Source organism: Miniopterus natalensis, chromosome 8 (assembly GCF_054644295.1).
Source record: "Miniopterus natalensis isolate mMinNat1 chromosome 8, mMinNat1.hap1, whole genome shotgun sequence".
Classification (NCBI taxonomy): Eukaryota; Metazoa; Chordata; class Mammalia; order Chiroptera; family Miniopteridae; genus Miniopterus; species Miniopterus natalensis.
Window position 1 is genome coordinate 18,993,025 of NC_142088.1, and position 573,676 is coordinate 19,566,700.

At 40.2% G+C, this 573,676-nt stretch overlaps 7 protein-coding genes, 1 non-coding gene and 2 pseudogenes across 11 annotated transcripts; 4 read left to right on the plus strand and 6 right to left on the minus strand.

Moving 5' to 3' along the window:
- Positions 1 to 46,573: 46,573 nt before the first annotated feature.
- CPO (carboxypeptidase O) lies at positions 46,574 to 61,886 on the minus strand. The gene is given in 13 exon segments (XM_016196862.2): positions 46,574 to 46,709; positions 46,711 to 46,834; positions 47,682 to 47,766; positions 51,074 to 51,099; positions 51,102 to 51,275; positions 52,524 to 52,614; positions 53,697 to 53,807; positions 54,681 to 54,736; positions 54,739 to 54,802; positions 55,752 to 55,783; positions 55,786 to 55,819; positions 57,166 to 57,268; positions 61,819 to 61,886. Coding segments are annotated over 13 exon segments (1,104 nt in total).
- Positions 61,887 to 143,214: 81,328 nt separating this feature from the next.
- Positions 143,215 to 159,759, minus strand: FASTKD2 (FASTK mitochondrial RNA regulator 2). The gene is made up of 11 exons (XM_016196703.2): positions 158,936 to 159,759; positions 155,891 to 155,994; positions 155,117 to 155,225; positions 154,712 to 154,835; positions 154,289 to 154,428; positions 153,683 to 153,855; positions 149,404 to 149,567; positions 148,360 to 148,572; positions 147,868 to 147,955; positions 146,181 to 146,295; positions 143,215 to 145,308 (listed from the first exon to the last, which is right to left on the minus strand). The coding sequence occupies exons 1-11, from the start codon at positions 159,659 to 159,661 to the stop codon at positions 145,189 to 145,191; spliced, it is 2,076 nt and encodes a 691-aa protein (XP_016052189.2). The 5' UTR covers positions 159,662 to 159,759; the 3' UTR covers positions 143,215 to 145,188.
- A 1,045-nt stretch (positions 159,760 to 160,804) lies between these two features.
- Positions 160,805 to 184,372, plus strand: MDH1B (malate dehydrogenase 1B). The gene is made up of 12 exons (XM_016196892.2): positions 160,805 to 160,826; positions 163,881 to 163,993; positions 166,691 to 166,825; positions 167,026 to 167,168; positions 168,667 to 169,163; positions 172,834 to 172,975; positions 174,340 to 174,503; positions 175,828 to 175,967; positions 176,468 to 176,519; positions 181,082 to 181,150; positions 182,168 to 182,233; positions 183,041 to 184,372. The coding sequence occupies exons 1-12, from the start codon at positions 160,805 to 160,807 to the stop codon at positions 183,067 to 183,069; spliced, it is 1,572 nt and encodes a 523-aa protein (XP_016052378.2). The 3' UTR covers positions 183,070 to 184,372.
- A 3,528-nt stretch (positions 184,373 to 187,900) lies between these two features.
- On the plus strand, positions 187,901 to 231,901 carry DYTN (dystrotelin). The gene is made up of 12 exons (XM_016196860.2): positions 187,901 to 187,919; positions 192,142 to 192,216; positions 194,979 to 195,177; positions 196,891 to 196,976; positions 197,491 to 197,591; positions 201,891 to 201,962; positions 202,210 to 202,373; positions 206,688 to 206,799; positions 208,282 to 208,430; positions 221,756 to 221,915; positions 223,665 to 224,169; positions 231,798 to 231,901. The coding sequence occupies exons 1-12, from the start codon at positions 187,901 to 187,903 to the stop codon at positions 231,899 to 231,901; spliced, it is 1,746 nt and encodes a 581-aa protein (XP_016052346.2).
- Positions 231,902 to 234,864: 2,963 nt separating this feature from the next.
- On the minus strand, positions 234,865 to 238,973 carry FAM237A (family with sequence similarity 237 member A). Its single transcript, XM_016196859.2, has 2 exons — positions 238,562 to 238,973; positions 234,865 to 234,998 (listed from the first exon to the last, which is right to left on the minus strand). The coding sequence occupies exons 1-2, from the start codon at positions 238,971 to 238,973 to the stop codon at positions 234,865 to 234,867; spliced, it is 546 nt and encodes a 181-aa protein (XP_016052345.2).
- A 13,133-nt stretch (positions 238,974 to 252,106) lies between these two features.
- On the minus strand, positions 252,107 to 388,096 carry ADAM23 (ADAM metallopeptidase domain 23). Of its 2 annotated transcripts, XM_016196702.2 has the most exons (26): positions 387,652 to 388,096; positions 386,294 to 386,511; positions 354,356 to 354,432; positions 319,065 to 319,128; positions 310,791 to 310,873; positions 309,644 to 309,707; positions 307,200 to 307,272; positions 306,294 to 306,370; positions 304,520 to 304,585; positions 299,549 to 299,620; positions 297,319 to 297,482; positions 296,312 to 296,396; positions 295,284 to 295,374; positions 292,955 to 293,003; positions 290,649 to 290,748; positions 287,481 to 287,552; positions 286,787 to 286,876; positions 285,292 to 285,372; positions 279,287 to 279,337; positions 278,633 to 278,696; positions 277,281 to 277,386; positions 275,656 to 275,775; positions 273,959 to 274,127; positions 272,210 to 272,321; positions 262,906 to 262,996; positions 255,421 to 255,558 (listed from the first exon to the last, which is right to left on the minus strand). In XM_016196702.2, the coding sequence occupies exons 1-26, from the start codon at positions 387,863 to 387,865 to the stop codon at positions 255,510 to 255,512; spliced, it is 2,502 nt and encodes an 833-aa protein (XP_016052188.2). In that variant the 5' UTR covers positions 387,866 to 388,096; the 3' UTR covers positions 255,421 to 255,509. The 2 variants fall into 2 exon arrangements, with proteins under 2 accessions (XP_087675749.1, XP_016052188.2); XM_087819623.1 differs by lacking the exon at positions 262,906 to 262,996 and having other exon boundaries at positions 252,107 to 255,558; positions 387,652 to 388,095.
- A 68,486-nt stretch (positions 388,097 to 456,582) lies between these two features.
- Positions 456,583 to 483,298, minus strand: ZDBF2 (zinc finger DBF-type containing 2). Of its 3 annotated transcripts, none has more exons than XR_015714912.1 (7): positions 483,218 to 483,298; positions 478,614 to 478,670; positions 477,849 to 477,922; positions 476,669 to 476,771; positions 471,744 to 471,874; positions 459,838 to 468,865; positions 456,583 to 458,682 (listed from the first exon to the last, which is right to left on the minus strand). XR_015714912.1 is itself a non-coding variant. In XM_087819625.1 (7 exons), the coding sequence occupies exons 4-7, from the start codon at positions 476,726 to 476,728 to the stop codon at positions 461,791 to 461,793; spliced, it is 7,155 nt and encodes a 2,384-aa protein (XP_087675751.1). In that variant the 5' UTR covers positions 476,729 to 476,771; positions 477,849 to 477,922; positions 478,614 to 478,670; positions 483,218 to 483,298; the 3' UTR covers positions 456,583 to 461,790. The 3 variants fall into 3 exon arrangements, 2 of the variants coding, with proteins under 2 accessions (XP_087675751.1, XP_087675750.1); XM_087819625.1 differs by having other exon boundaries at positions 456,583 to 465,033; positions 465,145 to 468,865; XM_087819624.1 differs by having other exon boundaries at positions 456,583 to 468,865.
- A 17,551-nt stretch (positions 483,299 to 500,849) lies between these two features.
- LOC107524796 (N6-Methyl-AMP deaminase-like) lies at positions 500,850 to 521,605 on the minus strand (annotated as a pseudogene).
- Positions 513,587 to 513,693, plus strand: LOC148092565 (U6 spliceosomal RNA). The gene has a single exon (XR_015714955.1). It is a non-coding gene; the product is annotated as a U6 spliceosomal RNA (small nuclear RNA).
- A 547-nt stretch (positions 521,606 to 522,152) lies between the features above and the next one.
- Positions 522,153 to 523,015, plus strand: LOC107524794 (small ribosomal subunit protein uS2B pseudogene; annotated as a pseudogene).
- The last annotated feature ends 50,661 nt before the right edge of the window (positions 523,016 to 573,676 follow it).

Below are 573,676 nucleotides of genomic sequence, written 5' to 3' on the forward strand. Positions count from 1 at the left end.
AGTATACCAATGCATTTCAGATTAATTTTTTAAAAGTATTAGCTCAAATGATATTATTCCCTCAAAAGTCTTCAAATGGTGAAGACTTAAAAAAATTGGACAATTGCTACATTTCTCAATTTCTGTTTTATCTTCCTTTCCAACTCAAGTCCTTCTCCCTCCTTGAAGCTTTCCATGATTTATCCCTGCTCTGAATTGTTGCAATATTTCCTATTTATCCAAGTCATTTGGCATGGATGCCCTGTCCTGCATCTTAGTAATCTTTACATTCATCTCCAACCTTCCCCCAATAGATTGCTAACATTTTCGAGAAGTGACCTTTATATGTTATTTCATAAGAATGTGCTTATAGGAATGTAATTTGAACAAACTAATTCACACTAAGATGTTTGTCACTGATTATGACAGCTTCCCTCATGATAATAAAATTTTAAAAGAGAAAAAACATTCTTTGGGGAAGAAGAAATGTTTATTTTAGTCTCTCTGAAATCATATCTCCCTAGGATGTTCCAAAGTTACAAATCAATCTTCATGGGATTTCTGACACTCTTGGGAAGAGATGTTTGGGTGAAGGCACCCTAAGACACTACCTCTATGGGGACCTTGAAGCTTGCCCACCACACTTTGCAGGAGGCCAGTAGACCCTTTTTGCCTAAAGCACATTCAGATGCTGACCATCAGGCATCCCAGCAGGTCCAAAGTGACTCCAGGTAGCATGTGCCCTCTGTCTGGTCTTTTATTGACAGGGAAATAGGTTTTGTTTTTTTAATTTTTTTTAGGGGGAAGGGAGAGAGTGGTAGAGCATGCAAGAGAGAAAGAAACATCAATTTGTTGCTCCACTTATTTATTCATTCATTGGTTGCCTCTTATATATGTCCTGACCAGAGATCGAACCTGCAACCCTGATGTATCGGGACGATGCTCTAATAAACTGAGTAACCCAGCCAGGGCCGGGAAATAAGCTTTAATTTCAGGTCATGTTGGAGGGCTGCCCCAGTCTGAAGAGGTTTCCTGTTAGAGATAGCCTTTCTCTTCCTATTTCCATACTCTAAACTTTAGGTCCATCAAGGCCAGACTTGCAATTTGGAGAGAGAAGAGCACCGGAAGGCCCAGGGGGTTTTAATTCTTAAGGACTTGTGTTTCCAGAAGGGAATGGGGAAGATTGAGGAGGGATGGGCAGAATAATTGTCACCTAGGGAGCCAGTTATTCCAAAACTCAGAAGTAAAATTGGAAAAGCTCATTCATATCAACCAGTGTCTCCCCTTGTCAGGGCAGAATATACCAGCGATCATTGCTGCTGAGGCAAATTCTCAATGTTAAGGCATCATGATTACCCCTCTATATGCCTTGCAATCCACACATAGGATTTCAGTGGTCTTCATCTGCTATTTTTCTTTTTCTTTTTTAATGACAATTAAAATAGCAGGCACTTATCTTTTTTTTTTTTAATCTTCACCCAAGGATATTTTTTCCATTGATTTTTAGAGAAAGTGTAAGGGAAAGAGGAGGGGATGAGAGAGAGAGAGGGAGAGAGAGAGACATTGATCTGTTGGCCCCCGAACTCACCCTGACCAGGGCTGGGATCAAACCTGCAACCAAGTTACGTGCCCTTGACCAGGAATCAAACCCATGACCCTTCGGTCCGAGGGCCAACACTCTAACCACGGAGCCAAACAGGTCAGCATGGCACTAATCTTTTGTAGGATTTATTTTTTGGATTTGGTTTGCTCTCCTCATTTCACACCATTCTTTTATTTTGATTAAAATGCCACCTTTGCATAAAAACTGTCTCTTCAGTGGCTCTTGAGACTGCAGTGTTAAATCATTGTGGCATTTGTTGGCTTTGGGTATAAAAAGATGAGCATGTGGCCGCTCAAGCGCTGGTACACAAGTACCGTTCACCAGTTTGTGCAAGAAGATCAACAAGAATATCCCCCCTCCCCCCTCCTTTTTTCTTCACACAGTCAAATTGAAAATATGGTGACTGAAAACCAGAATTTATTGGATCACCTATATCTCCTGATTTTTTGATAGTCAAAAACAACTTTCTTTTACTCAAAAAATCAAAAAACCCCCAAAAGAAAACAAAAAGGACAGCTAAACAAGCAACACCAGTATTGCTTTGAGGCAAATGACAATAGTTGATCAATCTGCTGATATTCTCTTTTCTTTTGCATTGCCTGCCTCTTTGGGAGGGGAGTTCATGGCAAATAGCTAGTGAAAAAAAAGAAAACCACAGGATTTTCATCAACCACAAACTGGGTAAGCTGCCCCTAGATAACAGAAAGTTGTCTGTTTTTATTTCTTGACACACTGTTGGACTGAAGGATGAAAGATGCTCGCACACTTCAAAGGAGGCAGTGGGCTTGCAGGTTCTCACGGATGCCCGGGAGGAGAAACGTGCACGTTCGTACACTGCGTGACCATTCCGGACATCAGAGTTTGCAGATTGTCATTGCTTTTGCTCTAAACCAAACCCTGAGAGGAGTGTGAACTTGATTCATGCAACAAAACAAGTTCTAATTCAGGGCGAGAGCCCGAGCCCCTCTCCTCCCAGCTCCCCTCCTGCATCGCTCCTCCGCATGCTTCCGATGCTATTGAAATGATTCAGAGCTGAAACTGGCCTGTTATTTTTATCACTCAGTCCCCAAAGTAAAATGTTTGGCTAATTCGGCTCTTATTCCCAACCCCCCCATATTTAGACATGGAAGAGGAAAGACAAAGAAATGCTTAGGCCAATTAGTCTGAAAACAAAGCTTAGAAAAAAAGTGGAAAGAGAAGGGAAGGGAGAAGCCAGCAGAAAAGATGCGTCTAGACAATTCCCCTTTGTTTTCAGAAGCCCCCCCATCCTGCCCGCCCTCCTCTCTTAGGACTGTGTCTTCCTTCACTCGTATTAATTTTTCTCTGCAGCTCATCTCTCAGCCTTCAGGTAAGGAAAGAAGAGAGGCAGCGCCTTGGCTCTGGAGGCAGCGGCTCCTGGCAGCCCAGACCTGCAGGGCGCTCAGCAGCCAGAGACCAGCAGGCACCCAGCAGGCACCCAGCAGGCACCCAGCAGGCACCCAGGCCGCCCTCCCCAAGTAGCAGGTTTTCTCATCCCTCAAGCACCCCAAGGGAGATTAATAGTCGCCCTCAGCTTTGAGCATTTGTTTTTCCCCCTGTGTCCTGGACACATTGAAAATATCAATTTTAGTGCCTCTAAGCAGAAGGAATGGCCCCAAAGGTTAAGGCAGGAAGTGGGCAATATTATTAAAAACGCGCTGCTGCGAAGCCTCCGTAAGTGCCCTTTGGATCGCCGGGCCTTCCCAGTGTGGCACTGGCTGCAACTGTTCCCAGAGGGTTCCAAGAGGGGCCTTGAAATGAACGTACTTTCAAATCTGTGTCTTGACACTTGTTATTTGCATGACCTTGATCAAGTTGCTGAAACTCTCTCAGCCTCGGTCCCCTCATCTAGAAAATGGAGGTAATGATAACCCCTGCCTCAGAATGCTTCGAGAGCTTTAGATGAGCTAATGTGGGGAACGGGCTTAATCTAGCACTGGCTGCACGTAAGGACACCGCAAACTGGTGAGCGGCGAGAGAGATGCTATTATGATTGTTGTGGATGTATATTAATTTTAATTATTGGTGAGATGACCTGAAATCTTAATAAAGGTGTAAGCTGTATCTGTATCTAATGAGGACTCGCAGAAAGGAACAGAATGGGCTGCGATACCAGGGCCAAATCAGGAAAACAGAAACCATTCTAAGGATTTTAAACAGAGGGAATTAAATACAAGAACTGACTATGTAGGTGGTAGAAGAATGAGACGCCAAAAGGGGGGTAGTGAAGCAACCCAGAGATTAACAACAGCAAGAAGCTGTAAGACTGAAGAAATACAGGGAAGAGGTGATGTTATAGACATCAGAAGCCAGAGCTGGGACCTTGAAGGGAGGGGCTTAAGCCACAGAGGAGTTCAACCACTGTGGTTAACTGTCACCTGAAGCAGAGAAGGAGAACTTCCTAGGGTGGCCCTTCCTCCTGCCACCTGCTCCCCACCCCCTACCTCCACCCGCATTGACCGACCTTGGCCAGCAGCCTGTGGATGACGCTGTCTGGAAACGTAGTCTGCAGGGTCATTGATGGCTACAGACTCAGCGGAGATGGACTCCAACCTTGGAGGAAGATGAGCTCTTCATACCTTCGAGGTTGAATAAGAAACTGCTTGACATTGAAAAGAAGCCATTGAGATTCTGGGACTCAGCTTTTAGCCGGAATACCTAAAGATCAAGAAGTTTGGAGCCAGGTGATTATTTTGTTATGAACGAAGCTGAGGCATGTTAGAGACAGGGAAAGGGAGGAGAGCTGACAATACCACACCTTTCTGGAAGCTTTCTAAAATTTCTTCTTCTTTTTTTCTCATCTAGAGAGCACTTATCCACAGTCATTTCAATAACTTCCATCAAAAAATCTCCATTATTATTTATCAATGCCGGCTGATCAAATGGCTATTTACCATGGGGAGAAAATAACTTTGCCATCATGAAGAGCTAACAGTGATTCTTTGGCGCAGTAAAGAATGCAAAGGGGGCCTGGCCGGGCATGGCTCAGCTGTTAAGCTTCAGTCTATGATCCAGAAGATCACGGTTCGATTCCCAGTCAGGGCACATGGCCCGGGTTGTGGGCTTGATCCCCAGTAAGGAGCCTGCAGAAGGCAGCTCATCAATGACTCTCTCATCATTGATTTTTTTCTCTCTCCCTCTCCCCTCCTCTCTCTGAAATCAATAAAGATATATTTAAAAAAAAAAAAAAAAAGAATGCAAAGGGGAAAGAAAAATTGTTAGTGTCTTTGCTTTCTGCACAGTTGCTTTCAAGCTGAGGGATGTCCCTTTGAAAATATGTCAATCTAAACTATGAGAGAGGGCACTAGATAAAGATTCAATCTGATACAAACTATAAATGTTCAACTAGCACCTTGGCTCCATCTCTCTGTCCTAGACCATAACACTTGCTTCTTATAAAGTGCCAGGCTCTGGCTCCCTTCCCAGCACAGAATGGGCTCCCTAGCCATTTCATTACCAGAAATTACAATGATCATCTGCCTAACTGGGAATAGCATTATCTAAAACACAATTATAAGTAAACTGAAAGTCTAGGTGGCCCAGTGATGACTAATCAGAAATATTACTGCCTGGCACATCACACCAGATCACATCTCAGGATCATCACGGGTTGTTTACATTTTCACAAGCACTTCGATGATCATTAATGTGGTTGGAAGGAATAAAGCTGTTATTAAAATCTTCAACTTAGGTATCAAGGAATTAAAGTGCACAAAGGTCCAGGGACATCAAGATCAAAGGCCCTGGCCAAAACAGTTTCTGAACTCCCACGTACACAACAATGAATCGGTCTGGTGTGATTCCAAGTCTGGAATTCCCACCCTGTGGCAGTGGGAAGAAAATAACCCTGAAAAATGGGACTTCTCAGGGCTACAATAGTACACACTAATTTCATAAGGTGGCAGGGCACATGGTCTGGGAGAAGGAAGCTGCAGGAATTTCCCAGAAGACAGAAAGCACTGGAGTATGGCTTTATTTGCAGCTGGAAATAAGTGTAGGAAAAATCACCTCCATATGAGTTAGTTATAGGGACCTAGCCTCAAGGTCAAGGCCAAGCCTCTACCAAGGCCAAGTCTCTCCTCTCAAAGGAAAAACAAACAAGCCAAAAAACGGGGCCACAGATTTGTTTGCCACAATGGAAGAGAATGTTCCGGAGTGTGTCGTGTGTTTAGCCTTGCAATAATGCAGTCACATGACAGCAGAACCATTCCGTGTTGTTCCAAGTCTGAACTTTTGGCTAAAGCATGGTTCAGGCTAACCCAAGAGGCTGAGGACCAGGAGGTGAGGGAGGAGAGCCAGCTGCCATACCTCGTGTAGCCCAGATGAGAAGAATTAAGGCCCTTGACCATCCGTGGTCCGATCCACTCCGGAGTCTCTGCCTCCGAACTGCAGGGCTCATCAGAAGAGGTGGAAACAGGACTGTGTAGCAGAGTCCACCAGGAGCATCCACTGGGAACATTTCTGGAGCTGCCTAAGGACAGCCTGGTGGCTGGTAAGTCAAGCCATCCCAGTCACCAGTAGGGGTAAAGAAGAATAAAATGAAGATTTAGTTTGTATCGGCCCTCCCCGTGCATAAAATATAAGAGTGTCCCCAAATGAATTGCAGTCTTTTTGAAAATGAAGCTCTAGAAAAAAGAGCAAATATTGACACTTCGATAATGTTTGCCCAGCACTCAGTGAGCTGTATACAGCACTCAGGGTATCTCTGTTACTGGAATCAATTAGAAAAACGGAGAACTGATATCCTCCAATGAGAAATGTATGGTAGCTGCTGACATTACAGGTAACGTCAGCTCTGCAGGTCATCTCTGAAGTCACAGGTCTACCTGACGCTGTCATCGATGCTTAGGGAATCTGCCTGAGAACAGATCTTACTGCAGTAAGATCCGGCTGCTCTTATCAGACACGGTCTCCTCCAATGTGCAACTTCCATACCTGCAACTTACTCTTCTCATTTATTCATTCGTTCTAGAGATTTGTGGAGAACCTACCTTGTGCTAGCACTGTTTTAGAATGGAAGGAATCTCTGGTTCTTGTGTGTGTGTATAAAGTAAGATATTTTCATATAAAAATGAAAATGAACAAGTCATGTGAAAATTTGAGTAAAGAGCATTCATTCCACTTAGGGGCTCGACAAATGCAAAGGCCCTGAGGCGTATTCAACTGCCTTCCCTTTACTCTCCTGGGATCTTTAGCTGTTCTTCAGTCTCTGATTGCTTCTCAGACTGGTTGCTCCTTGTTTCCTTTATCCTCAACTTCATCTTTCCTCCTTCCTTCCCTCCCTCCCTCCCTCTCTTCTTCCCTCCCCCCTCCTTCCCTCCCTCCCTCCTTCCTTTCCCTCCTTTTATCTTATTAGTTATACTGTCGGAGGTCTTTGAAGGAAGTCTTAGAGCCATGAAGCTCTTACACCATAGACACATTTCAAGAAGACTTTTGTTGTTGCTGTTGTTCAGATGCCTCTTCTCTTCCCCAAAAAATATTAATTTCCTTGAAATAAAGACACACTCAAGTGTCTTCGAGTCCTGTGTACTCCCCAAAGTGCCCAGTATAACGGGCATATAGAAGAGACAGTAAATACATGTGGGCTCAAACTAAAATGCTCACAGCTGGAGAAGGTTGTTGAGATCAGTTTGCCCGCCCAGTATATTCTGTGACTATTCCTGATCTCCCTCCTTCTGCTTGTTATACGTATTCAGCTAATCTCCAGAGAAAGAAACATTTTAAGGTCCCCTAAGGAAGAAATCCTCAGATATTGCTAATGTTTTGGGCTCAGCCGTGTTTGGGGTATCAGTTGTCATCCTGTGAAGTAAGTGATAACATTTTTATTAATAAAGGCAGTCCGGCAACACGTAGTTTTTAGTCTATATGGTATAATTGGGTGGGTAAAGTTGAAAGATGAAGTTCACTAGCTTCCCTTAACAGGAGGTGGTTCCAAAGAGCCATCTGATGATTTGTATTGTGAGTGGGAAAAGCCCCAGTCCTCAGCTCTTGGAGCCAGTGAAAATTTTGTTCTCAATGCTCCTCTTTTGAGAGAAAAAAGATTTCATGCCCCTGGGTGAGATGGAGGAAGGGTGGCAAACGTTATTTCTCAGTCCTTGGATTTCAGGATCACAGCTTTGGCCACCTAGCCTAAAACTAGTGTAGATGAAAAGGGTTTTTATAGCAGCAGGCAGGTGCCGTAGTGATAGGCCGGTTGCTAAGGATGTCATTATCACTCCGATTGCAGGAATCGGTGAGTTAATTGGCATGACCTCATTTACGTCCTAGGGGCCTCCCTGTTCACAAACCACAAAGGAGGCAAAAAGTTGATCTTTTTATAGTGTCAGGAGGCAGCACCTGTTAACATTTAACACAGCATTTGAAACAGGCTATAATACAAATTATTTATCTAGCTGCTGTCGTTTTCTCACCCCGTGTCCTTCCTTCTCTCTACTACATAGAATGAAGACCTGCCTTTCTTCAGTTTTTTTTTCATTGCTCTATTTTTCCCGTTTCCTCTAGAGGAAGGAGGAAAATTTTCCCCCCTGAATATCAGCCATTAAACTGAAGAAGGCTCGAGGAAATGAACTGAAATGTCTTGTAGGAAGAAAAATGGCACTGCGAAGATGGAAAAAAGCTCAGGATAATGGAGATTGATCGCCCGATCTATCTATGGCCTCAAATAAAACTGATTGAATTTAACATGTTAGGTTACAGTTAAAAAGCTTAGTTGTTTCAGTTCGGGTAATATAGTTTCAGGTTTTCATAGGGAGCCGTTTATTTATTTTTGCATTTGTGAGTCATTTAGTCATTCCCCTGTGAGTGAGAATACATTTATTTTCCAACTCCCTGCTGTTAGGCGTTCTATTAATACCACACTAGTTGAAATAAATGGAGCAGTAGAAACTGTTTCGTGGTGAATTTGTTTTTCAGAATTTTTTTTTTTGATACTGCTATTTTGGTAAGTTGGCTTTCTAACCTCTCCGGTGGTTTAGAGTCTTAACTTCTCAACCTTTCCCTCTCTAGCTTCACTTTTGATTGTTGCTTTTGCCTCAGTATTGACAACTTGAAGGCCAAGGGAAACCTTATAGCCCAAGAAATGCATGCTAAAGACCGGGTGTATGGTAAACAAATTCTAACCAAGCAATAGGATTGTCAAAAATTATGCACAAAGCAACAGTGCTTTAAACACAAGTTTTCTCTGCAAGCTTCTGAACTCTACCCAAAAAGGAAAATACAACCTAATACAGGGAAATTGGTTCTACATATAAGGAAGTGGCCAAAGTCCCGTTTTCAGGATTCTAAAGGGGATTTTCAAATGTACTTTACTGTGAAAGCACAATAAGGTTTGCTCATGTGCCTTTGCAGTAAAGCTGAACAAAGATAACGGACTTGTTATTCTGAGCAGCTAATTACTGTCAGTAATTGTTGTTTGTAATGAACACTGATGCGGGATAAAGGCAGGCTTGGGGTGGCTGGAGGGAGGCTCCATCCGCTGAGTTTTAAACCAAGTCCAGCCCCTCGGAGGCTGATCCGAAGGAGCCGCAGGAGTGCTCCTTTGGGGACACATTCAGAAAAGCCCCAAAGGGGCATTGGAGGAAAGCACGTGCATCTGCACACTTTCCGGCACTTGCAAAGGTCAGGCAAATAATCGAATCACTCTTCCTGGGCTTTCGTTTCTTCCACTGCACTGAGGAGGAGGGGGGAGGGGAGATGCATGAAGAGGGGGTGGTAGGTGGTCTGTCCTCGTGCCGGGGAGGGGGAGGGGCTGGCCAAGGACACTCCATTCCATTCACTACTCGCAGGGAAGCCTTGGGAAAGAACAAAGAAAGAATGACAAGGAAGGAAACGGGCATGCTGGACACGAGCGTTCGCAAATACACACACGCAGCACTTCCAACAGGGATTCGATAGGAACAAGGATAATTTATGCCTTAGGCTTCAAACACCCAGAGGAAACCAGCCCAGACGTGGATGCGGGGAGGGAGACAGGATGAAGGCGGTCCCTTGCATTTCTAAGCAATAGGCCACTCTCTCAGATCTTAAGTTATGCCTATGGCCGGATAGGCATAAAAGGGGTATCACCTGAAACTGACCAGTGAGGAAACTGGGGCTCAGGAAAACCAAAGTGAATCCTCTAGGGACCCAGATCAACCACTACAGCTCAGATATTCAGGGACGTAGGGAGGACAGCTCAGGCCTGCCTGGTGAGCTGACTTCAGTAGCTAAAAGCAGCTCATTGGAGGGAGCAGGAGAGATCAGAAGCCCTCACGGCCCCCTTCAATCTATTTCATAATGAGACTCACATCTTGACAAGGCTCTGGATTGTGTCTTATTTCTTTCACTTGTTTTATGAAACCAATAAAACCAATGAAGCATTTTACTGGCAGTTCCGGTGTATTCTAATTGGCCTGTATTTGGAATTCCCGTTACAGCCAGGGAGAAAGCAGCCACTCCAATTCCCTGAAGATAACTCAGGGGTAGACCGCTGAAGAGGAAGGAGGAATAGGGTAGAGACTTAACTTTCTAGAGCCACTTTCTTTGATTTGGGGGGAAGCTCTGCCACCAATTTCCTGCCTACATTCCTAAAATTTTTCACCAAGCTCCCTCCTCCACTCTCATTTTCATCAATGTATGTGAATTTCCCAAGATCGCCTTTCAGGGCCTACCCCATCCAGAGGTGAGCCATCCCCTGAGACAGGTCCCAGTCACATTCTACCTCTGTCCATGGCCAGGCTGGCTGCTGGCTGGGAGAACTGGAGTTCTAGTGTTTTCCCATCCCAGCCTCCCCCAAGGTTAGTTAATGAAACTGAAAAGGAGCTCGCTGCCTCTGCTGCCCAGGGCCATGGTGACTCTGCATTATGCTGAGGACAATAAGGGTAGTGTTTGCTGGCCGTGGCTCTGGCAAGCAAATGCCACTGAATACATTTGGAAGTAGCAGGCCTACTTGGACACTAATATCAATTGGAAAAGGAAGAAAGAACGTAGAAGAGCTTTATTTCTTACACTCAGTGTGCAGGGTCTGAACTTGGACCCAGGCTCACATCTGAGCTAAAGTAGATTTTGAATCTTGGTCAAGTTATTCCACCTCCTTTGTGCTTCGGTTTTCTTATCTGTAAAAAAAACAAAACAAGAACAAAACAGAAAACAACAACCACAAAGCACACATAGAATTAGTACCTAATTTACAAGTTTATTATGAGGATTCAATTATATTATTTGCGTGAAGCAATTAGCACAGAGTTTGAAACATAATTAGTACTTGCCAAAGTCAGTTTAACAAGCTTTTCTCCCTACATGTTTCCTGTATCTCAATTTGTAGAACTTGATTACACAATACCTTAGAGGTAGAGTCATCTTGAGGAAATAAGCAGAAAAAGATTTAACTTTTGACTTTTGTATTTTGTTGTCGATGTGTTTTCTAAATACCACCCCCTGAGGCAGTGAGAGAAACTTTTATAAAGTCTTATGAATGTTGACTTTCCTATTCAGCTCAACCTTATGATTTGATACAATCAAATGTACCACCTTGTGAACGATGGGTTTGTCATAACTACATAAAGTGCCCATGTAGTTCTCACATATTTTTTATGTTTATCAATCATTGTGGTCAAAATGAGTGTACTCCGTTTTGGTGGGGTGTGGAGACATCCGGCCTCGATTTAGACATGGCTCCACTTACCGCAGGAAGTTAGAGCAAGCGTGGGGCACCCCGCCTGCTTGTGCGTGTCTGGGCAGGTTTTTCAGGGATAGTCCAGCTGTCGAGATAGGAAACAAGCCCCTTTTGATTGGCGGGTGGCAGGTAGCGTCCCAGGCATTTGCCATGACTGGAGGATCATCACCCACACCCTGAGAGGGTGGAGCCAGGAGCAGGGAATTCAAAGTATTGGGAAATCCTGGTAGGTGGGCAAGATCAGGATGTCTTTGGAGAGACAGCAGGGCCACAGACCCTGGGTTTCTTACCGGCACAATAGGTTAAGATTGTAGAAAGAGTCTGGTGTGGGTCCTAATTCCTGAGAAACTAAATACTAGGCAAGTTATCAAGACAAGGGCTTCAGGCCTGAGGTTAGTACTGGAGAGCCGGCAAGGACTAGATCTGACAACATAGCAGCAAAAATAGCACCCACATCTATATGCTTTAGCTATGTTCATTAATCCTTACAATAAGCCCATGGGTCGGGTACTGTTATCATCATGCCCATTTTTCGGAGAAGGAAACTGAGGTTTAGAGAGTAACTTGCCCAAGAACACACAACAAGTAGTAGATTAGGACCCAGGCTGTCCAGCTCCAGCGCCCATACTCAACCACTGCAAGCAAACAGCCCCTCAAATTTGTTTCTTTTTAAAGGGGTATAAGGTCCGAGACTTTAGCCAGGGCTGAGCCTGCAGGTGAGTTTGGAGAGACCCCAAGCAATGGCATTGGTGGGACCCAGGGTTAGGCTTGGCCTGATACTATGTCCCATTGTCCTTTAGTAGAAAGCATCCTAGCTCTCCCCAATAAATGGCAATTTATATTCCAGTTGAGCGTTTCCTCTGCTCCACTTCAGACTTAAGAATTTTGGGTCAGTCCTCAGTCCTTTCTAACCTAGAGATTCCCCCAGGAAACCAGATAATTTCTGGCACTGATCTGTAGAATTTAAGGCTGCTCTAGTAGCCTCAGAGATCCATCTGCCATGTGGTCAGACCATACTGGAATTCAAGAGAGAACGTGAGCAGTTTTTGTCTGCTTTCCAATGCATAAATCTTTTTTCTTTTTTTTTTTTAAAAGAGAACTTGAATTTATTGAGGCCCTATTATGGGCTTTATATAAATAATTGCTTTTAATATTTATAATGAATTAGTTTCCCAAGACTGCTGTAACAAAATACCAGAATGTGGGTGGCTTAGAACAATAGAAATTTGTTGTCTCACAGTTCTGGAAGCTGGAAGTCTGAAATCAAGACGATGGCAGGGCTGTGCTCCCTCTGACACCTGTAGGAAAGGATAACTCCTTGCTTCTTTCTAGCTCCTAGTGACTTGCCAGCAATCTTTGGCCTTCCTTGGCTTGTAGATTCATCACTCCAAATCTCCGTCTCCACATGGTGTTGTCTCTGTGTCTCTTCACAGTCTTCCACTGTGTATGTCTCTGTGTGTCCAAATTTCCCCCTTGTATAAGGGCACCAGTCATATTGAATTAGAGCCAGTTCTAATGACCTCATCTTAACTTGATTACATCTGCAAAGACTCTTTTTGCAAAATAAAATTACATTCTGAGGGTCTGAGGGTTACAAGTTTGGGAGGGAGAACATACAACAACCCTTTTCAATTGGGACCCCCTCCTCTCTTGTGCAGATGAGGAAAATGAAGCTCAAGGTCACGCAGCTAGTAAGCGATGGAGACCAAGAATCAAATCTAATCTAATTCCAAGGTCTGCTTTCTTTCTACCCACATCATGCTTCCTTCTCAGGAGAGCAAGCAGTTTGCTTGGCTCCTGAAGTGACACAGGATACCATTTAAGGACCAATATGTTTCCTTATGACGTTTCAATCTTGCTAGTGACCTGGAAAGTCTGGTGCCTACTCAATGCTGGTTCTTTGGACAAGCCTCTTGGCCTTGCTGCTGAATAAACATGATGTACACCCCATGTTATCAAGGGGACTCCTAGAGAACACGTGCTGGGTACCTCTAAAGGTAGATGTTACATCCCGAGAGGTCTCCACTGCTCAGGAGAGTTTCTCACCCTGTATAAATAGCAGATGTCTTATGATATGTTTTACCCTGGAGAGATTTACTTGTTGTACAAAGAGTCAGAAACTTGGATCTTGCTTTGGTACCTGATGCCTCAAAATGAAATGTGTGGCCTGGGGCAACTCAATTAACCTCCCAGCCTCGATACCTGGAAACTGGAAGCAGGGATGGCCAGGTCCTTGGAGGCATCATTTGAACTGCTTCAGAAATGGCTGGAAGACTTTGGCAAATGGAAATGCTACATTGACAGCAAAAGCATTGACTGAAAATAATTAGTATTTATAGGATCCATTCTTAGGGATCCCAAATTTCTCATGGCTGATCTCCATTCCCAAGCCTCAGGAATTGGAAGAATTGGCCTGGAATGTTGTTAAAATTTAACTCCCGCCCTCCCCCCCATTTCCTTACCATTCTGTTTTCGGCTAGAATCACAGTTTGCGTTCTTGCTGAAAAGTGAACACTGGGTCAAGAGGGAGGTTTGGGATTATTAACTACCATTCATCTTCTGAAAGTGAATGTGCTTCTACATCAAATTCTTCTTTCAATTTTCTTCCTTGATTTAATGTCTGCAGTATCCAGTCTCCTCTCCTCTCGTCTTTCTGCCTCGTTCAAGTTATATAATTATGTTGTTTTCACTATCCCTTACTGTCTGGCTTATGGACACCCATGTAATTATCAGATTAGCTCCTATGTAAAATCCTTGCTTTTGGTTTTCCTTCCAATATGCTAAATATACGTCTAGTGGCAAAGAACTGGCAGTGGTACATTGAGCAGCCCAGAATAGAATGGAGCCAGATGTAAAAGGGTCTCATCTCATTTTTATTAGAACATGGGCAAGAGCTGAAGAGACTCTTACACTGAAGATCTGCTTGGAAGAGAATCACACATCGCACGTCGTAGCACTGTTTTGCAGCATGGGTCCCCTTTATCTTCATTAATAAACAGCACATTTACAGGTTCCACATAAAGAGGGCAATGCCATCTCATTACACTAATTGTTTCCTATAATGAGTAGGAAGATGACTAATTAAAATTATTGGAGGTGCCACCTTTGATGCTTGGTCAGAACTTTTACTTGCTTAGGGTTCATGCCTTTCTCAGCGTCTCTATTTGTTTTAAAAGAAGACAGAGAGATTTGGAACTGCCTGACTTGTGTAGGAATGTTCTTAGCCTGCGTATTTCCTGGCAATCAGCTCTCTGGTTAGAAACATGGAGTTATTTGATAGAGTACTGAGTCCTTACATGATGGTCACTTGTTGGGAACAAAGAGAAAAGTTAACTTACACAAATACTGTTGTTCAATCGCTCATCTTCGGCTAATTTGTTTCAAAACCAGTAGAATAACTCTCCATCCAGATCAGCACTATCCCATTGCTGCGTATAAATGATTAATTAGCCAAGAGAATTTATGTGGCAATGTTTTCTTCAATTCTAGTTTGTTTTCTGCTGCTGAACTTCTGCAAGAACTTGAAAATGTACCTTTTGATTCATAGTACTTTTTAAAGCAGAGAAAATTGTTAGAGGAACTCCAACTGCTGTTTATTTATCATGGTAGGTATACAGAACTGAGACAGCTCACGAGACACCGTGAAATTTGCAAGGCCACTATTTTATTTTATTTCATCTTATTTTGTTTTGTTTCCACCTCGGTCCCCATCCTCCCCTCCCACCCCACCCCAAATTCCCATCAGCAACTTCTCGAGAGTGTTTTACGCAGGTTAGTCTAAGCCACCTTTCACTGTTCACTTCGTTCATTCATTAGGGTTTATTTAGAAGAGTGGACTATGTCATGCATGTATGTTTTTTAAAGTTATGTAGATGGGAATGAGCTATAAATCCCATTCTCTTTCTTACTTTCCATCTAACATGGTGTTTTGACATCTATATAGTTTTGTCCTATAAATTCAGTTCATTGCTTCTTAGTCTTGCATATTATTCCAATACACACATATGCCATTTCTGACTTTTGCATACTTTGCTTATCCAACTCTCTGGTGGATCTCTAGTGGGTACCTAGATTCTCTAGTGGACACTTGATTGCTTTCGACTTTTTGTACCACCAATAATGCTACAACAGTCCTATATCACCATGTTTCCTTATGGATCTCTGAGCAAGAGATTCTTTAGAATATATTCCCAGGAGTAGGATTTCTGAGTTGTGAGGCATACACCTACTTTGTTTCACTTCCAGACTGCTATACAGAATGTTTACAGCAATTTATAATTTCACCACCAATGAGGGTAAAACCTCCCCATGTCCTTGCCAGCACTTTCTAATTTTTTGCCAGCCTGGTAGGTGTGAAACAGTATCTCATTTTTAAAAATTTGCATTTCTCTGATTACTGAGTATGTGTGCCTTTCATATACTTTGTAGCTGCTTCCATCTCCCCATCTGTCAATTGCCTGTTCATGCCCATTGCCCATGTTCTCTTCTTTTGGATTTCCTCTCTTTTTTCTTGCTTATTTGCAAAGTTCTTTACATATTTAGATATCAATGCCACATAACTTTTGTAAGCATCTTTTCCCAAATATTTAGCTAGTTTGTCTATGGAAAATGGAAGTTTTTATTTTAGATGTGGTCAAATCCACCAAATTTTTTCCATTAACAGATTTTCATTATCAATCCCTATGTAAAATCCTTGCTTGATATTTTTTCCTCAGCTTTGTTCATTCACTCTGCTATTCAACCTACCCACTGAGTTCTTGGTATTCTGAACTCTAGAAGCTCTCCAACTGGATGTTTTTAACTTCATATTCCCAATAGCCTGCTACCTCCAGGGTGCACTGGCCTGCCTTGAGGCAGCAGTGGGTGAGCAGGGGTCTGTCAAGACAGTGTTGGGGAGAGAAAGCTGTTCCTCAGTCATTCCCTTTTCTTGACCTGTGACCTGCTTTCCAAGGCCATTCTTACCACTTTTGGTCTTCCCAAGGGCTACTTGTGGTTAGAGGTAAATTATTAAGGTCTGTGTTCCTTTAGCTTCTTAAACGTTCATGTCACATTTCCAAGGTTGAGTTGCAGTGGGGAGACTGGGGCAGCCAATAATCTGTGCTAACTCACTGCCTTGTCCAGACTGTTAAGCACAAATCATTGTTTTGTTTTGTTTTGTTTTTAATTCTAGGACCTTCATTCAGTAATCTCATTAAGCTCTAAAAGTCTTTTTTTTCTACATGTAAATTGAGAGTGATAATTTTCTCAGTGTTATAGGAATCTTGGGAAAATTAAAATCCTAAGAGAATTATAAAATTATTTTACAATGTCTAAAAATGGTTCTAATTTTTTAAATTCCCATAAATCTTTTGCCCGAATGCTAAGACATTAGAAAAAGAGGTTTTGTTCTGGTTCTTGGTCTCATTTTCTTGTCAGGAGAAGTGATTCTGACCTAGGGGATCTTCCATGGGAAGCGTGTAAGTTATGGCTTATATGGGGACAGATAGACCTGGGTTTAAGTCACGGGTCTGCCATCTATCTACAGAGCCTAACACAGTTTCTGGAAGATGATAAATCTTCAATAAATGTGTATTAAAAAAAACTACTTAGCACCTCTAAACCTCAGTTTTCTCCTCTTAACAAATGGGGATAATAAATTTCTAACATAAAGCTTGGCAAAGAGTATGTGTTCAATAAATATTAGTTCCTTTTTCTACCTTTCCTTCCTGTGATCTCAGCCACTATGTTACCCAATAGCTTGCTATCTGAGCACCCAAGGAAATCTGTTCTAACTTGCTATTATTACCTCATAATATCACCTATATTAACTATTCTTATAACAGAGCAAGTAGGATGATTTCCTCTAGCTGTTATTCATACAATAATTTCCTAAAGAGTAAATTATGAATGAACTCAAATTACAAAATGCATCTTAGAGTCTGAATCAGGTTATAAGATACATTAAAGCTAATGAAATACTTAATTTGGAACAGGTTTTGGAATCTGCAAAGCTAAAGAATTGGCAGGGTCTGAGACAGAATTCAAAATTCATTTCATTCATAATTTTCAAATGTTGCCTTTTGAAGGGACACTTATGAAAAATGTCAGATGGAAATCTAACCTGGTCTTATTTTTTGCTAAGTGATATATCGTGTTTGCTTTTTACATCAGAATTGGCTTGGTTACTGGGACTATCATCCAGGGTACAGAATGCAAAAAGGCAAATACTGGAGAAGGTTGAATCATGACTCTTCTTTAAGAGATTTGGTGGCTAATTAAGAGATTCCACTGCATTCTTTTTCCTCCCCCAGATGTTTCTAAAACAATATAAGGGAGAAATGAGAGCAAAGCCAGAACTATTTAAAAGCAAGTCATCCGCATCCTCGGCTCATTTAGATCTTGGTCTTAACATTATTGCTTCCAGTTCATCTTGGGGTCTTGAGATGGTGTATTAAAGCCTATGACTGCAAGCAAAAGGAATGAATTCTGACTAAATTAACAAAATGGGATTTGTTGTTGTTGTTGTTAATCCTCACCTGAGGATGTTTTTTCCACTGATTTTTAGAGAAAGTGGAAGGTAGGGAGGGAGGGGGGAGAGAGAGAAGAACATCAAATGTCGATGTGAGAGAAACACACGCACGCTCCCTGACCCTGGCCAGGGATGGAACCTGCAACCCAGGTACGTGCCCTTGACTGGGAATTGAACCCAGGATACTGTTATCACTTAGCCACACCAGCCAGGGCCAAAATGGGAATTTATAAAAGGTGAGAGTACCATTGAGGGAGTCTCACAGACTTGAAGGGAACACTGAGGAACTGAACTGACTAAAGGGGAAAAAAAGGAACCAGACTGCTTTAGAGTTCTCAGTTTCAAGATTTATTCAATCATCTCACCAGCCTCTGCTGCCAGGATGGGTGCATGCCACCCTCAAGGTATTTTGGAGGGAAGCTCCAATTGAGCTGGCTTTGCTGATATTTCTATCACTAATCTAGGGGAAGGTGAGGAGCCTTCATTTACAGTTCCACCCAGACTGCATACCTTTGGGTAGATATGCTTTCCCGAAAGGAAATTGGGATTTCGTTACCAAAAGACAATGAGATTCTGAAAAATCAAAAATAGAACAATTATCCACTATATATTATTCCAAAAGCTTCTCGATGAGTCCATTCATAAATTTAAAATTCAAATGTTAACAAGTCATGACTTAAATTTAGTGTTCTCTTATTTGAACTATTGGGAATAATTTGAGGAAATGCCATCGTCTTTATAGATTGTATTCAAGATGAGAGTAATTTCCCTAAAGAATAATTTCAGGTGGAGATAAAGGGTAGCAGTTGTGGTGGGCAAGTTGACCTGCTGGGCTTGCCTGCTAACCTACTTTATAATCAACCCTGAGTAATTCAATTTACTCAGCCTTGCAAATCATTAAAAAATAGATAAATAAATAGGCCTGCAAAAATTCTGTTGGGCCTGCAAAATGTGCTTGGCTGTCATCCGTATTGCCAGTACTCCTCTGGATCCCTGTGGCGTCTCTCATGGACACACTAAGAACAAACGGGATCTGATCTACTCACACCTTCTTAAACATCTGTCCTACATGGCTTCCAGGGGACCAGCCCCTCTACCAACACCCCCCCCAACAAACAGAAATGGGGGGCATGTAGAGGGAGGTGATTGTTTTCTCATGAGGCTTAACATAATTTCCACCCAGAGCATGTGGCAGGAGGTGATTTTTGCAAATAAATTAACCTCTGTGCTCTTTAAGGTCAATAATACTTTCCCATTTTACTGGGGAATTTGCATTATTGACTGTCTTGTGTCTGCAATCCCTAGAAGCTAAGTTAAAGAAATTAATTTTTTTGAAGTAGTTTTGTTTTTTTTAAAAGAATTTGTTTATATCTTTCTAACAATTAATATTTTGCTAGTATTAATTCATCCTTAACCATTTTGCAAAACGAGACAATGCGTAAAATCATTAATCCCACTTCCCAGTTAGGCACCTAGAAGGAATGTCTCTGATTATGAAAACATGAATATTTACGAATATTCATAGAACTTTCTAGCACAAACTGGCCCAGCATAGGATACACGAAGTGTCCTCTGGTTCACCATCTACATTTCCCTGGCAGCTAATTTCTAAGACTGGGGAGTGGCCCATTTGAACTAACTGTTCCTTTCAAATCAAACTGAAATACTTAGAGTACTCTGAAAGGAGGAAATAAATGATCCGACACCTTAGTGTTTATCTGAGAGCCTTGATACCTATCTAACTCAAGACAAACATATTTTAGAAGACCATGTTTGAACTCTATTAAAACAAACAAACAGCAACAACAAAATATCTTCACAAGGAGTTGAAAGAGCATGGTGATGCAGAGCAAGAAGGGGGAGGCCTGGAATTCCAGATCAAAATTCCAGCTCTGCCTCTTGCTAGCTGTGAGCAAATTACCTGTTTCCTCTTAATGCTTCAGTTTCCTCATCTATAAAATAAGGAAGGTAAAAAAAATAAAATAAAAAAAAAATAAGGAAGGTACATACATAGTGCATTTTTTGCAGTAAAAATGAGATAAGGCTAATGTATGTAATGAACTTGTGAGCGCTCTGCGTACAATATGAATTCAATAAATGATAGCTATTAGACAAGAGAACAAGCTAGTGTGCAGATGAAAATGCTTTGGGATTTCATACCTATTTGCTCTTTTATAGGAAGTAGGTCACCAAGTTACTTTTCTTTTGGTGAAGAGCAGATGGGTTCAAAATAAATTTCTAGTTCATCAAACACCCTAAGACAACTCTTTAGGAGAGGGAGGTCTTTGCCCTCCTTTGCAAGGTCAGTCTCTTTTCATTTTTTTCTCCAAATTCCTCCCCACTTCCACACCCACATCTCCTTTATATTTTTAGATACTCTATAGCTTTTCCCTATAGCCTGTGTTTTATGCTTTCTTTTCCACCCATGCAAGAAAGATAGCTTATTTGGTGATATTTCTCATTCACTAAAGAAAGTGCTAGGTCTAACAGCTATAGGGTCTGAGGAGGTGACATTCCTCCCACCAGGAGAGACAATGGCTAATAGGCATTATGCTAACTTTAAGTATAGATTATTATTATTATTGAGCTTATGCCACGTTGGCTGTGTGCCCAGCGTGTCCTTGCTAACTCAGGGTCACAAAAAAGACTAATTTTCTGCCACAACTCAATAAGACATGGGGTCTGCATGATTAATATGGCCTTAGCATTTGGAATCCTGAAATAATGGCACTCCAAATTAAATTAAAAATGGACTAGATTGCTTTTCAGTCAGAAGAATTGCTATTACCCTGTACCTTTCTTGTTGCTCCTTTCCAAAGTCTTCATTTACTTCATTGCTGCTGGATCTGATAACATCTGTCCCCTTGTTTGGAGGAATTTTAGATGCTTACAGACTAATGAATTAATGGAGGGAGGTCAGAGAAACAGAGAAAATGAGGGAGTTTAAATATGTATGTACACACATCCCTAACAGAGTGTGCTGCTGTGGCAGACACTTTCTTTGATCAAACCAGAGCAGAATTTTTTGTTCAGTAGTCACTTTCTGGGTGAATGTGTTTAGTCAGGACGTGAGACCACTGGCCCTTGGATAACTCAGCTCCTTCGCCCCAGAGTGACCACCGTGCCCACACAGACCATTTTGATCATTAAATTCCCAGAAAACCTGTTCTGAATCACCCAATAATTGACTAAATTTGTATCTGGATGCCGTTGCTGCCGAGAGTAAAGCGCCATACCACAGCGCTTTCCGTTTCACGTGGTTTTATCACCGCATTGGACTGCCAGGGACCTGGGCCATCCCAGGGGCAATGCTTTTCAATTCAATTAACCTGCAGACATTCGGCTTCAAGAGTCATAAGTAATGGACAAATACTCCCCTTTCCCTTATTTGTCTCTCATGGAGAATTACAACTACTAATAATATAATAATAGAAATCCAAACTCAAATTACACAGCCAGGGAGGCGATCAGACAATGAGGAGGGGGCAGAGAGCAGCTGCAGAGGGTCAGCTGGGCCGCTGTGCACCAGCTGCAGTGGGACAGGGTTCTTTGCTCTACACTGCCAACCTGGAGGCGGGGAAGGGGGAATTACCTACTTGCCTGGGTAGGATTTCAGGAGCCTCGGGAAGGAAACCCTGCTCAGCACAGCCTCCTTATTAACCGGCACACTGAGCCTTTAACTAGAAACAAAGCCATTCTTTCTATTGTTACATAAAAGGCTTGGAATGTGAAATCTCCCCGGTGAGGCAGGGGATGATGTAAGCTCATGAACAATGAGAGGCAAATGACTGATGTCACATCCTTTCCTGGGAGCTGATTCTGACGATGAAAAGAGAGGAGAAAAGCCTGGGCTTGAAGAGGGACGGGAAGGAAAGCAGAGTCCAAGGTTTGTCATACTTCACAGTTTCACCTAGGGCTGTTTTGTTGGTGAAATATCATCTCTTCATCAAGAAGGCTGCTGGTATGTAGTAAGTTTTTACCGCGTGCCAGGTTCTGTGAGAGGTACTTTCCCACAAGCGTCTGTCATAATTATCACAGCCCTGCTGCAAGATGGGAGTCTTATTCCCCCTCGCTAGAGAAGAAACTGAGGCTGGTATGGAGAAATTCATTCATTCAAGACCACCTGGCTTCTAAACCCAGAGCAAGGGTAGGAATCAAGGTCAGCCGGATTCCAGAACCCACAGGCTTTTTACTTCCACCGTGATAGCTCATAACAGAGCTTGATCTAAAGTTTGGGGATAGATTTGTTTTTCTAAAATACAAACCAAGCCAAAATTTTGCTATTAACCTTGCAGTATTTTGGTGGAAGGAATCAGAAGGATTAAGTCCATTTTATAGATGAGATTGAAAAAGTTTCTACTGCAAAGGAGAAAGTAATTAGGATTCGGTGTTCTGGTGTTACACTCAATTGCCAGTTTGACCTCTCCTTTTGGGTCTCCTTAAGGCACCTTAATTCGATCTGTGAAAAGCTGAACCCATCGTCTTCAATCAGCCCATCACCCATTCCCTTCTCCTGCCCTAACCTAGTCCCTCTAATATATTTCTTGATCACTGGATACTGTCATTCATCTTTAGTCACTTAAGACAGGAATCTAAAAGTCCTTCTACAGTTCTCCCTCTACTGTGTCACCTTATCTGCTCCCCAAGTCTAATCAATCTTATTGAGTATACTTTCCAAATTTCTCTCGAATCAGTTTCCCTCCTCCTTTTCTCCATCTCCAGTGCCGACTCCTTGGTTCACGCCCCAGTGGTTTCTCCTCTGTTAGTGCTACAGTCCCAAATGGACTGGCCACACTGCACCCTCCCCTCCCATGCCCCCCAGTCAGGCTCAAATTGACGCCAGGCTGTGTTCTCTGCAACCCAAAGCCTGGTACATAGAGAATGCTGAATGAATGAATGATAAACAAGAAATTAAAACAAGCCTACTCTCAAGTACAAATATTAAAACAGCAACAAATCAGCTAGAAAATACACAAGCTGCTTGTACTCTTTTAACTTGAGGTTAGCTATACACACAGTGAGATATAAATCTTAAGTGTAAAGTTCAATCCATTTTATCAAAATATATACCAATGTAAACAGCACCTCAATCAAGATAGAGAATATTTCCATCGTACTGGAAATTTCCTTCATGCCTCTCCCTGATGAGTAACGTTACTGAGCATTTTTTCACATGCTTATTGGCCATCCATATATCTGCTTTTGTGAAATTCTGTTCCCGTTGTTTCCCTATTTTTAAATTTGAATGCAATTGTGGATTTCTAGGAGGTTTTTGTAATATGGATGAGATCTTTGTCAGATAAAACTAATATGAATATATATATTTTTTTCCAGGCTTGCCTTTTCACTTATTTAACTATAGCGTTTGAGGAGGAAAAATATTTTGAATTTCGGTGAAGTCCATCTGATCAAGTTTTTTTCCTTTAGGGTTAGTGCTTCTTGTGTCATGTCTAAAGTCTTTGCCGACCCCAGGATTCAGTGATACTCCTGTTTCCTTCTAGAAATTCGGAATTGTAGCTGTTATAAATTATAGCCATTTAAAATTAATTTGGAGTGTGGTAAGAGGAAGGGGGGGGTCACAGTTTTGTTTTGTTTTTGTTTTCCCAATGGATATCCAGCATCATTTGTTGAAAATATTTTCTTTCCTTATTGAATTGCCTTTGTTGAAAATCAGCTGATTTTATGTGTGTCTATTTCTGGACTCTGCTATGTCCTACTATCCTGATACCATTTCCACAATCTTGAGTAATATAACTTTATAGGAAGTTTTAAAACTGGTGGCACAAGTACTCCAGCTTTGCTGCACTCAAACTTGTTCAACCTATTCTAAGTCCTTTGGATTTTCATATATATTAAAAAATTTGTTTTCTGTCAATTTTCACACAAAAAAGCCAGTTGAGGTTTTTACTAAGATTACATAGAATCTTTAGATGTGTTTGAGGAAAATTGACATCTTAACTATAGTGATTTTTTTCAATCCATGAGTAATGATATATTTTCTTATTTCTACAGGTTGTATTTACTTTCTCATAGGTACAGGTCTCACTAAATCTATTCTTAGCTACTTGATGTTTTTGATGCTATTTTAAATATTTTTTAAAATTTTATTTTCCAATTGTTTGTTGCTAGTCTAGAAAAATATATTTAGAATATCTTACATAATCATGTAAATATGTGAATAAACTTAGTTTTGCTTTTTCCTTTCCAATCTTTATGCTCTTTATTTCTGTTTCTTTCCTTAAGATGTCCAGTGCAATTTGAATAGAACTGATGGAATCTGCATGCTCCTAATGTTAGAGAGAAGAGATTCAGTGATTCACCATTGAACATGGTGTTAGCTTTAGGCTTGTAGATGCAGGTGTAGATCAGGTTGAGAGTTCCCTTACAGTTTTTATCACAAGTGAGTGCTGAATTATGTCAAAGAGTTCCCTGCCTCTATTAAGATAGATGTGAGAGAGACATCAATCAGTCGCCTACTATATGTACCATGACTGGGTATCAAACCCACAACCTAGGTATGGGCCCTGACCCGGAATCAAACCCGTGACCTTCCAGTGCTCAGGAGGATGCTCCAACCAACTGAGCCACACCAGCCGGGACTGAGTGCTTCTGTGTGTGTGTGTTTTTGTTTTTGTTTTGTTTTGTTTTTTGTTTATTTTAATATTAAACTAGCCTTATATTTCTGGGATAAACCTCACTTGGTCATGATGCATTATTCTTTTTATATGTCACGGAATTCATTTTGCTGATATTTTATTAAGGAATTTTGCACCCATGCTCATGAGAAATAAGGGCATGTAGTTGTCTTTATTTGTAGCACGTCTGTCAGGTTTTTACATCCAGGGGTATACTGGCATCATTAAATGAGTTGAGGAGTATTTGCTCCTGTATTTCTCTCTATTTCCTTAAAAACACATCTTTTATAAATTTTTGTTTGCTTTGTCTTTTGTTGTGCAAAGGCAGTGATTCTCAAACCACCTAGATTGTTAAAACAAAAATGGATGGGCCTCTTCCCGAGTTCCTCGTTCAGGAAGTCTGGAGAGAGAGCGGCAGTTTGCATCTTTAACACAGTCCTAGGTTAAAGTTGCAAACTTTGAGGACCACTTTTCCAGGGATTAAGATGTGTATTTAATTTATCATAATATACTTAAGGTTACTATTATATCACTTTATACAGAAATGTATAAAAGTTTCAACAATAAGATTACATTTAATCACTTTTGGTTGTGCTATTGTCATATTTTACATGTACCTAAGTAATAACAAAATAAATTTTATTATTTTTATTGAAAGTGAATTTTTTCAGCCAAATTAAGAGAAGCAAAATATACCTTCTATATTTAATCCCATATTTACCACTAGATTTTCTTCATTCTTTCTCACAGATGCAAATTTCTAATATTATTTTATTCCGACTGAGAAACTTCCTTTAGCATATCTCATAGTGCACACACAGTTGAGTTCTTTCAACTTCCATACACCTGAAAATGTCTTCATTTCACCCTCATTTTTAGAGGATATTTTCACTGAATACAGGCTTCTGGTAGAGATTTGTTGCCGTTGTTTTCACATTAAAGGTGCCACTTCATTGTCTTTTTACGTCGATAGTTTCAGGTGAGAAATTATCCATCTTCACATTATTCTCTGGAATGTAAGATGTCTTCTTATTTCTTCCGGCTGCTTTTAAGATTTTCTCTTTATCTTTGGTTTTCAGTAGCTTGCTATGATGCGCCTATATGATCTTAAAAATTTTTTCTTGGATTTGCCAAGCTTGTTGGATTAATACATTGATATTTTCCTCCAAATGGGGGAAACTTTTGGCATTAATTCTGCACACGATTTTCATACATTGATCTGTCCAATTCTCCTATCTCCAATTACACGTATGTTAGACTGTGTGACATTGTCTTACAAATCAATGAAACTTTATTCAGTTTTCCCCTTTGTTTTCCAGATTGGATAATTTCTCTCGATCTGTCTTCATATTCGCTAACTCTTTCTTCTGTAGTTTTCAACATACTATAAAGCTTATCTAGTACAGTTTTCATTTCAGCACTTGTACTTTTCAGATCTAAAATTTTATTTATTCTTTTTATAGTTTCTATTTCTCTGTTGAGATTTCCCATTTTTTCATTGATGACCACCTTTTAACATATTTATAATGTTATTTTAACATATTTATAATACGTAGCTTCTCTCTTGTTCTCGTCTGTTTTGTCTAGGTTATCTAGGGATCTTTTTTTATTATCATTACTTTTGTTTCTTAGCATGGGTCACATTTCCCCGCCTCTTCCCTTATTTCTTCACTTTGTATTGTATGACAGACCTTGTGGGTGATTTGTTGTAGGGACTGAATGATGTCATCTTCTTTTGAAGAATGTTGAGTTTTGTTCTGGGAAGGAGTTGAATAGCTAGAGGATCTTTTAGGTTCTTTTAGCCTTTGAGCTTTCTTTTGTTTTGTTTTTAGGACAGGTCTATTTTGGTTTTGACCTTAATCTTGTGGGGTGACCCTTACTCTAGGATCCTTATTTTGAAGTGTGGTCTTTCAGAGTTCTCAACTGAATGCCCAAGGTGCTCAGTTCTCTCCACTCTGGATGCACCAGAGCTACAATATTTTCTTGCACCACACAACTTCCTACTTCTCCATTCAGTTCTCAGCCCTACAGCAGCTGCTCTCTACTAGACTTCGTTGAGTCCTATCCTGCCAAGTCTCAGCACAACCTTCAGTCAAGGACACAGGGTGAATCACCTCACAGACTTTTGGAACATCTCCTTTTAGAGCTCCCCCTTTTCTGGTGCCCTGAAAATTCCAAGTACTTCGCTGTCTGAAATTCTGATCTTGCCTTTTCAAATTAGCATCTTGAGCTGTAATTTTCTACATTATGGAAAAAAAAGAGCCCCCTCCCCCCCAGCAGAAAGCCATGGATATTCACCTTGTATATTTCTCTTTTTATCAGGGATTATAATCCACATTGCCTCTTGTTTATGATGGGAAAGCAAATCTGGTACCAGTTACTCCTTTATGGTTGGGAGCAGAAGTTTGAAAGTTGTTTGTGTCCTTAGTAAAGATTTTATGACTAACTACAAATGTGCTACACACACACACACACACACACACACACACACACACACACACACATACACACACACCAATCATCTGCAAATTCCAAGCCCTGGTTATGGCTAGGTGTTCTTAAGTAGCTAAGACTTGGACTCCTAGGGTGTTTTAGATTTTTTCATGAGTTTTCAGCAATTAAAAATCTGAAAAATTTGGCATTGAAATCTAAAGTTTCTATTGCCTTTTTTAAATGGGAAGATCTGGTAGCACTCAAAAAGCACGGCAACAGCAGCCTGGAGCAGAGTAATGGTTTCCGTGTTCAGAGAGGGTATATGTTTTCTGGTCTTCCACAGTCCCAAGCCAGTCCATTTCACTCAGTTATGTTGTCTGTCTGCTCCCTGTAGCTAGATACATATGTGTTCTAGGTATGTGGGCACATAATCTTATACCTAAGTAGCATGCCCATGGTATTTCACGTGATGCCACATTCCTCATGACAGCTTTGGTCCAAGAATACGCTCGTTTTCCCAAGCTTCTTCTGGAGGTGTAAATATCTCGCTAAAAGAAAGAAAGAGGGAACAGAGATATGGCATGGAGTTAAATTTAGCCCAGCGTACCCTGGTCTTCATGCAGGTAGAAGTTCATCAGTGAGTTGTAAGGGGCCAGCCATGCTGTCTACTCCCATTCTGATTCCAAGGTTAAGATATGTTTATGCCTTTCAGTCAGCAAACCTCTCTCTTGCTTAAAAGCTTCTCAGATATTACTTTCCTGGAAATTCAATTTGGGCCTGCTCTGAATTGTATACTCACAGTTTTGCTTGAAAATTCAAAGAAATGAAAAACCATAATTGTTTTGGTTATGCAATAGGGAAATGGTCTTTGTGCTTTATAATCAAAATGTTGCTTTTTCTTGAGTGTGTGTGTGTGTGTGTGTGTTGAGGGATAATAATGTTAACTAACATATTTTAGATATTTACTGTGTATGAGGCACACTGCTAAGCATTTTATATGAAAGATAAAATTTTATCTTCGACAACAATCCTGTGAGGTGGGAGTGAATGTTCTCATTTTACAGGTGAGAAAGTGAGGCACAGAGAGGTTAAATACCTTGCCTGAGATCAAATGGTAAGTAAGTAGTGAAGTTGGAATTTGAAATCTCTGAATTGAAAATAAAATACTTGAACCAAGTACTATCCAGGTTGTGCCCTTTGACTCCCTGAGTATAATGGTTATGAGCAAGGGTGTCAGAGTAATGCTACAGAGTCACCCTCCACCACTCTAGCAAGTCCCCAAGTTGCACAATCCAGAGGGTCTTTCATACCTAGAGTTATGCTGCATAGTGGCCTTGCTCACTCAAGTATTTACTATGAAAGGGAACCAGTTAAAGTGCGTGCCTCTTTAGAGCAGAAGTCAGCAAAACATGTGACTGAACCACAAAATGTCACAACGAAATGTGCACATCACCTAGGAAGTGAATATCACCTCTGTGCTCTGCACTCACTTTGCAGCTCTTCCTGTGCATTTACCTCACAGCTCTCTTAGACCTAGAAAGCAGGCAGGACAGGGGCTTGGGAAAAAAACCCTTTAGTGTTCTCAGGGCCAAAATACCCTGGAAAGACTTGTCTGAGAAGACCAGATAAACCTTGAGGAGTGTCCTCTCTCTTCTCTTAGGGTCATGAAACATTAAAACTGGAAAGGGCCCAGGTAGTTAATTTTCTCCAGCCCTCTTATTTCACAAACGGGTCAACTGAAGTCGTCTGGAAATGGGGTCTGACTCCCCAGCAACTAAGTCAGTGATGGCAGAGTGGAGTCCAGAACCCAAGCCTCATGGCTCTTTGCACAGTATCACGGTGCCTCAGTTGGGCAGAACTTAGGGTATATACTCAGAAGGTGACTCCACTCCACCTTCTGGCTGCAGGAGCACAGAGAGAGCAAGGCATCAGAGAAGTAGCTGGCGGTGGGGAAACAGTGATGATTCAATCAAGAACCAAAATACCAAGTTATTAAAAATAAGGCTAACTTTTCCCCTTCTATTACCACCACAACTTACAAAGAAAGCTGTCTCCCAAGAGCCTGGAAGTAAAGGGGAATGGAGGATATTGTTTTATTTTATTGGTTACCTCTCTGATGATTAGTGCAGAGAAATTAAAATCATGAGGTTCCCAAGCAGGACACACTGATAAAACACCTCTCCTGTTTCAGTACTTTGACATGGTGCTTGCATCCTTGAGTCTCTCTCATGTGTCATGAGTGTCTCATTGTCTAAATGAAGAGAGTGGGCTTGCAGAAGTAAATTGATCTTCCTAGCTGCATACCCACGAAGTTCAGAGGTGGGACCTAGACCTCTGCATTTTCTGTCATTCCTTCTGTTGTATGTGCAACCATCAGATAAAACATACTTAAACTTAAGAGAGATATCAGAGTAGTGAGACAGATTTTGAGATGTGACCAGGGGGGATATTATACCCATAAACAAATATAAGCTGACTAGCTGAAGGACTGTGGCCAGTCACTCAACTTCTCTAAGCTTTCATTGTCTCATCTGCAAAATAACAATAATAGCTTCCTCATGGGACTAATGTAAGGATTACATGGTTATCCTTACATTGTATAACGTAGTTTTTATGTCCTAAATGTTCAAGAAATGTTAGAGTTTGCTCTCTTCAATATCCTCTGGCAACACTCAAAATATTTGCATAACTGGAACAAAGGACCTGTAACTGACTAGGTATAAGCAAGGTATCAGCAGAAATACTTAACCAGACTGCAGTATGGCCTCTCATCAGACTTTTCCACGGCACAGTCACTTGCTCCCCTCTTTTTGTGACTTTTCAGATATTCTTATTGGCATGTAGTGAGGCAGAATATGGCTTCTTAACCTTTCCCAAGCCTCCCTATTAAATCCTTCAGATAAAACTTCGCTTTCATTAACTTTGATATGGGTTTTAAAGAGACCATAGTTGAAAAGAACAAAGACTGTAACATCAGCCCTTCTGTTGAGGCCATAGCCTTTGATACATGTTTATGTCAGCCATGCTCTCAGGTTTCAAAAGTAGGAAACAGCGTTCCAAGAGGTTGAGTTGTATGTCAATGATAAATAATAAACTGCAGTTAAAAATAAGGATGTCTTTTATGTGCTTGTGATCATAGAAATAATCATAAGTGAAAGTATTTAGTAAACCACCAAGAATTAATAAAACGGATTGGAACCAGGTTTTGTACTAGATCTTTTGGTGTGTCTGCCCAGCCTCCACTTCACCACCTTTCTAGGAACTGCCCACTCACCCCAAAGGATGGACTTTTGTAGCTTTGTATGCAGATACTGGCTGACACTTCTTTTACTGGTCATAGCTGATTGGATCAGAGATGGACAGTGGACCCAATCTGGGCCAATGAGATTTTCTCCTGGGAGTTTGGACCTAGGTTGGTGCAAACCTAGGATTAGTTGGAAGGCTTAATGCCAGGAGCTGATGTGGTTCTAGGGCTGGGCCCAGGATGTTTCATATTGTGCAAAAGAAACTGTTTGTTATGAAGAGACAAAAAATATAAAGTAGGCACTTGGAGAGAAGTAGAGACAAGTGACCCCACAGTCACAGAAAAACTGGCGATAGCCCCCTCAAGTTCCTATGAATTGTATAGCCCCTATTTCCTTTTCCCTGGAGCCTATGGGTTGTTGGGCTTTTATGTGACACACATGGGTCCTTCCAACAAATTCTTATTTTCACATGTGAATCTGTTTTGTTACTTGTACTAAAAATCTCTCTAGTGAGGCAGTGTCTGTGGTGATTAAGTGGTCAAGGTCTTTAAGCAGCCGCTCTGTAGTAGAAGCGTCACTTCGGGAAGGGTGAGCTCACGTAGCAATCCAGGGGCAGGGCCCTGCCAGAACACAGCTACAGCAATCTCCTGGTTCAAGCCCGCCTGCCCTGTAGTCCTGGTTTCCCTTCCGTGTAACTGTGTTCTCCCCAACTACCCTGGAAGCTCCTTTAGGGAGATAACTCACCTTTTTCATCTTTTCATCCCCTGCAGCACCTGGAATGCATGCTATTGAGTTTGCTGATGGTGTTTATGTAAAAAGAAAAAAGATAAACTTTCTCCTTCAATAATTTTCCATTTGGTGAAAACTTCTCTTGCCTCAATTTAGGAAAGAATCACATCTTTCTCTCTTTCTTTCTTTCCTTCTTTCTTTCTTTCTTTCTTTCTTTCTTTCTTTCTTTCTTTCTTTCTTTCTTTCTTTCTTTCTTTCTTTCTTTCTTTCTTTTTATTGTTGTTGTTGTTGTAACCAATCCTTGTCTTCTCAGCTTTGTGTCAATGAGGAGATGGGTTTATTTAGCCAGTAATTTCTACTGCAGAAAATCCTGGGCCCAGATTGCCCGGCAAAAGCAATATGTTCTGTTTTATTTTTATATTACATTATATTTATTTTAATTGCAGTCTCCATCTGGTCAAAGATAGCATTAGGCACCGCAGAGGAAGAAAAGAAACAAAGAGATATCTAACCATGATAATAACTGAGATTATTATTTTAAAAAATCACCCAGGGGTAATATAACCTCCTGGCAAAAGACAGTAGCCCTCATGTTAGAGAACTCTAGAAAGATTTGGGAAAGGGAATGAGATGAAGAGAAATGAGCTAAATCAGGACTCCTGGGGTCCCCTGAGTAGCCCAGAGTAGACTCTTGCGCCAGCCCACACCTGGACCAGGTTCTAGGAGAGTGTGGGCCACGTGCAAAATGATACATGCAACCCCTAAGCTATCTTGAGCACTTACTATTTCCAAAGTAGTTTCAGCAGGACATTAACACACACTTTCAATCACATGTTTTAGTAATAAACTTTAGATCAGACCCCATGGGAGAGGTCATTTTTTCCTCATTTCAGGAAATGTTTCTGTAAAACTCTGCTAGCAATTGGAGGTCTCCCAAATGAAGCCTCTATTATGTCAATGACTTAGTATACCAGAAACCAAATCCTAAAATTGGATGCTTGCAGTGAATGCCTAGGCACTCGGCTTCCAGGTTAGGATTCTGTATGAAGGGTTATCAGGGATGCTTCACCTCTCTTCTTGCTTTTAAGTCTGAACGAATGATGGAACTCGAGGGTTTACACAAGGAAGTTTGCCAAAAACAAGTGGGTGGTGACGTTCCCTGACTATAATCCACTCCTCCTCCCACTCCTTGCAGTCTATCACTTAGGATAGTTTATGTTTCAGAAAACAAAAACCCATTTGAAAACTGGCTTACATATTTGAAAACTGGCTTGTTCGTTCACATATTGATGGACCCAGGGGTATATGGCTGGCTTCCTGTGTGGTTTGATCAGCCTCAAGATATTCTCAGGGGTTCCATTGATGTAAAAGCCTTTTATTCTACCTTTAGTGTCAGATATTTTCTTCAGGCTGGTTCCAGGCTCAGGTTCCAGAAATGGCTTCACAGCTCCGAACATCATGTCCTTTCTCCATGCCAGTCAGAAAAAGAGAAAGCGTATTTCCTAGTCTCTAAATAAAGCAAGAAAGCATTTCCCCCTGGAGCCCCATGGAAAAGTCTCCTTTAATTTTATTGGTCCAATTTGGGCAGTTACTGACCTCTAAGGCAAGCCTCGTGCCTGGGAAGGGGTGGATGGGCTTTGCAGATTGGCTGAAATTTATCAGAGCTCACCCTTGGAACAGAGTGGGGTCACTTCCACTGGGATTGGGGCTCCCCCAGCAAAAGAAATCTGGGATGTTACCATCATGGCAGAGGAGGAAATGGATACAGGCAGTCAAATCCCAGGTACCTACTACAATATTCAGAGCCAAGACAAGTACCACTCACCACTCCCTGCCCTAAATGGGCCCCTTTCACCTGACAGTTTCTCCTCATGATGCCAATTTCAAGATATTTTGCAGAATAATGAAAGAGTAAATATAACCATAAAAGGCAGTGAAGGACAACTGGTATTCATCAGGTGGGGGCTTTGTGTCCTGTGGGGTGTGATAGCAATTACACATGGGAGAACATGCTAGAACAAAGAAGATGGATTTAATAATTAGAATCTAAGAAGGGGGTCCTACATGCAGTTTGTGCCCCACCCATATCCCTTTAAGCCTCAGGGGCCTTCCCCAGCTGCTGGTTATCCCACTATCCAGGGAATTTAGCCTTGGCTGATGGGAGCTGCCTCGCCAGGAAGTTAACTCCTGTGTCCCTCCCTGCCCCCCAGCCAAACGCTGACTGATGAACTACAAAAGTCCCACCCCCTTTCCTACAGCTCAGACAAAGCTGCGGTGCAGTTTGTCTCCTGAGCCCCCTATGCCTCTGGCCCCAAGATTAGACATTAGCTGAGACCTGCCTCCTTGCTCAGATCTGTCCCCATCCCGACTCCCTCCCTCCCTTATGGCTTCCTCTGAAGAGCAGCCCCTCCATAAATGTCACCACCCAAATCTGTGTCTCAGGCTCTGGTTCTAGAGGCCACTGGGTACAGAGCAGGAAACAACAAAGCACAAACTAACAAATAAATGGGAGTTAGGAGCCTTGCTTCAAGGTGGGTTTGGGGAACTAATGAGTTACACAAATTAGAAGGTGCTTGAAATAATGAGGACTTTGCTGTTTCCAAGTAACAGACCCCCCCCGCCCCCCCCCCCGCCCCAAGTGACTTAACTGTGAAAGGGAGGATGCATTATGAAGAATTGGGGTGTCAAGAGCACCCACGGGCTGCAGGCGAGCCCCAGCAGAGCAGTCGCAGCATCGGCAGCGGTTTCCTCTGCTTCCCTCTCTCGTCCCTGCGCCTGTTCCATTGGTTTCTTCTCCACTCCCCAGGCCACATGCGAGGAAAACACAGAGCTCTGAATCTTTCTTTCTTGCACCCAGAAGTTTACACGGGACCCCAGTGTCCCAGTGTTTTGTTCTAAGAGAAGGAACTTGATTGGCCCGCTTATACCATGTAAGGCCCGAGCAGCCAGTGGTATCCAGGAAACAAAGGCTTGGGATGTAGCATCACACAAACACGCCCTGGAAGCCTGTCCCGTGGCCGCACGCCAGAGGAGAGACAGTTCTCCAAGAACGGCCACCGGTCAAAGAACATTATGGGTGCCCACTATGCTAGCGAGAATAACACGCCCAGGGAGTGTCATTTCATGAACTCTACCACCTTGAAGGTGACTTCCAGCTCTGTTCTGGTCACAACAGTTATTCATGATGGAGGTAGTGTACTGACTGAATTCAGGGGACACTTCAAACTGGGAGGAATGGCTAATATTTAGATGACAAAACAGGGATATTGAGAGTTTGGTAGATTTAAATAGTTCCCCAAATAATAAAATTATAAGTAAGGGGATAAATAAAGAATAACTAGGGTAACAATTAAATTCTTTGTAACAAGATGGGAGAAATATGACTTGACAATGGTTAATAAAAAACAGAATCTAGGAATTCTAGTTGACCATGAGCTGGTTGTAGCATGACTCGGCCTCTAACAAAGGTTTCACCATCTTAGGCTGCATATAACAGAATGTACAGTATTTACACCAGAGTAGGGGCCAGAGGTGTGGGAGAAGGTAGATCCTGCTATGCTCTGTGCTTGTCAGAGGTGCGCTCAGTTCTCGGCTCTATACCTTGAGGCCAAACTTAGGAAGTAGAGGAATTCATATTTATTTAGCACCTACTATTTACTAGACACCACAGACAGATTTTAAAATCATTCCCCAGATGAGATGGGTCACCTGGAAATACAATCTTATGAGAAATGGAACCAAAAGTATTTTGACCAGAGGAGAGAAAACCTCTGGAAGTACCAGGATAGTTGGCTTCAGATGTTCCATAAGTTGTCATATAGAAGAAGAAATAAGTCTTATTTCTGCCATTCATGGGTATAAAAGAAGCACATGAAGTGTTGAGTAGAGAGAGGCAATTTTGTGGGGGATAAGAAGGAGCTTGCTAATGATTAGGGAGGTGCTGTGTGAGGGAATAGGCTTTCTTCCCAAGGGCCTTCACAGTCCCTTCAAGTGTCCAAGAAGAGGCTAAAGGTTATCAGTTGTAATGCTAGCTACCGTCATTGAATACAGTCATCTCTTGGTATCTGCAGGTTGATTGGTTCCAGGATCCTCCTTAGACACCAGAACCCCAGGATGCTGAGGTTCCTCATATAAAATGGTGTAGTATTTGCATATCACCCACATATGCACTCTGTATGCGTTAAACAATCTTGGATTACCTATAATGCCTGAAACAATGTAAACGCTATGTAAACCGTTGTTCTACTGCATCCCTAGGGAAAAAATACTAAAAGAGTCTGTACTTGTTCAGCACAGAGGCAGCCATTGCAGGTCTAACTACATAGGGTTAGGGTTTGTGTTTTACAGAGTTGTGGGCGTTTTTATAGAGTTCCACTGCTAAAATATTTGAGTTTGGACCTGATGATTTTGGACGTTGTCCCTCATCCTGTGGATTTAAGCTTAAAAAACAACAACAGAAGAAAATGCTTATTGCGGATCTGACAGCTGACTCAATGCAAACATTACCACCAACAGGAACCACACAAAAAACCTAGGTCAGTAATGTGCTTGTGTAAAAGCTGTCTCGGTATCTTTCCCACCAACCTTCCCGCACTGGCCTGTGAAATTGATCTCTTTCTGACTTCCAAATATTCAAAAGCAGCAGGCTTGCACATTCTGGGGCCGTGCGATCTGGTTTCCCTTGCGAACCTCACTCTATACTCCCGTCTGGGATGGAAGAGAGAGAACAGTCCCATGCACTGGCCAAATCCGAATAAGGTGCTTTTTAGGTTTGCATCATTTTGTACCATGGCGACACCATTTTTGGTGAAGAACTTGTACAATCCTGGCAGCACCTCCTCAGTCCTCCTGGTTGATATTCACAAGTTTCGACATGGCTAATGATATAATATTCCTGCCAGATGGTCAGCAGGAACTACATGGGTTCAGATATGGGAGCATCGGACAAATGCTCAATTCCTTTCATCGAGACTCAAACATCAAGCCATTTTTGGAAAATAATTTACTTCTGAGGATTCATAAACATTACAGAGGTAAACAGAAGTGACCAGCGCAGAAGAATGAAACAAGAGTGAGCTTGGCCTGGACCGTGCATCCCTCTCACCAGGACTGGTAATTGGTGTCTCACCAGGGCTGGTCCATGGCTCAGGACTCTACTTGCGTGTTCTGCCCGGGACACTGTTGCCATGTAGGCTGCAGAGAGGCAGCATGAATTTCCTCTGTGCCCTTCCCAGTATGAACTTGTTCTGTTTATAGACCTTCCCTGCCTCACTGTAGCTGCTGATAAGTTTTCCCCGTCATCCTCAGGGCCTCTGTGGCCCCCGCTGTGCTTCTCTTGGGAAGCACTCTTTCGCTGTCGTCCAAACATTCTGTCCTGCGCTGCCCAAGAGAGTCCTCATTTCACTCCTGCTGTTCCCCGAGTCCCCACCCCGATGTCGTTGTCCTCAGGCCACTCGCCCTGCCTCCCTCGCTTGGTTACTGACCCTGTGCCTTGAACTGTCACCACCCAGCTGCACAGTCTAGTTCACTCTGAATTTTTCTCTCTCTGCAAAATGGGCATGTCTTCCTACTTGCCCAACAAGCAGCCTGGTTTCCCCTAGGAAGGGCTGGCCTCTTGGAAGAACATCACCCCAACCCTCGAAACTAAATTTTATCTGTGAGTTTTTGCTTGCCTATTTTTTCTAATTTTAGAGCGTCACTTGGCTGTGGCAAAGGCAGGCACATATCAAGTGCTATATGCAGAGCGTAGAAACATGACTTCTGTTTTTTCATTGTCCACTCTTTACAGGCCCTAAGTGAGGGTTACTCTTAGAATTAGGTAAGAGGGTGGAATAAAGAGTTTCACAGAAGAAGGGATCTGCAGAGAATGTAGAACAGGGTTCCAGGGTTAAGGAAGACAAAAACAACCGGTTTTCCACGAAGACAAAAGGAAAACCACTTTTGGGCTCTGGAGGAGTTCAAGGACATTTAAAGACTGGCCTCTTTTTCTTTAATATCTTTTTCCTTTGCACAGACATCCCAAGCAACCCACCTGGCTGACCTCGTGACCCTCACCCATGTGGAAGTCTCTGGCAAAGGCAAGGAGCTGTAAACAAAGAAGTATAAATAAGGACCCTGGAAATGGAGATTCAGCTCCCAAGCTATGAACACATCCAGTGAATTATGTGACATCACTGGGACGTCTTTGCAGTGCTCCCGGCCCTCGTCTGACCGGGCTTGAGCATTCCTATAAATGTGCCTGTGTAAACCAGCACCTCAGTCAATAGCTTCTTTCAGGGGAAAGACATTTATCTACCTTCTCTCTCATTCCTCTGTCCTTAGGTCTGTCCTGAGATGTCATTGTCAGGTCTTGGGAATTCCAGAATCTGTCTGTCTCATTAATAATGCAGTCAGCCTGAATACACTTCTTACCTCGTGTGTGTGTGTGTGTGTGTGATTGTGCCAATAATCAGCATTCTCCTTTCTCCCCCCAGCTCCCCATCACCCCACATCGCCATTCCCTTGGCTTCCTGGAACCTAGGGCCAACCTTGGGAACAGCCCTACCTCTCGGGGGAGAGACTGATTGACTATGCTCTTCACCCTGAACAAGGAGAACTTGTATTTAAAAAGGAAAGATGCTTTATATCCCCCCGAATTGGAATAATGAAATATTTCTTGTAAACCTGAAAATTAAAATGCAGACAATACATGTCCTTCAATTTCCTTTTATTGGTCTTCAAAGGTGAACCCAGGAACAGTTGTAAATATGTATCAGGGTAGTCCCCGGCCTGGAGGTATTGAAACTCCACCGACAGCAGCGCCAAGTGTGCCTGTCTGGCCTCTTGAAGGACCCCCTCCCATTTCCCTCCCACCCTCCATCTCACTCCATCTCTCTACCCTGTTTGCAGTGACTTTGAGATTGGGAAGAAGCATTTTGAGGTGACACTCGAGTGGCTGTGTGGCCTGGAATGCATTATAATGTTATGTCTCAATTACAATATTCTTTGGTGGATGCGGACGGCAGGCACAGCCCGGATCCAGCCTTAGAGTGCACTGCCACCTCCTGGAAAACCCTCTGCACACGAGGCCTGCAGTCATGCCTCCTCCAATGCCACCAACTGGAAAACAAAGCCTTGGTCACGGCCTGACTCTAGCACCAAATATCTGGGTGCACAGAGCCATCCTCCTCGGCCCCTTCCAATTGGAATGTGCCAATTCCCGAAGGAAACGAAAGGGTGTTGCAATTGTTATCTTAATTAAAAACCAGTAACTAGGCTGGGGAGGCCACTGGTGCCGAGACTCCTGCCTTCTGCTCCCGAGGCTGGTAACAGACGCTGCTTCCTGTAAATGAGAGCCTGGCACCTGTGCAGTCTTGCCCTTGGGGTCTTCGGGAGAAGAGGCGACCTTATTTACACCATTAAGGACAGTACTGAGACCTTGGGGCAGAAGTCACATACTCAGGCTGAGCCTCAGAGAGGAGACAGCCCTGAGTTCTTCAGCCCCTTTGCTCCTTAGCAATCGTTTATTGAGATTCCACTTTACAGGCGAGTTGGGATAACTAAGGAGATATTTTTGGAAAGCACCGATTACACAGAAAAGCACCTATGACTTTCCATCTAAACTCACAGCACTTGACTGCGTCTGAGAGGCATGGTGGGTTTTCCATCACACAGCTTTACTGATTAGAGCAGGTTCATAGTCAAGTTTGGCGAGCACAAAATACGTTCGGGAAGATACCCACGTCATCGTCATGAACCAGAATGGGGTAATGGATTTCCCTAGCAACATCTTTCCTTTGAAATACCAAGTAATGATTATCTGCATAAAGACACATAAGAAAACATTCTCATTAACTGGCTTCATTGATTTCGGTTCATTAACTGAATTGCTTGAATTCAACTAGTGTCCCTCTAAGTCAGTAGTTCTTATCTTTTGGAAGACATTTTGAAAAATCTAAAGATTGTTGTATTCTTTTCCCAGAAAAGTGCATACATACTGTGGGTGTGATTTAATACTGTCCCTGGGGGTTTCACCATAACCATCGCCAAAGTCAAAGAGATCTTATCAGCACTCGATTAGAAAGGACTTTTGCAGCTAGACTTCTTTGCGAGCCTGAATTTAAAGTTTTGGATCTCCTGGTTTGTTTGGGGGTGAAGTGGGGGCCTCAGGAATATTTGCAAATGAGTCAACCCTTGGGTTAGTACCTGCAAGGAATGGCCAAGGGTATTTCTTCTTCTCTTCCATTCCCTGGCCTCATATTGAAAGCAGGTTTAAATGTTCATCCTTTAAAAATCCTGGATGCGCAGAGGCACACATCTGAAAAGCTCTGATAACACCTCGCTTTAGCCTGGCTCCAGGAAAACAAAGCTGAATCAAGGGTTCTGCCATGGCACCCGTTCGGACTTGTTCTTTGTCTTTACCCCTGGAGAGCAACCCTAATGAGAGTGCTTTGGAACCACAGCCTTCCACATGGCATGAAAATCAGACATCACCTCTTCTGACAAGATCAGGGTGGTACCACCTCCCCACCCCCTGGGGATTCTAGTGTGTGAAACAAGGTGCAAATCTCATGGCACACAAGTGAGATGAATCGTATGAACTACATTAACATAGTAAAACACAGACATACAGGACTGGTTCCAGGGATTCGAGCTTCCAGCCCAAAGCTTGAGTCTTTGACCCCTTATTTTCATCTTTATCGTCAGTTCCTGGAAGGAAGCCTTTGTCTTCCCTTCCTAATCTGTTGGCAGAGGCTGTGTGGTCATGCGTGCAGTTTCTGATTGGAACTTCCAAAGAAGTTTTCACCTACCAACTTTTCTTTTGCCTGGGACACTTTAGCAGGTCACTGGGAACTCACTCTTGTATCTTTCTCTGAAAATGATGGAAATGGTAGAGTCTCATATTTATATAGCGATTTTACTATTATTTTGGAATTTCACCAATTTAAACCTCATTTCTTTCCACTTAGCAGACGGGAAAATTGAAGCACACAGAAATGAAAATATGAATGTAAAGCTGACACATGGTAGTAATAGTAACAGGTAAGTGCTGATTGGTTCTTGGATATCAGACAGTTTGTTTAGCACTTCCTATGGATTGTCTCATTCACCCTCCTCAACAACCCTATAAAAAGGTACAGTTAGGATCCCTTTTTTTTAGGTAATTTGAGAGAAAAATCACACAGTGAAGGAAGATCCAGTCAGCTATCACTGCAATAACGCTGTGTAACAACTGCAAACTCTCAGCGGCATACGAGAGCAAGCACATTCAGGCCGTGCATCCCTGGGTTTGCGGGAGGCTGGCTAAGCCCCATTCAGCTAAGGCTATTCTGTTCCACGCGTCTTCCATGCTTCTTGGACAGTGGGCTAGGTAGACTGCATTCTTCCCATGGTGGTGGTAGAGATGAAAGCCGCAAAGTGAAACTCATGAAGCTACTTAAGTCTTAGGCTAAGAACTAGCTCAGGGGTACTTTCACCTATGTAAAAATTAGCCCAAGTGGGTCATGTGGGTAAGCCCAGAGTCAAGCATGAAACCATGGCAAAGCTGGTGTAGGGAAGGAAGGGTGAAAAACTAGAACCCAAACTAGGTAGGAGGCAGGGCTGGAATTCAAACCAAGGCAGCCTGGCTTTAAAACCCAAGTTCGTTCTTTCTTTCTTTCTTTCTTTCTTTCTTTCTTTCTTTCTTTCTTTCTTTCTTTCTTTCTTTCTTTATTTATTTATTTATTTATTTATTTATTTATTTTAACTTATCTTTATTGTTGAAAGTATTACAGATGTGTGTCCCCCCCCTCCCCCCATTGACCCTTTCCACATTTCCATGTCTCTGGGTCTATTTTGTTCATCGGTTTATTTTATTCATTAGATTCCACATATGAGTGATCATTCTTAACTATGTTATATCGTGGAGACTTAACAAAGGGCCACTGTTGTTACCTTAAAAAGTTAGCTTGCCCCTCCAAAGACTGTGTGGATTAATGTAGACAGACAAATGAGAATAGGAGAGGGAGATATTAATAAGACAACATGATGGACAGAGAAGGAGGTTGTAACTGTAGCAGTGAAGTAAAATGACTAGTATTCATGACTTACAGAATACTTGCTCATGTTTTAGGTCACCATTTCAGAGCACGTGAACAGGATATCCCCCTTAGTCTTCTGAGCATCTATATTGGCATGTGTCAAATGTTTTGAGACTCAAAGTCAACTTTTAAGCAGTAATTTGGGCACTATGTCCTATTGTAGTAGCATGCCTAACTTTAGATAGTCAGGGTCACTGTGCTGTTTTGGAAAGGGCGCAGGGGTCCCAAAACATCAGGGTCTGACCTCATGAGGAGCAGCAGACCTGTTGATGTGGCCCACAGATCTGTTTAACGTGCTCTCCAGGAGTGGATACACTGAACAAAGAGATGATTCAGGTCCCAGGTAGGACAGAATGGGACGGTGTGAGATGTCATCACACTACTCAGAACAGGCTGCAATTTTAAAACTTATGAATTGTTTATTTCTGGGACTTTTCATTTACTATTTTCAGACTGCTATGGACTGTGGGTAACTAAGATGGTAGAATGCCAAACTGCATATAATGAGGGATGACTATACTTTTCTAAATTTTTAAGAGCATCAAATTACCCAGGAATTTTGTTAAACCTAAGCTCCGATGCCTAAGAATTTGAATTTTTGAAAACCTTTCAGATGAGAAAGATGCTCCATGGACAACACTGGATGGTTAGGGTCTGGAGAAAAAAAACAAAAAGTGCTTCAGGAGTGCAGAAAAATTGGGTGGGGGCTGGAGGAGCATCTCCAGACCCATGATCCATGTCTTCTCCCCAGGTCAGGAGTAATTCTGTTTTTATCTGATTTACATATCATACTTGAAGGAAAATTTTTATTTGAAATAAGAATTCTGCTGCAAAACAAGTCTTTTAAGCAACTGCATTGCAGAAAGTAGTCAACCTTTAAAGTGATAGACTTGCCAACCTAATTATAAAATAAATGGCATAGAGTAAATTAGCATATGTGCAGAAAAAAGAGGTGGGTATTATATTTTTTAACTCCTTTAAAGCTTTACCAAATCTCCATATTGAACGGTATTTTGAAACATGAGATTGAAATGAAGGTTCCTTGTGACTAGAGACCTGATTTAAAGTCAGAAAACAAACCCTAAGTTTCAACGTGACAATTTTGCATTTCCTACTTTCTGTGTGAAACTAAATGGCTCCTCATTTTCTCATACCGCTCCCCTCCTGGCTCCAGGGATCTGTAAGTGCATTTTCAGCTTGGTCTATTATACCTTTCTAGGTAGAGGTGAAAGAGAGATGACTTAAGGCAAATTCTCATGCTCTAGTAAATGCAATTCTTCTAACCAGCTGGTCAACAATATCGACCCTCCTTTTTTAACATTATATTCAAATAGACCTCACATTGACTCTTTATAAACATCTACAATTTCTCCCCCTTTGTTTCCATTTTCATGGTCACCAACTCAAGTCTTAATTTATACATTCAACTGAAGTATATTTTCTGAACTCTGCCTCAGACTTCTTCCCTCTGACTGCCTAATTCTAATTCATCTTTCCAATCTAATCGTTACACAATGTATGATGTATCTCCCTACACAAAAGCACAGTTCCCCCTGCCGCCTACATAGATAATGTCTAAACTCCCATCGGATATTCAGGACCTTCAATCACCTAATTCCGACTCGACTTTCTACCTCACCTTCTCAGGATCCTCCACGTAGGCAACGGGCTTTTGTTTTTTGAGTCCAGCCCATGAATACACATTGTTCTTTGCCTCCTCTGTGTATCTGTGGTTGCTTTTGCATTACCTCTGTAAAGAGAAAGGACCCTTGTCACCTTTAATTTGCATCATTATTTTAGAGTTGAGTTACACAAATGCATCTTTAAAAAGAAAACATTCTCAGAAAAAAACACACATAAAAGGTCCATGGGAAAGGAACACACAGGTAGGAAAGCAGTGAATTCACTCTCCATTTAAGATCTTTGGAGCTTTATATTATTATTATTATTATTATTATTATTATTATTATTATTTAATAAATGACTCCTTATAGAGAAATATAATTCATTTTTCAGGGTAGCTAAGAAAAGACTATGCAGTTGCGGTCTTTTTTTAAAATATGTTTTCATTGATTTCAGAGAGAGGAAGGGAGAGGGAGAGAGAGAGATAGAAACCTCAGTGATGAGAGTGTCATCAATCGGCTGCCTCCTACGCGTCCCCCACTGGGATAGAGCCCAAAACCCTGGCATGTGCTCTGACTGGGAATCTAAGCATCACCTCCTGGTTCATGGGTCAGTGCTCAACCCCTGAGTACACTGGCCGGGCAAGACTATGCAGTCTTGATTACAGAAGAGTGGAAAGCTGTTACAAGTGGCCATTGTTTTCTCATATTTTTATCTTAACACCAAATACTTCAAAAATTTACAAGTCCATAAAGACTCATCTTTTTTTATTGTGTTTCAGTAAAACCAAACTGGAAATGTATATGTTTTTCTGAAGTTAAAGTCTTGTCTGGAACAAAAGACCTCATGTTCTAGAATGATAACATCTTCAAAGAAAGAATATTTCTGTCCATATGGTATTGTAATCCCTGGACATATTCTGAAGAGTAAATACTAATAATACTTTTATGAAAGATCATTTTAAGAAATTCAGAATTTCCTAAGTACTATGTTTTGTAAAAAATTCCCAAGGGGTTGTCTTCTACTGGGTTCCCCAGAGATAGACGCAGAAGTGAGGATTCATGTACAAGTGGTTTATTCAGGAGCTGCTCCCAAGAGAAACTGATAAGGGAGTGGGGGCCCAGGGACAGGGAAAGGGAGGAAGCCACACATGGGTGTAACCTCAAAGAAAGTTCTTTGGGGGGCAACTTCAACCGTATCCCACAGGATCTCTGAAACATGAGTTACACCTTGAAGTTTTCCCCAACTCATTGAAAGGGGACTGGGCTCTCATACCCCTGGAGCCATCAGTTACCATCCAGACAGTGAGGGTTTCTGGTGGTGGGTATAACTTCCATACACGTCTAGCTCCCTGTGGCTGCAGGCAAGGTATATGCAGTAGGCCAAGGGCAGTCATTAGGAAAAGAGCCCCATATGTGTGAGCTGTTGGAGGCTGAAGACATCAGGGACAGAGAGAGATGCAGGAGAATGGGCCTGAGGGATCTGGACGAAGCACTGACAGTGGCCACTGAACAGTATTTCTGACATCCTAGAGCCAGAAAATTCCTCTCCCAAGAAATCAGTTGACCAATCAGTAATTATGAAGAACAAAGTGACCACGGGCATGCTACTCATCTTCCCTTTGTTTCAGCTTCTTCATCAAATAAATAAAAGTATCTAACTCAGGATTCTTATGACTATTACACAAGGTAACACACATGAAGAATTTTGATCACTGCTTATAGTAATGAAAATGAATAATGACTAATTTTAGGGTTTTTAAAACTCCTTTGTGCTTAGTATCACAGTTTTAATATTTAGGCAGTGGGCTTCTTTTATTGCCACAGTAAATTTATCCCTGATTCAAATTATATGGGGTGATATGAAGAATATATTTTCAGTAACATATCAGGAGACTGGTAAGCTGCATAAGAAAGGGAAAGGAAGCAGGAGCTTGGTCATACATAGTGGGAACAAAAATATAACTCATTTTGACACTAATGTAGAAAAAAATTAGACCTAGAAGCTTGGATACCACTTGAATTTATCATTTTAAACTCTAACTTTACCTGTAAGTCAAGAAGATCAAGATCTTTTATAGGAATAGTTGTGGGGGGAAAAGCAATGGCAGAGTTTGGTGGAAGGAAAGAAATAATAATAGAAAAGGCATTATATTCAAACTTCCTAAAAATTTAAAGACATCATGGATACACCTTTATTAGCACTGAGATAATATTATGTTGAACCATATAAAATTACCAATACTTAGACATTTTTGTCCTATGAAAATAGCAATTTCATCTGATTCAGCCTAATCCATAAAGCTTGTTGGGAGACAGCCTTTTATGGGCCTCTCTTGCTCTTACACATCTTGCTGGCAATGCTGAGAATGCAAGACCCTGACCACTCTTAACCTGGCCCATTTCTCAGAGTTGTGTTTGCAGCAAGGAAGAAACCATGAGTGATGAGGAAATGTTTTCTTGCAGAATAAAGATCAGGCTTGCTTACTGCTTGCTATAAAAGCAGTGAAGACCTTGAGCTCAGTGTTTTTCTCCAGTAACATAATTCACTGCATTTGCAGGCATTATCTGGGCTCTTTGCATCACCCACTTGGAACTTGGGAGCAAGGGGAACCAATATAAATATACTGATGCTCAGGCTGCTTTCTAGGCTGTGAGTAATAATGTCCTTTGACTCAGGAGTCTCATGTCTTCTAACAACCATGAAACAGCAACAAGCTAACTTCTTAGCTTTAAAGTAGGGTAAGTCAAATCTCAGACCTCAAAAAGCCACAACACTGAATTCTCTCAAGACTGTGTTACTTGGATCAGTTGTGAAATTTTCCCAAACCATTGCTATTTAAGGCCAGAAAGTTGAAAACATCCTTAAGAAAGATCAGCATGGTCATTCATCACCTATCTATTTTTGCTCTTAGGATCCTTTCACAGGAAGTAAAAAGGATGTCATGGTCCTTAGCCTCCCATACCTAGAACCATGTGCAGTCCCTCAAGAAAGTTATGATGTGTCCTAGACTCTTGGAAGTATCCATGTGAGAAGTTTTAGGTAAGCTGATCACTTGCGTTTCCATCTGTTCCCTTCCAACTTTATTTGGCCATGGGCTCAATCTTTAGACATGAATTAAGCTTTGTAAATCAGAACTCTTGTAATCCTCAGAGGTCAAATTGTTAAGAGAGTCTTAGAAACTAAAACACAGGCTAGATTAAAGCTCATAACCTGAATCTCTAGGCACAGCTCCCCTGCTTTGTTCTTCAATATGACACTGGTGGCCACACTACTTTTCTTCCCTCCTAGGTGGGCCATTGATGAAACCCAGACATTTTTTCCTGACAATGCTGTAGTTGTGGAATTGGCATTTTTATGTAAATAGCTGTTCTCTGATTCATTAAGCTTCATTGCCCCTGACATTTTCCTTTCTGACCCTCATCAGCCACAGTGGGACAAAATTCGAAGAAATAAAAAAGACAAAGGAGCCTGGCGAGGCATGGCTCAGCAGCTGAGCATCGACCTAGGATCCAGGAGATCGGAGTTTGATTACCGGTCAGGACACATGCCTGGGTTGGGGGCTTGCTATATAAAAGCAGTGAAGTCATCATTGATGTTTCAATCTCTCTCTCTCTCCCTTCCTCTCTCTGAAATCAATAAAGATATACAGTATAAAAAAAAAAGATGAACACAATAAGAGGGTTACAACCGAGAAGTATATTGTGACTGTGGCCAACAAGGAAATTTGGAGATGGGTGACTGAACACCCAAGGGTGCCCTGTCAGTCAAAGCCTAACAAGTGCTTAGCACCATTTCAAGGTGTCACATGAGGATACTTAGGAAATGACAGTCATAGATGCTACCTCAAGGGCACATGCAGTTTCATAGACAAGATAGCACAGTTAAATGCCGGCATACCCATAAACATACAGCCTGGCCCTTGTTTACCTCTTTAACTACTCATTATTTCTCTCATAGCACCTGTCACAAGCTGTAATATTTCACTTATTTACTTGTGTTCTTGATGATTATGGCCTTCTGTGACCAAAACACCTTCTCAGCAGCCACATCATGGCACCAGGGTTGAGTAAGCCTGGGTGCTATGTTCTTAGAAAAGAGACCTGAAAGACATCAGCAGGCTCAGCACCACAGTGGCAGATGCCACCTTTCCAGCACTGTTTGAGGGCCAGGATTTCTCATACGCATCATCCAAGATGGAAAGCTCGGCCTCCATGGTCTCCTCGGGTGGCCTGAATCTGAGCTGCTGGCAGAACAAATTCATATGTACCATTGTCCCTCAGCTCAGATGTGTATGAGAAGGGGATCCCAATGTCCCGAGCCCAGTCTCTTGAAGTCCCTGACATGGCATCTACAAATGAAACCATAAAGACAGAATGAGAAATTGTAGAGTGAAAGCACAGATTTCTATAAGCCATTTCGGGTACGAAGGTTCAATCCTGAAAAATAAACAACTTCATGTGAGGGTCTCATGAGTAGCTGTCCTCTCCCCCTCCTTGATACTAAGCCCCGGTAGGGCAGGAATGAATCTTGTTTGGCTTCTCTGTCTCTCCCCCACCACCATCCACAGCACCTAAGATTATGCCTGGCGCATAGCAGAAGTTTGGTTAAAGTTTCTCAGCTGAATCAAAGACTGGACAACCTAATATTTTAAGACATGAGTAAACTGGCATATGAAGGAACAGAAACAAAATGACCACCAGAAAAACTACTATGCAAATGTTATCTAGGTGGTCCTCTGGTGGGTGGAAAAAGTGATGGTTGGTGGTGGGGAAAAGCAGTGCGTACTTCTTTCAACTAAATTCTTTCTTTTTTAAAATATCTTTCCTCCAGGCCCCACCTGCTCTCTTAGCCTAATGGGTTCTCTGGGAAGTGAATCAACTGACCAAGAATCGCTGGAAAACAGCCTTCCTGTTAACTCCTGTGCAGAATCCCTACCAGCTCTTTTTAACTGAAACCAGAGGGAGTTCTGGTCTTAGCCAGTGTATTATTTTTTTCTTTATGCTCACGCCTTATCCCCAGAGAACATAATTCTGGATTTGTACAGACTCCCTTTTATCTTGGGTCATTTTGATTTGTAAAACTTCCTGTTGATCCCAGGAACTGTTCTCTCCCTCTTCCAGCCACCCCACTCCCCAAAGTCCACTGACTTCTTTTGTGCTTTAGATACTACTGAAGGGGGGGGAGGAGATACTTACATAAAATATCTGCACTCGCTCCAACTCTATAATTGGTTCCATGCTTTGCTCTTAGTGCTTTTGCTGCCTTCTGTCCAACTTGGATCTGGAGGTGGGAAATGCAGAAACAGATATCTGGTGTTAAAAATAAACCCAACAATCCAGAGGGTTTGGTATTTTGTCCAAACCCATGTTGAGAGTTCCAGACCATCCTTCTCACTTCCCAATGGACAGCTATACCTAGGGAACCCGCTGGTACTTCAGCCTCAACACATTCAAACCCAGTAAGTGAGGGATTTTCATATTTCTGGCTTATCATGTTCCACTAAACACATGTAAAATCATCTTTGACTCATTTTTTTCAAATAGTTACCAAGTTCTATCTCCAGTGTCATCAGTTTATACCAGTCTTATTACCTCTGAAATGGACTATTGTCATCTTCAAAAGTGGCTGATTCAGGCCCTGGCGAGTGTGCGGGAGGAGAGGGTGGGACACATGGTTGGTATGGGAAGGTTCAAATGGAAAAAATGTCAGCACCTAAAACACTGACTTCTTACAGCTATTCGAATTTCAGAGCAGTTTAGAACAGGGCTATATATAGCATGTTTCCCCTACATGGAGATTGCCAAGTTGTCTATCACACAGCATAATATTTATCATGATTTCTACACATTTTTGGTTTTGTAAATATATAGAGAATCATTACCAGACTCGGGAGCTGTAAATAATACAAGCAGTGGAAACCACCTTGAGCAGTTGGCTTGATCCTGTGTCTTTGTGCACTCCATCAAAGCCTACCCATAAGAACCTGACCCTACTGCTAGCTAACTTCAATCAGGTTGAGACAAGGTGGGGAAATTTTTACACTGCCTTCTTATTGAAAATTCTTGAGATGAATGTTCATGCTAACTCTTCACCTGAAACTGCAAGAGATACAGAATTAAAGAACCTTTCTCAATTCAGTGTACCAATTTCTGCATGTAGTACTAAAAGGTTGTCAGTAATTCCCATCTTAGAGTTAGTTACCTTCCAGTAATGGTGATGCCAAGGCCCCAGGGCCCTCCTGCCCCCTCTTGCCTGTGGCCAGAGGGCTCTAACCAGACTGCCAATCAGCAGCACAAGACTCTAACTTTTCTAAACAAACCTTGCAAAATGCTCACATAGCAGCTGTTTTGCTGGAACATATACTGGGGTACATAGGCCTCTTTTTTCTGCTAGTGGAAGGTCTGCCCCATCACAGATTTATAACAGCCTGTCTTTGGTGGTTCATTTATATTTGTCACAGGTCCCTAAAGTAGAAAGTAGACATCCATGACAAATATCACAGAAACTGAAGGATAAGGAGGGTTCTGGGCTTCTCATCTGAAATCTCTTGTTTCTGCAGACTTCTTTAGTGAAGAAATGGAATTCTAGGGCCAAGAATTGAGGGGGAAATGAAACACAGTGGAATAAGAATCTAAGTTGCTACAATTCCTAGCAGTCTTAAACACTTCCTGAACCAGTGTGAGGTGGTGGGATGACTGTGGCCTCTGGAGTCTGAAGACATGAGTTCCAGCCCTGGCTCCACCATTCACCTTCTATAGGAGCTCCAGGAATATAACTTAATTCAAGGTCTCAATCCCCATATCTCCAAAGTGAGCTTAGTATATTATCATGAGGGTCAGATGAGATAATGGCTGTAAAATCCCTTTGTAAATTGTAAAGTCCAAGACAAAGGTGAGTTATTTCCACATGTTGCAAAATGATCACGTAGTACAAATGTCCAAAAACATTGCAGGAAAGATATTGGGGTACTGCTAAATATTTTTTTAAAATATTTTTGACTACTGGGGACAAGGCTTCCTTCAGCAAAACTCTCTAGCATTTTTTCTTTTTCTGCCCAAACACATGTGTTACGGGTCATGCTCCAGTGGGAGAGGGACAGGGTGTGTAAGAGAACAATGGGTGCCCAGGCCTCTGTGATCTTAAGAACAGAGTAAGCTTATTCCCCATCCATCCCAGCATTTGTTGATAATGAAGAGTCTGTTTTAAAAAATTTAAAAAAGATAAGCATAAAATAACAAGTGGTAGTCAGAATGTGGAAAATTGGAACCCTTGCGCACCGTTGGTGGGAATGGTAAATGGTGTGACTGCTATCAAAAACAGCCTGATGGTGCCTCAAAAAATTAAAAATAGAATTGCCACATGATCATCCCTTTCTGGTTATATACCCAAAAGAACTGAAAGTGGGACCTCAGGAGATATTGTACAGCTGTGTTCTTAGTAGTATTTTTGGAAATAACCAAAAGGTGAACACAGTTCAAATGCCCATTGATAGCTAGGTAGACAAAGAAAATGTGGTGTATCCGTACGATGCGATATTACTCAGCCTTCAAAAGAAGGAAATCCTGACACATGCTACAACATGAATAAACATTATGCTAAGTGCAATAAACCAGTCACAAAAAAGACAGATACTGTAGGATTCCACTGATATGAGGTCTCTAGAGTAGTCAAACTCACAGAAAAAGAAAGTAGAATGGTGATTTCCAGGGTCAAAGAGACAGGGATTGATGTTTAATGGGTATAGAGAATCAATTAGCAAGATAAAAACGTTTCAGAGAGTGGTTGCATAATAATGTAAATATCTTAACTGTCTGCTTAAAAATGGTTAAGATAGTAAATTTTATGTTATATGTATCTTATTACAATTTAAAAATTTTTTAATTTAAAAATAGATACAAATATTCCAATCCTAGATTTTCCCTCCCTTTGACTTGCATCTGTTGCTCTCAGGTTCACAAAAGAGTAGAGCCGAGGCTTTTTCAGCAATTCTGCCCCCTGATGGTCAGGTAAACACAGCTTCAGAGGGGACCCAGATGAGACAAAGCTCCATTTCCCTGCCTGGGCCTGGGTTCCACTGGCATTTTTCCTTACAAATATTCCTAAGCAAATACTAGAGGCAGTGTTTAGAAGAAAATAAAGCATGTCTAGCAGAGAAGAGCACGGAGATTATTTAGCCGTGTTATTTTAGATACGCCGTATTCCACTAACAGCTGGCAAGTTCTGCAAAGCACGGTTCAAAAGCCATGATTGCTGAACGGAGCTTCAAGAGAATTTACCCAAATGAGAGCACGTTCCTGCACATTATTAACATAATCATCTCATTTATATTATAGACGAATACCTAAGATGTCTCCCAACTTGACATTTTATGAAACAGGTAGTTAATTAATGTAGGTAAAGCAGCATTTAACCTGAAACCTTCCCAGCAGGCAGCTGGCAAAGCGTAAAAAGCAGGAGAAATAAAATAAGAAAGGACAGAGAGAACAAAAGAAGGGCTGGAGCCCCAAATCTAGGAAACAGAAATCAGGGGAAGGGAAGCAGGGGTCCTGCTTAGGTTTCTCTAAAGCCTTTGGTGCTCCAGTCTTACCAGTTCTTCATGGTTGCTGGGAGGGGTTTGGTGTAGCCATAGGGTGTGAGAATGAGCTGCCCATAAGAATGAGTGATTGGGAAGCATATCATGTCCTCTTTCTTGCTCTCTATAAAACTGGAAACAGCTTTAGTCTCAGGTTCAGACACTGGTCTCATCCCACAGAATGTTGAACCGTGGCAGTCCTTAGGTGAGCCAATACCTGGAATATACAGGGAACCACAAGGAAGGCATCGTGATCTCAGTTTAGAGCTGACAGAGGGTGAGGAGTCATCCTGATCGGGGCAGCTGTGCGTGGACTTAGGGCTTGACCTTGCTTTTCTACGTTAGTTCTGGTTAAATGGGTCAAGTTGGATCATCATTCAAGGAGGAAGTCAGAGAGGCTGAAGGGCTGACAATTTGGGTTTAGAAATCAATTCCATGCTTACATGGGCCAGGAAGGAAGATGTAAACTGGAATGGCATTTTCAGTAATCTTTAACTTAAACTTGTGGTGGGCCATGAACCAAATGGTTGAGAACCAGTTCTCAGGTTCCTAAGGTCAGACTCTGACATAGTCTTGTTGGCCTAAGTTTCTCTCTCATCATCTTACTGCTTTGAGTCTCTTTAGAGATATTTTGCAACTCCTATGTGGCATCTCATTTAATCCCCATAACAACCTACCTATAGGATGGTACTACTATGGGCTACATTTTATTTTATTTTTAATATATCTTTATTGATTTCAGAGGGAGGAAAGGAGAGGGAGAAAGAGAGATAGAAACATCAATGATGAGAGAGTCATTGATCGAGCCCTCAACCCGGGCATGTGCCCTGATCAGGAATCGAACCCCGATCGCCTGGATCCTAGGTTGATGCTCAACTGCTGAGCCACGCCCAGCTGGGCTGGGCTACATTTTAAATAAGAGAAAACTCAGACAGGGAAATAAAGCAATTTTTCCCAAGATCATAGTCACTAAGTCTGAATTTTAACCTTTGCTGCCTGGTTTTTAACCGGACTGCTCTTAACCATTCCTAACTCTTTATTTACTTCTAATTCACTGGGGATGTTGAGATTCAGAAACATGAAAATGCCTTCAGGAGAAGACAATGTTGACCTTGCTTACACCTGCCCTCCTGCAGTGAAATAATCTGCAAGGATAGTTCTCTGCTTTTTCTTCTCTTTATGATAATTCATATATTTCAAAACAAAGCAATGGATTTCAAACATAGTCACATTGGTCTAGGTCTTCCTTGCCCTAGTTTAGTCAACCTCACTTGAAGAGAGTCCTGTAGTTGAATCTTGCTGCTTTTTAATACCCTCCCTTTAGAGGGAACACACGGGACAGGAATCCCAGCAAGCTGTATAAAATTAGATGTTTATTTTTAAGAGTTATATCTCTAGTAATTCACCTCTTTCCTGGCTTCTCCATTTTTCTGTTCATCAATTTATCTACTAAACATATACTCACTACACCAGGATGCATTGAAATTTTGGTTGAGATCTGTCCCGAAACATGTGCCATTATTGTGGGATACACAGGATCTCCTCCAAGACCGATCCTGTACAGAGGAACATAGGGATGTTGCCATTCGAAAGCCTCATAAATCACAGTGTTAGTAATGATGGGTGGTCCTCAAATATGAAAAATCGTTCCTAGGATTGACTGGAAGAACTTGCCTTTAACATCATGAAGCTTGCACTTGTAATTTTTGGTCTTCCAGATAGGCTACCAACACCCAATAACAGGAACATTGTAAACCATCACACTGGAGGGAGTAGTTTAGCTTTTTCCTCATGAGCAGATTAGCAGTGCTTGGTGGATGTGATCAGGGAAATCTTCAGAGAATCATTTTTTAGGTCCAAATGATACAGGATGAAAGGGCAATAGCTCGGCAGATGGAACAAGGCTGTTCCCGGGGTATCAGAGATGGTCTCTGCACAGCTCTGGAAGCAGAAGACTGATGCGTGGAGCTGAAGATAAAGACAAGTTTCACCAGACAAGCGCAGAGGGAGGGGCTGCGTTCACATGCTGGGCAAAGGCTGTTGCAGAGACAGGGGTCCCAAGAAGGGCCTTGACGGGGGGAGTGCTAGGGGAGGGGAGAAATGAATATTCTAGAAACAGGGGCTCTTATTTGTGGAATAATATGCTTTAGAAACATTTTAAAGAGGAAGTTGTCTACGAAATGAAAAGCTTTATGAGATCTTTGCCCCCTATGTGAATGATCACAATGAGAAATCAAGGTTGGGGTTAGTATTTATACATCATTTGTGTCTCTTGTGCTTCTCGGGGTGGACACAGGGTGATGTAGGAATTTTATACCAATATGATCCTGATCAGGTAGCAGGCAACCAACAAACTTTAAGGAGATGGAGCTGGAGAAAACTTAAGTCTGGCTGGAAAACTGGTAATATGTCAAAATGAAATAAAACAAAATGTGCTGGACTTAATTCTAAAAAGGCCTCTTCAGTGCTGAACTTATCATTGGCTTAAATATGTTAGTTTGAGTTTTATTCCAAACAGGGTTCCTTTTTTTTGCATAGTCACAAAACATTTTATAACTGCAATGACAGGTCAGAAATATGAGCCTGAGTCAAGATCTAGTTTATGAAGTCATCCCAGGACCAAACTTGATGTACTCACTGTTATCCAAGTGTAGATGTAACCATCTATGTTAAGAACTGGAAGCACATAGAGGTCTAGGTTCTTAAGGAATCTACTTATCCTTGAGTTGTCTTAACAGTTTTGTAGAATCTGGAAATTTAAGAGAAAAACATTTGGAATCATCCTGGGAAGAGGTCTTTTCTCTTTCAATTTTTAAAATGGTTTCAACTTAATCAGAAGAAATGACCACAACCTCCACCCTCCAACCCACCTCAGTTGACTCTTAGTTATGGGAGTGGTTCTCCAATTTCAGTGTGCATGAAAATCACCTGGAGGACTTGTTAAAATACAGATTGCCTGGTCCCAGTCTGCCACCTACTCCCCCACCCCAATTCACTAGGTCTGAGGTGGAGCCTGAGGACTGGCATTTCTAACAAGATCCAAGTTGTGTTGATGCTGTTGGTCTAGGAACCACTTGAGAACTCTTTGTGGGTTAAATTCTTTATGTTTGGGTTTCTGAAAAGACTGATACAAAAAATATATATATTATTTTTAAAGGTTCTTTATTCCCTCAAGGGAGGGGTATAGGTAATACGCAAAAATTCACTGTGCTAGGTATTTTTCATGTGTTAACCTCTTAATCCACACAATAGACCTCTGAAGTAGTCATTTTATATTGCTTTTGCAGGTGAAGAACGAAGTGTTCTAGTATTAGAAAATTTGCCCAGCACTATTTGAAAAAGGGAGAGCCAGGATTCTCTTATTGATGACTTCCAAGATGTATTTTCTTTTACATTTAAATATGTTTGTCTTCCAATAAAAATAATGTTGAATGCACTGGAAAGAGATCAGAATACCTCACTTTTCAGTGAAGGTGCTTATTAATTCCATTTCCCTTGGGGAGAAGGAGTGCTCAATAGAGAGTTGCCATGCCAACATGTGAATGAAGCAGGCTTTCTACATAGCCAAGACGTGACAGGTATTTTGTGGGGTGGTTAACCATTATGAGGAAGCTAAAGACACTTCTTTCACAAACCATTGGCAAAAGGCAGGGGCAATCCATTCCCTGGCATCAATTCACAGTCCACCCAAATGATCTTCTCGGGGTTACTGGATGGTTGGCTGATCTGGAGGGAACATGCATGCTCCATTACCAAACAATCAATTATTATTGTGAGCCACTATGCAGTTAACAGGTTTTTTATTCCCCTAGAGGTTCCTTTCTTATTCCACTGTGTGGTTTCAAGCATGAGGCAAGGAAGCTGGCAGAGATATGCACCAATATCACCCTTCCTGGGCTACTCTTGCTCTCTTATCTGTGACCTTGGCTGTTGTGCTTAGAACCACATGCTGAGTCCCCATGTCTCCTACCAAGGCTGGAGATTGCGTTACCCCACGGTTATGGTATTACCTGGCTGTGTGACATTGTACAAGTTACTTCACTTTTCTGGGCTTTGGTTGCCTCAATCATAAAATGAAAGAACCAAAACTGAAGGTTGTCTATGATTTTTAAATGCTTTTAAAAAGAACACTATATATTTATTTTAAAAACTCAAAATACACATGAAAAGTGAATGGGCTGTAGTTGACATGCGAGTGGGGGATTTTCCCTTACAGAGTCCATCGTCTCCCACCTCTATGCAAGCAATGGAGGCACCCAGGCCTTCGCAGAGCCAGCCACTCAACCAGAATGTCTAAGGTCCTGTCCTGCTCCATCATACACGATTCTAAGGTCCTCAGTCTTAGTGGGGATGAGGGAGGCCCACCCTGGAGACAACACAGGAATAAACTCTTCTATTTCTGGATATTACGATTTTTAAGTGCTACCCCATGGTCCCACCCAACTATTCCAAATTCTCTTTACTCTAGTACTTGATTCCACCCAGATAATTAATGTGTAAGCCTTTGCAAGTTTTGAATTTTAAAAGCCCAGTTTGGGGTAGAAAAGGCAGTCTTTCTGCACTGCTTCTTTTAACCTTGTCTGCATTTCTGACTAGAGCCCCTGAACAGTAAACACATATCCCTGGATTCCATGGGAGAGACCCCACTTCCCCAGCAAGACAATTCTCAGCCTCACCCACCTTCAAACAATACATGGGCTTCATAGGTCAGTCCTAGGGAATGCTGTACTTCTCCCTTACCCAGTTCACCCACTGATAGATCTGAAACAGCCAGAGAGGGCTGCAGCTATCAATCAAAGATTGTTTGCTCAACTCTAATTAAGATAACTACTTTTCATTAAGATACTGAATTCTGTATCCTTTGCTCTACATTGCACCAGCTATGTGCTAAACAAGCTAGAAAACAAAACCAATAAATTGTTACCCACCCCTTCCCATTTTCTTTAAAGCATTACTCTGCCATAAGTCTTAGGATACCCTGTTGAACTTTACAAAGAAGTTACTGAGAATTAATAATTTCCACTGATAATACTTCAGAAACATTATACAACAACATATCCTTCAAAGGGCCACCAGACTTAGCTTCTATGTGACAACCAATCATGCCAGGAATTTAAGGTCAGGCTTATTTTGTGGGATTTTCTTCTGTCTTTATAAATCTCAACAATATCCTTTGCTAATATCCATGGTTCCAAGTTTAGAGAAGAGTTGGGTAAGCCCTTCATAGAATATGCCAAAAGAAGTTTCTAAATCAAGCTCAAGTTAATTATTTTTGTTAAAACTGAACAGACCTGAATGGGTGTTGATTTAGTTACAAGTCTTATACCATGCTTAGAAAAGAAGGCCTTGTCTTACATTTTTGCCCGTAAGTCAATAATGTAGAGTTCTACAAAAGTGACTGGAATTCACAAACATAAGATATTAAACAGTCATCAGGATGTGATAAGATACCTCCCATATTTTAAAACCTTTCTTGTGCTATATGAAAAAAAATTCTGGAAAATATTAACATATTCCAAAATATTGAGAAAATAAGTGGTAAAGCCTGTTTGGAGAGCAACTCCCCCATCTCCTGCTCACACACACTTATTTGCATATATAGTAGCTAATTTTTTACTGTAACTAGTTTTGGAAATCACCAAACTTATCTCAGTAGCAATACAAATATTTCTTTGAAAAAAGTTTTCTTCTCTTAAGAACTGCTGAGCCTGTCTCTTGTGTACTACAAGAAATATCACATTTTCAGCTAAACATGAGTCAGAAGACTTCTCTACCCCACATCCCACACCCATATACACATTGGCCCTACCTTGCTTAAACTGGTTAAGAACTTGATAAACAAGAGTAAGGGTTAATTCTGGTCCATGTCACACCAGCAAAACTGGGTGGGGTGTTCTTTTCTTTCTGTTGTTGATTTGCCTCTTTATTTCATAGTATCAGGATCTGTAGCTTCAATGGTGGTGGTCTGGGTGGGGGTCGTAATGTTTGGGAATTCCTTGACCTCGGTGTCCAGGCAAATCTCCCATTTCCTATTTTGAGCCTCTCTAGTCAACGCATCCTAAACTAGGCTGTGCCCACCACCAATGTCACCATGTACCCTTGCTCACCTCCCCCATGGGGTGGTATCCGTTACAGGGATAGGTCTCCGAGTTCCTCCATGCAGTCACTGTCTTGTCCACAACCCTTTGCCTGTGCTGTGTTGTTCCCAATCTGCAAAAGGAAGAAAGGCAGACAAAAAGCAGTGAAGAAACTGGGATCTCACGAGGGTTGAAAGGTGCATGAAAAAGGTCTTAGAAAGCACTGCACGACATCTGGGAGATAAAAGCCATTTATCTCCTTAAGGTAAATACTATTATCCCAGGTTATTTTTTTCTGAAGATTTTGTTACATGCGCTATATTATACTTTTATTATATCCAAGAAAACAGGCATAAGACATTTACTAGTCTATTTTTTAAAATTGTGTATCTCCGATTTGCAATACAACAAGAGCAAAATGGTATTTGCATTATAAGGTCACTAGAGAATGATTTTAGTGCTTTTCTTTGAATGGGGAGAGCAGGGGGAATGAAGCAAATGGAAGGCTATCTTGTCGCTCCTCCCTTTGCCCTCACTCCTGCCCTGGCTGTCCTGCCTGTCACGCCCCGCTGGGAAAGGAGACCTGGCAATGCTTTCACCGTAGCCACGGGCCCGGGATGGCCACTGCGAGGGCCACCTGCTTCTTCCTTCGCACAGCTCAGCACACATTTGGGTGCCGCTTTGTCAGTTAGCTCCTCAGCGGCCGGAGAGGGGAACCCTGAAAGCAGGGCTGGCCCCCGGCCAATTCCTGTCCCCGCTGGGCTAGCATTCCCGGCACTGTCACGGCCCAGAAGGGGGCAAATGAAAGGTCCCCGGACACCCCCAGGCACCGACATCTGGCTCCTCCCCGGCGCCCGGCTGCTAACTGTGCGTGTGGTCTCCCGAGCCCACGTCATGCGCAGAACGGTGAACTGCCTGGAATCTGAGCGAGGCTCTCGGGCATTGAAAGCCGTAGCATTTTTGCATGAAATGAAACAGTGCGGGAGCCGCACCGCGCGGTGCGTCGCCCGGGCCTGTGTGCAGCACAGCCTCGGGGAGGGCGGCTGTTTCTGCACAGTCCTTGGCGGGCGCGACCCGCGGCGGGGGCGGGAGGGGCGCCGGCCCCCGGCTTACCGCCATTCTCGCCGCACTGTCAGGGGAATCGATGATTGTACTTCGTGCATTCTTTCTGAATAAGAATTCACAAAACGTCGAAGGGAGGAAATGATCCTGGGGGTACATTATTAACACGCACTGACGATCAAAGGGGGCTGAGGAAATTTTGACTGGGATCTGCAAAGAAGCCAAAACAACAACAGCAGCAAAACCCCCTGATGAATATTGAGGCAAATTTTGAATTTTACGTACTTAGTAAGAAATGGTTTCCTCAGTAGTTCATGACAGCAAAGTAATTGCAAACCTTTTTTTTCCTGCTTTAAAATTAACATATGCTTATACTGGAAAATTTAGCGAGTGCAGAGAGAAGAAAAAGGGCAAAGACAGAGGAGAGAAAAAATAATCTTCAATAATCCCATCTCCCTGAGTTAAGCACTGTTGCTGTTTTGGCATTTTTCCTGTCAGTCTGTTATCTGTGCATATTTTTTCTTTATCACAGTACAGATTATATCTATATTTAAATTTCGTATTTACTCCTTTGTACCCTGTATTCTACCAGAGACATTCCTCCAACACATAAAAACTCCTTAGAAACATTATATTTAATGACTGACTAATATTTAATTGTAAGGATATATTACACACTGTCATTTATTTAAATGTTACCATCGGTGCTGGATATTAAAGCTATTTCCCTTTTTTGTTTTTTGCTAGTGGAAATAATTCTGGACTTACTGACTTTTTGCATAAATCTTTTTTGTTTTAAATACATTTTAATTGATTTCAGAGAGAAGAAGGGAGAGGAAGAAAGAGATAGAAACGGTGATGAGAGACATCAGTTGCCTGCCTCCTGCACGCCCCCTACTGGGCATCGAGCCCACAACCCGGGCATGTGCCCCGACCGAAATCGAATCGGTGACCTCTTGGTGCCTGGGACCATCGATGCTCAACCAACAGCTACACTGGCTGGGCTGCGGAAGTCTTTTTGCTCACTTCTGATTGTTTCTTTGAGCTACATTCCAGAAGAAGAATCAGTAGGTCAAAGAGAATGAGCATTTTCTAGGCATTTGATTCTACTGCCAAGTCCCAAATGATTCTACAGACTCATACTTTTATTGGCAGGATGGGATATATATGAGATCGTCTCCAGAGAAAGATGGCAAAGCTCGTGATCTTTGTTAATTGCAGACTTTGTACACTATCATAACATCACTCATAGGGAATAGAGTATAAACAATGGCAGCTAATCTATATTTTGAGTTGGTAAGAGCCATATAAAAATGGACATTATTTTATGTCAGTAAATAGGAATGAAAATAAAAACAGCCCATTAGGATCAAGGTAGCAGATTTGAAATGTTTTCCTCAAGTGTAGTCACAGGAGCTGTCCAATGGAAGCTGTCTCCTCTGAGTCCCACTGCCTGAGCTGGATCACTGCCCTAATTTAGCCTGCGCTTGGCTATCATTATTTTATTTTGTTTGTTATTATTATTTTTTTTTGTTAATACTCATCCAAGGATATTTTTTCCATTGATTTTTAGAAAGAGTGGAAGGGAGAGGGAGTGAGACAGAGAGAGAAACATCAATGTGAGAGAGACATCGATTGGTTGCCTCCTGCATGCAAGGCACCAGGGATCAAGCCTGCAACCCAGGTACTTGCCCCTGACTGGGAATCGAACCTGTAACCCTTCATGTGCAAGCCAGTGCTCTAACCACTTAGCCACACCAGCCAGGGCTGCTATCATTATTTTAAATAAAAAGTTGAATGCATCTTCATTGTAGAATATTTGCAAAATGAAGAATAATTGAGGAAAAGAAGAAAAATCACCAACAAAGGTAAAAATTACCATATTTTTTCTTATATTTTTCTAAATGTTTCATTGCATTTTGTATTCTGCATCCTTCCTTTAGCACAAATCATGCATTTTCCCATGCTATTAACATTTTTTCATAATCATTATTCTAAAGGATGAATATTTCATTATTATATATGTCAGTATTTACATAACCTAATATGGTATATTTAGGTTATTTCCAAATATTATAATACTTAATATAATATTTATGTTGTAAGTGGGGCTGCTTCTCAGTGCTTAAATTCCTTCCATATTTTTGTTTATTTCCTCAGTCTAGATTTTCAGAAGCAGGAATACTAGGTCAACAAATGTGTAAGTTTTAAGGCTCTTGATATTTTTAAGAAGAGTCTGTAAGAGTCTTTGTCTCTAATTTATAAATGAATAATCTTAGAAGGGAAGATAAATGCAGTATCTCTATGAAATGAAGTAAACTAATGGAAAAAATGAGAAGGCAATGTTCAAACAAGTTTTGACATCACAAAAAATCCTGGATTCTCATTTTATATCTGAAATCAGGCTATCTGTGAAGCTAAGGGACAAGTTGAGGTTACACAGCTGGTCTGGGCAAAAATCTTGTTCTGTAAGAGTAGGTTTGTTGCAAGATTCTTTGAACCATGAAAGAAAAGAGGAAACACTTTATAACTACACATGCTTGATGAGATATACCAAATGAGCAAAATACTGAGTTATGTATGAACAAGGGAAATAATACTTTCTATGGAAACTATACTACACACACAAAAAACACACTCACAGAGTTAAAAAATATTATATATTTGCAGAAGTTATGATTTATAATGCATAAAGAAAGAACACAGAAATTAGCATAAATGCATAATTTATAAACTAATAAAATGAGTAATAAACAAGACAAAATATTTAACCTTATTAAAAATCAACAAAATGCAAAACAAGTCATCTGTTGGTATTTTTCACTTATCAAATTGGCAAACACTTAAAAAGTACTTTCACACACTGTTGTTGGATGTGTAGACTGATACAACTTTTCTAGAAGGCAACTTGGCATATGCAGCAAGATTCCTAAAATTTTCTCAGCCCCTGACTCAGTAATTACAATTTTTACCACTTATATTAAGAAAATAATCAAAATTTTGTAAAAAAAATTATTGCTGTAGTTTATGCTTATAATGGTATTATTTGTGGAAATGACAAAGTAGAAATCAAATCAATACCCTATAAGGTAACAATGATGGAATAATATTAGCAATTTCAATGTGTTTAAATGAATTATAAATATCTTAGGAAAATTTTTATCATACGATTTAACTGAAAAATTTTGGCAATAGTGTTATATACATAATTAGCTAGCTATCTAGCTATTCAGAAATATTAACAGTAATTATCTCTTGGTGAAATTATTGGTAGTTTTAGACATGTTAAGCATTTTTCTTGATCATTAGAATAATGTAGTTTACTAATGAGAAACTATGTAAATGAGGGACATCGAACTTTTACTATCATTTTCAATTTTCAATCACAAAACATGATAGCATACATTATGCTAAGAAATGTTTATTAGATATGTATTCATTCAAAGATTATTAGAGTAATGTTTAATAATGAAAAGTTTAGTAATCTTTATTATTCTCATCTCATGGTGGTGTGTTGAGGTAGGAAGAGGGGAGAATCCAGCTGCATTTATCATGTATAAAGTTTCCCAGTTGGACAATCTAAATCATAATGGTCAACCCCTCTTCCCACTTCCCACTCACCTGTCATATCCCAGCCCTCAAGGGACCAGCATCCCCAGGATGTAAAGGGTCCCAAGCAGAGGATTCATTCTTCTGCAGACACAGCGAGAAAATTCTGGGCCTCTCCTACAGGTCAGTGGATCAAGTGTCTCTGAGAATGCATCCAGGGGTTGGCTCCCACAATAAAGATAAGAGAGGTGGAGGTCTCAGCAGAAAAAGCAATGGCTTCATTAACTTCATCATGCCCTCAAAAAGCTTTTTTCAATAGTGGAAAATACTACCATTTGATTTTCCATTTCCCCTATAACACTGAATTATACAAGCCCTTGGCTCCATCAGAAAGCAGTTTCTTCCCTGTTTCTAGGAACCCTCATTACCTGCACTCAGGAGCTGACCACTTCCACTGTTCACTCCACAAGGTCGCTGGGCATAATAGGTGGTGTGTCTTCTGCTCTGGTCATAATGGGCATGATTATTATTCAGTATTTACATTCTCCTCTGGAATCTAAGGCTTTATTTGGGGTCAAATGCCTTCTCTTGTTCTGATAGACCACATCACCAGCTTCTTAAACAAAACCAGATTTCTCCAAACATGAGCAGTGAAAACATTTAAATTCCTTTCTCAAGTGGATTTTCCCACACACTCCTCTAACATAAAGGACTTTATCAGACAACCCATCCAGAATATCCCTGGATCTCAAACAGTGACCAGCAAAAGTAAAGGGTCAGGTTAAGATTACTGCTGAAAGTCTAACTGACCATGACAAAATTTAGTGCAGAGAAGTCAAGGATTCAAACAGAGTCTTGGCATTTGATGGTCTAGTCTAAATTCTTTGCCCTATATTCATCCATTCATCTATTCATTCATCCTACAAAAACATGATGAGTACTCACTATATGCCAGGCACTAGTATGACAATGAATATATACAAAAATGAATGAGGCAGACAGAAGCTCTGCCATTATGGAGCTCACAGTAGAGTGGAGAGAACAAACAACTATACAAACAAACATTACAATTTTAAGTAAAAGAAATCAAATTTAGGTGATGGGGTGTTTGTGGGCCAAGAACATATTGAGATAGAGAGGCCTCTCCTAAGACGACTTTTGAGTTAAGTTCTAAATGATTTAATTCATGCCAAGGGCTATAGAAAACGTGATCTAGGTGAAGGGGGCAGCGTGCGTTGGAATCCCGGGGAGGAAATGAGTGTGATGTGACTGAGGAGCTGGAAGAAGGCCCGTGTTCGCGTGAAGTGGGAGCAAGAGAGAGTGATGAAGGGTGAGGTCGGGGCGATGGGCAAGGACCAGATCCTGTAGAAACCATGGGCCGTAGTATGGACTTTGGATTTTATTTTGGGAAGTCATTGAGTAGATTTTGGCTTTATATTTTAAAAGATTATTCTGGCTGCTACATAGAAGACGAGAGAAGGACAAGGAAGGAAACAAAGGCCAGTTAGAAAGAGAAAACCATCCTGGGGAGAGAGGATGAATGCTCAGGCTAGCCAGTCTCGGGGAGGTGGTGAGGCGTGGTCACGTCGGGAACTGATTTTAGAAGCAGGCCCAACAGACCTGCTTGTGGGATGAATGGGAACTGTGAGGAAATTAGGAAACTCAAGAACAACTCCGAGATTTGGGGGGCCAAGAAACAGAGTGAATCGTGGTGATTTTTTACAAGATGGGGCAAATTGAGGAATCAGTAGGTTCGAGGGGATGAAAAGTCAAGAATAAGCTTGAGGTGCTAATTAGACACCCAAAGGATTGTCAAGGGGGCATCAGCTACAACAGGCTCAGAGGGAAGTTGGAGCAAAGTTCACAAATGTGTGACCTCAGCATGTAAGAGATGGCGTTTGAAGCCACATGGAGGAGCTGATCTAGATTTTGAGCTCATCTAGAAGGAAAGAACTCAGACTGATCCTGAGTCATTCTGACACGTGGAGGTCTTGGGAGAAGAGAGGAATCGAGTAATGGAAATTGAGAAAGAACAGCCAGTGAGGTAGGTGGAGAAGTGAGAGACTGCTGTGTCCCAGAAGCCGAGTGAGGAGAGCATTTTAAGGAAGCGAGAGTTACCAACGGGGCCAAGTGTTGTGAAGTCGAGTCAGATGGCTGATAACTAGCAATCTTACCCAGCAGTATAGAGGTTCCTGGAGACCCTGAAAAGAGCAATGGTGGGGGGGGGGCGAGGAGGGGGCACCTGTAATACTTTCAATAATAAAGCTAAATTTAAAAAAAGAAAAGAGCAACTTAAGTCAGCATGTAGCAGGTGGTAGGGACCAAAACTTGACTGGAGTTGGTTAATGAAGGAAAGGGAAGTGAGAGAATGGAGGCAGTGAGGCTAGAAAAGTTCATCAGCACAGGTTAATGACACCTTAAAGGAAACTGCACTGTTATGATCCTCCATCACCCCCTTGGGATACTGTCAATTTGGAAATCTTGACTTTGAATTTTGATGATGTTCACAATGGGTGAAATGCAACACCCAAGACACTCTTCCCCTCTCCCAAAGTTAGGTAGGTACAGGGCAGCCACCTCAGTACTTCTAACTCTAGTGACAGAGTTTTAATGGAACTGTGTGTTCCATACAGGGAGAGTGGAACAGAAGAGTTGAGAGTGTTTTCTTTGCATTTTCCTGTGCATTGAAAAGGGACCAATATGGACTCAGGGCAGAGGGGTGAACGAGTGATTTAAATAGAAAGCAAGATTAGAATAGGGTAGCCCTGCTGGCAGATATGTAATCCCAGGCAGCTACTCTAAGAAAAAGAAGACAAATAAAAATACGAAAGATGTGAAAATGCACAGGTAAGTAATGCACACAAACTGCTAGTGGAAACCTGCAAATAATTTTTTAAGTATGTTGTGAGGACACTTGGCATTACTACACAGGGTTTTCCCAACAGTCGCTGAAAATTGGATTTTCCTCAATCCCCATGTCCAATTTCACTGTACTCTGTGGTCTCCTGCCAGCCCACTGTCCAAAGATTATCTTTCTGCCAGCTTATGGAATGTGAGCAGTAACCTGGAGAACTGGGGGCCAATGAACTGGAACCGCGAGTCCCTCACTAACAAGGGTGAATTATTATCTCGTCTCCCCTAGTGATTAGATTATTCTTTATCATTGTGTTTTATAGCTTTCTAGTTAGTCGTCTCAACACAATTTATTCACAATAATAGTGTTTTTTATTATTGCTCTTTTATAGATCCTATAGCAGTAAAATTTATTCTCAACTCTATTATTACAATATTCAACTACTAATGGAATTCTTGTTTTTATTTGATTGTGTTTTAAAGCCATAACAATAAAATTTACTCCCAAAAATATTACTGCAAGTTTTATGTTCTCTAAACTGCTTGAGAGAATGCCTGCAAACACATGTGGTCCTTTAAGCCACATGAGAGAAGGCTTGCCAAAATGTAAACATTGTTCTAGGAAAAAAAGGGGGGGAGGATTGGTTCCTATTAAGGTGAGACCCATGTTTTTTGACAGAGTAGGTAATAGGATGAAAGAAATAAAAGAGCCTTAGAGACTGCTGATTTAGAGGAAGATTAAATTCTAATTGGCAGGAATATTTGTTTGAAAAAAATTAACTTCTTTTAATTACCTGCCAAGCCCTAGACAATTCCACCACCCTTATCCTCCAAAATAATGTCTCTCAAAATGATGCCCATGACTTTGCATGGCTTGTTGCCATATTAGCTGGAGAGAGGCTGCTATGAAATATTATTACCAAAGGTCAGGGTCATTTAGAAACTAAACAGTTTCAGTGACTTAAGAGTTGGAAGGCACACAGCCAAGCCAGCTCCCCACCTCCTCTGCTCCTTAGTTGTTCTCACTGACCCTGAACCCAAGGACAATGCAGTAGACTTCATCACCTGCCATGTACCTTTTATACCTGGGACCCCCAGTCAAAGAGCTAGGACACGAATTATAGTCTTTCTAGGGGAGCAAGGTAGCAATAGGAATCAAGAAAGAGATGTGTCAGGCTGACAGGAATTAGGGTGGGGTGAAGAACTTGGTTTCAGATGGATAATAGGTTGATTTATGGTCATAAGCAAATATGGAAGCAGATTAGGTGGAGATAAGAGGCTGATTGTCAGAGATGATGGCTTTAGTAGTAGAAGATGCAAAATTTAGATTTGGTTTCTGAGGCTGCACAAAGGACAGGTTCTTGTTCTGACATAAGCTACAGAGACTGCTTTTACCATCTAAGGCAATCAATGAGTGGATGCCTGGGTGCACCGGTGGGTGCATGAATCTCTCTCGTGTTCCTGTAAAATGGCATAAATCCATGAGCTAGACCTAGCCTCTCACATATACTGCTGGGCACTTAGCTTTCTATGTACATTTGCTCCCTTTGCCCAGCTGTGGCAACTGTAGACATGCCCCCCACTGAGATCTACTTTCAAGAAAGAAACTGCTGACATTCTCTGGCTATTGGTGCCTTCAGAATCTGACTCAATATTCAAGCTGAGACTTGGGGCTACCTGGGCACCCTCCAATGACTGCACACAGAATCGATTGAGTACAAGGGCTCCCCATTGTACCTAGGGAGGATTCTTCTCGAAGAAATCTTCTTGGACATGCACCACAGTCTGAGGGTCTTCTTACCCAGTCCTTCTTTCTTTCCCCTCATTTTAACAGATGTCAGCCCTGTATCATGGTCTAAAGGTTCTCTTTGCCTCCTCCTGCTTCCTCTCCCTTTCATCTTTCACAAGGACTACCCCCTGTAAATCTCTTCCACTTCCCACTCTATCTTAGCATCTGCTATTCAGATGATCCAGCGAACACACCAACCAGACTCCAGGACAAATGAATGTCAGTGAATCGGCCTTGAGTCATAGAGATCTTTCTGGACTTTGTGGATAATTAGATGCAAAAACAAAACTGAACTTTGGAAGAATAGGGGTAATCCTACATGGCCAGGCCTTATCAGGTTCCAAAACACAGTCGGTAAACTGTAGAAAATCACACACTAGCTAAATAGCACACCATACTACTTGGCTTAAAAAAAAAAAAAAAAAAAATCCTTTTCTAGCTCACTGCTTGTTGGCCCTGTCTAATGTGTTCACGGTACCATGTGTCAGGGTAGGGTCTACAACCTTTGTTGGAGATGATAAACTTTGCCCTTTGTGTTTTTGTGCTAAAGTATCTTCTCTTTAGGTCATCAGGGGAAGAAAGAGGAACAGGGAAGAAATACATGCTCTCAAGTGACAGGAGTGCAAGTGGGAGGGTAAGAATACTGAAGAGGTACCAGAGAGGAGCTTGAATTTCCTCCAGAAAGCCCAGCAACCTGCGTGCTACAGGGAGATGGGCATAGAACCAAGGTGTGGGAAGGGAATTAGCTTGGGAATTAATTAGCCCTTTGGATATTTTTCCATCTCTTGCCTGGTTGGATAATATCTCATTTAGTGTCAGCTACCATACAGTTTTCAAAAAGAACACTTCTGATTCATCACCCTGGAAAACTTGATAAAGAGGGTTATCATTTGGGGCTCTGCTTCTGTCGGCCTCTCAAAGATATTTAAAGGGAAGGCAAAAGATACGGAAACAACCTAGTGTCCATCAACAGATGAATGGATTAGGAAGATATATATTATTCAGCCACAACAAAGAAAGGCAATTCTGTCACTTACGACAACACGGGTGAAACTTGAGGACATTATGCTAAAATAAGTCAGAGAGATAAAGACAAATACTGTATGATCTCACTTAGATATGGAATCTATGAAAGCCAGACCCAAAGAAGGAGAGTAGACTGATGATTACCAGGGGATGAGGGCTGGGGGAAACTGGGGAGATGTTGGTCAAAAGATACAAAGTTCCAGTTAAAAGGCAAATAAGTTCTGGGAATCCAATGTGGACCATGGTGATTATAGTTAATAATACTGTATTTTATACTTCAAAGTTGCTAAAAGAGTAGATCTTGAATGTTTTTACAGCAAGAAAGAAATTGTAATTATGTGACGCGGTGGAGGTGCCATGGCAGTAATCATCTTACAATATACACATGTATCAAATCAACACGTTGTTCACCATAAACTTACACAATATTTTATGTCAATTATACCCAGATAAAACTGGAAAAAATATATAAAGGAAAGGCAACACAGTTAGAATGGGCTTCCTTCTCTGGATTTTGCCCCAGGTTCATTGCCTACACCTTCTCATTTCTTTGTTCTGTATTTAGCAAGATCATTATGGATTATTACATTCATCGTCAGACCCTTGGTGCAATCTTAGACGGGCCAAGTGCAGAGCACTAGGTTAGAAATGAAAGCCTTGGGTTCTGATTCTGGTTCCACCATTTACCAGCCATGTGATTTGGGGCAAACCTCACCTGTCTTTCTTCAAAAACAGTTATACCTGTCTGGCCTCCCACTCAGACTTGTGAAGCGTATTAAATGAAATAATGTATGTGAAATCCCTCTGAAGATTGTAAAAAACATTAAAATATATGGTGTAATTATCACTGACACTAATAGCAAGGATCTGTAACTAGATTACAGTTCTCTGCAGGACTATTCCAATCTGATAACCACACCATAGAGAAGAGAAAAAGAAAATTCCCTAAACAGAAAAATGTGGAGCTATTCTCTCTTTTACCATAAAATTTTATAATGTAAAGTTCATGAGAGGGTTTACCTAAAGGTGGGGAGAGGGATGAAGGGTTTTGATGTTTACACATATTGAAAACAGACTTTTGAAATGCAGCATCTGTTGAAAATAATCTATATCTTAGCTACTAAAATCAACTGTATATAATCTATATAACCTTAGCTTTCTGTTTATAAAATAAGAACATTTTCCAGCATAACTGACTTCTTATATTAAAAAAGCTCTAATTTATTATAATTCCTATTTCTATGAATGTCCCTTTATCTCTAAAATAATTCCTATAAAAGGGGAGAAGGGAGACTCCTACTTTATTTCATAAATTGAAATTAGTTCTATACAAAGAAAAGTAGTTGCCACTAAAATTATTATAAGGTTTAATAAACCCAAACACATTTAAAAGTTCAATTCCACACTCATACACAGAGACCACAGAATTTCGTAATTTCTATGCATAGAAACAATATTGTCAGGGAAGGGTGGATGTTCCTTACCCTAACTTTTCTATGTCCTTCTTGCTTCTGATAGCATTTCTATAGCTCCCCAGAAGGATGCCATGTTACTCTGATGGGAAGTTTTTTAAAATGTAAAGCAAATTATAGAGGAATAAAGAATGTTTATCGAGGTTTTACTATGTCCCATACGCTGTGCTTTAATGCACTAACAACCTTTAGGTAATAGGATCCATTATTGACCCCACTTACAGAAAAGGAAACTGAGTCACAGAGGTCTTCACTGACCATACTGAAACCTAGAATCAAAAGTCAAAATGTGGGCTGGGCACCAGCGGCATCAGCATGGCCCAGGCGCCACCAGAAAGGCAGGATCTAAGACCCCCCCCGAGACTTTCATTTTAACAAGACCCCCAGAGGAGTCATATTTTGTTACCTTTGTACTTATTTGTTTATTGTACATCCCATTTGCTTTAAAAATTATTTTTTATATTTCAGTTACAGTTTATATACAACATTATTTTGTGTCAGTTTCACACAAAAACCTTTATTAGCATTTCCTTAATACCCCAGAGGATGCCATGTTACTACTGCACTTGCTCTTCTCTTACCTTGAGGATTCTTCTCTGAGATGACCAAAGAGCAAGCTTTCTCTCCATTCCTCAGAACGATGGTAGAGACTTTGTTTTGATGATCACATTGATTTCCAGTTCCTAGAACAGAACCTGGCACATAGTTGGCATTTGGTAAATATATGGTGAATGAGTGAATTCTATATTCATAATTATACTATGTAATAGTAACATTAAATTTATCCACAAACCACCCTTCCCTAATCAAAAACTTTCCCTCATTCTTTTAGCAGCAAGTTGTAGTAGGCCCTCTTGGCAAATCAGTTAGTCTCTCAGAGCCTTTTATTTCCTCATCTATAAAACAAGGCTGAAAAGACTTCTCTTATGGGGTTACTATGAGTGTTAAATTAAATCAAAGAGCACATGTAAATTGCATAGCACACTAGTTTCATTTAGAATCACCTAGGGAGTGATTTTTCCTGCACCTCCCCAGACCAATTACATTACAGTTTCTGATAATGGGGCCCAGGCATCAGCATTTTTCTATTCCACAGTTGATTCTAATGGGTAGTCAGGTTTGAGACCCTCTAGCACCCATTGCCTACCATGTTGAGGATGCCAAATAAGATTTAGCCTTGCCTGTATTTTTCCTATCCAGGCCTTATCAATAAGCAAATCTCTCTGAAGAGGTCATGCTGATGGTCCCTTGTCTTCTCAGGTTGCATCTTACCCCTCAAAGCTAGTTCTGTCTCCATCTCCTCTGGGCTGTCTGCAGTCCTAACTCTGAAATTATACCTTTTCTCTGAAATTACTTCAACCCTTATCTCTTTCTCCTCGCAAGTCCAGTGGCGATCTTGTCTCTAGTATAATATCTATTTCTTGTCCCGTTCTTTCATGTTTAGTTTGCAACCATTTCATGTGTGTCAAATGGGCATATCTCCCCTGCCTCCAGCCCAGGGCTGGGGACACCCTACAATGGGCACTGAAAGAGAATAATTTTTTAAAAACATAAAATCAAGACTTTATATAAGATGAGTACAAATCAAAGATTTTATTTATTGAATTAATGAGAGATCCAATAAGATGATACAACCAGTTCAAAGAAATCCAAGAAACACACACATATATATATAGGCAACAAGGAATGTTTAAATGAATTCACAAAAACATGTAAAATTCATCACTTGTATTCCACCGAACATCATTCATTTCTATTTCTATGGAAAAGAGTCATTTGGATTCTTACTTATTTTCTACAATCTACAAAACTGCAAAATAGATCCAAACAATGAAAGACAGAGGTGGCCACAAGCAGTGCTCTAGACAGTGTCTAGTTTTTCCAGTGTGGATGCCCTATACTCTTTGTGGTCTATTACATAGCCTTTCACAAATTTTCCTGACAGCGCTCAGTATTTTTATGGTCTACTGATTATTGGGACAGATAGAAGGGTTAGATGAAAACCAAGTAAAAAGCTTTGCCTAGTTAGAAATTTGAGTAAGATTAATTCAGCTAATGATACCTTCAAATAACTGTAGCCAAGGTGAAGCTCACATCCAAGCTTCATCTGCAGCAGCCCTGACTTTTGAGATAACTGTACAGATTTTACTGATAAGGAGGTCAAGCTTCCAGTGTTGTTTGGAAAGTCGTCATCATCAAGCTTGCCAAGCTGGGAAGGACGGGGAATGTGCACTAAGAAGCTCATTCAGGTCTGTGAAAGAGAAGAAACATTACAGAAGAAATTTTAATGAGTGTTTTAGGTACTTGCTTATATAACACCTCATTTCAATTTCCCATTGACCCTGAATGGTAGTTACTTTTACCCCTGTTTTTGCCTTGAAGAAACTGAAATTCAGACGGGCAATGGGATTTGCCCAACTAAAAGTAGGAATTTGAACCAGACCCATCTTTGCCAATATCCACCCTCTTTCCCATAGTTAAAGGCTGCAGCTTAAATTAGTTAATTTGTTATTTCCAGGAGCCTCCAAAACTTTCTTCTTTCTGAAGTTGTAGTTTTACTCTGAAAAGGAAAACTTGATTATTACGCAGGATGGTCTAAGATGTATCCTAAGAGATTCAGCAACTTGAAATTTTATTTTTGGTCACTAATTTCACCAGTATTTTACAAATCGCTTTTGAAATATCTGAATGTTTTACAGTTCTACCTCCAACTTCTTCCATTCCTTGTGAAGCTAAAATATTTGAAATGTAATCGCTTTCCACAGGCATTTTGCAATTGTAGGAAAACATGCTATAAAGCACCAAAAACTTGGAACACAGTGAAGCTAAAGTTGAGTATGTGGATTGAAGATTGTATATTCCCTTGTTTCTAATAATCTGATTAGCAAATCAAGTACGATTATATAGTGCAGGGAGAAGAATCTCTCAGCCTTCTTTGGGGAGCACATGTAATTGAACCCCTTCACCTGATTCCCAAAACTGCTATTTAACTCGGGTATTACTTCTAAGTCTTTAAAGCCAAGTACCCAAGGCAGAGGGAAAACTCCAATTTTATTTCTGAACTTTATTCATGACTTTTCCATAGTGATAAGGGTGCTGCTAATAATTTGTATTCACCTTGTTTTACAACTGACATCGTCCATGCTTTTTGGCTGTACTCAGTAGCTGTGCGGGATCTGTTCTTGTTGAAATCGCACAGCTCACTTAGTCAGTCTCGTGCATCATAACACAGGGTGGGGAAGCCCAGCTGGGGTATGTGGATTTTTTTAAATTGATAATAACAAAATAAATATGGCCTGTTGGTTGTTAAAAATATACATGGATTTTAATACTAACTTACTTAGCTATCTAAAACCCATTTAGTCAACATTATTCATTCTAAAAGGTATTATTATCAGCCTAATGTGAGTCACCAGTCACTTTTGGTCAATGTACAAGTAGTTGGGGATGTGTTTCCTTAGCACTTGCCAAAGTAGAATTAATAGGTCTAGATTTCCTTTGTGGAAAATTGAACTAATTTGTAAATTATAAGCCTTCTATAGTCGTCTCCTAATTTATCTACCTTCAGCCACTCCTCCTTTCCAATCTGTTCTCTACTCTGATCCCAGAGAAAGCTTTTCACATCTCAACTTTGGTCGCATCTTTCCCTGAATTCACATTGCTTCAAGAGTTAAAACAATCTCATCATTCCCTGCAAGGGCTGTGTGGTCTGACCCTTTCGTATAACCCTCCCCTGGTCTAGATCAGGATCACTGTCTTCTTCACAGCTCTAGTCATTTTTTCAGGGAGATCCTCCCTGGTCCCCTCCCTCCCCTAATGGAGTTACATCTCCCTAGTGTATTATTTCCTACGAGCACTAACCAAGAGTCCTTTAGAGCACTAATTAAGCTGCAATTTTTTGCTTATTGATGTGACGATTTGGTTATTGTCCATCTCTGCCTTTAAGCTCTAAGCTCCATGAGGGCAGGGATCCGCCTCTTTCCGTTCATCGCTGTATTCCCAGCACCCAGCCACTGTCGGGCCCAGAAGGGCACTCGGTGATGACTGAATTAACAGCTGTACGAGCAGGCACCAGTTATTCACAAATGTAGCAGTTTCTTCTTGGCCCCCACAGTTTTAGCTCCTTATTTGCTGGTTTGTTTTGTTTGGGCTTTTTCATTTTGCTTTGTTTCGTTGCTGGTTTTACAAGATTGCATCATAGAAATGGGAAGAAGCAGTAAGTTAGTATTAAAATCCATAAACTGAGCAGGAACTAGGGCCTTTGCGGAGCATTTTCACATGCTCTCATTTAATCCTCATAATCGTTGAGGTAGATGTTTTTCTGATTTTACGGAGATGAAACCGAGGCTTAGAGCTATAATACCAAACACCACTAGGAAGTAGTAGAGCGAGTTTGAACCCAGATTTGCCTTCTACTGCTGGACTTGACAATGGAGATCTTGCTCAGTCAGCAGGCTGGACAAGTCATCTCCTACATGATCTTAGTAAGTCTTTGGGTCTCAGTTTCCTCCTCTGCACTATGAAATCTAGAAGCCAATTAATGTGCATTTCTTTAATCACTAGTACTGATGTAAAGTTTCCACGTGATAATCTGCTCTCTGTGGTTAAGCTGTCAGTGTCCCTTGCCAATTACTGATGCAGGGTGAAAACAGCCAGAGGATCACCAATGCCCTAATTCCACATCCTCTGGTAGTGCCCTTCCTCAAGGACTCTGAGGCTGACCATGGGACTCCTTCGGCTCATGGAACAGCGGCCAACAGGATGAAGGCAGAGACATGAAAAGCACTGTGCTTGGTGGTTTGCCCTCTGGCGGCCCGTGGCACCTTTCTGCCACACATGAACAAACCTTGACGGGCTTTCAGATGGTGAGAGCAGGTTCCGCAGTGCTCCAGCCAACAACTAGCCAACCCTTAGAGGCAGGACCACCCAGCTGAGCCCAGATGCCTGGGGAAGCTGGCAGAGCCAGCAGAAGGACCACTGAGCCAGCCCAAATCGCCAGTCCATGGACCTGTGTGCTAAATGAATGGTTATCATTTTAAGCCACTGCATTTTTGAGTACTGACTTTATACATATATTGTTTCTTTATTTTTATCAGTAAATTTCTATTATATGTTGATCCTATAATTTTCTTATTCTGAGAGAAATGTGTCATATTTCTTAGATTTATTCTATTAAATGATGTAAAATGTGTAATTTAACAGACACATAACCCTTCTTCATAGGTGGAAGAAATACACTCTGGTTTTCTTCTAATTTCAACACCATTTAGCCCACTAATTCATTTGGAATTTAATGAAATTTTAGGAATGAGGCATGGATTTAATTATTTCTCTCCACATTAATATCCAATTGTGACATTCTTTATCATTTAATAATTCCTTTTTCAATTGTTATATTGCTTCTTGATTTCCAGGTATTAATTTCATATAATGTTATTAGTTATATTCTCTGGAATTGCTATGGCAGTCTATGAACTAACTTTCCTTTATATAATTTAATACCATATTTTTATTACAAATTCATCATTCATTAATATAAACTATATAGAATATGAAATTTATTAAAGTTGTTTATTTATAGTACTGTAACTAATAAAAGCTCTTTATGTACCACAGATATTTTCTCTGCTATATTTCTATTGCCTTTATATCTTACTTCGGTCTCCTCCACAATTTTGCTTTCTCTTTTAGTTATTTGTGTCATTCTGATCATTCTCTATCTGACATAAACTCCTCGAGAGCAGAAATAGTATGCACTTTCCCTTTGTTCAGTATTTTACATAGAGTAGATGTTCTGCCTTTATTTGTTAGAGTGATGCGAATTATCCTAAGAGATGTGAGTCTTTAATGTGTCTTCCAGAGCCTGTGAATGTTCCTCATTCCCAATGTTTCCAAAACTATACTAATCTCTTTTTGCCCTGCCTGTTATTATCTAAATGGAATGCCCGCAAAATAGAAAGTGGAACGCTTGAGTAGCTCTAAAAACACACACAACTATTAAAATAGGCAAGTATATTTAACCAATTGGGATGTCAATGGAAATAGGTTCCAATTATTAGCAAAATAAATGAATGCAAGGCTTGTTTCCAGGTCAATGTCAGCCTGCTGAACAATATCCCCACGTACCAGACCCGGGGTATGCAGAGATGATTTGACTGTGGTCTCTGCTTTTGAAATCATAATAATAATAGAAGATTTGAGAGTTGCAAATCTCATTTCAACCACTTTAAACAAAAGTTACCTGTAAGAATTTAATGTCAGTACTATCATTTAAAAACCTAATTCTAGTGTCTGTTCCCATCCCCCACTCACAAATCTGTTTTCAAGTAGAATCTACTTGTTGTTTAACAATTTCTTCCCTGCTTTCTTCTTGATGATGGGAGGTTCCCACTGGATTGTGAGGAATGTACTGAGAAGTAGAACTTAAAGGCCAGAGCACATTAAGACCTGCCAAGGTCACGTCCCAGCCCTACCTCAGTGCTAATGCTTCCCATAAACACTCCACTCCCGTGGGCTCACCCCAGATATTTTCCTCATTTTGGCATGAGCCACCTCTCAAATTTGTCCAATTCCGCCCTCATGAAGCATTGTGTCAATAAGGCTCTTGCCAGCGCCCTTAACATTGTTACAACAGGCTGCACCCAACCCTCTAAACCTTCTAATTGTTCTGGATCATTTATTTCATCTACCTCTTTTCCTTCTCCACCCTGGCTTCTGAGAGCTATGGGAGAAATCTCACAACTGCCATATGGCTGATGCTTATTTAACTAGTATTTATTGAGCACTTACTATGCACTAAAAACAGTAGAGGAAACTATGCAAGACTCAGAACACAACAGTAGATAAAAGGCAGGGTCCACTCCTTCTCACTTCTGATGGGGCAGCTAATAAGTATTATCATGAGGGAAATACAGAGTGCCATGGAAGCCCACAGGAAGGCACCTAACACAGAAACTTAGGGGGTCAGGCAAGGCTATGCCACTTCAATTTCATGGTCTTCAACTCTAGTGGGGCCCTTCGCACTACTCAGCAATCCTTTAGCTGCCTAGTCAACCACAATTTCCCTAAATAAATGGTTAAGCCCTCACAGCTCTCCTCAAGACCCCCAGTACACTCTTGTCTTACTCATCTCTCAGTGGATGAGACAGCCTCTGACTGCACTGAGGAAGTCAGAGTCTATGTTTACCAATTCATTCCCATCTTCACCCCTCCTCTCCTCACTCAATAGAAAAGTTCCCCATCTCTTATCCCATTTCTCCACCATTGCCCCTCAGTTCATCTGGGACCAGGGCCTTGGCAAATTGATTTCTTTCCTCCTTCACTTATATTTTCTTATGTTCAAGCTCTTTTTCTTAATTACTCAATCCACAGCTAATACACATATACAAGACTCTCTTACACAGCAAAAATTTATAAATTTTAAAATAAAGCAAATCCAAATGTTCTCAGTCTTCACCAACCTCCAGATTAAATCCAAATTGTACCAGGTAAAACTCCCACTAGTTTACAACTGTTTTCCAGATGTCGTATTATAATGTTGTACACTTGAAATTTATGTAACATTATTAACCAGTGTTACCCCAATAAATTTAATAAAAATTTTAAAAATAAAGAGTTCGAAAAAATCTGGTTCTCCAAATAAAAGACACTGCAGGTTCACAAGTTCACCAAAGTCAAATTTAGTCTTTTCAGGGTGAGATAAATAGCAATTTCCTCACACAATTACTGTATCTTCAAAGTATCACATATCTGCCAAATTCAGTGATGCAAAAGTCAGGGGTAACTTTTTCCTGAAGAGTAAGCAACTTAATAGGAAAGATTCAAGGCCTCATTTATTTTGAAGACTAGTGCCAAACGAAATGTTCCTTATTGCTGTCTTTTGTTTTAGTTTTATTTATCTCAGGAGGCAAAGAGCTTGTTGTTTTGTTTGTTTGCATTTTCACTGTGGTATGTGAGGTCATTGGGTAACGAGACAAGGGGTCACTTTTGCTTTCTCAGAATTAGGCTGCATCCGAATCCTGCAGGTTCTTGGGAAGAATGCCAAGGTTGTTCTTTCCCTATTGTACCATATTTCCTTACTCTGCATAAGTAAACCCTCCTCTACAGTTGCCAAGACAACAGGAAGAAGTGTGACAGATCATACTTTAATTTTAGTAGCCTTATTAGTAACTTCCTTTTGTGGTTTTGTACAAGGAATAGTACTGTTCCCCCTTAAGGGGCATTTAGAGATGTAGAGGAGCATTTTTTTTGTTGCCACAGTGACCGAGTAGCACTACTAATGTTTCATAGTTGGGGACCAGAGATACTAAATATCCTGCAATGTACAAGATAGTTATGTACAGTGAAAGATTGCTCCAACCGATGTCAGTACCACCTTGTTTTAGTCAGCTCTGGCTACCACAACAAAATGCCATAGACTGGTGGCTTAAAAACAGGAATTTACTTTCTTATAGTTCTGAAAGCAGGAAATCTGAGGTAGGGATGCATGGTTGGGTTCTGGTGCAAGTCCTCCTCTTGGTCTGCAGGCAGTTGCCTTCTCACTGCATCCTCATCAGAGAGAGAGAGAGAGAGAGAGAGAGAGAGAGAGAGAGAGAGAGAGAGAGAGAGAGCCCTCTTGTGTCTCTTCTTATAAGGACACTAATTCTATCAGATTAGGGCCCCATCCTTATGACCTCATTTAACCTTTATAACTTACTACAAACCCAATCACATTGGTAGGTAGGGCTTCAACATATAATTTTGGGGAGACACTATTTAGTCCATTGCATACTGCTATTAAGAACAGTAAAGGTCAGTCTGATCTAACTTAGGGTTATACCAAGACATGAAAACAAACATTATTCCTTTAGGTTAAAATGAAAAGTGTGGCTTCAAGATAAATCTAAACTCCTCATCATAGTGTTTAGGCTCTTTATAGTTTGGCCTAAACTGTTTTCCAGCTTTACTCTGGCCATTTCCCCAAATCACTCTCTACCAAATTCCATTCTCACGTTTGCACCTCTGCCCTTGCCCGTGGGGTTATTCCCTCAGCCTGGAAGCTGTTCTCTTTTCGATTTCCCTAGGAAGTACCTACTCATCTTTAAAAGGCTTAACTCAAATGACATCCTCTTCACAACTTTTTCTCACCATAATCACCACTGTCAGAATTAATTTCTTCTTTGGACTGTGTTGAAATTATTTCAGCCTGTTTCTTCTGATGGAGTTTGATCTTTATATCTCCAGCATCTAATAGTACATGGTATGTCCTCAACGAATAGTTCTTGAATTGCATTAAAGTTTAACTGATGTCCACTGTGACATCATTTATTTTGATCTACTTCCAATTCTGTCATGTATCTCTTTTTTTCCCTTGGCTTCCTGTTGTAAAAAATTATGAAATAGCACCAACAATATTCTCACACCTTCATTTCTTTTCTCCCCATTTTCCTGATGTTATATAATAACTTTTTATAAAGGGAATATTCATTGTCGACTCTATAATAATAGATAATTATGTCTCAGTCCTTATTTTATTCTTGTATACACACACACACACACACACACACATATATCTTTTTTATTGATTGATATTTAGAAAGAGAAGAATGTAGAGGGAGAGAGAGAAACACTGATCGGCTGCCTCTTGCACACCCCCTACCGGGAATCAAGCGTGAAACTCGGGCCTGTGCCCTGACCGGAAATTGAACCAGCAACTTTTTGGTGCATGGGACGATGCCTAACAAACTGAGCCATACCTGCCAGGGCTTGTATATTTTTGATTACCAAATAAATTTTTCAGTCTGATTCATAGTTGGTCTTTATCTTGGACACACATGTCCCATTCCACAAAAGTTCTCATCACCATCCCTTCATAAGGTATCTAAATGTCTAATCATTATGTATTATTGTAATTGAAAGATAAATTAAAAAAATAAAAGTCCTCATCACCAAAGTTTGACAATGTTGGTAAATCCTCTCTCAACACAAATTTTTACTTTCTCAGAATCTCCAATAATCCTTTTGTTGAAGGGTGAAATTCTCAATCACATATATGTGAAATAAAGAAACTAAATTTATCACTTATTCTGCAATGGAGAGCTTTTTTTTGTAAATCTCAGTCTCTCTGTACAAAGCAAAACGTGGTATCATAAAGGGTTTTAGGAACCACAGTGTTCAAGGTTGGCAGACTTTCCAAAGTGGGAGTGTTTCAGGATGGTCGGTCTTTCAGCTGTGGAGTGCAGAGATTAGCTGACTTTCATAAGCAATCCTGGAGTGGTGCTGATTGGCTGACCTTCACAGACGAAGGGCTATCACTAATTGATTAGTATGGGTTTAGTACTTGTTCTGTGGTTATTTGTTTATTACTTTGGACTAGGACCAAAGAACAGTCTTTTAATCCTCATTTTCAAATTAAGAGGCCAGATCTTCCCAGCTGGTGCGTGCATCAGAATCACCCGAGTGTCTGTTCAAATAGACCGCTGGGCACTACCCCCGAATTCACTATCTCATAAGCCTGGAATTGCACCCAGGAGTGTGCATGTCTAACAAGTTCCCAGGTGACGCTGTCGCGGCTGAGGCAGAGACCACACTTTGAGAACCACTGAGTAGAGAATGGAAATGCCACACGAGTCAGCAGTTACTGGAGCTGACCAGGTTTAAAGAACTGTTTGGTGGTGGTAACCTACACGATGAATCGGGTTATGGTTTGATAGAGGAATATTAGCAAGGCACGGGCGAGGGCAAAGGCTGGGCGTGGGGGCTTTTTCAGGCACTCGGGGGTGGCAGGGCTCAAAAGCTGTCGGCGTGGAATCTCTGCCAGAGAGGCCTGAGAAAGACAGCGTTCCTCTCCCCCTGCTACTTAGTGCACCAATGCCTTTCGCTCCTAAATTGTCAGTTCGACAAAGAATTCTTTTTCCTTTTTGTAACATTAAATACCTAAATAGAATAGAATTTTAATCTTCCTTTTCTCCTCAGTGTATGTCCATAAATTTCGCCATTGCTAATGAGCACATCCATTCAGGCAGTGGATACTTTATCCACCTGAGCAGGCAATGTAATTCTTAAGAAAAAGAAGATCCCCCAGAGGGGAAAATGTGCATCCTCAGTTCCTAACACATGAAAGATGCATGTTGAGAAATCAAGGCCCATGCCCAAATGCTCAATATATATATTTTTTGTCTTAAATCCATTTCCTCACAAGAAAAATGGTTCCAACTAAATTGAAGACTTTTCTTCTCTTAAGAAACGTGATCATTGCCAACTAGTGATGGAGTTTTTAGAACTCCTTTCCCAATCCTTAGATGAATTTATGGGATGGAAAAGTAAGAGCAAACCGAGGCTTCTCTGGAAGCATGCCCAAACTCAGCAACAGTGACATCAGTGAGTGTCACACGGAGACATGTATAAAAGACAGGAAAAGAGGGACTCAAGCACAAAACCACCAAAAAGGCTGCAAAGTAGAGCACGTCTAACCTTGATGGAGTATTAGAGCCGTGGTATGAGCCTTACCAATCTATCAGAATTGCTTGGTGGCTCATGAGGGTAACCATGAGGAGTGACAGTGCCTTCACTGAAGCAATGAATGCTCAGGAACCAGCACGCTGTCCTTCCCGTGACCTACGAAGGCTGTGCAGCTCTTACCCTCCACAATGCCTGTCTTCTCTACAGACTGCTCCAGACCGCCCATTTTTAGAAGCACCAACAGCTTCAAGAGAAGTTTCCAAAAATCAGAGAATGTAAATCTCCACATTTTGAAATGAGAGGATCTTTCTTAATGGCAGAAGAATGCAAGAAATTGGACATAGAAATGTATACTTCTCCCTACTTTTAATTCCAAGCATCCAATAGTGGATGGTTCTTCTGAAGTGAGTTCTCTACACTTATTTCTGCCTAGATAATAAAGTGAATCATTTACCAAATGTGCACATTTTTAGCCAGAGCAACATCTGTGTTAACAATATTTTATTTTTAGGTGTTTTATTTTTCATGGAGCGTGGGCAAGTACTTTTTAGGTATGATGTGTGTTTTTTAAGTTTCTCAAATGAGTCTCATCAACCATTCCAGAAGGCTCACAAGAGCACATATTTTCTGTGCAATACAATTTGTGTGCTTTCTTTTCACTGAAGAATATGCTAGACTGGTCTGACTTACTGATTGAAAAATATGTCCGTGCACTTACTCCATGCTGGGCACTGTTTTCTGTGCTGCGCTTCCTAAGCAAGTCACCTCTGAGGTCGCCTATGTGTGTGGTCTCCTGTTTCCTTACTAGCTTCTTAAACCTGTCAGTGCCTAATCAGACTTCTGTTCCTTTGGTTCAAAACAAACAGAGGCTTTGTTCCTCGTGAAAAAATGCCAATTATATTGAACAAGTAACATGGTCATTTAAACTTTTCTGCCATTTAACCTGGGAGTAGGAGTGCTTTCTAAGAAATAGATTTTGATTAGGGAAGGAGGACAAGCCCAGGACCTAAAGGGAGGGGAGAAAAGCGGGCAGGCTGGAAGAATGAGGACCCTTCAGCTACATTTCACCTCTATCCTACTCAGGACCTTAGCCCCAGAGCTCCATTTTCCAAATGTCCAGCTTCACTTCTCAAAGTCTGGTTGGTCCCTTAGCAAATGCTATTGAAATCACCTGGGAGCTTTGCTCCTGATGCAAAAATTACAAAATACAACAGACAAGTAGGAAATCTGTGTGTGATTCACTGCTACCACTCCCACTCCCATAAACCTAGCACGTTGTTAGTTCCTCCATGAAAAGCATTTGTAGAATGCCTACTATGTGCCGGTCACTGTGCCAGGTACTAGAGACACACTAAAATAAAACACACCTGTCCCTTTCCCAGAGTTTACATTTTAGTGATGAAGATAGGTGTGGAAAGTAGTCATTTCAATATTTTGTAGTAAGTGCTATGAAAGAAAAAAGAATACGCCTGCATAGCAGGACATAATTGGGGCAGCTAACCTGGTCTAGGGAGGGTTGCGAGGGAAAACAAGCAGGAATTAGCAGGAGAAGGGGTGTAAGGTCGAGTGGTAATATCATTTGATGCAGAAGGAACAACATATATAAAGCTCTAAAAGTGAGAATGGGTACCAAAAAATGAGACTATATTGGTCTCTGCCCTAATTCCTGCTAATCTTTGGTTTTTTACTTCAGTTTCTAAAACAGAGTTCCTAAAACCCTTGTCATCTCCTGAGCAATAGGGCTACTAGGAGCATCTTTTGTTCTAATATTTGGTTTTTGACCCTGATTCCTGACACAGAGCTCCTAAAATCCTACTAATTTCTTGAGTAATGAAGGCGATCGGAACATTTTACACAGAGCTCTAAATCCCTTAGAATTTCTTGAGTTTAAGAGCATCTTTTGTTCTAGTGAAGCAACTCTTGGTGGGCTCCTGGATCGGTCACCAGGAAGACCAATCATGGTTAGAGGCTTGGAACTTTCAGCCCCATTTTCTGTCCTCTGGGGAGGAAAAGGGGCTAGAGACAGAATTAATAATGGACCATGCTTACGTGAGAACCTCCATAATAATTCCTAAAATACAAGCCATGCCTTAACCCATCTAGAACGTAACTACTACAAGCACAGAGAGATGTTTAGAACTCAATGATCATAACAGATACACTCTGCAAAAAATCTACTTACTTACAATTTTGAGGTCTAAAGGAAGAAATTGAAAGCTATTTTCTTACATTGGAGGGAAGGCTGTTACCTCTTTTCTCTATAATCTATACTCCTTTTCAGTCTTCTGGGGCATCTGAAAGGTCTTCATCTTTTCTAATAGAAGCTAATCTCTGTTTCTAGAGAATTGTAATAAAAACCCAGCTGTGTTCCACCAGCGTGGTCCCAACCTAGGAAGGTTTTTCTCTCCTAAATTCCCTTTTCTTGCCTCATCCCCTTTGAATGCAGAGGGCCCCATTAACAGAAACAAAGTAAATGAGGCCACAAGGCCGGCACCCCTTTACACCCAACAGCAGGCCGGTGGATGCCCAGCCCTTACCATCACACCAAACAGGTAAATGCCACTCCTGCTTTTGCGGGAAGGAGCCATAAATATAAAACACGTTCCTTCCTTCCTCTTACTCGGACAGACTGGAAGTGTCTATTTTATTGGGCAGGGAGAATAAGGAGTGAGGGGGAGAGTGCTTCCTCCGTAGGTCCCCACCCTCCAAGAAAGTCCTCCCGGTGACCCTGGCGACAAGAAGGATGTGGCCGCAGGCCTGCTGTGTGCCACTGTCGGCTGTGCCCACTCCAGCTGCCTGGACAAGGCGCCCGGGGGACAGCGGAGTGGAGGTAATGGAAAGGATGCTGGTGGCTGCCTGAGCCTCAGCTAACCCGGCCAAGAGACACCGGGGCTGTAGAATCAAGAGGAATAAAAGCAGTTGACTAAAGAGTAGATGTCTGGGGACTCTATCAATTTCCTATATAGCTAGCTGGAATTCGGGGTTTGGAAAGAAAGGCATTTTCCCCCCTCCTCTGCTAGATAAGGTGGACCATCTTCACAATATTCAGAAGGAAGCAGCTGCATATTTTGGCAACCATTTAGAAGAAAAGAACAAACATATGAAACATTACTGCGAGAATATAAGGGAGAAGTTTGAGTAGACAGCCAAGAAAAGAGTGAAGGTTGGAAAACAGGAAATTTAGGAGACCTCCATATGATGTGTTTTCTCGAAGATGGTGTATTTAAAAAAAACAAACAAAAAACTGTCAGCAAGGAGAGAGGGATGGGAGCAAAAGGCTTGGAACAGTGAGCACCAAATTGAGGAAAAACTTTTCTGAGAGACACTTAAAAAGTAATCAGAGAAATAAGCCAAAGACCCAGGAAGGGCAGTTTGTCTGGAGCTTAAAATGGAAAGAATCACAAGGAGATTCCCCTACTATATCAAACTCTCAATGGACCGAGAAATCTGCTGTGCTAACAGCTCTGAACCAATTGCTTTGCATGAGATCTGGACTACTCCAAATGACTTTGTCAAACTTTAATTTCCCTTTTAAACACAGAACAAATAATAATTTCAAGGTGTAGACAGCATTAGAGCTATCAAGATGACTCATTGCAAAAAAGCCAAGAGAGTTTATACACTCAAGAATTTTCTCATATGACTGGGAAAGGCTGACTTGGCCACTTCCGTGACACACCTTTCCCTCTTTGCCCTTCTCGCCTCCAAACTGTGCTTTCCTTCATCTCATAGCTCATTCCCGGGAGAATGCTGTGTCACCACTTCGCTGTTCCTCTCCCTCAGATCTGACATGGTTACAGAGAATTAATTGTTGTGTAAATTTAAAACTTTCTATGACTTTAGATAACTCTCTGGTCTAGAGTTCAAGCCAACTATTTATCTTACTCAGATAAAAGGTGTACCATTCTTAGATAATCAAGTGGCACATTTTGCTGAAAGCAATCTTAAAAACTGTCATTGAGATCTGAAATTAAAATCCATTAAAATCTCAGCTGTTAAAGCAACAGTCATTAAAGGGTATTAGCACTGAACAATGGCCAGGTAAAGGATCATTTAATCAAGCCTTAAATATCTGACTTTCTAAGTGATAGCATTTGAAGTAGATCCTCCTGTGTCAATCAGCCAGCTACAGGGATGGAGAAGGATTGGTCAAAATATTCTGGACTGCTTCTGGGAGCAATAGAAAGAAACTAAAATTTAATGACAGTCTTCTAAATTCCATGAACTTTGCCAACTGATTTTGTATACCTTGTCTCATTGTGGCATTGGTATCAATATTTTCATTTTAAAGGCACATAATCTTAAAATCAAAGAGTTTGTCACTCACTCAAGTTCACACAACTGTTAAGTGGCAAATTTAGAATCCATGCTCCAGATTATTTAACTCTAAATTCACTTTCATTTCATTTTCAGAAGTTAGTTCTTAAGAGTTACCTTGATGGGTTTTTTCCCTCTTTGGGCCATACCTCCTGGTCACATCTCATTTGACCTCCTAGGGAAAAATCAAAGAAGGGAGTTACCTGTGAACCTGGAAAAAAATCAATGAAGTCCAGTGGATGACATGTCTAAGACACTGATAGATTCTGGGGGCAGGGGGCAGAGAGTTAGGAACAGAAATACAAAGGTAAGTATGACATGGCTCTAGTCCTTTGTAATAATTTTCCTTCCCATGAAATCCTTTCTGAGCCTTCCTTCTTAAAATTGACTTCTCCACTCGGGGTCCTCTATTGTACCAAGGACATCTTCTACCATAGCAGTTATAATGATTCATTATACTTTGAACCTGTTTAACAAAGTAGAATTCAGCAACTGACCCTCCTTAGAAGGCTGGAGAAGAGGGAAAGTTCGCAAAGTTAACACTTAGCTATCTCCCTATATCTGACTGTCAGCTCCTTGAGGACAGGAAATGCATCTGGACTGAGTGTGTAGCACAGGGTTTGGAGCATGGTAAAGGTTCAGAATGAATTACTAAATGAATGAAGGAATGAAGGAAGGCATAAAGTTAACTAATCCAATGTAGTAGTGAAGAGAAATATATAAACAACTAAATAAGAAACAGGACAGGTTACACCAAGGGTCAATTCAGCTGATGAGATTTTTTCCAAATGGGGGTTTGCAGCTAAAAACAAGCTAAACAAATGAGTAAATGTTGAAACATCAAATAGAAGAAGAATCTATAAGATATACAGTATAACAATATCTTTTTACCTTTTTCAGGTTGCTTCTAAAAGTATCCTGTGGACTTCATTATTTATTCTGCCCAGTGTTCTAGGATCACAAACTACAGGCAGGGTTTGCTATGTCCACTGTGAAAGCTACTTGTATTCTAGTCTGTTCCTTCAGTTCATCTTGTGTTATCCTGCTTCCATCGATGATGCTACATATGAGATATGGCTCATAAAAGGGGTTAAACACTTTGTTTGATTCATAGGAGTGTTTACAACTGCTATTTATTAAGTACCCACTATGGGTCAGACACCCACTAGATCTCCAATAGACTTATCTTATTTAATCTCCTCAGCAATCCTCATGGAGTGGCTATTGGGTTTCCACATTTTACAGATGAGATTTCTGGGACCAGGTTTCAGCCCCAGACTTCATGGTAACTCGAAGCAGAGCAAAGATGTGAGTTTAGGTGTGCCTGGCTTTAGGGTCGGGACCCTGAAGCACTCACCGCCCTGCAGGTAGTGGAATGAGGCTCCCTCATGACGTGGATATAGGACTCAGCTGCTATGGGTTCTGATATTTAGTATGCTCCAGGGTCTGCCGCTTCTTAGTTTGGCTATTTATTGCCTAGATACTCCTTTGGGCCTGCTTATAAGGTCAAATGATGCAAAAGACACCAAAGTTCCTTAGCAGGGATGCTCAAAATTAAAATAACATATGTTATCACAGGTTCTTATCTTTCCATGTGATATGGAAAAGACCACCTAGCAACTTATATACTCTAGAAGTAACTACACAACACTGGTTATGGGTTGGGAAGTCCATCATTTTATGTGCTCAGTCATCAGGTGCAGCGTACCAAGCTAGGACTTCTATTGCATGCTGAGAGATGAAAACCCTCAAACGTGAAACTGAACTTCAGCAGCCTTAGAATTATTTTGCACAAATCAAGGAATATCAGATGCCACTACAATTTTTCATTCTCAGAGAAAAAGGACCCCTCTTCCTACTGCTCTAAGCTGTCCTTATGGAGCCAAACTGCAGCTCTGATAAGCAATCCCAGCCCAGCTCCGGTGCCTTCAGGAAGGACTATTGGCCTTAGATATAGCTGGGAAGAAAGACCAGGCTGAAATGAAGCCACACTATTTGGGGAGGTGGGGGTATTTTCTGTGTCAGAGACACCGGTCTTAACACATTTTGCACCAGCAGCACAATAAACGGCACTGACTCCGCAGCAATCTCAGGAGGAAGCGCTCACCCCTTTCACAGTTGCAAATGCTTTACCCAAACGCTGCACGTAAATAAACTAGAACGAGAGTCAAACACGGAGCCTCCAGGGAGGGAATTCATAAGCACTGTGCAAAGTGCTTTATAAATGTCATGTTATTATTTCTTAAAATGGGTTAGGCAGGTGTTTATCCTTGCTCTTTTATAGAAGAAAATGATTCCACATTCTCAAATCTTTCTCCTGCAGACTGGAAATGGTTACAGGCTGTCTCCAAAGGAGAAAGTGAACGCCTAAGAGCACGGGCATGGCAGAGCTGGAAGGGGCCTCAGAGTTCAGCTCTCCCTGCCATCATCATGCTGTGGCCAGAACTGGGAACTTGCCTTGAGAAGCATCCTGGACACATCGATGGATGAGATCCGCCTAAAACTCAGGTCTGCCTGCTCTCAGTCCAGGTGATTTTTATAACACCCTGGAGCAAACAACGTTAGTTCAGGGAAGTAAGAATCAGGGTGTCATGGGATGACTTAGAATGCTAATACCGAGTCAATAATGCCAGAGTATTTTTAAAAAGTAAACATAAAGGTTTTACATAAACAACATAGATTTTTTTAAATATAGGTAAGAAAACAAATGAATGGATGGGAAAAAATGAAAAATGAAACAATTATCTTACCACCCAAAGATGGTAACTCATTGAAAGTTGGTACTCACTCTGGACGTTTCTATGCTTACCTGTGCTTGTAGATTGATTGTCTTACACACATGGGACCACATTGCAAACACCTTCTGATAACCAGCATAGTAGTAAATTTCCAAATATCCTTCCAAGCAGATGTATCTTCATCTCTGTTATTTTTTATGGCAGGCTAGCATTCCATAACATGGTTGGTTCATATTTTATTAAGCCAGTTTCCTGATGTGAATTTGACATATTTTCACCACTAGAAGCAACAGAAACATGGTGCGATAACCAAACGGGCTCAGCCCCTTTCCGTTACTAACCTCTCTGAGCTATTTCCTCAGCCAGCAACCATGCCTCTCTCGCAGGGGTTGTTTGGTGTCTTAGAGGAGAGGCTCCTGCAGGACGTGCTAAAGACACGCTGCTTGCTTTAGTGTCATTTAGTTGTATGTGATGTTGTTATTATTAACAGTTCTCCCACAAAAGTGTTTTAGCTAATTTTTGCGCCCATCCTTAATCATGTCCTGAGAATGAGCCTTAGAAATTATATTACTAAACCCGAAAATATTTACAGTTTTTCACACTTATTGCCAAGTTGCTCTCTTAAAAGACTGTGCCAAGTTACTTTCCCATGATAAGAAATGAGTGCTCATTGCCTCGCACATTCTCCACAACTGGCATTATGATTCTCTTAAAATAATCTTTGCCAAATTGAGTAGCTGAAAAATATGTCATCAGTGTTTTAAATTTACTTTCTTGTATGTTGGGAATTGAACAGTTTTCCTCTATGTCTTGGCCACTAGCTTCGCTTCTCCTCCTCCTCAGGTGGGACTTGTCTCGGGCGCAGTTTGATCTCTGAAATTGGTCACGAGTCCGTTTACCGGTTGCTTTAGCCCTTTGGGTAAAAAAAGAAAAAAAAAAAAAGTCCATTAGGCTATCTACACACCATGAGAACAGGGGCTTGGACTGCTTTCCTCATTGTCATCACTGTCCATAACGCCTTGTTAAATGTTCCCAGTAACACTGACGCAATGACTGGCTGAGCGAACGGCTGGGTGGGTGATGGCTGGGGGACCACCAGAGTGGCTCCTTCCAGCGGCCCTGCAGCAGCTGCCCAGGCCTAGGGCCTCAGGTTTGCCCAGTGTTCCCTTCAATCCTTTTAAAGAAAGATTCCCAAACCGGGGCTACCTCTCTAGTGAACCTCTCACTACCAGAAATGCCTTCCCACCACAAGAATTTTCTTATTGTGAGGTTGTGCATATCACCAAGCACGTAGGCAACTCAGATTCACTTTAGGTTAGGAGGAGAGCCTGAGTAATGGTAAGTATTCATTAAATGATGACATCGCCCTTGATTTTCATCAATAAATCTATACTGCTCGCCTACCATGTGAAAGAGGTAGGCTCTGGGAGAAACAAATATGTACTAGGAACATAGAAGGAGGAACAGGGCGTGACTCTGTCCTATCCTCAAGAACAGGAGTTCGTTCAGGTGTTCCAGGGACCAGGCAGGTGAGTGAGTGAAGTGACACAGCCACAGCTTAGGGTGCAGGAGTGCCACCTTGATCGGAGGGGGGTGGTTATCCTCAGCTCTAGCCAATTGCTGCTGTACCAAGAATGTGAGTTTAGAGTTGCCAGAGTTGGAAATGTTATGTGAAATCCCCTGAGTGTTGGTTTCATTTTTTTAAACATTATGGAGGTCTTTCAAAAGTTTAGATCTGGCCCATGTGGGTAGTTTGCAACCTCTGCCCAGGAAGCTGACAGCTGATAGAGAATTAAGCAGCCATAAGGGGGGGGGGGATGGTAAAGTGCAGGAAATGCTAGAGAGCAAGTAGTGACCGTGGGGTGAGGAAGTTGCGAACAGACGTAAGACATGAATCTCATTTTGTAGGGCTCTGTTCAGATGGTCTGAAAGAGTCATTAAATGAACATTGAATGAATCCTTCAATCTTTCCAAGGCTACAACCAACAAAGAACTGATGTGCAGGGCATGCAGGCAGAGTCAGAGCAGATCGCTGTTCAGCCAAGTAAATATACAATCCGTTGTGAACAGAGGACCTGATGGATTCAATGACATTAGAGAGCTACAGTTTGGGCAAGAGGGCAAGCCCAAGTCTCTGCAGGACTGAAAGTCCTCTCCAACTTCCACAGTGTTTCAGACATAGCTCTTACCCATTTTCCCCTGAAAGTTACCCAGGATACCACCAGTTTTAGACACCCACAAGCAGGTGTGCAGGGGCAGTCTCAACTCGCCCCCCAAACCAGAGGACTCATGAGCCTGACGTTGCAGAATTTACACACGCAGACTCCCATTTTCCAAGCTGCTGCCCATCTTCTTTCTCTTTAAATAGCGAACCCGTGTATGATGTTCTATTTTGCCATTTGAAAATGCTCCAGCTGAACACTTGTATGGTTACCATGGCAACTATCAGGTAGCAGCGTCTTGTGCCTGAAGCTGAGACTGCCAGCAAGAAAGCCAATACAGTAGTATATTGTTTCTTCCTGGACTAATCTTTTAAACTGTAGCCTATAGTGTTCCCATAATATATTTGATCAGAAGCTTGAGTGGTTTATTGAATTTAATGCACCATGGCTCTCCTTTGACTGAACAATCCATTCAGTAGTGGGTCTTTATTTTGAATTTCCTCCTTGGCAATGAAAAATGCAGGGCCCACTGCAGTGAATGTTTTGTGATTTCTCAGATTCTAAGAATGAAAATGGATTTGCACATACAAACAGTCTCTGTCTTTTTAATCTCACACTAGTTGAAGAATTATTCATCTTATTTTGACTGGACCCCAGTGGGCTATTTGCCAAACATCTGATTTCTAGATACTGTATATATTGCCAGGGGAGAGCTAATATATTTCTGTGATTGGTGAATACTATAAGGAGGCAAGAAGTAAAAGCCAGCTGGTTCAGCCAAATAGTGGCTATCAATTTCAAGTCCTCCAACGTGCCCTTCCCCCTGTGTCCCAATAGAGTGTCCATGCCTCCCCAGGCTCCCCGGGCAGGAGGGCGGTAAAGAGAGTGGAAGATGGAGGTACCTTTACTGTGGAAAGGGGCAACACAGTGGAACACCATGAATGGGAGTGTTCTTTGTGACCAATCAAATGAGAAGCTCACTTGTTTCAGAGTAGACTAGAGACTACAAGGGAACAGGGATTTTAATAAGAATTGTGCACTTGTGCTTCGACCCTTAAATGTTTGAGAGAAGGGTGGGTAAGCATTAGAATCCCTTTGTGAGCTGTGTCTTTGAGTGTGAAACCACTCAGGACAAGACTGGACTGCCTGAGTCATAGCTTAGTACATATTATAATTTTTTGAATTTTAATTTTAATTTTTTATAACAATTTAATTATCAGTCATGTCAAACTACTGACTAGTTATAAAATATTTAACATGAGACTTTTCATTCAATGGATGTTAGCTGGATACCTTCTCTGTTTTGACTTGCTAAAATCAGACATTAGGCACACACATTCTCATTATTGTTCTAAGCATGAACCTCTTTGATAATTTAATTATCTATGGATTTATTTACTTAGTAATAACTTATGAACACCCATGAACCCATTATCTTCTATTCACAGTTCTAGATGTTGTAAGCGGTACACAGATGAAGGAATGGGTTACTCCTTTCAGGAAACCTCTAATTTAGTGTGATAGGCTGACAACAGCCCTCAAAGACATGTCCAAATTTTATTTCACCTTATTTAGAAAAAAGTATCTTTGCAGATGTAATTAAGGTAAAGATGTAGAGATGAGTAGGTTATCCTGGATTCTCAGGGTGGACCCTAAATACCATCCCATGAATTCTTATAAGAGACCAAGGTCTGATCCAGCTAGAAAGATGAGAAGGCAATGTGAACACAGACACAGAGATTGGAGTGACGTGGCCACAAGCCAGTGAGCACCAAGAAAATCCAGCAGACATCAAAAGCTGAAAGAGACATGGAACAGATTCTCCCCTAGAGTCTCCAGAGGAGGTGTATTCCTGCCGACTCCTTGACTTCAGCCCACTGGTCTCTGGAACTGTGAGAGAATATATTTCTGTTGTGTTAAGCCACCAAGGTTGTGGTAATTTGTTAAGCAGCCACTGGAATCTAATACATTTGGGATGACAGTGAGGCATGCATATGAGCAGCTCCAACGGCAGCCACAATAACTCGTGCTTTCTGAACACCTTCTTTATGCTAAGCATTTCACAGGTATTATTTCCTTACTTTTCCAATCAAAACTATCGAGCAAGTGCTATAATCATCTCCATTTAATACATGAGGTAACTGAGGCTCAACATGTTAGAAAACTTTCTCAAGGTCCTATATTTAGTGAAATCCAAGAGTACTGAAAAGTACATTCTCTAACTCATCCCTTGTATGATTCAAAAATACACACACCCCCTGAACTCTAGGGTACAGATCATCCAGGTGTGCTGAAATTAAAATAGCTTCCTTCTAAATTTTCTAATAGAAAATTTCTGGATAATTTACTTGAAGCTTTACTTCTCTCCTATCCTTTGAGCCTCTGTTTTACTGGTACTCTAAGTCATACCTCACCTGCCTACAAAACAACTGCTATGTATACCCAACAATGTGTAAAATGCCTTCAGGAAACATGGAGTAAACCAGTTTTGCTGAAGCACAGCTGTTTATATCAGAGGGTCATGGAGGGAGGAAGAGAGAACTTTGGTCTAAGCCAGATTGCAGAGAACAAGAAAAGTCCAATCAAAGGGATCTAGATTTGATCCTATAATTGGAAGTTGATGGAAGTGACTATGGAAAGATTGTTGTGATATTGGTAACTCGGGCTCATTGGTGACCTTTAAGTTTATAGTGTTTAGGGTGAGGATAATGGCAGATTGTTGGGACTTAAGGAAGACCTGGGCAGTATGGAAATGGAAGCAGATGGGATAAGCTCCTCATTGGAGGTGCCTGGCAGAGGAAGAAAGGAGACAAACAGAATGATAGTGGTTGGGCATCAGCAGGTGAAGTGAAGTGCTTCCCTGCAGGAGAGGCTGGTGGGTGTGGGGATGAAGGAGGCTGTAAAGGAAGCCAGTGATTTCTTATAGCCCCAGAGTGAAAGCAGAGGCTCTTCCTAGATTCATAGAAAGCAAATGGGTTAAGCTTGGTTTGATAATTCTAAAACGTGTTCCAGGGAGGCACTGGAGTGTGTGAGCATTCTTTGGGGAACCTATGGTCAAATTTCAGAGACACTAATGCTTTCAATACTTTGATAATGTCTAGTAGTTTTGTTTGTTTGTTTGTTTGTTTGTTTGTTTTGGGGGTTAGTCAATACCTTCATTCAAAAAATATTTTACTAAAATTTAAAGTAACTGAGAATAAAAAGTATGTGCTTCCTTCTCACCCAGCACAGAGGCCAGGTTTAATAAGTATGAGCTGACGGAGTGAATGGCATCTAACAGCATGACTCTGCCTTTGGGTTCTATGACCTTGAGCAAATTCGGTAGGCCAGTTTCCTGATCTCTAAAATGCAGATAACAATGTCCAAGTCACAGGGTCATTATGAGCATCGATAGAGATAATGAAGGTAGAGCATATAGCATGGTAGCCAACACATACATAAAGGACCTACCTAGTTGTCGAGACCATGTTTGAAAAGCCATATAGCAGAGTGGTCAGGACAGAAACTGAGTCAAGCGCACTTCACCTCCAATCCAGTCCAGCTGCTTACTGTCAACCACGTAGACCATTGGGCGATTTACTTAACTTCCCTAAAGTTAGCCTTGCCTTTATAAAATTTACTTAACTTCCCTAAAGCTAGCTTTTCATTTATACTTTATTAGGGATATTGTGAGGAATGAATGAGATCATATATTGGGTGGAGCAAAAGTAGGTTTTCAGTTGTGAGTACAGGAAACAGTTTATTCTTGCATTACTATTTATTAATCATTGTATTATTTTCCATACCAGTAACCGTAAACCTACTTTTGCCCCACCCTATATGTAGAGCTGGCCTCTCTTTTCACATTAATAGGCAAAACTTAAATAAAATTACACTTTTAAATAAAAAAAGAAAATTGAAATCTCCAGTAAAAACTGTTTGGATGTGTTCTATTATTTTTAAAATGAACATGGTTCTGACTTCTTCTCTACTTTCCATAGTTTAAATGGTAAATAGTTAAGCACTGAAAAATTTCATGTCATCCCTTTCCATATTAAAAAGTGTTCCCAACTTCTCTGTTCTGAATGGGGTAGAACTTTACAACGTTACCTGTGGGCATAATGAGATAAAACTTCATAATGTTCCTTACTCTAGTCTCTCTCTGATTAATTTCAATACTTCAAGGTATTTAAAACTAAGAAGGTTCACACTTTCTCTATCCCAGATGATGTGAGACGAATGGGAAGGATAGCAAGTAAGATTTGAGAAGACTTTAGAAGTAGATTCTCACAGTTCACACAGCCTCTGAGTGTCAGTTCATAATATCACTTCTAGATGGTTACCGAAGACATGAACACGAAAATATAACGATTAGATATGACACTTCAAGGTCTAAAATCCCAAGAGATTCTACTTGATTAAAAATGGCCCATGTGGAAACTTTCAAAACCTGAAATTAGTTTGACTATATTAGAACTCTTTCACACATCCTAATAACAGATAAATGAAGTTGAGAGGAGGACATGGAAATAGTCACAGGAAGCATGTTGGCTCAGTGCTGTAAGTAATAAATTGAGAACAGCCATGTGTTCTCCACTCCATGCACGTACAGAATGCATAATCATTGGGAGTTCATGAGACTTGGAGATGATTAAAACATGGTCCTTGACATATAGGGGCTCAAGGTCCAATTGGGGAATCAGATATGTAAGCATTCAATCTGCATGCTATAATAGAGAGATAAACAATGGGTATGGGGTACACTGTTTCAGGAAAATGAAGCTCTTAAACTGGATTGTCAGATTTAGCAAAACATACCATTATTTAGCTATCAATTCACAAGGTACAGATTGAGAAAGACAGTTGATGCAGCTCAGTATTTAGCTAAATATTAAGCTCTAATTCCATATTCTTACTTTTTAAGATATCTGTCTCTTCTGCCTCAAATCAGAAATTGAGGTCTTGATACTATAATGTATTGAAGATCTATTAAAAATAGATTTAAAAATAAATATATTAGAAAATAACTCAGACAACCTATTGTTTATTTGATCTACACTGCACTCAAATGTTAATTTGAGTGGTGAACTGTTGCTACATTTGTTTCTCATTAACTGGGTAGGTAGGTACTCTAGTTGCGAAATATGTGAATTTAGAGACAGCAAAGGCTACAAGAAAATTAATCTATCAAGAATTACAAGAAGACTGATGTTACTGGAGTGGAGGGAAGGGTCAGTTAAATGGAAATTTCAAAGATGTCAGTACCTTTATTTTTAAAATTTTTAAGGTTTAGAGGTATTTTAAAGTCTTTGAACTGAGAAGCTCAGAAGCTGGTGAGTCCTGTATCTACCTCTAGACAAGTCATCACCTGGTGTCAGTTTCCTAACCCTATAAAATGAGGGGTTTGTATTAATCAGAACTCTTTTGGATGCAAGTGAAAGAAGCCCGATTCCAACTGGCACAATGTTGAAAAGGAGGAACTTCACTGATTTAGATAACTGAAACAGGTATGCCAACTTCAGGCATAGCTGGATCTAGGATCAAATGATGTCACCAGGACACTATCAATCTCCATCTATTAATTCTGATTTGTATTGCGTTGGCTTCTTCCTTAGGCATGTTCTCCCTCTGTGATGACAAGATTGCTCCTTACATCTCCAGGTTTACTTCCACAAAACTTCAAGCCCAGTAAAAAAGAGTTTGCCCTCTACCATAATTTCCAAAGTTCCAGGCCTGAATTTCATTGGATTTAATTGACTTGAGTCACATCCCTAAACCACATACTGTGTAAATGGGGAATGCAGTGTTTTAATTAGCCAGGGCTAGGTCAAATACTCTCTTCTGAAGCCAGAGGTGGAGTTGGGACAAAACAAGAGTTAGGGGAGATGGATTTCAAAAGAAAAGCCAAGAATCAGCTAGAGAATAAAGGGGAAATGGGTTTTGGAAGACCCAAAACAACAGATGTGCACTACAGGGTGAAACACATTGCCTCTAGGGCTCCTTCCAGCCCTTACATGTCTAAAATTATCTCTTGACACCTTTCCTTTATTATATAAAGAAATTGTTACCAAGAAAGCTCCAGTGATTTGCCCAAATCCCACAGCTAGTAATGACAGAAACAGAGCCCTGGTCTCTTAACTTGCAGCCCTGTGTTCTTCATCTTTCCAAGGGTTCTAACTCTGGGGATCACAATGCACTCAACTGAAAATGGTTCATGAAGCGTGAACCTTACCACTTCAGGCAAGTATCATAATGAAGATCATTTCCCTTATTTCTTGTGAAGACGCCGTCAGGAATTTCTGATCATTTATCTCGGGTATAGCAGAAGGCCTCTGCATTGCCTCATTTGGTTGGTGGGTTGGTGGACCCTACTTAAACAGGCTTCACATGGCACCTATTTCTAGTCCAGCTGAAGATGTCTCAGGTTCTCATTTGTAATGTCGGAGAACATCTCGTAGTTACCATAGCAACTGTCTACAGGTGATTCCTTGTGTGTGGAGACTGGGGTGCCAAAAACAAGTGTTTCTTCCTCTTGATCTAGACTAGCCCTGTGGGTGGACCCAGGCATGGGCGATATTCCATTTTAAGCTTTTAAGATGGTAATGTGCAGCCAGTGTTAGGAGGCCCACATAGAGCCCTTTAAATTTTTACTAAGACAGGTTTGGCTGAAAGTTCAAATAGTTCATTCAATCTCAGACTTCCGGTTTCATTTCAGAATTTCCCATAGTGTAACCTGGTGACTTATTTTAAATGGCTGGGGTTTTTTCCCTCTGCTCAAAGGAAAGAATCTTGTCCACTCTGGCACATTATGTGATTTCTGGCTTTCCAAGGTGCAAACTCATGAATATTCTTAATTAGAACTGTGGATTCTTGATCTCTTTCAAATCGGCCTATGTTGAAATTTAACTGCAGCTAGGGACTGAAAACATCTGGTCTAACGGCCGTGATCTGTGGTTCTGAACATACTCTACGAATTACCAGCAGAGTGGTGCGTCACTGTGATTGCTGATACTCGGCGGAGATGTGGAAGAAGGAAGCAAAGCAGATAATGACCTCTCAATTAGGTTCTCCAAAAGGCTCAGATGACTAACTGGCTACAGGCAAAGTTAACTCCTCAATGGAAACAAAAGCAACAACATAAAGCAGGCACACCTGTCATCCTAATAATTTAGGGACGGTGGAAAGAAACATGTCATTTTTTTGCATTAGCAGGCTGTCCGCTGTTTGGCAGCCCTTTTCTAAATGATTTCCTTTTCCTTCTTTCATCAGTGTAGAGCTTGAAATCAGTTCTATTTAATTTCATATTGTTGATTTATGTCAAAACATTGTACTGGTTATAACCTGGGCAGCGATAGACATCTTCAGGGAAGGTGGCTTACTATTTAAAATATGGTCCTTGAAAATAGAGTGGGAAATATATACTAGAAAAATTCCCCTTATTTTTGAGACTTTAATGGAATAAATTTAAGTGTTTATGATTGGAAATTATGTGGAGTGTTTTGCTAAACAATGATGGAGAATTTACTCAATATTTATGGAACATATACTATTTGCAAACTCTTTAGATATAAAAATGAATGTTCTTGGGATGTTTACAGTCTACAAGAGAAGAAGAGAGAACTGTTAATAGCTAGAATGCTCGGTCATATGTAATGAAGTATAATAGTATTTCAAAATAGGTAGACTTTGAACTTGGCAGAGGAAAGCAAGTCAGCTAGAAGGACCAAGAAAAGCAAAAATTTGTAAGGACAGTGGTGAAACAGGGGGTGGGAGATGGGACTCACTGAGTGTCTCCAGTTTGAGAAGAGGTTACAGATTTATTTTTACACATGCTACCACATTTAATTCTTGGAACAATCCTATGAGATCATTCCCAGGTAATTTCCAGATAAATAGACTGAAATCCTGACATGCTAAATAATTTCCCTGAGATCATTCAGGCAGTCACTGGTGATACTGGAATTTAATATTCATATTCATGGGAACATGACCAGCACAATTTGGCCAAATTGAAAGAGGACCTGAGAAAAAGAGACTGGAATGTAGTCAATCAAAGCAAAGTCACACAAGGTTAGAATGTCAGGCTGATAAGTTCAAAGCCAATCCCACAGGTAATCCGAATCATCCTCGTTCTACCCGAAAACTCAGCCAGCTTACCGGTGCCCTGAGAGCTTGGACCGGAGCCTAGTGCCACAACCTGCGGCTGTTAAAGAGCCCCGAGCACATTTCCCAGGCTTCCTCATGCTTAGTGCCTCATTTCCCATCATCTTCATGCTCCTACATGCACTGTCTACCTCTGTCTACACAGGATTCACAGCTCCATCCTGGGTTTCCTCAAAAATCCACTACCGTCAAATATTTTATGAATTTGGGAGCTTTTTAAAGCTGAATGGAGGTCCTTGGGAAAGATTACATCAAGGAGAGAGATACCTTCTGCTATCCCCTGGGCCCACTTCTTCTATTTCCCACTTCCTGCTGTTTTGTTCTCCTATTACCTTTCCTCATGACACAAACAAGAAGCTGCTCTTGTTGTGTCTCTGGGGGCAATTCCACTCAGGCCACTGCTCTAGTAGAGCGTGAGCCTGAACCAGCTTCACCCAGATGTTGGCAGCAGGCTGGAGGGACAAAGGGTAAACATAAGACATTAGGAAAAAGGAGCTATTTTTCAAATGACAGGAAGGAGAACTTGTCTATTTTGCAGATTCCTTCCCACCATGAAAACCACCTAAGTTCTTACTGAGGCTTATGGTACTTTATCTTCCTCATCAAACGCTTTAATTCTAAGTTTTGGACATAAGGCAGTACTCTCTCCAGTTAGAAAATAGAATATCAGCAGGTGGTCTCAGAAAAGAATTCTCCTAACATGCTGTAGACTGTGTCAGGAACATTTTCTCATGCCACTAGATTTTTTTAAAATCATGATTTAGTTTCCAGATATTTAAACTTTTATTTCCATTTAGTTTGCTTTGAAAAGCAGCAGGTTAGCTAGAGCACAAGATGGTCTGTGATCAGCTGAGCGGCAGAGAACAGTGACACAGTGAGAGGGCAGGGGATGCGAGCCATTCGTCTTTTCAGCAGGCACACACAAATGATCCCTTCCTGCCATATGTTCCAGAGAATTCTTTTATTTCCCTTCAGGTATTTGACCCCCTATTGAACAGAGGCATTGATCAAAGTTGAAGCTGGAGAGCAACTGATAGAATAGCATCAGTTTGCAGTAAATCAAATGTCAAAAAAGAATCAGAAGTAAAATTCTTGATGTTTAATTCCTTTTCCTGAGTCTCTGGCTTATGTGAACACGAGGATGTTGCTTAACAGTCTTATACTTCTGGTTTCTTTCTTCCTTTTTTAATATACACAGCCAAGAAATTCTAAAACGAGAAAGAATTTTATTTGGACTTGCACTGGCCTTCGAGATGGAGCTCCTTAAGTAAAAGATGGTAATTTGAAATAAAGCTCCCTGTGTCAATTTCCAAAGAATTATGACTTGGAAGGTTCATGTGAGGTGAAGGAGAACAGGGAGAAATAGACATCAAGTTGAGATGCTGTGCCAAACATCTGGAGGAGGAATGAGAGCATTCTGGGAAAACAGATGGAGGGGAGCCTGGCCAGATAAAATTAAAGGCAACGCCGCTCAGCATCTGATTAGCTAAGAGAATTCTATTTAAAAGGAAAATATCTATAAAACCTGTATCTATAAATAGTCTCTCGACATGAAAACACTTTAAAAAATTAGAGTTCTTGTCAGGCCTTGAGGTTTACTTTGAAGGTTTTAATTTACTAATTACTGTGTGCGTTGTTTTGCTTTTTTTTTTTTTAATTAGAAACAAGACCCCAATTGAGAACCAGAAGGCTTATAGATAAAGGCCTACACTAAAAATTATTCCTATGCATTTTAATTAACCTACTGAAATTTCATTTGAAAAATCAAGGCCTAAATCAAGCATTTGTGAGTGTGAGTTAAATATCTGTGTTTTTCGAGGGAAGTTGATAACGCCTCTTTGGGAATTGGCTTAACTTCTGGAAGAAAGAGCTTCCTTTTATGTTTGAACAGTTTATCCATTAGCTATATTAAGCCCAGGGCTGAAGGCTCACAAGCTTTGCAAAGGTTCACAGAAAGTGTTAGGATCTGATCTTTAAAAAATTATTGGGTTCAAAATAACTAAACTCTAAAATGGAAATTAATAATTATACCAAGAATATATAATAATATCAAAAGCAAAGTTAAAAAATGATTTCACATTGTCACACAAAAAATTCTGTTGTATTTAAAGTGACAATTGTGACATGCGCCCTCTGATCAAGACGCCTAGATCTTACGGAGATCCTAAAATAGACCTGCTTTTGGCAAGATGCATCTCCCCCTAGTAAGAGGGCACACGTTCTGTATACATTCCTTTTGTAGCCCAAAAGGAAAGGGGCACCTTTTCCTTTAATGTCCGAATAAAATGGCTCGAGATCCCAGTCCGTGAGCTGGGGGAGGTACATCACCTCTGGTTTCCCCACAGGTCTGCTGCCAGCCTACTAGCCTCTTGCCCAGATTTCCTGCTTCTTTTGAATTCTCCATCCCTAGGGCGAGGGGGAGGCAGGGGGTGTCAGAATGAACCAACCCAAGATGCACCTCAGTTGTCTGCAGATCACTTTGAGCTAAAGGCAATGTTAGCTCCAGGCTCAAGAGAAACTTCTGCCCCTCCTTTTCACTACCTAGAAGAACTTGAGTCAGGGGCCTTGCCCATAAGGGATTATCAAAGATAACTTCTTTTGACCTAGCAATAGGGCAAGACAAGCTTCTATTTACTAAATATCTGTTCTTCGCATCCTGCAATGATCCTATGAAGCCCCCGAGGTGCATTACCTCATCCTTAGCCCAGGATCTCTTATATACACACCTCAATCCCCTTTCTATCTCAACCTCTCCTGCATGTGAGCTCCCTGACTCTCTCATGTATGCGGGGTTCCCATACATACATATGTGTTGAATTTGGTGGTTTTCTCTTGCTGCTCTGTCTCATGTCTATTTTATTATTAGACCAGCCAGGGGAACCTTGAGGGTAGAAGACAGTTTGTTTCTCCCCCACACCTGCTTACTTTCCCTTTTCCTGTGACTACTCGCTTCTTTCCATGCTGTGTTCAGCCACCTATCTCCTCTTTTCTTCTGAGGTTCACTACCAACAAAAAGCCATTGTCAAGAGAATACTGTACTTATAATTCCTTATCCACCCCCCTGGATATATCTTACAGCACTTCCTTGCCTTGGGCCCCAGCCTGCCACCACAATGCTGGGGAGCGCTGAAACTAGCAACATTCCCATTTTCCAACTATCCTTTCCCAGTTCCCAGCACTCCCTGCCTACCAGAGAAAAGGTGAGCATTCCTGTTACAGACCACCTAGCTCATTTACCTGGTACTGTTCTTTGCATACCTAGTAATGCCCATTGTTGGACTCACATAGCAGCGAAGTCTTGCCCTTGGTTAAATTCTGTCATATCCTTGAAATGTGGAAACAGCTAAAAAATTTTCCTTTTATTTGGATAGTAATTTCTACTTTCCAATAAGACTTCTAAAGAAGACCCACATTCTCAAAATAACAAATGGCATATGTTTCAGCAAACCTAATTTCCCGTGAATAATTTTTTTATTTCATTTTATTTTTGCTAAGGCTTTGAAAGAAGAGACCTTGGAGATACAAGTCCTTTGTTGCTTACCAGAGGAGACAGAGCACAAAGAGCCATGAGACTAAGCGTTTTCTTCCAGGGATCAACATATTTCAACTCAAAACACTGAATCCATGGTAGGGAATTCAGAAATGGATTATGCAGTAGAGGCCATCACTGTTAGACTTGTTAAATAAAAAGAAGCAAACACGGGATTGAGAAGCCAGCAAAGCTCCCAGAGACAAGGGGATGTGTGAGCTAGGCCTTGAAAGAGGAGGATCGTTTCCCAGGAATGCTAGGGAACCATTTTCTACAGTTTCATTTGACTTTGGACATCCTGAAAACGTGGCCTTAAAAAGTCTACTTTGTCTAGATGATGCAGTTTAAAGGGCAAAGTCACAATGTTAGTTTCGCTACAAAGAATGAAGAAAATGCTTCCTTATTTTCACCAATTTGCTAAGCTATCGATGGACTCAGATACTCTTTGATTATGACTTGGGTTCAGTGCACAGTTTTTCCTCCTTTAACCAATGATGGTCATTTACAATCTGCTATGGACAAGCGCTACGCTGGGTGACAGGAAAAGACGTGAGGGAACAAACACAGTCAGGCAGGGCCTCTCTGGTAGCCGAGAGAGGGATGATGCAGAAGCACATGGATAATTGCCAAGCCATGTAGTGAACAGTCTCACGGAGATGGGCAGGGAGAGCCATGGACATGGAGGGTGACCAACTCTCTCCAGGGATGTCGCGGATGTTCTAAGAGATGACCCCTGAGCTCCTTCTCAACGGATGAGGGGACACCATTGGGGAGCAGGAGGTAGAAGCTGCAGAGAGACACAATGAGAGGCTGGAGTTGAAGCTGTATGGAAGCAGAGCCCAAGAGGGCGCTGGAGAGCCTGGGCCTTGTGCCTCAGAGCTCGTGCTCAAAACAGGTCCCAAAGGGTGCTGTGGATGCCACTAAGGTGACAGGGACTGGTCAAGGTCAAGGGAGCAAAAGATGCAGTGAGACAGACTGAGCGGGCCGTGACTGCCAGTACCCAGCCCCTCTTCCAGTGAAAAGCAGGGCTGCTTCAGTGTTTTCTAGATTGGGATTCCACATCACATGTCATGGGGGGATAAAGAAAGCCAAAGCTGAAGAAAAAAAGCAGGTAATGATGACAAAGCAGGGGAGTGATAATTGCAGATTGTAATCTAGAAAGACAATTGCGGCGTTATTCACAATGTAAACCAGTAAGGGTCTTATAGCTACAGTTCAGGCAAGAGATGATGAAACCTTGAACAAAGGCACAGCATAGATTAGAATCAAAATGTAACCACTACAAGATTTTCAAATGTACTTCAGGGCATTTTCTGAGGTAGAAAAATGTTCCAGAGATCTAAGACTGTGCTGGGTAAAGAGGGAAAAATGAACAGTACATAAAACAACAGTTATTTCACTTAGACCTGTGGCCCTTACATAGCAGGAGGGGTGATATGGTTAGTAATCAAAATGGCCTTATTGTCAACTGGATAAATGGGTCCATTTAGAAATGTCTTCAAGACCCAGTCCCCCTTATTGGGGGAATCCAGCTGACAGGGATTTCCCCAATAAAGGGGGTGTAGCAGCCAAAAGGTGTCAAATACAGATTGAGAATCCAAAAAAGGTTTAGTCACTTCTCTGCCTCAGATGCAAATAAGGTTCTTCATGCAGAACCAGAGGATAGCCTGCGCTGGTGAGTGGCCTCCCTAGTCTATTTGAGGACTCCCTGAGCTCGCAGGAGTAGGGCCTTCCTCCTTCATGCTCTGGTTGCTCCAAGTGCCTACCCGTAGCCTCTGCCACAGTCTCTCAGCCTTGCTAATGCTTGTTTCCCTCCCTTCCCCTCCCCTCCTCCAAGATCTTTCCTTCTCTGTGTGTTACCCGCCATCCTCTCTCCTCACAGATTGTTGAAGATTCCAGAACCCAAGGATGGAGAAAGGAGAGGGAAACTATCATTATGGCTGAGGTTAAACATGTAAAATATTATTAGACACTAAGTGAATTACCAACATTAAATTCCTGCTGGCCAGTCTCCTGTAGCTCATAATGCTAAAAAAGTACTTCCAAACTTCTGTAACATCCCAACAGAGACATGGATGTGGATGTGGATGGATGTGGATGTGGATGGATGTGGATGGATGTGGATGTGGATGATGTAGATGTGGATGTGGATGGATGTGGATGTGGATGATGTGGATGTGGATGTGGATGATGTGGATGTGGATGTGGATGTGGATGGATGTGGATGTGGATGTGGATGGGTGTGGATGTGGATGGGTGTGGATGTGGACGTGGATGAGGATGAGGATGAGGATGTGAATGGATGTAGAAATTGATATAGGTCAGCCATTTTTAACCAGTGTGCCATAAGAATTTTTAAAACATGCAATATCTTACTATTTAGTCAGGGGCACTGACATCTTTTCTCTTAGGTTGTCAAATAAAAAAATAACAACAGCCAACACAACAATAGCCATCTGGCAAGAATGAATCAAAATTATACCTGTTTTTTTGTTAGATAGGCAAAAAATACAGTGTTTGGTGTGCTGCAGAAATTTAGTAATTAGTGCATGTGTGCCATGAGATGAAAAAGGTTGAAAATCGCTGATATAGATAAACATAAATATAGAAATACATATACATATATACATGTACATCTACATATACATATATGTTCCTCTCTTCCTTAACTTTGAGAGGATCCTACTATTCCCAAGAAGAGAGGGGGCTCCGCCTTTCCTGCCACATTTATATCAAACTTACTTAAAGTATTTATAACCCATAAGAGATCTTTCTCCATCAAAGCCTGGTATCTCCATGGCTTTTTCAATAAATTTTACTCCATCCCTCAAGCCCCCTGGCGTCCTCTGTAAATCTTCCCCTTTCCACACTAATCCAGTGACTGACTGCTCTCTGAACTACCATGGCAGTGAAGTGCTTGACAGCGGAGGGCCATGGGATCAGTCAGGCTTGAGTTTGAAGTCTCCTTCTTATATAAATTTATGGACTGAATGCTGGCAAGTTGTTTAACCTTTCTGAGCCTCGAGGTCATAAAACTTAATGTTCACAGACCATTGACTCCACGCCAGGCACTGTTTTAAGCACTATACTTACATTATCTCATTTAATATCAGCTCTATAAGTTAAGTTCCATGATTGTCCTTATTTCATAGATGAAGAAATGGAAGCAAAGAGAGGGACTTCTATGCTCAAAGGTTCACATGGGCAATAGCAGAGGCTGGACACAAGGACTAAATATCTGGGAAAGAGTGTTCTGTCTCTGAAGCAAGGAGAGGCCAGGCCACAGCTGAGACCAGGACTTTGTGATCTGATGCCAGACTAGCACTACCCACTGCAGCCCACTGCCCCCTCACACCTGTGCACTGAGATTGTGGGTGGTAGTTAGAATTTAAGAGATAAGTATGCAAAGTCTTTAGCATGGTGCCTGGCACAAAGCAAACACTCCATAAATGGAACCTGTATATTCTTAAGAGTGATTATTTAGAGTTTTTAGTATCTCTTAACACTTAGATGCCAAGTTGTATTACTAGCTCTGTAGCTGTCCTATCTTCCTACCATCCTATAGTATCCCTGATGGATTAGAGATAATTCTAGATCCAGACAGTGTCTGTTGCTGTGGGTTTCCCCCAGTTTAATCCAAAGGAATCAGCATTATGTCAGAATGTGTGTTTATACACATTCTTGTCTTGTGTCTTCATCATATGTGCTGGCTTGAAAACACATATGAGTCACTGACCCTGCCATGAGCCAAAGATGGCAAGAAAGAAAAAAGAAAGAAAGAGAGCAAGAAAGGAGGCAGGAGTGGAGGGAAGGAGAGAGGGAGGAAAAGAGGGAAAGAGGGAGAGAGGGAAAGAGGGAGAGAGGGAGAAAGAGAAATCTGCCTTCTTTTCAAGCATCCTTAAGACAGGCTGTGACATTCCTCTATTTGTCCCTAACCTCACCTTCCAAGGGTGGCTGGAGTTTGCATTAACCACCATGTAGGGAAAACTTTCATCCCTTTTAAAGGTCAGACAAAAGCAAGACTGTGGCAGTCATGAGACTCCCACTCTGCTCTAACAGGATCAGCATGGCCACCTTAGGAATTGGGGGTGTAAGTCCTCTGCAAAGTTGTCAAGGAGGTTCTATTTTTGGTCCCCAGTCTGTTTTGGCAGTGAGGAGAAAAATCGGGCCAAAAGAACGCAAAAAATAGTTGAGGGCATCTGTAATTTCTATGAAAGGGACATGGAAGGCACTTGCATATGTCAGATGGAGGAGAAGATTTGAAACAAAAGGAAAATCTGGAGGCAGATTATTTAACATTCATTTATGCATTCATTCAACAAATATTTGCTGAGTGTCTCCTTGGTGCAAAGCACTGAGCAGGGTGATCTTATGGAAGATATAAATATTAAACAGGCTCAGCTCCTGCCCTTACGGTCAAATGGGGGAGATAAGGCATGCACCTATTTATTATTTAGTAGTGTTGTGTAAACATTTGAGGTGGGAATATACAGGCCAAAAGGTTATATTCTATCAAGAGCAAAGGCAGAAATCAGCCTGCCCACAGCATCATCAGCCGGCACATGGTGTCAACCTTCTGGCCTTTCTGTAAACCAGCAGCACACAGGTCCTGCGCCGTGGACCAGGACTCTCAGGAAAGGCAGTTATCTGAGTCCTTCCTCCAGAGGTGACAATGGTGACATGAATGACCCTGAAAATCCTGTGTTCAGTGACAAAGGATTTCAACACTCTACAACGGCTGGCCAGAATTCCAGAGACGGTGTCTCCTGGTGGCTTAGCTCAGAAGCTTTGGAGGAATGATCATGGGTTTACAACCTGCCTGTTGGTTTCTTGACAATGAGCCTCTCTTTCTTCCTTTGTAAAATATCAGCTGAGAGGGTTCTCTGAAGTAATGTGTTCTGACATGGAATATTCAAAAAAACAGATATTGCTCATACAAGTTGTCCTGGTCATTTTGTTCAAAAGTTCTGTACTTCCATACTAGGCTTTAGTCCTGCAGCCCATTCCCCAGTCTTCCTGTGTCTTATGTGGTACTAGGTTCACCATTTCCTTGTTCTCTTTCTCATTTTTTAAATTGTCCTGGTAAAATATATAGAACTTTTTCATCTTCTCAGACTCAAACTCTGTGTCCATTAAACATGAACCCTCCGTTCCCCCTCCCCCCAGCCCCTGGCATCCACCATTCTGTTTTTTTCTCTCTGTGAATATGACTACTCCAGGTACCTTACATTAGTGGAAGTCTACAAGATTAGTCCTTTTGTGTCTGGCTTATTTCACTGAGCCTAATGTCTTCAAGGTTTATCCATGTTGTAGTATATGTCAGAATTTCATTCCTTTTTAAGGCTGAGTTATATTCCATTGAATGTATATATCACATTGTGTTATCTGTTTACCAATGATGGATAGTTCGGTTGTTTCCACCTTTTGCCTATTGGGAATAATCTTGTTATGAACATCAGTGTGTAAAAATCTGTTCAACTCTTCTTCATTTTTTAAAACAATGTCTTAAAAATATAATGCTGTATTTTTAAAATATCCCCTCACCCTTCTGAGTGACAATATAGATTGATGAAGTCATCTCTCTTTAAACTATCCTGTGATTATGGTAGAGGTATAAGAAAAGTTGTTTTATCTTGGGCCTATAGATTGTCTTAATAAATCTCTATAATCCTAAAGCAAGTACCCTTAAAGCACCATTGGTTTTGTCAATACAGATTGACTTTAAAAAAAAAAAAATCCTAAATGTAAACATAGTGGAAAATATACTATCACTGAACTTTTAAAAAGTGGTACATTTTTCCTATAAGTAAATAAGGCATATGGAAATAAAGATTAGCTCACAATAATCTATGGTCTAAAATCCAGTCCACTGCCTGGTTTTTTATGTCCTGCAAACAGAGTTTTAATGGTTGAAAAATTGATAAGAAGAATACTACTTCATGACATATGCAAATTATACAAAATTCCTATTTCAGTGTCCATAAAGTTTTATTGGAACCCAGCCACATTCATTTGTTTATACATTGTGTATGGCTGCTTTTGTGCTGCAGTGGCAGAGTTGAGTAGCTGTAATACAATACTGATGACCTAGCCCTTTATAGAAAAAAATTGCCAACTGCTCATATAAATCTTTGATCTAATTTCACTTCCTCATTTGCAGTTGAGAAAAACCAAGGCCCAGGTAAGTACCGTGTCAGACCAGAGACTTCAGTGCTTCAAGTGGTTAAAAGGAATACAGTTGTTTCAACACCACACCTTGAGATTCTGTACCACATCCCAGTGCATTGCTGGGTTTCAACATACTGGCTTACCTACATATGTAGATGACAACTAAAACCATCATTGCTTCATGTTAATAATTCGAGAAAGTCTGCCTCTGTTCTTAATTTTCTCTGCGGAATGCTATGAACAATGAGATTCATGTTTAGTTGTTAACTTCTTTGCAAGGGTTGCATCGGTTCATATCTTTGTATTTGACCTTTGTCTTTAATTCCATAAGCACTATTTCATATAATGAAATGCTCCCCATGCTCTCAGGGTGAAACCTACATGACTTAACATGTCATAAGGCTCTTCTTGGCGTCAACTTTCCTCCCCAGTTTTATTTCCCCACCCTTGCCTTCCTCCCTTCTTCTTTTGTTCTCCACACTCACAGGAATTCTGCAAACTCTCAGTACCCACTGAAAATGTATCTCACCTCCAAGCCTTCGTCCATGCCTGTCCCTTTACCAGGAAAACATGAACCCCCTCATTCATCCAACAAGGTCCTCTTCATTTTCCAAGACCCAGTCCAAATACCTCTCCCTGTGAGTGGCCTCCCCAATTCCTATCACAGGCAGGACTAATAACTCTTTCTTTCACTGTGGATTGTAGACAAAATTATTTGAGGAACATTGTATTAAAACATCTAATTTACCATGAGAATAGACAGGAAGTTATTTCTATAGTTTAGCAGACAATATGACATCAAAAGGGAAAGTTCATAGACATTTCTCAACTTTTAATTCTCAGAGACATGCATCAGGGTTATATGCTCATCAAAATTCACAGAAGCCTATACTATCTCTGTGTGTTCTTAGAGCAGTTTTTATATAGAGATATTCTAACTACAATTTCTGAGTCATAGTGCTTTACAGTTATATGTACAAAGCATTATGTTTTGAAAATAAAATATTTTCTAGTGTTTATTTTGAAAGGACATTCTGAAAACAATAATGAACTCAGAACCTCATTTTGACTGGTTCCCACCCCAAAAAATAAAGTCTTGACAGAATTGAATCTACATTTGAGTTTCCTTCACTATTGTTGGATTGATAAGACCTCAGTGTTGACACTTATCAACTCAGTTCATAAAAAGTGTCTGAAGACGAGATGGCACACAAGTTAGACTACAGGGAGTTTGGTGTGAATTACAGTTTGAGATCTTGATGTTTCATAATAAATTAGGTTACTATAGTGACTTGAAGGAAAACATAAGTAGCATATTCAGTAGGCCATTTGGATCATTTCTACCATCATTTCCTTGTGGCCTGGTTGATTTCCTTTCTCTCCCCCAGTGTGCATTGACCATGGGGACTGCAGAATCTCCACCGCCATCTTTAGAACAGCCATCCATATTTCAGCGCCCCTAAAATTTTCTCTGAAGATATTGTAGAGATAAAAAACTGACTTCCTGTCAGAAAACCTGGGTCCAAGTCTTTATTCCTATCACTGGCTGTTATTTTTATCAAGTAAATTTCTCTTTGGGCTAATTCCTTATTGTTAAAATAATGATATCAATTCCTACCTCCTAGTTTGTTTTTTGAGAATGAAATTACATGATTTTTTTTCAAAGTTGGGCACACCAGTTAGGAATATGATACTTATTTGGAGTGTAATTCATCCCAAACACATCCTGCCAAATGCTCACCGGTTGTGGACGAAGCCTTGCAGCATCGTGTTTAGTGAAGGAAAAGGGACCAACTCTACTCTTGAGTAGCTTGCACAGGCTCTCAGAGAGGCAGTAAAGAAATAAATATGTAAGTACAAATTGTGCTGGGTACCACAGGGGAATAGAGAAGCTGCCCCAAGAGAGAGAAAGCCCCTCTGAGGAGGTCACAGGGAAGGTTTACTACCCTCAGGCTGAGGAAGCATCAGCCTTGGAAAGGGGGTGGGATCCAAGTGGATGATTAAAAAGTAACCAAAGCCAAGCTCCAGTGATACCAGAAAGACACTGCTCCCTGTGACAGAGGGGTGTTTCATCTTCATCTATGCCACATATAGAGAAAGGGCTTGCACAACACGCTGGCCCTTTCTCCGTGGGACCCAGGTGGGAAGTGTGCCACCCACGCACAGCATTGTTAGAAATCATGTGTGACGAAGGTTCTTATCCATTTTCTGTACTATAAATATTGAGGAGACAGAAGCTATCTTCCTCAGGCAACCCCATGTCATACCTCTGTTTCAGATTATAGCACAAGGCTTCGTATATTCATTCACTCATTCATTCACTCATTCATTCATTCATTCATTCATTCATTCATAACATTTACTGTGGTCCACACAATCTGCATGCCTGACACTGGAAAAGGTGAAGGGAGGGTCCCCGCACTGTGGGCGCTCAGAGCCGAGCCCAGAATAAACAAGCAAATGGAAGACTCCGGTGCAACATGTCACAGCATGAAGGAGGACGTGAGCAGAAGTTACGATGCAGGCACAGGGGAGGGGGCTCGCTCGGGCTGGAGGGGCAGCTGTGGGGGAGGTGTGCCAGAGCAGCCATGTTTGTAATAATAGTACAAGGCATGAGCTAGCGCAGCCATTTGGGATGTTGTAGGTGGTTCCATGCAGGTGGAGCAGAACCTTTGTGTTTTTGGAGAAAAAGAAGAAAAACAGAGCTGCAGAGATGGGCCTCATGCACTCTTCAAGGCTTTGGGATTATGTCCTAAACGTCATAAATTGCTAATAATTGGCTCTAAAGAGAAGGGATCCATCTCTTTTGCATCCACGAGAAAATCTTATTGTATTTTACATTTAATTTTTAGAATTTTTATATACATTTAAATATATAAATCATAAGTGTGCAGCTTAATGAATTGGAAATTACATTTTTAGGAGGAGATTTTGTTATTCTATAGTAATTAACAGTCATTTTGACTGCTATCTCATATTTTGGTACCTCTGGGTATTAACTTCTTTCTCTGAAGGTAAATCTAAATCTAAAACTAAAGTTTCAACTTAAAATGAAGACATTATCTATTCTGGGCTAAACTATGATAGATTTGTACATCTGAGAATGTACAAGAAATTCAATAAACAAGACATTCCTAAGTGCAGTGTGGTTGTCAGGCTTCACTCTGCAAAGGGCTTGGGTAACGGGGGTGGGTGGGGAAGATATTACCCTGTGTAATGGGGGCGGGGTAAGGAAGGTATTTTCAGGACACATAGAAATTAGACCATCAAGGCAGAGACCCCAGGAAGAGCCATGCAGATAGACCTGCTCTAGTCGCCTGCAATCCATTACCCGAGAGGACCCAGCATTCATCTAGATACCAGGCCCTTTCTGTTTCCATCCATTCCCCTTCCCAGAAGCAAAAGTTAAAGGACTCGCCACCAGTTGGCAATCAGCATCTTTTCCCCTTGGCTTCTGCTTCTTCTGCCACAACCAAGCAGCCCCTCTGCTCTGGGCACGTTTTCTCTGCCTTTTATGCTTACCAATCAGTTCTGCTCCTTTCTAACTGCCTCATAACTCTGCTCTCATGACGCTTCTCTGTGTGTAAGCTCCTAATCCTGCTTCCATCTGCTGCTGCCACAGAAAGCACAGTCCATTTGGGGTGATTTGCTCACTGTCGCTGACCTTGCTGGGCAAAGCCTGTGGTGAGCCACATCACTAACTGCTGCCCCGTCTGTATTCTGGCTACCCTGGCATCTGTCCTGCTCCAATCAGGGGGGCCAGAGCAATAGCACAGGTAAGGCAGAATATAAAACTCCTCCACATGAGTAATTTATTGGGCTGTTCTTTAAGCAGGGACTGTGAGCTGGGGATTTCCCTCCAAATCTGGGACTGAGGCAGACACTATGTTGTTCTGTTTGCTACAATGGCAACTGCCCACCTTAAAGTAGTTGGTAGCTTTAGAGTCCAAAAAATGCGGCAGGAAGACAGTATAGAGCTGATGGTTGCTTCAGAGGAAGGGGTAGAATGAATTCTATTACTGTATTTTTGCCCCTTACAAGGCTCTCTGAGTGTTGGTTTAAAACAATGTGAATGGACCAGGTTTCTCTCTGGCTTAAAGGCTCCCCAAACTTTCCCACTGACTCAGAATAAAATCTACTCTCTTCCCCATGGCCAATAAGGTTCTGCCTGATCCAATCCCTGCCTCCTCTTCAATGTCACACAGGAATTTTTTCCAGTCACTCACCAAGCTTCAGCCATACCAGCCTTACTTCTGTTATTCAAACGCTATATTGTTTCCTCAGTTCAGAGTATTTGCACCTACTGTTCCCTCTACCTGGAACTCTCTTCTTTCAGCTGTCATGGGGTTGGACTCCTCATTTTTTAGGTCCCAACTTAAATGTCACCTCCCCAAAAAGATCTTCCCTGACCAACTAAATCAGAACCTCTGGGGTGAGAGGGCACAGCATTCCCTGAACTTTGAGAGCCAGTAAGAGAGCATATGGGAAGAATTCTAGAAGAAGCCAGAGAGATTCTGGGTTCCAAAGGACTTTCACACCACTACAAATTTATTAAGATAAATAAATAACCTATGTATATACTTATGCATTGTTTATGTGATATGTGCTATAAAGAAAATAGGATGTGATGAAGCCCGAGGTTCACAAACATTTTTTCTTTATTTATTAAAGTGGGCAGTGGCGGTGGCAGAGAGTAACTGAGATAAGGTGGTCAGAGAACGTGTCCCACGGTCCTGAATCAGGAAGCGGCTGAGGATCTGGGGGAAAGGCGGCCCAAGAAAAGGCCCTGGAGCAGAAAAGACCTGGGTGTGTTTCAGAACCGGAAAGGACACAAGCGTGTCCAGAGCACAGAGCCAGGGGTGGGCGGAAAGACGAGTGCGTGGAATGGGGCACTGGCCAGGCCATGCACGGCCGTGGTGAACAGCTCGGATGGCATTCCCCTCGCGGCGGGCAGCACCCAGAGTAGCTCAAGCAGCCAGGTGACATGAAGGGACGCTCAGTTTTAGAGGCCCTCTGCGCATGCTGTGCGGAGAATGAACGCATCATGAGGGCACAGGTGTAACTGATATTAAGAACATTAATATGAGGTTTGGGGTGTACTCAGCACTGCTTTAAACCCTTTGTAAGCAGTTACTCACCAAATCCTGCAACACCTCTTGAGGTAAATACTGTCACTCCACTGTTTGAATGAGGCAACTGAGACACAGAATGGTCAATGACTTTTTTGAAGATGGACAGCTGCTAAGCGGCAGAGCCTGGACTCAAACCCAGACAGCATGAATTCAGAGTCTGGGCTTATAACCACCATGTTAAAATAGGCATATTATTCCTGCCTTTTCTCCTGACAAAGGGCGCCTTTGAGCTTAAAATAGTATGTTCTATTAAAGTGCTTTGAATATTAAGAAGGGTATTATGAATTTAACAATTCCATTAAATTGTATAAATATAACTCATTAAACAAAGTATAATGAATTGGCTCCTAATCTTCTGTATATTGTAGTTAAAAGCAGCACTAATATTTGCAGCAAGAAAAACAATTAGCACATTCATTAAGTAGAGTCCTGCTTACACTTTACTCATTAACTTTAATCATGCTTGAACTAAACTAACCTGCCAGCCCCAGAGTCATTAGTCCCTGTCTGCAAAAGATGATGCTTTAATTGTTAGGGTATGTTTTAATGTTACAGGCTAACACAGAACCCAGCTCAGTCATGATGTCCCCTTAATGGTACTTGTGATCAAGATATTGAATATTATCTAAACTAAGAAATCATTATCCTTCACAATTAATAGTTGCATTTATTTTCCTTCACTTTTCCAAATATTGGATCTCTTGTTTGGCCTTTAAATAACAATATACTTTCTTAAATAGAAAATATCATTATTTCTAAGGTGGTGTAATTCTTATATCTAAGTCAACACAGGCACGCCGTGTGGCACTGGATGACCAGGAAAACTTGGAAAAGTCATTTTTAATCTTTTGAGGTATGACTGACACCTTGAGAATCTGACCTCCTCCCAAGAAAAATGTGCATACACACAACTGGAAGAGGTTCACAGAGTCTTGAAGTATATCCTTGGCTCACCAGGAACACCAGGATAAGAATTTGTGCTTTAATTTAACTTGACTGTTAGAAGCAACTAAAGTTTATTGCTAGTTGGTGATAAATGCCCTTCTTTGAAGAAGAACGCTGACTAATAAGTGTAGAAGGGAGGAGTCGAAAACTCACCACTGGGGAAATTTGAATATGGAGTTGATATTGGCTTTAGGATGTTATTGTTTCTTTTCTTAGGTGATATAGTAGCATTTATTATGCAGGAGAATGCACTTATTTTGGGGAGATGTTTGCTGAAGTATTAAGGATATAGGGTCATGATGACTAGAATTTACATTGAAAGGTTTTATAAGATAGATAGACAGACAGACAGACAGACATTTTGGACTGAATTGTGTCCTCTCCTCAAATTCATATATTGAAACCCTAATCACCAATGTGATTGTATTGAAAAATGGATTTTAAAGAAAAAATAATTTTGGTTAATAAATTATTTATTGTCATAAAATGGGGCCTTAATCAAATAGGATTGGTGTCTTCATAGGAAGAGGAAGAGACTGGAGGAGTGTGGATTTATGGAGAAAAGGCCATGTAGGGACACTGTGAGACGGCAGTGCCCCGCAAGCAAGAAGTAAAGTTGGGTTCACATAAGTATTCTAAAACAAAAGCTGATATTAAACTTATATGATAAAAAGAATTTTAATGCACTGTTAGAACGTATAAGAAAAACTGGACAAATGGAGAGATATACTGCATTTCTGAGTGGGAAAATTATTGTAAAGATATAATTCTCTCCAAGTCTATATATAGATTTAATGTGATTCCAATCAAAATCTTAATCAGATTTTTTAATGTATTTCGAAAAGCTGATTCCAAAATTTGTATTGAAGACCATGGTTTCCAATAAAAAAATAAATAAACAAAAAACTTCTACATAAAAAGAAGAAATAAAAGATTGGATAATTTGTCCTGGCTCTAGGTTTATACTAAGCTCTAGTTATAAAAATTGCATGATAACATGGTATGGTGTGGGATAAAAAATAAAACAAAAAAAATACAGAACAGAGTCCAGAAACTGACCCATACATACGTGGAAAATTGACATATTGTAAAAGTATCAGAGTAGCGAGGAAGAGATAGGTTTTTGAGTAACTGGTGCTTGGACAGTTAGCTAAGTATATTAAAAATATGGAATTAGTTTCCTCACAATCTAACCAAGAAATCTATTTAATTCAGGTTAAAGTTTCAAATAAAACTTTTCTTTATAGACTTAGGAAAGAATTTACTTCAATATGACCAAATAAAAAAACAAACAAACAGTAAAGGAAAATATTGATATTTTTTACTACACCAAAGTGAAAACCTTCTGACATTAAAGGACATTATTTAACACATGAAAATAATTCACTCATTGGTAGAAGATATTTACAATTTATACATAACAGAGGATTAGTATGCAGAATATTTAGAACTCCTAAAAGCAAAAAAGACAGACAAGCTAATGAGCAAACGCATGAACAAGCATTTCACTGAAGAGGGAAGACAAAGAGTCATAAATATATGAAATGTCCCTTTTTTAGAAAGAGAGGAAATACAGATTGAAACCACAAAAATATGCCATTTATACTTATCAGATTACCAGACAATGTAAAGCCACACAGACCCACATGTTGGCAAGAATGTGGAGCATCAGCAACACTTGCACGCAGCTGATGAGAATGTCATTGGATCATCCACATTTTCAATAAAGCAAAAAATGCATTACCCTGCAGTCCAGCAGTTTAAATTCAACCATATACCATGAAGAAAAGTTTTCATTTGTGCACCACAAGGCACATGCAAGAATGTACATAACAACGTTGTTCATAACAGCAAAAAACTGGAAGCAACCTAAATGATCATCATGACACTGAATAAATACCTATATCTATATCTATATGAATAGATATGTCAATGATAGATGATAGATTAGATAGATAGATAGATAGATAGATAGATAGATAGATAGATAGATAGATAGATAGATAGATATCCCTTAATACATTAGTTTGTGTTTCCTATTAAGGATATTCTCATATATAACTACTGTATAGTACAATTATTAACATCAGGAAATTTTTAAAGGATATAATATTTTTATCTAATCTTCAATTCATAATTTAATCTTCCATCTATTGTCAACTTATCCTATTATTTCAATAATGTATCTTTTCTTCCAGTACAGGATCCAATCCAGGATCATGCATCACATTTATTTACCATATTGCTTTAGTCTCTTTTAATTTGTAAAAAATTCTCAAATTTTTCTTTCTTTATCTTTCATGACATTGACATTTTTAAAAATTCTGGCCAATTATTTAACAGAATATTTCAGTTTATCGGATTTGTTAAAAAATTATTATTACTAAACCTGGTTTTGAGTCATTGCTGTAAAGATTTTTTCTACATCTAGGTTATAAAGGACTTTATGTCTCCTAGTCATTTGTAGTTTTATTTTTTTATATTTAGATCTTCAATTAATTTGGAGTTTATTTTTGTGTGTAGTGTGAGCAGTGACTCTACTTTTATCTTTTTCCAAGTGGCTATCCAGTTGTCTCAACACCATTTGGTTAAAATATATATATTTGCCCCAATGATTTGAGATACCACCTGTGTCATATTACTAGATTTCCACATGTGAGTGGTTCATTTATGAACTTTCTATTCTGTTCCATTTTCTGTCTGTTCATGCACTAGTGCCATACAGTTTTAATCACAGAAGCTTTGGAGTGTGTTTGATACCTGATAGCATTGTTTTTAATCATACTTCACCCTTTTCAGTGTTTTTCTAACTATTCTATGTGTTTCTTTTTCCCTGTTAAGTTTAGACTAAACCTTTCCAACTGCAAAAAGGAGCTTGTTGATATTGGTGTTTTATTAAAATTGCATTAAATTTATAAATTAACTTAGGGAGAAGTAATGTCCTAATTATGTTGAGATATTCTAAACAAAACAAGAGTTGCTCAAGGCTACTTTTGCTTTCCTGAATACTTCTGATCTACAAAAAATGGCATTTTAATATGTTTAAACCTCATAAATGGAGATTTATCGTGCTTTTGGATAGGAGGCTCAATGTAATGAAGATGCCATTTCTTCCTAACTTAAGGCATAGATTTAATAAAATTTAAAGCATAGTCTCAGCAGTAATTTTATTACCCTTGACAATAATTTCAAAACTCATTTGGAAAAATAAAAAGTCAAAGAAGATAAGAAAGTGAAGGTGGATGGAGATTTGTCCTTTTAGAAACCAAGACTTCCCATAAAGCCAAAATAATTAAGACCCTGTGGTATTAGTGCTTGGGTGGACAAATGGACTAATGGAAGAAAACAAAGAGCCCAGAATCAGCACCGTGGTGTGTTAGTCAGGATAAGCTAGAGTGGGAAATTAGCCCTAAAATCTTAGAGGTTTAGCACTTACAGGTTACTTCTTGCTCATGCTGAGCCTACTGATAGTACAAATGACCTCAGGGTGGCTGAACAATCCAGGCAGCTCTGTCTTGCAGCTCTGCCATCTCAGCACACATTCTTCAGGAAAGCGGGAAGATTGACCAAGGATGTTTCGTAGTCTCATCCCAGAATTGACACATATGGCTTGTGCTCACAGGTCATTGCCCATTACTAGCTATGTGGCCCTGCTGAGCTGGAGAAGAGCTGGGAGGTAAAGTCCTGTGTATCCAGGAAGGACGGGATAACCAGATATTAGTGGCCATTTGTAAGGTCTACCTTATCCAGAATCTTACATATGAAAGAGGTGACATTACAGATGGGCAAATAAACAAATAAATAAAATATGCAAAAATTGGCAATGGATAATTGGTTTTCATATAGAAAAAAATATTAAATTATATTCTTATCTCACACTATGCCCAAGCATTCCAAATGTATTAAAAATTTACATATAAAAAAACAAAACTCCAGTGTTTTCGGGAGAAATTAGAAGTTACTGTCTTTAGTAAATCTAATAAGAAAGGATTTAACAAGACAAAAAGCACCTATCATAAAGGAAAGGGTTGATAAATTTGACTAGGAACAAAAGAGATCATGAGCAATATTTAAAAATAAACCATAGACTTGAGGGAGATATTTGCATTGTCTAACAACAGATGGCATTAAGAGATTTAAATAACTCCCTCACATGAATAAGAAAAATAAAATAAAGCACACAAAAAACGTGAATTATATGAATGAGCAATTCTACTTCTGGGTACAAAGATGTTTATTGGAGTATTGTTGGTATTAGAGAAAAATTAGAAACAACCAGAATGTTCAAGTTCAGAGAAATGGATGGATAAGCTACGCTCATAGAATGAAATTCTAAACCAGTTAAAATGAAGGTCTAGATCCACCTGTATCAAAATATAGGTAGGAGTTAGAAAACACGATGTTGGATAAAGAAGCAAGTTGTAGAGCATGTATAGTGATGATGCCACTTATTCCGTTTATTCTGAATAGAAATATGCATCTATTCTGTATATTGTTCATGCGGGTACAAGCATCTAGCCAAACATGAAACCATGGAAAGGAAGGACACACATCAACTTCAAGATAGGAGTTTCCCTTGAGGAGGGAGGGAAATGGCCTTGAAAATTCCTTTCCAACTCTGTCTGGAGTGTTTTGTTTTTTTCCATCTTTTCCCCATAAAAAATCTGAAGCAAACATGGCAAATATTAAATGTATGTGTTTGTTTATTTTTGTTTTTGTTTACTGTTGCTAGTTTATTTTACTTTTAAATTTTTATTTTAATTTTTCCATCACCATTTATGCCCTCTTCCCCCTCCATCCCCACCCCCAGTCGCCACACCGTTGTCCATGTCCATGGTTTCTCTCTCTTTTTATTTTTCGCTCGATCTCTCCACACCCCCAACTCCTCACAAATATTAAAGTATTTATTAAATCTTGGAAGTTGGTAACTCTGTTATTTTGCTCTCTGTACTTTTCTGTATGTTAGATACATTTCTCAATAATAAGGGAAAATAAAAGAAAGCAGAAAGCACTTAGAAGACATGATTTGTTCAAATGTATTCCATTTAATCAAGCCAGAGCTCCCTAATTTGTCAGGGTGAATGCACAGACGCTGTGTCCATCGGTACTCACAGACACAGACACTCTATTCAATCTATCAAAGATTTAGCTCAGTCGGGAGCAAAAGGCTTGAGTTCATCTCTCTTAGGCCAGGTCTTCGTTTTCCCACTGGCTTCCTTTTAAGGATACAGCAAACATTACAGTGTTTGTAAGAACAGATCTTGCCTGGGCACGGAAAATCTTCAGAGGTGCATTTATGAACATAAATGGTCACAGGGTTAGAAGTTAGTCCACAGAAGCAATAATTTAAATAAAAGCACCCAACAATCTACGCAGAGTAAGCAATCTCCCAAATAGCCCTCTTTTATGGTTACTAATATGAATGTGTCACATTACTGCTGATAAGATGCTTTGAATTCTTGAGGGGAAAAATGATTATAAAATGTTATTTAACATACTTTTCTTTCTATTTTTGGATATCAGTGGCATTTTAAGAGCTGCCATGATTTTGGCTACACTGTAAAGTCACCCATATATCATTTATGAGACTCCCAGACATCTGTTTCTTGCATTAGGTAATTAGTTTAGACCAATTTATGGTGAATGACATATATTCAGTTGACCATCTGCCTCCATAACATAGCTCACTTTCAGGACATGGCTCTTGTTCTGTGTCATACCATCAGTAATCACGGCAGAGGTACATCGCCCAAAATTCCCCTTCTACCCTCTGATCATTTGTATCTTAACTCTTTCCAAAAAGATTTACAGACAAGACCCACAACTAAAGCAAGAGAGGTTTCGTTTTAGAGAGATTTAGTGCATGCAATCAAATCCCCTTAAAGATACACTGGTCAAATGGTTACAGATGGAAGTTTTTATATGTGATGTGGCTTCCTAAGTCAATAAATCTTATTATACGTTATTCATCCCCATAGCAATGACAACTAAGCACCGCTCTAGACAAGGCTGAAGTGTCCCCCCAGTGTCCAGCACTTTTTCTGGGCACCAACAGTTCTCAGGATCGTGGCGGGACACCAGCTTTGAAATCAGCTTGAATTGCCTCTTATGCTCAAAGCTGCCTGGCACGTGCTGGTACAGCAGCCTTTCTGGCTCCGTGTTCTATGAGCTTGTTAAGGTGCATTTTCATGTTATTCGCAGGGGTTAGTTTGTTGAAAAAGACCAAATAGGAAAAGGGGAACAGGGAAGAGAGGGAGGAAGAAAGAGAGTCTTACTATCTTCCAGAAGCTATGAACTAGAGAATACAGTGTGTGTGTGTGTGACCTGAACTAGAGAACACAGTGTGTGTGTGTGTGTGTGTGTGTGTGTGTGTGTGTGTGTGTGTTAATCTGAGACTTGGTTTCCATTTTGACATCTGAAATCACTTTATGATGGCATTACTCTTATTTCCAATTGTTGTTCCTACCACACCAAGAACTATAGGTGAATAATTCACCTCAGTTTTCACTTGCCTGTGTTTTCTAACATCTTTACAGCAAGCACATATTAATTCTATAAGTAGAAGAAAGAGGCGCTTGAATTCAGAAATGTATTAGGGTTAGCCAAAACATTGTGATTTCATCAAATAATGTTACTGCTTTCTCATCAGGTTCTACCACTCACAGGCATGAAATGCGGTAGTAACTGGGAATTGCTTTACACCCATTGCTTTGCAGCAAATTTGAGGTAACTGTGTCATACTAGCTACAAACTTATTACCCTGTCTCTGCTGTTACTAGGAGGTTGCAGCGCTCAACTGGCCAGTGTGAACAATCAGCAAAGAACATGTAAACACCATTCGCTCTCCTGATATTTTCATAGGTTTCCTTTGCTGTAAGGTCTCTTGACATCATAAGGTGATATATATCCAAGTAGCACTGAAGTAGTTAAATAGTCTTATAATGTAAGTGGACCGATAATTAGATCTCCCTAAATTTAATATACTATGAGACTCAGCTAAAATAAAGAATGGAATAGTAAAATGTGATTTTATCTACTAGATTAGGCCAGGCTGAATAGATAAATTTACAGGTTTTAAAGGTCAATAATCATGAACTCTCACTCATTCTTAAGTATGTCATATTTTTTCTTCAAGGTGTTATTCAAATTTTACCTCTCCCCCGAGGCTTTTTCCTATTATTTCTAGAATGTTCTCTCCTTCCTTGGAGTTTTCCATCATTTGTGTCTTTTATTATAACACTCAGCACTGCCTCACACTGTCTTGTCTCCTTACTGAGGCACATTTTGTGCATATTTTAACATTTTGGGAATTTATATAATTTATTTGTATATTTAATGCAGTGCTCTTTTCCCTTCTGCACCCTCCAGTCAGCTCTCAGTAAATCTGTAGAAGGATTTTCAATTGCCTAAGCCTGGGAATAGCCTTGCTATCCACCTACCTGGAGGAGAGGTAGCACATCTGTTGACTCTTATATTCTCTAAAAATGTAGATTATAGTGTTTACAGGACTAAGATCTGGGAGAACTGAAATTAATAACCTCAGCCTCTCTGAGGCCAAGAGAAAAGAAGAATTTTAAAAGGCGACCACTGTCAGGAAGGATTTTTGGATTGGTATAATTAGAATGTCACCCAACAATTTTTAGTTATCTCTCCAAATTTACATTAGTGTTCTAAGTCTCAGTCTCAGCTGGTTCTATGACATTATATTTTTCTACATAGCAGTAAACAAATCAGACTTTACAAAAAATTAAGTCCATGACTTACAGTTCAAAGCCCTAACTTGCTCTTCTTTCTTTAATGGACACTGTGCTGTGCCATCCAGAGGCGTCTACCCTCTCAGGACAGGGACCTGCATTTCCCCAGCTGCAGGGGGTGTTGGGAGCAGACAGCCATAAGTGAGCTGCTGCAGAGACGACTCTTCTTTAAAGAGGACTGCCTAACCTATGCTCACATCTCCTTCCTGGGAAAAGTCTACATCCAGTGCCTGGTCAGAGAGCTAAAGGCCAGGCCCCCTTCCCCAACCTGGGATGTTAATGCAGAGCCATTCCAGCTCCAGGGCAAACCGTGGACTGGCTGGGGTCTTGGTCATGAATGCATCACGGTCCAATTCTGACGGCTCCTGATTCCTTCTCATTCCCACAAGAGTCTATCTTGAGATCACTACCTCTCAGGGAACCTGACCTGTGACCGCTGGTGTATTAGGAATGGTCTGAAACATGATTTAAATATAAGATTTTGGAGCTGGATCATCTGCAAGCCCATTAATAATAATAACCTTTATCACTGATGGTGGAACATGGATAGACCCTAACATGTGGTGAAATTTTCCCTGATGGTGAACTGGGATGGTACACTAGTGAAATGGGATGTTTAAGAGGTCCAATGTGTGAGGTATTTGAGAAATATGGAGGGCAGAGTATTAAGGGTAATTTGTCACCAATTAAAAACTACGTGTGAAAGCCCAAGCCTGCTTTGCAGCATATCAAGTGACCCTTGTCTCCTGCTCCTGGAGGGCTGATAAAGTTGAGGGCCAAGCCCAAGACGTATAAGACCAACAGAAGCATAACTCCCAATAATTCAAATCCCTGGCAGGTCTGATATGTGAAGGTAAAGGCCCTGATTAGGAAGGAATGGGACCCTGAGACATAAGATGGGGTTATATGGATTGATTTGCTCAACAATCTTGAGTCTGCAGATTTCCTTGAATCCTCTGTGGAAAGGCCCACTCCTCCCTGTCAAAGGCTAATGTCCCCCCTTGAACATGAGCTCTACTCAGGATCTGCCCTGACTTCCCCTTCTCATCACTCAAATAACTAGGTTAAGGCCCAACAAAATTTGACCTGGGAAGTGCTGATTGTGATAACGGAAGAAAGCGGTCATAAGGCAGAGGGGCTGTCGATCTAGGTAACATGTACTGACAGGGACCAGGGGAGCGTAGTATGTATGGAACTGGATTTTAAGGATTAAGGGGGTGGCTTGAGCATAAAGACAGAGAAAGAAGAATGTATAGGTATGAGAGCAATATAGAATTTAACACTTGGCTAGGACTCAGTTAGACAGTGATAGTGTATTTCTAGGAGAGTTTTTAGGAACTTAGAGAAAGCAATGACCCACACTAAGTAACAGAAATACTGTGCCATATGGTTGAAGGAAAGTTCAACCATGGGTTTCTAGCTTTCCAGATAAAGCTAGAAACCCACCAGGTGACTCTGGTCCACAGGAAGGTCCAGAAAGCAGACCGCTTCACAAAACAACAAGCAATGCAGCTGTGCCAGGACAGCAGCCTTGTTGGGAAGTTCAGCGGTGGCCAGCTTCTGTAGATGACACCCGACAGTAGGAGATGTCACAAAGGGGACAGCAAAGGCATCGCTGGATCCCAGAATGATAAAGCAAGTGGGGGGAGTGGCACTTAGTTGCCTGAAGCAAAGTGGTGCGATTATTACAATGAGCAGCAAGGACAGAGGGGCAGGCGAGGAGCGCTGACCCTTAGAAATCTATGGAGATGCTAAAAGAGTAAGGCACCCTGAGATGACAGCGGGCGTAGGGGCTAGAGTTTATTCCATGAAACTTCTACTTATAAGTGCCTCCTAGGAAAAGAGGGCCACTGGAATCTCCAACGAGCAATTCCCAGGACATACACGAAGCAAGGAGAGCCGAATGTCTTAAGAGGTGGAGTGTAGTAGATGCTCTGTGGTGTCCCCTAGACCCTCCCTTTCAGTACTGACATACTCATCCCCCAGCCACCAAGAGTGCTGGCAACTGACAGCTCATACCTGAGTCCCGCCTTAGAGATTGTCCTCTGCTGAGAGAGCCATCTCGCCCAACTTTACCACACACACACACACACACACACACGCATGCACACACACGCATGCACACACGCACACGCCTTCCCTCACCTTGGGAGTATCCACATTCAATGACTGGTCAGGAAAGAAATAGAAAGGCCCATCTCCCTTACCCTAATTTGCACAAAGATGCAGAGCTATTCTAGATCCAAAGCTCTCCTTGGAATGAGCCGAGGCCTTTTTGGTGACGGTTTCATAGCCCAAGTTTTCCCTCTGCCATACCCTTTCTCCTTTACTTGGGTGCTGATTCCAAGTGCACATCTCAATAAATTTTCTGCATGCAAATACCTGCCCCAAAGTCTGTTTCATAGGACCTGATGTGCAACACTCCCCCTCTCACATCTGACATCAGCAGTTTCTAAATATGTGTCTTTGGACTTGTTAGACCAGAAAACCTGGAGAAAAGATATATATGTATCTTTCATTTTCCACCCCATACCTACAAAGCCACAATAGCCATGGATGAACCCCGGGACTGTATTTTTTAGCTCTCTAGATGGTTCTGATGTGCATCCTAATGTAGGAACTGCTGCTACCTCAAGAACCCAGACTCCAACCAGCCTGTGATGCGCATCTCGCCATCTCCCTGTTACAGCTTATTACAGAATGGAGAAGCCAAAATGGTCAAAGGTCTGATACCAGCTAAATAAAATGTGGAGAGTTAGTGTATGAAGTTCTCAGGAGTGACTGGTGTAATTTTGACTATTAGACACTGTGACTGTTGCAACTCATCCCATGTCCTCTTTTACTCAAGAAGCTCAGAACAGGGTTTGCAGCCAACCTCTGGCTTTCCAGAGAACTTTATCATTTTTAGTTCCAAATGTTAACCTCACCCCTGGCTGTCTCTCATTTTTGCAATCCAATTTCCCTTTCACCCTAATTTCTTCATCTATTTCTTGTTATATCTTATATTTCACATATTACTGTAGGCACCTCAGATCCATTTTTTTGTGATTTTGGGGAACAAGTGGAGAATCAATTAAATGAAGGAGAGACGGTGGAAAAGAAATGGGAAAGAGAAAAAGCATCTTGTCAGTGCTGGAAGTAGAAGCAGTAGTGGGTGTGCAGGCCTTGAATTCTTCAGAACACAGGTTATCACGATGCTTTTATCAGATCATCATTTTAGAATCAGAAATCACCACAGAGCATTTTTTTTCTAAAAACTGGACAATTACATTTGCAATATGTATACCAAGGTGAAAGGGTGAGAAGGGATGATGAATTTGTCTATGGCTAGTATGGCCCGGTTGCCCTAACTGAAGGTTCAGGTTTCAGTGATTGTCCTCAGGTATTACCAGGTCCCCCTGCCTGGCGCTGGTGCTTCACACCCAGAGGCCTCACGCATCTGCACACAGGCAGCCTGTACACAGGTCAGGTGAAAGGGGTGTGGGGGGCAGCGCAGAGGGCTATGTTTAGAAATCACTCTTACCTCATCCACGGAATATTTATTACTATTGTAGATCCCTAAATTCCTGTCTGGTTCTGTTCTTTTTCTACTCAGTAGCCCCTCTGTATTTTATATTAAGGTTCTGTGTCATGGGAGAGAAAGCAAAAAGCTTTCTTTGGAACATATCTGGAATGGAAACCTAATAATGATTTTTTTTTTTCCAGGCTGGATAAATGTCCTAAATGAAAGTGCCAAGAAGTCTGACAGTATGTCCCTGATTATAAGCTTTTTCTCTCCTTCTGTAGTTGGTAATTACTTAGAAGAATAGACCTACAGTTTCCAAATGTATCAGAATTTTAGAAATACAGCTTGCATACGTTGAACTTTATTTTTTCCTCTCTGCAAGGTAAATGATCGTGATTAATAGCAATTCCACTTGTGAGACTTCTGGGCCACTTGGCCCCCTAAGGAAAAATGAGAAAATAAAATCAAGCTAAAATGCATTTGTCTTCATTTCAAGAGTCTGTGTTATTTGCCTCTATTTATTTAATGGTGTGTTCTATCACTCATTGACTGGGGTTGCCTAATATTCTTGTGCCTCCTAGAGGGCTTACAATGTCCTTGCTACATTCCAGAGCCTGCCCCTGGACTAATCTTGTCATCCAGCCTGGCTTATCTGGAGATAGAAATGTAACCTCACATTTGTATGGCATTTATTGTTTATCATGAACTTTTACAATATTATTCATGGAGTCTAATGATAAAACCATTGAAGGGGCAGAATTAGGGTTATCATTTTCTTTATACAAACACCTTATCTTGCCTCACTTCCAGACACTTATGCCTCCTGGTCTCTGATACTTACGGATTTATAATTAGGATATGCAAAAGAATTAACTAGCAAAAAAAGAATTAACTAGCTTATTGGTCAGCCTAGTAGAGTTGCAAAAATATCATCATCACATCCTTTTTGAACACTTCTAGTCCTCAGTTTTCTAATCTTAAAAATAAGGGGTTGGTATTATAGGATTGCTTAGCATCCTTCTGGTCCTAATACTCTATTGACATATGAAAAGCCCTAACCAGAGCACAGGACTGGAGCAGTCAACAGTGGGAAGCAATGACCACAACACACATAAGATGTAGGGAATTCTCCCATAAACACAGAAGAGCAGTATAAACTGGACAGGACACTGTTAAAGAAAACAGGGAAATGAGCACCATGGTAAAGAAAGACAGCATGTGGTCTAGGCCGTTAGTGATGCTACACAGACCATCTGGTTGGGGTAATCTGTCCATAAAATTTGTAATAGTGATGGATTAAATCAGGTCCATTGGGATATGTAGGGAGGGCATGAATGAATCCAACTGGGGGATGACTAAAGAAGATTATGCATTTCAAGACTAAACAGACATCAATACAGGAGAAGATCTGTTACTCATAATAAGATCTGGCTTCTGTGACAATGGTGGAAAATTCCATTTTTCCATTTATCTTGCAGGCTTCCCTTCTCAGCTTCCTTTGCTGGCTCTTCCTCCTCTGATACAACCTCTAAGTACAATTGTTCCCCAGGCTCAGTCCCAGGGCCTTTACTCATTTCTACCTTCCATCTGTCCATAGGTTATCTCTTCTAGACTCATGACTTTAAACAGCATCTATATGCTGAAGACCCTTTTATTTATACCTTTAGATGTCCCAGTTCCCAGCAAATGGCACCACTTTCCATTAGTTGTTTGAACTCAAAATCTACACATCATCCATGATTCTCTTTCCAACAAACTTGTCAACAACTTCATTCTACAAGCCTTGTCAGTCTCTGCCTATCAATATAGCCTGAATCCATCCATTGTTCTCCACCTCCACGTCTATCATAATTCAAATTATCATCATCTCCTCTGCAGAATGCTGTAACAGAAGTTATAGTTCCTCTGGTTGCTAGTCACAGTATCCAGTACAGACACTTGACCATAGCTAGGTCAGTTAGATTCCCTCTCCCAGGAATTTAAATCTCAATAGGAAACACAGAGGTCACCCTCCATCGTATCCTTATTTCAGAAAGCTAGTTGGAGATGAGTCATATTAGCACCATGAGGAGCCAATCCAAGGGTTCCTGGCCCTGAGATTCTAGAGCTTTCTTGGGTATTTTTTTCTCTAAGTCCTCATCATCTAGCTTTTCCTTTGATTTGGTGAGCCACCCAGTATACTTCCCTAAGGAAGGGCACAGTGAAAAGTTTCCCTTGTGGGTCCCTGAAGAATCCACAAATGAGCTCTAGTTGGATGCCATGACAGATGACACAAAAACTTGACTAGAACAGCACCAGTCCAGATGTTAGCAAATAGAGACTCTTCTATTTTATTCATTGCCATATCTTTAATGCCTAGTATAATGCCTCACCAATACAATACATTAACAAAATGTTTGTTAGGTGAATGAATGGTACCCAAGCAAAGGAGGAAAGAAGAGAGTTCCAGACATAAAAAGTAACATGGTAAGTTGAAGAAACTAAAATAAATAAATAAATAAATAAATAAATAAATAAATAAATAAATAAATAAATCCTTGTGCGTGTGACCTAGAGAGCCAGAGAGGGAATAGCTAAAGATAAAGTAAGGGTGGTCAGATCATGAACAATTGTAAGCATGTCTCTCCTGTTTTCCAACTAACCACTACAAAGTTTTATACTCTCCCAAAATCCTTGACCTCCCTGCCTCAACTCATCATCAACATTATTGAGATGACAGAGCTACCAGACAGGAGCTCCCTGGACTTTTTGTATCCATGCCCATCTTTTCCTCTTGATGTGTTGAACGAGGTTTCCAACTCCTGTTTAGGACTGTTGCCCCACTCGCCTTATCCCTCATCCATTCACTCAACATTTCAAACAGCCCCTATTTCTTGCTGCATGAGACAGAAAGTTGGAGAAGATATAGCCGTTCCCCCAAGAAGCTCAGAGTTTCTTGTTGAGAGAGATAAAATGCATAATATTGTTAGTGTTGTGGTAGGAGTGTGAAGAGAGTCCTGAATGCCCCCAAATGGTTGTTTTGGGATCTCAGATAGGAAATCCTGGTATCTCCTAAACTTCCTAAAACTAGGCCCTATCAATTCATCAGCCCCAACTCATCAAGTAACATCATGGCGGCCCTACAGAAAAATACCATTTAACATCGTAGAAGAAAACAAAAACCCAAATTCTCTGAGGGGCATTTGACTTAACGGAAACAAAGCTTTCTATTCTGAAATACAAATGCACTGGATATATTTTCTTTACATGTTAAATAAACAAAGCACCCCACTCAATTTCAAGCATGGTTATTTATTTTTTGGTGGCTAATCTCAATTGCCATGTTCCAGGAACAATGCAGAAAAATCCTGAACATATATTCAGGCTTCCCTTGGAAAATATGATAGACAATATAATTACCAGCATATTGAGTTTGCTATGTTGAGATTGAAGTGTATTCATGTATGAATAACTAAAATGCATAAAATGTTCAAATTGTGTCAGTTAAAACATGACATTAGAGATATGTAGTTTCCAATGGCTTCTCTCTCAGCAATGAACAGTCACCATCTGGGCATTAGCTATAAGACACAGGAACCTCTCCAAAAAACACCCCATAAAATGAAACTCACTCTAGAGAAAGAGAGCAGTCACTAGAACAGATCAGAAGGACTGTGTGGCAGAGATTATCACAGGCCCTCCAGTATCACTATTTTCCCCATCTTTTGTTTAGTACTAGAAAACACTGAGTTTGAGGTGGGCACTCAGCCATTCAACGAGAGACTTTATTTTTCAGATTCCCTTGAAAGTCAGTGTGGTTATGTGATGCTATTCTGGCCAATGGGATGAGAAACTTCTGGGAAATTTAAAGGGAAGTTGGTTGCCCTTAATTCCCTCTTTTCCTGTTCCTTTGTGCTGGAAAGAGGGCATAATGCTTTTGACCTGGCTTTGACCAGGCAGCTCAGGACAACAGTCCAAAGGAAGGCAAAGCTACAAGGCAGAAGGACCCCGTGACTACTAAAACTTCCAGAGGAGCACCAACACCCAACCTGAGTCTTGAGAAAGCACCTGAGACAAGGACAGTAACTGTGTGTGACATACTCATCTATAGCATGCTGGTCTTGTGAGTGTCTGCTACATTCAATGCCAGGGAAGCAGGTAATTATTTTTTCAACATGGTGTTTAAGGGAGGAAAAGAGCCAGGTAGTCAAGGTAAGGATGTATATACTTCACCTCTTACTGCCCAGCTCCAGCAGCCCACCAGTACAGACAGAAATCTAGCAGTGACAGACTTTATAAGCAAAAATTAGAACAATCAGGAAAAAAGCCCTTTGTGTACACTGAATGGTCAGCAATTTGCTATTATTTGTTCTAAGAGCTATTAGCACTGTACTCCCACACGTGGCCACGGAATGCGATTTTTCCCAGTGGCATCCACCACGTTCTTGGCTATTATCCACTGAATGTTACACTAGCTACATATTGAGATATAATATTTTTTTCTGAAACAAAAGCTTCTGTTGCTAAACTGGAACACCCAAACATTTTCATTTTTTATAAGAGTTGGGGTTCGTTGTTGATTATAAATCCAATAAACAAGCATCCCTTTATTGCCTCATTGACAATTACACATCTCTACTCTTACTTACTGAGTTTTATGGAAACTATTTCAACAGAGTAGACATTTATCATGGCAAGAGAAACTCCCATTTAGACATTAACTACCTTAGCTTTATTAGAAACTTGTTTTCTACAAATGTCCCAGCATGATTTGCTCTTTTTTATCAGGAAATAAATAATATCAGGTAATAGCTTCCTGTAGCAGGGGTTACATCTTTATTATACTCAGGGAAATAGACATCAACCGGTCCGAGAATAGCCAGATGGCTTACTCTTCTTATCAATAAAATTTAATTTTCACTAAGCCAATTCTGACTAAGCTTATTTCTAAATAGGAAGCAGACATTTAAGATTCTTACAAGAAGCGGCAAATATGCCATCCATGACAGTCTCAGATTCGTGCTAACACAGATCCCAAGCCAGAAGCTTAGCATCTTCCTTGGTGCTACGCCAATGGTTCATTAAGTCCCGTTGGTTCTAACCCATATTCTTACCTAGATTTGTCTTCCTTCCTGTTTCCAGTACCATACCATAGTTTAGTGCTATCATCTCGTACCTGGCTTTGAAACAACCAAACAGGCCTGCCCCACCCTTCTTCCTTCTTGCCATCGCAATTGTCTTCGAAAAAGGAAGCTCATTCCTTTTAAGATAAAACAAAATGCCTAAATGTGTTTATATTCTGCTTGATCTGTTCCCCCGCCTGGTTTCTTGCTTCAGCTGCTATGACCCTCCACTGTCTACCCCTTGCCTCTTATACTATGTGCCACTTATGTGCTAACTACTTGCAGCTCCCTCAAATAGACCAAGTTCACTTCTACCCCCGTGTCTTTGCAAACACTGTTCCTTTGCCAGAATGCTGTCCCTCTGCCCTCCCAGCTCTGCTCTGTCTCCACCTTAGTAGCTAACTGCTGCTCCCTTTAGTATTGAGCACACATATTCTCTTCTTAATGAAAATTTTCCTGGTCCTTCAAGACTAAACTTGGCACCCTTCCTATATGAGTCCCTGGCATCTGAGTGAAGTTTGATAAACTTTACTGACAATCAGCATCATTGTCCATATTAACTGGTTAGTCTTTGGGACCCTACACAGATGATTAGCTGGGCAGGGGTGGGGAGGGGTTATCAGGCATCATTATTACTCTGATTTCCGATTCTGACACACACACCCCAAGCCCACTGAACTTGATATTGCTAGGTGCATCTCTTAAGAATTACAATAAGCTGCTCGTATCAGAGAACAGAAATAGCAGAGGCTTTAAAAAAATGGAAGGTTATTGCTTCCTCACAGGGAGAAAAGTCAAAAGACAGACAGTCCGGGGGGCTGGTGCTGCAGCAAATTTCTGTGTAGCTCCACCGTCTTCAGTATGTGACTTCCATTCCCAAAGCTGCAAAATATCTCCGAGTCTCTAGACATCCAACCTTCATTCCAAATGAGAAAAGGGGAAAAGGAAGGGGTAAAAGGTGCCTCTTCCTGATGCCTTACCGATTGCCTTCAGCTTATATCGCACTGGCCACGCCTCTGTACAAGACACAAGTAAAATGAAGTCTTCTGACTGAGAAGACTGGTGCCTCAAAGAGCATCTTATTTAGAAAGAAAGGATAAGTGAATGGTGGGCTTAAATGAACTAGCAGTTTATTCCACTTTCAGAGTAGTTTTACAATCCACTCTTTAAGAAAATAAGTGCCCTGCTTTATAAATTCAAATTTCATGTAATCTAAATATCAAGTAATTGTTTAGCCGAAAGAGTCACAGCGAGAACAGCACACTTCAAAGATGAAGTATTAAAAATTACAAATCACATGAACTCTTTCAGGAACACATCTCTGGTGCAAAGGGAGAGCTCACTGAGTCACTCACAGATTGCCCATGATGAACTATCAATGAGTAACATGAAATGTGTTACCTTATTTGCACCTCACTTTATGAAGTAGGATTATTATTCCCACTTTGTAGATTAAAACACTGAGGCAGCAGAAGGAGGCAGAAAAGTCATCATCAGAGCGAGGAGATGTCAAAAGACTCAACCAGCCATTGCAGGCTCTGAAGATGGAGGGCTAGGGACAGGAGCCGGAGTCCAGGCAGCCTCTAGAAGCTGGAAAAGGCAGAAGGAAGGCAGCCCTGTCAACACCTTGATTTTATCCCAAGACTCATTTTGGACCTCTGATCTCTAGGGCTCTAAGAAAATAAATAAGTGTTGTTTTAAGCCACTAAGTTTGTGGTGATTTGTTACAGTAGCAATAGACAACTAGTACACCAGGCCAAGCTTTGGTCAGTGTTTTATGTCCAATGATCTCTAATTCTGAAAAACACTGCAAGAAAGGCATAATCGCCCCATTCATACAAATGAAGAAACTGAGGCTCCAGATGCTAAGTGACTTGCTAGTAAAATGAGAGGCTGAGATGCAATCCAGATCTGTTTCATTCCAAGACCCCTATCTTTTTTCTATTCAAGACTGACCACAAGAAATCAAACCCTGAACACCCTCAGTTCCTTGTCCAGATATTCATTGCTCCAACTCAGCCGTTAGATTAGCTCCACAGAAGCTGAACCACACACACACACACACACACACACACACACACAGTCAATTATCATTTAAAAATAGCTCCCTACCCAAATGGCCAAATTAAAGTATTATTTTGGTCTAATTGGTCGTCATCTATTCACTACAGAGGACTCTTCTGACGAAAAGGATGGGGGGCAAGGAGTGAGCTGCGAATGGAGCCCAGAAGCTTGGCTGAAAGCACTTCGAATCAATAAGGCAGCCAGTGCTTCGGTCTGGGAAATTTACTACAGTCGGGTTTGAAATGCTTTTTTGTTTTCACTTTTATAATTAATCACTGTGGATAATGCTTTTTGTTGTTATTTTTATAATTAATTACCAAGCATTGCTAGTAGCCAGCAACTTTTCAGACATTGCTTAAACATACAGAGATAAGAAATCAGAGCCCTAACTAGAGTGCACGTTCATGGATTACTAAAATATTCACATAAGAATTACACACTAATTCAACTACAACAAAAAAAATTACACTTGAAGAGCTTATTATATACTATTCCTTCCCCTTTTAAGAAACATTTTAGCAGAAGCCTAGCATGGTTACCATGGCAACCACAATGCAAAATTGTCAGTAACTTTATGAATTGCAAATTCCTCTAAGGGTGTTGGGGATTTTTTTTACATCCATTTTTAACCATCTCATATGCATTATTCCAGCAATATGTTAAACAAGGTTTTTGAGAACTCATGCATCATTCTGAAACAAGCTATGTTTTAAACCCTCAAATTCCATTATTCTAACAAGATCGGGCTAAACAGGGAACACCCGATTTACTGAATTTTAAATTGTCCGTTGTTTTTAACTGAGCTCTTAACATGTTTACCATCCGCACCTTTTCTGAAGAGGAGCCAGTTAGTCAAATAAGTGAAATCACTATTTTCCTCATTATTGTCTGAATCTCTCTGAGAATGGAGAAAGAGGACAGCCCCCTTTTAAAAACAAAACAAAGCAAAACCCCGCAACCCCACAATCTGTTTTTTTCCCCAAGTAACTCCAGCTGTATTTGCATCAAGCCTTTGGTCAAACGAAGGGTCAATTTTCAGTGTTTTCCCGTCTCAGTCCCATCTTCTCTCCTAGACGCTTCTCTCATGATCTCATTAGAGCCTGACAATGGGCAAGAGAAGGTCCTTGAGGAACCAGTTTCCCCAACATGGACTGTTTGCCTTGGCAGGACAGACACTTGCAAAGGTAGCCAAGAGCATCATGGGACAATGTGAGTGCCTTTTCATTTACAAATGCTTGTGATGAGAGGTGCGGTTACACTCATAATCATAACTGGTTCAGGTGTTAGCATGGCCCTTTCCTAGCTAGGTGACTTTGGGCAAGTCATTTATGCTCTATGAGCTCCAATTTTCTCATCTATAAAACAGGGATCTTCATCTTTGCCCCTCCATTTCACAAGACCGTTGCAAGGATCACAAGGCAGTGCATTGGAAAGTTACTATGTCCTATTAAAATATTACTATCAATTCTTCTGAACATTTATTTCCAATTACTGATACTAAGGACCCCCAAAATATAAATATTCTTTATTTTCAGAATTTGGTATCAAGAAGATAGGTGCTGATTCATGATTTGTATGTCTCAGGGTATAGAAGATAAATTGAGCCTGGCCTGGTGTGGCTCAGTGGTTGAGCATCGACCTAGGATCCAGGAGATCAAAGTTTGATTCCTGGTCAGGACACATGCCCAGGTTGCGGGTTTGATCCCCAGTGGGGGGGGGCATGCAGGAGGCAGCCGATCAATGATTCTCTCATCATTGATGTTTCTGTTTCTCTCTCTCCCTCTCCCTTGCTCTCTCTGAAATCAATAAAGATATATTTTAAAAAGAAAGTAAGTTGAAGTAAAGACAGGAACAAAAAGATCAGAATTAAATTCTGTTTTATAAAGAAAGACCCAAATTATCTCCTCTGTTCAATTTCCATTTGGGAGACCTATTTGTTTGCAAAACTCTACACAAAAAATGACTGCATTCAAAACACATCTCCAAGGCAAGTGTCCATCCACATGCTTAATGAGCTCAGGAAGCAACAGCACTTTGTAAAGACAAGAGAGTCTCCTAGTTTGTTCCTTTCTGTGCTGTTTCATAGCAAATTCCTATGGTCAGTGGAAGGTTAGTTGTTTTTCTATCCTTCAACAAGGATGTAAGTATAGCATGAACCCCAAGAGACATAAAATTATCATATGCAGGATAGTAGAGAAGTATGGTGGCTAAGCTTCAAAAGACTGAAACCCTGCTTGGCTTCCAAGAACTTTATGTTTTTCATTCATTCCTTTACTTATTCACTCAACAAACATTTCATGAAAGCCAACTACATTCTGCTCAGCAAAATAAAGAGAAGAATCAGACATGCTTTCACTCATGAAGAGCTAATTTACTGGGGGGAGATTATACACCCCTCCCTTCTAGTCCTAACTTCATCTAAGGGCTATGGGAACACAGAAATGGCAAAGACTAGACACAAATGGAGCAGCAACATCCCAGAGGATGTGTTGTTTCAGTTGCATTGATTAGGACATTTCCAGATGGAGACGAGTTAGTGGGAATTCTGCAGAGAAGGCACACGGGAAGGCTCAGAAAGATGAGATTGGGATGTCGGCGATGGCTTCTGAATGGCTATGGCACAGCATGCCAAGCATGGGGACTAATGAGCAAGGAATCTCAGAAAATCGGTTCAGGGTTCAACTCACCTACATGCAGTAAGTGCATAAGCAATGAGGAGACCTGAATATTTTAAATAAGGGGGAGGATCTGGGTTTCAGGCAGCCCCTGTAGGAGTAGCAGAGTCGACCCAAACAAGCACAAGTGGTCAAAGTCACTGCCACTTCCAACAAGAGAGCCTAGCTTCAACAGAGCAGACCTCAAACCCTGAGGCCTCAAGGGCATGAGCCACCTGGAAGACGAGGTCAGGGTCCACTCAACTGCGCCACTTCTTGAAGAGTGGCACCTAGTTTGGAAAATTGTCAGCGTTATCTCAGAAGGTGAGCACACCAATTGCCCAGGATTTCTGCCTTCCCTGGCTTGGCAATAATACAAAAACATAGTCGATTCCCTTCACTCCAAGTAACGCAGCCAGAGGCGGATGCCCTCAGACTCTTCCGCAGCTACAGTTCCCAGCATCATTTCTTTCCAGAGGTCAGGCATATGGAGCTCATTAAACCCCATACGCCAACATTTTGACTGTGTAAAACTTTATGTTTGCAATGCAATTTAATGTTCAATTTGATTTACAAAGCACTGCATATTTTTAGTCCTGGGATGACAGACTGCTCCTCTATGAGCTTAAAACATAGTGTGGGGCTGTGAGGATGACCTTTGCCCAGAGGCTGGAACTGGAAATCTGGGCTTATGCTAGTCATGTGTAAAGAAGGAAGAGCCTCAAGTCTTAGAGAAGGTCTATCCAACCACCTTGTTGTACAGATGAGGAAACCAAGACCCAGAGAAGTTAAGTGAGAGGCTGGAACCTGGGTCTCTGATGCTCAGTCCAACGACCTTTCTTCTCTTTCCCCCTTCTCCCTAAAGTTCAAAATACAAAAAAGAAAAAAATAGAGGAAGAGGCCTTTCTCATCCATGACCAAATTCATTCAAAAGTGTGGAAAAATTAGCATGTATAATGTATTAGCACCTTGATCTCCTAGCATAAAAATGAGAGAAAAATTGATGACATTTGTTTGAAAGTTACTTGCCTCCTGTTTGATTAGTGTAAAGTTATGTATTATATCATATATGGTGCGGGGATCAGATCTGAAAGGTTAAATAACTTGCTCAAAGTCACATGGCTGGTAAGTCTAAGTCTGGATTCCTTCATCTGTACAATGGGCGTCATAATAATACCTCAGAGCTGGAGTGTTTTATTTAACTAAGTGTTGAGGAAAATGCTTAAAAGACAGTGGCTATTATCATATTTTATATATTTGGGTTTGAGCTTAAAATAATTCCCTGGGAGACTCACCATATATTTATTCCCACGATGATGTCACTGTTCAAAATATTTGGTGCATTTTTCTTCTGGAACTGCTCTCAGACCTAGTTTTCACATTTTAGGAGAAAATTATCCCTTTATGCCTATATTTTGGCCCAAAAGGTTGTAACTCAGTGTTATCAGTGCCACCAATGTTAGCTACGAAGCACTTTTAACCATGTGTGAAAACCACAGAACAAAAGATAAAGTTTTGCCATGGCTGAGGTGTTGATGATGCAAGGTCAGCCCTTGGGAAGCTAGTATTTTCTGGAACTTTTGAGAGAGAAATACTCTCTCTCAGGAGCAATTACATGTGGGTTTTCACAAGCAGGAAAGACCATCACAGTTCTGGTAATGATTAATTCTCATTCTGTGGGAGGCATGGAAGGAGAAGGCTTGTGAGATCCCTAAGCACGCGTGACCTTGAATGCAAAGCAGCCTATGGAAAACATAAGAAGAGCACCTGGACCACTCCCGCCATCCTTACACCAGGCTAATTTATCCCCCCCCCTTGCCCCTAAGTCTCCCTGTCTCTCTCTCTCTCTCTCTCTCTCTCTCTCTCACACACACACACACACACACACACACACACACACACACACACAGAACAGACTCCCTGACTCTGAAATTGTCAGTCTACGGTTAGCATCTTGCCTGTAATTCGCACCTCAAACATTTTCTCCCTTCATTTGTTATCACTATAACCCTATCATTACAATGCTGTTTAATCCTGAATAAAACAATAAACGAAGGAAAACCTGCTCTCCCTGGTGAGCATAAATAATGGCAGATAAACACATCTTGTGTGGGCCCCTCACCAAGTAACTTTATATGCTATTATAAGCAGTATTAGGGGGTGTTTTATGGCAAGAGGTATTTTTCTAACTGGGATGCTTACTCCCTTCAGATTCCAACCTCATCCTGAAGGCGCAGCAAAGTCACCCGGACGGAGTCTGCAGCTCTCGCCTGCGGTTTATGGAAAAAGTGTCCTTTCTCCTTGGTAAGAGCCCTAAAGTGAAAATGAGAAACCAAGTAGGAGAGGGTGGGGATGTTTCTTTAACCAGAAGTGAAAAAAGAAAAAACACAGAGGATATGGATTCTAGAGTGAGCCTAGCTGCCAGGGATAAAGGAGCAAGGAAGGAAATCCCAGGCTTCCTCTGAAAGTATGTCCTGCACGTGGAAGGCTTTTACGGGTGAAACCAGCCTCCTGTTATCCCTCCACTCCTCACCCAGCAGAGGTCTCTCAGCACACGCTGGAGCCTGCTGGGCCCCACTCGGCCACTGGAACAGCCTCATTTCCAGGTATTAAAAAGTCCATCTACTGATCTCTTCTCAAAACATTAGCTCTCACCCAGTTTAAGGTTCTCTTCGCCAGGCTCAGTAATGAGCAGCGTCTTCTTTTGCTGTTTGTCCACCTTGTTCCTCTTGTCACTTCTCCTGTTCCACTCCCTGTGCTGCCTCTGGCCCAAAGGGTCACACTGGAGAGGAGGGACAAGCGGTAAAGGGGCAAAGTCTATTCGCCGGTGACCTTGTACCCTGGAAGACGCCTTTTGTGTATTAGATGCGCAAACGCTGGCTCCTCCTCACATGAAGGACCTTTGGGGGTTCTTAAGAGACACTCAACCACCCCCCCTTTCTCCTGGCTGCAGCTCTGACACCACTGACACCCCCCCCCCCCCCCCCCGCATTCTTAGGCTGCCTGAGAAGACCCCACCCAGCCTCTTTTTGCAGGTTTGATAGGAGGACGTCCTCTAGGGCAGTGCCTTTCAAGGTGACTCAAGCCTGCCACCTTCTTCTGCACCCATTTAATTTATGGGAGACATTATGCACCCAGGCCCTCCCTCTCCCCTGCAAATCCTGGGAGCCTGAAGCCCTCTCACTGTGCCCTCTGCTGTTGCTCTGCCATCAGAAGCAGCTCCAGGCAGCCTCCTGCCTTTGGGCTCTTCCAGGCAGGAGTCAGGATCCTGTCTCTGGGCCTCCAATGTTCAAAGGGCTCACATCAAGCTCTCAAAAGACTTCTTAGTTGAGGTTTCTTAGTGTCACTCCAGGAATCGTGGCTCTACCTCAATGAGTGAACAATGAGTCCAAGCCAGCAGACACCCCTCCCCCCGGGGGTGGGGGCCATCCCCCTACCCTTCCTCTCCATATCCTGGGCTCCCTGCATGGCAGGTGGCTCTAGCTAGGATTACAGATCATGTTTCTCTTGAGACTATATCAGCCTTTTACTTAGCTAAAAATTTCAAGCATAACATCCTTCTGTCATCATTTTAGGCAATCTATGGAAACTCATGATTTCATAATCGATAGCACATTAAGCATGGGTTTTTAAGGTTAATTTGAATATATAATTCTCACATATGCAAGTTTATACTCATAAACAGTATTTCCACAATACTCAAGTCAAAGATGGTCCCTATATACATAGTAAAATTCATCTGTGATGAATTAAAGTTAATCCTGAAAACCTTGTCAACCACACATAATACATTTATAAGTTCTTATGAAATGGATGAGTAGGTGGATGGATGGATGGATGGATGGATGGATGGATGGATGGATGGATGGATGGATGAAATATTTTTAAAGCACCAAATCTAGGAAGGGGGCATGGAATTAGAGATGGATTTAGTTTCTTGTTCATTATAATAGTTGTGACCTTGGGAAATGTCATTTAACCCCTTAGTATCTCAATTTCCTCATCTGTAAATAGATCTAATCACCACAAAGGCCTGCTGTGAGCATGAGACGAGATCAGCTTGGGAGCTCTATCGTTACCTGTAGCAGAAAGGTCTCAGTGGGATGGGGACAGAGGCTCTGCCTCTCTGCCGCTGCCTCGAACAATTTCCGTGTTTCTGTGACTCACTTCTACCTACAAAATGGATGCTGCAAGGCTCCTCTCCAGATTCCCTTAGAAGGTCATGTGTATGGGGCCTATAGGAGGCCCTTCGATTTCAAGGCCCAGCAAACCTAACCAGCTGTACATCCGTGGTCCACATCAAGATCTCTGCCCTACAGTTCTCCCAACTCTTTACAAGGATTATGATGATGACTTCATGGGGTGTTTGTGAGAACCAAATGTCTTAAAGCAGGACACTGCCTGGTACATAACAGCACTCAGACTATGTACAATTCTTAGAGTCAACAGTGTCCTGTGAGTTTCCAGGGGAAAGTACCGTGGGGTTACCTCTCCCTTTATTGCCTAGATTCAGTCATTTCTGAATAAGCTTAGTTGCTATGGTTACCTTCCAAAGACACCACATTTGAAAATGTGTTGGGAGATGGGGATTGATGGCAGAAGGCTTTAGCAGAGGACACAAAGCAACTTCAGCAACAGAGACATTTTAAGACATGCGAACTCTTTCCCCTGGAAACCAAAGTCACCTTTTGCCAAAATGGAAATGAACTCAGGACACGGAGTTTCAGAAGTTCTGCTTTTGGCCAGCCTCCTTCCCCCATCAACAGGACCTCAAAGACAGGTAGATCTGGCCCCGAACCAACTCCTGAGCATCTCAGTTTCCTGCCACAGGAGGATCTGGCAGTCTGAAGGGTGCTGGTTGCCAGACAGAATTCATCAGATTCACTTCCCAGATGCTATCGCTTCTGATGCCGAAAGAAAAATAGGTTGCCCAGAAATTGAGGTTGGAAAGGACGAGTGTAGCTGAGAAATGCACAGTGACACACAGAACAATAAAGGGCTATTCTTGCTAAATTCACTAGCATACATAGTTGAATATTCCAGTGGTCCTTACAGCCCTCAAATCCCATACTCAGTCCCTGGAGGGGCTAGCACGAACCTCTCAGGCTAAACTGTCCTCCACAGTAGTGTTATAAATGGTATTCGATCTGTCAAAATCAGTCATGGCTCCAACAGCGAATGAATAAGAGTTGGCCCGAGCCCGCTTCCTGTTTCCAACTACAGCAAACCCAATACCCGATGGGGCCTCATGGGCAAGACTATTGTATACTCAGTCGTACTCAAAAGACTCTTTCTTCCTGGTCACTTTTCCCCAGACATCCCAGGGAGCTGTCCTGCTCTTATTTGAAATTCAAACCAGAAGGAAGTCACCTCTAAAAATACTGCTTCCCACTTGCATTTTCATGATGACTCAGTGCCACCTAGGGGACATTTGCATTCACTTCTCGGTATTTCCAGCATAAAATTCCTTTAAAAATATTGCAGTGCCCCTCCCTGCTCCCCCCAACCACCACCTCCCTAACCCTACATGAGAAGGTACAGACGCCTCTCTGCACACACTTTTCAAGATTCAGCTCCAGACTTACTTCAGCTGAAAACCCTGGTCAATTAGCTAATTACACAGTGACCACTGCTGAGGGTTGTGGTTCACATTTACAATCACCGCGGAAATTGTGCTTTATTATTACAAGAGCTACCAATTATTAAGCATCTACTACTTAACAAGGTGTATATATTTATTTCTAATGTGCACAATAGTCCTTCAAATTGGGTATTATTATCTCCATTTTACAGATGAAGAAACCAAAGCTCCAAGATGTTGAGACTTACCCAAGATCTCAGATGAGGGCTGTCTTAGTTTCCCCAGTATAAAATCTCCCTCTTTTTATCCTATGTTGTGCCTACATAGAAGTGAAGCTGCTCATTTTGACTATAAATAAATATTGTCCTTCAAAGAAGTCACTTTAAAGTCCATACTGTCATTCCAAGGACGAATGCTCATAACACAGTTCTGAGTGTCTGTTGTGGGAACACTTCCCCAGAGCTGTGAGCAGCACAACACAATCCTTTACTTTAGATGTGCGTTATATGTTTAACAAAAATATGGTGGGGATATCATGATGTCAAGCAGTGCAATTTTTTCAGGCCCCTTCTCTGTAGATTTGGATTCAGTCTATCTGGGACAGGGCCAGGAACTTGTAATTTCATCAAGTACGCAAGGGATTCTAATCACCAGGAACTTCTAGAAATACTGGTGTGGTGTAATGATACAGATATGAGCATGGGGGTTAGAAGGGCTTAGGTTTCATATCTAGCTCTTTTTTTCTAAGTGTGCACCCCTAGAAAAGTCATTTAATGCCTCTGAGTATGTTTCCTCCCCTATGAAATAAACATTAATAATTATCAATAGCCACCAAACAGGGTTGTGGTAAGAACTGAATGAGATTTGGAGTGTGAAATGCTAGTACAGTGCCTGGCATATTGTAGGAACTTAATAGTCATTACTATTGTTACTTAATCACTCATTCAGTTCATCAGATTTACCTCGTGTGGCTTTTTACTGTTTCCACAAATTAGATACACAGTGAAGGGATCTGAGGATCCATAAATATACTACAGTTAACATGTACTTGTCTTCCGCTTTGGGCTAAGTCATACATCAGGCTATCTTTTGACATAATAATGGGTCTTATCTTGTAAGCAACTTGAGAGGATCTCTGTCTTAACTTCTTTATAACCCCCATAGTTCTGGTGTATAGTAAGCTCTCCGTGGTTATCCCTACTTGCTAAAATGCTGTTCAGGGAATCAAATGATAGAAATGATTTGTTTTCCAACTTTAAGTGAAATATATATATTTATTCTTGAAAATATGAAAAATCAAGTGTAAAGAAAATTCAGAAATCCCAATTTCTACATTTGTATCCCTTTCCTTCCTTTTTATGCACTTCTATGCACTCTTTAAACTGCATTTTTTACAAATGAAATTTGAATCCTAGTAGTGTTTGCTTTTCCATTTAATTGTTAAGTTTTCCCCATGTCATTAAGTAAATTATGGCATGTCCAGATTATATCTAATATTAAAATTATGTCTTAGAACAATGCTTCTCAAATTTTAATGAGTATACAAATCACCTGGGGTATTATTAAAATACAGCCCTGGTTCAGTAGGTCTGAGATGGGTCCCAAGATTCTGCTTTGCTAATATCCTCCAGGGTGATACTGATCCTGCTGGTCTGCGGCCCACAATGAGCAGCTAGGGCTTAGGGAGACAGTCCACTAATGACGAACATTTAAAGTTTCCAGTGTGTGGCTCCTGTGTGGTGAAATACCATCAATGGAGGGATAAGCTTCCTTACACATAGTGTAAGGATAACACAAACATTTATCTAGTATACAGTATGTATGCACACAGGAGCAAAGATGGTTAAAAACCTAATTACTGGTCAATGTCAATAAATATCAATATTTTCAAGACTCTGGATGCATGTAGACAAAGGGCATTCCATAGGGAAACAGCAGATCGGTGGTTTCCAGGGAACAAAGGGAAAGGCAGAGGGAGGAAACTTTTAGGGATGGTAGAGTCATTCATTATCTTGATTGTGGTGATGTTTTTATATGTATATATACCTTGTTAAAACTTATCAAGTTATATATTTTAAATATATGCAACTATCAGTTAAACTTTGATAAAGCTTTTTTTTTTAAGGGGGGCAAAAGCCACAAAGTGCATCCAGAAGGGTCATATCAATTTACATCCCACCGGGATACAAGGGTGCCCACCTCACCACACCTTTGTCAGCACTGTAATTCTTAAGGGAAAAAACTACTTTGAAAGGCAAAAATATCTCGTTTGAATGTGCATGCCTTTACCGGTAGACTGAAATTTTCATGCTGATCAGCAATTTGCTCATTTACCTTTTGTAATGTGTGTTGCTTATCAAATTATAGGAGCTCTTTATTTAGATATGTCATAAATATATCACCTACTTTCCCTTGACTTGTTTACCTCTGTGTGTACTTGATGTAATTATAATGTAAATTGACATTTTACATTCAAGACTCAAATAAACAAAACTAATCTTACCACTGCTCAATACATGTGTAAACAAAAAAAGCTTACTAAAGTAAAAAGATAGAACTAGACGAAAAATACCGACTTCTTCTAGTTACCTAATTTCTTTCCCAGGTTGGCGGACTTAGAGTCAGACTACATCAGAAGCAAGCCACATGCATAATCAATTAATACCTTTCATAGTCACTCTTTTGGTTGGTTAACACGGTAAAATAGGTGGTTTTACCTCATTTTAAAATGGAGATAGTACTAACATATGACATACTTTGTGATTTCATCAAGAGCAGTCAGACTTTGGGTTTATAAATTCCCACCTTTTGTTTATTTATTCTTAATTGTGTGAGAAATGAACCCATAGAATCAAGATGGGTTGGGTGGTTTGGGATTTTTTTTTAGTCAACTGAATAAATACCAGGAAAGGAGAGTATTTACATTTTCTCCTGAAGGAGTAAATCCTTATTTATATTAATAATCCTGGGAAGACATGTATTACTATTTAAACTGTTTTCTTGACTCTGACCTCGTCTCTCACAGGATTTTCTTAGACCACAAAGCAATGAAGAACGCTAATACTAGCAATACCAGTAAGAGAAAAATGCCTTTTAATCTGCCAAGCTAGTTGATACAAATTCAGGGAAACTGCTTCCCCAAAAGGTAGTTACAAGTATTCATAAATTGATCCAATCTTTTTAATGTGTCATAATTGTTAGAAGCAGATACACAATGTTTAAAGAATGAACCTTAGTTTTTTTATTAACAGTATTTTCAACTCTTGTTCTGAAGCTTATGAGGGTTAAAGCATTTGGCCACATACACGAAGCTAGATGATGTCCAGTCTGGAACCAGAATCCAGATTCCCTGAGACCCAAGCTGAAGAGCAGTAGAGGGTGAAATGAGGTGGAAGTCGAGTGGCTGAGACTCCAGGGAAGTTAACTTCCTCCTCCATAACTGAGGGAGGGGGTTACATGATTGCTAAACCTCCTTTCAGCACTAACCTTTTCTAAGTGCAAACTGGATCACTGATAAAACCTGACAGTTGCAGTCACACTGCTGGAGCACTTTTACTAGGGTTCCCCACAACTTTTCTCAGAAACCCATGTCAGCTCAGGTTCCAACTCTAGCTGACCTATCTGTGTAGTGTTGGCAAATAATTTATCCTCATAGTAGAGATAAGGAATTGAGGGACCTAAAAGAATCACAAGAGCAGCTGCACCTCAGAGAATTCATCATTAAGATCATGAAGAGAGTGAATACATGTGAGTACTTAGCAGTACCTGGCATAGAGCAAGATGTCTAGTAATTGCATGTCTATATGTTTGGGTATCTTAGTTCATCCAGGCTGCTTTAACAGAATACCATAGATTGAGTGGCTTATAAACAACACAGATTTATTTCTACAGTTCTGGAGGCTGGGAAGTCCAAGATCAAGGTTCCGGCAGATTTGGTGACTGGTGAGGACCCCTTTCCTAATTCATAAATGGTCATCTCACTGTGCCCTCACCTGGCAAAAGCAAAGAGGAAGATCTCTGAGGTCTCTTTCAAGCCAATTCATGAGGGCTCCACCCTCACGACCTAATCTTTTCCCATAGCTGCACCTCCAAATACCATAACATTGGAGGTTAGGTTTCAACCTATGAATTCTGGGGGAATATAAACATTCGGTCTTTTGCGTGGGTATAAAATAATACCAACTTAGATGGCACTGGTTTCACAGGTGAAACTCACTGTATCCCCAGTGAATAATAATAGGTAGATAGGTGTTCAGCAAACTTGAACAAACATTTCAACAAAAGAATGAATATAATTGAAAAATAGACCTCAAGTCTGACATACAACACAGTTCAGCTATACATATAATTTAAAAGACTTTACAAAATAGTAGGAAGGGGAAAGAGGAAAAAAAAGGAATGACGTTAATAATGGCAAGAGTTAAAGGTTGAACAACCCACAGCCTATCTGTTTTAATAAACTTGGACTCCTTGCCATCTCTGTGTTATCTCACGTTTCTCTTGGTATGGCCCACAAACCACCTCCACCTAGAATGTGACAGATGCAGATACCCAATCCTCACCCATTTGTAACCAGCTACCTCATTCATTATTATAGTCTACAATTTGATAACCTGGTCCAACTGCTGTGTGGCCAATGCTTGAAATGTGGTCAATGCCTGACTCCCCAAGCAGCTACAGCAAGAGTATAAATATGCAGATCCAAACACAAGGACTGCCCACACCAACTTACCTGCAACCCATCACAACTAAGAAAACAGCTTTCCATTCATCAAAGCTATTGAGAAACAGTAAAACCTACAGCTCATGAATTTGTCAAATATCTGGGCACTTGAGGGAATAGTTATGGTTGGAAAAATTACCCTTCTGGAATTTCCTCAGCGTTTTCTAAAATGCCAGTAAAAACACTTCTTTCATTCTTAAAATTAACTTTAACAGTGAACTAAAGTAACACTTTTTGGTATGGTGAGCAGTAAAGTGAATTCCATTGACAACTGAATTGTAGTCTTTATTAAAGTTATTTTTACAAATGCCTGTCTATCTCCTAGTATGAGAAGGCTGTTTTTTACTTTAACATGTGCTTTGAAAATTAACATCCGCAGTAGGAGGGTCTTCAGTTGAATAGATTTTAGACTTCAAAAATGTGACTGCATCTTTCATCGCTAGCTTCTCCATCTCCCAATTGTTGACCTTACCAAAGAAAGAGGAAAACAATAGTGTGCAAGAAAATGATGACATGAAACAAAAGCTAGTCTCTAGATCCACACATATTAAAGTAACAACATCGAGCCAACTGCTTTCTAAAAACAAATGTTATCTTATAATTACTCTCATTTTAAAGGCTTTTAGTTAAGACTGTGCCAGGGTTGAAGAAAGCGCTAAGCTGAAAATTATAAAAACTTTAAAGGTCGTCTAAAGGGTGCAAAAATTCCTTTCTTGGAATAATCTTCCCTTGAACATATACAATAGCCAATACGGGAAATAATCTTAAATAGTAGCCCACTAACAGAAAGGGGCCATCTTAACCTCAATATCCATGTGTGATCCATTTTTGGATACTTAAGTACCATAATGGTTAGGAATGTTTACATTACATTATGTACAGTACCAATGAGTGGCATTTAGCTAGAAACCAAGTTTAACAAAAATGTAAATTTATTCGTCCAGTTCTTGCTCCATACACCTGGAGAGGCTGTCCTAGAAAAGCCGTGGTGCTCAGAATCACAGTTAAGCATCAGAGAGATGAGGAAGAACCAGCCCTTATAACCACCCAGTTTTCTAGTGACAAACATCCTACAACAACCTCACACTGGCCCATGAAAACAGAACTTTAACAAAAAGGAGTAAAGCTGACCAAATACAGCACTTATAAAACCCCTAGTAAATGATAGCAATCACCTAAGTAGAAGCCAAATCATGCACCAGAAAGCAATAAATAAAACACTTATTTCAATACTGCTGACAATTCCTCTAGAATCCTAGCAATCAACTTCAACTACAGCATTCCTGGCAGAATGGACATCAGCAACTGAAGACTATGTCATCTGCATTTTTTCTCTTACCAAGATCACATGAAAGCCCATCACTTTCAAATGACGCATTTTCATAGCAAGGAATCCTCTGGGATGGGTTAAATCCAAACAGTAGGTAGATCTAGGAACACATAGTACAGCTACTCTGAAAATGAAAATATGCAACATGAGAACAGCTGTTAATGAGATGACCACTTACAATCTTGCTGTATTCCTGTTCTTTGGAGATTTCAAAGTTGAGCTCTCCACTGACCACAGTCCCCACCATTCCCTACCGTCTTAGTCCTTCACTTCCTTGTTACTTGGCCTCTGTAGATATTCCAGTATATGAAGGCTACTTTAGTAACCAAAAGCTTATACCAATGATTTAGACAAAGTTATCCCTCAATCATCAGTAAGGATGGCTACATTCCTGATAAGAAAAAATTTCAAATATGAAAGCACCCGTTTTAAGGCTTTCCTAAGCAGTGCTAATCCCTGACCTAAATATAATTATTTACACTACTAACAGAAGTACTGATGTAGATAATACCAAATGGTAAGTGCTCTTCTGGTACACAGTGCCTCCCTGAGAGAGAACATTTCAAAACCAACAAATACAAAGAAGAAAATACTAAAAGAAAGTCAAGACTGTTAAAAAGATAAAACCTGTATGTGTAACAAAAATGTGGAATGTGTAATTTGATTTTTTCATTGTTCCTGGCCTTTGGGGAAAAGAGAAGACATTTGTATCCCTAATGTCTTCTGTTATACTCTGGCTGTTATCTGGGATAACAGATAAGAGAAAAAATTTATATTTTTAAAGGAATGCTCAGATTCCTCAATTCTTCTCAGTACTTCAGGCTGAGAGCTACTATGTTATGCTATTAAGCCAGAACACTGGAATACTTAAGAAAGAAAAATGACCTTTCAACAAGGTCAGAGAGAAAGCCTTTGTTTGAGGGGAGATGGCAATATGCACAGGGAAGGCAGCAACTGAAAAAGATGGCCAAGGAACAAGCTAGACGGCTGCAGAAAGGGGTAAAAGGTAGAGTGAGCTGAATGTGAGTGGAGAGGGGTGAGCAGGTAAGAACTGGAGTCCTTACTGATTTTTTCTGTACCTCGCTCTACCGTACTTATGAGCGTGTCCTATAAAACAATATAGGATATAAGATCCTTGGGGCTTGGATCCATGTCTGACTCATGTCTGTGAGCCCCACAGGGCCCAGCAGAACCAGACACCCTATCTGTAGCGTGTGGGTCAAGGAGAAAATTTAGGATTAACTTTGATATGGTCTGACCCATATACAATGCAGCTTAATTAAAAAGCTAGTTTCTCTACCTTTATAAAGGTCTTGGGAGTAGAGCAAAATATTTATTGAGTATTTGATTTTTGTAGATGCCTTAATTCTTTATAATCACTTCTGCACTATCTTGTCAAAAGTTCACACTACACTGACAGTTCAATTACGTTAACACTGTTTTCTTGGACTGTTTAGCTTTAAAACTTAATTTTTAAAAATCGCCTGTTTCATTATATGGCCCAACTCCAGTCCACTGTCTTCAGCCACTGTGCCCCATCTAACACCTGAGGAGATTAGCAGTGAGAAGTCTCTCAGTGCATTATAAACTCCATACAAATATAAGGTCTTAGTACTGTCACTGCTATTTAACAGGATGTCTCTGAGAATTAAGATTTAAAATCAGAAAGATCAGCAAATGAACAGTTGTAAGCAACCTTTGGATATCTGTAGCAGAAGTTACCACATTTGCATCTGAAAGTGGAAGTACTTGACTCCTGTTAGAGTCCATTCTGATTTCGAAATCTGAAAGAAAAGAATTTGTATTAATTTTTCAAACGCTGCTCAAAGTCATTTTCTGTTTCAAAACATACCTTATTACCAATAACGATAATGGCAGCAGCTAAAATATATTGAGCTTACCATGCACCAGACACTGGTCTGGACTTTACATGTGCAATTTCATTCATTCATCACAGGAACCCTAGGGTGGTACTATTATTATTGCCATTTTACACCTCGGGAAAGGGAGGCTGGTAAGTGCGTGAATTCACAGCACGAGCGAGGAACAGAGTGAGAATCCAAACCCGGGTGGTCCAGCTCCAGAGCCAGTGGTGCACTATACTAAAATGCCCCGGTCAACTTCTAGTCTTTTGCCAGAAAGAAAAGAAACAAAATAAAATAGATGAAAATCATATAAAGTCCCATACCAATATGATAATGATGTGGCAACTGTACATTTTCTGAGAAGTATCCCTCTCCCAGGAGGCTGCTCAGCACCTCAGCGACCTTGGCATTTGGATACAATGGTGCAGATGGAGGTGATGGTGGAGCTAAATCTATGGACTTGTGATAATTAACATCGTCAAGCTTTAGACAGGCAGCCAAAACATGAAGCCTGTGAACATTCCTCTCCTTGTTATCTAAAAGAGAGAAAATATCCACTTAAGAAAAAAATATTATTGCCACAATTAAGAAACTATATCAATGCACCTACATTTCTGATGATCTATTTCGTATCAGGAGGAATCTACGTTTCCCTAGTTCCCACAGTATCTAGGTCAATACCCTGTATTTTATAATGTTTTAAGGTTTAAAGTATCTTTCAAGGTGATTTAGTCTAAACTCTGCATTGAAGAAACAAGAAATGCCCAGGAATGTTAAGACACCTCATGATTAACTACAGGCAAAGCTGACACTAGGATCCAGATCTCCTGGGTTCCAGACTGTTTCCCCATCAGATTGCTCGAAGAATTTAAACATGGTGGTCCTTCTTCTCAATTCAACTTTGTAAATTCGTAACGTTGTTTTAAGAATTTAAACTCCTCTATTCTCAGACAGATCAAATTTTGTACCCTTGGCCTGATATTCCTTTCCTTGTAACTATTTGGTTTCTTGATCTAACAGGCTATGCCTTCAATACAGGCCATGAGATATAAGGTGCTTATAGCTGTAAGGGTTGACTCAATTTGGCTTCAAAGGTAACACCCTTTGAAGGGTGAGGAAATATAATCACCTCAAGGCATAAAGAATATGAACCTTTGTACAGGTGCATAAAGTGTAAATAAAAGAAACGATGATGACGTTTCCCATTCTTGCGTCTATATGACCTCTGACTTCACCACGGCCCGTCCTTTCCTCCATAGCATCTGTCTGGACATTCTAACACTGTGCCAACTAAGACCCCATTCAGAACCATACGGTAGCTAGGAGTACTGCCTTATTTCAGTCACCACGGTGCACTGGCATCCTACCTGACATCAGCAGCTCATTGATGATGTCCTTTTGGAGAAGCTGATTAATAGGAGCCAAAGGAAAATGGTTCATCATGCAAAATGAACACACAGCACTCAATAGGTTTTCAGAAGAGATGTGGTGGAGATAACCAGTCAGAGCACCGCCCATAACATCTAGGAACCTTCAGGGCAACAAAGAAAAGTCAGCTTTCAAATATAAAGAGAAGACAACCTCATGGTAGAGCTAGTGAGGTGCCAAAGAACCAATGGCTTTAAGGAGTCCAAAGATAGGAGAGGAGAAAATCAGGCTTGAAATAAGTCTTAACACATCTTTCAGGTCAGGTATCTCATGATAAATATATGTGCTCAATAAATGTTAGTTGTCATTATGTCTTGCACAGGGCACATGTTTTACAGGCTTTAACTCATTTAATTCCTAATAAAACTATAGGGTAGATATTATTATTATCCTCATAATAAAGATGAGTTGACAGGCTAAGAGAGGTTGAGTAACTTCTCCAAGAAGACACAGCCAGGAAGGAGCAGAGATAGCACTGGAACCCAGGGTGTCAGGCTCTAGAGCCTTTTAACCATTATGCTAGATTTTTTATCAAGAGCATGTCCATAAGGCCTGGAACACCATTGCATTTTTATAACCTGTTAATATTCTCTAGCTATCAATACTTTGAGTTAAAAAAAGACAAACATGAAGTACATGAAAAGTACTGTGATGTGCAGAGGACAGAAAACAGACAGATAGCTTTGGAATAAGGAGAATTTCAATAAGTAGAAAAGATAGGAAAAGGGAAGATCATGTGAAACTAGGCAAAAAAATGGACACCTGAAAGTGCACATTATTTGTGCTACAGTAAGTAGTGAGGCTAATGCAGAGAAGCAATTCTTACAGCAGAGGCAAGAATGCCCTGAAGTAAGCCCTAATTAACAATGAGGCTGTAAAGGAAAGTGTTTGAGGTCAAGTGGGAGGTGCATGGGTAGGAGCAGGTGGCTGAGGAAGGGAGCGAGGGAGAGACGCAGAGGTAAGCTAAGCAGGGCTGGGAGTTACAGTGGGATGGGAACAATGTAACAGGTGCTTGAGACACCACTGAGGCAGCGCTTTTAACTGATAAGTGATTGAATTTGCAGTGTGCAGCAAGAAAGGGCAAGGCTGCAGATGACTGGAGCCTGAGTGGTAGTCACCTCTCATCCTCTCATCCCACTCCTTATGCTTCAGCAACACCAAACTACACAAGTTCCCTGCATGGGCTCTGCTGCTGCTTTCCTCCCTGCCTTGAATATGGAGTCCTCCTACTCAGAATGTTCCTTTCTGTTTTTCCCTCCCATCTATCCATCTTTTAGGATCTGCTCAGGTACCCTCTCCTCCAGGCAGCACTACTTGGCATCCACCTCGGCCCTCCACTTTGGCAGGCCAGCTTCCTGGCACATCCCTCCTCTATGTCCATGTATCCTGTATAAAACTCTATCACTCCAACCTCATGCTGCACTTAACTGCTGATGTAGGTGTCTACCTTCCCAATTACACAGAATCCTCAGGCCAAAAGGATTACGTCTTATTCATCTTTGTCCTAAGTACCCGAGTGCTTGGCACACATTTTCTGACTAAATGAGTAAATAAACTCAGATAAGGACAGGAGGAGAATGAGTGGAGAATATTGGTCTAAAAACTCACCACATTGTACACACTAAGTACATGGGGCTTTTACATGTCAATCACAGCCCAATAACGTGGTTCTTTAGATACGCTGCACAGTGACTGGTAAGTAGTAAATAGCTGACTTCCAGAACATTGACCATGAGACACCTGTGGGACCCACAGTGAGCACAGGCGATCACAGGAGGTCTGGAGTTCAGCAACACACAAGTGACTAGAGATGCAAACCTGGTGGCAGTACAAACCAAGAAGAGAAGAAACCAAAGGACTGAAGTAGCAGTTTAAATGTTAAATGCTTTCTCCCTCAGGTTTCAAACCCAGGAAGACACACTGGATTTAACACACCCTCTTTCCCAGGGGCCATCACATAAATACAACATGTAGATATACAATGTGTTAAGCCAAATTTTCTACCATTTTCCTACCTAATTCATCTTGTTCAGTCAACTCACCCCCCAAATGCTCTGAGTTATCCTGCTTCTAAAACCTTTGCCATCTTCCTTTCTCCCTCCTCCATAGAGCATCTGCTTGGTCCCTACCATTTTTTTATCACCTTCCTCTGGATGAACAAACTTGCCTCCTTAACTGGACTAGGAAGGACAAGGAGCACAAACTTCTTTTAATAGTCTTCAGAATACCAAACCCAAGCAGCTGCATATTCATGGGTGCTTGGAGAATTCTGATTAACCTTCACTTATCAGCCACACTTTCACTGCCGCCTTCTCCAGAGGAGAAATGCTGGGGTGGAGAGTAAGGGATTCTCAGGCTCAGCACTGCTGACATGTGGGCTGGATAATTCTTTGTGTGGGGCTGTCCTGTCTGCATAGAATGTTAGCATCATCCCTGTGCCTCTGCCCTCTAGAGGACAACAGTACTCTCCTCCATATTCCCCTTCCCCAGCATGAAAACTAATGTCTCCAATTAATAACAAATGTCTCCTGAGAGGCAAAATCACCCCCATTGAGAACCAGTGGATTAGATGGAAGCAGAGCAGACAAAAGTATATAATGTTCATAACCCCCTATCTGTATAATTCTGCTCCTGGTGTGTTTTATTGAATTTCCCAACCTTCATGTAATAACTTAGAGTTACCTTTGTTATCCCCTCTCTATTTCCAATATAATAATTTTATTGGACAATGTCATCTCTTGGGATGTCTACAGTCAGCTGAAAAACTCCCTAACCACCCAATGTTAGTTCTTCTAATCCTATGGAATCTGTGAGGCTGTTTCTAAAGTTTTAATTAGCACTCAGGTTGACAGTATTAGTCCAGAAAGTATACGAGGTATATGGAAAGCAGGCTCATAAGAAAACCAAGCCAGGGGAGTAGAGGAACGTTGAATTTGGGGGACACTTTTCAACCTTTATTAAATGCCTACTCAGTGCCAGACTCTGTGCTAAGTTCAGAATAACAGGAACCTGGGCCTGACTCTACAGAGTTTTCCAAGTGAAGAGCAGACACGCTTGTTGACAAAGAATTACAGCTGCATGTCAAGGCTTCACCAAAGACTTGTGTACGATGTGGCCAGCACAGGGGCTCTGATGGAGACACTTAGGGAAGGTTCAGGAAATGCAGTATGAACTAAGTCACAGTACCACGGAGAGGACAGTGGGCAACTGCTTTTTAGTTGGCCTGGCACCACTTCTTTGATTACCTGTCACAAAGGGATGGGCATGCAGCCCAAACTCAGTCCATCAGATTTTCTCTTTTGGAAATCTGAATCTTGAGGGGAAACTACAGGGACGAAACGCAGTTAGAATCAAGTCACTTGAGGGCAAAGAGTTGGCCACTGAGTAAATCTTGCCATTGAGACCCTCAGAACTGCCACAGTTTGCTCCTCCAAGGCCTCTGTGGCCTACACCCTAAATTTTTTTTAATCTAACAATTACTGTGTGCCAGGAATTGTTTTAAGAACTTAACATAGGTTAACTCATTTAATTCTCACAACAACCGAATGTGATTAGAAATAACTCTTATTTCTTATCCCCATTAAGCAGATGAGGAAACTGAGACAGAGATGAGTAACTTGCTGAAAGTTAAGTAGCTAATGAGTGGCGGAGCTGGGATTCACACCGAAGCAAGATGTCTCCAGAGTCTGTGCTTTAAATCACTCATCTGACAAATGACGTGTCACATGTTTCTCATCTTTAATGAAACCTAACTGATCTAGAGAGGAAAGGAAGATGCTCTGGGTGGAAAGCAGGGTATGAAGGAGGCTGGCATGTTTGGGAAATTGCTGCATTTAATAGTAGAAATGCATGGTTGTAGGTAAAAATGAAACGAATAGAAAGCAGTAGTCTGGGACCAAATGAACAGTTAGGTTCTAAACTGAACTGAACTCAGGAGCAGAGGGAATAAGCGGGAGAAGTCCGAAAGGACAACTCGTACTTCATTATATCACAAGCACATCAGAAAGAACAAAGGAATAAGCAAGACAAAGACCAACGAAGATAAAGCGAAATCCTGTGTAACTTTGTAAGTAAGAAATTCTATGCTCTATCTCCTGACATGGAAGGCGGTCATGGGAGTATTTAGCTGTAATAATTCACCGACCTTATGATGATTTGTAACCTTTCCTGTAAGTGTGTTATGCGGCAATAAAAAGGTAAGAAAGGATAAGTACACACTCTCGGGCCTGGCAGCTGTGGATGTGGTTCAGGGAGGAGTACACGTGCAGGATGGAGACAACGCTCTTCATGTTCAAGAAGCGAGGTTCATCTACCACTTTCTTCATAAATAAGTCCATCAAACCAGTGTGTCGAAAGGCAAGATTTTCAAATAAAATGAGGAGGAAAAGAACCTGAAAAAAAAAGAGTGAATTGAGGAAAACTATTTTCATAATTACAGTACGCTGGTAGCAATTTCTTCAGATCTCAAAAAGTTTAAGCAGCAATAGAACTGTCCTGATCGAGAATATTCCCTAAAGAGGAACAATTACCTTTTCCTAATTGTCCAAAGTACCATACAACCTTTGAATGACAAATAGAGGAGCAAACATTGAACAATGTAACTTTTATTTCAGATAGAAAAATAGTCAAAGGATTGAGTGGTACATTAACAGGTAACTCCTAGACAGAAATGATAAGGAGCTAATTTTTCAAAAGTCAATTTAGCATTGAATAATTTGGTATCTTAACTGCTATGAAGCTGATAGAGAAATATTCAGAATGCTAAATGAATTAATATGCTTCTTGGATTTGCTTCTGAGGCTTATTCTAACCTAAGATACTTACTTGTTTCAGCTTCCAGATGTCAAATGTTGTAGCCACATAATCTGCTATTCCCTTGAAAAGATCTAAATTGCGGTATCGGAGGTCTCTGCAAGACTGCAATATGCTGATCAATACTTTAAAAGGACACCCATGGATATTACCTTTAAGAATGAGTTAATAAACAAATAAAAATTACCAATAGTTGTAATGTAAGATCCAAGAGACTCTACACTCAATACTTTTTTGCTTCTTCTAAAAAAGTATAGTACTATATTTTGTTAAAACAAACAAACAAACAAAAACTACAGGCAAAAATGAAATTTAGATCTAACCATATCATATTTTTCAAATGTAATAAATAGCAAAGTTCTTAAAACAAACAAAACAAATATGGTTCAGAACAGTAGGTCAGATGCTAAAAATCATGGAAGAAAATGCACTTACCTATGACCACCTTACTGCATTCATTCAGAAGTGTAAGAGAACGGTGATCCATAGCAGCTAGCACCTCAAACATGTGCTGGCTATTCAAAACAGAAAATCTGTCTAATTCCCTCAAAGCCTTCATCTAAATAAAAACAAGATTCGATTTATCATTTAGGATAAAATAAACTTTTATTTTCAAATAAAAAGGATAAAGTTTGAGCAAAATGACTCAAATAGAAATATAGTTAAGTATATATATTTAGATACAGATAAATATAAGTCCACTTCTATTATTTCACTTTAACAAAGTTAAACACAAAAGCACAACAATGTCCTCCTAAAAATTGACTGTAGGAAGTGACAACAGATCACAAGAAATATTTTTTTCAAGCCTCATCATCTAAAGAAAATTCAAGTCTTTACCTCCAGTTTCCTTTTCAGAGAAATTGGTGCATCTTTTCCAATACTTCTCATCACGGCTTGTAATGTGAAGACACGCTCTATTTTCCAAATCTGCTGATCGACTAGTATCCTGTAATCAAACACAATAAATATCACAGACCTAGAATCTTAAAACCAGAAAAGAAATCTTAAAAGTCATTTGGTCCAGCTCCTATTTCTAGGCAAGAAATATGAAGCCCATAGACAAGATCTACCTGCCGAATATAGTTTAAGTAGTTACTGGAATATCCAGGACCATTCTAGCACTATTTCCTCTCACATTATTCAGTTATCTTTAAGAATGAACAAATCACATCAGATTATAGTAAGATATCTCAATGCATATCAATGAAAAAAGGAAATTGACATTATATCAGTTGAATCAATTTTATAAATTATAAAACTCAAACTCTTTTTCAAGCCAGGCCAGTGTCATGTAATCTCCACATAGTGTCCAAATAACCACTATGAATTGAGTATCTTTCAATTCTCTCCCAGCCCACATCAGTACTGTTTTAAACTTAGATTTCAATGTTGCTCATACCTTTATTATTGTGGATGCTAAAAGCAGCATTATTTCCACCTTTATTTGATTTGGAGTCAGAATTTTAAGTTTAATAAGGTATTAAAGACTTATAACTCCCATCAAAGTTTCCCAAAAACAAACAAAAAGCAGTTCAGCTTTCATCTCGTTTTTTTATTTGAGATATTAAAGAAACAGACTGCCACAGGAAGAAAGCATAAGAGAATTCTCACCGCAATCCTGCTCGAAGAACATCCACATTCTTGCATGGCTCCATTGCTTCTAAAACAGTTGACAAAACTGAAAGACATTTCTCATCACACTCATTGATACGTTCCTATTGAAATATAATTGCAAAAACACTACAGATGATGAGTCCATAGTAGACTACTGCACCCATGCAAAACCACTGACTGATGCTTTCAATTAAAGAGTTAAGTATGAAACCAACAATTCATACAGTGTCAGTGCTCAATAAAGAGCATCTCTGGGAAATAAAATGCCATACAGAGTGAATTTTCTAAATACCCAATACACACTCTTTTATGCATCAAAACTTCTTTACATTGACCATTATCACTGAAAATCCATTGATTATATTCCTCTGCTTCTGAAATAACTTTTATCAAACATTATTTTTACCTCTTCTTAGGACTCAAGGTCATCATGAAGATAACAAATGTGGTAATATAAGAGCTACTGAGGTACAGAGGGCAATCTGACCATCCCTAAAGAACCTCAGACAGCTGTGTCCTTATAATTTCCCTATATTCTTTCCTGGGTATCAAGCTGTAACTTCAGTTGGTAATCCTCCGATCCACACCTGCTGTCACACTTTACCACCATTATCTCAGTCTCAAGAACCCCAGGCCCCAGATTCTTCTTTAAGGTCCTTTGGATTAGGGTACTAATTTAGATCCCAGAACTGGTAGTGGGCATGATTTGGAAAATGAATAGTAACAACACAGCTTACCTAGTGCTCTACAATTTAATCACGAGTCTATACATCTCAGAAGAGCGCATCTGAGGAAATCTGGGCTGAAGGATGCTCTTTTGCTAAAATTATATGACTAACAAAGCACAAAGTCTCAAGTCAGAAATGAGTAAGAAACAGATAAGGGTGGAAGAAAAAAAAGGTCTCATTCTCATAGGAGGGTTTCCATAACCATTTACAACATGTGATCAATATTTACTGTGAAAGGAGAGACCATTTGGCTATGTGTTTGAAAGACAAATTCGTTGAAGACATACTGTCCTTTCATCTCTAGAGAAAGTATCTTTACAAGATTCCAACAGGTCAGTGACACACAATCATACACACAGGTATTCTAATTCCAAATATCCACTGCTCACAGATGAAGATGCTATGCTGATGGGAATACCTGTCCAAAATCTAGCAAGAGCCTCACTGACCAGGTAAAGTGACATACTATAATCACTTTAAAATAACTACATAGGGAACACAGTCTACCAAATAATCATGGATATTCTGTGGTTTAAACCCACACACACAATAAAAATTAGCTCTTGGTTGAGGACAAATGGAAATCACAGTAATGTAAAAATTTAAAATTTAAAACTCTCATATACCTATAAACCCAATTCTTGAATTCTATAGTAGGAAAGAATGTGTCAAATCATTCTCAGGAAATTCGTGTCTTTTTAAAAATCATTTAATTGTAAAAACTGAGTTTAGAAGTCTGAGATATCCACTCACAAAAGGCAAATGATTACTTTAATAAGCTATCCTTACCTCATCACATCTGGTGATTTCACTGACATCAAACAGGGCACTGACTCCCCTGTTTGAAACAAAAAGTGGTTCCCCCACCTAATTTCACCCTTCTTTAATCCATTCTCCACTCATACAGTGATCTAACATACAAATTTGAGCATCCCAACCCTTTGCTTAAAATACTTCAGTGGATCCTCACTGCCTACAGGATAAATCCAAACTCCTCAGCTAGACATAAAAGGCTCTTTATGATTCCCCCCGTTGTCCAGCCTCATGTCTTGCCACTCCATGTCATGACCACCACACACACAATTTCCTCCCCACGCCCTCAAACACACACCCCAACACTCTGTACTTCAGCCATACTAAACTACTTTCAGCTCCCCAAACTTGCCTAACTTTTGCCTGGGGATGAACATGCAATCTCTGCTTGAAAAACCATCCCATTCACTATCAATCTCTCACAAACTGTTGTGCATTCCTCAGATTTGACTTAGACATCATCTCCTACTGGGCTTGAAACCTAGTTCTACAATGGACTAGATGATTGTTCATTCATTCAGGATATATTTATCAAGTACCTACAAATAGTGACATTAACAGATATGTGACCTTAGGCAAGTTTTTAACCTAAGTCTAAAATTCCTAATCATTGGTAAGATGAGAGTAACAATATCTAATTTTAAAAGGCTACACTGAGGATTACATGAGGCAATTCTGTTTTAGAAAATACCTTTGCCTCAAGCACTAATCCTGTATCCTTCTGCCCATCTCCTTTTCCCTTCATGAAAGCCTTATCCTGACTAGGCTGGAACCCCATTATACATTCTCATAAGACTCTATATTTTTGTTTCAGTGCACTGAAAGTTCTCTGTGGCCATTCTTTCACAATTATATTCCCTTGTGCTCAGTACACTGCCTATAACAGTTAATATATGACTCAAATGAATGTTGGTTATTTTTGTAATTGCCTACAAAATATCCACATTCCCTCCAGATTATAAGGACAGGAATCATGTGTTCTATATCTTCATATCCCTAGAGACAAGTGCAGTAACTGATACATAGTTGACACCCAATAAATATGTACTGAATAAAAGAATCCACTAGCCAACTTGCTTAACATCACTAAGTCTGTTTCCTCATCTGCAAAACTGAGAAACATCAACTTTGCAAAGCTGTTGAGAGGATTAAATAAGATTATATACGAAAAAGGTGTGGGCACTCACTAAACGTTAGTTCCCTTCCCTTTTCTCCTTCCTTCAACTATCCAAACTTGTTTGTATATTTTCTCTCTCTCCTCATTTTATCTTATTACTCACTACTACTAAACCCCGAAGAAGAAAAATGGGAAAAGCTTTCATAAATGTCCATAGCAAAAGGAAAAGAAGACCTAGCTAATTTAAGGACTCTTAATCATATATATATATGTATAAACAAATAAAAAGGAAACTACCATTCCACTGATAGTCTCTATTTCCCCTTGTTATTTCAAGATATGCAAACCAAGTAAAAGGATGTTTAAGTCTCCTTTTGGTTTTACCTGAACCACCCTCAGCAAAGTCTGTACCAACAGAGTGTTCTGAGGAATACCAAGCTTCACTATAGCATGAAGACTGAACAGCAGGTGGTCACAGTGCATGATCTTGGCTTCTCTCATCATTTGTTCACACAGCTGGGTAAATGCAGGGTGGTTAAACATCAGTTGTTTTTCAAAGCGCTTCTGGTCATCGGACATCCTTTTGGCAATTGTCCACATTGCTGAGAAATAGTTACTACTAGGAAATTTAGGTGCTTCGGAAAAGGTATCCAACACATCACTCAGGGAATTACACTCCTGAGACAGTTTTTTAAGGCTGACAGGGGTAGGTTTTGTTTCCTTCGTGGGAACATCTTCATTAGAGGCCTCATGATGAAAGTTCATTTTCTTCAGTCCGTTATCTGAGACAGGAAACTCTTTTGAGTCAAGGGACAGTCTTCTAGGACTGAGTAGCCTGTTTACTCTAAGGGTTGTTACGGTGTTTATGCCCTTTGTTTGAGAGTCATCATCTCCTGATTTAAAAATCGAGGCATCCTGAAAGTGATATCTAAAAGATGACTGCATTCTGTTATCAAGGTTTTTTAAGAGAAGGTTTTCTGGGTTCCAGTTTGAATAAACAACTTTTGGTCTGCAAAATCCTGAAGGATACAGCCTCACAGTTCTGCTTGTTGGAGATAAAGTACTAAATGGTCTGAGGCTGCATAAAAAGGAACCTGCTCTGTTATTCATTTTGCTGTCCTCTGAAACACTTCCCGAAGGCTTCAAAGTTGTCAATATGATACAACCATAGCTTCTGGCAGTGAAAGAGAACACGTGCCGTTGTTTTCCTGGGGTTATGAAAGGAATAAAAACTGAAGCAAAATTCACACTTAAACAAACGAAATGCATTTAACAGAGACGAAAGTGGGAAGCTATGGAGACATGGAAGATTTCCACTAACATGGTAAAAACTCTTCTACCGATATGGGCTTCCTCCACTTCTACCACAGTGTGCACCGACTCAAAGGAGCCAGGGTACTTTGGAAGTAGTCGCATAAACGGGCTTTAAAAAAAACGAAGTGGATTTCTGGTGGAAAATGTCCCCCACAAAGCTTCCTCTGCAGAAACGGATTTTATGTTACCATTGCCTTGGAGGTGTCTCCAGAGAAATTTAGGGGTTTAAGGCTGACGGATACTTTTTAACAAGAGGATTTAGCACCGGCCGAACCGGGACTCTTAAGCACAAGGATGTGAACGAAGTAGAAGGGCTCAGGAGAGGACGCAGCGAACGAAAGTGAGGTGAGCGTGTGGCCTGCGTTGGGGACGGAGAGACAGCCCGCCGGGCTCACGAGGTTTCAGAGCCGGCGTCAGGAGCCCGTCCTTTCGGAACTAGGCCACCCAGTTAACCCACCTCCCTAAGCCGAAGGCCCGGGAAACTCCCGAGGCGGGTCTCTGAGAAGCAGCAAGTCTAAAGCGCGGTGCCGCCAGCGGTCCCGGCTGTGCCCGTCCTCCACTCACCTTAGGTGCGAGCCCCGTGGCTCCCTTCAGGCACAGCCGACGGCTTCCCGCGAGCTGCTCGTATCGCGAGATTTGACGGATCAGCCGTAGGTCCAAAAGTGTTCGTGCGAAGCGATTTGCGAAGGCTTCACTGAGGGAAAAGAAAGCCTATCGAAGACAATGACTACTCTTCTCAGCTGCAAGGATAGGAACGGGGAGAGGAGACCGCCGAGCTTTTAAAGGCGTTGTATGATCGTGTACCCCAACATTTAATCTTTTCGGCTCGGCGCCAGACCCCGCGCTCAGCTTCAGAGTGCGCCTGCGCGGCGTCCTTTGGCGGTGTGGTTGCCAGGAGACCGCGGAGCTGCGGTTCCTGCCGGTGATCACCGCTCCACCATGGCCAAATTCGTGCTTGCGGGTGAGTGATCCCTGCGTGAGCCCGCAGATCACTCAAAATACGGACAGCTGTTGACCTCCTAAAGCCGTTTGGCAGTCATCTTCTTAACTGGCTTCTGTTCTAGCAAAAAGGTGGGGAACCTGTTTTCTGCTAAGGGCCCTTTGGATATTTAGAACATTATTCGAGGGTTCTACAAAATTATCAACTTAAAAATTAGCCTGGTATATTTGATCAAACATTTAACGCACCCTAATGTGATGGCTGGAATTGCGGTTGCTTTGGCAGGGCCTGAGCAGATGATTTCCCAGGCTGTGATGGCCAGCTAGCCCGGACCTTCCCCAGCCCGTCTGCACGGACCACCTCGGGCTCCTTTATGCACGCCTTCAAAGATGCTTATTGGGCAGAGCCTCTGTGCAAAGCACTGCCGGACACTGGAGATTCAGTGGGGGAGGGAGGGTGACACATCCGTGCCTTGGAGGAACTTTCAGTCTCAGGGGGTACAGAGCATGTGAACAAGTAATTTTGATACAGTGTGATTGATGCAATGAGGGAGAGGTGCGCAGGGCTCTGGGGGGTGTTACAGGAACTGATTTGTGAAAGTTTGGGATAGGGAAGCCATTCCAGATAAAGGCACAGAGGCTACAAGTCTCATGGCCCAATGGACCATCTGGCTATGGAGGAAGCGACTGGACCTGGGGCTGGAACTGGAGCTGGAACCAGATCCTCAAGTGCACCAAGCAAAGGTGTCTGAACTGTATCTTAAAACTAAGGAGCCATTAAAAAAAGTTAAGCGGGAGAGTATCCTTTAGGATGCCCACCTTCTCAGCAATGGAGGGGAAGGGTTGGAATGACGACTGGCATCCGTTGAAGCACTGAAGAGGCTTTTACTACAGCATGCTATTGTACCTGCCTCCTTCCCTGCTCAGCAAGTCTCTTAAAAGAGTAGACCGCTCTTCTATCTCTAGATCCTCCCTCCACTCAATCTGGCCTCTACATCTGCCTCCTTTCCGAAATGGCCCTCACGAAGGTCACCGATGACGTTAGAGAAGCTGTCCAGTTCCTGTCTTATGTGACCTCTTTGATGCATTAACATAATTGGCACCTCCCATCTCCCTGAAAATCTATTTTCTTTGCTTCTTTATTCATTTAGAATATTTTTGAGCACCGACTGACTGTATGCTGGGAAGACAGTGGTAAACAAACATGCAAAGAATGCTGCACGTGTGGCAACGTCAGGGCAGGCTTCCCTAGGAGCAGTGGTAGTCACAGCAGCAGGGGCCCTTATTTAGTCAGGCAGGGAGGCTTCCCAGAGGGCGTGATTTCTAAGCAGAAGCCTGCAAGATGAGAGCGAGTGACCTAGCAGAGAGGAGGTAAGAAGGAAGAGAGTAATTTAGGCCTGGGAAGTAGGAAGCGGGGTTGAAATGAGGAGAGCTAGCTTGCTGATGATTGAGAGTATACAATAAATAGAAAACTGAAGTAGACTTAGTGGGATTGGAGCAAAGGGTACAAGGAAAAGAATATCATAGCCTGAGGCCAGAGTTAGGTACTGTAGATTCTTGTGAGCCATGTTCAGTATTTAAAACTTTATGCAAAGTACATGAAAGGCTTTGGGAAGGGGAGAACATAATCACATTTGCATTTTACCTGAGAGTTATCTCTGCAGTGTAGGAAGGGAAACACTGGATGCCAAGAGCCCAGTTAGGGGCTGTAGCCCAGTAGGGAGATAATGGTGTCCTGACCTAGGCTGGTAAGCAACAGAAATGGAAAGATGCGAATGGATCGTTGAGATGTTAGGAAGGTAGAATCCATAGAACTGGTTGTCTAATTGAGTTGAGGAAGGGAGAAGAAAGTTTAAATAGTTCCCAAGCAGTTGTTTGGATAAATGGCAGGAGGTTGAGGGCTTTCCCAACTGATGCCTTTTTGTACAAATTGGCTTTATTTTTGTAAAGTAGAGTGCAAGGTGATCTATTGTCTTTTGGTGGTCCAGAAAAATGTTGGGGAGAAGGAAGAGTTTTGAAGGAAGTGGACAAAGTCTAGAACAGCAATTGTGGAGAAAACAGAGAATGGGAACAGATCTCCAGGCAGAGTTGAGGCCAGTTGAGCTGGTGACCATGAAGTTAATGGCACCTCTCTGCTTGGTTCTGCCATGTTTCTCCAGGGGTGCCTAGCATATGGGACCTAGGCACAGAAAAGGCAGGTAATTTGCTTCATCCAGGGTGAAGGCTGTTATTAAGCCAGAGAGTGGTTTAAGTTCATAAACTATGGGTTTCAACAAGCCAGGGAGGCTAATAGACAGGGGGAGGTTGAGAGGGGATGATGACAGAAGTCTCCATGAGGTCGAAGGACTGGTAATTGGGGGTAAATGGGAAAGAATGCTATAGAGAGACTTTTGCATTTGGCCTCTGCCTATCAGACACCCAGTCCCACACACATTGGTGGTTTTAATTTCCTGTGTGTTGATGGTTGCAGAATCTACATTAAGCCCTTACTGGGGCTTGTACTTCAGACTTACACATGCAGCTACCTGCGGCTCATATCCACTTAGATTTACTACAGATACCTCCAGCTACACTTGTCTATAATTAAACTTCTCACCTATGACTTCTCTCTTCTAAACTCAGCATCATCTATACAAGCCAGAAAGTAGAAAATGTTCCAGACTCTTGTCTCTCCCTCAGCTTCTCCTCCCCCCCCATACTCCCTGCCACGTACATCAAATTCACATGTGATTCTACCATCACTCCTCACTTCACACTTTGCCTTTTCATGGCTACTAATGAATAGTTCATCGTTAGTAGTTCATGTTTAATTAGTAGCATGGAAACCTCTTAGAGGAAGTGAGATCTAACATAGTACTGGAGGAGAGTGAATATTCAATAGTCTTTTTTCCTTTCCACATTCTATTCCTAAAGGTTCTGACCTCCTTTTTACCAATACAATAAAAATCAAAAGTTTATGTGGTGGCAACTTATACTATAACTGTTATAAAATGTAAATATATGATTAATTTTATAATTATACAGCATATACTTATGACTGCTAAAAGAAGGCATTTGCTAAATTGAACTCTTTTAGGTAGAGCAGATTGCCCATATTATGCTAAAGCAGAACTTCTGGCAGACTATTTACAAGAGAATCTTCCTGATTTTCGGATATATAAAATTACACAACATCCTCATGATTGGGAGGTAAGAATCCTTTACAATTTGTTAAACTTACACATGCACAAAAATGTGTTCTAATTTGATTAATATTAGCTAGTATATCAGATAGACTTCCAGTAATGAATGCTCATATGCTACTGATATTTTACTACTGATAAAATAAATCTCCACTTATCAATCTCAAAACATTATTTTTTCCTAATAACTGGTGGAACAAATGAGGCCCTAACAAGTAAGTAGAATAAATTTGGCTGGGTTCTCCCCACCCCAAGAATCCAGGGAACTTATATTGCACTTTTTACCTTTTTGTTCACCTTCATATTGATTTCTAATGACATGAGGTGCTTGTTTATTAGATATACCCTTCTTTAGGACTGGGTTTCCACAGAAACAGACTGAGCTGAAGATTTGGGCAAAGGCATTTCCTTTATTCAGGGGGTGCTTTTGGGAACAGCATCCTGGGAAGTAACACAGGCCTCGGCATTGGGCAATGGGAGAAGTCGAACTGCCATCCAGCTACAACAAGGGGTTCGGCCAATCATACAGGGCACTCCGAAGCTGGGTTGGCCCTTCAGAGATACCCTCAAACAGGCAAGGGGCTGGGCCTTTGTACTCCCCCAGCTAACAGTCACTGGATGCCGCTGGCCTGCCCAGGGAAGGGATTTAACTTAAGCCAAGAGAACTTCTTTCCACTAAGGTCAGTTCTGGGAGGGAAACTCAGCACTGAGCAATTGGCAGCCAATACAGCTGGTAGCTGAGGGATCGAGTGCCTTGGTCAGGAAGGGGAAATCTGGACTCTCATGACAGGATCTGCAACAGTTCACCAGTTGTGTCTTTTGGACCTACATACTCTATGAAATAAGTTCACACCATCTGGGAACAGCTCTTCCAGGATTCTGGTTGGCCTCTCTCCCTAGGGAAACTTTACAAGTGGGTCCCTTAGTTTGAAGTGATGTTATGCAGGACCCCATGTTGATAGGTTAAATATTGTATAAGCTCTTAATCAAGGTGCTGGGCAAAGCCCTACAAGCAGGAAAGACATTTTTTTACCCAGAATATATGTTGATTCAAATCAAGATGAATCACTGTCCTGTACAGGTTGGAAGGGGTCCAATTATAATCAACTTGCCACCAAGGGGCTGGTTGGTGTCTTTGAGGGATAATGCCATTCTAAGGGAGTCAGCATTGGTCTCTGTTGCCCCACATTGGACATTTAGTAGCAGCAGTAGCTACATCAGCTTTGGTGAGTGGCAGCTTGACCTCTAGGGTCACTGCATAACCTCTATCTCTTCATGAGCTCATGTGCCTTCAGCTGTCTAAGTTATCTTCCTTTTGAGTTGTTTAGTGCTTCTTTTACAATAGATATTCTCTGGTGGGCACTGGCCCCTGGCCTCTTATTTCAAGATTTTATCATCCCAATGGCCTAGAGCCTAGCTCTATAACAGCATGTCCTTTAACAGACCTGGCCTAGAATGGACAGCCATACAGGGCTTCTCAGCAATACTGAGACCCCTTTCACCAGTGCATTTCTTGTCCCTTTGTGAATGTAGTGTCCCAAAGCCCTTCTGGAGTTCATAATTGACTAGCAGCAGGTTTCTAGCATTCTATTACAGTATATCCACTCCTGCATGACCATTTTTCTAAGTTTTTGATGCCTTCCATTGTCTCCCAAGGCAGTTCTGGCATTTCTATTTCATTTCATGTGAGCTATCCCCTTCTCCAAGCTTAGGAGAACCATCCTAGCAACATGCTACCACTCTCTGCCGAGGTCTTTGCCAAGGTGTACACTCTTGAATTGCAGAAGAGTGATTCATATTGATTCATTCTCCCTTGTCCAACTTTATGTACCACTCTTGATTCAACACCCTCAGGGTCCAGTCCTATACATGCTCTCTCAGCTCTTGCCAGGATATCAACATGCCCTTGATGCTGAAGGTCCTTTAGGGTAGAATCCCTTTCTTCCATAGACTCAGCACTTCACTGGTCAGTCTGTGTTGTGAATAGAAGGACCATGGTGGAATCTTCACAGCAGCACTGTTTGCTTTAAGATGAGATAAAGGCAGAGAGATTTCAACATCAGGAGGGAAATTTGTTTCTAAGATTTTATTTATAGGGTAGCGTCACTACACATGCCTCCAAAGACAAGAATACTATCATGTGCTTTATCCATAAGAACGTTGCTGTCTATCTCTGCTCAGCTCTTGTCATTGGAAGACCTGATCTGCACAAATCAGATAATGATTTAAGATTTTTCTAGTAAATATTAGAAATCCCTAGGTAACTTTTAGCTCATTAATTTAATCTGAACAATATAAACTATACTCACAGATTTGGAAAGCAATATCAAATTTATACGGCCCAAAGACTGGAAATATCTCACATAGAAGAGCAAGGGAAAAATCAGTTGAAATTTTTTTGAAACCATTTCAGTTGGAACACTTGACTTCTCTTTAACATAAACACTCCAGGTCTCCTCAGCAAACAGAGCAACTTTCTGTACCTTTATTTGGTCAGCAAATTTGAAGAATATTCTTATTTGATTAATTTGTTACTTAACTCATCACTATTTTCTGTGTTTACATTTTACAGCTTAAGATATCTAAATTTTATGTATATACATTAGTAAAACACGACAAGCTAGTATTTTAGTGTTTGAATTCTAACATATTGAATTCTGAGGCAGAGTTAATGTGCGCCTTCTCTTGAAATATCATTCAATAGGAGTGGCTGAAAGATTTGTGTGAAAAGAATAAGTGGAGCCACAAAAATTCCCCTATCATCTGGAGGGAGCTGTTGGATCGTGGCGGAAAGGGAATGCTTTTGGGAGGGTATAATGATTTTCTGGAACACGCCCAGGTATATAAACTAAGTTGATTTATCTATTCAAAACATTATCATTCTCTCGCACTGTTTTATTTTTTCAATGCCTTGCTTTCTAAAGTATTCTCTCAATTCTCTTTTTACTCCATTCTGGCTTTAAAAAGAACTTTCCATTACAGCCATTAGCAGCTAATTATCTTCTCTCTGGTGTTGGCTTTTTCTTTTGCGATGTTTAGCTTTACTATGGTGTCACTTCTAGCATGAGGACTGACTTGATGAAGGCAATTGCTCAAGAGAACATGGGGACACACATAGAAAATGAGCTGAAGAAAGAAGCCCTGAAAGACCTCATCGACCCCTTGCAGGTCTGGATCACCAGGTGGGACAAGTCAAAGCCCAGGATTCGTGAGACTGGATTTTTATATTCAGAGGGGAGAATGATGTGGGGTTAATTCCATGACAGAAGAATATACACGGTGTCAAGTTCGAGAATTGTGTACATATGTATGTATACATGTGCGTGTGTCCCCCAGTATAGCCCATGTATGATTTTTAGGTCATACATAGATTTAATGTGTGTATACGTCTGGCTGCCTGGCGTCCTCTCCTTTCCCACCTGCCGAGCTGCCTTCCCTCCTCCTCTGGCACTTTCTCTGTATCCCGGCCCCTCGCTGCTGCGCCCTTTCCTTTTCTCCTCGCCTTTGCTCCTTCTAGTCTTTGTCATTGCTTGTTGCCTCTTTGTATTCCTGCCCCGTCTCTCTCGTCGTCTCCCTTGCTGTCCATCTTGCTCTGTCTCTCCCTCCCCCTTTCCTTCCTGACCCCTCAATCTCTGTCTCACACTGCCCTTCTGACTAAGTGCACGTGGCCTAACGGAGATGCTCATTTAAAACAATCATGTTATTATGGAATATTTCAGATACAGGGAAGAACTGAGAACAATGTAATGAACTTACATGAACCTGACACCCAGGTTGCATAAATATTACATCTGCTTTAGGTGTGTGTTTTTTAAGGATTAAAATGGTACAGCTACTGTTGAAACCCCCCACTGTACCCCTCCCCAAACCCACTGTGAAAACTGAAAACACCCAGATGCATTTCCAAACTCCCTTCAAGAGCCATTACAGCTCTCCGTTGATAGCAAACCACATAAAGAGGACCCAAGCGCTCGCTGAATCGTGGCTACAGTCACTGATACCTAGACTGTGTCAATCCTAGGCTTCTTTGAGAGGATTTAGAAAAGATTAGTCCTTTCCAAAAACTGTCATTGCTTTGTAGATAAGGGTATAAAATACAAATGAGCTATGGTTAAAAGAAACTTATTTTTCTTTATCTTTTTAAGAGCAAATGTAAATATATAATTAGAGTAATATAACATTTCTCTGAAATTTTGCTTTCTGCATGTTCTATTTTAATCTGAAAAGCCTTATAAACAGGTACATTTCTTATGTGGGGATTTTCAAATGGCAAGAACAAGGGGTTGGTAGTGAGAATTTTTTGTTCTACTTCTGAGTTTTAGCCTTTGAAACTAAGTGTTCTCATCAAGGAAAAAAAAAAAGGGTGGGGGCTGAAGGAAGGGAAACTATGTGAGGTGAGGAACATGCTAATTAACTTGATAGGGGGAATCCTTTCACAATATATACATATACAAAATTATACATTTTTAAGTATCTTACAATTTTAGTTGTCAGTTATACCTAAATAAAGATAAAATTTTAAAAGCAGCAGCAGAGTGTGCAAAGTATGGGAAAATGTTACATAGCTGTGTATGCCTATTTCGAATATGGAATCGCCCCGTTAATGCGCGCGGCGGTGTCTGGAGAGTAAAGGCCTAGGAGGGGGAAGAGTTGACCTCGCTAACGCCGCGTTGCCCGCAGCGCGTCCGCCCCGGCCTGCTGCAGCCTCATTCCGCTCCTGACCAGCGGCGAGGTATTCGGGAGGCGCACGGAAATCAGCCTGAGTCTATTCGACAGCAAGGAGGCCGAAGAAACCCTCCGATCCCTCGCCACCGAGACGCTGAACCTGGTGTCGCCCGTCCTGCGCGGCGTGTCCGTCTGCACGCGCGTGGAGGAGGCCTTCTGCCAGGCGCGCGTGGTGGTGGTGCTGGACGACCCCACGGACGAGGAGGTGTACTCGCTGGAGGACTGCCTGCGCAGCAGGGTGCCCCTGTGCCGGCTCTACGGCTACCTGCTGGAGCGCAACGCGCACCCCCGCGTCAGGGTCGTCGTGGGCGGCAAGACCTTCGTCAACCTGAAGGCGGCGCTGCTGGCGAGATACGCCCCGGCCGTGGCGCGCAACATCGTGGCCGTGGCGCTGGGGGTGGAAGGGCAGGCCAAAGCCGTGCTGGCCAGGAAGCTGAGGACCACCTCCTCGTGTGAGTGCGCCCCGTTTCTGCTTTTGTTTCTAAGCGCCCAGATTTCCAGGCGGCTGGGAGGAACCCTGTGCCCTCTAGGGTCCTTCTGGAACCTGGAGTAGGGAGTGCGAAGCGCATGCAAAGAGCTGCTTCTTGTGGGATGTGACGACTGTGCACACATGTTTTTTAACTGGCTTTCATGACTACCTGACTCGGTCCACCATTATATAATAAGGTTTATACTCTATACAAGTAATCATTTGAAGCCGAATACTCCATTTTTGCCCATGGTGATAGTTAACTAAGGTAATCAGTGTTTTTAAAAAAATAATATTTAAAAAATCTGCAATGAAGCCCTATATTAAAGTGGCTCCACCCCACTTCTTAATTGTGTGACTTTGGGCAATTACTTAACCTGGCTATGGCTCGGTTTCCTCACCTGCAAAATAAGCGTTACGGGCACCTAGAATTGATGTGAGGATTCATTTGGTGCGAGAGAATACTTGTAAGTGTGTAGAAGAGCACCCGGCACATGGTAAACGTTTGCAGGGGCATTAAACTTGTCAGTGGGATTATGATTCCCGATCAGTTTCTGCTCCTATTAATCTTTAAACTGGTAGATGTCAAAATCATATGAGCACGAGACTGGATCAGAGAATAGACTGTTGTATTTAGAAGGGGACTGATGCATTTAAAAATATGTATCATACCTAAAAAATCCTAGCTGTTTGTGCCCTTAGATGGAGCAGGTACAACAGAGTCGATTGAGAATCCAAGGCAGTGCAGGGCATTCCCTCAGGCAATTGGGAAGATAATGAAATATGAGCTTAGAATGCTCTGAATGGGGCTATAAAGGACCTCAGTGAGCCCCTAACGCTTTATAGCAAGAGCCATATTTTCCATTTCTTCACAGTGAAGCCCTAGGACCATAACTCCTGGTATTCTTGAGTACAGATCTTTAGTGTCTTACTCCCAGGGTCAGTGCATACCTATGCCAAATTGATACTAAAATTATTCAGCAGGAAAGCAAGACATTTTCTAATCATTTTATCTCTGTTGTCAACCAACCTTATATGTATATGTGTAGATACTGATTGTCACAAAAGATCTATGATGTGCTGATGAAAGTGTCAACAGGAGGCAGTGCTACAAAATTAAAAACGAGGTGTGAGGTGGCAGGGGCTTGCAACCAGAAAGCTGCTCTCTATGGGTCTGCTAGTGCCATAAATTCTAAGCCCTGCTATACTCAAAGTCAAACATATGAGAAGCAGAAAAAAGGAGAAAAGTTGGGAAAAGGAAAGAGACATTAGAGGGACAGTAGTCAGCGTAGAATTGTCAGAGGAGTAGCAGGGAGAAGCTCAGCAACAGCAACGACAGTTGAACACGATGGCATGAACTACAAAGGCCATCAGGGAGAATCATTCAGGGCAAATTCCAGGTGCCAAGTGGGTAGCAAACCTTTTCAGGGTACCTCCTGAGTTCAGTTCACACATAGCACTGTCTTGTTCATAGCTTAGCTACCCCCTTAGAAAGAGAACTCTCTCTCCTCTCTCTCTCTCCCTCTCTCTCTCTCTCTCTCTCTCCCTCCCTCTCTCCCTCTCTCTTTCTCTCTCTCTCTCTCTCTCTCTCTCTCTCTCTCTCTCTCTCTCTCTCTCTCTCTCTCTCGATTCTTTGAAATAGCAGGAAATACCTCATTGGCCAGGCCTGGACCATGTGCCTATCTTTGAGGTCAGTCATGACCAAGAATATGGAATTTTGGTTTCATGCCTATTGATAGACCTAAGTGGTGAGGACAGCCCCACTCCAACCATATGGACTGAAATCGGGAAGCAGTGGTTATTTAAAGAAAAACCATGATGCTGTTAAAGAAAAAATGTAGGAAGAGATGCTGGGAGGGGAAAAAGCAGATGTCCACTATAATTTTCTCTAGTATTATTTAGGGCATTAGAGCTGTTAAGGTCCTTAAAGCTGATAATACCCAGTGAGATTAGAAGACTTTTTTAGACTTTAGGAAGAAAGCCTACCATATGCTTACTTGGGGCTGGAGAATTCTTTTCCCCATCTGGGAACCCCATGGCCTCCTACCAGACTACCGCCTTCCCTTCCCTTCCCTTCCCTTCCCTTCCCTTCCCTTCCCTTCCCTTCCCTTCCCTTCCCTTCCCTTCCCTTCCCTTCCCTTCCCTTCCCTTCCCTTCCCTTCCCTTCCCTTCCCTTCCCTTCCCTTCCCTTCCCTTCCCTCCCCTCCCCTCCCCTCCCCTCCCCTCCCCTCCCCTCCCCTCCCCTCCCCTCCCCTCCCCTCCCCTTCCCTCCTACAACATGAAGCTAAAGGAAGGGCCCAAGTGCACATCAGTAGCTCTCTTAGGAGTTGGGTGATTGAGGGAGCACTGGCTATTCCTACTTCATGAGTCATTTTGATGAGAGAGAATCTCAGAGGGGGATGGTAGACACTGATAGTTGACTACACAAGATCCACTTCTCACCCTCTTCTCCCCCCTAACCAGTCTCTTGCTATAAAGGTTCAAAAAGACACACATTTTTCCAGCTTCTCTTGCATCTAGGAGTGGTCGAGTGATGTAGTCTACTTGAAGTCCCTTGGAAAATATATTTCACTCCCCGAAAAGGCAGAAGAGGAAGCCTCTGTCTTGTTCTTTCCCCTACTGCCTGCCTGTGAACACAGCTGTGAGAGTGGGATACTTGAGCTGCTGCAGCCATTCTAGGACTGTGAGGGAAAGGCCAAGAGGATAACACCTTTGAGCTGCTGAAGAAGCACCTTGCCTACCTTGACACCTTGTTATCTGAGAGGAGGAAATTCCCTCCACTTAAGCCAAGTCAGTAGGATATTCTGTTACTTGAAGCCAACAGCAATCTTACCTCATACAGGAGAATAGGAAGGAATTTCATCTTTAATTTGGAAGTGATGTGGCCTTATAAGAGAATTGAGTTTTTAAGCAAATAAACAGGTTAATAAACAAATCAATAAAATTACTTATTTTCACTTTGGATGCAATATTCCTAGAAAACTTACAATTATAGAATTATATTAAGTGCCAAGCCATATTTCTCTTTAACCCCATCCTCTTAATTTTCTTTAAAGTACGCATCACTTTGTATAGTAGTCATTTTCTCACCCACTCCTCTCCACCCCCTGAATGCTGCAAAGATTTGGGCTGACTGACTTTATTCTAAGTCGACCAGCTAGAGGTGCCTCACAAATAGAAGCTAAGCCGCCAACTATGCCTCAGGGTCCTCTTACTACAGCACCTTCATTCTGCAGCAAACAAAACCCACCCAGGGAGTTAAGTGATTTGCCCAAATTTCTATTCCAGTCGACAATCAAGGACTTTTTGTCAGAATCAAAACAGAAAGTTCTCTTAAGGCAAGCAGAGTAGTGAAGTCAGGACCAGCGCCAGTGGTTATAATTATCAGTAGCAGTTTCTTCAGGGAGCATCCCAGTATCCCTTGGTTTCTGTTGTGTGCCCACACCATTCGCAGGGCATTAGTAAGGATTGCCAAACCCTGAGTGAGGACATCCTTGGGCCACATCATTTGCACATTTTTAGGCAGCATAAACTTAAATCTGCTTTATAGCAAAAGGACCAACCCTAAAACAAACACAAACAAAAAAAATGGGCTGCAGGCAATTTTGTATATTGTTCATTATTATGTTAATTTTTATTTCTTTTCTTCACAGGCATCAAAGATGTGATAATTTGGGGTAATATTAGTGGAAATAGCTACGTTGACCTAAGAAAAGCCAAGATTTACAGATATGAGAGTGCTATTTGGGGACCTCCTGACTTTTCTCGCCCTGTTTTAAGCTTGGTTTTTGATAGGTACTGTATATTTTTAAGTGAAGTATACTAACAGTATTGAATAAATGTTTAGCAGTTGTAATCTTTTAAATCATTTCAGAAATCTTTGGACAAAAATAACTTGGCATTGTTCACACATCTTTACTTATGCTCTCTACTGAAGAAACATAGGAAGTTCCATAGGATTTCAACTAGTCATTTCCCACTCCCAATTTATTTGGTTTTGAAATTATAAATTTTTATATTTCAGATTATCCTTAAAGTGGCTCACCTATTCCATTAAGTTACCTCTAAAGCAAGCGTATGTAATGTGCACCTCATTTAACTTAAAGACAGAGATATGTATCCAGGTTGAAATTAGCTGAACATTTTCAAGAACAGGGAATTAAGATGGTGAGCAGGCCCAGGCCATGCCGGGGGTTCCCTCCCGGGAGAGGCAGGATAGAGAAGTGGTGAGGAGCACAGCCCCTAGAACCAAGCCACCTGAGTTGAAATTCTCACGTAGCCAATTATTAGCTGTGTGACTTTAGAGAAGTTACTTAACCTCTCTATTCCTCGGTGTTTCCACTTACAAAGTGGAAATGGTAATATAGTATGGTCCTTATATAGGGTCACTTGGAAGATTAAATAGATTAATGTTACAGATAAAACACTTAGAACTGTGCCTGCCACAGTCAACACTATCATTGCACTAGGGTAGAGGAGAGAAAGGGAGAGGAAAGCCTTTGAAGTATTTTCCAAAACTTTGCAGCACCTTTCTTTCCAATGACCCTCTCTTTCCGTCCCATTCTCAGACCTTAGGAACTTTGTCCATCCCTAGAAATCATGCCTCCAGTTCACACTCTTGGAGCCTGGTTCCTCTGCGTTTGCTGCCTGGGTAGGGGCAGTGTCTATTGGAACTGTGTCATGATGGCTTAGCAGGGGCAGCCATTTAGTGCTTGCTCTAGTCCAGCTCAACTATTCCCTGCCTTTAAACTTCAGATTGTAAAAACATAATTATGTCCCTAGTTCTCAATGTGAACAAGTCAACATTTTATATTATTTTATTTTAAATGAACGATACCACTGGTTCCAAGGTAGCATCTACATAGAATAAATTCTTTGTCGTGAAAGTAATTGCTCTTGCACCTTTGACCACTTTTCTGTGTTCCATATTTCTATTATCATGTTTTTAGTTTGAAACTCTGGGATTCCTTTCTGCTCTTTGTCATTGCTTTTCAGTCAACTTTTTATGGGAGTGAAGAAGCTTGAAGAAAGGACACCAGGAGGCATATCTCTGTTTTGTGGAGGTGATTTTCTGTACTCAGATTCATTGACCCAGAGAATAGTCTTTTTTATTTCCATTTCTCCCGTCATTGAAAAATTCTTTCTTTCTCTCCTTATAGTGAGTGGATTAACAAAGAATTTGTGGAAAGTCTTAAAGAGTTGACTGCCACAGGAAAACAATTTGGAGGCATGCTGGCTGCACACAGTATAGCCACTACATTGAGATACTGGTACCATGGCTCGCCGCCTGGGGAGATCGTGTCCTTAGGAGTGCTGAGTGAAGGTAAACCTGGGCCTTTCATATCTTGTAAAATTGAAAATCCTTCTTGTATGCCTCCTACTTCTGTGTCCCCACCAGTCAAGTCTTCACACAATCTATAAGCTGACTGGATTTTCACAATTTCAGAATTGTGTTCCTTGTGTTTCTTGAATGGTATTAGTGGAACTACAATCCTCCCCCTTCTTCCTAGGAAATCTCCCGAAAGCCCCAGGCCAGATTAATCTCTGTCTCTCCTCTGTACTTGGAGCATTTCGTTCCTCCCTCAGAAAGCATATTATAGCCTGCCTTTACTGATGGTGTGGTTAGTTGCCTGGGTCGTCTCGCTGCTCCTTTTTGGGTAGACACTCAGTGAATCTTGTTCAGTTGCAGTTACAATGTATGAGCATCCCCTTTGTGTGAATTCAGATCAGTATATTACCTTTTTAGTGAAATAAGCATTTTAAACCTTACCTTTATTTGTAGAAAATTTAATTAATCTCTATAGGAATTCATCAATAAACAATGCAATATTGGGGGAAAGGAGCCAGTGATCATTGTCTCCCTGAAACTGTCCATGTACTTAAACCCTCGTATGTTGTCCACCCATAAAGCTGGCTCTTCACAGAGAAAACAGAGAGTGAACAGAGGACCTGGGACACACTCTGAGGATGGTTTTTAGAACCTAGTTTCTTGACTCTGCATTTATTTTGCCCTAGTGGCAACATTTTGGATGACTAGGATGGCAAGCCTTAATTTCTTTTACACTGAGGTGCAAAAGGCGCAGGGCAACTTTATGGGAATGTTGCTCAGTTAGTAACAAGTATTGCCAATCTCTGTTTGGAGCACATCCAGACTGGGAAGTGGGAGCTGAGAGGAAATCAACTCTCCTGCTCCCTGTCTTTCCCTTCCCAGCCCTCGCACCTTGGCTATATAACTGCCATGGCACCCTGGAATAGCAGAAGGCCAGATTGGACAAGGCCTGGGCTCATGGGCTACCTAGGGGCACAGGAAAAGCCTTGGAAAGTTGACAAAAGGAACCCAGACGAGACGGAGGAGAGCACCAGCTCCCCAGGAAGAGGCAGGAGGTCTGAACCCGGGACAAGAGGGATAAAGAAGAGGGGACCGTGGTGCTCCGTCCAGGAGACACACAGAAGGGGGTTGCCAGAGCTCGGGCAGATGCCCAGTCAATACTTGTAGAGTGTTTCACTCTCCCTGAGAAGGAGTTACCAGAAATGTAGATCCGCATCGTCGTTAACAGTCACGCACCCTGCCTGTTTTGCAGTGCTTAGTAGGTATGACATTTTCCCGAGTGTCTCCGCTTCGCTTTGCTTTGTGTCTGCTCCTGCAGGCCAGTTTGGTATTCCTGAAGGAATCGTCTTTTCTATGCCTGTGAAATTTGAGAATGGAACTTGGGTGGTCCTCACAGATCTTGAAGATACTGAAATAACGGAGCACCTGATGACCAGAATGACAAGTGATCTAATTCAGGTAATGTCAGAATAGGCCCAAGGCAACTGACTTTGATAAGGACCTTAAACCAGCTCCCCTAGGCCAAGGCATACATTTGTTTTCTTTGGGTTCAATTTGAGTCTTGTTCCTGAAAACAATATGGAACCAAAGTAAATTTGAAAAAAAATCAGCAAGTGAGCACTACTCATTGGTTACATAATTTCCGGTATGTTAAAAATATTTGTTGGGAGTGGGTGTGTGGGTGGGTGGGTAGGGAGAGATTAACCTGAAAACATATATGCATATATATACGTGTATATGCATAACCCATGGACACAGACAATGTGTGAAGGCTTGAGGGGGGGCGGTTGCAGGTGGAGGGGATCAATGAAGAAAAAAAGGAATGTCTGTAATATTTTCAACAATAAAAAAATTTGTTGGTTATTTAAAAATCAAGAATCAAAGTGTTTTTCTATTAAAGAATGAGTAAGTTAATAATTATGGTCATTTAATTCTCTGATTATAACACTTTTCAACAGGAGAAGCTTGTTGCACTTGGAGATTTGATAAATTTTCAGCCACGTCAATCAGGTAATCTTTTAGATGTGATGTTTTATTGGGCTGCTCTCAAAAGAGTATTAAAATATTTGTTAAAGCTGAATCACTGTTTAATATAGATAACTATAATCCATATTTTATCACCTTTAAACTAAATCATTGATAAACTAAATCATTTAGTAAACTGCCAAGTTTACTGTGTCCTTTGAAATAAAACATCTTATAAGAACACTAAAGAAATCACATCTTAAAAAACACTGTGACCATAGAAATTTTGTGTATACCATAGGTATTAGTTTCCTAAGGCTACTATAGCAAATTACAACAAACTGGATGGCTTAAAACAACAGAAATTTATCTTCTCATGGCCCTGGAGACTAGAAGACCTAAATCAAGGTGTGGCGGGGCTCTGCTCCCTCTGAAGGCTCCGGGGGAGAAACCTTCCTTGCCTCTTCTAGCATCCAGGGGCAGTGCTTGGCATTCCTGGCTTGTAGCTGCCTCACTCCAATCTCTGCCTCCGCCTTCACATGTCTCTCTTCCCCTGTGTGATCTATGTTTCCAAATCCAAGGACACCAGTCATTGCATTTAGGGCCTACCCTAATCCAGCATGACCCCACCTTAACTTGATTATGTCACTACATGGTCTCTGGTGCCTTTTGAATTTTGTCCCATATACATATTTCACACATCCAAAAATGTAAACAGTTGGATAGATAGATCTGGCTCAATGAATGTTAATGTTTAACAACCAATGGGGAGGGTGAAGACGGGGTGAGTGAGGGGAAGATTCTCAAGACACAGGAGAAAATACACTCCAGAGCAGGGGATCAGCTTCAGACAGGAAGCCTCTGCTTTGAAGGCTCAAGAGATGGGTAGAGGTGATGGGTGTGGATACAGGGAAGTGTGTAGAGTAGGGGGACTCAGAAAAAACAGGCTGGAAGACCAGGTCCTCAAGACTAGGGGAAAGAGTAGGGAAGAGATGAAGGTCTGAAATAGCTGTTGAAAGGAAAGAAGGAAAATGGAAATACACAGAATTGTGTGTGTTTTTCAGAGCTGAGGACTCAGTAGAAGTTAGAAACCATGAATTTGTGGTGACTCCACAAATTTGTGTGTTGTATGGTTGTGTGTTGTATGCTAGTGTGATTCCCCACAAAGGTGCTCAGCTGTCTGGATACAGGAGTGGAGACCTGGATGTGTGATTGTAGTAAGGCCTGAAATATTGGAGTGTACTGCCACCCTGCAATTAGAATAACGCAATTAGAATAAAAATAACACCACACTGTATTCCAACAGACTTCTGAGTATTTCCATGATGGCTTTATTTGGAATATCAAATTATTTCCCAAAAGCTTTTCTTTTTCTTATACCTTTTTTCTCATATTTCTCTTGTTTTACTGGCCCCCTGAATGGGTGTTAAGGTAATTTGGTCACTGGCATTGAACATGGGAATGGAAAATGAGTAGTTTTGTTATTTTACTTACCATTTGGGGAGGGAAGAGGTGAATTAAGGAAGTTGAGGATAATTGCAAGAAAGCCGATGAAGTGATGAATTATCGGGGTCTGGACTGGGTAAAGAAGGAAGTAATAAATAGAAATAAAATTTAAAGCTGCAGGCAGGGATGGTATTGAAAATACCTAACAAGCTGGTATGCTATAAATTTCAACCAATTAAAATAGTTGCTGCCTCTCAGAATGTATTAACTGGTAAAAAAACAAACAAAAAAGCGTGGCAGGGAAAGGACTGCTCTTGCTCCAGATCATCCAGAGTTTAGGGAGGTCAAAGGTGAAAGTACTGGAAGTGAGAGGAAGGGCAGAGAGACTGCAAGGAAAAGAGGTTATGGCAGAGGTGGGCTCTCAGAATTCAAATCCAGTCAGGCTGGTGGTCAAGTCACCAGCAATGGGCCAAACCAAACAAAGCCCAGAGGCAACGCAGAGGTGGAGGGTGCAGGCACAAAAGTCTGATGAGCAGTTGGTTTTATGCAAAATCTTTTATTCTCAGAATTTAGAGGCCCTCTGTGCGCCTTCCTGCGTTTGGCAGACCTCTAAAGCTTAAATTCCTCTTATGAGAATGGGCTATAAAACAGTCATTCTAAATTTGACTCCATTGACTGGTAGTTAGTCCTAAATTTCCCGTAACACTTGCATTAGAGAGGGTTTGTGAAAGAAAATGACCTGATTTTATGCTGTGATTTTATTAACAAAGGTTAAGGTGTATAAAGTTGATTGATCTTGACTGTCACCATTGGACCTTGCCCAAAACACCCAGAGATTCCAAGATCAGAGCATTGAAAATGATCAGAACTTTGCAGAGTTTGGGCATCTCTGCTTATTAACATTTCAGTGAAATGATTCATGAATGAGAATCATTTAATCTTCTCAATTAAGTTAATACTTAATTTTCTGACTTTCAGTAACTGAAAAGACCACCCTACCCGCCATAAATGACAACCAGGAAAATCAGAATGTCTCAGATGGTAGGTATATCAATTGGAAAAAAGAATTGTTCTTTTCATCCAAGATTTAACACCAAATTTCAAAGAATTTTTACTAAATTTCAAAGGAATTTTGATTCCCTATTAGCCAGAAAATGGGAGTGGAGTTCTTCATCACCAGCATCCTGTATTTAAATATAAGATCATATTTAAAATCTATTAAAGTCTTTAAAGAAAATTATCAGATATTCATTGAGCACCTTCTATGTGCTGGTCACTAGGAGAGACACTGGGGGATACAATAAGGGAGTTATGGCCACACAAACATCTGGGGGAAAGGAGCCAGGAGAATATGAAAAGGTAAATGCCGGGATATGCAATTAATTAGAAAGCTCAATAAAACTAAGGTCAAGACAGGTCAGAAGGAAAGAACGTATATAAAGAACATAATCTAAAAAGAAAGATTCTTGTACTGTGTGAAGGAGAAAATTTAACAGTATCTTGAAATATAGTTGTGGCCAGAGATGGCTAAAGATAGTCAAATGGGCATTTGTTCAGAAACTGTACTAGTTCATTCACACAAGATGAAAAAATTCTAGGGACCTGTACACTCATGTGCATGTAGTTAACAGTACCATACTGTACACTTAAAATTTTGTTAAACAGGTAGATTTTATGTTACATGTTTTTACAACAATAATAAAAACTGGGGTAGGTGCTAGGGACATAAACATAAATCAAAATTGTTCTTGACCTCAAAGGGCTCACCGTCTAGCATGGGAAAGAGCAAAACTGTCTTATCGAAAAGTGTTATGATAAGAGAGGGGGCCGGCGTATAATGGGACCACACGGGGGTCTCCTGACACAGGCGGGGTGTGTTGGGAAAGGCTTTCAGGAAGAGATGAAATGGAAGCTGAGACTCGAAGGATGAGTAGGAATTACTCGTGTAATTTAGTGAAAAGGAGGCATGTAAGCGTAGGGTTGGCCAGGAAAGGGTATGGAAGGTGTCCCCACTAGGGGGAAAAATGGGGGCAAAGCAGGCGTTTCAGCTGATCAAGGCACGGCCAGAAATATGAACCTGAAACAGCATAAAACTGTATTCAGAAGACAATGAGTGGGGTAGCTGAGCAAGAGCAGGGCATCCACAGAGGATGAGTACAGCTGGGAAAGTAGGTGGGGGGCGTCCGCTGTTTGGTCGAATGGTTGGTAGGGAGCTGAGCAATATGGCTGGTGGGTGATGGGACAAAGCATAAAATAGATGGGGTCAGGCTTAGAGGATTAACCTGCTTTATCATTGGCCCTCTAGGGGAAGGTCAAGCAGCCCAAGTCACTGTCCAGAGGAGTGTGGTAAACTCCGTCCCCGCCAGCCTAGGTATCTTAGAGGCCCACTCAGCTAGACAGCACCTCCAGGCATCTGGGTGGCAGCGCTATTATGCCAGCCGGCCTGACTGGTAGACTGGTGCAGTCCTCATGGAAAGGACTCAGGGCACTGAGGCTCTAGGGAGAGATCTGAGAACACTAAGACCTGTCATGAGGAGGGTGACTGCAGCTTTCCAGGACAGAGGAAGAGAGGCCAGATCGTGGAGTATGTATTCCCAAGTCTTTGCATTGGAACAATTTAAGTTGTTAATTAAAACTTTAGGTTCTTAGACCGTCTAATAAATGATAACCTTAAGCAGACTTAAGAACTTTAGTGGTGAAAAAGTGGAGATAATGGTGTTGATTTCAGCTTGATTTGGGGGCTGTTTGTTGAATGAGCATTAGAATCAAATATAGCATTTCGCTTCCCATGCTGCAGGTGAGATGGGTTGTGAAAATATTTAGTGGGTCATGAAAATCAACTTAATAACTAGCATTTTTCCTTGAACTAGAATAAAATTAATAATAAAAGGGCAAGGAGACCAGAATTTTTTCCAATGAACCAGAATTAAATAGAAAGAAAAAGATAAGTAGAAAAGATAAGAAAAGGGTAAGAAGTCTGGAACAGAGTAAATATTGTAATTTTTTGTTTCATTATATGCCCATAGTGCATGTACTGGTCTATAATGTAACATGCATTTTTTACTGTGGGTCATAGGCAGCAAAGTTTGAAAACACTCACTTAAAACGCCTCACAGGTTGTTCGTTATATTCTAAACCCAGCACATCTTCTCTGGTTTTAGTTTCAGAACATAAAGCTGACACTCAGGATCTAACCCAAGAGGAAGAAAAAGGTCCGGCTCCGCCAGACGGTAAGTCCACTGAGGTAGCAGGCTCTGTAGTGCTGAGCCATGAGTCGTGTTGTTCAGTCTTAGAGTTTGATGTTGTGGCCGGAAGAACATAGGCCAGCGACCAAAGTCATTTCAAAATAACCCCTTTTCTTTCTTATACTTCGTAAATGCTTTGAAAGAGGCATAAAAATATCAACTATTTTTTTAAAATACTGAAACTGCTCCCGCGTCATACTTACCTCAAACCCTCCCCAGCTCCTCTAACCTCAGCCTTAGGCCCTTGCGTTCATCCCCCTCACCTTTCCCTCGTCTTCTCTGTTCTTCATTAAGCCTGAATATCTCACATGGCAAGTCCAGGCCCTCCTCAGAAAGTGTGTGAGAGGAAGAGATGGAGAAGGCCAAGACACAACTCTCTTTAGCAGGGAAAATCTAGGAATTTCCCTCTCTGCCTCTCTTTAACATATATACACACAAATATGTGTGTGTCTATGTATATATATGTATATTTACATGTATATTTGTAAAATATATAAAAATTTATAAATTTTTATGTAAATATTTGTATTTACAAAATACTTGTTAATATTTATGCAGTAAAAATTATGTAGAAGATTACATATTTCTAAATCTGCCTATACAAATCATATATCCAAAAAATAATAATAATCTAGACTTTTTACCACTTCTTTACCTGAAACACTCTGTCTGGGAGGGAGCTGGCAAGCACTGAGAAATGCCCAGTGATTTATGTTGTGAGGACCAAGGTGACATAGGGAGTTTGGTAGAAAGATGATGCCCTGAGCTGTTCAGCAGGACACCTGCTTGCTCATATTGCCCACAGGGCCATGGATAAGTCGCTGTCATTGGTTCAGACTCCATATAAAAGTGGCCTGGCAGCTTGAAACCTCTAAGGAAAGCAAGGCATTCAGAGGAACTGGACTAGATGGAACAAGAGAGGAGAAAAGGGGAATAGCTGCAAAAACCCAACGTGCTTTGAATACTAAAAACCCTGCTCTTTTAATTCTCTATTTACCACAGTGGATTATTCAGATCTGACTCCTAAGACCGACTCTGAAAAACCACTCAGTGAAGAACCCATACATGGTAGGTGGTAGACAAAAATTCAGTATTTTCTTATTCTATAAATGGGACTAGGCAGAAGCGATCATGTCCCTGTGATACAATTCTTTTCAAAACCTGCCCCCCTCCCACATGCCCAGGGAATCAGCTTTGCTGACTCTCCTAGAACCCAGCTTCCTGGTTTTATAGCCGGGACTGTGACAGTGACAGCCACACCCTTCCTTCAGAATGAGTAAGGGAACAGACGCAGAAACGTCTGCGAGTCCACACTGTCAAAGCATGTCACTGAGCTGTCCCGATACCTCATGGAAACAAAGTCGGCGTCAGTGTCGATTTCTCGGTGGTGACCAATCAGAATGTTACGCCCGCCTCCAGGCTTTAATTTGAATATCCAATAAAATGAATAAATCCACTGCACCTCCCACTCTGCAGATGAGGAGTATGATGGGCTCTGGGATGGGGCTAACCCCGGGGTTAGAATTCATGCCTAGAGAAGCACCAAGAGAGGAATCGGAGCTGACAGCGTCGCGGCAAACAGGATTCGGACAGAGGCAGAGGGGCCAGGAGAGGCTGCAGGCAGAATTAGACCGAGGCCAGCGAAGGGGGCGGGATTTAACTTCGGTATCTGAAAATATCTAACGACGGTCTCATGGCTCCATTTCCCTTATAGGATCCCCCTGAGCAAAACATCTTCCTCAGCCGCTGAATCAGACTGAATAAAAAATCTGGAAAACAGAGGGAAGGGGGGAGCAAGAGAAAAGCTAAAGAAAACAAATGTTGCTCATGCATTTTTAAAATTATAACACCGTTTCATTTTTCTTCCTTTTACAGACTCTGAAGGTAAAACTGTGGAACAGTAATGGATCCAATTAGACCAACTATAAAAGTACTTGGTTATTGTACTAAATATGGAAGGACCCATGGTGTCAGTACTTGTGGAAGAATAATTTGAAAGATTTACTTCAGTCTTAGATCATTTTAAGCTAGCCAATTAAATAACAGTTGAGCACACACGAAAAAGTCAGAGTTCAGTTATTCTGTGTATCCACTCATATGCCTGCTTATTATCAATTTCTCATAAATACTTTGGCGTCAGTTGTTACTTTCTGGACTAAAATGAACCAGTTTGTCACTCTGTGCCCTTGCCTGTGCTTCCTTCAGAGAGCACCTGCTCCCGCCTGCAGCCGTACCTAAGGCGTGGGCCTGGGGGCCGTGTTCGCTCAGATTTCCTTACCATGTTGGCCTCAACTGATTGGGGCAGGATAGACATACCTTACTCAGGGAGGACCGATTAGATCTTCTCTTGCTCTGTAAAAAAACTGAACTGAGAAAAATGGATGAGTGAGTCGGTGTGTGAGCTAGAGAAGGCCACAGAGCTCTGCCTGTGAGCTCTTCAGAGCTGGCCAGGCTCACCGCCTCCGTGAGACCTGGCGTGCAGTGGATTTCCTTGGACTTGCTTGATTTAATTATCTTTACAATAAATCACAGCGCTACTTTAGCTTACATTGAATAGGTTTCTGTCTCGTGACACCAGATGTGGCCTGAATTTTGAAAGAAAAGGATAATATTTTTACCATATAATCACACGGTTTAGGTAAAAATTACAGTCTTTTATTAAAGCAGTAGTAGACCAATATGCTCATGTATTTTTAAGCAAATAGGACCCTTTACAAATGCCAGTTAGGAACTTTCAAAACCCCAGAGGTCTTGTTAAAAACTACTGACATCTGTGCTTTCTCTGTAGTTTTAAATACGTCTTAAGATACACCTTTCTGAAAATTCAGTGAAATTTCAGATGCTGCTACACATTGCTTCTGACTCTCATGATTCAAAACCATGACTAACTTTTGCTTGTTTTAAAATCAGCACTTCATTTGATGTTATTGTGAAGAAATCTGAATGTCTATGTTAAGGACTTTGGGTGAGGTTTTGTGCCCTAATCCTACTGTTTCCCCTACCTCTCCTGGGAACCTCGACCAACGGAGTGTGAGCACAAGAACAAGAACTGGGTGGGGCCCCGCCGGACGTGGCTCAGCGGTTGAGCATGGACCTAGGATCCAGGCGATCGGAGTTCGATTCCCGGTCAGGGCACATGCCCCGGTTGTGGGCTCGATCGATGACTCTCTCATCATTGATGTTTCTCTCTCTCTCTCTCCCTCTCCTTTCCTCTCTCTGACATCAATAAAGATATATTTAAAAAAAAAAAAAATGTTTTTAAAAAAAGAACAAAAAAAGAACTGGATGGGAAGGCACCTGGTGCTCTGCACATAGCTGAGCGTGTGGTGGTTGCCCCTCAACATGCAGGGCTGCTTCATGGTAAAATGGAGTTAGGTTGGAAAATGTGACTCAGACTGAGAAATCCAAGCATAGCTTCCTGTTCCATTCCCCTTGAGTCAGGTATGCCAGTCACTTAGCAGGAACCGGGTGGAAAAGCTGGGACAGAGACTACAACCATGAACCCCCATCACCTTGCAAGGCAGTGGCTCTGCTGCTTAGTGAGTGATATTTTTCCCAGGGGATGTCAAACCCTGACAGTCATCTGCTTCTCCAATAGGTGAACATCTAGGAAGGGACTAGAGAGAGACGTGGGCAGAGTTTCTCTTCTTTAGGGTCACTGTGGGAAACACTGAGCCCATCCCCAGCAGGCTGTACTTTCCAGCATGAATATGAACTATCATACTTTCAAAGCACTGTAGGATTATCAGGATGCTCTAGGAAAGACACTCACAGGAGAACAGAGTGAGTTGACTTTAATTATTATACCTACTACCACACATTTGTCCCAGATTAATATAAAATGCAGAATTAGGAAAACACACTAGTCCCCTCTTATCCACAGTTTCCCTTTCCAACATTTCAGTTACCCATGGTCAACTGTGGTCTGAAAATATTTTTTAAAAAGTTCCATAAATGAACAATTCATAAGTTTTAAATTGTGTGCCATTCTGAGTGGCATGATGAAATCTCGAGCCATCCTGCTCTGTCTCACCGGGGATATGAGTCATCCCGTTTTCTACTATCTCCACCCTGTGTACACAACCCCCACGCACCCCCTCCTTGTCACTTAGTAGCTTCTCAGTTATCCGATCTTTGCCGAGGTGTCACAGTGCTTGTGTTCAAGTAACCCTCATTTTACTTCATAATGGCCCGAAGTGCAAGAGCAGTGATGCTGGCAACGTAGATAGGACACAGAGAAGCCCCAAAGTGAAAGGGTGTGTACAGAGTACAGTTCAATAAGATATTTTGGGAGAGAGAGAGATTTACATCATTTTTATTGCAACATATTATTATAATTGTTCTATTTTACTATTTTTAGTATCAAGATTCTTAATCAATGTAAATAATCTGCTGGAAATCGGCTCGCCTCTCAACATGGCAGCATTCAGGAGAATATTCCAACCTCCCTCTATTGCAAACACCTCTGACATATCTTTTTATCTTGGAACATAAAAAGCCTAAATATTTCAATTTTAAGTCTGCAGCACTTTGATACACATTGCATGTATGATAGCCTTGCTTTCTTCCTACATTGTCTTACCTGTTCCCAGAAAAGTCAACAGATTTATATAGAGAAAGGCAATCCCATTTTTGTCCCATTCCTAATCTATTTTTATTTTTTTAAATGTCCCAAGTTTCAGTTTTTAAGAAACCAATGCTGTGATACTATTTCTTTTCAAAAAGAAAGAATGAGTTGGCTATGCTTGGATATCATACTCATTGCTCAAAGCAGACTTTTATTATAAAACATTCTGGAGTGGGTTAGTGACAATTCATCATTATTGTTTTAAGTGCCCCCATTGGGACCGCAGACTCTCAGATATTCTGCCTCTGCAGGTACCGCTCATGGTGTATTATTCCTGTGCTTTGGGTTCTAACTTTTTTAAAAGACATGTTAAACTCAACTCCCTACCTCCTTGGCAGCCTAAAGACATTACTGATAAAGTTCTAATACATTTAGCTCATGTGACGAGTTTTTATTTTTTAACCCTATTAGGATTAGAACATGTTAATTTTTAATCCAAACTTCTTTGAAAATACATCTTCAAATTATACTTGAAACTTAAGGGGAAATGTGCCTTTGTAACAAATTATTATCCTTTTGAAGACTTGCATTAGATTTGGTGCCTGCTTAAAATGTGTGACAGTACCTCTGTTTTTGTAAAATAATTAATCAAATAAATTAGATTCCAGTCCCAGGTCACTCTTACCTGGGGTGGTCAGGAAGGTGGCTGTTACCTGGAATGTAGAGCCCCTCTTACTGTCTTCTAACCTCTGTGATAACCGCTGCTCTCCATAGCACCCAGAAGATGTTTTACTTGCCTCTCCTACACATAAAATTAATACGGAAATAGCCCCTTGAAACAGAGATGTTGGAGTGGTCTTAAATTATTCAAGATCTTCATTACTAATGAATGCACTTCTGTGAGCCCTTAAAAACGGTGTAGATTCAATGTCACTGGTTTGCATGCAATTGCTGGGCAGTGGGAACAAGACATCCTCTCTCCTTAGAAATACCACACCTGGAAATCTGTTATTACTCAGATTTTCCCTCTTCCAAAACTGCTGAGTAATTTATGTGGAATGTTTGACTAAAATGCTTCCCCAAGGAAACTAAGAAAGGTAAGGACCTGGCGTGGAGACAGAGAGATTGTATCTCCAGCTGTACTGTGGACGGGGCAGGAGGCTGGGTCCTTCCGCACCTACCTGGGGCCTTCAGGAAGAGCTCGGGGGAGCATTTCTACACCAGGACGAGTTCTTACCTGATTTCACTTAATACAACTTGCAAAACAAATTTTACTTGAAAATGTTTGAAACCTTCTTAGCTTTGACAAATCTGCAATAACTATTGCAATGATATTTTTAAAGAACAAATGTAACCAGGTTTTGCTCTAGTTTCTCTCTTTGTAAAATATTATTTGTCGAATAATTTGTCCTTAATTCACTCACTAGAAGGGGGGAGTATTATTTAAATTTCATTATCATGTAACTTTTTAAAATAGTTTTCAACTGTTCATGTTAAGAAATGTATTTTTTCAGAACTGGAAATGTTTTCTTATAGCATAGCCCTTTTTTTGTTAGAAGCAAACATATATACGTATATATGTATATTATTGTGTTTGAACAATATTTACAATGTGAAACACCAGGTAGCTAATTTACTACTCTTTTTAGAATAAATATTAACTAAATTCTATATATAGAATTGTGTGACAAGGTGTTTAAATGGATAGTATTTGTCAGAATCTTAATATGTAGAATTGTTTATTATAGTGATATTAGAAAGTTAAGCATTGAGAGCTTCAATTTTTGCCCTTCAAAATTCAAGTAACACTACATTTTCTTGAAGTGAGAATCCAGTTCCCTGTTAGCAGTATAATGCCTCAGAAGTTCTAAGTAGCCATGGTATCAGTTTCAGGAGCTGTTCTCAGTTTCTGAGCTACAGCCCTAAATCCCCAGGAGTGTGGCCAGTACAAAAAGCCTCTACCCCTATGTTCCTTATTTTTACCCTCCCAAGAGACTGCAGAGTCTCGTTAAACACTTCACATTCTTGTTCCCCAGGTAGAATGACTTTTAGTTGCCTTTTTGTTCCCCCACCCCCATTCTTCCTCTGCAAAACCTTCTGCTTAAAATATTGGTTCATTTTCAGTTAGGAAGATCTCTTGCCATCTGCCCTTCCAAGAAATTCTGGAAATGGACCCAGATAAACAAGGTGAGTATTTTTGTCAAGTTTCTGAGCACAGTCTGTAAGCAAAAAAAAAAAAAGGCACAGATGTTGGATTTTCAGACTTCTGAAATGCAGCAAAGTAGACATTTGGCAAATTTTTGGCTGAAAAAGAAACCACTGAGTGATTTAAAAGGCTTTTTCTTCCATACAAAAATTCGTATTTAAGAATATTTGCTTTATTGTCTCCAAAGCACCCAAATTTTTAAAATATTTGGTCTCAATATAATTACATTTTAATTACAAGACAGGGTTTATTTTTAAATTATTCTCATAATTTACTGTTAAAATGACGTCACTATGGAAATTTTTGTGTCAGGGGTTAAGATCATGGTACTCTGTGGGCTCAGAGCTGGGAGGAAACTCTCACAGCTGCAATTACATGCCTATTTGAGGAATGGGTATGTGGGAACCAGCTCCCCTTTCTTCCAACACATCTGAACGCCAGCTTAGGCCCAGAACTGGCTGAGGACATTTTCACTTCGGGGTCTAGTTGCAGCCTTATTTCCCCAGCCAAAATCCAGATTTTTAACTATACCCGTTCTATATAAAATTCTGTAATAAGTCAAGTTATTTCTCTAAAACAACATTATGAGTAACTCAAATGATCTCTGGGTTTCCCAAACTTAAACCCTCGTATTAAGCCTAACGCAGAAAAGTAGGTAATGCATTCAAAGTCCAATTTTCTCTCCCTAAAGGTGTGTTTTGCAAATTTAGTGTCTGTCAGAATCACCTTCAGGGTTTGTTAAAATCCTGGGCTTCACCTCCAGAGTTTGTGCCTCGGCTGGTCCAGGGTAGGGTCCAAGAATGTGCATTTCTAACAAGTTCCCAGGCAATACTGATGCTGCTCACCTGGGACTACATTTTGACAACCACTGGCCTAAAATATCTATTTCTGGATCATCAACTAGATGATGGACATTTGAAAGAGATTTTATTATATTCTTAGTATCTTAGTATCTGTAGAAAATGAAACGTATTGATTTGGCTAAGCAAAATTAAGAATCATTTAAAGAAAAACACTCTTCCCAGTCAAAATGCTTCCATGAACAAGACAATATGTAGCTTGTGTTATTTCTTTAAGCATCTAAAAGTACTTTCTTTATAGCTTTGGGCCTGATATATCCAGCAATTTTTTCCTTTCTTGAATTTTCTCCCACCAGCAGGGGGGTAAACAGAGCAGGGCTGGTGGTGAAGCACCCGGGCTGCACATACCTTTCCCCGTTGCACTGTCCGCAGCTGGCCCTGTTATGCTGCATAACTTCATGAGATGACGCTGCAGAACACAAGCTGACAGGAGGGTGACGGGCCAGATGGGAGAGCAGCATCTGGGAACCTGCAGAATCCCTAGTTTGCTGATTCTCTGTATTCCTTTGGTACATCTGAGAGGAACCAGGGCATAAAAATGGGCCAGTTTCCAGGAGGAAAAAGAAAATGTTGGGCATTACACTTTTGTAAATTATTTCCAGGCTACTATCTTTATTTTCAATTTGTTTTACTTCAGACACAGGGCAGAGGTGTTTCTGACTTCTCCCATGCTCTAACTTTGGACCCTTATCTGAAAAGAAAGTATTTTCTTAAAACAATGACATATTAAATAACAAAAGATTCAGAACAAATGGTAGGGTTTTTTATACAGGTGTACCTGTTCAAAAAAGGCGGGGGGAAGTGGAGGTTTTTAAACAAGGTTGCTTGTTTTGGTGGCATGTTTAGGCACTGCCCACATTCACCTGAGGTGGGAGCTTCGACTTATAATCATATATTAATTATTGAATTAATATATGTTCAGGGAGAGGCCTTTGGTGTGCTCTAATTCCTCTAAGATGAGTCTGACTGGGTTCAGGGGTTCAGTACCCACATGTGTAACAGATAAGACTTTACCCCTCAACATTCAAGGGCAAGGCAACCTTTTCCAAAGCAAAATAAAGTCACTGTAGCTTGGTTTAAAATTTACAGTGAGTTAAGTCTGGGAAGAAGCCATCCTTTTGAGACAGACAGAACCCTTTAAGGTTTTTATCCTGAACATCTGGTCTGAAGTGTTCATAAAACCTGGCCTGAAATGCCATCATGACCCTTACTTGCTATACTTTTTGTCTTTGGCTTTGGGATCCACTTGAAGATATGAGACTCCCTGTCAAGACTGGACACAGAAATCCTTGCCAAGTCTAGCTCTGGTCTCCGTGGTTACAGCTCGCAGCCATTCTCTCCACTCAGTTAATCATAAAAAACAGAGGCTATCTTTAGTCCATAATTAATCTCCTTGAGGCTTCCAGATACTGAAGTACTGGCTGGTCTCTACCTTCTGAAACTCACCTTCCTTGGCCTTTTTATTGTTATCTCCTGGTTTCTTTGGCTTTCCCTTCTCATTCTTTCTCTTAGGTTTCTCTTCCTCCTCTGTTACTTAAATGATTATGTTCCTTAGAGGTCCTGTTACTTAGCCTAATTTTCCCTTCACTTACAGTACTCTACTTCAACAATCTAGTAGATGAACATGGTTTTGCCCAAATCCAACATTAATGACTAAATGTCTATCCCATCCTGACCTCCAGACACACAATCAAAATTTGGGGCAAGATCTTTAATGAACTCACATCAGCCTACCTTCTGTCCTCCCTCCCCAAAGTCTCTCTAACACCTTCCAGTCCCCACTGACCTCCATAATCCTTATCCCCCGCGTGCCTTTGCACATGCTCTTCCCTACACTTGTGACGTCATTCCTCCAAACCTTCCATTTCACTTAATCCCCTGAAAATTTCCTACTTCCGCTTCAAAGGCCAGATTTCACTTCACCTCCCCTGAGAAATCTTCAGTTTGCATTTTTCCATATTTAGCTCAGGGAGCTTGTCTCTTTCTTGACATTGAGAATTCCTGTTTCACCTTAATGTCCTCAGTACCCAGCATAGTGCCTGGGACATAAAGTGAAACTCAGATCTTGGGTAGGGTGTGTGTATAATTAATAAATATATTAGCAAATACGAATAGCTATTTCATGATGACTTAACTACAAACCCCTCTAGAAGCAAGGCCTGGCATATCGTAGAAACTCAAGAGATGTTTCCTAAGTTGCAATTTCAAGAATTTTATGTGTAGGTAATATAAATCATATGAGCTCAGTGGTCAATGGCATTATTTAGATTTTACTTTTTCTAGAAATAAAGACTGATCATTTCAGTCTTAGCAACAAAAAGCTGTTGTGAGATTGGTGTAAATCTCTTAAATTAAAATCAAGTTTGGGGGATCAATGAAAGAAATTTAAATTGTAGAAACTTAGGGAAGAAAGATAATATAGTAAGGATGTTATCTATATTTTCTTATTTAAATCATGCAAATACCTTATGAAGACTGTACTATAACCCCTATTTATCTGATGAAGAAACTGAAGGTCAAAAAGTAAACTAATTTCCCCAAAGGAAAAAGGAACTGGGTATGGCCCCAGAGCTTTCTCTTTTCCTCCCTGTGAAATGGGTGAATAAGCAGTCAGTGCCTGGTAAGTGCTCAGAAATCCTAGCCATTGTTATAGCAATGTTGGTAGTAGAAGCCCTCAACAGAAGGTATATTAATTCTTTCTTGATTATAAAAATAACATAGACTTTTTATTAAAAATTTAGGTAATATCAAGGAGTAGAAAGAAAATAACTATGAGCACTAAGAATTCAAGCACCCAGAAATACCCACTACTACCAATTTGGTGAATGCCACCAGAAATGAAGCTCCATGTGGCAGGGATTTTTATCTGTTTTGTCAACTGCTGTATTCCAAGGGCCTGGAATCATGCCAGGGCCATATAGTAACAGTTCAATAAATATTGCTAAATGAATGAATGGGCGGATAGCATTTGAGTTATTTTTTATACATGGATAAATACATGCGTGTACATGACTAGAATATATTAACAAAATTGAGTTTATATTCTACATAGTTTTTTTCATTCTATTTGTTTCATAAGGCTGTTTCCTTTTGTATGTAAAAACGTGGACAGATTCATGGAGGAATCTTCACTTTTTGGTGGATTCTTTAGTTTGGTGGACTCTGAGGGTGAGTCTAGGGTCCCTTGCAGCCTGAGATTCTGTAGACCATTATTATTTGTTCCCAGATAAGAAAGAGAGCAAAATAAAGTGAGGCTACATGATCTCTAGGACTCCCTTCCAGGATGCGGGGCTTATCTAATGAGATAGTCATTTATCCATGCTATTTCATGTTTTCTTTACAGATGCTCTTAATAGCATTGAGAATTCCATTTATAGAACAGCCTTCAAATTACGATCTGTGCAAACCATGTGTCAACGTAAGTAGAATAATCTGATCCTGATGTAAATTCACAAAGAAAATAAAAACTCATGTGAGTGACTGTGGGACTCCAGAAGGCTGGACCTGTGCATTTCCTCCACTTGTAACAGAGAAGATGGAGGGGGGAGGGGGCACCATATGTGTTCAACCTAAGGGTAGCTTCATTGACTGAAATAGAAAATGATTTTTGGATGCAGATTTTTTTTTTCCAATTTGGTTTCTGCAAAAAAAAAAAAAAAAAAGGTTTCCTTTTCAGTATACCAATATTAACCAAAGCAAAATTGCAAAATAAGTTAGTTTAGAATCTGTACTTGTAGATTTAAGTTTAAAGTTTTTTAATTTCTTCTATCCCATAAGATTTTCATTTTCAAGTTGTACTTCTTATCTCTCTGAACATGCAAAAGTAGGTTCAGATGAATAATCTGTGGGCCATAAATTTTAAAACTACGTTGAGAATTCCCTGAGAACTGCTCTTTTGTGTTAAACTTATATCTAACTGAATGCTATGGTTTTCTTTTCCTATACTGTTATCTAAGCAAAATAAATATTGTAAAAACATTTATCCTGTAAAAATTCTCCAACATGAAATAAATTGGGTCCTTGCCGTGAAAAACAACAAGCATTCAGCATAAATAAAGTTATTGATTTCTAATAAATTCTGTGTTACATTAAAAAATCGCTGTATGTGAAGTGATTTATGGCATTATCATATCAGACCTAAAAGAAGCTGTGTTATATACATTACATTTGTCCGAAAGGTTGAACTTTTTTATATTTTGCTTTTTGCCTTATAAGTCATATAGGCCAGTGAATTTCAGATTGCGCTTCACAACGCGTGCGTGGGTATGCTGTAGAACCCAAAAGGGTTAGCGAGCTGGGGAGGAAGGCCAGGCAAGCCGGGAAAACCCGAAGACCATCTCCTCAGCCAGAACAACTCTGTATTTGTCTATTTTCCACACTGCCTTTCTTTGACTTAAAGAAAGGGATTCTTGACTTAAAAAAACAAACTAAAATTAAAAAAACAAACAAACACTGATGTAGACAAATAAACTCACTTCTAACTAGTATTTGCTATTCCAGGGATCAACAAAAGGCAGAACAGGCACACTAAAGATATACCTCAGTTATGCTATTTTCCTGGAGAATTTCTCCCATTAAAGAAAGTTAGCAGCAAGTGTTTATAAAAAACCTTCATCATCCCTACGTGGGTACAAACAATGTAATTTGATATGTATCTTTTTATACTTTTTGTTATTCTTGGCATCAGAAACAGCAAATATAAATAAAACTCCCTGGGAAATATTCCTAAAACACAAAATTAGTTGAAAAATTCTACCAAAAAAAGATATCTAGATAAAAATTTGAAAGCGAAAGTCCCATACACAGAGATAAGCATGCTACGAGTTCCAGAGGGGGATCTGGGCAGCACGCTGTGTGGCTCTGTGGCGACATTACTGGGCAGCGGGATTACCTGTTCCTCTGCGATGCAGGCCCTCAGCAGAAGTCGCCACCGGCCGGCCGTGTGCAGCACCCAGGCCGAGGTGATAGGTGTTGCGATTAACGATAGAAGATTTGGCAGCCTGCAACCAGGTTTTTATTAGTCACATTCCAGAATCTAATCCTCACTTCTTTAGGCTCTCCCCTTAAAAGCAGCACCAGAGAACAAACAAAAAATTTTATTATACTTGCTAGATTTCTTATCTGCGAGACTGATTTACGAAGTAGAGAAAAGCACGGGGTTTTATCATTTCACAGGCTGAAGCATTTTAAATGCCAGCAGCTCTTGGTACCACTGACATCCCATCTCTCAAATGATACAATGGGGTGTTTATTAATTTTGTCTGTCACCCTCCATCTGTAAGAAGCCATAGGGTTAGTCCTATTTCATTCTTCCTTATATTCATTGCCTTGTAAAATGTTTAGGAGGTGGTAAAAAATATACAGGAAATAAACCATTATTTTTTATAAGCAACTTTGGTTTTATTTAGTGCCTTCCTCAGATAATAATACTAATGGAACCAAGATCAAAAACTATATTACTGAGGCAAGGGTGGGAACTAAAGTGTCTGATATTAAATTCAGCAACTGCTTGGCCCTGGCCCAGTAGCTCAGTTGGTTAGAGCCTCCACCCAATATGCCAAGTTGTAGGTTCAATCCTCAGTCAGGGCACATACAAGAATCAACCAACGAATGCATACATGGAACAATGAATCTCTCTCTCTTTCAAAATCAATAAATAAAATCATTTAAATTCAGCAATGGCTCTTGTATAAAGATCGCTGGTTTTTTAACTAAGACAATTGCATTTTGACACACAATAGTTGTTCTAAAGCTAGGCTGCAGACAGGAAAAACAATATTTGAACATGAAAAGCAAATTTGCTCAATCGACTTGAGGAATGTAAAAATGTTTTCCCCAACCTTTTACAGAGTGTTCTAAACTCCTTGGAAGGCTACTTTTCCAGATTCTCACTTTTCTCCTTTCAACTTCATTCTATAAAGCAACATCCTAGAGCTTATATCGGAAATAATGTTATAACTGTGCTTTACTAACAGATGCACATTTCCAGAATCAAATTGGCTGTCAGAATAGTAATGCACAAGAGATATGTATTCCAAATAGTGGTCATATCATATCTCATTTCCTCTAAAGGAAATGGCTACAAAAATTGTTAATTAAATACTCAGCGACATTTGCTTTATTTGAAGCCTTTTGTTTCCATCAGAAAATCAGACTCAACTCTCCATTTGCTTTCTACAGTGGACTTGATTGACAGTTCTCAGATTCAGCACATCCTACTCCATCAAAATTTCTGGGAAGCAAGAGAGAAGCCCCTCTCCGTGCAGCATCTTTTTCAGGCCCTCCAGGAGCTGTTTCAGAGAGTCAGGGAAAAGCCAGGGCAAGTGCATCCCAGAGCTGCGGAACTTACTCTGAGCCTTCTCACAGCGATGTATGACAGGTGAGGGTGTAAAGGTCACGCTGTGACCTCAAGGGCAGTGTTGGTTGCCACTGGTCTTTGACCATTTGGGGTTGTCTAATGTTTGCTTGTGGTTTGATATATAAGATGGCTTCTTTGTTTTCCACACATGCACTACTCATTCAGAAGGGGAACAGAGAAGACGTATTTATCAGCTTTACTAACATCAGTGATCCATGGATTGCAAAAAGGGGAAACAATTCCACATTACTTTTCCCTCAAACTGGCTTCCACTCTAGAGACCATACACACCCTCTGCTATGGCAATTATACATCTATGCATGCAAAAATGTGCACTTTTCTCTTGAGCCCCTCGTGGCTTATTTCCTTGCTTATTTCTTAGTAACCAATTATTAGTTTTTGGTTTGTTTTGTTTTGTTTCTTAAGTGTAGGAAGGTTGAATAACCTGTGTATGGTTGGCTAACTTGTTATCTTAGTCTTTCGGGGCTACTACAACAAAAATACCAAAGTCTAGGTGGCTTAAGCAACAAGCATTTATTTCTCACAGTTCTGGAGGCTGGGAAGTCCTAGGTCAAGGTGCCTGCCAGTGTCTGGTGAGGACCTGCTTCCTGGTTCATAGAGGACCATCTACTCCCTGTGTCCTCACATGGCAAAAGGGGCAAGGGGGTGCCTTGAAGTTTCCTTTGTAAGATCACTAATCCAACTCTGTCCTTGTGATCTAATCATCTCCCAAAGCCCCACCCCCAAATTCCATCCTATTGGGTGTTAGGACTTCAGCAAATGAAGGGGGGGGGGCATAAACATTCAGTTCATTGTACCTATAAACCAGTTTAGGCCAAGTCAAAGGCTTGATTCTGTGCACCCTGGAGTCAGTGGTGCGTGTGTGTGTGCATTTCGCTGTCACTTTGTTCTCTCACTTCATTCTGTTTACCTTATGTGGTCTTGACCCAGCAAGCTCAACCTTTGGCATGGACTTTTACAAATTCACAGTGACTATAATACACTTGGAAAGTGCAGAAAAGAGTGAAGAGGAAGGAATATCACCCAAAAGCCTACCTCACAGAGGCAAGCACAGTTTAACCATCTGGCAAATTCCTTACAGGGTTTCCTTTTTGAGTTATTTATTTTTTAATTGCATAAATAGCATATAAACATGTTCCCAAGTTATTTTTTCATGATTGCAGCCTCCTTAAACATGAAGCTTTTGACTCATTTCTGATATGGGTGCCTGCCCCTAATAATCCTCTTGGTTTTAATACATTGTTTTGTAGGTGTGAAACCTGCACAGCCAGTAGGCAAAGGATGATTAGACTCTAAGGAGGACCTGTGAACTGGTGGATTCTTTTATATATAAATGTTTGCTCCTTCTGCCTGCCTTTTGGTCCTTATGTCTGTTGTTTGGTTTTCAGACATGTGAGTCCTAAGGAAGTGAGACTACCTGCTCAGTGAAGACAGGGCAGACCTGTATCCCCAGTGCCTAGCACAGTGCTAAGCAGAGAGAAGAACCCAGTAAACATTAGCTGAGCATATGAATGAACGAATAAATGAATGATGAAATATCTTAATTCAAATGTTAGTCTTGTCAAATTCTAGATATAGGAAAACAGACCATGAAAAGCTTGAACCTGTAACACCATGTCGGAAATGTCCATGCATAGTTATGTTTTTTATAAACCACTTCACCAAGAATAACCCCGCCTTTCCCTTTCTTGCCTGTGTTTTATTGCCATGCAGCACGGGAACTGGCTTCCTCAGGCTTGCGCCTGCAGCCGCTGCCCTGATTGCCCTCTCAGGGGACAGCCCGCTTACAAAATACAGAGGTAGGACCCGCGCGAGTTTTGAGTGTCTGAAATGCAACAGCCTCCAAATTGCCAACACATTATCTTTCTTACCCATTCGTACATCCCGGCCAAGTGGCTCTTGTTCAGCACTACTGAACCCGACTTGGAAGATTTCAAGATGCTGGCCTGTGCTTTCTACATATTCATGACTTGGTTGTCCTTGGTATTAATTCGTGTAGGGATTATTCAGACACCAGCAGCTATTAGTCCTCTGAAGGCTGGGACTTTCCTCGCATTGCTGTTTACCAGCCTTCTGGTCTTCCTCCTCCATGTGCTGAATCATCAAAGGGTTGAAATGTGAATTGGGTTTTCAGTAGTTATCATATTATCTACTTTGGGAAGCCCTCAAAGAAGAAAGCAAAGAGTCAAGAAAAGAACTGTCCATGTTTTCCCCTCCATACCCACAAATACACTGTTTAGAATTCAAAGCACACAGTCTTCGAAGATACATTGCAAGAATTTAATTTAAAGATTTATTTCCTTATGTGTCTAGCTCTTTTTCAGCTCTATGCAGAAAATAACAAGGGAGGTTATGATTCTGGGGCACGCATGACCCGAAGGGTTTTGAGAAACCTACTAACAGATCTACAGCAGGTAAACCTCTAATACTTAAGAATTCTAAATTTGTTCCAGCTAGTAGCCACATTTGTTATTAAAGAATCTGATTTCACACTGTCAATTCAACCTTAATATAATTCTCCATACAACTCTTCCACTCTATAGCCACTGCTATTATCTGAGTATAGGCCTCATCTATTGCAGTCACTTCCTAACTGGTTTCCCCAACTCAAGCCTCTCTCTCCAACTCTACCTCCACACTGCAGTCAGTGACTTTTCCAAAATGCACGTGTCACCCTCATGCCTAAAATTCTTCAATGACCATTCATGTCCATAAAACAAAGCCTAAATTCCTTAGCATCATAAGCAAAGCTTTCATGATTTGAATCAACCCTTCTCTTTTCAAAAAGAGGTAAAATAATGATTCTCACACAAATATAAAGTAAACATGTGTCCAAAAAATTATTTAACTTATTAATTAATTAAGAGGAGGCACCAGTATAATATTACAGCTAGTTGAAAGAAATAACCAAAAAAACAGACACACTGAGAGATTAGGAATATTGAAATGAACTTGAAGGCGATACAAGACTGGCTTTAGGGGGAAGGTTGTTTTTCACTCAGGACAGAATTTATTTGCATGTCTATAGATAAGAATTATTTGCACTTAGATCAGTTTTCTACAGTTAACTTTAATCTCCACAGACTTGTAAAATAGAGTAGACAAAGACAATGATACATATCTCTATAGGTTCAGATAATCCCCATTAAAAACATAACTAGTGGTTACTTTTGTTTATTCCATAGTGTTTAATTTTTCCTTACACTCTTTACAACCTTTCCACTCCTGCATTTTAAAATCCTTACTGGGCCACCATGCACCAAGTTCTCCATGTCTGACTTACACAGTTCCATCTGTCTGCAACACCACTGCTATCCTTTCATTTGACAAATACTGTCCATCTTTTAAGATCATTCAAATATTAGTCATCTCCCCACTACAAGCTTCTTTAACTCCCTGTGTATAACTTTGTTATACTACTTGTCAAGTTTTTGTTGTGATTATTACCTAGACTTAGGTTTTCACCACTAGACTTCTTCTCAAGAGCAAAGATTATATCTCATTCATGTTTATTTCTCCAGTGGTTGGAAAAGTGCCTGGTATTAAGGCCTTCAACTAATGCTTAATGAAAGCATAAAGAAAATGCAATGCAGAATGCCCAAATAGTTAAGGTTTCCATGATTTCCTGTGCTTTAAGAAGTGCAAATTTAATTGTTGTTATCTTTGCTAGACAAGGGAATTTAACCTCCTTAAAGAAAATATGTTATTTAAATGTTAAAATTATGTAAAATGTTGTAACCAAGCAAGAATTTCTGCAAATAGAGTAAGCAGAGTCTGGATTGTCTTATGTGTAAGTGAATGCCACCCCACGGTACCTTTTACCCATTTAGAGGATGTCCCAGCTCCTATGAAATCCCCAACTACGTTTTTTGCCCAGGTGAAGCCATAGTAACTTTCTGTCATTTTTCTCCTGGGTCTAGGCTGTAGGGGAGGGGAAAAATAATATTTTTGCTCTACTCATCTTAGGTTCTCTGGCTGAGACCCTGTAAATTAGACTGACAAAAAGACAGTTTAACAAGATAAAAACAAGTTTATTAACATGGACGTGGTGCATCACACAAGAACGCCCAGTGATGAGTAACTCAAAGAGGTGGTTAGAACTCAGGCTTTCATACCACCTTAGGCTAAACAAAAAACCCCACAAGAACAAAACAAAAGAGGTTTTGAGCTTCTGAGTAGGGGAAGAAAGTTATGAGAAGGTGACCAGGAAAAGTGTGAACAAGGGTTGTTTAGTAAAGTTTGTTATTCAGGTTTAAGTCTGTTCCTTCTCCACTAATATGTGTTGTTAAGGGTTATTCTCTTCCTGGTAGGGAGAAGAAGACACCTATGACACATCAAAATTTCCTTTATAAATGTACATTTTCTTTACAAAAGGAAAACGTGTGCCCTATTTTTAGAGCTTTTCCTGCATCTACTAGTTCTCAATGGCCTTTAGCTCAAATAATGCATATGCCAAAGAGGCATATTTTGGGGTGACATATTCTGCTACCCTTCAGGACCATGGATTCTGAACTGGGGATAGTCATGATGGGGGTTGGGAGTGAGTATGGAAGAAGGTTATCAAACTCTAGGACAGAGAGTATAGTTTGGAAAAACCTATCCAAAATTACCTCTGCTTTGCTTTGGTCTTAGTATTACTATTTTATGTTCTTATTGATCATAATAATTAGTTTAATTTATTCTGGAAATTCTGAACAATGTTTAAGATGTTCATATTTCTTAAAAGAGTAATCTTTTTAAATAAATTAATAAGGTTAAAACATCAGGCTTAGTTATTTCAAAGCTGTTCTGATTGTTGTGGCAGTACATGGATCTCATTGCCAGGTTTCTGCTGATTCCCAGTCATGTCTCAGGGAACTGCTGCTTCAACCATCCCCATATCTCAGGACTCAAGCTGGTGGAGAGCCAGAGAGAGTGGGAAAATCTGTCCATTCATTACACAATCAGACTTCTAAGACTGTGCAGGTGGATGTGATGGAAGAAGATGGACTGAGGGGCATTTCCCTTCTCCTGTAGAAATCCTGTGCTTGCCTCCTGACCACTACAGCTGGGCCCAAGCTAACACCCCCTCCAACAGGCCATAAAAATCTGCCCTTGTTTCAGGCTCAACGAGGTCAATGAGCTGCTGAAATGGCAGCTCCCTGAAGAGCTCTGTCTCCCCCCAACACATTATTATGCTCCTGAGAAAGCTGTAAGAAAGGCAGAAATTTGCATAGCAAATTATCATCCCATTGACTTCCATTAAGAACTCAGAGATGGAGTCCCATATAAAATCCCAAGTCCCACTCTGCGATTCAAACCCCTCCCCCAAGAATTCTAATTATCATTTCAAGTGGTGTTCTGCCTGTGCCCTCATGTCATCTAGTCATGTTTAATTCTCCCACAGAACACCTGCAAGAAATTAGTCAAATGGGCAATTATTCCACAGAATCTTTGAGCACAAGCTTAAAACCAAAAATGTAGGTTAAAACCCACTATAGAAGTGAATTTTCCTTTGACTGGTGTCAGAATCACAGAGCTAGCCGGTCAGTCCCATCTGACACACTTCCCATATTTCACAAATTATGTTAGCCCCCTTTCCCAGGGCTCAAGAACAACATCTAAATAAGTGGTCACAGGCTGGGTAATGAGTTATTTTCACAGACAAAGGCTAAATAACATAGGGAGTAGTTGTTCATGTTCAGCTGGTGATGGGGTTATTATCAATTTAAAGTACAAGCCATCTTGTCACTATTACACAAATGTTTGTTGACTTCTGCCTGGCTAATCGTCAGCAAAGTGGTTCCAAGTGCCTCTTTTCTGATTAGAAGAATGTTTATTCGAGTTGATGGACTCGGCAGGGGGGTCTTTGAAATTACTTCTGAGTTTGCAGGCAATGCCTGCTGACAGCAGTGCTGTAGAAGATGTCAGCCACAAAAGTAGGACCCACGACCATATGGGCTAAATGGAGGTGACAGGTAAATGTAAATATGCATATAGATAATGTCAGATCCAAGTCCCTGGCCAGCTTGGCAGTCACGAGGGGTTCTTAATCCCTTAGCTAAACTCCTTATGGTGAATGTGATTGGAAGATAGAAACCACTGAGTGGGTGTAGACCGAGCAATTGGAATACACATAAGATTGGAGTGTGACAAAGCTTTGTGCGAACCCCTCAACAGAGAAAGGAGTCTTGGAGAGAGATCTCAATTCTGTAGCTATAACTCACTTTATTTAACCTTGAGCAAAATATCAAACCTCAATCATGCCTTGCTTTAAACAAAGATAATGATTACTGCCCTTCCCCAAAATTGGCATTGTTAAAATAAGATATCAGAGTGTTTGAAAAGGTTAGTCTTAAAACGACTCTGAACTTTAATACAATATTGTTATATATAATTCATAGGTAAACAAGGGCAAAAAAGGGCTAAAATAATTTGACTGGGATCATAAGAAACAATGGAAACTGTCCCGCCCCTGTATTGCCTCAATTGCCAGACTTTTTCTCACCCCCCCTTCCTCCTCCCAGCCCACTTCTTCCCACTTGTACACCTATTGGCTCTACTCACACATTGCACAAACCCCATATGTTTCTTGTTTGCTTGGACTGAGACAGTTCTCCAATCTCAGACACCCAATTCTTGTGATTCCATGGCCGTGAGCACCACCGGTCAGGCATACTGATGTCAGTGCCCACAGCTTTCTCCATTTTCTAACAGGTTCTTACCTCTTGTAGATCCCAAGTGTCGTTGGTGAGAGTCGTGCTCTGTGTTCTGTGGAAAGTGCTACACGCAGCTGCTTCCAAGGGGTGAGTGCCATGCAGACGTCCCAGGGAGTTGGGGGTACTTGCTGACTGATTTAAAAAGCAGAACTATTACTCCACACAGCACCCCAGACAACCTGAGGAGATAGACTTGCCTTTGACTTTTCATGCAACGGACTTTTTCAGCAGAGCTCACAGAAACAGAGCTAGAAAAGAAGAGGAAAATGTATTTTTTTCTGTAGAGTCCAAAGTCCTTCCTAGAAACACATCAAAGTGTGCCGTTGTTTTTCAGGTGTTGAGCCCAGCAATCAAAGAAGAGAAATTCCTCTCTTGGTTACAGTCGGAGCCTCCCATCCTCCTGTGGCTCCCGACCTGCTACCGATTGTCAGCCACTGAAATGGTAACCCACCCTGTTCGGTGTAGAATATGCAGGAACTTCCCACTCACGGGACTGAGGTACAGTCATTCATCAGTATCACACGACAGTCATTCTCCAAATGGGCCTAGAGTTGTAGCCGGGTCTCTTCAGATTCTTTTTGCAGTCCTCCTCATGTATCTGAAACCCCAATGATTTGGGGGGGTTCAATGATTTCCAGCATGAGGGATCCTGGTTGATGGTATGTATTTTATCTTCTATAATTAATGGAATATTAAATCCTTCCATTGACATATACTCTGACCAGCAGACATTTTTATTCTTCTAAAGCAGGGGTGGGGAACGTCTGGCCCACCGACATTCATTTGGTCTGCCCTGCCAAGGCAACTGCAGATGGGACTCGAAATTCAATAAATCTAGGAGTTTTTCTCATAGCTAATTTTTAAGTTGATAATTTTGTATGGCCAGTGAATGATGTTGTAAATATCCAAATGGCCCTTGGCAGGAAAGGTTCCCCACCCATGCTCTAAAGGAAAACATTTTTGTATTTTGTTACCAAAAAAAAAAACCAAAAAAAAAAACATTTTAAATACGTTGGAGCAGTCCATAATATAAACAATAATAATAGTTTGCCTTTATTAAGTGTTAAATAACTGTTATGTTGTGTGGTTCATATGGATTATTTCATTTACAACCTGTTATACTTCTGTAAAAGGTGCTATTATTATCCCTGGTTTGCAGAGAAGCTAAATAAGTTGCTTAGGTTCACAGGGTTAGCAAGTGGCGGAGGCTGGCAGTCTGAATCCAGAATCCGTGCTTTGCAATCATGATGCTATGCTGCCTCCCTGTGCTGGCAACTGAGAATACTCCTTGGTCTCCAGATCTCTCTGCCTCTAGGAAAGGGCATATTTGAAAGCTAGGTTTGGAGGTAGGAGAGTCAGATCTTTGAGACTGACAGCCAAAATTCCATCTTAGGGAAAGGATGTTATAGGTCTCCCATAAATAAAACAATAAGGAAGTGAAATTAGAGTTATTATTAAAGACTTGGGGAGGAGAGAAAGAAACCAACAGGTCTAGGCCAGGCACAGGGGGACACAATTATCATGATGAGTGAGTGAACACAGGTGTAGGGGCTAGAGATGTGGAAGGACTGAAAGCTGGAGCAACCAGGTAGCTATGGGAGCAGAGAAATAATTTTTCTTCTTACTCTTCTAAACTCTACTGGCTGTACTAATAATCAAATTAACATGAGACAGAGTAACAGGAAAAAAAATGGCCACATTTATTGCATATGTAATTATGGGGATTCCATAAGAATATGAGACCCAAAGATACATTGGGCAGCTGAGGCTTATAGGCCATTCTGGACCAAGGAGAGGGAGGCAGGGGCCTGAGATCTCCAGGGGAAAGTGGGCAATTCACAGGCAGATGAGAAAGGGCAAACATGTGGAAAACAAATGCTTGGCCACACAGAAACAATGGGCCACACAGGGGAATCTAACAACAGATTTGCTTAGATCCTCCCTGTGTGCCACACTTAATTCATATATGCTAAGGTGGCTATGCTAAGGTTCCTTTAGTTAGATAAAGGGGAGCAAAACGCACAACAAACCCTCTTCTGGAGTTTTCATTGTTTTCATCTCAAAAGAACCTGGATGCCCAGTTGGCACATTGCAGGGAGACTCTATCTGGACCCCTAATAGCTAAAAACAAGTCAAAGGAGTGGGTACCCAGAGAGGCAGGAGAAGGGAGGGTTCAGTGGAACCTGCTCACTCTGTTTCTCTTCTCCTGTGCTTCCAGGTTTTAACCAGCCCCAGACATGCTTCCCACAGATATAAAGCAAGTCTACTGGGCTCGCTAAAAAAACTGGAAATCAGGTTTTAATTTTGCTGAGAAAATAAATTGGGTTTGAAAAGAATTCTGAGGACACAGTGAAACTTCACTCATGAAAAACTCTGCAAATAACTGAACTTTAAACAATAAAACATATAAATGAACGAGACTGTTGAAAACCAAGCAAACCAAGCCAAAGAAATCTCCATACCACAATGAAAAATAAGCTCTTTTTATATTGGACAGTGGTGGAACATGAATATTATTGACCATGTTATATGTATATTATAATCATTTAGCCAACAAACAAGTATGAATTAAGCAGTTAGTACATGTCCCCCACTGGGCCAGAATTTACTTTGTAATTATATAAAGCACAACTTTGATATTGAAATAATTTTTTTCAAAATCATTATGTGTAACATAGCAGGTATTATTATTATTCCTATTTTATAAAAAAGTTTTAAAGAGTTTGAATGACTTGCTCAGGTCACTCAAAAAATAGCAGCGGCAGAAGGCAAGCAGGGCCACACTTTAAGTTTTAGATTATGTCTCTATCTATTCACAAGCAGGTTAATCTTCCTCTTAGGAGTGCCTCCATGTGAACCATCTTCCCTTCTAGACATCCAAGGCCATGTATGAGAGAGCTGGGTGATCTGGGCAAGGCCTATAAGCTCTCTGGGCCTCAGTTTCTTTGTAAGTAAAGCAAGGAGGGGTGGGTCAAATGATGTCATAAGCCTCTTTCAGCTATCACCTTCTGACTCTATTAGAAACTGCTGGAACATATTACAATCCTGACCTTAATCCTGTGGTTTTTGGCTCTCATAAACTCTAGCAATAGCCTCAAGGCTTTTCGTTTTAGTAAGCTTAATAAAGCCATTTTAGAGAAGTGTCTTCAGATCGGGAGGTAGCAGGAAGAGGGCAAAGACTTGGCCTTAAGAGAAAGTACAAAGACTAAAATTGCTCCTAAGCCAACTGTTAAATTTTAGTAGGACATGTCACCTTTATGGTCTGTAATAGCCATTTAAGGTTGAGATGAGATTGGGGGGAAAAGTTGGTTCTCCTTTGGTAAAGGCATCAACAATGGACCAGCCTCACAGTGCACACTACACCCTTTCTCATAAGCCTGCAGATAGTTTCAGAGCCTCGAGGCACTAATGCAACGTTAGGGTCAACATACTGTCCTCGACGAGTTAACTACAACCGTATGTAATACTGGATAAAGCAGCCAGCCCGTACAAGTGACTTATCAAACAATCCTTATTAAAATACTTTATTATGTTCCACATTTCATGTAGAAAGTGAAAGTCTTCCCAATAATGCATGTTGAATAATTTTCAAAGCTTTGTAAAAGCTCTGCAAGGCTGATAGGGTGGGGTTTACTAGTCCCATCCTCCTGGGGAAGAAACTGTCACTCATTTAATTCCATTCGGCTAATGTTTATTGAAAACGCCCATGGACCAGGTATCCTCCAAAACAGGAGCTAACATTTCCACTTCAAGGCCACGAGAACTGGAGGTCTGTGAATTCAAACTCAGGCCTCCTGCCTTGGTGGTCTATTAGAGTGGTTAAAATAGCTGCTCTCCAGTCAGATGGTGTCCCTGGGCTCAGAGCTCACTCCTACAACTTGCCAAGTAGTTGAGTAACTGCAACTGCTTGAGCTCTCTCGGAATCAGTTTCCTCATCTGTAAAACGAGAATAATAATACCTGACCTGAAAGAACTTCCATGGGGACTGTGTCAACACATGTACACTGCCTGCTGCATGGTAAGCGCTCAAAAATGTTAGCTACTATTACAGCCACTCAACACTGTTTATTAGTATCTCACCACGGGACTAGGGGTCGGGTACAGCAGTGAACAAGGGCAGTGAGGGTTGGTCTCATGGTACTTACGTTCTCCTGCTCCACCTTGGAATGACTTTGGCCAGGCTTTCAAGACCTTTCCTCCATCTGGGCCCAGGGGCGCTCCCAGTCTTCATTCCTCTGCTCTTCAGAGCAATCAGCAGGCCTGACGCATTTGACCTGCTCCAGACTCTTCTTCACTCCAGCCCTGTTACCTTACTTCTCTAATTTCTCTCCCGGATTTCCTCCACCTTAATCTTGAAAATTTTTAAGAGAAGGCAGAATTTAAACTTTATTAAAGTCTCCCAGTTTTTTTTAAGTGGGCAATGAAATTCGCCAAAATATTTGCACGCATTGCGCAGCTACGCAAAATGAGGCCGTAGCCGTAAGGGTCTGTCCTAAGGGGAGCAGCACACATTCCCCTGCATATGACAGTATTTGGGCGGGGCTGGGGGTGAATGAGACTTCTAGGCTATAGTTCCTTGGCTAAAACTATATGAATATAATGCCATATTATAAAAATACTATCAAAATATTTATTTGATTAAATAAATATATCAGAGTCAATTACCATCCATCCCCACAAAATCTGGGAGAAACTTTATACTCACTGGACAGCTCAGACATCTCCTGCACGTCTCTGCTCATTTTCCACCTATTATTTTCTTCGTTCGCCCACCAGTAGTGATGTCAGCCACGCTTCCATTTTAATTGGCAGATACCGCTGTCTGAAGTGCCTCAACTTTGACATCTGCCAGGTGTGTTTCTTATCTGGTCTTCACAACAAGTCCCACCAGAAGTTTCATCCTGTGGTTGAGCACTGTGTCCAGGTAACATCTACCCTGTTGTACCAAACTCCTCACGAATCGTATCAGCACAAACTACAGCAGTTTAAAAACTTTCCCTTCAATAAAACCCTAGAGTCTGCTCCTTTCATACATTAGAAATATTTAAGACTAACGAAGTGTCAAAGTGAACCTGAAGTATCTCTCAAAATAAATATGTTTTCTTTACACTGTAAATTTTAAAAAAAACCTTTTGGGGACAAGAAAAGGCCAGGGAGAGTCCAGTTTGAAGCCATCGATCCCAGACTGTGTGCAAGAGAACGTCTGAGGAGTAAGAGGGGTGAGGTGTTGGGAGTGGGTATGGATTAAAAGGAGAAGGCTCTGGCTTAGTCAAGATGATCAACAAGGCTTCTAGTTGCTAGTAGAGTTGGGGAGTTTTCCTTTTTAACATGTCTTTTCCTGAGCCCTAAATGTCAAGAATGTTTTTCTTTAAGAAAAAGGAGAGAGAAAGATAACTAACTCAGTTTTGAGTGGAAGATAATGAAAGTAAGATTTTTAAAGAAAATTTTAAATATTCAGCAGAAAAATTCAGATCTTCCTAAGAAGAGAGAGAAATGGGATAGTAAATTTTAAACAAAGAGCATTTAAATTTTTCTCAGAAAGAACACTCCCTTCTCATCAAGCAGTTGCTGTGAATCAGTTTCTCCTGACAGATGACGTCACCCTCAGAGACCACAATAGTGAATGAAGCATCTTGATTGGCCGGCTTTTCAGAGGACAGTTGTCTCTCGCTCTCCCCTTTAGCAAGAATGGTCCACAAAAGTCAAGTGCCTGGGTCTTGCCCAGTAATTCCCAATGGACATCACTTTTCTAAACTTTTTAACCCAAATCCCGGGCTTCACTGGCCTGAGATCTTCCCGTTTCTAAAAGCCTGGGAGAAGCAGGGCTTATCAGTGTTAGACTGACTCCATGTGGTCACTTTGTTATTACACGTAAGATTTCAAGGGCTGAAAAAATCAAACAATTCGAACTATTTGTTGCATTCCTTCTTTGCTTTTTTTTTTGGCAGCGGTGCTTCAGGTGGAGATGACAGGTGGACTTTAGGTGGTCTGTGCATTCACTGAAATTTTATACAGAATTAAATGTATGAGCATTTTTCTGGAGCTAAACCCACGGGTGGTCACCCAGTTCTCAAAGAAATCCCCAACCCAAAAAGCAACCGTGGGCGGAGTCCTCTCTCACCCCCTCCTAGCTTTAAAACGCCACGTTACTGAGCTGCTCTAAGGAAGGAGAGTTATTGTGGAAGTTGGGGAGTGTTGAATTTGGAAACATATGCTACATGTACACATAGACACAGAGAACGTAAGGAAATTCAGGTAGTAAGAAAGGAAAATGATTTTTCTGAGGACATAAACATCAGTGAAAAAAATCCCTGAAACTTTCATGGCAGCCAGTCTGCCCAGACAAGGGAAGATGACTATGTTGAGTCTGATCTGACACCCTTTGTAATGTTGGCCATTCCAGCAGATGTCCTCAAGGGAGTACACAAAAGTCCTCCTCAGGACCCTCAGAAACAACCTTGTCCAAGGGCGCAGCCGGAGGAAAGAAGCTACGAGAGGGCAGTGGCTGCTGGAGCAGGTGGATCCAAAGGGCATGACTGACCACACACAGGCCAGGTGAGTGTCCGTGAGGGACGGTCCTGGGGAGTGGCAGCCCAGGGCCAGAGCAGCAGCTTTCATAATGCCGACTGATGACCCTAAGGAAAGCGGGAGGAAGGGGAGGGGGTAAGGTGCTTTTCCCTTCCAGAATGATCTTTCCTTTTAAAGTAGAACAAAAGGCAAAAATACCTTCAAGTGGCCCATCTAATTATTTAGAGTTATTCCAACTAAAGGCATCTGACATGAAAGAGTTTTAATATTAGAGTATTTGAATAGCTTTGGTTTTATAGACCTACTTTTTTTGTTAGTTTGTCTTTGAGAGCTTAATTCAGAATTAATACTTCATTTAAAAAAAAAGGGGGGGGGAGACACTCAGTATTCCATCATTCGCAGATGAATGCTTTTCACATTTTGGTGTTCCGAAACAGGAATTATGCTATAGATATAATGTTTCGTTCTTCTTTTCACCTACATTAAATGAAGAACATTTCCCATGTCATTAGTTTCTAAAATGTCACTTTTAATGGCCTCACTCTCATCCTCATACAGAAGTGCCATAAATCACATGCAATCCCTTATGTCATTGAAAATTTTAGTTATTTTCAAATTTTGTCCCCCTAAATTCTGTTATCAACATCCCTATATGTGTATCTTCCCATACTTTTAACATTTTATTAAGATAAATTTACTCAAGTAAAATCTTGGGTCAACAGTTGTGAATTTTGTTAATCCTCAAAAATCAGAATGCCAAATAGTGCTCCAGGGGGTCATCCTGAAGCACATGGCACCGCCACCAGTGTACGCCATCGCCCATTACATACAGTCACCAACCCAAAGACGACTTTTCCTATGCCTTCATGACCTCAATTTTTGAAGTAGCCCCCTTCTTCATAATTTAAAATTTCAGAAGGCAAGAGGAAGACATAGTGTTTCCTATAGCTTATGATCATTAAACTTTTGGTTTCATAATTCTCTAATCTTTCTCAGACATCCACCAGTATATTTCTATCTCAATCCCAAGCCCTATTTCTGTGGTTATTTTGTCACTTTAAATTTTGGTATAATTTAAATATATATTTATAGCTCTTTAAATGAATTCCTAATAGACATTAAACACACCAAAATATGCTCAACCTCACTAGCGGTTAGAAAAAAGTGAACAATGAGCGATCATTATTTTATCTAGCAGAATGGCAAACATTAAGGAATCACCACACCCAGTGCTGATGAATATGAAAGAAAATAGGTGCCCTTGAAATTTGGTAGAAGTTTAAATGGCCACAGACTCTTCAGGAAATAATCTGGAAAATAATCATTTATTTATTCAATAAATATTTTGTGAACACTGTTCTAGGCACGTGGGATATAGCAGTGAACAAAAGAGACAAAGATCTCTGCCTGCGTGGAGCTTTCGCTCTAGTGGGGGATCCAGACAATAAAAATAGTCACATACGTGAATGATATAGTACATTGAAAGTAAAAGCAAAAACGGAGAGCCAGGTAAAAGAGCAAGACTTAGAGGAAAATCGGTAACAAATTTAAACAAGGACTGAGCCCTGTGATATTTCACATTACAAAGTTGGTGAGAAGAAAACCCAGCAAGGGATACTGAGAAAGTGATGAGTGAGGTAGGAGGAAACCAAGAAAGGGAGGTATCCTGAAAGGCCAGCAAGGAAAGTCTTCCAAGGAGCGGGGTCTACTGTGCCAAATGCTGCCCCTGGGTCAAGTGAGAATTGACCTTTGGATTTAGAAGGAAGGAAATCATTGATGGCCTCAAAAAGAGCATTGTAGGATGGTGGTAGTAGGAAAAATCAGACTAGAAGCAGTTTAAGAGAAAATGGGAGATAAGGGATTGAAGATACTACGTAATTTTTTTTCAGAACTTTTTTCTGTACGGGGAGCAAAGCGATAGTCTTAGGTGGTAGAGTGACTCAAGTTAAGAGATTGTTTTGTTATAATGGAAAAAATACAGCATGTTAGTATACTCAGGGAATTATTTTGTAGAGAGAAAACTTGATGATCTGGTGCAAGAGGGGAGAATTTTTGGAGCAATGCTGCTCAGCAGTCCAGAGGGATAAAATCTAGTGCACATGTGGAGGGATTGACTTTAGAAGAGTGGTATCTACTCAGGATAAAAGTGTACACAAGATTTGGCCCTTGGTCCACTTTTGGAACTCTGTCTTATAGGAATAAAAGCAACTCAACATAGTAAATAAAGATAACTATTGTAGCGTTAGAAGGCAGGGTAATAAATCAGAAACAACCTCCTGGTTCACTGGTTGAAAAATGGTGGAACATATGTGATACAGACATACCACAGAACATGATGAATCTACTTAAGAACAAATTTTAGCACCTATTTATTATACTAAAGGGCATTCACCACCATACATTAAGAGAAAAAAATGCAATAAAAAAGTGGCAGAACAATGTGTATGGAATAATGCCATTTTTTGGTTTCCAAAACAAATTCAGTGTGCATTTTGATGTTTGTAAATATTTGTGTGAGTACAGAAAGTGGTGTTGAGCACCCCCAAGGTATTAAAAATGATCTCAGATGGGTAAGAATGGAGTCTGTCACTCACAAGATGTATGACAAAGAAGTTACAGGTTACCCTGCTTTTCTACCCCAAAATGCCCACCCCTTAAACAAATAATAAAATCTACTATAGAATAATTGCTTCTTTTCCTAACTCTTCACATCCTATAAAAAGAACCCCATTATGTCAAAAATTATTGTATATTTGTCTATTAGATGTGAAGTCTCTGTGAACAAGGAGTTCTCTGTTTTCTTTAAAAATCTTTTTTTAATCTGCAATAACTCAAGACGGTAAGAGGCTCTAAATAGTTTTTGAGTAAAGGAATGAGACTAAGTGGAATTATAGAAAATGGAACACGCCTGACCTTAAACTAGTCCACTCTATTCTATGTTCTTTCTGATATGACGTAATAAGCACACAGCTGCTCTTAGAACCCCCAGTATCTGACCTGGACAAGATGACCTGGGGATTTCCTGTAGTCATCCCTGAATTTCTTTGCATTCTTATTTCTAGATTGTCAAGAAGTGGGGCGCATGGAATTTCCGTTCCTATGATTACCTAATTGACTATCAACTGAGTAGCTGGAAAAGAGCACAGGGAAAAAAAGTTGGGCTATTTTATTGTTATTGTTTAGATACTACATTTCATACATGGTTTAACATTTTCTAAGACTCTCCTCAATGTCATACCCGATAGCTAAAAATTATTACAACCTCTCATAAACTCTCCTTTATAACAGGCTCTCCATCCAATACAATAGCTCTAAAGTACCAATGTATAGAAATCCAATTGGTCCAGTGGAAACAGCAGCCATGAAAGCCCCCAAACAAATACGTCCAAGGCCATCTCAGACCCAACAAGCGGGTGACGGCAGCCCACGTCATCAGGTGAGTCCCAGAGGGGAAGGAACCATTGTGGAGGCACAACTCACCTGGACCGTTTTGTGACGATGCAGTCAGGTTCTGTGAATCATTCCTTAGTTTGGGGAATGTTTCAAGATGTTCATGTGATCAAGGAAATATCTAGGAACATATTTATAAAATAACCTTTTAACTTCAGTTACATATTTATTATAGAAAATTTGGAAAAGTGATAAAAGAGCAAAGACCAAAGTTAAAATTACAATCAATCCATAATATAACCATTGTTAATATTCTGGTATATTTTCTTCCCTAACATTTTTAATATAGTTTATATCATATTGCAAAATTTATTAATTATATAGTTCTTTAGCAATGAAAGTAATGTTGTGAGCATTTCCATTGCCATTACAGTTCTTCAAAAACATCTTAATGGTTGTATAATTTTTATTTAAATGGACTTAACATTATTGAACCCTTTCTCTGTTGTTAGATATTTGGGTTATTTTTTATTTTTTGCTATATTTTAAATTTTTACTATTGAAATTCTCATACATTATTCTTTGTACATGGTTGCCTAATTATCTCATTAGAATGTTTCTTAAAGTGGAATCATTAAATGAGAATGGGAACGTTTTTAAAACTCTTCTTATTATAAAATTGATGTTTGGAAAGGATATGCCAAATTACATTCCTGGGAAATTCAAATAACTATCTCGTTTGGTTTTTGCTAATATTAACTATTACCATATTTTAAAATTTCTTAATTTTATGAAATGAAACTTCTTTTTCCCATGTGGTTTAGAGGGCAATTGTTTTTTGTCTTCTCTCCATGTCCTCTGCCAATTTTTACTGATGTATCAGTTTGATTTATTAATGTATTTGAACTTTAAAAATTTTAAGATTAAGTATGGGAAGCCTGTCTTCATAATTATTTTTTTGTCTCATTTATAACATAACTTGTTATTTAGGTTCCTATTTTCAATTCTTATGAAAATACTACCAATCTTTTCCTTTCTTTTAATGGAAAAATTTTTCCATTAAGAAATTAAATGACTCTTTAGCTATATTTGCTTTAACATGGTTTAATTATTTTCAACATTTAATGTTTAAATCTACCTTTTATATTGATGCATGATAGAAAGCCAAGGTATTCCTCCTACCTCTACTTTTTACTAAAAGAGCCAATTTTCTCTACCCTTAATTAAATCATTTTCATTTTTTGCTTCTGCATAGTGGTTCTTTTAGTATATAATAAAATGTTCACCATTTTAGAATGTCTTTTATTGCTATCTATTTGTTTGGTTCCTTTTAATTTCATTTTTACCTATGAATATTACTTGAATTTTCCTAGCTTTGTGATACCATTAACATATTAGAGAACAAATTTTCTCTTTATTATATTTTTTCCTATTCAAACTGCATATCTTTGTGATCTTTCACACCATCAATTTAGCTCATATGGGATTATTTACAAAATAACCCAATGCTGACAGTTTCTTTTTTGTTTGTTTTATTCCTATTGAGATAGAATTGATATATAACATTATATTAGTTTCAGGTGTACAACATAATTCGATATGTGTATATATTGCAAAATGCTCACCATAATGTCGTTAACATCCATCACCATCCATAGTTACAATTCTTTTTCTTGCTATGAGAGATTTTAAGATCTGCTTTCTTAGCAACTTTCAAATGTGCAATACAGTATCACTATAGTCCCCATGCTGTACATTACACCCCGGGACTTAAATGGGAGTGTGTGCCTTTCGACCACCTTCACACATTTCACCTCCCACCCTCGCCTCACATCTCTGACAGCCACCAATCTAATTTGTTTTTTTTATTCCACATATAAATGAGATCGTACACTATTTGTCTTTCTCTGTTTGAATTAGTCCACTTAACTTAATGCCCTCAAAGCCCACTCATGTTGTTGCAAATGGTAAGCTTTCCTTCTTTTTCATGGCTGAATAATATTCCATTATAAATGTATATTGCATTTTCTTTGTCCATTCATCAACTGATGGACACTTAGGTCGCTTCCATGTGTTGGCTGTTATAATAATGCTGCAATGAACACAGGGGTGAATATATATTTTCAAGTTATTGTTTTTGTTCTCAGAAATGGGAATGCTGAATCATATGATAGTTTGAGTTTTAATTTTTTGAGGAACCTCCATACTGTTTTCCATAGTGGCCGCGCCAATTTACATTCCTGCCAACAGTGCACAAGGGCTCCCTTCTGTCCACATCCTTGCTAACATTAGTTATTTTCTGTATTTTTTATAATAGCCATTCTAGCAGATGTGAGGTGATAGTTCACTGTGGCTTTGATTTGCATTGCCCTGATGATTAGTGATGTTGAGCATCTTTTCATGTACCTGTTGGCCATCTGTATGTTTTCTCTGGAAAAATGTCTATTCAGATTTTTTGCTCATTTTTTAAGTCAGGTTATTTAGGTTTTTTGCCTTCATTTTCCACAGGTTGTCCCAAAAAAATGAATATACATTTTAAGAGCTGATAGTTCAATTTTGAAAATGAAATGTATCTTTTCCCACCTTATACCCTTTTATGCTTTTTAAAAAATTTATTTTTATTGTTGGAAGTATATTTTAATAAACACTGCCTTTATAATTATGCAAAGTGTGTGTACACGTTTTTGAAGACACCTTATACATATGCATGTATTTATATATGTGGGATATATGTGTATATATATATATATATATGACATATATACATATGTTTTCCCCAATGAACTCTCAAAACTTTGTACTAATTCAAAGTGCTTCCTTTGTTCTCAGTGGCCCCCTAGCATCTAGGGCATGCTGGGTTCTGTCAATATTCTAAGAAAACTCACTTCCTATCATTCTATGTTTCTCACTAAGGGCACCCTGCGTATCTTATGTTTGTAGTTGCCATTGTGAATAAAGACCTTTCCCATTTGTGTCTTTTTCTTAATTATTGGTAATGGTATATTGAAAAGTTATAGCTTTTTGAATAGCTATCTTTTAAAGAGGAATCTTTCTGAACTCTCTTAATAATTTCAAATATTGGTTTAGTTTGAATCTCTTGCTTCTAAGTAGAAAATTAACTGGTCTGGGGGAAAAAAGATGTTTTGGTCTCTTTCTTCAAAATACTTACGCCTCTTGTTTCTGTTTCATGTCTTCATTCCTGAAAGACTCCAGATCTTTGAGAATAATATGAATAATGCAAGAGATGATGGGCAGTTTGTTTTATCTTAAATGGGATTAGATTTAATGGGGGCAATTCCCTAGTGTTTCTCCATAAAATATTATGCTATTAGTTGTTGGTCTGAGATTCTTTTCAATGGGGAGAAAGTCATTGTCTTTTCCTGTTTTTTTAAACTGTTTTGGCATGCAATCAGAAGTCGTTGAATTTATTTATTTTAAATCCCTTTTTAGCATCAATTGAAATTATCCCATGTTTCCCCTCATTGGAAGTATTGCATTAGCAAATAGAGCCCCTGATAGTAAATGTCCCTTGTTTTGCTGGAACTAAAAGCTATATTTGCTTGGAGTCGATTATGCTTTAAATCCACTTTAAATCTGATTGGCTCTTTTTTTCTTTTCTTTTCTTTTACAATTGCAACACACGAGTTTGAATAGTCTCTCTCTCTTTCTCAATGCTATCTTTGTCAGTTTTGAGCATTTGTGTTTTGGTGGTTATATTAAGCAACTAGTCATTTTTTATCTTCCTTTTTGTCTTTAAAACAATTATATAAGTACTATTTATTTAACAATTGCCAGAATTCAAGAGTAAAACCTTAGGACACTGGGCCCTTTATTACATTTAAATAAATGTTTCTATTTCTTTAAGCTTAATAGTCTCTTCATGCTTTCTTCAGTTAATTTAATAATTTAACTTTCTTGAGAAAATTACGATATTTTCCAAAAAATTTAAAACTTATTATTTTATTTATTTTTCAAAGCTTCTACTTAATTCAACTCAAATATGCTCAACTTTTGCTCCTAAAGAACAAAGTAACATTTGTACCAGAAGAATCCAACCAAATATCCGTTAAGAAAGTCTGTAATATTCTCAGAATACATAACTATCTGCCAATTTTTGGCCATTTAGTAGAATCAATTGCATAGCTTTTCCCAGAGAGTGGAGTAGATTGAGCTACCTGACGTTTGCAAGGATAAAGAACATTATAAGTGTTCTGTTCAGAGAAGAATTGTGAATTAGTGGCAACAGCAGCACACAAGCTTAATTATAGTACAATTTGTATTGCTCACCTGTGGCATGTTTAAAAGACTCAGTAGTGACACCCTTAAGGAAACACAAAACCTATCCTCATTTACATGTAACTGAGCAACTTGAATTTCCTCTTATCTGCTGCCCTCCAAAAGTGGGAGATTCTAACCCCAGCAACACATGCCACCTTTGATAGGCAACCACTGAACGGTATCGTTCACTGCCTCAGTGGTCAAAGTTTAGCTTTGAGGGGACGGTTCCTAGGTCTACATCCAAAAGGTAAACTGCATTCAACTTTGATTTCTTTAAGTTAGTCCAGTGTCCATAGATAGGAAGACTCTGCCCAAAACTTCCGAATATAACTTACAGGCAAAACATTCCTCTGTCCACAGGGCCTTAAATTAGTAATGCAATATCATAGGACTTGATGTTATTAAAAAGTGGGGGGGGGGGGAGGAGGTTAGTTCATCCATACATGAGAAAAATGTTCAGGAATTTTCGAAGGGAAGAGATCAGAGAGGGAGGTGAAAGAAAAATAAGCTGAAGGTGGACTCAAAAAAATCCCAATGAAATTTTTTCATCAAAGGGATTAGAAATGCTTCTTGGTTGGTGGTTGTTTTAAGTGTATGTTCTACCAATACTTTATCATGTTTTCTCTCCGTTGTTTACCTGTCCTCCCACGTGTACCTGCCTTTCCCTCCGTCACTGTAATCAGTAGAGTCTGAGCCTAAGGCAGGTCCTCAAAGTGTGACCGCCTGTAATGCTTTTCAGCCATAAGGAGAGCTGAGCTCCGGCCTTGCGGTCGCTCTGGGCAGACGTGTGCGTGGAGGGTAGGTCTCGTGACCACCCAGTAAGGCACTGTGGCCTGTGCAGCTGCCTGTGGGACGGTCCTTCGGGTCTGTGTGGCTTTCGCCCCAGCTCACGCCATGGAGCCCCTCAGACACCCCCTGCCCGCCTGGCCTCGCCTCTCCCTGGGGCGCGCTGCGGAGCCAGAATTAGGGGCTTTCGCGGGTGCGGACAGAGGGAAGCTGCCCTACTTCCTGCTGCAAAGAAAAGGAAGGAAAGCGGGCTTCACCAAGCAGAACGTTTTTTCACTTTAACATGGGTTTGTTCTGAGGGAAGAAATGAAAAAGAGGTTTTGCTTTTTGGTTTTCCTCCTTTATTTTACTTTCCTTTTACTCCCTCACACCTTTTTCTTTATTAAAATTGCTGCAGCCTGTCTTTCTTTGATTTAAAAAAAAATCAAATCTTTAATAATATAAATAAGACCTGAATCCGTTTGTCTTATAAAAAGTTAAAATACTACAGGTAAAGGTAAAGTCCTTCTCAGCCCTAATTCCCAACCCAGGTCTGGCCCCTAGTTCCCCAGAAGTAATCTGTTTGAGGTATACCTTTGCAGATGTTATTCTATGCACTTTAAAATGTGCATACATGACTAAGTATTTGCCGAATGTACACTTTGAAAAAACCAAGAAGCGTTTCTAATCCGTTTCCTGGAAAATTTCATTGGGAGAAAGCCATGGAGCGTAGCCTCAGTTGCCTATAAATGTAGAGTAATGAAATCCAATCTCCCATCCAGATGTGTGGGAGCCCAAGGCTGGCACATGGTGCCCCAGGAGCCTGAGCCAGGCTGGGCGAGGTCAGGACTTGCACTTGGGTTGCAGAGACAAGGTTGTGTGGGAAAATTCTAAGCGAGAGCTGAGCAGACCATTATTAACTCAAAGGGACTTGGTGAATTCAAAGAGAAGTGGTGACTCTAAGTACACACCCAAGTAGGTATCAGTGGACACACAAGAAAGTTCAAGTAGACATGGAAAATAGAAGTGAAAGGTTTCTTGAGCCAAGAGAAAAAAAGTGACCTGTCTGCTTTGGTAGATGCCGTTGGGGAAGGAGATGTTCTCGGCAGTGACTTAACTTAAGCAAAAGACTATTGTAAGTTAATTTTAAAACCTAAAACTCATTTTTATGTTTAAGTCTCTTTAAAGAAAAGTGTTATGTAAACATGAGCTGATGTGACTGCGCTTTGAGCATATGAACCTTTCGATGCATCATATATATGGTCCGAAACCCAAATATTAGTCACTCTTTGAAATAGACTGTATTTTTAAAGTATCATTATCATGTTCTTATGATGAATTTTTAGGAATGTGGATTGAATTCAAGCCAAAAGCTTATTTTCTCTATTTTTCGCTTCTTTAGACCACAGTCGGCATTAGGAATGAACTGTGGAGGACTCATGAGTACATCGATGCTCTCCACAGGGAAAGAAGGTAGGAGCCACGTGCATGCACAGATACTGACAGCAGGAACAAATAATAGCATTTACTTTTGCACTTATAAAAAATGTCCTACAAATATTTTACCATGCCTTTTTTTAATTTAAAAGATATTTCTTAAATAGAGAAATCCTGTGATTCCAGTATGAAGATAAAAGGGGGTTTTCTCTCTATCTGAGTAGTTAAGCACAACAAAAATGAACTGGCTAATTAAATTAAGTTTTGAGTTTTGATTGCATTCCTTGAAAATTGGTTAAGCATTTTCAGTGAAGTATGATTCTGCGTGTGTCTTGTGTGTGCATTTACTGTACTTCTAAAGAAACCAGTACACGTCCTCCAACAGCATCTAACCTTCCACCAGGGTTATTAGGTTTATCGGAAACTGTCTACCACATTATTGTGCCTCAAGGGACTAATTATTCCTTGAGTTCCTGTCTCCTGTTGTCATTCCTTTAGAAGACAGAATTCCTGATTCTCAATAAGAAGTTCTCCCTGAGGGAAGACCTTCATTTTCAGACACAATGCTTGGTATTTAGTAGATGCTCAATAAATCGCTAATTATACATATATGTGATGAGATGTGCTTCATAACATAAATGTATGAGAGATAATGGACATTTTAAAAATCTGTGATAACTCATGAACAGTAGCTTAATAACACTTCCAAAGTAGTTTAATAATGGAAATGTTAAAAGCAATTTTAATCTTTTTCATGGTATAAGAAAAACAAATTAGAAATAAAATTAAGAAAAGTAGTATAGCAATATAAAGGCAATTTTGAAATTTAAAATGTAAAAAAAGAAAGAAAATTTTGAAGTTTAAGTCTTTCAAACTTGTTTCTTGAAACAATTACTTCAAACTAATTATTTTAAACTCAGTTATTTCCTTGTATATAATTCATACCCACTAACTATATCATTGGTCTCCTAGTAAGGTATTTATGAGCATAAAGTATACCAAAGTGTGAGGCTGATTAATGAATAAATCTATGTGAAGGCTTTATACTTTTTTCTCTCTGCATTATTATTTTTATTGAATTGAATAAAATAGTTGAGGGCATGCTTCTTGAATGTGTGTGACATGATACCAAAAGGCACAGACATTAAGCTGAATGGCCATCTCAGCTCACTAAGATGTGACAGTCTGGAACACTGGGGCAATTAATAAAGACCAGATATTAAGGGGTTAAATGCAAATCCTACAATTACAGGCCCAGGTTCAGAACAAATAGTGTAGAAAAGATGTGAGATATATAGTTAACTGTAAGTTCAATAGCAGCCCACATTGTGTCACTGATTATTTAAAAGGCAACTCAGACTACATTCAAAGAAAGAGTATCATACAATCATTAGCTACCTATTTATTACTCTGTACTCTGCTAGGTGCTGATCAAGGAAAGAAATATTTCACTGCTTTGTGCATAATTCGCTGGTTTTAGGAGTGTTTGCCTTCTATTTGAAGGCCCATTACATGGGAGATTCGAGCTCTTTAACTCCAGAAAGCAGAACTACAGATAAAGATTTTTAAAAGTTTAGAAAGGCAGATTTTAGATCATTCAAAACAAATTATTTCTCAAATAACCTGAATTGTTTGTTAACAGTGGATATTTGCCTGGAAAATATTGGGCTCTCAGTTGCTGGAAATCTTGGTATCAGATAAATTCTGTTCACCAAAAACTCTGCAGGAGAATTTCTCCTTAAAAAAAAAAAAAGGTAGGAAATCAGAAAAGAACTATGTTTCTGATAAGGCTCTGTCTACTTTTGCCTGGATTGTGGAAGGAAGGGGTACATGTCTTCTAGCTGTCCAAGCATGGAGGTGGTGCAGAGAGGCGGAAAAGGGCAGATGCGGGGGGAAAACGGGAGAAAGAGAAACCGTTATCACCAGTGGTCATAACAAGCCCAACATTTTAAGTACAGAAAATACTGTCAGAGAGCCCTCCTGGGAATGTTTCATCGTCTGCAATATCCAATTCCTGGGCCTACTCCTTTCTGAAAAACCCATCATAAAGATGTACTTGAAACTTAATTATGATTCAGGATTTTAGAGGCAGACTCCTGTTTCTCCTGAGTAAGACTGTCTGGAAGATTGAAGGTTAGCCTTCAGAAATGCTTGCTTCTGGTGGAAGCCCAAACTACATTCCGAGACCGCTCCAAGATCTAGAGCAATTAGGAATTTTAAAGGCTCTAGCACTGAAAAATGTTGCATTTCCCACCAGAGAACCCATTTCTCCAATGTCAATAGGCATGCCAACAGCACTGACCAAAGAACGAGACTGTACTTTAGTAAGCCACTTGGAATTGGGCACCAGGGACTGTTTCAGGCCTCAGACTGAGGATATGGTAACAAGCAAAATAGAAAAAACTAAGTTGCCAGAATAAAGAGACAATAAACAGTTATTAATAGAGTAAATCATATACAAGTAAAATAATAAGTAAAACAGGTTGTATGTCATATAATGTGACTGTCCAAAAGTTTGAAGGCTGGAGAGTAAATCAGAATCTAAGATCTGGTCACACTCTGTGACAATTAGACATCACAAAAGGCCATGGAGACACTTAAAGTAGGGAAGGGGGTGGGAGGTGCTGGAGCAGAGGTTAGGGGCTCTGATTTGCAATTTCAAGTAGGGTAGTCAGGGATGGCTTCTCAAAAAACATGGTGGTGAGCAAAGACCTAAAGATAAGGGGGTGAACCAAGCAAGAACCTGAGGGAAAGAGAGTTCCAGGCAGAGGAGCCCAGAGAGCAGACTAGAAGGGGAGAACGCGTCTAGTGTGTTCAGTTGCCAAGAGCTCCGTGGCCGCAGGGCAGTGAGTGAGCAGGAGAAAACAGAGGGAAGGTCAAAGAGAGGAGGGTCTTGACCATCCTGTCAGCCATGTCCCCCTGTGTGAGGACTTTGGCTTATTCTAAATGAGAACCACCGGAGGTTTTTGAGCAGAGGAGTCCAATGATCTGCCTTGAGAATTACCCTGACTACTTGGTTCCTTCTTAAACCAATGAACAACTAGACTTAGGAAGAGAAGCCAAAACAGACCCACAGTTCACGAATGGCCTCGTTGCTTCCTTCCTGTGACCTTGGTCAGGTGTTAGGAGTTTAGCCATGAGATACATACTACCTTTCCACACGGAGTATTTCTAGACAAGACGATAATGAATAAAGTCAGTGTTCAAATTTGAGGACCTGGTAAAGGCATGCATGATGAGTTTTCTAAAACCTCCCAAAGCCAAGGAAATTCTTAGTGGAATCGTGTATACAGCAGACGCAAAGGGCAGCTAACATAGCGAACAAACAGCTCGAAACAGTGTTGATCAGTGTTAGATAGTCAAGCACAGGCTTCTCCAGCATCTTCTCCCCCAAAGGGACCTGGACACATCTTGCTATGCTTGACTCCACTTAGTCTGCTGGCCTCCTGCCCTTTCACCCTACTCAGACCTGTTTTTTCCAGGTTCCTTAAAAAACAGTTAAACCGATACAAAGACAAGTTGCAAGCCATATACGTCTCCCAAGAAGAAAAATGTCACAGATTTGAAATAAAGATACACGAACTCACAGCCAACCAGGACAGTCTGTGGACAAAGCTACAGCAAATGAGGCAGGATTTACAGGTATAAAATGTGGGAGACCCTGGCCATCCAGACCATCTGAAAGTCTGGTCTCCAGTCCTCTAGTCCAAGGAGGGCTGCAGCTGAAAGCGCGTCTCACTCTGGTCAGCCTCTGCCCTTTCCCTCTCCTCTTCATACCCTGACCAACCCCAGCCTTCACCTCCAGACTCTATCCTCTCGCTTCCTGAAGGCGGTGCCACTTGGAGAGAACGGTATTAGTACCATTTGCCTGGGGCAAAGTGGTTCTTCACAGCTTTTATTCTTAACACTTTGGGGCTCATTTTCCTTTTTACCTTCTTAAAAATCTTCTGGGATTCCCGCGGAGCTTTTGTGGGTTATATCTATTGCTATTTACCATCACCAAAATTAAAACTGAGCCATGGAGGCCCTAGCCAGGTGGCTCAGTTGATTGGAACTCATCCCAATTTGCCACGGTTTCGGGTTCGATCTCTGGTCAGGGCACATACAAGAGGCAAGCAATGAATGCATAAATAAGTGGAACAGCAAGTCGATGTTTCTCTCTCTCTCAATACATTTAAAAAATAAAAAATAAGCCATGGATTAAAAATAAATGTATTAACTAATTTAAAAATGAAAATAATAGCCCGGTTGGGTGGCTCAGTTGGATGGAAAGGGGGTTGGGGAGAAAGTGAGAGAGAAATGTCAATCGGTTGCCTCCTATAAGTGCCACTAATCTCATCCAGAAAAGTCTTTAAGAATTGGAAAGCTAGCAAACTCATGGTGGATGCAAGTTTTCCAAAATTCTAATTTTTGCTTAAAAGCTCGACTGTTAAAATTGTTGACACATATTGTCAACTCTTTTCCTTACTATGACAGTCACATTTCATTCATTTTTGAGATGTTTGCCAAATACCCGTCTAAATAACATAGTCTGTAAGTAATTCTTTCATACAAGAGGCAATTTTTGTATCTCAGTAAATGTCAGAAGTGTTTTAGGCATACTCCCCATTTCATCACAGACAATATTAAGGAGACATATTTTATTATTAAGAAAATCGATAATTTTTGCCACACCATCCAGGATATTCTTAAGTGGAACTAGCTCTCTCTTTTTTTTAAGCTGCAAGTACATAATTATGAATACCATGACGGCTACACTGTTCACTGATGCTGCCTTGATTTGTACCAAGGCACCAACAGCTTTAGCTTTACTTACTCTTGATTTTGCACCTTAAATGCAAATGTCAACACAATGACTGGGCAAAAAACATCTAAGTATCACTGTGAAAATAATTTCCACCTCATGGCCCTCTAAAAGGGTCTCAAGGACCCCCAGGAGTCCGTGGACCACACTTTGAGAACCGTGCTCTGTAAGGAGTACATCCCCTCAATTTTATGCCTGTGGATTATCAAGAAACCCTCACAGCACACCTCCCTAGATAGATCATTATGAAAATGTTTTATTATAAAAAACTTTTTTATTCTATCAGTTCATTATAAGCTGATGTTTTCAGAAATTCCTCATGATGTTTTTAGAATCTGAGCTTCTAGAATTTTTCAAATTCCTTGTGATTATTCCCTGTGATATTTTAATATCCGAGCTGTTTTAACTTCTGTAGAAAGTCTTAGGTTGACATTGAATTAACAGCATAAAATAAAATTAATGTATTTAGAGAGCAGAAAAAATTTTGCATTAAAATTTCCTATTGAAATATTAAAATTTAATGCATTTATTTAAAAAGTAAGATAAGCATTAATTTCTTCATAAATAAGGCTTTTTTTCCCCTCCAGACAAAGCTGCAGCCACTCCATCTACCTTCTTCCTGTCAAAATATGATTTCCAAGGGTGACAATGGAAAGGATGAAAAATTTTGGAAAGCAGAAGATTCTTCCCAAAGCAAGAATACTAGTGTGGATGGTCTGGAATGGGAACCTCTTCCTAACCCCACTGTGACTGACAAAAGTCAACAAAATCAAGCAAAAGCAGAGCACGCTGTACCAAATTCAGAATCACCAGAGGCCATTTTGCAGCCAAGGTCAATGCAAAGCACCAGGGCTCAAAGCCAAGCACAAAAGACCTCTGAGGAAATCTTTAGCTCCCCAACCAGTTCCCAGGAAGGACTGCTGCAGGGCACCCCCCAGATTGCTCCTACTGAAATAAACAGTCCTACTCTGGCCCCCGTGGAAAGGAAAGAGACAGTTAACATCCAAGAGGAAAAGCCTGAGCTGGAAGAAGAAGAACTGCAAGAATTGTTATCAGCACTTATGGATGCCTTCACTCTAGAAATGCCATCAGGTAAGATTTTCAGTCAGTAGAGACAGTGATAGCCTTTTAGGCTACCTTTTAAAAACACTTGATTTTATAGTAATTAGCTCAACAGCTACAATTCATGTAGTAAGTACAATTCATCACCAGTCAGAGTAGTGAATCTTTTGCACATCAGTAGCATCTCTGAACTTCATTTCTAGGATTGCCTAATTCCTAGGATGTCGTGAGCATGAAAGGTGATAAACCATGAGATTTTAGTATAGCACCTGACACATACCAAGAATTTAACACATGCTTATTAGTTCCTTATTGCAATTATTATTATCAATATTATTAAAACATATAACTGGGCAGCCTGATGTTACCATTTAAAAATAGAGATAAGAATTATGCTCCCTTTCTAGAGAATAATTGGTTACATTTTCTATAAGTAGCACCATCATTAGCTTCATCACATTGGTCTTCATAAGCCATGACTCACTGCTAAATTCGAAAGGCTCTCTTTTTTTCTATAAATAGCTCTTTGCTATAGCTATTCTGTTTTAGCAATGACATTGTCTTTTTATAGTGTTTTATAATCTTAACATATTGATATCTATTATCAATGAGGTAATTATTTGGTGATTCTCAAAATCTCTAGTGTGAAGGGAGTTGGAGTTATAATCATTGTATTCGAGAAAACAGGATCACAAAGATGCCAGAAGCATGCTCAGACTGCCTGAGACAAAAATGGAATGGGAACTCCTTGTGCCTGCTTCTCAGGCTGACACAAGATTCCACCCACTGTATTTCCATCTAAACATCACTGGGGTCAGGATAAGTATTCAAAGCATAGTCAATATCCACTTGACCTTTTCTGATTTCTCCAATGTCATGTTCGGTCAGCCAAAACAAATGTAAGTAGGCTATTTTGCACAGTTCAGATTCCTAAGAGACTAGATCTCTTACACATATTTGAAGACAACATCCCACACTGTGTTCAGTTTGATACCTAAATATAAAAAATTTATGCATATTTTAAGTGACTTTATTAAGGTTTACCATTAAAGGAAAATCATAGAAAAGTAAAGCTTATTTCTTTGAGGTTTTTAGGCATCAGATCTATGTTAACCTTCAAGGCTACTATTTGCATTTACTAACCACTATCATCCCTCACTCAAACATTTCTTAATTTTATACCCTTATTCAGCCTGATATGGAATATGATTCTGTCTGTAAATTCTACTTAGCCATTGGTAATATGGATTAAAGGCTGGGTGGCTCAGTTGGTTGGAGCATCATCCTGTACACCAAAAATGTTGTGGGTTCAATCTCTGGTGAGGGCGAGTACAGGAGACAACTGATCGGTGTTTCTCTCTCACACTGATGTTTCACTCTCTTGCTCTCTCTCGCTCTCTAAAACCAGTAAAAACATATCCTCGGGTGAGATTAAGATAAGTAAAAAAAATAATCCACTCCGTAATCTATGCATGCTGACTAGAATTACCTCAAACTTAATCAGAGACAGAAGCATAACAATCTCGCTAATGAAGATGTGGAAAGGCAAAGAAATTAAATTAAGGAGTCGGTTACTTTTGTTTTATTTCTATCTCTGTCATGGATGAATCAGACAACAGCAGGAGATTTCTGATCATTTTACTGTCCCAGTTGTTGTCGTTTTGATTTGAGAATTGCTGGGAAGAGCAGAAAGATCTGTTTGCAATATGCTAAGATTTACTCAGTGTCAACGTCTTCACCCAGTGTTGTGATTATCCTTGCAGCTGACCACCCTTGTGGATTGGAGCTTTACTAAGGAGTGAACACATTTTAGAAATTAAAATGAACTTTATATTACTTAAGGCTTAATAAGATTAAAACAGCAAGCCTGATGATCAGTTTGGGGGCCATTGTTGACATTAACTTAATAGAGTCATTCAATATCAATATCAAGGATAATAGAATTCCAAGAGCGCATGGAAGCTTAATAGAAAAGAGAAGGTATACAAGGGGTTCCCTAAACCTTTATAAATTCCAAATGTTGGATTGAAAACTCAGTAGCAAACAGTTTGTTCAAACTTTCAGTAAAGGGATTCGATGTGAAAGAATGTCTAACACTACTTGCTTATGCGGTGAGCAGAAAAAGGACATCATGCTCTATTTCTGTTCTTTTCTTCCCTTCTGGAACCAACACCTAAACTAGTATTTTAAATAATCAGAAAATGAAGCTTGAACTTTAGCAAATCATAAGAAAATAAAGAACAGGACTTACTTTTTAGCAACCCCAGAAATAGGCATTCAGCACTGTATCTTTGTCTCACTTATTTAGAAAGTAGTCTTCTCAAATGTTGCCTGGGAATCCCAAGAGTGTGTACTGAAACCTTAATAAATTTCCGGGAAGGTAGGGAAAAAAAAGTCTAATTGGTTCGTCATAAGTTCATTCATTCATTCATCTAACAAATAGTCACCAAGTATTTACTATGTGCCAAGTGCTGTGTTGGATGCTGGGCATTCGTTTTGAAATAGATAGATGTTTTTGAAACACTCTGGCCTTGTATGGAAAGTAGCTTGCAGAAGGGCAAGGGGGTGAGCAAAGAGACTGGGTAAAAGTGTGTTGTAATCTAAGCAAGAAGTGATGGTGGCTTGGCCTGGGTGGATGGTGCATTGAGGGGAGTCGGGAAAGCTGAGACGGAGGTGGGAAAATCAAGAGTTCTGTTCTGAATGCATTAAGTGTGAATTGCCTGAGAGACATGCAAATGGATATATCAGAGTGGCAGTCAAAGTGTACCATCTAGAGCTCAAGGGAGAGGTCTTAGTACAGTAGATATGCATTCCTATTGGTTTGCTTAATTAATTATTGTTGTAAGGAAGACATGGGCTCAGTATTTTGGTTACCAAGAATGGTAATCATAGACTAGATAACCTAATACTTTTAACCCTCTGTATCTGTCAATCTGATAGCCGTCTCCTTCATGCTTGATTCATTCAGAGACCAGGTAGATTTTTAGTAACATTCGGGTGAATTATTTTCTCATTGTGATATCCTTTGAACTGTTGATTTCACAGGTATTTCTAACATTTCCAGCTATGTGCTGTAGCAATTCAGTCCCTATATGTACTGAATTCCAAACGTATGCCAAACAGCATGCTAGGTGAATATCTTTGGCTATTTTTAACATTTCAAGGGACCATAGCTTAAAAAGAAAACAACCAAACAATGAGAAAAACTCCCATGCATAAAATGAATTATTGCTTCCCTGTTTCTTTATTGCTATGTCTTAAATATTTATCACTGTGGGCTGAGAAACAGAATACCCTACAATAAGTTTGCCTCTAGACAGAATAAAATACTGTTTATTTAAGGTCTTTGTCATTCTGAAGCAATGCTAGAGAAAAATAGAGTAAGAAAGGCATAACACCTCTCCTCTGTTCAACAGAAAACAGCCCAACTGGAGCTACAACGTAAATCACGTAACTCAAGGGTGTAACTAACAAAATAAGCCTTTCCACATTTTCATTGCCTGTGATCTTTTTTTATTAAGTACACAAACAATCTTACATGACATGTTCATCATAAGATTAAAATGCCTACGCAAAGAATTTTTTTAAATGAATTAACTGTCAGAGAAACAAGATGGCGGCGTAGGTAACAGCGGCACCCGCCGCCTCCCGCAACCACATCAAAATTACAACTAAAATACAGAACCACCATCACTCAAAGCCTCCTGAGATCCGGCTGAACAGAAGCCCCACAACCAGGGAGCTGAAGGAGCATCGAGACCAGGAGGAGGGGCGGAGACTCGGGCGGGTCGGGGCTGAATCGCAGAGATGCGGCCTCGGACCCACACCCAGTGCCGCGATTTAAACCCGGGAGGGAATCTCGGCGGTGGGGGTTTCCGGAGGAGCGAGGGGTCCCAGCCCCACAGCAGGCCCCCAGCCCAGGGCTCCAGGGCCGGGAAGAGACGCCCCCACACCTCCGGGCTGTGAAACCAGCGGGGACTGTCCCTGAGGGTCCTGGAGGCCGCGGGAGCCCCAGCAGCTCCCCTTAAGGGCCCGGGCACGGACTCACTCGGACGCTCCCTCTGAGCCCAGCGCCGGGAGCAGCCTGAAAGGACCCGGGACACTCGGGGAGGAACTAACCTGCCTGAGATCCGGGCGAGAGGCGGAGGGCGGCTTCCTCCAGGCAGAAGGGCCGGCAGAGGCCATGGCTCCTTTGGCGAGTCCTCCCCGCACACGGCCGGCAGGCAGGCGCCATGTTTGAGTCGCCAGCACCTGACTCACCTTTGGCCCCGCCCCATGGTTCCGGAGGCCCCGCCCCTCCCCACCTGCAGCTCATCCAGGCCATTTCCAGGGGCTTTTCTGTGCAAGTGGCCTCTCGAGCCTCATGCTCAGGACTTTCCTAAAATCTCTCAAACAAGCAGCAGTGGGTACGGCTTGATAAGCGGCCCCGGGCCTGGCACTAGTGGCAGCTGCACTGGCTCATAGCTGGGCCTCTTCTGGGCACCTCCAAGCCCAGCACAAGTAGCAGCCAACTACGGTTTGCTGTGTAGCTCATGCTGGGTGGCCCTGGGCAAGGCACTGGCACAGGCTGACTTTGCACCTCCCGGGAGGCCCCAGAGACAGTGCACCTGGTGGTCAGACTCGACCACGTTGGATTACAACCCTACCACATCCATGACTGACACATTCAAGGGGCACACTTGGTGAACACCAAAGCTCCACTGAAGTAAACCCTGCTCCATTGGGGTGTCTCCAGCACAGCAGCTCTTAGGCTGTGGTTGCAGCTGGTCCTCACAGCTGATTGGCCTGGGGGTCAGTTCCTCCCAGTGATGCCAACAGCAACCAAGGCTCAACTGCAACAGGATAGTGCACACAGCCCACACAGGGGAGCACCTAGAAGGCTCAGCTCAGATGGCTGGGGAGGCTGAGCCACTGGACCCTACAGGACACCTACTACACAAAGCCACTCTACAAATTCCAGGAGACATAGCAGCTCTACCTAATACATAGAAACAAACACCTGGAAGCAGCCAAAATGCGGAGGCAAAGAAACATGTCACAAAGGAAAGAACAGAAGAAATCTCTAGAAGAGAAACTAAATGAAATAGACCCAAACAAGCTAACAGATACAGAGTTCAGAATTTTGGTTATGAGGATGTTTAAGCAGACTATTAGGGAAATAACTGAGAAAATCGATAACATAATTAAGTACCAATTTGAAATGAAGGCTATAGGAACTGAAATGAAGAATAATTTACAGGGAATCAACAGTAGAGTAGAGGACGCTGAGAATCAAATCAGCAATTTGGAACATGCGAAAACAAAAAACACCCAACCAGAAGAGCAAAAAGAAAAAAGAATCCAGAAATATGAAAATAGTATAAGGAGCCTCTGGGACAACTTCAAGAGGCTCAACATTCGTATTATTGGGGTGCCAGAAGAGGCAGGAAGAGACCAAGGAATTGAAAACCTATTTGAAAAAATAATGACAGAAAACTTCCCCTACCTAGGGAAGGAAATCGACTTACAAGTCCAGGAAGCGCAGAGGGTCCCAAACAAGAGGAACCCAAAGAGGCCCACAGCAAGACACATCATAATTAAAATGCCAAAGGTTAAAGACAAAGAGAGAATCTTAAAAGCAGCAAGAGAAAAGCAGTTAGTTACCTACAAGGGAGCACCCATACGACCATCAGCTGATTTCTCAACAGAAACTTTGCAGGCCAGAAGGGAGTGGCAAGAAATATTCAAAGTGGTGAAAAACATGAAACTACAACCAAGATTTCTCTACCCAGCAAAGCTATCATTTAGAATTGAAGCTCAAATAAAGAGCTTCACAGATAAGAAAAAGCTAAAGGAGTTCATCACCACCAGACGAGCACTACAGGAAAAGTTGAAGGGTCTTCTTTAAGAAGAAGCTAATGAACAAAAGAATCTGACCAACTAAATAGATCCAGAGACACTGACACATGCAACAGACGATCATATTTGAGAGGAAAGAGGGAAGGGGGGTGGAGGGTGGGAAGAGATTAACCAAAGAAGTTATATGCATAACCCATGGACACAGTCAATAACAGGGTGAAGGCCTGGGAAGGGGGTGGGAGCGAAGCGGAGGGGATCAATTGAGGGGGAAAATGGGACACCTGTAATACTCTCAACAATAAAGATAAATTTAAAAATAAATAAACATTAGGAAAAAAATGAATTATCATGCCCTCCACTCCTTGCTATCTGTTTTGCAGAGGTAACCAGTGTTAACAGTTTAGTGAGTCTTTTCTTCTACATACATGTATGTCTTTACTTTTTCAACTTAAGTTAGGTTATGCTTACTTTTGCTTTTTTCATTTGACAATATATCTTAGACATTGAGCAATGTCATTTTTTAAATGTGGCACAATATCCCACAGTATAAATGTATCATAATTTATTTATTGGTGTATAATTAAATTGTTTCCAATTTTTTATTGTCATAAAAATGCTTTGGTAAGTATTCTTATAACAAATGTCTTTGTACTCATATGTGAATATGTTGGTAGGACCAATTCCTAGACATTGAACACTTAGGAAAAAAGATTATGCATAATAAAACTTTTGGTTGGTGACTGCCAAACTGTAGATCTTTCTATAGCACAATCCCTATTATTACAACAAATTATAGGGGACCACTCAAACCATGAATCAATAGCTATAGAGCAGGGTTCTCCAGGTGTGGTCCCTAGACCAGCAGCGTCAGTATCACCTGGGAATTATTAGAAATGCAATTTCTTGTGCTCCATTCCTGATATATGCATATGTATATGTATATATGTGTGTATACACATATATATATACATATATACATATGTAGAGAGAGAGACAGAGAAACAGAGACACAGAGAGATAGAGGCAGAAACAGAGAGGTTTATTTTAAAGAATTGGCTCACATAATTATGGAGTCTGATAAGTCCCAACATCTGCAGGCAGCAAGCTAGAGACCCAGAAGAGCCAATGGGTAGTTCCAGTGCGAAAGCTGGCAGGCTCAAGACTTAGGAAGAGCTGATGTTTCACTTGGAATCCAAAGGCAGAAGAAAACTGATGCCCAGCTGGAAGGCAGTCAAGCAAAAGAAATCCTCCTACTCAGACTTTGTTCTATTCAGGCCTTCAGTTGATTGGATGAGGTCCGTCCACATTAGGGAGGGTCATGTGCTTTATTCAGTCTACTTACTCAGTGCTAACCTCATTCAGAAACACCCTCACAGACACACCCAGAATACTGTTTGACCAAATATCTGGACACCTTAGTGCAATCAAGTTGGCACATAAAATTAATCATCATAGTCCCTGGATGCTCAATCAGAGCTCTGGGAAGAAGCTAGCAATCTTTTCTAACGCTCCCCAGGTGATTCTGATGTACACCAGAGTCTGGAAACCACTGCTCTAGAGCGAGTGGGCTTTCTTACTACTCAGATTTGTGCTTGGGGTCATGGAAAATGCCTTTTGAGAATTCACAACCTGGCGGATTAGTAACTGACCCTGGTAAATAATAGCCATCTCATTAGCTAGCTAGCGTAGAGAAAGGGCATTGTCATCAGGAACTGAGGAGAGATGGATTCTGTTTCCTCCCTGTCCTAGAGCTTCATAAACATCAGCTTGAGAACCTACAGGTACCTTCTCTGAAGGACTCTCCTGTTTGTTGATTTCAGATCCTCAGTCTTCAGTAAACGTGGACCTGTATCGTGGAGCTGAGCGCGTGAGCAGGGCCTTCTCTGCCCTTGTTGATCAAATCACCTTGCCCAACTCGAAGTGAAAAGGAATCCATTCTCAAAGGCCCCTTGGGGTGATGACAAAACATATTTTCAAAATCTATACTAAAAGAATTAAGCCTTCTACCCCCTCTCTCAATAGTCTGGTGTGAAGCATGAAGAAAATTTTATTTGCAATGTCCTTATTCATGTGTCTTAGTTCTTCAAAGTAAAGCCTTTGGGAGTGAGAGGTGGTCAAGGGAAATGGAAAGGAGAGGTGGCATCAAATCTAGACATGCTGAGGTTCTGGTAGAGGGCCATTCTTACTCTAAAAACTTTGGAAGTTTTTAAATAAGATTCAGGTGTGTGATCTACATGAATTCATGCGACTATCTTCTCTAATATCATTTAAATTATTGAATTGATGACCTAATATTCTATCTGGTTGCTCTCACTCAAGAATAAGCTTACAGAAAAACTAAATACACACAATTGAATGCAATCGGAACTGGTGAAATCTGAATAAACTGGTTTGTACCAGTTTCCTGGTTGTATTGTTATACTAAGTTATGCAAGATATTGTCATTGAGGGAAACTGGATATAGTGTATATAGGATATCTCTGTATTATTTGTTACAACTGTATATAAATCAACAATGCTCTCAAGTGTATTTTTAAAACATGAATATTTCTCTGTAAGACCCCACTTCCAATGAGTTTGGCCAAAGTACCTGTGTGCCTCCTTTCTCTGTATGTATAATTAGGATGTAGATGTTTAACTTAATAATGTCCAAAGTAATGGCTAACTTTTTTACTATTAGAGCACTTGGTTTCTAAGCACCTTGTATGTACTAACTCATTAATCCTCACAACAAACCTAGCAAGTAGATATTTTATAAGAAAACTGAGGCACAGAGAGGGTCAACAACTTGTCCAAAGTTATTTGGTCAGTACTTAAAGAGGCTGAGATTCAAATCCAGTTCCTAAGCCTGTACTCTAACCACTGCTCTGTACTTTCTCTCAATAAATATTGTTATAGTTTCATTGTTTTACCTATTATCTTAATGTGTAGTCCATGCTACATTGAGAGAGGCTTTGAGCTTTTATTTATATGATCTATAATTTCTAGTACTGTTTCCAGAGTGAAGTGATGTCCAATTGTATAGATAGGATTAGGACTGGGTTAGCCCTGTTCAATCTCATCCTAATATTTTTGCATTTGCTTTTCAGCTTATCCCAAGTTTTTTTATTTTAGTTTTGTTGCTCAATGTATTCTCTCCTTCTTCCCTCATCCCAGTTTGTTCCTTACAAGTTCGGTAAGCATGCCCAGAGCACCAGTCAGCAAGCGACAGCCACGGGCCATGTCCTGCCCACTGCCAGTTTTGTACAGGCTATGAGCTAAGAGTGGTTAGTACATTTTTTTAAAATAATTGAAATAATCATGAAGAATAATTATTTTGTGACACTTGTAAATGATATGGATTCAAACTCCAGGGTCCATAAACAAAGCTCTGTTGGAACACAGTCATGCTCATTTATCTAGGTGTTTACAGATGCTTTCATTCTATGGAGGCAGAACTGGTGAGTTGCTACAGAGACTGGATGACCCACAAAGCATAGAATATTTACTATCTGACGCTTTACAGAAAAATCGGGCAGCTCCCGTTGTGTAGACCAAGGTGAGATAGGAGTGAGGCGTAGGCATTGCAAGCATTGTGAGGGTGGCATCTTTTAACAGTTTCTAAGAGGTGATGAGTTTATGTGATGTTTTTTAAGAATATGATTAAAGACATTAGAGAAAGTGCCATGAAAGCAAAACCATGAGCCCATGTAGAAATGGCAGCTGAAGAGTGGCAGCCTCTGGGCGGATCATTCTCCTGACCAAGAGAAGCCGGGGCTGGGCCCTTCCCAGACCCTCCCCCAGGTTTGCTTCCCCAGCTATAGAGGTTGGCTAACCTTCAGACACTGCTGAGTCTTCCAATGATAACCCTTTAGATAAGAATTTTAGCTTATGGAGGGCCCTAAACCTTCAGTGAAAACATTCCCCGGGGTTTCCTTTGGACCTGGAAAAAGCAAGTGGACTGCTAACATATCTGAAATTCAAACTGGTTGTCAATCATCGGTTATCACAGAATGATTGGAGAAATGAGAGTAATTATATGAGATGAAAAGAGCAATGTGTCTGGAGCTCAGGTAAATTTGCTAATTGGTCTTCTCTGTTATGAACCTCATTCAGGCTGGTCATTTTAAGGGGAAAAATTTTACAGGTAATTTTCATATAAAGCTGTTTGTTTTACTTTTAGCTTGCTTTTCAATGCAGAATCTGACCATTTATGAAGTTTTAATAGTTAATCAGACAGAAAATATGTTTATTCACAAATAACATACTTCATGTGATTTTATTTGTGATTTGACTATCATTAATGGTAGCATTAAATATTGAAATAAAGAGACTTCAGTAATATTACTGGGGTCCAGAGCTTTTTATTAATTGTATTTCCATTAGAAGAATCCTTTATTTACCAGGTTTTTATTTTTTTGCTTTGTTTTTTGCTTCATTTAGTTCAAAATATTCAAAAATATTCTTTCAAACAAGATTCAGGTATCATAGGTCCTCAGTAACGGGTAATTAATAAATATAGTCCTTTATATGCCTGTGCATAAGCAATCCAGTGGTTAATTGCTTGTAAGTCATGCAGTGTGTTCAAGTTAAATGTATGGCACTCTAGCTCATTAACAATGTCATGCATCCCAAAGCAAATGGTCACAATGAACACGAAGAATCTGAGTATCCCTCCACCCTTACCCACCTTTGAAAGCTCCTTTAAGTCGTTCAGCCTGTGGGATGATCTGGCAGCAATGTCACCATTTGAGGGAACATGCTAGCGGCCTACAAGAATGAAACTAAGTACTCGGAGAGTGGCTTAATATTTCTCTCTGGACATTCCCACCATTTCAAGTAAATAAATGACCAATAGTCAAGAAAAATATATTTTTTAAAACTCCATAACTTGAGTTAGCTCTGAAGTTAGATTTGTTTTCTCTTTATTTCTGGGCCACTGCTTGCTTTTCCAACCTTGCTGCGCACGTACAGGCTTAGCAAATCTTCAAGCAACTCTTTCTTCTTCGGGGAAGGGATTTGTAATTGCTGAGAATATGCACCTGGAAGTAAAGAAAAGGAACAAATCATTAAGTCTCCAAATTGTTTTCAGGTTAATTAAATATCAGTATATTGGTTTTAAAAGGAAAGTTTGCTATTTCTGTCACTCTATCAAAATTCTGTATAAATTTACTGCGGAAGTGTATATGTAAATTTGTGTTTATGCAGTTTTATGTCCTATGCAGTTTAGTTACATAATATAAATTAAGTAAATTATAATAAGTATATTTGTTATTAACAAATATTAAGATGTTTCTGATTAAAAAAATAAAAATGGTCATTATATAATTTTTGATATAAAAATGTGAAGAAAAAATGTTAATCCACCCTTAATATAATCTTCCAGAAATATCCATAGTTTTATGCATACACACTTTACACCATAATTTAGTTTACCATTGCCCTATTATGGGACAATTAGACAATTTTCAAATTTTCTGTTACTCTAAATAACACTGCAGTGAAGAGCCTCATACTGCATCGTAGGTTATACCTCTGAATGTCTCCTTAGAACCGATTTCTAGATGGGTAATATCTGAATATGTTCCTTAAGAAATTTCTTGAAGTGGGAAATCAAGCATTTGTGAATCTAATTATTTATCTATCTGAAGCATTGTTTTCTCTTCTGATTAAAAAGTAAGCAGCATGAAATTTGCCCGCTAGTTGTACACCAACTGCAAACATCATCAAATTATAAATCTAAATTTCAATTTTCTTGGCATAGAAGAAAACAAAGACTCAATTTTTAAAAAACATAAGCTCCCCAGGCAGGCAAGTTTTTCTGTTCCTCTCTGGCAGAGTAAGATTCGTTAAAGGAAGAGGCAGTCATTTTTGACACAAACAAGGATACACTTTAAAATCCCTTCATGTGTTGCTAATTGAAGTGTTTGCTAATCCAATGCTGTTCTTTTCTATTTGGGAGTTATCATCAGCCTACTCTTTTCCTAAATCAATACATTTCTCTTTCTCTCTCTCCCTTTCCCTCTCCCTCTCTGCCTTCACGTAATTCATCAGAATTTAGTGGGTAAGCCTTGGTACACCGTCCTCACACCTTCCAGATATTTCAGCATTCAATTACTAGCTCATATCGCCCCAGGCTAAATAACATGATCTTTTGAGGGGTTTTTCCTCAAATGATATCTCTAGCCCTCAGATTTTTTGGAATTCTCATTTCATCCTGGACCTCCTCTCTTCCTGCTTATCATTGTCATAAAGAACCACGTTGTCCAGGTCACCCATCACCCAGGTCAGTAAGCTGTCCTTGGGGTAAAGGTCTTCCAGGTTCTTTCCAGAGTTAAATGCATGCCTTTTGTACATTTCTTTTTATAGACTCGCAGAACATTAGAACAGAGACCCTGCAGAGACATTATGGGTCATCTAATTCTGTCCATACCCCTTTTTTTTCAGATGAAGACACTGAGGGCTAAATAAGTTAATTAACTTGCCCGATTACATAGCTATTTGATATCTATTGCTTATACGTGTTGACCCAATATTAACAAATGTGATATATTAACATACACAGTTATATGGGAGTTTTATGTTTTTAACAAAGCAGGATTTAAAGCAACATTTCTCAACTGCATTTAAACTATTTTATTCCAAGACATCAAACAAGAACCTTTTGCATATTATGCAGGCACCTATTATAGTTCTTTTCTTCTGTTCTGATGATTCAGTTTCCCTGAGAACCATAGAGACTAACACCTCTTCACCCTCGCCCCCATCCCAACCTGGTAGCAAAAGAAAAAACTAGTGCAGAATTTGTGCGGGTACATCCAGGGCCAGTGGAGCCACTAGAGATTTAATCAAGCCTCTTGAGACGAAATCTCGATGTTCCTGCTACGATTTAACTTTAAGATATGGTGTCTTCTTGACCCAAGACACTCTTCGATTATAATTGTACAAACCAAATGGAAAGTCTTGTTTCCTGATCTGCAAACAACTGCTTATGTCAAATGTTAGAATAACTTCAATAAAGTGAAATGTTCACTCTTGTTACTTGCATAGCAACTCCAGCTCAAGTTTGCAGACCAGCTGGGTCAATAGCAACTCTGTAGCAAGAGGAAGGAAGTGGCTTCCAAAGTTGAAGTTAAAAGAAGATGGAAATGCCATGTTGAAGTATGCTCAACAAAACTGTCTCAGACTATTCTGACAGGCTTGTTGCAAGCAGGCAAACTGAAAGCTGTTTCGGAGAAAGGATATATGGTTCTTCTCATGTTCAGCTGAACCCAATTATTTTCACTTATTCTATAGATACTTGAGTAATTCAAAGTAAATGCAAAATACCAAAAAAAGAGAGAAAAGATGAGTACAACAGCTAAATATGATAGGAATGGAAGAAAGGGCCCTACAGTGCACATGAGGAAAATATACAGTCCTTACTGAGGCTGATGTTTTGACAGTCTCTGTTCAAAATATTTTTTAAATATTGATAACCAACATTTAGACACTCATTTTGTGTTTCTACTTTAGTAGCTAAGCTGCTGAAAGAATATTTCCTCTAAAAAAGAAAATTGGTTTAAGTTACAATAAATAACACTTGCTAAAATAATATATTCCTCTAAAAAAGAAAATTGGTTTAAGTTACAATAACACTTGCTAAAATAATATAATAATATAAAATAATATATAAAAATTAGTTATGCCTTAGTGTTCCACTTGTGTATAAATAATTCTAATTTATATAATTTAATTATTGAACTATATAATTCTAATTTAATAATTCGCTACCACTCAAACAGCCCTTGCTGTAAATGTTGGAAGCTCATTAGTTGAAACACCACCAAAAAGGGAACAGAAGCAATATGTATAGGGCTAGGGTATCTCTCAACTTACTCCGGGACTAATTATCCCTCATTCTAATTCTAGAAAAGACATTTCTTCTAGTGCCCCTGGAGAAGACTAAATTTTAATATAATATTTACTTAAGTGAAAAACCTCTAAGTTTGTAGAAAGTTTCAAATTATTAAATATTAATTATTCCGCTTGCTGGAAATTAATTACTTGAGATTTGATTTAAAAGCAATGAGGGGGCCATTTTTTTCTATCCTTCACTTCATCAACTAAGTACATCTCAAGGAGCCCTTCTATTTACATGAAAGCAATGTGTTTATTTGTTTTATTTAAAAGTGGCAACAGTTTATGTGTTGTGAATGTTCCCCAGGTTTATATTCAGATCTTCCCAAGTCCATAGCAAATAAACACAAGTTATGACCCAATATTCTGGCTAATGGTAAAAAATATAGTGTTAATTTGGGGGCATCCTTTTACAATTTTATGTTGCGTTTTGGGACCTGTGCTTTCCCCTTACTTGTCTTTCTGACTTTTCCTTGCTGCTGGTCACTGAAGTATAAGGATGAAGACCATATGTTCATGTAAGAAGCTAACATGAAATACAAGAGGAAGTACTATCTATCTTCCTATCACGTGTGTGCCTTTAGGGTTCGCCCAAGAGGAATATATGTGGCAATGGACTCTTCTAAAACCACTTCTCTCTTCCTCGCAATTCAGCACACCCATACTTGATTGACCCCTTCAGGACTTGGGGCCTGGGGTTGACCACCTTGTTTCCTCCCTGTGTGCTGTGGATGCACTGCAGAGATCCTCTCTTCCTCCCCGGCCAATTGCCTCCTTCCTAAGCCATGGTTCCTGGAGAGGATGCAGTCCACATAGATGTCCCAGAAGAGTTGGGCCAGATCCCAAAACAATGCCCCATGCTTCAAGTTCTCAGATGACTTCAGGTAGATCATAAAATCCCAGAAACCTGACACAGAGTTGGAAATCCGAGGCTTCCGCATTTCCAGGAGGAGCACTGAGGACGATTCCCAGCACTGGGGATCAGCTTGGTTAAGAGCCAGCAGGTCTGCCTGGCTATGACAGAAGAAAGGAGGCACACAGCACATCCCCACAATGAGCAGGGAGCAGGTAAGGTTCAAGGGGCGGTAGATCCCTCCTCTGTTTCCAGGATCAGCCATGGCCCTGAAAATGGACATGATGGAAATATCACATATGAATCCCTGCTTGTGCTCCACTCAGTAAAGAAAATAATTATGCCTTTTGGTGCCAACAAAGGAGACACACCATTGTCTTAGGAAAAGTGTTACCCTTCCTCCCATATCACAAGCACCATTCTATCTAAAATGGTTCATTGTTCAGCCAGATAGTGTACAACCAAGACTAATAGACTAAGAAACATGTACTCCTAAGATATATTCCTCTAAGATGAATGAGTGAACTTTTTTTTCCTTAGTAGAGGAATATAGTTTAAAAAAGTATTAAGTGCAACTTTAAAATCTTGTTGCAAGGCTTTCATTATTCTGCAATATTGTAATTTGCTTAGCTACCCTAATCAAGGACTCCCATGCAATTAAGAATTTTAATATATCTCACCCTTGGATGCTTTCCTATTCAGGGTGATTTTAATTTTTTTAAAAAGGTATAAGAATTGTAAAACGCTGTAAATAAAAGTAAACAGGACATAGTGTGCTAAAAAAGTATGTGAGCCAAGGGACATATATTTAACTCATTTAGAGTAAACTCAATAGACATTTTACCAACAGATAAAATCTTCTCCAATTCTGATATAACTTTCATAAAGATGGTATTTTTTCATTTCTCTCTTCTTGCTATAAATCTCAAGAATTTTAACAAAAATAATTTTCCTCTTATTTAACTTTTCTGGCTATCAAAGCCCTGTTGCAATAAAATCAAGGCATCCATATACATCTTTGAAATTATTTTACACTTCAGACAAGTGCAATGAGAAATAATGTTCTTATAATAGTAACCTAAATTTTTCCCAGAAAAAAAAAAAAAGGTTATTTGACTCTTCACAGACTATACAAAATGTATCTCATTTTACAACTCTAATGTAAAGAAAAAAACCCAAGAGGTCTTATCCAGCTCACTTTCAACTTTATCTTATATTTCCAAACCTTTTCGATGTTAGTATCATGAAGGTAAGCAGGGCACATTGAAACATTCAATGATAATATACCATAATATAGAATATTTTTCTTCTGCACAGCAGGAGGACATATTGAGACACCCTGAAATCGGTATTTGAATATATATGTACGTTCCTGTTTTGAAGAGGTACGTTGAGATACAACATGACTCAAAAATGCTCTCTATATTTCAGATCATTTGCACGAGATGACTACCTGAGCAAAATTATATTCGATATGCCCTCTTCCGAACTAAACTAGCAAAGTCGAGGGTCCCCGAGAATGCTTTTCCTTAGGGGACAAGTCCGAGGTGTCCGCGCTAAGTTTCAGGCCGAGGCGGGGCGCTGTCCAGCGTGCTGAAGTTGGCGCTGTGCGGCTCTCCCCGCCAGCCGGGGCCGCAGCGCTCGCTTTGGCTCCTAGAGGTTCCCTTAGGGGATCCCGTCCTCCTGGAGCTTGGAAGTTCCCCAGCCCCGGGGTCCTCCGTGCGCCCCGCTGAGTCCCGCGCGGAGCTCGGTGCGTCTCGCCCCCGCACCTGGTCCCACGGCCTCACCTTCCTCGGAGCTGAGCTGCCGGGGACCCTCTGCGCGTCTTTGCGCCCCACTAGCCTGACTCCACGCCTTTACCCCCAGGGGACAGAAGGGCGCCCCCCCGCACGTACCTGCTCAGCCCTGCCTGGGTCCCCGCGAGCGCGTGGGGAGAGGAGGCGCGGGCTGCTCCGGGAGCGAGCGGAGGGCCCCAGCTTCAGCGCCCCGGCGGCTCGGGCGCCTCTTCTTAAGCGGTGGGAGTGCTGCGCGCCTGTCGAGTCTACGTCAAAGCGCCGGCCAACGGCCGCCACCGCTCGCCCCCAAGTCCGTCTCCCACACCCTCCTCCCTCCCTCCCTTGAAGATCTCCCTCCAGGAAGTCAGCAGGCTTGGCCACACACCGCCTCGCTGACCGTGACCCACCCTCCCTCCACCCAGCGGAACTGAGCCTGCATGCCGGCCTGGGGCGCCGCGTCGCTGCGCGCGGGAACTGGGAAGTTGGGACCCAGCCCCGAGCCGGTCTGGGAGGGAGAGGGATGCTCCGGGTTCCCACTCTCCAGCCGTGCCTTGTTTGAGAACAGAGAGATGCGAGAGAAGACCCGGGACTCTGAAAGCCGGGGGAGGCACCTGGGCGCCCTCCCCGCGCTCAGGAAGGGCTGCAAGCAGCCGGGCGATTCCCGGAGACGGCGCTGGTGTGAATTTCTCCTGCTGGCCCGCGGTCCTGGGCTGGAAGGAGCGGAACACCCCTGGGGCGAGGACGGGGAAGGGGCGTGGAGACTGAGGGATCTGGGAGCTCCCCCTGACCTGGGACAGGAGATCCCTTAATCTCCAGGCGCTGTGGCCTGGATCACCTCGGGAGCCCCGGTGGTGTCCGGCGTCGCTTGAGTCAGCCCACCGCTCCTGATTCACAGCGGGGTCCCTGTTTTCCAAGAAGAGGAACCCGCTGGGGTTGCCTTTGGTTCTGGACTCACAGCTAGTTAATACCCTAGCCCCGGCTAGAGTCCTGACGCCCCTTCGGGGCTCTGCGCACCGTTAGCGTCCATCCTAACTGAAATATCCCCAGCCCAGAGACCTGAGGCAACAGTCCTGCCTTTGCAAGTGTTCCCAGGTTTTGCCCCTTGCCTCAAAACCCTCTAAGCATCCTGAAAACCACTTGTAGTACCCAGTTAGCTGAAGGCTTTTGTGCCAGCTCAATAGTATCCATGGTTACCCTCCAGAGGGGCCAAGGGAGAAACCAGACTTACAACAATGTTTACGCGAAGACGCGGGAGACCCCGCCCCCATCCAAGCGCTAGGAAGACAGAGCTCTGCAGATGTGAAGTGTCCTTCTGTTTCTCAGTCTGTCATCTGGGTGCATTAATGCCCGCTTTAAATTACATCATAAGGATGTGAGAAAAGATCAGAGGTGAGGTCTTGGATTTGCTTCCTGAACTTCAAGGAGCCCTCAGTTTCTTGGAGAAGGTCATTAGAGAAACACAGTGTGTGCGCACAGGGACAGAGTGTGACATGGGAGAGGGAAAGGAAGGGACACTGAAGGCATCTTTGAGGAGGTGAGTGGCGAGCCTCTTGAAGGAGTTACACAGGTGTCCCGAGGCCAAAAGGGAGGGAGGGAGCCGTCTCCTCCAGGCAGAGAAGTCAGCATGAGCAAAGGCATGGAGGGAGCACTCAAAAGAAAGGAGTGTAGAGAGAGAAGGGAGAACAGAGGTAGGGGACGTGGGGATTTAATTCTGGCTTGAGACATGTTGATAGTTACATTACCCTTGAAATCATCCGTATAAAATATGCAGTGCTTACTTCACTTATAAGTGCCTATGTACCAGGCGCTATTCCAGGCGCCGTGTGTACAGATGGCAAATAAAACAAAGTGCCTGTACTCATGGAGCTTATGTTCTACTGGGGGTGGAGAAACAGAATTTCTATTTTAATTTAAAAATTCTATACATGCATAACGATTTGTATTTCTAGTTTCCATGTTGAACAATGAGTTACAAACACATAACTAGCTAATTGTATAAGTAAACAGTGACATGCATGCATGGGTCAATGACGAGAGTCTACCTATCATTCTGAAACCCAAGGGGAAACATATGCGTAACGTGGCAGGTGTGATAAGAAAAAGCGAAAGAGCATCAACAAAAAGTAAAGCAGGTTTAGAAAAGAATGATGGGTATGGATACGCCTGTAGGTAGTATGGGGGGTCAGGGAGCAGAAATTGAGAGAGATGGTGACCAGTGGCCTCAGTTTCTTAAGGAAGTAAGATGCATAGTCATCCACAAAAGGCAAATGAGAGGAGGTGTTAAGCAAGGAACATGGGATAGTAAAAACGCTTTGGCATAATCATTGAAGAGGAGAGAAAATAGGCGAGAAGAGGGAGAGGCACTAGAGCAGCTCTTGCCAATGGGAGTAAAGGCTTTTAAAATTGTTTTTTAAAGCCTAGCTCCTGTCTGCTTATATGCTTTTTGATTCTTTTGAATATAATTACTTGGGACCAGAAGTTTTGACCTTCAGTAAAACTTTCGTAGTGCCACCCTGGAAAATTATGCCCTCATTAAACACATCACATAGGTGCATTGATCAACTTGCACTTGAAAATTAAGTAGTCGTTTTATTGGATATCTTTATTTAGAAGATCCTAAGGACTACATACTGTGTTATAACGTATATTAAGCATTCCTTGGTTATGGGGCAATTGGAGAGTTTGGGAAAGAAATGTGTATCTCTTATCCGAACATTACTATCAGCTTAATAATTGCAAGAGGAACATGACATACTAAGTCCTGCACTTAGATCAAAAGAAAGCCACCACCAAATCACTTGAAAGAAATGTTTTATACTGTTGAACATACAAGAATGCTTGGTTTGATAGCCTATCTTGTGGTTTCATTTCCACAGACTAGACTCTAACGATGACAAACGTTTGGCCGGCACCTGCATTTTGCAGAGCATCATTTTCATACACATGGTCTCATGTGATCCTAAGGAAATGCATTTTACCTTCCTCTTTCCCCCATTTTGCTCCTAAGTTGGGGGATTTCGCTTAGCTGGTAAGAGAACATGGTTCTGTTTCCAAAACTTAGTTTTACTCGTCATTTATCCGTTGTAGATGGCATTCTCGTACAAACACACGCACTCCCTTCACTGTACAGCCTAACCTTACTCGCTCCCCGACACCAACTTCAAGGGAGCACATGGCAGGTCCAATTTACGGAGAGAATAATTTTACCACGTTACATCTGGAATCAATCTATCATGCCGTTCTGACTTGTTAAAAAATATTCAGAGCACCTGTGGGTCATTTAAAATTACATGATACTAAGTAACTGGTTTGACTGGCATTTGTCATCCAAAGAGTTGCTTTGGTTTTATGTGGTTGCAGCCTGGGGCGAAAGAATGACTAGTTGAGAAGTAAATTGCAATTAGCTGAAAGTGCCCCATGGGTAGCTTTTCTGATTTTTGCCACTTGAAGCAATTCTCAAAGACATTAAAAAGGACTTCCGATTAATTTTAATGAAATTCAAGAGCAGTTATATAGATAGTTTGCATCTTCAGCAGCGCATTAACTTGCAAATGGTTGGGCCAGCCTTTAAGAATAGGGTGCTTCTTTAACATTTAGGATCAGATAGTAAAAATAATTACTTTCTCTCATTCTATTATGCTTTTTCATCATTTGAAGATGGCAATAAACAAGGGCAATTTCCTGGAATGCCCATTGGGGTAAGTGATGAGTCAGTAAGTGTGAGTAAATACGTAAGGACAAGTTGCAGTGAAGTAGTCAGATGATATTGGACATTGACTCTAAACTGTAGGAAAGAGATAAGTTACTCAGGGATACAGGAATAGCTCATTCATATTTTTTCTGCTTATACAAGTGAAGATATTATAGCTGGGATCATAGGTATAGTGGTAGCTTCTTTCCAGCATACTTCTTGAGAAGTACCATTTTTGGCCCATTCTTTCCAGTAGGTTGCAGAGCCCCTATGAATTTTTATGGCTTTGTCAAGAGTTGAGTTTATCTCTTGCAATAACCCCAACATTTCAAGAGTGACCACTGTAAGAATTGGCTTTCAGAATTGTCTCATTTTGGGGGCTTCTCATTTCCAAAGGAGACTATGCTTCTGACCTATCTGAGGCTTATATCCTAAGGGAATTTAAATTTATATAAGCATGTTACATATTCAAATATATATGTATGTATGCATATGTATGTGTATGTGTGTATATGTGTGTGTGTATGTATATCCATCCCATCTTCGGATACCATAGTCAGATGAAGTTTCATACCCAACACACTTCTTGGGGGTACACATTCATATGTGGCTTTGAATAAATAATCATGCTGAAAACTTCTAGACTCTAACAAAGTTGTGACAGCAGCCAATGCATTGATTAAATCTTAGTGAGAAACTTATAAATGTCTATATATAAGCTTGTGATCTTTTTTCAACTTGTAAATCTGATCTAGAGTTACTGTCAGAAAGTTCACCACCTCTTCTCTTCAACATGCCATCTGCTGATGTCCAAAATTTTTTGTCATCCCTAGCAGTGAAAGAAATTTTATTTTGGAATAAATTTCTTCAGTTTCCAGTTCAAGATCTCTTTTTCATTAGGCAACAGGAATAAGTGAGAGAATTGTCCAGGAGATCTGTCATACAAATATTGTACAGATCTATTTCATGATCGAAAGATGAATTTTCGATCCATCAGAGTGTTTGGTCTCATGAGTATTTGAGTACAGACCTTCTCAGAGTTTCTTAACTTTAATAAAGAAAATTTTATTTTTTTATTTTCAACCATAGCTAATGAAATGTGGCTCTGGGCCAAGAATGGAAAGGTTAACAAATTTCTGAGAACTCAATGAAATACAAAGTTATTTTGAAATACAGAGTCACCCATAACCATGATTTTCTACTTAGATTGGCTCCTTTTATTTCTATGTTCAATTCCTATTTCTTAAGATGTCTTAAGCTTCTCATCTCTTTCCTGTGTGGCACTGAGAATGTAATTTTGAGACTCAAGAACAATGACCAACTTTGTTGCGTTCCACCTTATGTCAATTGTCTACACCGATACCATAGTGGTCAAGGAATAATATTTTTTCCTGTGGAGAGCTATCATGAAGTTATTAATAAACAACTGCTCTGATGATAAATCAATATTTGGCTTCTAATAAGTATGGGAGTGCCGTCCTCACCTCTTGTTCCTGGAATGCCAAATGCTCATAATTTCAGTTTTGGACTAAAGGAAGTGCAATTATGGTTATAGTAATGGAAGTACAGGGGTTTTTTTGGTTTTGTTTTTTTAAAATTGTCCTTTTATTTTAAATTTTTAAAAATGTTTTTATTGATTTTTAGAGAGAGAGAGGAAGGGAAATGTAGAGAGATATAGAAACATCAATGATGAGAGTCATTGATCGGCTGCCTCCTGCACGCCCCCGACTGGGGATCGAGCCCACAACCCGGGCATGTGTCCTGACCAGGAATTGAACTGTGACTTCCTAGTTCATGGGTCTATGCTCAACGACTGAGCCACAAGGGCTGAGTTTTTTGTTCTTTTGATACACAGAGATTCTGTGAAATTTCAGTGTGGACAACCCTGTTTCTCTCAAAATTTTTTCAGGTATCCTAGTGCAACTCCTGGGTTTTTTGGTAATTGAGTTATATGTTGCCCTTTTTGACCTGCCATTATTGGTCCCACATCATTTGAAATCAGGCTACAGCAGGAAGATCAGATTCACCCTTTCATGCTAAGTTCTGTTCTTGGGACCAACAGAATTCAGTTCTGCTATTGTAATCTCTTAGGACATAGTCCTGGTTTCATGAAGGTAACCTTCTTTTAATGTTGCATTCATCCCATATTTTCTCTCAATATCTTCAGCTCTTTCTCTCCCCACTCTCCTCCTTTTTTCTTCTTCTACCTCCTTGAGAAATTGCCTCTAACTTTAGGTCTTAAATTATTACATCTATAAGTGGTTCTCAAATAAATATTTTCATCTTAACTTCTCTAAAGAGTTTTACTCTTTTTTTTAATAGCCTGCTGGACATTGCAGCTAGATTTCCTTCAAGCCCCTCAAATTCAACAGATCCAAAGTGGAATACATCTCATCTTGAGAATTTTGTTGATCTCCTTCCTACATCCCTACAGCAGGAAGTAGTATTCTACTCTGCTGATCTTCCATAGTAGTTTACCTGTATATATATTTTTTTACCTACTATGACACTTTCGTCATAAGTGGCCATGTTTTCTCTATTTCTCAGCTCCTTAACTAAACTCTAAATATCCTGTAGAGCAGCACCTGGGCATCATATTTTCTGACCCACTATATCTAGCAAGGACCTTTCATTTAGTAGGTGTGTGCATTACTCATTGACTAAAGTTCTTTTTAATATGGGATTGAAAATGGCATTTCTGTATATTTCATTTATCAATTTTATAACGGAAAACTGTTTCACTCATCAGAGATAACAGAAAAATCCCATTTCTTCTCTCACTTATTTCAAATTGGTTAACATAATGCCTCTCAGGTGGAGTGCCGTAGGGATAAATTTTCAGCCTTTTCCTTTGGTCTTGCTATCCTCTCTTTCACTAGTTCTAACAAAAGGTTAGAAATTACATTCAGAGAGTCAAGTTTTTATAATACAGACCCCCCTAAACTTGGACACTCCCTCGGCCTCCTAGTGGTGGCCACGAGCAGTGGTTCCAGCAGCATTTCTAGCAGAAGCAGCCCACAAAGGTAAGCAGGCAGCAAGTGGTTCTCTACAAGGATCTGCAGCTTCCACCCTCCTGCTCATCTCCTTGTGCCGAATAGCCTAAGTTTCATGTTCTCTTAGGTTCAGAAAAGGATCTTGAATTGCACTGTCTGGGTCCTGAATCTGTCCCTGGCACTTACTAGAATGGTGATCTCGAGGAAGGCGTTAAACCTCTTCAAATTTGATTTTTTTCAACTGGAAATATAAGAGAAGCCATAAAGTGACGTGATCAGAGCATGGACTCTGGAGCTCCAAATACCTGGAGTTTCATCCCGGCTCCACCATTAACTGCAGCCCCCACACTCCCTACCTAGAAAGCTGTCCAGGGGTCAGGAAAGACTTTGTGAAGAAGGTAATACCTGAGGTGACATTCAGGGATGCATAGGAATCTGGGGCACTGGGAGAGAGAGGAGGTCTTTTCAGCAGAGGAAACAGGCTGAGCCAAGACCAAGAGGCTAGAAAGTACTTCTTTGCCTTAATGACTTGACTGTCCCATCCATTTCTGCATTTCTGGAGCCAGTAAAACAGAACATGGTACATAGGACACACACACACAAATAAGCAGGAGAATAAAAACACTGATCCTCAGAGAGAGCGCCACTTGCTGCCTACCTTTGTGGGCTGATTCGGGGGGGGGGGGGAACAAAATGAAGATTCAAGAAATTAATAAACTATTAATGGAAGTTACATCCTGGAGATTGGAATGTAGCGGTTTTAATTTTTTGTTGTTTTCCAAATTTTCTGCAATCAACAGGTAGATTTTCATAATTAATCAGAAAAACAAACCAAAAAAAATTAAAAATGGTTTCTTCCTGCTGGATTTTTCAGCCTCTGCATTGTTTAGCTCAACACTCTTTTCCATATTTCCCAGGATCCAGAAAATTACATAGGGACCTCTGGATTAGCTGAATTGGCTGCTTCATCCCTATATCCAACTGGCCTTGAGAGTCAAAGACTAAAAGAAAGACCATCTTAAGATTTGTGCGGATCTAGTCAGATACTTCTGGTTGCCAGGTAGCAGGCATCCATAACCATCACAGCGCTCCGCGTCAGCGATGATGGACGCGGCCCAGGATCCAGGCAGCCCCGAAGCTGCCTTAGTGCGCCGTGAGGAATGAGCATGAGACAAAGCTGATTTGCAGATACAGGATTTGTTCTCCCCCAATTGAGCACATCTGAATAAGCTTAGCACACAAAGCACCACCCAAGGGAAACACCTTCAGGCAGCCTGCCTTACTCTGCTCGCAGAGACTGCTCCCCCTCCACACAGATTAACAGGTCAACACTGCAAGTGGCAACACCTGGGAAGACCTCCTCACATGGCAACCTGGCTGGGAGCAAGGCTACGTCTTTACACTCACTGGAGCTATCAGACAACTCCAGGGGGCCACACATGAAAATGTCTTGTTAATTTATGCAGAAGTTACATACTAGGGGCCAATAGGCTTAATCTTACCCAAAGACAGGTTCTGTTTGCACCTCCTTGATCCACAGTATTTTTAAAATGTGAATTGGCTACATAATTTAAAAAAATAGAAAGTTTTATATACAAATATGGATTTCTGGTTTCTCTAGAAAAATAAATGGAAGGGGCAATGAAGGACCCAATTTTCCACATGGTGACAATTGGCCGGAGTTGAGTAGGGACAGGGTGTGTCCTCTCCAGCATTACTCCGCCTCCCTTACCCGTCTTGTCCCCTGTCCTGGGTTGTTCTGCTCATTTTGGTAATTGGCATCTGTAGACCCTAGGGTTTGTCACCAGGCTTTATAGCAATTCCACCTACACAGGAAAAGCAGTTTAAACCCACTGCATACAAACCATTCACCACCTCTACGGGAGTTACAATGACTCTGCAAAGCCGGCGTCTGCTGCTGCGGAACAGAGGCCTCCCTGATGTCACTACAATCCACGTTTTACCTTTTGCTGTCTTCGCCCTGAGATCTGACATAGCAAGGAGCTCTGCCGCAAGCTCATTTACCTCCTGAAGGCTGGAAGCTATTTAAAGCTCCAAAGAGATCTGAAGAACTCTTGATATACTCCTGATCATTCCGGATGAAGATTTTTTTGGCTTTTTGTTTTGCTTTGTTTTTCCTTGTTTTCGCGGGACGAATCGATTTACTCAGCTTATTTGGCTTTCAGTGATCATCACAATCAAATGAATGTTCTCTCAGAGTGGACTCGGGGGGGTCCAAGCGCAGCCCTCGCAGCCACGCGAATGCGCACAGGGCAATCAGCTAGCAAAGGAGCATTGCCAGGTCCCAGCTGGACAACTGTTCTCAGGTAATGAGGGATCACGGCATCTCCTCTCTCTCCAGAAGTCATGCACATGGCCCACAACTTGTTCTAGCCAAAGAGCCAGGTCCACTGATAGGTTTCTGAGAAGACTGAGGACTGATAGGTAACCTTCTCTCCAAGGCATAAAACAGATAAACACTAACTTTAGTGGACCGGAAATGCAGCTGCGCTTGGAAAAATGATTTTGACCCTTCATTAATTGAAGGACTTACTAAATGATGCTTTAAAAGCATTGATGGTTCTCCACTCCCTCACTCCAGACTGAAATTAGCCAGGAATCTTTACATTAAGAAAATATTAGAAGTTTACAGGTCAGGTCAAAAAGCTCTCTTTGTCATTACTGACAGCACCAAACATTAAAAAATGACCCATGATGAACACATCAGTGGGAAATTATCTAAAAATATAAGCTTCTGCTTGGCCGGTGTAGCTCAGTTCGTTAGAGCGTCATCCTGAGCACCGAAAGTTTGCCAGTTCGATTCCACGTCAGGGCTCATTCCTGGGTTGTGGGTTCAGTCCCCCCGTCAGGGCACTTATGGAAGGCAACCAATTGACGCTTCTCTCTCACACTGATCTCTGTCTCTGAGCATGTCTTGGGGTGAGGATTAAAAATTTTAAAAATATAAGTATAAGCTTCTGCCAGACAACCTTGTAATCATCTTCACTCAGGCAAAAGGAATCCCGGTACCTGAAGCAGAACGTTAGACAGCCTCACAGGTGGTTCTTCCTCCAAGGCATCTGTGGGCCTCGACCAACCACAACGAGTCCCGGTTAAACGGAACAATGAGCGAGCATGATACTGGGGCCAACTGCAACAGCTTTTTGCTCAAATGCCACCTCCTCTGTGAAACCCTCCTTGATCTCAAGGGCAGGGATAGAGTCTCCCTCCTCTCTTCTCCCAAAACACCTAATACTTAGGTCTATTAGGGCACTCACCACATTGTATTTACATGTCGCATCTTGCTCACAAGGCTGAGAGTTCATCGTTGTGTTCTTGAGACCTGGCACAGTACTGAAGAGAGGAGGGAGCGTAGGAAGAAGGATGGATGGAAGCACAGACCGGACGGGTCAGATGCTCACCCCAATGGTCTGAGCTCCTCTTCCTGGCTCGAGGCACACATTGCTTTCTGAGCCTTGAGTGTGTTTCCCACTTTATTAGATTGGTGAACTCTTGCCATCTTTCAAGATTGTTCAAAATCACTTTTTTCAGGGAGCCTTCCTGCATCCCTCTCCCACCTGCCCCTATAAGTTTTTACTCCTGTTCACAATTTCATTTATCATATTTATCATACGTATCTCCCAGCTAAATTGTGAGCAACTTTAGGCCAAAAACTGTCTTGTTCCTGTAATTCCTAGGAGGAGTTCCTGACATACAGGCTTAATAAATACTGAATTAATAAATTAACCTAACCTAACAGGTGCACCTACCTTAAATTTCCAAAGTTACTTAAGAATTCCATTGTGAGCATATGGATTATCTACTTAATTATTCACATCAAAGTTTTAACTCTAGAGCTGCTGTTCTATTTATTATCTGGGGAGTTCTGGTTTCTGGGTCACCTTTCTCAGTCAGTTTCCGAGGGATGACAGAGTAGAATTCATTTCAATGTCAAACCTCAAAAACAGACTTAAAGAAAAACCTATAAAAAAATCAGATATTTCTTTTAAAATCAAACATAAATGATAATCTAACATGCTTTCTTAAATAAAATATTCATATTATTTTAAGCGCATCTGTATTTATTACCTGAACTGACATAGAAACAAATGAATGGTAGTGAGTGGACATCAAATTTACATAAGATTATTCCGACCCGGGTAGAAGAGGCTCTTTGAGGGGAACTTTAAGTAGCATGGCCATGAGAAGATGAGAGCCAATGAAGGCTAAATAAACAAGGTAGAGGTCATAAAAGGCAGGCAGAAGTTTGTCTCATTATTAGGTTTGGACTTTATCCTACAGGAAATGAAAAGTCCTTTTAAACTTTCATCAAAGGAACACAGGGTCAGGTTGGCCTCTCCATGTGTCAGGCAGTAGATATATAAGATACCTGTGGCTACTGAAGCCAAGCCAAGCCACGGCAGTGGGAATGGAGGAGACATTCTAGAAGACGTTCATGAAGAAATGTCATTTGATGAACAATTCTACATGAGGTGTGAGGAAACACCCTCCTTACGATGTTTCTGATAACACAGTTTGTATAACACAAACTTCTAGTTTCTTTACAGCTTGATTGTAAATTTGGTACCAGGTCAAAAGTGTGAGTGTCATTACTAGCCAACCCCCTTTAAACTCAGGAGAGAGGCACTAAAGAAAAAAATTGATCATGGTACAATTCTAAGGTGTGTTGTTTTTTTCTAATTTATGAAAAGCAAAGCATTTGCAATAAATCCAATGAAACTGAGTCCTAATCAGGAATATATCTATCACTAATCAAAGATTTTAATTTGCTCCATTGACTGCTTACATGTTCAGGGAGCCTTTGATTGAGAGACCTGTGCTAAAATTCTTGATATCAGCACATGGCCATTTATTCAACAATGCAAGAGAACACAAAAAAAGGGGGTATGAAAAATAATCGAAGTATAAAGCTACAACATTTATGTTAACAAAAGTTTTAATACAGACTTGACTAAAAGATGCATACAATGAGTACTGAATCTCCATTCATAGGCAGCCCACAAAGTTATGAATGAATTTATTAACTTCAAACAAAACTCCATGTTGTGCACTTAAAAATTACAAGCCATTTAAAAATGAAAATCAAACGATGGGAGGAACGACTATAAAATACGATGGATGATTTTAAAGAAAGAGTTCAAGTATTGTTTGTAAAGTTCTTCAGACACTAGTCTTTGAAAAGTTTGTGCATTTCCAATCTTTGCATAGTAAAAGAAAAAAACAAACAAAAAAGAGAACCAAAAACACACATACCACTTGGTAAAACTCCACAGCTCTACGTGATTCATGTTTCATAACATGCACCTATGTGTACTGCTCATTTATCTAATAGGAGTAGCTCTAATTCAGTGGGCTCATGCAGTGTCCCAGGTGAGCAATGAAGTAGGCATACATCTCATCCATGTGCTGTTCATCAATGCAGCAAACGTATAGCAGGTGAGATGGGAACTTGTCATTACTTAACACTAACTCTTGTTGGGTAACATTAAACAGTGATATGCTTGTGCTTTGAGCTCAAATTAATAAAAAAAGCATTAATCACACCACAAAAATCAGCAAATGAATGGCATATGCAAGAGAAAACACAGCAGAGTTTGAAACTACGTAACCTAATACCATCAAAAATAATTATAATCCACTGTTTACGACTGGTATGGTTGCATAATCTTCCATAGTCATACACACAGAGCTTAAAGCTTGTGTATTTTACATATACACACAAATAATTTAACATTGGAGCATAGGTTTGGTTACCTATGAAACTGCCAGGGTAACAAAAAGTTACCCTGACATTTGCCATATGTACATAATATTTGGGGACCACTGTGGTCTGATTTAAAACATAACATCGCACATTTACAATGTCGTTTGTGAAATGCTCAAAAGTTAACAATAAAGATTTAACTTGTTTTGTAACCACCATGGTTTTGTTTCTATTAAGTCACCGTGGTGCCTCTGGAAGAGCAGTGAAATGTACATGGTGTTCTCAGCAGTGGCTTGGAGTCCACTAGTGAGTAGGATCCAGCAACAGAGACAGAAACAATGCAGTGACAGGAAGAGATGCCAAGTAATCTGAGTTTTTTGGAGGTCAAGAGCCATTGCCACGAGGGAAGGGATACATACAACCTGTGTCTTACGAAGCCCAGAACAGGGCTGGTACACCCTGCAGAGAACCCTGTCATCACAATATACACGTACAGCTAGCTCGAGAGAAAGACTGCACACCTGTGTAGCACCTAGTACTCGGAAAGCAACAGCAGGGTTAAGATGTTAGGTTATGGTCTATTGTAGCATATAGAAATTAAGGTTTCTGCTCTATGACTGATACTTCCACGATTAAAAATAGATGAGAAAAACTGCACTGTTTTAAGAGCACATTTTGAGGACATAATCATTTCGAAAGTCATAGCCAAAGTTGTGGGACTAGTGTCATGAATCGTGCTGGAAAGGGACTTAAAGCTAACTGGTTTGGCTGTCATGAAGTCATAGGATAACTGATGTCCTGTTCCTAACAGGAGGACTTTAGAGAGGTGTGGGCATTTGGGGGCCTTCAGGAAAATTCGTCTCTAGATGGACGCTCACTGAATGGACCATGTACAAGTTTTACATTCAAAACAAAGCCAGGACCAAATTTCTTTATTAACGTATATAATTAATACTTGATTATATACTTGAAGCGATCATGAGCATATTTGTGGAAGAAGCAGCCTCAGTGACAGTGACCTAAAATCTGAGGGACTTGGGAACCCAGATTACATCTGCAAATCTGCCTGGAGGAAAAAGGGGGAATTCGTACATAGCAGAACCCTGCTGTAACAGCCATCCACACACCAGCCGCGTGCCCTGGGCAGACGAGGCTCGAGGCCCGCTGACAACACAGCCCGCAGCGGTCAGGCCATGCGAGCCGCGCAGGAAGGGCCCGCAGCTCCCCCCGCTCCCGGCGCAGCGGGCCACCGCGTGAGGCAGGGCGACAGAGCAGGGATGGAATGCGGACAGGAGCACAGATGAAAAAAATGGAAAGCTGCTTTCTGTTCCAAGCTTTCAACACTGAGAAAGTATTTTTTTTTTAATTTAAGGCTTTAAGTTGACCCTCCTTTCACATTGAAGACAGGGAAAAAATTGTCAAAACCAAACACTAACATCATGAGCTTGGCACTTTTGTGATTAACTTGAGAGGGTGTCTGCTTCCTTACATTATATACATACGTTTATAATGACGACAAAACATTTTAGAGACTTGTCGGTACATGTATTTGCCTTTACATAGTTTTTGTTTCTAATATGGGTTCTTTTGTCGTTCCGCGTCCCCCCGTCGTTTGTTTATTTTTGGTTTCAAAGCCCTGCATTTCACTCGAGCATTTCATTCTTAAATGGCACCTGTTTTGTGCCCAAACTCCCTGCATCTGTGGCTACATCTTTTTTTTTTTTAAGCAAGCCCAACAGTCACTGTACAACATGTTACAAGAGAGTAGGACAGAGACAAAGAAATAGAAAAAAAGAACCAAAAAGACGGGAGCAAACAAGAGACTCAAATTTACAGAGAACCTTTACGAGAAAAATATTTCGGTACAGACAGGTGAGTACAATGTGTCGAAACCCCTTATTTCCATATTTACATTTATAAAAGAGCTGTACAGCAGCATCCCCGCTCAGATCCCAGCTCCCGTGTCCAAAGGCTGCTCGTCGGGGGGGGAGACAGTGGGACGGGACCGACGGGAGCGGGCTCCGGAGCTCGTGGCCTGGTCCGGACTGGGGGGCGGGCACCTTCCCCGTGCTCGCCGGCCTCTCGCCTCGGGGACCCAGCGGCAGGGTTGGCTGCGGATTGGCTGCTAGCTGCTTGTTGTAGAGAGGCCATGCAGGTTTCACCCTTTCGAAAATTAGATCTTCATGCCACTGGAGTGTGTCATTGGTAGGAAAAGAAAAAAAATCATGCCAGATCGTTTAGAAGATACTAAGTGCCAGCAGGCTGAAGAAGAAAAAAAAATCATTTGCTATTTTTAACGGTTCTTTTATTGCACTTAATTTTTGTTGTTGTTGTTCCTTCTTCCTTTCGTTAGAAAAAAAAAAAGATTCTGAAAGAGTTCTTTTTATAACATGGTCTTTTGCCCCCCTTTCATTGACAGGTGGTGGGAGGAGTTCTTTGAAATGATTTCCCAAAAGGATAGTTTTTCTTTGATCTCATCCCTGGCACCCCAACTTGAGTTTGCAGTCATGACCACCCAGTGTTCTTGTTTACAGGCTTAAGAGTTCTGGCAACATCGCTGAAAGTGTCACATCCGGAATCCGACAGTGCGAGGCACCGTTCCTCTGGCACAGCCCATTCAGATGGGGCCTTGCTGACTAGGATCGAACCTCCTCTTCTTGACATTTCTTCCCGAGTGCGTCAAAAGGAGATGCAGGCAGAGGGGGGAAATCCACAATATTAGTCAGATCGTGATGAGACAAGGGTGATGATCATGACAACACTAGTTCCAGAGCTAAGTAATCAACTCACACCGAGGCAGATTTTCCAAAATAACTCAAAATGGAAACACAGAACACCTGACACTCTTGAATGTCTTGACAACATCTCCACTAGAATATATTCACTTGTGAAAACCAAGAGAAGTTTCAAGTTGTTCATTTTAAACCACTGGAAGTCTCAGCAGCCCAATTTTTCTCTTATTTCAGAATTCACTGACCCAGCTAATTGTAACTAGATGAAAATTATTTTAGGGAGGGCTCTTCCATTTAGGGGGCTATCAGAACTAAGAAAACCTCTGAAGGTCTTGTAGCTGAGAGCCCAGTTATCAGTGGATCAGCCTTTGCCAATATGGCAAAAAGCCTTGTTCTGCTCAGTTATCTTGCTGCCTTGGCTGTGTGAGCTCTTACCTCACAGTGGAACAAGCATTTTTCATGTCTAGAAAGTTTAAAATCAGAGTGCACAGGCAGACAGTACACTCAGAGGAGAATGGACACAGGCTCAGGTTAGTTAAGCAAATGCAGCAGATTAGCTTAGTTGAAAGAAGCAAGTTAAAATGCCTCGCTCACAGTGTCCAGTCTCCTAAAAAGTGGTTCCTATGTTTAAAAAGAGAAAAGAAAGAACCAGCAAGACACTTGTACAAGGCAACAACAAAAGTTGGTTGCAACCTCCCCATGGTCTGGTTTCATGTGGGGCATCAAGCAAGGAGGCTCATGCATTTACTCTGCGCACTGGGCGGGTGCAACCCTGCTGCCACCGAGGCATCATGCAAAACTGGAGACCGAGGGGTCCCCAGGCGCCCTCAGTCCCCTGCCCACTCACTCAGGGCCAGCTGGTGCCCTTGCAGCCCTAAGTACCAAAAGGATCACAGTACATTCCTCCTCACCGCTCGGTAATCCAAAACAAGACCACCACCAATGTTCCAAATAGGTGTAAAGGCATCCTGCAAAGTTCTCACTTTCCCCCTAGACAGCCACTTTGATGCTTCTCTTTTGAAATATCAAATATAAAAATCTTTAAAGAAAATTTCCCTTTTCTTTTTGAAAGTTTTCATTAAAACATCATCTTTAATGGCCTAGCACGTGGTTGGCTGACCTCGCAGGTAGCCCACAGCAGCAAACACTATTCGCAACGGTGCTACCTCCTCTTCTTCCCTGTCCCCCCCCACCCCACGGCCCTCCTCTGAGTCAGCGCTCCTGAAAGCACGCATTGCCGATGCTGCCCCAGAAACAGAGATGAGACCAAAAGGGACGTCTCCCACAATGTACCCGTCACTGAGTTTGCTTCAGGGCGCGGGGGGGGGGGGGGGTCTGCTACCCGTGTTCATAGCCCTTGACGGTAGAAACATAAGGAACCACGCTTTCAGTGAGTCAGGTGGGGCAAAGCAGGGACTGCTTGACATTATAAATGACTCTGAAGGACTACTAGTTAGCTATGCATTACTGGGACTCAAGAGAAATGTTAAACTAATGTCTTCTCAATTAAAATGAATGTAGAGGAAAGAGCAAGCCAGCTAACGCTACGCATGTAAATGACTATATTGCCCACATCTAAATTCCTTTATTCAAGTGCAGGGAATGAGAGGGGAACAGCCATGTCCAAGGCCGTAACTGCAATCCAGCTCAGCCTGGCATACAGGCAACCTCCAGTGTCCAAGTCTGTGCTCCTTCTAAAAGTCAGTTTAGAAGCTTAAATTACATTATTTTTTTAAAATAGAAACAATGTTCGACAGGGTGACCGGGGTCTCAGCCCAGACCAGGAGGCTAAGCTATGCTGTAGAACCATGTACTTACGAGAAAATAGGATCTGAATACTAACAGGGGACTCCAGGACTGTATTTCCGACCCAAATGAGGACAAGAGGGACACTCCTATGGCAGGCTCACTGTGAGGGTCCCTCACATATAAGCTGTAACCACTATGGGCTCCTGTATGTTGACAACTGCCTGTCCTGAATTTTCTCTATGAACAGTCTTTTTGTCCAATTGTAATGTGAGAGCACAACCATCATGGGTACATGTCTGCTGTCTTCCTTCCACAACTGTTTCATCTGAATATTTTCTGCTCACCAGGACTGTGAAGGCAATTAACTCTCTCATCATAGCCTGTAAGGTATTTCTGGATCATTATAAAATATTACCATAAACCGTAAACCTTGCACTGACCCAGTTTTCATTAACTTTTACTACTTCTGAAAAACCTGTACTTTTGTCCGCAATATACACACAGACATGTATACAAAATTAAAACAAAGCTCTTCCAGTGACAATAAGCATCTCAGATTGTAAAGCCTTTAGATCTTTCAAGGCCATATTTACCCATCGCTATCGCCTTCTTCTCTCTCCACAGTGAGTCCTTGGCGCCCGCCAAGGGCCCCTCACCCAGCCCTCTTTAGGTGATATTAGCCTGAGGTCACCTCCCCAGGGGTTGAGTCAGGGGGCTGAACGGGGTCTTCCGGGCCAGCCTGCGTGAGAAAGTGCCTAACTCAGGGGTGGCAGACACTAGGGGAGTTTTGCACTGGGATTCGGTCATGGCAGTCTGGTCTCCTCCTCATCGAAAGAGTAGGTCACAGGGTCCCATTTCCTAACTCTGTAAAACCCAAAAGCAAAAAGAAGGGGGGTAGGAAGAGGAGGAGGGGGGAGTGGAGGAAGAGGAGGGGAGAGGGAGGGGGAAGGGAGGAAGAGTGGGGGAGGGGGAGGGGAGGAAGAGTGGGGGGGAGGGAGGGGGAGGAAGAGGAGCGGGAAGGGGAGAAAGAAGAGGGAGGAAGGGGAGGAAGAAGAAGACCACGACAAGGGTGACATTTATTCTTTGAGAAAATATTAAGTTCCTTTCAAATTTCATCCAACTTGACATTAACGTCCCTCGATAACCCAGATAGGGTCCTTGGAATTCTCATTTATGTGGGCACCTAACAGCCTTTTCTTTAGCATGGCCAGTGAAGTAAAACAGGCCAAACAGAACTGCTTACAAAGTCAGGCTCAGTGAGAATTTGCAACCCAAGTAACTTCTCATAGAGGAGCGATCGCATGATATTTACATACACACTTATTAAATTAACTCTTTTAACGTCAAGAGCAGCTCCACAAGGCTAGTATAGCCATTATTGCTATTGGATCCCATGGAGAGAGCAAGCAGTGGGAGAGTGGGACATGGTGAGGGGGTTCCACAGACTGAGACATTACAATATAGTTGGAAAGGCCCAATATTCATCCTAAAGTCTTGTTATTTGAATTGTCGCGAAATTACGTCACTGCTACCTTCAAGTAATTTTCCTGCCACTACCTAGAATTTCTCTTTCCTACTACCATCAACGATGGTGTTCATACAGTTTATGTGCATGTAAATGACCATATTACTCACATCGTTTTCCTGTATTCAGATTTAGGGAATGTCAGATAAACAGCCATGTCCAAAATAATGACAGCAATTCTGCTCATTTAAATGGAGATACAAAATTCTATTTTCATGAAATTGTCACCTTTCCTAAGCTTTAGAGAAGATGCTACTAAAATGACCCTTTATCTACATGATTTTTTCCAAAGTCTAGTAAAAGCAACAGCTCTAATGATCTGATCAAGTAGATTATTCTTCAACATCGCATAGAGGACACGAGTCCCCGTGAGTCAACCAGGACAGAGGTTTGCAAGCCTCTGCACCACAGCATTAGTCTGCGTGTGTATGTGATGGAGATGATACGTAGCATGAGGTGAGGGTAAATAAATGCAGATATGGGGAAATGTTGGACAATTTGGTGAGCCAAGAGCCTATGTTCCTTTTGCACAGGATTTCTCAGAGAAAAATTCTTACACCTGAAAGACTGGGAATCCATAGACTAAATCATCCCTGAGAAACCTTATACGTTTGGGGTATGAAATTAACTGAAGTTACTAAGGTATGTCTACCACATTAGCCAATATATCAGAATAAGTTAAATAAAATAACCTACCAAATAAAGCATTTTATTTCTTTTCAGGAATTCTATCACCTTGCTTATGGAAGTCTTGTTCTCATTAAGCAAAGCTTTCAGATTCTACTATTCTGCTAAGAAGTAATCTAAATTTATATTATTTTTTATCACAGTAATCTTGATAAACCTTCATTATCACCTTGCACACACAAAGGTGCATATATCCACACATGCATGCACACTCACATGTACTCTTGCTTTTTCCCACCTATTTCAGAGGAAATATAATTTAAGAGGGAAAACTATAAAAAATGACAGCATCAGGGTGAAAGCAGAGCCATATTCCTCATTTACACTTGAACAAGTCAGTATGGTAGGACACCTCCTCTGCATGGACATTACGCAGTGTTCCACCTGAACACACGTGAGTCAGAGAAAAGCAACACTTCCCCTGAGCAGGTTACACATTTCCCTTTAACGGAAAGTTCATGTTCCCTCTAATTCCTCAGGTTACTTTGTTAATGTCTCTTCTGGTAATAAAAACCTGATTTCAGGAGGGATTTCCAATAAAGGCATTTAGGGCGATCTTTCTTATGAATTATTTTTCAACTTCTGATTCTAAAAGAACTTCTTTTGTATTTTCATTGAACTCAATGAAAAACTCAGACTTTCCATTCAACCAGCGAGTCATTACACTTCCAAAGCATGTCCACGCTAACCACCTCTCCGGCTGCCCCTGTGGCCAGAAACCTCAGCTTGAGCAGTCGGCACCCAGGGTCTTTTATTGCAGAGTCGTAGTTCTTTCATGTTGAACACAGACCACGTAGCTACTACTGAAATCCAAAGCGAATTCAGGTCCTCATATAGCAACCAAGAGTCAGCACGAACAGCAGCAGCTTCCCCACATTTAAACTCCTAAAGTTATTTCACTCCTTCACTTTTTTTTAGGGCATAAGAATATTTACTTCATGCCCAGCCAGGCGTGGCTCAGCGGTTGAGCATCGACCCAGGATCCAGGCGATCGGGGTTCGATTCCCGGTCAGGGCACAGGCCCGGGTTGCGGGCTCGATCCCCAGCAGGGGGCGTGCAGGAGGCAGCCGATCACTGACTCTCTCATCATTGATGTTTCTATCTCTCTCCCTCTCTTTCTCTCTCTCCTTCCCTCTCTCTGAAATCAATAAAAATATATATTTTTTTAAAAAAGAATATTTACTTCACACTGTTCTCCAATGTCTTTCTTTCTTAGGGTCACAGGCCAAGGGAAGGGCATTGACCTAGCACAGCGTGCTGCTCCCTGCAGTGTCCCACAGCTGTTTCTCACCTCACTAAATGCCCATCTCTCCAGAGGCCCTTTTTGTTCCAATCTTCAGGTGATTAGACGTCTGTCTCAGATACAAAAATCTGTGCAGGGTCTAATCCACTTATATACACAGTGATAAAGGCTTTTCCGTTTTTCCCCAAAGAAACATGCAATTCAAGCTGTGAGCTAGGCCAGGCCGCTGTTTTGAGGTCCTGCTACAGAATCGTGCTCTTATCTCCAAATGTTGAGACGGAAATTTTGGTATTGCATGTGGCTGGATAGCAAAGATGCACAGTAGGCTGTTTTCCAAGCCTTGGAAACTGAGGTTTCCTAACGCCAGAGTCATAAGCCTGAGCATGAGCCAAGTTTTCTTGAGGCATATCTGTAAAAAAGTTCAAGGGGGCACTATAAAACAACAGTTCGTGGAACAACTGTAATGTACAATGACTGTTTACAGTAATGAGGCACTAAGGAAATGTTTGCTTGAATTAGGCCAGTCCAAACAAAAACATGTTATTTTGTCATGTGCCACATGAGTGACTCAGTATCTGGGCAATGCCTTGTTAATATTATGATGAGAAATTCAAACATGAGTTGCCCATTTGGAGTGCGTTTTTGAAAACACACAGATGCCAAAACTACTGTTCAATCAAACAAGTTCAAGTTCATAAATCTCTCTGTGGAAAAGAGGTGCTATTTGATAACAGCTTTCCAAATTGAAACTACTCAAAAGCTCGTAGGCTTGAATTTATTTAAATCAGCTTTTGGGTTGTTTTTCTTCCATAATCAGTTTCTAATCATAACATTTTTAACTGGTTTAAATATACTGAATTCAGGATTCCAAATATAAAACCAACTAAACATCCTAATTAAGGCAACTTCAGACAATTCAGGTCAAAAGCTTCCTCTATTGCAGGGGTGGAGAATGTCTGGCCCATGAAATCATATGGTCTGGTCCTGCCAAGGTGGGACTCGAAATTCAATAAATCTAGGAGCTTTTTTCATAGCTAATTTTTAAGCTGATAATTTTGTATGGCCCACAAATGATGTTATAAATATCCAAATGGCCCTTGGCAGAAAAAAGGTTCCCCACCCTGTTCTATTGAGTAACCTGATGAAGGCAGAGTGGGTTTTGAATTTGGGTAATGGTCTTATTTCCCACTTAAATTTGTTCCTATATATCTGGTTGAAGTTCAATTTTTTTCACGAGGAATACTTAGCACAGGAGGTTTTACTTACAAATCCTAAGCCACCACAGCATGAAAAGCTATATAAAGCCATTATCCAATGAATCTGAGATATGGAAACATCCAAACTGAATCAATTAGGTTTGAAATTTTTTATTATAATTAAGGGTTATTTGTTATTATATGACACATCTATTTAAACAGTTCCACGATCAATGCACAATCCAAATTAAAAAGGTACTATGAAGACACACCAGGCCTACCAGTCACGTCAATATTAGCAGTTAATTAGAAAATAGCATCACAAAGCCACAGACTTTAAATTCCAATGTGAAACCAATCCAGTTGGTTAGGGAATTAATGAAAATGTTTTTGAAAATCTGTTTTTATAAAATAATGAAGCTTTTCAAATCATAAAGCTACATATGTTGTATGTGAAAGATGAGCCGGGGGTTACTTAGGCTGGGAAAATGGCAAATGCCAATGGACTACCAACCAGTTTGAAACAGGTGCAAGGAATTTATGTCCACTATTCCCAACTACAGAGTTTCCTGGATGACCTGTATGTTAGTAAATGTATCTCAGAATGCTTGCCCCTAAATGCTAGATTGTCTTCTGTTAAAGAGCTTTCACTCTGTTCTCACTGGTGCATGTGAATTCCTTCCAATTTCATGATTCCGCACTTGCCTGATGACAACATTGGAGTTTCCGTGTTTCTTCTTTTCTGACCCAGTTGTGAATAAAAATATTTATTTCTCTCAGTCTTACTGTTAAAACTTGTAGCAGGAACTCAAAACTTGGTTATGTAAGCAGAAAAGAGAAGTGCCAGAGCCACTGAGAAGAAGGCATGCGGCGTTGCTTACTTAAATCCCCATCCTGTGCCCCCAAGGACAATAGCTGCTACCAGGATGGCACCAGCGATGGAGCCTATTATGAGATTGGTGGCACTAGGACCTGTGACAAAGGATCATGGGAAGAAAGTCATATGAGCCAACCACTTTCGTTACCACAAGGGAAAGGCAGTTAAGCGGTTTCAGGAAGTCAATACCCTGCATAAAAGATTGCTAAACACACAAATCACCTTTACTGACTAGCTTAATTTCACTTTCCGTGCTGTGGGTAGCTGCTGGTGGGATCTGAATGCCTTTACATCTAAAGCTTCTGCACCATTGACAGTTAAGTTCCATTCCATTCATCTTTCACAGAATGTGAAGCAAAGAGGCCCCAAATGCTGTCAGTGCCCGTCTTTCTCCTCCCCTTTCCCAGTATCACGAACCAAACGAGTAAAGCGCGTAAAGTGCACCACTGCATTAACTGAGCTCACCCCGCGGCAAAGAGGGCACGGCAGGAAGGAAACATAATCTACCCGAGTGTCCTTGCAAGCAGCACAGAAAGTTGTCTGAACGCTAAATGTTTTCTCCCCCGCTGGGAGACAGTTAAAATTCAGAGGTCAGGAGGCGGGTACCAATAGAGATCTGACTTGAAGCCTTGTTCTCAAAGATACATTTCTTCACTGCACGGACCAGTACAGTGCGTTAAAAGCAGCGTGGGGTTCCAAAGGCAAGATATAAAGAAAGCGTAAAACTCATTTGGGTAATTTTAGGGAAATGGAAAAAAGAAAGCGGAGTTGCTATCGACTGTTTGAGGAAGGGTTGACCCTCCCCACTCACAGAGAAAACACCTGGGCTCACGCTTTTCAAATGTCAGCAACATTCACTTTAGTACAAGGATTATTTTAAATGTCACATTTTACAGGATGCTAATATGCAGGTACAGCGCCCCCTAATGGCAAAAGATTTTCTGGCCTAACTTTATGTCCCTGTTCCCGAAGTCACAGGGCCAATTTTGGTAGTTGCCCTAAAATCCTTGGGTTTGTATGCATTCATTGCTGTGTAAAAATTCTCTTTTCTGCTCACATTAGTGCCCTCGACTGTGTACATAAATGGATGCCACTTGTAGCAGCACTAAAATTGTGTGCCACGTCATGTTTTTACTCAGCGACCAACAAGTGCTTGTGGGTGCGATGGAAAGGTGGAGGACAGTTATGAGAGCTCAGCAATGTGGTCTCTTCAGGCTTCTGGGTTTGGACACACTGAGGTTCTCTACAGAACACAAATCTCAGTGGCCTTTAGAATCACCCATAATAATAAATAATGAGAGCAGTAAAAGCAGGTTCACTACTATACACTATGTCCTTACTATGTGGGGGCACTTTTAAGCACTTGACATTATCTCACTTGATCCTCACAAAACCATAAAAGGTAGGGACTAGGACTACCCCTGTTTAATAGGTGGAGAAATAGAGGCTTCTAGAAGTCAACATGTGACGAGGGCAAAATTCGAACCCAGATTTGTTAGACTCTGAAGTTTATGGCATACACCAAGGGTCAGCAAACTACATTCCACAGGCCAAATCTGGCCCTGCTGACTGTGCTTTCAAAGAAACTTTATTGGAACACAGCCACGCTCATTCACGTCCATACGGCTGACGGCTGCTTTTATGCTAAGACAGCAGTCACACAGTTGTGACAGACATCCTGTCGCCTGCAAACTATTTACCATCTGGCTTTTTACAGAGTTCGCTAAGCCCTGCGCTAACAAAACATTATTCCATATGTATGAATTTCTTCCTCACAGCTTAATAGGGAATCAGATTTTAAAACAAACATTTAAAAATGTTTATATTGCCATATACATAATCTATGCTTTAGACACGATTTGCACATTACTAGCTCAGAAAACAGGCTGGAATTAGAATCAATACATAACCCATGAGAAATGATTCCTGACTTACAGTGATAAACTAAGGAGGAAAAATAAAGGCAAAACAAAACAAGGCCTCTGCCCCTGGAGTCCTTAGTGATGAAATGACATTTCATTACACCCCCAGTTAAACTAGGAAGTGTTAAAACTACATTGTACTGTGTGGATCTTATTTTTTTAACTGTATTTACTTTTTTAGCAACTACGGCAAAATTTAGAATTTAAAGGAAAATTAATCAGTAAACTAATAGACAAAAACATTGTATAAACCAAGAGTAATAACATCTATTTTTAGAAAAATATATAATACACTTATACAGACTTACCTGTCACAACCAGAAATAGCCACAAACCAACAACACTGGAAGGGATGGATGACAGGACTGTGCTTACAACAAAGGTCTGGATTCTGCCTAGCTCTAAGACTCAATGGGAAAATTATTAAAATTCGCCCCTTCAGTTAGCACAGTCAATAAGTTATATAAAAAATGGAAGCGGAATGGTTTCTTAAAATGACCTTCCTTCCAAGGAGGAATTTCACATAAACGTATGTGTGGAATTTTCCCTGGAAAAGAAACATAACTTTTGTACATAATCCAGTCAACAGACCCAAGGTGAAATTTTATACGAGCTCGTTTTTTCTAAATAGTTATTTCTTATATACTTCATTTTCTAGTAGGAATAGAGAAACAAAATATTTTTTCAAGTATTTCTAGCTTCCCCGGGGTTAACTAGCTTCACAGTCCAGACTGGTGGGACGTGAATTAGAAGATCCACATCTAGTGAAAGCCCTCCAATCCAGGGGAGAAGGCGAAGGTAATCAGCACAGCTTGTGACCTATGGACCACCCTCTCAGTGCTGTTTCGGTCCTGGGTCTCCCAGGCCCAGTATGAAAGGAGAGCATCTGTGTGTTGATGGGACTAAGGAGGAATGTGTGTGATGTTCTCAGGTTGAGTGGAAGGTGTCTGGTGATTCCATAAGATACTAGTCATTTGTCCCTGGGCTGCTGTGAAGTGTTATCACCACCATGGTGAGTAGAAAAGACGGCATGTAAAGGAGTGTTTTTGTTACTTGCAAATGCTCTCTCCAGAATTAGAGGGGGGGAAATCATGATAATCTTTCAGTCTGCAGATTAGCAATCTCATGAAAGCAATAGCCCATGGAGAACTGACCGTTATTCTGAGGACATGGCTCAAGTGCAGAGCAACCTAAATAAAGGCACCAGGAAAGCTGTTTTTCTGTGAGGGCTCAACGGGCAAGTGGCACGCAGGTCATGGTTACACACTCACTGCTGAAGACAAACGCACCAGATAATTTTCAACTGTTCACTTAAAGTTTTGCAGGTTTGGATTAAGTATATCTTCATTCTTAATGCTGCTTGCTCCCAAATACTTATATAAACTTCAAATTTGAATTATTAACCTATTTTATAAGAAGAAAACGCAATATCCTAAATACCTTCTTTTTAAAAATAAATTAAAATTAAGCTAAAGTCTCTTATATCACTCTCAATCAATGGAGAAAATATTAGTGCAAAATATTTCTCTCATTCAGTTTATATTTAAAAAGAGCTGCAACTGTTGATATTCCTAGTTGTATATGTGAATATATTTGAATGGTGATTAAATTTGTTATAAGAGTCCTAATAAAACACTCATATAAAAGCATTTTTGTCAATAAAATAGTAAAAACAAAAAGGTCTGTGTCTTAACATTACTTTTACAAGTGGAGGAGCAATGGAAACTTTTGGACCATCGCCTCCATTGTGAAGACATCGTCAGCACCCAGTGTTATTTCATGCCCCACATTGTTCCAGACAGGAGAAGGTTCTCCAATGCACGAGAAAACCACACGACACAAACACGTCCAAATCACAGCACAAGTAGCACTACCACGGGAAACACGTCAACGAGACAACACAGGGAGTCAGGGACCGGGGGTCAGTCACACACCGGGACCAAACAGAAACACTCTGAAACTCAAAAAGATGCTTACTCTATTCCCCACCCTGTGCCTCCAAAAATCACCCCCAGGGCCAGAATGGTGCCTGCCACAGCACCTATTAGCCTGCTTGTGGCCATGTTCACTGTGCGGAGGGAGAAACGGAGATTGTTTTTAACAAAGGAAGTTAATTACACACTGATTTCACTAACATACAAAATCACCTCTTCAGGAAATGCTTTCAAAGTTAAATATTAAAATCTTTGTTCAATGACTTGACATTAAGCTCTATATACACATGGAAAATATTCAAGGACAATTTTAAATTTACCTTCCATCTCCAAAAACCCTACTTAAAAACATAAGCTCTTAAACTTTTAAACAGGTAAATAATCCTATTGGAGTTATAGTTCCTATAAAGAGTGAGGTCAAATTAAAATGTAATTTAAACTGCAGAACAGCAAATCTATATTTTAATTACAAAAGCTATAAACCATTAGTATACTTTTTTTAAAGAATCCTCAAACTAGAAAATATGCCTAAGAAGCTACATCTTTTTTAAATCCAGAACTTACTCAATTCAGTGAAAATCCTTACAAATTTAAAAAGAGAGTATCTTTAAAATTAAAAGCATTGTTACCTGGGAAATTATTTTACCTGGAAAAGTATATTTCAAATAACCCTGCAATGTTTGTGTTTCTGCCACAGTATTTGGACATTCAGTTTTTTGTTTATAGTCTGCAGTGTATAAACTTTGCACTGAGAGAAAGTAAGGATCTCTGGCAAGTGTATTAAATCCTTCAGACCACCAAGTAGTAAATTACTGAGGAGCCGTCACCGCTTCTGTGCACAGCCTTCATTGCAAAATGGCCCTGGAACGAGACCAAGCCCCCAGGGTTCTCTCTGCACAGGGAAGAAGGAGTTTAGTGTTGAAGCAGGAAGGCAGAATATTTAGGGTTGAGTGTGTCTGTGTGTCTGTATGTGTGCGTGCAAACGTGTGGACACATAAGCACTTCATCTCACTTTCCAAGCAGATGGAAAGTACTGGCTTCCTACAGCTTTGCCAATGAAAGCAGAGATGAGTGTCACAGGCTGCATTCACCCAGACTGTGCCACGAGGCACAGTGAGACAAAGCAGAGGGCCACGACTGGAAGCTGCAACTTCTTAAGGCGTAATATTGGGATCACTGACCTCTTCAGCTAAATATTATCCCAGAGGAGAGAGAACCTTCCATCTCTAACCCACGTGACCAACTGTATAATTACTTCCTTTTACCCCAGGGCAAATCATATGCATGAAAGAGTCTAGTTTCATCATTAACTAAGCACAACCGGAGTTGTTCTTCTAAAAAAAAAAAAATAGATGGGGACACAACAGAAAACAGAGAAAGGCTACTACTGAGAATGCAGGGGAAAGGAAAAAAGACCAACATATAAGGTGGTGGTAATGTTTTCCAAATACGACAATAACAATGCAAAACAGCCTAAACCATAGCTCAAGATTTCTAAATTGTAGAGGCAAATATTGGGATGAAAGGTATGCCGGATATAATGCCTCATTTTCTTTCTAAGACCTTAGAAAATACTTGCTTTCAGAATACTAAGTTAGCTAGGATACATCATGTTAAAAAAAAATTTTTTGCTTAAGTTTTAGGCATTGGCTCTCAAAGTCAAGATACCTAAGAGTCCTATTACCTCGTCAATTTTTATATAAGCCACATATTGCCAAATTATAGGAAACACACTCCTGTAAAATGTGATGCTGAATGAAAATTTGTTAATATTTTTAAAATTATAGTAGCTGTATGAATGATGAATAAAAATAACTATTTATTACAGCTTTTGTATTTGCTAAGGATGTAACTTACTACTGCGGAATCCAGAGAATTAGGCAATTGGCCGTGTAGGTGTCAGAAACGCAGCGAGAGGAACGAGACATTTCTACAAATGCTTCAGGTATGTACTCAAGACAAACAGACAGTGTACAGTCGCCACAGAGAAAGAAAATTACCTCCATATGGTTACCCGGTAAGTAGGTACTCTTAACCTCAAAGCACGATGAAAGCAGAAATAGCTTCTTCCAAAGGAGCCTCACCCCTCCGTGTTCTCCCTCCCTCCCGTGACTTCAAATTCTGGTACTGAAAATATCTGTGAAATCCATTTGGTTCTTTATCAGGACACTGAGCAGAGTCCTCTCTTCCAGTAGGTAGTTTCTCGATCTGTTTTCAGACCGACATGAATTAACGGAGCGGCTCACAGGCGGGCAGATTTTGACAGGGGCCGCGCTTGCAAACTGAGGTCTCAGCTGTTCTTCGCCGCTACCAAGAACTTATCATCTCATCGGAAGGAAATTCCTTGGACCTTGGAGGGCTATGCTCTGGTCTTACTTCTGTACTAATTTATTTATTACGTAACTGTATTTGTTCACTCATTCATTCATTGTCTACTAACTGCCTGTTTCTTCCAGGACCTATGCTGGGCACCGAGCCTTCGCCCCGCCAGGCCTGAAGATGGAACCCTTACAGGGTCTAGGTAGTGAGGCGCTCATCCTGTCAGACCTTCGCTCTGCGCCCTCACTCTCTGACACACTACCTTTCATTGTAACTTGATCGATTGTGAAATCTGTTCATTACCTGGCAGTACGTTTTCATTTTTGTTTCCTTCTTTATTTTGTTGTTTGTTGGTTTGTTATTATTACTTTTAGTATTGGCCCCTGCTATCTAGGTCCACAAGTGCTCAAAGGCAGAATTTTTGAGTATATAGTAGCAAGAATAAAACTATGAATTTTCTCCTTTTCTTAAGAATTTCTATTTGATATGTGGAATTCTTCCACAGACAAGGCATGCTTCAGATATTCTGACACTGTGTTTTAGAAACTAAGAGGTTATTTTTTTTCTTTTCCTTTCTTACTTTTTAGAGAGTTTCTGAAACAGAAAGATGCATTATTTAATCCACGTGATTCCAATGAGCCAAAAGGGGCTATAATCCTATATCCCTTAGTACTTCAAAGACAGGAGGCATCAAAGCCATCATTTCTACTCTATGGACCAAAGTTCTTTCTGCAGGGATTTATTATTTTGCTAAAATTTAAGATTTGAAATAAATACTAAATATATTCTTTATACTTTAGAATTTCATATTGGCACTACAAACAAGTATTTTATCTAGCTCCATAATTCAATATGTCAGACATACACTCAGGTGTCCTTACTCTTTCCCAAGAAATAATGATAATAAAAAGTTCATTTGGGGATACATAGAGACAAATATCTAAAGGAATGAAAAACAAATTATTTTATACAAGAATATTAATTCAGTCAGTTTAGCTGTCAATAAAAATATCATGGCATTTTTCTGAACCCAAACAAAATAAACTCACAGTTATTGAAAATTTTTTAAATTTGGTAAATCCTTACATTATTCATGAGGCTATTGTGAGAAAAATACCTAAGTGAGTTATAAGCAAACACGAGCATAATCATATATGATAATCATAACATCTCATATCTAATCACTTGAACTACAAAATCACAGATTTGTGCACTTACAAAGGAAGTCAGCTTTTAAAAAGATATATGCCGAAGGTAAACTAAACATTAACTATTACTCCTCAAGGTATTAAGACATAAATTGTTGTTTTCAAAATACTAAATGCTAATAATATAGCACTCCCCTCCACAAGTAATGTGTCAGCTGAGCTTAATCATTACTTGGTCACTGTTTCACTCTTTGTACTTATTACGGTGCTATAATAACCAGCATAAAATAAGTTAATACATGCTCAGCTCTAAATGAGGCGGTGTGCGGAAACAGAAAAAGCACTGAGCTCCAGACCAGATATCTACCTTTTATTCTTGGCTCTGCCCATACCTATCTGTTAACTCTGATAATTAAGCTGGTTTTCTCATATGTAAAACAATGGGTCTGGACTAAATTGCCACTAAGGCCTTAGGATCTCTGATTTGATGACTACAGGCATGATAAAAGGGTCTGAACAAAACCTCCAGGGAACACCCTCTGGATCTTTAAGAGGATCACAGGCATGCTATGGATAGAACATTTGGAAAAAATGAACCTCTGCATCTTTTGTCAGAGTGTAAACCTTCTCTAAATCTAACTTCTGAAAGTATATCCAAGAATTTTTTGTTCTAGTTTTAAAGTAGCAAAAGACTACATGTAAAAGTGGAATTGGTTCATTTTTAGTAATAAACGAAGACCAGAAATAGACCATAAGGGTGTGATTATGATTCTTAGAGAATTTTAATATCATGGGCATATTAAGCAAATGTATGAAAAGTGTTTTAACATACCCATTATTACTGAACATTAAGCATGCACTTGAATCAGCCTAAATCTCTTCAGGAATTGAGGGCTTTCATATGAGGAATTCATATGCTTTTGAAGTCGTATTTCCCCATATGAGCGATACTGAAGTTCAGAGAGTTTAAAAGAGCTTTTATCCAAAACTAAGCAGATCAAAATGACACTATTTCTATATGTGTTTTTCCTACCTGCAGGAAAAAAGCATGAAAATTATAAGACACTGTTAGCAGTACCATGAGGATGTACGTATGATGTCACTGGGATACGCCAATCATTCTAGTGACTCGTTGGCTTCTCAGGTATGTACAGTGCTATAGGTGCTACCGTAAGCCTATTGCAACTGCTGACTTTTCTTGCTCTTTGAAAATCATATGATGGGTTGGGACTAGAGAGAATAGTGGCATAGTGATTACCATATTTAGGATGACACAGACAACATTATAGCATTATGTAACAGAAGAGAACGGGCCTGATATCGGGCACTTGGGTCCCGGTCCCAGCCCTGCCTCTGGTTACCTGGGTAAGCAGAGCATGTCACCAGACCTCAGGGCCTGGGTGCTCTCATCCACAAAATGAGGGTGGTATCAGTTGGTCACCGAGACTCATTCTAATTCTAAAATTCTAATTTCTCTCCTTCTAATGGCTGAATAAAACAAAGGTCCAGATCTCGCATGCTTTCTTTGAAGAATTCGAGTTCCATGAAAAACTCCAACATCTTCCTAAGTCAAAAGTGCATTTAAAACACAGCACGGAAGACGACAACTGCCATGCCCCTCACTTTTCAAGTACTAAGGAATGGCCAGAGTCGCATGTCATTCAAAAAGATTTATCTATTAGAAAACTGGCATAGCTTAGACAAACTATAAAATCATTAACATTGTGATTATGAAAAAAAGGGTGAGGTTTCAAGGAAAGAAAGGAAGTTGGTATATTTACTCACTTCTTCCTAATCTCCATTCTAGACTAAAGGATAATAAATATTTTTCAATATGATATACTAGAATGAAGTAACATGACCTATACATTTTAATGGCTAAAAACTGTGTCCCCTTTCAAACTTATTAAGTTGTTTTATTGGCTCCATCGGAAGAATACCAATGAATTCAGTGTGCTGGGAATTGAAACTGAAATCACACAAACCCTTGGGTCCTTCATCCTTGGAGGAAGGAAGGTTCCTAACCGGATCCCGGATACTGCAGTCTGTTCCTGCCCAGGTGAAGTCACAGATGCAGGTGGCTTCATTACTACACACCTGTGAAGAACAAACAACAGACATGGAACATCTTCACTGCGCTCTGCGGAACACTGCTGATAGACATGAAAGAGACATGGGCCAGGCAGACACTTAAAAACCATTTGGCATTTTTTAAAAGTCTCCCACAGTTTCAGGTGCTGGACAAGAGGAAACCATGTATGGGTCAGGTAGCTGAATGGTGGTTTTTCAGTTAATTAACAACAACAAAAAGATGAAAAGGAAGAAAATTTTTAACTAAATACTAATTATTGATGTTGTTATTATTTAAGTACACAAATGTCTCACAATGTAGTTTATTTTATAAGTAGTTGTCTCTACAACCATATTTTAGAAATATATATGCTTAATTCAAGGAATGAATAGATACTGGGCTCAAGAGGCATTGACAGAGATAAAGACCAGGAGACATACATCACCAATGCACTGCAAGACCTCACCACACTCAACGCCAAATTCATTTGGTGACACTTTTTCAGCCAAATGAGCACCCTTCCCATCTTCCCTGCCTGTCCTTAGTAGCTCTTCTCTCAGTCAGGGTCTTCTCTCAGTAAGACCCTCCGAAAGTGACTGTCTCCTCTCTCGTACTCTAGGGACCAAGCAGCAGGCTGGAATGGACTTGCAATTTAGACAAAATAAAGAACCGTCTGCAAACTAGAGGCAAGGTGGTTTGCACCCTTATCTGCCTGTGAAATACACTCAGAGACGGGTTATTAAAAGTGATAAAATCAAACTTAAGCCTATTGGTGTAAGAAGTTTTTTAATCGGAAATGTTAGAATACTGTGATTATGGTTAACAAGATTGAATTTGGCCTTTTTTTTTAACAAGGCGAAAAAGTGGAAGGAGAGTAAAGTCAAGGGCCCTTTCACTGCATTAAGTTTTATAACGCGCACGAAGCAAGATCTAAATAATGAAAGGGTCCGCCCCGTGCTTTTCTTTTCACGCAGCAATTACTGAGCATTTTCTCTGTGCTAGGCACCTATGCTAAGTGTTCAATGCCCAGCATCTCATTTATATTCACACAAGCACCCTGATGAATGACAGAGGTTAACTGGCTTGCCCAGAGTCACTGGGGTAGCAGGTTACGCTATGTTAGCCAGGTGTGTCTGCCCAAACACTTTGTTCACAGAATTAAAGATACACACCGGTAGAGGGAGCATCTGCTCTTTGACTGGCAATGATGCACACGGAACCACAGAACTGTAACATGTGGATTACATCAGTGATCCAATCTTTAGTCGGGTGTGACTTTGCACACACAGATGCCCAGCATGCATGCTGAGCAGCTGAAAGGGACTTACTGAGAGGGCTTAACTTATTTCAAATGGTACAAAGTAATCACATTGGGTCTTCACAGAAAATCGTATCAATCTCTTCCAACTCCTTAGATGTTAAGCTATAGCTAGAGAATGTGGTGATACAAATAGCCAGTGATAAAAGAAGCAGTAAAAATACACCATATCAATACATATGGATGTGACTGTTAACAGATAAGACTAAGAAAATAATCATAGTCGACACGCAGATACTGGCAATAGCCACAGAGGGAAAGTGGCTGAACTGGCGATCTAGCCACTGTGAACTCTGAGGATGCCGGATAATGAAGGCTTGAACTGGAGCACGGGGGCCTACTTACCCCATGGCCCGAACAGACTTTACCCTTGGAATCGAGTGGGCAGCTGCTCATATTCAGGGCCTGAATCTGTAGGCACTTCCGATCCAAACACATCATGGATGGGCCACAGGGCGTTCCATCTTCCACGTAGCCCACATCCGTGTCATCATCTAACACCACATGAGCACCACTAAAGGGAGAAAGATATTTGCACAGCCATGAGCCCCATACTCGGAAAATAACCTCAACACGAGCGAGCCTTGCTCTTCATGACACTGAAAAGGCTGTCCTTGGACATGGATTTCTCCACTTTCCCCTTCCCTTCCTCCTTTCCCCACCTCCTCTTAATAAAAGGGCATCGTAAAAGAAACTACTTTTTCTTATCACTATACCACACATCATCAAGAGAAAAGGTGTCATTTGTACCAAGTGAATTCTAAATCTTCATTTGTTTTCAAGACCAACATTGCGGCGAGGGCAGTGCATAAGAGAAGCGATCTCATGAGCTCTCCACAGCTTTCAGATGTGCCATAGTACAAAAAGGCAGATGTTGAGCAAAAATAGCAATAAAGACATTTTGAAAATTATTATTGGATTACTCGTGATTGAAAAATAAACTGGTTCCTCTCTATTGATATTTACTCCTGAAATTTCAAAGCTAGAAACAAGTTGAATTTAAGTAATAATCAATGCTATAATTGCTAATAGAGTACCTTGCCGAATAGTTTACAGATATACCAATTTAGAATATAACAATATAACTTAACAAGGCTGTTATATCTAGAGACATGTGAAAACTTACATATTCAAAGGAAGCTTGTATCCATCAAACTATATCTGAAGGCAATAAACTTATTCCAGGAAGGATCTTCCTGTCTAAGACCCTGTTAGAATTGCCTTCAGAGCCATTTAAAAGACAGAAAAACAGCAATCATTTGACCAAAACAACATTGTCCAATTTGGTTACTCAAATAACCAAATGTTGCTCAAAATTATTTTTGGACGTTTCCCGGTCTTACATTCACTCGCATAAGATAAGGTTTGCTACTCTGGGGATACTAAGGATAAAAGTTAGCAGATGCTAAAGGCAATTCTGTAGGGGAAATCCCAAAAGTGTTTTAAGCAATGACAATACCATCTGAATGAGGCCACCGCATCTTAGAATTACGACTACTTTGAAGGGAACGATGATTATTTAGAATATTATGCAACTCCCTGGCTTAAAAAATAAGCCTCATATTTCTGTGCCTGTACTCATAGGTAATTGGAAATCAAATGTTTGCCTACAGCTATAAATAATATTTTAATAAATATTTTCTATATGTGATTAAGTATTTATTAAACCATCTTCTAAACCAGACACATCTGCATGAAGTAAAGTCTAAATTCCTTGTCATAAAAAATAAAACATACACAGTGTTCAAACAGTTCAAGCATATTCCAATGCTTAAAACTTTAATTGTGGGTCAAAACATATAACCTAATTCTACTCTTAAGATTATAATTACAAGGAATGCCTCACTACTAATAACTGGTACAATTTTTGAACAAATGTAATTTGCAATTCTAGATACAATTTTGTTTTTTAAATAACTTAACATGAAAGGTGATAATAAATCTCAGTCAAAATTCCTTTTGTGAGAAATAGAAAAATTCCCCTTAATATTTCTAAATTTGTAATTCTTTTTATTTAGGTTTTCCAATATTTAATATGTTACCTGCAGTCAATCACCCGGCCTTGATGATAGAAGGAAGTTGGGATGATCTCTCCCTGAAGTTGACCAATACGTGGAGCTCGAGTAAGATTGGTACAGAGTAAAAATCCACAGAACACATCACTAAACATGTTTAAAAAAAAAAGACGGTAAGATAGGAGGAACCATGCTCAAAAAATCAAAACTACTTAGTCCATATATATTCAAAATAAGAAAATATTCTCTTTCCTTCTAAACAAAAACACTCGATCAAATATTGTTGGTTGGCCACGATGCCCCTCCTTCCTTACAAACAGGATCACAATTTTGCTTGTGGGTAGCAAAGTGCTCAGCCCTGAAAGATGGTTGTGACTGGTGTCTTGGCTACTCACTCACTTCCATTTCCTACACCCTCTTTCCTAGCCATCCCTCCTTCTTATCCTCCTAGAGCTGAAAGTGGCCCTGGGTGTTGAGAAGTGAGGAAAGCTGGCTAGGAAGCCTCTGGGGAGAATTTTGCTTTCTGGATAAAAGGTTAGAATCAGACAGGAAGATCACTGTTCCTACCCCTGCCTCCTGCTTTGAATGTGGAGCCTTTACATCTAACTTGCAACTGTTAAGTTCACAAGCATAAGGATACAAATTCAACATGCAACGGATTACAGAGCAGAGGGGCAGAAATCATCTGGGTTCTTAATGACATTATTAAATGGCTCACCCATCATGACAGCACCTACCTCCAGCCTATTTGTTAAGCAAACAATAAATTTCAAAAAAAAAAAAAAATGGGCTAAGAATAGAATGGGCACATCCCAAAGAAAGGAAATCCATTGTCCAAAAAAGGCATGAAAATGTACTAAATTCCATTTGTAATCAGGGAAATGCAAATTAAAACCACAATCATATAGCAGTTCACACCCACCAGAATAGATAAAAGTAAAAAGCCTATAATACCAAACATCGGTGAGAATGTAGCACAAAATTCTCATATACATATTATTGCTGGTAGGGTTACTAGTATAACCATTTTAAAAAGAGAACAGTGTGACACCACTTGGTGGCACTGAAAATATACATCTGAAGACTTAGTAATTTTTCTTCAAGGCACGGGCCTTAGATAAATGTGTGCAGATGTGCACTGAGTTGCACGTAAAGAATGTTCACAGCCCGGCCAGCGTGGCTCAGCGGTTGAGCGTCGACCTAGGATCCAGGAGATCGGGGTTCGATTCCCGGTCAGGGCACATGCCCGGGTTGCAGGATCGATCAATGACTCTCTCATCATTGATGTTTCTATCTCTCTCTATCACTCTCCTTTCCTCTCTCTGAAATCAATAAAGATATATTAAAAAACAAACAAAAAATAATGTTAACTTGTAATACCTTGGCAAAGTATCTCTTCAAAACAAGCATCAAGTAAAATACAGCGTGTGAGAGTTTTTTGAATTTTACAGAAATTGTGAGAGTTTGTGCCATAAAAACAGTGTAGCCTGTGGCCTTTTGCTTCTAGATATACTAACATTTTTTTAAATGTCTACTTAAAAATTTGAAATAGTTAAACATTTATAAAAATCAGTAACATTGATTTTGTGCCCATTTTACACTTGAACCAAGGCTTCCCATTCACTCATCAGGCCCCAAAGCTGACCACTCACTGTTTGCTGCACTGAATCCATCGATCTCCATCCTTCCCACAGTTTCCCTTCTCCGTGCCTTCTGTGTTTAGCTTTTCGTAGCAGAACTTGTCAGAACCTGAAGCCTCTTTTGGAGATAGCAAGAGAAGAAATTTTATTTTAGTTCTAGTCGTTATCCATAACCAGTAATGTGCCAATAAATGTTTGACGATGGATTTTCAAAAAAAAAAAAAATCCTAATTTGCATCATTTACCAATTTCCATGGTGTAAATACCATTGTGTCAATTTCCATGATGTGATACATGGCTAATTTCAAGGTACCAGTGTGATGTCAAATGGCTTCTAAAATTCCTAAAATTTTAACTCTTGGAAGTTAATATAAGACAGTTCCAACACACCACTACTTTTAACTTGAGAAACAAATTTATTCCCAATTCTTGCTGGTGGGTTTAAGGATAGGAGGTAGGAATGATCATCAGCAGAAATTAGGGAACTGGCACACAGAAAACTAATAAACATTCTTAGTCCTGTTTTATATTAATGTTAGGAGATATTATAAAGGCTTAGCCAATTGAGATTGTTTACGTTGGCACTTGGGTTTTGACATTTAAACCTTTTAAAAGAAATATTATCTTTCCTCTGTCAAAACTGAAGCACCAGAAGTAAATCTTTCAGTTAGATGGTATTTGCCAAACACTGAAATCACTGTGCAAGGGTTCTATTCCCCTTGTGTGCTTTCTGTTTCTTTGGGGGTGACCAGCCTTAGCCAGTATAGCAGACCCATTTCTCTCTCCACTAGTCGGGCCCTCATGAACTGAAGTTCACTGGAGAGGCACTGCAAATTTCAGAAGATAACACATGTATTAACATTCAGGGAACATACTGAGAATCATGCCCATGTACCCAAATCTCTATGTCTGCACTTTAGGCAGTACCTGCATTTCTTCACCTCAAACTGAGGATAGCAAATTACAGAATTTAAAAAATAAGGGCTAGAACTTTCCTGGGGTAAAAGAACAGAAAGCTAACTTTGGGGAGTAAATGTTAAATCCAAGATACAAAATAAATGACGCAGGTGGCTGGGTAACGAACATGACCACCGCACTCAACCCGATCTTTCCAAGTGGATGCACTGTCCCTTCTGTTACAGCCACAGGCACTGAGTGGCACTGCTTGGTTCTGATGACAAGTCCCCCGGGATGATGTCATCTGTGGTTCTGTGACTAAGATTCACAGTTGTCTTTATTTCACCCTTTTCTGGATTTTTTAAACAGTATCACTCCAAGCTACACATCTCTTTCAGCAAGTCTGGCAGCAAGAACAATGTGTAGGGAAACCTGTGTGTGACCATCAATGGGAAAATGCAACCTACTTGTTCCCCAGATGTACTGACACTGGTTATCCCGGGTCTTGCACTCCCCACTGTAGCAGCGGCCCTAGGGACAGAAACACACACGTTATGAGGTACATAAAGTCAGATCCATTTCCCCCCAAATTTTCACAGTGAAAATGAGAATTGCAAACATCTTCAGATAGTTAAAATCTAAAACTCAGAAAAGACCTCACAGTACAGCCCCTTAAATCTAAGTTAATCATCTAAAATTTTAAATGTTATGGTAAAGAGCAATTGGTAAATTTCTTTGGGTGACACCAAAATGATTGTTAGCTTCTTTTTGTTTGTGAGTAGTTAGGTTATAACATGGCTTTAGAGGAGGGGAAAACCCACGTTATAACAGATTGTCATATTTTTCAGAATTAATGGACTGGTATTATTAAAGATAGTCACAACTCAATTAATTGGATTCCTAATTCTTGCCCTTAATCTGGACAATTTGTCTTCAGACTTAAATATAATACAGTTAGTATATGGTATAACACAAAACAACTCTGGATCAGAAGACCACTGTAAAAATTTACTATTGTTTGAGTTGCAATTTCCTTTCAAAATTACATTTATTTTTTTTAAAAAAAAGCCTCACAAACTAATCCTTTTAAAATTACACTTAAAACCTATAGCCCAGCATACCTGATTTTGATTGCATGCATATCCATCTTGCTTGTGAAGATTTGGTGGGCACTGAAAAATACAATCTTTTTAGTTAATGGTCATCACATTAAGTTCCTTCAGGTTATATGCACAATATAGAAAAATGTAAAAAAATTTCAACCACGGTGAATATATAATTGGAAATGTTTAGAAAAATATTACTAACTCCTATAGCAGATTCTCCAAATTAACTCTCCCATTATTGGTAAAAATGAATAATTGAGGTCCATGCAGTGGGTGCTTTTTTATGTTGCTCTGTTTTCCGTGAAGTAGACTAGAATAATAGCTTGCATTCACTTGCCCACAGAGTGAAAGCAGAGGGACTAAAGTGGACAATGAAGGGGTATGAGTCATCTTGTGATGTAGGAGTGGACACATTCAGGAGCTAATTTACAGACTGGCTCAGCTCTGTGGAAATGTCAAATCTATATCTGACACCCACGATGCGCACCTAGAGGCCACATTACTGACAAAGAAGAAACATCCTGTCTTTCAGCTCAGCGTAATTACTGTATCTCTATTACATTTCTGACCTCCCAAGCCAGAGACCCGTTACTAGAACAATCCGAATGTGACGGATATTTCTTTTTTTCGGGTCTATTTATCAAATAATTATTTCAAAGTACAGTTCATTTTCAACCCCAATTATCCTGAATACATTTAGTTAAAGTGTTTACCACATGTAAGGGAACTAAAAAAATAGTTCAATTTAAAGCCTCTGCTACAGTGTTCAAAGCAAATGTGGAAAGGAAAAAATACACAAGTGTGACAGGTGAGTAAGGAACACAGCAATATGCTCCGAGTTCTCCCTCAGTTTTCTGTCACCTCCTCAGTAAAGGGCAGTTGCACCCTTTCAATTATTCAGGCACCAAATAATTGGAAGCATCCTCTATTTCTCTCTTTCTAGTCTGTCAAAAAATCCCAATAGCTCTACCTTCAAAGTATCATGACTACCTGGCCACTTCTCTCCATCTCCCCTGGAAGCGCCTGATCCACCCCTTCATCGTCTCTCACCTGGATTATGCAACAGTCTCCAATTAATTCTCTGCTTCCACCCTCGTCGCCTTATACTCTATAAAGCCACCAGAGTGTCCCTTTAAAAATCCCAAGCCAGATCATGTCGCCTCTCTGCTCAATGGCTTCCCAGTTTACTCACTGGCCTTCAAAGTCCGACATGATCTGCTCCTCCGCTCCTCCGCCAACCCCACAATGTCCCTGACTCCATCCCTGCTCTCTGCCCTGACTGATCTGACTCTGCGTGAATGCGACAGGGGTCTTGCCACCCCATAGCCTTTGCCCTGGCTCTTCCTTCAGTCCTCCCGGTTTCGGCATGGCTTGCTCTCTCTCACCTTCTTAAGGGCTCTGCTCAAATAGCACCAGCTCAGAGGAGCATTCCTTGACCATGCTCTTCAAAACTGCAAGCCCGCCCAGGCTGGCGTGCTCGGCTCCCCATTCCGTCCGTTTCCTTCTCCATGGCACCTGTCACCACCCGGTTATGCATGCACAGCAGGCCCTCAAATAACATCATTTCCTTATAATGCTGATGAGAAAGAAAAATAAAAGCTGATTCCCAGCCAGGGCCACTGTCTGTGTCGTCTGCAGATTCTGCCCATGTCTGCGTGAGTTTTCTCTGGGGACTCCGGTTTCCTCCCACGTCCCAAAGATGTGCACGTGGGTGACTGGCGTGTTCAAGTATCCCAGCATGAGTGGGCGCGGCGGGCGTGAGTGTGCCCTGGGTGGAAGGGTGCCCAGTCCAGAAGAGTTCCCGCTTTGCACAACCAGGGTAGGGACAGGCTCCGGCCACCCATAACCCTGAACGGGAATAAGTGGGTTGGAAAAGAATGATCTTATGCATTTTTGTTAATTTTTCTTCAATATCTGTGTAGCTCACATTTGTTTCAATGTTTAATATTAGAAGTATTTTGGGTTTTTATTTAGAAGTTTGGTGATGCTTCTATGACAAGAAAAGGGCCATAGGAACTTAACTCTTGTTCATATCAATTAGTGTCTGGTAAACTTGGTTGTTATAGGTCCTTAAAGTCACAGTTTCCAAGAACCTATCAGCCATGTTAGGTGAGAACTTACTTATTTGTATGTCTTTTGTTCCATCCTAATGTGAGCTCCATGCAGACAGAGATTTTGTGTTTTGTTCCCTGCTGCCTCCCCCAAAGCCTATAAAAAACTAGGCTCAATTATTATTGAGTAGGTGCTCAATCACTATTGGCTGACTGGGAAAATAAATGAACGGCCCATACAGGTATAATTAAGTTATTCTATTCTGTATATATCAAGCTGTTTATCAAGTTCACCACAGAAAGCTAACAGAACTAATTTAAAATTGCTAATAAGAAGTAACTTACTAAGGAACATGTTGAGACAAAGTGCTTGAGTTCTACCTCCTTCCACAGATTATCTGACTCTCATATGAGCTTTCATTCACCACAGCTTTTCATTCAACCTGATGGCGACTACTCAAAGGATATAATTATCAGCACTAAAACCCTGCATACTGGGCCAACTACACAAAAACAGAAATCCCTGTGGTCTCTTTCGTCCATCCAAATCCACTCAAAACACAGTCATTATCGCATTAATCAACTAACATTAATTATTCACTTACTCCAAGACAAATACAACCACACTGAGCAAAAACGAAAAAGAAATGCCGCTCCTATAATAGGCACATCAGGGTCTAAAATTAATTTGTCATATTTGACTTTTGTGATGTTTCAATAGGAAAGAACTCAGAATTCTTTACTAGTGAAAAAAATCTTTACCTAATTATAAGCTGTCATAGCTACATGCAAGAAGATTTCCAATCAATTTATGTTTAGTTTAGGCTAATAAAAGCCAGTTGCTTATCGTTGAAATGTTTAACAAGGGAAATTACGGAATGTTTTATGGTCTCTGGAGACATTTAAAGCAGAAGAACCATAAATCTGCGTACTTTATTCTGCCTGTGCAGTAATATGCCTTTAAGTGCAGCTCTGGGTTCAGTCTCTAAATGCCATGTGGGCCCCACTTTTACGCTGCACAAGAAGGTCCACTCGAGGCAGACTCCAACAGTACAACAGCGGTTAAAGGGGCTTATTTTAAACTGTGTCATACTACCATTTAGATGACATACTTTATCGTGCCAACAAAAACACTTCCCACATCTTTCTAAAATATCCTTATTGTATCATTCCGTACTGTTTGCCAAGGAGTTCTCTCAGTTGCATGAGTATTGTTCATTCTGTAATAAATTGTGAATTTTAAAAGTAGCTCAGGCCCTGGCCAGGTAGCTCAGCTGGTTAGAGCGCTGTTACAATACACAAGGTTGCAGGTTTGATCCTCGGTCAGGGCACATACAGGAATCAACCAATGAACGCATAAATAAGTGGAACAATAAATCCATGTTCTCTTCCTCTTTCTCTCTCCCTCTTCCTCTCTCTAAACTCAATAAATAAAATAAAGTAGCTCAAAAGCATCAGTTAATGCTAATATCAAAATTAAGCAAAAACATACTATGAGATAAAAGAATAAAGTCATAATGTTGCCAACAATACTGACTCTCAGAGATGCAGAAATTCTCAAAGATCACAATTTCATAATCATTATTAGTATCAACTAAATTCAAAATTCACTGCCTCTTACAAAGCCAAAGAACTTGAGGGCACTTAACTCCCTCTCTGTCAATTATCTATTTCAGGTTTAATCTGGTCATATAAGGGAATTATTACTAAAAGAAGATGCTATTCTAATACACCACTGAAAAATTAACAGCATAGTTTTTACCTCAAACACATGAGATAAATAAGAACATTTTAAAAATTTAGACAATAGAACATAGAGCCCTCATTTTAAAAGCTTCATTTCCAGTAAATTGTATAGCAATTCAGGAATTAAAGGTTGAAATGGAAAAACTGTACTTCTAAAAGAGCTGAGTACACAGAACCAAAACAATATATGATGGGTATAAAAATAGTATTAGTCTACAAAACTAAAAATACAACTCAGTGAAACAGTTTATCAGAAATGTCAGTATACTTATCATAAAACACAGAATCCACAATTCTTACACTCTGCCACTATAGTATAAGAAAATTACTAAAAGCCCTATTTACATATTTAAATATAAGAAACAGATAGGCATAAAAATCACAAAAGAAAAGCCTAAACACATTTCAACTACACCATATCCTTACAAGGGTCCATTTGGATTGACCCTCAGATGATATCTATCAAGGACTTACAGAGGTCAGTTGGGAACCTTTCTTCCCCTCTCCTCCTGTCCTTGCAGTGAAGGAAACTCAGGATAACTCCAGCTACTCTCTGCTTCTTTACGCACTTCTTCTCCAGGCAGGTAGAATGGCCGGGAAACTTGGGAGGGACAACGGGGCGGTCTGGCTCAGTCCCGTCATTCTTCGCTCGCCTGCTCACGTAAATCATGCTCGCTCTACAGCTCCCCCATGGCACACAAGCAAGGCAAGGGCCAGGCTCTGCAGGGAGGGGTCACTCCAGATCCAATTTTGTCAATAACCTGTTGCTACAGCCTGAATCTAGGATCTATAAAGAGGCCCATTTAGCCCTCACATTAAGCTATACGGCTTTTAATTCGTCCATTTTTAATAACAAAAGTTATACCCTGGCCTCTATCTGTACTCTGTTTATTGGTAGCCCCTTGGAAACCACAAAACCTGGCAATAGGTAACTCCACTCCTGGGAACGTATCCTAATTAGCTGACCCCGAACAAGAAGCACTCTTAAAAATGCATAAAGACATTCACTGCCATATTAATTATAATAATAAAAAGTTGCCAACAATCTAAATAACCACCAATGAATGCAGAAGTCAACTAATACACGACAGACCCTCCTGCAACAGTAAAAAGGATATTCATGTAATAAATGTGTAATGGTATGAGAGAATGCTCTTTAAGTAGCGTCGGAATGAATATGAAGGTAGAATGGAACCCAGAATTCCTACCAAGTTCCTACCTGTCCCAAGTCCTGACTCTCTCTCTGAATTGTTCCCTCCAGCTATCCCTGCTTTCCTTCCATTTCTAGAAGAATCCAAGCTTCTGCACCTGCTGTTTTCTGCTAAGCTCCTTCTTAATTCTGTTCCTACTTAAATGCCAACTTCTCCAAGAAAATATACCTGAGCATCTGACCTAAAGCTCCCACTCCATGATTTTTTTCACATCACCTTGTTTTATGCTTAGCTCTTATCGCCATCTGATATTTCTGTTCATTCATTTGCCTTCCTCCATCCCACAGAATGTAAATTCCAGAAGAGCAAGGATTTGCCCGTCTTGATCCCTAAGTGTTGGGTACCATATCCCAACATTTCCCACAGTGCTTGACATATTGTAAGTGCTCCAGGAGTGCTCATTTGAATGACAAAGACTTTAAATAACATGGCATGAATTTTTAAAACCATAAAATTTACATAAGAAGGGATGTTAGATATCATCATTAATTATAATGTTATGTCATTTTAATGTGAGAAGATTGTGTCAAAGCATATGGGTGATGACACCTGGGAGATGGCCACAGAGCTGAGATGGCAGGACTTCTGCTTCTAACCTCACTTCAACCAGAGCAGTGCTACTTGATTCCTGCTTTCTATATTGGAGTTCCATCTAAATTTTGTTTAAAAAAAGGGGTTTCTGGCTTTAAAATGTTTAAAAACAGTACATTAGTGCTTCATTAGTGTTTTAGATGTGGGGACCAAGAAAGAAAAATCAATTAGTTGGGTATAAACCATATAAAGGGAACTAATTATGAAAAGGAAACTTGGAAGAAAAAGAGATTCAGGTCCAAAAATCACAACAAATATTAAAATATAGTCAGGTTGGAGAACTAGAAATTGCTAGAAAACGAAGCAAAACAAAACAAAAAACAAAGGAGTCAAAGCATATTCACACATGTAATCCAAATGGAAGGATTTAAAATGTGTATTTACAAGTAAAATGTATTACCTAAAACTCAGTTTGCCATACCTGGCCAGAGTCCCCAGTACAATATTCGGTAATATCACACCCATTCACAGCATCCCGACATTCATATCCTCTTGGCTGAAACTGCAAATCCAAATTCAATGTTAGGAGCTAGTATTAATGAATATTTCTAAGAGTTAGCATTCTGATATTCACCAATAATTCTGATGCTCTCTCATGACCATCACCAAGCTCTTTGTATAAATTTGCAAGATAGTTGCAGAAAAGAGGCAAGGCCCAGTTACCATTCTTTGTAGCAAATATGAATCATTGACCAAAGCAATAAATGTTCAGATTTCAAAACCCACTGTCTCAGAGTATTATTTTTAAAAGACAATGTAATGGCAATTCTGCAAAGAAGAAACACTGATGCGGCTTAAGACAAAAGAGCAACAAAACACCAAAATATAAACATTTAAGATTTCTCTGAAGATTTATGTATACATACCTGATGTTCACTAATTAACTTATTTACTTGGATATTAATCTTGCTTTAGCTAAATATGTATAATCAAATTTCAGTGGTGCCCCTTGGTAACAACATCAGTGAATGCCTACTGTATACAAGGCATTTTGTTGGTCTGAGAAGAGGTAAATAAAAAGATGAAAGAAAGCCTGTTACCCTCAAGCAACTTATAATCTGGTAGGAAACATAAGGTGAGTATAAACTAAGCTGGAATCTTCTACAATGCCATAATGTGTAATACCCATTAATTTGAATAAAATAATCAAATCATATAATTCTATAGGTAAAAGGAATATTAGAGGTTTTTATAGATGAGAAAAGGAAAGCCCAGCCGGTGTGGCTCAGTGGTTGAGCATCAACCCATGAATCAAGAGGTCACTGGTTCGATTCCCAGGCGGGGCACATGCCTTGGTTATGGGCTCGATTGTCAGTATGGGGCGTGCAGGAGGCAGCCAATCAATGTTTGTCTCTCATCGATGTTTCTATCTCTCTTGATCCCTTTCTCTTCCTCTCTCTCTAAAATCAATAAAAACATATTCTTTTAAAAAAGAAAGATTTAAAAAATGACTTTTCAAAAATTAACTGGTCTCTAAAGATGTGTGTATCTACACACATATAGACATACATTCATATATTACTTCCTTAGCTAGCTTTTTGCCAAAGGTAAAAATATGAGCACTAGCTTTTATACTCAGGGTCTAAAATAAAAAGACCATAGGAACTGTCCCTCTTCTATTCAACCATTTAACTTGGTTTTCATCTGCATTAATGGAGCAACTCTCAATGTTTATTTTGGAAGGAATATAAGTATATATTTTTAAGAAGACATTGGAGGATAGGATGGTTGATAGTGAATCATCAGGTAAATGTTGTGACCCATGGAATTTGGGTAGATTTACTGATTTTATAAAATTGCCATGCACTCTGTCAACCAACAAACTTGTGGCAAGCTATACAAATGCTTGATGTATACATTGAGATACCTGGTTAATATGTCAATGAGAAGAAAGATGAAACTGTGAAGAAACTCACCAGACAGGAGGTGTTGTTACAGCAGGGCCCATCGCTGCAGTGGGCCCCATTGGAGAGAGAGCATTTCTTACAGCACAACCCATAGCATTCCTAGAAAAAGCACTTTGCATGAGTAAATGAGGAAGCTTACCCCCTTGTCATTCAATGTTCTCTCCAGGTGTGACTTACACATAATCCAGATGAGAGATTTATACAATAGTAAGCAAATATTTTAGGAAAGAATTAATCACTTAACCAATGATAGATTCCTTCCTGTCATATTTCTCAACAAAGCATGATCTTCTATGAAAGCCCTTCTCTACCAAAAAGTCAGCTTATTTCTTAGCAGGTACCCCATCCTTGGTTAACTCTATTACATTCATAATGCTCGATCTAGTTTTATAAAGACAAAAATAATACACAACACAGAAGGAATGTTTCGTGATTTGGTAAAACTAGTCTGAGATAAATGTGAGCTATGAATTTTTAAGAGGCAGGAAATTTGATTAGAAGGATCCATTAGGTTTTTCAGACGGGGCCATAAAGACATGATTAATTCTACCATGTCTGAGCTGGGATTAAGCATTGATGAGCAAGATTAGAAAGAAAGGCACCGAGCCCACTGTGAATGCTCATGCAGGTTTCTTACTAATGCTGTTTGTGTTTGCTCTGAGTAGGAGCTATGCTGAAGGTAGAAAAGAACTCTTATACCTACCACATGGAAACCACAATCACATTCCTCCCCAGCTTCTACATATCCATTTCCACATTCTGTGGGCTCAAATAACTGGAAGAAATTAGGGAGAGAAAGGAAAAGCATTTTAATTTATCACAGAAAATCAGCACACCAAAAAAAAAAAAAAAAAAAAATCAGGCCACATATATGACCCTTCAATCAGCTATCACAGGATATTCTTCTGTGATATGTTGTAATGGCATCTTATAAATGATGTCTGTGTGGGAAATACTGTTCACTTATTAATAGCACTTTTAAAAACCATATTTTAAGTGGGGTAATATCTGTTGAAGGATTCTCTGTTGGTGGGCTCCAGAGATGACCTCCACCATTAGAGTTACTTTTTATGGAGATAAGCTGTCAAGAAGAATAGATCACTTCTCATATTTGCTAATGGAGCTAAGGTGCATTGCTAATAAGAATCATATATCTAACTTGCTGACTTATCTCAAGACAGCTGAGAAGATACCAAAAACTGTCAAAAGATAAAAATGTTTTAGTCACAGACAAATGTGATATATACAATCAAGTAAATGAAAATAAGCTTAGTAAAAAATGTGGCTGGAAATCCACGCCCATCACTCTCACTGGAGATAAATCCACACTGCCTAAAGCACATTAAGTACATGTGCAGACATACACATGGATGTACAGAAATCTCTCAGTCATTCCTGGAGCAATGGAAGGCTCAAATGTCTAAAATAAGCCATCCGTGATGCGACGAACTTGCCTGCCAGATAAGCTCTATTGCAACCAATTGTGGAGCAGTTGATTGTTTATGGGAACCATTCATATTTCCCTTAACCTGGGCCAAGATTTCTCTGTGCATGTCCACCACACCCAGGTGAGACTGGAACAGCACATCCCAATCTAAATCTCAGAGCCACGAGGAGGAGAGAGAGAAAGAGACTCTTTCCCCAGCAACATCACACACCCAAGAAAGGGGCATCTTCCACTGAGTCCACCTGAGAAAGATGTGACCCTCTTTCCACTCCAGGAAGGAGAACTATTATAAGAAACAAAGAAGATTTCCAGGATACTTGGGTGGGAATCCCCAGTGGGCAAGTCCAATGGATGAAATCAATAGTTCTAATGTCTGTGGTATTGTGACCAGAAGTCAGAAGAAAATGGAAAAGGGAAGAGTGGACTGGAACACACAACCAACTGCTAGATTTCATCCTTTGGACTCTCCTCTTGAGGCAGGTCACTGTGGCAAACCACATGGAAAACACGGCAGTTGGGAAGGTTCCCACAGCACAGAAAAGATGCACAAAGGTTACGTAAAAACACAAAACATTCATCCATACATTCATTGACTAAAACACTTGAAAGAAGTCAGTTCTTTGTTAAATATATATAAACTCTTTCACTGGGAGCCAAAGGGGCTTTTTTTAAACCACTCTATTATGCAGTTTTAAAAGAAAACAATTTCATATATACTAACTTTTAAAATTAAAAGCATACAGTTACTTTTATTTCATTTCCAAGTTACTGGAATCATTTTCTTTCTACTCAAGGGCAATGTCAGAAATCTAATGATGGATCCTTATACACACATTCAAAATCTTAACCTTTCCCCACAATTCAGAGTTGCTCCTCATGTGTGATGCTTATAATTAGTTGGTGAGCTGCAAGACAGGTAAAACTGGCCAGGTACATTGCAATTCAAAATACCAGTCACTCACATTAATTCATCATTACTCATCTCATCCATTTTATACACTCTGAAGTTTTCAGATTTCTGCTGCATTGAGATGAATGTCATAAAAGGCAGGCGGCCAAGTTTTAATGATGCAAGTTCACTTTTAAATTCCTGTTTCTTTTTCTGCAGCATTACTGAGATTTTATACAAATGTCAGGCATCAAACTACCATCCCCTGGCTACAGCAATATCACTCAATTATGGGGATAGGAATAAATTATTCTGTCAGTTATCTACACTAGCACTGATTTTTTTTAAAGACTAACATGATTTCACTGTTTTCTCAATTTACAGAGTATTAAACATTTTCTATAGCAATGGACTAGTTTTGACTTAAAAGGAAATATGAAATGTGCAATGTTAGAATTTCTATACCATCTGCTAATTAGCATCGGCCCTGCCTTTTTGTCTGTTGAGCAAGTTCTTCCAAACATCTTACTACAGGTCTGCAGTCCCTCATCCAAAACCTTTATAGCTGGTGAATTCAAGAATTCTGGCTTTCCTGAATTTTAGGGAAATATGATGTATTTACCATGTTTCCTGTAATAGCCCTGAGGGGCCTGGTGCATGCCCTACAATCAAAGACATTAACATTTCCACAGTAAGACTTATGAATATTTACACTATGAAGGATAAATGAAGATTTTCAGTTCAGGACAAGTTTCACTGTCCCATGTATCTTCTGTAAACTCATAAAAAACACTTTCAATTATCAGAGCTGTTTGAATGAAGGAATTTGCAGATAAGGATTATGACACTGTATATAAAAAATTTTATGAAATGTCAATTGACAATGTAGACCTCCCCAAGTAAAGAGACTGTACAATATAAATACATATATGTATTTATGGGATCCATAAATACCTTGGGCCATTTCTTAGCTTGCTGATATTAGAAATGCTTCTTTTCTAGGGAATAGACCATGAGAGAAGAAGGAAGGAAGGGAGGGAGGGAGGGAGGGAGGGAGGGGGAGGGGCAGGGGGAGGGGAGGGGGAGGGGAGGGGAGGGGGAGGGGAGGGGAGCCATTGGTTATACCCCTAGAGAGAATGTTAAGGGCAAATGGAATTTCTGTAAGAGAAATAGGTTAAAGAAATATATCTTAATCTAACCCACTATTTCTTAACAGCAGGGTAAAAAACCCTAACATGAAAATTTCAAAGATATTGTAATTAAAAGACTGCTTGCTTTGGGGGGGGAGAGTTGGAAAGGGGGTGTAGCTAGCACTGAAAAACCAGAGATTCAGAAGAGTAAAATTATAGTTTAATCATGCATTTAAACAGATCTCAGTCTTCAACATGATAAAACCTTTGGGAACTAAATATTAATCTGACTGACAACAAATCTGCTTTCCAAGACAACTATCTGATACTTGGCACTGTTCTATTGTAAGGGGGAGAGAGGGGAGAGAAAGAGAAAGAAATAATTACACTTTCTAAGTTACTAACCTTTGTTGGCCTGTTGAAAAGACAGGCTCCTCCCCCTCTCTGTAAAAAGTCTCTATATTCCAAAATGCTGCACTTTGAAAACTTTCGGGAATGGGATACCCTGAGGAAATAAAGAATCAATTATGTAAATAACTTCCCAAAAGCAGTCATCAGAGAAGAAAATTAAAACCCTGGAATTAGAACAAAATGCTCACTCTGGACTCAGATGATTTTACACAAATTTTGACAAGGCACTTATATTCAAATTGGCAAATAAGTATGTGTAATAAAGTTTATAAAAATAGAAATTCAAAGAAAATCACAGATTTGGGGGCTAGGTTATAACCTCCTCAGCATTCAAGTCTTTTGGGCCCAGGTTTGAAAGAGTTTTTTAAAAGATCATCACAAAACTTCTTCGTCTAGGCTGTATTTTAAAATGTAGTCATTTTTATGCTCTGCCTCAGTAAAGGGAAGCACTTTTTTGCCTCTGTCTTGAATAAAAATTGCTCAGGAACCCACTAGATTTTATTCTGAGGAGGGAGTTGTAAGGGTCAATTTATTAAAGATCATATAATGCAAGCCTCAGCAAAACAATTCAGATAAACAAGGAAACCCTAAAAGGATGTGTTAGAATATACATATACATAGTTTTTAGTGTATATACACACAATACAAACAGAATTAGGGTAAGTTGCCATGAATAACAGCTCCCTATTCTCAATCACAAATACTATTAATGGGTGACATTCATGATTTAGTAGAACTACAATATGAGCTTCTATAGTTTAATTAATAAAATTACTATCTCTATGTCAGTGAGTACATAGGGGAATGTTATACACATAGCCAGGTTAAACTAGATCATACACATTAATTCCTTGAGTATATTTGTAATAGTACTTAATTTGAGATCTGAAAGGCCACTTATGCTAGGATGTGACCCAACAGTTTACGCATCCTGATGTATGAGGGCAATGTATGGAAGGAGGTAAAAGCTGCCGTTGTTGACAGTGATCTCTTACAAGAACTACGCAGAAATGTATACTTGAGAAAATACATATTAACTTTCAAGAGTTTTATCATATCCTATGGGTAGTCAGTCCAAATATTCATTTAAAGGAAGTCAAATATATGGTGACAAAAGAATTATTTGACTTTGGATGACGGGCACAAAATACAATCTGAAGATAATATATTATAAAAATTGACACTTGAAACCTATATAACCTTATTAACCAATGTCACCCTAATAAATTTAATAAAAAGAAAAATTCATTTAGAAATTGGGAGTTTAGAAGGCACCTCCCTATAGAACCAGTATTATAAATAGTGTTACCTTCCTATAGCAGTCCTTCAAAAAGCGTGTTTAAAGCCACTGTGTCACTAAACTATGGTACAATGGCAGGGGGACCATGAGCCTAAGTTTCCAGTTTAAACTGCATTTCTGAAAACCATTTGTTCTAACGGAGCAGGCAGAACGGCTGCCTCTCTCTGCAAACCCTCACGCTCACGCCGCACGAGCTGGGCTCCGGAGGAAGGGCACGGAAGGGGCTCTGCAGGAGCAGGGCCGGGTTTCTGGCAGCCTGGGCTCCTGGAAACGAGGGTAGCACCAGGACTGGCCGACGTGCTGAGCAGGTGCTGACAAGCGCAAAGAAACCAGGAGAGGCACCTGGGAGAGGGGCCGCTCCCATCTGAGAAGCCGCGGCTCTAGCTTAGGGGCCTGGGGCAGCGCTTCCCCGTGGGGCAGGGCTCCCTGGGAAAGGGCGATGTTCCAGGCCTTGGCGCACAGCAGCATTGGCAGCTCTGGGGCAGGGAGGAGGCAGGTGAGGAAATGTTCAAATGTCTATCGGTAGACTACCTAATTTAGACACAATAAATCTGTCTTAATAAAAAAAAATGTATTGATTATATAAGCAGTATAGTACAATTTTTATGATAGCAACACATCTATTGGAGAGTTCCTTAAAATATAAATTGATGTCTAAATTGATTTTTACTGACTGGTTCAGGTAGACAACCAGCTTTTATTCTAAGTGTACTAAAAAATTAATGCCTCTATTAAACTTAGAAGCATTTAATACTGTGCTATCTTTAAGGGTTAATAGAAGTTGAAGTAGTTACTATATTTTACACTTATCAACTTTAAATAAAAAATTAAAATATAAAGTAAATTAGTCCTTTCATTTTTAAAATATCAGATAATTAATTATTGAATTTATACTAAGTGCTTAGCCTAAAAGACCAGTACCTGAGAGACTGTGTATCTAATTATATGCAGCAATTTCAGAGAAAGACATTCATCAAATGCATGTATAATGAAAATTTACCCTGTTTCTTCCATTATGCAGCCACCCCAGGATTCTGTGCAGTCACATTCTGGTCCAAGGAAACAATAAAAGCAACAGAAGAAAAGAGAAACAACAAAAGTCACATCTTTCATTTGCATCACAGCTCTTCAATAATTTCTTATTTCTAATTCCACGTCAGAGGTGGAGAAGGCAAAGCCTCACAGAACAAAATCGGCTTCGTTTAAATCAATATTTCTTTGTTCTTTCCAGAAGTATAAGTCCCTTCCTAAGACAACAGCTGGCAAGAAATACAATTGTGCCTCTCCTCATTACCGAAACTCATAGAACTCAATTAAGTCCTTAGTTCCGATGTATAATGAGAGGTGCCCTGGTTTAGAAATCAGAAAGCCCCAGTTGCGGTCCAAGTTCTCCTTGGTGAAAGAGTCCCACGGGAAGTGACTTGGCCTGTCTTGGGGCTCAGTGTTTCCACCTCTAAAATGGGGAAGGCATCTCTGCGTAGATGCCAGGGTGGTTCTGGGGCTCACGTGAGGCGGCAGCCTGTGTGCTCCCTGGGAACTGCACTGCGCTAGTGCACAAATGCGAAGAGTCTTCACCACCGTCCTGCTCCCAGAGCAGACTGGAAGTGAGAGACTTCAGTTTGCTACAGTCAGAGTCAGGTCAGCCAGAGACTTGAAGAACACTATGCTAAAAGGTTCAGTAGAAGAGAGCAATCTAAAATAGAAGCGTAAATAATCATTTAAATTAAATAATCGTTAACACAGGTAACAGAGACTGACATATTGATATTATGATGGGCTTTTTTTCTCACTTTTTCCTGTTCTCTTTCTATCATAGATCATTTTAAAGAAAGACTTCCAAATGAAATTTTTAGAATTAAAAGCTCAGAGCCAATAATTACTTAGCTAACCAAACAATTTACAAAGGAATGAAGAATTTTAGGAAGAAAGGGAGTATGCTGAACACAATTTCTCACCCTATCCCAACATCCAACTCAATACATCTCTCAGATGACCCGAGCACTGGCCTCTTCCCGGCTCCAGTGTTTTCAAACAAGGTCGTAAATAAACCTGGTCCTGCTTCTTTCTGATTTTAAGGCATCTAAGGAAGCCCAAAACATCTCCTTTAATATGTATTATGTTTCCTTGGGAAAGCAAATACTCTGAGCAAGATATTGATAAATGAATGTTTGTGGAGATTTGCTAAATGCCACTAGACTTAATACGCCCATAATGTGATGATTTAATATGCCTATAAAGAGAATCAAGAAGCCCCTGGATATATATTTTGTTTCAAGTTTCCACAATACTAAGCATTAGTGACAATTATTTAATTGTAGTCAAAAAGTATAAAATGTAAAGTAACGTTAAGGTAGATCTCCATCATTTTCTTCTTTGGGGAGGTTGGAGGGGGCAACCTTTACACCTAGTGTCTGATATTTTCAGAGGAAAGAAACTTCCACTTAATTCCTAATTAAGAGTGAACACCTTGGTCTTTCTTTCCACAGGATTACATTATGTGAGTCCAAGACACTTTTGCCTTCCACCACAAAATGTATTAGAATTTATATTTTATTATTGTGTTGGTATAAAGAGGAATATAATCCACATTGGATTTTATTATGATTTTAAAAGAAATTAAAAATTTTCATGGACCCCTAAAACTATCCTGGGCCTTAGACACTTTGCCACTGGAAACTGAGGCTTGCCTTTCCATCTACCTCTCATCTGATCATGAGAAGAGTAACATCCCGCAGGCACTGGCTGCATTTTCCTCCTGGATAGGACCTATGGCTCTGCACTCCCCTAGGTCCTGCCCGCCCACTAGAGTGCTACCCTCCGCCACCTGCCCCCATGCTTACATGGCCCTAACAGGGCCAGCTTGTAGGGGAGGCTTCTCTGTCGTTTCTGCTGGGACTAGTGGATGAGTTTAATTAGAGGTAGGTAGGTGGGTAAGCTGATTCTAAGCTCCTTTTTGACTCTAGATCTAAGCTATTCCCTGGTCCCCCTGTACTCTTATTAAACGTGTAAAGGAGCCTCCCTGGCATCGTGTGTCTATACTCAGGTGGTTAGAACTCACCACCCTAACACTCCATAGTATGAGAATGCTGGTCATACTCTGAGAAAGTGAGTATGATTTTAGGGATTTAAAAAAAAAAGGTTTCTACAACCCAAGCATATTAAGAATTACCTTAAGTTGCTCATCTTACAATTTTTTTAGAGGAAAGAGATATACTGCAATTAAACTACAATGACTGAGAAATGAAAACTATGTATTCATTGACTGGGCATGCATTACACAGACAGAATGGCTCACCCATGAAAGTGAGTAAGAAGGTCAGCATACATACTTGGCTTCCTGCTCGAAGGTTCCCATTGGATTCCAAGGTTTTGAGCCAGGCTCTGCGATAATACTTGTGCCACTGCCATTGGAACACCATACTGTTTTTCAAAGTTGAAAGTGTGTGGGAAACATTTGAGAGAGTGCACAAAGCTAGTTATTATTTCTTAATCATTACCATGTAACATCTCAGTACCCTAAGTAGAGCCTCACAGCATCAGAAAGCAGCACATGCTCCTTCATCATTTCTTCCTTGCAACTGGGCCCAAGAAGCAGAAAGCCTCCATTACTACATGGCATCTCTCAGAACTTGATGCTCTCACATGGAATTATAACATACAAGTCATAAGGGGCTGTGCCCCAACTTAACTCACATCAAACCAAGAGTAAATTCAACTTCCTACAAACAGGCCAAGAGGTCTCCACTGAAGGATGGCTATGAGGACAACCTGGTATATTCTGGTATTTGATCAGGGTTTAGATAGAATTAGTTTGCTTTTTGGGTGCTGTTGCCAACTGTTATAAGAATTTTCTTTATATAAGTGAAGATAAGGAGATTAAGGAAATAATTGTTTCAATTAATTCTACAGATAGGTAGGTAGAACGCATAAAGATAAAAAATTTACATAGGGAGAAAACAGAGATACTGATTAGATACAATCACAAACTCTTTGATATAAATAATTTAAACCTGACATGGGCAAAAGAGCATTATAACTTTCCCAAAAAAAAGTTGTAAGGGAAGGATTCATAAGCTTGTAAAAACTTATCTATAGAGACCAAAAAACAATCTCTTTGTCTTGTACTTGTCTGGTAGATATGAAAACTATCATTATGAAATGAAACAATACCTCTTTTCTAACATCAAGAACCACTTTGGGTCTATTTACTGTTATAAAACACTCATACTATATTTTCAATGTCATTATCATTCTAAACAAGCTGGAGAAAGGGTGTAAACTGGGCCATAGGGGGAAAAAAGAGATCGGATCAGATGCAAAGATAAAGCTCTACTTTAAGAAAATTGACAAAATTTACCTCATTCACACCAACTCCCCTTGTGCGAGAACAGACACCTCCAAAGTAACTCAGACTGCTTCTCTTATAGTGGAATGTCACGCGCCTTATAAGAAACCAGCATTAGGAAACCAATGTAGCGACCAGCGTGTAAGCTCTCCCAAAACATGTCTACACTCTACACTGAATACCCCAAATCATCCTCCTTCAAAAAAAATCAAAAACTGCCTTTTAAAAACATTCAAATGTATGTTGTCATAAAAACCTTTACATTTATGTTATGTTAGTAATCTCAGTTGAGCAAATATTAATGAGCCCCTACTAAGTATCATGTTTTGGCTCAGGAACTGAGGGCATATATTATAAAATGTTGTAAAGACTGGAAGAAAAGAAAGTAAGTAGTAAAGGTGAGAGGAAAGGAAGGAAACTTTGATTCGTTTGATTGCAGGACAGAACCTTAGAAAACTGTCTGAAAATAGCTTCATCGTACGTGGCGGATACCTATTACCTACTAGAAAATATGGTGCCCTTTTCCTTAGTGATAGAAGTTCAACTTTATTCAATAGTTCACCTCAAAAGTCTGTATTTCCTAGCCTTTCTTGCAGCTCAATGTGGCCACATGAGTAAGATTTAGCTAATGACTTCTTGGTGGAACTGAGGTGTGCAAGCTTTCAGGAAATCTGCTTTAAGGAGCTCTCTCAGCTGGAGGAATGCCCTCTTGCCGTATGCCAGGGCCGTCATTCCTGCGTCCTGCAATGAGGGCTGGAGCACCAGCAACCATCCTGAATCATGAGTTGACTTTGCGGATGGAAGGTCTGAAGGTAGGGCTGTGCTCTGAGGGCAGATCTAATGACTGCGGAACGCGCCCCCTCCCCCCCCAGCACCAGACAACCTGCCTCCATGCTTCTTCTATAACAGGGAGAGGAATCAACATCACTCTTGTTCCAAAACAATATACTGATATATAATTTAACTCATAAAATAAAGAGATAAAGGTACATGTCAAAGCAAAGCCCGTGGGTACGTACGAGATGAGATGCACAGCATCCGCATGCTGCTTGATACGCTGCCGGTATCTGGAGAATTCATGGAGCATCTGCACAAGGTTGGTGGTGATGTCAATATGATCCTTCTCAGTCCAGGTCTCTACAGCCACCAGGACAACCCTGGTATTGAGCTGCTCCTTGTAAATCTAAGGGCACACAACAGGACAGGTGCAGGAGGAAAACACTGGGTCAAACATGCACCATCAGCGATTCAGTCAGCGGAAAGAAGGGAGGCGAGAGGACAACACAGGCCGTAATGAGCTCACCAGAGAGAATCTTCGCTACCTTTCTCTTTTCCAAGAACAAAAATAAAGAACGAACAATCACACAATCTGGCCTCTCCTGCAAGGCTGTTTCAATCTCAGATCGGCACATTTAATGGCCAGGCATCTCACTTCAGGACAGGTAGTAGGAATGTCAAGATTCTAAAGTCTGGATATAAATTCAAAATGGGGTTGAGAAAAGACACGCTCCCAAACCTCACAGGAGGTAACAGGTTGAAGCCAAATATACCAGCTCCGGGGAGTGCAGTATGGCCAGCTATTCCTGCAGGACTGAAACAGATCGCTAAATCCTCGGAGAAGCACCGTCACCATGACTGGCTTGCCCTTGGCAGCTTTGTTATATGAAAAGTAAAATAGGGGGAGAATCACAGAGCTGAGGCCAAAAGAGGGCAGAGCAGATTTATATCACAGGTTCACCTTCACCACAGGGTGGCATCACTCACGGTGTTTCTATTGTGTCTTTCTGCTCTCCTCCTCTGCTTTTGGCCCGGTGGCTAAATAATTCACATAATTAAGCAATTTCAATGAATGTTGTCGTTTTGTCCTATTTTCAAGCTAATTAAGAAAATAACAGCTGACCTTTGAACACACTGAAGAAAGGGAATCGCAGCATGCCTAAATCAACCTGAAGCAGAAATGATTTTTACAAGGAGCAAGTGAAATGTAATGTCTTTTAAAAATCAATTGTTCAGCTGCAGAACCTTATATGGTAATCCAAAATACAAATTACACTTTGCAAGATGTGATTCTGTTCAATCATGCTGAAATGACTAACACAGGAATGCTGCCAAGTAAACAGCTCTGGCAGGGGAAAAGGTGTGTTTAATATTCTCATTTCCATATTCACTTATAATTTTCCTCTCAGAAGACTGACAAGAGCTAAAATTAAGGAAAACCAGGTATAAAGTGGCTTTCAGAATTTCAATCCTAACTCCATACGACACTCTGTGCCCATCCAGCTGTGCCTACCAGGCATTCGAGGTTATGAGTCTTTATATGATTGGAGGTTTTGGACTGTTTAAAAGGCAGGAAAAAAGGCAGTTCTTTGGGGGAAATAAGTATCATTTAAGTATTTGACAATTTATAAAAAGTTTTTTTTTCCCCTAGTTAAGAGGGAATATATAATAAATATCAGATAAAAATATATTTAGCTGAACAAATGGCACTTTACATTAGAATGCACAAAGTAGTATGCTATATTTAATTTATGACTAGTCTAATTAACAATTTATTGGAACATAATGAATAATATTCACATCTATGGTGTTCCTACCAAAAACAGAAAAAAGCAAGAAAATCTTAACCATCATTCCCCGTGACTTACAAAATCGGAGGAAAAAATGATCAGTATAAAAGGTCTTTGTAAAGAGATATGTATTTTACTGTTTAGAATTAGTTTTATTTGGGGACACACTTAATTCTGTCCCCTAGAAATGAAGTCTGAAGCATTCCAATAAGGGGAACAGTAAGAAGATAAATATAGGTTCTTTTTTAAAAAAAATACTTTTGTATTTCCTATACCCTTCAAACAGAATTCACCTCAATCTATTAGTGCTTCTGCCATATATTTAAGTCAATAAGCTCAACTGATTATTATTAACAAAATCTCCTTTGTCAAGTTTAATCTACACTCTTCTTGGTAGCTAATTTTCTCCAATATTTTTGTCCCCCTTAGGCTCTGGTGACAATGAGGTCCAGACATCACTTAGAAGCTACTCATGCATTTTTGGAATTCCAGGAATAACTCAGCAGTCCCCTGAAACTAACACGACCCTTGTGAAGCAGACCGCTCCATAATTCCTCTGCTAGATGAGCTTAAGGATGGCATTTTTACTTTTTCTCAAGAAAGAACTCAAGTAGCAAGTAAGCACAGAGATAGAAACTGTTCTGTCTTGGAAAAAGAGGTTTGAGAAAACCGGGATACTTACAGAATCCACAAGGTTGACCACAGACTTTGCAAAGTTGTTGGTGTGTGCATGAGAAGAGCGATGCTTCTTATACTGGGGAGGGAAAAAGATACACCAGTCACTGCCAAATCATATTTTTTTCCTTTTCATTGAATTTATTGGCGTGACAGTGGTTAACAAAATTATACAGGTTTCAGGTGCACAATTCTACAACACATCATCTATACACTGTATTGTGTGTTCACCACCCCAAGTCAAGTCTCCATCCATTACCATTTATCCCCCCACACACTCCTCCACCTCCCTCCACCCCCCACCCCTGGCAATCACCACACTGTAGTCAGTGTCCATGAGTTGTTCTCTTTTTCCCCCCCTTTTGCTCAATCCCTCCACCCCCTCCCTACCCCGTGCTCTCTATGAGTCTGTCACTACTCTGCTGCAGCATGGATGGACCTGGAGAGCATTACGCTAAGTGAAGCAACACAGTCAGAGAAAGACAAGTACCATATGATTTCACTCATATGTGGAATCTAATGCACAAAATGAACCGAATCATAATTTAATGGTAAATTTCAAAATTCTGTAAAAGCAGAAATCTCATAGCAACAATAGAAATTGGGGATTAAAAATATAGAATTTAGTGCGTGCCATGTTGAATATGGTGGTGTTCTTATTTTATTTCTGTGTTAGGTAGCAAAACTCTGATGATCTAAAACACCCACGATATTCCAGGTAATGGAGAGGGCCTATAGAAATATGGGTGAGAAGCTTTACTCCAGAGAAGGAAGCTATTTCAGTCTTAACGTCTGTAAACGCAACCCTTTCATTTTCAATTAAACAACCTTCCCAGCTTATAAAGGGCTTACACCGAGAAACTTAGTTCCAACTGGACGCCCTCCTCACTTTAAACTCAAGGCCATACACAGATCAATAAAATTTCTTAGGTAACACTTTAAATACTGTCCATGATATGGAATGTATCTGTCATACATTCTAGTACATTCTTTCAGAAGAATGCCTCCTCCAAATAAAGCCTTTTGCTTTTGACTGCCCCGAGTTAGAACAAAGAAGAGACATAAAATAAAAGTGAAATATGATGATAGTTCATGATTATTTAAGAAAATAAGAAAAAATAAATTAATAGAATAATTGCAAAGCAACGTCTGAAGTCCTACAGTTTTAGCAAGGAGTACTTTGCTTAATACGTCTTTGACGGGACATTTGAAAGCAAAAGTCTATCACAGGGAGATCATGAGCTGTACTGGGGAAAAAGAAAAACATTCCCAAACTACCAAATCAGATTTGCACCATAAGTTTTTAAAATGTGTCTTCAATTATAATTATTAAAATAATGCATCTTTCATAAAGATTAAAAATATTTCTACATTAGAAAACCATATTCTTTTTCTCTCCCTTTCCACTTTCACATTATAAATTTATCACTCTTCCCACTTTATTCTCTCTCTGCTACTATGTTTTTTAAACAAAGAAAATATATCTTACTGTTTACATATCTGATATTTATTTTTGATAATACTGAGCACTAGATAGAAGTAATGGTTCACCACCTAGTAAAGGTATTAAATACCACTGAATTGTACACTTAAAAAAAAGACTTGACATTAAGAAGCACACATCACAGAAAGGAAATACTCGTTGACACCTCCTCTATGCAGTGATGTTACACATCTATTAAGATATATTTTATTTTCCTTCTGAATATTAATCTGTCCTTTTTGGAAACCTCCTTTTATAGTATAATAGTCAAGAAAAATATGAAATGCAAGTTGTAAAAAAAAAAAGGTAATTTTAAAGTCTATTAAAACGTGATAAGATTTTCATTTATTTCATGTTTGTAATTTCCAAGTCTCTGATTTTCTTTTTAGAAAGATCATTCTGCCTGCTCTGAGGTGAGGGAATTAGAAAGGTTCAAAAATGGAAACAGAGACCTGTGGGGAAATTATTACAACAGTCCATGTAAAAGATAATGAAGGCCAGACATCTGTCTAGGCTGTGAAAGGTGAGAAAAGAGAAGCATAGAAAGATGTCTCCTAGGTTTTGAACTTGAATAGCTTGGGGGATAGTGGTGTCATCTAAAATAATGAGAAAGATGAGCGGAAAGGAAGTTTAGGACCCAGGAACCAAGAGTTCTGATTTAGAAATGTCCAGTGTGAGATGCCTAGTCAATACTGAAGTACCGATGTCAAGTAGGCAGTTGAGTTGGAACCGTGGGACTCAGAAGGCTGGAGGCATAGGGAGTGACGAGTTTAAAGCCATCACATTCTTTGAGGACTTGAGGCTGGAAGGGGCCACTCTGGGGGAGAGTTATAGAAAGAAAAGAGAGCCCCAAACCAAGCTGCAGGCACTCCTGTAATTCCAGATGCCAGATGTAAAGGACAAGAAGCAGCGACCAGTGAGGTGGGAGAGCTGCTGCGTCACAGAAGCTGAGAGGTGAAGAAAATGTTTCAAAGAGGAGGCGATAGCCACCTGTGGCCAACGCTGCTGGGCGCGGGCAAGCAGGGTGCGCACAGCGCCCCCTACAGGTGTTCACATGAGCGTCACTTAATTGGGAGCATAGGATTTACTAGGATCTACGATGTCTTTCTCCTACAAGAAACCTTTGTTCCTCACAGCTCTGTAAGGCGGGGTTTATTAGCCCTGCTTTGTAACTGTGGAAAGTGAGGCTCAGAGAGGACAAATAAAAACAGCCGGGACCACACAACTGGAATTCAGTGCCCACTCTAGGATGAGATAGAAAATAAACTCGTTCAGTTTTTATTAAAGAGCTTATAAATCGTGATTAATGAGAACTCTTCATTTGTTAGGTACCTATAAAATACAGTGGTTTTTCACTATGCTATACATCTAAAACTAATCGAGAATAATATTGAATGTAACTGTAATTATAAGTAAATAAATAAATAACATATAATGATTTTTTTTTTTAATCCTCACACGAGGATATTTTTTCCATTGTTTTTCAGAGAGAGTGGGATGGAGAGAGAGAAATATCAATGTGAGAGAGACACACTGGTTGATTGCCTCCCACACCCACCTAATCAGGGCCAGGGATTGAGCCTACAACTGAGGCATGTGCCTTTGGCTGAAATTGAACCCAGGACCCCTCAGTCCTCTGGCCAACATTCTAACCACTGAGCCAAATCAACTAGGGCTATATAGTGATTTTTAAATTTAAAAAAAAAAATAAGGTTTAATTGAAAAATAGCTGAGTTACTACATTTTCACTTACTGACTTACACATAAAGATAGAGCAAAAATGTAAGCAAAGCATTTGTTTCTCATGCACTTTAAAATATTTCAACCTTTTCTATTAGAATAAGGTTTTTAATATTTATGTTTAGATTACTGGCTCAAAGAAGTATTTGCTGACCCTTATCAAGACTATAATTGGCTCACAAATTAGGGTCCGCCAGCCAGCATCTAAAGACGCTTTCTACAAAATTGAGGAATTTTTTTTTTTTTTTGGTTTAATGAAATCCACTGATAATATGATGCTTGATCAAAATAAGATATCAGCATTTCTTTCAGGAAGCCAATATTAGGTTACTCTGAATTAAAGAGGTAAGCTTGAATAAATGGAGGGAAATATTTCTATTCCCTGCTTGAATGAGAACTACTTTTGTCTACAAAGAAAAATGTCCAATCTCCATTTATGATAAAACTTACTCTCACAGGTTCTGATTACTGAAAATAATTTACATTTAAAGTGCCAAATTTGCCTTTTCTTCCTAAACAAATACAATCCTTAAGAAATTTGTTTTCGGGGGGGGGGGGGATTAGAGCTTGATTTCCAAGCCAAGGGTGACTGTTATCAACATAACTGTGCTGCCTCATCTGGCACAAAAGGTTGTAAGATGAATACTCTCAGTGGGATGATTATTCAAAACCCAAAAGCAACTATACAGATATTGAAGAACAGATGTAAATTATTATAGTTCAGTTTTTTAAATTAGGCTTTTTTTTCCCCCCCCAAAGAGCCAGGTGTTAAACATTTACCAGCATACCAAACGTATTGGGCATACTGCCAAACAGCCTACTGACCAAAACTCTAGAATGCTCTAGGACTCAGCCAAGATATTTTATAAGAGGAACGGCCAAGCCCTGGCGGGCGTGCTTCAGTTGGTTAGAGCACCATCCTGCGCCGGAGGATGGCGACTTCAGTTCCTGCTCAGGGCACACACCTAGGTTGCAGGTTCAATCCCGGTTGGGGCGCATCAGGGAGGCAACTGATAGATATTTCTCTCTCACATCAATGTTTCCCCCATCGCCCCCCCTTTCATCAATGAAAAATATATCCTTAGGTGAGGATTAAAAAAAAAAAAAAAAGTAATGGTTAAGTAGAATATGGTTAAGTTTCTACTTTACCTTCAAGAGAAGCCAATGGAGAGTAATAACTATTTTTCACATATCTTTTCTCAGATGTCTTTTCAGATATCTTTTAAGTGTTACTGAAAATCACATGGAATCACATTTTACTTTGAGCGAAGTAACACAAGATGATTCATCTTTCCAGTATTTAAGGATAGTCTCTTTGGGCATACCTTTAATGCATATGCTTACTACGCTTATCTCGCGCAATTATATCTGCTACAGATCATAATAATGAGTTAAGAAAAAATAACAGAGCAAAGGCATGGAATAAAATTAGAAAGCAGTTACCAAATACATAGATGGAGAATCAGTAGAGAGTAAGAATTTACATGAAGACAAGTGAAGGATGCCACACAAAGTTACATCCATCAATTTACAATCATTATTAAACAGTGGAAAAGTTTAGAGTTCTGAAATTTCTATAAAACCCAGTGTTCCAGAACACCATGAAATAAATGAACTTATTTAATATTTTCAAAAAATAAAGCATCTAAGTATCTTGGCTTTAATAAGTAACAAATAATAATTGAATATAAAGTGAAGTGTATTCCTTCTCAAGTAAGCTGTTGGGTCCAAAACCCATTGAATCTATGCTCTTACCGTTTTGTGATCATTAACAATCATAAGTTCCAAATATTTCATTTCTTCAAACACACCACGTGATGGCTGTGGAAAATAAAAGTATATGGTCAGAGGTAATAGCACCATCTCTGAGGATGACTGTTCAGTTGTAGATTGAATCTGAATTTCAGGAGGACTCTTTGCTGCCTATTGTATCAACACCCTTGAAGAAACTTGCTCGGGGAAATAGAAAAAAATGACCATAAAGTGTGAGTAAACATTCAAGTATTCATAAAAGAACTATATTTAACTACCATTAAAGAACTCATCAAGATGGAGAATGGCTCGTGTTGTTTTTATATGATTTATACATATAAATATTCTAGAGAAAAATGTAATTATAATTCTGTTAAAATAAACAAACTCAATTTCTTTGGCATTGAGATCCGATTAAAAATTCACATCTATTTAAAAGGTCAAGGAGAACCTATGTAAAACTCATTTAACAAGAATAGCAGAGTATATCTAGAAAAAGTACCAATGTAGTAAAATAGAAATCTTAACTCAGTGGAGTGAAATTCTAATAATAATGTACTAATTCTTAAACATACAACTTCTCACAGGAACAAACATTAACAATGACAATATTCTAAATTCTTCCAAATTTTTATTATTACTATAGAATCCATTAAGAGCAAGGGCTAAATATTTTAGCCATTATTTGGACTTCTATTTCTTTTTCATAGTAGAAAACTACAAGAGCATTGATCAGTTTATGTTTGCCAGGGGTGGACTTTAGTGAAATGTCATTAGCCTATATAAAACTTATTATTACCAACTAAATCTTCAAGAGTAAGCAAAAATATAACTCTAATTTCAATTGAAAGAAAAAAAAATACACCCTCATCCATAATCACCACAATACAAAGACAGGATTATAAAGAAGAAGATGATTTAACCTGCAACTAAGTTTTTGATGTCTGGAGGTGTAATTTTTTTCACAAAAAAATACATTCACCAAAACATTACCTAAAATGTGCAATTTCCAGTATAATTACTCATTAAGTTATCTAGTAAATTACCATGTAATCTATATGCTGTGGAATTAATTCTTGGTTACATAGCATTCACCATGTAATTACTAGATAGTCCCGATCATTACAGCTTTCTAATCTATTATGAAAAAGACTAGGAACATAATTTCAGTTACAAAGCCTCTATACATGTATCAATACATGCGAGCCAAAAGACAATTGTTGATTATATAATTACATGATTCTTATTTAGTAACTATCACAATATTAATGGTCAAATAGATCCATTCTGTTCAGAAAAACACATCCAGCTTCAAAGTCTGGTATAAGAGAGTTTTTAATTTGAATGAAATAAAAATAAGTATGACTAGCCAAAATTTAAAAACCTAACTTCTTCCCCTATTTCTCTTGTTAACAGAAATGTTTTATATAATGTCATATAAGCCATATTTTTAAAAGTCTGGTATATTATCAGTAGGGAAAAATGCACTGCAATTTTCATTTGAAAATACAGCTAAAACAATACGTTCCTTATGTGACATCAGGATTCACAGAACACCATAATCAGTTTATTGTCGCTAATCGGGAAAGCTGAATAAAAAGCAATATGCCTATAAGACTCAATATATAGGGGTTCTGGGGGTTTCTGGTTTGTTGTTTTTGTGTGTAAGAGGAAGTTGCCCAATTCCAAAGTGTTTTAGGTACTTAGCTACTGTGTGATCACAGGCAACAATTTAACGGAGTGAAATGGCCCCCCTGCGGCTCAATGCCACACTCACATTCACTGCTCTCTTTCTTCTCCTTTTCAACCACTGTAATTCTGACAGAAAGGGCCACTGATCACTGCTTTCCACACCTGAGTAAAAGAAAAAGGAATGCCAGAATTTATGCTCGACTATACTTCAATGGGAGTATGTTTTTCAAATATTATACGAAGGAATAGCAGCCCGGATAGTATATTTCATCTCAAACTAAAATTAATGTGAAAAATGTATTCTCATCATTAAACACTTTACATTCTCACAGTCACAAATATAATTCAATTTGTAATTAATAAATTATAATATAATTCAAACATAATTTTCTTCCAAGCATCAACAAAAACACAAGTTGTTCAAAACTCATTGGAATATGCATATTTGACCTACAAGCACCTGACACTCAATATCTGAAAATTTAAGAGAATTCTACTATGCTTCATTCATTTTAGAATTAAAAATAATGTATGCCATAAGCTTTTGCTTATAAATTACTAAAGACTTTTAGCATCAATATACAGCAGTAGTAACATCACGTATTGCAATAATCCAAAAGAAGCTTTTGCAAATCAGCATGCTTAAGATGCGTCAGGACCAGAGCACGAGAGAGAGTCAATGCAAGTTGGCTGAAGAAGAGTAAACTGCCAAGGAAATTTAAGGATGAACCTCACTGTAGATCACTGTTAAATTCAGCTGTAATCTCTGGTTCCTAACGCAGCTTTATTCCCAGGCTTCATTTTTCTCCATCGGAAACAACTATGCATACCCCACTACATGAAAGCCGCCGTTCACCCATTGCCCACACACACTGTTCACCGCATATCTCAAGTCAGTTCTGCTTCCCACCAAGCCTGCCTGGCTCCCAACTTCCACCCAGTCATAGGTCCTGTTACACAAAATAGAATGGCTATTTGAATTAAAACTTACTGAGATTCTTCATTTGCTTAGAATATTGTCCCGCCAATGTTTTCTGGATTATGTGTGGTCGACCTGTGCTTTTCTGAAACAAAAACAATTGCAGACAATTGAAAAGCAAGATGTGAGTATGCCTCTATGGAATAGTGTTAGAACTTTCCTAACATCCTTCCTAAAATGGGGACATTTATATGCTAATGTTTTAGTTATCAAGAATGAAAAGTAGCCCGGCCAGCATGGCTCATCGGTTCAGCATCAACCTATGAGCCAGGAGGTCACAGTTCGATTCCTGGTCAGGGCACATGCCCGGTTTGTGGGCTCGATCCCCAGTAGGAGGCATGCAGGAGGCAGCAGATCAATGACTCTCTTTCATCATTGATTTTTTATCTCTCCCTCTCCCTTTCTCTCTCTAAAATCAATAAAAATATTCTTTTTTAAATGAAAAGTATATGTTGTATTGAAACTTTAATTTTAGATAAAATAGAGCATCATCCAATTGTTCCAGTTTAAATAAAAGCAGTAATTTTATTAGCTACTCTTAAGTCTTAGCTTTCTCCAAAGCCATGAATAAGAAATTCACAAGAAAAACACAAATGATCAATGAATATATGAAGAAGTAATGAATATTTAATATTCCTTCAAAATGAAAAAACTTTTTAAAGATATACCAATTTGTGCCTTCAAATTGGCAAAGGTTTAAAAATTATGATAACCAAAGTTAATTATAGCTACAAGGCAAAAAGCACACTTATATACTGCTGATAGGAGAATATTGGAAGCATAGTTCAAAGAGAAATTTAGCAATTCTATCAACAGCCTTGAAAACATTAATATCCTTTGCCCTAGAAATTACACTTCTAGAAACATCTTATTTCCATTACTATTATTACTGTTAGTTCCCATTACTGAGCACATGGTATGTGCCAGGCACTGTTAATGACCACGTTACGCAATTTAATCCTCATAAGAACTCCATACGGTGCGTATCTTATCCTCATTTCACAAATAAAGACATGGACGCTCAGAGAGATACATTGCTGAATTAAAATTACATTACAAAATAATGACCCAATTTATTTTTAAGCATGTGGGAATATATCATTGCAAACTGGAAGAATGTGCACTGAAAAGTAGAAGGTAAGTTATTTCTGGGGGATGGGATGATATGTAATTACTATTTAGTTAAGTTTTTGTTTCTTTTGCTTTTCCAATTTCCTACACTATATCAGTTTTACAAGCAGAAAAATAGTTTATAAAAAGAGTATTCTTAATAGATTCCATAAAAGACTTATAATAATTACAAGTTTTACTATTCACTTACTACTTAACAGATAACAAATTCTCTTTAGAAATATCCCATCCTTATTATTTGACTTATTGTAAAGCATACCAAAATTAATAATAATAAACAAAATATCCAAAAAAATCTAAATTTGAGTAAAATAAACTCTTAATTCTGGTAACAGGTGAAAAGATATCTAGAGATATGAGACTCACAACTGGATCAGCAAGACAATTTTAAAAACTGACTAATTCAAAGTACTGTTCCTTTCCCTCCACTAGCAGTGAAGATGAGAACAAATTGTTACATGACACTAAATAAATCAGACAGAGAAAGACAAATACCGTATGGTTTCCCTTATAAGTGGAAACTAAAGAACAAAACAAACAAACAAACAAAAGAGAAACAGAGACAGAGATGCAAAGAACAGACTGATGTGATGGTTGCCAGATGGAAGGGTAAAAAAGGGGGCGGGATTAAGAAATACAAATCAGTAGTTACAAAATAGTCACAAGGATTTAAAGTACAGCATACGGAATATAGTTAATAATATTGTAATAACTATGAATGGTGCTAGGTGAGTACTAAACTTATCAAGCGAAGCACGTCATAAGTTATATAAACGTCTAACCACTATGCACCTGAAATTAATATAATATTGAATGTCAACTGTAATAGAAAAAAACACATAATAAAAATTGGGGGGGAAAAGGTAGGCAGTAAGAAAGAAGGCAAAAAAGAAAAGGCATTAAGTATGTAACAATCAACCCCAGAAGAATATGACTACGGGCATAACAATGCAAAACCAATGCTATGAACATTAGGATAATAGCAGCTTATATTTATAAATCCCTTCAGTTTATTAGATACAATCCCATACATTTACTAATTCATCAAATCTACAGAATGTCCTCTCTCCTCTTTCTGTAGACTGGGAAGAACTGTCTTTCACTTCAGAAAACCTAGGTCGGTTGGGTCTCACCATCCCTTCCTGGTGTGTGGCCTGGGATGTGCAACGTAAGCTTCAAAATTCATGATGTCATTCTAAGTTTGAAACAGGTACTATGTATAAAATGCACATCAAAACCTACATTATGTTCTCCTTATTGTTCAAAAGCAAAGATACTGAAAGAATAAAACACCATAAGGAAATTGATGTCACAGCCAGACGTACCTCATCATGAATCAGCTCCAGTGGTTCAATCATGTACACATAGGTATCATCTTCAAACATACCACTGCAACGCAAGAAACCGCATAAGGAGAGAATTAACAACTATAGCAAACAGCAAGAAACAGCAGAGGAGCTTCAAATTGCATCTTTAAAGATAAAGAATATATCTAAATAAATACCTTTATACTGCCGCAACTCTAAACCATATATCTGTATGGAATCCCACAGTGGTCCCCACACTATACTAGACAGCGCATAGGCTACACAGTGTGTAAAAAGTGTATACCAAAGACCATACAAATTATATGTGATATAATTAATTTTTGAAATTAAATGGACAGATTAGAAGATTAATCTGGGACTGGACCATTCATGCAGTGCCAGTATTGCTGGTTATTATTCCAGAATAATGCACAACTAGTCCAAATTTCTTGTTATGCAAATCCAATATCATCTATAAGAAAATAGGTTCTTCATATATAACAAAAATCTAAAACCATCTGATTCTGAAAAGGCAAAGAGAAGTAACTTCATGCTTGCAAGTTGTGAATTTCCATTAAGTACTATGATTCTGTGCTGAAAATTACATTCAATTTTCAGAGATACAGGATTTTTTATTATGTGCAAAGATTAAGATTTTCAAGATCCTTTTTCCTCACCTGAGCACAAATAGATCTTTAAGTGACATGTTTGTGACATTCTGTGTTTGGGGCTAAAGGTGCCTACAGATGTTTTTAAGCCTGCCTCAAAGCTGATGCATGAGCTCCTCTCTTTCACGCCCACCCTCAGCTGGCTAACTCCCAGCTCTCCTTAGGTCTAATCTGACTGATATGTCCTCTGGCATCCACCTCTGAGAAACCTTCCTGGATCTAGGTCACCCTATAAGTCTCTGTCCTCCCTTCCCCTTCACAGTACCTCCCAAAAAGGCAAATTAAATATTAATCTGTGTATCATTTATTTAATCTCCAGAATTGCCTGCAAACCCTAAGTGTTGTAGAGACTATGCCCTCCTTGTTCATCACTCCACATCCAGGCCCAAACAGGAGACTGGTACAGAAGAGTCACTACAATGCACATCTGTGAAGGAAAAGTTGGAAAGAATGAATGATGAAAGCAAGTTCATTCTCCCAATGCGAGTCCCACGTACTGAAGTCCATTGCAGGTTGACAGAGCTGCCCTGGAGTCCTTGACACCTCGGATGCTTCCATGGTAGTAACAGTGCTCTCCACCCTACAATGCAGAAGAAGGTTTGAGAAATTATGCTTTCTACATCATGATTCACTCTTCGAGCTGCTTCTATAAAGCAAAAAGGACTGCCAGGATGGTCCTAGAAACTCCTCCTGGTTAATAAGGAGTGCTAGGCAATTTTTCAACTTTTCCATGACAAGCATGTGTATATAAAATTTAATGAAGGAGAAAAAGCTTTACAGGAATAAGACACCAGTGCAATTGGTACAACTTACGTACCTTTCCTAAGCATTAAGGGAGCAGACATTTAACTGATATTGTTTTGGTATAAGGTCTCCTACCTAACTGAGAAGAGACCCAATGTTGTTATTTATAATCATTTCTTACGAAAAATAAAATAAAACCTTATTATTTCTTTTCCTACTTTTTAAAATTAGGTGTTTTTTTTAATTTTTGGAAATAACATACAACTTAGTTTTCAAAATCAAATAGTAACTACAAGACCTATTTTTAAAAATATATAGCAATTTCCTTTCTCCCTCTCTCCTCACCTTCGCAGCAATCATTTTAAACCCCTTTAGCTGCTTCTTCTGTTGTTTACCTATATATTTCTGAATGGAATATTTAGACTCCTGTGTTCTGGATTATTTCACTTTAGAAATTATCTTCCTACTATAGAATCTTAAAAAACCCCTCTTGCTGCCAATACATTCCAATACCCATCACCAGTTTTGGGTTAAATTGATATTTAGTGTTTATATTACAACTATGCAAATACTGTGCATGGCTGTGCCACTGTGATTACATTTTCTTTTTTAGTCCATTTTTAATTTTTTCAAGAATTTTTGCTTCGTTTTCTTATTTCCTGATTTTCCCATGTATTTAATAGCCCCCATTATCTAAAGTGTTATCTACAACTCTTTCCTTTGGTCATATACATCAGGTAAATTATCAGACCCATTTTGTTCCTGGAGAGACCCTTATGGTTTCCCTTCAACCTCCTGCTAGGCCTGATGAACATCTGCCAACCAGGACTTCTCTGTAGCATCACCCTGGGAACTCCCTTAGGCCCCCTTCTATATTGATTCCTATATTTCATGTCTTCTCCATTCATGGTCTCATCCTCTCCTTTTCTGGAGGCACACATCCTCTAGTACCTTCTTGAAAAAGTGCTCATGGGAGATAAATTTGGTCAGAACTTACACAAATGAAAATTTCTTTTTCTATCTTTACACTTGTGTGATCATTTGGGTGGGTAGAGAATTCTAGATTGGAAATTATTTTCTCTTGGCATTTTGATGACATTTTGCATAGTCTTACAGCTTCTAATGTTGCTGTTGTGAGTTGAATGTAATTTCAGTGTTAGATATTTTCTATCATATCTATTTTCCCATATCATAAAGACTTTAGGAAATTTTATTTATCACCATTTTCATAAAATGGCATGCATTCATGTGAGGCTTTGCATATTCATTATGCTGGGCACTCTGTTATACCTTTTAATCAAGAAAATGCATGCAGTTCAGTTCTGGGAAGCTTTTATTATTTCTCTGGTAATTCCCGCCTTTCCATGCTTCTCTAAAAACTGACTTCTACCAGAGTACAGAAGATATGGCTGCCTGGCCACATGAGGTATGGAGTAGATCAGATATTTAAATAGACTCCATACAGACTTTCAACCAACCTTCTGTTTTCATGTGCCTACAGTTCCTGAGCCTTTCTGGTGATGTGACGAGCTGCCTGGCTTCTTCTGGACTTGCCCAGAAAAACTTAGCAGAGCACAAAATGCTTCAACCTCAGACAGTTATTACTCATCCAGCCGCTTTCCCTCTCCTACAACTTTATGGACACTACTCATCTGCTGTCTTTGTTCTCTTGTCTTGCCCTTTTTTATTTCTTAACTGCTAATTAAATGGGTTATGGGAGTAGATAAATATAAGCACTGAATCAGCACTGTTTAACCAGAAATTTCCTAATTGTTTTCTTAAACAGGGTATACTGGACATACTTTGACTTTTTATTAATGATTTACAGCCATTCTGGTCACTGCTCTTTATACAATAGCCTCAGAGGCTATTTAAAGTGACTAATGGTGTTTCTCCATGCACCAAATGACCACTCCCCAACCAACTCAATTTGTTTCCTCTTAGTAAGTATAATACAAATTTTCAATGTTGGTCGTCTAAATTTGGTAATATAACCTTGTTGATATTTTATAAAGCGTTGCTTTCCAGTTCTCAAAAAACAACCTTGTATATAAATATTGACTTGTATATAATATGTCAAATTCCATTTGCATATTCACCTCTGGAACTTATAAGGACAAATGATACCACACATCTCAGCATTTTAAGAATCCAGGTCTGCCATTAAACTTCAGACTCTTCACATGATTCTAAAAGCAGTCATAGGTAACTGTAAATTCCATCAAAACTGGTTATTTAGTGCTTTGTATCATACAAAAAAGCTATCTTAAGTCAGGTGATTATTAGAAGTGCATAGTGAACTCTGTCATATTTACTTGACCTTTCTAAGAAAAACTGTATTTTCCAGACACTCCTAAAAAGATTCATTTTTCCCCAGAAGATATTTCCATGTCTTAGATTTTAGTTTCATTCAATTGCAATGGAAGCTGAAGGATGATGCTCTCAGTATAAAGGTCATTGTTATCTGTTTTAATTAAGGCAGGATATTATCTAAAGGAAACTACTTTAGTTCCCTGTATATTTAAATGTGGAGCACCATATTTTCTGAACCTGAAATGAGACTTGAGGTAACATCCAATCCCTGATGTTAAAAAAATTGTTACTATCATCATAAAAAAGCGTTACTATCTAATTGTGTAGTTATACCAAGCACTATAAGTAATTTGGCAGGTTCTAATTCAGTATTGGTATTAGTAGTATTAGAGGATTTTCTGCATTGCTAATTACTAAATTTATACCAAGTTTTAAAGAAAGTATTAAAAGAAAAATACTACTTGGCAACTCTCCGGATCTATGCAGCATTTTGTAAATACTACTGCAAAGTAACATCTCAAGGTATTTCGTATTAAATAACCCAGTTGAAAAGAGGCATTCCCTCTTGGGTAATGGGTAACTTTAGTGGACCAGGGCAAAGAGGCCACTTCTGTACGGCTTTGCTAACAGTGACAGTGGGCAGCCAGCTCTGGGGTGCCTTCCACACAAGGACTGGCCATCTTGAAACTCACTATCTCACAGTAATTACTATCTCCATGTACAGATAGGGAGACAGTCACAAGGTGTCAAACGGTTCTGGCAACAACAGCAAAAACCATAATGAATCCACATCTTCAGGCTCTCAAATTAGTGTTTCTCCAGTCAGGAAGCCTCACATAGTTCAAGAGTGCAGGCCAGTGAATTAGAGATCACACCTAAGAGTGGGACACAGATCTGTGACTAGGCAAACAGCAGGCAGGAGGACCAAAAGGGCTCATTCACTGTACGACACAAGTCTATGTGGGCCCCCAGGGGCATTTTGGGATTCAAAACTGTCAGTCAGTTAATTAAACTGAACAAAACGGAGCATCTGATATGTGAAAGTTATTGGTTAGTCAAAGGAACTTAAAAATCCTAGTAAGTATGCGCCCAACTTTCTCAGCCTACCACTTGCACAGAGCTGAACACCCCACAGACAGATAAAGCTCAAATAATGGTATCCAGGCTCCACAAGGTAGCCAAGCTAAAAAGCCTATTGGAAGCCACCAGGCCACCCTGCAAATATTGAAACAGGGAAGCCGTGAGCATGCTTTAAGGCTCTTCCTAATCAGAAGTGGCTGGGGTAGCAACTTTGTGAGTCTAGTGATAACAGCACAGAGGGGGAAAGATTTGGTTCCTTGGTATTACTGACCAATGCAAGAATGTTTTTTCATTCTACTCACTTTAAATACAACCTATTGGAAAATAGAATCCACTGGAAATAGAGCCTATTGTTTTAATTTATTTTAAAATTGCCCCGCCTTTGAGCCCATTTAATTATCTCATCTGCTTCAGTGAAGTTCTGTCACCCAGTTCTTATCATTTTCACTGCTTAAGAAACTCTCAGAAACTTGGCTGTTCATGGTGACTAAACTCTGACTTTTTTCAACTGATTCCTGAACATGTGGATAAACATCTGAAAAGAAACTACATAGGCCTTAGCTCATACTTAATATTCCAGATTCTATAATAAAATATAATATATTCACTATTCTATATTCATATCTTTAAACACCTCAAACTTATCAGCCAGCAGGGTATATCAATCCTATTTAATAAATCAGTGGGCTGGTAGCAAAAGAGAAAAAGATATCTATAATTAGACACATTTACCTGAATCTGAATAAGAAAATGAAAAAAATATTTTAGAGAATCAGAGAACTGGTGACCCCAACACCAGTTTAATTATTTACCTTTATTTAACTGAATGGGGGGGGGGATGTTCAAGTATGAGAACAGTTTGGCTGTACCAAAGCTATATAAATTTTTAATAGTTCACACAAAATTATACTATTCAAACGTAAAATAGCTTTGAGAGGAGCCAGTACTGTCTTCTTTCTTGATTTTATAGGGAATTTTTTACACTTTCAGGCCAGGAGCCAAGCCCACCGAGGCCCATTCCCTCTGACGACAATCCCTGCCAAGAAGTCTTCAGGGAAGAAGGGAGCGTAAGCTGGGCACGGGATGATTTGATAAGGAAAGGACACAAAGAACACTGTAGGAGGGTGATGTGATTACAGTGATAAAGGAAAGAACAAAGGCGGGGATGTTTATCTATTTGGTTCACTGATGTATATCCAGCACCTAGAACAGTGACCAGATCATAGTAAGTGAAATCAATACTATTTAATAAATGAATAAGAATGGCTTATTCATGAACCTAAGTGGCAAGACCAATCTTAAAAAAGGAGCAGAAGATTCATGGAGAACTTAGGTAAATTAACCCCCAGTCCCCACCTAAGGGTTTTTTCCCTCTGAGATATAATTGACAAACCATAAAATTCACTTTTTTTTTTCAATGAACAATTTTTATTAGTATTTAAAAATATTTTTATCTAACAACAAATCTTGAGTTATATGTGTGTTTTAAACCTTGTTTGTATTTAAAATAAAAGGAATAAAACATTTTAAGAGTACAATTAGGTGGTTTTCAATATGTTCAGAGAGTTGTGAAACCATCACCACTATCTCAGTCCAGAATATTTTCATCACCTCATAAGGAAATTATATACTAGCAGTCAATCCCCATTCCTCCTTTATACCGCCCCCACCCCCAAGCCCCTGGCAACCACTAATCTACTTTTGGTCTCTGTGGATTTGCCTATTCTGGACATTTCAAATAAATGCAATCATATATTATGTAGTCCTTTGTGACTGGCTTCTTTCACTTAGCATAATGTCAACAAGACTGACCCATGGTGTAGCATGAATCAGTACTTCATTCTTTTTTATGGCTGAATAATATTTCTTTCTGTGAATATACCATATTTAGTTTATTTATTGGTCAACTAATGGACATTTGGGTTGTTTCCAATTTTCCGCTATTATAAATATGCTGCTATATACATCCATGCACAAGTTTTTGCTTGGACATATGTTTTCAATTCACCTGGATATATATCTAGGTTTAGAACTGCTGGGTCATAACATAACCCTATGCTTAACATTTTGAAGAACTGTCAAACTATTTTCCAAAGCAGCTCCACCATTTTACACTCCTACCAGCAGTGTATGAGGGTTCCAGTTCTCCACATTCTTGCCAACACTTGTTACTGTCCATCTTTTTTATTATAGCCATCCTAGAGGGTGTGAAGTGGTACCCAATTAAGTTTTTGTTTTTCCTAATAGAAACGGGAATGCATTTATTGATTGTATACATCTATTAATCTGGTATATAGTAGATACTGTAACATACTACACATCATTTAATACTCATAATATCACTAAAAACTTGCTTATTATTCCCATTTTACAGTTCTTATTCCCCCCTTACAGTTGAAGGCATTCAAGCTCAGGATAATTAGGTAATTTTTGTAAATTCACAGAGCAAATAAGTGGCTGGATTCTAGTCCAGATGCTTGACGTTAGACTATGCTGCCACTTTATACATGCATCATGAAGATTATTTTCATACTAAGTGTATGTGTACAAAACATATTGATAATATTCTTCCATGGGCATACAGGAAGTGGTACTCGATTAAGGTTAGAACCAAATAAGAGAGTGACACAGGACTGAAAACAGAGATTTAAAAAATACGTATCACCTTCATTTTTTATAGCGCTTTCCTGGAGGAAAGGATTAGCTGAGAATCCAATAGGCCTTCTAATGCTGCACCCCAAGCTGGCCAGACTTGCCCCCCCAGGCAGAGACAACATGGGGCAACCAACCCTTCCCGGCCTCGGTAGAGGCGCAGGCAGGAGGCAGCCAGTCGATGAGTCTCTCACATCGATGTTTCTCTCTCTCTCCTCCACCTCCTTCCTTCCACTCTCTCAGAAAATCAATGGAAAAAATATCTTCAGGTGAGGGTTAACAAAAAACAATAACAAAAAAACAGACTGTTATCATTCATTCATTACACATGAAGCAAGTTTGGGTCTATGACCTGTTTGGAGAAAATGGGTCAAAAATAAGAGAAAAGCAATGAACACAAACAAACTGCAATGAATAGTTCTTTTGCCAGAGTTGAACTACTCTTTGTTTTAAAATTTCATTTCAACTGACACAAGATTTGGTGTGTTTACTAATGATAAGGCCTCTTTTGGGACCTCAAATGACCTCTAAAGGTCATTAGCTATTCTGCTTCTAAAAATATATATATAAACTTCTTAGTGATTAGTTTGGATCAGGTTACTGCAGCCTGCAAAGGTGGTTCATTTGCTGAGTCTATAAAGTTCTCATGCAATCTCCTCTACTCCACACTCATGACTCAGCATCCGCAGTGCTCCCGGCACTGGCACAGGGACAGAAGCTGTAGCTTGTACAAGTGCCAGGAAGCACCGTTACCTTGCTTGATTTAGCATTTCTGCTCACTTTCCACAGCATTAACTTTTAGGGAGATTCAACCCCACCCCAGATGCAGCCTAAGGCAAGAACTGACAGACTGGTAAAAATAATACATGGAAGTTCTTAATCTGCGGTGGAAAAATTCAAAGGTTTGGAACACACATCAAATTACAAATGTGCCCACTATTAATGGGACAGTCATAAATCCTGAGCAATGCCATGTCCCCCTGGGCAGTGTTTAGAATTAAATATTTGTTGTGAGGCTATTGGATTAACAAACCCAGCTCTCCATGCTGCATAACCCAGCAAACCGACACATGAAAGGTCGAATTTTCTGCGGATACTCTTCAGTAATTTAGAAAAAAAGAATCCGATCATTGTCCCCTCCTTTGCTTTGTTTCCCTGTGTCCTCTCCTGTGCCTGTGGTATCCGTGGACAGTGCTTCGGCTCAATAGCACTCTGTGGACTTCCTGCAGGTGGGAGTCTAGATGCAGCCATTCCACGGACTTTTACCCTCACTGGTAGAGATCACTGTGTTCCTTACATACAAATAACCTCTTTCTCTTTTTAATCTAAACCCACTTCCTCCTTACTGATCCTCTACGAATAGAATAAAAGTTAACCTCCAAATAAAGGAAATCAAGTACCCAATTACCTTTATATTGCAATGCTTGCTGGCAGGTTTATTTGTCCTTTCTCTGCCTTTGTTTCTTCCTTTGCACACAGGAATAATAATATCCACCTCAAAGAATTGTTGTGAAGATTAGGAAGAAGAGTGCTCCCTAACTCTTCCTTCCCCCACCTGTCCTCTGCCCTTCTGGGGCACAAAAGTCACTCGGATTAAACGCTCAATCTAACAACCCATTCAGCCTTATCATTCAGTTTCTATGACCATAACTTGGTTATCTACTAATTTAAAATGTTGATATGGAACTAGATAGCTCTTCCTACTATTCACTTACATAAGATATTGTATGTATAACCAAAACAATAAACGTTTCTTTTCTGATCTAAATGCACAGAAACTCTACTGTTATCTTAAACATTTGTAAGTTTTAATAAATTTATTCTAAATGTATTTTAATTTTAAAAATATAAGATTTTATACCATTGTATAAGAGGACAGATGATTATACTGAGATAGACATCAAAAAAATGCAATGTGCCTTGAACAGTCCTATGACTGAGTCTATTTATACTACAGGATTTCCATATGCTGTTAACCGTACCTTAGAGTACTGTGGTTTCCCATTTTCATAGTGAATCTCCACATAATCAGAAGACAGCAAACCACTACGAAGGAAAGAAAATAGAGTGATTTCTGCATCTAAGATACTTGGAGATTTGAAAATAATCAGCTCAATAAATGGATGTGAGGGGCGTGTACACCACAGATAAGCAGCTACAGTCCAAAGTCCAAAAAAGGTCATCATCAAGTCTCAAGGTTACCCAGCAACAAATCATTCCTCAGTCTGTACAAAAACACAAGATACAGATAATTTAAGGGTGAATTTCCTTTATACACACTATTCACCATTTGATTGATGTCAATTAATATAGAACAAACAAAAGAGCCAGGGCTCAGAAAGAGACAGGCCCTATAAAATCCCACTATAGTGCTCTAAATAATTAGAATCTCATAACATAATCACCGAGAAGGAAGATAGACTAAAGGCCAGGTAGTAGGCTTTCCAGGCCACATGGTCCCTACCACCACTATTCACTCTGCTGTTTCATCACAGAACCAGCCACAGGCAACATGCAAACAAAAGAGCGCTGCTGTGTTCCAATAAAGTTCATTTATGACCACTGAAATGAGAACTTCCCATCATTTTCACACATCATGAAATGTTACTCTTCTTTATTTTTGTTCAGCTATTTAAAAATGGGAAAAACATTCTTAGCTCGAGAACTGTACAAAAACAGGTTTGACTTGATTTGCCCAAGAGCCATAATTTGCCAACTCCTGAAATAAAATAACAGTTAAGTATATAGATTTTGAAGTCAGACAAAGTAGGATTTAAAACCCAGCCCAATCCCTTAATAGTGGTGTGAACATGGACAAGTTACCTAGCTCAGCCTTTATGTGAGTCAAATGGAGACAAGAATGTGAATCTCACAAGACATTGTGAGGATTAAATGAAAAACGATAGGCAGTGCTTAGTCCAGAAGTCAGCACCGAGCATATGCTCAGTAATGGCACTGAGGCTGTCACTCTTGATTTTAACTCAACTTCGTCAAACACATTTCTCCCCTATACAACACGGGACATACAAAATGTGAGCACCTGAAAGAACACTGGGCTGTTTGGGGGCATCTGGATTCTCATTTGAACTCTGCCACTAGAAATAACAACAGGTGATAACTCGTATTTACTGAACACTTACTATGTCCCGGGCGCTGTTCTGAGGACTGAAGCGGTGCTAACTCAGAATCCTGAGGGTAACTGAAGGACAGGAGTAGGTTCTACCGTGAGCCAGATGTGTGTCTTAGACGTAGGGCCTCATTTCCTCTTCTGCAAAAGGAAGGCTGCAGCAGGCGAGTCCTCAGGCCCCTTCCTGCTCTGACAGGCTGTTTTCTATCATCTGCCTAGCCATAGGTTTTCTTGTTAGGAACTCTCGACACTACTTTAACTGACATCTGGGAGGACTCGGCGGCCTTGCAGCATGTGGAGGGCTGCGCCGGGTGCGGTTCTAAAACGAGCCAGGGAGGAGGCTGGGGGAGGCTCAGAGCCCGTCAGCGGAGGGCCTGGGTGTCGCCTGTGCGCGCCCAGCGTGGTTTCCCGCATGAGCCGAAGGACAGCTTTCACAGCACGGAAATAAAGCACGTGCCTGTGCCCTGGACAGGGTTTTCTAATGAAGTTACTGATCCACTGTGGATCTATTGCTGATTCTACATTCAAAACTAAATTATGGTACATAGTCATTCCCTTTTAAAAATCTAAATAATAGTCAAAATTACAACAATTCTTAACTCTATGTGCCTGGGAACAGCTGACAGGGTGCAGAAACTTCGTTCGTATCTGGTTAATGAAGTCAGCTGGCAGCACTGTGAGCACACATAAACAGGGCCATCGGTAGTCACTTCTCTGAGGAACGCTTCAGTAACACCGAGAGGCAGAGGGGTTTCGCTAACTGCATTCTAATTACCCCTCTCTGCAGGTAATTCATTATTTTCAAAACTCACAACCACACAAGCACTGGAGCATGTCTAAGAGTTGCAAATAAAAGTTATTTTAGACTGCTACTTTTGCTTGTAATTACAAAGGCAGGTAGTTCTCTAACCATTAGTTGCCAGATCTGATAAAGGTCACTTTAATCATCTTATTTCTTTTTTTTAAAGGATCTCGCTCTTCCACCCCCACCCCCCCAACTTACATACTTATTTCTAATACCGACTGCATTTGGGAATACTAAAAAAAGAGCCTGTGATAGACAAGGAGATAGACATAAAATAACACCGCATGCTCCCCATCACCATGTTACTCCACCTCCCGACCTCCTATAAGTAGCACCCCCCCACACACTTGCTCCATCCTTTCCTCCTGGCTGACCCCAGCAATCCCTCCCTCACAACTGTCTCTTTCAGTCATCACAGTGTCCCCAGCACTTGCATGATGCCTAGCACACAGTAAGCCTACTCAACATTTGCTGTGTGAGCAAACATCTCCCAACATCTATGAGGTGCCAGGCCCACGCCATGAAGGGTGAATGACTTCTAATGTTTTGGAAAATAACTTGAATCCCTTGCTGTAAAGAGAGAACCATATGCTTTCTCTTAGGTAACCTTGTTGTGAAAGGTTGTGAATGGGATAGTCAAGCCGTTGTTCAGAATGAGACAGCACAGATAACAGGGCCTGGGGCTATGAGGAAGACTCCTAGGGAAGACATACACTGGTCCCCAGGTACACCATCTGTTCTACATGAGTGAAAAATAATTTACTTCTTTGTAAAAAATAGTTGAACTACAGTCTGTAGAACGTCCAGTTCTGAAATGAACATGTTGAGCCCTCGGGCTGTATCTCTGATTAGGACACTGAATGGATGGCTGGGAGCAGAACAAACTTCTGAAGGGACCTAAGGCCAATAGGGCAGTTTTCCTTTACCAGCAGAGCCAAGGAAAATCTAGAAGTGCAGCAAGCACCAAGTCTTAACAACTGGGTGGCCATGTAATTTATCCAAATCAGGCCATTTCTGGGAGGAAAAAAAGATATATTAATAATTATGCTAGGACAACAAACATAAATTAGAAAGGACTGTCCTGGGGAAAGTGGGACACATGGTTGCTCTTCATAAGGTGAAATTTTTTTTTTTTTTTAAATATATCTTTATTGATTTCAGAGAGAGGAAAGGAGAGGGAGAGAGAGCGATAGAAACATCAATGATGAGAGAGTCATTGATCGAGCCCGCAACCCGGGCATGTGCCCTGACCGGGAATCGAACCCCGATCGCCTGGATCCTAGGTTGACGCTCAACCGCTGAGCCACGTCCGGCCGGGCCATAAGGTGAAATTTAAGGTATACACATCAAGTGCTACATGGAAGGTCAGGTGAGTCTATGGGTGAAAAATACCCTAAAGCTGAGATGCTACTAAGCAAGCAGTCTGTGAGTATGTCTCCTCTGCCAGAGTTTTGGGTTCTGTAACTGTTTTACATGGCGACTGTTTTAAGACAACCTTGAGTTGGCAGGCACCTTAGATTCTCTCTCTCGATGCATAACATCAGGAGGTAGATATCGGGGGAAGAGTCAGTAGTCAAAGATGTGGAAGCTAGGAAGCTGTGAGTCCATGATCACCTCTGTACCTTGGATTTGTCAGGCCTTGGCCAGCCATGCTCCTTGCCACACAATGCCTTTGTTCTTAAGTAAACAGTAGCACAAATATCCTAATTCAATTCTCTGTGGTAAAACACATTAATTAGTTTCTGTATGTATTCAAACTGGAATTGGAACAAAAGTTAATATTTATGGGAACAAAGAATGAAAAATTAAATCAAGGAAAAAAAGAGTGCCACTAATGGCCATTTTCATAATTCACTCATCTGATTATCTTTTGTTTGACAGTGTTTAATTTCTCAATATTAGAAACCCTGATTGTTCCGAATGGCCCTCAACAGAGTCACCCAAGGGGTCTCCCGCCACCCTCCTCACCAGGTCTCACATTTATTCATTTAACGACAACAAAGGCTGGTCACTGGATATTCTCAGCTTCATGGAGCTTCAAGCATGATAGCATGGTACAGTGCAGCGCCAGGCCCACTCCCTCTTTATGCTACAGGCTTCTCTTTTTTCCTTTTATTAACATAAATACTTTTAATTTATTCAATACTTACTACAAGACACAGAATTTAAACTCAGTATATTCATACAAGCATAAGCCTGTAACCTTACGATAACCCTCTATCCTTACATTACTTTCCCTTTTCAAAACACTAGACTTAAAAGTAAAATGGTTTTTCAATCACTTTTCTCAAGTTTTAAGAAAAAGTTAAACTCATCCCACCTAAAAACATTTTTATACCAAAAGTTGTTTCAACTAGAAAATATATACTCGAGTGTAAACAATACAGTAAGACTTTTAAGCTGTATTAAAATAGCGTAGGCATGGAGAGATTGGGATTTAAGAGTGTAGAAATATGTTAAGTGAATGCGAGTAATTGAGGTTGAATTGAGGCTTTGTGTTAGGCCAAACAAAGATGGCCTGCGAGGCAAGGGCTGGGGGATGTGGGCCTGCTTCACAGGAACAGAGCTGCAGGTGGAGAACACTCCTAGCATGAGCAGGATGGAGGGGTGTAAGCTTCTTTAAGGGTCACAATGGGAATTTAATGAGTTTCTAAACCACATAAGAGGTTGCAGCAGAAATTTTAATGTGTAATTACTCCTGCATCTCATGACGGTCCCGTGTACCATAATACAGTTAAGAACACTCTAGTATAATAAGAACAGGAAATATAGGTGGGCTGTAAATTAATAGAGAGGGAAGGAAAGAAAGGAGAATTTAGGAGGGAGATAAGGGATAAGCCCGAAGTGACATAAAAGCTGAGCACCCCAACTCAAGCTGGCTTGATTAGCCAATAGGAAGAGCCAATTAAGAGTTCCCTTCTGAGAAGGTGACATCAATAGAAACACTTTCAATTAAATAAAAATGAAAGATGTTTAATTTCTCTTCTCCAACTTTTAAACCACACCATGTGACTGCCAGTATCTCTGCAAGTATACCAGTAACTTTGAAATCCCTCTATGAGAGAATTGTAGCTACTCTCACATAGGTGGTTTTACCCCCATGTGTTATGGAACACAAAGTTTTAAACACAAAGAAAACTGCGTAAGTTACACATAACTGAAACGCTTCGATGAGCAATGTTCAAATAATGAATATTATAGTTTGTCAAATATTGCTAATCTAGAGTATGTTCTGATCTGCCCAATATTTGTCTATACAATTATGAAACCAGGCATCACACATAGTGAAATTATAGGGAATGGATGTGGATCCATTATTACCAACCTTGCCTTCTGATAACCTTGTCCAGAGAAACAACTCTCCTCCAAGTCCAGTTCTTACCACACCCTAAAACAAGAGCTCCCTACTTCTATCACTTTTAGTATATATAGAAAAACTGCACATTTGTTTATGCAGCTTCCATCTTCCCAGGTATGCATGAATGGTTATAAGATAAATAGGCAAAAATAAAATACATTTCTATGTGCACCAGTAAAACAACCTACAAATAATCTAGGGGGAAAGTTTCTGGTAACAATGACAATTGCAACAAATTTTATATATTTATGATGTACATGAATATTTATACATATATGTACATATGTATAGATATATACTCTTACATTTAATGTAATCCCAAACAAAATCTCAGACAGTTTTTAACTTGACAAAATTATTCTTACATTCATCTTAAAGAATGAATGTTTACTGACTACCCAAACATTTTTTTAAAAAGAGGACTAACAATAGGACTTTATGTACTACCACAGTAACCAAGATACAGACGGCACCGATCTGATGAGACAGACGGCTCAAAGGGCAGAACAAAAAGTTGAGAAGAGATTCAAGTTCATATCAGAAGTGTAAAATATGAAAATAATGGCATTTTAAATTAGTAGAGGAGAGAATAAATATGTTGGAACAAGTGACTAAACATTTTGGGAACATTAAATCTCTACATCAAACCTTACACCAAATATAGAATATATGCATTAAAGGAATGTATGTTTAAAAATAAAGCCATAAATTTACTATAAAAATAAGCTGAATGTTAAGAAGACACTCTTTTAAGCATGGCATTAAACCCATGAATCATAAAAAAGATGACTATAAAAATTTCTTAAATTTTTATAAGTTAAAAGAATACCACAAACAAAAGTTCAAGACAAATTGAGGGGAAAAAAACATTTAAAAATACAGTATATGAAAAACAAAGGGTTGCTGTCTTTAACACAAGGAGCCAAAAACAAGTAAAAACAAATAAACCAACAGAAAGTGGGAAAAAGACGATTCACTAATTACAATGTACAAAATGCAATTCACAGAAAAATAAAATACTAATGGTGATCAATCATATACAAATCTACAACTCTATTAGTAATAAAAGACCTGTAAGTTAAAATAGCCATGAGGGACCACTTTCCCCCATCAGTCTAGAAAGTAAAAATGAATGATAGTGGCCAAAGCTGGCAAGAATAGAGGAAAAACTGGCACTCACACTTACTTACTATTGGGAGCATGAATTAATATGCCTTTCTGGAGGGCAATTTAGTAATAGCCATCAAAAGCCTTGAAAGCATGTTTGTGCTTTAATTCCATAAGTTTTCATAATCTTATAAGTGCTACTTATAAAGGTTTCCTGAGGAAATAATTGGACAAGAACAATTACATGCACACACTCGGCTATTCTCTGCCAATGATGTAGAATTGAGTAGGTGTATATGTTTTCACAGGCACATGGAAAGATGGGAAAGATGTTCACAACAGCATTCAATGAAAAAACAAGTGAGAAAATATTATGACATTCTGTTTGGTAACTTTAAAAAATATATTTATATGTGTGTGTTCACATAGAGTCAAATATCCGCAAAGATATACACACAAATATAATAGTGGGTTATTGCTTCCTGTAACACTTTCAATGGTTTTTATTTTCTTTTGTTGACCCATAACTCCTAAAGTTTTTACAATGAATTTTTTACTTACTAAAATAAGAAACTAGAAGTTATGCTTTTTAAAGGAAGAGAAACATAGCTCCTTCAGGAAGGGAATTAACTAATTTCAGACCCAGAAAAGAAAATGAGCCACAGACTTTTACAGGATCACCACCGACCACGCAGGGAGCAGAGCCGGCCTGGCTGCCTCTGCCCCCTCAGCTCAATGTGACCAACATTCCCTGTGCACCAGAAGGAGGCTGGGGTGAGGGCAGGAAGAGAAACAAAAGATGGTCCTTAGCCTCAAGGTGGTTATAATCTCATAGTTAAAATAAGACAAGGCAGCATGTACCCTAATATCATAACAAAGCATCAAGCGGCTCCAAAGGGGCAATTAATTTCCACTAAGATGATCAGGAACCTTTCAAAAAGAAAGCAGGGTCAGGGCAGGTTCATGACAAAATATGGACAGGAAAATATGGACAGAAAAGAGCAGGGCATATAGACAAGGGCTGGGGTGTGCAAACCATGAGGCAGGAAAAGGTCGAGAGCCATATTCAGGTCCAGTGTCGCCAGGGCGTCAGTCACTGGGAGGGGGAGTGGGGGGTGTTAAAGAGGCAAATCTGGGGCCAGATAGTACACAGCTCTAAGCGAGGCGTTGGAACTTTGAAAGCAGAGGGCAGTCTAGAACTAGGATTCAGAACCTGGAAGGCCAAACGAGGCTCTCCTCTTTGTAAGAGCTGAGAGCAAGTACTGCAGAGGCCTCAGGGCCTGGGAAGGGCTGGACACAGATGAGGTTCTTTCAGTGGGCCAATTAGAGCCATCTGCAAAGTAATTAATGTTAGCAGCAGGAGAAGATGGCAAGAGACCAGCAAAGACACTATGAAAAGGCCTTTCCACATGTAAAAACCTGTAGCTTTCACTCCTTCACTCATTCGATTAATGGCCGAAGACTGAATGGGAGAAAACAATGAAGCACGTGGGGGTCAAAGAGAAGATTAACCAAGATTCAAGGCTGCTTAGTGTTTACTTCAATGTTTCTATTTCTTTGAATATTTTCATTGTAAACTAAAGATTTTTGTCCTACAACTTGTTATGCAAATGCTAATATAAACCTGCAATTTTATGTGGTTTATTAATAAAGAGTAAGATTTTTACGGAACAACCACAACTGTCTTTTGTGTGCTCTTTTCCTCCCTAACCCTTTGTTTCTCTTGTGCTGCCACAACTGGAGTGTGCGTGGTATCTGCTGGCTGAACCGAGACCCAAATCCTCTGCAGAGCAAGGCCCAGGAGACAGACTAAAGACAAGCCTGCACAGCCCTCTAAAGGAAGAGGCGTTTGAAGTTGTCACCCTACATTTTCTGTACTAAGCAAAAACAACACTGCAATTATGGTCTCCTTCCTACATACAACACAGGGACCTTTAGAGATGGTAACCATAGTCCTTCCTAAATATTAGATATGTTTAAGAAATTTTCCCAATGTAGCAATTAGAAACATGCTGCAGTAATACCAGACAGACATGGCAGAGGAGAGCACAACAGAGAGGGAAAAGAAGAGGGGATGAAGAAAACAGAGAACTTTTTAATGATTTCTTCAAGCAAGGACAAAATGATTATCATACAAAATAGCACCTATTTTTTTAAAATTACCATTTAGAAAAATGATCTTCAATCTTTCTGAGCACATTTCATGGTATCAGAAAATTATTCACTGAGCCTTTGATTGTTTAAAAAAAAAGTCATAATTTGCCTGAAGGCCAACGAATTTCTCCAACCAAAGAGAATTTTTCATTCTTCCAAATTATGTAGCACTTCAAGATAATAACAAGAGAACAGACTTCTGCAAATTATAGAATGTATTGGAAAAAGTACCATTCATGTGTAGCTTCTCTGGAAAGGGGATTTCTTCCAGCCAGTGTGTCCTTTCAGGTTTGATGTGGTTTACCAGGTGCTAAGTAGGCCTTTTTCGTTTTGCTCACTGTTACAGCCTGTCAGGGAAGAGTGCCTGAACTAAACAGGCAACCAGAGCTGTTTGTTTGTTGAATGAATTAACATAAATTAATGAATAAATGGGTAAACAGGAATCAAGCAATCCAATTCCTAGCCTTACTCTAACACTGATCGTCTCTGAGATCTTAGAGAAGTCCTTAATATTGTGGAATAAGTTTTCTTCCTAATAAGAATGTTAGATTATAGGGTCTCTAAAGAAACTTTCAACTCTAAAATAGTGAATGTATCTTTGACTGCAATCATCTCCTGCCCTAAAAATATACCTGCGCTGCCCGACCGGGCGTGGCTCAGCAGTTGAGCATCGAACTACGATCCAGGAGGCTGCAGTTCAATTCCTGGTCAGGGCACATGCCCAGGTTTCGGGCTCCATCCCCAGCAGGGTGCATGGAGGAGGCAGCCAATCAGCGACTCTCTCATCATTAATGTTTCTATCTCTCTCCCCCTCTTCCTTCCTCTCTCTGAAATCAATAAAGATATATTTAAATGTATCTATCTATGTGTGGGTGTATGTACATGTGTATATATATATACATTTACATACACACATACATACACATACCTGTGCTAAACTAGAACTTGGAGACTGTCAATGCACATATCACATCCATTTGCCATTTGTCAAATAATCAACTGTCCGTATCTAGGCCAGTATACTGGGACTTCAGGTCAACCCCTTCCAGAATGGTGCTGAAAGAACAGTTCCATTTATGCTCCATATATGCTGCAAAGAGCTGTTTTATAATTTTTTTCTAATTCTACATATTTCTCTGTACCTCAACCAAAAAAGAACACCTCCATTTCTAAGGTGTAAAGTGATGAACTTTTTCTACACATTAGGTTAATAATGAACAAAAAACATTTTCATAGAAACTAATCTGAGTGCTAACAATCAAGGTCTGCTAAAGCTACATCTGTGCTAATACCAGCTTATCTAAGTGATGTGTTGAAAATCAGACAACACAACTACAAAACCGTTACTTAATTATAACTAAAGATAAGTCAAAAACTTAAAGTCATACTAACATGCTTTATCATAAAGATACTAAAAACCAAGGGTAACAGAGAAAAATAAGTACTTATGATAAGTAGCAAATTTCATGACATTTGATGTCACTTTGAAAAATACATATAAAATAATGATTACAGGTGATTAGTCTAATCTATTGCACTCTAATTATACAATCTGGACATTTTGTATAATAGAACAACTGAATTTTCATCTTTTAAAAGCTAATCAGATCATTAAGTATTTGCACTTGATTTTCTAAATGTATCTCAAAAGTCATTTAAAATCATTTATAGGCAGACAACTTCCTTCTATTTTAATGTATATAGCGTGCCAATAATAAAATCAAACCAGTGGCAGTAGAAAAAGCAGATCTATAAATCAGGGATTTAAAATTTTTTATATATAAGCTTTTCCTCCAACCAAACAACTTTCATTAAATTGTCTTAGAATTTTAAGTCTATGTAGACAGTCTTACCCATTCACCATTAAAATGCCTCTCAATGTTTGGACCAAAGTAAAACTTTTATAAGATTTTAGAAGCAGCCAAATCCCAGGGAGACTGACACAGAAAAGAAGAAGAAACGAATCTATTTAGGTCCTTTCAGAGAAACTATTTTTAGTTTAATCTTAAAACCAGACATTTTTAGAACCTTAGTGGAAATTCTAGCAACTATATGTGATCCACAATGGCAAATTCACTGAGTGTCAATAGTAAGTTCCAGAATCATTACTGGGTAGGACTGGAGATGATGAAGAAGGAGAAAGGTCCTTCATATGTGAATTAATTCATATCCAAGAAGGTCATACAAAGGTTAGTAACTTGCAACAAGGGTAGAAAACGGAGGGGACTATATTCAGAGAAAAATCCAGAACCGAGTAGTCTGGTGGAGTCAAAACTCTAGGTCAAGAGAATAAGCAGAAGTTGAATTGCACATGGAGGCTAGAGATCATACCAGCAGGTGAACATCAGACAAGAAAATGAGATTTTCCAAACCACCATCCCATAGAAAGGGCAGGTACTCTGTTTTATCTACAGTTCTCAGTACTGTTGCTTACACAGAGGGGCCATTCTAACAGTTTTGTTGATGATGAGTCAGCAATCCAGGGAACTCAGAAGAAATGAAAGATGTGACAAGATGATACATCACACTCCAGTCTGAGGGCTCCACAGGAAGCTGAGGGTCCTCCTAGCAGAGCTTAGCCCCTAGGTAAGGAAAGTGGAGCCTGAGACAGGACATGGCAAAGGTGAGAAGAAAACTCTGAGACTCGGACTAGTTTCTGTCTCTAGCCCATAGATAAGTGTCCATGAAGTCAAAAGCCAATCCCAAGGAATCAGCTGGTCAGGAGTGAGAATGTATGGCTGAAAGAAGAATGAAGGATGAGAGCAGATGTGACAGTAAGATTACTCTAAGGGCAGTCCTCACTGTAATTTCAACACCTACCTAGAACTTTATAAGAGTGTGTGTGTGTGTGTGTGTGTGTGTGTGTGTGTGTGTGTGTGATTTCTTAATGGACCACCCATAACAACAGTAAGACATGGAAATGCTGTTAGTGTATATTCTCAAGGACCAGGAGTCAATGAGGCAATGAGAAATTGTGTGCTATCAAAATGGCAGACCATAAGAGGACATTTCTAGTTGTTCCTTGTAACATCACACAAGGGTATGCTGGGTGACAACGCACTGAATATTTTCATTACGTATGTTTGAACCTTACACTTTACCCTAATTCTAATTTCAGTAAGACAGCATAAACAGCTGAACCCTTTAAAGGACTATTAATTCTCCTTACAATCCGAAACAAATTTTTCTTCTATAGAATGCAAAGAATAAACATGCTTTCACATCTTCTTCATTTTCTTCTGAAATTCTGTTATTATATGTTATTACTATTTTGATTTTTTTAAAAGGAAAAAATCTTAAATCTCCTACACAAGGTTTAGGATGAGCAGTTCCCTGGGTGGGGGACGCGGGTGGAGGAACGATGTCTATGGAGGACACATGGAGAGCTCCTAAGACAGCAGTAATGTTCTACTTCTCAGCCTGAATGGTGGGTATTTATGAATGTCCATTTTATTATTGTCCTTTAAACTGTAAAAATATATTTCTGCTCCTTTATGTGCGTAGCATATTTCATAATTTTAATAAATCAGAGAAAAAGGAATCCAAAATATCTATGAGTAATAGAAGCAGAAGAGCCCAGTAGAATTCTGACATTAAAAATGCTGAGATAAACTGAGCCAGAAATGGACCGCGGAAAAGGCAGCTAGCTGCACTGGCTACCGCTACTCAGACCAGGAGGGAAAGCCTCTGAAGGATACGTGGGCGGTGAAAGGAGCAGCGAGAAAAGGCAAAGAACTGTCTCCTTCTCTAAAAATAGCAGGCTTATTAGGCCATTTTTAGACTCCAGTGTTCATGTAGGAGCCCATTTCTATTAAAAGGGTAAAACTTAGAAAGGGAAAAGTTCTTGGGAGATACCAAAGTATGAAAAAGAAAGGTACAGGAACGTAACAAAATGCAATAGGCCCGACAGGATCTGAACTACATGTGACTTTATTATCAAAAGCTTTAACTCTCAAACTACAGAGCTAAAGAAACAAAAGATTAAAGGAGTGAGACAAACAAAATCCTTCCATGCACTGATTTTCCACGGACTACATTAAATCAGTGAAGAACGCGGGTGGTGCAGGGTTAACGAAACCTCACAGAGGTGCCATGGCAAAGAACCACTTTCAAAACGAAATGGCAGTGCTGGCCGGGTGGCTCAGGGAGCTGGAGCGTCATCCTGTGCACCAAAAGGTGACAGGCCCAGCCAGCTTGGCTCAGTGGTTGGACTGTCGGCCCCTGGGATGAAGGGTTCCAGGTTTGAGTCCGGCCAAGGACATGAACCTCGGTTTCAGGCTCGATCCCCAGCCCCAGTCGAGAGAGGTTGCAAGAAGCAACCAATCAATGCATCTCTCTCACATTAATGTCTCTCTCTCTCCCTTCTACTCTCTCTGAAAAGCAATGGAAAAAATATCCTTGGATGAAGATTAAAAAAAAAAAAAAGGTGGCGAGTTCAATTCCCAGTCAGGGAACATGCTCAGGTTGCAGGTTCGAACCCCAGTCAGGGCACATGTAAGAGGCTACCAATCAATGTTTCTCTCTCATACTGATGTTTCACTCCCTCCCCCCTCCTCTCTCTCTAAAACCAATAAAAACACATCTTCAGGTAAGGATTTAAAAAAAAAGGCAGGTACTATCCCATACCCTTCACTGGAGTAATCTACAAGCTTTAGTTTTGTTTTTTTAAGAAATCCTTGTTTTCAAAACTGCCATGGCTGGAAAATTTCAATCTCAGTTGCTCTGATAATCACTCACAAACATTTATGAATTCACAATGCATATATATGTCTTCCCAATCTCACTCCCACGTTCTCCCATTGTCTAAAAGAATTATTAGTACACAGGAAGGTGGACTTTGTGGATGACACCACCAACAGTGGGTTTAAGGACAAGTAAGAGCTGTGTTGCAACTACACTAAGGTAGACTCATGTTATACAATATAAGCCGCTTCTGTACGTTTCATGCTCAACGAGATAGGACCTTTTCCAGAGTTCCTATTCCTTATCAAAGATAATGTATTACACTGTTAGATATTTAGAATATCCAATAATTCTGGAAAGGGTTGTTCTAGGAGTGTTTTCACATGCAAGCTCAGAGGGTCAGATCAATATTATAAATTGCTCTATTTTTATACACAATTTTTAAAATCCTGGGACCAGTAATGACACTCAACAGCCTATATGGATAACTATTATCTCAAACCAGAGGATATTTTTGAGATGACTAATAATTTAAACACCCACATGAAGTTACAATCCCAAATCGGAAAGAACTGCATGAAGCAATAGCACAACGAGGCTTTTTTCCTTCTTTCTGTGCCTCATGCCCGATCATTCCTATAATTCTTAACTAGAAAAGAAATTTAGTTTGTTTATCCCTTAAAAGGATACCAGATAGGTTGTTTAAAAAACTGAAAGGTAATTCTAATTTTTTATCCAGTTACCTTAGATAACAAGCGTGTGGGTATCAGTTCCTGTAGCTCTTTCATCTGGATTCCAGGTAGTGCACCATTCTCGAGAGTTGCCTAAATTCACCACAGGTGTCACTGAAAGAATGATCTAAATGCCCCAAGTCTCTGTCATCTCTAGCTACACTGGCTAACTCGGTGACAGTGCTTAGTTACCGGGCCCTCCTTCTTACGAAGCCAGCCCTTCCGTAAGTCCAAGGCTACCGCCACTATCGCCCACCTACGAGAAATAGCGCAGAACGGAGAAAACGTTTCCAAAGGCTGGGAGTGTTCCTTCCCTCTCACCTTCCGTCTGACTCGCCCTGGTTTTTTGTTCATGTTCACATTCCCGACACAGATTACAACCTCTTCCTAAATCACAGCAGGGGGATAAAAACAATAGATTAATAAAAACTACTACCCTTTCCCTATGAAAAGAAATGGTCCTCCTATCAAGCTACTAAAACCTGTGAAGCTAAATTCTGGGAAATCTGAGCCAACACCTATCTCCCCAGAATCTGAACAGGTGAGAAGCCTTTCAGAGAGGGCGGGAAGGAGATGGAGGAGGCGGGTGGAGGTGCCAACACCTGCTCACCACCCAGGCTCCAGGGGGCTCTGCAATCACCTCCACGGGCCCCTTCCTGGCCCCACCGAGAGATGCGCCTCTGCCAAGGGGAGCTACGGACTGGCGGGAATGAGCAAAGCCGCAAACCCGAACGAGCTGCGGGCCCCGGCTCAGCCCTCCCCGCAGCCGCCCTGCCCTCTGCTCCCCACGCGGCGCTTCAGCAAACATCCAGCTCCGCGCCCGGAGCCACATAACTAAAAGGACATGAGCAGGGACGCGAGCATGGACACCGAAGGATGGATAGATGACATCACAAGAAAACAGAGGAAACGATCCGATAAATACTTCTCTATGGCCTCAAAACAATTATAGAAACGACCTCTTTTTTAATGGGAGCTCAAAGGAACATCATAAAAAGAACAGAATAGGGGGGAAAGGAAGCTGGCAAAGCTCCAGAGGAAAATGAAAAAATAAACATTACAAGGATTCAAATCAAGTTGGAAACAGAAAAAGAAAAAAGAGGAATTGATGATAAAATGACAAAGATGATACAGAAGACAGCATATATACATAGTTGATATTCCTGCAGAACAGAATGAAACACACGAAGAGAAGAAACAGGCAAAAACAGAACATAAGTTTCCTAAAATCAAAGAGAGACTTAAAGGTGCAGTTCAAAAAGACAAACCATGTTCCTGGAAAACTTCATAAAGTGCCATTAGCACTAAATAGTGTTCTTCAGCCTGGAGAAGTTACTGATGCGGAAAAACCACATAAAAAAGAAAGCTCTCTGAAGAGGGAAAGCTAGTGATCGGTAAGTCAGTTATTAATGTCCTGCTAACTTTGAGTCAAAATTTGTTTCTTTTTGCCCAGCCAGTGTGGCTCAGAGGTTGAATGTCGACCTACGATCCAGGAGGTCATGGTTCGATTCCCGGTCAGTGCGCATGCCTGGGTTGCAGGCTCGATCCCCAGTGTGGGGCGTGTAGGAGGCAACCAATCAATGATGTTTCTCTCTCTCTCCCTCTCCCTTCTTCTCTCTGAAATCAATAAAAACATATTTTTAAAAAATTTGTATCCTTTTGCTGATAATTCCGAAAGTGAAAACCAGATCTAAACCATCATTGTTGGAAGCCTTAGGTTGCAAATATATACCACTTGCAAATTCAATAACTGGAAGGGCTGACAGTCTCTTACTCTGCGAGCCACTTGGCTCTACCAACATCTGGAGAGGAAATCTTATGGGAATCAAGTTCAGTATTTAATACCTCAAAACCTACCTTCTCAGTCCCAGAATACTCATCAAATTTCTGATACACTCATTCTTCTTTCTACTTAATCTCTACTATTTAAATAGTTCAAAATAGTTAGGTACAAAGTATAAAGTTTAATAATTCCATGTGCATAGCCTAGAGGCATATATATAAAAGCCCGATAGGCAACACACTCCTTTCTAGGAAAGGAGGATGACCAGAGCTATGGGCTGGAAGTTCTCAGTTCTAGGGTCTCGGACTCGATGTAAACCAGGTCACCTTGGGCAAAAGGGTCTATTACCGAATTTTAGGGTCTTCATCTGTCAATGGTGGAATTTGGTGCAAACTCAAAGACTCTACAAATTACTAAGTATTAATCAAATTAATAGCTACCTTCTGTTATAAAATGAAATAATATCTATTTTTTTTCCAGGCCTCAGATTCCTGAGACTCTTAACCATCTGACACATGGCCAGCATCAAGTACACAAGGCAAGCCCGGCCGGGCGTGGCTCAGCGGTTGAGCGTCGACCTAGGATCCAGGCGATCGGGGTTCGATTCCCGGTCAGGTCACATGCCCGGGTTGCGGGCTCAATCAATGGCTCTCTCATCATTGATGTTTCTATCTCTCCCTCTCCTTTCCTCTCTCTGAAATCAATAAAGATATATTTAAAAAAAAAAAAAAAGTACACAAGGCAAAAAGGCTTATGGAGTCTGTAAAATCGCTCTTTTAAAGGCAGGATATCTCTTACACTGGATAGAGAGAACTCAAGTCTTTATTCAAGGTCACTACATCTTGATTTGCATAAAATGCTAATAGTTTTGATTATTTCTTTTTCTGGCTGTAACATTAAGAAGCAACAAATTAGTAAGAGCTGGGCTGAAAGGACAGGTCACCAATAGCAAAAGTTAGAGCCTCCAGCAAAAAAACAGACATGGCATCTATTACACAGCCAGTCAACCAGGCGAAACATAACCTTGCATATTTTTTAAAAAGTTAAATTATATCTAATATATATCCTATCAAAGAAACAGGAAAATATTTAACCCATTTTAAGATTTTTTCAAAAATGACTCTTTTAAGTTTATTATATCAAGGAATAAGCTTTAGTTATCTGGAAAACGCACTTAACATTAAACAATCCATTCCCCAGCAACCTTATATAAATGAAAATTTACAATATAAGACCTTTAAAATAACCCTTTATAGGTTTTAGGAGATGGGAAAAAATAAGTCAAAATTTACATAGTTTCAGCAAACATAAATGTGCAAGTGGAGCTGTGATAAATCTGAGTGGTTTTTAAATAGAACCTTACTATAGTTTTCAATCAAGTGTTTCCATGAATAGAAAAATAGAAAATAGAGTCTGCTTAGAAGCCCTTACCCTAGCCATAAAAAAGGCCAAGACCAGAATCAACTTACGACAGGATATTTATAAAAGATTATTAATGAGCAGGAAATAGAAAGTGCACTAATAGTGTGTCTATTATACCTGTTAAGTGTCTATTTACGTGCCAGTCTCCTTCACGTACCACACCTCAGTTAGGCCTCCCATCAATCTCAGCTTACAGTTTAATAAACTGAGGCTCAGAGTAGTTCCATGATTTCCCCAAGTGGCAGAATCGGAATGCTATAAACCTAAATCATATCTTCCACCACAACACAGGAGTAATTTATTCATTACACAAATAATGACTGTCCCTCTACCTAGTGTCAGGCACAGTTCTAGGCACTGATGGGCCATGTATTCCTTCGTCTCTCTTCTTTTTCTCCCCTCTATCTCCTCTCAACCAACCTTCAGACAATGCCTTTTTATCTCATCTACTATAAGAAATCAGCCACATAAACTTCCTTCTTATCCCACAAGTACCAGTCTCTCTCTTGGCATATGGTATGACCCTTGGCTTTAAAGAAATATAAATACAATTCTGCAAAGTGAATATGCTTCTCCTTTTTAATTACGCTATCTTTTCAAATTAGCACCATGACAACATCAGACAACACAGTGTTCTAGAAGAGTAAAACTCCATTTCCCTAAGGATCACAGTAGCTTGACCAAATTAATGCAATCCCAAGGGAACTAATTTACACTGCTTCACCTCATAAAGTTTAATCTTATATTTCTGAAATCATTATCCAATAAAAATAAGCAATTAGCTTCCCAACATACAGAGAATAACTAACTATGCCTGGAGGAAAAAATGTCACTTGCTCCAACCCACGAATGAATGGGATCTGAACACTCTACTGAGCATTGCGCTTTGCTCAAGAGCAGACTAGTGCAGTCTTTGCACAGAAAATTCTGCAGTATTTCATCAAATTAAGTATACACCTGACCTATCAGGCCAGCTCTTACTAATCTGTTGCTTTTTAATGTGATAGCGGGAAAAATAACCAAAATTATTAGCATGTTATGCAAATCAAGATTTAGTAACCTTGAATAAAGACTTGAGGTCTTCTCTAAACAAGTGCAAGAGATGTCCTGCCTTTAAAATAGTGATTTCACAGACTCCATGAGCCTCTTTGCCTTGTGTCCTGGATGCTGCTCCTGGGTACATGCACCAGAGAAATTCTTACACAGGTCCACAGGCAACAAGTCCACAGGTACATTACAATATGGACTGTGGTTGTAGAGAGCCAAAAGGAATCTAGACTTCTCCCCCTGGGGAAAACAGAAGAGCACTAGAAACACTCCACAGGGCCCTCTCCACATTCAGATATAATGGACTAGAAGTATACAGTTAAAGGCACAGATCTTTAGATGCTGTGTAGAGATCTGTGGCATAACACTATTTACATATAATAAAATTATAGGCTCCCCAAACTATCATATACAAATATATATGTATGTATATATTTATTTATTTTCATTTATTTATTTATAATAACACATACAAATAAAAGATCATGTAGGACACTTTGGGATGGTTGCCTCATTAGGACAGTGGTGGAGAGTTAAAAAGGGGACTAGAAATGACAAGTATGAAAACATTACACAATATTGGGGCCTTGCCCAGACCAGTGCTATGTGTGCCATGAATGAGAATGACAATTAATGGCCTGAATGTTTGTGCCACAGCAACCGCCTGAAGTTCTGTGAAAATTAAAGGGATATCAGTCATAATCGCCAAAATAAGGCACGTTATTTACAAGTGCTTGACTGCTTCCCTACCTTCCTTCAAAGTCAATGAAAAATACTGATTTTTACCACTGATATTTGTTTTACACAGTAAGGATTCAATAAACAACATATTATTTTAAAAATACAGGTGTGTGTGTTTTTTTAAAAAAAAAAGGAAAAATTTTAATCCTGAAATCACAGGAAACATTTTTGCTGGCTCACAGGTAACACAGGAGAAAATAACTACAGCTATTTATAAAATATTTTTACATAAATTCATTAGAAGGTGACCTGTTTTGAACAAAGACATTGGCTAAATACTTAGCCAACTTAAAGGGCACACACTTACACACAGGTGCCTGCTGTGTGTATGCAAAAAAAAAACTGTCAATCAGATTTAAATGGTGGATGTGTTAATAGTAATATATATAATAAATGCAAAGATATGATATCTCATACTGATGATTTTTAAATTATTTTTCTATACACCACCATTACTACCCAAATGAAGGGAAGTTAGCGTGGTTTTGATATTTTTCTTCTCAAAATAATCAGATCAGAAACAGATTAACTTTTGGCATCAAAGTTCATTTTTTAAGTAGCCTAATATTTTCTCCAAAGAAGATATTAAAAACATATTTAGTTATTGCATTTGAATTCTAGCCAGAATACTAAAATATTTTTTTTATATTTCAATGCAATTTTAGAAATAAAACTAAATTATATTTAACCATTGGGTTTTATATCTATTAATGAGTAGTTATTAACTGTTCTCTTAATACACTATATTAAGTTAATCTATACTGCATGTAAATTCATCTAAAATCTGGCAGAATTCAGCCTGAGATTGCTTTCACCTTGCAGAAAGTTCTTACTGACTTCAAAATACCATTTTTTAGACTGCAAAAAGCTACCACTATTTAAAAGTACTGAACACTGGCAGGGAGAAAAACTATAAATAACTTCTTACATGCTTAAAAAATCGTACTTTTCAAGTATTAGAAAAATTCTTTTTATAACTTTCCAGTCTTTTCTACTTAGAAAATAATCTGTATTCTTATTTTGTGCTCTAGGTGAACACCTGTGAACAGAACCTTGGCTATTTAAGGAGCGGAGCAAACAATAGACTCTCAGGACAGGAAGTGCTAATAATTGAATGGAGTAGCCTAATATTCAGTCTCCATAAGTGTGTGACTTTTAAGTACAAAACTCAGATTGGGAGGTAAAAAATTACTGAAAGATAGAAAAAAAGGACTTGATAAGTCAGCACAGTCTAAGAATCAGCTACCGCAGGCCTAGAGGTGTTCTGGAATGCAGCAGAAACCACTCAATGAGGATAAGAAGAGATTTAAGAGTCAGCCAGGAAGCGGTACTGCATGGAGTTTAAGGATTTATCTAACCCCAGCCTCTCGTGATTCAAAGGAAGCTCATTAAAGAAGCTGCAGGTTGTTCTTCGAGACAGGAACTAAATACACAAATGTTCCTGTAATAGTTTTCATTTGGGTGTCAAAATTAAAGCTCTTTTCATCAAATCATCAGCCTTTATAAACTCTTCCAAATTCAAAGTGGAGATTCAGAAGTTACATACTTTAACCAATTCCAAAAAAGTTGGGAAGCTCACCTATAACTCAGCCTCCCTTAATACAAGAAACTAGTACTTTACAAAGGAAATCTGTATCTTGATTTTAAACCCAGAAAAGCACCAGAGTAAGAAATACTCTGCGATTGCATCCAACTCTCAAAGATAATTCGGATCATGCTTTCTTCAAATAGTATGAAAACATCCTTTCTTTTTTTTAAAAAGTGTGAGGTTGCTACATTCAAAGCCCGAAATCAAAAGTGGAAGGTGAGCCTGACCAGCATGGCTCAGGGGTTGAGCATCAACCTAAGATCCAGGAGATCGAGGTTCGATTCCTGGTCAGGGCACATGCCTGGGTTGTGGGCTTGATCCCCAGTAGGGGGTGTGCAGGAGGCAGCCGGTCAATGACTCTCTCATCATAGGTGTTTCTATTTCTCTCTCTCCCTCTCTCTTCCTCTCTCTGAAATCAATAAAGACATATTAATAAAAAAAAAAAAAGTGGAAGGTGACAGAGGGATTCATGGTTGGAAGAAAAGTGTGGCAGGAATGTATCCCCTAGCTAATCACAGGCTCCCTCACAGATAGAGGCACAGGCAGATGACAACAGATCTTGCTCACACCCACCCTCTCAAGTTCTTGGACTTCCCTTGATGCCAAGAGTACAGAGCAAAGACAAGACGGACCCTCTGGATTTCACATGAAGGAGAGGACACGGACGTCTACGCTACTCTACAAATAGCCCTGCTACAGTTGCTTGTCAGTCAAATTATACTAAGAGAAACATTCTGATTTGATTCCAGAGTATCATCCACACTGTGGATAAGGCTTAGTCACACAAAAGGTTTTGTTTCCTTCCTAAAGGCCATTTTTAATGAATGTAGTAATATCATCAATTATCATGGATCACGACCACCCACACACCAGTGCTACACACATGCTGAATAACATCTAAGGATTTGTGGGGTTTTGTACTTTGAGAGCCACCTACTTTAATAATTACTTACCGGGAAGTGGCCTTCAAAGAAAGACCCAAAAAGACTGGTTTTCTTTTGGCTCTCAGGACAATGCGTACAGCGCTATGAGTCCTCTATACTGACACTATTAGTATTTGATTGACTATTAGGCAAGTCTTATAATACTGAGCCTTACAGGACGAAAGAAGAATTTCCTGCATGTAAAACAGAAAAAAATAACTTTTCAAACAAGTCATGGAATATTTTAATTATAGAAAGCAGCTCCTGACAGCCTATCTTGAAGAGAGCTATGAAATCCAAACAAGAAAAATACAACATGGTGTTTTGTGGACGGTGCCATGCACAGGAACAGCTTACTGCCTTTAATCTATAAGATTGGAAACCCTGCCTCAAACTGCTTTCATGAAAAAGAATACCTAACGGTGTCTCGTGGTTTGCTCATTTTTTATAGCTCGCCAAATCAAAAGCACAAAAAAGAGCCAAGGTGTTCAAAGCTGGATGGAAAGGTAGATTATTTACTTCTGAAAGCACCACTCTCACTCAATGTTTACACATTGACTCATGAGTACATTAATGATTTCATAGAAATAAGAGTTAACTAAACCTTCCAAAGTAAAAAGGGCACATATGCATTTTTAAACTCAGGAAAATCAGTACTTCATTTTTCCAGCTCATAAAACTGCTCCTGGCTATTAGATACCAGTGAGAGAAACAATGCAAAATAACTACCCTGTGTCAACAACCCATCCCTCGTAAATATCCAGTGAACATTCCATATGAAATACTGACTCACCAGTAAAAATAAAGAGTGCTCAAAAATTACTGCTTCCACTCGAACCCCATCTAAAAGTATTAAAAGTAGCCCTGGCCAGTTTGGCTCAGTGGTTAGAGCATCGGTCCATGGACCAAGGATTGCGGGTTCGACTGCCTGTCAGGGGCACACACCTGGGTTGCAGGTTCAAACCCCTGCCCCTGTTGGTCGGGGCGTGTGCAGGAGGCAACCAATCCATGCATCTCTCTCGAAGTGATGTTTCTCTTTCTCTCTCTCTTTCTCTCTCTTCCCCTCCCTTCCACTCTCTCAAAAAGTCAATGGGAAAAATATCCTTGGGTAAGGATTCACAACAAAAAAATAAAAAATAATTTTTAAAAAGTATTGAAAAGTAATTCATCCTTAAATTACTTACCCTTCAAAATTCAGCTCAACCATCCCCTCCTCTGTGTAGCTTTCCCTGATCCCACCCTAAATTGTGGGCTCCTTAAAGAGACTCCATCTCATTCTGTTCCCTCATAATTTAGCATAATGTAGAGGACAGAAGGAGGGAGAGTGGGCAAGTCCTAAAAGTCATGTAAAGAAACCCTTTACCATAATCTGAATAGCTTTAAAGAGCAAAGCACCCCCTTAGGGATAAAAGCCCACCACGAACTTCTCATATTATAATTTAAATGCCTATAGGCCTGTTTTGTCTTCCATTGTTCTGTAAGCTTCAGGAGGGAAGCATTTCTCTCTGGCACTTTCAAGAGGGTCTGGCACTTAGCAAGTTCTCAATAAACATTTCTGAAATAAAAAGTATTTGGAATGGTTCATAAAAGGTTTCAATCAATGGAAATCTATCGATCAATCCACTGAGGTTAGAAAGAACTTTATGCATTTGGCTTTCACAGAAGGTCAATATGAGAAGTCCATTTAAGTAACATTTCTGGTCATTCACAAAACTATGGTTATGGACATTAACCATTATGCTACGGAATGTCCTGCTACATCAAACTAAAGAGATAAATGTCTCCTGGGCAGGAAAACATTTATATCTCTCAACAGACAGATAAACTTCTTTTATCAGATAATGGGAATTATATACTCTAGTATGTGGTCTTTCTCACTTAACTGTCAGAAAAATAAGATCTAAAGTCAGGAACTATTGTAATTAACTCATTTCAGATGGCTAGTAACACCAAATCCTAAGTGCTTTTCAATGTTTTGCCATGATTAACTTCTGCTGCAATTTTTATAATTAATTTGTCTTCAGAAGGCCAAGAGTTCTGAAGAACAAATCAAGTTCAAGTTTTATTTGCCTACATTCTGCATAGGGGTTTCTTTTAATCCACTGGCCAAGAAATAGTCTCTTTATTCACTAGATATGTCTTTTATATCCTAAATTAAAGAAACAGTACAATGTGATCCCAATGACAATTAAATATCTTTGATTTTGCTAGAAATTCTTAGATGTCCTATTTTTACCTCCTTGGTGCTAGAGACTATAGCCATAGACTCCCCTTTTCTAGGCAATCAGTCTTCTCATTTCTTGAAACTTAGAGAATCCAATTCAATCCAGTTCCTATGGTCCTCCTGATTCCCTCAGCCTCGTGTTTAATCTCCCTGGTCGCATTCATCCACAATAATTATTATCAACAGGCAAGAGGGCATGGGGGTAAGCAAGTCACTTACTGCAGGCAGAGGCAAACATCCACTGCCCTTCACTACCCAAGAGTTATACTAGGTCTCGTCCACCTACGAAAATCAAGACTCAATACTTAAGTATCAATGGTTTCATTGTGATTTTATTTTTACTGCTCTGCTATTATTGTTTCATAATTATATAATTATATATATAATTATGGTTTATGTTTTATAGTTATGAAGGTCATTCTCAAACCACTTTGAAAATAGGTCAGATATACCATCCCCCCCAAAACAGAACTAGAACCTATTTAGGCAATCCTTAATCTATTATAAAATTTTTCAAAGGTTTCTGAATCCCACCTATCAGCATAAAGATGGGTCATCAAAAGCAAATAAGCCCTGCCAGTGTGGCTCAGCTGGTTGGGTGTCGTCCCATGCACTGAAAGGTTGCTGGCTCGATTCCTGTCAGGGCACATGCCGGGGTTGCAAGTTTGATCCCTGGTAGGGGGCATGCAGGAGGTAGCCGATCAATGTTTCTCTCTTCTTCCTTCCTTTCTCTTTAAAAATCAATAAAAAATCTTTTTTTAAAAAAGCTGAGACATGAAAGAAAAAAAAGCAAATGATAAAACATCCAAAGCACTCAATATAGGTTAACTCTTTAACCAGAAATGCCCAAGGAGACCTAATAGGTATCCATTTGATCAGAGAAAATATGGCAAATAGAAGAGCTACCCAGCACTATAGAATCAAAATGTTTAGAACTAGACAGGAAAGGATGCCTTAAGGAGAGAAAACCCCACAGCAACTCATCCCTGCCAGCACAGGAAACTGTAGACAACTACTGGGCCTCTAGGACAAATAAAAAGCATCTACATCATATTGCACGTCACAGTGGCAATCAATACTTATGGCAACTTTGGGGATCTTTACCTCTTAAGATTCCTTATTATCACAGATAATACCAAAACTACCAAAATAGTTCCACTCTTCCTAAAGTACATAAAGGTAAATGAGGCCATAATCTCTCAAAATGCACTCGGAAATTATAGTAAGAGTATTAACTATGAGAGACAAACAGATTTACCCATTACCAAGGAGCCGCTTAATGCTGAATGTCTCACTGCAGTAAGTAGGCAATAAATGAAAATGAGAATGTGTATAAATTTGCTAGGGCTGCCTTAATGAAGTACCACTGGTGGCTTAAACAGCAGAAACTTATTTCCTAACAGTTCTGGAGACTAGAAATCCCAGATCAAAATGTGGGCTCGCTGTGTCCTCACATGGTATTTCCTCTGTGCACACACGTCTGTGTCCAAATTTCCCATTCTTATAAGGACACCAGTCATGTTGGATTAGGACCTATCCTAAAGACTTCATTTTAACTTAATTCCCTCTTTAAAGTCCTTATTTCAAAACCAGTTACTTCCTGAAGTTCTGGATGTTAGGACGTCAACATATGAATTTGGGGGGAGGGGGAGACACAATTCAGCACATAACAGATGGTCTGCTCAACAAATAGGATTATTTTAAGTCCTGTTGGGGCCTTTTGCATTTTCTTTATATTGTTAAAAATGACTAAAATTGTTCATTTCTTTTTTTCTCCCTTAATCTGAACAGATGAGCAATCATTAGAATTATGCCTGCTCACTTGTAAATTGATAGTCCAACACCACGATCAAAGCCGCCACATAAGAAGACTCCAGATGGACAGCCCGTGCTGAATCCCAGCACGTGACTGAATCTCCCCAGGCCTGAGGTTACTCAGCTGTAAAACGGAGATTATCACAGCCTCCTCGCAGGGTTATTAAAGGAACTTAAATTGAAGAATGTAGGTAAAGGGCTTAGCACAGGCTCTATCACCACCATAACGATTGTAATAGAAAGCCTTCCTAATGCAGATCCCTGAATTTAGGAAATAGAGCATTTAGCCTGTGAGTCAGTAGCATCTTAAAGACACAGAATCCTGAAATGGAGATCAGTGTTACCCATCACCCCTAACTCCTTCGGACTAAAACCTGAGGGCAGCCCTGGCCGGCAGCCTCAGCAGCAAGGCTGAGACGGAAACCTGCGCTCCGAAACACCACCGCCTCCCCAGCCTCCCTGCCCAGACGTGTAAGCGGAGTCTCAGCGGCGAAGCCGATGGGCGGCCGCTGGCAGGAGAGAAGCGTGAGGTCGGCACTGACGCACGTGGCCAGCCAATCTCGGCTCAAGAGTCTCGCACACTCACAAACCCACACAAGACGGCGACACCACAGCCTCGGCCTGGAGCACAGGCCCATGTGCTTCACACTCATCTCCGGCCACCGCTCCTAAGTCCTGGTCCTGTTCACTCACAAAAGGCAGCAGAGCTGTTTCTTCTCCACATGTGCCCTCTTCCCAGCCAAATTTAAGTTCAAATCTCTAAATTTGCAGAGCAGAAATAACAGTCATCTGGATGAGACTGAAATTCCCTCTTGGGACCCAGGGAAACACCAACCAGGCAGTTTGCCTCCTGTTGCTGCTTGATAGCTCAAGCTGATCTGAGCGAAGGGTTCACCGGCTTCACTCACCCGGGGAGCTCGGTGCTCTCCCGCTCCCACCCCCCTGCTCTGCCATTTCCCCTCGTGGATGTGTCTCTCTCCCTCCCACATCATTCCAAATGTAAAGCATCTCTAGCAGACTCTGACATGTTCTGCCCACAGGCCCTCAGTCTTCACCTCCACACACTGGAGGCAGCTGACTGGACCAACCCGAGACTGCTGGCCTCAGGGCCTTTGGAAGAAGAAGTGGGAGGTACCCAGAAGGAAGCATGGGGGAGGTACTGAATTACTGCTCCAAAAAGAAGCCCTCCACCAACAACAGACTGGCAGTTGGTGGACAAGACTGCAGCTTCCTGGCCCCTCCATTGAAAAACATTCTGGTGTGTTATAGCGAACAAACCCACAGACTCCCAGAGATCTTCAGTGGGATGAGCCCCAGATGGGCACTCACCCCTTTTTAGTTTCCTCCTCTCCCACATCTCACTTCCCCACTCCCTAAAGGTATTTCCTAGAATCCTTGCCTCAGGATCTGCTACCAGGGAGACCAAAACCAAGACAGTATCCTTCACAAGAAACATCAAATCCCACCTTACCCGTGAAAACTTTCCTTAGCACCAAGGCCCCACAAGTCACCTCCTATCATGTTTTAATACTAGTTGCATATGTTTTCATCTCAGTTCTCTACTGTCGGCTCTTGGAGAGGAGAAATTCCCTGGGTTGCTTGGCACAGTATCTGACACACACCGGATGCTCAATGTTTGTTGACTGAATGAAGAATGAATTAACCACGCTAATCAGCACTGAAAATCAGGTTCTTTACCGAAACTACATCCATGTGGCTCTTTTCTTCTTTCAAAAGCACTACATGAACTGCGTTTAATGAGCAAATTACTGTGTGTGTATTTCTTTAAATCAGCGTTTTCTAAATATTCATCATAAATCAAACACCCGATTCCCCAAAAAATCAGAACAAAGATCTTTTCCTAAATCCAGAACTACCTTACTAGATGTATTACTTCAAGCTTTTTCATCATGACTTTATTCTTAACACCTCTTTAAGGCCATCCCTCTCCAGATGAAGCCACTAGGCCACTCCAGTCACCTGAATCCCTGCACTACCCCACCTTTTCCTGCACACACTCCAAACACCATCCCTGGGGGAAGGGAAACATCACTGCAGGTCAGCGCAAACATCTCTACGTAGAAGAGTGTTGTAGTTGAGGTCTGTGTACTTCTCTGAACTGGGGATGCTCCATCAGTTTTATTTTTCTGAGATTTCTGAGATCAATGTCAGCATTATCTACATATGTAACACAAAGCCAAATTTGGACATGACTCAGGTCTAGCAGTGTCTCCTCGTAGGATTTGTTGGAGTTTACAGAATGTTTAATATTTGTTGGGATACCAGTCATTGGTCTATGTTCTAGCCAAAAAAGTATGTGCACAAAATGATGGAACCGAGTAGGACAAGATTTAGACCCCAAATACAACTTTCCTAACAAGTGAGACTGGAAAACGTGGCTGGCACCTTCGACTAAAGAGGCTTTCCAGTGAGCCTGCAGAGGCAGAACTGATTCAGCCTCACTACCCACTGCAAGTAGAGGAGCTAGAAAGACTGGATATGTTCAGATTGCTGAGTGGACTCTGCAGGCACCAAGGGATTTCCACCTCACCCAGGAGCAGATGTTTTAGTGTGAGACACCATCAAAGCACAATTCCATCATTTTAAATAAAGTAAGCCTATCGATCCCTCCCCCTTTGGAGGAACAAGCATCGGTGTAGAAAAGGGTGGGAGTCCTTCACTAGAACTTTCCAAAGAAAGCAGAAAGGTTCCCAGGGAGAGGAACAGTGAGTGTCTTCATGATACGGTTACACATCTCCAGTGGTGCCCACATTATCCAAGGCACTGCCAGGGAATTGTTCCTCAACCATCCCCCTCTCAGGGAAATGGAGAGCTAGAGAAGAACACCCTCCAAACACACACCTTCCCTGCATTTCTCCTAGAACAGCCCATTCGTGGCAGAGCTCTCTGCTCACACTGCACTGCGGAATTCAGACCATATACAGCTGATAATTACACATGCACAATTATTTTAGCTTGGCACAGGCTTGAAAATGATAATGATATAACTTTTAGCACTTTCTCCACCCCCTCATCGAACACCAGAATTGTTTCTCTCCACATGGTCCCTGATGGAGCAGTCCTTCCTCTCCGGGTTTCAGGTCCGCTCCTCAGTTTTAGGCTCTAGCCATCTCATACTGATATCTTCTTACATTGACTTCACCCTGTCAGAACTCTCCTGTACACTGTTCCAGACAAATGTACAGGAGAGGCTCATGAGACCCCACATTCTCTCACTAGAGTACTGTTCTCTTAAGAACATGCCGCCGCTTTATCAACCAAGGCTTCACATCAGATGCCTCCTTGGACTGCTTCCCCTCTGCACCGGGCAGAGGTCAGAGGATTACAGGGATTCACTTCGCAATAAGCAGGAGAGCACGCTGAGGCCTGAGCAATCGCATCAGACACAACCAGGTGGCCGGAAAGTTAAATATCCAACTATTCAGCGTCCCATTCTTTAATGGATGTCTAGTAAAGAGCTAGAGGACAAGTGGAGAAGCACCAAATGTATTACAAATGTGTTTTTAACTCAACAGAAGTATGTTGTCTAAATTTTTAGTGCTCATTACCTTCAATGCATTTCAACCATGGGCATATAAAATTGTCTCTATTTTTTCTTCAGTCCACTTTCATTAGGGGAAAGATCACACAGTACACCACCCCTTTCTCATTTACAAAAAGTCAGAAAAAAATACGGACTGAAACCAAAGCACAACGGACTTTTGTGCTGCTCTTATTAGATCATAAGCTCCATGAGATCAATGACTCTTTTCTTCAATGCTGATTCCAGCCCAGTAACTGCCTTGCTGCGGTAATAATAATGAATCATAATACACATATTTGGTGAATGTATTAATCAGTTTAGGCTGCCATAACAAAATATCATAGGCTGGGTGGTTTAAACAACAGAAATGTATTTCTCATGCTTCTGGAGGCTAGATCCAAGAACAAGATGCTGGCTAATTCAATTCCTGGAGAGGACCCTCTTCCTGGCTTGCAGACAGCCACCTTCTTGCTGTGTCCTCACACAGCAGAGAAAGAGAGAACAAGGGAGCAAGCTCTCTGGTGTCTCTTCTTATAAGAACACTAATATTATCAGATCATGGCTCCGTCCTATGACCTCATTGAGCCTAATTACCTCCTTATAGGCTCTATCTCCAAATAGTTACATTGGGGGTTAAGGTTTCAACATAGGAATTTTAGAAGGACATATTCAGTCCATAGCATTGAACATGTCCTTCCAATTATCAGACCTGTATAAGTACCACACATTATCTCATTTAATCCTTACAACAACGTAGAGCTTAGGAAGGAACCTGAAGCCTAAAAAGAATACAGGGTGGAGAAAAATTAGGTTTACAGTTGTAGGTATGGGAAACACAAAGTTTATTCTTATTTACTAATTATTGTAATATTTTCCATATGAACAACTTTAACCTATGTTTGCTCCACCATGTATATCCATACAATGGCATATTATTCAGCTACAACATAGATGAACCTTAAAAACATTACACTGATAAAAGAAGTCAGTTACAAAACACCATAAGTTATACAAAATGTCCAGAATAGGCAAATCCTTAAGAGACAGAAAGTAGAGGAGTGGTTGCCAGAGGCTTTGGGGAGAGGAGAACGGGAAGTGGCTGCTACAGAAAGGTACTACAGTCAGGTATCCTTTCTGAGGCAACAAGAATGTTCTGGAATTAGATGGTGGTGATAATTGCACAACTCTGAATATAATAAAAACCACTGAACGGTACACTTTAAAGGAGGGAATTTTATGGCATGTGAATTATATTTCATGCTGTTATTTTTTAAAAAGTTGAGAAACTTGTCAAGTTCACACAATTAGTAAATGGCAGCCCCAGATTCAAACCTAGGTCTGTTTGACTCCAGAACCTGTGCTTTCAACCATTATGTGGCTCTGATCACAGCTATCCCCAATGAACATTTTCTGAAGACACCAGCAAATTTAATTACAGGTAACAGAGGCTTTGGCGTAATTCCAATCACACAGACAAGGAAGACAATCCTCAGACCGCCTGGGACTTCCAAGGATCGATACACATTAAGGATTATTAATCTACTAATCCTTTTTAAACCTCCTGTAACTTGGAACAATGGTTATGCCAGAGGAAAAACAAAACAAAATTGAAAAGGAGTGTATACCTGAAAGGAATATGACTAAAGGTCCTCTGAGGCCACCCTTAGGACCTTTGGGCCAAATCAAATGTAAATCCGATGGTGTGACGTCCATGCTTCCTGCCCTCCAATGGCTTCCCACCCAAATGCGTCACCGTGGACATGTTCTGGCTACATGGTTCCTCTCTGGTCTTGTCTCCTCAGTCTCCCACCATCCCCTGCCCCCCACTGCACTCCAGTCACATCTGCCTCTGTCCTTCTTGAACATTCCCCGTTCTCCTCAACACTTGCTGTCTTACTGTCCCAGCTATGAGGAATCCTCAGCGTTCCAGCTTCACGGGGTGGCTCATCTGTGACAATCAAGTCTCAGTTCATTGTCCCTTCTCAGACAGACCTTCTGGCATCTGTGACATCTAAATAACATTGGCCACCACCCCATCCCCACTGCAGTCCCTCTCCATTGCAGAGCCCAGTTGTAAGTCCTTCAATGCACTTGTCTTTATTTAGCGGTTCACCATCTGCCTTTTCCCTTGGAATGAAGACCTTGTCTATCCTACTCCCAGCAGCACCAGCCCCTACAGCAGTCACTGGCATACAGCAGATGTTCGCTCAATGTTTGTTGAACAAGTCAATGAAGCACACACCTCTGCCATGAGATGCCTCAGCAAGCCAAGGCCTCCCGTGTTCAATCTAGGAGAGCACAGACTCAAAAAGGCTCCACTCTCAGGAACTCACATCAGGGTAATCTTCCCAAACTGGTGGTCCAGGCCTGGTGAGGTCATTATCATTTAGATTCTATGGCCACCACTTTGATTCATTTATTTTAACATCTTTATGCTTTCACTCCATCACTGAGCCCATATATTTATCATATACCTTTTGCCTTTTCCCTCCTCTAGCAACTTAAAATTATTGTAAATAGTGTGGCAATGACCACCTTATAATGGGAATGAGATTCCTCTTTCTGAAGAAGCTCTTTTGATTCCTCTATGACTGATTTTAAAACTCCCTTGCCTCTTTAAGTTTATTCTAAGGTGGACCAGACTTTTTAGTTAATACCAGCCATTGAAAGTTATTTAAACTAGAGACCCACCCTGGCCAACACATATCATACGATTATAGAGTACAATTCCCCTGTCTCTAGGTCATGATTGCACACCCAGGTTGTCCTCAGATGGCTCAGAAATCTGCATGGGGAGATACCACATGATTCGACTCTCAGGGCCTCCCTCCCACTGCATTTACTTTTCCTTACAGAGACCTCCATTTTCTCCCAGTCCATCAGCCTCCTCTTGATCTCATCTCCTTTCTTACCCAGACTACATCCTGATACTTAACTACCCAAGCTATTCACCAGTATTCAAAAAGGCTTGCCACCACTGTTCTCCCTCTGTGCTACCACCAGAAAAACTGAACCCTTACCCATACTACAATCTTTCTCCTTCCCTCATACACTGCAGTGATTTTTTTAAAAAACACCATCAGGAAGAATGCAAGACTAACACATAAGGCATGATTTCTAATGAAGGTTGCTTATAAATTCTTTAACATGACCTTGATGAGCTTACTCACCCATTCCTCTAAGCAATTAATCTAAACTTCCATCATTTTCCTCAAGCCCCAACCCACTCTCCTTCTCCATCCTAATCCCCATGGCAGAAAATGCCACCTCCAAGCAGAAGAAAATCTTCTGAGATGCATTTCCTGAACTCCATCCCTTCACCAGCAAACCAGCCTCTGACTGCACACATGATAATACCTTCCTTCGCACAAGTTGGGAATGAACTGTCTCTCCTGGTTCACAACTAAATTTTGCCCACTGCTCCTGTCTTCTCCCAGATCTTGCTGTATAATTACCTTCCCTCTCTTCTGTATCTTCACTTCTCACTCTTATCAGCTCCATCTCTCAGCCTATCATCTTGCTCTGTTATCCTTAAAAGGCCCTTCCTTGACCCCAATGTCTTCTAGCTACTACTCTAGCTCTCTCTCTTTCTCGAACCTTCCCAACGGGTACTTGCTGTCTCCACATCATCTCTCATTCATTCCCAGTTCACTGTAACCTGGTTTCTGCCCCCAGAGCTTCACTGAAACTGCTGCCTTCAGACCAGCACTGATTACTTAGTGGGAAAAGCCAAAAGGAAATCCTTGCTCCCTTACCTCACTAGATCATTCTGCTGCATGTGATGCTGTAGATCCCACTCATTCTCTGTCCCTTCGTGGGCTCCTCTTCCTCTCCTCAGCATTAACTATCTTCCCAGTTTATGTTCTCCTTATTCTACCCATGCTACCCAATCTCTTTCACAGCCATGTCTGTCACTAACATTTACATGGAAACGACTCTCAACTCTACTCTCTCCAGCCCCCATGTCTTCCCTGAGCTTCAGACTGTTATATCCACCTGCCCCCTAGTTGTGGCCTCATGTGTGTCCCAAAGCCCCTAAAATCAATTATGTCTGTTCTGATTTCACTTCCTTTCCTCTTCACCATTTAACCTGTGTGTTCCCTGTGCTACCCATTTCAGCAGGATGCCACCTCCACCCAGCTATCCACTCAAGGCACCTATTAACTTTAACCCTTCCTTCTGCCTTGTCATCCATATCAAAGCAATCCTAATGATTTCTATCAGCTGAAGATTTATTGAAAGAATCCCCTTTCATGCCTCTCAACACTTCCCAAGAACCAAACTTCTGTTCATTTCCCTTCATTTTGACGGTCTAGGGAGATAAGGGGCAAGCACTTGAGCATGACATACAAGATCTTCCATGACTTAAGTTGTCTCTGGACTCACCTCCTGACTCATCTCCCTTGCCTCAACCTTGTCATTTACCATAAAGTTCAACAAAAGACTCATTCTCCCTTAGCAGGCCACACTGCTACCTGGCCCTGCCTACCTAGCACAGACTGTCCTCCAGAATGTAATTCTCTATTCCCTATCCTCTCTCTCCCCTTTCTCTCTCTGTCTCCTTCCCTCCCTCCCTCCCTCCCTTCCTTTCTCTCTCCCTCTCTCTCCCCCACCCCAATCCATCCCCGACACTTCCCTTCCTCACTAACACTTGGCTTCCAAGATTTAGCTCAAGCATCACCTTTCCAAGATGCCTTTTCATACTCCTCCAGCCTGGAGAGCTGCCTCTATTTGCTGCTACCATAGCATTCCATATTTATCTCTAGTACAACAGATTTCACTCATCAAAAATTACGTATTAATCTGACAACCTCTCCCAACTAAACTACAAGCTCCTAAAGGCAAGGATTGCTCATAGCAGGTGCTCAATTTGGTTCCTTTGCACCTTAAATATTAGTGGTAAATAACTTTCTGATATGCTTCCAGATCTCTAAGTGCCTTGGACATCCAATATGACCCTTTCTCAGTCATCTGATTGGGAGGCTGTGCTATGGCCGTCAGCCTCAACCAACACATTAGCAATGTTGGTTGCTTACCACGCTACAGTCTGGAATGACAGTCTCCACTGCAGTAAGAGTTAAAGGAATAGAGGACTGAAACACTAAATTTAGCCATAGCCAGCTTCTCAACATAGTCTAAGATTTGGCAAGACAAATCTCTTAAACAGGCACAGTGCTGACACAGCCTGGTGGAAAGGAACTCAACCAGTGCTCAGCAGACTCAAAAAGGAAAACCTGCAGTACTTTCAACAAAGGAAGTTCTGAGATCTGCTGATTCATTCTGACTTAAAGCTGCAATAACACTTGAGTAAGGAGCACCCAAGCTGACGCTGCATTTTTTTTCTGCAGAGTTCACAGAATTTGGCATACAAGAAATTTAATAGCTCTTCTTTAGAATCCTTTGCAATTTCTCAGATATTGATTGTGGTCACCTACATTATAGTGTCTGTCTGATAGCATTACATGGTATTTTTCTGGCAAAGATACAGTCCTGGTCAAAATACTGATGATAGTTTAAAATACTGATAGGAGCTTCTTAAATGAAAGAAAACTACACAGGAAATCCCTTTTACCAAAGAAAGCTCACTGTTAGCTCAATTAGTGGCTGAAGAGCCCTGCTTTTGTCAACGGTTCTTGCTCATGCTTTGTACAAAGACATCTGTACAATGGGTTCCAACTTAGAAAACAGCATTTAAATATCAGCATAAACTTAAAATGCTCAGAGGAAAATCGGGTAAGTTTTTATCAGGACCAGCATTTCTAAAAGACCTATATGAGAGCAAATTACAAAGCAAAGAACCTTCTCAAAATATTTATAAGTCATCATTTTCTTTGTTTATTCAGAATTGCAATACAATATGAGAATTGTATAATGCAAGGTAAAATGGAAGAAAATTTTGTACTTGAGTCAGTAATTTATCATGCGTCCTATATATGGTAATGATTAAAGTTAACATTTAATTAACTAGCATTACTTCAAATATTTATTTCATTTAAAATCATCATATCTAAGTACTGTATTTGAGATACTTAACAAGTTAAATGTTAAATGCCTTTTCTTCCAGGAGAAGAAAAAATAATTAACTTCACACTTCTTTGTTTTTCTTGAAGTGTTACATGACATATTATCAGGGTCAACAACAAACATTATTTTAACTAACCTATTATCATGAAGTGAAGTTTTATTGCACTCACGTAACAGGATTATGACTAAATACTTACTTGTTCAGTGTGAGGTCAAGAATAAACCTGGAGCCAAAGGCTTGAATCTGGAAGCTTGCCTGGGCCAGATGGACAGCCTGCAGATCCAAAAAGACAGAAAAAGTCCTTAGCTTACTTTCCTGCCTTTAAAGCTGATTATAATGATATAGAGAACGATATTTCTCTATAAGAACTTTTTTATGGATTGATTGATTCCCTTATGTACAGACCCTTACGTAACAATTCATTTTTCTTTAAAAGGAGACTGGGTGCATTGTCATGGCTGTACTTGGGAGACCTGAATATCTGTGCAGCAAGAAACTAATAGAAAGACAGAGTCCTTTAAAATGAACACATCGTGATAAAAATCAAGAGTATACTCAGCTGGACTCACAAAGTGACCGTGATGAATTATGCAAGAGTGTGACTAATTAAAGCTTGATTTCAGCCTATTTTGCACACAAAGCTAACCAATTGTTTCTGCACACCTAAGTGAAAAATCATGTCAGCTCTCTGCTCCTCATCAGGAATTGGAACTTTCTCTAAATGATGTATCAGCAGAATGTGACAGTAAATGGAATAGCACAACCTTTTAGCTTCAGGAGCACTTAGAACCAGGCCCTTTGCGAAGACTGAGAGTTTCTGTCGCCTTTTAAAAGTCACAGGTTTACAAATATTGGCATGATTGTGCCTTCACTCAAAATACAAAGATAATCCCATCAAAACACAAATCATATGTGCTAGATATTAAAAATCCGTATAGCTCACAGAATCATCTAGAACAATGTAAATTAACAAATCAATGACGTTTTGTCAAAGTATTACCCAAGACAAGACTCTCCTTTGTCACCATATGGGGGGTGAGGGAGGACAAGGGTACTTGCAACACTCACACCCTCTCCCCTCCCCTGCTCACAAATATCTTTCCTCCAGACTCCATTCCTAAAACACAGCAGGTGTCACAAATCGTCAGGCAAGTGCCACACGCCCACAGCAAGCTCCCACAGCAAGCTCCCACCTCCCCCACACACCATGCCCCGCTCCTCCTAGCCCTCCTCCATTGGGATTATTGAAACCCTACTCATCCTTCAAGGAAGCTCTCCTTCACCAGGAGAATGAACTCTTCATCCTCAAGGATTCAGGAAAACTTTATTTGTTCTTCCTTCCATCAGCAGGAGTGCTTCCAATCCAACCCACATCACAAGTGTCTTGCAAACAGTTGTAGATTAATGACCCTTCCCCGAAATATATGAACTTTCAATTAAGTAAATATTTATTGTCAAGACTTCCGTCATGCAAAACCTATAAAATATTATAAACCATGACTTTTTGTCAAGCACAACTGGTGATGAGATAGTCACTCCATAATCATCAATAAATAAAATAAAAAGGGAATGAATGGATTTAAAAACTGTGGTACATTTACACAATGGAATACTATGCAAATGTCAAAAAGAAGGATATCTTACCCTTTGACATAGCATGGAGGGACCTAGAGAGTATTATGTTAAGTGAAATAAGCCAGTCAGAGACAGACAAGTATCACATAATCTGCCTTACATGTGGAACCTAATGAACAAAATAAACTGATAAACAAAATAGACCCAGAAACATAGAAGCATGGAACAGACTGACATATATCAGAGGGAAGGGGGGGAGAGGGTCAGGGAGAGATTAACCAAAGAACTTTTCTGCATATATGCATTACCCATGGACACAGACAATAGTGCAATGAAGGCCTGGGGAGGGGCTTGAGAGGGGTAGAGGGGGCCAAAGGGCGGAAAAGGGGGAACATCTGTAATTCTTTCAACAATAAAGATAAATGTTTCTTTAAAAGGAAACCAACAAACACTGAATTTTAAACACAAAGCAATGAGAAAGCGCCTGAATCCCTAACACCGTGGTGATAGCAAGCCCAACTTCAAACAGCCATGTAGAACAGGGTCATCATACTGGACCTGAGTTTCCCGCATCAAGACAATAATGTAGAAAGGAATTTCGGTTTTGTCAAGTGTGGTCTCTATCATCTGCAGAAGAACCTCTCTTTCTAACACATATATCATATATAGTCTTTAATCTAAATTGATTCTGTGTCTTGAAACATTAATTTTTGCATGAAGATTTTTATATTGATGAATAATTTGTACAAGGGGAAATTTTTCAGCTCTGGGTCCCAAAAGCTTAAAAATAAAACAAAAAAACTTACTTCCTGAGAATAAGGTAAGTTCTTAGGCATATTTTCTCTTAAGAATACTAAATAGGAGAGAAGAGTTCATTAATAGCACCCTGTCTAAAAGTGCTAATAAACATACCTCACGTACCTCGAGTGTCTTTATAAATACTAAGGAAAATCTGACAGTGACCCAGTAAAAGCCTCATTTTACAATGAGACAAGTACAAACCCCAACAAAACCCAGAAGTAGCCTAGTAGTAATTGCTTATCCCATTTTATAGAATTGTTGGGAGTTATACAATTTGACCGCTGCTAAATAAGTTTATACTGAGTTGGTGTGACAAGATTCAGTTTAGCAGAATTTAATGAAAGAGCTAGCAAATAATATTAATATTGGGATTTTCTTTAGTTTATTTTCAGTCACTCATTCCACACATACGTGTTAAGCCCCACTCTGTATAAAAAATGTTAGGACACAGCCTCTGTGCTCAAGGGAGTCAGGCTCCAGGGAAGCTGGGGGAGCTGCCAGCCTCCGTGTTGTATCTAAGGGGTCAGGGGGCGCAAGCCTTCAATGGAAGATGCGCGACTGGAACAAAATTTCAAAACATGAATGAGAATCCACCTGCCAGGAGAAGAAAAGACATTCAGAGCATGGGGAACACATTGACAAAAACTGAGTAAAAAATAAATATGGGGGAAAAACTTTTTTAATTTTTAAAAATAGTATGGCCTGTAGGAAAATGGCTTTTGGAGGAAACAAAAGACAATGAATCTAAAAAGGTGGGCTGGAGACTGCGGGCTGCGTATGACATGCTCAGTGATGCGTCCGATCACATGTACATACATCTGGCCAAGAGAGCAAGCTTTCCTCTAAATGATCCCCCGCTTACTCAGCACCATGTCGGGCACACGCCATTACCTTCACCATCATCATCATCAATAACAACAACATTATGATTCAAACCTATTGACAGACTGGTCTCCACAACTAAAACAATTATGGCGTCATCAACAACCTTCCTGCTTTTCCATGGTGGAGAAAGTCTGATTTTATTACACTTATCACAAAAATGTTATAACATTTTAATTTAACACTAACAGGCAGCACATTTCCTATAAAGTGATTTAAGATTTCCTCCAGCATTCATCTTCTTTGCACATACATCAAATGAAATTAGAATATTCATCTAATATATCTGTATCCATTTTAAGCAATTTCGATACAGTGGTATATGTTATTTTTCCTACATTCTGTTCCCTGTCCATTGCTATACATTCTACATTTGCATAGAGTATAGATTCTTCTCTGTACCAAAATAAATACCTGACAAATGTTACTTTTCCCTCTCATTCTGTGATGTCTGCTGTTTTAGACATAATCAAAATAGCTTTTAATTTCTGGAATCTCAGTTATTCCATATCAATGGATCGTTTTTTCCTTAACAAAATATTATACAGTTTTGATGACTGTCCATTTTAAATATGCTTTCAAATCAGGTAAAATGTGTCCTCCTCATTGTTGTTTTACAAATTACAGTTTTGGGTATTATTTGTTCTTACTTATTAACCCGCTTCTTCCAAATGATAGAAAAATTAGAAGCATGGCCAAGATGAGCAGAAAATTTTATAACATACAGCCAGCCATAGCACTTCGGGTTTATTAAATAGTGTGCAGGTGGCTGGCTGATCAGCATCACTGCCACTCACTGACATACGAAGCCTACCCTGGGTACTGCTTTTCTTCTACAAAGGAACTATGCACCACGGTTCAGAAATGTGGGCAATAACACGAAGCCAGACAGACCACAGGAACACAGTGCTTCGGAGATGAGTTCACGGGAGGTCATGACACGGTACTTCCTCCTTCGAGATAGGGGTTAACCAGGCCGCTCTGACAAGGACAGTCACTGTGGCGGCCCTGCAGAAGAATGCAGGGTTTTATAGCCAGAGTCACTTCACGGTAAGAACAAGCACAGCCCTGGGCTCCGAATTACCACCCTGAAGACTGAGAACAGCTGTTGCCTGAGCACTTGGATATTTTTCTTTTGACTCAGAAGCTGGCACAGGGAAATTACAGGAGCTCTATAAACAAAAACAACTAAACTCAATTATATACACAAACCTCCTGCGCTGAAAACAATTCACACATCCTAACAATGTGCTTTTGTTGTTCTGCTTCCTCCTTTGAGTAGACGGCACCTAATGGTATCACAATAAATAAGTTTAGAAGACTGTTCAATCCCTCAGCTTAGACTGATTTTGCATCTTATGGAGCAAAGGTATGATATGAAGCAATCACACATACATGCTCAGCTTCGTGTAAGGTACATTATTAAGTAAGCTGGACACAGTTACATTTTCTTGAGACTTATATTCTATAGTAGTTAACATTAATATGGAGATGAAAATGAGAAAAAAGATGACTATCTACTTATAAAAATAAAAAGCAGGCACTTGCAGGGTATATGTTTTCATGCAAAAATGTTTCACACATAATTAGTGTTCAATCAGTCTTTTTTACTGCTTGGCAGGGATATGTGAGTTCTATGAAACAGGCATATAACTGGAACTAAATATGGGAAATGAGAAGTTTACACTTTCCCAGATTTCACAAAACGTTATGAGATTGAATTTCATAATTCGGTAGAAAGTGAGCAACTTGAATTGAGGTATGTACAACCACAACATCCTCTCAGCACGGGTTTTACTTTAGAATGGTCTATAATGTGCATGGTTTGTGCAACAGAGAAAAATTTGGAAGGAGTTTCCCTGCTCTTAAGATATATTCTGTTTATTTAAGGAGACACTCATTAGGTAACAAAGGAAATGTATCCAGGGTGGCATCTCAATGAGACAAGAAAGTGCTTTCAAATGGAGACAGAAGCTTCAGAGGCTATCAAGCAGGCCTGAGCAGACACCATGGGATGGTTCAAGTCCTGCTTCCTAAAGAAGAGGGCCGTGGACTTCTAGGAAAAAAGGTGCTAGAGAGAGAAAAATGCTGCAATGGTAGAAGCCAGGATTAATGAAAGTGTCTTCTCCACTGGGAGGAATCCTGGAGAAAGTAAAACACTCAATAGTTGATTACTAGTGAGAATGTAGGCAATTTTTCTTGTTTTTATTTCCCCTATTGCTTGGATAATATTGCTTATTAATACATATGAAATACATATGAAAACATCAAATACATATGTTGTGACTGTGTGTATGGGGAGGGGTTGTGTGTACACTATAACCTCTCAGGAAGTGCTTTTCCCTCCCTTTATCCTGTTGCTTACAGTTTTTCTCCTACGCTTCATGATTTTTCAATAGACCCTTCAAGAGTTTCTACTCCCTTTCTTCAAATACAGTGGGAAAAGTTCCCAGAATCTCCAACACTGCCTTCTTTTGAGACTCAGGACATCTTATGGTGTTTCAGAGAAGGCAGATTTGGAAATTCGCCCGCTAAGAAGGGCGGGGGAGAACCAGCGAATCAGACACTGGAAGGAGCCTGCTTTGTTTGAAAGGGCTGAGCATGAGCCTCGGGAGAAAGGAGCCTCGCCAGGGAGCTTAGCGTCCGCTTGGTTGCACAGGACGTGTCCCTCTTCGTGTGAAAACAAGAGACATAGAATCCAGTGACCCAAATAATTAGATTTCAGTAAGAAATAAACTGTCAAGCTCAAATTGAAAGAAGTTTGAGTAAAACACATCACTTTCTTTAGATCATACAGGCTTTTCTGTAAATGAATCTGGGTCTACCCCACTAAGCTGGAAAAACATAAAAATTCAGCTTGTGGATCTCTTATCTATATAATGCAAAAACTCAAATGCATAACTATATCTTAGGAGATCCAAAAGACAACACCAACAGGCTATTTTTAATTCTTATAATCGGGTTCTAATTCCTTATTCTAAATTTGCACACTGGTAATCACCAATGTGATCAATCTCCCATATGATAAAAATAATAATGCCCTATATCTCTTGTGTTTTAATTATCCAGAATAATAGAGCACCCAGTGAAGTTAAGTCAGATACATATTTTTATTACCCTTTTATTTTAAAAAAAAATTTTTTTTCAAGGCACCAAGAAGTTAAATGATGCTCCTGTCTAAGATCATATATCAAAGGAAGAGAGATAAGGTGTTTTCTTCAGTTCAGTGAGAAAAAATGCCAAGTTCACACAGAAATCCTTAAACTTCAATGTTTCCTGGCCACTGAAATAACAATAATAGCAACTTACCAATAGAATGTGTGTGAGGACTAAATTATATAATAACGCAACAGAAAGTTCCTGGGAAATGTTGGCCACGTGGAAAGAGCCTGATAATTTGGGAAGGGCGGGTAGTAAAGTAGGAGGAGAGAGGGGAAAAAAGAAGAAAACTCTTAATGTTTTGGAGAGGGTATCAGTCAGCTCCACCTTAAAAGTTTGTTTCCAATATAGCTGATCACCTTCTAGAAAATCCAATGTGCATTTATCCTCTGCAAAATGTGTGCAAATTTTTTTTTATTGCTAATTACCATCAGGTATTACGCCTTGACCTTGTTCAAGTCATCATGTCTTTAAAATAATATGAATCATTTTCCTGAGAAGTGGAACAGCTGCAAATGGTAGATAAAGGCAATTTTGCAAATTAAGGTAATTTGCTGAACATTCTTTCCAAGATGCATTTAAGTAGATAGCTTGTAGGAGAGCGTATCATTGCGTTTCCTTCTAACATGCTCCAATAAACAGGACTATGGGTTAACCCAGTAACAAATTGGCATTGAACTCCTACCTTGTGTGAGATAAGGTGGCAAATGTAAAGATATAGGAGGATTAGTATTTATATCCAAAAGTGTATAACCTGGCTAGGGGAAGGAGATGAGAAACCACAGAAAGTAGGAAATGCTTCAATTTAATAATAAAAAATATTATTTTTTATATAATTTAAGCACGCTTAGTTACTCAATTTAATAGGAACAAAGGTCTGGTCTGGGTAACAAATGCATTTAAGTCTGGGGAACAAATGCTGCCGCTGGAGAGCGCTAGGGGACGCTTTCTGGGGAAGTCTTTCTCATCATTTAAGGGTACAGTCCAGATAGCTGTGGGACTGACTGAGTAGGATGAAATTTCAAAGTGTTTCTAAGTGTTAGCTAATAAATAGAGACTTAAGAAACATGCTTTTAAAGTAAAACACCGGATGCCTTCAATTCTGGAGCATTAACTACATTTCGAACTGCGGTGAGAATTAAAACATGGCAGTTTATTAAAAAATAAAGCATTTCACGAGATCAATAAGTCATGTGAACACATACAAGCCCAAAAAATACTACTGTATTGCGTTGATCAATCTGTCCTCTGGCCTTAACCCGGGAAGCTGAGCCCTAGCCTGAGGGAGATCACAGACACACCACCAACACGTCCACAGGGCACCTCCCCTCACAGGCCGCAGGCAGGCGGGCATCTCCGAGAAGGAGCCGGCCATCGTCCCACCGTGTTCTCTGTGCCAGCCAGCCAAGACAGACAGACTTCTACTCTGGAAGAAGTCCCCCCAACATTCAATTATCCAACCCGATGATACGGAGAAAAGGATAGCATGTTGAATTTTAACATCTGACTGAATCGTTTACAAGAGCTCTTTCCTAAAGACACCGATGTTAAAGAGAAACCAGCTTCATCTCCCTCCTTAACTACCCTCAGTCTGAAGTGCTCTCGAAGTTTGATGCGGACAAAAGATAGACACTGCGGAGAAACAACAATGGCCCTGATCACCCGAACAGATATTCCCATGAATAAATCATGAGTTAACTGGACAAAAAATTCACTTTTTTAAATTCCTCATAGCCAGCCAAAGAAGAGAAGTTACATCTAATATTATTTGGTCTTTTAGCCCTAAAGGGTCACACTAATATCTCCCTTAGTGATCGCTTAGCAACCCAGGAGAACTCTGTAACAATACACTTTCACTGACAACGCTTCTTTGGACATTTACACGAACCATCTTCCATAAACTTATCCCTGGTGATTAATGTTTGCTGGATATTAAACCGACAATGCCGACTCAAAAGAGAGATGAAATCATAAGCTTCTGAGCTCTTGTGATTTGAAAACGGGCAAAGCATTACAAGTATCACTACAGCTCTATTATTTAGCTTTCATATATTTTCCGAAGGACGAATAAAAATACAACTATGACAACAGTTGCCATGGAAGCAGTTCCTTTCTGCTGCCTTCCTGAATAGTAGCATTTAATTTGATGCATTAATCTAGTGGTTGAGGTGTGAGTCACTTGTTCTTTTTCCCCATCAATTCCTGCATCACCAAACTGCGTAACTCCAAGGAGTGCTTCTCTCCCTGCTGACACTTTTGTCATAAAGCGAGAACCTATTTTCCCTTTGTAGCCAGAATTATTGAACACCCACTAAATAATTTATATAAAAGGATCGAAATAGGGTATAGGTTTTGAAACGCAAAAGACACCAAGCTCCATACCTAATGTCTGTGACTCATTACACGACAGATTTTTTAAATTTGCTTATATAATGTTAGTACTACCCTGAAAGAAGAAAGCCTCCGTAAGGCTGCACTCCAGGAGACTTTCCTGGTCTGCTCACTCTGTTCCTTGGAATGCTGGCTACAAAAGCCCAGTGAGCTCAACTCAGGCTATCTAGAGCCCTGGCCAGTGGGGCTCAGTTGGTTGAGCATCGCCCCATGCACCAAGAGGTCACCAGTTCAATTCCCAGTCTAGACACATGTCTAGGTTGCAAGCTTGATCCCCAGTAGGGGGCGTGCAGGAGGCAGCTAATTGATGTTTCTATTTCTCTATCCCTCTCCCTTCCCTTCTCTCTAAAATCAATAGAAACATTTTCAATTTTTTATTTTAAAAAATACTTATCTAGAGCAAAAGAAGGTTCTTTAACTTGGATCTTTAAGGATTAGTCAAGAATGAATGAGATTTATGATACAGTAATTACCCAATTCACTTGAGCCTTATTATATCCAGCAAACCATAAATGCTATAAAGTACATTGAAATATTAATTTCCAGCTCTCCCTCACTAAAAAAACTACTGAAAATGGACAACCAAGGGAGGCTAAGCAGACCTGTCCATGCCAGATCTCTCTTCTCTTGAGATATCCTGACTTTACTGATCCTGATTGGTGGATCTTACAGTGCTCTTGCCCAGAGCTGATCTGTGTTGAGATCTCTATACCAGTGCTGTTACTTCTAACTGAAGAAATTTTTCAGGCTCTGCTTATCAGTTCATTGTAAATACACAGCTATTTGACAACGGTATTCCTAAGAGATCTTTGCTTTCCTTAATTACCCCTTGCAAGATGTGTGTCACAAGTTGAGTGTTACTGGGGTGGAGCGTCCTTTTGTCTACAGGGACCCAGCTCTGTCTACAGCTATGGATTAGAGGGTCGGTTTTTTGGTTCTCAGCTGTGTCTGGATCTGTCCTTTGCTCTGAATTCTGACCTTAGCTATGGCCATGGATGGACTGCATTCTGCCCTTTTGGATGAAAAAAGTAACTTTCAAATTGGGGGATAAGACAAAAATGGGTTTCCCCATTTCACAAACATGAGGTGCCAACAGACTTCCTAAGGAACACTATTCAGGCCTGTTCCTGGACATAGAGGTTCACAGTTGTCGCGTATCACAATTTTACTCAAAACAAATATCATGTGTGCTGTACATACTTTACTCAAAGCTAGATGTGGAAAAGCTAATATTGATGTGACCTCATTTTCTCTAACATTCAGCTTCCATAGAATTCTGCAAAATGCCAACCACTCAGCCTATAGTCACACAATTTTTTAAACTAACATTTAGAATATTGACTATTACACAGACTATCCTGCTTATTTTGGTAAGCAAATGATAGACTTACCATGTCTACAAAATGTTTTAGACTCATTGAAACTCCATTTTTATTTCCAAATGAGAACCCAGAATTACACGGAACCTTGGAGACATATAAAAATAAACATAGTACTTTGGAATACATCTATTTCTTCAGATTATATGCTACCTCATTGGCTTCTACATCAGATATGAAATCATTTACTCATCAAATCATTATTCTGTCTACCATGTTTCAAGCAGCAGAGGGGAGTAATACAATCAACAAATTTAAAGCAAGTTAGATGGTAATAAATGCTATAGGTAAAAAAAGAATAAAGTAGGTAAGAGGCAGAGGTAGTCAGGGAGTGTATCATATGGAGAAATGACAATATTAAATATGGTAGACAGAGAAGGACTCTGAAAAGATGACATTTGAGCAAAGATTAGGAGGTGAAGGAATAAGCCAAATGGGTATCTGAAAAAAGAGAATTCCAAGCAAAAGAAATAGCTAGTTGCAAAAAACCCTGAGACAGAAGCATACTTGTATGTTAAAGAAAAGCAATAAGGCCAGTTTGGATCAATTGGAGTGAGTCCAAGGGAGTGTTCCTGGCAATGAAGTTAGAGATAATGATGGGTCAATTGTGTAGGACCTAGTAGGCCACTGTATTGAAATTTTAATCTTTTTTACTCTTAATGAAATAAAAAGTTGCTGAGGATTTTGAGCTGAGGAGTGATATTATCTGCCTTTGATTTTTCAAAGTTCACCCAGGCCATTCTGTTGACAATAGAGTAAAGGTGGGAGGCTAAGAGACAAAGCAGAGGGTCCAGTTAAGATGCTGTTCTGATAAGCCAGGAAGAAGTTCATGGTGGGCTGGACCTGGGTAATAACAGCGGAGTTGATGAGAAGTGGTCAGATTCTGGGCAGATAATAAAAGCAGAGTCAATAGGAGTTGCCTACAGATCAGATATGGGTTATGAATAAAAGAGAGGAGACAAGGAAAGCTCCAGAATTTGGGGCCTGAATAGCAAGAAGATGCGAGCAATGAGCTGAGGATCACTGGGGGAGGAAGAGGTGGTAGCAGGAACACAGGGCTCCTGCCTGGCATCGATCAAGTTCCATATACATTATACATCCGAGTGCAGATGTGGGACAGGCAGTTAGGCGTCAGGCATACATAGGTTCATCTTTTAATCAACATTCACTGAGGGATTAAGTGAATTAAGAAATAATGAACAAGTGAATGATTAAGCATATGAATGACTGACTGAACAAATGAATGAATATTGAAGATACAAAAAAAATTCTAGTAAAAGAACTAAAGAGGAAAGTATAATTCAAATGCAGCAGACAACTTACTGTCTGAAATAGCTATAGCTTAAAAGAAAAAACTAAGATAATTGGGTAGGAAAAACTGTAAAGTCAGTAAAAAATAACCCACTCACTGGGTTTTAAAATAACATTTTCAATTAAAACAGTGTCACTTTGGAACCCAAGAGGTATATTATGCACTACAAACTCCCCCAAAAGATTTCAAGTCCAAAAGCATCATATGTCTTGTGTATGTGTTAAAATTACAAAGGCATGCTCTGCAAATGAAGACGTCAGCTCTCTAACAAACTACATGGCTTATGTGCATGAATGTACATGTATATAAAAGCATTCTTAAGAAACAACACAATGTTGTCTTTGATTTCCTAAAAGTCCATTTCCATATTCTGGAAGTCATACTATCTTAACTGCTTTTATTACTTCAAACATGTCACTGCTTTTAGGCATACATTGTCATACACCTCATTTAAGGAATTTTTAAAAGTATACACTTACTGATTTTAATATACTAACTGTACCTAGCATCTTAGGGGCCCAATCTTAAGGCACAGAAACTAAGGCATATCCCATATCCTATTAAATAATGTTGGTTTCTCAAAATCTCTAACCAATTTAGTAATTAAAGTTTATATTACAAAATCTATGAATGAAAATATTTGAGAGAATTGTACAAATCTCTTCATTCCAACAGCTGTTCCTTGGGCTCCTACTTAAATTAGCAAATGACAAAAAGGAGACTTCTCTTCAATATTTTTTTAATTACAATGCTATTTCAATAGTGCCAAAGAGTAATAAATAAAGCTATTTCAATTACTTATTTTGATGGCTTTTTTTTTTGCCTGAAGTAAGCAAATAACTATATCAGGGCAGTATTTAATTAGTTATGACTAGAGAGGGGACGATGTTAGTAACACTTGATCAACAGTCCAAAATAAAAACTGCTTAATGAATATGAAATTTTTTCTAAAAATATAAAACTATAATAAGCTTAACACTGTTTGCTCTTAGCCCCAAAAAAGAAAACGCCATTTAAATTAAGACCTCAAGCAAACTTTTCTTTCTGCCTTCCATTCCAGTTAACATTAAATTAGCCAGTGTCTCACAAAATAAAAAGTATGGAATCTGCAAGAATACTATAGTCCTTAAGTTAGGCAAGCAAAAGACAAAGTCCGCTGGCTCAGTGCTCAAGCAGGCTTATGGAGGAAACAGCATATACGTCAAGGGACAGAAAGATAATAGTTCCCATTTACCTAATCTATAGGTTTACAAGTTCTAGAACAGGCTTTCTCAACCTCAGCACTATTGACATTTTAGGCGGCATTCACCTTAAGGTGGGATGGGGGCGGAGGGCCGTCCTGTGCACTGTGGTATGTTCAGCAGCAGCCCTGACCTCTACCCACTAAGATGCCAGTAGCATCCAATCCCCAGTATGGCAACCAAAACATTTCCAGACATTGCCAAATGCCCCCTGGGGAGGGCAAAACTGCCCCTGGTTGAGAACCTTGACCTGTATGTTCAGATGTATGATTTTATATAGATTCCTCTAGATGTGTTGCCTTTACAAAAAATTCAACCTTAATTTCAAAGCTCACTTTCAGCTGTCACCAAAGCCGTTGAAACAAAACAGCAGGAAGCAACTGATACCCACAGAAAAGGGGAGTTTGGTTCTTTCTAAAGTTAAATGTTATCCACTTGATAAAAACAAATTCTTAAAAATGTATACCCATTGAAATTTCCCCAAATTAAACTCTAAGTTTAAATCTGTTAAATGAGCTCACATGTATTCTTCAAAAAAATAATTTAAAAAATGCTGCAACAGTCCAGCATTTTTGTTTTTTTAAGTATACTTAATGTTGCTTTTTTGCACCCCCTCCCAAAGTAGCAGCTTATTATCTTTTGAAATGTCATTTGGTGACTCAAAAGAGAATAACTGTAATTTAAACAGCAAGAAATGAAGGGGAATAACTGTATGTGGTCTCAGTTTGGAAGCTAATAAGCTGTCCTTCCATGATTAATGTAATATGTTTCCTCCGTGGGTATAAAACCCCAGGTCTCTAAATACCATTTATATGCTGGTGGCTCTCACATTTTCATCTCATTCCAACCTGCCCCTGAGACCACAGCCAACTCGCTCATCAACATGTCCACGTGGATGACCAACAGCCCGCCTGAAGAGGACAAGTTCAGATTTCTCTCAGCCTTCTTCTGAACTTTCCTCCCCAGCACTATTTCCCACCATAGGAAAAAGCCTTATAGTCATTCTTGACTTCTGTGTTAATTTCCAGTTACTACTGTAACACATTTCAATAGTTTTGTGACTTAAAACAACACGAATTATTATCTCATACTTCTGGAGTTCAAAAATCCAAAATAAAAGTCTAGAGTCCAATATTAAGGTGTCAGCAGGGCCGTTCCTTCTGGAAGCTCTAGGGGAAAAATCAGTTTGCTAATCTTTTCAGCTTCTAGAGGCTGCCTGCGTTTCGTGGCTTATGGGTCCTTCCTCGCATTGCTCCGACCTCTTCTTCTACCATAACATCTCCTTCTCTGACCCTAACTCTTACAAGGGCCTTTGTGATTACATTGGGCCCACCCAGTTGTCCCAGGATAACCTCCCCCTCTCAGGATACTTAACTTAATCACATCTACGAAGTCTCTTTTGCCATGTGCAATATTGTGATTTATAAGAAATACTTTTATTTGGTCATTCAGAGGACCAAAATATATTTCTCATATGTATTTGGTCTTCATCCAAGGTTAATGGCTCACAGCTCCCAAAACCCTTGGAATTTTCTGAGCAATAAGAGCAATGGGAGCTTTTTTGTCACATCTGGCTTCTTGTCCTCAGTTTCTGAAATCCCTTCAGAGTCATGACGGGGAAGTGGGTGTCTTATTATGCATAACAAGCCCCTTTCCACCACAGCTGGGTCTATGTTAATGCCATGACTTTTGGAAAGCATTTGAGGATGGGAATTGGTTGCCAGAAGAGCCAACCATGAATAAAGGGTTGGAACTTTCAGTCCCACCCACTGGCCTCTCTGAAGGGGAGTGAGGCTCAAGGTTCAATCGATTACCAATGGCCAATGATTTCATCAATCATGCCAATGTAATGAAGCCTCCATGAAAACCCAAAAGGAGGGGGTCAGAGAGCTTTGGGGTTGGTGAACACATGGAGAGGTGTGGAAAGAGGTGTGCCTGGAGAGGGCATGGAAGCTTTGCCTTTTCCCCATACCTTGCTCTGTATATCTTTTCTATCTGGCTGCTCCTGAGTTATATCCTTTTAAAATAAACCAATAAACTAGTTGGTAAACGTTTTTCTCCAAGTTCTGTGAGCCATTCTAGCAAATTAATCAAACCCAAAGAGGGGGTCCTGGGAACCTCTTATTTATAGTCAGTCAGTAAGGAGTAAAGGTAAAAACCTGCAACTGGCTTCTGAAGGGGAATGTGAGGGAGGAGGGGGATCTTGTAGGTCTGACCTCTTAACCTGTGGGATCTGACACTATCTCTAAGTAAATAGTGTAAGAACTGAGTTGAATTTTCAGACACCCTGCTAATGTCCCAAGAATTGCCTGTTGGTGTGGGGAACCCCCTCCACACAATGAAATTTGGTGATCAGAACTACCTTTTACCACATAAGGTAACATATTCATAGGTTTTGGGGATTAGGATGTGAACACCTTTGGGGGGCATTATTCTGTCTACCACAATTCCTCTTCTTTTCTAGCCCACCCACTCCCCAAATCATCAACAATTTGGAGGCTCTACCTCTGAAATATATCCCAAATCAACTACTTCCCTGTAATTCCTCCCCTACCACCCTAGTAAGGCCACAAAGACTCTGCCCTGGACGCCTGTGAGTGCCTCCTAACCAGTGTCCTTGCTGCCACTCTTGCCCCACTACAGTCCACAGTCTACAAAGTTGCCAGAACCCTGATCTTTGCAAAATATAAATCAAATAATGTTATTTCCTTGTTTAAAACCCATCAGTGGCTTCCCATTATAATCAGAACGAAATCCTAACAAGCCCTTCATCCTCTGGCCCCTTCTTACCTTTAAAAAATAATGGAGAAGGAAATATGCAGTTTCTTCCTCCACGAAATTTCTCACCATCAACCTTCCAAGGCCTTGTACGCTGAGCAGGAGCTCTCAGCAATTTATCAAAGGGAGGTACTTTCACCTCCCCTTCCTGAGTCTCTGATTTCACTTCTCTCTCCCAAGGCAGAAGACAGCAACTAACCACATTATCCTAACCCTAAGCCCTCCCTCTCCAAGTCCATTCTGACTGCAAAGTTCTTAATAAAACTACCAGAAATTTTAAAATATGCAAGAAAAAACTCAGAAGGTAGGGAAAGAAAGGAAAGCGCAAAACATAGTGTGATATATACTTCACATTTCAGAGCAGGCAGAAAAAAGATAATATCTTAGGTTGATGGACCTAAAAATAGGGCAGATATAAATTATTTAATGTTAAAAGAACTAAAAATAAAAGTTTAACAGACTTTGGGGAGTGATCAGAGAGACTTTCACTGCTCATTTTATTCCTTTAGGAACTCTGAATGCTTAGACCATGTAAATAAATATAGTAGAGTAGCTACAACAACTTACACTAAATTTACACGTGAGTGTATGCATGTTTGTATATGCAAATTGTGTGTGCTGGAACCACCTCCTGAGGTTGTTGAAAACAATTTGAGTTTGTAGATCTGTATGAGGTCCACTGTGGTTGCACCAATTGTCACATTTTTTTCACCTATTATAACATTTCTTCCCTCTGATTCCAACACTGCTCTTTGGAATTCTCCCTCCAGAAACTGCCCTGCCAAGGATTTCTTGGTCATAAATCAGAGGGATTCCCACCATCAGCCTCTCTGTGGAAAAGCGTTCCTTAGGCCCTCCTCTGTCTCTATTTTTCAAAACTCTTTTCTCCCTGAATTACCTCACACCAACTACTTCTGGAGCTAGCTACTCTTCTCACTTTCAAATAATAAGATGTACACTTTATAATTCCCCCCCTTCTTCCAACACGCCAGAATCTCAAGGAAGCAGCTACTCCGCAAACGCAACCATCACCTGGAATAATGAACAATCTCGAGCTCAACCACTTCCATCTGTACTTCTTCACCTCTGAGGGACACCCAGTCAACTCTTCCGGGAGGATATTTCACAGAATTTTAGGGTAGGAAGAGCTCTAGAGGACAAGCTCACCCACATCAAAGTCACCTGAGACATAAAAATGCAAATCACTGGACCTCATACAGATCCACAAACTTAAATTGTTTTCAACAACCTCCGGAGGTGGTTCCAATGTACCCAAAAACCTGAGATTCCCCAAATCTAACCCAATTTCCTTATTTTTAAAATGAGGAAAGTCAAATCTAGAGAAGTGGTTTACCCAATATTGCCTACCCTAATATGCAGCCAATTAATTATTCTATTCACATATATTCCAGTATCCCTTTTAAAGGAACCTGTGAGGAAAAAAATGCAGAGAGTATTAGAAGGAAACTACCTCAACATAATAAAGGTCATATAAGAAAAACCCACATATTACATTATACTCAATGAAAAACTGAAAGCTTTTCCTCTAAGATCAGGAGTAAGACAAATATGCCCACCTTTGCCACCTCTATTCAACATAATTCTGAAAGTCCTAGACAGAGCAATTGGGCAAGAAAAAAATAATAAAAGGCATGCAAACTAGAAAGAAAGACATAAATTACTACTGTTTGCAGATGACACAATCATGTATGCAGAAATCCTAAAAATTCCACTCACACACACAAATATTCCTATTGAAACTAATAAATGAAGTCATCAAAGTTGCAGGATACAAAAGCGAAACACAAAAATTAGTTTCATTTTTATAGACTAACAATGCAAAATCCTAAAAGGAAATTAAGAAAACAATTCTACTTACAATAGCATCACAAAGGATAAATACTTAGGAATAAACTTAGCCCAAGGAAGTGAAAGATTTGGACACTGAAAACTATAAAATACTGATGAAAGAAATTAAACCAAACACAAATAGATGGAAAGGCATCCTATGCTCATGGGTTGAAAGACTTAATATTATTAAGATGTCAATACTACCCCAAGCAATCCACAGATTTAGTACAATACCAATCAAAATCCTAATGATATTTTTTGCAGAAATTAAAAAATCCATCCTGTTTACTTAATTTTGCAGAAATTAAAAAATCTTTCTCAAGGGACCCTGAATAGTCCAAATAACCTTGAAAACGAACAAAGCTGTCTCACACTTCCTGATTTCAAAATTTACTACCAAGCTACGGTAATCAAAACAGTGTGCTACTAACATAAAAATAGATATACAGATCAATGGACTAAAGAGCCCAGAAATAAAACCTCACATATAGAGTCAATGAACTTTGACAAGAGTGCCAAGACCATTCAGTGGAGAAAGGATAGTCTTTTCGACCAATGGTGACAGGAAAACTAGATATCTACATACAAAAAATGAGGTTGGACCTTTAACTTATACCACATATAAAAAGTAACTAAAATAAATAAAGGCCTAAACATAAGAACTGAAACTATAAAACTCTTGGAAGAGAACACAGGGAAAAGCTTGATGACATCAGATTTTGTGATGACTTCTTGGATATAACACCAAAGGCACAGGCAACAAAAGAAAAATAGATAAGTTGAACTTCATCAAAATTAAAAAGTTTTGTGTAAAGCACAATAACATAATCAAACAACCCAGTTATCAAAGGACTGACCTGACATTTCTCCAAAGAAGATACGTAAATGGCCAATAAGTAAATGAGAAGGTGCTCAACATGAGTAATCATCAGAAAACTGCAAATCAAAACCATGATGAGAGACCACTTCACACCCATTAGGATGGCTGTTATCAAACAAGAAAAGGGAAAACAACAGAAAACAAGTGTTGACATGAATGTAGAGAAATTGGAACCATTGTTCACTGCTGGTGGGAATGTAAAATAACGCAACCACTGTGGAAAAATGTTTTGGTGATTCCTCAAAAAATTAAATATAGAATTACCATATGATCCAGCAACTCCACTTCTAGGTATACACCCAAAAGAATTCAAAGTAGGGGCTCACACATATATATGTGTACATCCATGTTCATAGCAGCTTTACAACAGCCAAAATGTGGGAGAGCCCAAGTATCCATCAATGGATGAATGGGGAAACAAAGTGTGGTGTATACATACAATGGAATATGATTCAGCCGTAAAAAGGAAGGAAATTTTGATACATGCTACAACATGGATGAACCTTGAAGACATGCTAAGTGAAATAAGCCAGTCGCAAAAGGCCACTACTATATAATTCTACTTATATGAGGTTCCTAGCTAGTCAAATTCACAGAGGCAAAAAGTAAAATGGTAGTTGCCAGGGGCTGCAGAGACGGGGAATGAAGAATTCACATTTAATGAGTAGTTTCGGTTGGAGACGGTGAAAGTGTTCTGGAGATGGATGGTGGTGATGGTATTAAGTATATTCACATATATTCAATATATTTTACCACAAAAAAATTTTTTAAACATGCAAAAACTAATCCTTCTTTCTCTTAAACATTATTCCCTGTTCATTTTGTTCATCTAATCGTTAGTAAATCTCAGCTTCCAGCAATTTTCTTTTCAGAACCTCAGCTATGCCCACGTTCCTGTGCTCGCCCTCTCCCCATGAGGCCCAGCGGGTGCAGCACAGTCTGTCCCCTTCAGCTCTGACATAAGAGCCCCTTTCAAACATTCTGTGAAGACTCCTGCCACTACGAAGAAGCTTCTCTTCTTTGGCTTCAAGCAATGTCCCCAGCTACCAAGAAGTAAGAAAGCACTGCTCTTCGTGGAAATAAAAACTGTGACACTCAGAGTTTAATTTTCATCAGTAACCACACTGCGATTTAAAGGGGAAAAAAGTCACTCTGAGTGAGATACGGGTTATTGAGCTGAGGAGTGACGTGATCCAAGTTAGTATATAAATAGATCACTCTGCCTGATGCGTGTAAAACGGACTGGAGCCAGAGCGACGGGGGCGGGACAAAAGCAGGGACAGTGTTAGGAAGATACTTTAATAATGCCAGGGAGGGGTGATGGTGGATTAGGCCAGGTTGGCAGCAATGGAGACAGTGAGAACTAGTCGGATTCTAAGTAGTACTGAAGTGAGAACCAACAAGATGTGAAATAACATTTAAGATAAAGAAAATGGTAAAGGTTCTTGGCCAGAGCAACTGGAAGGATGATCTTCCACCTCCTCAGAGGGAGCATGTGGGAGGGGAGGGCTGGGATAGGAGATACGAGAGTCAAGAGTTCTGTTTGGGACACGTTAGGTATCCACGTGCAGATACGTGATAAATAGCTGGGTATGTAAGCCTGGGGATCAAGGGAGAGGTGGTGCTCTCTTGTGAATAAACCAAGATTCTCAAATGTTACATCACAAACAAGGGTTTCTTAAATCATACAAGTTTACATATGTTAACAGAATAGGGTATTAAAACATGTCAGGGGATATCCAAGAACTCTAGAAAATGAAAATGCGAAAACTATTTAAGATCTGATAGGTAGACAGGATAGTTTATAAATATACTATAGGGTGTCCCCCCAAAATGTATACACACTTTAACAGCTGACAGCTCAATTATGAAAATGAAATGTATTTTAATAAACACTGCCTTTATAATTATTCAATGTGTATATATACATTTTGGGAATAATAATCCTAAAATGAATCAGCAGGTCTTAAAAGGATTAGTGTCCCAAATAAAAGACTAAAAGAAAAATATAGAAACAGTTTGTTAAGAAGGATGAGAATAATAGTTATTTTCAAAAAATGTTTTACTTACCACTGCAAAGCCAAAAATAACAGGACAGCATCATCCCAACGTCCCACTGGTTCTGGGGGGAACAGTGATTGTGTCTCTGCTGCCCAACGGTGATAAATGCCTTCACTACAGTCGGAACATTCCACAGAGATGAAAGTTCACTGCATTGCACAGGGCAGACCGCAGTCATTAGCAAGGTAATTAACTAACTGTGTTCACTAATAGAGTTCACTGTCTTCAGCCATCATTTACAAGAGAAGGGGAATCAGTGTACATATGAGCTCTTCTTGGTTAGGACAATTAAGATGCAATGCCCAAAATTTTACTTCCTGGTCATAGCATGTGCAGTAATACCCCAGTGTGTAAATAAAAACAGAATTTTATTTCTGATATTTTTACCCTCTTTGTTCAGTGTTTCTGGTCAAGGGTTCTATGTGCTGTTCTAATTGTCATGGTTTTACAACTGTTACATTACATTCCAAAGCCAGAAAAATTTCAATGGCAGATGAAAGTATTTTTGGGGTTTTGTTTCGTTTGGGGAACTGTCAGGAGAAGGAAGAGAGGTGGGACATTTCTTATGGAAATTATCCTATGAATACGTGCTCTTTATAGTATTTGGTGACACACTATGTCTACCTTAGCCATTAGCTCCACAAAGAAAACAGCTCGCCTTACAACTCACCAAAATGTCCTATTCCAAGCCTGCTCTACAGTGACCTGATTACGGCCAAAGGTTTAGGGAAAACTCCAATATCCCCGGAGCACAAACACCACATTGACAGACTACTGCCTCAACTTGGTTCAGAGGATTGCAGCCTCTAAAACATCTCTCCACAGCCTCAGGGATTCACTCCGATGCGAGGCAATCAATTCTTCTCCAGCCATAAAACCGGGAAGACCCTGAGTCACCCCTCTGCACAAACATCCTCACAATTACTTCTAAACCCCTTCTTTTTTTTTTAAAAGAGAAGTTTCACTTTTATTCTCAATTCTATCTTCTTTTTTAATAAAACAATCCTTCATTCATAAAAGAGCAGTTCACAACTTGGATTCCCTAGGTCAGTAATGAATAAAGTTCACTGAGTATTTCCTGTATGCCAGGTACTGTGCAAACCACTTAACACAGGTGATGCCATTTCAGTCAGGCACAGCTCTGGGTGGGCACTATTATTACATCCACATTATTGATAAGAAAGCTGGAGTTCAGAAGGGCTAGGTAACTTGCCCAAGTCTAAATAGCTGGCATTAGCAGATCTGTCACACCCCCAACCCAACTCCCCTCTTATGTGGCAAAGGAGTTTGCAGGAGAAGTCAAAGAATATCTGACATTCTAAACAGCTTAGTACAAATCACATTTACCCCACAAGTAAATGCCTCTACGGCATCATTAAAATGCCAGTTTCCCTGCTTTGCACTGAAATAACAGCACGTCTGTGTGGAACACTGGTTATCGCATGCTGACAAAAAGTTTAAATTGAGCGTTAGTAAAAAACAGAGGGTAAATTAACCAGTTCTTTCTTATTAAATTCAGCTTGTTTTGCAGATCTATTTCTTCAGGCTGCAGAATCCTGTATTAGAGATCATTTTTCCCCCCAAAAAAGAAAAGCTTTTCTAGACTAGTCAAATGTCTGACTGATGATTTGGAAACACCAATCATAAACACCCTTCTTCAGAAAACAAGGAAGGTGGGGAATCCGACAAAGGAAAAAGAAAGTTAAGGAAGATTAACAAGGAAAGGCAAGCAGGGAAGCAAAGCATTGTGAAAATGTCAGCATTTTAAACAAGATTATTTGTCTGGAGTACTCATTCAGAGGAAAAAAGGAGACAAGAAAACCAACCAGTTGCAGAGGAAGCCAGGGCGGTGTGTGTGTGGTTGTATACACATGGTGTAATCAGTTCATAGGTCCTTATCATCGACAGAAAAGGTGTCTAAAAGGGACAGAAACTTCCTATTCAACCCATAGACGTGGTGTGATAAAAGAACAAGGAGCTGGAAGTCTACAGACCAAGATTCTGGTCATTCTGGTCATATCAATAACTCCCAGAACCTGGACCAATTGACATGACCTCTCTCGACTTAGTTTCCTGATCTAGAACACATAAATAATACTCATCTAATAATTAAACTTGTTTTGTTGCTGTGAGGATGTTGTATGATTATAGATATGAAAATGTCTTGGTAAGACTGTTTAGGTTCACTGCAAAAGCAATACATTATACTTGTTATTGTCAGCGTATTGCAGAGTGAGTTGCAGGTTGACTTAATGCATTCACTTAGCTGAAAAGGAAAGAGCAAGGAGACAGACGTGAGGAGGGGCACACCCCTGTGTTGATTGATCTGTATTATTAATGGAGCCCATCTGCAATACAACTATTAACTTTGGGAGTATATGGTATTAGCAGGCCTGTTTACAATTAAAAGACAGTAGAAAGCACCCAATTAAGTGATCCAGACTTTGGCCAGATAAAGCAAATTCTTGAATGTCCACACTTAGGGAAAGGAAGCACTGGAGCACATACTGGGATTCAACATATACTCAAAAATCAATTTCTTCATGGCTTTGAAATTTTTTTATGATATGCCTCTAGGCATGCTTAGCTTTGACTAATAAAATTAATCTTCAGCCCCACTGAGCGCAGAAAGAGGTGGTCCAGGAGCATATGATTATCTTGTTCCCACTACCCTCCTAGGGTTAAAAATGTGTCAGGATGACTCCCTCCAGTGGGCACTGCCACGCAGATAACAAAGAGGTGGATGTCCCCAACTACACTATGATAGATCAAAGCTAAAGAGTCGCTGGTTACAGGGCCCTATTTACAATTCTGTTCATTGGTTTGTTTGAGTTTAACTCTCTGTAATTAGTGTCTGTCCACAGAGGAGATTATTTTAATTCCCACCCTTTTCATTTCTAAACAGAAAGCTTAGAGACCATTTCGAATTAAGGTAGAACTTGCTAACAAATAAATATATTTCACAATAAAATTGAAAGTAGTTCTCTAATTCATTAATTTGTAATTTTCCAGATGAGCAAAGTAGTCTCTGTCTCTTCTTCAGCCAGAGAAGACACCTATAATAACAAAACCTTATTTGGAGCATCTGGCCAATTCACGGTTTGACTCTGCCCCAGACGGGTGCCCAATGATGAGGAATGCACCTCTCACGTTCCTCTATAAACACTTTATACTAATTTGCTGTGAATGAACATGATTGTTTTTAACAGCTCATTATTCTGAGTAATGATATGATAACTGGATCTATTCTTTTATCATAGAATTCCTAGTATTAGACTTGATTAAAATTGTTCCTGAATTTATATAAATTCCAAACACAAAGACGCCTTTGTAAAAATTGCAAAAATCACGTGCTCGGTGGATTTTGAATGAGTGAATTATGTGAATCAATGAGTCTTTCATAAGGTTAAAGGGTACCCACATTGCTTGTGAATTAAGTACTTTGTGTGAATAAAGCCTTATGATTATGTACATTTTTGAGAGGAATAAAATATTTTCATTCAGCAAACATATTCTAGGAGCAACTAATTACTCAGATCTTAAAGACGAAGGTGATAGGATCTTCTGAAGCAGGAATTTAACAGTATTTAAACCTAAAACAAAAGCCTAAGAACATAACTACTGACAGATTAGGTTGTTACCACACATCACAAGGGATTTCCATAACTAGTCCCAGACTTTGGACAGAAATGAATGGACTCATCCAGACAAAATTACCTCCTGCCATGGACTGACCTTGGGTAAACAGGCCTGGAAAAATGCTACAGGAACAAAACTGCAAATGTGTAGTGTACAAAGGGGAGCGACAGCTCCTCCAGAGCGTTTCACTTCTCTCCTTCACTCCACAGGTAAAATCCATCTAGCTGAAATTATGCTTGTTGCATGAGGATAAAGGGAGTCATGTGAGAAATAAGTGTTCCAGGAAGATTAATCTGTCAGCAGTGGGACTGATGGATTGACAACGAGAGAGATACAACGGGCTGTGACAAGAACACAATACAGAGAGAGGAGGGATAGATCCAAGGGAGAAACGTCAAGACTTAATAAGAGACTATTTATAGACAGAAGATGGAGAGAAAAGAGTCAAAGATGACTCCGAAGGTTCATGCTCAGATGGCTAGGAAAACAGCGGTGCCACTGAGAGAAAGGAGCAAGGCAGGACGGGCCGCTCTCTTCCTGTGCGACTTCCTCAGAGGAGTGATGCCACCAACCCCGGGCAGCCCACCAGGCAAGTAAATGCTCCTGGGTCATTTTCTGACTGGCTGTCGAGACAAGGACAGTGGCCTAATCTGTTAAGAAAAACAAAACCTATCCTGGCTGCTGTGGTTCAGTTCACTGAGCATCGTCATCACATGCACCGAGAGGTCACCGGTTCGATTCCCGGTCAGGTTGCAGGCTCAATCCCCAGTATGGGACGTGCAGGAGGCAGCCGATTGATGTTTCCCTCTCTCATTGATGTCTCTGTCTCTCTCCTTCTCCCTTCCTCTCTCTCTAAAATCAATAAAAATATATTTAAGAAAAACAAAACATGAGAATAAATCAAGACAGAATGACACTAGTAGTTATATAGTTAGCAGGAAGAAGTGAACCCCTGAGCAGAGACCGGAAAACATTATGTAGGGATACACGCTGAAGTAAGACTTTCAACAGCACAGCTCAGCTCTGGACTGATGGAAAGCCCGATGGCAGTCAGGTCAATCCAGGGTGAGATGATCACAAACAGTCCAGACTCTAGGGAGAAATTAATGAAAGGCATGGCTCCAAACTCAAACACCTATAGGGACTGGAAGGGTGAGCGTTAGGCAACAAGGAGTGGAGGAAAATGAAGAGAAGAGCTCATGACCACCCCATCTAAAGAGGAGGGACAGTAGATGGGTTACTTCTGCCTAAAATCATAGGCCTAACCTTTTGGTTCTTCAAGAGAAATCATCCCACCCACCGTTCTCTACCATATGCACTCTTTTATCTGCTCTTTTATCTTCTTGGAGCACTTGTCAGTACCTGAAATCTTTGTGTTGTGGTTGCTCTAGTTGTGTTTATGGCGTGTCTCCTTCTACTAGAAGATCAATTCCTGGGGGAGCCACAGAATTGGCAATAAATCAATGCTCAATCAACAACGCACTTACCTCCTGACTTCTTAGGACTTAACCATTAGCTAGGGAACAAATCCAAACCCCTTATCTCTTCACCGCCTTCACAGCCTTTCGCATTCACCACCTGCCACTCCCAACACACCCTATTCTCTCTGCAGCGTCAGCTTTGCCAGGACAAGACCTGGGTTCAAGTCCTGACTCACACTAGCTATTTGTCCTTTTTAAAGACACTAACTATAATCTCACCTGCTACATCTATAAACATGTACATTATTGGGTTTCCAGAGGAACTCAGGTGTTTTTTAAATTGGCTACAAATGTAACACTAATGCCCAATTCTTTTAATTTTTTCACACTCAACACACCAAACTCCCTACTGCCTCCCAGCAGGCCAGAGCCTTTGCCTATGTGGGCCCCTCTCCCAAAAACTTACCTCCTAATTGCTCTTTAGAGCCAGCTCAATTATTTCTCCCTCTATGAGTTTTTCTTTTCACTTTCCTGGGTACCCACAACCTTTTGTTCTTACAACTAGCAACTGCACTGACATGAACCATGCACCACCAGCTGTCTTATTTCTGACACCCATCGAGTTATGAACAAAAGGAGGGAATGAGTGTTCCTTTTCATCACTTTTACCAGAGTCCAGCACGGTGCCTGATTCAAAACAAGTATTCAATAAACGTTTGTTGAACCAAACAGAATTTAACTGTTAACAGATATAAATCCTATTAACTAGATACTATGTGATATTTGCTCCAATATTAAGAATTAAGCCATAGCAATGACAAAAATTTCCACATGGTCAGCTCTTGATTAGCCACATTAATGATGGTGTCAGTGATAGGGATAATCTAAGAACTGTTAATATAGGTATTTTCACTATTTCAGGTAAGGTGTCCATACAGTAGGTGTGATTTATGCAGTGCTAAAAAGTCAACCAGAATTTTCTCTCCTACTGATCTGTCACAGTACCAAAAATCCTTAAGAGCAACTTTTGAATGTCAGTTTGATTATAACACATTTCACAGAAAGCACTGCACTCTTTCTAACATATGAGTGTTTAATCATCAATTCATTCAACAGATATTTACTGCAGCCTACTATATGCCAGACATTACAAGCCACTACAAGCCTGAATTCTTTATACTGCAATTTTCTAATAAATGCTTAGGAAGACTTAAAAAATTCAGGAAGGCTGTTGAAGCCAATACAAAAGTTTGTATTGTCACATAACCCAATAGTTGCCACTCTACCAATTCTGAGAAAGGACCCTGTATCTCTTTCTGCTGTTCCACACCAACAACAATGGAGCAGCTGGCTTCTGGATGGTCCAGAAATGTGGAAATGGCCTTGTCCTGAATTAAAGTAGGAAGTAACGATTATCATTATGATCTAAATTCATTTCAACATCTCTCTCCAACCTGGGTGTTGTGGAGTTGAGGTGATGAGGAAAACAGCATTTGTTTTCCCGAGTTGCTGCACAGGCATTTTGCAGTATCACTCTGCTCACACCCACAGTCTGAGCTTTCAGATGAAGGCTTCAGTTTGGGATTCCCGCCGTAAGTTCTCACTCTGCTTTTACACCTTTCTAAGCAGTCACTTAGAATTAAGCCTGAGAAAAGTTGGTAACCTCGGCCCAACCACCTGACAGGGCTTGCTACCCTGCTCTCTGCCTCCTGATGGCTCCTGACCTGGGATGGAGGACTGCCCTTCCCCCAGCTCAGGGCCCCCCACTTCTGGCTTTAGTGATCTGTAACACATCTTTGACTATGTCCTTTGTGTGAATGTACTAGAACTGAGCTTTCAATCAAAAAGACCCTGTGGGTTTCACTTTCCCAAAGTGGGAGCTCAGATGCTGAGGGAACTACCCCCCTACCCGGTGTGAGAGGCTTGTACCCCTCTTTCAGCAGGGACATCATCTGCATGTTCTTAATTCAAAGCGCCAGCTCCACCTCCTCAACACAGCAGATCGGTAACAAAAGACTGAGCACAAGCAGGCTGACTAAAGTCAAAGGAGATGCGGTTTGTCTTCCCCAGACGCTGTGCTATGCACGGTGCACCTCACCCGTTCCTTCTCAGCTGGAAGACAAGCATAAGACAGTAGGATACAGGGCCAGTAATTTTTGACTAAAGGAAAGTTTCGGGAAAAGGTGTGAACAGAAGCAGAATACACCAAAACATGCCTCTTCGGCAGGAGGATTCTTTTAGGCCGATTACTTTTAAGAATCAGCAGACACAAGAGAAGCTCGGAAAAACTGAGTAGAAGTTACCCTTTCATAAGAGACATTTACATTTATAAGAAATCTCCTTTGGCCAGGGTGTCTCCCTCTCCGTACCAGGAACAGGATGACTAAAAGTTCTAGAAGCTTTTATTAATGGAGAAGGCAGATTCTTAAACCTGCATAACAACCTTAACCTTGTTTACTGAGCTTTCCCTATACCCTCCCAGAGCTGGCTCCCCGCTCCCAACACCTTCCTATGTCTTTAACTGGAGATGTTATTTAAGGTGATGGTCTGGGCCATTTTGAAGAGTTACTCAGTTTTCCTGGGCCTCTCCTGTGTACACTGGAGGGCTACAATGCTATTAAATTTCTGTCTGTTGTTCTGCTGTTCATCTGTCTTTTAACACACGGTGTATCTCAGCCAAGTACCTAGTAGAGCAGAGAAAAAATTCTTTTTCCTCCCCCACAAATTCATTAACTTTCTTAGGAACAGACCTCAAAGAATTATCTCAGATTAAATGAATGAATGAATGAATGAATGAATGAATGAATCTAAATATTTCTCCCTCTTTTTAAATGTATGCTCAATTTTATGCATATATTGCGTTAGTGGTTAATAAAATGTTTGTGTTTAGTAACCATAAAATTCCGTTTATGGTTGTAAAAGTATCCACAAGTGAAGACGATATGTTTGGTAACAAAGCAAAACTAAACTTTTCCATTTTAGATCCTAATACTTCTGCACAGTGGTAAACTGACATCTTAGCTAGTAAGAAAAAATTTACAATAAATCATCAGAAAAGAAAATAAACTATGAAGAAACTGGAATTTGAATAAGCATCAAAGGCCAATAGCTGTTTAGATCTGAGGTGACCATATCCCCCATCTGCTCTGGACTATCTTGGTTTATGCCTACTGCCCTGGTATAATTATTAAGTGTGCCCTCTTTCACTCTAAAAAATGGAGTAGTTTGGACAAGAAGCAGTCCATCACCCTATGTGGAGATAAAAAGATTCTGATAGAGGGGGCAGTTAGACAGGCATGCATGAGCAGAGCAGGAACGATAGGCCGGATATGGAATTTCACCAGGGAGGAAAAGTCCTAGGTGGCTAGCAAAGAGCAAAACTACAGAAAACAACTATTACAGGCTAGGACCTCACCCTCAAGGTAACCTATCCTCCCCTAGCACATCGCTAGTTATGCAGTTTAGACCTCCTTAGAGGAAGAACAAGGGACGAGAAAATAGCCTCATATAACTCCCATACAAGTCCTTGCATGAACACTCCCTTAAGCATTAAGCCCTCAGGACAATGAGGTTCTAATTAGTATCAAATAATCTTAGAAACAAAAACTTGGGTCTACTGACGAAAGAGACAGAGTTTTGGTCAAGCTAGAGATAACATCTAGGCCTCACTGTGTTTTAACTCCACGCCTGGAAGAACAGCAAAACCAGACAAAACAATGCCATGGCTGACATCAGGACTAGATGCAATCACTAATGACCCCCTACCTTAGTGCCCACCAATCAGTAGAGACCATGACCCTGAAAGGACACACCTGGAAAGCTGATATTCTATTGAGATCCTCCTGACACCTCCCCTAAAATCCCCACCTTTGGAAAACAGATAAAAACGCTTAAGATGAAAGGCACACTCTTTCTTTCTCTCTCTCTCTTCTCTCTCTCACATGTGCACAGGTGCGTGCACACACACACACACACACCCCTTCTTTCTCAGGTGTGAACCTTAGCTTTCTTTCTACTAAGAGCCAGGGCTCCTCTTTTGCCTCTGTAACTTGTTTCCTGAGTCCACGCAGCCCAACTGGCTCACTTCTTCAACCTCTGTGACTTTCTAAATAAACATTTCTCTTTCAAATAGTTCTTTGCTCTGAATTCCTTCTTCATTGAACTCAAGAACCAAGGTCTAACTCTAATATTTGCCATTAACAATTCCACAAGGAAAACTTTAAGGCTTTCAAAAATACTGCTATTATAGAGGTACTTGTACCATCTGCTCTTGAACTCACCAATTTTGAAAGAGTTAAACATTTTCACAGCTGCAAAGTAATAAGGCCTGATCAACACTGAATATTTATGAAATAAATACAAACTCTGCCTTGCAACCTATATCTGGGACTTTCCCTTTCCACCTCTACCCCCAAACTAGGAGAATAGCACAGTGATTCAGCATTTCTCAGGCATTCATTAAAATGTGCTTGAGTGCAATGGAATCAGGGGAAGAAAAAAGGTACATATTACACAGATATTAAAATCAAAACTTATAGAAGCAAAAATTATGAAATTCTATACTTTCTCTCTTACTTAAGTATTTGTAAAGCAGCTGAACTAACAAGTATATTTCATCACTATTATTAGGCAAGTCATCCTAAGATACAAGCAGAAAACATTGGCAACTCTTTTTGTCAACTAGTTCAAGAGATGCTTAAAAACAGAAGTAAAAGTAAAATCCCAGAACACAAAGGGAAATTTCAGGGGATGCACCATTTAAGAAGAATACTGTTTATACCTGTATGGGAGCATTTTTTAGAATCTCACTTATCTCATTTCTGTGTCTCCTGGAAAATAGACCAGGTCTTGTTCCTCCTGTATCCTTTAACTCTTCTCTCTGAATCTGTTTCATACTACTTTGCATATAGAAATTAGTAACAAATGCTTATTGAATTAAACTAATAAGAAAAGAAAAGCACTTTCAAATATAACTTCTTTGTAAACATTTTTTGAAGATAAAAGAATCTCAACTATCCTGGGGAATGAAAGTGGAGAGGTAGAATCATTCCAATAGCAACTATGAGTTCCACAGTAAGAAATCTATTCCTCTACATGAGTGGTGGGTGAAGTTTTAACCTATTATCAAAGAAATTCAGAAATACTGTAGTCAAACCATGTCTCACCAACAAAGCAACCACATAAGGTTAGACTATAAGACAGGTATTAGTCATAGCCTCCAACACCTGAGTTAGAAAGAAATTCCATTGAAATTTCTCTTGTCTCAGCTCAGGAGGGCTTGAGCATTCTTTAAAACAGACTTTGAGGCAGTTTTACTTTTTCCTCCAGTACCTTATGCAAAGGCACTGGAGTTTGAGAACTTGCCACTGAACCATAGGTCTCATGAATCAGGAAAGCCATAAAAAGGGCCTCAAAGCATTCACCAAGAGGGCCTTGGACTCTCCCTCTTTAAAGTCACCACCCACTCCTCCTATCAACAAGACAAATGGGTAGACATGATCCAGGAGTCAACCCATTAAGTTACATAGGAGTAAATGGGAAAAGGGCTGCAAGGTCAGAGACCCATTAATCTCAGCCAAGGTGTGTAGCAGCCACTTCACAATACTGTGAAACCAAATTAACGTCTCCAATAATAATCAGTAAAAAGGAAGCATTTCCTCAGAAACCTGACTTGTAAAAATTAAATATTCAGACCTTTTGAATTTTATATTAGCTGTTTTACAATCTTGGGAAGTTCCCTAAAAGTCTTAAATTTCTAACTCCCCATTTGTGAAATAGGGATAGTTACCACTTACCTATATATTAGAAAACTAATAAAAACAATAATGTGAACCACAGATACTTTTCTAAAGTTCTAGGTGTTTAGTCAGTTACTGTTCTTCTCAACTAAACAGGAATAGTCTAAAGTAAAATATTTTCTATACAGTCTCAATTTTCTGTTCCTGGTAAAGAACAGAGGCACTGATAACCCACTGTGTTAATATGTCCAAAATATTATTAACTCAAATAAAGAATAGTAAGCAGGAAAAAAAGATCCCTTAAACTCTTTGGATATTATGCACCTTCACCCTCTGCATCTTCAGTGCCACTTTCTGAACCAACCTGAAAGTAAAGTAACCACTTACAATGAATGCAGATAAGGTCTGAAGGATTATGCTGACCCAAACTGGTCTCTATATTGTATAAATGGTTTGTTTATATCACCATAGTCTTTTAAAATGTCAAACTGTTTACCTTCTGAAAATATAACAGAAAGTATTTTTTCTTATTGCTCAATTAGAGAGAGACATTGCTTAAATTTAAATATTCAATTTCTAAGTGAAAGACTGATGAGGAATCTGCAGCCAAACAGCCTCATTTAGCAATCTTGTGTCCAGAATGAAAATAATTTTCATCATGGGAGGGAGAATACTGCACCCTTACATAAAGCCTCACAGATGTAAGTCAGGACCGTAAACACAGTCACTTGACTCTTGTTCAGTGTCCAATGCACCTGAAAGATACAAGGACCACATGTCAGCTGTTCAACTTATGAGGCCATGAGAAAATTCCAATTCCAGTTTAAGAGTCAGAGAAGAGAAATAGCAATCCTATTCCTGTAGATCCCAGGTTAATTCCCTCCAGTTTCTCCCCTATCATGGTATTAATTGATTTGCTAATAAAATGCTTCAGTAAAATTTGTGGAATCAGATTCTGGCAGAAAGTCAAATCAAAAGTAACTCTTTGTGGCAGCTACTTTTTTGTATACCCAGCCCCCTGCCTACCTTGTTATGTTTTTGCTGGTGCCTTGCCTTTGTGTCAAGAACATGGTAAGGGCTTTCGGAGTCTTGGTTGATGTAATATACCAGTCTTGAAGGCAGTGTGATTTCTTTCTGCATAGCATTGCTGTAACTGGTATTACTGCTGCTATTCTGTTGCAATGTGTTGTCTTCATTTGCCAGGACTCCCAATTTTTTTCCTGCAGTTTCATTCCAGTGTGGAGCTGGTTGAGGGGTAGGGGGCAGGGGGCACAAACATATACAAACACACACATATATACCGTATAAATACATAAATACCAAAATGCACTTTTCCATTAATAGTAAAAACAGTTTCCTATTTATAAACAGGTAAGAAGTGGACACACAGGAAAGCAAGTTATTGCAACAATGAAATGGCCTGGATAAATTAACAGCCAATAAGGCCTACACGATAATGTACTGTTTATTTTGATTTATGTTTTGTATGTACATTTCTAACCAGTCTCAAATCTATACTTCTAAGTATGGGGTGGGGAGCAGAATGGACTTGAAGGAAGAGTCATTAAATGAACCTGTTCAGGGGCTGTGACCCTCATCTGAGTCTACAGAAGCTCAAAGGAACTCTGACTAGGAGTATCCCATCTGAGAGCTAAGAACACTCCTAAGATAACTTGAGTGCTGAATTCCTATTAACTGATTCATTTAACAAAATGGACAATTCCCTTTTCTTCTAACTTTGAGACGAGCAAAACTCCTTTGCCATAGAGGGATGCAGACACTGGCAGCTTTCCAATTCCTTTTTATGTTCCTGCAAAGGCCAGCTTTCTGCTTTCACTGATTTCCAATTGTATTGGACATTATAGTATCTGAATTGTTCGTTATAATGACAAGCATTTTGAGAAATTACAAACCAAAGGTTTATATCCCCCGAAGTTTCTCTTCCCCACTTTTAGTCCACCAGCAGGGAATAAACCCAGAAGGTAATTTGAGGAAACAACACATTATCACTATTATCATTACATCCTTCCGCATTCGCATCCAGGCTCCACCACCCAAGAAGCAACTTGCTCCCTCGCTGCGTTTCCATCCACCTGGCTCCCCTCAGCCAAGTTGCACAGAGGAACGCAGCATCCACTAAATGCCTTCCAGCGGGACCCACGGTCATTAGAAGGGGTTTTTAGTGAATGCAACGGAAACGAACTTCAAAAAGTGAAGTGGAATAAACAGGGGTTTGGGAACGAGGAAGGTAGAGAGGCAGGCAGGGAGGAGCGGAAAGGCCGAGCCTGGGACGTGTCCGGGGCGCACGGACCCGCGTGCCCTTCGTTTTCCTTTGCAGGGCCCCGCAGGCAAGGCAATGCAAAGGGCACCGGGGCCATACCCACCGCTGGGTGCAGCAGCCCCCCAGGCGCGGGGCCAGGACGAGGCGGCGAGAGGAGGCAGCAGGAGCAGGACGAGCAGCAGGCGGCGGGGAGGCGCGCGGGCCGGGGCGCGGGCGGGCGCCGGGCCGGCGGGGCCGCCGCGAGGGTCGCTGGAGGCTCGCGGGAAGCTGCAGCCCGCGAGGGGCGGCCGCCGGGAGCTGCTGCCGGGCGGCTCCATGGCTCATAGCTCCCGGGCGCCGCGCCGCTCGGTGTGGTCGGGGAGAGTGCCGGACTAGGCTGCGGGAGGTTGCGGGCGGAGCCGGTTACGCCGGCTCGGCGCGCATGGTGCCGCCGCGGGCAGGGGTCAGGGCTCGGGGACTAGGGACTAGGCGGCGCCCCCTCCCCTGCTGCTGTTCCAGGCCCTCCCCAGGCGGCCGCTGAAGAGTCTGGGGGGGGTCCCAGTGGCTCCGCCAACTTGGAACCTCCCCAGATGCTCCTCCCTCCCTGCGGCGGGCGCGGCCGCTCCGGCGACTGCGGGGGCTGCTGCTGGGGCTGAGGATGCGGAGCCGGCGCGCGGGAGCGAGCGGCGGGGACGCGCGGGCGGGCGAGCGCCCCCCTCGGGAGCGCGCGGGCGAGCGCGGCTTCGGGTCCTGATGCTGATGCTGATGCTGATGCTGATGCTGATGCTGTTGCCCGGCGCGGGACGCACTGCGCATGCTTTGGGGGGGGGGGGGGGCAGCGGAGTGATGCAGCAACCCTGGCCGCCTCGGAGGCGACGGTGGCACCTCCAGGGGTGCGGGAAGGGGGAGATGTCAGGCGGGGATTAGCCAGAGGGAAGAAGGCGGCTTCCAGGCCGGAGACCTGGGCGATCCGCGGGGAAATCGACCTGCCTCCTCCGACACCCCGCACCTCCGCGCCCCTTTCTATTCCAGCCCCTCCTTCGCCGGGAGGACGAAGGCCAAGCATCTCCTCACTCCTTTCTTTCTTTCTTTCTTTCTTTCTTTCCTGCCAATAACTATAAAGGAGTGCCGGGGGGAGGTGAAAATAGCGCGGCTCCTCCTTCGGCCCGAGGGCCGCGGGTGGCAGCAGCGTCGCGGGCTGTGGGGCGCGCCGGACCCCTCCCAGGGTCCCCGGCGGGGGGGGGGGGGGGGGGGGCTCCTCCGCCCGGGCCTGTGCCTCCGGGCTCTACCGAAAACAGAAGCGGGAGAGGTTTGCTGAAAAGTTCAGAAAGTATGACTGGGCGTATTCGTAAAGGATTTAGAAATTCTGGCGGGGGAGAAAGAAGGGAGATTAGAAACTGAGCGTGTTCCCATCTTGGGAAATGCTTCGTTTTTTTAACGACGTGGGCATGCATGGGGAGGGCACATTTCCAATTTCGAGATCCAGTCCTGAGTTCTGCAGAGAAGAGGGGAGATTTTTCTCTCCCTGTTGTAGAAAAAAAAAAAAAAAATCCAGAGTCCCTGGTTTAGGTGGATTAGCAGCCACTAAATCTGATGGTTTCAAGTTAGGGACTGTGACATATTTCTGCCCCCAAGCTACCATAATGCAAACATTCGTTTATTCACCCTTCCAATGACGGTCTCAGCAATAGCAATGCTTTCTTACTCCATTATTGGTATTAAAATGGAGATAATAACATCTAGTTTGAGGGAGCAAGAATTCCACAGTTAAGAGAAAGAATGTCGGTATAAAGCACTACAGCAATGACAGGACTCGGTGTCTTAGCCACTTTCTTTACCCCCACTTAACAAAGAGGGAGGGAGAGAGGGAGAGGGAGAGAGAGAGAAATACAGACAGCAATCAGAGATCACAGAGCTGTTAGGAAGCTAAACACTACCATTAGTTCTTCCTCTCTATACCAGAGCCAGGATATTAATTTATTACACAGTTATTAATGTAAACTTGTAATCGATGCTACCTCCCCCAAATGAAGGGAGCAGTGTGTTCCTTTTGACTCGGTATTATTTCCCTAGAACCAAGCATGGTGTCTGTGGCACAAAGAAGGGTGTCAGAAAATATGTCATGAATGAATAAATGAACACTCCGCCCGCCTCCCTGTACTTCCTGCTAGTAGGTCAGTGTTCTTGGGGCGCTAAGTGTGTCCTGGCTAGGTATTCCCAAGTTATATTTGATATAATGATATGATATTGAAAAGGGGCTCGGGAGAAAGGAAGTATACAAGAAATGAGAGGGAAGAAGGAAATGAAAGGCAAGAGATGTCCAGATACAAAGTTATTTGAAAGGCATCTGTTGCAGTTGACAACCTCTCAAAGCCTATTCCAAAAATTAAAGCTATGAGTCAGCCTGGACCAACTGACCACCCACCATTATAAGCTAGATTTCCATGTGGGTGTGTTTACAAAGAAGGCTGTTGTCTCCTGCACTGTAATCAAAAGGCTGCATTTATTTACAGAATTTTAACGATTATAGGCATGCCTGAAGCCAAGATAATGTGTCAGTAAATGAGTTAGTGAGTCAGAAAAAGAAGTAATTGCTCAGAAAAATTTTCCGGGAGTTTGGTCCTTAAACCATATATTTACTGGGAGGTTAAAAACAGAATTAAATATTCTTTAAGTGGTGTGTTTGTTAGATTTTGTGCTGTTCTTGTTAAATAGTTTGGAATGGATTTACCATTGGGTAAATGTGCATTGAGTAGGGGGATGCACACAGATAAGAAGGGGGGGATTCAGCAAGCTGGAAGGGAATGAAGAAAGGAATGAACCAGAAGTTTGAGTGCTGCAATAGCTCTGGTTAGGTGTGTGTGCTGGATCCCCGGGGCACCAGGGACCACTGAAGGGGCCTGGTCACAGGGCTGGAGATGGAAAACTGCTGCAACCATAGGTGAAGGCAAGAGGCCAGAAGGTTCATGGGAAAGACATTCCGCCAAGAGATCTGGACACTAAGTGAATGCAATAAAGGGTGTGTGCCTTATGACCCAGCAATTCCACTTCTGGGTCTATATCTGAAGACACCCAAAACACTAATTCAAAAGAGTGTGTGCATCCTTATGTTCACTGCAGCATTATTTACAATAGCCAAGCTATGGGAGCAACCCAAGTGCCCACCAACAGACAAGTGGTACATACATGCGATGGAATATTACTCAGCCATAAAAAAGAACGAAATCTTACCATTGCAACAGCATGAATGGAACTAGAGGGTATTATACTAAGTGAAATAAGTCAGTCACAGAAAGACAAGTACCATATGATTTCATTTATACGTGGGATCTAAACAATATAAATGAACAAACAAAACAAAACCAGAGTCATAGATACAGAGAACAGATGAATGGTGGCCAGAGAGGAGGGGGTTGGGGGACTGGGTGAAAAAGGTGAAGGGATTGAGAAGTGCAGATTGGTAGTTACAGAATAGTCACAGGGATGTGAAGTACAGCATAGGGAGAATAGTCAATAATATTGTAATAACTATGAATGGTGCCAGGTGGGTACTGGAAATATCAGGGGGGCACTTTGTAAAGTACAAGATTGTCTACCCACTATGCTATATACCTGAAACTAATACAAAATAATAAGGAATGTAAATTGTAATGGAAAAAAATTTTTTTAATTAAATAAAATAAAGGATGTATGCAAGCAGTGTCCTGAAAGTATCTATACCACTTACAAAAATGCTTCAGTTGGTCTGGTGAGGAAGCCACTAGAAATCCTCTCTTTGCTATAAACTGTTGCAGGGGACAGGACTGGACCTGCTTTGAAACCAGCAAGAAAACCAGGCCTGGACAAGAACAATTGAAGGGTAAGGACAGGAATATTAGATCTGGAAGAGACCTGCCTCAACAGAGCTGAGATTCTGGGCAAGAAAGTGAGAAAGGGTTACAGAAGAGGATCCCTAAAGTGTGAAAGCAAGTGAAAATTAGGGCAATGTAGCAAAGCAGATTCACAAGAGCAATTAGAATGGAATCATCTTTTGGCTAAAAGCCAAGGTCAGAGAAGGTGTGCGGAGCGTCAGTGGCTGGCCACGACGCTGGGGAGCGGCCTGGGGGAGTGAGAGCAACAGCAAGCAGGGGCCCAGGGCGGCAGCTCTGATTCAAGAGCAGCTACAGCAGAGCTGGCTGCGGGCAGAGAAGGCTGTTACAGATTCAGTTACCCCAGGCTTCTCATTCTCTTTTTAGAAAGGCTGTGAAGACTGATTTTACAAGTGGAAATTAATACCTCCAAGGAAAGAAGGCAATGTACTACTTCTTGGTGAAAGTAAAAAATGAGTGAGCTCTATTATTGGTACTTTCCACATGGTTCAGGAATCAGCAGATATTTTCTATAAAGGGCCAGCTAGTAAATATTTTAGGTCTTGTGTGCCTTGTGGTTCCTAACACACATTCTTTGGTGCTTTTTTAAGCAACCCTTTAAAAAATGTAGAAACCAGGGTCTCATTTGTGAACCTACCATTTTATTTGTGAACCTACCATTCCATTTTAATTACAATTATATAGGGTGTCCCAAATAATGTACACACACACTTTGAATGATTATAAAGGCAGTATTTATTAAAACACACTTCATTTTCAAAATTGAACTATCAGCTGTTACAATGTGTATACATTTTTGGGACACCCTGTATAAATGTAACTATATATATATATGCTTGTATATATATTTAAAATCTTTCATCAGCTGCATTATCTCCTATGCTTGTGAGCAGAAAAATAAGTGCAACAGTCTACATGCTCTAATTCCAAGAGCTAGCTCTTCATTGAAATTTAACTATTTGTTTAATGAATAAGTAGTTGCTTAATTCTTAGTAGATGTTCATCACTTGAAAGGATTACTAAGGGAAGAAGCATTTCTCCATTTAGGGATCATTCCCAGACTTTGACAATGGAGAGAAATGTCAGCAATCATTTGCCAAAAAAAATACAGATCCTGAAAGATTCCAGAGTTTTCTTTTGCCAACATGTATTTTCTGGTGAGCACGGAGATGCTGAATAGATGCAAAGTTGTGAGAGTTCAGAGGATGGAGTAACACATGCAGTGACAGTCCTTCCAGGAGCCTGTCACCATCAGTCATCTGCCTGTGTTCCTCAAACTCAGTCCTGAAGAGCAGCTGCGAGGAAGCAGCACACTCTCTAGACACCGAGACGTCTCAGACAAACTTCAAGTTCATGAAAAATAAGTCCACAAGTCTATATTAAATACGCCTGTGCTCATCCTAAAGGATAGACCACAGTGGGCCAATTTCAGAAGCCGAGATGTGACTTATTCCAACACTACTGGGAAAATAATAAAGTATTTATTATCCAAACTGCAAGGGTCACAGGCATTTCTAGTGGAATAGTTGAACAGACAAAAACATATCAAAGTGTCAAAGCTTGAAAATATCTGAAGATAACCACTGGAGAAACCGAAAATTAAGTTCTTTCTTAAAATATTTTTTATTTTTCAATTACAGTTGACATTCAATATTATATCACTTCCATGTGTGCAGCTTAGTGATGAGACATTCATATAACTTACACAGTCATCTCCTATATAAGTTTAGTGCCCACATGTCACCATCCATAGTCATTACAATATTATTGACTATAGTCCCTGTGCTGTGCTTTACATCCCCGTGGCTATTTCGTAATTGCCAATTTGCACTTCTCAATCCCTTCCCCTTTTTCACCCAGCCCCCAACCCCCTCCCCTCTGACAACCATCAGATTGTTCTCTGTGTCCATGAACTCTTTCTGTTTTGATTGTTTATTTTTTAGATTTCACATATAAGTGAGATCATATGACCCACCAATCTCACTTTTGAATATTTATCCAAAGAAATCCAAAACACTACTTTAAAAAGATATATGCACCCCTATGTTTATTGCATCATTATTTACAATAGCCAGATATGGAACAACCTAAGTGCTCATCGATAGATGCTGACTAAAGAATAAGAGGTGCATATATACAATGGAATATTACTCGGCCGTAAGAAAGAATGAAATCTTACCATTTGTGATCCTATGGATGGACCTAGAGGGCATTATACTAAATGAAATAAGTCAGAAAGAGAAAGATAAATTAAGTTCTTAAAAGATATTATGTTATATGAAAGGTAATTAGGAATTCCTGATGGGATAAGATAATTTGAGAAACAGTTGATTTTTCCCCCCCACTATGTAAACATTAGGATAGTTTATCCCACAGTTTGATGCGTTTACAAGCTGTGGCACAAAGGGATAAACAGGTACGTCAGGATGATTTGTGGTGATGATACGTGGTACAAAAAACTTAAATTGTGTTTATTAAGAATAATCAGAGTCAACATGTAATTAATTATTAAGTCCTCACTGGGTCACAGAGCAGCACTGGGAGTTCCTGCAGAAGTAAATTGCCGCTTACAGCAAGTGGATTTTATCTGAAAAGGTTAGAACTCCAGCAACAGAATTAATATACTAATGCTAATCCTTACCATTTGCATGCTAACAATAGCTAAGCCCTTTAGTAATGCTTACTTTAATAATTACTGTGCACTTACACATTGTAAAGTACTTTTCTCCATTTTATTTGTTTGATCCTCAATTCAGTGACACAGAGAGGGCAGTTATTACTTTTCTTTTTAGGAGCTCCCTGTGGGATGCAAGGACACTAAAGCTCACTGGTTTTTGCACGTTCCTGGCTGCATGTTCAAGTCACCCAGAGAGCAATGACAACCCACTGATGTCTGAGTATTTAGAATCTTCAAGAATGGGATCCAACATCAGTGTTTTTAAAATCCTCCAGATTAATTGAAATGTGCAGCCAGGGTTAAGATACGTTGGGTAAAGAGATTTCCCAAGATCACACAGCTGCTCAACATCAGAACTTGAACTGGGACCCTAAATTCCAGTCCTGTGCTATTCCCAAGGTTTTCTTCTCTATTTCTGTTCTGATAACAAGTCAACCTTGAACTAGGAAAGAGTTGAAAATTAGTTTAGTATAATTGCTTCAGGATCTAAGAAAATATAGAATTAGAAAACATTTGAGCCAGAAGTTCTTTGAGATCATATAAGTTCAAACGCATTGTTGTACAATTGTGGAAACAACAGTGCAGAGTTTATGCTTGCTGCCCAAGGTCACACTCATCTGTGACAGAACTGGGACTGAATTCGGGGTTCACTTTTCCAGCTTTCCTGTACTTTCCACTGTGCTTTGTACATGGTTTGTTTTTTAAATAAATAAAAAAATGACTTGCAAAAATTCTAGTCAGTCTACAATTCCATTTCTGGTCTCACATATGACATTGATTTGTAAAGATAAAGAAGGTTATAGCTATGAGGTCTGCCTCCCAACATCCTCGGTTCCTCTAAGCCCAGTTCCATAGTTTAGCAGCATAAAACAGTCTCCCACTGTAGCATAAGCCTAATATGAAAGAAAAGCACTGTCAGAGACATCCCACACATCTTTAGAGGTGACCCATCCACATGGAATACCTATTGTTCCCCTACTTCTCTTGTCTTTTGTGTCTCAAATATTTCCAAGGGACAGTTTTTTCATACAATGAGTTTCTTGTAATACCCTCAGTATATCTTAAGAACTCAACAACTACAGCTGCTTAATACTTGTTTTAGGTAGTGCCAAATTTGGTGAGAAGCAAAAAAGAACACAGGAAATAATAAAAAATGAAATAATAGCAACAATGACAAGAAAGAGGAAGAAGAGAAATTATTTATGCGGCACCCACTATGCACCAGATACTGTGTTAAGCACTTTTTCTGCATGATCTCATTTAATCCTCATGCAGCTCTATGAAAGTAATAATTCTACTATTACCCCCATTTTGAGGGAACTGAGGCTTGGAGAAGTTAAATAACTTGTCTAAGGTCATATGATTACTATGAAGCAGGGCTGAGCCAGGAACCATGTTTGCCTGACTCCAAAGCATAAACTCCCAACCACACCATACTGACTCACAAACACCATTAATCTATCAAGTGTAAAAATAAAATTCACCCAAAATTACTGAAATTTAATCCCCTGCTCATTCCACATTTAATTAGCAACTAATTGTGTTTATAACTGGAGATGAAAAACAAATCACCGGGCACAGTGTCTTCAAAGGGCCTATAATATTTAGATATCATGGCACTTGACTATAAATACAACTTTAAATTTTATTTTTGTCTGACACGTTGATCCACAAGTAGGATTGTTCTGAATTATGTTTCCAACTTCCCATTAGAGATTTTATGCAATTATTTTATAATTCAAAAAAAACCCACCTAATTATGATCCAAACATTTGTTTCTTTCATTGAAGTACTGCTCCACAAGAGAAGGCCATGGTCCTCACTTACTAGATAATTTACTTTTTTCTAAGTTTTAAATTAGCCAACATAGCTACCCATTAAATTTAGTTTAATTATATTATAATTAGCAACATTTACTAACCTACCCCATCAGATAATATTAGCCTTTGCCAACATATTAACATGTTCAGATTTCTGAAGACATATTTTGAAAGCTTAAACCCTGATCAGCTGTCATTAATTATTTTTATTCTGTTATTCTAAGGCAAAAAGAACAGCTAACATTTCTCTAGCTCCTTAGATCATATGACATGCTTTTCCACACCTTTTATCATCTACTATACATGGTAAGCAGGTAAGTTAAAGCTGAACTAGCCATATTATTTCTGTTAGATTATCATGGGACCAGACTATTCATGTCATGGATATAGACATGGCTTAGAGATAGAAAACAAATAACAGAGACAGACAAGCACTTCTCCAGAAGGAAAAGATAAACTCTAGGGCTCTCCAGAGTCCGGTTCTAAGAAGTTTTATTTGCTATTCTCATAAATTATCTGAGGGATAAATTGCATGTTGAAATGCCCTGTCTTTCAGAAAACATTAAGTTCTTCCGTGTAATAAAATGTTTGGGCAAACCAAGATAAACTATAAACAAATTTTCTGGGGCTGTGTGACATGGCCTAAAAACTGATACAAGAATTTCAATATCAAAAGTAAGTTTTGGCAAAAGTAATCTAAACTATTTATATATCAACATAGCCATACATCCTACCACCTTCAAACATCACTGTACACATAGATTTTTATCCAAATTACAGCTGGCAATAACACACACACACACACACACACACACACACACACACACACACACAATCCTTCAACACCAATATGGGAAACAGGCTATAGAGTTGACCGTTCCTTGAATGAAACAACTTCATCTAAAAATGTCAACAAAACAATATGGATGACCAAATAGAAAATATGATTAAAATTACACCAAACTATGAGCTACAAGCACAATAAATGAATTAGGCATGGTCCAGGAAAAAGCATTTTAAATGACCAAGCTGCTGCCAGATGAGAACAACCTAAGAAGATAAAGAACCATACCATCTGGTAAGATAAAGCATGACAAAGGATATTTTCTAAGACTTTAAAATCATAAACAGTGTAGATAAGGTGAACATACTATTGAAATCTTAAAATACTTCAATGAAGAGGTAGCATCAAGTTCGAGAGATAAATTTTGGGCAGATAAGTAATACCACATATTGTGTTAAATTCATTTGTAGTAGACACCTCTTGGGGAACCTTCAGAGATCTCCCCACTTTTGAAAACTTTCTGAGAAGCAGGTCCTCATGGCTATGCCTGTACTTCACGGTCCTACTCGCCCAGTTCCTCCCCACACCCAGCCAATAGCTTGTTCATTTCAGCCGGAACCTGACTCCAAATGGACCACTCACAGCATCTCATCTTCCAGGTACACTTGACTGGCTCAGCGCAGTCAATCAAGTCTTCACTTGAGACTTTTTTTAAAGTAAGACAATGTTTTTAGAGAAGTTTAAGGCTCACATCCAAAAATGACCAAAGGTGTGTTTTTTAAAATCTCATCCACCGGGGATGAGATTTGGGGCAATTTTTGTTTGCTTCTCTTTGCCTGTCTGTATTTTCTAAATTTTTTACAGTAATGCTGATATATTTTTATAATAACACATTGTAGTAAAATTATATTTTTGGGATCTATGGTGAGATGTAAAGTGCTTATAATAGTAAGTAAAAAATCAAGATGTATAGTATAATTACAACTATTTAACTTTTGTAAAAAGCACATTTTTTAAAAAAGTATATTTTTAGAAAAGAAAACTCCCAAATGATAAATGTGGTTGTCTCTGGGTAATTAGATTGGGGCAATTATCATTCTCCTTTCTACTCTTCTGCATTTTTCAATTCCACACAATAAAAATTTATTAATTTTTTATTGATAACAGCAATAAAACTCTTTTTTTTATTCAAAATTTAACCATTGGGCAATACTTGATAAAATGTGTTCAAAGTAGAAGGTTAAGTAAGGCTAAGTCGGAGGAAGGTCTGACTAGCATGCAAGAGAATAACCTTATGCAAAAACATCAATGAGACTAAACAGACTCATTGTAAGCTTGAAAAAGCTTCATTCAGCTCCACTTTCAGAATCTAGGCTGCAGTCACTGTTAGACTTGAGAGCAGCAGTTAAACTTTGACATTTTCTGTACTATTACAGATAGTGACTTCTCTCTCCTTCCCAAACAACTCCAATTAATTCAATTTTTTAATTTAAAACATTTCTAAAAACAAGATTCTGTTGAACAGACATAAAGACAGTAAAAATACAATGTCTCTGTGTTGTCCTTTTCATTTTCAACATGTTTCACTAAGGTCCAGAGATGCCTGAATGACAATGGTGCCCAGATAGAGGGAGGTAACTGATCCAGATCAGAGAAGGTCAGAGGGCTAGTGGAGGGGGTGGGGGAGATTTTTGTCAAGAAGATGAATTGATAAAAAGACTTAATATATCTGAATATATTAAAAAGAGACTTAGACAGCTGGAGGAGTTTAGCCTTGAATTAGCAACATATACATAGAAAAAATAGCAAACATGAAAAGCAAGATTATTATTAAGTCCAAGAAAAGCAAAAGGCAGGAAAGGAAAAGTCATCATATAATATCAGCTACCAATAGTATTTTTAATATATTTTTATTGATTTTATGGAGAAAGGGAAAGAGAGAGATAGAAACATCGATGCGAGAGAGCCATGAATCAGCTGCCTCCTGCACACCCGCCCACCAGGGATGGAGCCACAACCCGGGCATGTGCCCTGCCCAGAATTCTAACCCACCGGCAACTTCTTGGTGCACAGGACGACACTCAACGACTGAGCCACACTGTCCATGCCTAATAGCATTTTACAGCAATAATAATATAAACTACAAATATTAATGTAACCAAAATTATAATATGACTATATTGAGAGGCTGGATATATACATGAGTGTGTTCTCATGTGCCATAGCAACTTTTATAGCAGGGAATCAATAGATTATGCGTAATAGTAGGCATGTTATTTGGATATATGAAGGTAAATACAAAAAAAATCAGCTAGCAGTAGTCCTAGAGATAGTGTGGCTCGTTGCTAGAATATGGGCATTTCTAGATGGAAAGACACAGTAGGAAGGGCTGATATAACCCTCTTTCCCTCACGAACCCTGTAACAAGTTCCCTCGTGGGGTTTCTTCGTGAGTAGATGCTTAATTACACCCTGCTCCCTACTCTACTTCAGTGTTTGGTTTTTAATGCAAAAAAGTAGGAACATCTGCTTTACAGTCATTTCTGTTTATTTGGAAGATTTAAAAAGTATTTAAATAAATGACCACCCTTCTGCTGGTTTTGTTTTGCAGAAACCGTCTTTTCCCAAGCAGAGGGTAGCTGAGTGTCAATGGTTCCTTGCTTTCTCCTCTCCTCCTCTCCCCTCCCCGGTGGGCTGAACACATTTGAAAGCTTGATGCATTTAGCTCACATATACACAAGAGCCATTAACCATAATGTGGCTAATGAGTCTAAATTTAGACCTACTACCTTTGAAAGTCTGATTTTGTCTCTTCTATTGATAATACCTTTTAATTCTCTGTAAAGGGCGAGGTCCAGTTTTTCTTTGTGTGAAGCAAGGAGTTTTACCTTTTTTGTTTTGTAGTGCTTTAAATATTTTCATTGCATGAAACTTGAGTTTTGACGTTAGGTGTTCTTTTACTTTTTTTCCAACCTGATATTATTTCCATCAAAGATCCTATTTTGCTTTTCTGTCCAGCAGTATTTCCAGTGTTGTTTAAGTATTTCTGCGCATCCCAGCTGTTTATAGAGTTTTCATGTTTCTCTGAATTTTTTGTTGTGTGTTTTTTTTGAGATGTACACACACAGCTACACTTCATGGAGTTGCATCCAGCCAAGTAACCATGTTCTGGTTAGGAGGGAGGGAAAATGACCTCTCCCAAGAATTTCTACTCTGACCAAGGGAAATGTGTCCTGAAGAGCTGTATGCAGGCGGAGGCAACTTGTTTGCCTGGTCTGCTGCTAGAACATTAATTTAATCAGAAGACAGGCTGTGGGTGGGCATGCGCAAACAAAGAAGCACCAGGCAGAGCCCAGTTAGCCGGGGACAGTAAAAGTTACACTCCCTTTTAAAACACTTTCCTGAATACTGATACTGATTCTTGTCTTTGGTAGGAAGGAGAAGCTTGTAACTTACTGTTTGTGTTTACACATCGGGTAGATCTCCTCCTTATCTAACACCCTAGAAATTGACATGCTCTCCAGCACAAAGTACATGCTCAATAGAAAAGTCGTGATTTTTTTCCTTTTAATTTTTTTAGAATAAAAAAGAAAAATGAATCAATGATTACATTCTAGATTAACTTTACACTGCATTAAAACTGTGCATTGTATTAATTTTTGACCAAGTCAGAACACTTAAATACAGAGCACATTACATTTTACTTTGTACTGACAGGAACATGAAAAATTTTTCACCCGTTTCTAGCCATTTCTTGACAACCTACGTGGACCTGACTAGATGTGTTCATCTTGGCTGAATCTGGTTGAAGACAGGTCTAAGTCCAGACTTAATAGCTCCTGAGGAGCATATCGCTTTATATATGAGCCATATTTAGCTCTAGGAGTTGTTTCTCTCCAAGAATATATTACATTTTGGAGTTCAGTTCTGAGCTACTTAAAGCTATATTTAGTAGTTTGGTAAGTAGATAATCCTGTATTTTGGCTATGTGGAAGCAACTTAGATTTTTGGATTGAGTATAAAATGTCTTCCTTTCCTATATTAATAGAGGTATTAGATTTATTGGCCCTTGGATTTATAGTGTTGTGACTATTGAATGTGTGTGTGTATCTATATCATTTGGGGCATCAATTTTATAATCTAACATCTACTGCATTTTTGGTTTGGGAGTGGGTTTTTTGTTTGGTGGTGTGTTTTTTTGGTAATGAAGGAGCTAGGTTAAGAAGATATTTCTGTGTTCAGCAAAATCATAGGCTAATGTTTTCTGAAAGACTGCCTTTTGACTAAGTTTGTGTCCATCTCTCCCGCCCAGGCCTTTATTCAGAATCTGGAAAGAAATGAGGAAGAAAGTGAAGTTACATAATTTTTAGGAATCCCATCAAGATCACCTCCTAAACACCACTTCAAAGAAGGACAAACATTGCTTAATTGTTTTTCAGCCACTCTCCCGCCAGTTTTTACGCGGGTATCAGGCTGTGATTACTCAGTGTTAGCATGAGGCACTGCATCTCACTAGAGCAGAGTGAACAGCAGAACAGTGAATCCGAGGCACCCCAGCAGCCAAGCGTTTCCTGGCCGTTCCCACTGGCCTCATTCTCACCCGGCCCAGCCTCCTGCACGACGCATGCGTCTCCTGACAGTTCCTAAAGTGCAGATCCCTGACCCAGACCATCAACCCTTTCACACTGGGGTTTCTCAGAAAGCGCAGAGCGAGAAACTTACTTCTATTATCCTTTCTTGGAGTATGTGCCAATGTTAACATTTTAAAGTGGGGCAGAACTCAATCTAATAAAAAGGAGCATAGTTATAAATTACTACTGATACATTAGTATTACCCCCCTCTCCTCCCCAATTCTGACCATGTCTTCACCCCACATTTGATAGAAGGATGGTTTAAGTTATTATGAGTTCATGGCTGTTCGGGGTGGGTTTTTTAGTGATATTTCCATATTCTCGTCAACATGGGTGAGAGGTGTCATTATTTAGGTTGAGGGAAGTGTGAGTGGATGCCAGATTTGGCTTTACTAGGGAAACAGCTGCATTTGTCTTTTCTCCTGCAGTGCATGTGAAGAAACAATCTCAGGTACCACGTGTGCTAACCTCTCATTGGACATCATAAAGAATCCAACTAAAACAAAGTTTAAAACCATTTCAGATGTGCAAGCCTAGCAAAGCCAAAATTTTATTTTAGAGATTTGTGTAAGTCTCTGTACTGCAGTTCTGTGACTTTTCACTTAAAAAGCATGAAAATAAACTGCTATGATGTCATTTTCTGCTTAACTATATGTTTATTTGAAAATTAGGCAGATCAATAGAAAAGAGGTAAGGACAGATGTACAGTGCATTTTTATTTAAAAATTTTAATAATAGAGAAAATGTGGTTCTATTTGTTGACAGAGGATTGCATGCCAGATCAACAAATGCTCTAATGAACAAATATCAACATTTGCGGCATTTATTCTGACATTTCCAGAAGAACTTGGATGCTTTGAGAAGGTCATGTAAGTCTAGTTACTAATACATATGCTGTTGTGTGTGAGGTTTTGTTTTTTAACATGAAGTAGGTTACCTTTTGTGTAATTGAACAGTTAAGAAAATGAACTGTCACAAACACTAAAGCTGGGCATTGAACATATTTTATTTAATTCAAGTGTTCACAGAACGTGAGGCAAACAAATGCTCCTCAACTTCCATCCAGGATAGCTACAATATTACTTTAACACATGTGAAAAGCAGAGCCCTGGAACTATTTGGCGAGATGTAATTCCGGGCTGTCTAAGTTGAGTAATTTCCTCAGGCATTCCAACTTTGATCAACCACAGCAAGAACTTTTAGCATGTCTGTAACGCAGCCAGAGCATCTGTCCATATGTCCTGGGGTAGAGAGAAGGTCAAAAATGAAAGAATGCTTTCTGTCACTGAGGAGCAGTTACAGAAAGAACTGGAAAGTTTTTTGTTTTCCTAGGAACTCTTTTTAGATAAATGAGCCTCTGATGTCCAACTACACCCTGTGGTTCTGTATTAATAAATGAAAGATACTTCATTTGGCTTAGTAAAAATATTTTCTAGCTAATTCTGCTGAAACTTATTGGGTAAATTCCATTAATTCTTTAAAATATTTCATTCTTTAATAATGTGATAATAATTTGGTAAAAACCTAAGCATAAACAATAGTATATATCTTAGCAAAAAAGTAAGGAAGAAAGAAAGAGAAAACAATCAGCTGAAATAGTTAACATATTTGCTTCTGAGAAAGGAGAAATGGAGAAGATTTTTAAAAAGTCAAGGAAGAGGCCACTGCTTTTACATAAGAAACCTTGTGGAATTATTTGACTCCTTAAACAAATGTGTTTAAAACTTCAGAGCAAATTTATAACTTACATTAAGGACAATACCCATACTCTTTCAAATCATCTCCCTCAATCCTCAACATAGCAATGAGCTGGACGGTGGATATGATTCAACATGGCATTTCTTATTTATGGTTATGTATAGTCATCTGAGAGAATAAGCACATGACTGTCATGTTTTTGTTTTGTTTTGTTTTGTTTTTAATAATATGCATTATTACTCTGTGAAGCAGGTACTATTGTGTTTTTTTGTGTTTTTTTTTTAAATATATCTTTATTGATTTCAGAGAGGAAAGGAGAACAAGAGAGAGAGAGATAGAAACATCAATGATGAGAGAGTCATCGATTGAGCCCGCAACCCAGGCATGTGCCCCGACCGGGAATCGAACCCCGGTCGCCTGGATCCCAGGCCGATGCTCAACCGCTGAGCCACGTCCGGCTGGGCTGGCTGGCATGTTTTCAATTATAAAATTAGCAAGTTCATGACAACTAAATACAAAACATGATCCCGAATTGATCCTGAACTAAAAGTATCTATCTATCAGGTATCTACCTATCTTTCATCTGTCACATTTTTGGAACAATTGCCAAAATGAGAATAAGGTCTATAGTTTAGATAATAATATTCTATCAATGTTGTTTCCTGATTTTGATAGCTATACCATGGTTATGTAAGAGAATATTCATATCCTTTAGAAATATAAACTGGACAATTTAGGGGTAAAAACACCATCAGGTCTACAGTTTATTTTCAAATAGTTCAGAAAAAATATTCACATCTATATCTATCCTATTTTATAGAATGAATGGTAAAGCAAATGGAGCAAAATGTTAACGGTTAGTGAAACTAGTTAAAGGGTATATGGGAATTCTTTGTACTAATCTTGCAACATTTCTGTAAGCTTAAAATTGTTTGAAAATTAAAATACTAAGCAAGCCAATAGGTGACCATAAGAAGTGGCCAGGAAGACGGCCCAGGACATTTACATTCAGTTCATTTCTTTAGTTATCATATGCTTCTCCCATTCTGAAGGACATTTTTCTGTAAAATATAGTGGTTTGAATATTTAAGAAACTCATTTAATTCAATGATATTATTATCATTGGGGTTCAAATGTTCACATTGATTGGTACATCCATTCAACTCTCTTCTAGCCATAGTCCCAAGGGGAAGGTTTCCCACCCCCTCCCCATAGTCCCAAGGGGAGCGTTTCCCACTCTCTTCTCTATGAGCGGATGTTCTTCTCCAGTGCAGGTCAGTTAACATGTTCTTCTTTTATTCCAACCTAGAACTGATGGAGTCATTTTAGTCTTTCAAAATACAGATTAGAGAAGCCAACTATTTTATTTTTATACTGTGTTAAAACTGTATACGGCCAACAGTGGGTTGATGAAAGCTTATTTTTCTCACTTAACACAGTGTCAAGTTGTGGGCTACTGCCAGCATTTGCTCAGCTCACTGATGTCAGGGCCAGTGTTTCTATTGTTTTCTTGGTATTTCCCTCATGGTTGCAAGATGGCTGTCACATTTTAAAACATCAAGTTCAAGGCAGGAGGGAAGATGTAGGAGCAGCACTAACCACTCTCTTCTTCTTAGTAGGCTTCTGTTTACATCCTATTTACTAGAACTGTGTCACATAGTCACCCCTAAGGAACAGTAGGGGAGGCTGGGAAAGCAGAGACAGGATGGTCACAATTGGCCTCTTAGACAATGGGTCTTATTTGGGAATCCTTCTTGCTTAAGACTGAGCACATTGCCTCCCTAAACAAAATCAGGGTTCTGTTAGAAAAGGAGGAGGGAGGAGGAAGATTGGAAAGGTGACAGAATCATCTGCCACAGATTCCCAGGTCACCAGACTATTGGTTACAGTCCAGAGAACAGCTATTCATTCAATTTGATATAAAGCTCTACCTGCTAACCAAATTCCCTTTTCTTAGTCAGCTCCAAGTGAATATGTGGTCCAGCACATTGTGCCTGTTCTACTGGCACTTGAAGTTATTTTCTGGGTCACTCAACCACTTTAGCTCTTGGAAGTTGGTCTGCCTCCTTAATTGAATTCTGAGGATGAAGTGTCCTCAAAGTAGATGTGTGTCAGTTAAAGTCAGAGTCTTATAGGCAATTTTCAAAACTTAAAATTTTATGAAGGGGACACATTGGTAAAGAGAAGTGAGCTTGTCAGAATAATTCTATAACTGTAATTTATTGTCATATGAATACTTGGAGCCTGTTCAGCTTATTCATCATAGTGCCTGTTGCAGAAAGTCAGGAGAGGCTTTGGAAGCCAATTTGTACCAAGTGTAATGCATTATATTGGCTGGAAACAGCCTTACTATTCTAGCAAACTATGCAATAATAAAAGCTACAGCGGCCCATGTATCATCTACCATGATGCAGTTATATATAATTGCACAATTATTCTTGTGACTAATATTTTCATGTCTTTAGTCTATAGGAAGAAACCGAAGCCACAGAAAACAAGTTGTATAAGAACACATAGAGCAGTAACCCAGGGAGAATGGTGAGAAACAGGGATCGATCTAAAGAGCACCTTCACATTCAAGACTGTCAGACAAAGAAGGAAAACATAATGTTATTTAGCTCCGGTTCACTAGAGTGTTCTTTTACTGTATCCAATATAGCGTTTACACTGCTTTTTATTTCATTTACTTTATTTTAAATCTCACAACCTCCTTTTTCTTTTTTTGTAGTCTATCACATCTGCCTACTTCTATTTTGTAATTTCTTGTTCTCAATCTCTTTGAAGATCTGGAACATCATTTTATTAAAATCATTTGATATGTTTCTATTATTTTGCATTCCGTTCACAGTGCATTGATCTGATCGATAATTTTGTTACAAATATTCTTAGTGGTAGTTTTCCTAATGGTGAATTTGTATTTGGGTTGTCAGGCTGACCTTGGGCGGTATTGATCTTTGCTGTTTTGTCTTGTTTTCTCTCTGTGTGATCATTCCTCTCTATGTCTAAGTTTTGCAGTTGCCTTCACTCAGCCCCCAGGGAGACCATCACCCAAGTTTATAACCTAGTCTTACACTGTCTCCAGTAGGGACAACTCCAAGCACAGAGAGATGGGGCTATTTTAGATCCAGTTACTGTGCCAAACAGGTCTTGTTGCTGGGCTTGCTCTACTTCCTCCTGTCCCCTGCAGGGACTCGGCTTTATAAAGTCACAGCTTCAAGCAAATATCGGAACTGTTTCAATCTCCTTTCATGGTCAGGGCGGGCCCACCTGGCCTTTGTTTTTACACTGTGATGCTGGCCCGGGTGCCCCTCCACATGTGGGCCACTTTGGTTTTCATTCCCCTGCAGGAGTCACACTCTTAACTCTGCCTATTTCTGGAGCTACAGCCCAGCAGGCCTATGCTGCAGTCCCAGCTTACTGCTGAATATTTCTATTTCTGGTCCATAGAAATGTTTAGCTATTGTTTGTTTTGGGGTTCCCCCCCCCCATAGCTGTCTTTTAAGTTTGGAGCAGAGGGGAAATTTTTAAGGATACACTCACAGTACCACTTGATGGGGAAGTCTGGAAATAAAAATAAGGTAGGGCGTAACTATAGATAAATGTGGGGTCAGAAGTTGAAGAACATTCGAGTTTTGCTTAAGCATGGCCCTGCTTCGAAAGACACAGAACTAATTTAACCAAAGGCAGCAGGAGTGTCAGCTGAGGAATGAAGAATGCTCGAGTGCATATTTACTATACGACTAATACAGACACGTTTGAAAGAGGAAGGAGGAAAAGAGAAAAAAACCTTGCCAGGACAACCCATATGGCTCTACAAAGTCCATCCATCCATCCCATCAACCCCCATGGCCTGACATTCAGAAGAAATGCAATCACTATGTCTTCCCCCATGCGTATTTCAGCTTTCTTTCAGGCCAACAGAAATACTCTTTTTCTGCAGCAGCTCAGCCTAATTCCTCACTGTTGTGTTCCATTTCATGTCCCCCCAAGGAATCCCCTTTTTTTTTTAAGTAGAGTCAATCTTCTTTCCAAACTTCCACCTGTTCCTAAGTTAGTTCCATTCCTCCTCTACAATACGTAGGCTTACACTGCTTGTTTGATTGATGTCACCCTTACCAATGTGCTCACTTCCCACTTGATCTCAAAACAAAAAGCTTTTGAGAGTTAGTCCTGTTCCTCTCTAAGCTCCAGACTTGCTGCTTCCAAAGGCCAAGCAATACTTTTCTGATCCCACAGAAGATGTGGAACACTCTTCTTCATTGTCTTACAGTTTTTCCTCTGCCCCTCAGCAAACATGTGTGATGAAAAAAACAACTTTTATTTTCTGAGTTGTTGCTATCATATTTGACAATATGATAACCCTGCTCATTGCAGAGTCTAGACATTTAGAGAAAGACTTGAGTTAAGAATTCTTGCCATAAGTTCTTGTTTTGTTTTTCCTCAGGCACTTTTAAAACAACCACTTAGAGTTCAGACCCTGAAAAGTTAGTCACCACTACCCCAATCACCTTGTAAGTACTAACTGCTTGCCACCTGCTCTCTATGTCCTAGGATGGAGGACTGCCCTTCCCCAGCTCATTGCACAGGGGTTGGGGGCACACTGCTTCTAGAATCTGTAAGAAATAAATCTTGTGACTGCTTCCTTTATGTGGGCATATTGAAACTGTGCCTTCAATCAAAATGACCCCATGGTTTCACTTCCCCAAAGTGGGAGCTCAGATGAGCTGAGGGAGCTACTGGCCAGCCCTATGTAGGTGGGTTGTGCCCCCTCATTCAGCATTTATAACCTGCCCATTCTTAATTCAATAACCAGCTCCAGCTTCCCAGCACAACATGATAACTAGAATCACAGTGTTCCAGCACCATAGGCCTTTATATTTTCCAAGAGAATGACACATCCCTGTGTAGAAAGGGCCCATTAGGAAAAAAATAGTTATACATATAGATATTTGTACATGTGTATTCTTATATACATAGATATCCTCAACAACTTGTGGTAAAGAGGGTTTCTTAAATAAAATGCTAAGAGCAAAGTGATAAACAAAAAGCATGAAGAAAGGTTGATCAACTTGGTTACATCCAAATTTAGGCCTGTGTTACCCAAGACTCCCTGGACAAAGCTAGAAGACAAGCAGAACTGATTGAGAGAAAGTATTTGCCACATATTTGACAAAAGATTATTTCACAGACTTATAAGAAAAAGACTAACAATATAACAGAAATGGGAACAGAGGCTATGGACAGATGATTTCCAGAACAGAAAATGCAAATGGCTCATATGAAAAGATGCTCAGTCTCACTAGAAACCATGGAAATACAAGTTAAAACAGTAATAACATAATATTTCTCTCCATTAGATGGGCAAAACTGTTTAATTTTACTAATGAGCTTTTGCAAGGTTTTGAGAAAGTGGGTACTCAGATATTGCTAGTGGGAATGTAAGTTGGTTCAACCAATTTGTGCATTCCCTGCCCCGCAGCAGCTCCACAGATTTCTATCTGAAACCCTGGTACATGTGCACAATATGGCACAGACGCCTTTGTGAAGGTTCCATGCATGTTTATAATAGACAAAAAGTAGTAACACCATAACTTCCCGTCAGCAAGGAAATAGCTAAAGAAATTATAGGCACACACTGTGTATTTTATAGCAGTTCAAAGGAATATGCCAGACCCATTTGTGTCAACATGGGTAAATCTCAAAACATCCTTGCTAATTGAAATAGGCAAGCTGGACAGTGATATGCATAATGGTGCAGCATTTTGTCAAACACACACACACTCACACTCAAGTGATACTAAACCGACAGCCTGAGAACTCATAATAGTGGTTAGCTCCAGGAACTGGGGAGAAGAATATGGCACAGTGAGAAGTGAGATCATAGTAGCTAACATTTATTAAGTGATACATGGTGTTTAAGTGTTTTGCATATATTATTACATTTAATCCTTAAAGCCACCCTATGAGGTAGGTATTAATAACAGGTCCATTTTCCAAACAAGGAAATTCAGGCACAGACAGGTGAAGTAACTTGCCTAAAGTTGCACAGTCAGTTAGGTGGTAAACTCTGGCAATGTCTGGAATGCCACACTGGGGTGGGGGGGTGCCCCAGAGGACCTCACAGCAGCTTTAGCTATAGGGGTCTGGTGTTTTGGAAAGAGAATGTATTCAAGAATCACTTATATAGTTTAAAATAATTTTAAATAGAAAAGCAATTACTGATATATCATACAAGGAACTATCTCCAAAAGGAAAAGAAGAATAAATGGAAGGAAGGAAGGAAGGAAGGAAGGAAGGAAGGAAGGAAGGAAGGAAGGAAGGAAGGAAGGAAGGGGGAGGGAGGGAGGGAGGGAGGGAGGGAGGGAGGGAGGGAGGGAGGGAGGGAGGGAGGGAGGGAGGGAGGGAAAAATGAAAGGAGGGAAGAAGGCAGGAAGGAGGGAAGGAGGGGGGAGAGAGGGGAAGAAAGGAGGTCTTCCCCCACGTGTTTTCTAGCTCGAAGGAAAGAAGGAAGGGAGAGGGAGGTAACAAGGAGAAGGGCTTTCACCCCTCTTCATCTGGTTACTGATGAATTTCATAGCTCTGGTTTATTGGACACTACTATTGCTCCAAAATCCATACCATTATCAGGATTTATGTCAGCCAGCTTGAGACACAGGAGATAAAAAGAAAATCAAACCCCTGGATTGTGAATTCACTCTCCTGTCCACAAATGCCAGCACCACTGGTCCAAAATTCTCCTCAGAGATGCTCTGTTTTGAGACTAGCCTTTCTTTGCCCTTGGAACTAATTCCTAACCCATTACAATCAGTTCTGTCTCATTACCCAAAGGATGTTGCCTGGCCTGCAGTTATCCTCATTGTTTGGCTCTGATGGAGGGAAAAGACAATTCCAATCAAACTGCAATTAAAGCAAGAAGGAATGAAAAGCTTTTCTTAGTTTCTAGAAACTATTCATTGCCCCCCAAGACCTTCAAGGGGGCAGCAGCCACCTCCATCTAAGCAGAGCCCTCTTTTATCAACCTAACTGTATGGAAAACCAGTTTTCTTCAAGAGAAAAATCCTACAAAATGCTGAGCAAAAAAGAAATTTTGCCACCAGGTTTAACCTTTCCTTCAACACACAGAAAGTTCCAGGTCCTAACTCTGTGCCCTAAACTGTGCTCTGGGACTTGACCAATCCAAGGTCTGTGGTCCACCTCTTTGGGGGGTGGAGTAACAGCTAAGGGAAGTGAGATTTGAGCTCCCCCACGTGGCTGAAGCCTTCTACTAACCAGGATGGGGTGAATAGGTTTTTTTTGCAGGCTATCCCAGATTTTTCAGGTCTGTGTGCAATCCTGATTTTCTTTTGATGTGTTTTTTATAGTGTTTTCTGAAATAACATCATTATTTGATAGGTTCTTGTCCTGAAACACTGAATAGTGCAGTGATTATGACTGGGTTAGCCCAGAATATCTTTCTCAATTACAAACAGTACAATCTGCTTATTCCTACATTTCTGCCAACCCACACGGCGCTTCTTATGTGAACTCATTCTTTGAGCAAGTTTTTTATTTTCAGGACTATGTTGCAATTAATTTAGTATCTTATTTTTCAACTATTCTATGACCGAGGAGAAAAATAGCTCTAGTATGTGTCATTTACTCTACTGTAGTCCTCAAAACAGGGCTAATCTAGTCCTACGATTAAGAACCAAATAAACCGTAAAGTGTTTGATACCTGTCTTCAACCCCAAAAATACCTCAAGAACACAAAACACAGAGCCCCTTAGCTCCAGCTTGCAGTATTTCCTTCCTCCTCTGTCTTAGGAACTCCTTCCAGATATAGAACAAGCTTTGAATTTGGCAATTCTTCTTGCTGCAGCAGCATGTTTTCTGATTCCCAAGAAAATGTTCTTTGTCTTAAAGAGTAAAATGACCAAAATTGAAAGGAAAACCACAAACCGGGGAAATACTGCAACTACAATGATAAAGCACTTACATGAAACTATCAGAGAAAGACTGTCACCCTGACAGGTAAGGATATGAAGGTTAGTTCCAAAAGAGGAAGAATGAATGGGCAACAAGAATTGGAAATGCATCATCCTCTAAAAATAACCAAAGAAATGAAAATTAAAACAAGATCACATCTTTTATATATCATGTTAACAAAGGTGTTTAAAATATTAAAATGATGTGTTTACATACAGTAGAAGAGGCACTGGACAATTTGTTTTTGAAAACAATTTGAAAAAACATCAGTAGGAGCCTTAAAAATATTCATACCCTTGGACTTCTGGGATTGATGCTAAGAGCATAATATAAAATAAGGGGAAAGTTCTATGTACAAAGATTCGTATTGAAATATTAGGGATAGAAATAACCTAATATTAAGGGATTGCTTACTATCATAGCTTTTCTCATTTAGTGTTTCTCATTTCTGGTACTATACTAGAATCACTGGAATTTTATTTTTGCAATAATGATGTTTTGACCTCATTTAGAACAACTGAATCAAACTCTCTGGAGTGGGATCTGAGCAGGTATACATATTTTTAAACTATCCAAGTGATTCTCATGTGAAGGATTGAGAACCACTAGGCTAAGGATTAAGTCTAATATTATGCAGCCAATAAATATGCTTTCGGAATTTTTTGATTTATTTTATTTTGAAACAGTTCTAAACTTAACAAAAAAATCACAAGGTTGGCACAGAGAACTTCTATAGACCCATCACACAGAAGCCCCATTCAAGTTTGGCCAAGTATGGATATACAAGTCCACTGTATGTATCTATTTCTGTATCTCAAAACTACCGTTTTTAGTGAAGGATGCAGTCCAGGATCTCATATTGTTCCCTGATGGTATGATTTTTTTGACTTCCGTCGCTTACATTTTTTTAAGATTATAGGGCAATCATTTTATAGAATGTCTATCAATATGGATGTGTCAGGAATTCCCGAGATCACACCCAGGTCAATAATTAGGAGAAATCATAGGGCTGAGCATATTGTCATACTTATAGCTATAATTTATTATAGCCAAAGGACACAAAGCAAAGAAAAAAAGGCATAATAGACAAACTCTAGGGAAAACCATGTGCAAGTTTCCAAGAATGCTCTCCCAGGGCAGTCACACAGAACACACTTAACTCTTTCAGCAACGAATTGTGATGACGCCTTTGAAATACTGTCTACTGGGAAGCTTAGGAGAGACTCTGTGCCCAAAGCTTTCACTCGGCACTGCTCACATTAGTATCTCTATTAATGCTGGCCCAGGCCTGTGCGTGTGTATGTGTGTGTGAGTGTTTTCATAATTGAGACCATATTGTATGAATCATTTTGTGTTCTTAAAAAAATTAAGTCACAGGCTTTCTCCAATATTATTAAAAATCCTACCTCTTTCTCTTTTACGTATCCTTCTCTTTCTTCCCATTCTCTTCTTTTAAAAGTATTTGTTGTTATTTTTCCTTCTTTCTCCATCAAAATATCATTAAGGAAAAGTTTGCTTTTGGACAAGACAGAATAGAGACTGAGTTTTCCCTGTAGTCTAGGGGGAGATGGCAGCCAAGGGGGACCACAGCAGTTAGAGCTCATGGGGAAATGGTGAGATGTTGGTTGAGGGGGATGAACTTCCAGTTATGAGTAAAATGTGGGGATAGAATATTCGGCATGCTGGCTATTGTTAATACCATCTTATATAACTGAAAGTTGCTAGGAGGGTAGATCTTAAATGTTCTTACTACCCACACAAAATAACTATGTGAGGTGATGGTGTTAACTAACCTTATTGTAGTAATCATTTCACAGTCTGTATGTGTATCAAATCATTACTTTGTATACCCTAAACTTTTACAATGTTATATGTCAATTATATCTCAATAAAGTTGGAAAAATATGTAAATACTAAATAAATAAGAAGACTGGTCTTTCTTAGCGTAGAAAGCCAGTTACTAAAGGTAGAATTGATGATAATAGAAAAATCTCCATTTGGTAAAGATCAGAGTAATTATTAACATTAATGGATGTCACAATTAGTGGGTAAAAGTGAGGTGATGAATGAGATTTTACATAGTTAAATTATCTCTCCAAAAATATTTATTGATTACAAAAAGGGAAAACTTAGCTTTACACTTTAAGGACGCGACTATGTCTTAACCATATTAAATTAACACCACTGGTGACAAGACATTTTTAGAGGTGAGATGGATCACCTATCCAAAGTTGGTTCAGATGATCACACACACACACATCACACACACATCACATACATTAAGAGGATAGAAAAAGGTTTATTACTCACATTTTGGGGTAGAGTGGGGCAGGCCCACAAGCATGGGTTGAGAGAGCTGACTAGAGAATGCTGACTGGAGGATGACTGGTTTGGGCTTTTATTTGTTTAAGGGCTGGGGCCTCTGGTGATGGTTCCCAGGCAAGGGCCAGGGGTTGTGCGTTTTAACTTCTCACTTACACAAAAGGAGTGATGGTCTGGCCTTTTTAAATTAGCTTACCCAGGTGTGGGGCAGGAGCAGAGAAAGGAATGATTTGAAAGTTGTCAGCAATCAAACATCAAAACTGGAATCTCATTCTTTATTCCATGGGCTAATTTCCAAAGTTTAAAAACAATAATTAAGTAGCATTTCCATAATAAAGAAAAAAATCATAACTGAGACAAACTGTATTCACCTTAAAATATGAAGGAAAATAAGAAGAAAAAGAGCAAAATGCCCCGATTTTTGTGACTTTTTTTTTGGTAGAAGAATTCTATGCGTTTTCATATTAAGACTAGAAATTCCACCTAACGTCCCAAAATGTCACCACTCACCATCACCACCACCACTAAAAATGTAGTGGTGGGTCCAAGGACCCAAGAGACTTATAATTCAAAATAAGATGCTCCACATCCTAAGTAAGACTGCCTTCTCACTTACACTGACCTGATGACTCTGACGAGAGCCAGTGGCCAAAGGCCCTCTGGCATTTGATATGACTGTCAGAAATTGAGCTCCAGCTATCCAAATTCTTGACTTAATGCTATGACTCTACAAGTGAGTTTTCAGGGTGAATGTTGAACTTCATGGTAATATTTAAATGCCATAGAATTCAAAGAAAAAGGGAAAGTTAAACAGCCCTAAAAACAAACAAATCTGTAGGGGTTACTGCACCTAAAACCTAACTCTCTTTGCTAGACTTGTATGTAGTCTGTCCTCCACTAGGCTTCCTCTGCCATCTTGTATTGATAAATTCAGTATTTGTAAGATTTAAAAAGATCTTGTCTAAAGAGAGTTTGTCTAAATGAACATAAGCAAAATAAAAATAGTCTTTCCCAAAACAAACATTTGCCTCCTTTGTTCACTGATTCCCCAGTAAAATTCAGTGTTTCTTCCTCTGTGTAAACCTCATATTTGCCGTGGCTCACTCGGCTTTCTGCTATTCTGTTCATACATATTGAAGAACTCGATGACATAATTGGCTTTGCTTTTCACTCAGTTGCTTAGGGCTTATAAAAATAAAACACAAATACCCACAGCTGTTCTAGGCAATCACTCAGCTCTTTGAGAAAAAAATACAGATATAGGGACAGGTGGCCTCACTCTCAGCACAGCATTAGGAATCAAGGGTTCAGGGACTGCAGCTGTGTTTCCAGGCAAAAACTAGCCAACTCCCAGGCTTTCTAGGTTAACTATAATTACCTATGGACACACAGGATCAAGGAAGTGGCCTTTCTTGAGTCTTGCTTTTTCTGGAAACTGACCAACTGATATCTAAGGTCTTTATCTATAGGAATACTTCAGAATTTCTGATTACCCAGTGGAGATAGGTCAGCAGTCCAGGAAAAGGGGAGTCAGCAGCAAGCTGAGTGTCAGGTGGTGAAGTTGGTAAAGAATTTGCCAGGAGGTCTACCTGCCCTTTCTAGAGCTAGCCTGATTGTAGCAACTTGGCTTTCTAAGTACAATTGAGCAAAGGCATGGAGACAGAGCAAAAGAAGGTGATAGCTCAGATGGTTTTGAAGGAGACTAACTGGGTGATACTGTCTAATTCTACTCTCAATATACTGACAGCACCCAGCCTAGTCAGAGATTCTGACTGCTACCCAGAAGAAGTGAAATCACAGAAGTGGTGACTCTTGTTTTAAACACTGGTTGCCCTAGCTGCCTCCAGCTCTTTTCAGCTGTGACTATCCCCAAGGCTTACCTTACGACCCTTTGAATCTCAGAACTGTGCAACTGTTTTCAGCTTTATTTCCATCTCTGACTTTAGATTCACCACAGATTTAGGTTGGAAGTCCCCACTCCATCGCTCAACCTTATGGTCACAGCCTGGCCAGGTCACTGTTCTTCCAAGTGGTGAATTAATCAGATAGCAGCTTAAGTCTCTATACCATCTTTCTACCCTAAATTACCATAAAGCTTTTCCAGGCCAATTCAGCCATTGACTCGTAGGCTATATTGGCTCATCTAAAACATTTTTTATGGCAGCCCATTTACTCCATTTATTCTGACTTTCCAATGGAAAAAGAATTTAAGAAGATTAATCAAGATGATGATACAAGAAAAAACCTAACTAATGATCTCGCTTATACGTGGAATCTAAAGAACTTAATAAACTGATAGAATAGATTCAATGACATGGAAGCATAGATGAGACTGATGAATGTCAGAGGGACGGAGGAGGGCGGGTGGATGGAGGGGGAGAGAGTAATCAAAGAATTTATGTGCATATATACACAACCCAAGGACATGGACAATGGTGGGGAGAGGGACTGGGGAGGGGGAAGGAACGGGGTGGAACGGGTCATTGGGGAGAAAAAGGGACATCTGTAATATTTTAAACAATAAAAAAACTTTAAATAAATAAATAAATAAATAAATAAATAAATAAATAAATAAATAAATAAATAAATAAATAATAAAATAAAAACCTAACTAATGAAAAATCTAATGGTACTGTCTCATGTATGTTAATAAATATGTATTAAATGAATACAATAAAAAGCCATTACCAACTCAAGTCAACACTGCTGATGCACTCATAAGAATCAGTTCTTCCAAATATTATGGGAATTCTAATCATCCCCTTTCATGAGTTCCAAATTTTAGTAATCATTAACTGGATAGAGGACTCTGAAAATACGGCAGAGTAAGAAGCACCAGGAGTCAGTTTCCTCACCTAGACAACAACTGCACTGGCAGGATCTGATGCACCATTTTGGAACTCTGGAGCCTACTAATGGTTTGCAGCTTTCAAGGGAAATCTTGGACAATAAACTGGTCAATTTCAGTCAATTGTATTTCTTGGTGCAGTAGCAGCTACCCATTCCCCATGGCAGGAGCTTTAGACCTGTTCTAAGAGCTACTTACGCAAGCCTTGGGAGCCACGATGGGTAAAAAGGACCCAGTAGATCAAATATTGGGGGCCTCTGATAACTGATTGGCCAGGGATAAAAACTAAAAGACCAAAGATCAAAACGACTATTTAAATCATCAGATTGGGCTAAATTTGTTTTTTTCTTCTTTTTCTTACCTTGCAGGAATTTGTAAAGGAGACCACTTCAGTTTTGAAGAACTAAGGTGTCTATGTTTTCTTAACATATTCAAGTGATAGTATAAGAAAACTGAATGATTTCACGAAATAAATGAAAGAACTCTGATTGAAAACATGAGTCTATATGGCTCATTTGAATACTGCTTACTGTTGCCTTTTGTCTGGTCCTAGAATGACTGACTTACAGACATCAGAGCTGGAAAATACTTTAGTGCTCATGTTTCAACCTTCCTCATTTTGCAAATGAGGAAACACCTTATTATTTGTTCATCCCAGTTTGGTTCCTTTAAGACCCATCCCCACCTCAGCAAGGTATACAGAATTCATGTGAAAGAGGCCCTCCGCTAGGTTACATGATTCCCACACCTTCACTCGCCCTGGGCCCCAGTCCTTGCCCCAGGCTCTCAATCTCTGTTAATGCTTCATCCAGACTCTCCAGTTGATGCATAACTCAGTGCAGTATCCCCCCTTCAATGATTCTGACTGTAAAGCCAGCTCCATTTCTAAGCAGTTGCTCATGCTTGGACTCTATGGTAAAAATGATCTTATGGGCTGCTTTCTAGGTAATTTTCTTCCTGGTTTGACCTGGCCTTGAAGACCAGTAGGCAGCATTCTCAGATCTATTTTGACCTTGACAATGAGAGTAACTCTCTTTTTCATTTTTCTACATCTTGATCTCTTCAACTAGATTATAAATTTCTTGAAACAAGAATTATTCATCTTTATATTCTTCTCCACATTAACTAATATAGTTCCTGGCATATAACAAGTTACAAAAATATTGGTTAATTGATTTAAATCACTCCCTGATCACCAATACAACCCCCACACCACATTCTGAGTGAGCAGTGTAGGCAGCTGCTGGCTTGATATAAATTTAGAGTTTAGGAGAGCTCTCCCAGCTCAAGGACTGTTTCTCTGCCAGGATACCTAAAATAACCACATTACTCACTCCTTTGAGTCAAGGCCTTGAAAATTCTTGTTAAAATGCAAATGTCATCGGAGAAGGATAACATGAAGTTATCGATGCATATTAATAACATAGAATATTATTAGTTTAGCAGGGAATAAGAAAGATCCAGAATATGGAAGGGCAGACTTAAATCAGCCCCATAATTTAGAACCTGGTGAAATCAGAACTTGCATCTTGGCAATTGGTGGATGCATATTGAAAGGAAAGGGATCTTAGAAAACTCAAATGAGATGATAGAAAAAAAAGCACCTGGGACAGTGCAAAAAAGATAAATAATAATAGCTAATATTTTTAAGTACATATTCTGGCCCGGCCGGGCTTGGCTCAGTGGTTGAGCATCGACCTGGGATCCAGGCAATCGGGGTTCGATTCCCAGTCAGGGCACATGCCCGGCTGTGGGCTGGATCAATGACTCTCATCATTGATGTTTCTATCTCTCTCTCTCCCTCTCCTTTCCTCTCTCTGAAATCAGTAAAGATATATATTTTTTTTAAAAAAGTATATATTCTGTGCCAGATAGTGTTCAAAGTGCTTTATATATATTAGCTCACTTTTCATTTCCCCATCTATAAGATAGGCATAATTATTATTCCACACTTTCAGGTGAAGAAACCAAGGTAGAGAAGTTAAGTGATTAGTTATGGGGTAGAGCTGGAATTTGGAACAAGTCTGGTTCTAGAGTCTCTTTGTTAAACATCCATGCCACAGCATCACTGTGTTTATTGTTGTTTTCATTAATATGGTCATGATTTTAATCACAGAAAGGGGGCCATTCATTCCCCTCTTGCTTGCCTTCATTCTACAAGTCTTTCAATATGTCTATTATTTTCTGTTTCTCCTACAACCTGGTTCAAGTTCTCTTTATTTCTTTTCTAGGAAGCACTGAGTATCTGCCAGGCACTATGTCAGTACCATATCTCCTTTCAGCCTCACATAAAATATTGATAATTTCTACATGAGGAAACTGAGGCACAGAAATGTGTGTTGTCTGTCATATTATAAATATCAGCCCTGGGATTTGAACCCACAAAGCCTGATCCCAGAGCCCTTATTCATATTCCCCACGTGACCCAACAAGCCCTTATTCATTTTCCCCATGTGACCCAACTCCCCAGCTATCCTAAGAGTTTCCTAACTTGCCTCCATTTTGCTGGCCTTTTCCATATCCTGACCCTTCACATCATAACCCCTAAGGTCTCCCTGCGAACTAGCTCCTAAACTGTCATTCAAAGTGGATGCTGAGTCTATAGCCTTCCTCATGCTGCTCCAGGCATAAGTACCTATAGAAAACTTTTTTCTGCATGATCACAAATGATTCAACAAAGGGCAACCCAAGAATATATTTATAGCCTACGTGACAAAGATCTAATTTTCTTAATTTACACAGAGATCTTAGATATATGTCCCCCACAAAACAGGAAAAATTGACATGGTCAATTGACAAGCAATTCAGAGGCTTAAGTCCAGTTTAAAATGTTTGAACTTAATCATAATTAAAGAAATGCTGTTTGATACCACAATATATTATTTCTCACCTCATAGTTTGAACACATTTTTTAAAGATTGATACCTAGTTTTGCAAAAAGTTTGAGAAAAGAGGCTTTTACAGACAATCAGTTAGAATGGGAATTGGTGCAGCTTTTTCTGTAGAGCAATTTGAGAGTATTTACCAAAATGTAAAATGTGCATATCATTTGGCTCAACGTTACTACTACAAAAAAATCTACTCTACAGACCTAGTCAGACAATTAAACAAGGATATCCGTCCAAGGATGTTCATTGCAACATTTTGGGGGCAAAGAGGTAAGTAGATTATAGAAAATAAATTATGATGTCATGAATAGATTCCCAAAGGTATCTATGCTAAACTCCAATGGTTTCCCAATTGAGTTTTATGCACCAGGGGTACATAAAACGATCTAGTGTGTTATAGGAAGAAAATATTAGAATATTGAATATATATTTATATAGTTTATCTCATTCTTCTTACATCAATTTTCATGTATGTTTTAAAATGTACATAACAGCCCGGCCAGGCGTGGCTCAGTGGTTGAGTGTCGACCCAGGATCCAGGTGATCGTGGTTCGATTCCCGGTCAGGGCACATGCCCAGGTTGCAGGCTCGATTCCCAGTCGGGCGCATTCAGGAGGCAGCCGATCAGTGACTCTCTCATCATTGATGTTTCTCTCTCTCTCTCCCTCTCCTTTCCTTTCTATGAAATCAATAAAGATATATTTTTAAAATAATAAATAAATAAATAAATAAATAAATAAATAAATAAATAAATAAAATGTACATAATAAATGAATGTACTGGTTAAAGCGGTTTAGAGTACGGCACCCCAGAATATGCCACTCCAGCATAAGAATTATTTTGAACTGAAAGCAACTGAGGAGAAGCAGACACAAGTAAGACTCTCTACCATCCACCTCTCCACCAAGGAGTTCAAGATGATTCTTAATCATTGGAGACAACTCTAGACTCTTATCAGCCCAGAGATGGCTTCAGAGAAGCTACATAATAAACCTCACTGAACAGCCTTTATCTTCCATTAGTTCCCCCCATATATTTACATTTCAACAATTTGCTACCCCCTACAAGCTCAAAGCCCTTTTCCTTTGTCTTGCCACTTCTCTAAACATTTATTGTTCTTTATTAAGATGCCATATAAGTCCCATTGGCCCCTTGATCTTGAACTTCACAGCCTTCAGAACTGTGAGAAATTAATGTTGTTTCAGCCACCCAGTCCGCGGCAATTTTTTTAGAGCATCCCTAGTGGCCATACAAGGTTCTTAGCAATGGGGCTTTAAACTACTTCTCCCTCCTCCTTCCCCACTCCTCCTCCTCCCCAACCCGATGCACCATATGGCTCAGCAAACCAATTCTCTCACAGATTCTCACTTATGAGTGTTGGGGGATACTCCTCCATGGGTCTCCTGTGCTCCTATGTATCGTGCTGGACGTGCCAAGAATGCAAAGCCCTGACTGATCTCTACCAGGACTATTCTTAGAGTGATGTCCGCAGCAAGCAACTTTTGGAAACGAGGCAATCTCTCTCTTTCTCTCTCTCTGGGACAAGTTGCAGGCTTGCCTACTGCTTGCTACAACACAACAGGTTCCCAAGCTAGTGTTCCCCTGTAACACAACTCACTGCAGGCACAAACACCCATCTGTGCTCTGGGTCACTGTCATGGGGCTTAGGAAACAAGGGAACTGACACAAATTTGCTGATTGATGCTTATGCTACTTGCCAGACCGTAAGACAGTCCTTTGTATCTTGCCCAGGAATTTTATGTCTTCTGCTAACATCCATGAAACCATAACAGGCTAAGTTGTTAGGGTGTAAGTAGAGTAAAAACAAATTTCAGACCTGACAATGGAGCCTCTTTCCAGTTCTGTTCTATTACCCACATATTCTCTTTGCTTGAACTACTCTTTCCTCCTCTTTTGGCTTGTTTCTTCTTCCTTCCTTTCTTATATAGTTATCACATTTTTTTATTCCTTTTTTCCTACTGATTTCAAAATTATACTTTATATTTTTATTCACTTATTAGTTATCCTTAAGTGACACTTATGATCTCCCCCTAAAAGCTTAATCAGTATCTCCTTTCTTCTCCCAAACGCCAAAGATTTCGGAATGCTTTAACACCAACCACACATTCTTCCTCTGTGCTATGGTTGTCCTTTATTTCAATTTAATTCAACTTCATTTTTATTTCCTTTCCCTTTGTTTTGGTTTGTTTACTCTGGGCAATTATTCAGATTTACCATATGCTTACCAATTGTTTTGTTCGCCACTGCTTCTTGCATTCCAGTCCTTTCTTCTAGGTTTCATTCCTTTCTGAGAGTAAAGTATATCCTTCAGTAGCTTTTTCAGCAACGGTCTATGAGTGGTAAATTCTTTCAGCCACTTTAGCTGAAATACCTTTATTTCATTTTAACTCTTTGGAGGCTGCAAGAGCAAGTGTTCTTCAAATATTAGGGTGCATAAGACTATCTGGGGAAATTTGTCAATTGCATGTTCTTGGGTTCCTTAGAGATTCTTTTTAAGTAGTTTTGGGAGGGGCAAAACAGGAACATGACTTTTCAATTATCACTTAAAGTGATTCTGATGTAAATATGTCAAGGCCACACTTTGAGAAGAAATAAGGCTGTAGAGAGAGAGATACCATGGAAAAGATTTTAAGTTTGTTTTTCACACTTTTTCCTTATAAAAGTAACATATGCTTATTAAAGGAATTTCAGAAGAATAGAGAGAAATGGGGAAGAATAGGACATTTAATTCTATCCAAATACAACTACCGTCAATTATATACAGGTGATCACTACTAGTGGCTTCTGTATTTACAAATTCACCTACTCCCTAAAATTTCTTTGTAACTCCAAAATCAATACTTGTGGACATACACACAGCAGTGAAAAATTTTGAGTGGCCCGTCAGACCTGCACTTGTTTGCAGCTCTTCTGTTTCAGCTCTCACGCACAGGTGGCCAAGGATGGAGTCAGTAGGGGGCAGTGCAGTGCAGTGCAAGAAGCACCAGCACTGGGGGCCACCGGACAGGGTTTCAAACTCAGCCCTGGCACCTATTATTGGGATGGTCTCAGGCAAATCACTTAACATCACTGAACCTCATTTCTTCTCTTTTGTAAGATAAAGAGAAAATAGAATCTACCCGGATGATGTGTCTTTAGGATTAAAGATTATAATCAATTTGAGCTACAGATATATAGTACATATTTCCCCTAGGAGCAATGAATCAGTATTAGCTCATTCAGTGGTTCCCAGACTTTATAGAGCATAACTACCATCATGAGAATTGACTGTTTCCTTCTAGACTTTTAAATATGCAGAAATGTTTTGCAATGTTTTTGTTGAGATTTATATGCTAAATTTACTACTCAAGGTCAGCTTCTCCCACTCTCAATCACCTTCTCTAAGGCAGTGATTTCAGCCTGCTGCACATCAGAATCAGCTGGGGACTCTTACAAAACACCGATGCCAGACCCCACCCCCAGAGATCCTGATTCAACTGTTATGAGGTAAATCAGGCGCCAGTAGCTTTTTAAATTTTTTTAATGTTTGTTGATGTAGTGGTGGTGGTAGTGATTTTTTTCAAAATTTATCTTCATTGTTGAAAGTATTACAGATGTCACCTTGCTTTCCCCACTGACACCCCCACTCCCGTACCCACTCCACCCCCAGGCCTTCACCACATTATTGTCTGTGTCCAGGGCTTATGCACATATGCATATAAGTTTTAAAAACTCCCAGGTGGTTCCAGTGAGCAACCTGGGGTGGGACCTCTGTTTAATCTATTTGGAGAAGCTAATGGTCTCAGTGCCCCTTGGAGCCACCCATTTGGCAGCCAACTCTGCTGGTGGAGGACTGCTCCCCACTCCCAGCTCCGCCTGTCCATGGCTCATTCCTCTGCCCGCTAGGGCCTGGGACTCAGGCCTCGGATCCTTCCCAATGCTGTTCTCTGTGCCACTGACCTCAGGGGATGGGGTGAGGTGAAAAGGGCCTCATAGTGCCTTTACTGACCAACTCCCTAACACTCCCTCAACAGCACCTCACAGGCGGGAGAATGGGCTTTCTGGAAGATTGGAGACAATGAAAGGGAATCACAGAGCAAAAGAAAAATGCAAACCACGCGCTAGATGTGATGCTCTAACAGTCCAGAAAATGAACCATCACCGCTGAACGGATCTGAGCACAGACCCAGAACCCTGCTTCCACTTCCACCTCCCTCAGCCAGTCCACAGGGCACACCCTCGGGACAGCATTTGCCAAACCTGAGCTCCTCTGTCTAGAATAATGTTCCATGAAAGACGGGAAGGGGTCTATCTACCCTTGTGAGGTAAGAATATGCCTCTTCTTTCTTCCTGGTAGATTCAGCAGGTAACCTCTGGATCAAATACACACACACACACACACACACACACACACACACACACCTCCTCAGATTTCTGTTTAGAGAAACATTTTCCTAAATGTGAGTTCACATGGTCCTCACGGAAATTGAAGATAACATTTTACCCTTCTGATGCAAAGCAGCACCAACCTCTCCACCTCGCAACTTTTTGCTACACTGCTGCTTCCAACCCCTTCTCAGAGGCCTGCTGGTGCTTAACTGGACCGCTCCTGTGCCTTTTTCACGCATCAGAGCCACCCGTCTCTGAGGGCCACACTCTGGTTCCACAAAGAAATGGCAAAGCCCTGCAAACCCCTCTTTCTTTCTTATTATAACAAGTTGCTTTCTTATGCAGGGGGTTTCCAAGACTGTTTTGTCAGTCAGTGGTGGAAGCAGTGTGAAGTTTATCACTCTCCTGTGGAGACCGCTTCCCTACCTCAACTCAGGGTGCAGTGGTCGAGATGGGGCGTGAAAAGGAAACTTTTTTCCTCTATTTTATGTTTTTGGATATTTAACATAGTTCTATATTTTAATATGTTTACTGAGCATTATTGCATAAGCACTTTTTATACTATAAAATAGTGCAATTAAGTATTTTAGTCGTTAAAAAATATTTCATTGGGTATACCAGGGGCTACTTAACTATTCCCCTATGTGTATGTACCTGAAGTTTATTTCCACTTATTTATTATATTAAATAATGCTGCATTAAGCATCTCTATATAAAGCAGCACCTTGCTTAGGGCTACTTGTTGAGAAATAGAGCTGAGTCACAAGACAGATATAGTTTTTAAATTCTTGATAAATACTGGCAAACACTTTTCAAAAGACATACAAACTGGCATCTTCACCAGGAGGCTGGATGTGAATGGTTTTTAAACGAGGCCGTGACATAATCAAATCTGCAGTTTAGAAAGGAAAGACAGGTGTCATACCTCAGCCTGGGTAAATGGGACTATGGCAGTCCAGGTGCAGCTGTTAGGGTCCTGGTAAAAAGTAGAGAGAAGGCTTCATTAAGTGACCCGGCCACCAGACAACCAGAAAAGAAGCAAGGCCCCTACAGGCCTTACAATCACCATAAATAAACCACAAAGTTGAAGAACCTGGAGCCATATCTCCCTCTACCATTGTGGAGACATCATGTGGTGTCCGCTGTCATTGGGTAGAGATGACTGAAGCACAGAGGACTCAAGATGTTTTCTGTCCACATAAAGTTGCATTATGCAGAAATATGCAGAAGTAGCAAGAAGCACACAAATGCTCGAATATATTTTATAGTCAAACTTTTAAAAACAAAACACTTCCTTTACTTTGTTTCTGATTGTGAAAATAAGCCAAGCTCACTCTACTTCTAATTGGTGTGCTGATTGTCCCACATTCTAAAGAGCTTTAATGTCTTTTTGACAGTCCGTCCAACCTCGGAATAATTTCCCTTAGGACCATTTTAGACCTAAAAATAGTAGTTAAAGCACTAGAGTTCCCTTTCACTTGATTAAGAAATGTAATTTGTATCAATCATTTTAAATTGTCCACTTACAACTAACTAGAACTTATATCTCTATTTAAAGTCATTAAAACTTAGATATATTAACTCTACAGCAACAATTTCAACCAAAAGGGATAATAACCATCATCAAAAAATCATCAAAATGATACTAATCTTCAAAAAAAGAAGAATGCTACCCTGACTGGTATGGCTCAGTTGATTGGAGCATCACCCCATATACCAAAGGGTAGTATGTTTGATTGCCAGTCAGGGCACATATCTGGGTTGTGAGTTTGAGGCAATCAATCAATGGTTCTCTCTCTCTCTCTCTCTCTCTCTAAAAAAAAAAAAAAAAAAAAAAAAAAAAAAAAAAGGATGATTATTTTATATAGTTTTACCTAATTTGGTTTATCCTTCACATCTATGAAAATTTGCCTAAAGATTTTTTTAAAAATCTAAGATGTCTATGGGGAAACCACACAATAACACTTCTTCAGGATAAACGTTAGGTATTACTATTTCTATCCATCTCTTACGTATCAGTCTATATTGATTCTTTCATATGTGATGCTTTTTGTAAAAAAAATGGAAGTGACTGTTTTTACAATGATTTCCCTCATGTTTGCTTTGCCCCCACTGCCACAGAATCTACTTCCACACCCTTAAAATGTTCAGTTTCATGGAGTGTGGGGCACCTTCAGGAACACAATCAATTTCTTCAGCTAACTTTCCGCAGGCTTTATCTGGCTTTCCCCTAGCACCAGCTCTAGGATTTATTACATTGAAAAATATGGTGTTTTGACCATTCTTTTGACAATCAAATAACAAGGAGGCAATGACCGATATTGTGTCAAAATTGTGAAATGCAAAAATTGCTTTTCTTGCCAAATATACTAAGGGTCATGCTTTATCAGATAGCAGTGAATAATTGCCCAGTAGTCTGTAGGGAAAACTTCACTTTAAAAAACAAAAGATTTTCCCAGTATAGGAATAGAAGCAGAAATGGCCAGCTACTATTGAAAACTCTGCCTATGGCCCTAGAAGCATGATTAGCCTGCTTGCTTTTGTGGATCTCATCTAACCCTGCTACTCCTGTGGAAAACCACCAATGCATAAACTATGTGTCCTACAAGCTGTGACTGCCCAGCACTGCTCCATTATCCTCGCTGCTCCCCACTGGGACCTAGAAATGCCATTCCCAAATGAGAATGACTTCCTTATTTAAGATAAGAAGAGAATAATTGAGCAAAGAAATAGTTTTCTTAGCAATTTTCAAAATTTAGCAGATAGAGTAGATTCAGAGGAACAAAGACCTGACCTATAGGCTTTCTCCCCAAGATAGATCTCTACTCCTCACACAGTCCTCACTGCCCTTCCAGTCTTCAGAGGCTGGCAGCAGCCAATAGGTGCCTTTGGGGGGTTGAGAGGGTGGTAGTAGGGATAAGTTAATATATATGTGAAGCCCTTAGGACAGTGCCTGGCACATAGTAACCACGGTGTGTTAGCTACTCACATCATCAGGATTGTTATTGTTGGCTTTCTTCTTACTAGGAAATGGTGGGTAAGTCTTATTACTTGTCAGTACTCTGGGGCATTTTGGAAATTCTAGGCCAGTGGAAGGGACCCCAGAGGACTTCATCTCCAATAGACGTATAGGGTCCTTAGGTGCCTCTAATCTTCTCTACTGACAATGCAGAGTCTCTGGTGGTTTTCTCATGAGAAGTCATTACAGCTTTCTTGCTGCTTCTGTAGCCCGGGCCCCACCAGCCTTCTGCTCTACCACAGTGTTGTCACAACTAGCAGGTGCAGCTTCCACAGCAGCTGCCACTCTCATCCATTGCTGTGATATTGCCTTTGCCATTTCTATCAAGATGGCTAAAGGTGATCTCATCACCAGGATTACAACCCTTCTACATGGCTCATAGTAGTCTGACTCTTTTTTTGATAGGCTATTTTCTCAAAGATACAGAGACACAATGTCTTTAAGGTTGGATCAGAAGGCTTTTATATGACATTAAATCTCAACAATCTCAAAACCCCTAATGAGTCTTTATGAGACTAGAAGTGCTGGGGGCTATTTATGGGACAATGACATTTCTTCCAATGATGTTATGCAGATTACATTTCTCCCTTTATCCTCAGGAATATCTGCACTGTATTCATAACCTGTTTATAATCAAAGTGCCAAAGATGACCAAGAAGAAAACGCAATGGTTGTCTTAAATTATGAGCAGGAACAAAGTGACACAGTGTGACAAATGAAAGAATACTTTTGAGACAGGCTGCTAAGATCCATGTTGGCATTTTTAGAATAACAGGCTTGTGGAGTTAGATGTAAAAGAAATGTAAAACAAAGAGAAATGATCCATACTTTTTAGGAGTCCAGGAACATTCTGAGATGTCAACAGCATATAAAAATCCTTGGGAGGGAGGGGTACTCACAAAAGTCTTGTAATTGTAATTCAACTTCTCTGATTGTCACTCTCTACTAGGCAATTCCTCGTTCTGCCACTCCTGTTGAAACATTTTGAACTCTCAACAAGCATTTCGTGATGGGAAAGTGAGAACCTTTGACTGACTTTTTGTTTCCAAACAGTGGGACTTCTGAAGTATTCAGAAACATGATAGAGGGGCCCCTAATGCAGATGTGGGAGGTGAGAGGATAGAACAACATTTTCATTTAAGATTTGATAGTTCTACATCTTAAAACCCACTTAGAAGTATCAGGTCTGACACTTTGTTCAGTATACGATGTTCAGTGTATGATGTACACCTGAAACTAATAAAAAAAATATTGAATGTAAACTATAATTGAAAAAAAAAAGATTAAGATCCAATGACTGACTTCTCCAATAAAAATAAAATCCATCCAAAAAACCCATTTAAATTATCTCAAGAAAATCATAGTCTGCCAATATTGGATGTTTTATGAGAAAGTATGACTCACAGTTTTTACCTCTCCGATCAGATATCAGAAGCCAGTGGGAGGCTTCTTCTTCAAAGCCTATGAATCTCCCTTTTTTAATTCCTCAGTCTACCTTATGAAATCCTGAATAAAATCCCTTATCTGTATGGAGTATATATTTCTTGCGGAAATGTGAAGAATACTAATTTCTACTCAAGGTTGATGAGGGTCATGCCAGAGGCAGAGATAACCACCATCTGGTCAAATATACAACGTGCTATGAAGGCTCTGAGGAAGGAGGTATGAAAAGTTTGACTGGTAAAGTGAGAGTAACATCAAGAGTAGTAGCAATTTTACTAGAGATGAATGGCAGTAGGTACTAATCAGAAGTATCAGTAGTTGCGTATTCCCAGACACCCTCCAGAGAATGACTCAGTTTATGCAGAGGATATCATGGTGAGGGTTTCAGGTACCATGTCAAACTGGAACGGCAAAAACTAGGAAACAAATAAACTTTCCAGTATTTCTTAAATCACACCATATACATAGGTGACTGATAAGTGAAGGGAGATTTAAAATAAGAGGGGGGGGACTTCCTTAGATCAATAATATATTTAGCAAATACTTACATACATCAACATGAATAAACATAGCCCTGGGCAGGTGTGGCTCAGTGCCTGGGCATCATCCCGTGCACCAAAAAGGTGCTGGTTCAATTCCTGGTCAGGGCACATGTCTGCGTTTTGGGTTCCATCCCAGTAGGGGGTGTACAGGAGGCAGCCAATCACATCGATGTTGCTCTTTCCCTCTCTTTTCCTCTCTCTCTATAAACCAATATATATATATTTTTAATGAATAAGTATAGGTTCCAGTTTCAAGAATTTCATATTCTATATCCATCATAATATGTTTTAGTTTTCTTTTAGTCCCATCAGATAGTATAGCTGCTAAATAGCTACTGAAAAGCTCTCCAATGTAACCAAATTACTGTGCTCCAGAACAGGCTGGTCTCTTAACTAAATTATAACTAAGCTTCTTTAAGCTCCAAAGACCTATGACCCAACCATGATCTGAACAGTTTATATGCCCAAAAAATGATTACGATAATTGTGTTTACTATAAAATAGGTACATCTTGCAGAAACTATATTATTTAATTTTAAACCATATTCCAACTATTTTATATCTCTTCCAAAATAGAGGAAATAACATTCCAAGTCCAATTAGCTCAGCAGTAAAGATACTGAATTAAGCCAGAATAGTGAGCAAGACAGAAAAGACAATTTCAGGGAACCTCTCATTTCAAATGGAAATGAGATGTTAAGCTGAAGACAAGGGGAAGAAAATTTGTTCAAAAGACATTTGAGTTTTGATAGCTTTAATGTGGTACTATAATGACAGACTTCTAACCGGTGATTAACTTAACTAGTCACATGAGTCATCAACCTGCCAGTTATGTCAAAATGAGTTGGCCTGAACAATGAATTCTGAAAATAGTTCCAGCAGATGTGAGAGCAAGTGGGAAGGGAGGTAAAGAGAAAGAGGAGGGGAGGGGGGATTAGCTGGGAAAAAGGCGGGCCCTGAGTGTGAAGCAGAATTGGGTTCACAGGCCCATTCACTGGCTTTTCTGCAGCACAATGAACTCTTCAATACAGATAAGCTCAATTTGGTGTTCCTCATAAAATGAGAAGTATTCTGACTTCCAGTGAGACATTGTTTTTTCAAATTTGAAACCAATTGTTCATAAATTCAAAACTAGTAGTCATCAATCTATACTGTATGATTTAAGAGATACCAAAAGGTCCATTTGCCCATAAATTTTTGCACTTCCGGCTTGACATAGGACCTGAAATCCTATTACAACCCTTCCATTAAATTATATCATTCTCTGGAAGGCCTCTGGGAAAATGCTAATATTAGTACTTATGCCTGGTACCTACTGTCAGACCATCTTGTCACCTTCCTGCCTAGGTATTCTATTGAGCATGACTGAGGCTTCCCCAGTTGCCTGGGATAATTCTGTGAATATATAAAGCCTACAGACTCTGACTGATCTACAAATGCCTAAGCCAAGAGAGTATGCATATTGATAAATATGTAGCTTTTAAGAGATATAAGTAAAACAAGTTCTCAGCTTTTGTAAAAATTAGAAGACTGCATGTAAGTAATCAAGTCTTATAGCAATGAAAATAAAGGAACTACGACGTGTAAAACATGCATGACTCTCACAGACAAATGTCCAGCAAAAGAAGAGTAGGTAAAAAAGAGTACATACTGTGAAATTCCATTAATAAAACAAGAGGTGCTTAAGAAATTAATAACTTAATCTTGACCAAAAAATAAAAATAAAATAATAAAATGGGAGTGATATAGAAATATATTTTGAACAAGAAATGGTGATCTCTTTCCCAAGGCTGTCCTGCCTAGCCATATAAAGGAAGAGAAGTGTTTCCCAGCTTCAATTTTATATTAATTCCTTTATCTATGATACAGAAATCACAAGCATTACGTAAAATGTCAAATTTAGCTCATTAAAAAAACTCTCACAAAAGAATGAAAAGGCAACTCAGAGAATGAGAGAAATATTTGCAAATATATATCTGATAAAAGATTGATATCCAGAATATATAAAGAGCTCTTACAGCTCAACAACAACAAAAACCCTAACAACCTCATTTTTTAAATGGCCAAAGGATCACCGTACATCAACAAGTAATGGAATAGGAGTTTTCTACCATCATTCCCCCACAGAACATTGATTCTGATAAACACCCACAGATAGAAGTACCTTTGTGAGAGTTCAGGAGTCCAGGGAAGAAGTTCTAGTACACCACTGAAGAAAAAAATCCAAGAATAAGTGCTTTGAAGTAGATAAGAATAGTTTCATTTTACCTGTCACCTCTCCCCAAGGCAGTTCAGCTCAGTGCCAAGAGACAACCCCTCAGTCTGCAATTTCTCCCAGAAGAAGTGAGAGCATACTGTGTGAGCACCCGTTTCCCTAGCTATGCAGAACACTGCCCAAGAGCCCCACTTCTTTCTTGCTCCACACTGAATACTGAGATGATTGACACAAGTGAAAAGTTGGAAGAAGCTGGGAGCACAGCACATGGGGTTCATAATTCACCAAAGGAACATGGATTGTATTAACTGCTTCATGGATTCCATCAAGAAGCCTGCCCATAGCCCTGGTCGGTTTGGCTCAGTGGTTAGAGTGTTGGCCTGCAGACTGAAGGATTCAATCCCAGCCCTGGTTGGGGAGTGTGTGAAAGGCAACCAATCAATATTTCTCTCTCTCTCCCTTCACTCTCTGAAAAGCAATGGAAAAAATATCCTCCAGTGAGGATTTAAAAAAAAAGAAGCCAGCCCATAGCCACTTGGGACACTTTGCCTGTAGACACTTTCAACTGGCCCATGGCACCCTGAATGCTCCAAATGCCTCACCCATACACCTTACCATGGCCAGCTCCCATGTATGCCCTGGGGATAGCAAGAGTGAGCCTTTACAGATGGCATGCAAACCTATGCAGAAAGCCAGCCTGAATCATCGGGTTTAAGAAAAGGCACACAAACTTGAGCAATTCAGAGCACTGTCCTAGGGAAAACAAACAAGAGATTCACAGCACCCAGCCTGGCTTTGTGGAATCAAGAAAAAGGATATGATCTTAAGAATTCTCCCCTCACTCCCCAAGAAAGAGCAAGAGGTGTGGAGTGGGCACATCCATAGAAAAGGTCTGAGAGAGCCTCAGAATCCCTAATGGGACTGACTGATAAAGGAATTTCTCTCCCACAGCCAGTCACTAATACTGGAGGAAGTGATTGCTTCTTAACATGAAGATAGCAACACACAATCTCAGGGAATATGAAATGTCAAGGACACATGACACCACCAAAGGAATACAATAATTTTGTAGTAAGCCATTCCAAAAAAAATTGGAGATCTACAAATTGCCTGTCAAGTAATTCCAAATAATTGTTTTAAGAAAGCTCAGTGAGCTATAAGAGAACACAGATAGACAACCCAAGGGAATCAGGAAACAATACATGAACAAAATAAAAAGTTGAACAAAGACAGGAATCTTTTTTAAAAAATACAAAATAGAAATTCTGGAACTGAAGAATGCAATAAATTAAAAGAAAAAAGTAATCGTAAAGATGGTGACGTAGGTTGTTCCTGACTTCAGTCTTCCTTACAAGAAAGTGAACTAACAACCATCAATAGGCAAAACACCATTGTAAAAATTGCATGAGTGAGGCTAAAGCACTCACTAGACCAGAGACTGATAAGGACTGCATTAGAATGGTAAAAGGAGGGGTTGCTTCAACTGGGCTGGCACAGCACCACACCAAGAGGGCCCTCAGGTCTATAGAGACCCCAAAGTAGCCATCTGGCTCCCCCAGCATTGTGGGTCACTTCCTGGGAAGCCCATTTGGGTTTCTCTTCACAGGGATCTCAAGGGGAATCTGTGGGACTTGAGTACTTGAGATCAGATTGTGACGGAGAAGGGAACAGGCCTTACAGCAACTGGCACTTGGGTCTTTGCAGATTGAGTTTCTACTAGCAGCTGCACCCAAGTGGAAATCCCAACCAGGAGGTTTGCCCATCTGCAGGGACAAGACAGTGGCCCTGTCTGGCTAGGAAACTTAGTGAGCAGTCCTGCCTGATTCAAGACCCCAAACAAGAAACCTTGAAGTCTGCTCTTCTGCCCTACCTAGGGAAGGGAAGCTAATTCATAACCCTGCCCACTGCTGAGAATACACCCACCCCTCCCTGCCATCCCACCAATCAGTAAGCATGGCCAGGGAATCTAGGCCACTGCAGAGCCCAGCCTATAGCTGCACTTGGACAGGGAACCAAGCCAGCAGTCCTAGCCAACTGTTCCCACACCTCAGAACTCCAGCAGTGGCTTTGGCCCAAAATAGACCCTATAGCAGCCCCACCTGGCCAAGAATGCTACCAGCTGACCAGTCCAAAACCTCAGGCTGAATAGTTGAGGGACTGTTCTGCCAAAGCAAACCTATGAAGTCTGGAAGAAAGGACTTCTTACTCAAGGCACAGATAGGAAATCAAGGATCATAAAAAATCAGTTAAACATGACACCACCAAAGGAAACTAATACAAAGAATTCAGAATTATTCTCTTAAAGAAGTTTAGTGAACTTCAACAGCAGACTCCACCAAGCAGAAGAACAAATCCTAATATTTGCTACAACATGAATGAAACGGACGGACATTGTGCTAAGTGAAATAAGCTAGACACAGAAAGTCAAATGCTGCATGATCTTACTTACAGGTGGAATCTAAAAAAAAAAAAATCAAACTCAAAGTAACAGACAGTAGAAGGGTGGTTGCCAGGGCTGAAGGGTGAGAGAAATGGAGAGATGTTGGTCAAAGGGTACAGAGTTTCAATTATAAGATGAATATGTTCTGAGAATCTAATATACAGCCTCATGACTATAGTTGATTATAATGTATTATATAATTAAAATTTGTTAAGAGATTACTCTTAAGTGTTCTCACTATACACAAAATAACTATCACTTCACTATGTGCAGTGATAGATATGTTAATTGGATTGATTGTGATGATCATTTCATAATGTATACTTTATTGAAAACATCATGCTATATACCTTAAAAATATACTTTTTAAATATGTCAATTAAATTTCAATAAAGCTGGAAAAAATAAACAAAGGACTTGAGTAGACATTTCTCCAAAGAAGATAATACAAATGGCTAACAAGCACATGAAAAGGTGCTCCCCATCACAAATCATTAGGAAAATGTAAATCGAAACCACAATGAGTTATCACTTCACACCATTTGTATGGCTATTATTTTAAAAACAGAATATAACAAATGTTAGTGAGGATGTGGAAAAATTGGAATTCTTGCCCAATGATGCTGTGAATGTAAAATGATGCAATGGCTATGGAAAATGTTATGATGATTCCTCAAGAAATTAAAAATTGAATTACAATATGATCGAGCAATTCTACTTCTGAGTATATAACCAAGAGAACTGAAAGCAGGGACTCAAATAGATATTTGTAGACCCACTGTCAAGCAGCATTATTCACAAAGCCAAAAGGTAGAAACAACCCCAAGTGTCCATCTACGATGTGGTACATACATACAATGGAATATTATTGTCTTAAAAAGAAAGGAAACTCTGACATGTGCTATAACATGGATGAACCTTGAAGGCATTAACACTAAGTGAAGTCAGTCAGTCCCAAAAGGACAAATACCGTATGATTCCAGTTATGTGAGGTACCTAGACTAGTCAAATTCACAGAGACAGGAAATAGAACTGTGGTTGCCAGGGGCTGGGGATAGGAGAGAATGGGGAGTTACTGTTCAATGGGAGCAAAGTTTCAGTTGGGGAAAATGAGAACGTCTGGAGATGAATGGTGGTGATGTCTACACAACAAGGTAACGTACTTAGGGCTTCTGAACTGCACACGTAACGTTGGTTCAGATGTACATTTTATGTTATATATTTTACCATAATAAAAAAAGTCACCCGGCTGGGCATAGCTCAGCGGATGAGCATCGACCTAGGATCCAGGAGGTCACTGTTTGATTCCCGGTCAGGGCACATGCCTGGGTTGCAGGCTCAATCCCCAGTGGGGGGCATACAGGAGGCAGCTGATCAATGACTCTCTCATCATTGATGTTTCTATTTCTCTCTCTCCCTCTCCCTTCCTCTCTCTGAAATCAATAAAGATATATTTAAAATAAATTTTAAAAAGTCATCTACAACAAAACATGGCCTGCAGCGGTAGCCAGCTACACCAGCACCTCCCACAAGTCTATCAGGACACTAGACTAGTGCCCGGCTAGCTACATAGGAAACGCTTTAAGAGGTTGGACAAAATGCAAACTCTAGGGCTCACATCAAGACTCTAACTTATAATATGCATGGTGGGGCCTGAACATTTTTTATGTCCCCCAGGCTATTCTAAGATGCAGCTGTGTGTGACGGTAACTGTTCTGCCATTTCACATTTAGAGGCAAAGCAGTGATTATTTTGTTTATAACAAACTTGACTTCTAAATGTACTGATTTTACATAACAAAACATAGATTCTTGTTTGTTTCGTTACATATTGCTATACTGATATTCAAGAAAAGCCCAAATGGATTACATCAAAGTCTAAAACCTCCACTTCATTTATTACCAAAAAATGGACTGATGTTAATCTTTTAAAATTAAGTTTTTAGACACATTTTCTCAACTCCCTGTTAACTTTGTGTTGAGATCTCTTAAAAGTCCACAGAACACTTCCTAAGCAGCAGGGAAATGCCATCTCACGTTGTGCCTGGCAAATGCTGGCATTATAAAATGTCTGATTCTTTGCTCATGGGCACATCACAGTTTATATTGTAAATGTCAGCTTCCACCTGAAATAATCAGTGGATTTCTCAGTGAAAGCACTACATAGTAATTACATCCCATTTGCACCTACAGATTCATTCATTATTAACAACTTTATGATTTTACATTACCAAACAGCATCTTTGTGGAGGCAGAAAATTTATTTAATTACATGCTAAATCAAAAGCCTAAAAATGTCTACAGGCAATTCTTGATAAGCATTGACACATGGTGTGATGGAAACATTGAACTGAACCCCAAAGACCTGATATGCTAGACCGTGTGCCACTCCAATCCCCTCTTCAGGACTAAGCACTCATTGCCTCAGCTGAGTGAAAAAAAGAGCCCTCAGCCAAAAGGTTATGCTTCTTCCCAGAGTCAGGCTGCATATAATGACTGGTGGATCCAGACCTCTTGCCTCAGTCCACACATCTCTGAAGGTTCATCCCCGCTTTAGTTTCCTGGCTAAGGCTTGCCTGTGATACAGCTGCATCACAGTTCAACCTCTCTCTGCCCAACCCTGCTTCCCCCACCCAAAGAACTAGCTAGCTCTAATAAATCCTTGGCAACAGAATCTTCATTGCAGAATCTGTTTCCATGGAAACCAGACCCGCATCACCTATTCTCTCAACTAGCTCTGTAACCATAGCAAAGTCACTTAATCATACCACTGTCTGTAATTGAAGAAGTCTTACTGAGCTTGAGGCCACTGGAAATCCCCAGCGCCACACTGAACAATGTTCTGTGGTGGCAGAGACCTGCTCTTGGGTCTGCTCTGACAAACTTCATACATTTTACAACCCATCCCTTTGTATTCCACCCCCGTTAGATGGTAAGGAAGGGAAATTCTGTATCGCTACCAGGTGCCTGTTTTAGGTTCATCAATTCCAAAGGAGCCTATGAAGTTTTTCTGGAGAGAAAATGTACTGGGAGAGGGGTTGCTTAGCGTGATCAACTCATCTGCATTTACCCAGGACTTCAGCTTTAGCATTAACAGTCTCATGTCCCAGGAAGCCCCTTAGTCCCAGGCAAACCTCAACAGTTTGTCACCCTAATGTGGTTCCATATGTCCCTTGGTCCTTGGGCTTGCACACTGGCTGCCTGACCTATACACAAGGTAGAATGTAAGTCCCAACCCACATGGCCCTTTTATTTTTTTCCTTTGTAAGACTTATCAGAATTGTAATTAGTTATGCAATTACTTGTCTAATTTTTGTCTCCTTAGCTAGACTGCAATGAGCCAAATGGAACTAATTTGCCTTGTTCAGGGTTGTACCCCTAGTGCCTAGCAGAGAACCCACATGCAGGCAATGATCAATGAATATTTGTGGAATAAATTAATGAAGGAGGAAGGAAGGAGACGGGTAAAAGAGGGCAAAAGACTAAGAAGAGGGTCAAGTGCAGGTCAGTCAGAGTGGAAGTAAATAAAGAGTGGAGGACTGTATGTATGCCTTCAGCTCTGTACCATGTGTCCACTTTCCTATATCACATCACTATACTGCTGAACTATCATTAATGTTTGGTAAATTCCAACACTCAGATTTGGCATTTATTCATAATTTTCCTTCAGATCAAGTACACTGTATTTGGAATATAGCAGACCCTCAATTTTTTACAAAATGGTGCCTGAATAAATGACCCTGCCATTGTCAGGGTCCCTGTCTTAGACCAGTTCCCTGACAAGACTTTAAATTCTTAGGATCAGAGCAATTTATCTCTAAGAAACCCCAGCAAGGATTTGATTAAACCTTCCAATTTCTCTCTCAAGGCAACTGCATATCACATCTTTGTTTCTTTAACGTAGTATTTTCTGTGGATTTCTATTTTTTCCTCTGTGGCTACTGGTGGAATAAAGCAAGCCATTTAATATCACTTGAAAACACTGAAATCCCCTTTTTGTATATCCTCGGGCCATAATAAGAATTATTCTAGAATAACTCCCACCCACATAACAGCTTTTTGATCTTGATGCTTAAACTGAAACTGGCCTAAATTGAAACATATGCTTTAAAAAACAAGGAAATTCTGAGTCCTGTGAAGTTACTTATCAATACTAAATGTTGAACAGCAATTCGTGGAAACAGAATTCATGTGGAAAATGCCATCCTGTTAGATGCTGGTATAATGATAATTACTTTTGGAACGTGAACATGGATTTTGCCAGTATGCGATCCTAGAATTGATTTCTGCTTGTGTTCTTTGCTTTTATAAGTGACTTTTATCCTTGGACCACCTAGAGCTCTATAGAAGCTGAACAGCTTCATTTGTCAAGCTGAAAGATTATCTTTATCTCATCAATCTATTTCATACCAACTATAAAATATGTATAAAACACTATTGATGAATTCACTGCTATAGCTTATAATATAAACCATGTGAACCAAGCAATATAAATAGCAAGCAAAACATGATAAATAGGTAGCTGGTAGATTAAACAGGTCAAAGCTTTTTTGTCTCACACCTAACTTCAATGCAAAATTGTGAAGTTCGAAGCCCCCTACCTGCACTATCAGGGCTCCTTGGTTGAGACGACTAGGGAAGCTCCTAGGAGTATTGCATTTGGGAAAAAAGATACTCTAAGGCAGCAGTTCTCAGACCATGACCCGTGGACCACTGGGGATCACGGAGAGCCTTTTGTGGCACCCATGAGATTAAAAGGCAATTTCATAATATTACTAAGACATTGAGTTTTTTGCCCCACTATGTTAACATTTCTATTGATAGCACAAAACAACAGTGAATGAATCTGCTGGCCCCTAAGTACATATCAAGACAGTGGCACCAAACTGTAATAGGGGTCATTACATTCTTTATCAAAATGCACTTCCTGAAACAAGAAAATAGGTTTCACTTAAGAATTCCCTTGATAAATCAGTAAAAATTATTAAGTTTATTAAACGTGGGCAGTTGAGTACATATCTGTTAAATATTCTGTACGATGAAACAAGAAGCACATGCAAAGCTACTGTATACTGTATAAAGTAAAATAGTTGTCTCTAAGAAGAGCGACTGTGCATTGATTTACAAACTGGACTAGCTGCTTTTTCATGTAATACCGTTTTATTTGAAAGAACAGCTGGCAGGCAAAGCATGCTTATTCAGATTGGAATCTTTGGCAGACACTTTACTGAAAATAAAGTGAACCTTTAGCTTCAAGGAAAACAACTGACAATATTGCTGCCAAGGATAAAATACAAGCTTTCAAGTAAAAATTAGGATTTTGGAAATCTGTATCCAATACTGTGAGTTTAACGGTTACCAATACTTAAAGATTTTTCTGATGAAATTGGTAGCAATATAAACAAGTGTGATTTTTTTATATTGTATAATGAAACATTTGAAAGATCTACGTAACTCAGCAACATGGTATTTTCCAAATGACCAATGCATAATGTAGCAAAATCACGCATAGGTAAAAGATCAATTCAAAGTGCAAAATAGGCCAATGGATCTTAATGTAACAAAGTATAAAGAGATCATTGGTATGGTTTTAGATTCCGCTTTGCAACTATCCTCTAAGAAATCACTTGACAAATTTTGATGTAATTTCTAAGACAAATATCCACAACTACTGACAAGGCTATTAAAATACTCCTCTTTTGCTCCAATTGACATCTCTGTGAGGCCAAATTTTCTTCATAATTCAGTGACAGCCACAGATTGAATGCAGGAGGAGATACGAAAATCCAGCTGTCTGCTATTAAACACTCGAAATATTTGAAAAATTGTAAAACAATGCCACTCTTCTAATGTTTTTGTTTTATAAAATATAGTTATATTTTTGTTTAAAATGTATTATTTATGTTAGCATATAGTGGGATTATTATTGCTGTTTCAGCTGAATTAATAAATATCTTAAACTTTTCTCAGTTTTAATTTCTAATGCAATAAATCTCAATAGATATAACCCATATGAACAAACAAAAGCCCTTTGGTATCCTCAATACTCTTTAAGAGTATAAAGAAGTTCTAGATCCAAAAAGCTTGAAAACCACTGCTCAAGATGCTAAAAGCTTTGCCAGTTTGAGGTTTTTTGGTTTGTTTTTTGTCACTTGCAACAAAAGTTAGATATGAAATAGAGGAAAAAGAGAGGAGTTGCATTCCAAGTCTGGTGTCACGTCAACACAGAGATAAGAATCAGCCTCAATATTCAAAACAAAGAGCAAGAATTCAGCCAATGCAGGATATAGAAGCCAGAGGTGACTGAAAATTTAAGCCTTCCTCACTCCCCTTACTTCAGGATCTGTAGAAATATTGAGGATGCTCAGATTTGGAATTTATTCAAAATATTAAGAGGAAGGGTGATTCAAACTGACATCTGGGTAACACAAGGTTCTAACAGCAAAATTACCCCTATAGAAATTTGATTTCAAGAAATTATACCCAAACATCCATCACTGATAAAGAAATAAAAAGTGGAATACCCATACAAAGGAATATATTTAGCCATAAAAAGGAATGAAGTACTGATTCATGCTAAAACATGGATGAACTTTGAAAACATTATGCTAGGTGAAAGAAGTCAGGCCAAAAGGCCACATTTGTATGATTCCATTTACATGAACGGTTCAGAACAGCTAAACCCATAAAGACATAAAGTAGATTAGTGATTGCTAAGGAATGGGGTAAGGAGAATCGGGGAATTGCTGATAATGGATATGGGGTTATGAAAATGTTCTGGAGTTAAGTAGTGGTAAAGGCTGTACAACTTTGTGACTATACTGGAAAATCACTTCATTATACATTCTAAAGGGTGAATTTTATGGCATATGATTTATATCTCAATAAAAATTACATAAAATATTATAAACCTGGTATATTAGTGTCATGTGGCTGCTATAATAAACAACCACACATTTGTAGCTTGAAACAAGAGAATTTTAATCTCTCACAGTTCTGGAGGCCAAAAGTCTAAAATCAAGGTGTCAGCAGTGTTGTACTCCCTCTGGAGATCTGGAGACTGGGGTGGGGGGGAAGGGGATCGTTCCTTGTCTCTTTCAGCTTTGGTTGTAGCTGGCATTCCTTGGTCACATTTTTCCAATCTCTGTCTCTGTTTTCACATTGCGGGGTGTGTGTGTGTGTGTGTGTGTGTGTGTGTGTGTGTGTGTGTGTGTGTGATCTCCCTCTGCCTTTTTCTAATGAAGACACTTGTGATAGCATTTAGGATCCACCCCATAATATTATCTCAGATCCTTAACTTCATCATATCTACAGAGACTCCTTTTACAAAAGAGGTACTTTACAAGTTCCAGGAATTAGGAGCTTAATATATCTTTCAGAGTCATTATCAACCTACCACACCTGGGTGTGCTTGTAAATAACTGATGTGGCATGGCACCCATAGATGTGTGCCAATTGAATCTGTCTTTGAAAAAGAACTTGCCAATCAGCATAAAGCATACAGTTAGCTGGCATCCTCCAGCTACAGCACCTTCAGGACATGGCTTGTCATCTGCACAACATGGATGGGTTCCCTCTACCAGCAGTCTTTATGCCAGAGATCTCCATTGAGTTGACTGAGCTTTGGCTCTTTTTACTTAATTCGTCTTCCTTTTCCTTCTCCTTACCTACCCATTCCTATCCCTCTTCCTTTAATATTTCACAGGGTGACCCCCATGAATCTCTTGTGCTGCCAAATTGGGCCTGACATCTTCTCAGAGGATCCAAGCTCAGTCAGTTGATACTGAGAGTGGTCCAAGACAGCAGATAGCAAGGTGAACTTTTCAGGACTGTTACTCACTGCCTGGCTGCAAAGAATGACCCTCTGCCCCAGATGCATTGATGGTCACTGGCACAAGGTAGCAGCCTATTCATTAAACTTTTACCAGTGGTGACTCAGTGGGTTCTGGTGGAGGACACTTCTCTGGTCAGTGCAATGACTCAGGCATTCAAGAGTGAACAAAGTATACAAGGACAGTGGACTTGGCTGGTTACTATTAAGGGATATGAAGGGATATTTAGAAACTGAAGGCAGTGAATACTTAAAAACTAAGTGTGAGAGCCAAAGGACCTCTCTGACAACTTACAAAGAGACTTATCTCCTGCAGTGAGAGCAGCCACAGCTGTGGAACAAATTCAGGACAGGCAAACTTTAAAGGCTATTGAATACTCGGCCAAGCAAGTGTGTTATGCTAAGATCAGGGCCCCGGATAAAAAATACAGGACCCTGACACATGGGATAGAGATGGATCCCTAAAAGACTTTGGCCCTGAACCCTTAAAAACATCAGACACTACCTATGCCTCCCCATTAAGAGTTAGCATTTCCTCCATGAGGCCCTATAGTGAATTGGGACTTGCCCTGTGCAGAAAGATACTGCAGACACCTGTCCCCTGCAAAACAACTGGTCCCCCCTCAGAAGCTGACTCCATCTTCTCACGTGGCTGCCAGATCAATCGCTAAGATGAAATCCCAGGGTAACACAACTGGGCATGTGGCAGAAATAATGAGGGAAGAGGAGATTACACCCTAAAGGAGCTGCAAGGATTCACCAGGATGTACTAGCAGAAGCCATAGGATTGGATTTTGAGTGTGCTTGATCAACTCCTGTACAAGCAAGAGTTTACTTACTTAGGGTCACTCTCTCAGAACACAACATTTAATACCTGACAAGGAAGAACCCAAAGGAATGGGGCAAACTCACTGGTAGGGTGTCTTTAAAAACCTGGACAAAGCAATGGCCCATGTTAAGTAAATTTGAAATGCATGAGTTGCTATGGCAGGAGGTGGTCAAAGTAATTGAAAGACTCAGGGAACTGGGCACCCTGGGATGCATATATTATGTGGGTCCAGAAGACCCATCAGAGAATCAAGTTCTACAGGAAGACCTAGAGGACACATCATTCACAAAGGCATCAGAAATGTACTGGTGAGAGGGGCACCGACATCACAAAGAAATTCAGTGGTGGTCCTCTTCCACAGGTTAGGGCTGACCATAGAAGAGGCAGTCACAGAAAATGGCTCGTTATTAGCAATGGTGATAATGGGTCCCTGAAACAGTAGACACCAGATAGTGGAACATAACTGCCCAGCAGAAGCCCATTATAAGAAGGAAAAGGTACATCTGGGATCAAGCTCATGCAGGACCAGAGAGCATGTGTAAGCTGCATGAGGAAACAGTCCAGACCCCAATTTACCTTCCACAGCGGTACCAATGCTCCTCCTTGAGCTTACACCTCATGCTCATATGGACAGCCCCACACAACCAACTGAAGCAGGAGGAGAAAACCTGAGTTTGTTTTACAAATGGATTGTCTCTGAATGTGGGAGAAAGCTGAAATAGATGGAAGCTGCATTACAGTCCCATTCAGGGGTGATGCTTAAAGACAGGGGAAATCTTTACAATGGCTAGAGCTGTCAACTGGTACACCTGATCATTTACTTTGTGTGGCCGGAGAAATAGTTCACCATGAGAATATACATAGAATCAAACACAGTAATGAATGGCCTAATAATCTAGTCAAGGGCCTAAAAGGGATATTCTGGGAGTTTGGAGCAAAGAGTTCTGGAGTTGAGGCAAGTGGATGGATATATGGGAATGAGCGCAAAGTGTAAAGATTTTTGTATCACCTGTTAATGTCCACCAGAAAGCATCCATCACAAAAGCGGCAATAAACAAACAAGTGGAGGAAACAAGATGGCGGCGTAGGTAACAGCTGCACCCGCCGCCTCCCGCAACCACATCAAAATCACAACTAAAATACAGAACCACCGTCACTCAGAGCCTCCTGAGATCTGGCTGCACAGAAGCCCCACAACCAGGGACCTGAAGAAGCACCGAGACCGAGACTGGTAGGAAGGGCAGAGACTCGGGCGGGTTGGGGCTGGATCCTGGAGACGCGGCTGGGCCCACAGCCAGTGCCGTGGGGTAAACCCGGGAGGGAATCTCAGCGGCAGAGGTTTCCGGAGGAGGGAGGGGTCCCAGCCCCACATCGGGCCCCCAGCCCAGGGCTCCAGGGCCGGGAAGAGACGCCCCCACACCTCCGGGCTGTGAAACCAGCGGGGACTGTCCCTGAGGGTCGCGGAGGCCACGGGAGCCCCAGTAGCTCCTCTAAAGGGCCTGGCACGGACTCACTCGGACGCTCCCTCTGAGCCCAGCGCCGGGCAGCAGCCTGAAAGGACCCGGGACACTCGGGGGGAACTAACCTGCCTAAGATCTGGGCGAGAGGTGGAGGGGCGGCTTCCTCCAGGCAGAAGGGCTGGCAGAGGCCATGGCTCCTTTGGCGAGTCCTCCCCGCACACAGCCGGCAGGCAGGCGCCATGTTTGAATCTCCAGCACCTGACTGGCACCTTTGGCCCCGCCCTGTGATTCCCGGAGGCCCCGCCCCTCCCCACCTGCAGGCTCATCTAGGCCATTTCCAGGGGCTTTTCTGTGCAAGTGGCCTCTCGAGCCTCATGCTTAGGAGTTTCCTAAAATCTCTCAAACAAGCAGCAGTGGGCCCCATAGGGCTTGATAAGCGGCCCCAGGCCTGGCACTAGCGGCAGCTGCACTGGCTCATAGCTTGGCCTCTCCTGGGCACCGCCAAGCCCAGCACAAGTAGCAGCCAAGGTTGCAGTACAGGTTGCTGTGTAGCTCATGCTGGGTGGCCCTGGGCAAGGCACCTCCTGGGAGGCCCCAGAGACAGTGCACCTGGTGGTCGGTGCATGCTGGATTACAACCCTTCCACATCCACGAGTGACACACTCAAGGGGTGCACTTTGTGAACACCAAAGCTCCACTGAAGTAAATCCTGCTCCATAGGGGTGTCTCCAGCACAGCAGCTCTTTGGCTGTAGTTGCAGCTGGTCCTCACAACCGATTGGCCTGGGGGTCAATTCCTCCCAGTGACGCCAACAGCAACCAAGGCTCAAGCACAACAGGACAGTGCACACAGCCCACACAGGGGAGCACCTAGAAGGCCCAGCTCAGGTGACTGGGGAGGCTGAGCCACTGGACCCTACAGGACACCTACTACACAAAGCCACTCTACCAATTCCAGAAGACATAGCAGCTCTACCTAATACATAGAAAAAAGCAGCCAAAATGTGGAGGCAAAGAAACATGTCACAAAGGAAAGAACAGGAGAAATCTCTAGAAGAGGAACTAAATGAAATAGACCCAAGCAAGCTAACAGATACAGAGTTCAGAATTTTGCTTATAAGGATGCTCAACCTTATTAGTAAGAGTATTACAAAAACAACTGAGACCATCGATGACATAATAAAGTACCAATTTGAAATGAAGGCTACACAAACTGAAATGAAGACTAATTTACAGGGAATCAACAGTAGAGTAGAGGATGCTGAGAATCAAATCAGCAATTTGGAACATGAGGAAACAAAAAACACCCAACCAGAAAAGCAAAAAGAGTTCATCACCACCAGACCAGCACTACAGGAAATGTTGAAGGGTCTTCTTTAAGAAGAAGTTAATAAACAAAAGAATCTAACGAACTAAATAGGTCCAGAGACATTGACACATGAACAGATGATCATATTTCAGAGGAAAGAGGGAAGGGGGATAGAGGATGGGAAGAGATTAACCAAAGAAGTTACAAGCATATATGCATAACCCATGGGCACAGTCAATAACAAGGTAAAGGTCTGGGGAGAGGGTGGAGGAGGTCAGTTGGGGAGGGAAATGGGACACCTGTAATACTTTCAACAATAAAGATAAATTTTTTAAAAAAATAAAAATAAATTTTTAAAAAAACACAAAAAACAAAACAATAAAATGGCTCAGCCAGCTGACATCAGGGAGCCTTCAGCATCAATAATGTGAGAACTTAAAAATGGGAACTAAGTAGATTAGTCACCATGTCAGAGATGGAAAGCAGCACAGGGGCCCTACAGCATGGACTTTTACTTACCAAGGCCAATCTAAGTACTGTCACCTCTGAATGTCTAACCTGCCAACAATAGAGACCAATTTTGAACCCATGATATGGCACTATTTGTCAAGGGGACCAGCTAGTCACTTGATGGCCAGTTAACTACTTTTGATGTCTCATGTCCTAGAAGGACCTGTGATTCATTCTATTAGGAATAGATACTTATTTCAAGTAAGTGGTCATCTTTCCTGCCTCCACCTTTCTTCCAGTGTCATGATCTGGGTGCTTAGAGTGACTAATCTGCAGCTATGAAATCACACAATATAGCATCCAACCTCCTTCACAGTAAAGGAAGTACAGTAATGGACCCATGACCATGGGATCCACTGGTCATGTTATACACAATACCATCCAGAAAGCAACCAGCCTGCAAGAGCAATGAAATGGCCTGATAAGGTACAAGCTTAGAGGTAGTAACCCTGTAACAAACCCTGGTGAAGCTGTTCCTTAAATGTATATGGAGAAGTGTGGATCTGCATGGTTCAAGGAGAGGACTATCGTAACCATTACCCATGGAGGCACATCCCTTGGATCCCCCTTTAAGAAGAAGCTTCTGGTCCACAGTTAGGAGTGCAGTTAGCTGACAACCTCCAGCTGCAACACCTTCAAGATCCGTGAGCCTCCTGGACAGCCCCCAGCCAATAACTGAGTCATTTTTGTCCAATGTGGAACTCTTCTATGAGTCATCTTCATACTGAAGTTCTCTTTGGGGCGGCCCAAGAGTTTATCAGACTGCACCATAGTCCGTGGCTCTTCCCACTCAACCCTCTTTCTTTCCCCCTCTCCTTTCACAGGTATCAGACGTACACTGCACCTGAAGACTCTACCTACTCTTGCTTCCCTCTTCTCTTTACATTACACAGGCATTTTATGGGACAGGTATGTTTCACAATTGGATTCTTTCATTCCCTGTGTTTCTTCCTAGAGGACCTGAACGGACACATGCGATAATTAAGATTTTCTTACCAACCAATACAATAAAATTAACTTACATTTCCTGTCTCACCACTACCCCACCAATGGACCTCTACCTAACACCATGCAATTCAAGCACACATTGATAACCTAATTGTGTATTGCGTTAGCTACAGCACCTACAAAAAGCCCAGAGTCATTAATTTATTCATTCACCAATTATTTATTGAGGATCTACTCTCTGATAGGTACAGGCACTGGAAACACAGAAATAAACACACCATTTAAAAAGTCTTTCCTTTTATGGAACTTATATTCTGATGGGGCAGACAATTTAAAATATAGACCACCAGCAAAACACAAATCTGTACTATATTGCTTTCTTTCTTCAATGAATTGCCTTTCACGACATGACAATATGAAAGCCTCAGCTTTGGGTTATGGATGAATATAAGAAATAGCCATTTGAAAAATCTCTGCTGCATTTTTTGGTAGAACAACTAATTATAAAACCAATTTAGTCTATACTAGGAAAAGCACTTATTAAAAATGCACATAGGCTTTGTTCCAACAGTTTCATTTCTAGGAATTTATCTGAAGAAAATAATCATGAATATTCAAAAGTTTTATCCACAGGATTATTAGTTGCAGAGTTTTTATACTTGAAAAAATAAACTGCAAACAATAATCTAGAACCATTTAAATAAACATTTTGTCATCCATGAAATGGAATACTGCACAGCCACTTAAAAATGTAGAAAACTATGGCAAGGAAAGATGTTCATAATGTATTTAGTGGGAGTACAAGCTAGTTACAAAGCAATAATACTCCATACGCCATTTACAGGATCATCCCATTAAAATGTGTATCTGGAAGACATAGACAAAAATACCAAGTGTGTTATTTCTGGGTGATGGGGTTATGGATAATCTTAATTTTCTCAGTTTGTTTGTCCATGGCTTCAAAAAATTTTTGTTTTGATCCTCACCCGAGGATATGTTTTTATTGATTTTAGGAAGAGAGGAAGGAAGAGAGAGAGGCAGAGAGACAGAGAGACAGAGAGACAGAGAGACAGAAACGTTGATGTGAAAGAGAAACATCGATGGTTGCCTCCTATAGGTGCCCTAACTGGGGATGGAACCAGCAACCTTTGCTGTACCAGATGATGCTCCAGCCAACTAAGCCACCAGCAAGGGCATAGCTTCAAAATTTTTTACAATAAACAGGTAAATTAATTTTATCTGCTAACTTAAATTTCTTAAAGTTGTGGTTTTGGTTTTGGTTTTAGGAAAAGTCACTATCTGTCACTTGAATATCAATAAGTAAGTCATTTTTCAAATGACTTTCAGGTAGTTGGAGATATTCTGGAAATAAATATTTTGATGGCCACAACTCTCCCCGACAGCACTCTAGCTAGGAAAGAGGTAAAAGTGTGCTTAGCTCCCCAGTAACTAGCCTAAAGGAAAACTAGTCTCCAAACACAGTGTCCTCAGAAGCCTCTAATCAGGATGCACAGATGCAGAATAGGCACATCAGAAATGCTGCTGCTGCCCGGCCGGGCGTGGCTCAGCGGTTGAGCGTCCACCTAGGATCCAGGCGATCGGGGTTCGATTCCCGGTCAGGGCACATGCCCAGGTTGCAGGCTTGATCAATGACTGTCTCATCATTGATGTTTCTATCTCTCCCTTCCTCTCTCTGAAATCAATAAAGATATATTAAAAAAAAGAAATGCTGCTGCTGAGAGCAATGTTCCTTCAACCCTTAGTGATTACTGAGTAGCTACAATCCATCTAACCTTTCTATGTCACAATTTTCTCCCATATAATAGGACCTTCCCCCCCACCTCTCCTAGTTAAGAAAAAACACGTGTGAACACATATGCTCGCTCGCGCTCTCTCTGTCTCTCTCTCTCTCTCTGTCTCTCATAGGATCCTACAATAGCAATTTATTAGAGAGGATTTTTAATGAAATTCAAGGAAGAAAGGAGAAAATAGCCTCTTCTGCATAATAAACCAAAAGCTGCATGGGAGTTGACAAGAGATTAGCTCTTCCAGAACCCCAATACTAGGGTTTGAATCTTAATATCTTTTCTATAAATATATATATTATAAATATTATATATTGATATATAATAAATCATCATTTTATAACATAATCTGTTATATAATCTATACATAGTTTATTACATAAATTATTGATTTATATGTAATAGTTAAAATTATTATTTATTATACATAATTATGTATAATAATTTATATATGCAGTATACAAATTATTTTATATACATATAATTTTTTTCAAGGCCAATCATAAAAAAAAAGCAAGCTGACACTCCATATATATGCCTCTAAATGAATTTTCTCCTCTCCGTCCTCGATATTTTTCTACACTTTCAAAATTGAAAAAAAAGAGTGACACTCCACAACAGTCTTGAAAACAAAAAGGTATCTAGGGCAAATAACCAAGATCTTCAGTTCACAGCCTATGGGCTGAGTCCCACAGAGGAGGGGAGGCACAGCCAGGTGAAGGAGATGCACCCCACAGGTCGGGCTGAGAAGATTCCCACTCCGGATCAGGGCCTTGTAAAGCACATGGCAGCAAGGAAAGCCAAGGCCCCGGTTGGCTGACAGATTCAACTGGTAAAGTCACAGGAGGCCTTTTTAGATTTAGACAGTTTATTATTTACATTGACAGCAAAAGAGTAGCCAAAACTCCAGCTCCCTGTTATCCTTGACCCACACAACAAAAAAGATGACCCCCCAAAAATAAAGACCAGATTATTGCAACACAAGCTGTGGGACATCCCATTGCTGCAGAACTAATTCTAGACTGCAGCTGGGTAGTTTTATAGTCTGCACCTATATTCCAAAGGGGCAAGGCAAAAAGCTTCATACCTCAGCAATACCCCAAGGCAATGAGAAACTCGAGGGTGATGAACTTGGACTAGCTCATCACAGACCTTCTATCCTCCTGTGTTCTGGGAGAAAAATAAGACATTCTGCCAAGATGCATATGAACTGTCTTAGGCCTTTGCCTGCAGGACCTATGTAGGTATGTGTAAGGTTGCCAGGACACCAAAAGGAATTGGTCCCCTACAGGCCCCACGTGGAATCTATTATTGTGAATCTTTTTTTTTTTTTTTCTTTAGAAGGGAGAGAGAGAGAGAAACATCAGTGATGAGAGAGTCATCAATCGCCTGCCTCCTGCACGCTCCCCACTGGGGTTCGAGCCTGCAACCTGGGCATGTGAGCTGACCAGGAATCAAACCATGACCTCCTAGATCATAGGTGGACACTCAACTGCTGAGCCACACTGGCTGGGCTTTTATTGTGAATCTTACGTAAAGGCTCAAACAAACTATTGGATTTATGTGGATGCTCATTTGCAAAGGTTAGGAGGAAACCACTCAGCCAATCGCTCAGTAGGGGGAACCAATGAGGTCCAGAATTTCCTGGCCTAAAGGTCATCTGATTGTTAACAGTATGCTAACTAAACCAATTTTACTAATGTTCTTTCCCACCTCCAAGATAAGTAAATTAGCAACTGAATTATAGGGATAATGATACCCATCCTAGAGTGGTTGTGAAGACTAATTTTTATATTCATCAAATGATAGTTCCTTTCACTCATTAATTTGTAATTTATTTATTCAATATATATTTTGTGAAAACTTACTGTCAGCTAGATATTAAGTCAGATACTGGATAAATACTGGTGAGTAAAGTGGACAAGGCGCCATTCTCATAAAATCTCCAAGCTAGTAAGGAAGACAGGCACACAATAAACATATATTCACAAATTATGTATGCTAAGTGCTAAGCAGAAAAATCATATATTACACTAGAGATATTAAGGGAGACAAAAATGTAATGCACACAATAATTATTACATCTTAAAGGAGCCTACATAACCTAGTAAAGAGGACAAGATGTATAAGCTTCTATAGGAAAATACATGAAAACCTTTTCAACTCCAGAATTTCTATTTGGTTCATTTTTTCCAATTTCTCTTTATTGGTATTCTCTGTTTGGTGAAACATTTTTCACATATTTTAATTCTTTAGACATAGTTTCCTTTAGTTCTTTATATGTTTCTAAAATTAATATTTATGAATATTTATTTCTACATGTAAGTCATAAATTATATATCTATGTTATACTTAGGACTGATTTAAAGTCTTTGTCTAGTAAGTACAACATTTGGACCCTCAGGGACAACTTCTACAGACTGATTTTTTCCTATGTATCAACCAGACTTTTTTTTTTTAACATATTTTAAATTTATTAATTGCAAACTGGACATTATAGATAACATAATGTGAAAACTCTGGAAGTCAGATTTCCCCCACCCTCAGGTCTGTTATTGCTGTTTTATTGTTGTTGCTGCTATTTGTTACTTTAATGACTGTCCTGGACTAATTCTATAAATTATTTACTCTCTGTAGGGTATAGTCACTGAATTCTCTAATCAGTTAGCTTAGTATAATTGATCAGAACTTTTCTTAAATGCTTTGAACTGGTAAGTATTCCATCCTCCACTGAGAAGTTCTGTGTATAGGTATATTATGGCATGACCTTGACACTCAGGCAGTTTACAGCTCTGCCTTAGCCATCGCTTCCTTCTTGTGCAGAACCTCTAGTCAGCCAGAAGTGCGAGACTGGCTTCCTCTCAAGTTTTCTCAGGAATGTACATAGCCTTGCACATTTGTAGAGCCCTTTAGATCCCCAGGACTATATCAGAGTTTTCAGATCCCCCTATGGACACCCCATTTTGCAGATCTGCCCTTTAAGTTTTGGCCAGGCTCCTGTTTCTCCCAACTGATATCATAGCTGTGATGTTAAACAACTGCCACTGGGTTGTTTTCAACAAATGACCTGATGATGGAGCTTTTCCACAGGTTAAACTCAAAGCCAAGACAAAATTAACAGCTCCCCTCATTAAGCTTTTCCAGAGACATATCAAAGTGTCAGTGTTCTGGAGACAGGACTTTTGAGGAGCTTCATACACAGCCTGTCCCTTCTGGTAGCTGCAAGGTTTCTGGAGAGGGGTGATGGGAGCAGGACAGGTTAAATGCCACAAAGCCCATTGTTCTGAGATTCAGTAGTTTTTCTTTGTTGTTATTTTTTTTTTTAATTTATCTTTATTGTTGCAAGTATTATAGATATCCCCTTTTTTTCTTTCCTCATTGATCCCCTCCACCCCGCATCTGCACCTGCCCCAGGCCTTCACCACGCTATTTTCTGTGTCCATGGGTTATGCATATATGCATATAAGTTCTTTGATTATCTTTCCCCACCCACACACCCACCTTCCCACTGAGATTCATCACTCTGTTCCATGCTTCTATGTATCTGGGTCTATTTTTTTCCTCAGTCTATTTTGTTTATTGGATTCCACATATGAATGAGATTATGTATAACTGAATCAGGAAGAATCAGAAAACCTGAATAGGCTAATAACAACTGATGATACTGAAGCAGTAATAAAAAAATAAAAACTCCCAACAAACAAACGCCATAGTCTGGATGGCTTCACAGGGGAGCTTTCTAATCCTTTAAGTTGTAGGGTTAGATAATTTACTAAAAATTTTTCTTGCTTTTTGAGGTAGACCTGTAGTGCTATGAACTTCCCTCTTAGGACTGCTTTTGCTATGTCCCATAGATTTTGGGTTATTGTGTGTTCATTTTCATTTGTTTCCAGGAAATTTTTTATTTCCTTCTAGATCTTATTGGTAACCCATTCATTGTTTAATAATATGCTATGTAGCCTCTATGCATTTGAATGTTTTTGAGTGTTTTTACTGTAGTTGATTTCTAATTTCATGCCATTGTGATCTGAGATGCTTGATATGATTTCAATCTTCTGGAACTTGTAGAGACTGGTTTTGTGTCCAAACATGTGGTATATCTTTGAGCATGACCCATGTGCACTTGAGAGGAATGTATATTTGGCAGCTTTGGGGTGAAATGTTCTGTAAATATCAATTAAATCTATCAGATCTAGTGTCCCATTTAGTCACTGTTTCTGTGTTGATTTTTTGTCTGGAAGGTCTATCCAGTGAAGTCAGTGGGGTATTAAAGGCCATGACTATGACTGTATTGCTGTTGATCTTTCCCTTAAAGTCCTTAAGGTTATTATTGATAGGTCCTTACTTATTGCCATTTTATTTCTTTATGCCTATGTTTCTCTCTATTTCAACTTATTACAGCAGTCACTTTCACATTTCTTGCAATGCTGGTTTGGTGGTGATAAACTCCTTTAGCCTTTTATTGTCTGGGAAGCTCTTTATTTCACTATCTATTTTGAATGATAGCCTTGCTGGATAGAGTAGTCTTGGTTTCAGATCCTTGCTTTTCATGACCTTGAATACTTCACGCCATTCCCTTCTGGCCTGCAGAGTTTCTGATGAGAAGTCAGCTGACAACTTTATGGGAGCTCCTTTGTAGGTAACAGATTGCTTTTCTCTTGCTGCTTTTAAGATTCTCTGTCTTAAATTTTTGGCATTTTAATTATGTTTCCAGGCATGGGCCTCTTTGGATTCTTCTTGCTTGGGACTCTCTGTGCCCCCTGAACTTGTGTGACTTTTTCCTTCACCAGGTTAGGGAAGTTTTCTGCCATTATTTCTTCAAACAGGTTCTCAAACCCTTGCTTACTTTCGACCTCTTCTGGTTCTCCTATGATGCGAATATTGTTACATTCATGTTGTCCCTCAGCTCCCTTAGACTGTCCTCCTGTTTTTTAGTTGTTTTTTCTCTTTTTGGATCTCTGATTTTTAATACCCTGTCTTCTAATTCGCTGATCCAAACCTCAGCTTCCTCTAATCTACTGTTTATTCCTTCCAATGTATTTTTATTCCTGCTATGTCATTCTTCATTCCTGATTGGTCATTTTTCATAGTTTCCATATTTTTCATGCTGTATGGGGGAATGACTTGGCACAGGAATCCAGAGGCGACTCTATCTCCAGAGTCCACAACCCCAGATTCTCCTCACACAGCTCCAGTCCACTCTGCCCTCATCTGCTGGAGCCCAAGGTGAGTTGCTGCACACAAAACTCTGTGCATTGGCTCTTTAAGAGGGTGCCTGCAGTTCCAGCTGCCTCTCCCTGGCAGACAGAAACCGCACTGCTTTTTACAGCCAGATGTTATGTGGGCAACTTTCTCAGTCTGGTGCTCTTGGCTGCAAAGTCCAGCCTGTGGTTTAGGCCCCAGAAACCTCAGTGGGAACCCCCCACAGCTGAGATATCCCTCCGGAGCTTCAGCCTCTGCCTGTGGGAGCACCAGCCAGCCCTCTCACACCTCAGCATTTCCTACCAGTCTCTATGAGGTCTCCACTTTTCCTCCTTCGTTATGGGGGTGCTCTCCAGCTCATCTTCAGTTGCAGTTGATTATTCAGGACGGTTTTTCTATATTTTAGTTATAATTCCAGTTTGGTCCCGGGAGAGTATCAGTGTAGCTTCCACTCAGTCTGCCATCATCTTTAATCTCCCAGTAGTTTTTCTTGAATAAACATTTCTCACATTGTTGCAAGCCTTTGTTAATTTCCAGAGTCTGAAAAGTTGATTTTGACAATTTTTGCCATGTTTTTATGAAGGGAAAGATTTAGAGGTATTTATTCCATTATTCCAGGAGCCCCTACCTCTTTTAGAATAAATTAGGCAGGAGATGATGAAGTTCTAGACCAGGTTACTGGTCACAGAAGTGGAGATGACCAACTTTGGAGAAATTGTAAGTAAATATTTAATACATTATATTAGGACATGGTGGCCAAGAAGGAAGTGGGAGACAGAGATGGTGCCAACCCTGACACAACTGCTGGGTCATTACATTCATTCAGAGGCTGAGGGGTTCACAGCCAGAATGGACTCTGCTTAAGGAATGGGCCCGCTTCCTTTACTCAGGATAAGCTTTCAACGCCTCCACTTAACACCACACACTTGCATCTCAAGCAAATGTTTGAATTATTTTCATGTGGTTTTATTGTGGTTCAGAAGGAAAACTACCTTGTCATGAATGCTAAGCCCTAAGTACTGTATAATGTAAACCCTTCTCTATGTCCAAGAGAAAGATAGGTGACATACTGAAGATGTAATCAGAAGTTTTCCCATGGGAAAGGGGTTGAGGAAGGATGTCAGGATTCATGATCATTCCATAGAGTAATTTTAATTTACAGAATCTGCACTAAAAATACTTGTAAGCACTTACTCTGTTATATTAAAAAATCTGTTGCCACAGTACACCTGCACATAACTAAAAACATTTTTTTTGCCCAGTCTCACCTATGGCAAGTAAAATTAGCTGCTTCATGATTGAAAAGGACATAGAAAAAAAAATGTGCCTATTCCAGAGAGTTTAAATTTACATAACTTAAGCCACATCATTTGGAAACAGTAAAATCAACATTACCTGAGAAGAACCTAGTCATCCTTGATTAACACTTAAGGTGGCCATTTTTCTTCAAAATAATTCTCAACATCTTTAATTCAGCAGAAACTTTATACATTTCTATTTGAAAGAAAGAATTTCCAATATAAGGTTTGTCTGAATCATAGAAAGTGCCCAGCAGGACCCATCCTGATGTCTTCTGTGGGCTTTGTGTTTTTGTTCAGAAGCCTTCAGAGATGGTTGCTTAGAAACAATCACATGGCACATTCTTGCCACTTTTCCTTAAAAAGAATCTCCCTCAAAAACGGAAAGGGAAGAGGAGAAAGGATATGGCTAAGATTGATGATCAAAGGAAAACACATTTTTTTATTTTTTTTAAGAGGAAGTAACTTGAAGGAAATACAACACTGTGTTAGCAGCTGGATGGAAACATGATGTTTACTAAATATTCTTGCTTTTTCCTTTATGAATCTCTCAACATAAACAATAAGATAGATGGTGTGCAAATGTGCAAAAGGGGACCTCCAGAAGGGACAGTTGAAGTTGGGCAACACCAAGCTAGGCCAGTTGCCAAGTTGCAGGAATGCGAAAAAAGCACATCCCTGCCCTTACAGTATTATATTGAAGTGGTAGAGGAAAGAAATATTCACAATTCTATGATAGAGGTGAGCCAGGAAAGACCTCCTGGAGGAGGTGACACCAGAACTGTAATTAAATATCAGGGGTGGAACCCACCAAACTGATGAACAGGTAAATAAAACATGACATATCCATACAATGGAATGTTTCTTGGCAATAAAAAATAAAAGTACTGATACATGCTACACCGTAGATGAACCTTAATAACATAATGCTAAATGAAAGAAGCCATTCACAAAAGGCCATACGTTAGATGATTCCATTTTTATAAAACTGGCAGAACGGGCAAATCTATAGAACTGGCAAGTAGATTAGTGGCTGCCAGAGGCTAAGATGGAGGGGGGTTGAGGAAGTGAAAGGGAGTTGTGGTGGTTGTGGGGACAACTGCTAATGGGTACAGGTTTCCTTTTTGTTTCAAATACATAATAAATCAAATGAACATAACTGTACGGACTGTTAATGTGCATGGGGTTTCATTGATGAAAATGTTCTAAAACTGATAGTGGTGATGGTTGCACAATTCTGAATATACTAAATATCATTGAATTGTACTCTTTAAATTGAATTTTTTTTGCCACAAGATTTTTTTTTAATAGGTTTAATCTTTATTGTTGAAAGTATTACAGATGCCTCTTCCCTCCCCCCATTGGTCCCTTCCACCCCGCTCCTGCCGCTACTCCAGGCCTTCCCCACACTATTGTTTGTCCATGGGCTATGCATATATGCATATAAGTTCTTTGATTAATCTCTTCCCACCCTCCCCCCCTTCCCTCTGAGATATATCAGTCTGTTGCATGTTTCAATGTCTCTGGATCTGTTTTGTTCATCAGTTTATTTTATTCATTACATTCCATGTGTAAGTGAGAGCATGTGATACTTGTCTTTCTCTGACTTATTTTGCTTAGCACAATACTCTACAGGTCCATCCATGCCGTCCCAAAGGGCAAGAGATCCCTCTTTCTCACAGCTGCGTAGTATTCCATGGTGTAAATGTACCACAGCTTTTTTTATCCAACCATCTACTGATGGGCACTTGGGCTGTTTCCAGATCTCAGCTATTGTGAACAGCGCTGCTATGATCATGGAGGTGCATATATTCTTATTCTTAATAATGCAAACACAGGATAACAGTCTATTCAGATGATGATGAGAAATGCCTTGCAATGGTTCTCAGTGCACTGAGGAATTTTTTAGAGCCCAATAGCAGTATCCTGTGTTATCTATATAGGTTTACTAATGATCTTTTGAAAGCATAAGAATTATGTTGTAAGTCCACTGACTTAACCATTATTGAAATTCTTCCACTCTTACCACTTAATGAAAGGAAGCAAGAGATCCATTTGGTTGATACTTGGAGCCTTGGCACCCACCAGAGAGCCAGGCACATAGTAGGGGTACAAGTAATATTTATAAAATGTATGAAGAAGCTACTGTCCTACCTATGACAAGTTAGATAGTAAATATATAAAACTTTCAGTAATAATTGCCTCAAAATTCATTTGTGAGAAAATATAACTATTTTTTAACTCATCCTCCATGAAAGCCCCCCATTTCAGATTATTAAACACTCATCTTCTAAGATAAGGACAAAGACTGGATATCTTTAATCACCACTTTTATTCAAACAGACATCACATGGCTGCTGTTATGATACACTGAGAAGTCCACAAAATTACTGCCCCCACCACAAAAAGCATTAATTATAAAGAAACACCAGACAAACTCAAATTGAGGGACATTCCACAAAGAAACTGGTTTGTACACTTCAAAATGTCAAGTTATTAAATACAAAGAAAGGCTGAGGAACTGCTCCACACTGATAGAAACTCAAGTCTTAACAGTGTGTGATGCTGGATCAAATTCTGGACCTACAGAGGACATTTTGGGACAATCTATAAAATCCAAATAAGGTATATAGAGTAGAGGGTTATAGCGTATCGATGTTAATTATATCAAGGATTTTGGTGATGTGATGGTGGTAATATAGGAGAGTAATTTTAAGAAAGAACGTCCACCATGACAAGTACCATCAATACTTCCTGGCTCTATAGCACAAGTAGATTAGGATAATGGGCAACCTGGATATGATTCTCCACTCGGTCACCTGCAAGCAATCAGTTGTGAAAGGACTGAGAACACAAAGTAATGTGTTGACACTAAAAATGAGAATTCACAAAGCACAGTAAAAAAGAATGCCAAGATGGGCAGTAAAGGGAGTAAGAGTCAGAGGAAGCATAAAGCATTCAAGTATTAGATAAGAGCACTCAAAAAGGCAGATAGCCGGCTGGCCTAGGAACTGGGGTAGTAATCACGGACAATAGGTATGAGAGGTATAAACAAACCATGAGCCTCAAGCCTAACAGCTTCAATCATATTTGTTAACAGAAGACCTGCATTCTGTTACCCTTTATTAAAAACTAATTGTAAATACTATTCAGCAATAAAAAAGAAAATACTGGCACATGCTACAAGAAATATCCTCAAAAACATTATGGTAAATAAAAGCCAGACACAAAAGACCACATATTGCATGATGCCATTTATATGAAATGTCCAGAAAAGGCTGAACTGTAAGGACAGAAGGTAATTGGTGGCCTGGGACTGAGGATGGGAATGGGGATTAGCTGTAATCCCAGTTTGATTACAGTACATAACAATTTATTTGTAATCCCAAAATTGAGGCTCATGCCTCAAGTTTTCTCATTTGCTATTCATAACAACTATAGTACCTAACTTACAGGGGCTCTTTGAAGATCAAATGAGATAATTCAGGTAAAAGCTTAGAACAATATCTGGCACTTAGTAAGGGTTCAAGATGTACACACACATGTCCAGCTAAAAAACTTAAAAAATAAAATGCATGTAAAAACATAACATGCATGTAATAAATTACAGATATAGGAAAAAAGTCAATTCATACTTATTTAAAGATTCAGCAACAGCCCTGGCCAGGTGGCTCAGTTGGTTGGAGCGTTGTCCTGTACATCAAAAGATCGAAGGTTCAATCGCCAGTCAGGGCACGTGTGGGAGGTAACTGATGGATGCTTCCCTCTCACATTGATGTTTCTGTCTCTCTCTCCCTTCCTCTCTCTCTAAAAATCAATAAAAACATATCCTCGGATTAGAATTTAAAAAAAGATTCAGCAACAAACTATAGTTCAACCTAGACCTATTCCTTAATCAAGGTAAATAGCTCAAAATACATTGGGAGAACTTTTAAAATATACACATAAATGGTAAGAACAAAGGAAACACACTAAATGTATTATTTCCCTAATATTTAGGACCTAAATAAAGTATAAGGAAATGTTGAGATTCTTCCTCAGCCTCTCATCTTCGAAAGTTGACATTTTGATGTGCAATTCCCTAATTACATAATTTTTCAGTACTTTCCACATTTTTTCTATACATAAAAGTCCTTTATGGATACGGGACTTCCATTTTATAATTTTACTCTAGTAATTTTTTTATTATAGAGCAGGCTGTCATTCATCTTAATATAATCTTGGACCAAAAAAACCCAGAAGTCACTACTGCTGAGGCCAAAGGCACCTACCTCATTGACATACATACACTCTTCCATGTTTTCTTGTCCTTCATAACATACACTATGGTACTGGAGGAATCAAAGGTCTCTTCCCATCAGATGTCAAATAGTGATATAGATACTGCCTCCAGAACTCAATCCTGTCCATTGACTCTTTAAATACAGGTATACAAAGTGAAAAGTTGCTAACCACCACTCCACCAGACAAGTAAATACTTGCTTAATTTTAATCTTTTGAAATAACTACTCCATTGAACATAACCTGTATATCTTTGGTTAAACAATATTGTCTCACCAGCATCAACATTTACATTCTCTTATTATCTCTAAGACCATTTATAAAATGAGCTTGTTTTCATTACTCTCTAATTCCTTAAGTATTCCCAGAAAAATTTCCTTACATGAGAAAGTAGAGACAAATTTCAATATTTGATAAATTTTATCTCGATAACTTTGAAAACAAATTTACTCTTTAGATTGCATTATAAAAAATACATTAGTCTTCACATTAATTTTACATGGAAATATATAATTGTTTGAATATTTAAATATAGCTTCTCTTTACCAAAAAAGTGTCACTCAAAGCCCTACTTACACAAATAATTTAAATGCACAAATGCAAACACACTTTACACAATATTGTCCACATACTACTTAACTTGGGACAATTATAATAAAAATCTATGCAAGATACTGAACGAGTACAAGATTAATAAAATATTCATTGTGGCGGTAATTCAATTTTCACTATTAAAAGAAATTAATGCACTCTTGAATACACAAAAAACATCCAACTGTTTTATCTAATCTGCAAATGAAGCCGAAGCGTATTTTGACAAAGGGGCACATCTTGTAACCTACCAAATTCTGAAAACAACTCATTTCTAATTTAACTGAAATTATAATTTTTACAATTTCAAGTTTTTAAGCTTGTCTAAAATAATGATTACAAGAACTTAAGTAAACATTTCCAAAATGTTTTAAAAAACATCAGTACTGTGTATTTTAATATTTTTAGTAATATAAATTTTTAAATATAAACCTTTTTCCTCTCAAAAAAATGGAACTTAGAAGAGTTTCCAATGTGAAAAAGCTAGTGAATTTTTGTGTTTGATCATTTGAATGATAAGAACTGTCCTCTTTGCATGATGTAATCACAACAGATACGATATATCATAATTACACAGTACATTATTTCCATATGATCCCTAGCTTTTAAATTTACATTAAAAGTATGCAGAATGCCTACTGATAGCACTTAAGGGAATTATACATCTACTTTGTAGAAAAAAAGACACCAATACTCACAAGTAGAATATTTTTATATATTAGCTTCTTGTTTACTTCCTAATCAGTAGGACAGTATTCTTCCTAAATTAAAATTGGAGAATTATTTTAAGCCAGTAATCCACAGTGATATTTTAAGAAAGGAAATTAAAGTATTTTTATATGAGGCAAGGTTAAAGTTGCTTTACCACTAAAAATATAAACATTTGTCCATTTTTCAACATAATTACTGCTTTAAATTTAGAAGTAAAGAAATCAGAACATAACACCATCATAACATACGCACAGGTTAAATAATGGCCCCTGAAATAAAACTACATTTAGAAATCAACTGTTACAACACTATATTTCATTAATTCTAAGATAACAACACACTTTTATCTCTGAAATCATGGTACACTGATATAGTTTCAATGAAATATGGTTTATACAATAGAGTTGAAATTCATGTTTTCCTTTAACATTAACGATACAAAAGAATCCAGAATCCTTGGCTTAAGGATTATTGGACACATCTGTACTAGCTCAAGCAGTGTCCCTGAATAAAGGATCTAAACATATTCTGAGTATCTCAGACCTAATCTGCGTATCTTAACATCTTCTATTGGATCATTAAAATGGTTAGCATGTTTGCCTGGCCAGCCTGGCTCAGCAGCTGAGCATCGACCCAGGAACCAAGAGGTCACCGGTTTGATTCCTGGTCAGGGCACATGCCCGGGTTTTGGGCTCGATCTCCAGTGGGGGGGAGCAAGAGTCAGCTGATCGATGATCTTTCTCTCATCGATAAAGTTTCTCTCTCTATCTCTCCCCTTTCCTCTCTCTCTAAAAATAAAAACATATTTTAAAAACAGGATATGCTTCCCATTCATTCATTCATTCAGTTCAACAACAAAAAAATAACAAGTTTAAGGAAAACCAAAATAATGTACAAATACATACTTTCTCACTTGCAAAACCAGCCCCCACTTGAGGGGTCAATTTTATTAGATCTTTTCTGATATCAAGATTATAAATAATTGGTTAATGACAACAATCAGTGGTCTGCCCAAATTACCAAACCAATAATTTCAGCTCAAGCTATTAAAAAGTAATATGGTAGTGCCTAAAACATTTTAAAGCGATAAGGCCATAAAATAACCTGGATTCTCCTATCAAACCACCAACCCTTCAGGTGCAGGGGAATAAAGGTGACAGAAAAGTATACTCACACTGGCAAGATCACTTTCCCCTTAAGATACAATAATGCTAAAGGAAAACAGATTGTATATTACAGAGATTGTATATGTGCGTGTTGAAATGTGGAAAGTTAGAGACTTGCAGATCCATTTTAAATAAAGCAGAAGGAGTTTGTGCTATGTATATAAAATTACCAGGCAGTTTTTTAAACCTGGATTAAAGATTATGGAATCTTATTATCTGGAATGCTTTTAAAAGAAAGATAAATTATATCTCATTTGTGATTAAGTCGACCTCACTCAAAAGTTGAGATTATAAGTTTCTTCTTTTTAATTATCCAGTCAGAATACAATATTAACAGTGCCACTCTGAAACACACTGAATATAAGTACACATTCATTGTTCCCATTTTTGAAAAGTAAAAATAAGATAGCAATAAATGTTTGCCATATTAATTCTTGTAATATTATAACCTGCTGACATGAAATACAATCATAAAGAATAAATGAGGACGACTTGATTTGGGGGAGAAAATTATATATACTGTGCTAAATTATGTGACATAAATTAAGATGAAGTTCTTCTATAGCAAATGGACAAAGGGTCTTTTGAATCTTTAACAAAAAGGACCTTAAACACTAATTTTAAAATAATATAAAAGTTCTGAAAAATGATGTCTGTAGCAAAATAGTTGAAGGTTAATTTTTTTTGCCAAAGTTGGGAGAGCTATGTTCACTAATTACCAAATATATTTCAATTGAAGTCCTGAATCCTCAACAACCTTCAACACAAACAGTTCTAGTTGACCTTACTGAGCAACAATTTGTGTAATAGTCGAGTCATCATTCTATCAGTATATGGCACCTGAGAATATAAACTTCTCAATTCATATATTCTAACAGGCTTACGACGCTTTTTTTGCTTTTTTCTCGGGCGTTTTTTATTACCATTCCTCTTAGTTCCTACAATGCTGGAAGAATCCTGCACACATTGCTTGGGATAAGAGCTCTTTATAGCTCTTAACTGCTCTTCAGCACCAGTTGATGGAACTGAGTTCGAAAGTATTTTAGCTGGTCTCTTTGCCTTCTCGAACCTACTGACATCAGATTTTGTCTTCTTAAGTTGCATTCCAATAAAAGCCCTCCTGGACTGATATTTGCGACGCAAAAAAACAGAGTATTTTGAAATATACTTTCTAATTATATCATTTAGTTTGGTCCGAATCCAAATGGACTGTTTTTCTGATGTGATTCTGGATTTTTGCTGGAGAATAACTGGTCTGTAAACCTTTTTAAGTAAACCTGGCTTATTATCAGTTGTCGCCTTCCTTCTCTGAACTTTCTTTTTACTTTCTAAATACTTATTTCTCACTGATTTTGGCGAGATTTTGGCAGCATCACCATTTAAGAGAGTTAACTGGAAATTACTTTTCTTCGGAACTTCACCAGAATTCAAGGTCTCTGATTTTGCCAGAAACACAGAAGACCCACTGGGCCCCTGGTGTGACATTAATTCATGTCTTACTGACACTGTCATAAAAGGCGCTGAAGTAGAGCTTTGTACATGAGCATCGTCATCTCCTGCACTGGAGTTCAGGTCACTAAAATGAATCTGAACCCAGTTATTCCTGTCAGGTTCTGATACTTCTATGTTCAGAGGAGGATTAATCACGATTTGTTTATTCAATGGGTCATAATAATTAAAGGAACTCTGTTTGTATTTGTACTGGATGCTAAAGTCCTGATTGTTTTTATCGCTACGGCGCCTTATTTTAGAGAAGTTGAAGGATTCACCTTCCTTCAGCTTAATATTTGAAGAAAGAACATAGACTAAGGCATTGGGGTGCAAAGGCTTCAAAATGTTAGTATATGATTCAAGAAATTCAACTGTTCCAATTTCGATTTTTTTTGGTTTTCTGTCGTTGTGTAAAAGTAAACGCTTCAGTGTTGGCGAGTCTTCCTCTTGTCCACTTATTCTTTTTGTCACTAAGTAACTCATGAGATTGGTTTGAGTTCCATGGCTGACTTTTACAGCCTGGCATCTAGAAGCCACTCGCCATGTTTGTTCATAAGGCCTCTTTTCTGTAGGGTGATGGCTAGGTTTATCTAAGGCTACTGAAAAGTCATCAATATTATAATCACAGTCTAACAGGACTTGAATGAAAGCAGTATCATTAAGGTCAGCCGAGGTCATCTTTTTTTCTTCATTCAAATTTTTTTTTTTTACTTTCCTGGTCTCACAGTCATCATCAAAGTAACAGTGGAAACGACCTTCCTTAAATTCCTTCACAAGAGCATTAATTTTCATGTCATCTTCTCTCATTATTTGAGACCATGTTTTCCCCACAAATGAAGGAGGGACATGAGGCAAGGCTTCAAGAACTGGTTCATCAGTATTATCTTCTATGGCCTCCCTTGTTTTTTTCAGGTTCCTTACAGAATCAACCTTGGGAACAGAGCTTGAATGGGAATCATGGTTCACTTCTTTCAGGTTAAAAGACACCTTCTTAACACCTTCTTGAGGCTGGTCAGCGTCAGATTGATGAGAGGGAACACACTGCAAACTCACCACAGAACCACTAGGTTCACACCTCTTACTTTCTGGATCTGTATGTTTTGACTTCAAAAGGTTATCTTCATCAGCCATTTGAAGAATCGCTGATTCAGAAGAGGCATTACAATCTATTGCAGAAACACTGCCTTCACAGCTCTTATCTTTTAGGCCACTAGTTTCTCGATTTTTCCAAATGTTGTCTACTTTTTCAGCTTTCTGCAGTTGACGAGTCGCTGGCTGAGAAGTGTCTTTCCCTTTATATTTTCTTTTAGGATTATTAGATTCACAGCTCTTATCAATATGTTTTGCCTTTTTTTTGTCAGACCCTGGTGACTGGTAAGTCATAGACTGATGAGAGGCATCATTTTGAAAATTTACTTCAGAACCGTAAGACTCACAGGCTGACTCTTCCAGAATAATGTAGTCTTTCTTCTGGTTTACCACTTTGAATGTCTTTCGGGATTGGTTTGACTCTGATTGAGGAGAGGCTTCACAAACATATCCTAGTTCAGAATCACAACAGTCATAGCACTCACCTTCTAGAGCAAAACTTTTTGCATTTATACAGTCAATTCCTCCGACAGTCACTTGAGGTGAGTCAATCACTGGCTGACATTGAATATCAGAATCAGCAATCATTTCACAATCACTATCACCAGTCACCAGGTCCACAAGCAGCATCTTTTGAAGATTTGCTTCTTTGACTGACACTTGAAATTCATTAATTACTATTTGAAGAGGGACATCAGAATCAGACATTATATCAGAATCACTAGTCTTTTCTTCCATGCCAAGATGCACTACCCTCTGAAGGTTCATTTCTTTGCAAACCATTTCAGGTTGGTCAACTTCTAACTGAAGATGAATACCAGAATCACATTTTATTTCAGAGACACTAGGTTCACAGTTCTGATTTTCTAGGTCATTATGATCCTCCTTTTCCAAGTTTATTTGTTTGACAGCCACAGGAGATTGATCAACCACTAACTGAACAGGAGCATCAGAATCACAACTTATTTGAAAATCACCTAATTTATAGCCCTTATCTTCCAGGTAAATATGGTCTTCCTTCCAAAGACTTACTTCAACAGCTTTTTCAAGCTGGTCAGTCACAGACTGAAGAGGATCATCATAAGCAAAACTTATTTCAGGAACACAAAGATCATTGCTCTTATCTTCCAAATTGACATGTTCTTCTTCCAAAATGTGTGGTTGCTCAACTGCTGATTGAAGATGGACATTTGAAACATAAATCACTGCAGAATCATTGGGTTCATAGCCTTTATCATGTAGATAAACATGTCCCTCCCTCAGAAGATTTATTTCTGTAGTTGCCTCTTGAATTTCATTAGCCACAGAATGAAAAGGTTCATTAGAGTCAAAATTTATTTTAGAATCACTAGGTTCGACAATCTTACCTTCCAAGTCTACAGGCTTCTTCCAGAGGTTGATCTCCTTAACAATTTCCTCAGTTTGGCCAGCCACTGACTGAAAAAGGACATCAGAATCATACATAATTTCAAAACCCTTAGATTTATCCCTCTTCTCTTCCACATCTTCATCCTTCCAAAGGCTTATTTCTTTAACAGTTTCTCTAACCTGGTCAGCCACTGACTGAAGAGGGTCATCAGAGTCAAAACTTATTTCAGAACCACAAGATTTATTGTGTTTATCTTCTAGCTCAATATGCTCCTTCTCCAAAATAGTTATTTGAGATTGATCAACTGTTGACTGAACCAAGAAGTCAGAATCCAAACTCATTTCAGAACTACTATATTGGCTGTTATTATCTTCCAAGTACACATGACCTTCATTCTCAAGGTTTATTTGTTTAACAGCTGCTTCAGGTTGATCAGGCACAGACCGCGGAGAAACATCAGAATCCTGTATTAATTTAGAATCGTTAGGTCTATCGACTTTTTCTAGGCCATTATCCTCTACCTTCCACAGGTTTGTTGTTTTAGTCACTTCCTGAAATTGTTCAGTCAATGGCTGAAGAGGGTCATCAGACTCAAAATTTACTTTACAATCACTAGGTTCCCTTCTTGTGTCTTCCAGATCAACATGTTTTTCCTTTAAAAGGGCTAGCTGAGATTTCTCAGTGACTGACAGATGAGGGGGACCAATATCTAAACTTATTTCAAAATCTCTAGATTCAGTACTTTCATCTTCTGGGTCAACATGGACATCCTCCAAAGCAGCTATCTGAGGTTTTTCAGTCATCGACTGAGGAAGGACATCAGAATCCAAAATTATTTCAGAACCACTATATTTATCACTCTTGTTTTCTAAAACACATTCTTCTTTCTGAACATTAATTTCTTTAACAGCTATTTGAGGTTCAGTCACTGAATAATGAGAGACATCAGAATCCAAATTTATTTCAGAACTGCTAAATTCAGGACTTGTGCCTTTGAATTTAGCATGCTTTTCTTTTTGAAGCCACATTTCTTTAAGTACTACATCAGTTCTTTGAATCACTGACTGAAGAGGAATACCAAAATCCAATCTTGTTTCAGAAACACTTAATTCATTACCTTTATCTTCTAAGTTTATTCGTTCTTCTTTCTGATTTATTTCTTTCACAGCTCTGTCAGGATGATCAGTCACTAAATGAGAAATATAAGATTTCAAACTGATTTCAGGAACACTAGGTTCATTACTCTTGTTTTCTAACTGCACGTGCTCTTCTTTCTGAAGGTCTACTTCTTTAATGGGATCTTGAGAATGTCCAATTGTTGAATGAAAACTATCATAATTCAGACTTAATTCAGAAACACTAGGTTCATTTTCCTTACTTTCAAAGGGCACCTGTTCTTCTTTTTGAAGAGTCGGCCTTTTAACAAGTACTCCAGAAGAATTTGTCACTGAAAGACGAGGGACATAAGAATCCAAACTTATTTCAGAACCACTGGGTTCATCATTCTTCCTTCCTAAGGGTACATAGTCTTCTTTCTGAATGATTACTTCTTTAACAGCTACTTCAGGTTGATCAGTCCCTGAAGGAAGAGGTATATCAGAATCAAAAACTGTTTCAGAAACACAAGTTTCATTCTTCTTATATTCCTGATCAGTATGTTCCTCCTCAGCTACTTGAGACTGGTCAACTGCTGAGCAAAGAGGAATATCAGAATCAAAAGTTATTTCAGAACTATTTGACCCACAGCTCTCATCTTCCAGGTTAATGTGCTTTTTTCTTATTTCTTCAACATTCAGCTCAGAATGCTCAGGAACTGACTGAAGAGGGGGATCAGAATCAAAAGTCAACTCAGAACTGGAGCACCCATAGCTCTTAACTTCCATGTCAACATTTTCTTTCATATTTATTTCGCCCAGAGCTCCATGAGGTTGTTCATTAGCTGACTGATAAAGAGAAGCATGAGAAATAACACTTAGATCAGAAACACTAGATTTAGCACTCTTATTCTGCAGGTCAACAGCTACTTCTTGAGGGTTTACTTCCTGAACTGTCTGAGGTTGATCAGCCACTAATTGAGCATCAGAGTGGATATTCATTTCAGGACTATAATATTCACAGTTCATATCCACAAGGTCATTCTTCTCTTTTGGAAGATTTATTTCTTCAGCAGCTCTCTGAGGTTCATCAGTCACTGCCTCAGGAGAGATACCACAATCAAGATGTGCTTTAGCACTACTGGATTTGTGGTTGTCTTTCAGGTAGACAGGCCTATCCTTCAGATTTCTTTCTTTGACAGCCAGTTTGGGATGGACAATTACTGACTGAAGAGGTACATCACAATCAAAACTTGTTTCTGAACAACTGGATCCATAGTTCTTATCAACCAAGCCAGTGTGAACCTTCTTCTGAAGTTCTGTTTCAGTGACAGTCACTGGGAGTCGGTCAATCACTGACTGAAGTGGTAAAACAGAATCGGCACTTATTTCAGAGCTACTAGATCCATAGTTCTTATCCACCAATTCAATGTGTGCCTCCTTAGGAAGGTCTACTTCTTTTGCAGGCTGTTGTGCATAGTCATCAGTTGGCTGAAGTGAGGTATCACCATCAAAATTCATCTCAGAATCACTAGAATCATAGCTTTCATCAACCAGGCGAACACGCACTGCCTTCTGAACACTAATGCCTTTAACAATCACTTGAATTCGGTTGGTAGCCAACTGAAGAGGGCCATTGCAATCAGAACTTATTTCAGAAACATAAGCTTTATTATTCTTATGCTGCAAATCAGCACATCCTTCCTTTGAAAGGTTTGTTTCTTTGGCAGTCACTTTAGATTGGTTAGTTAGTGAATAAAAAGAGGAACTGCAATCAAAACTCATTTCAGAACCTCTTGACTCATAGGTCTTATCTTCTTGGTCAATTTGCTCCTCACTCTGAAGGTCTTGTACAGCCGCTTCAGGTTGAACAGACACTGACTGAGAGCCACAAGCAAACTCCATTTTAGAACTCACTGCGTTTTTCTGTTCCAAAGAGGCTGGCTTGTTAAAAACCAAATGCTTTTTTTCTTGGGTATGATCCATATTAGGAAAGAATTTCTCATGGTGCTTTGGAATGGCACCTTCAAAGATTCCTTTATTAGAAGGCATATCAGTTTTATTCAGATTGATTGCTGGGTTATCTGCTAACTTGGAAAGAGATTCAATTTTTAAGGAGCCTTCAGTACCCATTAATGTATGAGATTTAAAGCCAGTTGACAAAGTTTTACCCCGAGATTTTACATCTTCCTGTATAATCAATTTATCTGAATTTATACATACAGATTCTGTATTTGATTCTTTAGGTTTCAGATGTAAAAGTGAAGAAGTTTCTAGATGGGATGAGAGCATAGGATTTCTAGAGCCCCCGTCTCGCTGTTCAAGATATCTGTCAACTTTGTTTGGATCACATTTGTTACCTGAATCCAAATTGGCCACTAGTGGTAAGCTAGTAGTACTAGTTATAACTGGTCGAGCATAAGAACTTTCAGGTAAATGACGAGCAGGAGCAGTAGAAATCACTGAGGGACATAATAGGTTTTTTCCATTATTTGTATCTTGACCAACACCTACTGGATTAAATTCTTTCAAGCCACTCCCAATTTTATAAACAAATTCCAAGGGCTGCTGTTGCCCCTTCTCCAATTTTTGAATAACTGAAGGTCGAATTGGAACACCCTGTATACATTCCTGAGATTTACTAGGTCTAGAATACAACTCTTCAATAGGTTCAGAACTTCTGGTGGCTATCTCTCCTCTGACTCCAGTAGCATTATTAGCCATTTCTTCAGAAACAGAATCATCAATTGGAACCACTTCAGAAGGTGCCGCATTATTCCTAAGAGGTCTCTCATTTTGTCTTGATCTAAAAAGAAAAGGGGAAAATCATAAAAATACTCTAATATTACTGTTTAAAATATTTAAATAAAGACACAATGTTGTTTTCTTTTTATCCTGGGTCAGATTCTTAGAGGATAAAGAATTAAGCCAATCACACAAGGCTGTATAATGCATTTCAGGAAAGTAATCAGTGCAGATGGAGGTAGCTCCACCAATTGCTACTCAATAAACAGAAGTGGCTCCTAAACAGAAGAAAAATGTAAAGTCATACATTATTTTTCAGTTATCAGAGCAGTAAATAGCAAAAAGCTTAATGCAAGTTACTTAACCTTTTAGGCTTTAGTTTCCTCCTCCAAAAAAAGCAGATAATAATATTTCCCTTGTGAGACTGTTTTGAGAAATAAATTAGTTGTTACATGTAAAGAGCATTTTTTTTAAATCCTGGAAAACAGTAATCATTCGCAGATATTAACTATTATTATTTTAACACACTGTTTTGGCAAAGGTGCAATGACAGACACTTTAATACATTATTGGCAGGAGTATAGATTAATCTCTATGAACAATTTGGCAATGCCTATTAAAATTGAAAATGTCAAGAGAAGTCTAAGGACAAGTTAATGTAATATGATTATCCTGGATGGGATCCTGAAACACAAAAAGACATTAAGCAAAAACTAGGGAAATCTAAGTAAACTATAGAATTCAGTTAATGTATTACATTGGTTCATTAATTGTAACAAATGTACCATACTAATGTAAGATGTTATTAATAGGGAAACTGGATGAGGGGATATATAAAAACTCTCTGCACTATCTTAATTTTTCTGTAAATCTAAAACTACCTAAAAATAGTCCATTTAAAATGATAAATAAAAAATTTTAAATATATTGACACCTAAAAAATACCTTTATTAAGCGTTTTTAAATTTGAGAGACGTCATAATTGCCTGAGAGAATATGCATACGTGTGTTGTCCACATGTAACTTTTTTTAAACATGTCATAGCTGTTACTATTGTTCTCTTTCCCATAAAAAAATATCACAATTAATATCAAGATAATGTTTTTGGTATTTGTAAAATAAAAATGTTAACCCTGGTATCAAAATAGTATCATGATGGGCAAAAAATTTCCATAATTTTTCATACCTCTGAACCATAATCAATAAAATTGCAGTACAATAATCACTTTGCCCTAGTTTTTCAGAACCCTAGTAGAGTATCTCCATTTGTCTTAAACATTCACAACGTTCTCAAAATAAAATCAATTTTGTATCATTTGGCTATGAAAAGAGAGAAAGAAAAGACAGACAAGCAGAATCATAAAATACAAAAAATAGCAAAATTCCAAAAAGGTTAGGAATCCTCATTTATATGCTTTGATTTGCATCGATATTTGTGTGTGTGTGTTTAAAGTTAACAACTAAATCATCATCTGTATTTATACTCATTTAAAACTAATTTTACAACAAAAAAGCCCTCCAAAAATCTAATGACTAAAAGTTAAAAACCACGCTTTTCTGAAACTCTTTTGCTTAAAAGGGAAATTTTTTAAACTATCTATAATTACAGCAAAGCTATATATCAAAATCTATGAGACGTCAAAATAGAAACTTCACACTTTTAAACCTTCCATTAAAAAAAGAATTAGTAAACAGAAGTTAACTAAATGAACACCTAATTCAAGAAGATAGAATAACCAAATTCCTCCCCCAAAAAGAGTTGAGGAAATAAATTAAGAAAAAGAAAAACCAAAAAATAGGAAACAAAAATAAAGCAAGAGCTGATTTTTAAGAAGGCTAAACTGTCCAGACATGAAGGCAAGAGAGAAATTTTTTTAAAAGTACAATTTAGAAAGCTTATAAACATAATTAAATAATGCGGTGTTGGCATGGGATTAAACAACTCAAGGAAAACAACTGTATTCAAAATCAAATATACAGATACGCAAATTTAGGAATTTAGTTTATGTTGCAGATGACATTTTATACCAGTGGAGATAATTAATACACATTTATAAAAAATAAGAAGTCCTGCCTCACAGCACATATTTTTAAAATTCCAGGAAGATTAAAAGTATTTGAAAGAAGAAACAAGGGCATAAGAAAAGACATGAAAAAAGTCATGAAGGGAAATTCCCCTTAGATCTAATTATATCAAAATGTTTAATTTCTGTATCATAAGAGATATACACAATTGAAAGACATAAAACAAATTCTGAGAAAACATTTACAACACATTTAAAATACAAAGGCATAGGATACATAAATATTGCATACAAATTCAAAATATACAAACAATTCAATAGAAAAACAGGCAAAGTATTATAACAATTCAGAGGATAAATATATGTCTAATAATTACATAAAGAGAGAAGTTCCATTTTACTTACAAATAAAGAGAGACACTTTTTTGGCCTATTATGTTAGGGAGAACAAAAAAGATTGATAATCCCAGTGCTGGCAGGAGTGACAAGAAAGGAGCACTCTCATATACTATTGGTGTGTATGTCTAAACACCAGTTTTATAAATACACAAAACTGACCAGCCTTACTGTCACCAGTTTTCCTGTGGCTAGTCTTTTAAAAGCGATTTTTGTTGCCACATTTTTCCCGTGCTATAATCCTGACATAATTATAAAATATCTTGATATATAATTATTTATTGGCCTAGAACTTTTATTGGGAAAGAAGCATTATACAGTCCAGAACTTTTATAGTGAAATGTGCTACTTTAGCTAGGGAAAATTTAAAAAATAATTGCAAAGGGAAGTTACTAGATAAAATTTCACATTATATTCCCAGATTCAAAGATGCACTTTAAGAAGTACTGAAACATTAACACAAATATCTACTATGACATATAATAACTATGTACTCATATTATCCCACTGTTAATTTACCTGCTTTCTTGATAATGATATGGGTGGTGCCGCAGTACATCCTGCAAGAAACGTTCCATCAAACTATTGGAACCACCCATCCGTTGTCTATTCTGTGTGGTCAAGTACATATGCTGAGGACTGGACATATGCTATAAAGAAGAAAGAAACTTGAGTATTTTTAAATGGGTAATATTCAGTAGTGAGAGTTTCATAAAATGGATTCATTTATATATATACCCCTGGTAGAAGTATAAATTGAAATATCCTTTCTATAAAGCAATTCTAAAATATGCATCTAAAATCTGTAAAATTATCTTTCCCTTAGATATAATAATTACATATCTCTAAATCTCTCCTAAGAGAATCATCTTAAATGTGGGTGATTTGTGCAAAAAATGATGCTATTACAGCATAACAAAAAAGCTGAAAATCTCCTCAAATCCTTAAATTATCATGCAGCTACCTATAATAATACAAAGACTTTTAATAACATAGCGAACTATTACGTTTTAGGAAATGCAACAATCACATGTATGCTTTCATCTGGGTCATGACGTTTGCATATGATCAGTACTCATTGATGACTAATCTTCCAAAGGGGTTATTCCAATTAATACCCTCACCAGTGGTGTATCATAGTCTCCATTCCTCTACTTCCTCATCAACACTTGATATTGTCTCTTTAATTTTTACTATTGTAGAGGGGTTTTCATATTATCTCACTGTGGCTTTAATTTACAGTATTTGTGATAGCTTTTCATATTTACTGGCCATGTGGATAACCCTCTTTCATGATGTGTCTGTTTCAAGTCTCTTCCTCTGTTTCAAATAGATGTTCTTTTTTAAACAAATTATAGAAAATATTTATTCTGAACATGAGCTCTTTTGTTCAATTACATGTGTTTCAAGTATTATCTCCCTCTCTGTGGCTTGCCTTTTCACTTTGTGTGTCTGTGCATGTGTGTGTTCATAAATAAAGTTTTACTGGTGTGTACCCACATAAAGTACATCCAAGAGTTACAGGGTACCTTTTTGCTTTCCTAATCATCTTCTATTGTTTCTTAGCTGCAGTCCAGTTTACCAATTTTTTTGTCAGTGCTTCCTGTGACCAGTTTAGGAAACCTTTTCCTATCGCAGTCATGGAGACTTTCACCTATTTGTCTCTAGAAGCTATATTGTTTTACCTACAATATTTACATCTATAATGTCCTTGGAATTGATTTTTATATCCAGGATGATTTAGTAATAAAGTTTCATTTTCCCCCCATATGGATATCCAACTGAACCAGGATCATTTATTGATGAAAGTATAGTAGTCGTCACTGCTCTTTAATGCGACCTCTGTCACAAATCAAATATGCATGTATGTGTCTCTTCCTGGAGTTTCTGGTTTATTCCCATGGTCTTCCTAACTTGGCACCACTGTCTTAATGACTATAGCTTAAAAGTTGATATCTGCTACAGTAAATCCTCTGACTTTGCTCATCTTTAAGATTAGTATTCTGCTTCTTCTTAGCCTTTTGCATGTCTATACAAATTTTTAGAGTTTTCATTTTAAAAATTTGATGGAATTTTTACTGGAAGGTCATTGAATCAATACCAGTTTGGACAGAACTGACATGTTTACAATATTTATTTTTTTTTCTTTTTCTTTTTTTTTCTTTTTTTAAATATATCTTTATTGATTCCAGAGAGAGGAAAGGAGAGGGAGAGAGAGAGAGAGAAACATCAATGATGAGAGAGTCATTGATTGGCCGCAGCCCAAAACCGGGGCATGTGCCCTGACCGGGAATCGAACCCCGATCGCCTGGATCCTAGGTCGACACTCAACCGCTGAACCATGCCCGGCAGGGCTACAATATTTATTTTTCTAATCCATGAACATGGTATAACACACCAATTATGTAATTTTTCTTAAATTTCTCTCAATGTTTATAATTTGCTTTATAAAGATCATACACTTATTTTGTTATATTTATTCCTTAAGAATTGTGTCCTTTGAAGCTGTTGTAAATATCTTTTTTTTTTTTTTTTACTCATTTTTAGAGAGAGAGAGAAGGGGAGAGGGAGACAGAGAGAAACATCTATGTGAGAATCAAACACCCATCAGCTGCCTCCTGTATGCCCCCTATTTGGAATCAAACCAGCAACCTTTCCATGCAGGGAATGATGCCCAACCAACTTAGCCACACTGGCCAGGGCATACCTATTTTTTTTTAAATCATTTTCTGTGTTATGTTTGTATATAAAAATACAATTTCTTTTTATGTTGGCCCAACAAGCCTTTTTAACTCAATTCTGTTTATCTAGGTAACTTCAGAATTTCCTATTTCACATAGTGTGCAAATAATAGTTTTATTTATTCTTACCTAATTTTTATCATTTTATTTCTTTTCCTTTCCTTATTTATCTGACTGGATGTCTAATAAAATATTGCATATAGTTTAATGCAAGCATCAAATCTATTTTCCCCTAATACATTTGGATTTAATCTTTGTTTTTATTTTTAAATCTGTTTTTATTATTCTTGCTAATACAATGTCCCTATTTCCCTTCTTCCTTGCCTTCTTGTGAACTATTTTTTATTATTACAATTTGTCCCTTTCTATTATGGTAGTTAGATTCTTTTTCTGCTCCATTAGTGGTAAGAGATTATATCAAGCAACCTGACCTATCAAAGTCTAAAATTACTCATTACTTTACTCTCTTCTTGAGCAATGCAAAGTCAACAATTAACTCAATTTACTTTCTTTCCAATTTATATGCCACTGCTGTTAATCCCATGAGACATTAGTCTTTTTTTTTTTTTTATATATACCTTTACTGATTTCAGAGAGAGGAAAGGAGAAGAAGAGAGAGAGAAAAATATCAATGATGAGAGAGTCATTGATCAGCTGCCTCCTGCATGCCCCCTGCTAGGGGTTGAGCCTGCAACCCAGGGATGTACCCTGACCAGGAATCGAACTGCGATCTCCCGGATCCGAGGTCGATGCTCAACCTCTGAGCCACGCCGGCCGGGCAGACATTAGTCATTTACATTGCCTACGTATTTACCCTTCCATTGCTCTTCATTCCTTCCTATCTCTCTGAGCTTCCAACTGGAATTACTTTCCTTCTACCTGAAGAACTACTTTTGCTATTTCCTTTAGTATGGGTCTGCTGGACAAATTTCCTTAATTCTTGTCTTCTGAAAATGTTTTTATTGAACCTTCTTTTTTAAATGATATACTTATTAAATACAGAATTCTAAGGTAGTGTTATTTTCTTTCTTTTGGCTTCCACTGTTTCTGTTGAATATTCAGCTGCATCTGAGCCCCTTATTTCTTCACTGCCTTAATAGTTCTCCAAAGCCTTGAAGTAAAAATATGTATCTATACACACATATATTTTCAAGCTTTTACAGTCAGTACAAATTACCTTGGCTGTCATTAACAGTCTTTTAAAATGTCAGTTTAGTGCAGGAATATCCAAATGTCTAAAAATTATTTTAAACTTCAAGCAAAAAAATTATATGAAAGCTTACTGCATAAAACTTGTCAAAGGGTTAACGTGTTTTATTATTATCAAAGGTTCAACAAATAATCTCCCAGTCAAGTGATGATATAATTTGAGAAAAATATTAAAAAGAGCTTTGAGATTTATTATCTGCTTCATGTTTATAACCAATATTAAAAAAGTATTTCTTTTTTAAAAGGTGGAGGTATGGAAATTACAATAATAAAAACTTTTCCTTAGTGTGAATTTAAGTGATTAATATTAGATAATTAAACAAAGCAAATGCTACCAAACAGCAGAAATTTTACACATTATAAATATAAACCTGTGTTTGATATAAGGTGAAACAGTTAGCACTAGTAGAACCAGAACTTCATTATACTATAGTTTCACCTATGACATAATTCCCTTATGAAGATAAATGCAAAACTACTCAACAAAATACTAGCAAACCAAGCCCAGTAACATATAAAAAGGATTTACACCATGATCAAGTGAAATTTTTCCCAGGAATGCAAAACTGGTTTAAAATCTGAAACTTAGTCAATTGTAACTGTTTATAAGACTAAATTCTGTTACCCTCCCCCCAAGCAATTTTTATGTTGAAGTTCTAACTGCCAATATGACTATATTTAGACATAGGGCTTTTAAGAGGTAATTAAATCACATCATATAGAAAAATGAACTCAAAGTAAATGAAAGACCTAAATGTAAGAGCCAAAACTATAATACTCTTAGAGGAAAACACAGGCATAAATCTTCATGACCTTGGATAAGGCAATCTTGATGACACCCAAAACATAAGCAGCAAAAGGAAAAGAAGTTAAATTCAACTATTGCAAAATTTATAAAACTTTTGTGCATCAAAGCATAAAATTCAAAGTCCTTACCTTATTTTAGAATGTCTTACAGAATCTAATGCTCTGAATTATTTGCCTATCACTCAACACCCACGCCCACCTCACACCCTACCTCTACTATAGCCACAATGGCCTGCTGGATTTTGGTTAGCATGCCAACCAGCCATCTGTCTCAGGATGTCTGTGCTTGCTCTATCTTCCCTCTACCTAGAAATTCTTCCCCAGAGAAAAGCAAGCCTGGCTCCCACACTTCATTCAAATCCCAGCCTTACTTAGCCACACTACCTAAAATTAAACTCCCTCCCTTAATTTCCCTCATAATATTTATCACAATCTGACGTATTATGTACTAAATTTATATGACTATTTTCTGTTTTATTGTATCTTAATGTAAGCTTCATAAATAAAGGGACCTGGTTTTGTTCATGGTCACATCCCTAGAACCTTAAACAAGTGTCTATCAACTAGTAGGTTCTTATTATGATCTATTCAAGGAGTGAATAAATAAATTGAATAAAATGTGAAAGAAGAGGAAGTCACTACTAAGTCCTTTGAGGTATAGTAACCATATTAATACGATCTTCTCACCTGATCCAGATTAGTATAGGGCACACAGCAATAGCTGCAATATCCTTGTCTGCCCTGCATGTTGAAGATCAAAGTCAAAAGGTACTGTCGTTGAATGCTCAAACTGGAAAAAAAAACAGCAAAATCACAATAATTCCTTACCATCACAAGGAAAGTACTATGATGATATCAGAGAACAGAAATTCATTCTTGAGTCCTAACCACCCTTATATCTCACAATTAAGGAAATAGATAGGCTTCTTTCCCTGAGCTCTGGAATCAATCAGTGAGCCTGGAGTGGAGATGATAGCATTATTAGGACTGATACAGTATTGAAGAATATCATACTCCATTTAAAGACAAATTACTATTTCTAAGTTGTTACTATAGTATATTTACTCTACACCAATGAAGCGCATGAATTTTCCCATGTTTCTATACAAAATCCCAGATTACTTGAATTGCCAGTTCATATATAACATCTAATTCTCTGTCCTGAGAGGAAAGATACCACTTGTATTTTGTGCTGAGTCCAGAAAAAGACAGATTTTAAAATAATTTACCCAACAAAGTTGCTAAAAATCAAAATAACAAACGCAAGACATTTCTCTCTGATAATTACATAAACCAAATAAATAAGGACTTTTTCCCCCCAAGTGGTGTAATGAGGTTTCTCTACAAACAGTTTCCGATTTTCTACCCCTTAAAACTATACTCCTTCAACATTGCATACTGCAGCGGTTTTCAAATCAGAATGAGTAACAAAGTCATCCCCCAAAATTCTGACTTAGTAGAGCTGAGACAGAGTCTAGAATTTAGAATTTTTTTTAATTCCCAAGTAATTTTGATACACAGCCAATGCATTCACTAACACAATGTGTATATAGTTTATGATTATTTTAAATAACAAATTCAATACAACGCAGTTTCTGCTGCATCTTCTTAATGTTAAAATAGAATTGGAAGAAACAATTTTATCACATTTTTAATTCTAATTATTTAAACACTGTATGTTAAATACATAACAGAATGATTCTACAAGTGTTAGGAATATTTCTGATAAGAAGGATGGGATGACCCTCCAACAGGAAAAGTTTACTTATTAAAATCAATGTTTAAAAAATGGTATCAGAACCTTAAAACCAGTAAGATGAGAATAGAAAAAAAGCTTCATCGTGAAAATGCTGTAACATTCACTTACCTATAACTTTTTGAGAAACTTTGACTTTTTTACTTCCCACACTTAGGAGGAAAGTGAATCAATTAAACCAGCCTCTGAAATAAAGAATATATAAGAAGTTATTTACTTACAATGTGGTTTTATTTCCATTAATTTACTTCATTTGTAATCTGAAGCAACAAATGAAACAAGCTTTAAGCTGTACTTATAGATATGAACATTTTCAGATTGAGAGAACCCTAGAACTTCTTAAACTTAAACTATGAAAGTCATTGAATAAAAAACTTTTTGTGCTTTATTTAAAATACAATTAAAGCATTCACTGAATGAAAGGCAAAGTGAAAGTATGAGTCTAATATCACACATACACAAAATTTAAATGCTTTAAATATTTTTTAAATCTTTAACCCGTATGTTCTTCAACTCCCAAGGCATTATTACCTGCCATTTCCATCATCTCTAAGGTCATATACATGCTACAACAATGAGCTACAATGAATCAGAAGCACTTGTTGGTATTTTTTTAAAACTCACATGCTATGACCCACTGAAAAAACTTACTGAATTAAAATCCGAAGGTGAGGAGACAGGCCGATGCATATCATGCATATTTAAAACGCTCCCGGGTGCTTCTGATATAGATTGAACCAATAACATATCACCTTTTTTATGTACTAATAAAATTATTACTTAAAGGGATCATTTCTTTGGGGTCCAGGATTATGTTATGTTGCACTCTGAATTCTACTGGTACCTGACATTTTTAAGAAGTAGCAAATCATTTACCTTCAGCAGAAAAGGGCAGGTATTTATTTCATCAGCTGTATTAGTCCCGGCAATCATCTGTAAATTAAAACAATCTTCTTAAAAGATAAGCTCCAGAAGTGTCTACCATTTGTCAAATAAACACCTCCCAGTTATATTTAAGTTAAAAAAGTGACACAATTAAGTTTCCAATAATAAGAAGAAAAAATATTAACTTTTGAACACAAAGCACTCCACATGGCCTCCTAAGACGCTCTGGAACAGACTAACTGTGATAGCCCATATGACCCCCATCAAATACATCAGATCTCTGGGGTCGGAGAACAGCAGCTTTAAAAGAATGTAAGGCAAAACCGTGCCTCTAAGGTTAGGAACAAAGATACCATCAAACCCAAAATAAGCTTCATGAGAAACTTATAAAAGAGATATTTATCTGAAATTCAGTTTAGGCTCTGCACTAACTGCCCAACTCCTAGCTCCTGTGTTAGTTTTAATGAAAGATACTGTCAATTCTTTATCATCTCTATTGAAAATTCAGCCAAATTACCAATTTTTTTATTTTTCCACACAGCTGTGGACAAAGTGTTGACTCTTGCCCAGAATTGCTGGTTAACAAAAAATGCCAATGCTTTAACTCAAAAGAGCTGGTGACACCCTGTATATTGAAGGAATAGATATTGAGCACCTATCCTGTGTAAGGTTTCAAGGTAGAAGCTTTAAGGGATAGACAAGCTTTCTTGCCCTTAAGAAGTTTAAAATGGAATTGAGAAATTAATGCAAAAATACCAAGTGGTATCTGAGAAATGCCTAAGCACAAATAATAACTGCTAATAGGTTTTAACCAGAGGGGTCAGGATGCACAGTAGATACGAGGTTTTTTTTAACTGGAAATTGGAAAATAGGTAGAATTTGCTTACACAAAGGTCAGGAAAAGATATTCCAAGTTCAAAAAAGCAAAAGTACAAAGGCAGGAAAAGCACAATGTATATTTGGAGATATTAAGTTGACAAGTTCAGATGGAGCTAAGGTTTCATTTAAGAATTTAAGAGGCAATAAAGCAAAAAGAGTAGATTGAGTTTTGACATGATAGGGTTTAAAAGCAGACTAAAGACTCTAGACCATATTTTTAGGCAGTATGGTAATATTTTGGAAAGCAATGTATTATACTCAAAGAGTACTTTAAGAAAATTCTGGAACAATGGTTCTTTCCTACTCAAAGGAGCTTTTCACAAGGTAAGGAATATAACTGTTAAACTATTCAGCACCGCTTCCTAAAATACTGGAGAAATTAATTTATACCCAAAATATTCAAGTTCAAAGAATCAGTTATCCCTTAAAACAAAAATTTAGTCCCATTATGCTTGCAAATTAGGAAAACACAAATTTTTTTCTTTAAAAAACTGCTTTTATTTTTATTATGAAAGTAAAGCATACTTATTATAATAAAAGTATAAAACTAAAGAAATAAAGAGCATAAAAATCAGCCACAACCCCACCATCCACCATTAATTAACATTTGCCATATATTCTTCTTTGTTCTAAACATGTTTTTATAAACATGGAATAGATTTGATCTATTTATTCTGTAGCCTCCTCTGTCACCTAACCATACATGATAGAGCACCTCTATATATTACATAATTCCAAAACAGAATGTTTAATAGTTGCATAGTATTTCTCTCATTTTATTAGTGTAAGATAAAAGCCCTCTTACCTGACAGAAACCAATAATTGGTGAACTTCTAAAAAATTAGCCAGTAAGATGATTTAAAAAATACATATACACATAATCTTACTATTTTATCTAACTTAAAATATAGAATTGCATATAGGTTTTAGGTCAAATTAGGCTTGTTTCACTGAGGTTGTTTTTTTTGTACATAGGACAGCTAGAGTTCCAAGTCATCTTTTTTTCATTCTTTCAAAACCCTTACACTCAACAAGTTTCCATTTTCATTCTCTAAAGCAGAACAAAAACTTTAAAAAGACAGACTCAAAACTGAGAGCACCTTTACGATTGTTTAGGATTTTGTCCAACCTTTTAAAGTTGTCATACCCAATTAAGTATTTTTGTAAATGCCTTTTTTTTAGTCCAAAGCATTCAATTTATTTTTCATAAATATAACAATGCTATAAAATGACAATGCTTACACTCTTATTTCATTGGTTTATGTAACATTAAAAACTGCATAAAGCTACCTGGGGCAGTGAACAGAGACTGAATTGTCTGAAAGGACTTTAAAAACTAAAAATGTTTTGTGTGTTTTTTTGAGGCTATTTCTTGCACACCTGAGACCTGTACCTGTTTTGTTAAAATTAGTTCAGAGCTGTAGTGTGTACGTTTCTTAAGTTCACTTTGGTGCTGAAATAAAAGCTAACAAAATCCAGAATCCCTGTGTGAAATATTTGTCAACAGCCTGACAGACACCGATTTACTAGAAAAGACAAAGAAGGGCAGTTGGTCTATTGAATAAAATAATTTAAATTACCTCTAGGAATACGGATACGATTAAGAAGCAATCACAAAACAATAGCCAAATAATATTTTTTTAATTGTAATTCAGTGTCTCTTTCTTTACAATGTTAAACTGACTTTCAACTTCCCATTTTTCTGTATTATCCACTTTATGCTGGTGTAGCTCTGGTGACAAGCATTATCCTGGACACCTCAATTCAGTCGTATTAAAATAATAATAGCTAGCTTTTAGTGAGTACTTAATCTGACCCAGGCACTATGTCAACAGTTTTACAAGCGTTATTTCATCTGAGTATCAAACAGCCTCATGAGGTTGGGGTTATAATAGCTCCTACTTTACAAATCTAAGAAACTGAGGTTTAGAGAAAAGCAGCGGTATCTTGTTCCAGGTCACAAACCAATAACCAGTGTAGCTAGGATTTGACCCTAGCAGTTTATGCTCTTATCCTCTTAACTGTTATAAAATGCTTCCTCTCTGTATTTTCGGGAATGCTAATTACTTATTTTAATATTAGGTGAAAGCAAATAATTAGAAATCTAATTCGCTGCAATAAACACTGTCACATATTCCAAAGAAAAGAGTAAAATAAAGCTAATATTTAGCTTAAATGCATCACTGCTCCCACTGAGATGAGTGCTGTCAGTATCTTGGATTAGTGACTTTCAAAATTAAATATCGTGGCACAAGAAAGCAATACATTTTATACCACAATCCAGTACGCTCCCGTAGGTACACATGAAGGCACCCACGAACACACAGTTTTGCAAAACAATACCTTCATGATGCGTAATGTAAAGCATTCTGGTATTTTCTATGCTATTTTATTTCCTTTTTTTCTTTTAAGTGCTAGTTACGACTCACCAAGTTAATTCACAATTTACCAATGGATTGAAAACTGCAATTTGTAAAAACACTGCCTCAAATTCTTAAGCAGAGCAAACAATATTTTATAGAAAATGGTTGTTTGTTACCCTTAATTCAATTTCTTTCCATCCACTATCTTGGCCATTACAGTGATACTTTATCAAATCTTTAACGAGTGTCTTTACTAAGGCTGACCGTTGGCCAAGGTGCAGGGAGAAAATCACTGCCTACCACGCTTTGGATCTAAATCAGTGCAAGTTGAGAAGGCAGTGGAGGGATGTTTAAACATCGATATAGAAAAAGTCTTCGATGTATTAAGTACAAAAAGATCATATCAGTACCCCAAACATGCAACACACGAATATAATTTATGAACTCCAAATTGTTAACAGTGACTCACTGTTGAACATGAGGTTGCTATGGGCTTTTTCAGTGGGTTTTTTTCCTATTAGTACATATTTGCTATAAAATATACATATATGAAATTCAATTCTGGGGGGTAAAAAACGTTTTAGTTCCTTGAGAGCCAGTATCTCGTTACGCATTTCTTCCACGCGCTACCAGAATCATCCCGTCGGACAATGTGAGGAGCTGGAAACGGCCTTTTTAGGAGCACGTAGTGACGCCGGCGTAATTTGACCAGATTTACACAACTGTTGCACGGCGATAGTAAAATGATCGTTAACCAAAAAAAGCCAACAAAACAAGAAACCTAACGTTTCCCAAATTCTAATCGGAGGAGGCTAGTGAAGGCCTAGGTCCGGGGGCCGCTGGCCACAGCGCGGGGCACGGGGGGAAGGGGATTTTGTAGACAGGTGGCTCCCGATCTCGGTCCCACAGGTGCCCGTGCAAGTCCCCGCGGGTCCCAAGCCCTAACGCCGACCTCCGCGGGGGCCCCCTCCCCTCCGGGCTCCGGCCCAAAGCCCCGTCCGCCAGCCCCTCCGACCCCGGGCCCCCGACAGAAGCACCAGGCAGCCCGCGCCCCACCTCCACCCCGCGCCCCAGCCGCCGCGATCCCGGCCCGGAGACGCCGGCCCCGCTCGCGCAGGAGGGCCGGGAAGGGACTTGGGCGAGGGGAAGCCGAGGACCTGCGAAGCGGGCGCGGGAGCCTGGCGAGCGGTCCGCGGGTCCCCCGGGAAGAAGACGGCGCCCGGGGCGCGAGGCGAGCAGGCCCCACCCCCGGCCGCGCGCACGGAGCCCGCGGGCGTCGCCAGGGCTGCGCGCCGACTCGGCCGGCCCGCCCGCGCCCGCGCCCGCCCCCGCCGCCGCCGCCGCCGTTCTCACCTCCGTGGAGGCCGCCCGGATTCCTTCCGGGCCCCGGTGGAGGCCGAGGACCGGTGGGTGCGCTCCCTTCCTATTCCGGTTCCATGGCGGAGCCCGGACCCCCGCGCCGTCCAGAGCGCCGCGGCCGCCGCGCCGCTGCCCGCTGCCCGCAGAGCCAGATATAGGAGCCGCCAGCCTCTCCCGCCGGTGCGAGCGGAGAAGCGAAGTGAGAGCGTCACTCGCAGGACCTGGGCCCCCAGTCACGACTCAGCCCACGTAGTCCTCCAGGGGCAACGCCGCGCTGCAGCCCCGATGGAGGTTTGACGTCAGGGAAGGTGCGAAAACAAGGCCCCTTCTGACGCAGGAAGAGCGGGACCGCCCCCAGCCCACCCCCACCCGGCGCCCGAGCCCCCTTCCTCCCGCCCCCAGCGCTCCCCTCCCCTACATCTTTTAAAGCGAACACTTCCTCCAGGGTCAGGGCCCCACTCCGAGCTTGTGAAATCAAACCTGTTCCGAGCAAAATGACCGGGCTTATAGCGCAGTTAGGGCGCGGGAGAGACACCGAGGTTTTATTATCTGAGGGGCCAAAGAGAGAACGCTTGCAATTCAAAGCAACACATGAGCTGCAGAAAGGAAAATGGGGCTCAGAGGGGCTCGCGGTTTGCGCCGTTCCGGTGTGTTCCCCGCAGTGAGCTGCATCTAACAAAAGCTGCTGTTTAATGAGCGCTTGGTTGGTGCTGGCGCTGTGTGTAAGGTCCATGTGGGCTGCCTGCGGTTCATCCTCAACGCCACCCTTCTAGGTAGGACCTTGTGATGAATCCTATTTTACCTTCGGACAAACGAGAAAAACCAGGCTTGGCAAGGTTAGGTATTCAAAAACCTAACTGCACATGAAAGGGTTACGAATATGAACCGAAATACACTCAGCTATTCAGTGGTACTCTACTACCCACTGCAAATAGAGTTTTGTGCAAAAACAGCTTTAGTGCAAGGAGCGGCACAAACCTGTTTTCATCACGCTACTGAATGTATTCTACTCTGTGGCAAGGAAAATAATCACACCTAAAATGGAGAGAGCCAGTTTGGAGAGCTTATGTCTTAGGTAAATAATCACAGAATGAGCTACTCTGCTCATTGGTTATTGCTATAATTATCATTACACTTTTTTTATAAACGTGTGGCTTTGCCCCCCCCTCTTTATTTTAAAGTTGTCCATTGCTTCTGCATTCATAGGTTACATTCTTTGTGTATTTTTCAGCTCCTGCCTTCCGTACTATATGTTTCTCCCACTTTAAATCTGTGCAGTTGTAACTGTTTGGTTTATCACCCCTTTTAGACTTTTTTAAGACACAAAAATGTATTTTTTATTTACTTATTTATTTTTGCGGGAGCTCTTTTCACATTTCAACCTTGGAATTGGTGAAAGAGAACTCATTATACATTAACCCAGCCACCATGACATAATGTATTTCACAGATGCTAAGACACACATTTTTTACACTTTAACGTCTCTGAAAACAGGATACGTTTTACAAACTGGGCTCTTAACATTGGCCAGGGGGCTGTATTATCGTAGCTGGCACTGCCTCCACATATAGAAACTTGGATATAGCTAGCTGTTCACACTGTCCTTATTTCAACTGAATCAAGTGCACTGTGTTTAATAAAACCCACAACCCCTAAGAGAGGTGAGTTAACAAATACAGGAGTCTCTGATTTAAAGAGGGTTTTTCCTAGGAGAAGAGGGAAGATTTTCCTAAGACCAAAAAGAGATTCCTCCAGCACCTAGCTAAGAGAGATAGGGGACTGGCTAAAAGCTATTAGCCCCCTGAGTTACTCACCAAGTACATTAGTTCTTAATGCAATTTGGAAACCTATATCTGAACATTTAAATAGTAAGCCTAACACACACACCCAAAAAGTGAAAATATCTGAGTTATTATTCCCAATGGGATGGTTAGCCAATTACAGCCCCTCTAAGTTTTAATCAAGAAAATTGTTGAAAAAGGAAAATGAATCCCGAATGTAACCTGAAAAGAATCCATTAACCTCTTCAGGTTAGATCAAGAAAGTGCCGGCATGAAAACTTTCTGAATAGGATCAGCTGCTTGGGAAAAAATCCCTGGGTTCAATAGCGGAGCACTTTTAAGTCTTGATGCACCCCCACTACTTTTGGTGGCACAGGAGACAATACTGCATGAAAAACCGCAGCCATTCAACAACTGAGTCAAAAAGTGATTTAGAAAAATATCAAGTTTTTGGAACACCCCAACCAATTTTATAGTTCCCTTTTTATGTATGTACCAGATTGATACATAATAATCTATTTATAAGTCTGAAAGAGTTCTTTCACTAAGTATGAAACAAAAATACTAAATTGCAAGAAATCATTGCATTTTAGTTTAGTTGGAAGCATTTTTTATCCCAACATTATCATAAACTTAGAGGAAGTGCCATCCTGCATCAGATGAGCAGTCCTTCCAGACCAGATTTCTGTCCAGTGGCATTGGGGACTTTTCTAGCATAGTTTTATTATCTATAAGGGTGAGCCCTACCAGTTAAAATTTCTCCCCAATCCTTTGTTAACCCATTATAGATCAAAACCCATTCATTCAGCAAATATTTATTTAAAGCATTCTAGGAATCGTGGTTGGTTTCATCTGCATTTCATTCCATCCCCAGAGAGAAAAAAAACGATCCTGTGTATTTGTTATTTCACATTCTTCTTTCTTCAACAGAAAAACAAACTGCTTTTTTTATGTACAGAAATCATTACAATAATTCTTATATTTTGTAAACTGTTTAAGCTAATGTTTGGCTAATGTCTTAAGGGAAAAGGCTATAGGGAAAACCTATCTCTCCTTTTTTTAAATTTTTAGTTACTGACTTTAGAGAGAGAAGGAGGAAGAAAGAGAGAGAAACACTGATTTGTTGTTCCACTTACTTATGCACTCATTGGTCAATTCTTGCATGTGCCCTGACTGGGGAAACCTTGCCAGACAATGTTCTAACCACCTGAGCTATTTGGCCAGGGTGAGGTCTCATTCCTGAATCATAAAAGAATTTAGATTCCATCCATTTAGAGTTTGGATTATTTTTCCACAAAATTCTATTACTGTACACATCTACCTACCCACAGTCAGGTGAGATCATTATGAAGCTTTTTACCCATTAGCCTGGCACTTCAACTCTTTAAAAAGTATAATGTTAAAGGAAAGGGATTCACTCATATGCCCCATTCAAATCATAATTTTAAAATTAGAAGGATTACAAAATATCTCCATTCATTTTGTCTTGTTCTTGATTTCTCCCCATAAGATGATCTCCATCCTTGACAAAAATTTCATTCAAAAGAAGGAAGGATGGTAATGCTAATGTCTTCATCTTACTGATCGTTGGAACAAGAAGGAAAAAAGAGGTTCATGAAGAAAGAATGCAAGCTAAAGGACACAGCTTAAGGTTGCAGAGGTAAGTGGTGGACGTATGGAAAATGGCAGTATAAATGTGGGGACAGGCGAGAGTGCAGGGGGACATTGTGTAAATGGGTTAAATCCTCACCCATCACATAAGAATTTAATGTACAACGTGTGAAGTTGGAGAATCACTAACTAGCAAAATAAGCCTATTATTAACTAAACCTACGGATGATCCACCAGAACTAAAGACAGTATGTTTTTAATGGTTGCTGCTGTTTGTCAGGAGCAAATGTGAGCAAAGGCATGGCAGTGGAGCAGGCGACTGCAATGCTAGTAACAGCGCCTGCACTCCGATTTAAAATCATGCACAACGAGCCCTAGCTGGCGGCTCAGTTAGTTGAAGCATCAAGCATTGTCCTGTGCACCAAGAGGTGACGGGTTTGCCTCCCAGTGGGGGCACGTGTGGGAGGCAGCAGCTGGCAGATGTTTCTCTCACACATAGATGTTTCTCTCTCTCTCCCTTCCTCTCTCTCTGAAAATCAATAGAAGGAGCATATCTTCCGGTGAGAATTAAATAAACAAAATTATGCACAGTGAGACTTAACTTCTGTTAAAGTTTTCCCATCCTATTCTTCCATCAGTGTAATCAAACCAATTCCTTTCCACTTTTACATTCTGTAGATACACCTATAATACAACATACAAAGATATAGCTGGGCCCAGCCGGCATGGCTCAGCAGTTGAGCATCCACCTAGGATCCAGGAGATAGCGGTTCAATTCCCCGTCAGGGCACATGCCGGGTTTGCTGGCTGGATCCCCAGTGGGGGCCATGCAGGAGGCAGCCAATCAATGGATCAATGACTCTCTCATCATTGATGCTTCTATCTCTCTCTCTCTCCCTTTCTCTCTCTGAAATCAATAAAGACATATTAAAAAAAAAAAAAAAAAAAGCCATAGGTGGGGCATAGTTTAACACAGTTTGTTTCCAATACGTAATTCTTCACCAACTCTTACCATTTTCCATTCCTTTCTCTTTTTCCTTTCTCTCCTCCCCCTCTTCTGTTTCTACCCACCCATTTTTAAATTTTTTTCCTTTCTTTTTTTCTTGCTAGTAAAAACACAATTTGTAGCCCTTAAAGATAGTGCTTTTAACTTCTGGTGATAATCAGGACTGGCAATGTTACTTACCTCACACCTGCTCCTTCCTTTAATTCAAAAGCCATTTCAAAGCTTATGTCCTCTGGGGTTTTAACTTTAAAGAAGGTAATTATTGTTCCGTTTTCATACAATGAAGTCATCAATATGAGAACTATATTCTTGAGGTTTTCTCTCTATTTCAACTCCCAAATGTCTTCACTGATTGACTTGCAACAATACAGAATTATTTCATTGCTGAGGTATCTCCCACACTTACCACCAAAGCCTCTACAAGATACCTGAGTACCACAGGGTCAATTGCATTAGCTATATTTTCTTATTTTATGTATTCCTGATGCTCTGAAATTTGAAGCCTGGGGGACCCTGGGAACCTACCTTCCCAGGATTAACTAATTCCAAGACATAAGAAAACAATTTGCCTGCCAGCAAAGCTTTGATGTGCAAAGGAACCAATCCCTGAGTCTATACCGCCCACTCAGCTGTCCAGAACCCTGTCCCTAGCCCTTCAATACAGGGCCAGGTACCAGACAACTGGAGATCAAATCTATAGTGCAGAGTCTGCAGAGACTATTCAGACTGTCCTCTTATAGTTTGTACACTTTGCTCACCTTGCTTAGCCCGTTCCTTCCCTGCTTCCCTAGTAGTGGCCCTTCCTGGACTGACCTGTTTCTAGAAGGCCACAGTTATAATGAAAATATTTTCCTTCATGGCATTAATTTTCATGTCTGTGTGTCTTATTTGTCTGCTCAGAAAGAGTCTGGGTATGTTTTTTAGAACAACTGGTGCAGCAGCAAGCAGAATGGTTTCACACCAGAGGAAATGATAGTATATCCTTAGACGGCATGGGCTCACCAACTGGACCCAACAGAGGAGCCGCTGCCAAAGGGCACTGCTGGTTGTGGTCATACTTGCTGCTTGCCGGCTGCTGTGCTGTGTTGTTTTTTTCCTCAGGTATAGCCGTGATTTCCAGCCTAAAATTGGGGAGCTCAGGAAGCTGTGGTGAGAAGCCAAGCATGATGCCGCTGCAGTGGGAGCACTGCAGCAGAGGGCCTGGAAGGTAGACTGCAATATCAAGACTGGGCTCCTACAAGAATCTTTTCTCACCACAATAGTGTGAAGATAGAAATTACTAGCAAAAGAAAAATTGGAAAATTAACAGCATGTGGAAATTAAACCACAACTCCAGAACAACTAATGGGTCTAAGAGGAAATCATAAGAGAAATCACAAGGTATCCTGATTAAAAAACAAAATGAAAAAAACAAGTCAAAGCTACTATGATGCAGCAAAAGCAGTTCTAAAAGGGACATTTATAAGGAAAACCGCTATATTAAGAGTGAAAAAAATCTCAAATAACCTAACTGTAACCTCAAGGAGTAACAGGGCGAACAACATACTAGGCAAAAAGGAGCAGCAGGAAGAAATAATACAGATTAGAGCAGAAATCAATGAAATAAAAACTGGAAAGACATTAGAAAAAAAATCAACGAAATCAGAGTTGCCTTTTTGAAATGATAAAGTCGAAACCCTTTAGTTAGACAACCAAGATAAAAAGAGGCAAGACTCAAATAATAAAGTCAGAAGTGAAAGAGGAAACATTGCCATTCTTACCAGGGAAATGCACCATTAGAGACTGCTAAAACAATATACACCAAGAAACCGGGCAGCCTGGAAGAAGCGGATAAATCGTTAAGTTTGCAGCTCTTTGTTTCGCACGCTCCTTCCCGAGAAAAACTCCGAGAGGGCCCCGCTCCCTCGCTCGCTCCCTCGCTCGCAGGTCCCCTCTTCCTCTCTCTCTGCCTGCTGACCCAGCAGGCCGCTTCCCCAGGTGGCCCTGTGTGACCTGCCAGGCCTCTGGTTTCCAGGAGACAGTGAGTATAACGCAAACTTCTTCCTTCAGGGCAATCATTTTTGTGTCTGCGTAGCTCACTCTTCTGCTGCACCGAGTCCAGGGCACGTTTGTACAGCCATGGGCGCCGGGGCGCGCAGCGGAGCGCCCCAGATGGCGAGGCTGGGGCCCGAGACTGCCTGGGCTCTCCACGTGGACCCTGCAGCAAAGACCGCACCTAGCGGGCACTGCTGGCTGTAGTACAATACTAACTTCTTGATGGGTCCTGCATTGTTCTGTTTGGTCGGCTTGGGGTTTATTTTGTCGGATATCGCCATGACTTCCAGACTACAGGAGAGCGCTCCTACAGTGCAGTCCTCTGTTTTACTGCTCTGAAGAGCGAGGGCCTTGGGCGCCCGCAGAGCGCCAGGGAGCCCAAACTGTGGCTCCCGCAGTGCCAGTGACGCTCTGATTCGGCTACAGGGCTCGGAACCCACGACGCAGTACCCTGCAGCCTCGGTACCCTGGCAGCGTGAAAAAGCACTTGTTAAAATGGTAATATGGTGTTATTCAGGACTACAGCAATAGTACCAGGATGTCTGCAATTAGTACTTCGTGGTGGGAGAGATACAGCGCTTCATTCCTAATACAACAAGGGCAAGTGGGAATGTGCAGGCCAGGAGCAGGATGGGCATGAAAAAGGACTGAGAGGAAACATCAGGGACAGGGAAGGTCCTGCCTAAACCAGCCCAGCAGCGTTCCTGCTGAGGCAGTCCAGGGTGACCAGTTCCTGCCTGGGAATGGTGAAGCGTGCGTTTCTGATCTGATACCAAGGTTATCAGAACCAGAGGCTGGGGGATTCTGATGAAAACGATTTAGCAGCCCGGCCGGGCGTGGCTCAGCGGTTGAGCTTCGACCTAGGATCCAGGAGATCCCAGTTCCATTCCTGGTCAGGGCACATGCCTGGGTTACGGGCTCCGTCCCCAGTCGGGGCCGTGCAGGAGGCAGCTGATCAATGACTCCCTCATCATTGATGTTTCTCTCTCTTCTCCCCCCTGCCCTTCCTCTTTCTGAAATAAATAAAGACATATTAAAAAAAAAAAAAAAAGAAAATGATTTAGCAGAGTTCTTGCTAAAACTAGATTTAACAAGGAAGTACATAAACAACCTTAGAAGGAGGTCTGGAACCTTGACTAAAGTATGGTGAAGCAAAGTGTCTGTCACCTAAGAGTGCCTGGGTACACTATAGTACTGCATTTGACGGCGCTCCTGGTGCCGCATACAAAGCAGAGGTAAAGTACTGGATACAAAGAGGCAGGAAGTGTCCATACACTGCCACTGCAAAGAAAAAGATATTCAGTGACACTCATTAAAATAGCAAGACAGGCTTTATTCAGGGCCATAGCAATAGGTATGGGAACCCCTGCAATTGGGATTTTAGAGTGGGGGAGAGACTGGGCTCAGCTCCAAATTCAGCATGAGTAGTTCTAACTACAGAACTGAGAATTAATAAATGGGTTTAATTTAACCCACTAAGTTTGTGGCAATTTGTTAAACAGCAATAGAAAACTATTACAGTAATCACTGTGGATTCAATTATATTTATCACACAAGAAATTCACAAATATATCCTCAAAATTTTTTGAAAAATAGAAAAGTGGGATGACATCAAACTTTAAAACTTCCGCAAGTCCAAGAAAACAATAGAAAAAAAGGTAACCTATGGAAGGAATGAAAACAATTGTGAATTATAAGGGGTTTCCTGTCCAGCATACTTAAAAAACTTATACAAATGAAAAACAACAAAACAAATAGCCACATTTAAAAGGGAAATGGCGATTGAATAGCACAAGTAGCCAGCGAGTATACGAAAAGACGCTCATCATCACTAATCATCAGGGAAATATATATGTGGAAACCACAATGAGATATCACCTCACATGCATCAGGGTGGCAGCTATCAAAATAACAGAAAAAAATAATGTTGCAAGGGAAATGGAGAAGTTGAAACCCAAGAACACTGTTGTTAAGAAAGTAAAGCAGTGTAGCCATTATAAAAAAACAAAAACACAAAAATACAGTATGGAGATTCCTCAAAAAATATAAAAGAGGATATTATATTCTCTACCAATCTCACTTCAGGGCGTTTATCCGACAATACTCAATGTTGGATCTCAAAGAAATGTTTGGACCCCATGTTCATCACAACAGTATTCACAATACCCAAGAGATGGGGACAATCTGATGTCGATGCCTGGATAAGTGGAGAGGGAAAATCGGGTATATACATGTGATGGAACATTATGCAGCCACATCAAGGATGTATGCTAAAAGAAATACGCCAGTCATAAGAAAGAAAAATACCATATGAAGTATCTAAAGTAGTCAAAATCATGGAAAGAAAAGTAGAATGAAGATTACCAAATGCTGTGGAAGTAGAGAAGTGTTATTAGTGTTAATTGGTTATACAGTTTCAGGATTGCAGGATCAAAAAGTTTTAGAGATCTAGTGGAAGCAAATGTAGTTAATACTAATAAGCTATGCACTTAAAAATACCTAAGACGGTAGAATTAACATTATCCTCTACACAACAAAATACTGTATTGGAAAGAAATAATGGACAGAGAATGAGGGGACTATGAATTTGTATGGGTTTGTGTCATGGACTATCATCTAAGGCTCACTTGCCCAGGAGAAACAGCAATTAGCCACCATAAATTGGTACTAAGATTCAAGATTTACTCCAAGATCCTTAGTCTTCCCATGACAAGGACTTATACAGCAACTGACCAATGTTATACCCCAGAGTTCACCAAATCTATTCAAACTCCCCAATCGTAAATTCATACACCATGTTTATTTGCTTTGCTCATTCCTTTCCAGTAAAACCTTCATAAAGGATCCCTTTCTTTCTCTCTCTCGCTCAGCTAATCTTGCAGGACACTTCCCTGATGGCCTTGCATAGCCTGCCTTGCTTTCAGTTCTGAATGCTTTCTTTATAATAAAAACCATCTTCTTTCATGGCAATTATTTTTGCGTCTGCCTATTTCTGCTCAGAAGTCCAGAGAATCTTTCAGAACAATTGGTGCAGCAAGCAGGATATTGACACCCAACGGAGATGATGCACCATGGTACTGCTTGGGCTCACCAACTGGACCCAACTGCAGCTGCCACTGCCTAAAGGCACCTCTGGTTATCAGCATACATGTCGCTCAATGGCTGCTGCATGATATTGTTTTTTGTCGGGTAATGCCATGATTTCCCAGCCTAAAATGGGGGCGCTCCAAAAGAAAAGTTCTCATAGAGCTGCCCAAAATAGTGCTGCAAGGAGTGCCAAGCTGTGCAAAAAGGGATGACGGGTGTGTGTCTGTGATGAAACTGACTCAGCAGGATTCTTGTTAAAACTAGATATTACAAGGAAGATTTCAAAGGAGCCTAGGAGAGATTCAGGAACCTAACCACAATATGTTGAAATAAAAAATTCACAAGAAGTGCTATGGAAAGTCCACAGGGTATAATGCCAAGATACATCGGCCAAGGTACAAACTGTGGCACCACCTATGGTACCACTAGAGGCACTCAAAGGACGGTGCCATTTAAGACGTTGTGTATGAAGTTGCACACGAAGGCGGGGTTCGTGCCAACTATGGTGTTGACCTGTGGTGCCTCAAGTGCCACTATTAACGAAAAAATATTTAGTGACACTTGTTAAAGATAGTAAGACAGACCATAGATATTGGGACCACTGCCACTGTGACTTCACAGTGAGGAAGAGACTGGGCTCAACCCCAGATACAGCAGGAATGGGTGAGAATATATAGCCAAGGAACAGAAAATTGCATCAGGGAAAAGGAAGGTTCTGGCTAAAAAAACCTAACAATATTCTTGCAGAAGATGGGGCAGGGTAATCATATATCACCAGAGAAATGATGAAGGATGAGAATCCTGATCAGATAGATATCCGGGGTGATCAGACATGGAGGCAGGCAGGGAGGTTCTGGTGAAAATGATTTAGGAGAGTTCTTGCTAAAACTGTATTTTATAAGGAAGTGCATAGATGAGCCTAGGAGGTCAGGCAGCAAGCCTGACTAAAACCTATAATGAACCAGTGAGTGCCAAGGTGAGACCTGGAAGGCCCCGGTTCGCCTGCCTTACAGTGCTGGGGCGCATCTACCCTAAGGCGGTGACAAACAATCTCAGGTTCTGAAGTACATACACACTGTATAAGACTGAAGTCTGTCTTCGGTACAGTGTTCAGCGGGTCTGAAGTACAGTGTGAATACATCCGATGTTGTACACCCGCAATACAGTTAAGGGGTACACCAGGAACCGTGCCAAGTCCACCTGTGGTTTGGTAAGGAGCTCCTGGTGAAATTGACTTAGCATGTTTCTTGCTACAATTGGATTTTACACCAAAGTGCACAGATGAGGGTGGGAGTTTAGGAAATGAGCCTGAGTAAAATTCATGGCTGAGGCAAAGATACTTCATCACAAAAGAGTGCCCGGGAGACCCGTAAATCCCAGGGTGCATTTGCGTTAAGGCGCGGAGGATGGCAGTTAGGTTCTGAAGTGCGTATACCACATAGAGCTGAAATCTGCCTGCAGTACAGTGTTCAGCGGATCTGAAGTATACTGCAGACTACATCTGAGGTACAGCACAGTTGTACATCCGCAGTACAGTTATGGGGTACTCCAGGGACCGTGCCAAGTCCACCTGGGGTTTGGTATGGACATTTTGATGAAACAGACTTAGCACATTTTTTGCCCAAACGTGAATTTACAAGGAGCTGCATGGATGAGCGATGGAGTTTAAGGAGCGAGCATGACTAAATGCTATAATGAAGCGAAGAATCTTTGCCATAACGGGGCGCAGGAAGGCCTGGAAGTGCCGGGTTCGCCCGCGGTACCTGCAGCGGTGCATCTGCAGTAAGGCGCAGACGCCAATGGCACTCCCGTTCCGAAGCGCATACCGGGCATAGCGCCAAGGTCTGTCTTTGGCATACTGCTCAGTGGATCCGAAGCATGGTGCTGACTACGTCGGAGGGAAGGCGCTGCTGTACACCAGCGGTACGGTTATGGGGTACACCAGGTGCTGTACCAGGTCTACCTATGGTTTGATATGAAGGTTGTGGTGAACCAGACATAACACATTTTTTGCCAAAACAGGAATTTACAAGGAGATGCACAGATGAGCGCTGGAGTTTAAGGAGCGAGTGTGACTTACTAGTATGATGAAGCAACGAATCTTCGTCATAAGAGAACCGCGGGAAGACCTGGAAGTGCCCGGTTCGCCCGCGGTGCGTGGCAGCGGAGCAGCTGCACTAAGGTGCCAACGGACAAGCGCAGTTACGCTCCGCAGTACTGTCTTCAGTACAGTGCTCAGTGGACCTGAAGTTCCGGGCCGACTACATCGGAGGTAAGGCGCTGTTGTACACCAGCGGTACAGTTTTGGGGTACACCAGGTACTGTGCCAAGTGCACCTGCAGTTTGTTGTGGAGGTTCTGGTGAAATGGACTTAGCACATTTTTGCTAAAACTGGATTTTACAAGGAGGTGCACAGATGAGCCTTTGAGTTTAGGGACGGAGCGAGCCTGACCTAAAAGTATAATGAAGCAAACAATCTTTGTCATAAAAGAGCGCCGCGGTAATCCAGTAAGTCCCAGGGTGCATTTGCGCTAAGGCGCGGACAGGCAATCGCAGGTAGGTTCCGAGGTGCATGCACCAGAGAGAGCTGGAGTCTGTCTGCGGTCCAGGGCTCAGTGGGTCTGAAGTATAGTGCGGACTACATCTGAGGCGCGGCGCTGCTGTACGCCCGCGGCAGAGTTAGGGGGTACTCCAGGGACCATGCCAGGTCCACTTGGGGTTCAGTATGGACATTTTGATGAAAAGGACTGAACACATTTTTTGCCCAAACGGGAATTTACAAGGAGGTGCATGGATGAGCGATGGAGTTTAAGGAGCGAGCATGACTAAATGGTATAATGAAGCGAAGAATCTTCGTCATAAAAGAGCGCCGCGGGAAGACCGAGAAGCCCGGGTTCGTCAGGAGTAAGGTGCAGGGGTGCACTTACACTAAGGTGCGGACAAATAATTGCAGTGAGGTTCCGAAGTGCATGCACCATAGAGAGCTGGAGTCAGTCTGCGGTACAGTGTTCAGCGCATCTAAAGTATACTGCGTACTACATCCGAGGTGCCACACTGTTGTACGCCCGGAATTCAGTTATGGGATATTCCAGGGACCATGCGAAGGCCATCTGTGATTTGGCATGGAGGTTGTGGTGAAATGGACTTATATTTTTTGCCAAAACCAGATTTTACTAGGAGGTGCACAGATGAGTGTTGGAGTTTAAGGAGCCAGCGTGGCTAAGAAGTATAATGAAACAAACAATCTTCGTCATAAAAGTGTGGCGGTAAGACCTGGAAGCGCCAGGTTCGCCCGCAGTGTGGTGCAGGGGGCATCTGTACTAAGGTGCCGAGAACAATCGCAATTGGGTTCTGAAGTGCACACACTGTATAGAGCTGAAGTCTATCTGCGACACAGTGTTCCGTGGGTCTGAAGTACGGTGCCGGCTACATCCGAGGTAAGGCGCTGTTGTACACCAGCGGTACATTATGGGGTACACCAGGAACCGTGCCAAGTCCACCCGTGGTTTCGTATGAGCTTCTGGTGAAATTAACTTAGCATGTTGCTTGCTGCAACTGGATTTTACAACGCAGTGCACAGATGAGGGTTGGAGTTGAAGAAGCAAGCCTGAATAAAATGTATGATTGAGGCAAAGCTACTTCATCACAAAAGAGTGCCCTGGTACTACCTCGAAGTCCCAGGGTGCATTTGCGCTAAGGCGCGGACAAACAACTGCAGTTAGGTTCTGAAATACATGACCCTTATACAGCTGAAATGTGTCTTCGACCCAGGGCTCGGTGGGTCTGAAGTACAGCGCGGACTGTACATCTGAGGCGCGGCGCTGCTGTACGCCCGCGGCGGAGTTAGGGGGTACTCCAGGGACTGTGCGAGGGCCTGTGGTTTGGTGTGGACATTTTGATGAAACGGACTTAGCACATTTATTGTCCAAACAGGAATTTAAAAGGAGGTGCATGGATGAGCGTTGAAGTTTAAGGAGCGAGCATGACTTACTAGTACAATGAAGGAACGAATCTTCGTCATAAGAGAACCGCGGGAAGACCTGAAAGTGCCGGGTTCGCCCGCGGTGCGTGGCAGCGGAGCAGCTGCGCTACGGCGCCGACGAACCATCGCAGGTAGGCTCCGAGGCGCATGCAGGGTAGAGAGCTGCGGCCTGTCTTCGGTACAGTGCTCAGTGGACCTGAAGTTCCGGGCCGACTACATCGAAGGTAAGGCGCTGTTGTACACCAGCGGTACAGCTTTGGGGTACACTGGGTACACCAGGTACTGTGCCAAGTGCACCTGCAGTTTGTTGTGGAGGTTCTGGTGAAATGGATTTAGCACATTTTTGCTAAAACTGGATTTTACAAGGAGGTGCACAGATGAGCCTTTGCGTTTAGGGATGGAGCGAGCCTGACTAAAAAGTATAATGAAGCAAACGATCTTTGTCATAAAAGAGCGCCGTGGGAAAGTACCGGGTTCGCCAGCAGTTAGGTGCAGGGGTGCATTTGCGCTAAGGCGCTGATGGACAATCGCAGTGAGGTTCCGAAGTGCATGCACTGTGTGGAGCCGAAGTCTGCCTTCGGGACAGGGTTCAGTGGGTGAAGTCCGGTGCTGTGTCCGAGGTGCGGCGCTCTTGTCCGCCTGCGTAAAATTATGCCTGGCACCGGGACCGTACCAAGTCTCCCTGTGGTTGGTATGTAGGTTATGGCGACCAGACATAGCACATTTTTTGCTAAAACAGGAATTTACATGGAGGTGCACAGGTGAGCGCTGGAGTTTAAGGAGCGAGCACGACTAAAATGTATAATTGAAGCAAAACTACTTCATCACAAAAGTGTGCCCCGGTAATACCTGTAAGTCCCAGGGTGCATTTGCCCTAAGGCGCGGAAAAACAACTGCAGTTAGGTTCTGAAGTGCATGCACCAGAGAGAGCTGAAATGTGTCTTCGGTCCAGGGCTTGGTGGGTGCGAACTACACCTGAGGCGCGGCGCTGCTGTACGCCCGCGGCAGTTAGGGGGACCGTGTGAGGTCCTCCTGGGGTTTGGTATGGGCACTTTGATGAAACGGACTTAGCACATTTTTTGCCCAAACGGGAATTTACAAGGAGGTGCATGGATGAGCGATGGAGTTTAAGGAGCGAGCATGACTAAATGGTATAATGAAGCAAAGAATCTTCGTCATAAAAGAGCGCCATGGGAAGACCAAGAAGTGCCGGGTTCGCCAGCAGTAAGGTGCTGGGGTGCATTTGCGCTAAGGTGCAGACAGATAATTGCAATTAGGTTCCGAAGTGCATGCACTGTGTGGAGCCGAAGCCTGCCTTCGGGACAGGGCTCAGTGGGTGAAGTACGGTGCTGTGTCCGAGGTGCCGCACTCTTGTCCGCCTGCGTAAAGTTATGGCGGGCACCGGGACCGTACCAAGTCTCCCTGTGGTTGGTATGGAGGTTATGGTCAACCAGACATAGCATATTTTTTGCCAAAGCAGAAATTTACAAGGAGGTGCATTGGAGTTTAAGGAACAAGCGTGAATAAATAGCTTAATGAAGCAACGAATCTTCGTCGTAAGAGAACCGCGGGAAGACCTGGAAGTGCCGGGTTCGCCCGCGGTGCGTGGCAGCGGAGCAGCTGCACTAAGGCGCTGAGGGACAATCGCAGGTAGGCTCCAAAGTGCATGCAAGGTAGAGAGCTGCGGCCTGTCTTCGGTACAGGGCTCAGTGGACCTGAAGTTCCAGGCCGACTACATCGGAGGTAAGGTGCTGTTGTACAGCAGCGGTACAGTTTTGGGGTACTCCGGATACTGTGCCAGGTACTGTGCCAATCCAGTTACACCAGGTACTGTACCAAGTGCACCTGCAGTTTGTTGTGGAGGTTCTGGTGAAATGGACTTAGCACATTTTTGCTAAAACTGGATTTTACAACGAGGTGCACAGATGAGCCTTTGAGTTTAGGGATGGAGCAAGCCTGACCTAAAAGTATAATGAAGCAAACGATCTTTGTCATAAAAGAGCGCCGCGGTAATCCAGTAAGTCCCAGGGTGGTTAGCGCTAAGGCGCAGACAGGCAATCGCAGTTAGGTCCCGAAGTGCATGCACCAGAGAGAGCTGGAGTCTGTCTGCGGTCCAGGGCTCAGTGGGTCTGAAGTACAGCGCGGACTATACATCTGAGGCGCGGCGCTGCTGTACGCCCGCGGCGGAGTTAGGGGGTACTCCAGGGACTGTGCGAGGTCCTCCTGGGGTTTGGTATGGACATTTTGATGAAATGGACTTAGCACATTTATTATCCAAACAGGAATTTAAAAGGAGGTGCATGGATGAGCGTTGAAGTTTAAGGAGCGAGCATGACTTACTAGTACAATGAAGCAACGAATCTTCGTCATAAGAGAACCGCGGGAAGACCTGGAAGTGCCGGGTTCGCCCGCGGTGCGTGGCAGCGGAGCAGCTGCGCTACGGCGCCGACGAACAATCGCAGGTAGGCTCCGAGGCGCATGCAGGGTAGAGAGCTGCGGCCTGTCTTCGGTACAGTGCTCAGTGGACCTGAAGTTCCGGGCCGACTACATCGGAGGTAAGGCGCTGTTGTACAGCAGCGGTACAGTTTTGGGGTACACCAGGTACTGTGCCAAGTGCACCTGCAGTTTGTTGTGGAGGTTCTGGTGAAATGGACTTAGCACATTTTTGCAAAAACTGGATTTTACAAGAAGGTGCACAGATGAGCCTTTGCGTTTAGGGATAGAGTGAGCCTGACCTAAAAGTATAATGAAGCAAACAATCTTTGTCATAAAAGAGCGCCGCGGTAATCCAGTAAGTCCCAGGGTGCATTTGCGCTAATGCCGGGACAGGCAATCGCAGTTAGGTCCCGAAGTGCATGCACCAGAGAGATCTGGAGTCTGCGGTACAGGGCTCAGGTGGCCTGAAGTATAGTGCGGACTACATCTGAGGCGCGGCGCTGCTGTACGCCCGCGGCAGAGTTAGGGGGTACTCCAGGGACTGTGTGAGGTCCTCCTGGGGTTTGGTATGGACATTTTGATGAAACGGACTTAGCACATTTTTTGCCCAAATGGGAATTTACAAGGAGGTGCATGGATGAGCGATGGAGTTTAAGGAGCGAGCATGACTAAATGGTATAATGAAGCAAAGAATCTTCATCATAAAAGAGCGCCGCGGGAAGACCGAGAAGTGCGGGTTCGCCAGGAGTAAGGCGCAGAGGTGCACTTGCGCTAAGGCGCTGATGGACAATCGCAGTTAGATTCCGAAGTGTATGCACTGTGTGGAGCCGAAGCCTGCCTTCAGGACAGGGCTCAGTGGACCTGAAGTTCGGGTGCCGACTACATCGGAGGTAAGGCGCTGTTGTACACCAGCGGTACAGTTTTGGGGTACACCAGATACTGTGCCAGGTACTGTGCCAATCCAGTTATACCAGGTACTGTGCCAAGTGCACCCGCAGTTTGTTTGTAGGTTCTGGTGAAATGGACTGAGCACATTTTTGCTAAAACTGGGTTTTACAAGGAGGTGCATGGATGAGCGATGGAGTTTAAGGAGCGAGATGACTAAATGGTATAATGAAGCAAAGAATCTTCGTCATAAAAGAGCGCCATGGGAAGACCAAGAAGTGCCGGGTTCGCCAGCAGTAAGGTGCTGGGGTGCATTTGCGCTAAGGTGCAGACAGATAATTGCAATTAGGTTCCGAAGTGCATGCACTGTGTGGAGCCGAAGTCTGCCTTCGGGACAGGGCTCAGTGGGTGAAGTACGGTGCTGTGTCCGAGGTGCCGCACTCTTGTCCGCCTGCGTAAAGTTATGGCGGGCACCGGGACCGTACCAAGTCTCCCTGTGGTTGGTATGGAGGTTATGGTGAACCAGACATAGCATATTTTTTGCCAAAGCAGAAATTTACAAGGAGGTGCATTGGAGTTTAAGGAACAAGCGTGAATAAATAGCTTAATGAAGCAACGAATCTTCGTCATAAGAGAACCGCGGGAAGACCTGGAAGTGCCGGGTTCGCCCGCGGTACGTGGCAGCGGAGCAGCTGCACTAAGGCGCTGAGGGACAATCGCAGGTAGGCTCCGAGGCGCATGCAGGGTACAGAGCTGAGGCCTGTCTGTGGTACAGTGCTCGGTGCGTCTGAAGTACGGTGCCGGCTACATTGGAGGTAAGGCGCTGTTGTACACCAGCGGTGCAGTTTTGGGGTACACCAGGTACTGTGCCAAGTGCACCTGCAGTTTATTGTGGAGGTTCTGGTGAAATGGACTTAGCACATTTTTGCTAAAACTGGATTTTACAAGGAGGTGCACAGATGAGCCTTTGGGTTTAGGGACGGAGCGAGCCTGACCTAAAAGTATAATGAAGCAAACAATCTTTGTCATAAAAGAGCGCCGCGGTAATCCAGTAAGTCCCAGGGTGCATTTGCGCTAAGGCGGGGACAGGCAATCGCAGTTAGGTTCCAAAGTGCTTGTACCAGAGAGAGCTGGAGTCTGCGGTACAGTGTTCAGTGCGTCTGAAGTTCGGTGCCGACTACATCCGAGGTACGGCGCTGTTGTCTGCCCGCGGTGCAGTTATGGGGTACACCAGGGACCCTGAGAAGGCCATCTGTGGTTTGGTATGAAGGTCCTGCTGAAATGGACTTATATTTGCCAATGCTCGATTTTACTAGGAGGTGCACAGATGAGTGTTGGAGTTTAAGGAGCCAGCGTGACTAAGAAGTATAATGAAACAAACAATCTTCGTCATAAAAGTGTGGCGGTAAGACCTGGAAGCGCCAGGTTCGCCCGCAGTGTGGTGCAGGGGGCATTTGTACTAAGGTGCTGAGAACAATCGCAATTAGGTTCTGAAGTGCACACACTGTATAGAGCTGAAGTCTATCTGCGACACAGTGTTCCGTGGGTCTGAAGTACGGTGCCGGCTACATCCGAGGTAAGGCGCTGTTGTACACCAGCGGTACATTATGGGGTACACCAGGAACCGTGCCAAGTCCACCTGTGGTTTCGTATGAGCTTCTGGTGAAATTAACTTAGCATGTTGCTTGCTGCAACTGGATTTTACAACGCAGTGCACAGACGAGGGTTGGAGTTTAGGAAGCGAGCCTGAGTAAAATGTACAACTGAAGCAAAGCCAGTTCATCATAAAAGAGTCCTGCGGTAAATCCAGTAAGTCCTAAGGGTGCATTTGCGCTAAGGCGCGGACAAACAATTGCAGTTAGGTTCTGAAGTGCATGCACCGTACAGAGCTGAAATGTGTCCAGGGCTCAGTGGGTGTGAAGTATAGTGCGGTCTACACCTGAGGCGTGGCGCTGCTGTACGCCCGCGGCAGTTAGGGGGACCGTGTGAGGTCCTCCTGGGGTTTGGTATGGACATTTTGATGAAACGGACTTAGCACATTTTTTGCCCAAACGGGAATTTACAAGGAGGTGCATGGATGAGCGATGGAGTTTAAGGAGCGAGATGACTAAATGGTATAATGAAGCAAAGAAACTTCGTCATAAAAGAGCGCCATGGGAAGACCGAGAAGTGCCGGGTTCGCCAGCAGTAAGGTGCTGGGGTGCATTTCCGCTAAGGCGCGGACAAATAATTGCAATTAGGTTCCGAAGTGCATGCACTGTGTGGAGCCGAAGTCTGCCTTCGGGACAGGGCTCAGTGGGTGAAGTACGGTGCTGTGTCCGAGGTGCGGCGCTCTTGTCCGCCTGCGTAAAGTTATGGCGGGCACCGGGACCGTACCAAGTCTCCCTGTGGTTGGTATGGAGGTTATGGTCAACCAGACATAGCATATTTTTTGCCAAAGCAGAAATTTACAAGGAGGTGCATTGGAGTTTAAGGAACAAGCGTGAATAAATAGCTTAATGAAGCAACGAATCTTCATCATAAGAGAGCCGCGGGAAGACCTGGAAGTGCCGGGTTCGCCCGCGGTGCGTGGCAGCGGAGCAGCTGCACTAAGGCGCTGAGGGACAATCGCAGGTAGGCTCCGAGGCGCATGCAGGGTACAGAGCTGCGGCCAGTCTTCAGTACAGTGCTCAGTGGGTCTGAAGTACGGTGCCGGCTACATTGGAGGTAAGGCGCTGTTGTACACCAGCAGTACAATTTTGGGGTACACCAGGGAAGGTGCCAAGTCCACGCGTGGTTTGTTATGGAGGTTCCAGTGAAATTGACTTAGCACGTTTCTTGCTACAATTGGATTTTACAAGGAGGTGCACAGATGAGCATTTGAGTTTAGAAGGCAAGTGAGCCTGACTTAAAAGTGTAATTAAGCAAAGAATCTTAGTTACAAATGAGTACCTCTGTAAGGCCCAGACTTGGTACCTCGGTTGGTTAGAGCATCATCCAGATAAGCCAAGGTTGTGGGTGTGACCTCCCATCAGGGCACATACAAGAAGCAGCCAATGACCCTGGCCAGTGTAGATCAGTTGGCTGGAGAGTTGTTTGTGCACCAAAGAGAGAGTCAGGGAGGTTTGATTCTGGTCAGGGCACATACAGAGGTTTCCGGTTCAATCCCAGTCTGGGCACATAGGGGAGGCAATGGATCAATGTTACTCTAGCACATCAGTGTCTCTCCCTCCTCCCTCCCTCTCTAAAATCAATAAAAACATATCCTCAGGTGAGGATTAAAAAATGTTATCTTTTAAAATATATAAAAGAAGCAACCAATGAATGCATAAATAAATGGAACAACAAATCAATGTTTCTCTCTCTCTTTAAAAATCAATGAATGGCACAGCTGGCATGGCTCAGTGGTTCAGCATAGACCTATGATCCAGGAAATCATGGCTCGGTTCTGGGTCAGGGCCCTTCCCGGGGTTTCAGGCTCCATCCCCAGTGGGGGGCGTGCAGGGGGCAGCAAATCAATGACTCTTCATTAATGTTTCTCCCTCCCTCTTTCTGAAATCAATAAAGATATATTTAAATAAAAATAAATAAATAAATAATTTTTTTTAAAAAGAGTGCCACGATAAGACCTGGAAGTAAGTGCTGAGTATGCCCACGGTAAGGTGCATCTGTTGTAAGGTGCTGTTATGTGGTGCATCCACCCTAGCATGCCTGCTTACACCATGTTACTTTGCTGGGGTACAGCCGCTATCTGGCGCCAGCGTACACCTGGAAAATGGCAGAGGTCCACCCACCTTCGATACGGAGGTGCATCCACGGTGGAGGGCAAAGGTACAATACCGCCTGTGATGCACATAGGAGCAGCCATAGGAATCACTGCAGAGGATGCTGCACGAGGAATCCTGCATGGTGCTGACCTAAGATGCCACCTGTGGTGTTGAGGGTGCCTTGCAGTGCCACTGTTAAAGAAAAAGGATATTGGATGACGGTTGTTAAAGATGGTAAAACAGATTTATTCTGGACTATAGCATAGGTGTAGGGGAGAGAGTAAGCTCAACTCTGAATCCAACATGAACAAGTAGAAATACACAGCCATACCTAGTTTTATTGCACTTCGCTTTATTTTAACAGAGGACGTGGAGTTTTTTAAATTTATTTATTTGTATAGTTGATATACAACATTATATTCATTTCAGGTTTATAACATAGTAATGATTCAGTAATATGCCTTACAAAGTGATCACCCCGGTAAGTCTAGTAACATCTGTCACTATACATAGTCATAATATTACTGACCCTATTAGTTATGCTGTAGAACACATCTTTGTGTCGTATTTGTTTTATAACTGGCAGTTTGTACTTCTTAGTCTTCTTCACCTTTTTTGCTCACATGTTTCCGTTTTTACAAATTGAAGTTAAGATTCTCCACCAGCAAAAATGACAAAGATTCACTTTACAGCCAGGGTGGGGAATGTCTGGCCTGTGGGCAGTGTAAGCCCACAAAATCATTTGATCTGGCCTGGCCAAGGCAACCCAGGCCGAACTCAAAATTCAATAAATCTAGGAGCTTCTTTCATAGCTAATTTTTAATTTGATAATTTTGTATGGCCCGCAAATGATGTTATAAATACCCAAATGGCCCTTAGAGAAAAGGTTCCCCACCCCTGCTTTACAGCAATACTCAATTTATTGAGGTGGTCTAGAACCAAACCCACAATATCTCCAAGGTATATACCCTATAGCCAAGTGGGGTGAGGGGCAGTGGATGAAAATGACTGAGAGAAAACACCAGGATAATGGGATGCTGGCTAAAGGAACCTAACGGGAATCTTGCTGAAGATAGGACAAGATAATTAAAGATCAGCTGGGTACAGTGAAGGATGAAGATCTTGATCATATATCCAGGCTGATCAGATATGGCGGGGGGGCTCTGGTGAGTGATCTCCCTCTAGATAGCACCCCCTCGCCATTCTCTTTCCCTTCTTCTCCCCCCATGGGCATACATCTCCTAAGGCCCAAAGGACCCCACCAAAACTTGCAACCTGGGAGCAATGCACAGTGGCAGCTCATAGCAGGCTAGTCCCCTGAGCCTGTTCCCAAGGCCCTCTTTCCTCTGACTTCCCAGAGAGGCAGGGCAGCCCAGGCAGCTTAGGGCTTACAACTAAGCCCTAAGGTTGCTTTTTCTACTGAGCCCTTTTTTGTTTTCCTTCCCCAGCTTTAATAAATATTCCCTCATAGTCAGGGAGGGAGGGAGGGAGGGAGAGGGAGGGAGGGAGGGAGGAAGGAAGGAAATGACTTTGCGAGACCCTTGCTAAGACTGGATTTTACAAAAAAGTGCACATATGCGTCTAGGAGAAGGTTCAGTATCCTGAATCAAGTACAGTGAAGCAAAGAATACTTGTTACTGAAGAGTGCCTAGGTACAGTGCTTCTGTCTGGTGCCAAAATACGGTACTGCCAGTGGTTCCACCTATGGAGCCAAGTTTCGGTGCCTTGTAGATCACGGCACAGTGCTCAGGTCTGGAGCCAGGTATCGTGTGGAGGTACAGAGCAGCAGTACAGTGCGGCCGTACCATATGGGGTACAGTGCAGACATAAAGAAAAAAATATTTATCACACTTGCTAAAATGATAAGACAAGCTTTATTCAGGACCATACAATAGGTGTAAGAGCCTCTGCAATTGCGATTGGGATTTTAGAGTCGGAGAGAGACTGAGCTCAGTTCAGAATATAGTACGGGCAATTCTGACTACAGAACTGAGAACTAACAAATGGGTTTAGGTTAAGCCACTAAGTTTGTGCCAATTTGTTAAACAGCAATAGAAAACTGTTACAATAATGTGAATTGATTATTAATCACGCAAGAAATACGCAAATACATTGTCCTTGTAAATTTTTGAAAAAAACAGGCAAACTGTAAACATCAAACTTTAAAACTTCTACACGTCAAAGGAAACTATCAACAGAGTAAAAGGCAACTTACACAATGGGGAAAAATAATTGCAAATCATAGTATCTGCTAAAGGGTTTCTTACCCAGCATATTTAAGGAAACTGGACTACTCAACAAGAACAAACAACCCAATTAAAATATGGGCAGAAGTTTGAATAGATATTTCTTTATAGAAAGTTTATAAATGACCAACTAATATATGAAAAGTTGCTCAGTGTCACTAATCATCAAGGAAATGCAAATCAAAACCACAATGATATATCACTTCACATGTATCAGGATGGCCACTATTTTTAAAAAAAAAACAAAAAACACAGAAAATAACAATTGTTGCTGGGAAAAGGGAGAAGTTGGAATATAAGAGCACTTGGTGTGAATGTAAAATACTGTGCCCATTATGGAATATAGTATGAAGATTCAACATATGATCCAACAATCCTATTTCTGGATATTTATCCAAAACTACTCAAACTAGAATCTCAAAGAGATATTTGGACCCCTATGTTCATCACAATATTATTCATCATACCCAAGAAAGAATCAACCCAAACATCCATGCATGGATGCAAGAAGAGAGAAAATGGGGTATACACATACAATGGCACATTATGCAGTGTTTAAAAAAAATCCTGTCACCCTGGCTGGGTAGCTCAGTTGGTTAGAGCATTATCTGGATACACTAAGTTTGCAGGTTTGATCCCAATGAGGGCAGATACAAGAATCAACCAATGAATGCATAAATAAGTGGAGCAACAAATAAGTGTTTCTCTCTCTCCCCCTTCCTCTCTCTCTCTCTAAAATCCATAAAAATATATAATTTTTATTTTAAAAATCCTGTCACATGCTACCGAATGAATGGACATCAAGGACATTATGCTAAGCAAAATATACCAGTCACAATAAAGACAAATAGTATGATCCCACTCATATAAAGTAGTCAAATCAAAAAAAGAATAATAGGATGGATATTACCAAGTTCTGGGGAGGTGGAAGGCAATATTAGTGTTTTACTACTTACATAGTTTCAGGACTGCAAGAGAAAATGTTCTAGAGATCTATTGAACAGCACTGCAGAAATATTTAACATTGACTATACAATTACATGTACTTAAGATGGTACATATAATGTTATCTATTTTTGTTTAATACAGTGTGATGGGAAAGCAAAAAATACAGAGAAAGAAGGAAAGACAAACCTCAAAGGATCTCTATCATGGGCTCTGAGCCATGGCTCACTGTCTGGGAAAAGCAGCAATTAGCTGCCATAGCAGGAGATTGTAACATTCAGGATTTTCTAAGTGATCTTCAGGCTCTCTGCAAGTAAATTTTAGACAATGAAGGGTATCGCCATATGTGGGTTAGACTCCACCAAAAGTATTTAAACTGTTCAACTATAAGTTTATACACCAGCCTTACTCTGTTTACTCATTCCTTCTCCAGAAAACCTCCTTAAAGTGCCCTGCCCATGTTTCCCTTTTTCCTCCCTCCCTCTGTGCCTGCTGACCTTGCAGGCTGCTTCCCCTGTATGTCCTGTGTGACATGCCATTCCTCCTTTGTTTAGGGGACTGTGAAATTAATACAAAACGTTTCCTTCCTCACAATCATTTAGATGTGTATGTGTTCCCATTTCGGCTGTAACAAGTCCAGGGTATGTTTGGTTGTTTTGTTTGTTTTTTTTAAATCCTCACCTGAGGATATTTTTTCCATTGCTTTTCAGAGAGTGGAAGGGAAAGAGAGAGAAACATCGATGTGAGAGACACATCAATTGGCTGCCTCCTGCACTCACCCCGACTGGGGCAGAGCCTGCAACTGAGATACGTGCCCTTGGCCGAAATCGAACCCAGGACCCTTCACTCTGAGGGCTGACGCTCTAACCACTGAGCGAACCAGCCAGGGCCAGGGGATGTTTTTAGAACAGTTGGCATGACCAGCACTAGAGATCACACCAGGGAGTGATATATTCTTAAACTGCTATGGCTCACCAACTGGACCTAACAGAGAAGCCATTGCCTGAACGAAACCACTGCTTTTTGTCACACTAGCTGCTTGATGGCGGCTGCACTGGGTCTGTTTGTTGAGTACTCTAAATCTGAGTACTCCCTGAGCTGCCAGGTAGAAAGCCACTTGTGATGTCGCTGCAGTAGAGTGCCTCCTAAGGAGCACCGTAGAGTGACTGGAAGGTAGACCAAAGTGTCAAGACTATGCGCATAGGAGTATCTTTTCTGTCCATAACGGTGTGAAGACAGAAATTACGAGCAGAAGAAAAACTGGAAAATTCAGAACGTGTGGAAATTAAGCCACAACTCTGGACCAAATCATAAGGAAAATCACGAAGTATCTTGACACAAACAAAAACACAAACATAATAGAGGTTACGAAATGCAGCAAAAGCGGATTTAAGAGAGACGTTTATAATGAAAAACACTACATTAAGAATAAAGATCTCAAGTAACCTAACTTTATTTAACCTCAAGGAACAAAAGTTAGTAGAAAAAAAGGAAGTAATACAGATTAGAGCAGAAATCAATGAAATAAAGAGTAGAAAGACAATAGGAAAGATGAACAAAACAGAAGTTGCCTTTTTGAAAGCTAAACAAGGTTGAAACGCTTTCTTTAGAGCAACCAAGACAAAAAGAGGGGAGACTCAAATAATAAAATCAGAAATGAAAAAGGAGACATCATAATTCTTGCCAGAGAAATACAAAGAGCCATAAGAAACTGCTAAAACAATGATATGCCAACAAACTGGATATCCTAGAAGCAATGGATAAATCATAAGTTTGTACCTCTTGCTTACCTTGCTTTGCTTATTTCTTACTGAGAAAAACTCCATGAGGGCTCCCGCCAGCAGTGTCCCTTTCTCCCTTGGCCTGCTCTTCCAGGCGGTGTCCCCAGGGGCCCCGCGCGTCCTGCCATGCCTCTCGTCTCCATGAGACCCTGAGTATAAGCAAACGTCTCCTTCATGGCAGTCATTTTTGTCTGTGCAGCTTACTCTTTGTGCTTCAAATGAGTCCAGGGCGCGTTTGTAAAGCCATTGGCGCTGGGCCCACCCCGGATGGAGAGGATATTAGCGGGTAGCTCCTAGAGTCGAGTCTTCCTTTCCCTGCCTGGAAGGGGGCTGGGAGGAGCCCCGCGGAGCTGAGGTGTGTGCGAAGGCGCCCAAACTTTGTGGGGCGCAGCGCCGCGCAAGGTGCCGCGTCTGGTGCGGAATTTAAGGCCTGGTGGCGCTTCACAGTGCGAGCCGCACCATGGCGCAGGGTGCGACGATGCTTGTTCTGATGGTAAGACGGGCATTATTCGGCGCCTGAAGAGTGCCAGTAAAGAGTAAACTAGATTTTCAAAAAACATATGTTTTTATTGATTTTGGAGAGCGAGAAAGATAGAAACATGGGGAATCGAACCAACGACCTTTCAGTGCATGGCATGATGCCCAACCAACTGAGCCACACCGACCAGGGCTAAAACTAGGTTTTAAAAAATATTTTTTATTGATTTATTTTTAGAGAGAAGGAGAAACATCATTTGTTGTTCCACTTATTTATGCATTCAGTGGTTGCTTCTTGTATGTGCCCCTAAAAGGAGATCAAACCGGCACTCTTGGTGTACTGTGATGATGCTCTAGCCAGCTGAGCTACCCAGCAAGGGCATTAAAACTAGATTTTATAAGGAAGATCACAGAGTGGTCTAGGAGAAGGCACAGGAGCCTCGCTGAAGTACGAGGAAGCAAAGAATCTTTGTCGTAAAAGAGTGCCAGGTAGGGATGATACCAGATTTTCTCCTTCCCAGGCTCTTTGTCTCGTGGAGTCAAAGAATGAAATTCACAGACCATGGAAGAGCAAGCAAAAGAGTACAAAGGTTTATTGTGTAAAAAAAGCAAAGCTCTCGGGGTGCCCGAGGGGTCCTGAAAAGGATTGCCACTGAGGCTCACTAGTCTAGGGGTTTATATCTCATACTTGTTTTTATTGGCTCATTCTAAAAATTCTACCTTAGCAACAGCCAATGCCTTTTTTTTAGTTTCCCTCTTCCAGGGGTCAGGTATAGGGTAAACTTGTTTTTCTCTGAGTTTTCAAGATTGGCTGTTCCACTTATTTATTTCTCATGTCCTGTCTGCCTAGAATATTTCACCCTTGCACAGTTCCTTCTTCCTCAGGGTCCCCAACCCTAAACTGCCTGGCCATTTCTGACTCCTCAAGGTGTCCTAGTAGGGTGCTGAGGGTTATCCGTGGGTACAGCCCTGAGGTACATCTGCCCTTCTGCCCTCCGTTACCGAGGTACATGCCCGGTACTGCCTGTGGTACCGCGAGGAGCAGCCAGAGGATGGTCCTGCAAAGGATGTTGCGAATGGAGTTTTGCACAGGGTGAAGTTCTTTGCCAACTACGTATTGAGGTGTGCTACCTCTCAGTTAAAGAAAAAGATGTTCAGTGACACTTACTAAAGATGCGAAGACAGACTTTATTCAGGACCATAGCATAGGGACTGCAGTTAAGACTTCAAAGTCCAGGGAGAGACTGGGCTCAACTTCCAATACAGCGTAAGTATTGAGACTATGTAGCCAAGGAGCAGAGTGGGCGACAATGGGTGGAAAATTACTAAATGAAGCATCAGGGAAAATGGGTGATTCTGGCTAAACAAACCTAACACAGTTCTTGCTGAAGGCAGACAGGGTGATCAAATATCATCTGGGGGATGGTGAAGGATGAGAATCCGACCAGGTATTCAGGGTAATCAGATATGGGGGGCGGGTGGGGTGAGGGTGGGGTATTCTCATGAAATTGACTTAACAGAATTCTTGCTAAAACTAGATGTTACAAGATCAGCCTAGGAGAAGGCTAGGGAGTGAGCCTGGCTAAAAGGTATAATGAGGCAAAAAATCTTTGTCACAAAAATGTACCACGGTAGCACCTGGAAATTATTGCTGAGGTACCTGCACCTCAGGGTGCGTCTGCCAGCACAGTACTGAGGTGCATGCTGCAGTACCAACTTTGGTACCACTGGGGGCAGCCAAAGGATGATGCTACGATGCGCACAAGGAAAAGGGGGGTTCTGGCTAAGCAAAGCTAACATGGATTTTTCTGAAGATGCTATAGGGTCATCAAATGTCACCTGGGATGGTGAAGGGTGAGGGTCCTGATCACATATCCAGGGTGATAGGATATGGAGGTGGGAAGGGAGGTTCTGGTGAAACTGACTTAGCAGAGTTCTTGCTAAAACTGGATTTTATAAGGAAGTGTACAGATGAGCCTGGGAGGAATTTCAGCAGCCTGACTAATGTATGTCACAGAAGAATGCCTTGTTCCGGTGCCAAGATACAGTACCGCTGTGGTGCCACCGACAAAGCTGAGGTGTAGTGCTGCTTGATGGCAACTGCACTGTGTTGTTTTTTTATCAGGTATTGCCATTATTCTCCAGCCTAAAATTGCGGAGTTCAAAAAGTTGATCTTCCTCAAGGTGCCATGGAGATAGACGCTTATAGTGCCATGTAGTGCTGCGCACAAACCTGCACAAAGCCCTGTTTAAGATGCCATGAACATTGCCACACATGGTGTGTAGACGAGAGTATCAAAGTCTGGGACTCACCACTTAGGGGCAGTCATCATTTTCTCCAAGTGATATGCTTCCATGAGCGCTTAATAACCCACTTTGCCCTTTCTCTCTGAGCTATTCTGAGTTAATAACCTCTGCGGGGTGGTGGGAGAGTGCTCTGCTGGAACACTCCTTCAAGTATCTTGGACAGTTGCTGTGGTAGTTTGCCGGCTCCCTCCTCAGGGGGTCAGGCCTTTCTGCTGTCAAAATTTGTACCCCTACCCAGTGGTATATAGGGCAACCCATTCATGGAGAAATACACTCTTTTCAAAAAAAATTGAACCAATTCACTGCCACTAGACCTGCCCGTGAGAATTGTGAAAAGATGTTCTTTACAAAGAAAAAATAATAAATACGTCAGAAACTCAGATCAACATAAAGAAAGGAAGAATGCCGAAGGAGCAAGTGAAGGTAAAATAAAAAGGTTTATTTTTCTTATTTTTAATTAAACTAACAGTTTGCTTAAAATGTTAATATCAACAATGTATTCAATTATGTATGCTTGTGTGTATATATCTTGTGTGTGTGTACATATAAATGCTTGTGTATGCATATGTGTAAGTGAAGTGAATGACAGCAATGATACAAGGGATGGGGAGAGCAATTAGGATTATTTTGTTATTATAAGTTTCTCCCGCTACCCAAAGTTATATAGCGTTATTGGGAAGTAGACTTGCATTGTTGTAAATGTATATGGCAAAGTCAAGGACAATCATTAATTTTTTTTTAATTTTTAAAATTATTTATTGAGAGAGAGAGAGAAACATCAATTTGTTGTTCCACTCATCTATGCACTTGTTGGTTGATTCCTGTCTGTGCCCTACTGGAGATCCAACCAATTGAGATACCTGGCCAGGGCCAAAAAAATTATTAAGATATCAAATTAGATGTTAAAATTGACTTGAGTTTGCAAGGAATGCTATAGAGTGTCTGTCTTTAGAAGTCTCATTGAGAATAGAGATGTATGTCTGTATGTAATAGATCTTAAATACTTTTTGAATGAATAAAAACCCAGTCAGAGGTATTTAAATAATCACCTGCATGAATGAAAAATTCATGTAATTGTTTGACATTCTAAAATGTGCGATAATTTTACCTCTCCCTTCTTCCTTCCCAGCTTAGTCAACTAGTTTCTATTTTGAATTTGGTAGCTGGTGGGTTTTCTTGCTTATATCGAAATGTACATATAACATCCCAGAACCAAAGCAAAATTTGATTCTAAGAAAGGACTAATATAATCAATAAACTTTTCACCAGAAAAATCTAACAATAATTAATTAAATAATTAAAATTTTAAAAATAAAAAAGTATAGCTGATACGCCAAGAAAGGAAGGAAGTGGGAACATATTAAAACCTCAGTTAAAACCACAAAAGGAAGGAAAAGAGTGGAAGACAAAAATAGGAACAAATAACAGTGACAAAAAATAGAAAACAGTAATAAATATGGTAAATATTAATCCACTATATCAATAATCCCTTTGAATATCAATGGTCTAAATACACCATTACAAGACTGATTGTCAGAGTGGATCAAAAAACAAGACCCAATTGTATATTGTCCACAAGAAACTCGCTTTTAAAAATATATTTAAAGTCAATAAAAAGAGAATTCTTTATTTAAAAGATCTAATATTTCAAGAACAATATACTGAACTACAATCTGACTGTGACTTCCACACAATATATACCATTAAATATAGTATATATATGGACTTTATACAATATACTTAATGGTTTGACATGGGTTCCACAGTACCTTCATTTGGGTAGACAAAACATTCACTTTCAGAAAATTTTTAATTATGAGGAGTGTTTTTTCCTTTATAGTTCAGTTGACATTGTTCAAAAATATGGTCTCTCTAGAGATTTAAGACTGAGGTTGCTATCCCATCCGAGAAAAACTCAGTACTGCAGTAAAAAAATGTTACCTTGATAAGGAATGCTGTTTTGCTTTCTAAAAGTAACAGATACTGAATTCATAAGTATATAAACATTTAAAACCTGTTTTATTTAAATAGATTTATGAGTGCTTGCTTTAGCAGCACATATACTAAAATTGGAATGATACAGAGAAGATTAGCATAGCCCCTATGCAAGGATGACATGCAAAGTCATGAAGTGTTCCATATTTTTCACTGATACATCTCCTAGGGCAAGAGAAACAAAAGAAAAAAATAAACAAATGGGACTACATCAAACTAAAAAGCTTCTGCACAGCAAAAGAAATCAGCCTCAAAATATAAACAAACCCCATGGTATGGGAGAACATACTTGCCAAGGATGTATCTGATAAGGGGCTAATTTCCAAAGTGTACAAAGAACTCATACAACTCAACAAGAGGAAGACAAACAACCCAATTAAAAAACAGGCAAAGCATCTGAATAGACACTTCTCCAAAGAGGACATACAGATGGCCAAGAGACATATGAGAAAATGCTCAATGTCGCTAATCATCAGAGAGATGCAATTAAAACCACAATGAGGTATCACTTCACACCTGTCAGAATGGCACCATCAACAAATCAACAAATGACACATGCTGGCAAAGATGTGGAGAAAGGGGAACCCTGGTACACTGCTGGTGGGAATGCAGACTGGTGCAGCCACTATGGAAAACAGTATGAAGTTCCTCAAAAAATTAGAAATGGAGCTGCCTTTTGACACAGTGATCCCACTTCTAGGAATATATACTAAGAATCCTGGAACACTAATCATAAAGAGTATATGCACCCCTATGTTCATAGAAGCGCGATTTACAATAGCTAAGATTTGGAAACAGCCCAAGTGCCCATCACTAGATGAGTGGATAAAAAAGCTGTGGGACATTTACACCATGGAATACTACGCAGCTGTAAAGACGAAGGATCTCGTTCCATTTGGGACAGTATGGATGGACCTGGAGAGCATTATGCTAAGTGAAATAAGCCAGGCAGAGAAAGACAAACATCACATGATCTTACTTATATGTGAAAGCTAAAGAACTTAATAAACTGATGAACAGAATGGATTCAGTGACATGGAAGCATGGATCAGACTGACAAATCTCAGAAGGAAGGTGGGGGGGCTGGTGAGTTGGGGGGGAGATTAACCAAAGAATTTATATACATATATGCATAATCCAAGTACACAGACAATGCTGTGGTGAGGGACTGGAGAGGGGTGGGTGCAGGGTGGAAGGGGTCAATGGGGAGAAAAGGGGACATCTGTAATATTTTGAACAATAAAATAAGTAAATAATTGATTTATGATATAAAATACGTATTCTGTGAATGTTTAGTAAAACCATCCCATATCTCTGATAACTAAGATTATAACATCAGATATTCTATACGTAAATTTCTGTCAGATATGTTGGAAATATTGGTTAATTTGAATTTGCCATATATTGACATATTTTATTGGTCTCTGTTTTATGAGTGTCAGTAATAATTCTTAAAGTCTTTCACTAAGTCTACTATAAAACACCATAGGAAATGAAGAGAATGGTTTGATTAATCAAATATGGAGTAAGAATTAATGCCCATTCTTTAATATTTTTGCTGCAATTTTTCTCAGATGCACAGCTTGCTCCGATAAGCCACACTGTACTCGGAAGAGCTCATTAAACAGTTAATGTCCCTCTATGTGCAAAGTACAGCCTCTCCCATTCTAAAGGAGGGGCTCAAGGAAGGCCACCTGGTTGTTATTATTTACAGGCTTCAAGTCACCATCTGTAGTAATTTACTATAATAATCTGTTAACTAAAATAATCTTTAAGTCACTTCTTGTTTGTTTAGGGGTGACTTGGACATAATTCCCCCAAAGAGGATGAATAACTAACATAAGTAGTTACACTGTGGCTCTGAAACCAATGTTTTAGGATGTTCAGAACAGAAACTAATCTATCCTCTGATTCTAAAGGGATTTACCCCTAGAGCCAGCAGTTTGAGCTCAATATTGCTTATTTTGCTTGCTGTTGAAGATGCAATTATAATTAACAGGTTTAGATTTTAGAAAAGGGAAGAAAATAAACTACTTTTTAATCTCATATTAACATCACCTGTAAAACTAGTTTCTCCAGGCTCTATTTGGCATATGGCTTTGCAGTAACTACCCCTTCGGGCATCTTCTTGGGTGTAATGCGAACTGTGGCACACTCTCATATATGTTAGAATTTCTGTAAAATATCATCAAGTAGAAAATTTTTCACCTCACTTTCTAACAACTATCTAGGGTCACTTAGTTTCAGCTTGACTCCTCAGAATAGCAAGTGTGGATCACTTCTCAAGCAGTGTATGGCTGGTTAGACTAGCTGAACCCTTGAAACTGAGGCCGTTTCCACACTTAATTTTTAAAAATCAAATTATCCAAGAGGTCATCTTTATTTTAATAGTTGGTAAGATTTTATAAGTGGTATGCGATGCATGGAACTTTAAAAAATCAAAATTGTTTTCTTTTTTAACGCTTTGGGCTTCAGGTGACAAACCTGGTGCTGTCAGAAGCAAAGATGTAGTTAATGGATTCATAAGACAGATCCCATACCTGAAACTGAGTCAAATTAAATTTTCAACTGCCAGCTGGTATTCTTGGGAAAGGTGTATTGCAAAAAACACCCTTATCATCGGTACAGATCACAGAAGGATGAGCAATGCTGTGGGAATCTGAAACGATACTGGTGATAAGATGGAACTCTCTGAATTTTGATATTTGAGGTCAAACAGAGTTCCAGCAGTATCTGGTATTCCTTCACAAAGTCCAGCAGATCCAGAGATTCCCCCCTCAGAGGAGCTGAGAAATGTCCCATGCTTGATCCTGTCAGAAAACAAAGCCAGGAGTACTTGTGTTTCTTTTGTGGGGTTTGGAATCTCTGGAAGATGCAATGCCAACTTCAGAATTGCTTTTTTTAAATCTTTTTTTGCTTCTAAAAGAAGTTTCAAAAAATTTTTTGCTTGTCCTCCTGTAGGGTCTCCACCGAGGTCAATGCCAAGAACTGTGTCTTCAGTAGAAAGGAAGAATTCTTCAGAAGTTTAACAGTCTCCTTGGCCACTAAAGGGCAACCTCTTCTGTCAATTGATATCAAATACCTAACTTTAATGTCTAAGTTTTCTTGCTTAGACTGTTTTATGCTCTCAAGTACAGATTCCACATAAGTCTTTTTAGTCACTCTTATAGCATTTTCTGGTCTGAGTGTGCTCCTTAGTTGCAGGCACTTGACACCATCATCTGCAGATTCTTTAATGACATATTTCGTGACTATTAGAGTATCTGCAGGGCCAGTAGTAAGCTGATAAATAATTGGAAACATCTGGAAACATTCTTCTAAAGTTCTTTTCTAGCATATTCTTATATTTGTTAGAATTTCTGTAAGATATCATCAAGTTGAAAACTTTCACCTCACTTTCCAACACCATCTAGGGTCACTTAGTTTCAACTTGACTCCTCAAAATAGCAAATGCGAATCACTTCTCAAGCAGTGTATGGCTGGTTAGACTAGCTGAACCCCTGTACTGAGGCCATGTTTCCACAGCTCAGTTTTTAAAAATCAAATTATCCAAGAGGTCTTCTTTATTTTAATCGTTGGTGAGATTTTATAAGTGGTATGTGATTCATGGAACTTTAAAAAAGAAAAATTCTTTTATTTATTTATTTTTTATTGATATAAGACATTTACTGAGCAGCCAGCATGAGTAAGGTATTGGTAATGGAGCATATGCTACTTGGCTGCTGTTCTTCAAAAGGAGCAGTGGATGGTTTACTAACAGGAACATGGCAGGGATATGACTATCAATGATAGTCATCCAATCATGAATTTTAAGACCTGGTTTTTTAGCTATTAATTTCTTCATGGTATTAGAACTAATGGATACATTCAAGTGGGCATGAAATTCCACTTAGGGACCCCATGGGCCCACAGAGGCAGGAACTTGGGGCGGGGTCAGTGCAGAGCCCCAGTGACAGCACCCTCAGCAAGAGTTCCCTGGCCTCCCGTGGGTACGTGCATGATGCCATGTTTTTAGTTCCAGAGAAAAAATTTATTTCTTAGACTTGACCCATGTAAATCCACAGACTATATGTATGCATAATTATTTGCACAACAAATTTTCACTGTCCTTAAAATTATTTGCAATTAGAAGAAAACCTTGGACCTAAATCAGCATCTGTTTTGGCAGAAATGGAAAGCTATGTGCATTTATTTTATTTTCAAGTTAGCATCCTTAACAGCATGTCAGCGTCTGCAGTTCTTAGTGATCATATTTTTTGTGACTTTAAACTATCTTTTGTTATCAAAAATACACATTTACTGTATTTCCACCTAAATAGCATTGTATTTGATGAAAAATAATAGTACTTACCTTTATTTGGACTCACTTCCTATTTACCTTGCACTAATGTAAATGACTTCTTCCTTACCCTAATAACTTACTTTAAGGATGCACATAGAATAGCATATTGGCAAATTTTGCTCTTTCACTATGCAAACATACAATAATTTTTGAGAAAATTTTTGTGTACTTATCCTATAATGGAACTTACAACTTAAGTATTTTTTCATATCTCCTGCTGGTTTGTCAATTTGAATAGCCAGCCTAAGAGAAAATGAAAAACACTAGAATCTTACGCAAACTTTTCATTCTGTTTCTATACTTGCATTTGAAACAGATCTGCTAGAGCCCACCTACTTAACAAATGGATGACACACAGAGTCATCAGATTTAAAAAAATCAAATTCTAACATATTAAAAAAATAAAGAATACATTTGACAGAAATAAACTAAACTTTGCTTACAAAAATTTATTACATATAAACTGCATAGTTTTACTGGACCAAGAACTATCCTCTCCATTTACAAAAACCAAAGGGAAACCTTATGGATAAATAATAGTCCTCCACCCCAACCTCCTGTAAGTGCACCATGTATAATCCCTAGTTTTTATAGCTCACCTCAGGATTCTGGGTCTCTACTTACACTACACTCTATTAACCACTATTATCAGACTAAAGCAAAGCAAATTAAGTCTGCAGTTTTCAGCAATAGGTTGAAGGAATTGTCAATGTCGAGATCAGCATTATTGATCATGAAGACATGGAAAGATCTTGTCAGGATGACAGATGACGTATTCTCCCTAGTTTTGACTATTTCTGCTGCATCTTCTTGTTCCGTGTCTCTCTGATAGCCAACTAAATCATCAGTGAATTATAAAAGGATATAACTCAAGAACAGCCAGATAGAATTGTTGCATAGATCTAGTTATGGGGAAAGGGTGGTAAGGAGCTTCCATGCCTTCTCTAGGCGCACCACACTCCCCAAATCCCCCATCTCTTCACCAACCCAGAAGCTCAAGAAACTCAGTTTAAATTTAAAGATAGATATAGATTACAAGTGAATGGATGGAAAGGCTTCCAGATTGGAGAGGAAGAAGTAAAACTGTCACTATTTGCAGATGACATGATATTATACATAGAAAACACCTAAAGACTTTACTCCAAAACTGTTAGAATTAATAAATGAATTCAGTAAAGTTTTAGGATACAAAATCAATATACAGAAATCTGTTGCATTCCTATACACTAATAATAAACTATCCAAAAGAAATATTAAGAAAACAATCCCATGTACAATTTCACCAAAAGGTATAAAATACCTAAGAATAAATTAACAAAGGAGGTGAAAAACCTGTACACTGAAAACTCTAAGACATTGATGAAAGAAATTGAAAAAGACACAAATAAGTGAAAGTATATACCATGCTCATGGATTGAAATAATATTTTTAACCACCAAAGCAATCTACGCATTCAATTCAATTCCTATCAAAATTCCAATGGCATTTCTTTCTTAGAAATAGAACAAATAATCCTAAAATTTGTATGGAACTACAAGAATCCAAATAGCCAAAGCAATCTTGAGAAATAAAAACAAAGTTGGAGGCATCACACTCCATAATTTCAAACTATATTACAAAGCTATAGTATTCAAACTGATATGGTAATGGCACACAACAGACACATATCAATAGGACAGAATAGAGAACCCAGAAATAAATCCCTGCTTATATGGTCAATTAATTTACAACAAAATAGCCAAGAATATACAATAGGGAAAGGATAGTTTCATCAATAAATGGTGTTAGAAAAATTGTACGGCCACATGCAAAAGAATGAAACTAAACCACTATCTTGCACCATACACAAAATTAGCTCAAAATGGATTAATGAGTTGAATGCAAGACTTAGACCTCCTAGAAGAAATATAGATAGTAAACTTTTAGACATTGGTCTTGGCAGGAATTTTTTTAGATTTGACACCAAAAGTAGGGGCAACAAAAGCAAAATAAGACAAGTGGGACTACATCAAACTAAAAAGCTTCTTCTGCACAGCAAAGGAAAACCATCAACAAAATGAAAAGGCAACCTAAATGGGAGAAAATATTTGCAAGTCATATATCTAATAAGTGGTTAATATCCAAAATATATAAATAATACATACAACTCAATAGCAAAACAATCCAATGTAAAAATGGGCAGAGCACTGAATAGACATTTTTCCAAAGAAGACATACAAATTACCAACAGATACATGAAAAGATGCTCAACATCACTAGCCATCAGAGAGAGGTAAATCAAAACCACAAGGAGATATCACCTCACACCTGTAAGAAAGGCTATTACCAAAATGACGAGAAATAGCAAGCGGTGGTGAGAATATGGAGAAAAAGGAACCCTTGTGCACTCTTGGTGGAAATGCAAATTGGTGTGCCACTATGAAAAACAGTATAAGGGTTACTCAAAAAATTAAAATAGAGCTGCCATATGATCTAGCAATTCCACTTCTGGGTAATTATCTGAAGAAAACAAAAGCAGTAATTCAAAAAAGAGATATGCACCCCCATGTTCATTGCAGCATTATTTACAATAGGCAAGATATGAAAACAACCTAAGTTTCCACCAACAGATGAATAAAGAAAGTATGTTAAAAAGAAATGGAATCTTGACATTTGTGACAACATGGATGAATCTTGAGCTCATTATGCTAAGTGAAACGAGTCAGACAGAAAATTAATACTGTACGATCTCTCTTATATGTGAATCTTAAAAAAACACACACAAAAAAAAACCTCATAGCCCTGGCTGCATGGCTCAATTGGTTGGATCATTGTCCCATACACCAAAAGGTTGTGGGTTTGATTCCCGGTCAGGGCACATACCTAGGTTGCTGGTTTGATCTCCAGTTGGGGTGCATATGGGAGGCAACTGATAGATATTTCTCTCTCATATCATTGTCTCTTTCTCTCCCCGCCCCCTTCCTCTCTCTTTAAAAATCAATAAGCCCTGCCGGGCGTGGCTCAGTGGTTGAGCGTCGACCTAGGATCCAGGCGATCAGGTTCGATTCCCAGTCAGGGCACATGCCTGGGTTGTGAGCTCGACCCCCAGTCGGGGGCGTGCAGGAGGCAGCCGATCAATGACTCTCTCATCATTGATGTTTCTATCTCTCTCTCCCTCTCCCTTCCTCTCTCTGAAATCAATATATATTTTTTTTAAACATCAATAAAAACATATCCTTGGGTGAGGATTAAAAAACAAAAAAACTCAAAGATACAGAGAATAGATTAGTGGTTGCCAGAGAGGAGAGGGGAGCAAAATGGGTGAAGGAAGTAAAAAGGTACAAACTTCCAGTTACAAAATGTATGTCATAAAGATGTGATGTACAGCATGACAACTATAGTTAATAATACTGTGTTGCATATTTGAAAATGGTTAAGAGAGTAGATCTTAAAAGTTATCATCATGAGGAAACAGATTCTGTTAACTGTTTATGATGGTGGATGTTAACTAACTTATTATGGTGATCATTCTGTAATATACACAAATTTGGAATCATGTTGTACACCTGAAACTAATGTAATGTGTGTCAACTGCACCTCAATAAAATAAAAAAATAAAAAGTGAATGGATGAAGAAAATATACCAGCTAACACTAATCAAAAGAAAACAAGTATAATTATATTTATTTTAGACAGAGCAGACTTCAAAGCAAGAAAATTTATTAGGGATAAAGTACGGCATTGGGGGTCAGTTCTCCAAGAAGACATAACAACCCTTAACATGTATGCACATAATAAAGGACTGTCAAACTATGTGAAGTGAAGACTAATAGAACTGCAAGGAGAAATAGATGAATCCACTATCTTAAGTGGAGACTTCAACACTTCTCTATCAGAAATGGACAGATCCAGCAGGCAGAAAATCGATAGAAACATAATTGAGCTCAACAACACCATCAATCAACTGGATATAACTGACATCTATAGACTGCTTCATCCAACCACAGCAGCATACACATTCTCCAAACTCGCATGGAGCATTGACCAAGATAGAACACATTCCGGGCTGTAAACACACCTTAACAAATTTTTAAAAATAGAAATCATTTGATGTCTGCTCTCAGATCACAGTGGAATTAAACTAGAAATCAATAACAGAAAGATAGCTGAAAAATTACAAATTATGTGAAGTTTAAAAAATACTCTTCTAGCCTTTCTGTGCTACCCAGAGAGGTGTCCATATGGCATTGTTCTGGGTTCCCATCATAGCATAAAGGGAAACTTCTCCAATGTCTGGAGCCCTTGATGTCTCACAGATGACAGAAGAAGATAGCCTCAAATTCTTTGCAGAGGCATCTCACTTAGGTGGCACCAACCTTGACTTCCAAATGGAACATACATCTTCAGAATGAAACGTGATAGTGTCTTCACCATAAAGCTGAAGAGAAACTGAGAGAAGCTTCTGTCAGTTCATGCCATTGAAATTCTGGCTGATGTCAGTGTCATATCCTTCAAGAAAAAGGCCAGAAGGCTGTGCTGAAGTTTTCTGCTGCCTTTGCAGCCCCTTCTATTGCTGCCACTTTACTACTGGAATCTTTGCTAACCAGGTCCAGGCAGCCTTCTGGAAACCACAACTTCTGGTGGTTACTGATCCCACGGCTGAACACCAGCCTTTCAGCGAGGCATCTTATGTTAACCCACCTACCAATGCCCTGTGTCACACAGATGCTCCTCTACACTATGTGGACATTGCCATCAAGTGCAACAACAAGGGAGCTCACTCAGTGACTCTGATGTGGCAGGCGATGGCCTGGGAAGTTCTGTGCATGCGTGGTACCATCTCTCTGCAGGTGGCACGCCGGATCTCTTATTTCCAGAGATCCTGTAGAGACTGAAAAGGAAAAGCAGGCTGCTGCTAAAAAGGCTGTGGCCAAAGAAAAATTTCAGGGTGAATGAACTGCTTCAGCTCCTGAATTTACTGCTACTCAACCCAAGGTTGCAGACCTGATTTGAAGGCATGCAGGTGCCCTCTAAGCCTGTTCAGCAGTTTCCTGCTGAAGACTGGAGCTCTCAGCCTGCCACTGAAGACTGGTCTGTAGCTCCTACTGCTCAGGCCACTGAATGCGTAGGAACAACCCCAGAATGGTGTTAAGGTATTCTTCCACAGACTCTTAAACAGAAAATGGAAATAAGGTTGATGGAAAATGAAAAGTGTCAGAAAGAAAGAGAAAGGGGGGGGGGGGGAGAAGAAAGAAAGAAAAGAAAGAAAGGAGGGAGGGAGGGAGGGAGGGAGGGAGGGAGGGAGGGAGGGAGGGAGGGAGGGAGGGAGGGAGGGAGGGAACCACACTTCTAAATAACACATGGGTCAAAGAAGAAATCTCAAGAGAAATTTAAAAATATTTTGAACTAAGTGAAAATGAAAACACAACTTACCAAAATGTGAGGGATGCAGTAAAGAGCAAGTTTTAGAGGAAAATGTATACTATTGAAGGCATATATTAGAAAAAGAGAAAGATCTGAAACCAGCAATCTGAGGTTCCTCCTTAGGAAACTAGAAAAAAGTGCAAACTGAATCCAAAGTAAGCAGAAGAAAAGAAATAATAAGAATTAGAGCAAAAAAATCAATAAAAATCGTAAACAGATAATTAGAGTTGGAGTCCAAATCCAGGTGTAAATGACTTCCAAACTGCCCTACTTTTTGTCTCCATTAAGAATGTAAAGCTCAGGACTAGTGGTTGTCATCAATTTTGAAAGCTAGATGCTTTACTAAGACAGCAGAACCTACCTTCTGAGACTCATCAGTGTATTACTGGCCCAATTCATACATGCCTGTGCACATCTGGAAAACCATGAGGCAGTTCTTGCCAAAAAATGTAAGCATGAGTCAATGAAGAGCCTCCTGGGAGAAAATCGATCCTAATGGAGAAAGGAACAGAGATGATGAGCTTTGTCCTATTCAACACAGTACTGGAAGTCCTAGCCAGGGCAATAATGCAAAAAGAAAAAATAAATAAAAGGTGTCCAGATTAGAAAGAAAGACATAAAATTGACTCTGTTTACAGATGATATATATGATCTTATATATAGAAAACCCTAAAGACACTACCAAAACACTGTTAGAACTAATCAACAAATTAAGTAAAAGTGCAGGATAGTTTTGTTTCTGAATAAGAAATAAAACAATTCAATTTACACTACAATAAAAAAAGAATAAAACACAAATAACTTTAACCAAGGAGGTGAAAGATCTGTACACTGAAAATAGGGAGATATCAATGAAAGAAATTGAAGATGAAAATAAGTGGAAAGATAACCCATGTTCATGGATGAGAAGAAATAATATTGTTAAAATGTCCATAATGCCCAAAGTCACTTATAGATTCAATGAAATTCCTATCAAAATTCCAATGTCATTTTTCAAAGAATATTTTTAAAAATCCTAAAATTTGTATGGAACCACAAAAGAACCAGAATAGCCAAAACAATACTGAGAAAGAAAAGCAAAGCAGGAGGCACCATACTTCTTGATTTCAAACTATACCACAAAGCTGTAGTAATCAAAATGTTACAGAGCAAGAGAGGTGTTTGTCTCCCCCCATTGCTCATGGAAGTGGGATTCTTGGGGTACCGCTGGAATAAGAATTCCAGAGACCCCCCTGGGAGGATGAGATATGGTAGAAAGCTTTATTTCTGTGGAATTATACCCCTGGATTTCCAAAGTCCCTTACTTAGTCCAGTCATAGAATAAGTGTACTGGGATTTCAGCAGAACTAAAGTCAGAGCCAGTGTCCAGAGTTTCTTTTCCATGTTGGAGCCAGGTTGAGTCCAGCATCAGGCTAGCTCAGTTTGTGTTTTCCACTGAAGTCCATTAGTCCATTGTGTGTGGGGTCCAAATGGCTGCAGGCCATAGGGACAAATGCAAGGAAGCCAAGCACAAGCTATGAGCCAAGAGAGCAACAAGAAGAGAGAAGAGTTCCAAGAGATGGAACTCCTTTGTTTAAGGGATTATGTATTCCCAAATGTTCACATGCTTGCAGTGGCCATGCCCATACTGTCCAACCACCTGTGTCTCTAGGTGTGATTGATAGGCAAGTACCTTCTCTATGTCACCCCAATTTTCCTGAGCATGGGTCTGTTTTCCCTGTGTTGTCTCCCCCCCACCCCCCCTTGTGATCTACAGGGAATGGACCAGTGTTCCCTGGGGAGTGTGAAATTCAGCTTCCCCAAATGACATGCCTATAATGTCTGGCCTTCCCTTTTTGCTCCTTTCTTATTACTAATAACTAGCTAATTACAACACTCAATTCCAGCCTTAGAGAGAACAAACCTCTTTGTAATCTTACAAAGGATAAATGGAAAAAGTCTCCATCTTCTTGTAACTGCTTCATGCTGTAAAAGGATATAGTCCTGCCTATCCCAAGGCTTAGAGGTTCTCTCCTATCCGACCAGAAGGAGAAGCAAAAGGGTAGGGGAGTCTTTATGCAGGGAAGAGGGATTCTCTAAAGTCCAGGTCAGTCTGGTGTCCCTGGGAAGTGACATGGATGTTGAGAGGATGACGTGTTGGAAAAGCTGGCATTCTTGCTGTATTCTAGAAATGACAAACTTGACAAGAAGGTTAAAAGACATAATTCAAAAGTGAGGAGACTTATAACAACTAAAGGTTTGGTGAGAGGTAAAAACCCATGTGATAAAGGGAAGACTAACTTACTGTTGTATTTAGCTAGTTATTAATAATAATAGGAAATGGAAAGCTGGGGTATTTACCTCTCTGCCAAAGTCTCATCAGTTGAGGGTTGGCAGTGGTGCATTAAACCCGTGTCCTGGGCCTGAGGAGGCTCCCTGGTGCCTGAGAAAGCCCTTAGGCACTGACCATTTAAGGCCTTCAGGTGTGGAGTGTCAGCATGCTTCATTACTCTCCAGGTGGCCTCAGAGTGGGCAGGTTGTTTTGCAGTGAGGTAGGAAAACTTTCTTTAGGGAGGTTAAGCAATATATTATGTGATATAATTTCTGGACTCTAAACATTGAGGGCATCTTTGAAAAAAGGCAATAGAAAGAATCATGAGAAAGTTCCTGAGTTCCAAATCTGGGTCACTGGAGACTGGGGCACAGGGGGGAAGGGATACAGAATGCAGTGGGAGCAGGAGCCAGAGGTGACCGTGGGAACAACCCACAGGACATGGAAAGAGCAGGGTGCTCTCAGATGAGGCTTCAGAGGAAGGTCTCCTGGTCCTTTTCAGGTTATAAGTGGAATACTTTTTTCCATTTTCACTTGATGTTTATTACAGCTCCTTTTCCTTCTCCCAGGACTCAGCCAGGCAGCAGGCACAGAGGGCAATCTGAGTGACAGACACCCACCATGCTGTCCTCAGAATCCTCTGTCCCCCACCACATACCCTCTCACTGTCTTTGAACCAAATCAAAGAGAATAAATTTCAACTTTTTCTTCCCTTAAGATGATTTCTTTTCCATGAGGCTCCTCATGCAAAAAGACCAATCCCTTGTCACACATCAGCCTTCCAAATCCTGCTACAGAAAGTCTGAATCCTGCAAGAAACCAATTGAGACTGTCGAGGAGGGATCCCTGCTACATTAGCCAACCTGCCTGAAGGGTAAATGGGTTCAGCCCTCACTGAAGCTAACTAAAGCAGCCTCGCTGAAATAAGCTGCTGTATCAGCAGTTTCATCAGCACTCTTAGAGACAGACCCTGCAGTGAGCCAGAAAGAGCTGTTTTTCTATCCACTGGAAAATATTTCTAAGACAAAGCCTGGTCCCCTGAAGCATTAGCTAGGATTTTATGCCTTGGGCAAATTAATCACATTCCTGCTCAGTGGGGCTCCACAGGCAAAAAAAAACCCAGGAGAGTTGCTAAGTTACCACTGCAGTGCCTCAATGATGGCATCAAGATTAAGGCAGGTAACAAATTCTAGAAATTGCCTGAAGATGAGGAAAGAGTTCCTAATATTCCATCATGATTGGTTCTCAGAGTTTTCAGGCCTGGACTGGGTCAAATTTTCCAGCCATTTTATTTTAGTCAATCATGTTCTTTGAATGCTTACCAGGTCCTCTACAGACTTCCTAAAGCTTGCGGTGTCTCACCATGCAATTGCTTCTATCTCTGTGAAAAGACATGCAAAAATCTTCTCTGAAAACACAGCAGAACAGGGGAGCAAGTACTGAACAAACAAATGCAGCTATTCCTGGAGTTAGCAGACAAAAGCCAACAATTATTTGCAACCCTTCATGCCACAGGAGATACAGAGAACTAATGGGACATAGAGATGTAGAAGTCACACAGGATGGCCTAAGTTTCTCCCGTAGTCAGTGTGGGAAGGTGTTATCATCAATGTCTCACTGAGTGGAAGCTACTGAATCCATTACACATCTTTTATATTTTATTGTATTAAAAAGTATCCCTTGGCTGTCATCAAAAATCAACAAATAACAAGGACTGGTGAGGTGGAGAAAAGGGAACCGTTGTGCACTGTTGGTGGAATTGTAATTTGGTGTGGCCACTGTGGAAAACAATGTGGAAATTCCTCAAAAAATTAAAAATAGAGTTGCTATATGACCCAGCAATTCCACTTCTGAGTATCCAAAGAAAACAAGAACAGTCATGCAAAAAGATATATGCACCCCTATGTTTATTGCAGCATTATTTACAATAGTCAAGATATGGACCTAGGTCTCCAGCCATAGATGCATGGATAAGGAAGGTATGAATATATATATAACCAAAAAGGGGTCACGTACTAAGCTGAGGGAGGCCTGCATGGTGGCCTCACAAACTCAGGGGCCTAAAGTAACCACAGAGGATGGCCTGAAATGAAAACTTTCTAACTAGAGGGTAGTCATGGTGGGTAGTCATATCCTAGGCCGCTATCTTCCCTGACAAAGGTCAATCTTTACCTTAACTGAGCCGATATTGTCTTTTTGCATCTACAATAACATACAGGGTAATTTTTTTTTTCTGGACCCCTCACTGCATCAGAATAGAGACCACAGAACCCCTCACTGGTATTGCAATCCTATTCATTGTTAGCTGTTAGGTATCCTACACACGCCTATGTAAAAGTAGTATGTTTCTATTTCTTTTACCTTTTATCCAATCTCAGAGATTTCTCCACTTTGCTTTCTCCCTCCTCCTAAACCTGTCACCAATGGATTTCACGTAAACCCCTTACACTTTCTCCTATGACTGTAATGTATAAATTAAGGTGCAAAACTACCATTCTCTGGAGCATTTTCTCAGTTTGCTGAGATTTTGCTTCCCAGCAATTGTGAGTTTGTCTCAAATAAAATTCACAAAAATTCTCTACAGGTTTAAACATCCCTTACGCTAGCAGCACACACACGCACGCACACACACACACACACACACACACACACACACAATGTAATATTGCTCAACAGTAAAGAACAATGAAATCTTAACATTTGTAACAATATGGATGGATGTAGAAGACATTATGTTAAGTGAAATAAGTCAGATAGCAAAAGACAAGTACCATTCGATTCACTTATATGTGAATAAAAACAACACAGAGACAGACCGATAGATACAGAGAACAAGCTGATGGTTGCCAAAGGGGAGGGGAGTGGGGTAATGGGGGGGGATGATAAAAAAATAAATAAATAAATAAATAAATAAATAAATAAATAATAAATACTTTTTTAAAAAAGTATCCCTAAGTCAGATGGACTAAACTATACTGTAATAACAAACAACCTCAAAATGTCAGTGACTGCCTGGCCGAGCGTGGCTCAGCCATTGAGGGTCGACCTAGGACCCAGAAGATCGAGGTTCGATTCCCTGTCAGGGCACATGCCCGGGTTGTGGGCTCGATCCCCAGTTGGGGGTGTGCAGGAGGCAGCTGATCAGTGACTCTCTGGTCATTGATGTTTCTCTCTCTCTCTCCCTCTCCCTGAAATCGATAAAGATCTTTAAAAAAAAAAAAATGTCAGTGACTTAAAACAACAAGAGTTTACTTCTTGCTCTCACTGTGCACTCTATATACTATGGCAGGAAGCTTTGCTCCAAGTTTACTCGCTCTAGGACACTGGGGAAGGAGCATACACTCCTGTCTCTCTGGCAGAGGAAAAGAGAGAGCATGGTGTTACGAGCTGAATTGTGAAAGAAAGAAAATAAAAAAAGAGGAATCTCGTTTTTCTCTCTATGGAATTGCTTCACATTTAAAAAAAGAAAAAAGTCAGCAAACCAGCCTTTCGCAGACTCCTCTAGTTCATATTACTATTATTACCTCTATTAGTATTTCTCCAGCCCTTTAAAAGTAAAATCTCACTGTCTCCACTTGAAAACTCCTCCCTCTCTAATTAAACACCAAATCATTTGGTCTAGCTCTTCTTAAGGTTACCAATGACTTCCTTTTGCTTAAACCAAAGAATACTTTTCCCATTCTGCCCTACTAGTCATCTCTGAAGCATTTCCATCTAATTGCCATACCTTTCTTTAAATCCTTTTGTTTAGCATTAGGACACTAGAGTATTTAAAAAACCCAGACATTATGTGATTGAATCCATAAATATTTCAGGTTGCATTGCTAGAAAATAATAAATTTTTTTAGCATGACCACCTTTCCATTGCCATACTTGACACAATTATTCCTTGTCTCATCTACTACCCAATGCATATTACAATTTATCTGATTGTCACAAAGGAAGTCAGGATTCAAATAAGGCCCACATATTTATTTGCTTATCATGTTGCTTAAATCTCTTATTTTATAATACCTCTTTTTAACTCTTTTTTCCTACACCATAAATTTATTGGAGAATTGTTTATCTTCCAGAATGTTCCACATTTTGAATGTGGCTGATTGCTTTTTCATAATGTCATCTAAATTTTCCTCCATCTTCTGCATTTCCTGTAAAATGATAGTTTTAGAGATGTGATTAGGTTTGGTTCAATTTATTTTAAGCAAGAATTTTCCATATGTGATGCTGTGCCGATAGCTCTACTAACAGCAACTATCAACTGCAATTTAAAACTTCTTTGCAGTTCTTTTTCCTTAAATTATATCCCACAGGGATGTGCAGTCAAAATACTGTATTTCAAAGTCTTTTGAAATAATTTTTTTTCTTCGTATGGATATGTACCAACTTGATGTATGGTTAGGTTCTTTAGCTTCAGTTTGTTTTCAGCTTTTAAGGATTGTTCTTGAAGGAAACCAGAATATGCCACCCCAAAATATGACACGTTGACATATTGATTATTTTGAATTAAAGGCATTTAAGAAACAGCTGGTACACAAAGGACACTCTGACCCTCCTTTGTCCTGAAAGAGAAAAATAAATCTCCCATGTGCAAAGTACCCTCCCCATGGCAGGAACAGGCAAGACATTCTTATCACCAGAGACAAGAAATTTGGAGCCATGAAATCTGTGCAAACAAACCTTGTTAGACTAACTTTATCTTCCTAGTCACTTCATCATTTACTACCCCTAGCCCAAACCCATTGGCCTTGCCAATTTTTCACAAATTTCTTTTTACTTTGTCTAAGGGTATAATAGCTTCCTGCTCTGGTCACTTCTTTGAATCTTCACTCTCTTGTGAAGGTTCCCATGAATATGTAAACATTTAATAAACTTTCATGCTTTTCTCCAGTTATTCTGTCAGGGTGACATCAGTTTAAAGCTTAGGCCCAGCTGGAGACCCAAATATAGTAGAGGAGAATTTGCCTTCCCCTATATTCTCTTCACTTGATTATACTGTGTTCTTTTAATTATTTAAAACAAATACCGTTACTGACAGTCTTTGACCACTTTAAGCAGGCTCTTTAACCTGATCCTAGGCCCATCTGTGCACATCCATAAAAGCATAGTATTAGCAAAAACCCTGCTAAGTCAGTTTAGCAAGAGTCCCCCATCCTCCATGGGAAGGGTCCAAACCTCCGCTTGTCTAATATACCCCTCAATTCGTCCTTTCCATGGTGAGTCACGCTGTGTAAACCATACACAGTGACTCGAGAGATAGATTTAGGAGTCACCAAACAGTCATTCTGGTGTTTCCAAAGTCCATCTAAGTGGATTCAACTTCCAGCTTTTCCTCAAAATCTAATACTTTCTGAGTCTGAAGCTGTTATTTGGACCATGCAGTTCTCTTTTATGATTTCCTGAGGTGTTATCCCAAAGAAATTCTCTCCCTCAAGGTAGGGTAAATAATCCCACCAGGTGTCGAAGGTCCTGAAATGGGACCTAGGGGCACAGTCCCAAAGAAACTGCTTGGATTTCTTGAGTGGCTGGAGAAGAAACTGTTACTTTAGCAAATTTATCAGTTAGTTATCACTATGCAGAATTCTTCTAAACTGACTTAGCAGGATTCCTGCTAAAACTGGATTCTGTTCTGGACAGGGTTCAGGGAAATCTGAGTAAAGTTTGGTCAAGCAAAGATTTTTTGTCAACATACATACATTATACATACATATATATCCTCAAAAGGTAGTATACTATCACACCTGGACCCATATTTTTTTACTAAAATATATCTTGCTGAACACCCCACATCAATATATAGATATAATCTTTATTCCTTTTTCACCTGCAGAAAATTCCATTATATGGCAGTACCATAATATGTTTGATTTAGGTGTGTCTCTTATATATATCATCAAATTAAGTTACCTTTTTTTTTAATGTCATAAAATGATTTATAATTTTAGAATGTGGTCACCAAGCCTACACTATATATGTATGACATCTGTAAATGGCTGCATAAAAAAATGTTTTCTTCCACTTAAATTAGGTCATAGTTTGGATAAGCAAGGAAGAATGCTGGGAAAGCAGCAATCTTATCTTTTACATGTTTTGCACATCATTTGGACACTGGCTGTACAATAAGATGTCTCAGGATACTGCCAACAATTTTGAGGTTAGCCTCTCTCCTAAACCCAATGAGAATAAATTTGAGATAAACATACATCGCCTGAGAGCTGTCTCTGACATTTTATTGCTCTTTTACAGCTTAATTAAAAATAGTGTGATGCTAAAACAGACTAAGCCAATAAAAACATTCTCCTCAGCATGTGAATTGTGACTTCACTCAGGACATTTGGCAATGACTGTCCATGTGACAGTTTCAGAGTCACCCATTTGTCACATTGACCACCGCAGGTTGGGATGAGGTTCCTTCTAGATATTTCCACCCCTTACAAACTTCACACAGAACCACTGAATTCATTCCTATCCCGTGTTGTGGTACATGGGTTGTATCATCTGCAAATAAGAGTAGAGAGTCAGGAAATGATGAGTTGAGCTCTCAGACCAGGCATCTCATCTGCACTTTGAACAATGATGTAATCAGTTCAAAACTTAGAACTTGAAACTTAGATTTCTCTCATATTCCAGAAACACAACATCAGGAGACTGCAAATTGTTGCCTGGCATTCTCTCTTTGAGTTGAAGGCCACTCTTTTTGTGCTTCCAGTTTCATGAGGTTTATTGACTTTCCTTTGTGCCTTGCCTTCTCAAGCACTTTTGAGCTAAAATCCTCCTGAGTAATAAATTCATCAGACAGTGAGTTTAGGAAAATAATAATAATACAAAATGTCAATTGGTAAGCTATAAAAATGGTTGTCCCTGGTTTCTACCCCAAGGACAAGACAAGGTTTTCTCCAGCTTGTTTCTCTTTGTGATAGCTCTATAATGTTAACCACTGTAAACAAAATAGTCATTACATGCTGGGTTATATTAGGCAAGTCAGATATGTGCTTTCTTTCTTTTCATTCCATCCTTGTAACAACATTGTGAGGTAGATTCTCAGTCAGTTTTTTGTTTGTGTTGAAAACAAATTTACCCAGGTTACCACACACAATGAGACAGTATTATAAAGGTACCTTGAATGATGAAGTCATTATTTTTCAAGGATTTTAACATGGTGTGGTGTATGTGAATTATAATTTGGTTTGGCAATATATGATAACAACAAACTCAAAGTAATAGTAACTAAACACATAAAGACCTATCTCTCTCAAAAAACAGTAAGTTAGAGGGCCTTGGCCGGGTGGTTCAGTTGGTTGGAATGTCATCTCAGGCACCAGAAGGTTGAGGTTTGATTCCTCGTCAGAGCACGTACCTAGGTTGCAGGTTCGATCTCTATTAGGGGCACATATGGGAGGCAACCGATTGATGTTTCTCTCTCCCTCCTCTGTCTCTAAAATCAATAAAAACATATCCTCAGGTGAGGATTAAATTTAAAAAGGAAGAAACAGTAAATTGGAGGTAGAAGGTTGTTGACATTACTTCAGTAGCTCAAGAATTTCAAGGTTGAGATCACTAGAATTCTATATTTTGTAACTTCTCCATATAGCTCCAAAAAAGCTGCTGAAGTTTCAGTCATCTTGTCAGCCTTCCAAGGCATACCTCCAAGGCATAGCCAGCTTTCCTCCAAGCCCCAGCCAATGTTTTCTTCATAAATCTTAGTGACTATTCTCAGCACCAGTGGAAGCTGGGAAATGTAGTGTTTTATCTGGATACACTGAATAAAATTGTGGTTCTGATGATGTGAAAGAAGGAAGGAATAGATTTGAGTAGCAATTGTTGTCCGTGCCACAAAGTGAATAGGTAATAATGTTATCAGTGGAAGTGGAGTTCTTGCAATGTCTTGAGAAAAATAATTTCCTGAGACTCACACAGGAAAATGGCTAATACTTACTGGTGTGGAAATAATAACCCCCTGGGTTTCCAGTGTCCCATCTCTATCTGTCTCGCCATGGAAAAAGTCCAATCTTGTCTTCAGCAGGGCCAGAATAAAGGCCACTGCTCATAGTTTCTGCTCCACATTAAAGTACAATCCAGTCCAGCATCCTGCCACGTGGCTATGGAGAGAGAACTTGAAACCACACAGGCAAATGCAGGTCAAAGAGCAAGAGAGAATGAGAGAAAGGGAACTCTTTGTCTGGGGATTTTAACCAGAAGCTTCTGCAAACTAACCAATTAATTTCCCAAGATTACATGCTCTCTTAATGGGGTCCACCCCCTAGCCAATATGTTGTTCCCCATGCTGGACTGACAAGCAAGCACCTCCCCTGTGCCACCCCGACTTCTACTGTTCATGTGCTTATCTCCCCCTTCTCACCCCAACAATCCAGTACTGGATAGGGGAAAGGAGGGGGGCTAATCCCCTTGGAGGGACAATGCTGTGTGAAGCTATAGCTTCCTGGTGAAGCTTCCCAGGTGACCATGCTTACAATGTCTGACTTCTCTTTGCTTTCTTTCCTTAATTAATATTAGCTAGCTAATTACAACGGTAACAATAATAGCTCTTCATTCATAGTACAACTAGAAAGCACCTTGGGTGATCCATGGCAAGTAACAACATAATTGTTTATGGAGACCTTACTCTTCATGTGCTTTACATATGCTGTCTTATTAAAACCTCACAACAACACTATGATGTAGGTAAAATCATTATCCCCATTCTCCAGATAAGAAAACCTGGGCTTGAAGAATTTCAGAAACTTGTTTAAAGTCATTCAGAAAATCAGTGGGAGAGAAGTTGGAATTAGAATCCCAGTTTTCAGAAAGCCAAGATTTTGCAGTCAATATGTGGTGGTTTCCCCTCTGAAACAACTTGCTAATCACAAAATTGAGAGTCTCTGTTTTGGAGAGGAAAGACTTCTCCTGGAAAAATGTGTGGTCAGAGCCTTTCTCAGGACTGGGACCTCTCTATCAAAGTACAATGCTGCTTAATCAATCGGACTCTGCCTTTTCTCCCAATGAGTAATTTCTTCAGTACCATTTTCATTTTCTGTTCTTTGTATTTATCATCCTTATGTACATTGGTACCATAATGACTTGGGTGTTTTTTTCAGGTAAATTTCCAAGCGTGACATTTATTGCAATGTTTTGATAGCTGAAATTACAGGAAAGAAAATAAAATATTAAGTATGCTCTTTTTATTATGCGTTAAAATGCCATAAATTTGTGTTCCTTGGAGAGGGCTGGTGGACTATAACTGAAGCTATAAACTTGCAACTCTGTTGCTAACTGATCTGGAGGATGCAAGAGACGCTTTCATTTTTCCATTTCAATATGTTTATCATTCAACAAACATTTCTCCTCACTTTGCTTCGTGGGCCTCATAAAATCGAAATGGAAAATATAAAATGGCTTAATAGCTGAGCAACACCAAATAGCATGCTTGGCATGACTTAACATTTTTAAAATATAGAGTCTCATTATATTAAATATGTCTCATTATTGTAATTACGCTGCTACAAATGTAGTGGATAACACATCATATCATTACTTAATTTTATGGAAAAGCTTTCTAAGTTGTTTGTTGACAGATAATACCACGTTCTGGTTCTATTTGCCTAAATTGCAGCCTGTGCTAGGGTTTTATATTTCACTTTAACATTTCTTACAATGTGCTTATCTTTGGGATCCAGCTTGATAATGCTTTATTTCAGCATAAGATGGACTAGGAATTGTTTTGAAAACAGGTGTGACCGCACTGCACTTTTGTATTCTGGGGTAGCAATAAAGTTGCCATTTCTTAAGATGCCTCAAAGAACAGCTGTAGAATGTGATATTATGCAGTCATTAAAAACATGTTTTTAAATAATATATAATGACAGAAAATTGCTCATGGTTTAAGCAAAATTGGCAAGTTATGAAATTTTGAGTACAAATGAATCTCGCATAAATATTTTCAAAATATAGAAATATGCCAAAATGCTAAGGGTTTTGTTTCTCAAAATGGTGATGTTAAGGGTGATTTTAATCGTCATTTTAACCTCTTTTGTATTTTCTGAATATTCTATAATAAAAATAATATTTTTAATTGAAAAAAGTTATTATTTTAAAAATTACTTTGAATGGGTGGGTGGAAGATTGTTACAGCACGACCTTGACTGTGGAGCAATAAAGCCTAAACAAGCAGCTGGCATCTCATTCCATGGACAGTTTCAGTTCAAGGATACCAAGGATCTTTAAGGACTGGTAAAAATAATGGCCTGGGTCCTTTTCTAGCCTCTCCAGGAACTCCACCTGGACTTCTGCCACTCCTGGCAAATCAGGCTGTCCCCGTCAGGGCCAGGTTGTACTGTACTTTCTATCCCTTCCTGCTGGACACTTAGCTTGGTGTCCTTCCTTGACTAATCTGTCAGTTGAAATTCCTTTTGAAAATGCAGATTTGTTTAATGGGCATAGAGTTGCACATTTGGAAGATTAAAAAGTTCTGGAAATCCATTTTATGACAATGTGAATATTGAATTACTCAACTGTATACTTAAAAATGGTGAAGGTGATAAATTTTATATGTGTGTGTTTTTAAATCACAATTTAAAAAAAAGAAAAAAAATTTAAAAATTCAATACAGAGAGCTCCAACCCAACAGAATAAACCCAGTGGACATAAACATATCTTGCTGTATTTGGGAGGCTACTCCATGGAATCAGCATATGCCACCCCAAAATACGCATATTTGGCATGAAGATTATTTTGAGCTGAAGGTAATTTAAGAAAAAGCAGGCGTAGGAGGAGCTCTCTGTTGCGGGGTTAGGATTTAACATGGGAACTTGGGAGGAACACAAACATGCAGCCCAAAGTGATTCTGTTATAATAACCTGGTTATTTAATAACAGAAAAGAAATAAAGGGAAAGACCAAATAATGTAAGGATACCATTTATACAGCTTTGCCAGAAAGCTGCAGTTAACATTCTCCAGGTCTGTTCCCCGGAAATCGCTGGGGAAAGGGACTGGACCATAAATGCTTGCCCAGTAAGGTCTGGGTGGCTTGGGAAAGCGCTTACCCGTCAGTCACACCTGGGAGCCAGAAGAGGCGTGGCCACTGCAAAGGTACGAAATCTAAGATACCTAATTCCTGAACAAAGGAGACCCCCCCCCCCTTTCTCTTTTGCACGCTCTCTCTCTCCGCTGGCACCTGACTCCTGTTGCAGGGGGCAAGCTCCCCTGTGCCCATGACCATGTGAACTCTACACAATGGACTAATGGTCTGTGATTAGCCTAATGCTGTACTGGACCCCATTCCACCATGGAAGGAACACTCTGGACACTAGGCCTACTGAACCTTTGTCTATATAATTATGCCAGGAAACAAAATGAAAAAGAAATAATATAGTATAAAAAGAGGAAAATGAACAACTATTTCTTCAACATATTTTTATACCTAACAATACGTCTGTAGATCCCTTGGTTACAGTCTGATATAATAGTATTTTATGCAAATAATTGTCCAGTGACAGGGCTCAAGACACACTACCCCAAAATATGGCACCTTTACATATTGAATATTTTAAGCTGAAGAAATTTGAGAAACAGCAGGTGCAGGAAGAAACTTCTGACCTGCTGAAGCAGGTGCCCTACTCTCATGTGAGAGGTGCCTTACCTATACCTGAGGAAAGGACCATCTTTAGCTCCAAGATAGCAAGAGAAATTTGAATAAACAAGCCTGCTGTTTCCCCCCAGTTTACTATACTTAGCTCAAACCCTTTTTTGTCCTATCACATTTTTTTCACTTGCCACACATCAATAAACTTAGTATAAAAACACTCAGGTTTAACTGTTTCCTCAGGTCTTCATTTCCTTATGAAGGCTCCTCTGTCATGTAAAATGTACATTAAATAAACTTGTATGCTTTTCTCGTGTCAATCTGTTTGTTACAGGGTCCCCACTTAGATGGATAGGGAGAAAAGATTATTTTTCCTGTCTATATCAGCAATTGATAACTGAATTTTAATAAAACTGATATGTCTGGAGAATTTAGGCAACTATTAAATCACATCAGTGCTGTAATGCTTTTACTTTTTTTTTTTAATATATCTTTATTGATTTCAGAGAGAGTAAAGGAGAGGGAGAGAGAGAAACATTAATGATGAGAGAGTCACTGATCGGCTGCCTCCTGCATGCTCCGACTGGGGATCGAGCCTGCAACCCGGGCATGTGCCCTGGACCAGGAATTGAACTGCGATCTCCTGGGTCCTAGGTTAATGCTCAACTGCTGAGCCACGCCGGTCAGGCAGTGCTTATACTTCTTGAATCAGTCTTTCATTTTAAAACAATTTTTAAATGAATTTTAATTTAAAGAAATATTATCCAAATTCAGTTTTTAAAAGTTTGTGGACTAAATTTACATCTGCCAAAGAAAAGATAATACACCTTGCAGCAACCCCTTGGTTTCACCATTTTACATTTTAATATAAGGAAATTGAAAGGCTATAAGTTCTGCTTCTTCACCTTTACCATGACTGTGCTATCACTCTATTTCAAATCTATTGTAGAAATGTAGGGAAACAGAAACTGCACCAATGATTTGGAACTATTACCAACTTAATCTCAAAAGAAAGATTAACTGAGTCCATGTGTGGCACAGGGGTGACTCTATAAATGGTAGTCTTTTCAGTGACCATCCATATAAAACACACTGTCTATTAAAGGATATGTAACAAGCCCTGGCCAGTGCTCTCAGTTAGGGCATCGGCTCACTCATCAAAGGGTCCTGGGTTCGATTCCTGATCAAGGGCATGTACCTGGGTTGCAGGCTGGATCCCTGGCCCTGGACCGGACCCATGCGGGAGGCAACCAATCGATGTGTCTCTCTCACATGGATGTTTCTCTCTCTCCCCCTCCCTCCCCTCCCCTCTCTCTAATAATCAATGAAAAAAAAATCTGCAGGTGAGGATTAACAACAGAAAGAATAAGTAACAAAAATTAAAATAAGAACAAGGAGTTTACTTTTATGTAACACACATCGTCTATTTAAAAATAAATTTTACATATATATGTATAATTGAAATGCATAGTTACCCTCACCGGCGTTGCTCAGTGGTTAGAGCACAGGCCTGTGCACCGAGAGGGTCACCAGTTCGATTCCGGGTGGAGGGCGCAGGCCTGGGTTGCGGTCCGATCTCCACCCGGGTCGGGGTGCGAGCAGGAGGTGGCCAATCCATGCTTCTCTGTCATATCGATGTTTCTCTCTCTCTCCTCTCTCTTTCCTCCTCTAGCCTCCCTTCCACTCTCTAGAAAATTAATGGGGGAAAATATCCTCCCTCCTCAGGTGAAGATTAAAACACACACACACACACACACATATATATAAAATGCATAGTTATCACAGCAAAATTTTTAGAATTTAAACCAAGGGAAAATTTTTTTAAAAATTTTTATTTTTTATTTCTAGAGTGGAAGGAAGGGGGAAAGAGAGAGAGAGAAACATCGACCTGTTGTTCCACTTATTTGTGCCTTCGTTGGTTGGTTCCTGTGTGTGCCCTGAGGGGAGACGGACCCCACAGCCTGGTGTCTGGGCACCGTGATCTAACCAATTGGGCTACCCGGCCAGGGATAAGCCAACAGAAGATTTTTTGATGGAGGAGTATTTCATCACTGACCTTGTTTAGAATTGCTGACACATAAAAGCAGAAGAGATTTACTTGGTTTTATTATTGTTTTTAAATTCCCTATAGACAATGCACTCCCTTATAGCTGGCACTGGGCAGATTGCTACCCATTGCACCTCCATTGGCACACTGCTGTTCCATAGTTAAACTGGTTACGTTGGTTTTGTCAATTTAATCATATTATATAATGCATTCGGATTTTACTAGGGGATTCATGTTTTTTAAATGAGCAAACATAAAATTCTTTATGCATTAAAAATGATTGCCTGATGACTTAGCTTTCTGTGTGCTCAATTTTCCTAAATTGAAGAAACTCAATAGGAAAATAATTAAAAAGAGATACGAGGGTTGGAAGTGCAGAATCCCGGAGGGTCCAGATGGATGTTGTGGGTGAATGACTGGGGCAGGGGAGAAAGGTGTGGAACTGGGAGATAATGCCTGCCAGAGGTGGCCAGGTAGTGCTGGGAGCAGCCAGTACTCAGCCTCCTCCGCCAACTGCATCCTTGTGGGACGCAGGGCTGTTGTTACCAGATCTGGCAGTTTTTTTCATGAAAAGCTGATAACCTGGATGGCTATGTAATATCTTCTGATTTTTAAATGATGGAAATTAATTCAAACTCTAGAAAACACTGCGCAGTGCAACCAAAACACATCAGCAGCTGCAGTATGCCCCAGGCTACCACTTTCCTAATGAAAAATGCAAGTAGTGCTTGAAGCAGTTAAAGAAGTCAAGAAAATGCGCTTTCTTCTCCAGGCCTTTTCCTGTCTCAAAAATGTGACATTTTAGGAGAATCCAGATACACTTACATCATATCCATAATGTGCAGTTTAACAAGAAAAGTAGCATAATTAGAGTAAATAGTTGGGAGCGGCCTGAACTCCCAGAGCAATCCTTTCTCTTGAGTCGGGGCCAAGGGTGGTGTCACCCAGATGCCTGTCGACTAAATGATATACACCAGATTTATTTAACCACTGGCAAACCGCATTTCTTTTTCTAAAGTAGTAAATTAAGAGATTATTGGCCTCCTTTGGTTACAAAAAGAGGAAATAATTTTTCCAAGACTCAGGGTAGCTGCAACCAGTTCTCCCAGAGAAATTATTAACCACAAAGATTCAGAGAACAGAGCTCAAAGCGGAGCTTCTGCCCACGTCCCTCCCTGTGGCTGCCACCACAGGCACCTTTCCAGAGGTGAGTGTTTGCTTTTCCTTCCAAAAGCTGCTGGCCCTGAGCATCTGAGATTTAGTTAAGAAAACCAGGCTAAATCCCCCTATTTGGACCTCATTTGATTTGGCATTTGGCATATTAAAAGGAAAGGTTTATTCAAATTAGAGATAACAATAGAAGCTGTTCCGACATTTCCGCAGGTAATTAGAGCTTTGTGTATCTTAATTAAAAAGATGTAGAGCTAAATCCTCTAACATATTTACTCAGCATCCTCAAGGCTCAGTTCCTGCAGGGGCCATACAGAATTAAAAGCAAGAATGTGCAGAAGGCTTTGTCCTCAGTGGCCTTTAAGAACTCTCTGGTTTAAAAGGCATGAATGCTGCCCTTTATGGCCAGGTTGGCATGGCTCCTCCATGTGACCTCCCAGGGCCACTGAGTCGGTGACAGTGAGTCCCATTCCGGTGCCTAGGAAAAGCTTTGCATGGCTCCAGCCTCACTGTTCAATCCAATCAAGGCCCCAAAGTCTAATCTCCATCCCTGCCGACCCTGAATAAACAGGACTGAGAAGGGCACTTAAACAAGGGGATAGTCATTCTCTGTATGACAAGAGGAAACAAACTGAAAAGGAGTGAAGTCTTTCCATTTTTCACAAATCTTTTTTCTTTTTTTAATTTAAAAATTGTCCATTTGTATACTATCTCTTTTCCAGAGGTTATGTTCTGGGCTGATTTTTCCCCCCTTTTTGTACAAACAGCAAAAAGATTAGACATGATCATTAACAAAAATAAATACTGTTGACGTAAGAAACGTCCAAACCTGGGAAGCAAAGTCTCAATGGCTTGAGAAAATGTTCCAGAGAATGTCAGTTTTGCAGCTTATTTTACACATTACAATAAAAGGAGGGTTACATGAAATCTGCTGGTGGTAGATTAAGCAGGAAAAAGCCAAGGAGGAGAATCCCTAGGGTTGGATAAAAAGTAAAACAGAGACACATACTTCTTTTACATTGGTGGGTACAGAATAGTTAATAATTGACATTTACAGCATATAGAGATGGTATTCAGGGAGCAAGATAACAATGAGGGGTTCCATGTGATCTCAGGCTCTGGTGCTGTGGGTGTGTGTGTCCTGAGGGTTCTGGAAAATGAGATTACTTTGACATTTCAAAGGTATGTTATCTTAGATGCAAATGACAGTGGACAGGCTTGACTTCTACCCAAGGTTATGGTCTTACCCCAATGGCCCACCATTGCAGCAAGACAAATGATGACACTAAGACATAGGAATGGAACCTGAATGACCCTGACCTTATTACTGAGTTTCTACAGTCACAGAAAATAGCAGACGAGACAGGTAAATCAGAGGCAGGCAAGTACAAAGCTGACTCTCGATTCTGAACCAAAGAAGAAAGAGTCAGAAAAGCCAGGAGGCTTTCCCTGGGGTTTACAGTCTCCCGTGGAAAATTCATGTTCCTGATGAAATGGAAAAACTCTGATAAGGCTGACATGGGCCCTGCCAAGGAAGCCAATGTCCAGTTCCCCCAGGTTGTCATATCCTTCCATGAGGAAAGGCTGATGTGACAGTCCTACCTCTCCAAGAACGATGACAAAAGAGATGGCAAGAATTAACTCTCCTGAGTACCAGCCTCTGTCACATCTGACTGTGGGTTTCAGGTGGGGAGAAGTTCTATTTGTGTTGACACCATAGAGGTGGCTTGAGAAGATGTCCTTTGAAGAGCCAGTGTAGTTTCTGTGCCTACAGCAGCCCCAGTGCTTTAAAGCTGTTCCATGCTGTATAGTTTGCACACCCATCCCAGGGGAGGGAGAGGAGGGACACGTGTTTCAAGGCAACCCATTCTGCACTGTGCTGAGAAGGGCAAAGGGCCTTCTGTGAAGGACAAATCTTGCAGAATGGGTGTGTGGGAGAGCAAAAAGCCACTGTAGATCTTCAAAGAGTGTCTCCACAGCCACAGCCGTCTCCCAACAGTTTAACTCCGTTTTTGCAGCATAGAATGTGTGTAGTTTTTGGCTATTAGTGGTGTATTATTTGGGGGTGAGAGGGATGAGGTAGGAAGGAAGGGAGATGGGTAGAATTGTTTTTGTTAAAATTTTGGGCCTGGTTGGGGAAATGGTGAAACAATGGAAAGATCAAATAACTAATGAAGTAAAAGAAGAAGAAAAAAGACTTAGTAGGAATGAGCCTTCCTAGCACCGTGGGACCACATTATCCATCCAAAAGGTTGGATGTTAATACATGCTTCGGATTGATTTATGACCAACAGGGGGAAGTGTGAATGAAAAAGGGGCCACATACTAAACCTGACAAGCTCAAGGGAGGCCAGCATGGTGAGCCTCACAAAGTCAGAGACTGAAAGTAACCAACCACATAGGTGGGTTTGAACATAATTCTTAACTAAAAGTAGTCATGGTGGTAGTCACGTCTGAGGCCTATAGCTTCCTTGACAAAGGTCAATCTTTACTTGAAGTGAGCCTGTCTATTGTCTTTTTGTATCCAAGATAACATCACCTTTGAAATGTCAGAGTAATCTCCTTTTCCAGACCCTTCAGGGCACACCCATTGCACCAGAGCACAAGACCACACAGAACCTCTCATTGTTATCTTGCTCCCTGAATACCATCTATGTGTGCTGTAAACGTGGTGTTTAGAGTCAGTGCCTGAGACTGAACTCCAACTCTACAACTTACAGTAGAGGCTGTCTTAACAGATCTCCAATGAAGTTGTAGGTGGTGGGAATGGCAGTGGGTGTTAGTCCAATGGGGTCAGACTGGACTTGGGTTCAGCAACCTCAATACTTGGGTTCTGGCTAAGAAAGAATTCAGAGTGAAGACCCAAACTGTAAGAGAACACTTATTTATAAAATTATAGAGGTAGAATAAGCAATTCCAGAAGAAATGGGCTTAGAAAACAAGCTATAGAGGTAAAGGAAGAACCTTTGAGGCTCGGGAGTGAGAAAGCTAATGGTAATGTGCCTGGGGGAAGGCCCAGGGGCAAGGGGAAGGGAAAAGGGAAGGGGAAGTGTGTCCCCAGGAGGGAGTGGTGGTTCCTCCATACTAATGGTTTTTTTGTTTTTTTAAAAAATATTTTTATTGATTTCAGAGAGAGAGAGCCCGAGAGATAGAAACATCAATGATGAGAATCATTGATCGGCTGTCTCTTGCAAGCCCTCTGCTGGGGATCTAGCCCGACCTGGGCATGTGCCCTGACCGGGCATTGAACTGGGATCTCCTGGACACTAGGTCGATGCTCAACCGCTGAGCCACCCCAGCTGGGTCATTCTAGTGTTGGGTTTTTTTCTCTCTTCCAAATGTTTTCTTTCTTTGTTTTAATTTTTAAATTTTATTTTTGTTTAAAATATTACAGATGTCCCTTTTTCTCCCCAATGACCTGTTCCACCCCGTCCCATCCCCCTCCCCACTCCCTCTCTTCACCATTGTCCATGTCCTTGGGTTGTGCATATATGCATATAAATTCTTTGGTTACTCTCTCCCCCTCCACCCACCCGCCCTCCTCCATCTCTCTGACATTCATCAGTCTCATCTGTGCTTCCATGTCATTGAATCTATTCTGCTCATCAGCTTATTAAGTTCCTTAGATTCCACGTATAAGCGAGCTCATGTGATATTTGTCTTTCGCTGCCTGGTTTATTTCACTCAGCATAATTTTCTCCAGGTCTAGTGTTTTTTAAGGGTTAGATTTTAGGGAAGGTCCCAGGGAAGATCTCAATAGAATATTCAGTAGCTTTCCAGGTGTGTCCTTCCAGGGTTGTGGTCTCCACTGATTGATTGGTCTGAGCCAGGGAGGGGTCATTATCCAATGCAGCTGGTCCTGAGGTCAGCCCTGGCTGGTTTTGTTGCTTTTCTAGGCTGGGAGCTGAAATACAACTGAGGCCTAGATGTTATCTCTAGGGAGGAAAGGTCAGGGGGTCCAAACCCAGGACCATTATTATGCAAGGGGAGGAAAGGCCACCCTGGGGGCGAGGTCCCACACCACAACTGTCCTGTTGCTAGGCACCTGGGGCTTTCCCCCCTGCTGACCTTCTGTACCTAGCCCATCGCCCTTGCTCTGCTCTGGCCTAACTGCCGACTGCAAACTGACTCACCAGCTTAACCAAGGCACCACCCAACCGTCTGGCTGATGTCCCCTGCGCCCATTGCATCCCCAGGGCGGCATGGCACTTCCGCTTCAACTGCTTTTGAATAATGGATGACTGTAAGGCATACACATATACACACACACATCTTAGGGGAACTCCTCAAAGGCACAGCCGAGAGATTTTATTTACTGTTCCTGATTTTTTTCGGACCAATTTCAGAGGTGAGTAATCATGTGTTTTAACTCTATTGTTCTAGGTGGTAGCTAAAACATAAAAATATGTATACTTTCTTGAGTTTCAGTGTTTACTGTGCTTCAACTATGCTTGGCACATAGTAAATGCTTGCTAAATGTCATTTCTCATCTTTCTCTATCTTTTGCTACTCAGTGCTCCCCGCTCTACCACCAAAAAATAAACTTAAAACCGCGTAAAGTAACCAAAACTTGAAATTCTCCTCAAAATGTCTTTTGTGGGTGAAACTGTACTTTTGTGTGATTATGGAAGATAGCATGTAACTATTAGTGAATACTAACATTGCTGATGCAAAGCGGTGGGAGCTGGCCACTAGATAGGAGTCTCCAGCTGAGAGCTCTACTAAATCCTGAAAAGAGATATTTCAGGATTATTAATAGTGGTCACTTTTGTGGAATCAAGGGTTTGGGGGCAAATGTGAGAGTGTATATCCTTATAGGCAGAGGGATGTTTGTAGTTTGAAAAAGCATACCCACCCCATCCCCCAGGGTAATTCCAATTTGCTTCCACCCCGCCTTTACCCACTACACAGACGATACTGCTTTAAATTTTCTTGACTTGGTCTGGGAGGGCAGGAAAAAGAATTTCCCTCTATCTTTCATTGTTCTTGACTAAAACCCCGTGTAAAAAGACTTTAACGGGAGGGGAAAAAAACAACAAAACACAAAGCAATTTTAATTACGTACATTCAGGAGGCCCACAAAGATGTGAACCTCCATGGTGGCCAGAAGATTGAGGATTATATAGGATCCTGAGCTAAGGAAAGCGACAAGGGCCTGGGATTTAAAGGGGGGGAAAGCAATTCACAGGAAGGTGAGAGGAGGAAGTGTTTGGTAAACAAAGGTTGTGCTGACAGGCAGATAAGCCTCTCTGACGAAAAAATATAGTCTCCCGTAGTAGCTCTCTTCCTGGTATAGGCCCCCCTTCTAACGTAAATTTCTCTTATAAAATGTAGATTTCCCTTACAAAAGGGTAACTTCTGCTCTGTTTTCAGAGCTTCTGGGTCTACAGTTTCTTCAAAAATAATCAGCTCAAAATGATCCTCATGCCAAAGAGGCATATCTGGGGTGGCAGACGGTGCTCCCGGGCAGTCTTTCACCAGCAGTCAGATACAAAATTGTGTGCTCCTCAAACAATGTTCAATTAGGTGGCCTAACAATGTTTCAGGACCTAATAATGTTCGATTTCCAATATCACATGGTCAAGCTGATGTTAGACCTTCCCAAAATAATCAAGTTAGCCCTGCAGAGGGAAGCTAAGCACATCAAGGCGGGCTTACCTTCATCCTCCACAACCCTTACCCTGCGAATTTCTGAATTATGAGTTCTGTTTCAGATACACAGATGAGCCCATATCTGCCAGGCCCATGAGTGAGATAAGAGATAAAAACCCAACCTTTAATTTCCTCAGAGCCCGGAAAGCTGTCTCTCAACCTGCCTCAGTAAAAAAATAAAAAGTAAAATGCATGCCTAACTAATAATGGGATTCCAATTCTTCACTCTCAGAAATACGCTGAAAGCCAGTGCATTTGAAGAGCTCTCCTTTGACATTTCTAAGGTTCTTTTCATTACATTGTTGGAACGAGATTTAATTTGACTTTTCCTAAGCAAAAGCCCACCCAAACAAAGGAGGAATGGGTGCCTCCCCCACCACTGTTTCTCAGCCTGAGGCACTGCAGCCAATGGCAATGATTTCCATTCAAAAAACAAATCTCAGTTACACACACAAACATGCTGAGCAAAAGAATTAATTTGTGCAATATGCTCATTGCTTACTTTTCTCCCGGAATACATGGTGAATTTTTATGGGGGAGGGTTGGAGGAAGGGAAGAGCCACATTCAAAGGAAACCCAACATCATTCTCCTCTTCAGTGTAATTTCAAAAGCCAGATAAAAGCCAAATGAGGAAGCAGGGAAAGAGTCCACAACGTAGCAGTTCTGAAAGCCACCCTCCATTTCATTCTGCGGCGGGGAGGTTACACCCAGCCATCATAATAGCCTCTCTCCTCACAGAAAATTAACTGGTAAGTGCTTCTTGTTTGTTTTTCTCGAACTGACACATTTGCAGCTGACCTGATGAGGATTCCTGCAGACAATTTATTTCCAAAACAGTTTTTGGACTACCAGCTGACAAAAAAAAAAAAAAGAAAGAAAGAAAAAGAAAAGAAAGAAAAAGGAAAAAAGAAAAAGGACTCCTGATAGTTTATGAGAAGCTTTATATGAAGGTTCATATTTTTGGTCCTGTCAGAAGTGTTGAGGGAAGATCATAACAGGCTTTGCTACAGCTGCTGATTAAATCTAAACTACTGAAAGAGAGAACAAAAGGGCATAAAGAACTTTCTGTAATTTCCTCAGCTTTTACCTAGGAGATGATGGCTCATAAATGTGGATTTTAAGTAGTTGTGACTCAGAAATAATCAAGCATCATTTCTGGAAAGCCTACTGTAGAGAAATCTAATGGGAGAAAATGGTGCTCTGAGATGAAAATTGATTTTGCCCTCCTTAGATTACAAGGTAAGAAAAAAGTTCTAAATTGAGTTGTAGTTTGGTTGTATGTTTCCCCCCCCACCACTCTCTTTTTAAGATGAATAGCTTATGGTGCTTCAAAACAAAACTTTTCTTTGTTGTTGCTATTTGCAATCTCCTAATCAATTGCCTGTTAGAATGGTCGGTGCCGGGCCCCTAATGCAGGACAAATGGCTAAGTGCAGGCAAGTCGCTGGGAGGAAAGGTTCAGCTAACTCGATTGTGCCTATGGGAGTCAGATAACTGCGAGCAACAATTGCATTTTGTCTAATAGTTTATCATTTCCTTCAGATGAAAGCTAATGAAAACCAAATGAAGGTTTGATAACGGAACTTGCTTTAGCAATAACTCTCTTAAATTGGATCTTTTCACTTAAAACAAACTCATTCACCCAATCTTCCACAAACTTGTTGCTAAATTAATCCACTATTATTTTTTGTTTGTTTTGTGGGAAAATGGCCAAGAGACCTTTGGGTTTCAAATTACCTAGTTCAAGTAATTCCTCTTACTGGATAATTCTCATCATGTTTGTACATCTTCCAGACATAATATGGGTTTTGTTTTTTTGTGTCCTTTATTTATGATTTTACCTGAGACTTATTTAGTTTATAAAAGAATGTCATACACTTCCTGTGCTTCTTTAGGGCCAATTGTCATCTCCTTGAGATAGATATTCAACCCAGCATTCCCTTTTCAAAGGCCATAGCACTGGGAGCTAACTTACAGAAGTAATTTTAAAAGGAGAAAAGTTTGTGTTGAAAGATTTTCCCCCCAAATTTTTTATAACTTTAAAAAATCAGAAGCAATCTAAATATCCAACAGTAGAAGGCTAGTTAAGGAACTTCTTATGTATCATCTCAATGAAGTATGTTGTAGTCATAATTTGGAAGGTTATGCATGGTGGAGAGGTGCTTATGTTATTATGTTAATAATGAATATAATGATGTAAAAAGTAAATGCAGCCCTAGCTGGTTTTGCTCAATGGTTAGTGTGTAGGCCCTCGGACTGAAGGGTCCTGGGTTCGATTTCGGCCAAGGGCACATATCTTGGTTGTAGGCTCCATCCGTGGCCCCGTCAGGGCTGGTGAGGGAGGCAACCAGTTGGTGTGTCTCTCTCACATCGATGTTTCTCTCTCTCTCTCTCTCCTTCTCCCACCCCCTTCCACTTTCTCTGAAAAGCAATGGAAAAAATATCCTCAAATGAGGATTAAAAAAAAAAAAAGCAAATGCAGTTGAAAAAATTGTAGAAAATATACAAAATTCAAATAGTTGTGTTGAGCTGATGGTGTGTCGGGAAGGAAAAACTTTTCCTCTACCCTCTTAGGTGAAGTTCCTGAGGTCCTGTGAATTAAATTGACACAAGACAGATTAGTAAGAGAAAATACAAAAATTTAATCACATATTAACGTACATAGAAGAGTTCACAGAAAAATGTGACTCAAAAGGAAGGTTAGAATTTTGGATTTATAAACCATCTTAATAGTGGAAAAGAAGGGAGGAAAGGGCACTTAAACAGGAATACAAGTGACGTCTTAAGAAGGAAAGGGGAGGGGGAGAAAGAATACTTAGGGGAAAACAAATGACTTTTTAATAAGTTAAATGGGTCTTTAAGAGAATAGGTGGGCACGTTTTTTGTGACATGTCTGTTTAGGTGTGGAGTGCCTGATCTCTGGTGATAAGAGCCAATCTTCCCTGGTTGCTCCCGGGGAGGGGATTTATGAAAATTGAGTTGATCTGGGACCTCAAATGCCTTCTGCTCAAAATAATTTTTGTGCCACAGTGGCATATGCTGGACCCCTTTGGGTGATACATCCTTTCTTTTTTCCCCAGACTTTCTCATAATAGTGCATTACTTTTATAATTTAGAAACTTTATGATATTGAAAATTCCTATCTATTATTTTTCTTCAAGTCTCGGTTTTCATATATATCACAAAAAGTTAAATCTTTCAATGTGGTGTGGACTCCAGTTCTAATTCACCTGGTTTCCTTGGTGATGTTAACTTTAGTAAAGGTTTCTACCTCAGATAAAATTTAAAATGAAATTAGTAAAAGCCAAGACAACAATAAAAACCGAGAGTTTAAAAATTTAAATGATTGAAAAAAATGACTAGTTAAATGAAGATTATTAACATAGCATTCTTTGAAATTGGACAATTTCCTCATATATCTCAAATCTATGGTTGCAAAATATTTGAGTTGCTGTTTTGATTTTGCCTGTTGTCTCTAGAACTCTGATTCCAACTCTGCCTCCGACTTGTTTCACGGCTTGAGGCAGAACATGTTCTCTGACCTCAGTTTCCTTTCCTTTATAAGAAATCTGATAGGTTAGTTTTCTTCCAGCTTTTCATTCCCCCTACCACCTTTTTAATAGCTGCTTATTAAGTCATTGCTCAGTGTGATATATGTAAGGTTACTTAGCACATACGGTGGGTACCTAATAAATATTTAGTGACACACATCTTTCATGTAGATATTTTTTTATATTCTTCAGTTATCATAGTATGTTCTGATTGTTCTACTGATACGCAAATAAGATGAAAAAAAAATCTCTTTATTGTTAAAGAAAATGGTGTCAGTAGGAACAAACTATACATGATTAGGCACAGCATTTTGCTGAAAATTATGCAGTCTTCCTTTCAGGCAAGAGAATATATCGGTCAATGATTAATTTGAAGGTGGAAGCGCAGGGGTTAAATGGAGCTTAGCTTTGCCTGTGGAAGAGTTTCTTGCTCTGTGAAGCGGACTGACCCAGGAGGGAGCCAGCCATCCAACCTTGGTCACATTGGCGCCTTGTTCAGCAAACACAATCATCTGGCCCATGTAAACCTGTGTGTGTGGAACACTGCATACAGCAATTTTCTGCAGGACGAATGCACATAAAGACTTGGTTTGTGATAAAGGAATTCCTGAAATCAAATAAATAAGGCATATTAGAGCTTTTGAATGGTTGACATTTTGTTTTGTTCTGTTTTACAAATCTCAGTTTTCACCTCCAGGTTTAAGCAAAGGAAGAGGGACGTAGGACTATATGGTTCCTTGTTTGGAGGTCTGCTGTTTTCCATTTTTGAAGGCAAGAGAGGTTGTTTCTCATTAACTAAGAGAAGCCACCTTAATGTATCACATTCAGTCAAGCAAATATTGACTAAGCCCTCAGCCAGTGTGGTGGAAGAAGACACGAGGATTTTAATGGGAGATTCTTGTCCTAAGTGAGCTTAGAGTTGTGTGCTGTGCAGGAGACAGAATTAAGCTATTGAACCAGAAAGATTTAAAAGTGTGTAGTTCCTAGAGAATATGGAGTTCAGAAAAGGGATGGATGGATGTGGACAGAAGTGTGCAAGTTAACAGTTCATGGAAGAGGTGAAACAGTGAGAGAGGTGGGTATTGGTGTCCCATCACAAGGCAAGTGAGATGAAAAGATCTGGACTTGACTGAGCAACTGATGGGGCGTGCCCACCAGAAATCCTTGGCCTGAGGAGCCCAGAACAGCCTTTGCCCTGAGAGGAGACGGGGTGTGAGAAGAGCATGCAAGTGCAAATGCAAAGTGTTGTTTCCACTAAAACATTGGAGCACAGACAGCACTATTTTGGATCTTCTATAACAAAGAAAATCATAACAAAAAAGAATTCTCCAGCCCACTATCGTCACTTCATCCCATAGCTCTACCCAGCTTTGACAAGTCATGTAGCCAGTGCTCTGGCAGTATGCCTGACAGTCTTGCTGCCCAAGAGGAGCAAACTTGTAATTCCCCTCCTAGAGGCTCTGGAAATACTTTTTACTAAACTTGTCTTAAGTGTGATATATTTATTGGGAAAATACAGTGGGTACCACAGCAACCAGTGTGGACACGCCTTTGAATTCTGAATTAAAACTCCAAACACTCCCCAATTTGTGTCCATTGTCAGCTGGGGAAATTTTCAGGTTATAATAGAAGTATGTGTATATAACACATTGTTTTTCACTGTGATATTTTCATGTTTGTTTTTTTAATTTTTAAAAATTTATTGATTGATTTTTAAAGAGAGAGGAAGGGAGGGAGAGAGAGAGAGAAACATTGATTAGTTGTTCCACTTACGCATTCATTGGTTGATTCTTGTATGTGCCCTGACTGGGGATCGAACTCATAACCCTGGTATATGGGGACAATGCTCTAACCAACTGAGCTACCTGGCCGGGCCTTCACTGTGATTTTTTTGACAATACTGCCAGCTATTCTTCTCTAGGGAATCTTCATGTAACCCAATTCTGCAAAGGTTCTCACTTAAGTTCTGAAAACCTATAATACCAGTGTTTCTGATCTGAAATACTTATAGTATTTTAGAATTGAACCATTCCAGATGATACAGCTATGCTCAAAGCCAGGCTATCCCAACTATGACTGGGAAATTCCCAAGTGGACTTTGAGTATAATTTTTAAATTGAAGACTGGAGTAGGAAAAAAATTCAGGCCCACCAGTAGGTTAGGTAGACATTCTTAGAACACCAAAAACAGGAAGCCTTGTTGGTATCACCAGCAAAAGACCAGCCCTAAATGACAAAATTCCAAGTAAGGTGAAGCCAAGAAAGTAATTCATTTCATAATATTTAACACATAAAGAATTCAATAAGGAAAGGTCATAGTTTATCCTTGGAATCATACAGAAGCAAAGCAGATCTTGTGTGCTTAAAATGATTACCAGGGTTACTCTCTGAAGTTCTAATTTTGCAGGTTTTTTAATGCAAAAATACTACTAAAGAACCATCCATGGTCAACCGGTCAATCGTCTATTATAATAACTGAATTAGTTGGGTTTAGTTTATCCATTGCAAATGCTTCACATAAGCGAATACAATAGACCTCATATTCAACTAAAAGTGATTGTTATAGACATGTAGTATAATCATTATAAAAGTGTTTGAGGAACACTAGGGGGTGCATCAGGGCTTGGGATAATGGCAGAGTTAATATTAAAAAGGGAGGACTTCATGGAGAAGGACTTTGAAAGGAGGTATATGAACTTGGCAGCCTGGAAAAGATCAAGAATCCAAGCCAAGTCTAATGAATATGTGCGGGGTTAAATTTTCATAGGACCAAATCATCCCTGCTGGGATGAATAACTGAAAAATAATTTATATATAAAGTTAGATCATTGGACCTAGAAGCAAGTTCTTACAGATATGATGTCTTTAATTGTTCACAAAAGGTTCTCTTTGGTGGTTCTAAATGACAAACCTTTATTTGAGTAGGAAAAATCTGGTAGTGGAGCATTCTGCTTAATTATGTAAGAGTTGACATAAATTTTTTTTCACTAGTTTCTACCATGCAAAACTGATGTTATTTGACCTTGCCCATTTTTAACGTAACAAAATGGCAATTCTTATGCTTCCACATAAAACCTAGGTTACTAATTTAATAAAAATAGTGAGATATGTTTATGTATAATCATTTTATTATATAAATATTTGTGTATTTTGTTTACACACATTAGTTAAGTATATTTAACATTAAAACTATACTAAGCACATAGAGTTTTGATATTGAGAAAGCACTTCCTCCTTCATTCACTACAATTTTATTGGGTTTCTATTATATTTCCTGCACTCTGCTCTGTATTTGAGATACGAGGATGAGTAAAACATAGTCCCTGTCCTTGAGGCTCTCATAGTTTAGCAAGGGAGATAAACAGTTAACAGAGTGGTTGTGTACAAGGGTTAGGAAAGAAATGCCTGAAGTCAGACAGCCCCAGAAGTCATGTGTGGGCTTCACCACTTTTGCTAATTGCTCAACTTCCCTTAGCCTCATAGAAATATAATAGTAGAATAATAGTACCTCACAGGATTGTTGTGAGAATTAAATGTGAAAATGCATGTAAAGTTGCTTAGGCACTTAAGTCCTCAGGAAATGTTAGGTATTACCGTAATGTGTTAAATGATATTATGTGTTTAGGTGTGCTTGGTATTTGCTTCCTTTTGAATGTAGTTAGGTGAACTGGTTTTAATTATAAGCAATACATGATTAGACAACCGTATGTTTCACAGGGAACTAGTTTGCTCTTAATAATTGGAGAAAATTCTCCATCATCTTTCCATGGAAGTCGGACCTGTTGTCAATCAAAAGTCCTGGTCTAATGAAGTGGCTGAACAAATTTAATACCTCTCAGGAATGAGGCTAGCTTTCCTAGGTGATCAACATTCGTTTAACACCTTTAATAAAAAGAGGTTCTCAACACAGGAATGAATGAAGTTGATGATAATTAAGAACTTAAATTCCCTTCTCAAACTCCCCTTTGCCGTCTCAGAAAAATGAAATGTTGGTTATTGTTGAGATGCCTATCAGCATGAATGCCTTTTATCAAAACCCACTGAATTGTCTTTCCACCAGCCAGTGGATATTATTGAGGTCCACTCTGCCAGACGCTGTGGTAGGCTCTGCAGTGTAGAGGTAAGCTAAACTGCAGCCTGGTGGTGTTACAGGATATAAGACGGGCTTGTCTCCCCTGGTTGCACGTGGAAGTGGGGTTCTTGGGGTACCGCCAGAATAAGCATTTCCGGAGGCCCCCACGAGAGGATGAGATATGGTAGAAAGCTTTATTTCCGTGGAATTACACCCCTGGGTTTCCAAAGTCCCATTTCCCTTAGTGCAGTCATAGAAGAAGTATAGCTGGAGCTTCAGGAGAGCTAAAATCAGAACTAGTGCCCAGAGTTTCCTTTCCATGTTGCAGCCAGGTCCAGTCCAGCATCAGGCCAGCTCAGTTTGTGTTTCTCTGCTATAGTCCATTATTCATTGTGTGTGGGGTCTGCATGGCCATGGGCCATGGGGGCAAATGCAAGGAAGCAGGAGCAAAAGAGCCCCACAAGCCAAGAGTTATATGCAACAGGAGCAGCAGGAGCCCAAGAGAGTGAACTTCTTTGTTTAGGGGATTATGCATTCCCAGGTGTTCACATGCTTGCAGCGGCCATTCCCATTCTGGCCAACCATCCCTGTCCGGTGTCAGGTGTGACAAGCAAGTGCTTTTCCTATGTCACCCCAACTTTACTGGCCATGCATCTATGTTCCCTTTGTTGGACTCTTTCCCCACAGTGGTCTGTAGGGAGTGGGCCAGTGTTCCCTGGGGAGTGTGAAATTGCAGCTTTAATGTCTGGCCTTCCCTTGGCTCTTTTCTTTTTATTAGTAACTAGCTAATTACAACGATATCAGTGGGAGAGAGACATTTGTCAAATAAGCATTTAAGTATATAACTAAAAATTGTAAGTGAAGAGTGTAAAGCAGGGATCCAGATTTAAATGTGGGCTAGGCTTGTGGAGGTCAGGAAAGTAACATTTAAAAATACAGCTTACCCTTTAGAATTGTTGGTGATTTTCTCCTTAATTCCAAAACCACTAGCAAATTCAGAAAATAAAAGCTTAGTCAAATCAGTTGTTTGGTTACCTTATGGAAAATACTAAGTTGGTATAAATTATGTATTATGTTGCCCAGGTGCAAAGATAATATTAAACATGACTTTTCTGCTTGATTGTCATTTTCCCTCCTACGAGCTTTCATTTCATTAACTCTATTCAAAATGAAACCAGTCGCCTCTGGAGTGATTTTACATAATCAACACACATACAAAATATATACTTAATTACAGTTCTTTGAACGCACTGACCAAGAAGATGGGAAAAAATATAGAAGACAGTAAAATGGCTAAGCTTTTCCTGCCTTGTCAGGGAGAGAGAGATGCCTGGCTCTGGAACAATATTTCTTGTATAAATATGGCATTTCTCTATTGTTTGCCTTTTGTTTTTTGAAAGAGTGAATGGGGAAGGAGAATTTCAGCACACATGTGAAATGGCTTGTCTGGTAGGAGTCGTTATAATACGCCACTCTGTAAAAGTGGTATTTTCTGATTTCCTCAGAAATGTATTAAATCTCCCAGACACAGGGAGGGGAAAACTGATTGTAGAGAGTGTTTCTCCATTTTAACTTTATATTAGAATATTTAGGAAAACACCCACTTATTTATTTCAACCTTAAATAAACAAAAGCTTGGTTTAAAAAAACTCAGATCTCTTTTCTAGCCATGACAAATGGAACCTGCTTGAAACCTCTGGCTGCTGTTTAGTAATTTACTAAAGAATAACCATTTCCTCCACCTCCTTTTTATGTTTTTCTCAAGCAATCAGTAAATAATTTATTCATCAAATATAAGAGAATGCCCCAACAGGAATTTTTTGGAAGAGCTGGTGTTCTCCTTGCAGAGGCAGACAATTGATGTGTTCTCTGGCTAGCTGGATTACAGCAGTCGGTGAGGCTAGAGCAAGAAGCCTAGCTAAGTTGTATGAATCTTCCTCACAAACAATGAACTCATCGACACAAATCATTTGATGCAAAACAAATAAACTCCTTTAGTGGAACATTATCACAGGATCAGAATGTCCTGCTTTTGGAAGGGAAGGAATGAGCGCAATGCAGCTTTACCGTAACAGCAGGCAACCACTGTTTTGCTGCTCGCAGTGGTATCTTTCAGCTCATGTTTTCTCTTAGGATGAAACAGAAATCCAAAATGTTATCTAAAATAATTACAAATAATATCATCAAACGAGCTCTCTGATTAGAGCTATTGGTCATTAAATTAGCTGGAAACCCAAGAATTTAGTACCTTTCAACAAAGTCATATCTTAGTTATGTGAATTATCTCATAATCCACCCTAATAAAAGGACCAATAAAGACGGCATCTCACACTTCATCAGGTCTTAGTATTAGCTAGGCATTGCCAATGGTTTGCTGATGGGTTTTCTCCCAGATCGTAGTTGAAAAAAACGAAATTGATTATAATAAAAAAATGATACGATACATGTGACCACTGCCTTTGATTTCACTATTGGAGGGGAGGGAGAAAATATCTTCCTTCCTCCTCTTCTAAATTCTCAGCCAGAGCTCCTGTAACAAAAAGGCAGGTTAACAAGTTGATGTTAATTTTTATGTATTTATAGTAACTATAAAACATTAAATAAATGTAAATTACATAATATAAATACAATTATATGTGAAATTTATATTAATTTTTATTTAAAGGACAGAAAAGCATACAAATTTTATTTAAGTGGTAAATGACATGGGAAACTTCATAAAGGTTTTATAATGAAGACCTGAAGAAACCGTTCAAGTGAGTGTTTTCTTAAGTGTTTGATGAAAAGTGGAGAGTCATGGAAAAATGTGGTGGGGAAAAAGGGTCATGAGCCAAAGGTAGTAAACTGGTGGAAATGTAGCAAGTCCTGTTGTTTCAGATTCCTCTGCTGGTCCCTCCGGCTTCAGAGATAAAGATGCTCCTTTCCTCTGGGTATAGGAGAGGCACCCTGACGTAGGGTTTATGACCTGCCTCAGGGGAAAGTAAAAAAGACCTGCCTACACCCACTGTCTCAGATTCCTTCAGCATGAACTATTTAATAGGCCAAGGTGCCCTATTTTGGGGTAGCATGTCCTGAAACCTGTTAGTATCTATGTTGGATTGAGGGGAAAGCTGTGAACTAGTACCAGAAATAAGAAAACTAGTACCAGACATAAGAACACTAAAAATAGAGGTGAAATAGGAAATAGGAGACAGAGGAGGAAATTGCAGTAGCAATAGATGACCACATCAGGTCCAGAGCTTCACAAAATTGCCTCATTTCATCCTCGCAGCTGCCCAATAAAGTAGATAGGATTATCCCTACTTTGCAGATGGAGAAATTGACGCGTAGAGCTTTTAACTAATTTCCTGAGGCCACATAGGTAGATGAAAAATGGCACTGCGGTGAGAAAACAAGGTCTGTCACTCCTGGCCTCTAGCTCCTAGCTGCTCTTAAGTACTGCCCAGAAATGCTGGCGATTGTTTACCGCCAGGCACTCGGGCGAGAAGGCACTGGTGGGAGACAGGGAGGTTTAACAGCTGGACAGACCAGCGCACCAGAAGAGAAAGAAGGCGGAGGGAAAGAAGACCGCCTGGAGAGGGGTATGTAGAAATAAGTCTGTGTAAACAGCCTAGAAATATTTAGATATCCCAAGGGAGAGATGAGGCAAGGGCAGTTACAGATTAGAAAGAACTGCAACTTCTTTGGGGCTGCTGTGGCTTCTTTTTATCCCACTTTGCTGAGGCCGAGAGTATCCTCAGGCCAAGGAAGACATTCAGTGTTCTCAAATTGCGCTCAGGCAAAGCACCACATCTAGCCAATTATTTTGTTGTTTGGGGATGGCTAGAACATTGGTTTAGCTCCCTTCCTCCGTTTGAGTAGCTGCAGCCGGGATTAAAGTGGCCTCAAGTCTAACTGCAAAAAATAAATAAAAGGAGAGAAGGAAAGCTGCACATATTTCACATATATTTGACATACTGTGTTAAACAATCACATTAATCTTGCTTATCGGTCCTCATTTCCAACAACCATATTAAGGACCTGGCTTCTAACATACAGTCTTTAGAGAGAACAGATGGGGATGATGGGAAGAGAGTCTGGGATCCCTAAAGAAAGAATTTCCCTTGCTAATATCAAACCCGAGTTGGTATCAGAAACCTTTCCCCTTAAGTCCTGCCCTGCTCGCCTGGTATTGCAGTTAAACATACACACTCCCAGCCTCCCTCTCCCCTTTCCTCTAAGTGAGTGCTTCCCAGCCTGATGTTCACTTTTATCATTATCCTAGGAGTGGAAGGTAAATTAAGGTTTTGGAAATTGAATGGGCCAGAAAGAAACTTCATATGCATTTTTTTTAAAACTTGAACCACATCCCTACCCTTCTCTCCTTGCTCTCAGTTCTCCTCCCAGTGACTTTGGACTAAAGATTTATTAACAGATAATTTTTTTAAAAACAAGCTCAGAGATACAGAAAACAGACTGGTGGCTGCCAGAGGAATGGGTGGAGAGCGGGTGAAATGAGTGAAGGGGGTCAGAAGGTACAAATTTCCAGTTAAACAGGTAAATCATGACACACAGACAAATATGAAGTTAACATGTTTCAAAGGCTTTAACTCATCAATTAATGAGAAAGTCAGTAAAAAATATGATATGGATTAAAAGGAGAATTCAAAGTGCCACGTGTATATATAGGCCATCAGGAATGTTGAAATGAATTTATAAACAGTTGCAAAACCAGCCAGTACTCACAGGGCCTATAATCAATCGCATTCCACTAGACACAGTTCCTTTGTATTTCTATGGACAAGGGTCATTTGCAGAAATATAAGTTGTTTACAACTTACACAACTGTAAAATACCTCAAAGACAGTCACAGGCAAGAAAAACCTGAGAAGACACACCAGGCTGGATGCCCAGGAATCCTTTTGCCCATTTTGAAGTTCTTTACAATATTTACTGACATCCTACATATGCTGGAAAAATTATGTTATCCTTCTTTATATGTAATTCAGTATAAAAAATATTAAACCAAAACTCACAAATTTCATAATGAAAGTAAAATAGCTTCTTTCTAGGACTTCTTATTGCAGAATTATAGGTAAATCCATGGAAGTTAGTGTTGTAGTGCTTCTGGTTTGCTGTGCTCAGTCCGCTTGGCCACACAGGTGATATCTGTGGTCAAGTCCTCTTACAGGCCAAACCTTAGTACAGGCCGACAGCTGAGTGTTAATGAAATAAGTTTCAGAAGAAAATGGAGAAACATTACATAGTACTCTCACTACAAATGGGGAAAATACCTGAAATAAAACCCGATCGTTAATCAAGTTTCTCAGAACACCTGCCTGTCCTAAATCGTGTCCCCCAGTGCAGCTCTGCGTTCGGACCGCGGCACTGACCTTACTGCTGATGTTCCACTCCCGTGTGTCAAGAGGTTGGGCCGCGTGGTCCCATAAAGCGGTGTAAGATGCCACCTTGAAAACACTTCAGATATTTGCCGCGTGTGTTACTTAAAAGGGTACTGCTTATTATTCGATGCAAAATAACTAATTATAAATCTAAACAAATTATTTTAAATAAAAGTTGCCAAGGGAGCTAGCAGCTCTCTAGATTTGAAAATGAGAAGCCGAGGGCCGTACAAAAGGATAAAAATGAAAATTGAACGCTCTTGGTTGTGCTTTGTTCAACTTTCTCTGATTCTGAGCTGGAAGTGGAAGTGGTAAGTATGGTCAAGCAGAATGTAAAGGCTGCCCTGATAAGACAGCAGAGTGTGTCTTAGGATGACACTTGCCCTTAGGACTGAGTCCTGTTAGCCACCGGCACAATCAGCAAGTCCCCAGTGTTTGCCAGGAGGTCATGATCACCAGAAGGTGGTTTTGTGGTTAACACACACATCCATTAGGACAAAACTAATGAACCCTGTTTCCACAACTGTTTAGGTTCTTGCTCCAATCCTGATTTCTACATTCTGACTCCTGGCTCATCGATTCCTGCAGCTCTCCTCATTGCTGGTCTCATTCAGTGAGTATTGACACTTGGCTAATAAATAAGCTATACTTTCTGACCCGTGGCTTCATGCAGCCTCCAGACCCCTTTCTAGTGCGGTAGAGCACAGGTTCTTCTGGTTTCAAGCCGGCCTGACCCTTGTGGTGAGGCCTCCCCTCCTAGGCCCTCAGCTGCAGCTGCACCTGGTTCCTCAAGGTCACTCTGCACCTAAGTGCCCTGAAGGGCTTGCTTTCAAAAAGCTCTCTGCCGCTCCCTCCTGGAGCCCGGCAGCGCTACCTCCAACCACGTCCTGGCTCAGGTCCATCCAGATTAACAACTTGATTGCTAAAATAATTCTGGAATTCAGATTCTCCCAACTTGCAGTAAGAAAGAAAACAAGCAAAAGGTCAAACCAAATTTAATTTTGGCCGTAATGGTAGGAGTTAATGTTTAGTAGGTAAAATTATTAACCTATACCAAAATCATATTTATTTTAGATCTTTCTCACCTGTTCGTTTAATAGATATTTACTGAGCACATGCCATTGTTCTGGCAACTAAGAATATAGCAGAGAATGAAAAGAAAGTTTCGATACTCAGAGTTTACACCGTACATCTAATGGAGTTTCTTTGAGAGAGGAAGTAAATAATTAATGACTTAAAGAGTTCTACTTTATAGAGGGGGAAACTTTAAGAGTCTAATTGGTATGCTAATCTATGTTCTCTCAGTTAATCACAGATAGATTAAACTTGAGGCAGCAACTTGAAATAAAGGCATAGTGCTCCAAAAGGTATATATAGTTTTGCAAACCTTAGAGTCAAGCAACAACAAACATCTTGGCCCCTGGTTTTTTTCTAAATTTTATTATGAAAAAATTCAAACATTCAGAGAAGTTGAAAGAATAGTGCAGAGAACAACCATATGTTTATAACCTAGATCAATTTTAACATTTTGCTATACCTGGTTGATCTGAAATTCTTTATATACACACACACACACACACACACACATATCCTTTTAAAATTTCTTATTTGAAAAGAATTTCAAGATTACCGAAAAGTTGCAAGAAAAATACAAAGACTCCTCTTATAGCCCCTTTACCTAGGCTCACTAATTGTTAAAATTTTGCCCCATTTGCTTTTTAAATTTCTCTGTGTATATTTGTATGGAGTTTTTCAGAACCATTTCAGAGGAAGTTGTATACATCATGCCCCTTCCCCTATATATTTCAGTGTCTATTTTTTATTTATTTTTTTATTTTATTTTTTAAAAAACCTATTTATTTATATTTTTATATCTTTTTTTTTTTATTGATTTCAGAGAGAGGAAAGGAGAGGGAGAGAGAGAGATAGAAACATCAATGATGAGAGAGTCATTGATCGAGCCCGCAACCCGGGCATGTGCCCTGACCGGGAATCGAACCCCGATTGCCTGGATCCCAGGTCGACGCTCAACCGCTGAGCCACGCCCACCCGGGCAGTGTCTATTTTTTAAAAACAAGGACATTCTGTTACATAGCCATTGTACACTTATCAACTACAGGAAATTTAAAATTGAGTCAATATTTTTATCAAATCTACAATCCATATTCCAATTTTGCCACCTGATCCAATAATGCTCTTTTGGGCATTTAATTTGTCTGCAGTACAGGATGCAGTCCAGCATCATATGTTACGTTTCGTCGTCATGTCTCTTTAGCTTCTTTTAATCTGGAACATTTTCGTAGCCTTTGTCTTTGTGACATTAGCATTTTTTAAGGAAACCAAACTTAAAGTATTCCTCATTTGGAGGTTATTTGATGTCCATCCATGTCACAGGTTGAGTTATCCTAGAAGACACTGGGACAGAGTTTAATGATCAGATGTTTATTAGTTTGTGCCCTTAGGATCCATACCTGTGTGTGAAAGGAAGGTGGGTGGGTGGGGGACAACTGGGCAGAGGAAAAATTGAGCTGCAAGGTAGAACTGACAGCCACAGCCCACTCTAAAGCTAAAATGGACCTATCAGAATTGTCTCACGCTGGGCCAAAATGGCCAGGCCTTTGTACCACCATTGCAGTGATTGTTGAAGGACATGACCTTGGACAAGGGGGAGGGGGCTCTGAATAGCAGCAGTAGTCCCTCAAGGGCTGCTAGCTGGAGGCTGTTTCTTAACTGCTCTCCCAGGACCTAGGGCAAGTTTTTTCTTTAAGGAGGAAATATTTCTGTTCACCATATTTCATGATAAGAATCAGGTTATACATTCTCAGCTTGACAACTATGATGTTTATATTTTTTTGAATCTTTTGAAAGCAAGCTGTAGACTCAGCCCACATAGCCCTAAAAAATTCAGCATACACCACCCTCCAAAAGAATGTTCTCCTACAAAACAATATCATTAACACACCTAAGAAAATGAAAACTGCTTAAATTTTTTAAAATTTAAATTTATTGATTTTAGAAAGACAGAGGAAGGGAGAAACATCAATTTTGTTTTTCCACTTATTTATGCATTTATTGGTTGCTTCTTGTATGTGTAACTGGAGATCAAACTCTAACCAATGGAGCTACCCAGCCGGGGCTGAAAAAAATACATACATATATATATATATATATGTATATATATATATTTTTTTTTTTTAAGAGAGAGAGAGAGAGAAACATTGATGTGAGAGAAACATCGATTGGTTGCCTCCCATATGCGTCCCCACCGTGATCAAACCTGAAGCCTAGGTATGTGCCCTGACCAGGAATCAACCCTGAAACCTTTTGATGTAGGGGATGACACTCCAGCTAACAGAGCCACCTGGCCAGGGCCGAAAAACACTTTCTTAATGATATCCAATCCACATCAAAATTCCACAATTATTCTCAAAATATCTTTCATAGCTTTTTAAAATCAGTTTTTAATCAAGGGTCACATATTACATTTAGTTTTGTATCTTTTCTTTTTTAATCTGGAATAATCCCCCTATTTGTTTTTCTGTGACAAAGATTTTCTAAAGAGACCAGGCCAGATGTCTTGAAGAACCGTCCTTCTTTTCAGAGTGTTTTTCAAATTGGAAAGTCATAAGATAATGTCATAAGCACTGAGAAAAATCCCATTTGCTTTTTCTTAGATGATTTTAAGTACTTAATGAAGATAAAACAATTTTGAAAGATGTAGGCTGTGTTTGCTAGAGTACTAATTGAAGTCCTGCTTTTATATTCGTTATTAATTAAATAGAGTCATTAGAGAAGTAAGGACATAAAATGATTTATTATAGCAATTTATTACACACTTATGAAATTAAGTTAACTCAGAGTGTGTGTGTGTGTGTGTGTGTGTGTGTGTGTGTGTGTGTGTGTGTAGCCAGGTTCTACTTAATCTTCACATCGTCTCTGACAAAGAATGAAACAAAATTAAAAGCTGCTTAGTATTTTGTTTTGTAATTTGCTAGTAAAAAATGAAAAAAATCACATTATATTATCCCATCATATTGTATTATATTACAATCATATCATATTGTTACTAAAGCGTCCTTAGTCCTTTAACTGTAGTGCTCTCATTATAAGCAGCTTTAATCCTCTTAAAATATTATGACTCATTCATTATAACAAATTAAAAAAGACATTAAGACGCAACAATCTTTTTGGATCATTCCCAAATAGGCTTCTTTAACTACTGTCCCTCAATTGAGCTAGTTAAGAGTTTTCTGATGGAAATAATTATATCTTTGCTGTGTATTAGTCAGAATACTTCTATAATTTGTCAGTGGCCACCACCTTGACAGCTGGCGAGAGTATCTTCTTGCCTCCCTCCTTTCTTCTGTTCCTCCTTGTTTCTTTGTTCCTTTCTCATATGGAAAAAAATTAGTTAAAATTATATTGTAAGGCTCATTTTCTACCCAAACTAAGATAAATCCCATAAAAATTAAGTGGGAAATCTTCATTATAAAAGATTATACAATTTTCTATGGGATAAATATAAAATTAAAGATTTAATGTTATGAGTAGGATAGGATATAACAGTAAACAGAAAAATTTTGCCAATTTTGAGCCAATCTATTTTGATTCAGCACCATTCTTTGAGTGCCCTTTCTATGTAAGTCTGGGTACTGGACCTTTTGATGAGCCACAAATTTATTGATTTATTGATCCATTAATTCATTTATTCATTCATTCATTTTTATAGTCTCTAGAGCTAAAGCAAGTTTAGGAAGGAGAAGGAGGTGGTAGAACATTGTACATTTTTCCATAAGAGTTTAACTATTAGGTGGGCTATATGCCTCTTCTTAAATTTCATAAGCCTAATTTTTTATTTTTTATTTTTTTATTTTTTTTTTATATATCTTTATTGATTTCAGAGAGAGGAAAGGAGAGGGAGAGAGAGAGCTAGAAACATCAGTGATGAGAGAGTCATTGATCGGCTGCAGCCTGCAATCCGGGCATGTGCCCCGACCAGGAATCGAACCCTGATCGCCTGGATCCTAGGTCGACGCTTAACCGCTGAGCCACGCCCGGCCGGGCAAGCCTAATTTTTTAAAGAACACTGTGCTACTTGGGCCAAGTGGTTTCCAGATGTACAAAGTATGCCTGTTCGAACTCCCTACAGAGGTGACATTAATGAAAATATCAAAGTAAGGACCTCAAAAAATTCTTTACTCCATAAAAGTAACAAGAAACTGGCAAAACAGAATCAGCTTTTTCAGGACTCTGGGAATTACCTAAAAGTTAGCAACAATTGGGTAAAGTGAGAAAGAAGGGAGGGAGGGAGGAAGGAAGGAAAGAGCAAGCACAATCTCAGTAACAGAAGTGAGATTTGTGGCATTTTTACCTTGCCCTCGCCCATCTCGGCATCTTGTGCTTTGGGATATTCTTTTTTTTGGTTTGTTTTAAATATATCTTTATTGATTTCAGAGAGAGGAAAGGAGAGGGAGAGAGAGAGAGAAACATCAATGATGAGAGTCATTGATCACCTGTCTCCTGCACACCCCAGACTGGGGATTGAGCCCACAACCTGGGCATGTGCTCTAACCTGGAATCGAACCCCAATCACCCGGATCCTAGGTCGATGCTTAACCGCTGAGCCACGCCCAACTGAGCATGGGATATTCTTAAAAACTAACAGTCTGCTTTCTAGGTGAAGACTAGCAGCCTGGCTGCCACTGGAAACAACAGAAAGGAGCTGGAGTTCTGTCAAAGCTTCATTCCCAGAGAATTGTTGTCTGACCTGTCTGGTGGCTCCCTGAAAAACCTCACTTGCAAGGCTGTCTATATTTGACCTAACTCAGAGCTCAACCAGTGTGAAAAGCTTTTTATCCATAAGCATTTGTCAAAAATAATTACAGGCAATTACTTAATGTTGCAGCTGCCTGAGGTAATGGATACCAGTTGAGGGAAGGCATTAAACTAACCAAAAGCTTTAAAAGAAAAATTAGAGAATGAGACATACAGAGGAGCTTTGGAAATCTCTGACATATACCTGGCAATCAAGAAAGCCACTTTTGCCTGGCTCACCTGGCTCAGCCGTTGAGCATCAACGTATGATCCAGGAGATCAAGGTTTGAATCCCAGTCAGGGCACATGCCTGGGTTTGCGAGCTCGATCCCCAGTTAGGGGCGTGCAGGAGGCAGCCGATGAATGATTCTCTCATCATTGATGTTTCTCTCTCTCTCTCCCTCTCCCTTCCTCTCTCTGAAATCAATAAAAATTTTTAAAAAATTAAGAAAGCCACTTTCATGTATAGGGCTGTGCCCATGTCGAGGACTTTGTGCACTGCCAAGACCTGAAAAGGGACCTCTGGGTGACTTGAGGCTCTGTGCAAATAGAAAGTAGAAAGTGATGGCTAAGGCCGAGTTGAAAGTGGGCCACTAACATGCATACAACCCCTTCACCAAACACTTGGAGAATTACTGAGTCCAAGCATTTCAGAAAATTTCCAGGTCCAACATTTTACCTTCTGCGCTTTGCATGGTGGTCACAGCAAAGGAAAGGCCACATGGTCCATAGGACAACCAACAGCTTTGATGTCTCTCTGGATTCTTGCTCCCATTTCAGTTCAGGCCATTGAGGATTTTCCTTCCTTTCTTTCCAGCTCAGCCATACATTTAAAAAGATGATTTTCCACTGATTTTAGAGTTTTTAAAGAGTATCTGGATAACCATAGTGTAAGAAATGCAACTCGATCCAGCTTTTGAACTATTACCTTCCTATTGTCTTCTTTAGGAAGGACCTACCTGTACTCTAATTTCACATCTGAATGTAGTAAGGAGCAAAGAGTTGTGTAGACTGCAGTGATGCATTGTTGGGGAATACACTTGTCTTTTTCTACTACTCAGCCTCAGAACCAGGCTTCAACCAGCTTCCATTTGTTTTTCTTTCTTTTTTTAAAAAATGTATCTTAATTGATTTCAGAGAGAGGAAAGGAGAGGGAGAGAGAGAGAGAAATATTAATGATGACAGAGTCATTGATCGGCTGCCTCCTGCACACCCCTGACTGGGAATCGAACCCCAGTCACTTGGATCCTAAGGTCGACGCTCAATGGCTGAGCCACGACCGGCTGGGCTTCATTTCCTTTTCTTATCCTGGAGGGGATCCAGGAACTCATAACACTTCCCTCTCCCTCAGAAGCTCACTCTACTAGCCACTTCTCTTGTCACAAATCTCTCCAACTTCCATATTATTGTTTGCTCCACAAATACTTATTTGTAGCTTAAGGCCTTTACTATGAATCACTTGCGAAGGGTGGATAATAGAAACATGATCAGTAGGAGAAATTTACAAGCATTTCATAATTCTTCAAAAGGTCTTATAATCATGGTCATGATTTCATTCTGTGATGAGTTATCTTCCAGTTTTATTCTCTTATGGAGTTAGTTGCTCCATATTTAGATGAAGATCAGAGGGACCCTGTTTTCAAAGATGACCCCATCTTCCCAAACCAAAGATGCGACCAAGCCTATGGATGCTATTGAGATAGAACAACGTGTCCTTCTGCACTCCAGAGGACATTTGACACCTCTGAGAATTACCAGATTGAACGATACGCAAATCAGTTGTCCTCTGTCTTGATCAGGACTATAGTGGACATTATTTTATAATTTTCTATTGTTACATGGTCTCCTCTCAGGGGGCACATAAAAGAAACCAATGAATGCATAAATAAGTGGAACAACAAATTGATCTTTCTCTCTCTCCCTTCCTCTCTCTTTCTAGAAATCAATAAATAACATTTTTTTAAAAGAAAGAAAAAGAATAAAAGTAACAGAAATGGCAACCAGCTCTTTGGGGATAAATATGGGACATAAGGAAAATCGTTTTCCTTCTCTGTACATTACATGTGGAAGAAATTTTATAGTGTCCCTTCTCTTTACCCTCCATGCCACCCAACCCCTCTAAGAAACTTAGCAGAGGCATCACTGCATGTGTATTGACTGATAGAAGACTGGCTAAGCCACATAATCAGAATTGTACATCCTGACCAATAGCCAGGAGACCCATCAAACTTCATCACCATACCATTAGAGTAACCACAACATAAAGTTTTAGGATTGGCAGAACTTTAGACATCACCAAGTCCGGTCATGTTTAATTCCTGATTTCCTGCTACAAAACCCTCAATTTATGGTTGCCTCGTTAAACATCTCCAATTATGAGAAATGTACCATCCTCCGAAAATGAAAGCTCCATGGCTTCTTTCCACTGCTATTCACTACTGCATCTCCAGGGCCTAGAACGCATAGTAGATGCTGAAGAAATATTTATTAAATGAACAAATGCCAATTTTAAACAACTATAATATTTGGAAAGTTTTGCCTTACATTGAGCTACAAGGTTTTTCCCCCTCATATTCTTGGTTTTATCTGGTAGATAAAACAGTTCCCGCTTCTCTGTGCCAGCCCTTGAAACATTTGAAAAAGTTACCCCGCCCTTTCTTTTCCAGGATAAATAGCCTCTACCAGTTCACTGAATGCTCCTCACATGATGTAGTTTAAAGCTTTCTCTCCATCCTGTTCCCTCTCTTCTGGACATGCTCCAGTTTATCATTGTTCCTCTTACATTATAATTCCCAGAAAAGAAGACAATACCCCCAGGTGCAGTCTGACCAGTTCTAGGAGAGTTGGACAAATACTCTCCCAATTCTATTAAAAAGCTCAAGGGCAAACTTACCTTTTTTTTTTTAAGCTGTCACATCTCTTTCTTGACTCACATTGAACTCGTGGTCAAGGAGAAAGCTTGCATTTGGGCAGAAATTTAGCATGTCTAAATGTCAGAACAGGTCACCAAAGGCACTCCCCTCTGCCTTCGGTGAATAGCAGTGTACATCCCATGAAATGGAGTGAAGGCGGTTGGTTGGCATGCTTCCCGGGCGCACCATTCGACTCCCTTCTCACGGATGGTGAAAAGGCACTGAATATGCCATTAGTCCATATTATGGATCTCTTTAATATAGGCTTACTAAGTCCATTTTAGCAAAATAATTCAGGGCCTGTAACTGCTGCTTAAGCATATCATCAGCTGGGAAAACCTGTCAGAGAAGGTGATTTGCTTAGTACTGTAACTGGCGTGAAGTTCAATGCAAGTGTTGCTTAACAGGTGACTTCTGAAGTGGCAGAAGACGGGCAATTTCTAAAGAACACTCTGGACACGCCTACCAGTCCCATTTTCCAGGTCAGTGTGGTAGAATTAGATTTTTTTAGAAGTCTTAGACTAGCCATTGTGAATTTCTCTTTTCAGAACCTTCAAAACATTATCTTGAAAGCAAGCTAAACTAAAGTGTCTTCAATTCAAGATGTCTATGGTTACTATTAATCTGACTCTATTCTTAGGTGGTTTTAAAGGTGAGCTTAGAATTGCCAAGCTCTTTTGCTTTCAATAACTAGTCACACAAGTTATTGAACAGTTTCAATAGTCAGAACACAGTCAAAACTCAGAATCAGGCTTTAGGTTGAAATGGTTTGTCTGACTTTGTCTTGTTAGAGAAAACCTGTGATGAGCAGAAAAGCTATAGCAACTGGCTCTAAAAGTAGAATTTTTTTAAAAAGAAATTGTATTGTATCAAGTGGATTGTTACTGAGTTCTTTCCAAGTGTCCTATCAGGAAATAAACTGCTTGCACTGTACTTCAGTGAAGGCATATTGTATTACTTATAAAGGCGCCAAGATATTTTCTGACTACTTTCTTGGACTTGAATACCTGGAGAAGCACTTGGCTTTGAGTTATCCAAAATACCCAGACGATAGGGACAGTACAGATACATGCCTACATCCATTCTTTCTCATAAACCACCATACTTAATGCCCTTTAGAAGGGCACTTTTACTTTCCTCAAGTACTGGACCTCTGTTTCTGAGACAAGGTTGAGTAATATCAAATATGAAAGATATTAAATATATTAAAATTATTTACTGCAAATGTACTATGTCCAGAACCAATTTGAAAAATAATATAGTTAAGAGGTCTCAGAAGTGGTTCTTCCTTTGAATTTCTACCACTGGTCAGAAAGTAAGTAAATGGGAAAGATGGCATAATATAAAGTGAGCTCGAAGAAGGAAAAGAGCTTTTAAAATATAGTCATAAGTTTTACCATTGTACGAGTACTTCCCTCCCTCCCTCCTTCCTTTCTTTGATAGTCAAGGAAAGAAGAGAAAATAAAAGGGGTTTGAGCTACACGCAGATGTTATCTCCCACTACTTTCTAGTTACGTCTACTTCAGTGTGAAGAGCTAGTTAAGATGTGTAGATTCTGTTTCTTCGCAGTTCTACAGCTGTTTTGGGCACTGCTGCATGTTTATAACCTTTTCTCACAGATGTTACATTTTATGAAATGTGACTCATTAGGGTGGTACTGGTATCTTTAAATGAAAGGAAATCCCAGAAGGCTGAATGATTACACAAGTCTGGTTCGCTCATAACCCGAAATATTTGAATAGAATATATCTTGGAGAGAAAAAAGGCAGTAAGACTTTGACATACTTAAATGAATTAGAGCAATGACTTAAAATTCTTTTCTCTGGGAGGAATGGGGGAGAGACAATATTCTTGTTTGGGAGGTTTTGTTTTCATTTGCAGAATGTTTTTCATTTGTGTGAGCCTTTTGTTTTGGACTTTGGTCCATATTTTTGATTCAATGTGAAAAAAAAAAAAAATTTACTAGAAGACATTTTTTAAATGCCCACTCTGTACAAAGCACTCGATTTGATGCTACTTGGAGGCACAGAAAGTAGTAAAAGAGCTAGAATATATTGCTCTGCCATCTTTGAGCTTCTCATAAATGTTTAAAATTGCATGTCACCTGTCTTTTCCAGATGAGGCACCCAGAGTACCATGTGGCATCCAAAGTCATGCAGCTAGTGACATGCAGGACTAAAACTTAGAAGCCTCTCTCCTGAGTTCCAATGCTCTTTCAACATACCAGGCTACCTAGTACCCACGGACTTAAGTGGGTCATGGCAGGCTGGGAGCTAGGGTGAGGCAATTGAGGCAAAAGTTTCACAGGTGCCAAAAAGCTTAGTAATCACACTTAATGCAGAGGAAATCTATGCTGAACAATATATCGCAATCTTAAATGAAGTCAGGGCCTGACTCTGTTTGCATTACCCAGCCTCACTTGCCTCACCCTGATCTTGGTCCTGTGTCATGCAATCTGAACTATTGGGAAAACCAGCAAAAAAATATTCCCATGGCTGTGAGAATTGTAAAGGAACCCCTGAATATATAGAACGGTGTGTTCAAATGTTGAGAGATGGATCACAAACTACCCACAGTAGAGTACTGAGATAAAATAGCTTATTTTGTTTTAATAAGAAACTGAGACTGAAGAGCATGGGGAAAAACCCAAGATGTGACAGTTTGTCATGCCAACCTCTAAGGGACACTGTTCTCATAATGAACGCAGTTCCCTTGAAAAGGGCTCCGTTAGATAGAGGCTGAAATGGAGTCCTGAGAGCTTCACAGTGGGGTTTGGTTGGAGGGCTTCGATCGGAACTAGAAACTGGGTAAAAAGTTTTCTTCCCCCTTTTTTTCTTCTTCTCTCTCATCCGTGTCTTGTGCCTGAAGTGGTAAGCCCAGGACCTGGATATGCACCCCTGCCCCTTGAAGGCCAAGAAAAAATCACAGTGGGTTCCGGGAGGAAAGGAGAGGTTCTTGGGCAAACGCAGGCCTGGAGTTCGCCAAGAGAGACCAAAAGGGGACTTGGGGCTTAACCTGCTGTGGAGCAGTGAAGAATATGAATTTGGCTCTGGCTGGTGTGGCTCAGAGGTTAGAGCCTCAGCCTGTGCACTGAAGGGTCATGGGTTCCATTCCTGGTCAAGGGCACGTGGGCTTGATCCCTGGCCCCGGTTGGGGATGAGTTCGGGAGGCAACCAATTGATGTCTCTCTCTCCTATCGATGTCCCTCCCCCTACTCTCTCTAAAAGTCAGTGGGGAAATACCCTTGGGTGAGGATTGGCAAGAGCAGGAAAGAATATGCATTCGCCTGGATGTCCTCAGCGTCCAGCTGCCGGGGGCTGCATGGAAGTCGGTTTAGGTTCCTGGGCTGGAAGTTTGGTTTGCACGTTTCCACGTTTTGCAGTGACTAAGAGCAGAGTCGAACCAGCCCCAGGGGTAGCATAGATTCCGGGTAAATGCGGGCCTCTCACACTGTACTAAGGGGCAGCTCTGACAGGAGCGCAAAGTTAAAAACTCTTTTCATGCCCTGGCTTCGCTGAGCCTGAGGTGGGGAGGGGTGAGGAAGAGTCCAAGAAAGAACCAAAGTAGCTTTCTTTTTCTTAGATGGTTCTCAGCTTCCTCCCATGTAGTCATCCGCATTTGGAGGGATGGGTGGTTACTTTTGTTTTGTTTTGTTTTGTTTTCCATTCAGCCACAGGCACAGCTCTAGGAAAAAACAACCCCCCACAGCAAGTATTCTCTAAATCCAGTGTCATTCGCAGAATCTCTCCTGCTTTAAACACTCTTGAGAGAGGATTCCTGTGCTTTTGGAGCTTAAAGGTTAAGAACCTGTGTGCTGATGAATTTGGATGAGAATTCTAACCATGCCTACTTGCCAACTAATCGGCTTTTGCAAGTTGTTTAATTTTCCTCCTCTTCAGTTTTCTGATCAGTAGAGAATAAAGGTTCAACAATAGTATCTGTCGTCATAGATCCTTGCCCTTAAAGGATGCCGTCAGCCCCGGCCGTTGGGCTCCGTGGTTAGCGTGTGGGCAGGCGGACTGAAGGGTCCCAGGCTGCATTCCGGCCAAGGGCAGAACCTTGGCTGCAGGCTCCGTCCCCGTAGGGCCGGGGGCAACCGATCGATCTGTGTCTCTCTCCTGCCCCCTTCCACCCTCTCTAAAAAGCAATGGGAAAAAATATATCCTTGGATGCGGTTTAAAAAAAAAAGATGATGCTAAAGGTCCCCTTCACACGTGCATCAAGGCCTTCTAGGGTACCCCCATCCAGCAACCATTCAGGCTGTGCCTGACCCCCTTGGTGCCCACACAGTGCCGTGTATCTGTTTGGTTTGTTGTTTTGTAGGTTTTTAACATTCTCTTAACTTGAACAACTATGAGTTCTTGCTTCTAATAAGCCAAAATTTTGTGCCCCAGCTCCACCGTTGGACACAGAATAAGCGCCTTACTTTGCCCTTATCTGCAAGTATCTGAAGGTGCCTATCAGACTCCAAAGTCTTCCTTTTCCACGGATCCCTTCAGCCATTCCAACAAAGACACCACCTCGAGCCCCTGCGGTCTCCCGACTCCTGCCTTTCCACTGCTTCAGTTTTCCAGCAGCCTTCTCGAAATCTGTTTCGCAGCCTTCAAGGAGCTAGTCCTCATGTAGATCGACCCCCACAAAGGGGAGCGCTGAGGTCCCTAGCTGTGCTTTCATTTCCATAAAATAACTGAGCGCGTTCATGGTGAATGCCTTCTAAGCCATCACGGCAGTCATCCTGCGACCCAGTTGTTTGGTTCTATCAACTGGCTTTCCTTTTCCACGACTGCGCTTCATCCTATCTCCGCCTGTCCCCTGCTGGGGGGAAGGCAGCAGAATTTTCAGGCACGGTCTCGTATGAATGGGAGGAGGTTGTAGAAATGTTGCTTTTCCCTCCTCCCTCTGCTTTTCTCCCCCTGCGCTATTGAAAAAACATTACTGTTGCTATCACAACAAGTTCCCCATCCCCCCCTCACCAAGTTCACTATTACCTCTCAACGAGGAACAGCATTGTTTTGGGAAGTGGCTGCAACTCCCGTATGTCCTGCAAGTTCCTTGACTATTGTTCCTTTTCCTTTGGGAGAAGAGCCTTCTCTTTAAGAGCGGAAGTATCTTGCCCCGAGACTTCTGTAAATGTCACCGACAATGTGTGATTGAGAGCCAAAACATCTTTGGTGCCAAGTAATGATGAAATAGAAAACAAAGGTGTCTTGTGGTAGCAGCACAAACTTCCACTGTGTGCCCCCGACTTCCCTGAAGCGTACCTCTGTCTGCAGAGATTTCAGGTCATGGTTAAGGATTCTAGACTCACACAAACATAGTCATGGTCAACCTTTAAAAAAATGTTTAAACCATGGGTGGTATCTATCTGTGAGATGTTTTGTAAACTGTTAGGGACCCTGTTGTGACTGCTGCTTCCAAAATCAGTTCTTCAGGAGACATAACACTGCCCAGAAGACATTAAGAAGGATTAAAGCTTTAACTTTGACTGTTCATATGAATGAAAAGATCCAAAATATAGATTGGGACGGTGCAGATCTCTCGTAGCTATCTAGTCATGTCCTATAAAAATAAAGTTCCATAAGTCCTGTGCCGTCAAGGTTTTCAAATTCAGTGTCCATATTCTTCCTGCTAAAAAATTACTCGTACACACAGAAATCCTTTTTCAAGGAAATAGTGACTTGGGGGTTTCTTGCTGCTAATAACCAAGGCTTTGAAATATATCGTTGATGGTGGTGATTCTTGCCTAGACTCTAGATAATATCTGGAGAGAAGTGAGATAATGACCTAGACTATATCCTTTATTTATCTCATTTTTTAAAGACGGAATTGCCCTTTTATTGATTGATCGATTGGTTATTGGTTTGAGAGAGAGAGAGAAACATCGATTTATTGTTTCACTTATTT

Coding starts and splice junctions, on each gene's coding strand:
- FASTKD2 (XM_016196703.2), bottom strand. CDS start 159,661: ATGAATAACAGAGCAGGTTCCTTTTTATGCAGCCTCAGACCATTTAGT. Junction 155,226..155,890: donor GTTCTTCGAGCAGGATTGCG/GTGAGAATTCTC, acceptor GTTTGATTACAG/GATACTAGTCGATCAGCAGA. Junction 154,836..155,116: donor CTCTGAAAAGGAAACTGGAG/GTAAAGACTTGA, acceptor GTTTTTATTTAG/ATGAAGGCTTTGAGGGAATT.
- MDH1B (XM_016196892.2), top strand. CDS start 160,805: ATGGCCAAATTCGTGCTTGCGG. Junction 166,826..167,025: donor ATTTTCTGGAACACGCCCAG/GTATATAAACTA, acceptor TGCGATGTTTAG/CTTTACTATGGTGTCACTTC. Junction 175,968..176,467: donor TGACAAGTGATCTAATTCAG/GTAATGTCAGAA, acceptor ACTTTTCAACAG/GAGAAGCTTGTTGCACTTGG.
- DYTN (XM_016196860.2), top strand. Junction 192,217..194,978: donor TGTGCAAACCATGTGTCAAC/GTAAGTAGAATA, acceptor TGCTTTCTACAG/TGGACTTGATTGACAGTTCT. Junction 201,963..202,209: donor CACGCAGCTGCTTCCAAGGG/GTGAGTGCCATG, acceptor GTTGTTTTTCAG/GTGTTGAGCCCAGCAATCAA.
- FAM237A (XM_016196859.2), bottom strand. CDS start 238,973: ATGGCTGATCCTGGAAACAGAGGAGGGATCTACCGCCCCTTGAACCTT. Junction 234,999..238,561: donor GCACACAGGGAGGAAACAAG/GTGGTCAACCCC, acceptor CTTTACTTCCAG/GTGCATATTCTCAGCAATTA.
- ADAM23 (XM_087819623.1), bottom strand. CDS start 387,865: ATGGAGCCGCCCGGCAGCAGCTCCCGGCGGCCGCCCCTCGCGGGCTGC. Junction 310,874..319,064: donor GGAAACCACAGTACTCTAAG/GTACGGTTAACA, acceptor TCTGCATTGTAG/GGTGGAGAGCACTGTTACTA. Junction 309,708..310,790: donor TCAACCTGCAATGGACTTCA/GTACGTGGGACT, acceptor CTTGCGTTGCAG/TGGTATGTTTGAAGATGATA.
- ZDBF2 (XM_087819624.1), bottom strand. CDS start 476,728: ATGCAGGGCAGACAAGGATATTGCAGCTATTGCTGTGTGCCCTATACT. Junction 471,875..476,668: donor CCTATACTAATCTGGATCAG/GTGAGAAGATCG, acceptor TCTTCTTTATAG/CATATGTCCAGTCCTCAGCA. Junction 468,866..471,743: donor TATCATTATCAAGAAAGCAG/GTAAATTAACAG, acceptor TTTTCTTTTTAG/ATCAAGACAAAATGAGAGAC.